The sequence below is a fragment of the Staurois parvus genome, unplaced genomic scaffold (genome assembly GCF_062004578.1).
Source record: "Staurois parvus isolate SC_StPar_1 unplaced genomic scaffold, SC_StPar_1.0 ptg000108l, whole genome shotgun sequence".
Lineage (NCBI taxonomy): Eukaryota > Metazoa > Chordata > Amphibia > Anura > Ranidae > Staurois > Staurois parvus.
In genome coordinates this window covers 126604-703319 of record NW_028317904.1, presented here as the reverse complement: position 1 = coordinate 703319, position 576716 = coordinate 126604, and the positions used below count along the sequence as shown (strand labels likewise).

At 42.3% G+C, this 576716-nt stretch overlaps 3 protein-coding genes, 1 non-coding gene and 1 pseudogene across 4 annotated transcripts; 3 read left to right on the top strand and 2 right to left on the bottom strand.

Annotated features, from left to right (window-relative positions):
* Positions 1-37745: 37745 nt before the first annotated feature.
* On the bottom strand, positions 37746-37835 carry LOC149467479 (small nucleolar RNA SNORD88). The gene has a single exon (XR_016311925.1). It is a non-coding gene; the product is annotated as a small nucleolar RNA SNORD88 (small nucleolar RNA).
* A 61077-nt stretch (positions 37836-98912) lies between these two features.
* On the top strand, positions 98913-209006 carry LOC149467478 (protein kinase C and casein kinase substrate in neurons protein 1-like). The gene is made up of 10 exons (XM_089671588.1): positions 98913-99021; positions 157901-157991; positions 158936-159092; positions 160620-160855; positions 164795-164950; positions 168110-168285; positions 170185-170305; positions 173498-173592; positions 175043-175137; positions 208179-209006. The coding sequence occupies exons 2-10, from the start codon at positions 157932-157934 to the stop codon at positions 208292-208294; spliced, it is 1212 nt and encodes a 403-aa protein (XP_089527714.1). The 5' UTR covers positions 98913-99021; positions 157901-157931; the 3' UTR covers positions 208295-209006.
* Positions 209007-237583: 28577 nt separating this feature from the next.
* Positions 237584-246528, top strand: LOC149467477 (uncharacterized). Its single transcript, XM_089671587.1, has 2 exons — positions 237584-237739; positions 242876-246528. The coding sequence occupies exon 2, from the start codon at positions 242878-242880 to the stop codon at positions 245593-245595; it is 2718 nt and encodes a 905-aa protein (XP_089527713.1). The 5' UTR covers positions 237584-237739; positions 242876-242877; the 3' UTR covers positions 245596-246528.
* A 32983-nt stretch (positions 246529-279511) lies between these two features.
* On the top strand, positions 279512-504230 carry POLD1 (DNA polymerase delta 1, catalytic subunit). The gene is made up of 27 exons (XM_089671586.1): positions 279512-279656; positions 286107-286311; positions 294894-295004; positions 300594-300734; positions 302452-302577; positions 306058-306226; positions 308098-308209; positions 308290-308419; positions 308504-308670; positions 312087-312191; positions 314543-314683; positions 324336-324446; positions 331568-331759; positions 337159-337247; positions 340411-340527; positions 342900-343013; positions 343248-343395; positions 375489-375584; positions 375672-375809; positions 378113-378288; positions 384699-384851; positions 418612-418714; positions 438180-438312; positions 441598-441711; positions 478357-478409; positions 480209-480306; positions 503712-504230. Exons 2-27 carry the CDS (start codon positions 286116-286118, stop codon positions 503806-503808), a joined length of 3330 nt encoding a protein of 1109 aa, XP_089527712.1. The 5' UTR covers positions 279512-279656; positions 286107-286115; the 3' UTR covers positions 503809-504230.
* LOC149467476 (U2 spliceosomal RNA) lies at positions 318768-318883 on the bottom strand (annotated as a pseudogene).
* Positions 504231-576716: the final 72486 nt, after the last annotated feature.

The window sequence follows — 576716 nt, the reverse complement described above, 5'->3', positions numbered from 1 at the left end:
TTCATGTTACTTTTGATAAAACAAGCCATCAGCAGGCTTTATTAAGCTTTAAATAAGTTTCAAGTGTTGCTGAAGCTTACCAGCAGCTTGTTTAATGTGAGCGTAATCTCACAAGTCCTATAGTTATCATCAACCTGTAATTGTTTAAGTGCTTTAACCACTTATCTATCAGGCACTTTCTCCCCCTTTGTGCCCAGGCCAATATTCAGCTTTCAGTGCTGTTGCAGTTTGAATGACAATTGCACGGTAATGCAACACTGTACCCATATGAAATTTTTATAATTTTTTTCACACAAATAGAGCTGTCTTTTGGTGGTATTTAATCACCACTGGGGTTTATTTTTTGCACTATTAAAAATAATAAATAATTTTTATTTTGATTATAAAATTTTGCAAACAGGTAATTTTTCTCCTTCACTGATGTGCGTTGATGAGGCTGCACTGATGGGCATTGATGAGGAGGCACTGATATGGAGCAATGATGGGCACTGATAGGCGGCACTGATGGGCACTGGCAGGCGGAACTGACAGGCACAAGTGCTGGGCAGCACTGATAATCTGTGCGGATGTCCTCTGACATTTGCCGGTTATCGGCAGTACTTTCCTCACGCTGTGACAGTGTGAGGAAAGTGCTGCCGATAACAAGCAACTGTACTTACTTTGTGATCTGCTGTGTCACAGCTGATCATGTGGTAAAAGGCCGCTGTGATTGGCCTTTTATGTAGTCATGTGATCAGCTGTGTCTGTAGGACACAGCAAATCACTGACAGCACTGGGGGCGAGTCCTGGGAGGGGGTCATATGACGCCCTTCCAGAACTGGACAACTGCGTTGTAGCTGTCAGTCGGCTATAGCGCGGTTGTAAAGTTACTTATAGCTTGCCAAAAGCATTGTAGATCCTTTGTAAAAGCTTGATGTACATTAAGTTTGTACTATCTCCTTTTAGGCTATCTTATAACTCAGTAACAGGCCATTACTAATCATTACCACCTGCCAAACTCTTGTACAAAGCTCTTAAGTGCTGCTCTGGGCACATTACCTGGAGCACACCAGTTATGAAGGACTGACCAACTTACCCTACATTCCTTCCTAGTATTGCGTTAAGTCAACACTGCCCATTCTGAATGAGCTGCAGCCACCATAAGGCAGACTTGTACCATTTTATCCAAAACCATGCAGCACACCTGCTGTGTATTGCCATTGTAGTGCAGGTGTGCTGCATGCTACTACTGCATTGAATGACATCGAACCTGGAAGGCAAGACACCATAGTGTGTCTTGAGCAATACATAAGTGCAACTAGCCCCAAGGTTGGCAGGACATGTAGATGTTATGAAGGCTTACTAAAGGGGCTGTCAAAAAACAATATGGTAAAACATATCCTACCTTGAAATATTAACCGCTTCCCAACCATGCTATAACCAAAAGACGGCTACAGCGTGGTTGTCCAGTTCTAGAAGGGCGCCCATGGACGTCCTTCCAGAACACGCCCCCTGCGCGCCTCCAGCGTCGCGCACCTGGCGCTGTTGGTGATCGCTGTGTCCTACGAACACAGCTGATCATGTGATGAGGTAAAAGGCCAATCACAGCGGCCTTTTACCACGTGATCAGCTGTGTCCAAAGACACAGCAGACCACAATGTTAATACAGTTGCCGGTTGTTGGCTGCACTTTCTTTACACTTTCACAGCATGAGGAACGTACTGCTGACAACCGGCAAATGTGACGGGAGATCTGCACTAACAATTAGGGCACCGATTATCAGGACACTGATTATCAGGGCTGCCCAGCAGTGTCGCCCTTCAGTGCTGCCCAGCAGTTCTATCAGTCAGTGCCACTCATCAATGCCCACCAGTGCCGCCTCATCAATGCCCACCAGTGCCGCTTCATCGGTGCACATCAGTGAAGGAGAAAAATTACCTGTTTGCAAAATTTTATAATAGAAACAAAGAAAACTTTTTTTTTTAATTATATTTTTTTTGTTTTTTTTTTATTTTTTGCTTTTCTTGGTTTACAGTGCAAAAATAAAAACCCCAGTGGCAATTAAATACCATCAAAAGAAAGCTGTATTTGTGTGAAAAAAAATGATAAAAATTTCATATGGGTACAATGTTGCATGACCACGCAATTGTCATTCAAAGTGCAACAGCACTGAAAGCTGAAAATTGGCCTGGGCAGGAAGGGGATAAAAGTGGCCAGTAGGCAAGTGGTTAAGCAGGAGTCTTTAGAAAATTGGATAGATATGGGAGCTTGGTGCAACAACCACACTTTCAGCAAACTATGTTACCAACCCTTTTCTAGCGCAGAGCATACTGCAAGAAATGACAGGTTCTTGAAACATTCCATAAAACATATTTATTAATTTAGATGCATGCAGTATAGGACAAATACCATATATAAAAATTAGAAAGTTACATCAATTTGATTGCAAGAAAAAAAAACCCTAGTTAGAATGCCTCAAAGAAGTACTAATGCATCAGAATATTTGTTAGGGGACTTGGAAACTTCAGCAGGAAATTTCTTCAAACCATTCAGAGGATTGTAAAACCCTGAAAAAAAATTAAAACAGTAAAAAATGTATCAGTAACAATTTCCAGGTGTCTTCCAAGAAAACCAACAACCTGTCCCTCAGATCCACTGAATGTGAAGTTATAGAAAGGTGCAGCTATAAAAACACACACACACACACACACACACAACTTCAGAGCTCACTGTGTTAGCAATATTGAGACCAGAAAATGGCCCACTACAGGCAAAAATATGTTAAGTCTTCCATACCTGACAAACTCCCAAAATGTTCTAGACCATATACCAGTCACTTAGAGAAGTGAGAAAACAACTAAGATACAAAAAATAAGGGCTTCAATAAAGCTTTAAATACTTTCTAAAATGTGAGGCACTTCTCACTAACATTTGATCATACGATTAGTATAGAAAGTGTCAGATCTTTTTATATCAGACAAGATCATGGTTGTGTACGGTCCCTCAGGTCCTCTGCGTGTCAGGACAGAGGGGCACAGGTCATCTTTCATACAGAGTCAGAGCCAAGTGCTAGCATCATTGAGACGAGAAAAGGCCCACCACTAGATTGTTAAGTCTCCCATACTTGACAAACACTCCAAAGTTTCCAGTACATATACTTATGGAAACACCAGGTAAAATAACTAAATTGTTACCTAATATGGTGTTGGACCGCCTTTGGCATCCAAGATGGCCTGAATTCTCAAGGGAATTGACAAATATAACTCTTGGATGGTGGATAATGGAATCCGATACCACTCTTCATGCAAAAATCGTTCAAGCTGTTCCAGAGATGCCGGAGGTGGAAAACGAGTCCGAACTTTGTTCTCCAGAATTGACCATAGTGGCTTTAGCATATTGAGGTCTGGTGACTGCGGCACCCGGGGAAGGAGCGAGACTTCATCTGTATGGTCGTCAAACCATGTTTTGACAACACCAGCTGTGTTAATCGGTGCGCTAGCGTCTTGGTAAATGGCGCTGTCTTCGGGAAACAATGCCTGCACCATGGGATGGACATGATCAGCTAAAATTTTTACATAGCTGCTGGCAGTGACTCTATCTTTCAAGGCGATGATGGGGCCTGCAGAATACCAAGATATGGCTGCCCAAACCGAGATTACACCACTTTCATGCTTAATTGTGGGCTCAAGACAGTCCTGGTCCTCAGCTTGGGATGGATGTCCAGTTGTTGGGAACAGAGTGAAGCTTGCTTCATCGGCCCATACTACAGTCTTCCACTGATCGATAGTCCATGATTTATGGGTGTTGCACCACTCTGTCCTATTCCGAGCATTAATATCGGTCACTAGTGGTTTGGCATCTTCCCTCTGCACAGTTTTTGTAGATACGGGTTTTGGAAAACTGAGATTGAGCTCTGCAGTCACTTTTGCAGCAGTTGTTTTCTTACTCAGAGTCACAATTCTGAGCAATGTCCTTCTGTCTCTTTCAGTCAGTTTACCATGTTGACTACGCTTACGCTTATTAGACGACGTTTTCTCGGAACCTGTATATGCTGTTATAACCTTTGATACTGCACCTTGCGATACTGCAAGTAAATTGGCAATTTCAGTCACAGAGGCACCAGATAAGCGGGCACCAACAATTTGCCCTCTTTGAAACTCAGTAAGCTCTGACATGACTCTGTATTATTAGCAGTGAGTGACGAAAGTGGGGCTTCCCAGCTGTTAGCTAGGTGTCTCATCACACAGCGTGAGCAAAAGTATGTTACATCACTTTCACTTTCTAGACGAAACAGTACTTGTTAGGGGAATTGGAATCTTCAGCAAGAAATTTCTTCAAACCATTTATAAGATTGTAGAATTACCAACCCTGAAAACAAAAATAGCTGAATTTATCAGTAACCATTTCCAGATGTCTTCGAAGAACACCACAAACTTTGCAATTAGATCAACAACCTGTCCCTCAGATCCACTTTATGTCAAGTTATAGAAAAGGTACAACTATTCAAAAGACTTCAGAGCTCAGTGCATTAGCAATATTGAGACTATACTAGAAAATGGCCCACTATAGGCAAAAATTGGTTAAGTCTTCCATACCTGACAAACTCCCCAAATGTTCCAGACCATATACCAGTCGCCTAGAGAAGTGAGAAAACAATTAAAACAAAACATAAGGGCTTCAATAAAGTTTTTAAATACTTGCTAAAATAAGAGGCACTTCTCACTAGCATTTGATCATAAAGTTTGTATTGAAAGAGTCAGATTTTGTTTTTATGCCAGAAAAGATCATGGTTGTGTACGGTCTCCTCAGGTCCTCTGCATGTCAAGATAGAGGAGCACAGGTCATCTTTCATACAGAGTCAGAGCCCAGTGCTAACATCATTGAGACAAGAAAAGGCCCACCAATAAATTGTTAAGTCCTCCATACCTGACAAACACTTCAAAGTTTCCAGTCCAAATACCCGTCACCTGAAGAAAGGAGAACAAAATTGAACACAATTAGGAGAAACTATATGGCTGCAGAAAAGCATTTATAGCTCTCAAATATAAGCACTACACACACCAGCATTTGCAAGGCACCAATGTTTGTGTTAAGATCATGGTTGTGTACTGTCTCTCAAGTCCTCTGCCTGTCAGGACAGAGGGTCACAGGTCATCTCTCAAACAGATTCAGAGCCTAGTGCTAGCATTATTGAGAATGTAAAATAGTCCACCACTTAATGGTTAAAGCAGGCCAATACCCTTCCCAATCATTTTACATTTCACTCCTAACACCCTCTAAATCATATTCTATTTATTAACTATTTCAGTCTGCCTAATGTACATGCATGTTGACAGTTCACAAGCTTATATCGGGTTGATGACTGCAGCTCCAGGTATAAACACGGTTTGGCCAGGGATTCTTTGTGTAGAGCAATCCTTGATGATGGATTTTGCCACCCTCCCCAGCCGATGGGGTTCGGAGACCGGATTGTCCCTGATCATCTATGGTCTAGGAGACCGAAAGCAATGAGCATTTAGTCGATATCTGTATGACTTGCGAGCCAATTTATATCCACCCAATATCAACCCCCCAAAATCATCAAAAAAATTTGGACACACACTGTCCCAAAAGTGAATAGGATCGCAAACACTCAACACATAACTACCTCTGTGTCCACAAAGTTAATAATTCATATTGTGTTGCGCTCCCAGTGAGATTATCTATTTTATTAATAATTCTGTTTACCCATGGTAAACATGTATATAATCAGGTGATGTGCAAAAAAATATATATACAAAATTAAAATATATATATTGTGAAAAATATATATATTATCCGCTGATATAAAAAATATATAAATGTGAAAATAATATCCCCAGAAAAATAAGTGATATAATAATGTGTACTAAAACATAAATATAAATAAATCAATATACATTTATTTACATCACAACCCCCTGATGAAGCCACGTGACCAGTGGCGTAACGCGTAGGGGTGGGGCTGCAATGTCACTCGGAGAAAGCCGGATTGTTTGACAGACGGCGGGTGCATGACTAAACGGCTGGCGGATTACTTGAGCTGAGCAATTTATCCTATACCGCATACTATCTATGTGAGTGTACCTTTTTTGGAAAGCAATAAAGCGGAAACCTTTTTATAAGGATAAAACACTATGTTTGGCAATTTGTCCCCACATATGGAGAAACGCATATGAGCTAATTGAGGATAACGGATATCCACGTTTTTACAATCTGTGAAGGAGGAATTCCATCTAAGCAGGTTCCATAGGAGGTGAACCACAAGTGTGTATAGCCTAATTGCAGGCTAATAAGGAGGTGAGCATACATCTTCACTAATTAAGGATTCAAGGAGAGTCAAGGATTCACAATGAGTCACTAAGTCAGGATTTAATCAGGCACAAAGTCACCGAATTTAAAGGACATTAATATCACAAATTAATTTGAAGTACAAATATATATATATATTTCAAGTCATTTGTATTTTTTGATCATTCACCAATCATGATGTATATTGATTTATTTATATTTATGTTTTAGTACACATTATTATATCACTTATTTTTCTGGGGATATTATTTTCACATTTATATATTTTTTATATCAGCGGATAATATATATATTTTTCACAATATATATATTTTAATTTTGTATATATATTTTTTTGCACATCACCTGATTATATACATGTTTACCATGGGTAAACAGAATTATTAATAAAATAGATAATCTCACTGGGAGCGCAACACAATATGAATTAATGAGCATTTAGTCACTTCCAGTTACGGTAAAAATGTAAACAACCTTTTTTTATGGAAAGTACGAGATCAATATTTTTATCTTTTTACCTTTGCTTTCAAGGGTAGAGGAGAGATCTGGGGTCTTATAGACACCAGATGTCTGCATAAAAAGGACCTGTTTTGCTTATTGCTTTCACAAGGGATGTGTACATTTCTTGTGAAAGGAAGTGATCAAAAAAGTTAAATGGTCATTGTAAAGCACCTCTGCCCCCACTTGCTCATGCGCAGACAAACATATATGTAAGTCATGCACTCATATGTAAACTGTTCACACCACACGTGAGGTATCACTGCATATATTTTAGTGAGAGCAATAATTCTAGCTCTAGACTTCCTATGTAACTCTAAACTGGTAACCTGTAAAAATGTTTAGCGTTGCCTATGGAGCAGTTTGTTGCCATTCTGCAAGCATGCGCAATTTTAAAGTGTGACATATTGGGTATCTATTTGCTTGGTGTATCAGCTTTTATATTTTACCAAAAAATTAGGTATATATTGTTTTTTGCATTATAATTCATTAAAGCGGTAGTAAACGGTCCCCCCTCCAATGCTTTTTTTTTCCCCTTTCTTTTTAACTGTGCCATTATATTAGGTTATTCTAACAAATTGTGTATTGTAATTCAGCCCCAATCGCATGTTCCTTTGTTCAAAAAGTTACAAAATTTGTGGGACAAGCCAGCGCCATCTTAACTATTACGTTCCAAGTCAGTAGTCCAAAATTTTTCTGCCCTTTCCTGTTCTATAATCTCGCACATGCGCAATGGTTTCTAAGGCTAGATTCACACTAATGCAGTCTGGTACATTTTGTATGGCTCCAATCGCACTGCACCAAACAGGTGCAGGACCCTTTTTTGGGTCTGCACTAGAATCGGATGGCATGGGTATTCACACCTATGCAATCCGATTCTGCACATCACACTGCGTTTTGCGGACCAATTTCGGGGCCTTGTTAACTTAACATACACACCCACAGCTGTTCGCATGAATGGAGTGCAATTCTGATGTGGTGAGGAATTCACACAGAAAACGCCGTGAATTTTGCAATGCATCGGTGTGAACCCAGCCTTAGTCAAGCCTGTATGCTGTGGCTGATCGCCACTGCAGTATACTGTCCTATGCCAACGCTTACACCACCTGTGATGTTTAAGGTCACATGGGGTGTAACAGGAAGGACTGAATTAAACTAATCTTGCAGTATTTTACCACAGTGCCACAGGAAGCTGATATTACATACATAGCACACTTCTCAATAGGCTGACGGCACAAGGAGCATGCTGTGAATTTGCACATAGCATTTCGTAAATCGTATGGTTTCTCAAATGCAGTACATCTGTCTAGTTCAAATCCTCTACCAAGGGGGTTTGCCAAACCTAACACCATGCAAGCAGTATTTATTATTATTATTATCATTATTATTATATAGGATTAAATTAGCGCCAACAGTTTGCACAGCACTTTACAAATTGAAAGTATTCATTACAGTTACAATACAATTTGGTACAAGAGGAAACAGAGGGCCTTACTCATTAGAGCTTACAATCTAAGAAAAAAGATGATCTGGTAACTACAAGAGATTGGGTCATTAGGACTCCTCCCTGATGGGATGAGAACGTGAACACGGGTGAGTGGGTTTACATTTCATTCAAAGAAGGTTACTAAGGGTTGAAATCACCCCATCCCATTACCTCTTCAATTTGGGGCAGTGTCAGAGGTGGTGTACAAGATTCCCCTGTGAACGAGCACATCTGTCACAGAAAGAATTTGCACATATTCCAATCTTGTTTAGAAATTTGGGAGTGCAATAAACTCTGTACTATAAATAGCTTTATTCAGCTTTGTGTGGGCAATAGAGATACAAAGTGAGTAGATTGAATAACATCCTCCCAAATGTCATCTGAGATATGTCCCAGGTCCTATTTCCATCTACAGTGTAATGGGATCCCAAGTAGGAATTTATCCAATAACTGGGAAGAAGATTCTGATACAAGACCATTACTGTTCACCTGAGACAATTCATCAAACAATGTTGGTAAAACCACTTAGGATCCAATCCAAATTCAGCACATTGCTGAAAGGGTTTAAGGACACTGTATAGTTGGATTATGGTACAGATCTCACCCTGAGCACATCTTTGAAAACCCTGAGGTTTGAGAAGTTCAGGCAAATGCTCATTGGACCACAGGGGCACAAGCCTAGTGTACCCAATGACTCCCAATAGCGAATTTGCAGCCTTCCTAACCTTACCCATTAAGTGCATTGTTGGCATTCATGGAAACAGCTTCAGGTATAGGTGTGTAGAGCTTAGTGTCTTTAGTAACCCTCCCTTCTTTCACTTGGACAGTCACACTTTTTCAAAGAACCCTATCCACACTACTTGGATTCTCACGTAGGATAGAATGATGTACATTGCTGCAGCCTGTTAGTCCCATGCATCCCATGAGGCCTTTATCTGTCTCCCTAGTTCTTGCAGCCACCCCCCTGTTAACATGTCACATGTATATCTGGGGACTGCAAGAAGCTAAAAGACAGCTGGCTCCCAATGACTTCAGAGAATAAGATGTGCACATCAGCAAATCCCTACACAAAATAATTGCTGTATCTGCTGGCTGTGCATGTTTGTTTTTGTTGATATACCAACAAAAAAAAGTAAAGGAGGGAGGCTGAAGTTCCAGCACGTTCTAGTATTTACAAGGTAGCAAAGTTTGTGTTGATAGCTTAATCATTCATGTCAGATAATTATCACACTTGTGTACTTTTCTTCAGGCCCTCTGCATGTCAAGACAGAGGGGCACAGGTATCTTTCATACAGATTCAGCGCCCAGTGCCAACATTTGGACAGATCACACAACTATTACATTTATATGACCCATTCATTGGGAAGCTGTGGTTTCTATGTGTACAGATCATATACATCCAAACCCTGCTGAGCATGGCTTCCCTGTGAGCACAATGCATCAAGGTAACTACTCAACAATCCTAGATGTCACAAGGAGCAGGAGGGGGATTAAGAGCCAGTTTACACTTGAACGCATACGTTTCTGCGAGTTCAATTCAATGGGCTGCCAAATGCACGCGAATGCAAAAAAGGTAGTGCAGGAGCTACTTTTATAAATCAGGCCGCAACACAGTACCATGCAGATTGGTGGCCACAAACGAGCTACATTTACTAAATGCGTTTGGGTTTCCATTAACATAATGGGATCAGTGCACTTTCAGTGCATTCCCATGCAGTGTTGGAAGGCACACAGAAACGCACCTTTCCCAAACTGCGTTCTAGTGTGAACTGGCTAGAATGCAAAGGTTGGAGGTAATCCTACTGAGGTGGCAGAAGGTAAAAGTTGCCAATCCATTCCTATCTGAAATTAGTAGAGAGCCTTTACAGTGCTGAGCTATGTTTGGTTACTTAGCTTTCAGCATTTACATTGCATCTGGGAAACTACTGCAGTGTGCAGTTGAACCTTCAAACTCATCGACTCTCAGATGCATCTCTTCACATAGCCTTGGCTGTCGTTTGACAGTAATGGAGAGGCCAGGGAGCAGCACAATGGAGCCAGAAAAATACAACACATATGGAGTGTTGAATTTAAATTTTTCCCAATAACTCTGAAAAACGTAAGATTGCACAATAGAATTGAGTGGACAACAGTGTGCAGAGACAGTCTCTCTAATACTATAATCCACAGGTGTCAAACTGGCGGCTGTCCAGCTGTTGCCAAACAAGTCTCATGAGGCATTGCAAGAGTGACAGTTACAAGCATTACTCCCAAAGGCAGAGGCATGATGGGATTTGTAGTTTTGCAACAGCTGGAGGGCTGCCAGTTTGATACCCCTGCCATAAAAGGTAGGGTAGCCAAGCCCCACAAAAGGGAAAGGGGCACAGGATTCTGACTAAACAGCAATCTTGCAGCATTTGCCCTTACAGGACTTTAAAAGCTGCAATAGCAGCCATGAGCTTTGCTTACACAGCTGGCTGCCAGCTTTGTAGTAACCGTGCCCTGAGCTTACCCTTCTCTCCTGGAAGCCCAGCACTACCAAAAACTATCAGGTGAGCAGTGAGATCAGTGAACTGCCATGTGAGGTATGAACCCAGAAATTCTGAGCACGTCCAAGTTCAGAGCTGTTGGCTGCTGTGGCCAGGAAATCTACATGTCGGCGCTTCTTGTCCTCACTTTGCATGGAGATGTTAGGGGTCTGGGACCCCCAATGTCTCATTAAAAGCAGTTCTTCACTCAAGAAATAAAAAAATTCAGCAGCTACAAATACTACAGCTGCTAACCTTTAATAAACAGGACACTCACATGTCCAGGGATCCAGCACTGTCCTCCCCCAGGCTAGTTCTTTACAAAGGCCAGCATGTTTAGTGTTGGAAACTGACAGCTTGAGGCTTCACAGCCAGCTCCCTACTGTGCATGTACAAGCCGTACTGCGCTTTGTGAATGGTCCCACAGCCTTCTGGGACCTGTGATGTATCCCAGAAAGCTGCAGGTGAAGGGGGGGCTGAACTTCCACTTAAATCACCTGGGTGATCTGAGCAGAAACCTGTCAAAACTAGGACTTAAAACAAAACTTTCCATTTTGGGGAAAGTTTTACTTTAAAGCGGAACTGCGCTATATCTGAGCACCGCAAACCAAAAGCTCTATTTTATTCATTTTCAACATTCAAAGCAATCTCCCCCATCAATCCATGTTTCCATGCTTTATGCTGAGAAAACAAAAAAAAAGAAAAAAACCCAAAACAAACAAACAAAAAACCACACACTAGTGCACCGAAATGAAAATTCTGAACCAAACCTGAAAATTCAGGAAGCAGTTGGCTGAAAATCGAAACCAAAATAAACAGGTTTTTATATAAAGTATATTTTTTTAAATATATAATTGTATTATAATATCATGAATATAATATCATGAATTTAAATGAATATATATTTCAAAAAATACAATCCAGTAAAATAACCTATTGAAAGTAACCCACAAAACTGGACAGAAAGCAAAATTAAATCTATATATAAAATAAAAAACAAAACAGAATACTGAAATATATATTGCTTTGAAATCAGCGGGATGCGATTTAGCTTTGAAATCAATCATCATTATTGGCACCTTTTTCTTTTATCTATCGGCAAAACGTTGATAACCCTATTTTCGGCAGATAAATTTTCGGCTGCTGATATATTTGTGCATCACAAAAAATAACCTAGCGCTTCTGGCTGTGGCCATCTTGAGTAAGGGCAGGTGATTCAAGTTCCTGGAATCCTTCTGCCCTTAGCTAAGGCATACAGGCAGAAGGGTGCGCTTGGCTGAGTAAAGCCCTCCTTGCCTCCTAAAGACTCCTTGGGTGTAGGACATTTGCCTAGGCATGGAAAATACGAAGTAACTAAAGAAATATAAAAAGTGGCTTAACAAGTAAAGCTGGAGAGCTTTTTGAAAATCCAAAGATTCATGAAGGATTGTGTTCACTGTTCCCACAGAAATATTTGTCTCTTGTCCAATTTCATGACAGGTTATGTGTTGATTATCCAGGAACAGGCGTTCCACACACTGAATGTTCACAGGAATGACTGCTGTGGGCTGGGAACCACCATGGCCGGGATCGTCACTTACAGATATATGGCCATCTTTGAAACGTGAACACCTTTCAAATCTCTTACTGCAGCTGAGCGTTTCATCACTGTACTGTGCTTGAAGTCTTCTGTAGACACCTGTGGGTTTTATGCCTGCGTTCACTAGAAGCTTAATTACCGCACGCTGTTCCATGCACACACTTGTGTCTGCCATCTGGATTAACGTCTCTGGATTGGCCTGCAACAAGTGCTCCGCCCATCCGTAATAGGACACACTTGTCACTTCCTACTGCGTGTAGTACCACCACGCTAGCATCCCTTTTTATACCTGTAAAATTAAAAGTCCTGGTTTGACTTGAACTCTATCTATACAGTCAGTTTTCAGTGCTGTGATCGTTTGACTGACAAATTACTATCATGCAACATTTACTGTACCAATATGAATTCTACACTGCTCAAAAAAACTAAAGAAACACTTTGAAAATACATAAGATCTCAATGGGGATAAATATCATGCTGGATATCTATACTGATATAGACTGGGTAATGTGTTAGGAACGTAAGGATGCCCCATCGTTTGATGGAAATGACAATTACAGAGGACTGAATTCAAAGACACCCCGAAAATCAAAGTGAAAAAATGATGCAGCAGGCTAGTCCATTTTGCTGAAATTTCATTGCAGCAACTCAAAATGGTACTCAGTTTGTATGGCCCCCACGTGCTTGTATGCATGTCTTACAACGTCTGGGCATGCTCCTAGGGAGATGATGGATGGTGTCCTGGGGTATTTCCTCCCAGATCTGGACCAGGGCATCACTGAGCTCCTGGACAGTCTGAGGTGCAACCTGGTGGCATTGAATGGACCGAAACATGATATCCCAGAGGTGTTATATTGAATTTAGGTCAGGCAAGCGTGGGGGTCATTCAAGGGTATTAATTCCTTCATCCTCCAGGAACTGCCTGCATAATCTTGCCATATAAGGTCAGGCACTGCCGTGCACCAGGATGAACCCAGGACCCACTGCACCAGCGTAGGGTCTGACAATGGTTCCAAGGATTTCATCCTGATATCTAATGGCAGTCAGGGTGCCATTGTCTAGCCTGTAGAGGTCTGTGCGTCCCTCCATGGATATGCCTCACCAGATCATCACTGACCCACCACCAAAACGGTCATGCTGAACTATGTTACAGGCAGCATAACATTCTCCATGGCTTCTCCAGACCCTTTCACATCTGTCACATGTGCTAAGGGTGAACCTGCTCTCAAGCGTGAAAGCACAGGGTGCCAGTGGCAGACCTGCCAATTCTGGTGTTCAATGACAAATGCCAATCAAGCTCAATGGTGGCGAGCAGTGAGCACAGGGCCCACTAGAAGAGGTCAGGCCCTCAGGCCACCCTCATGAAGTCTGTTTCTGATTGTTTGGTCAGAGACATTCACACCAGTGGCCTGCTGGAGGTCATTTTGTAAGGCTCTGGCAGTGCTCATCCTGTTCTTCCTTGCACAAAGGAGCAGATACCAGTCCTGCTGATGGGTCAAGGACCTTCTACGGCCCTTTCCAGCTCTCCTAGAGTAACTGCCCATTTCCTGGAATCTCCTCCATGCTCTTGAGACTCTGCTGGGAGACACAGCAAACTTTCTGGCAATCGCACTCATTGATCTGCCATCCTGGAGGTGTCAGACTGCCTGTGCTACCACTGTAGGGTCCAGGTATCGCCTCTAGCCAAATGCAAAACTAGTGAAAAACAGTCAGAAAAGAGGAGTAGGAAAAAAATGTCAGTGGTCTCCACCTGTAAAACTATTCCTGTTTTGGGGGTCGTCTCATTGTTGCTCATCTAGTGCACCTGTTGTTAATTTCATTAACACCAAAGCAGTTGAAACTGATTAACCACCCCCTCTGCTACTTAACTGACCAGATGAATATCCCAGGAGTTTAACTGACTTTATGCTATACTCTGATTAAAAAGTGTTCCTTTAATTTTTTTGAGCAGTGTATATTAGAAACAGATCTCTATTTGGTGGTAAGCAATCACACCCCACTTTGATGATGAAACCCCTACTGCTTTTAGGTGGTTAAGTCGTGGAGCTTGATAATGTGTACCAAATACTATTTGTACATTAACCATTTCACCTCCTCCCTCTGGGTAAGATCCATACAAGTCACATGCATAACAGAGGGAGGATGGAGATGAGGGGTTATTTGCAGGATAAGGCTTCATACGCGTGGGTATATAAAAATACTTCCATCTTCAGAGAGGGATTTGGACCTCTGGTTCACCTATTTCCACTCTGCCTACAAGGGTGTTCTGAACATTTCTTTGGTGGAAGCGAATGTGAAAGCTATGACTAGATGGTACGCGGTCAGCTCCTGTCTTTCAAGGATCTTTCAGAGTTCCCCACCACAGCTGTCATTCCACTAGTACTATGTACCATACTTGGTGGGACATACCAAAATATGTGCGGTTTCTGGAATAGTCTTCGCTTTAATTAGGAAGGTCTTGGGGGGCCCTGATGCCCCAACTACCCCATGTAGCTCTATTAAATGAACCTGTGGAGGGGCAGCCACACTCGACACAAAGACTGATTTCAATTATGTTCTTAGCTGCTAAGCTCACCATAGCTCACTCATGGAACGATCTTCCATGTCAGGCTCGATGTTACGGCATAGGGAGTCCTGGATAATGCTTAACGAACAGCTTGCTAGCAAAGATAATGACACCTCAAAGCTGTTTGAGCGGATTTGGAGTGCATGGGCTGACTATGTTCATATTTACCTTTAGGGAGGGATAAGGTGACCAATGTCCTCCCCTTTTCTTTGAGGTCCATAAGCCTCATTATCCCTCCAGGTTTCCTTTCCCTTCTTTCTCCTTCTCTTCCAGCTTTCTTTTCCTACTTCATCCTTTTTGTTATGTTCTCTTTTCTGGATTATCTAATTTTTTTATGATCTTACACTTGGGCCTTCACAACTTATATTATGTGGGAGCAAATAGTACTGCTTTGCAGTAAGCTAAACAAGCTCATTTGAATAGACGACTGATATAGTACAGATATTTTCATCTTTAAGATAGATTATCCTGTTTTTTGATTTGTAGTCAACCAGAGATCTTATGTTACTTGGATGTTTATTGGTCCTTCTTTGTTTCATATGGCTTATTTTTATGATGCTTGGCCAAGGTTTTGGCCTTACTTTTATATGTAATCTGTTATTTCAAAAAAATAATAAAAAGATTGAAAGAAAATATTCCCATCAACACTGGATCTTTTTGCCAGGAGACGTTAAAAAAATAAAGTGCAAAAATTGCTAGTTTTAGTACACAATTACACATAGTTGTATGGTGTTAATGAGCGTTAACACATTCTACTGGCCAGACTAATAATTTTTTCCTAGCCACTGAAATAAATTTACACACATACACACATTAATGCTCATAAGCTCCTCTCTGAATGCACTTTTGGGGTACTTTTTATGCCTCTAAATGCTGCTTTAAAAATACTGATCTATTCTTGATATACTTTATACTGTTTTCAAGTAGCTCCTTCCAAGTGTATACTGTGACGGGAGTCACTTTGGGTGGGGGGCCCATGGAACCCAGGTCACTTTGGAGAGGTGGGGAGACCCCTGTCTCAGCTCCCCATATCCCTCTTATGTGTAAATCACCCTGTGCCTTGTGATGACATGTTTAGGAGATGCATGTGTTTATGTGTATAGACTTAGTAGTCCTGATGGGACTGTCTGCTGGTGTGAAGTTTGAATACCTGTGTGTCTCTTGTTACTAAATGTAGATTTCCCCACCCTGTGCCATTATGCAGGGAGGGGGGATTGTCCCCTGGGTGTATATATCTTGTATCTGTGTTCAAATAAACTAGTCTTCCTCCTGTTTACTTCAAGACGGGTGTCGTCTACTCTTGTATGGTCGGCTGTGGTGTCTGTTGTCGGTGTTCGGACGGGGAAGCGGTATTCTAACAGAAGTACTCAAGCGCAGTCTGGGTCAGTTCTGTTACATATGCTATCCTAAAGGTTAATATTGATTTTATGCTACGCACAAACGTATCTCTGCGTTGTAAATTACTAACAGTTATAGAACATGTATTGTGTATGTTGAACAATTTTATGCTATGCTCTTTTTCTGTACTTATTGATCTGTTTCTTGTAACCTCAATTACAAGAAACACGTTTAAAAAATTTTAGGCCTGAAGATGACACAAAATCCTCAAACATGATATATTTTCTGAAAGCAGACACCCCAGAGAATAAAATAGTGTTAGTTCCAATTTTTTATGTCACATGATATTACCGCAAAGGTCAAGGAAATGCAAAATGTCTGTAAAAAACAGACAAGTGAAGGGCAATGAATCGCAATAAATTACCCAAATTTCTGGTATAATATAAAAAATTAAGTGGCACCAAGTAAATAGATACCCAACATATCAAGCCTTAAATTTGTGTGCACCCGTGAATAGGTAGCAAACTTCAGTACCCTATATTTTCTAAAGGCAATGCTTCAAAAGCCCCATATAGGTAATCGGTTTAGCGTTACGGAGGAGGTCTGGTGCTAGAATTTGTGCTCTCACTCTGGTGTGCACGGCGATATGTAATGAGTATTGCAATCAACATTTTCACATGTAGGTGACCCCAGTGCATACATTTGTAAGTGCCTATATGTGGGGGTCATAAAATTGTGGGGGGAGAATTTTATGTGCTTGTGTGTAACTATTTATTTTGCAGGTCGGTAATGGGAGGGTGTGGAAGCAATCGAGTGGCAGCACAGCCACCTGACTGCTTCCACCTGACAGGAAGAAGTCTGCCTGTCAGTTTCAGACACAATCCCTGTGGCCGCAGCCACCGAATTGTATGTAAAAGACCCGCTGTCAGGTCCGTACGACGTACAGACCTGGCAGTGAAAGAGTTAGAAGGCATAAGAAAAATATGCCGGATGTTTGTAAGGCCTCGTGCACACTGAGCGTTATAACGCTGCTTTTAGGTGATTCTAGCTTTTTTCCTGCTTCTAAACCCCCTCCATGTTAGCCTATGTGTCTTTGCACACATAAGCGTTTACAGGCAGAAAAAAAAAAAAAACACTAGTATCCAAAAATTGCAGTGCTTTGGAAGAAAAACAAACATGCTTGACACATGTAATCGCACATTAACCTTTGGCACATCAATCATTAATCCATGTCAATGGGGCAGCTCAGTGGCTAAATGGTTAGCACTTCCACCTGGTAGCACTAGGGTCGTTGGTTCAAATCCCAACCACGGCACCACCTGCCTGGAGCTTGCATGTTCTCCCTTTGCCTGCGTGGGTTTTCTCCAGGTACTCTGGTTTCCTCCACACTCCAAAGACATGCTGGTAGGTGAATTGGCTCTAGTATGTGTATGTATGAATGCAAGTTAGGGACCTTAGATTGTACGCCCCTTGAGGGTTAGGGACTGATGTGAATGTACAATATACAGTATCTCACAGAAGTGAGTACACCCCTCACATTTTTGTAAATAAATTGGGCCCAAAGTGTCAATATTTTGTGTGGCCACCATTATTTTCCAGCACTGCCTCTTGGACATGGAGTTCACCAGAGTTTCAGAGGTTGCCACTGGAGTCCTCTTCCACTCCTCCATGACGACATCATGGAGCTGGTGGATGTTAGAGACCTTGCGCTCATCCACCTTTAATTTGAGGATGCCGCACAGATGCTCAATAGGGTTTAGGTCTGGAGACATGCTTGGCCAGTCCATCACCTTTACCCTCAGCTTCTTTAGCAAGGTAGTGGTCATCTTGGAGGTGTGTTTGGAGTCGTTATCATGTTGGAATACTGCCCTGCGGCCCAGTCTCTGAAGGGAGGTGATCATGCTCTGCTTCAGTATGTTAAGTGTTTTTTTTTCTTTCCTGGCAAAACACCGCTGCCAGGAGGAAAGTAATTTAGGAGAGAAAAGCAGATGCCTTGTGTGCATTAAGCTATTGCAATGGACACAGACAAGATGGAGATACGATATACAGCATGGGGCAGTGAAAGGGTTAAAAATTATCCTACAATCACAAAAACTCCCCTCCTCCCCCCATCCTGAAACTTCTGTAGCCTGCAGATCTGAGCGAATGATCAGACTTTTCTCCTCTATAAGGAAATGAGACCAGCTTCATATTGTTAATGGTAACCTAAGCCGGAATGTTTTTGCACATGAGAACGTATGAAAAACGCATGATGGAAAAGATACAAAACGTGGCCTGAGCTTTTTTGGCACATGAAGGGCAGACAGGCAATGGCAATAAATGTGCAAAGCACGGCAACACATGTACTGCCATAAACTAATATTAGAAGTGTTCCTGCAGATTTGATCTACAGGAAATGTCACAAACAAGCCTCTGCCAGTTAGAAAAACTTTAACCCACTAAAATAAGATCTCCATAGGAGGCTACGTTCATTTTAACACTGACCTAAACCCAGAACAACACTCTCCCCTCCCCCAGGCAGTCATTGTTAGTACAGATCCCAGTAAGAGCCTCCAGGAGACTCACCACCCCCACTGCTGAGAGAAAACTGCAACCAGCCCCAGTGACTGACATCAACAGCCTGCACTCCCCGTACAAAGCATCCACCATACCTACACAGCCAACTCCCCACCAGCCCTGCGAAAGAAACACAAGCCCGTCTCCAGGTTTTTATATAAGTACATGTGAAGTCCCCAGCGAGTGCCCTCTACACTGCCTGCCTCAGGGTTTATACAGGAGGCGAAAGGTTTAGGATAATGTGTGATGCTGCAAAAAAGAACCTATTATAGTTCACCAAAAATCCTAATATACCGCAAAAATCCATACCCCATCTGCAAAGAACGTGCAGTATTTTGTTTTCTTGCAAACAGGCAATACGAAAGACAGCTAACTAGAGTAAGGATATGAATGAATGGGGAGAGCAGAATCTGTAGAAGCCGGAATCACCTTCTCCTGTTTGTTTTATGAGCGCGGCAAGATGTGGACAAGCTGGGCATACACTATCTGACTATTCTGTACAATCTCCTTTAGATTTACCAAAACTATATCATATGAAGACACACCTAAATATTACTTTACATTTGTATCAAATCTGGCAAGTCTTTGTACTGCATAGGTGATGGTGGATGTAAAGACGATTGTATCAGATTGTATAGTGTATGGTCATCTGAAAAGAGATTGTACAGTGTATGATCTTCTTAAAGCCGCCCCTACGGCCCTACACTATATAATTTGATTGTACAATTTCCTTTAGATTTACCAAAACTATAATATTATGAGGATAGACCTAAGCAGGCCCGAACTTGGACAAAAAATAGGCCCGGGCATTTTATACTGAGTATCCAATTTCTCCAGGGACTGGGGGGGATGGGGGAATAGGGGTCAGGCGTTCAAAGGGGGTGGTTTGTGATGGGATATTCACAGAGTCGGTCCTCCACACTGTAATGTAAAGGGCCACTGTGTTATAAAGGGGACTACACTGTAAAGGGGCACTGTATTAATTCCAGTGCCCCTTTACATTGCAGTTCCCCTAGCAATCACAGCCCCCTATTACAGTGCCACTTGCCTCCCCCCTTCTCTCTAATCCCAGTGCCTTCTATATATTCAGCAAAGAGATAGCCTAATCCAGCAAAGAGACATCCCCATCCAGCAAAGAGACTTCATGAGCCAGCAAAGAGACATCCCCATATAGCAAAGAGAATTGCCCAGTCCAGCAAAGAGACATGCCCAATCCAGCAAAGAGACAAGCCCAATCAAGCAAAGAGACAGCCGAGTCTAGCAAAAAGGCATTCCAGTCTAGTAAAGAGACAGCCCAGTCCAGCAACGAGACATTCCAATTCAGCAAAAAGACAGCCCATTCCAGCAACGAGGCATCCCAATCCAGCAAAAAGACAGCCCAGTCAAGCAAAGAGACAGCCCAATCCACCTTGCTAAAGAGGCCTGGTTCTCACCGATGTGGTGCAGAATTTGCTGATTTTTGTGAACACCCATGGAGTCCGATTTCGGTTTGGCAAAAAAAGTTTCCTGCGCCATTTTGGTGGGGATGCAGTGACGTTTGAGCCATACAAAATGAATAGTTTCAAATCTCATTGCTGTAAAAATTGCATGTGATTTGCACAGGAATGCGGTGTGATTCCTCTGAGAATCACATGCGATGTGCCACATCATGGCAGTATGAACTGAGCCTTAATACAGGATACCATGTTGGGTCCAAGAAGTTCCTTCACATTGTGAGACAGACCATTCTTGGCAAGAACACTGAAAAGACAGAGCATGTCATGTCAGAAGGTAAAATGACAGCCGCAGAGCTGAACACCCAAGCGTCCTCTCTTGTCTCACGATGAACATTTACTGTCAGAAAAAACAATAAGACAATTTGTATAGACTCGGTTTAACTCTGGTGAGACTCTCAGTCTATACAAAGTGTCTTATAGTATTTTCTAACAACAAATGTTTACTCACTGGCAGTGGCAAGTTGGCACTTACTTTTTCTTCCATCCGGGCTGGCTCTCTGTAGTGTCTGTGGCATCAGGTGATGGGGTCTCCTACAGCTCCTCCCCCTTCACAGGTCAGCTAGCTGACCTAGCTCCTTCCTTCTGCTCCGTCGGCCATATTTGAGGGACTGAGCAGCTGTGTCGCAGAGAGACCTAGGACCAGAGCAGGCTCCAGACGAACGGCAGCCAAGCTGCCGCATCTGCATTGCATTGCGCCCCAGCCCCACATCATATTCCTGTACATGTAGCCCTAGCCCACCATGCAAATGCCCAGTGTGCCCTATGGCCAGTCCAGGCCTGGACCTGAGCAATTCATTGCAATGGTATCCAATCAGGCAGGTCTTCATAATACATAGTTGATGGTAAATCTAATGCCCCGTGCACACTAGTGGTGTTAGTACAGAGATCATCCCCAAGGTGCTATTGTGTTCTGACTGCCCCCTGCCAAAACACACCAGTCACTACTCTCAGCCATTGGCTGGGAGTACTGATCGGAAGCCAATTGGCAGACCTTTTTCAGTCATGCCTCATTGACAGAAGTCGGACGTCGGCTCATTAACAACCAGTTAAAAACACGTTTGTTAGCTGCATTTAATTATATATTTCCTTCTGTGAACTGACTTTAACCCCTTTTTATGCGGTATTTCCTGAGCGTTTTAAAAGTTTTTGCAGTAAATCCCGCATTACGGTATGGTGAATTGACAGTTTCAGGATCACATGCGATATTTCAAGAAAATATGTCAGATCACCTAAATATCACCTGCGATCTGCTTTTGTGAACGGAGCCCATTGTGCTAAATCCAGAACAGCTTTCTAGGGAAGGATAACTAACACTGCTGATCTCAGCCAATGGAGAAAATAATTATTTGATCCCCTGCAAATTTTGTAAGTTTGCCCCCTTGGAAAGAAATTAAGGGTCTATAATTTTTTATCATAGGTGTATTTTAAATGATAGAGACAGAATATCAACCAAAAATCCAGAAAAAACACTATAGAAATGTTATAAATAAAGTTGCAGTTCAGTGAATAAAATAAGTATTGATCCCCAAGCAAAGCATGACTTAGTACTTGGTGGAGAACCCTTTGTTGGCAAGCACAGAGGTAACGCATTTCTTGTAGTTGGTTACCAGGTTTGCACACATCTCAGGAGGGATTTTGGTCCTCTCTTCTTTACAGATCTTCTCTAAATCCTTAAGGTTTCTTGGCTGTTGTTTGACAACTCGAAGTTTCAGCTCCCTCCATAAATTTTCTATAGGATTAAGGTCTGGAGACTGGCTAGGCCACTCCATGACATTAATGTGCTTCTTTTTGAGCCACTCATTTGTTGCCTTGGCTGTATGTTTTGGATCATTGTCATGCTGAAAGACCCATCCACGACCCATCTTCAGTGTTCTCGCTGAGGGAAAAGGTTCTCATCCAAGATTTTACAATACATGGCCCGCCATTGGCCCCTCAATGCAGCAAAGTTAGCCTGTACCTTTAGCAGAGAAATAGCCCCAAAGAATATTTCTTCCACCTCCGTGCTTGACTGTAGGGATGGTGTTTTTAGGGTCATAGTTGGCATTTTTCTTCCTCCAAAGAGCTGAGTTTGGTCTGGCTTCCACTAACCCAACTTACAAAGCCATCCACAACACTGCCCCTAGCTACATCACCAACCTAATCCACAGATATCGTCTAAATCGCCCTCTTCGCTCCTCCCAAGACATCTTACTCTCTAGTTCCCTCGCCACCTCCTCCCCCTCTCGCCTCCAGGACTTCTCCAGAGCCTCTCTCATCCTCTGGAACTCCTTACGCCAGTATGTCTGGTCAGCCCCCACCCTGTCTACCTTTAGGCAATCTTTAAAAACTCACTTATTCAGGGAAGCCTACCCCACCTCCACCTAAGAACTATGCTTGAGTCACCTCCATCAGATCATCCCCTTCAGCAATCACCTTTTGTACCACCTCCCCCTTCCTTTAGATTGTAAGCCAACGAGCAGGGCCCTTCTATGCCTTCTGTACTGAAATGTATTGTAATTGTGCGGTCTCCCTTTATATTGTAAAGTGCTGCGCAATCTGTCAGCACAATATACAGTTGTGTTCAAAATAATAGCAGTCAGACATCACTAACCTGATCAATCACTGTTTTTGGTAGAAATGATATTTCTACATGGCAAATAATTTACTAGCAGATGTAGTAGAGTAATAGAAATCCAACAGACCCAACAGTCATGACATGCATGCTGCTGATTCTGTGTCATTGAATCACTAATTGAAAGGGGCATGTTCAAAATAATAGCAGTGTGGAGTTCTATTAGTGAGGTCATTCATTCTTTGAAAAACAGGTGGCAATTATTGCCCTTATTTAAGGAAGGAAGGCAGCAAATGTTGTACATGCTGGTTACAGTGCATTTCTCTCTGAAATTCTGAGGAAAATTGGCCGTTCCAGACATTGTTCAGAAGAACAGCGTACCTTGATTAAAAAGTTGATTGGAGAGGGAAAACGTATAAAGAAGTGCAGAAAATGATAGGCTGCTCAGCTAAAATGATCGCAAATGCTTTAAAATGGCAACTAAAACCTGAAAGACGTGGAAGAAAGCGAAAAACTACCATTCGAATGGATAGAAGAATAGCCAAAATGGCAAGGACTCAGCCAACAATCAGCTCCAGGAAGATCAAAGAAGGTCTAAAGTTACCTGTGAGTACTGTTACAATTAGAAGACGCCTATGTGAAGCCAAGCTATCTGCAAGAAGCCCCTGCAAAGACCCACTGTTGAAAAAAAGACATGTGCTGAAGAGGTTACAATTTGCCAAAGAGCACATTGACTGGCCTAAAGAGAAATGGCGCAACATTTTGCGGACTGATGAAAGTAAGATTGTTCTTTTTGGGTCTAGTGATCGGAGACAGTTTGTCAGACGACCCCCAAACACTGAATTCAAGCCACAGTACATTGTGAAGACAGTGAAGCATGGTTGTGCAAGCATCATGATATGGGGATGTTTCTCATACTACGGTGTTGGGCCTATTTATCGCATACCAGGGATCATGGATCAGTTTGAATACATCAGAATACTTGAAGAGGTCATGCAGCCTTATGCTGAAGAGGAAATGCCCTTGAAATGGGTGTTCCAACAAGACAACAACCCCAAACACAACAGTAAATGTGCAACATCTTGGTTCCAGACCAACAAGATTGACGTTATGGAGTGGCCAGCCCAATCCCCGGATCTTAATCCAATAGAAAACTTGTGGGGTGACATCAAAAATGCAGTTTCTGAGGCAAAACCAAGAAATAGAGAACTGGAATGTAGTCCAATCATCCTGGGCTGGAATACCTGTTCACAGGTGCCAGAAGTTGGTTGACTCCATGCAACACAGATGTACAGCAGTTCTCAGAAACAGTGCTTATACAACTAAATTTTAAGTGATTCAAAGGAAAGCAAAATCTTCAAACATTTTTCAGTTTATATAGTGAATGTTTGAGTTTGTAAAGAAGAATACAAACACTGCTATTTTTTTTGAACAGTCTAATATTCACTTTTCTTCAATTTTTTTTGAGGAACAACACACATTTGATATATTTTTCTTCATGTTTTGATTTGGAATAGAATGTGTAGTGTTCCCAATGCATTTGTGTGTATGGAAATAAAAGCTATTAGAAGGATTTTGAGCTTTATTCACTTTTTTCAACACACTGCTATTATTTTGAACACAACTGTATATGCACATATGATGGGACTGTCCGGTGGCCCAGGACTTCTGGAAAGCTATCTTTGCGCTGGCCTCCACTGTATTTGATCTTCCTCTCAGTCCAGATCCTACAATTGCCCTCCTTAATCTGAGGACAGCACCTTTGATGCGTAGGCAATTCAAACTTTTGATCCAACTCTTAATGGCTGCAAAACAAACGATAACTAGAGCCTGGAAATCCCCCAACTTGGTAGAGGCTGAAACCAAACATAGAATGAATCGCACCTTGATTCATGCAAAGATGACGCTTGAAAAAGACCAGATGGGTAAATTCGATAGAACATAGCAACCCTGGATCAAGAAACCACCTGATTTCGAAGCAACAGCGCTTAAACCTTGGTAATGGAACCTAACCCATGGACCATACTTACCGAATATTAAGCAGCTGCACACCCTCTGGGGAACTCCTCACTACCTTCTCTTCCCTTTCTCCCCTTATTTTTTTTCCCTTCTCTGGTTTCTCTTCTTCCACTTTTCTGTTTGTGTCTCTCCTATTGCTCCTGACAATTTTTCGCTATGACGCTACAGCAAAACTTTGTGAATCCATTTATATGATGCTGCATGGGCCTAACCTCCATTGCAATATTCACGCAGCAATTCAGTATTCACTAGAGAATGTCAAGAGCTACCACTCAACTCAGCTGACCGGCCCTTGAGGTCACTATCCACATATTCTTCGCTATACTGTTGATATCCTGTTGATCCAACAGCAAAAATATACGATGTTCCATTTGCAACCCAGGACTGAAGTATTGTAACCGTTGTACACTAGACCTACCTGGACGGTCTGCTTTGCATTTGTTTCATGTTTTGTTACTTGTTAAACTAATATAAAACGTGAACAAGAAAAACTAAAAACGAATAAATTTTGAAATGTAATATTTATTTAAATTATTTATTGAAATTAACCATGCTGTTACTGTCTTCATTCTATTTTGCTTTATTTATTTATTTTGGCAGATACTATATAGATATTTCATATGCATTATAATGAGGCAGCCAATGGCAGGGCAATCGATTCTCTCATGGTGATTTTAGATAGATGGGATGGACTCTGCAGAAAGCACACAGGGTATAAGAGGAAGCAAAATGGAGAGAGGGGGTGTTACACCAGGTTATGGATTTCCAGGTCTTCATTAAGCCATTTTGGGGCCAGGCACTGTCTAAATCACTAGGGATTGCTTTGATCCCAAAGACGCTCATCCCCGAGTAGTCGCCTTCATGCATCTCTTTGAAATGGCGCAGGACGGAATATTTGTCCCTACCATTGTATATGTTCCCTTTATGTTTACCAATGTGAACCCTTAATAGCCGTGAAGTTCGGCCAACATATAGTAGGCCACGTGGGCAGAGTAACCCGTAGGTCACATAGGAGGTACCACAATTATTAAATTGCTTGATGGAATGTGTCCTTCCATCTGTTACTGCTATGTTGCGCTTACGGAGCACATGAGGCAACATGTCTGTAACATACCTGGTGGTAGAACCTGAAGTGCAGAGGAAGATTTCCCTTACAGCTCTGGCTCGGGGGCCCTGGTAGAGTGACAGGGAGAGCCGGAGAACAGAGGTGCACGAGTGCCTGCTAGGACTTCTGCAGATAGATATTGATGTATGTCTGGAATGCAGGAGCAGCTGGTGGATGGCACACTGGCAGAAGTGCAGGAGCAGCTGGCAGATGGCACGCTGGCAGAAATGCAGGAGCAGCTTGGCAGACAACACACTGGCACAGGTGCAGGAGCAGACTGGCAGATGACACACTGGGAGAAATGCAGGAGCAGCTGGTGGATGGCATGCCGGCAGAAGTGCAGGAACAGCTTGGCAGACGACACACTGGCAGAGGTGCAGAAGCAGACTAGCAGATGGCACATCAGCAAGGATAAGCTGGTTTGGGTGCAGGAGGCAGAGTAAGGCAAGGTCAGACGGTCCGGGTTGGCAACTAGCAGTCAAAGCAAGCATAAACAATAGGCGGAAGAATAGTCAAAGGGCAGGCCGAGGATCAGTACATGCAGCATTCAAACAGGGTCAATAATAGAATAGATCAGCAACGGAATCTCAGGTAACAGGATGCACGGGTAATAGACCAAACGGCACTAATGCAAGACACTAGCGCAGCTTAAATAGCCGGCCTGGCGGCAATGCCCCGTCACACATGTGCATGTGCACTTGCGGGCACTTGTGTGCGTGATCATTCGATAATTAGCCATGAGCAGGGCTAAGAGGGGTTCTGCTCCTGCGCATAAATATGCACATTCCCTGACTATGTCCCACAGTTCTTGACCCTGCACATATAGCTCCCTTTTTGATCAAATATGGACATCCACCCATTCTTGTTACTGTTCAAAGATCCTTTTGGTTTCTATATGCTACCTATTATACTTCTCAGATCCTGTGGTTTTCTAAAGATGAAATTGGATTTCTCAGGTAAAATACCTCCCAAAACTAGATCATTACTTGGAATATTCCAGTTTTTTGTAAAAATGTGTTGTATTTCCCAAACCGTGCTGTTAAAATGAGTACAAAGATGTACAGGGTATGTCACCTGCGCCTTCTGGGTGGGATTCCTGAGGGTTGACATAGAGCCCTCATTCCTTCTATTCTCATCATATAATGACAAATATTTATTGTTGGCTTCTTCATTGTGGGAGTCATCATAACCCTTCTCTATAAATTTCTTTTTCAGGATAACACCTTGTTCTACATAATGTGCCAGTGCGTTTTAGACTACAAAATTGCCCAAAAGGCACATTTTTGATCCAACGTGGGTGGTGATGGCTCTTAGCATGTAGGTATGCTTTCCCAGCACTTGGTTTAAAATGTGTTCTGGAAAAAATAGAGCCATTAGAACCTGATCTAGGCTCTAGGTCCTGGAACACTAGACTCTTGTTGACTGTTTCTAATTTGTCCATGCTGGGAGATGGAGCAATTCTTGGGGGACCCTTTGGAATCTTTGCATTTCTAAAGTGTGTTGGTTTAGCATTATCACGGATTTGGAATTTGTTATTATGATGGTGGCTGTTTATGAAAGGATGATTGTGGTTTTCCTCTGTGATTATTTACTGCTGCAAATGACCTCCTCCTTTGTGGATTGCTGTGATGCGTTTTGGACTGTTTCTGATTTCATGCTTGGCAGGAAAGGGGAGTGTCGGGCTCTGGGCAAATAAATGAGGCACCAGCCCCAATGATTAATAAAACCCCCACAACAATACTTTATTCCTTCAGGTTACCCGTGCACACTGAAGCACTTTGGTGTGCAGTAAAAGCGCATGCTGAGCAGCCAAATCAAGCTCCGGTGTAGCATGATGATGTATGGCCAAAGATGTATGGCCTGTAAAAGATCTGTATCCCCTGAAGCAACTGTACATGTGCAGGAATCAGGGAAAAGAAGCTGAGCTAAAGCCAAAGAGGTACCTGAAGTTACTTAACTCCTTACACGCCAGACTACAACATAGGCACAGGGTGCTACAGCTGCTGCTAAATCCCGTATCCGTAGGAATTGGCACAGATAATGATGACCTGTGCCCCCCACTCGTCTTTGATAGTGTCTTCTGAGTCCTGATCATTAAAGTGCCTGTGTTATAGTCTGGTATTTAAGGAGGTAAGTGACTTAGCTCAGTGCTCAACTTGGTTTCCCTGATTCCGGCACATGCGCAATTGCTGCAGGAGATACAGATCTTCATGCTATGTTAATCTGTCCATGCTGTGTAGCAGTGCAGGGGTTAAGTGTAGTGGGCTTGGACTATTGTGTGAAGCTGTGTAGCCTTGAAGGTGCCAAGTGTGGTGGTCTAGGACAACTTCAGAGGCTGTATGGATGAAGCGATAAAGCCCCGGTCCTGGCACACTGACTAGTAGAAGAAGGGGGTCGGGGAAGGAGGACACACGGCTCTCCCGAGGCTTTGCAGGCAGCAGACACCAAGTCTCTGAAGCAGCCTGGCAGAGAGAGATGAGCTATCACAAGGGGAAGGTGGAGAAGAGGAGAAGAAGGGAAATCATGTTCACTTTCTATAAGCAGCAAATGCCCATCCCTGTTCAGTGCTGACAATAGGCCGCACTAGAGCTGTACATATCCTCCCATACTAAGGTGCATGGGTCCCAGAGGCTGATTGTCTGCTTGCCCACAGCAGGGCTAAACTTAAACACAAAACACCTGCCTGGCACTCAGAACTGCATGTCCCAGGCATTGGGCAATAGGATTTGCACATCCCTACCTGTTGTGGAAGTGATCGGGTAGCTTCATAGCTGCTTCTATGACTTCCATTTGAAAACCCATTTGGCTTTACAAATGTACACACTATTGGTTGGTATAGCAGCCAGGAGTGTTTAAAAAGGCTCTGATTCCAGTGCTGTTGAAAATGGTGCTGAGACTAAATTGGACAATCCACTGACAACACACACATGCTTCTGGCAGGAGAATGTGCTGTCAGTGGATTAAACGTTTGTAGGCATGTGTCACTGGTGTGCCCCCCTTCACTTGATTGCATTGTGCAGTGGAGAGCAAGCAGACTTCTGGGCTTCAGCACCCAGCTGATATGCACAGGACAGAGGAGGGTACAAACTGCTTGTGACCTGTGACATGGGCTGAGATTTTTGTACAGTGGATTTGGTACTTCATACAGGGGGCATTTAGTTGCACCAAGTCATCACTGGACAAAATTTAATTAGTTATTACAGGTTTATTTTAAGGATGGAGAAGCATTCACTGAAATTCTCTCAGTTAACAATCTTTCTGGATACAAAAAGTACCCAAGTAGCAATGTTAACCACATAACTTTAAACTGGTTCAAGCTATTTGCAGCCAAGCTTCAGCTTGTATAAATGTACAGCAACCTTGAATGTTTGAAGCCTTTAAAGTACCCTTAAGCTCCAGTTTAGACATTGAAGTTCAGGATATATTAAAATAAAAAAAAATCTAATGCTACAGCTGTCCCTGACTGGATCCAAGGCCAAGAACTGATCGATCACATGACTGCCAAGTTCTCAGTCAGCTCTGAACTTAAGAGTATTGACTGTCACTGCTCACTGAAGCGTTGGGCTGTAAGGGGGTGGGCACAGATTAGCACTGAGAGCTGGAGCCAGCTGTTTATCAGGCAGCTGGATGGATCCTGACAATATGGTTGGGATCCTTGAAGAACCTGGAGTGGCTCTGCAATGTCTGACAGCAGGCTTTAGCCTGCTATTATTATTATTATAAAGTATTTATAAAGCGCCGATAGTTCGCTCAGCGCTGTACATTACAATGGGAGACAGAACATGCGACAGTACGATAACAATACAATGTGATACACGAGGGGTTCGAGGGCCCTGCTCTTTCGGGCTTACAATCTAGGATTAGCTGACTGTCACAGGAGAGCAAAGTGTACTCCTGTGACCCAGAAGACAAGTATGACCCAAAAAAAAAACAAAACACAAAAAAAAAAAAAAAAAAAAAAAAAAAAAACTTTGCCCATACTTCATGTTACTTTTGTTAAAACAAGCCATCAGCAGGCTTTAATAAGCTTTCAATATGTTTCAAGTGTTGGTGAAGCTTGCTAGCAGCTTGTTTAATGTGAGTGTATTCTCACAAGTCCTGTAGTTATCCTCAACCTTGAACTGTTAAAGTGCTTTAAAGGCCTCAAAGTTACTTATAGCTTGCCAAAAGCATTGCAGATACTTTGTAAAAGCTTAACCGTTTAAGGACCGCCCTATAGCAGATATACTGCTACAGGGCGGCACCTGTGCGCAAAATCACTTATATTAACGTGATTTTGCATTAACGGGTAGGGGGCGCCATGTCAATCACAGGGTCCCGGACTGTAATTACCTGCCGGCGCCCAGTGATTACCGAGCATCTCCAATGGGGAGGAAGATTGTTTTGTTTATAAACAATCTTCCGCCCTGTCAGCTCAAGCACACTGCTTAGGATGGCTGTGCACAGTTCAGCCATCTCGATCAGTGTGCTTATAGTGAAGAACACACCCCCCGCTCCCTAATAAAACACTCCCAGCACACAGTTAACCCTTTAATCACCCCTCACATTAACCCCTTCCTGCCCAGTGCCATTAGTACAGTGTCAGTGCTTTTTTTTTTTAGCACTGATCACTGTATTGGTGTCACTGGAGATAACAGTAACACCAAGTTAGAATGTCAGAGTGTCAGAATATCTGTCAGAATATCTGCCGCAGTCCCGCTAAAAAGTTGCTAAACGCTGCCATTACTAGTAGAAAAAAAAGATCCCATTATATAAACCGCTATTTTTAAATGCTAGAACTTTCACGTAAACCAATTAATTTACACGTATTGGGATTTTTTTTAGCGGACGTCGCAGAATACATTTTGGCCAAAATTTATGACGAAATTTGATTTTTTAACATTTTTTTACTGGACATGTTTAATAGCAAAAAGTCCAAAATATTGTTCTTTTCTCAAAATTGTCGGTCATTTTTGCTTATAGCGCAAAAGATAAAAAAAATGCACAGGCGATTAAATACCCCCGAAAGAAAGCTCAATTTGTGGGGAAAAAAGGACGTAAATTTCATTTGGGTGCAGAGTTGCATGACTGCACAATTGTCAGTTAAAGTAATGCCATAACACAAAAAATGGCCTGGTCATGAAGGGGGGTAAATCCTGAGGAGGGCAAGTGGTTAATGTATGCAAGTTTGTTTTATCTCCTTTTAGGCTCTCCTATAACTCAGTAACAGGCCATTACTAATAACTACCACCTGCCAAACTCTTGTACAAAGCTCTCAAGTGCTTCTCTGGGCAAATTACATGGAGCACAACAGTTACGAAGGACTGACCAACTTACTATACATTCCTTCCCAATATTGAGTTAAGTCAACTTAACTCATAATGGGCATAAACACTGCCCATTCTGAATGAGCTGCAGCCACCAAAAAGCAGACTTGCACCATTTGATCCAACACCACGTACCACACCTGCTGTGCAATGCCATTGTAGTGCAGGTGTGCTGCATGCTCCTACTGCATTGGATGATATCCAACCTGGAAGGAAAGACACCATGGTGTGTCTTGAGTAATACATAAGTGCAACTGGCCCCAAGGTTGGCAGGACATGTACATTTTATGAAGCCTTACTGAAAGGGCTGTCACAAAGTGATATAGGTAGATCTCCCTCTAATGAATAACTATGGTAAAACATATCCTACCTTGAAATATTAAGCAGGAGTCTTTAGAAAATTGAAAAGATATGGGGAGCTTGGTGCAAAAACCACACTTTCAGGCAACCATGTTACCAACCCTTTTTTAGCACCGAGCATATTGCAAGAAAAGACAGTCTTCAAAGTTCCATAAAATAGATTTATTAATTTCAATGCATGCAGTATAGAACAAAGACAATGCATAAAAAGTTACACCAACTTGATTGCAAGAAAAAAACCCTAGTTACAATACCTCAAAGAGGTACTAATGCATCAGAATACTTGTAAGGGGACTTGGAAACTTCAGCAGGACATTTCTTCAAACCATTTATAAGATTGTAGAACCTGAAAACAAAAAAAAACAAAAAAAAAAAAAGTTAAAAAGATTATCAGTAACCATTTACAGGTATCTTCCAAGAAAACCACAGTTAGACCAACAACCTGTCCCTCAGACCCACTGCTTCAAATTATAGAAAGGTACAACTATTAAAAAAAAAACAAAAACAAAAAAAAACCACACATAATTTCAGAGCTCACTGTGCTAGCAATATTGAGACCAGAAAATGGCCAACTATAGGCAAAAATTGGTTCAGTCTTCTATACCAGACAAACTCCCAAAATGTTCCAGACCATATACCAGTGAGAAAACATTAAAATACAAAAAATAATAGGGCTTCAATAATGGTTTTAAATACATTCTAAAATGTGAGGCACTTCTCCTTAGCATTTGTCCATAAGGTTTTTATTGAAAGTGTCAGATTTTTATTGTTTTATGTCAGACAAGATCATGGTTGTGTACTGTCCCTCAAGTCCTCTGCATGTCAGGATAGAGGAGCACAGGTCATCTTTCATACAGAGTCAGAGCCCAGTGCTAATATCATTGAGACAGGAAAAAGGCCCACCACTAAATTGTTAAGTCTTTCATATTTGACAAACACTCCAAAGTTTCCAGTATATATACTTATGGAAACACCAGGTAAAATAACTAAATTGTTACCTAATATGGTGTTGGACCACCTTTGGCAGCCAAGATGGCCTGAATTCTTAAGGGAATTGACAAATATAACTCTTGGATGGTAGATAATGGAATCCGATACCACTCTTCATGCAAAAATTGTTCCAGTTGTTGCAGAGATGTTGGAGGTGGAAAACGATCCCGAGTCTTGTTCTCCAAAAGTGACCATAGTGGCTCTAGGATATTGAGGTCCAGCGACTGCGGCACCCAGGGAAGGTGCGAGACTTCATCTGCATGCTCCTCAAACCATGTTTTGACAACACCAGCTGTGTGAATTGGAGCACTAGCATCTTGATAAATGGCGCTGTCTTCAGGAAACAATGCCTGCACCATGGGATGCACATGGTCAGCCAAAATTTGTACATAATCACTGGCAGTGACTCTACCTTTCAAGGTGATAATGGGGCCTGCAGAATACCAGGATATGGCTGCCCAAACCGTGATTGCACCATCATGTTTTATTGCTGGCACAAGACAGTCCTGGTCGTCAGCTTGGGATGCATAAACATGTTCAGTGGTTGGGAACAGTGTGAAGCTTGCTTCATCGGCCCATACTACAGCCTTCCATTGATCGATAGTCCACGATTCATGGGTGTTGCACCACTCTCTCCTCTTCCGAGCATTAATATCGGTCACTAGTGGTTTGGAAAGTTCCCTCCGCACAGTTTTTGTGGACACGGGCTTTGGAAGACTGAGATTGAGCTCTGCAGTCACTTTTGCAGCAGTTGTTTTCTTACTCAGGGTCACAATTCTGAGCAATGTCCTTCTGTCTCTTTCAGTCAGTTTACCATGTCGACCACGCTTATGCTTATCAGACGACGTTTTCCCAGAAACTGTGTATGCTGTCGTAACCTTTGATACTGTACCTCGTGACACTGCAAGTAAATTGGCAACTTCAGTCACAGAGGCACCAGCTAAGCGGGCACCAACAATTTGCCCTCTTTGAAACTCAGTAAGCTCTGACATGACTCCGTATTACTAGCAGTGCATTCGGTGAATGACGAAAGTGAGGCTTCCCACCTGTTAGCTAGGTGTCTCATCACACAGCGTAAGCAAAAGAATGTTACATCACTTCCGCTTTCAACATGAAACAGTACTTGTTAGGGGACTCGGAGTCTTCAGCAGGAAATTTCTTCAAACCATTTATAAGATTGTAGAATTAACAACCTTGAAAACAAAAACAGCTGCATTTATCAGTAACCATTTCCAGATGTCTTCCAAGAAAACCAAAAACTTTGCAATTAGACTAACAATCTGCCCCTCAGATTTACTGCATGTCAAGTTATAGAAATGTTCAACTATTTAAAAAAGACTTCAGAGTTCATTGCGCTAGCAATATTGAGACTAGACTAGAAAATGGCCCACTATAAGCAAACATTGGTTAAGTCTTCCATAAATGACAAACCCCCCAACTTTTCCAGACCATATACCAGTCACCTAGAGAAGTGAGAAAAAAATACAAAACATAAGGGCTTCAATAAAGTTTTTAAATACTTGTTAAAATGTGAGGTACCTCTCACTAGCATTTGATCATAAAGTTTGAATTGAAAGTCAGATTTATTTTTTTTTTTATGCCAGACAAGATCATGGTTGTGTACTGCCCCTCAGGTCCTCTACATGTCAGGACAGAGGAGCACAGGTCATCTTTCATACAGTCAGAGCCCAGTGCTAACATCATTAAGACAGGAAAAGGCGCACCACTAAATTGTTAAGTCCTCCATACCTGACAAACACTCCAAAAAAGTTTCCAGTCCATATACCCGCTGCCTGAAGAAAGGGAAATAAAATTGAACACAAATTAGTAGAAACTATATGGCTTCAGAAACACATTTAAAGTCCTCAAATATAAGCACTACAAACACCAGCATTGTTTGTGTTAAGATCATGGTTGTGTACTGTCTCTCAGGTCCTCTGCCTGTCATGACAGAGAGGCACAGGTCATCTCTCATACAGATTCAGAGCCCAGTGCTAGCATCGAGACTTCCCAACCATTTTACATTTCACTTCTAAAGCCCCACTCTAAATCAGATTCTATTAACTACTTGCAGAACGGCTAACATACATGTATGTTGCTGGTTCACAAGCTTATACTGGATTGATGCCTGCAGCTGCAGGAATCAACACTGTTTTTTGTTTGGCCAGCGATTCTTTGTGTAAAGCAATCCTAGCAGTTAATTAGCTGATTGATTGCTTTTACATCCCCCACCCCCACCCCCACCGATGCCTCTCCCATCCCAGTGGGGAGCCCGGCACTGAAGCTGTCAGTTGTGCAGGCTTACCATAGAGGTGTTCGGGGACCGGATCATCTCTGATCTAAGAGACCGGAAGCCACAAGCATTCTGTCACTTCCGCTTAGGGCAAAAATGTAAACATAGCCTTTTTTTCTGGAACACATTAAGATCAATCTTTTTATCATTGCTTTCAAGGGTAGATGAGAGATTTGGGGTCTTATAGACCCCAGATGTCTCAATAAAAAGGACATGTCATGCTTATTGCTTTCACAAGGTGTGTTTACATTTCCTGTGCAAGAAAGTGATCAAGAAAGTGATCAAAAAAGTTAAAGGGACAGTGTAAAATTTTTTTTAAAGGACCCCTGTCCCCCCTTGCTCATGCGCAGACACACACATATGTAGGTCATGCACACATATGTAAATAGTGTTCACGCCACACATGAGGTATCACCGCGAATGTCCTAGTGAGAGCATTGATTCTAGCTCTGAAATTCCTTTGTAACATTAAAGTGGTAGCCTGTAAAAATGCTTAAAGCATTGCCTATGGAGATTAAGCAGTTTGTTGCCATTCTGCAAACATGCACAATTTTACTAGCATAACATCTTTTTTATTCTATCACAAACTTGGGTTATAAAAATAGCTTTTTGCATTATAATTCATTAAAGCGGTAGTAAACTTTCCCCCTCCAATGCATCTTTTCTTTTTCTTTTTTTTAAACTACGTCATTATATTAAGTTGTTCTAACACATTGTGTTTTATAATTCAGCCATTACGTACACGGCACACTTCTCAATAGACTGGCGGCACAAAGAGCGTGCTGTGAATCAGGGGAGAGATGCACCATAATGTCAATATAAAGAACGAGACAGATTACAAGGCAACAGAACAAGTAAGATGACATCTAAATACAGCGATGAGTAGTTTTTTTTTTTATGTTCATTTTTATGTGCAAAATTTAAGGGAGAGAGTTTACTACAACTTTAAAAGTGTATTTTTTACCAAAAAATTATGTATGAAAACTACTGCATAAATACCGTGTGAAAACATTACAACAGCCACCTTTTTCTCTATGGACTCTAAAAAATATATACAGTATATGTTTGGTGATTCCAAGTAATTTTCCCAAGCAAATACTGATTTTGCATGTAAAAGTGTCAGAAAAAAAAAAAGTTACAAAGACCATCTCTCACAGGACAAAAACAGAACAACCTACATCTCAAAACAGGCATGTTCCACCACCAAGCAGATTACAGGAAAGGGTGCAATGAAGGCAGAACACTGAGTATATGGCGGAGGACAAGGCAACAGAGTTTAGAAAGCAAGAGAACTCATTAGATCTGTTCATCTCAAATGCAGTACATCTGTCTAGTTCAAATCCTCTACCGAGGGGTTTTGCCAGACCCAACACCCTGCAAGCAGTAAAAAGTGATCTGGTAACTACAAGAGCTTGGGTCATTAGGACTCCTCCCTGATGGGATGATAACCTGAACATGGGTGAGTGGGTTGACATTTAATTCAAAGAAGGTTACCAAGGGTTGAAATCACCCCATCCCAATACCTCTTCATTTTGGGGCAGTGTCAGAGGTGTACAAGATTCCCTTGTGGATGAGCACATCTGTTACAGAAAGAATTTGCACATATCCCAATCTTTTTGCGAAATTTGGGAGAAAATTTAGTTTACTGAATAATATTCTCCCAAATGTCTTCTGAGATATGTCCCAGGTCCTCTTTCCATCTACAGTGTAATGGGATCCCAAGTAGGAATTTATCCAATAACTGGTAAGAAGATTCTGATACAAGACCATTACTGTTCACCTGAGACAATTCATCAAACAGTGATGTGGGAGAAATGGGTTAAGGTGGGGCATTGTGCTGTGCTAATACCACATCAAAGCTGAAGATGTTGGCAAAACCACTTAGGATCCAATCCAAATTCAGCACAGTTGCAGAAAGGGTTTAAAAGGACACTATAGTTGGATTATGGTGCAGACCTCATCCCTACCACTTCTTTGAATTTCTCAAACTTTATGGTTTTCAGACAGATGCTCATTGGACCATAGGGGCACAAGCCTAGTATATTCAGTAACTCCCAATAGTGAATTTTCAGCCTTTCGTAATCTTACCCATTAAGAGCACTGTGGGTAATCATGGAAGCAGCTTCAGGAATAGGCGTCTAGAGCTTTAGTGACCCTTCCATCTAACACTTGGACAGTCATACTTTTTCAAAGCACCCTATCCACACTACTTGGATTCTCACTTAGGATAGAATGATGTACATTGCTACAGGCTGTAGGGATAGTCACATGCATTCCATTAGGCCTTTAAGGTACTCTACAGTACATGAACTCACAAGGGGGGCAGCTCTCTCCCTGGTTCTTTCAGCCCCCCCCCCCTCATAACATCTCACATGAATATCTGGGGGCTGCAAGAAGCTAGCAGAGACAGCTGGCTTCCAATTATATCAGTGTATAACATGGCAGTGGGGGACCAAGTGCACAGCAGCAGGTCCCTACACAAGAACATTGCTGTATTTGCAGGATGTGCATGTTTGATTTTGCAGACAACCCAGCAAAAAAAAGTAATGAGAAAAAAAAATGGGGGGGGATTGACTGAAGTCTCATACCTGACAAATTTTCCAGCATTTGTTCCATTATCTATCACCTGGAGAAAGGAAAATAACACATTAAAAACACAACCAGTATATAAGGCCTTCTTCAAAGCTTTTTAAATGCAGTACAAAGCACATTATAGCATTTACAAGGTAGCAAAGTTTGTGTTGACAGCTTAATCATTCATGTCAGATAATTAGCACACTTGTGTACTGCCCTTCAGGCCCTCTGCATATCAAGACAGAGGGGCACAGGTATCTTTCATACAGATTCAGAGCCCAGTGCTAGCATCATTTGGACAGATCACACAAGCTACTACATTTATACATATGACCCACTCATTGGGAAGCTGTGGTTTCTATGTGTACAGATCCTATAAATCCAAACCCTGCTAAGCATGGCTTCCCTGTGAGCACAATGTATCAAGTCAGTAACTCCTCAACAATCCTAGATGCCACAAGGAGCAGGAGGGGGATCAAGAGTCAATTCACACTTGAACGCACTTGTTTTTGCCAGTCCATTTCAATGGGTTGCCATATGTACGGAAATGCAAAAAAAGGTAGTGCAGGCACTACTTTTACAAATCAAGCTGCAACACAGTTCATGCAGATTGGTGGCCACAAACTAGCTACATTTGCTAAATGCATTTGGGGTGCCATACTGGCACCAGCAAACTTTCAGCAAGGTCAGTGCATTCACATGCAGTGTGGGAAAGGCACACAGAAACGGGCCTTTTCTGAATTGTGTTATAGTGTGAACCAGCTAGAAAGCAAAGGTTGGGGAGTAATCATACTAAGATGGCAGAAGGTAAAGCTGCCAATCCATTCACATCTGCAGTATTTTTTCCTAGGCACTGGAAGAGAACAAATCAAAAGTTTAGTTGACCGCAAAAATTAGTAGAGAGCCTTTACAGTGCTGAGCTATGTTTGGTTACTTAGCTTTCAGCATTTACATTACATCTGGGAAGCTACTGCAGTGTGCAGTTGAACCTTCAAACTCATCGACTCTCAGATGCATCTCTTCACATAGCCTTGGCTGTCACTTGACAGTAATGTAGAGTCCAGGGAGCAGCACAATGGAGCCAGAAAAATACAACACATAGGGAGTGTTGAATTTCAATTTTTCCAATCATTCCAGAAAACATAAAATTGCACAATAACATGTGGACAATAGTGCGTAATGTTCAGAGACAGGATCTCTCCAATACTATAACCATAAAGGTAGGGTAGCCAAGCCAAGGAGCAAATGATTCTGACTAAACAGCAATCTTGCAGCATTTGCCCTTTCAGGACTTTAAAAGCTGCAATAGCAGCCATAAGCTTTGCTTTCTCAGATGTCTGCCAGCTTTGTAGTAGCCGTGCCCTGAGCTTACCCTTCTCTCCTGGAAGCCCAGCACTACCCAAAACTATCAGGTGAGCAGTGAGATCAATGAATTCCCATGTGAGGTATGAACCCAGAAGTTCTGAGCACATCTGAGTTCAGAGCTGTCAAACCTTGGCTACTGTGGCTAGGGAGACTACAAGTTGGGGTTTCTCGTCATCACTCTGCACGGAGGGACTTTTACTAAAAGGACACCTGTCCAGGGATCCAGCACTGCTCTCACCCAGGCTAGTTCTTCACTGGGTCTTTGGGGTCCCAGAGTCGGCATCATTAGTGTGGGAAGCTGACTGACAGCTTGCGGCTTTATAGCCGGCTCCCTACTGCGCATGTGTGAGCCGTGCTGCTCTCTGTGAATCGTACCACAGCCTTCTGGAAACTCACATTCCGCTTGGATTGCCTAGGTGATCAGAGCGAAAGTGGGAGTGGGTACCTGTCAAAACTAGGTAACTGCCTCCCCCCCCCCCAAAAAAAAGACGGTGGGAATAAATCAGTGATCCTGCCAGGAGATGGTATAAAAATAAAGTGCAAAAGAAGCTCAATTTTGTGTGTATTTACACATGTTCATATGTGTATGGAATTAACAGCATTAACACATTGTACTGGCCAGAACAGTAATTTATTTTAGCCAGTGGAATACGTTTTGGTGCATATACATGCACTGATGCAGCTAAATTATGGCGACAAGCTCCTCTCTGAATGCACTTTTAAGGCTTTATTTATGCCTCTAATCGCTGCTCTTAAAATACTGATCCGATCCTTCATATCATTACTTTATACTGTTTTCAAGTAGTTCCTTCCAAGTGTATACTATCCTTATGGCTTGTATTGATTTTATATTGATTTTTACACACAAATCTGCCTCTGTGTTATACATTTCTAGCAGTTATAGAAGATGTATTGTGTATTAGAAACTCTGATGGATATCCATGTCTTGGTATATCGCACGTTATTTACTTTGTATTCAACAATCTTGCACTATGCTCTACTTTCTGCACATACTGATCTGGTCCTTGTGACCCTGATAATCTTTGTAAAAAAAAAAATTACAATAAAAACAATTAAAATACCACACTTCAACTCCAGATGTTTTACCTGCTTAATTGATAAAGAAATAACGAAGGAGTAGCCCATACCTGGTCATAAAACCGCTTTTGATTCAATTGTCCAATTACTTTTGGTCCCTTGAAAAAGGGGGGATGGCTACTCTTAAGAGCTGTAATTCCTAAACCCTTCCTCTAATTTGGATGTATATAGCCTCACATTAACCACTTGCCACCCAGCCACCGCATATAAACGGCGGCAGGGCGGCGCTCGTAGGCAAAAGCACGTTTTAAAACGGCTGCCTTCAAAACAGGTAGGGGGCGCGCGTGAGGTGCGCAACCGCCCTACCTGTCCCGCGGGTGTCAGCAGCGGGTCTTCGCCGCCGGGTCACGGCCGGTTTTAACCGGCCGGTTTCCCGCAATGAGCGGTGATCACTGACACAGAGCAGGGCTGCATTGTTTACACACAGCCCTGCTCTGTGACAGTTCGCCAACAAGCTGCAGAGGGAGAGAAGAGTTTCTCTCCCTCGATCAGCTCCCCCCTCCCTCCCCCCGTCCAGTACACACCCCCGCCCCCTAGTAAAACACTCCCCTTACACAGCAAATTCTAAAAATGTTAACCCCTTCCTCCCCAGTGACATTAGCACAGTTTCAGTGTTTTTTTTTCACTGATCACTGTATTGGTGTCACTGAGGATGTCAGTGACCCCAAGTCAGTTCCCCCCCCAGTGTCAAAATGTCCGCCGCAGTCCCGCCATAAGTTGCTGGTCACCGTCATATGTCGCTGATTGCCGCCATATGTCGCTGATCGGCGCCATTATTAGTATAAATAAAAATTAAAAATCCCAGTATCTTTCCCGCCATTTGTAAACGCTATAACTTTCACGTAAACCAATTAATTTACACGTATTGGGTTTTTTTTTAGCAAAGACATGTCGCAGAATGCATTTTGGCAGAAATTTATAACTAAATTTGATTTTTGCATTTTTTTTTACTGGACATGTTTTATAGCAAAAAGTCCAAAATATTGTTTTTTTTTTCCTCAAAATTGTCAGCCTTTTTTTTTTATAGCGCAAAAAATAAAAAATGCACAGGCGATCAAATACCACCGAAAGAAAGCTCAATTTGTGGGGAGGAAAAGGATGTAAATTTCATTTATGTACCGTATTGCATGACTGCGCAATTGTCCGTTAAACTAGCACAGCGCTGTATAGCAGAAAAATGGCGTAAATTGCAGTATTTATACCATAGATTGTAGACGCTATAACTTCCACACAAAGCAATCAATATACACTTATTGGGATTTTTTTTCCCAAAAACATGTAGCAGAATACATTTTGGCCTAAATTTATAACCAACTTTGAGTTTACTATATATTTTTTATAGCTGAAAGTAAAAAATATTGTTTTCCTTCAAAATTTTTGGCCTTTTTTTGTTTATAGCGTGAAAAATAAAAAGCGCACAGGTGATCAAATTACACCGAAAGAAAGCTCTATTTGTGTGAAAAAAAGGACTTAAATTTCGTTTGGGTGCAGCATTGCATGACCGCGCAATTATCAGTTGAATTAGTGCAGCGCCGAGTAGCAAAAAGAGGCCTGGTCATTAAGGGGGGTAAATCCTCAGGAGGGCAAGTGGTTAAACCTGAGAGTGTGCACTTTCAGCCCATATTAATTATATAACTATAGCTTGAATATGTTTTGGTAAATACCTGAAAAAAATCTAAAATTGTGCTCGTGCCCAAATATATATGGACGTGATTTTGCATTTTCGGATAGGGTTATTCACGGCCGTGGCTTTCAATCACCGGGTCCCTGCCCGGTGATTGGCGAGGATCTCTGATGGGGGGGAGAACTGTTAGTAAACCAAACAGTTCTCCTCCCTGCCAGCTCTTGCACACTGCTTTGCATGGCTGTGTTACTATGGGGCTGTGTCTGTGTCTGTGTGAAGCACACAGACACAGCCCCATAGTAAAACACCCAGCACACAGTTAACGCTTTGATCACCCCATATGTTAATATCTTCCTACCCAGTGCAATTAGTACAGTGTTAGTGCTTTTTATTAGCACTGATCACTGTATTGGTGTCACTGGGGATGTCAGTGACACCAAGTCAGTTCCCCCCAGTGTCAAAATGCCAGCCGCAGTCAAGCTATAAGTTGCTGATCACCGCCATTACTAGTAAAAATTTAAAGAAAAATCCCAGTATATATACACACCATTTGTAAACGCTATGACTTTCATGTAAATCAATCAATCTACACGTATTAGGATTTTTTTTTTTGCAAAGACATGTAGCAGAATACATTTTGGCCTACATTTATGATGAAATTTGATATTTAACATTTTTTTACTGGACATGTTTAATAGCAAAAAGTCAAAAATATAGTTTTTTTTCTCAAAACTCTCGGTCTTTTTTTTTTTTTATACAGCCAAAATATAAAAAACGCATAGGTGATAAAATACCACCAAAAGAAAGATCAAGAAACAGGGAAAAAAAGGACGTAAATTTAATTTGGGTGCAGCTTTGCATGACCGTGCAATTGTCAGTTAAAGTAACGCAGCGCCGTAACGCAAAAATTGACCTAGTCAGGGAGGGGGGTAAATCCTCTGCAGGGCAAGTGGTTAAAAAAAATATGTAATGTTTGGGGGTTTTAAGACATTTTCTAGCAAAAAATACTGATTGTTACATGTAAACAGAAAGTGCCAGAAAAGGCCTGGTCTTAATCCCTTCCCACCGACTGTATGCATAAATGCGGCCTCACGAAGTCGGTCTTCTTCCATGGGGCTGCATATATGTGCATCTTCCTTCAGTGTGCTCCCAAAACAGAGACTAGGCTCTCACTGAGAGCCCTGAGTTTTGTACTAATGATTGGGTTCCGGGTCACCTGATCGCTGTGATAGCCTCCCCTGTGTTTATTTCCTCTTCTGAATGAAGGAAAAAAAATACATTCTCTTCTTGCAGGATATACACAAACAAAAGTGTGTAAAAAATAAAAAAAATAACAACATCAAGGTTTGCCAGGGTTAGTGTTAAAGTCATCAGGGTCAAAGGTCAAGGCCAGCTTATAATGTCAGTGTGTTTTAGGCAGTATAAAGAAAAAATGCAAAATGTGCACTATTTTTTCTGGACCCTACTACATTCATATACACTATATAGGTAAAAGTATTGGGACGCCTGCCTTTCCACGCACATGAACTTTAATAGCATCCCAATCTTAGTCCGTAGGGTTCAGTATGGAGTTGGACCACCCTTTGCAGCTATAACAGCTTCAGCTCTTCAGGGAAAGCTGTCCACAAGGTTTAGGAGTGTGTCTATGGGAATGTTTGATCATTCTTCCAGAAGCGCATTTGTGAGGTCAGGCACTGATGTCGGACGAGAAGGCCTGGCTCGCAGTCTCCGCTCTAATTCATCCCAAAGGTGTTTTATTAGGTTGAGGTCAGGACTCTGTGCAGACCAGTCAAGTTCCTCCACTCCCAAACTCGCTCATCCATGTCTTTATGGACCTTGCTTTGTGCACAGTCATGTTGGAACAGGAAGGGGCCATCCCCAATCCCACAAAGCTGGGAGCATGAAATTGTCCAAAATGTCTTGGTATGACGACACCTTAAGAGTTCCCTTCACTGGAACTAAGGGGCCAAGTCCAACCTCTGAAGAACAACCCAACACCATAATCCCACCTCCATCAAACTTTACAATTGGCACAGTGCAGTCAGGTAAGTACTGTTCTCCTGGCAACCACCAAACCCAGACACGTCCATCGGATTCCCAGACAGAGAAGCGTGATTTGTCACTCCAGAGAACACGTCTCCACTGCTCTAGAGTCCAGCTTTACACCACTGCATCCGGTGCTTTGCATTGCACTTGGTGATGTAAGGCTTGGATGCAGCTGCTCGGCCGTGGAAACCCATTCCACGAAGCTTTCTGTGCACTGTTGTTGTGCTAATCTGAAGGCCACATGGAGTTTGGAGGTCTCTAGCTATTGACTTTGCAGACAGTTGGCGAATTCTGCGCACTGTGCACTTCAACATGCGCTGACCCCTCTCTGTCAATTTACATGGCCTACCACTTCGTGGCTGTTCCCAATTGCTTCCACTGTGTTATAACACCACTAACAGTTGACCGTGGAATATCAAGTAGCCAGGAAATTTCATGGATGGACTTATTGCACAGGTGGCAGCCTATCACAGTACCATGCTTGAATTCACTGAGCTCCTGAGAGGGACCCATTCTTTTACAAATGTTTGTAGAAGCAGTCTGCATGCCCAGGAGCTTGATTTTATACACCTGTGGCCATGAAAGTTATTGGAACACCTGAATCCAATGATTTGGAGGGGTGTACGTTTGACAATATAGTGTATGTGTGATCACCAGGAGCAGGAGAATTTCTTTTGGGTTGTTCTTTGGTGGTAAATTATGGTAAAGGCAAGAAAGAAAAAAAAAAAAAAAATCAGGAGATATCCATTACCATTTACCACCAAAAGGAAACTCAATTTGTCCTCAAAGAAAAACAAGATATAATTCACCTGGATATACACAGTAGTGATGATATGTACAGTTTTACTAACACATGTCAAAGGTGCAAAATAGTGCTTAGGCATTAACATTTGTTTTATCCTTAGGCGGGAAGGGGTCCAAGTGGTTTGGCAACCTAAACAGGAGTGTTTTTTGCACACAAGAACGCATGACAAGTGTAAAGGACCAGTGCTACCACTAGGCAAACTAAGTAGCTGCCTAGGGTGCACTCATGGCCAGGGCCGCCAATAGGACAGTACAGCCTGCCCTGCTGTAACATCAATTATTTTTTCCCTGGACCCCATCAGTTCACCAGAGGGGCACAAGAGCTGAGGAGCAGAAAGGGACTCTTTAATTTTGGACGCTGCGTTTTGCTATGCTGATCAGTGATGGCTGGCCACGGCTGCTCACAGCCTTTCATTGGTGGAGTGATTCTTTCACTGGTGGAATGATTATCCCTTCCTCTGTTGAGGACGGCAGAAGGCAAGGCTCTAACTTGGCGGCGGGAGGTGATTCAACAGAAAGATGGCCAAAGGCACAGGCAGCAATGGGAACCCGGTGCACAGGCAAGTTCACAATTTTTGTTTTCTTAGGCACAGACAAATATATAGCCATACGCTGTATACTGACAGACATACAGCACCTTCTGTACTGTGTGATCATCATCATGATAATGATGACGATCACTTAAGCACAGGGTGATGCTTCCTGTTAGTTCTTATTTACACTTGATTGAGGGACATTCAAAATGTGCAGCTGAGCCATACATTTACCATCCCCCAACCACTCCCCATTATGCTGCAAAGGCACTGCCACGGTAGTATGGCAATAGTAGCAGGGTGTTGTGTGAAACCCCCTGCTATCGTACTATGGTGGCAGTGCCTTTGCAGCATAATGGGAAGTGGTTGGGGGACAGTAAAAGTGTGACTCAGCCGTACATTTTTAAAGTCCCTTAAACACAAGTGAAAATAAGAAGCAGCAGGAAGGAGCTCATTGAGTGTGTGTAAATCTGACAGGCTGATTGTCAGGTGGAAATGACCCAATAGCTGTGCACCCTCCAGATCCCTTCCACACCCCCCATGTGCCCTGCCATGCTTCCGTGCTCCCATCAGCAGACCTGGGATCTGCATGGTGGGTGCCAGCAGTAGAAGGGAGGGAGATCAGCGAACACCTGTTCACTGATCTCCACTTCCTGTTAATGGCCCAAAAGCAACATGTAAAGCCTCATTTCTGGGTCCTGGTATCCCTGTCCCCACAATAACCAACAGAGGGCATACTGGCCTAGTACATTATCCTTAAAATATGGCTTTATTGTTATTGTTGTATTTAATGGTTGAACTGGATGGACTTTTGTCTTTTGTCAGCCAGACTAACTATGTAACTATAAAAAAGTAAGTATTATGCTCACAAAATAAGCTAAAAGGTATAAGCTTATCTCATGGAAACAGCACAGTTCAATCCGCAATACATTATAATGTAATAGAACAATGGAATCTCAACACGCTGACGCATTTCGAGGACTTATCCTCTTCCTCACTGTCCCCAGACAGGATTGGATGATACTAGCTGGAGATGAAGCTGTCTCCTACAAACTTCAGACAATCCATGAAGAGGTATCCAGCCAAAGAGGTGGCGCACAACATCACTTCCTCCCAGCTCCCCAGTAAGTCTCCAGATGGAGCGAATGTTGGTGAGAATTAGCTCCATGTGGAATTTTATTTTGAAGTTTTATGGGGTTTTTTTTTTTTGAGGGGGGGGGGGGCAAGTAGCTGGTTCTGCCTATGGAGCAAAATGGGCAAAGCATGACAACCCATGAAGTCAGATTACAGTGAGTTAATGAATGGTGGAGGGGAGAGGGATCATTCAAAGTTTGATATCACCGAATACTATCCGCACTTCTGTGAATTCATCTGAAAGACATACTCTATGTGGGAGCTATACACGGACATGAGCATTAGAAGTGTTCTTCCTGCAGATCTGACCCACAGAAAACCGCACAACAAGCTATCGAAGCAACTCGATCAGTTAGAAAAACTCCATAGGAGGCCACATTCTAAACACTAAGACACAGAACAACACTCTTCCCTCCCCCAAGGCAGTCATTGTTAGTACAGATCCCAGTAAGAGCCTCCAGGAGACTCACCACCCCCCACTGCTGAGAGAAAACTGCAACCAGCCCCAGTGACTGACATCAACAGCCTGCACTCCCCGTACAAAGCAAAACCAATCCCTATACCTTCAACTCCCCACCAGCCATATGGAAGAAACTCACAGCATTCTGCAGGCTTTTATACAGGATGTGAAGTACCCCGCGAGTGCCCTCTACACTGCCTGCCTCAGGTTTTATACAGGAGGCGAGGGGTTTAGGATAATGTGTGATGCTGCAAAAAGAAACAATTCTAGTTTACCAAAAAATTATAATATACCGCAAAAATCTATACCCCACCTGCAAAGAAAGTGCCGTAGTTTGTGTTCTTGCAAACAGGCAATATGGAAGACAGCTTAACTAGAGTAAGGCTATGAATGAGTGGGGAGGGCAGAATCTGTAGAAGCCGAAATCACGTTTCCTGCAGTGAGTTTGTTGCATGAGAGCGGCTGGATGAAGCTGGCCATACACTGACTATATCATATACCTAAATATTACTTTACATTTGTATCCACCCCGGCAAGCCTTTGTATTGCATAGGTGATGGTAGATTTAAAGATGATTGTATCAGATTGTATAGTGTATAGTCATTTGAAAGGAGATTGTACAGTGTACGATCTTCTTAAAGCTGGCCCTACACTATACAATCTGATTGTACAATCTCCATTCGATCTAAGCCCCTTACACATGATGAATATATCGGACGAGTGATCATCCCTTTTTTTCATGTTAGTCTCCATATTGAAAATGAAGAGGTTACTAAAGTTATGAAAATTCTTATACGACAGAATGAAAATTTGGAAACAATGTAATGTACTATGTTTTCAGCCGAAAACTGTACTGATTGAACGAAAATCATACGATCTGGTATCATATGAGAAAAATGTTCGTGCTTGTCCCTTTGAATATTTTTGGACAAACACTGTGTACTATTGATTAGAATATCGTACGATCGCTTCGAACAAGATATTTATCGTACAATTTTCTGATTGCATTTACTTGGCTTTACCCAAACTATACTAATAAGAGGCTAAACCTAAGCAATTCATTGCATTGGTATCCAGTCAGGCAGGTCTTCATAATACATAGATGATGGTAAATCAATGGAAGATTGTACAGTGTATGATCACCTTAATATGATCATACAATCAGATTGTACAGTGTATGGTGATCGTAAAGGGGATCATATAATCAGATTATACAGTGTACGGCCAGTTTATTAGACTGTAAACTACCAGGAGCAGGACCCTCCTAACCCTCTTGTATTGAATTGTTATAAATACTGTATAATAATAATATTGTACATGTATTAGTTCCCTTTATATTGCAAAGTGCAGTGCAAACTGATGGCACTATATAAATCTTAGATAATAATAATAAAGGGTATTGTACAATCAGATTGTACAGTGTATGGTCGCCTAAACACATAGCTCCTACCTGTCCCTCTTCTATAAGTGTAAGAGGGAAGGATTTGGGTTTCTAGAGCACTGGGCTGACTTTTCATTGGGGTTCAACGTATATGCTAGAGATGGTTTGCACCTAATTGGAAGGGGGTCTGCTGTGCTGGGGGAGAGGTTTATGGGAAGGCTGGAGGAGTATTTAAACTAGGATCGAGGGGGGAGGGAGAATTCGATTATAATAGGGCAGACAGTATGTAAATAAAAAATATGTAAATTATGTGTGAACAAGGTGTCAATCAATTAAAAAGTGTTTGTTCAGCAATGCCAGAAGTCTTCCAAGCAAAATAGGTGAGTTGGAAGCTTTGGTGCATGAAGAGAACTATGATTTAATTGGTATTGCTGAATCTTGGCTTCATTCTTCACATGACTGGGCCATTAATAATCCTGGCTATGTTCTCTTTCGGAGAGACAGGGTAAATAGGAAAGGTGGTGGTGTCTGTCTCTATGTGAGAAGTGATCTCAGAGCGAGTGTGAAAGAGGACCTAGTTGATGGAGAGTGTGATGAGGATGAAATATTATGGGTAGAACTGCACATGGGGGTGCATACTACAAAGGTATTCATTGGAGTTTGTTATAGGCCTCCCAGTGTTAATGAGGAGGTGGAAACTCAGCTCAATGCACAGATCCAAACGGCTGTTAAGGCTGGGACAGTGATAATAATGGGGGATTTTAACTACCTGGAAACTAACTGGAGTAATGGCCCTGCAGGAACAGTTAAAGGGCAAACATTTTTAAACCTTCTACAGGACAATGTTAAGGTACAGTTCATAGAGGTCCCAACTAGGAATGATGCTCTGCTGCACCTGGTAATCTCAAACCATGCAGAGCTTATTGTGAATGTCCATATAAAAGAACATCTGGGTAGCAGTGACCATAACATGATTTCATTTATTGTTAGCTGTAAACAGCAAGCACATACGGAAAAAATAAAACCGCACAATTTTAAAGAGAGCTAATTTTCCAAGGCTGAGAGCTGCTCTCCAAGACTTAGACTGGGAGGGAATATTGGCATCAATGAACACAAAACAGAAATTGGAGTTCTTCAAAAAGACTGTTTGTGAACACACTGCAAAATATATTCCCATGGACAACAAGTTTAAAAGACTAAAATCAAACCTATGTGGCTTACGGCCAAAGTTAAAAAAGCTATAGATAATAAGAAAAGAGCTTTTATTAAATATAAAAATGAAGGAATGCTATCATTGTTTAAACATTACAAAGAATATAATAGAATATGCAAAAAGGAAACAAAGGCTGCAAAAATTGAAAACAAACGACAGATTGCAAAAGATAGCAGGACCAACCCCAAAACATTCTTCAAATATATGAATAGTAAAAAGGTCCGGTCCGAGCATGTAGGCCCTTTACAAAATAATCTAGAGTGGGTGACTGGGGACAAAGAGAAGGCAAATGTATTAAATGCCTTCTTCAGCTCTGTGTATACAAAGAAAGGAGCATGGGGGAGCTCTTGTCCATAATAAGCATGGTATATTGACAGCTCCAGATGATCCACATTGGCTCACAATTGATATGATCCAAAAATATTTAGACAGAATAAAAGGTGAATAAAGCACCTGGACCGGATGGCATATACCCATGGGTCCTTGAATAATTGAGCTCTGTCATTTCAAAGCCATTGTTTCAAATTTTTCGTGACCCTTTAATGACTGGTATAGTACCACTGGATTGGCGTAAGGCCAATGTGGTGCCAGTATTTAAAAAGGGATCAAAATCTTTACCAAGTAATTATAGACCTGTTAATTTAACTTCTATAGTTGGGAAGATGCTGGAGAGTGTAATAAAAGACCACATAGATGAGTTCTTGGTGGAAAAAAATATTTTAAGCAACAGAGAGCATGGATTCATGAAAGACAGAAGTTGTCAAACAAATCTGATTTCTTTTTAGGAGGAGGTGAGCAAAACCTTGGACAGAGGGGTGGCGGTGGACGTGGTATACTTGGACAGAGGGATGGCGGTGGACGCGGTATACTTGGATTTTGCAAAAGCGTTTGACACAGTTCCCCACACATGGCTAATGTGTAAGGTAAAGTCTACGGGCTTGGAAAAATACATATGTAAATGAATAGAATACTGGCTAAAAGATCGTATTCAAAGAGTAGTGGTTAATGATTCATACTCTGAATGGTCTAGGGTTGTCTGTGGTGTATCCCCAAAGTTCAGTGTTGTGACTCTAACTTTTCAATATATTGATAAACAAAATATGGCCTGGGATTAAAAATCCCATTTCAGTGTTTGCAGATGACACCAAGCTGTGCAGTGGAATAATGTCCTTACAGGATGTCTTCAGTTTACAAGCCGACCTCAATGTACTGTTTAACTAGTTGCCGACCGCAGATAGCCGAATGACGGCTTCACTGCGGCCGGCCAGTTCTGGGTGGACGTCATATGACGTCCCCCCAGAACGCGCTCTCCTGGGCGCGCACCCGGCGATCTCCGTGATCGCTGTGTCCTACGGACACAGCTGATCACGTGATGTGGTAAAAGGCTGATCCCAGCGGCCTTTTACCACGTGATCAGCGGTGTCCAATGACACGCTGATCACAGGGAAATGCAAGTGCCGGTTCTCGGCTGCACTTTCCTCACGCTGTCAGATCGTGAGGAAAGTACTGCCGAGAACCGGCAGTTGTCACAGCGGGGATCGGCACCGATCATCAGGACACTGATGATCAGTGCCCTGATGATCGGTGCCCAGCAGTGCCACCCGCAAGTTCCGCCCACCTGTGCCCAGCAGTGCGCCCACTAGCTCCGCCCACCTGTGCCCAGCAGATCACCCACCTGTGCCCAGCAGTGCACCCACCTGTGCCCAGCAGTGCACCCACCTGTGCCACTCTGCAGTGTCACACACCTGTGCCCAGAAGTGCCATCTACCTGTGCCCAGAAGTGCCACCCACCTGTGCCCACCCACCTGTGCCCACCAGTGCCACCCACCTGTGCCCACCCACCTGTGCCCACCCACCAGTGCTGCCCACCAGTGCCACCCACCAGTGCAGCCCAGCAGTGCTGCCAGTCAGTGCCCAGGGGTTGTGCCAGTCAGTGCCACCAGTCAGTGCCCAGCAGTGATGCCAGTCAGTGCCGTCTATCAGTACCCATCATCAGTGTCACCTATCAGTGCCGCCTATCAGTGCTGCATATTAGTGCCGCCTATCCGTGACACCTCATTAGTGCTGTCTATCAGTGCCGCCTATCCGTGCCACCTCATTAGTACTGCCTATCAGTGCCCTTTAGTGCTGCCTATCAGTGCCCATCAGTGCCGCCAATCAGTGCCCATCAGTGCTGCCTCATCAACGCACATCAGTGAAGGAGAAAAAATACCTGTTTGAAAAATTTTATAATAGAAACAAAGAAAATTTATTTATTTTTTTCAAATTTTTTGCACTTTTTTTATTTATAGCGCAAAAAGTAAAGCGCCCAGTGGCAATTAAATACCACCAAAAGAAAGCTCTATTTGTGAGAAAAAAATGATCAAAATTTCATATGGGTACAATGTTGCATGACCGCGCAATTGTCAATCAAAGTGCGGCAGCGCTGAAAGCTGAAAATTGGCCTGGTAAGGAAGGGGGTATAAGTGCCTGGTAGGCAAGTGGTTAATTGGGCAACTATGTGGCAAATGAGGTTTAATGTTGATAAATGTAAGGTTATGCACTTGGGGGCTAAGAATATGCATGCATCATACATACTAGGGGGGGTACAACTGGGGGAATCAATGGTGGAGAAGGATCTGGGAGTTCTGGTAGATCATAAGCTTAATAATGGCATGCAATGCCAAGCTGTGGTTTCTAAAGCGAGCAAAATCCTCTCTTGTATTAAAAGAGGTATAGACTCCAGAGAGAGAGAGATATCATATTACCCCTGTACAAATCATTAGTAACACCTCATCTGGAATATGCAGTTCAGTTTTGGACATTAACCTCCTTAGCGGTATGATTATGTCAGTATTTCTGTGCTCAAAGCGGTACATTTTTTATCATGGAAATATGTCGTTTTTTTATTGTAGGCCTGTAATTTTTAGGAATAACTCACTGAAATCTGTCCGAACAAGAGTTGCCACTTTTGGTACTGAAAGTTTACCCCGAGCTACACTCGGGAATACTGCCAGGGGGGTTAATTCACAAAAGAACATTGGGGAACTGCAGAAAGTACAGAGAAGGGCAACCAAACTGATAAGAAGCATGGAGGATCTCAGCTATGAAGAAAGATTAGAGGAACTGAATTTATTCTCTCTTGAGAAGAGGAGATTAAGGGGGGATATGATCAACATGTATATATACAGTTGCAAGAAAAAGTATGTGAACCTCTTGGGATTACGTGGAGTTTTGCATTAATTGGGCATAAAATGTGCTCTGAACGTCATCTAAGTCACAACAATAGAAGAACACAGTCTGCTGAACATAATACTACACAAACATCAGATGTTGCCATGGTTTAATTGCACATAACATGTAAACATTCACAGTGCAGGGAGGAAAAGGTATGTGAGGCCCTAGCTTAATGACTTCTCCCAGAGCTAATTGGAGCCAGGAGTGAGCCAACCTTGACTCCAATCAGTGTGATGATATTGGATGTGTTGCTGACAGCTGTCCTGCCCTTAAAAAACACACACCTGTTTTGGGTTTACTGGTTTCAAGAAGCACTGTCTGATGTGAACCATGCCTCGCAGAAAAGAGCTCTCAGAAGACCTACGATCAAGAATTGTTGACTTGCATGAAGCTGGAAAGGGTTACAAAAGTTTCTCCAAAAGCCTTGATGTTCATGTGTCCACGGTAAGACAGACTGTCTACAAATGGAGAAAGTTTAGCACTGTTGCTACTCTCCCTAGGCGTGGTCGTCCTGTAAAAATGACTGCAAGAGCACAGCGCAGAATGCTGCATGAGGTAAAGAAGAATCCCAGAGTGTCAGCTAAAGACCTACAGAAATCTCTGGCACATGCTAACATTTTTGTTGACACATCTACAATAAGGAAAACATTAAACAAGAATGGAGTACATGGGAGGACACCACGGAGGAAGCCATTGCTGTCCAAAAAGAATATTGCAGCACGTTTGAAGTTTGCAAAAGAGCACCTGGATGTTCCACAGCACTACTGGCAAAATATACTGTGGACAGATGAAACCAAGATTGAGTTGTTTGGGAAGAACACACAACACTATGTGTGGAGAAAAAAAGGCACAGCACACCAACATCAAAACCTCATCCACACTGTGAAACATGGCGGAGGGAGCATCAGGGTTTGGGGCTGCTTTGCTGCCTCAGGGCCTGGACGGATTGTTGTCATTGATGGGAAAATGAATTCCAGAGTTTATCAAGACATTTTGCAGGAAAACGTACGACCATCTGTCCGCCAACTGAAGCTCCGCAGAGGATGGGTGATGCAACAGGACAATGACCCAAAGCATACAAGTCATTCAACAAAACAATGGCTGCAACAGCACAGAATACGCCTTCTGGAGTGGCCCAGTCAGAGTCCTGACCTCAACCCCATTGAAATGCTGTGGCATGACCTTAAGAGAGCGATTCACACCAGACATCCCAAGAATATTGCTACACTGAAACAGTTTTGTGAAGAGGAGTGGTCCAAAATGACTCCAGATCGTTGTGCAGGTCTGATCTGCAACTACAGTAAACGTTTGGTTGAGGTTATTGCTGCCAAAGGAGGGTCAACCAGTTATTAAGTCCAAAGGTTCACATACTTTTTCCTCTCTGCACTGTGAATGTTTACATGTTATGTGCAATTAAACCATGGCAACATCTAATGTTTGTGTGTTTGTGTAGTATTATGTTCAGCAGACTGTGTTCTTCTATTGTTGTGACTTAGATGACGTTCAGAGCACATTTAATGCCCAATTCATGCAAAACTCCACGTAATCCCAAGGGGTTCACATACTTTTTCTTGCAACTGTACATCATTGGTTCATATAGTGAGCTCAGTGTAGAGTTATTCACCCTGAGGTCATCACAGAGGACAAGGGGGCACTCTTTACGTCTGGAGGAAAAGAAATGTAATCTCCAAACACGGAAAGGTTTCTTCACAGTGAAAGCTGTGAAAATGTGGAATAGACTCCCTCAAGAGTTGGTTCTGGCCAGCTCAGTGGATTACTTTAAAAAGGCCTGGATTTCTTAGATGCACAGAATATAACTGGATACTAACATTTATAGGTAAAGTTGATCCAGGGAATATCCGATTGCCTCTCACGGGATCAGGAAGGAATTATTTCCCCTGCAGGAGCAAATTGGGTCATGCTTTGCTGGGTTTTTTGCCTTCCTCTGGATCAACTGTGAGTATAGGATTATAACTTTTTTTTTTTTTTTAATGGTTGAACTGGATGGACTTTTGTATTTTTTCAGCCATACTAACTATGTAACTACTAAGGTCCCATTGACACCTGAGCACAGCAGAAACGTGCATTTCTGTGCACATCTCTGGAAAACGCAAAAATTTGTCAAAGCATGGAACCCGTGATGTGACTGTGTCCCCTATCCTATTGCACAGCGTAATATTGGGGAGACATTATTCCAGAAGCTCTACAATAGAAAGGATAAGAGTCTTGAGTCTGGAATTTTTGGTGGGACTACTCGGGGGAACATCAACCCTTTTGAACCAGAAGTTGCTGAAATTGGTTTATGGCTGTCCACTAATGAAAATAGGTCTTTTCCCCTAGCAGTCTGTGCGGGTGAGCTGGAGGTGACCCTGGAGGCCCTAGAGTTGCCTGGTGTGCCGGAGCTTGAGGTCTCCTGGGACAACTTCAGGACCCCCCAGTTATGGGACTCTACTCTTGAACAAGACTGGAAAAATATGTTAGGGTAACCAATAGGATCCCGGAAGCTCCGGAGCTGGAGAATGTGTTAACTCTTATGGCAGTTAAATCATGACATGATGTATCGTGTTGACAAAATTCGGGATGAGGATATGGAACAACTCATGGTGCCTGGTCCTTATAGGAAGACAGTGTTGAACTTAACCCATACACATCCCCTGGGGGGGGGGGGGGGTCACCTAGCATATGAAAAGACCAAGGAACGTATTTTACAGCATTTCTCCTGGCCCAGGGATACTTGCCGATGTGAAAAACTATTGTGAGTCTTGCCCCAAGAGTCAAAAGTCAGCCCTTATGCCACATCCCTGCAGCCTGCTGGTGCCTTTGGTGATTGAGGTCCCTTTTGACCGAATCGCCATGGATCTGATAGGGCCAGTCGTTAAATCTGTTGTTCCATGTGTTTACACATACAGGGACCCCAATAGCGATTCTAACTGACCAAGGGACTCTATGTTGAAAATCGCGAAAGAGTTGTGTAAACTGTTCAATATTAAGCACTTGCATACTTTGGTTTACTACCCTCAGACTGATGGTTTAGTACAGTAGTTTAACAAAACCCTCAAGAGTATGCTCAAAAGGATCGTGGATAAAGATGGGAGAGACTGGGATTGTCTTCTGCCATATTTGTTGTTTGCAATTAGAGATGTTCCACAGTCTTCCACTGGGTTCTCACCATTTGAACATATATGGGAGGCATCCCTGAGGGCTGTTGGATATTGCAAATGAGACCTGTGTAACACTCTGCTATAAATGTTTGGTGCAGGATGTTGAAGTCAACACAAGATGGCAGTGTCCTACAGAACAGGAGCATTCTCATGTTGAAGAACAGTTCAATGGAACTTGTATGCTGAATTGCAGGACTTTGCTGAGGAGTTGTGCAATTAGAAACTACATTTCCTAGAGAAGCTGGCGTGTGGGCAGGGGCATATGTATGTAAAAGCACAGGACAGGAAGTGAGTGGGGGGAGGCTTAGGGAGAGGAGTGTGTTGATCATGTGAGAACAGGACCAGACTGTGGGAGGAGAGAGAAGGGAGGCAAAGATAATCTGTTGATCGCTGATCTTGCCGCTTGATCCAGAGAGCTGATCTGCCAGCAGGTGACTGGACGCAATGCTGCAGGCAAGACCATAGAGTTTGAGTGGGCCCCATCTGGAGAGAGAGATAGACCGCAAGGATCCACCAGATGCCATTCCTCAGCTGAGAGAGTGGCAAGCTTTGCCTAGGGAAAAGAACACTGACACTTGCTCCATAGCTGCTATTTCCTCCACACTGTTGCGAACATCACATACAATCACTATAAGTTGCGGCCTAGTTCCTCAAGCCGCTATTACTTAACCACACTTGTAACACCAGGACCAGCAGGACAGCCATCCCACAGGCCGAACCCTGGCCGTGTCACTATCATCATCAATTTACCCTTTTAAAGAGACTTTTCCCTATTGTGCCAATAGTCTTACGGTCCAGAGAGGAGCTACCCTGTAACAACAATCATGTCTGCCAGCCCAGCATGCTTTTTTCTACAAATCAACTAGTGACCAGTGCACTTAAATGGACATTACACCACTCCACTGTCACTTTCAAGGGGAGTGCTGTTCCTCCTTTGCTTTATTGCATTGTTCTTCAGAGAATTACTATTCACACTTCTTCCCATTGTGCACCAACTGGGCCCCATCACACGCGCAGAAGACACTTCACCGCACTTAAAGACACATTGGTTACTTCATGGGTAAAGAACCCTTTTAGTTCAGGCTACATCCCTGCCATCAGGTCCTGAGGGCCAAAAGTGAGCTAGCCTTGCCAATTTAATAGTTATCGTTGCTTACTGGGGACTATAAAGCCACCTCAGGTTGAAGGTATTGGGTTAGTTTCTGAAAAGCAGGCCTGCTATCACTATCTGTGGCTCTATAAGTGTTCTCTTTTCTTTGTTTATGTTGACACAAGTAACACCTGACTCTGCATATGCTGATTTTGTTTATGCTGTGTAACCAAGATACATTTAAATTTGCTATAAACCCCTTACCAGTTTACTCCAATCAGTGTGTGAGTTTACTTCCTGGTGGTAATTTATTCTGGTTAAGAGTGTACTGTGGTGTCAGCAGGAGTTGGGCTTTCAGGGAGAGGTCCAGAGCAACAGGGAGCCCGAAAATAATCCAGTAACTCCTATGGGGTAGTGCTACACCTGGGAGACTGAAACTACTCCCTACTGGAGTGTCATAGAACATATCTCAGCCATGTAGGACAGAATTAGCTTGGTAATGCCCTTGTCTGAGAACAAATGCAGCAAGGGCTAGAAAAGGCCCGGTATCTGGAGTAGACCATTGGGCAGGATCTAATCAAACCTCATGTCCATAAAGGTAGAAGCTCTAATCAAACCTCATGTCCATAAAGGTAGAAGCTATTAGAGACTGGCTTGCTCCTGTCACCAAAAAGCAAGTAAGAACCTTCCTAGGCATGACTGGATATTGTTGGAGGTTCATCCAAATTTTGCCATAATGGCAACACCCTTACCTGACCTCAACAAAGGCAAAAGCTTATCTGTAGTGGTTAAGTGGAACCATAAAGAAGCTTTCCAAAGTTTGAAGGAGGCATGGTGTACACAGCCTGTGTTAGTGGCCCCAGACTTCAGCAAAGAGTTTGTGATCCAGACTGATGCCTCAAGTATAGGTTTGGGGGCTGTCTTGTCCCAAGTGGTAGGCAGTGAAAAACTCCCAGTAGTCTATTTGAGTCGGAAGCTGACCTCAGCAGAAAGAAATTATAGTATTGTTGAATGGGAGTGTTTGGCCATTAAGTGAGCCTTGGAGGCTCTACAGTACTACTTTGGGGGCATCATTTCTGGCTCATAACAGACCATGTTCCCTTAAAATGGATGGCCCAGGCTAAGGACCGTAATGCAAGCGTTACTCATTGGTTCCTGGCTCTCCAAGACTTTTCTTTTGAAGTGGAGCACAGTTATAATCCAGAACCCACTGTTTGATAGCTGGAGTTCAAACGGGGGGAGGTGTATGTGGCATACAGCCCATGTCATTTGTGGATGGGGTGTATCTGCTGCAGGATTTTGCAGTTTATAAAGTAAAATGGACGACAGTATGCAGTTTGGAGCAGGAGGCGGGGGGTTAAGCCCTGACCACACCTTGGTCATCACTTGTTCTATAATTTGTCCTTCCCCAGGTTAATTTGTTGTTGATGCAGAGAACGGAGACAGACAGGCTGTGAGAGTAACATGTCTGCAGGACTGAAGCAGACCCAACGAGGTCTATTTACTAGCCAGGAGGCTTAACAGCCATTGCTGAACCTTTGTTTTGGATTGTGATCTTTACCCCTGCGTTAGCAATCTGTCTTATGTTGAACTTTTGCTTTATTTTTGCCTTTGAATAAACACGGGCAGGAAATCCTTAACCTTACATGCGGCTTGGTTGACCTCTCTGCAAGCTCCACTTTAAGCTGAACTCCATAACACACTGTTAAACATACACACCAAAGTCAGGACCAAAAAAGGGTACTCTCCTGTAATTTGGGGCAATGGACTGCCTTACACTGTCATATGAAGAACACACACAAACACAACGCATTGCATTTCTCCAATATGAGTTGAGCCTTAAGATTTGCTGCCAGACTGTTTTTTTTTTTTATCACAAACAAGTTAAAATGGACATTTATACATGAGAATCCACTTATAGAGGATGTTCCCAACGCCAACACTATCTTCAAGTAATCAATCCGGCAAATGCATATACTAGACATGTGCACGCTAGAAATTTTTGTTTAATTTTAGATGCATTCGTTCATTGAAGAATTTAGTTTAGTCATATTTTTTATGTTGTCACCATTCATTTTTGGAAATTCGTTTCGAAGCTTCAGCATTCATTTCGTAAATTTGTTGGTCCGGGGAGATTCGTAAAAATGTTGTTTTTCCAAAAGATTGCTATATATTCGATATAGTACCGTATTGGACAGACTCTAATCAGATAGATTCAATATTTTTGGACGTTCGTCCAAGCCACCAAGAGCAATGGCATGAGCTGATTGGACATTTGACTGGCACTATGTGCATCCGAATGAAGCAAAATTCGGATGCGTTTGTTATCTGAATCCAAATTATTGAATGAATGAACATTAAATTCATTTAGCCATGGGCCTGAACTACTATCGCATCATGTGACATCATCCGAATGAAACAAATGCATTAATTAAATTTCATTTTAAACTTTTTTTTTTTTGATTCATTGACATTCATTACTATGTTCATTCGGAGATTCGTATACATCCAAATCTCTGAAAATGAAATGTTTGTCCGAAAAACACATTCTCAGTGGACATCTTCATCTTGTGCCCTGCTCCCCTGCCGGCATTTAAAGAAAAATAATGCGTTTTTGGCCGCCGACTTCTTCCTGATTCCCTGGGTGGCCTACCAATGACTTTGCATCAGATCTTGCTACAAGGTTTACCACACCTTGTTATTCTTCACTCTAAAGCTGAACCAGATTAGAGAACTGGAGCAGCCTTTTATTGAGAAATAACCAGCCCTGTCAAATCTTGTATGGCGCTGCTCCGTAGTGAAAATTAAACAGTTTTAGTTCTCCATCTGCGCATTGTGCCAAATCCAGAACAGCTTTTTAGGGAAGGAGAACCGATAACACCAATCTCATATGGCACACTCATATGACAGCAGGCAAAAATTCCTAGGAGGCACTGGTGATGTGGCCTTCCCAGGGGACATCTTTGAAGCTGGAGCAACATCACCAGTGCCCCAGGAAAACCCGGAATCGGGAACAAAGCTTATGTTAGTAACAAAACATAAAGGACTATAAGATGATAGACTATGTGTTAATGCAATTCGATTAAGGCTCCATTCACGCTAATGCCACTCCAAAGTAGCACAATTTTGATTGTGACATTGGAGTGCAACTTTGATGCAGCTTTGTTTGGGGGAGACATGGATGAGATTTTGGCTTTGACCAAAGATAATGGACAACTGTCGCATGTATAACATTAAGGTGCGGCTTTCATGTGACTTTTGAGGGTTTACAGTACAGTCTATGGCACTCAAGTCACATGAAATTCGGACCAAAGTAGTGCAGGAAGCTTTTTAAAGTTGCTGCAACTTTAAGTCACACATATTTGAACGGTTGTCATTGAAAAACATGAGGTGCGACTTGCCATGAGGTTTTAGTGTCCAAGTGGGCTTATGCATATTTATTATTATTATACAGGATTTATATAGCGCCAACAGTTTGCTCAGCACTTTACAATATATAGGGAGACAATACAGCAACAATACAAGAGGGATAGGAGGGCCCTGCTCCTTGGAGCTTACAATCTAGGAGTATATTTACATGCATTGTTTTATGCATTTTCAATGCATTCCAGTGCAGTTGTTTTCCACTGTTTATTCTGACAAATGAAAAATCTTTATTTTCATTAGAATGATGTACATGTCAGTGCATTCTGGGGCATTTACATACAATTTGATGTGTTCTGGACTTCACACGCATAGCATAGTCGTGTGAAACGTCCCATAGGGTTTAAAAGGAAATAGTTTTCTTGTGTTTTTTCTTGCAACATAAAAACAAAATATCAGTGTGAAAGGGCTCCACTAAACATGTGTTGAAAAACTGACCCCCCCCCCCCCAAAGAAACCCCAGCTCATTCAGTAAAGGACACAGTTTGGCGCCATCTTGTGCCCTTTATTTAGTGTTACATGCACTTTATTTAAAGGCTACGTTAACCTTTTAAAAAAGAATGAATGCATATTTTTTGTAGGTAAAAGGAAGCCATTCATGACAGTGTTGCTTACATTGTAATCATGTGATCGCTATGATTCAGCTGGGTATTGAGCACCGTGATACGCTGTGTCCACTGGATCGTGCAGGGGGCCAGGGGGGTGTGCCAGTGATGCTGCCTGCTTGCAGTATATGTGCTGTGGGTGGGCGGCAAGTGGTCAATTTACTGAAAACTTGTGTTTTAAATATCTAATAAAACTGTGTTTGTTGGGTTCTTATTTCCATTTCAATCTTCAAATTCTTTTTTCTATATTTTTAAGGCATAATTCCATTTATTGTGGACAGAGGGTGCCATGAGTTGAAGCCTGAGGACCATGAAATATTTATATTACAGATACTTTTTTAGTGCTGTCAATGTAGACAGCACTTTACATATTTATTACACATTCACATCAGTCCCTGCCCTCAAGGAGCTTTCAAACTAAGGTCGGCGCCTAACTCACATTGATACATACACATATTAGGGCCAATTTAGACAGGAGCCAACTACCCTACCAGCATGTCTTTGGAGTTTGGGAGGAAACTCATGCAGGCACAGGGAGGACATGCAAACTCCAGTTAGGTAATTCTGTGGTTGGAATTAAAACCAGTGACACTAGTACTGCAAGAGAGAACTGCTAACCACTTAGCCACGGTGCTGCCAGTTGTGCCACATATGCCCAAAAAACATCATCAAAAGTACAAAATGGATATGTAGTACACCTGGTCCTTCTCCCCCTGCTGCCACTCCCCTCCTAGCATTGCCAATAATGCCAAAATTCAAAATTACAGTTAGGAGTTTATATGTAAATACAGCAGCTGTTGTCAAAAAATAGACCTTCAGATGCAGTGTTCAGAGATACAATGTAACATTATTACTTTTGTATTTACTCTGTTGCCTGCACCTTCACACTTAATTCAACCCAGTTTCTGTACCTTCACACCACAGATCAGTCCCAATTCCTACACCTTCACACCTCAGATCACCCCAGTTCCTCCACCTTCACACCTCAGACCAGTCTCAATTCCTTCACACCTCATATCACCCCAATTTCTTCACCTTTACATCTCAGATCACCCCAGTTCCTCCACCTTCACACCACAGATCAGTCCCAATTCCTCCACCTTCACACCTCAGATCAATCCCAGTTCCTGCACCTTCACACCTCAGATCACCACAGTTCCTTCACACCTCAGATCAACCCAGTTCCTCCACCTTCATACCTCAGATCACCCCAGTTCCTGCACGTTCACACCTCAGATCACCCCAGTTCCTGCATCTTCACACCTCAGATCACCCCAGTTGCTCCACCTTCACACCACAGATCAGTCCCAATTCCTCCACCTTCACACCTCAGATCAATCCCAGTTCCTGCACCTTCACACCTCAGATCACCACAGCTCCTTCACACCTCAGATCACCCCAGTTCCTTCACACCTCAGATCACCCCAGTTCCTGCACCTTCACACTTCAGATCAACCCAGTTCCTCCACCTTCATACCTCAGATCACCCCAGTTCCTGCACGTTCACACCTCAGATCACCCCAGTTCCTGCATCTTCACACCTCAGATCACCACAGCTCCTACACCTTCACACCAGAGATCACCACAGCTCCTACACCTTCACAGCTCAGATCAGTCCCAATACATGCAACTTCAGACTACAGATCAGCAGCAATACATGCAGCTTCAGATAGCAGAGTAGTCCCAAATCCTGCACCTGCAGACCTTATTGGAGGAAGTCTAGCTCTCTAGTGTGTACATTCACGAGGAAGGGGAATGTCCTTCTCCTTGAGGTGCGTAGAATGACAGCCTGGATTTCTAAATCACACTGTGGGACCCTGCAAAAGGATTAACATGACACTAAATGATAAACCCTATTCTCCAAAAAAACATCCATCTGCAATACCTTGCCTCCTCATTGCATGTGTTAACCATTGAAAGCCTGCCACAGCCTAGTGTTTGCAGCAAGGCCCCATTCAATTGAGTAGGTTAGATTTGGCAGCGGTTCCATCTGTCAAATGCCACCCATGGTATAAATTTTACCACACCGCAACTGGCAGTGTGTACTTACATGGCCCATGGATATGTTCATTTGCAGCTCAGTGGTTGGGAGGACAATAAATTCATGGCTCACTAGGCCTGTTTTTTACCATCCATCCATGTAAGCAAGGCCTAAGTCTGCAAATATTTCACATCCTGCCTGAGTGTGAGCATGGGAACCTCATTTCCTACTTACATATACAGTGGGGCAAAAAGTATTCAGTCAGCCACCAATTGTGCAAGTTCTCCCACTTAAAAAGATGAGAGAGGCCTGTAGTTAGCATCATAGGTAGACCTCAACTATGAGAGACAAAATGAGAAAAAAAATCCAGACAATCACATTGGCTGATTTGGAAAGAATGTATTTGCAAATTATGGTGGAAAATAAGTATTTGGTCACCTACAAACAAGCAAGATGTCTGGCTCTCACAGACCTGTACCTTCTTCTTTAAGAGGCTCCTCTGTCCTGCACTCATTACCTGTATCAATGGCACCTGTTTGAACTTGTTATCAGTATAAAAGACACCTGTCCACAACCTCAAACAGTCACACTCTAAACTCCACTATGATGAAGACCAAAGAGCTGTCGAAGGACACCAGAAACAAAATTGTAGACCTGCACCAGGCTGGAAAGACTGAATCTGCAATAGGCAAGCAGCTTGGTGTGAACAAATCAACTGTGGGAGCAATAATTAGAAAATGGAAGACATACAAGACCACTGATAATCTCCCTCGATCTGGGGCTCCACGCAAGATCTCACCCCGTGGGGTCAAAATGATCACAAGAACGGTGAGCAAAGATCCCAGGACCACACGGGGGGACCTAATGAATGACCTGCAGAGAGCTGGGACCAAAGGCTACCATCAGTAACACACTACGCCGCCAGGAGCTCAGATCCTGCAGTGCCAGACGTGTCCCCCTGCTTAAGCCAGTACATGTCCGGGCCCGTCTGAAGTTTGCTAGAGAGCATTTGGATGATCCAGAAGAGGATTGGGAGAATGTCATATGGTCAGATGAAACCAAAATAGAACTGTTTGGTATTAACACAACTCATTGTGTTTGGAGGAGAGAGAATGCTGAGTTGCATCCAAAGAATACCGTACCTACTGTGAAGCATGGGGGTGGCAACATCATGCTTTGGGGCTGTTTCTCCGCAAAGGGACCAGGACGACTGATCCATGTACAGGACAGAATGATTGGGGCCATGTATCGTGAGATTTTGAGTGCAAACCTCCTTCCATCAGCAAGGACATTGAAGATGAAACGTGGCTGGGTCTTCCAACATGACAATGATCCCAAACATGCCGCCCGGGCAACGAAGGAGTGGCTTCGTAAGAAGCATTTCAAGGTTCTGGAGTGGCCTAGCCAGTCTCCAGATCTCAACCCCATAGAAAACCTTTGGAGGGAGTTGAAAGTCCGTGTTGCCCAGCGACAGCCCCAAAACATCACTGCTCTAGAGGAGATCTGCATGGAGGAATGGGCCAGCATACCAGCAACAGTGTGTGCCAACCTTGTGAAGACTTACAGGAAACGTTTGACCTCTGTCATTGCCAACAAAGGATATATAGCAAAGTATTGAGATGAACTTTTGATATTGACCAAATACTTATTTTCCACCATAATTTGCAAATAAATTCTTTCCAAATCAGCCAATGTGATTGTCTGGATTTGTTTTCTCATTTTGTCTCTCATAGTTGAGGTCTACCTATGATGCCAATTACAGGCCTCTCTCATCTTTTTAAGTGGGAGAACTTGCACAATTGGTGGCTGACTAAATACTTTTTTGCCCCACTGTATCCATTTTTTATGTGCTGTTTGGAGGCATCACTTTACAGAGGTCACAGCTTCTGCCATTTTGTGACAAGTCAGTTCTTTTCATTTGCTACCAGACTCACTTCAAGCTCCACTATTTGCTAGCAAACACGTCTTTTCCACAGTTCATTCAGTGTATTCACTGAATTCAGATCTACCCTGTGACTGAAAGCACATGACACACCGCAGAAGCTGTGTTTGCATGCCAGCAGCCAGAGGAACCCTGGAGTAGATGTTACACAGGTCAATGAATTCAGTGTAAATACATTGTAAAAGCATCTCGGAACCTTAAGGCTTTTCAAATGGCTGTTCAGTCTGCTTCCATCTGTTAGTTTTTCAGGTGGATCGAGACTGAAGCAAAATGCATGTCCAGGTGGGTGGATGTACATTTGTTTACATCCACTGCAAAAAAGGAAAAAGGTCTGCGTTCTTTTCAATTTTTGTGGACATAAACAAATGTAAACAGATGTTGTTCTTTTACTTATGTTCCATTCATATCCATTTTGGCATGAAATTTATTTTTTGTATAAACTTTTGTCACCTACGACTAGTTCTTTTTCATCAACTGATTAAAAAACATGGTAAACAACTGATGTAAAAAAAGAGATGTAAACTTTTGTAAACTGAACTGAACTGACGGAGGTACAAGCTGATGAAATGTATATAACCTGAATTTGGTTTTCCTAGCATAAAACTTGACTACTGACACCTGTGTAAAATGATCCTAAAGACTGGTACACATAAGTAATGTGGAGGCAGGTGCAGCTGTCAGCAGAGCGTAAACAAAACTAATGGCAGTAGAAAGAAGAAAAAAAAACATGGCCCCCCCCCCCCCCAATCCTTGCCAGGCTCTTTGGATTTTTAAGGGGAACCCCATGCCAATTTTTTTTTTTAAATGCATGGAGTCCACCCCCCACCCCCAAATATATACCACACCCTTATCAGAGCTTACAGCCCGGCAGGCCAGGAATGGCGGGGGACGATTTTAAAGGGAACCATACTCCAAAAAGGTTTTCTTAACAAGTGGCAAAAAAAAAATTCATCCAGACCCTTATCTGAGCTTGCAGCCCGGCAGGCCAGGAAAGGAGGGAACAAGCGAGCGCCCCCTCCTGAACCATACCAGGCCACATGACCATAACATGGGGGGTGCTTTGGGGCAGGAGGGCTTTTCAGAATCTGGTAGCCCCCTTTAACAAGGGGGTCCCAAGATCCCACCCTCCCATGTGAATGAGTATACTCACTCACCAGAAAAAGTGCTCAGAAAAAAAAAACCAAATAAGTTAGTAAAAACACAAACACAGAAGGAGAAGGAGGAAAAGGAGAAGGAGGAGGAGGAGGAGGAGAAGAAGGAGGAGAAGGAGGAGAAGGAGGAGGAGGAGGAGAAGAAGGAGAAGAAGAAGACCCTGTCCCAACATAAATAGTCCTGTTCAGGTACACAGCCGAATGACAGGTAAAAATAGCGGCAGAGGTTACCCAGTGATGTCACCGGGTGACTTCACTCCCTGTCTACCTATCATTGGGAGAGTGTCATTATGGAGGCAGAGTCACCTGGTGATGTCATTGAGTAAAGCCCCAACCCCATGTTTATCTGTTAATCAACTGTGTCCCTGGATGGGACCAGTTGAGTTTGGCGGGCAGCAGGTTTTACGTGCGGGTTGGCCTTTTTTTTTTTGGTTGGGGGGGTGGTTTGTCTTTTATTAACTTTCTGAGCACGTTTTGGTGAATTAATAGGTGTAATATGTACCCCATACCACCAGGCAAGGGGATCCCCTCTGCCCCAAAGCACCCCCCAATGTTGAAGGTATGTGGCGTGGTATGGTTTGTGGGGGGGTGCTCACTCTTTCCTCCCCTCCCTGGCCTGCCAGGCTGCATGGTCAGATAAGGGTCCAGTATGGATTTTGGGGGGACCCTATGCCAATTGTTTTTTAAATTTTGATATGGTGTTCCCCTTAAAATCCATACCAGACCCAAAGGCGCTTGGTATGGATTGGGGGGGACCCCACGATGTTGTTTTTTTTTTTTTTCAGTGCTATAAATTCCACAAACTAATTGGTCCATTGTCTCAATATTATTTTGGGCCAATTAATTTTTGGAATTTCTGAATTTGTTTTGTATCTTTGGCATTCATTTTGTATATTCAGAGAATAGCTGGTTAACGAGTAACTAGCCACAGAGTCCTTAACAATCATGACTCATCTGCTGTCAGCAGGAGATTCCCCACTGACAGCAGATTGTAATCAAAACAAATGCAGGTAATGTAAACAAAACAAAAAAAAAAAACCACAGCGTGGGGTCCCCCAAATCTTACCATGCCCTTTGGGTCTGATATGAATTTTAAGAGGAACAAAAAACAAAAACAACACCACCTGCCAAACACGACTGGTCCCATTCAGAAACACAGCTGGCTGACAGGTAAACATGGGGGTGGGGCTAACCCAGCGACATCACCAGGTGACCCTGCCCCATGTGTACCTGACATTGGGCGAGTGTCATTCCTGAATGACAGATAAACATGGGGCGGGGTGATCCTGTGATGTCACCGGGTGATCTCACCCCCATAACGACACTCGCCCAATTACAGTTAGACATGGGGGTGGAGTCACCAGGTGAACTGTCATTCAGCTGTGTCCCTGGACGGGACCAGTCATGTTTGGTGTTTTTGTTACTTTTTAATAAAGGACTTGTCAAAAACTGTGTCTGTGTTTGCTGACTTTTTTTTTTTTTACCTTTTTTTGGTGAATGAGTAGGAGAACTATGTACCCCATACTCATGCACATGGGAGGGGGCTAAGATCTTCCAGATTCCGATAAGCCCCCGCTGCGGACCCCACAACCATCAGGCAAGAGTTGTGGGGAAGAGGCCCTTATCCTGATCAACATGGGAACAAGGTGCTTTGGGGGTCTCAAAGCACCCCCCCCCATGTTGAAGGCATGTGGCCTGGTAAGGTTCAAGGGGGGGTAGTGCTCACTCCCCCTCCCTTCCCTAGCCTGCATGCTTGGATAAGGGTTCGGTATGAATTTTTGGGGTGGGGGTTCTTTTAAAATCTTTACCAGACCCAAAGGGCCTGGTATGGACTTGGGTGGACCCCCACGTTGTTTTTTGTTTACATTCTGACAGTGGGGAATCCCACTGACAGCAGATTAGTCATGGTTCTTAGGGATGCAGTTGGCCTGGTCCTTAAAGTGGTGGTAAACCTTTTAAAACAAAAAAAAACAAAAAACTGCTAGACAATGGCATAATGTGCTAATATGCATCGCATGCTAGCACATTATGAAATACTTACCTTAGAATGAAGCCCTCCAGGGCTTCCATCTTCATCCGGTCTTCCTTCAGAGTTCGCATGCTTTGGCAGGCTGACTGGCTGAGCCCTGAGGATGTCTCTTCCGCCCATGCGTGCAGGAGTTTTGGCCATGGCATGGATCTCTGAAGGGACGGCAAGGGTACGGTGTCCCTTCAGAGCGCAAGTGCTGGTGATGTCACCGGCTGTATGCAGTGTGAATATCTCCTAAACGCTGCATGTTTCGGAGATCTTCGCTGCACCTACAGGCAAGCCTTATTATAGATCTGCAGTAAGCCCTAATTTGTTGCTGTCCTTATCAGTGTTTATGGGAATGTCCCTAATGGTTGACTAGTGAGTTTGATTTGAATGTTTTTGCATGTTTTGCCAAATTCTTCTATATGGATTCCAGGTAAAACCTGCCATCAAATAAAATCAAATTTTATCTGTTGAGGAAATGAGAGATCTTAGTAAATGATCCTCCTTTTATTGTGTATATCAGGGGTAGGCAACCATAAAGAGGTGGAGATCTACCTGAACAACATGGGAGAAGTCAAAGATCACCAGGCACAGTGTCGCCTCCTCACACCTGATTTAGACAACAAATTACCATACTATCATGTTACAATCATGTGCTTTGCATGGCAATCATGGGTTTAAATCAGGTGGTGAGGAGGCAATATATCACCTCCTCTCCACCTGTCCCCCTTATTAGGCTGTACTGCGGTTTATCTGTACTGTAGTTGCAGCACAATACATCTGCGACTTTCCTGAGTTAGCTGTGCTTTGCCATTGACTTATTATATCCTGCGAGTTTGGGTGCCTTCTGAAAGCGCAAAAAAACTCCTGCATTCGGGAGTTTTGATGTGCTTTCAGAAAGTGCACCCAAACACGCAGGATTAGAAATGTATGACTTAGGCTACGTTCACACTAGCGTTGTGTGCAGGCGGCAGAGAGGCGTTTGGGAAACGTTTTTACCGCTTCTCAAACGCATCTGCCAATTCTGCACATTACAGCACATGGTGCTGTTCTAACGGTAGCGTTTGCGTCGCGGCAAAACAGACGCCTCTGGTCGAGTCAGGAGGCTTTGAAGCCTCCAATTCTCGTCTATGGTGCCGCTCCGCAAATGCCCGGCCGGCGTTTGCGGTGCGGTTGCGGGGCATCTGCGGAGCGGTAACACCACTCAAACTGCATTATAGGCATTTGTGGGGCGTTATTAACGCTCGGCAACCGCCGCTAAACCGCGCATGCGGTGTTTGCGGAGCGTTTGCCGAGCGTTAAAAAACGCTCTGCAAACGCCGGACCAACGCTTGCCAAACGCTATAGGGGCGTTTGGGATGAGTTGGTAAAACAGCCAAGTGTGAACGAGCCCTAAGTGCAGCTAACCCGCAGAAAAGCTGCAGGTACACTGCACCCATGGCGTTAGTAAACCGTAGTGCATCAGGGTGAAAGCAGCCCTATACTATTATGCCCAGTGTATTGTTTCAAACTAACCTGAAGTTTCCTGCTGCTGGCATCACTCTGGAGACCGCTAGCCGAGATAGGAGGTGGAATGCAATTGGTATCCCTCCTCATGGGGCAATAGCCAGTACTGCAGAGGCGGCATTGGCTTATGAGGCTCTTGCTCTCTCCTACAGCTTTAGCTTTACAAGTAGTCCCTCTGTATTGCGCTCTGTTTAATCCTCTGGGATGGTGGGTCAGCAAGACCAAACTAATCTACCAGTCACCTGGCTGTGATCTATTGATAGATCACGAACTACAGGTTGCTGACCCCCCCGGTGTATATGTTATTATACAATAAATGGAGGGTAAAGAATATAGCCAGAGCACACCCACACCAGGAAACATAACATGAAAAAAGCAGAAGACCTTATTACTCAAAGTGGTTGGCCTCAGATGATAGACAAACATGTACAGCTTATGTAGAAGGATTTGTTTCATCTCTATCTGCAGCCGTCTTTCCCCTACATTCAAAGTGCAGAATTTATACAGGACCTGAAAAGCTGGAGGTGGGGAGCTGGGGTTACATTAGTAGGGAGAGCCCTGAGAATGGAAGGGACACAGCCCATTCACACAGCACACAGGAGCAGAGCTGAGGCTGTCCATCAGCTGGCGCTCCCTCCCCATCACCATTATTCTCTTGGTGTCAGGAAAACTTGTCAGAAGTGACTAATGCTGATAGCAGAGTAAGGAGGCAGTGGACAGAAATTACACTTAGTGCTCTGGATAGCGACAATCACACATTATACAGCAGGGGTATTGAATTCAAATTTAAGGAGGTCCGGTAACTAAAATTTTCTCCGAAACTCAAGTTTGTGCTATGAGTCCGAAAGATTGTATATACTGTATGTCTATCAAAAATGAGAAATGTAGAATTTGTAGAACCTTATATCAGGTGTCCCCATCAGAGTGCCCCATTAAGTAATGTGTTCCCATCAGAGTGCCACCTTACAGCAGGTATTCATGTAAGAGCGCTCCCTAACTTCCAGCAAACCTGGATCTTTCCAGTAACTTTTTGACATGTTGCTAAATGGTACTGAGGTGGTTTTAATTTATTTTCACCTCTTTTCGATTGGTTGCTGCAAAGTACAGTTGTAGAAATTTAATGTAACCAAAAAGTGATTAAAACTCCCAAAACTGTGTAATGTAGAGTTAATGTTACTAAACCCGCAACAGAAAAATCAGCCTGTATATGCAGTAAAACATGCTTGTTATACTCACTGTGGAACCTAAGGGGTTAATCCTCTGCATTGTGTAAAAAGGCCATTTGATCCTTCTCTGGTCTTCTCTCTTCCTCCCCTTTTTCAAAGGACCACCTCTTATCTCCTGATAAGACAGACTGAACCGTAGGCATTTTGCACATGCACAGTTTGGTGTGTATTGCTAGAGAATTTTTTTTTCTTGGTAGAGTGCATGTAATCAGCACAGGGCCAATCAGCACTATCCAGACAGAGGTCAGGGGTTTTGCATCCTCCTAGAGCAGAAAAAAAAAACTCCTACAAGCTTTAGCTATTGCTGTGCTGAATACTGACAGAAGTCACAAGACTGCTCTAACTTCTGATGAGAATAGGCATTTAGCAGTTTATATTTACAGTTTATATTAAAATAATTGCACTTCCATGTTCTGTGTACTGTGAGAGACCAGATATAGTGAATGCAGGGTCCTGGGTTTAGTAACCAGGTAACACTATGCTGGAAAACTCATAGTAATTTTGAGCCAATTTCAACCAGCTTTTGATTACAAAAAGGTCCACATGAATGAAAGTAGTCTACATCAACCATTTCTATCAATACAATGAAATAATCTAAAACAGTGCTGTCAGTTTGCCTTGATTTGTTGATTAATTTGGTTGTTCAGGCATTCAGTAGAAACTCTTGGTGGTAAATTATGTATTTACCCTCTTATTTCTGCTGTTTAAAGGGGTTTGTCAATCAGCTTCTAACGTCAGTTTATTTAAACTTTGATAAAAAACCCTGGAAGCTGATTGGTTTCTATGCAGAGCTGCACCAGATTTTGCACTCTCCAGTTTTAGTAAATAAATCCCTTTGCACAGGGTGTCCCTATAGTCTACACACATAGCCATAATGCATATTGAGAAAAAAACATATAGTTAGTAATATTTCATATATGTCCAGACTTTGGGGACACACTGTATATGAAGGCAAAACTTTTTTTTATTTTTGGATAGAGTGGAGTGGGATTAGAAAACCTGTCAGGTTTCTATTACTGTCTGTGCCTCTGTTGGGGACATTCATATTTACCATTCTCACTGAACGTGAAATAAAATTCCACATTTTGGGTTGTTCCCAGAATAGTAACTGAGGGGAAATCTTCCAATGGAGACATTACTCCTGGTGACAACCAGGGATTACTTCACTTTGGAAGTATTTCCTCTCACCTCCTGTGGGACAGAAAGTGAAGGGAGATCTCTCCAATGGGATACAGATAGTAAAAAGAAAAACTTGACAGAGATATAACCCACCATTACTCTATCCAAAATGAAAAAAAAAAGATTTTGCCTTTGATTCTACTTTAATGGGGACCCAAAGGATTAAAGTGGAACTCAAGCCAAAATGGGTTTTCTAATTTTTCACAAAGTGGGAGAAGGTTAGCACCTGTCAGGAACATACAGAACAACCGAAGCACCTGCTGGAAGAAGACAGAAAATAGCTCCCCTGCAAATTTAATGTTTGAAAAGCAAAGGCAATGCACTTGCAGAGTAAAATTCTTGCACAGCTTGCATGTAGGAGTAGCCTGTTGCATCAAGTAACCATCACTTGTGGCCACCAGCATTGGTATCTGGCAAAAGTAGAGCCTCAGACCCGAAGCAGGAACCCATGCAGCCCATATCCCGAATTTGGAGCACACAAACCATTCTCCCAACCTTTCAACTTCACATAAAGTGATGTATGAGTAGCTCTGCCCACCACTATGCCAGAATATGCCGTTACTTAGAAAACCCTTTTCAGGAATAACCCCCTTCCTCAGCCCGGCAAAAGTACAGACTAGGTAGCTTCAAAGGACCTAACAATAATCACTGATTGACAATTGTTACTGTATTCAATGGACTAGCTGCAATTGGCAACAGCTGGACAATTATACATGGTAAAGCTGGCCATATACTTTAACAGCTTGGATGTAGGAATCCCTATAGCTGGCTATTGTATTTGGGAAGCTGCATCACCCGCAGATGCCTGAATGCAGTGGCACAGCTAAACAGTGATTGCATCTGATAGGATGCAGTTACTGTTTGATGATAACTTTCCTCTCGGCTCAGTCAATTCTTAAATCGACTTTTCTGGGCCACCCAGAGCTTGAATTGTGTCAAGCTCAAGTTTGAGCTGTCTATGGGGGCCTTCATTGGTTTTCCGAGCTTTGCTTCTTTCAGTTTAATGCAAAATAGGAGCATATTAACTATACTACATAGTTATTAGGCCTCATTCTGCAGCATACACCCATGCTAGAGCCGTGGTGTTTGCTCACTAAATTCAAACCAATGCACCCGCACTTCCATGAATGTCAAGTTAGGAGCAGTGGCTGTGTCTGTGCAGCCACTGCATCCGAATTGACATGAATGGGACTGCCTGCCCAGGTATGTGTGCAACACCTGTGTATCTCCATGTGGGTAAACACAGGCCTCTCATGGTTGTTCAGTGTAGTATGTTCATGTGAATGAGGCCTTAAAAAAACTAATACACTCTTACACCAACTGCAAATATGGATAGATGTAAAAATTGGACAAGTTGAATAAAATAATGTATGTATAAAATATTATAAAACATTTTTGTTTATGAAGAAGAGAAGAGATTATATATAAGATGAACAATGTATAAAAATTAAAAATGAAGGAGCACAATACGATGATACATGAACAAAAATGAGTTGCATGGTCGGGTTGCCAGAAAGAAGCCTTTACTGCACCCAGCCAGATAATGGTTATAATGCTCCATACAAAATCATCTCCAGAAGAATTTGGCCTTTCCAATGACCAACCGAAAAAAGGATCATTCATTACTGGCCAATGATGATGTGCTCCATACAGAGTCATCTCCAGTAAGATTTGGCCTTTCCAATGACAAACCGAAAAAGGATCATTCATTACAATGGCCAATGGTTGTGTGCTCCATGCAAAATCACCTCTAAAAAGATCAGGCCTTTCCCCCAGCCAACCACAACATTATTTCTACCACAATGCAAATTGCTAAGGTTCTCCAAGTTGTGAAAAATAGAGGCACCCTCCTGTACTTGGCAATCTTGCTAGGAGTCATCATTTTTCTGCTTTTACTGCTTTCTGGACTAGCAATTTTTCATGTTAACACTTTTCACAAGTCTTGTCTATGCAGGGTTCCATATTTCACTTCCAGGCTTTCCTGCATCACCTGTAGACAAATCAATTTCCCTCTTCATTCTTTAAATAAATTAAAAGAGGTGGCATATTCTTCATCATACAGGTTTTCAAGTCATCATTCACTGTTTCTGAGCCCCCAATATTTGTTTTTCCTACATGTATACTTGGTCTGCTGTTCATGTTGTTACTCCAGAGTTGTTAGAGTGGAACTGCACTGCATCTGAGCACCACAAACCAAAAACTCCAATTTATACTTACCTAGGTCTATCTATCCCCTCCTGGCTCTAAGGCTACGTTCACACTAGCCTTGTGTGCAGGCGGCAGAGAGGCGTTTGGGAAGCGTTTTTACCGCTTCCCAAACGCCTCTGCCAATTCTGCACATTACAGCACATGGTGCTGTTCTAACAGGAGCGTTTGCGTCGCGTTGCGTCACGGCAAAACGGACGCCTCTGGTCGAGTCAGGAGGCTTTGAAGCCTCCTATTCTCGTCTATGGTGCCGCTCCGTTGCGGGGTGTTTGCGGAGCGGTAACACCACTCAAATGCATTATAGGCGTTTGTGGGGCGTTATTAACGCTCGGCAAACGCCTAGCAACCGCCGCTAAACCGCGCATGCGGCGTTTGCGGAGCGTTTGCCGAGCGTTAAAAACGCTCCGCAAACACCGGACCAACGCTTGCCAAATGCTATAGGGGCGTTTGGCAAGCGTTGGCAAAACAGCCTAGTGTGAACGAGCCCTTAGGGTGAAAATGTCTTGATCACATAACTGCTGATCGCAGAGTTCTCACAGCTGCTCTCAGCAGAAAGTGGTAACTATCAATCACTGCTGTCTGCACTGCCCCCCCCCCCCACCACCAGCGCTCACTGGAGCGCTGGGCTGAGGAGGGAGAGGGAGCAGCTGGCTCAGGCTCTCAACAGTTCGCTGAAAGGCTGAGCCAGGTGCTGCTCCAGACTCTGGAGTGGATCCCGACTTAAAAGTCGGAATCTTTTCTCAGCCTGAACGGGCTGAGTGATGTCAGTCCGCTGTCACCTGAAAGCGGGACACAGGAGTGTAGAACAAACTGCACTCCTGTGATCCACAGGAAAAGTACAGCCAAAAGAGTTGTACTTCGCTTTTAAATTAGGGCAGATGATTCATGTAGCATTTACTTTGTGCAATCCATCTGCCCTTAGCTCAGGCATTAAGGCATGAGGGTGTGCTTAGCTAAAAAGAAACCCTCCAGGAAGTCAGTGAAGAAATGTTAAAAAAGTTTAAAACAAGTCAATATGATATACTTTTCTGTCTATTTAATAATGCTAGCAGCATAAGGATTAAAAATAGTTAACATAGATTAAGAGACTGAAGTTACACTTTGTTGTTTAACAAATTTTTCCTGCTTGAAAAAAACATTTTATATGCCAGGTTTATTGTAACCTTCTTTATGTAAATATAGGCCTTTGAGATCCCAGTTTTAGGTTGGTACTGGCAAGATAAATTACAGGCTGGGTTTCTTATAGTTTTCAGTTACTAATGTGACAGTTTTGCATGTGTTCCCCTTACTACAAGCCAAAATGAGGTTGTCACACTCCTCCAGTACATTGACTGGTAATTTAGACCCCAAGCAGTTACCCAAAGGTGAACAGTAGTTTTGGATGGATTTTGCATCCTTTTTAATATATTTTGTTTGCTTTTTTTTTAATAAACTCTGTAATTTACGTTAATCCATCACACAGAATTAAGTACTTCCAGCTGAAGTGCAAGAATAAAAATGTATCTTCAGAGATGTAGGAGAGGCTTGCACCCAGAAAGTCAGGTGACAGCAACAATAGCGACAATGTTTCAACTGTGAAGTGAACAGTAGTCCCTTTAGCTCCTCCATCAACCTTCTCCACTCCCTCTTTTTTCTTTCCCTTCCCATATCTTCTTTTCACTCTCATTCTTCCCTCATTCCCCCCCCCCCCCTTTCCTTTTTATTCTCGTCTCTTTTTTATCCCCTTATTATTCCACTCCCCCAACTGGTTCTCTTCCCCTTATTCTCCCATTCTTCTCTTTCTTGAAAAAAAACATATATACATTTAAAAACTTCTCCCTCTTCTTTCCCTCTTTTTTTCCCTTCCCCTTCTTCAGAAAAAAAAAACCTTTATAGAAATGTAGCACTCTAGTGTACTACTAGAATAGTGTAGATAAATGTATTGTGTATGACTCATGGTAACTGTGCAAGTCTAATTAAATCGGGTCACTGCAGGTCAGGGTGGATGGGTTGGGACTATCACCTCCACCTGGTTCTGGATGACCGTGAAACCTTCCAGAAGCCAGTAAGTGGAAGGGGTGGAGACCTAAACTGCATTTTTATGGAAGTTAACCAATCCCAGGTTTGGAGGCCCTAGTAGAGGGGTGAGACCAACCCTTAAATATGGGAGAGTCAGGTTAGCAGAGGAGTTGGGTGGAAGATGGAGTGCTTACTGAAGACGTTGTCGGTGGCCTGGGAGGGGTCCTCTAGGTCTAGGGGGTACTGGCCTTCAGACTGCGCTCAAGCTTGCTCAGGATGATCCATTTAGCATCACGTTATGAACAGGATCAAGGCCTGGGAGCAAGGAGGACAGAGTGAGTACATCAGCACACCCAGAGATTTACAAGGGAAGAGACTGCCAAATGTAGCAAGCTTTCAATGACAGTGCTAGGCTTAATCCTTTATCCTTGTCCTGGGAGATCTTCAGAGCCGCCAGGAGCGTTGATAGTGTCTGCAGGCTGTGGAGATGGGGGCAGTTATACAGGGGAGAGGAGACATCTCCGCATATAGTTTGCAACAAGCTAAGCCAACTTTCAGAGGGGCTGCAATTCCCTTGCCCGTTAGGGGCAGTTGCTACTGATCCATAATGACTGACCGCTTTCGAGGAAAAGAACAGTCCAGGATCAGTTTCTTTAAATAGGAAGGAAGTTGGCGCCATTCACTGATTCAGCCAAGCTGGGCATCCCATAATCCATATTACCCTATCCAAGTTACGTCCCCCTAATAATTAAAAAAAACAAGGACTGCTCACTGGCTGTGGATGCAAGTGTGGAAAATGTGTGTTGCCTGGCTGTGCCAAGCTTAGAGGGATCCAGAAACACAGAGGCCCTCAAGTGGGTAGTGCTACATAAATTTAAAAAAATACCCTTCCTTCTCCCTCATCTTTACCTTTTTCCCTTTCCCTCCCCCCCCCCCCTTTGCCTTCACTTCCTCCATCCTCTTCCCACTGTTCCCCTCCATCTTTTCCCTTCCCCTCCTTCCTCAAAATAAAAAAAAAAACCTACAATGTTCCAACTGAAATGATGAAGTGAATATTATCTTGCAACAATCTTTTTTTCGCAATCCTTCGACAGTTAAACGTAACAAAACTAAACAAACGCTTTCTTTTTTTGAGCAGCGTTAGTTAGTTAGATAGATAGTGCTATTGCACATAAAAAGTGTGCATTTTATTCTGTCATTTGTCCTGTTTAAAAAAAAAAATGACACTAACATTAGGATTCTGGTACAAAGCATTGCAGTTATTTACAAATGAACTAAAGTGTTTCTTTTTCAATTTTGCACTTTTTTTTTTCAATGTGATATGTCGAAATATATGTTAAAAGGTGTAAAAATATTAAACAAAAATGCAGACAAAAAAAGTTTAAATAATATTAGTTAATGAAATAGAAACGAAAAAAAAATCAGCAGGAAAATTATAATTGAATAAAGAAGGAGAATATGCTGTTAATTAGGACTGATTAGAGTAAACTAAGGGTTAAAGGGGTTAAACAGAGGAATATTTCATTAAATTTAAAAAAAAAAAAAAAAAAAAAACACACCTTTTTTTTTTTACTTGTCAGGTTGCTTTAACTGACTTCATCTGCAGATCGAAGTTCATCCTATTGATCTGTAGTAGATGAATAAACAGAAAGATACAAAATATCTTTCTTTATTAGCAGCTGAGCAATGTTGTAGATTGATTTTTTTTTTTTTTACAGCTCCAGTTGCTGGGACCTTCTATGTGTACTTGGCAATGCAGCTGTTATTAATCAGAGCTGATTCGTACTGGTACAGGGGTGGGGGTCCTGGCAGCAGATCAGAAGGACTGGATGTTCTACAGATAGGATGCCCAAAGTCTACAACATAGGGTCTTGTCTCCTGAGAATTTCACCCCTCTTGGCTGAAAGACACCACTGTCTTCATACACTTTGGCTCTCTCATCAAATGGCAGCAACTGCCCTGTGCTATGGTTTCTAACAATCCTGCACAAGCTGCTGGCAATTAGCAAAGCTGGACATAGGATTGAAGGTTCCACCAACAACTCTTTGAAACCGTCAAACTTCAGGCCCTGATCCGGGATTACAAAACCTGGAGAAAACTTGTAGCACAGCTTTCTCAGCTTATAACAAACACCCTGGATATTTGCATTAAGCCTCAATGTGCATCCTGTGCCATTTTTACATAAAGTCACATAATGTAAGGGCCTCACATGGTCACACAGGTCAGCTGAAAGCCAGGTTAGTAATAGGATCAGGATCAAAAGGAGCAAGACTGAAGACCATTCTGCAAGGATCTTGTGCATAGTTCAGACCTAAATAGCCTGCTTGGCAGCAATGGACGTGCGTGCAAGTCTGCTCATGCATACGTGTATAATGATGCATGTGCATTGGCCTGAAAATGTGCATACCTATGTGTGCGCACATTAGCCTGACCGCAGGCACAATGTTCCTGACACTTACCCACAAATGCACAATAGGTTCATCAAAACCTTTTTTCACCATGTCTCCAGAGATGTCACAGATCCTCTTTACCCTCTTCATCCTCTTGCAGTGGACAGATCTGAAATCCTACAAAACTGTACCATGTCATGATGTGGTGCTTGGGCTCACAGGAAGTGAGTCAAATGGCACCATTTATCCTAGTGGACCAGCACTAGATCCCTAAATTAGGGAGTCTGTGGGGGATAGCTCTAGAGAGAAGTGAAGTATAGTAGCCATATTTTTTTAGGACTTGCGGGGAAATCCATTTTGGTGGAAATTGGCTTTAACTTTCAAATTTGACTGGAATATACCTTTAAGAAAGCACACTTCACATATAAATAAACTGCACTGGAGCTTATATGTTCAGTCAAAGAGACTTTCAGGCAGGCTGAGTGTGGCACACTTTATTCTTAGCTCAAGCAGCTGTCGCCTGGAATGCAGCAAGTGTAGGAACAAGGCTTCATAAAACCATGGCTCTGCCAACAAATCTACAATCACACAAAATGCCAGCCTGGCATGTGCGTGGGAGTTTTTGGATGAAGTGTTTTTAGTTAAAAGTTTTCAAACACATCTCTAAATCTATGAAGATTCTACCAATAGACTTTAAATACCTTTAGTTGGTTTGCTTAGAATGACAGAGGGTGAGGTCTGTTCTCTGTAAAATTGCCAGGACCTGTGTCTGTTTGTCTCTGGACCTGATAAACAGAAGTAATCCATGAGCAATTAATATTTCTCTTCTTTTTTGTCATAGAGAGGAAGGAATGAGCCACAATTTCCTAGCAATTTAGAAAATCTGCTATGCCCTAAGGGAAGTGCTATATTACCTTGTCTCTTCATTTCATTAGGTGTCATGGCATGGGAGAGGATTGTGATGTTTATGACCACCCTTAAACCTAAAAAATAAATAAATTGCATAACACAAAGGCAATTTTCAGAAATCATAGATTTTTGTTTCCAAACCCTAGGAGGCACAGCATGGTGCGAGAAGTAAAGACACAGAGTCCGGTTGTAGCAAACAACTTAAAACTTGTATTGAGCAATGCCATTGTTACAAACACCCTAAGGTGAGAGTGCCACTTTAGGGAAATAATTCACAGTTCAATGCAGCAAAAAATGAGGCTGAGGAGAGGTGTCAACTCTGCCTGTTTAGAGGTAGAAGTGCGGCCTGGTCAGTTTGATCACAAGAGGGGAGACTTCTTTCCAGATTAACAAAGCCCTAGCCTTTCCTTCCTGGTCAGGAACCTTTCCCTACTACTAGATGCTGTCTGTCAGGAGCCGCCACGATCCGCGGCTCTGCGCAGGTGCACTGTGCCCATTCACGCTAGTGTACGGGCACTAGGTCCTGGCCGGCCGTGGCGGAGACAGAACCCGCGCATGCGCACTTGGAGCCGCGGGTGCGCGCCTGGCACCAATGACAGGGCAGGGCGCAATATTTAAATTGCCCTGCGCTGACAGGTATTGCCGTTTGGTCTCCCTGTGTTCCTGATCCTGTTACCGTGATTCTTGATCGTTGCTGACTCGGATTGTTCTTGACCTTGCTGTTCTCTCCTGCTCTGACCCCTGGCTTGCCTGACCTCCCTCCTGGATGCCCCCTTGTGGATCTGATCTTCTGTTGCTGACCTGGCGTGTGACCCGACCATTCTCTGCCCGCTGCTTGGTACAGCACTGCTCCCACGGCTACCGACTCGGCTTGTCTGACCACGTTCTTGCTCATCCATCCATCCACCTTGCCCTGGCATATCCGCCTCTTCACATCAGGCTCTCACCATGCAGGAACCTCTGGCGGATTCCTCTACCACGGGTAGGTGTACTCAGGAGCCGCGACCTGGTCTCGGTTCGCTCCAAGTCTATCCCCACCATCAGGGGCCCTGGTAAACAAGTGGACCGGGACTTAGACTCCGCGCTCTGGGGAAACATGACCAGTGGGCTGCTAGAGGTACCGCTGTCCCTTACAAGCAGGGTCTTTCTCCCTATACTAGCCACTCACAAAATGTGCTCCAAACCCCGAGGCTAGGGACTTAAACAGACCTTGCTGACACAGGATGGCCGCAAAGGGTTACATGGCTGCAGCATAGCCAACCGGAATGCTGCACCATTGACCCAGGAAGCATAGAGAAACCATGTTACCCTTGGACTTCCTCTCCAGGCTGCGGTATCACTCAGGTCAAGCACCACCTACAATGGAGAAGACAGACTGCACCTGCCTACAGTCAGACCTTAACAGGCAAGGTCGACCTTTTAGGTTTGGGCCCTGCCCCCCTATACAAATCACTGCATATTATTATTATTATACAGGATTTATATAGCGCCAACAGTTTTCTCAGCGCTTTACAATATAACAGGAGACAATACAGCAACAATACAGTTCAATACAAGAGGGCCCTCTCCTTGGAGCTTACAATCTAAGATTACAATCTACTGCATAAAATTACTTCATACATGTGCCTGGAGGGAAAACAGTTAGATTATATTCTCATCTTGGAGTGAGTCTTCTACCTACAGCACCCTAGGTGATAGGAATGAGGTTCAGGTTTGCCATTACTATGGATTCATAGTAAATCATGGGGATTTGCACCTTGTCAGTTGAGTCAGAAAAGCCAGTGATTTGAAGGAATGTGGAGCAAATCACTTTTTTTTTATAATGGCATTGGTACATGTCCCCCATGGCAGTGCCATGCCTTTTGTTTGATAATATTTTGTGTTAAGCCTTGCAGATGAGTCATGATAGAGAACAAAAATGTAGGTGTTTTTAAAGGGTATCTGCATTTTTTTTGTACATTTACTGCTTTTTTTTTTTATTCCCCGGGTCCCCGCCCCCCAGTCTATTCCCAATCCAGTAGGATCAACTTGTTAGAGACCTGGATTCACTGCCGCATCCCACCAAGAATGCCAAAAGTCCTGCCCTGCTTCCTCAGATAGGCTACACATATACTTATCTTTAGGAAAAACTCTTCCACATTATGTCACACAAACTCCAGGTCTAAGCCCTGAATAAACAATGTCCACAAAAGATGCTTTTCCAATACCTCACTGTGTAAAACAGGTTAACCGTCTGTACAGCCAATTCTTCACATTACTTTCCAGGCATCCAGTACAGAACACTTTAGTGCAAAGTAACCCAGAACTTGGAAAGTTCAGCCAGTTCTCCTATTCTGTCTCCTTTGTGAGTCCACCATCAATAGCTTCTCCTCTGAAGCTTTCTATCAGTTCAGCCCTGAAAGGCTCTATTTCTCCTGCACTGGCCACAAACCTGCATACTATAAGTCAGGAGTGACCTGTTCCCATGCTCCTGTCTGACCAGGGCTCCACCCACCATGGATTATAAAAGGGGTACCACCTCCACCCATTGACCATCCAGGGGAGGGGTCTTACTAAAAGGGAAAAAGAATCACACGGGCGTAAACACCTAGTGCAATATCCAAGGTTTATTGAAAGTGTAAATATGAAAAACACACTCACAAAATGAGATGCATATAAAAGCCTGTAAAACCACTGAGATGGCCCAACGTGATGGCAGAGTACCTAACTGGTGGTGAGGTCAGCCTGTTAACGCGTTTCAGGGATGTATCCCCTTCCTCAGAGCTCCTTACTAAAAGGGAACCTAACCCCTGCTTACAAACTGTGTGGCATCCTCAGTACCCACAGAGTGATTTGTCAAAATCTCAGCTGGGCCTGTACAGGCATGCTGCAATCTCCATTTACCACAATGGAGAATTCATATTCAGTTCTCCAAGAACTGAACAAAAATGCAAAGAGATTACACAAGTCTGGCATAAAAGATTTTAACAAATTACTGTGCGGAGACCACACAGCTGATATCATACTGGGTTGGGGATAGAAGAGTAGAAAACTGGGATGGGGGGCCAAGACAAGAGAATATAAGCCTGGGGCTACACTTTAAAGTGGTACTAAACCCTAAACCAAAAATGTAATATATTGTAGCTTACCAAACATTAGATGTGGTGGCTGCAATACATTTTTTAGGCTTATTTCCCTTCACCCGGTCCAGTAACACACCTCCTGTATTAGAGTGCCCAACTCTGGATGAAGGAGCACAGGGAGCACCTTTGGAAAGCTGCATTGTCAGTCTGGGGGGAGGGAAGTCTTAGATGTACTAGCAGATTTAAATACACTAACAAATTGAACCCAAATTCCAACTAATACTTTATAAGCAGTTACAGTAAACAGTTTTCTTCTTTTGAGATAAAGGTCTTACGTAAATAAAGGCTGACCATTGTAAGTACCCCTGTCAGTAGTAAATGGTTTGTCTCATCCCTATAACTGACACATCTGCAAGATAGCTTGTTTTTTTTAAAAAACAGACTTACTTGCCTGATCAAGAGATGAAAATTGAAGAAAGCCTAAAAAAGAAAAAAAAAATCCAACAACTAAATGCAGCCATCACATCTAAGAACTGGTAAGCTGCAATATAATAAGGCTCCGTTCACACCCATGGGTTTTTTAGTGCTTTTTGCAGAAATGCACTACAATCCATTTCACTTAGGTTCCTATGGAACATGTTCACATCTATGCTTTTTTGATCTGCTGCATTTTTGGAAGGGGTCAAGGACTTTTTTTTTTTAAAAAGTGTTTTTGCTACAACCGAGTTCAGTGGAGAAGCTGCTGAAATGCATGGTAGTTTTAGCATTTTTATTCTTCCCACCAACAAAAAAAATTCCACTTTAACAAATAAAAAGCTGAACAAAACGCATCAAAAACGCATAAAAAAAAAGCATAGAGAAAAACGCAAATTAACTGCAAAAAGCACTGCAAAACAGACAAAAAGCAAACTGCATAGGTGTGACCAAAGCCTAAATGTTGGCTTTTGGGTTTCACACCGCGTTAAGAATTGCAGTTAAAACACAAGCAGAAAAACACTTTGTGTAATCACATTACAAAATCATCAACAAGAGATGGTACTCTAGTGTTGGATAAAAAAGTAAGTACAGTGGTTTACAGAAAATGGGCCTCAGTAATCAAATTCATCAAAAATGTATATCTTACCCCATATTCCGAAGCATAATGCCTTTTCAGTGTACAATATTACTTGCCATAGCAGGTGATTGGGTCTTTCAGGCTAGCTATGGAGTTTGAGACCACGCAGAGAATCAGAACTAGAGTTACTCTGATGACAAAAAGGTTGCAGCAAAAATACATCACACTGCACTAAATACTGGCCATGGGTTAACCCTACTTCCAGTGTATATTGCACACATACAGTATGCCATAGACCTTACACCCATCAAATACTCCAAAATGGATATTTGTATTAGTAGCTAAATCCCAGTAATCTTCACTTGAAAAAAAAAATTAAATATTTCCTGCAGAGAGTCGCGGTTTACAAATGCGTTTATCTGCGTTAGCGTTTTCAGGCTTTTTTTTTTCCTCAATACCATATTTTTGGGGGAATGTTATACTCCAAGCACCTCCTGTTCCACTCTGTTAGAGGTTTTCTGATAAAAGGAGATCGAGCTGTGTAATTGAAATGAAGCACAGAGCAAAGCTGGTGCTTACCATTGTGTGTCTGCTTCAGAGGAGAAGACTGAGGGCCAGCAATCACACACATGGCACTACTTTAAAATATGCACCACACCATGTAATTTGGTGCCCGCAAACGCACTGTGTTGCAATTTGCATGTGGCTTGCCATTAACAATTGGCAACCGCATGCAGATCACAAGGGCAGTGCAGGAAACGCACATGGAACATGCCTTTCTCACACCGCATTTTGGTGTGAACTGGCCTTGAGGCAGAGAGAGAGGCAAATGAAGAGAAGATGGGTACATCCCCTAACATCCCCGCATTTAACTGATGTATGAGGAAATTAGAATCTCTCTCGGTAAAGTTTGCAACTTTACTAGAATGTCATTGTCCACCTTTGACAGCTTATCAACATTTCAGGAAGAAAAGGGGAAGTGTGCCATTTTCTGCTGCTAAACACAATTTACGCTTAGCTGCAGGTTGTCAATCCCGAAAACAAAAGTTTCCTTGTTTTCCTAAACGCAGCTAAACTGTCTGCAATGAAATGTTGATAATTGTTTTGTATGAAGGCTACATTCACACTGCCGATTAGGGCCGGTGCAAATTGTAACAGCAGGAATTAAAGATTCCTGTTGCAGCTCTTAGTGGCTAAGTACAGCCATTGGCCCTCTTCACTATGATAGGTTCCCATTGGCTGCAGGTATCTGTAGCTGTCCGCACAACCAGCAATTACCTGCAGTGATTGCTGCTGGACGCACACAAAGTGTAGACAGCTGTGAATAGCTGCGGCCACGGGGACCTGTCACTATCGTGAATGGGGCTGGTGACTGCACTTAGCCACTGAAAGCCACAGCGGGAATTTTTTATTCCTGCCATTACAATTCGCAACATTTGTAATCACCAGTGTGAATGTCGCCTAAGGCGACATTCACACTGGTGATTACGGACGTTGCAAATTGTACATTTCAGTTTAGCTGCTTCTAACGTTCACACCGGCCCTAACCGCTAGTGTGAATGTAGTTTCACAGACACATTAACCTTGAAGCAAAATATAATTTTTTAAAAATGAAACTCTTTCATACTTAAGCCTGCCATACATGGATTGATCCCTGCTAAACCCTCTGAGATTCAATCCATCTATGGGCAGGCTGGCTGTACTCAGGTCAATCCATCAATGTGGGTACAACCAAGCTGTTGGATTTTTTTTTACATGCGATTACTGCCAGCAGCTAGTGTGGCTAGCAGTAATCATTGTGAGCGTGTTACCTGGTTGTGCAGGGAGAAGGGGACCTGATACTCAGTGGTTCCTTCAGGGTGAGCGCTAAATAATGAACAACACAGCTTACAATAAGGAGCAGTGACCAGGACATACAACATAACCTGTACAGTGCAGCAGTCAGGACTATGCAATATAGAAAAACAGCACATATGGCACAGTGGTCAGGACCGTGTAACATAGAACATAGTATACAGCATACAGAATGTAGTGGTCAGGACCATAGAACATAGCATACAGAATGTAGTGGTCAGAGGTATTTGATATGGTGTCCTTTAAATTGTTGGTGAATGGGAGGAAAAATTTCCCACTGTTGGTAATCAATGGGAAAAAAAAATTGCCCCAGCATTGGTGGTCAGTGGGGAGACAAAATGTCTCCGCATGATGGTCATCAGGAGGAAAACAAATTGGGGCCATGTAAGCAGTAGGAACAAATGGCATTGTCAAATAGTGGGAGAAAATAAATGGCTTAGCATTGGTGGTCAGTGGGAGGAAAAAAATTCCCAGAATTGGTGGTCAATGGAAAGAAAAATTGGCCTAACCTTGGTGGATAGTAAGAGGAAAAGGACTACTCATCACTCCTTAGCCTAAATATAGACTGCACTGGAACCCCCTCACTATGGTAATCATTGGGTAGTGGTGTGATTATACAAACTTTGTATCACCAAATTTTACTATATACATGTGATCTTAAATTTGTTAAATGATGAGAATTCCTTTTAATACTCATTCGAAACAATCTCATTAGTTGCAATAGCAAACACTTTAATGTCAGCAGCTTTTACAATTAAGCCCCAGGATGTGCTATACCTGTCACAGCTGCTACAGCCTCATCTGGAAATTCACAGGCTTCTATTTCAGGTATTACAACAGACATGTACTATCTAGCAGTTAAAATGTATGCTGCCATTGAGCGTTCCACAGGTGTGCACTATCTCCATTTAGTGGTTTTGGTTGTTACAACTAGGAAGTTCCAATACACACCTGTGGATTATTGCCCTAGGGGCTATTTATGGTAATTCTCAGCTCCAGCAAGATGTCTGAACAAAGTTGTTACTCTTTGTAGACACCATGTCCTGTGACCTTGGTCCTGGGCACCTGCTCCAGTTTTTGAATCCCTTTGAAGATGTAATTTGCCTCTACCCCTGTCTGCTGCCTGCCCTTACAATCCTTGTTTGTCGCCTACCCTGAACTCACCCTTGTCTTTGACCATGATCTCATCTCTCATTCTGTAATTTTTCTTGCATCTTCTAGCTATCTACTGTTGGTCTTTAGACTTTGTCCATTGAACATGTTCAGCGCCAACATTTGTCTGTCAATATGGAGGTTCTGCTATTACAAAGACAATACCAATGGGGTTTTGGTCAAACTGCTAGTTATAACCTCTCATTGTCCATCAAACCTGCCTGCTAGGTTAGTTATACATTATACACCACTTTTTGTTCCCTACCTTTCTGGCAATGCACAGGTGCATCAGAGATAGCCACTGCTTGGCTACCTAACACCTGTCTCTCTACATGAGTTAAAGCTGGTCATACACTAGTAGATTTTCAGATGGGTGTTCATTTGAAAATTCTCAGTACATTTGATGAGTGTCAAATGTTGCTCGAAAGTTCTTAGAAATTTCACATACTTTTAACATTTGAATTTGGAATGAATTGAATTTGACGAACAAAAGCCACATACACTGTTAAACAATTTGCACATTCAAGGAAAAATGTCCATGCTACTTCAAATTTTCTTTTCTTTTTCCACATTTTAGAATGTCGATTTAATCCCACTAACAATTAGAAAATCAAGCAAAAGTTCTTAAAACAAAAAACATTTCAAACATATTTCTACTAGTGTATGGCCAGCCTTAGTAAGGTCAAAATGAAGGTAACATCGAAGTAAAGGGGAGGGTAGTGGCTTTGGGTTCTATGTAATTAGACACATGTCTATGAACTCTTGCGCGATAGCCTGAAAAGCTCCTGTTCTACCATATCTTTGGTTCTCTTAAGACAATGCAATATGTCAGCTATTGCAATGCAGTTACAGTGGTTCCCACTATCCCAGTGCAGTGCCATGATTAGATGAAGAATAGTAGCATAGTGGACTGAGTGTGTCAAGATGGCAGCAGCACATAACTGGCAGGAAATAAAAAGGAATAGGGAGGCAGTGGCATCCCACTCAGGTTACACTACCAGATATGAGTTCCGATCTGATGGAAAGGCAAAACACCCAGAGGCAATATCAGCCATGCACTACACACCACAGAATGGCATTGTGGTAGAACCTGGACAGAACAGTAGGTCCCTTAAGTACAGTCCCTACCTCCCCCTTCTTTGACCCTAGTTTACAAAACATTTATTCTAATGTTCAAGTATGTAACACTGCCCTGGTTGGTTTAGATAGAGGCAATAGTACAAGCAATAAAAAAGTACATCTCATCTCTGAGACAGGATCTCTAGAGGTTGCATGAGTATACCTCTGCCCTGTGATGATGCATTTGTGAACCTTTTTTCACTCCTGGCAAAACAGATGTCCTGCTCGATTAAAAAAAACTGAAAAAAATGCCTGCAACAACATACATAAAAAATGCAAGGAACTGCATTAAAAAAACATAAGAATAGTGGGAATTCCAAAACGCATGGAGGGCACCAATGCAACCACATTTATTAAAAATGGCTCCTTGATATAAATGGGAAATATTATTATTATTATTATTATTCAGTATTTATAAAGCGCCAATAGTTCGCTCAGCGCTGTACATTACAAAGGGGGACAGAACATGTGACAGAACAATACCAATACAATGCAAAACATGAGGGGATCGAGGGCCCTGCTCTTTCAAGCTTACAATCTAGGAGGGAGGGGATGGTGGCACAGGAGGAGATAGCTGTGGGGGATGGAGTGGTAGGAAGAGTGGAGGAGGTCGGCAAGTTAGCAGGGGGCGGGGTAGGCTTCCCTGAAGAGATGGGTTTTCAGGGTGCGCCTAAAGGAGAGGAGAGTAGGTGATAATCTGATGGGTTGGGGCAGGGAGTTCCAGAGGATGGGTGACACCCTGGAGAAGTCCTGGAGGCGGGCATGGGAGGAGGAGACCAGGGAACTAGAGAGAAGGAGGTCTTGTGAGGAGCGGAGTGTGCGTGCTGGGCGGTACTTGGATATTAGGTCAGTGATGTAGTTCGGGGCAGTATGGTGGACAGCTTTGTACGTCAGTGTTAGGATTTTGAATTTGATCCGTTGCGCAATCGGAAGCCAGTGGAGGGATTGGCAGAGGGGGGTGGCGGAAACGGAGCGGTTGGAAAGGTGAATGAGTCTGGCAGCCGTATTCAGGATGGACTGAAGCGGGGATAGCCAGCGGCGAGGCAGGCCAGTGAGGAGGGAGTTGCAGTAGTCGAGTCGCGATATGATGAGGGAGTGGATGAGCTGTTTAGTGGTTTCTGGAGTTAGGAACGTGCGGATTTTGGCGATGTTGCGGAGGTGGAGTCTGCATGAGTTTGTTAAAGAGTGGACTTGGGGCTGGAAGGATAGGTTGGAGTCCAAAATGACACCAAGTACTCTGGCCTGCGCGGCGGGTTTGATGGTGGCGTTGTTGGACATGATGGAGAAGTCAATGGGGGGTGGTGTCCGGGCTGGAGGGAAGACAAGAAACTCGGTTTTGGAGAGGTTCAGTTTAAGGAAGTGGAGCGACATCCAGTCTGATATGTCGCTCAACAGGTGTGTGATTCGGGCGGAGACCGAGGGGGTGAGGTGGGGGGTTGAGAGATAGATTTGTGTGTCGTCGGCATAGAGGTGGTAGTTGAAGCCGTGAGAGTGTATGAGTTGGCCAAGGGAGGAGGTGTAGATGGAGAAGAGAAGGGGCCCGAGGACAGAGCCTTGGGGGACCCCAACAGAGAGGGGGAGTGAGAGGGAGGTGGTGGCATTATAGGTATAAAATATGCTTTTTTTTCTTTTTCAGAAGATCTGAGGCAGGGTTCTGTGATGTTTACTGTAGCCTGATGGCCCTTCCCATCAAACTCGGAGCAAAGACCAGCAGAAAAACCCAGTGATGATGTCATTGGGTCTATAAAGAGTTACGGTATTTCTTGAAAACAATAGTATAGAATTGAAAAATAAGAATTGCATGTTGATCATGGGGATGAGGGGGAACCAAGGAAAGGTATTATATGCGTACATCACATTTCAGTTTTAAGTGAATCTGATCCAATTGGTAAAAGTTGTAATTTTGTAAAGAGCTGCGCAAACTGTTAGCGCTATATAAATCCTGAATAATAATAATAATAATAATAAAAGAGCAGAATTTACAGTTTATAGGGTTAAAAACAAATGGAAAGATGACTCCCCTGCAATCTGCTGGCCTGATGCGTGTTAATATACTACATTACCTCTACACATGAAAAAATATGCTTTGAAACCCCTCCACATGGTTCCTGCAAGATGTTTATATTTTTGCTGGTATGTTATAGCTTACTAGTTCTGTGTCCTATAGTCTTAAAACATAGGAGACCAAATGTTTTACCTGTTTTTTTTATCTTACTCAATTTCTAAATACACTTGCCTATGCATGCTACATGGGCCTGTTCACATATACGCGGTTTGGATGCAGTTCAGCGCACGACATGTGAACAAACATTGCTTCCTATGGTGCCTGTTCACATATGTCCGGTGCAGGCTATGGACAGGCTATTGACTTCTATGGAAACCTTTTCTAAAATGCATATATGTGAACAGGATAATCCTAAGAGCTAATCCTGTCCTGAACCTGATGTAAACTTGTGAACAATTACTATATCAATTAGCAGTGAAACCTGAGCTCTCAGTGCTGATTCACACATGTGCAGTGCGGATTGAAGCTCAGGTTTCACAGCTAATTGACACATTGAGGGGCTTATTTAATAAATATGGAGAGTGCAAAATCAGGCTCACTTTGCCATGAAAACCAATCAGCTTCCAGGTTTTATTTCTGAAGCTTAATTAAATAAACTGAGATTAGAAGCTGATTGGTTTCTATGCAGAAGTGAACTTGATTTTGCACTCTTCAGGTTTAGTAAATAAACCCCAGTATTTGTTCACTGGTTCAGGTCAGGTTTACATCAGGTTCAGGACAGGATCAGCTCAGGATTTTATCCTGTTCACACGTCAGGTTTAGAAACAGTTCCCATAGAAGTCAATAGCCTGTAATCCGCACCTCAACCGGACCGCACTGCTCAGAAATCGTACATGACTTTTTTTAAACCACACTGAATCTGCACCACCAGTGCACCAGACATATGTGAACAGGCACCATAGGAAGCAATGTTACTGCACATGTCATGCGGATTGGATGCGGTTCAAACCACATCCAATCCGCATATATGTGAAGGGGCATTTAAAGTAAGTTCCTACTTAAAGTAATCTTCTGATGTGTGAGGGGTATGAATGACTCTGAAAAGACAGTATTCTCCAGTGTTTGGAATTTGTATTGCTATCAACCCACAGTGATTTGTCTGCAGTAGACACATCTTTTTAAGAAAAATTGTCTATTCAGATCACCTACGCTTAAGCTAGTCCTCTTTCTCAGCATACTAATTCACTTCAACTTTTCCTGCATGCATGTTACAGTGGACAATCTAGATGGAACAGTGTATATGACTTTTAACGTGAACAAAGTTGTACTCCTCGTCCCTAACCCAACTGGCTTTAGGCCCCTTCCACACGGAAGGTACCATCAGGTCCACCAGTTTTTCAGGTGGACCTGATTGGAGGGTCCATTCACCCCTATGGACAGCAGCTGTAAACGGTCTCATGTCCATTTACAACCGCCTACCTCTGGTATGATCCAGTCTGCTAAAGAAAAAAAACAACAAATTTGAAATGGATCCGTCCTCCTCCATCTAGGCAGATTAGATCAGAGGGCAATTCGGTGTAAATGGAGAGCAGAGCAGGCAATAAGTCCTTATTTGCAGCTTTTGATAGTATAGAATGGAAATAATTTTTGGGAATTATTGCATTCATTTGGAAGTGGTTCATGCTTTCTCAGCTTATGCATGTCACACCAAAAATCAGATTCAGATTTAGTAATTGTCTCTCCCCTTCATTCAAGGGTAACTCCGCTTTTATGGGAAAAAAATAGGAAATAGAAAAAATAATATAGTGTAGACAACTGTTACACAAGTCATACTGTAATTGGAAGTTATTAAAATTACATTTGCTTTTCAATCTGCAGCACTGTCATTTTCTGTAAAATGCAATGAAATATGGATGCCTTTAGGTGTTCTGTACACAGATGCAAAAAAAATTGATAGTGTAAAGGTTCCTCTTTAGAAGCACTGACAACAGTCCCAATATGTCCCTCCTCCTCTGGAACCTCTCTCTACGCTAGGCATACTCTCCCTGTCAAACAAGTTCCTGTCCCTAACCTAGCCACACGCAGAATGCATGCCTACAGCAGGTAGTAATGCTTTTTATAGGCACTGCCCACACTACAAATGGGTAACCTGGGTGGCAGTGTCCAATTGGACAGCAGTCCACCCTATGACACATATGGAAATGGCATTCCTCCGGTCTTCCACTCTTCATGCAACAGTGCCATCTGTGTAGGGCAGTAATCCTACAGCTGCCTACAAAGGCCAGGCAGGATGCCTGCTGTCATCCATATTATTTGCTTTTTGCACCTCTTTTCTTCAATCATTTAATAACAATTTAGGAGAAGGCTGAACAAAGAGAAAACAACACTTTATGCTTATGACACATTTAAATTCCTGGCAGACATACACTCACTGGCCACTTTGTTAGGTACACCTGTTCAATTGCTTGGTAACACAAATTTCTAATCAGCCAATCACATGGCAGCAACTCAATGTATTTAGGAATCTAGACATGGTGAAGACAACTTGCTGAAGTTCAAACCAAGCATCAGAATGGGGATTAAAGTGACTTTGAACATGTCATGGTTGTTGGTGCCAGACGGGCTGGTCTGAGTATTTCAAAAACTGCTGATCTACTGGGATTTTAACACCAACCATCTCTAGGGTTTATAGATTATGGTCCGAAAAATATCCAGGGAGTGGCAGTTGTGTGGATGAGAACGCCTTGTTGAGATCAGAGGAGAATGGGCAGACTGGTTTGAGATGACAGAAAGGCAACAGTAACTTAAATAATACTCGTTGCAACCAAGGTATGCAGAATACCATCTCTGAATGCACGTCGAACCTTGAAGCAGATGGGCTACAGCGACAGAAGACCACACCGAGTGCCACTCCTGTTAGCTAAGAACAGGAAACAGAGGCTACAATCCGCACAGGCTCACCAAAATTGGACAATTCTTGGCACAATTCGGGCCCCTTAATACCAACTGAGCATCGTTTTAAATGCCACGGCATACCCAAGTATTGTTGCTGACCATGCCTATCCCTTTATGACTACAAGGTACCCATCTTCTGATGGCTACATCCAGCAGGATAATGTCCCATGTCACAAAACTCAAACTGGTTTCTTGAACATGACAATGCGTTCACTGTACTCCAATGGCCTCCACAGTCACCAGATCTCAATCCAATGGAGCATCTTTTGGGATGTGGTGGAATGGGAGGTTCGCATCATGGATGTGCAGCATCTGCGTGGTGCTATCATGTCAATATGGACCAAAATCTCTAAGGAATGTTTACAAAACCTTGTTGAATCTATGCCATGAGGAATAAAGGCAGTTCTGCAGCCAAAAGGGGGTCCAAACTGGTATTAGCAAGGTGTACCTAATAAAGTGGCCAGTGAATGTATGTTCTTCTCTTGTGAATACTGTGGATGTCATTGTAACTTTAGGACACTTTTCTGGTCTGAAGATCAACTGGGTTAAGTCAGTGCTTCTCCAAGTTGCCCTTATAACCATTAAAGTGTTGCCAAACCCAGAACCCTGCATTCACATATATCTGGTCTCCCACAGTACACAGCACATGGAAATGCAATTATTTTAGTAAATATAAACTGCTAAATACCTTTCCTCATGAAAAGTTAGAGCAGTCTTGTGACTTCTATCAGTGTCCATCAGAGCACTGGTTAAAGCTAGTAGGAGGGGTTTTCATTCTTCCCTGATTTTCCTATGAGGCTGCATAACCCCTGATCCTCTGTCTGGAAAGTGCCGATTGGCCTTGTGCTGATCACATGCACTCTCCCAAGAAAAAAAAATAAACTCTCTAGCAATACACACCAAACTGAGCATGTGCAGAGGACTCCTAGAACTCTGTACTATCAGCAGATGGATTGGGGACAATAGAAGAAGGGCAGAATCAGAGTCAACAGGATCAACAGTCTTACTATGTATCCTGTATTAGCCACATTTAGATGAATGGGTAAAATCTAGGAGATACTATGCACAGTACTAAACACTTGGGTTTATCTTGGATTTACCCCCCCTATTAAAATACAAATTACTTCCAGAGCTTGACAAATTATGTGACTTTGCACATTGGAGGAGGAATGGTATTAACCTCCCTGGCGGTCTGATTATGTCAATATTTTTGAATGTCAAAGCAGTACATTGTTTTGCATGGAAATTTGTTGTTTTATATTGTAGGCCTGTAATTCTTAGGAATAATTCACTTAAATCTGTCCAAACAAGAGTCTAGTAAACATACTGGATATGATAATGTTTGAAACACAAAATCATAAATTATAATATAATAAATAATTATAAAAAAAAAATATATTAATAATAAATTTAATTCAATAATGTAATCAAACCAAAAACAACTTTTGACCTAAAGGGCCGCTTTTTGGATGCCATGGACGTTCTCAAGTTTCCAGGCAGAAGGAACGGTAAAAGTGCAGGCAGGGCACTGAACAAAGCACTAGGGACAAAACTGAAGTGAAATGGTTTGATACAGTAATGTAATCCTAACAGATTACAGTGTATTGTGTGTATGTCATGTTTTGTTTACTTCTTTGAATCTCCCGCCGTTTCCGCCCCCCTGCATCGTTGGTCTCGCAGGGAAGGGAACCCGGAAGACTGATATTGGCATCGGCTGGAGGACACAGTGGGAGGGCATCGACTGGAGGACACGACTGGAGGACACAGTGGGAGGACATCGGGGGGATCGCAGGGACAAGTTAAATTACACTACAGTGTAATCCCGAGTGTGGCTCGGGGTTACTACTTTTAGTACTGAAAATTAACCCCGAGCCACACTTGGGATTACCGCCAGGGAGGTTAATACACTTACCTGACTACTTGGCAAGTCAGCTTATGTTGTGTAATTTTTGGGGGTTGTTTAGCTCAGGGTAGCGCTTACCAGTGAGTAGAGTCCATCCCAGAAATGATAATTTAAAGGATTGTTGGCCAACGCCTATTAAAGAGTAAAAGGAAAAGTTCAACAAAAGTACAGTTTACCCACGCAGCGTTATCCACCATCCATACAAATGAAAGATCCAGCCTCCTTGCCTGCTTTAGCAGCACTGCTGCTCAGGCTTTATGACTCAGTCCTGTTGACCATATAACAGTCTCCCTGTATTCATGTACAAACACTGTACCTCAGCTAGCACTCATACTTTCACAGCATTTCTGCTTCTCCAGGCCATAGGCTTGGGCCCTCTGTCTGCTCTGTCAGACTACATCGTGCCAACATGCCCGCTTGTGGCTGCTCCCTTGCACCCACATGGACTCCTCAGGAGGGTGAAGCCCAGAACCCTAGCCCTGTCTCTACAAATAGCCCAGACCTCACCTGCACAACCAGTGTACTGGCTATTCCTAAACCCTCGTCCCAGGATTGGAGATTTCCTCCCACGCAGATCACTGAGAAATCTCCAGGCTCCAGATCCCAAACAGAGTTTTACCAAAGACCAAGGAAACGGAAAACACAATCCAACCTAAACAAGCACCCTGGAGCCCCTCAATGTGTCTAGTTGAGAACCCTGGGCGACATAATATCCTTTTTACATCATGACAGATCACCACACTGTCACAGTTGTTTCAAGAATGTCAGGCAGAATGTGGCCTAAGAAATATTTACAACTTAGGCATGGCATTCTCTTTCAAGTGCAGCATCCACTGTTCCAAAAAAAAATTTCCCTTACCATGCTATATGACCTGGTCAGGGCCAGCTACATTAAGGGCTGAATTCCTACCCTATATGTACTTTTCTAATCATTTAAATAAATTCCAGCTGAAATCACAAGCTTGGGAAGTGAATATAAGTAATATTATTGATACTGAATGGGAAGTCATTCCCTTTCCAAAAACTGACCCAGCTTTTGTTATAAAACAGGGTTTATTTTACCTCCAAACTTTTATATTCACTAGGCTTGCGAGAGATTCCTAACTGCTATAAATGTGGCCGGAGAGTGGGGAAAGGGGAATCAAATGAACCTGCCCTGGAGATGTCCCAGATTTGATACACTACCCCATAAACCTTTAATTTACAAATTGAGGTCTTTTGGTATTGATGATGTTATACAGTATGTAGCTGGATACGAAACTGGTTACAGGAGCACAGAAGGTGGTGATTCGTGACATTTTTTTTAATGGTTTGGATATGTGAGCATGGTGCCCCAGGGCTCTTTCCTGGGACCAATTCTGTTTACCTTGTTTATAACCGATATAGAAGTTGGAATAACTAGTTTAATCCCAGTGTTTACTGATATTACAAAAGAAATAAATTCACAGAAGGATAGAGAAACTTTACAAGAGTACCTACTTAGAACAGAGAGGTGGGCGGCTTTATGGCAGATGAGTTTTAATATTGAAATGAATAATATATACACAAATAATAATGTAATATTGAAAATGTAAAAGTAATGCATTTGGAAGCTCAAATATGAATGCAAGTTACTCACTAGGGGGGAAACCTCTGGGGAAATCAAGGATGGAGAGGGATCTGGAGGTCCGAGTAAATCAGACTCAGCAATAGCATGCGGCCGCCATGCAGGGAGAACTTTTGTTCTTCTAAAGCCCCCAGGAGCATCATCAGGGGAGCAGCCATCTGATTGCTGTGCTGGATGATCTTGGTGGCCATCTTTGGTGTGGGCAGTGCTAGTGGGTGGCGCTATCCCACTGCATTTGGTGTGCATTTTGTGGGCTGACTAGGCCAGGGAAAGGAACCCACTGGTGAAGGACAGTGTCACTAGCATAGGGATAGGTTCCAGTGGAAGAGGAACAGAGTAGGGACCGCACATCTAAGCCACCAGCTAGGAGCTCCCTCTGCCTTTTGGGTGCCTTTGCGTCCTTATGCCTTCAGCCACCGCATATTCCAGATGAGGTATTACTAATGATTTGTACAGGGGTAATATGATATCTCTCTCTGGAGTCTATACCTCTTTTAATACAAGAGAGGATTTTGCGCGCATTAGAAACCGCAGCTTGGCTTTGCATGCCATTATTAAGCTTGTGATCTACCAGAACTCCCAGATCCTTCTCCACCATTGATTCCCCCAGTTGTACCCCCCCCCCAGTATGTATGATGCATGCATATTCTTAGCACCCAAGTGCATAAGCTTACATTTATCAACATTAAACCTCATTTGCCACATAGTTGCCCAATTAATATGTGTTAATACTATTTGATGCATCCCTTAGCCTCCATGTACATTTACTCCAGTTTGTGTACTGAACACATGGCCCCGATAACAAGATGAATATACAAAGGAACAAGTTGATACATTTTATATAGCCTAGGGGATAGATAGTTAGACTGGTTAAAATTCTGCACAGTTTCATACAAAGTAAAAGATCCACTGTGGAATAAAACCTTTTTTAGAAACTGGATCATGAACTTCCACCACTGTTAATATTTACAGTGCCATTCATCAGATTATATTGGATCTAAAAGCTAGGTAATAAAGCACATCGTTACATCCAATCTAATGGGCTAGATTCCGATATCTAACTTGCAGGAGCTCCTGTCCCAGGACCAAACCAGGACCAAAGATATAAGTTTTAGAACCATAACAATTCTGTAACAGTGTTTGATACAGGGGCGGACTGACCATTTGGAAACTCGGGCACTGCCCGAGGGCCCGGGGTCAGTAGGGGGCCCCATGAGATGCCCTGGTACCTTTTTCATAGGCTTTTTTGAGTTTGGGAAGGACACAGGGGCCCCATGATCCCCTATTGCCCGGGGGCCCCATGAGTTGTCAGTCCGCCCCTGGTTTGATAGCATTCTACCTGCTGGTTTGGCATTGGTTTAATACAAATTAGAGGTCAACAGTAGGACATTTAGAAGGATTTGTGAGAGGCATATGTAAATTATTAGAAGGCTTGTCTTAAATTTTGACATTATTTTGTTGTGGCTAGGCATGCACAATTAGAATGAACTTAGAAAAAAACCTTGTCCTGTTCCCATGATACCACTTACAATGCTACTTGTGTTCTTTCTCGTCATTGCCTTTAGGCTGTTTACTCCGTCACTGTATAGCTCCAGCACACTAACTATTCTGAATATCTATTATTTGAACTGTATACACGTTTCTATTTACCCTATTCCATATTTATCTAGTTTCAGGTTACATAATTTAAAAGACTAAAGCTGGCCATACTTGGTTAAATTTTCATTTGGAAGTTCGTATAAAAATTGTAAGAACATTCTTTCTTGCCATCACTGCGTGAACTAATTTCATTCAAAAGCCCAGAGAAGCCCCAAGTCTCCTCTTCTCGGGTCCCCAGTAGTGCTCCGGGCATTTTCTATGGGGGCAAATATGCAGGCCTGATCCCAAGCAAGCCACGCTGCCTGCTTGTGTAGACACAGACAGTGTGCTTGGCCCCGCCCCCCACTCCTTTTACATAGGATTTGGGAGACAACAACAGGAGCCAATGGCTGTAATGATTTAGGCACGTTCAGGTGTGTTTAGGTGTTTAGGTTTAGGTTACATTATTATTCTGGCCAATGAAATTAATTAACGCTCAAGCTCCAAACGCATCTAGCGTTACCACGCGTTTACATACATTTACACGTGTTTAGGCTCATCAAGCATTTTTTCTATCAAAATGATGCTGCTTCTGTAGTAGTTTTTTTTTCTGCTTCTAAACTCTTCTGCACCAGATGCACTCTCCAGTTTTAGTAAATCAACCCCATAGGCCAACATACGGGAGGATATAGAGGCAGGAAAACAAAAAAAGACAGCAGATGCCCCTAAGAGCAGTATTAAAAGTGTTCAGTGTGCATGAGACCTTAATCACTGCTGCATTGCAGTGCTCTAATGATGAAAGTTGCAGCGTCTGCATCCCTTTAGAAGTGATTAACCCTATGGAAGTATCTTTTCTAAAATGAATTTTTCGTTGCAGAAGAAGACTAGAATCTGACTTGTATCCTAGCGTGGACTTCTGGGAAAATCAGTGAGCCAATCACACAAGCAGGAAATTACATTTATGGGGCTTTCTGTTTACCAACTGTGTACAAAATGCCTCCAAGTTACCATATTGCATTAAAATTTTCAGAAAATTATAGCGCTGCAGATTGAAAAGGAAAGGTAATGTTTAATAACATTCAGTTACAATATGACGTAGCATTTGTATATGCTAGATTTTTTTTTTTTTTTAAATTGCTATGAAAATGAAGTTACCCTTTAAAGACCTGTTATACTGAAGAAATTCTACATAGTTACTCTATGTGTGTATATGCCTTTACACAAATTGAAATGAAGCATTATTCATTAACACGATGGAATGTGAATTCATACTCTTTGCCCCCCAACCATCGAAAGAAGTTGGTTGTGTGCATGAAAAATCAAGAGTGCAGGCACTTCCAGAGCTAGCATACAGCAACATTCCCATCAACAACAGAGTCTTCTGAAACTGCTTTCCCCATCTGACACTGTCTAATGTTACCCCTCCTCCCACCCAAGCCTCCTCCTTTCTTGGCCATCTCTAGCCCCAGCTAGCTGGCACGGAAATCCGAGTCATCATCTGCAAGGCAAAGCCAGGGAGAAGTACTGCAGGCAGTCTCTGCTTTGGGTAAGTTTCCTTTGCTCATTTTTCTCTGAATCTTATATTGTATGTGACCTGTACATGTGTTATCATACATGTGTTGACAAGACAGATGCTGGAGCATTAGTGGTCGGAAGACCTAAAAACAAGAACTGAAGATACCAAGATGTCAGGCTTAGAAAGAACTCATTTTTTACTTTTAGAACACCAAAATTATTTTGGCTTTTATAGCAGAGTATGAGTCTAGACATGCAAGCTTAATAAATAAGTCAGTGCTAAGTGTTATAATGATTTCAAAAGTGGAGTAATCTTTAGTAAACACTTAGGTCATTGTAGCTTGAAGCAGTCAGGACTATGAAAGATTAAGTCCGATCAGTTGTTGTGTGTTACTGCATTAAAAAAGACTAAAAAAACTACACAAGTCTTTTCCAATTCTCACATTTCCTGTGACATTTTAAGGTGTATGATGCTATAGCTAGTGCTGCTGATACTTTTACAAAAATGCAAAAGAAGTTTGACAGTTGTACGTTAGAATCAATTTGTATTACAAGGAGTGTGTAATAACTCCTGCAAAAAAGTCTATACATTCAGTCCTCCGTGTCCCATTTGTTGCTCAGTCATAAAATTCAATGTGACCCAGCAAGCATTTGTCCAAGTTAAACACTGCATTCATATCTGATTTAAGGTTTCCATTATTGTACTTGTTATGAGGTCTGCCTGATGAACTGTCTGAAATACGCTCACTTGGTGGCTCTGACAACCCCATTCCATTTGGTAAGTTGATTGCTTGATCAACATTTGGGGAAAAGCCTGCTGTTCAGGCATTCTGACAGCCACCACCGTTGGCTACCAGAATACAATAGCCAGTACAGTCCAATGAGAGCTGCTTTACACTGGCTTAATCTGCCCTTCTAAAACTGTTCCAAGTTGTAAATCACCATACAGATCTATTTGGTATTTGCTTACCTAAATTAATTTAAGCCCAGATAAAATTCCTAAGCCCCGATGAGCAGGGAGTCTCCTTGGTTCCTGAAACGTGTTGGATTTTTTCCGCCATGAACTAATTACCGTATTTTGTGCTCTATAAGACGCACCTGACCATAAGACGCACCTAGGTTTTAGAGGAGGAAAACAAGAAAAAGGAATATTCTGAACCAAATGGTGTACTAAAATATTTAATAAAATATAATAGAATAACATTTCAACCATGTAAAGTGAACAGCAGTCAACAATGGCATTAAGAACCATCATCACTGTCATTAACAAATGAGGAGAGACTTTAAGGTCTCCCCCTGATTACTGGGCATCCCCCCCTCATAAAGCCAGAAAGTCCCAACAGGGCCCCCCACCCGAATAATAAATGATCTGTAGAGGCACAATACATCCAGGTACATAGTACATAAAAAAAGGACTACAACTCCCAGCATCCGCACTGGCATCTTACCTTACAGAAGGCTGCAGGCTAGAGGAGGCAGGGGGCACACTACCTGCGGTGACATGCCAGGAGCGGGAGGACCTCTGGGGACAGGCCACACAGCGGAGTGGAATGGAACCATACCTTACTGTAAAGCAGGCCACGGGCCAGGGGAGGGGGGAAGCAATGCCCAGCAGTGACATGCCCGTTAGCTGGAGGAGCTCTGAGGAAAGGCTGTACCTGTAAACCGGAGTGGGGTCGGACTGGACTTCACTGTAGAGCAGGCTGAGGGTTCGGAGAGGGGAGCACACTGCCTGACAGTGACTTCCTGGGAGGATGAGGAGCTTCGTATTGAGTATGGGGACAGGCCACACACTGCAGTGGGATTGGACAGCCAGCAACAAGAGGGGGCTCCACTTAAGAGCTGACCGCTGTCTCTAAACCCTAACACAGCAGCGGCAATGGGGGAAGGGGGGAGGCCTGGTCAATATTCGCTTTGGACTCTTGGAAGATTGGCATTTTCATTGAACTATATGTGTGTGAATTATCAACTCTGGGTTCTTACTCTAGCTGAATGGGCTGACCCCATTTTGTGGAGTGCTGCTGAACTGGAGCCAGTGTGCCGAGTGATAATTTCAGTGACCCATTCAATATCTGTATAAAGCTTTGTACTTGTGTTTAGAAATCTATAGCCCGGCTTTGGGTATTTATCCATCAGCATAGGATGGAGAACTTTGTTATATTGCTTTTGTTTAGCCCACAGGCTGAATCAAGGAATGTCAGTGTATGGCTAGCTTTAGCTTTGGTTTGGTTGTAGAATACTTTAGGAAGAATAGGCATTTGGGAACCAAGAAACCAGACAAAGTTGAAGTAGAACGTCCATCACATTATCACATTCAGCTTACACATTTTAAAGTTTACATGATTGTGGATTCAGATAAAAACAAACCTTTGCAATTATGCACCCCTCCCTCCAACTTATGCACATGAACATTTCAAGTCATGTGGGCTTTAAAGAAGCATCGGTAAAAAAAAAAAAAATATTTGGCCTAAGTACAGACTGCCGGCTCAACTGACAGTCACACTGCACATACCACATTTCCAGCTTTTAATTATATTTGGGTTTTCTTTTTTTTTTCTTTTAATGCTTCCTTGCTTTCTTCTAATCCTCTGATCCTTCCTAAAACGTTGCACCCAAAGGCCACTAGAGCTGAACTCCTATTAATGGTAGTTACACTTTGAGTGCCAACAGGTTTAGCAATGATACCAAACAACTCAAAACACAATACAAAAAGAATTCATGCACACGTTGCATGGGTGCAGATAATTTGCTGTGTTCAGAGATGGCTAGTCTATGGCTAGTCAAGGCAGTTCTAGTCTATTCACATTCTTTTTAATCAAGTCCTGATGAAGGGAGTGCTTTTGGATACCGAAAACACATTGTCCCCCTTACTTTTATCAGAATATAGTTTAATCTGGATCTCTTAGCAGTTTTGTGAGGCTTCAGCTGCCATTTTTGTTACACACTGGCTGCCTTCAGGTTCAGTCGGAGACTGTATTCTCATGTAGCCAGATGAGAACTTGGATGGAACTTGGATCATCGCTCTAAGCAAGGGGAGAATCCTCTGATCCCCCTGGTCCTCAGAGAATGGAGTACTGGTATATGGGATGACTTATCCAAGAGTGACAGGATCCTTGTGTAAAAAAAAACACTGTACTCCCGGCTTTGACCAAAGTTTGTTTGTCAGTGTAGAACAGCATCAGACAGCTCTACTCCACAAACCACACCTTTGACGCATTTTGCCTCCCCCACCTGGGCTTCGTCACAGAGGTCTATGACTAAGCCCCAGTGGGTGTTTTTCTTACACTTAGATTAGAGGTTACATGTGAACAGCAGAGGTGCTGGCCAATGTATGAGTGGCACTGACAGCTGCTGCTGATGGTCAAACACCGAGTTTACAGACAGCACTTAGTACACCATCAAAAATCTACTGAGTCTTTCTGGTGGCCACTCCTGTGCAACAGTGTGAATATAGCTGAAGAAGCCAAACTCTGACCCTGATTAAATAATGCTTGATGATTTCCTTTTTATTACACCTAAAATATGTTTTTATTGGTTAGAAGATCATGTATATGTATATATATATATATATATATATATATATATATATATATATATATATATACATACACAATGCTCAGCGCATAAATGAGTACACCCCTTTTGAAAAGTAAGATTTTAATCAATATATCAATGAACACAAGAGCTATTTCCAAAATTTTTACAAAACTGAGTTTTATAGAACATTTGTTTAGCTCATTACATGAAAGTAAAGTTAATAATGATGTAACTTAGATTACAAAATCTTCAGTTTTACTCAAATTAGTTAGTGCAAAATTGAATACACCCCTACAACAAAAACTACTCTAGTATTTTGTATGACCTCCACGTCTTCTAGGCATGGAATGAACAAGTTGGCGACATATTGCAACATCTATCTTTTTCCATTCTTCAAGAACAACCTCTTGTAAATCCTGGATGCTGAATGGAGAGTTATGCTCTTTGGAATTCCACATAGGTGTTCGATTGGGTTCAGATCAGGAGATGTAATTGGCCATTGAATCGCTTTCAGAAATGCAACAGTGGCCTTAGATGTGTGTTTTGCATCCCTGTCATGTTGGAAAAGTGTGTGACAACCAAGGGCACAGAGTGATGATAGCATCTTCACTTTCAATATAGAGCAGTACATCTGTGAATTCATGATACCATCAATGAAATGCAGCTCCCTGACTCCAGCAGCACTCATGCAGCCTCACAGAAGGACACCGTCACCACCATGTTTCACTATAGGCACCATGCATTTTTCTTTGCACTCCTCACATTTGGAAAGCCACTCAGTTTTGAAGGCATCAGTTCCAAAAACATTTATCTTGGTCTCATCACGCCAGAGTACAGAATCCTAGTAGTCTTTTTCTTTTTCAGCATGGGCCCTGGCAAATTCTATGTGGGGTTTTTTATGCATGGGCTTTAGAAGAGGCTTCCTTTGTGGACAACACCCATGCATGCTGTTCCTCTGCAGTGTACGCTATATTATGTCACAGAAAACAATCATACCAGTTTGGCTTTCTACTTCTTTAGCTAACTGCAGTGCATGGTGATTTTCTTCACCCTTCTCATCAGAAGACGCTTCTGTCAAGGTGTTAACTTCCATGGATGGCCTAGACGTCTCTGTGAGATGGCTACAGTTCCAACTTTGTTAAATTTCACTTTTGCTACAGTATTCTGACCGATAAGTAAAGCTTTGCTGATCTTCTTGTAGCTTTCACCTTTCTTGTGTAAAGAAATTATTTTCTTTCTCAGGCCTTTTGACATTTCTCTTCCATTGGTGCCATTGATGATAGCATGAACTGGGAAGGGGTTTTCTGTGTTAAGTAACACCCTTTTATAATCAACTGTCTGCTGGACACCTGTTTCATGAATAATTAGACTTACCTATGTTGAATTCTTGTTAATTAGGATTTAGTTGTCTGAAACTTAGCTTTGCATCTAAGACTTTCATTGGGGTGTATTAATTTTTGCAACACAGTCTTGAATGACTTTAAGAAAAATACTTTTTTATGTCTGCAAATGAACAAGTCTTGTTTGCAATCAGTGACCCGCATTTGTGGTAGTATTTTGTAGTATAGTGTCTTATAAAAAATGTTGATTCTGAAAGGAAAGTAAAGGTTTTCTGACAAATCTGTTGGGGTGTACTCATTTATGCTGAGCACTGTATATATAACATCACTTTTTGTTGCTTGCGATACAAAGACAAAAACATGTTTGGCCTGATCTTGTTAAAATTGACAGAGTTTAGAAGCTGCTTCCAGACATCTGAAAATATGCAATCCTGTTGGACATAGACCTAAACCCTGGAATTTATAAATTATCATAAACCATTTTTAAAATTCTGTCATGCCTCCACACAAATGTCAGTGCCTTCAACAAAATTTTATTATTTTCACCTTTCAGCCGGGGAATCTCCAGCAGCTGATGGGGGCCAGGATTTGTCATCAGTTGCTGTGACTCTGGTGGACTCTGGCTTAATAGCAACCCATGCGACTCATGACAAATTGAATAATGAGGATTGGTATAGCCGGCACTCGTCTTCCCGAATAATAAACTTTATAAATGTGCATATACATTTATTTGCGCATTTCGGCAATAAGCCTTAGTCCTAGTCATCATGGCTATAACTAAAGTTTATTGCCAAAATGCATAAGACATTTTATATGCACATTTTACTCGCTCAAACAAGTTTGTTACACGGGAAGACGAGAGCCGGCTATACCAACCCTCATTATTCAGTTGCATCCGTGCTGGGAAGACACACAGAGCCAGAGCACCACAGAAAGTTGGTCTTCCACCAGTTTGCTTATGGATGAACCGGTGATTTTTTGTTTTTTAGAATTTGTTGCAGACAAAGTGGCAGATTCTATAAGTGACTCATACAAATACCTGAATTTGTCACATGAGTTGGCAATCTGAACAAAATTGTGGCAATGCTTTCTTGAACTTGGCACCTGAATTTTTATTGGGGAAATTCTGCCAGAAAAGTGGTACTATTGCTTTTTTGAATTCCCCCAATGTACTGTAGCATTGGATGAATAATCACACCACTCAAAAGAACATACATAACAATAGTAAAGGAAAGAAGACACTGCAGCAAGTTATGAATTATGTTTATTGCTGGTGCCTGATAATAAGCCTGGTGCCCCTCCCAAGTTTGCCAAAATGTAATCTCCAGAGTCAATCCAAACATCAGATGTCCCAACACTGGGGTACAGCTTTGCACTGGGTTGTTTAGGAGAAAAATAAAACCTTACTCTAGGGTACTATGAAAAACGTCAGCATTCTACACCCATTCTACTTCTTAGTGGAAGTGATGACTGGCATATTCAAGGCTTTGGACATCTTTTTATGTCCTTTTCCATCTTTATAAAGTTCCATTACCTTGTTACGCAGGACTTTTGATAGTTCTTTTCTGATCCCCATGGCTCAGTACCTAGCCTAGTCAGTGCTTCCACGTAAGAGCTAACAAACTCATTGACTATTTATACACTGACACTGATTGCAATTTAAAAAGCCACAGATGTAGGACATTAACCTCTAATTGGCATTTTAACCCTTGTGTGTCACCTTGGGTGTCTGTACCAAGGTCAAGCATTCCAGGGTATGTAAACTTTTGATCATGGCCATTTGGGTGATTTTTGTTATCATTATGATTTAAAAAGGAGCCAAACAAGTATTTGATAATAAATGGCTTCATAGGATCATCATCCTTCAATAAAAAAGCATTTTTTGGCATGATCAGTCATATTTTAAATATCAATGCCAAAATTTCACAATTTCTGCCAGGGTATGCAAACTTTTGAGCACAACTGTATATTACACATTTCATAGTCCTTTTATCTAGGTGCTTGGACTTGTTCTGCTAGATGGAGGACACCTAGGATTTTCAAGGAACCAGTTACCCTATATGGGTCCCCAAGTGCACGCACAGTGCATCTATCTAAAGAACAGAGAGGTTCAAATGAAACTCCCCTATTCTACAAAAGGCTGCTGTGACTAGGGCTGACAACATAAATACCACCACTGAACCACCAGTTTAGACTACTAGGCATTTGTGGTGGGATGAATGTAGTATGGGGCAAACTAAACCAGGACAGGCAAACTATATCATAAATGGAGGCTTAGTGGATACAGATTAGTCAGCTGGTGGGAGCACCACAAAAGCACTGGAATCAGATTGGGCAGTAGGTAAAAGACAATGCATTCAGGCTAAACAGCAGGCAGAGAGTTCATAGATTTACACTGGAGGGTGTGTGGAGAAACAACAGGGTCAGGATGGGTGGCAGTTGGAGAGTCAGCAAAATTAGGTTGAACAGCTAAGTGGTTAGCACTTCTACCTAGCAGCACTAGGGTTGTCGGTTTGAATCCCAACCACAGCACTACCTGCCTGGAGTTTGCAGGTTCTCTCTGTGCCTGCGTGCAAGGGTTTCCACCCACACTCCAAAAGACATGCTGGTAGGTTAATTGCCTCCTGTATAAATTAGCCCTAGAATGTGTATGCATGAATGTGAGTTACGGACCTTGGATTGTAAGCTCCTTGAGGGCGGGGACTGATGTGAATATACAATATACATTATAAGGAAATTTCAAGGGGCTAGTTGCAGGGCATGTACTGGTATGAAGAGGAACAAAATACTGTGAGGCAGCAGACTGACTGATTTATGTTTGGAAGAGATAAATGGTTACTACTGGTAACAAAGTTGAAGACATTTGGTAAGACTGGTAACTAAAGGCAGGAATAGGTTGGTGTAAAATTATCTTTGTCTGAAAATGACCAGGTTTGGAGCAATGGTTGAACAAAGCTATAATTGCAAGCTCCCTGTTTGACCATTAACAAATCCAGTAGAAGGACATCACAGGGATACAGGAGTACTTCTCATAGAAATATAATTTGTCATCCTCCAGTAACCTTACAAAGAATGTTACCTGATTAATACTAAAAGGAGGTGAAAAGTCAACAACCATGCAATTATAAGGAAGAGCAAGCTCAGTCCAGATCTTAACCGATAGCGGAATTTCACAAAATGAGGAATACTGCTGGCCGATAGACATGAGCCAAACAAATATTTTCTAACAGCTTCTCACTAGACAGATCCTGAATCAACTGGCAGCAATAATCCCTGTCTTCCTCTTTTAACAATACATAATATACAATGACGTTGGGGCCCATCTTGACACAAAACATTGAAATAGGCAGGAAGGCATACAACAAGCTCCCAGTTCCCACGTGTAGTAAGTCTCACATAGGCCTCAGCATTATATCAGGAAACCTCCTACACACAGGAGGATAATATGGTTAAAAGTGATTCTAAAGGTTGTAATGAAAAAAAAACCAAACAAACAAGTCATACTTACTTGCTCTGTGCAATGGTTTTGCACAGAGTAACCCCGATCCTTATCTACTCAGTTCCATTCTTGGCCCCTCCCCCTTGACCAGTGCCCTTTGCTATGGGGTCACTGGTGCCTGCTCACTTGCGAGCCCCGCTCTGTGTCCATAAGACACATAGAATTGCGATTCAGCCAAACCCCCGCTCTCTCCTCATTGGTTTACTGGCTTTGATTGACAGCAGTGCGCACCAATGGAAAAGAGGGAGTTCTGGGACAGCTGAGGCTCTTGTGCGCATCACTGGATTGACAGGGGGCTCAGGAGGGTATTGGGGGGAGATGGGGGGGTAGTACACAGAAGGTTTCTTACCATCATGCATAGAAAAAACCTTCATCCTTTACCACCACTTAAAAAAATGCAGTGGTTTTGTACAGAGCAGCCCGATCCTCTTCTTTTTCGGTCCCCCACCGGCGGACCTGCCTCCAATAGCAAGCCTCTTGCTATGGGGGCACTTGAGCAGGATTACTCCTGAGCCACACTCCTGTGAGTGGACAATGTTCATTCACGCACAGATCATGTTTTGGCCCCACCCCCACTGTCTCCCGATTGGCTAGCTGGCTGTGATTGACAACAGCAGGGGCCAATGGCTCCCAATGCTGTGTGAGCCAATGAACAGAGAGAGATCTGTGAGAGCCATGGCTCTCATGCACATCGCTGGATTGAGATCAGGCCCAGGTAAGTATAAGGGGGAGTTGAGGGGGCAGCTGCACCCAGAAGAATGCATTCAGGTTAAAAAACTTTCTGCCTTTAGAACCACTTTAAGTAAAAACAATACAGTTTTTGGAGAAATTGTAGAACTGAGATTAAGAACACGCAGTATACAAAATATAATGCATACATACAGTACAGCAAGACCAGTAACTAAACAGTGTAACGCATTTGCAAGTGAAACAAAGACTAGTACATTTAAAAGATGTGTGGTTGGAGCCTAAAATGAACATCCACACCTTGGCACATCCCAAAATTGTTTTCAATAAAAAAAAGTAACAAAACAGGTCACTAGGTAACTTATTATTAGATGGGGATATCCCACTTAGAGTGAGGGGGACTTTGTATGTGCCTAACAATAGGAAATACTGTATATAAAACACAACTATATATAAACACATATTTTTATTGGCTTATCCAATTAAAAAGAAACATGCATCATAAAAACATGTAATATTGAAAATCGAGCAGTGGCATACAATCTCTGGATATTATGGTAATGTATAGCAAGTGTGTAGGATCGACGCGTTTCGCTATATTTGCTTCCTCATGACTCCCTACATCTCTAAAGCAATGAACATAATGCAAGATGGTAGTAAATAGTCTCCCCACCGCCAACCTCAGGTGGTCATAACTAAACTTGGCTGGCCACTAGGAGACACTTGCTTCTTGACACCGGGATTTTATCCTTCCTGCTTATGAACTACAGTCGTAACCAACAGTTGCTCTGGCTGTGCTCTATGTTTCAGACAGAGTGGGTAACGGTTACATAACTTGTGTTTTTTATTTTGCTCTCTGTGTCTCTGCTGAGGAGATCCTATATGTCATGGCGAATATTGTCACTGAAACAAAAAGTGATGGGAAATTTGAAATTTTAATCTTAGTACCAGAACAAAAGGTGAGAATAAATCTTCCAGTGTCTAAATGTGGAATTTCCTTGAATTTCCTCTCACTTTATGTTGCATGTTCAGGACAAGAAGAGAAAGGCAAAATCTACTTGACAGGGATTTGAATGCTTCCATACTCTATCTGAAATTAAAGAAAAAAGTCCTGACTATACAAGTTTTTCAAGTTTATTTTGCTTTATTCTCACCTGGTAATCCTGGAAATAACATACGTGGATGGCCATGTCACTTCTCCACTGTGGATGGCCATGTCACTTCTCCACTGTATCTATGGTGGGAGCCATGGATGTCATTCTAGGCAGCTCTCCTGAAATGGACTACAAACATGTCTGTATCTCTTCATCACCATTACACAGGGGTTTAAGTGTGAGAGCAGGGATCTGTCTCTATAAGGTGCTGCCATTCACAGCGTATTTTAAAGTATAACTAAAGGCAAAACTGTTTTGGTATTGGATAGTGTGTAGAAGGATAAGAATGCTTTTCAGTTTTCACCGCTGTCTCTGCCCCCGTAAGGGAGATTCATCCTCTCTATTTGTCCTGTTTACCTACAGTTGCAAGAAAAAGTATGTGAACCCCTTGGAATTTCGTGGAGTTTTGCATGAATTGGGCATAAAATGTGCTCTGAACGTCATCTAAGTCACAACAATAGAAGAACACAGTCTGCTAAACATAATACTACACAAACATTAGATGTTGCCATGTTTTAATTGCACATAACATGTAAACATTCACAGTGCAGGGAGGAAAAAGTATGTGAGGCCCTAGCTTAATGACTTCTCCCAGAGCTAATTGGAGCCAGGAGTGAGCCAACCTTGACTCCAATCAGTGTGATGATATTGGATGTGTTGCTGACAGCTGTCCTGCCCTTAAAAAACACACACCTGTTTTGGGTTTACTGGTTTCAAGAAGCACTGTCTGATGTGAACCATGCCTCGCAGAAAAGAGCTCTCAGAAGACCTACGATCAAGAATTGTTGACTTGCATGAAGCTGGAAAGGGTTACAAAAGTATCTCTAAAAGCCTTGATGTTCATGTGTCCACGGTAAGACAAACTGTCTACAAATGGAGAAAGTTTAGCACTGTTGCTACTCTCCCTAGGCGTGGTCGTCCTGTAAAAATGACTGCAAGAGCACAGCGCAGAATGCTGCATGAGGTAAAGATGAATCCCAGAGTGTCAGCTAAAGACCTACAGAAATCTCTGGCACATGCTAACATTTTTGTTGACACATCTACAATAAGGAAAACATTAAACAAGAATGGAGTACATGGGAGGACACCACGGAGGAAGCCATTGCTGTCCAAAAAGAAGATTGCAGCACGTTTGTAGTTTGCAAAAGAGCACCTGGATGTTCCACAGCACTACTGGCAAAATATATTGTGGACAGATGAAACCAAGATTGAGTTGTTTGGGAAGAACACACAACACTATGTGTGGAGAAAAAGCACACCAACATCAAAACCTCATCCCCACTGTAAAACATGGCGGAGGGAGCATCATGGTTTGGGGCTGCTTTGCTGCCTCAGGGCCTGGACGGATTGTTGTCATTGATGGGAAAATGAATTCCAGAGTTTATCAAGACATTTTGCAGGAAAACGTACGACCATCTGTCCGCCAACTGAAGCTCCGTAGAGGATGGGTGATGCAACAGGACAATGACCCAAAGCATACAAGTAATTCAACAAAACAATGGCTGCAACAGCACAGAATACGCCTTCTGGAGTGGCCCAGTCAGAGTCCTGACCTCAACCCGATTGAAATGCTGTGGCATGACCTTAAGAGAGCGATTCACACCAGACATCCCAAGAATATTGCTACACTGAAACAGTTTTGTGAAGAGGAGTGGTCCAAAATGACTCCAGATCGTTGTGCAGGTCTGATCTGCAACTACAGGAAACGTTTGGTTGAGGTTATTGCTGCAAAGGAGGGTCAACCAGTTATTAAGTCCAAAGGTTCACATACTTTTTCCTCCCTGCACTGTGAATGTTTACATGTTATGTGCAATTAAACCATGGCAACATCTAATGTTTGTGTAGTATTATGTTCAGCAGACTGTGTTCTTCTATTGCTGTGACTTAGATGACATTCAGAGCACATTTTATGCCCAATTCATGCAAAACTCCATGAAATCCCAAGGGGTTCACATACTTTTTCTTGCAACTGTATATCATCGAAAGTGAGAGTAAAAGAAAATACCAAATTTTGGGTTGTACCAAGAAAAGAAATAGAGGAAAAATCTTTAAATGGGGACACTGGTTCTGGTGACCTAGGGGTCCCCAAGGAATACCCCTAATTTGCAGGCATTTCCCTGTTTGGCTATGGGACAGGAAGTTCAGGGAAATCTCCACAACGGGACACAGATGGCAGATGGATGTTATAAACCTCCCTTATAGTTCTACTTTAACTCTTGCTGCAGAATAAAATAAAATCCTAAAAGAGCAATGTATTTAAACCGTAGCTGCTGACTTTTAAAAAAACAGCCACTCACCTGTCCCGCGATCCCGCGTTGCCCCCGCCGTAGCCTGGTTCACTGGCCGTTCTGTATTCCAGGTGTCAGCATCTTCAGTGTGGGCACCCAGCTGTGACAGCTTGCGGCTTCACAGCCGGGTGCCCACTGCGCATGTGCGAGTTGCGCTGCACTTCCTGAATGGCCCCATGGTCTACTGAGACTTGTCACGTGTCCCACAAGAATTTGGGGAGGGTAGGAAGACAACTTCCGCTTCCGATCGCCCTAGGCGATCACAGCGGAAGTGGGACTTCCGTCACATTTGGGTACCCGTTTCCCCCCCCCCCCCCCCGCTCCTGTGGGAAAACTTGTCACATTTGGGTAACCAGTTCCCCCCCCCCCCCGCTCCTCAAAGATGCCAATCATAGATGAGGAGCGTGGGACCAATCTTTAAAGCGGAACTTCCCCTATTTGGTGAAACCCCCCTTTAATACTGTATATGCGGCATGTCTGCATTATAGTAATACATACAGAGTGTTTTAATTGGGTTCAAAGGGTATCTAAACCCAGGAACAAAAATTTCAGTGTTCTGAGATTTCATTTTTAGAGCTTAAAAATCTACAAGCCCGCTGCATCAACAGATATTTTCTGTACTTGCCAGAATAACGAAAATAAATGCAATCACCATATCCAAGGAAGCTGCAATATATCGCATTTTTGAAATATACATTATATTGATCACTTTATTGATATGATGTAGTACATCCTTGAATCGTGTCATGGAACTACACACCATAGAAAGTTACTATGTGAACCTCTCATGGACTGACGACAGACCGCACCAAAATACCATAACTCTCCCTGTCTTTAGGAACTCTTTGCCAAGTGAGGGACCAGAGAATGCGTATCCTACGCTGCACTGCTTTCCCCCTCATCAGCATTCATCATGGGAATTTCACCACCACACCAGCCATTTATGGTTGGTATGGCTGAAATATCTATTTGCTATATAATGGGAGGGATAAGCTTTGAAAAAATGACTACCCACCACTAAATGATCTCCAAGTACAGATATATAGACAGTTTATCTATGCACAGACGCAGCTAAACTGGGCAAGGGTTTTAGAATTCTGTAAACCAAACAGAGGGTGCAAAAACCCCAATGTCCAATGGAAATTGGACAGGGGACAACCCTAGCTTTAAGGCTATGTTCACATACTGTGATATTTGTTTTAGTGTGAAGTGTTTTAAAATGTTGTACTTCCTTCAGGTTTGGTGTAGTTTCCAGCAGTCAAACCTAAAGGCCTTGTAAGAAGGCTGAACGTCTACGTCCCTGGTTGTACTTGCTGCCATAAATTGATCTATAGATCTCTGAGCAGAAATAGCTGGCATTAATACTAGTCAGTCGACAAAAATGGTATCAGTCACTGCATAGTTCTAGGCAACACAGGCTTGCATGTGGAGATGACCTTTAACTGCCTTTGAAAAGCTCTGACAAAGTAACCTCGTAAAAATCCACTTTCTGTGTTCTTTGCAGCCAGGAAAATGTGATCCCAGTTCAGCTGATGCAATGGAATTCATTGTACCTTTTTGGAAGAATTGCTGGTTTTGGTATCTTTATTTTTTATTAGACAGAAAGATTGATTTATGTAACTTTGAAAAAAAGAGAGGCACTTATTGTTTAGTTAGAAGGTGGTAGTTTAAATGTTCTGAAAACTAACTATTTAATACATACCTCTCAAATTTTGAACTTCAGAATGAGGGACACGAGGGAGGAAGTGACCTGGGGTGTGCGTAGTGCACCATGGCAAACATGGGTGTGGTCAGTTGCTTACAGTGGGAGGGTCCTAAGGGGCATGGTTACACAAAACTTAGGCTTCCTTGTACCTATAAAATATGATCGCTGTGCCAAAAGCAAGAGTCTCACGGACACAAACCCCAGCACAATCATTTAAACAATAAAAAGCTCGATTACAAATGGTTTTGCACAAACTGTGAAAGAGTGTGTTACACAAAGTGTGAAAGGATCAGGGAATGCATTATGCACAGAGTGCAGGATTCAGGAATGCATTTCATACAGAGTGCAGGATTCAGGAGTGCGTTTCATACAGAGTGCAGGATTCAGGAGTGTGTTTCATACATAGTGCAGGATTAAGGAATGCATTACGTATAGAGTGCAAGATTCAGGAATGCATTACGTATAGAGTGCAAGATTCAGGAATGCATTACGTATAGAGTGCAAGATTCAGGAATGCATTACGTACAGAGTGCAGGATTCAGGAATGCATTATGCACAGAGTGCAGGATTCAGGAATGCGTTTCATACAGAGTGCAGGATTCAGGAGTGCGTTTCATACAGAGTGCAGGATTCAGGAGTGTGTTTCATACATAGTGCAGGATTAAGGAATGCATTACGTATAGAGTGCAGGATTCAGCAATGCATTACGTACAGAGTGCAGGATTCAGGAATGCATTACGTACAGAGTGCAGGATTCAGGAATGCATTACGTACAGAGTGCAGGATTCAGGAATGCATTACGTACAGAGTGCAGGATTCAGGAATGCATTACGTACAGAGTGCAGGATTCAGGAATGCATTACGTACAGAGTGCAGGATTCAGGAATGCATTACGTACAGAGTGCAGGATTCAGGAATGCATTACGTATAGAGTGCAGGATTCAGGAATGCATTACGTACAGAGTGCAGGATTCAGGAATGTATTACGGATAGAGTGCAGGATTCAGGAATGCATTACGTTTAGAGTGCAGGATTCAGGAATGCATTACGTATAGAGTGCAGGATTCAGGAATGCATTACGTACAGAGTGCAGGATTCAGGAATGCATTACGTACAGAGTGCAGGATTCAGGAATGCATTACGTACAGAGTGCAGGATTCAGGAATGCATTACGTACAGAGTGCAGGATTCAGGAATGCATTACGTACAGAGTGCAGGATTCAGGAATGCATTACGTACAGAGTGCAGGATTCAGGAATGCATTACGTACAGAGTGCAGGATTCAGGAATGCATTACGTACAGAGTGCAGGATTCAGGAATGCATTACGTACAGAGTGCAGGATTCAGGAATGCATTACGTATAGAGTGCAGGATTCAGGAATGCATTACGTACAGAGTGCAGGATTCAGGAATGCATTACGTACAGAGTGCAGGATTCAGGAATGCATTACGTATAGAGTGCAGGATTCAGGAATGCATTACGTACAGAGTGCAGGATTCAGGAATGCATTACGTATAGAGTGCAGGATTCAGGAATGCATTACGTTTAGAGTGCAGGATTCAGGAATGCATTACGTATAGAGTGCAGGATTCAGGAATGCATTACGTACAGAGTACAAGGTTCAGAAGTTATTTAAACTGCAAAAACCCCAATTAAACATACACTTACGTTCTAAAATCTTGATTAACAGCATACAGGAGCCGAGGTAAGAATGCAGGCATTAGATGGATAACAAATGAGTGCAACCGAGATAAGGCTGCAGCTGTCAAGTCCAAGCTGTGATGTTAGGGATGGGCGGGGCCAATATGCTTTTCAGGGGCTCCGCCCCTTTTAAAAAACATTTATAGGGAAACAGCCAGCATTTATACAGTGCCAACCAGGGAAAAGGTGGCAAGGCGTAGGACCAATTGAAACTACTGCATGCGCACCCTCAGTGGTGTATAATTCAGGTTTATGATACACTGCTGTGGGTGCACATGCAGTAGTTCCAATTGGTTCTGCCCCTTGTCACCGTCTTCCCTGGCCAGCAATGTATAAATGCCGGCTGCTTGTCTACGCAGTGCTTGCTTGACAAAAAGGGGGCAGAGCCCCTGAAACACATTTCGGCCCCCCCCCCATCCCTGACATGACATGATTTGCTGATGACACTGAAAGCTTTTTCACACAGACATTTAATTCTAAAGCAGCCTTTAACGTGCATTAATGTACCGACAGCATTAACGACTGTTTCGGATGCGTTTCACAGTGGTTCAAGTTGCATCTAGGCAATGCTCCTCAAATGCCCTGTGAGATTTAATATTGTTTTTTTAAAAAGGCTAAATTGTAAATTGATCATGCTTGACACTTTGCAACAGCAACTTAAACACTCTGTAAATGCCATAAGTGCATTTACAGTGAGTTTATGGCACGCTTGTGGCATGTTTTAATAAAAGTGAATGGAGGTGGTTGCAAAGTGTTAATGCCTGACGAACTTAGCAGGCAGCATTATTTTTGTCTCACCACAACACAAGACCACGCTAATTCTGTAGTATGTACACCTCCATCTGCTTCCTATTTTAACAATTTTGAGTGGGGTTGATAGGTGGTCGGGAAATGGTAAAAATAAGATCCAACTGCCTATCTTCAATGCCTGTGTGAAAGAGCCTAAAGGGTTACTAATCCTAGAGGGATTTGTAACATGGAACATGCTTTTTCATTGCTGGAAGATTGGTCAAAGCAGTTGAAACTGTAGGTCACCATCTCTAAATGTAAAATAATGTATTTCATGCATTTAATATTATAAAAGTATTCCTTGATAGAGTACAATATTGGGGGTTCAGTGTTGACCAGAGCTACAGCAGAAAAAGATTTGGGGCTGCTTAGATGATTGAAAAGTAAGCAAACAGCAAGGGCAGAATGGGGAAGGTGAATAAAATTCTGGATTAAATCACTAGAGGAGTCACCAGCAGGAGGAAGGAGGTCCTGATTTCTCTATATAGATCTTTAGTTAGACTTCATTAAGAGTACTGTGTTCACTTCTGGAGGACTGTCTACACTACACATACTTCATCTTCTATGAATGAAACAGGATCTATGAATGGAGGAAGGACAGATGATTTATTTATTTATTTATTTCAGGTACTTATATAGCGCCGTCAATTTACGCAGCTCTTTACAAATATATTGTACATTCACATCAGTCCCTAACCCTCAAGGGGCGTACAATCTAAGGTCCCTAACTCACATTCATACATACACATACTAGGGCCAATTTAGACAGGAGCCAATTATTTATTTATTTCAGGTGCCTATATAGCGCCATCAATTTGCACAGCACTTTACATATATATATATATTGTACATTCACATCAGTCCCTAACCCTCAAGGGGCATACAATCTAAGGTCCCTAACTCTCAAGGGGCGTACAATCTAAGGTCCCTAACTCACATTCATACATACACATACTAGGGACAATTTAGAGAGGATCCAATTAATCTACCAGCATGTCTTTGGAGTGTGGGAGGAAACCAGAGTATCCGGAGGAAACCCACGGAGGAGAAGATGCAAACTCCAGGCAGGTGGTACCGTGGTTGGGATTTGAACCGGCGACCCTAGTACTGTCAGGCAGAAGTGCTAACCACTTAGCCCCTGTGCTGCCCGTTGTTATGTTCGTCCCCTCCATTCACAGATCGTGTTCCATTCATAGTAGCTGTGCTACAGCTTCTATGAATGGAGTCAGCAGGGCCACCAGTTTGGTTGCTACTGTCCCACAGTTTCTAGAATCAAGCATTATGGCTTATTTAAAATTTATTCTTTGAATGCTTTGATATCCTAAAGGGTTTTCAGCTTGAATTCTGGTTAATGTCTGAGGGGAAGAAAAAATATTATAATGGGGATAGCAGTTATATTCACACTTTGTTGGACTACAGTAGATTTCATTACTTATGGTGAGGAGCATCCATTCACTGCTGTGCCCATCCCCTCTGCCGTGTACCCCTGAGAAAGCAGAACAAAACAACTAAAGAGCATGGCTGGTCATAAAATGCAAAGTGTTGGAGGATTTCAGAATGTTTTAGCACAGCTGCAAGAGGGGATGAAGATGGATGAAGTGATTTGAGGACATTCATGGAAAAATATAAAATGGAAAAAAAGAGTCAGTGGCAGAAAGTGTTCTGTAAAGTGTATCTAACCCATACACATAGACCAAATATATTGTTGCACATGTTCCTGTAATGTCAAAAAGTATAATCCTTTTTTTATTTTCAGCTTTAATCAAAATATACAAGCAAGTGTATGTGTATGTTCTTTCCTAGGGAGACAATAGTGGAGATTTACTAAGCCCTGGTTCACATATATGCGGCTGTGCGGGACGCGTTTTGCGTGGGCACAAGAGCCCATTCATTTGAATGGACTCCCGTGCCCCGTGACACTCAGGGAAGAAGTCCCTGCATTTCTTCTGAAAATGCAGCCCCCACGGGAACCTCGGTTCCCAGTACAGAAGCGATTTCCAGTGCGGGCGTCGTGCCATTAACCACTTCCCAACCGGCCGTTGTATATAAACGGCCGGACGGTGGCAGTGCAGGGTCGGATGGCCGTTTATAAATGGCCTCCCCGCACCCTGCTTGTGCGCGCTCCCTGGGAGCGCGCAGCACCACGATCCGGTGCCCGCTGTGTCCTCCGGACACAGTGAAACACCGATCGTCGGACGGGACCTCTGTATGAGGTCCCGATCAAGTGATCACTGATTGGTCAAAGAGTGATCACATGCAATGTAGTAAGCAAGATGTCACTTGTGACATCATTGCTTACTACGTGTGAAGTCTGTGAATGATCACAGAGGTCACATGGTACAAGGCTATTCACAACAGCCTTATACCATGTGACAAGCTGTGACCAATCACAGCTCACTCAGTACTTCTCAATGACTGCAAGAATGCAGACAGAGAGAAAGAGAAATGATTGCTTTTACATCCTATATGGGTGTAAAAGCAATCAGTGTAAAAAAAAAAAAAGAAATCTTCATCACCCCCCACAAGTAGACACTGTACTGCTAGGGTGACAGTATGTAAAAAAATTAAAATAAAAATAAAAAATAATAATTAAAAAAAAAATAAAAATGTAAAAAAAAGTTTAAAAACTATAATTTTTGGTTATAAACTAATTTGGATTTTTTTTTTTTACTAAAAAGATAACGGAATACATTTTGGCCAAGATTTATGATGAAATATTATTTATTTGCAAAATTTTATTTAAAAAAACACATTTTTTCTAAATTTTTGGACTTTTTCATTTACATAGCAAAAAAAATAAAAATCCCAGCAGTTAATCAATATCACCAAAATAAAGCTTTATCTATCTAAAAAAAATGGTAAAAAATTCATTTGGGTACAGTGTTGCATGACCGCGCAATTGTCATTCAAAGAGTGATAGCGCTGAAAGCTGAAAATTGCCCTGGTCAGGAAGGGGGTAAAAGTGTCCGGTCTGGAAGTGGTTAAAACTAATGACACCCGCCCGAGGGTCCGCATTTCTCTGTACTGTTGGTGCGGATGCACGGATTTTCATGCGGATCCACAGCGGCACCACCCGCACATATGTGAACCAAGCCTTAAACTAGTGTACACAGAATCTGGTGCAGCTGTGCATAGTAACTAATCAGCTTGTCAAAGCTTAACTGGAAAAGTTGAAGTTAGAAGCTGCCTGGCTACTTTGCGCAGCTCCACCAAATTCTGTGTGCGCCAGTTTTAGGCCCCTTTCACACTGATGGTCCGATCAGGTCCGCCTGTCCGTTTTTCAGGCGGACCCGATCGGACCATCCATAGCTTTCTATGGATCGGCAGGTAGCAGCGGACATGTGTTCGGATCGGATGACAGTCGGGTAGGAACAGACAGGTGGTCTGTTTCCATCCGACTGCCCCATAGAAAATGCTCTGCAGCAGCAGAGTGGACACAGACCTGTCATCCACTTGAGTAGTGGGGATCAATGGAGAGATCCCCCACTGAACAAGCGGATTCACTGACAGGTCGCCCTATCTGAAAGTGACATGCGGACTGTTCATTTAATCAGTTCAGTCACAGTTTCCCATCAGTTCTTCATCAGTTTTTTTACATCCAATAGCAATGCAAAACTGGACTGTTTGTCTGTTTACATCTGTTTTTCATCTGCTCCATTTTTTTTAACAGAAAAATATAGGGCTTTGATTCGTTTCAAAAAACAGATGTTGAAGGATGCAGATGTAAATGATCATGCGTTTACATCCGTTTTTCCATAGAGATGCATTGATGTCCATTTTTTATATGTCAGTGGACTAACAGTCTGCAAGTATGAAAGGGGCCTTAGTTCATCTTCAGAATTCTCAGCCTTACCTGCACACTTTTGAGTTGAACTACAGGAATCTGTGCCAATGTGTATTCTGCTGACACATTCTACTATAGCTACCACAGTTAAATTAGAACTAGAGGCAAAAATACTTACAGTACCTTAGTTCCAAAGGTCCAACGCCCATGAGATCCTTTGCTAATGCCGCATCTTCCCCCCCGGCTTCTTCCTGGTGCCAATTTTCGCCACCTTGATTGGTCGATATAGGATAAAATCACTCATACAGTTACATAGTTAGTCTGGCTGAAAAAAAGACAAAAGTCCACCCAGTTCATCCATTAAAAGAAAAAAAAGTTATTATCCTATACCCACAGTTGACCCAGAGGAAGGCAAAAAACCCAGCAAATCATAATGCAATTTGCTCCTGAAGGGGAATAAATTCCTTCCTGATCCCCTGAAAGGCAAACGGATATTCCCTGGATTAACTTTACCTATAAATGTTAGTATCCAGTTATATTCTGTATATCTAAGAAAGAATCAATGACTTTTTTAAAGCAATCCACAGAGCTGGACAGAACCAACTCTTTAGGGAGTCTATTCCACATTTTCACAGCTCTTACTGTGAAGAAACCTTTCCGTGTTTGGAGATTAAATTTCTTTTCCTCCAGATGTAAAGAGTACCCCCTTGTCCTCTGTGATGACCTCAGGGTGAATAACTCTACACCGAGTTCACTCTATGAACCACTGATGTATTTATACATGTTGATCATATCCCCCTTAATCTCCTCTTCTCAAGAGAGAATAAATTCAGTTCCTCTAATCCTTCCTCATAGCTGATCTCCTCCATGCCTCTTATCAGTTTGGCTGCCCTTCTCTGTACTTTCTCCAGTTCCCCAATGTTCTTTTTGTGAATTGGTGCCCAAAACTGAACTGCATATTTCAGATGAGGTCTTACTAATGATTTGTACAGGGGTAATATGATATCTCTCTATGGAGTCTATACCTCTTTTAATACAAGGGAGGATTTTGCTCGCTTTAGAAACCTCAGCTTGGCATTGCATGTCATTATTAAGGTTGTGATCTACCAGAACTCCCAGATCCTTCTCCACCATTGATTCCCCCAGTTGTACCCCCCCCCCCATATGTATGATGCATGCATATTCTTAGCCCCCAAGTGCAGAACCTTACATTTATCAACATTAAACCTCATTTGCCACATAGTTGCCCAATTAAACAGTGCAGTGAGGTCGGCTTGTGAGTTCAAGACATTCTGTAAGGACGCATGCACAAGAATGCACTCATCCCAGCACACAGGCAGTGTGTCGGATTGTACACTGAGCTGCACAGTGTACGCCCTGCAGGGAACTGCGAGCAGGCGGGTAAGTGTATTTTACTGCAGAACAGATATTGCATGTCTCTTCTGCAATAAAATGCCTGCCTGTTTGCATTTTTTTCAGGGTTTAGTTCAAGTTTAAGCTGTGATGTTCAGCCACTACTGGAACACACATACACCGTACACTCATACAAAGAGTCTACAGGAAATGCACAGTGCAGGGAAAGAAAACACAAACAATGTGCTAGGAACAGTTATTTTTTTTAAGCTTACTTTTCTTTTCTTTTTTTTAAATCAGCACAAGGGACTGTATTTACATTCAGTGAGCAGTGTCGTCTGTGCTGCTGTCAGTTCTCTGCCCATCCCCCTGCCATCCCCCTACAATGGTAATCGTCCAGTACTGCAGGGATTAATGCAAATGGTGGACCTGTCATAGGCATTCATCAAGAGTGCCAACTATGCCTGCTCATTCCCAGGGCCGTGGGTAAGGGGGTACCACCAGTCCTCCTGTACGGGGCCCAGGCTAGCAGGGGGGCCAGGCAGCTGGGTAAATCAGATGTGGGCAGGGAGGGTGATTAGCAAGGCAGGGGGGCAATTACAGGAACTGACCCCCTGTATGGCTCTTTCTGCAGCAGCTGAAAGCTGGCTTCTTCTCTTCTCCCTCCCTCTGGCTTTCAGCTGCTGCATAGAGAACCATACAGGGGGTCAGTTCCATTAATTGCCCCCCCTGCACCCATCACCCTCCCTGTACACCATATGTTTCTCCTTGCTGCCCAGGCCCCCCTATGTGCCCCCACTCCAACAGGGCTGCCGGCTTCCCTCCTCTCCTTCCCATCAGCAGCTGCAAGCACACAGCAGGATCCTTCAACATGGAGAATGTGGGAAAGGTCTGGTAAATATGTCACATGTACTAGCCCTTTCCTTCATGAATGAACACAATGAGTGATCAGTACTGATCACTCACTGTGTTCATTCATAACTGAAGCCTAGTAACCTGTGTTTTTTCTGTGGGGAGGGGGGCCTTGTCAGGTTGGCTGTATGGAGCCCCGTGGTTTCTAACAGCAGCCCTGCTCATTCCACCCCTCCTTCATACAAAGAAGCTTTAGTATAGCTTCCACCAATGAAATAAAATCTATGAATGGAGGAGGTAGCCTTTCATTCATCCACCTGTCCTCAATGACAAAGGTTGTGTTGTCCAGCTTGCCCTCACACAACCTTTTCTGTGTGGTAGATGCTGCTTTGGCTTGCCAGCTTTTCATAGATCAGAGGACAGTCTGTGAAAATGCATCAATAAATTGTCTGTCCATAATGTCTGTAAGTTTATTTGCTATGTCCATGTAAAAAGCCCACTTTTTGTGATTTGTATTCACCATGTGCAAACAGTCATGATTAGGTTGTGCACCTGTCACTTGCAGTTGTGCAAGCTACAAATGTTTCTCCCTCATAGGTTCAGCTCAGTTGGGTTCTGTGATTTGCAATCTGAGCATGTGACAGCTGCACTCTGTTGAGATGATAGCTTTTTACCCCGGGTCCTTCTCTAAAACAAGCAAGCAAAGTAATAATAATAAAAAATCTTTAGCTACTAATTCTGCTGTGGCCAGAGAAAGATGTATACTTTCTTCTTCCCTAGGCTAGCTACCAGAAATATGTCAGAGGAGACAGAATACTCTATTGATGGAACTAGAAAGGCAAAAGCAAAATACTGTACTGATACAACCAGGAAATTGTACACTGAGATAAAATACTGTACTGATACAACCAGAAAATTGTACACTGTGATACGTATAATACTGTACTGATAAAACCAGAAAATTGTACACTGAGATAAAATACTGTACTGATGCAAACAGAAAATTGTACACTGTGATACATATAATACTGTACTGATACAACCAGAAAAGTGTACACTGTGATACGTATAATACTGTACTGATACAACCAGAAAATTGTACACTGACATAAAATACTGTACTGATACAACCAGAAAAGTGTACACTGTGATACGTATAATACTGTACTGATACAACCAGAAAATTGTACACTGAGATAAAATACTGTACTGATGCAAACAGAAAATTGTACACTTTGATACATATAATACTGTACTGATGCAACTAGAAATGTATCTGCAGAGGCTTTACATACAATAAACAAAGGCAGACTGATCTGTTTTGGTCAATTTAATAATAGAAAAAAAGATGCACATCGGCAAAGCAATTATACAAAACAGCACACTTTCCATCTACCCAGCAAAGAATAAAAAACAAATATACTTACTGTATATATGGAGGTTTTCTATTAGTTTTTGTATTTTTTTTTTCTCTATTGGTTGAACTAAATGTCTTTTTTCAACCTGACTGTGTAACTGTGCAAAACTAACTAAACTGCTTCAACTACTCAGGTTAAATGTTTGCAAATACAACTAAAACCAACATTGCTGCTTCAAGGCATGTCTGAAAAGTGTAATCCCTAACTCAAAAACTAGCTGAACTCAACTTCCCAACTATAGAACATACTGCATATAGCAATACATACATTGAAAAGAGGCTTACCCTGTGAGCCCCTTCCTCTTTAAAGGACCAGCAATACACCAGAAGCCCAGCATTGCTCACGGCTGCTGAAGATACCTCCCCTTTTGCTAGTTTTATATGGATCATAGTGGCTGCCATTATTACTATTATTATTATTGGGGTATTAACAGCCTTGAGCAATGCTGGGCTTCTGGTGTGTCCCTTTAGGATTTTCTACTTTCATTGCATACTCTCCATTTTAAATGTAATTGCATGTATGTACAGGGTTTATCTTATTTGAATTTTGTTCTCTACAAAACCTACCTGGACTCTTAGCATGCCTCCTCGATTTAAATTGTGAAATAAATTTATCCCACCTGCCACATGACACCATTACAATGTCTTATTCCAGATGGCCATTTATATAACCACAGTTGATATGAAATATATGTCCCTAATTCTCTTTCCAGAGATAAATTTGATTCTAACACCAGCCAACAAAGGTACTGCAGTCCAGGACATGGGATGCTACATCTCCTTAACATTGACATTACTTACATACAGGTTATTGTGGATGCACCATGGACATACAGCAGAAAGTTCACTCAATGACTGAGACTAGTGTGAACAATGGGTGGATTGATGGACCCACTGCCAACTTTCCGAATCTGAAGCCCCTTTATTTCCAGTTCTCTATGGCCTCCCAAAGCCATAAGGGGTCATAAGGCCTACAGCCCTCTGGGATTTTGACCTATCGTCTTAGGTTCAGGCAGTATCAAACAGCTACAAGCTCAACTGGTATTTTTTTTTCAATTCTTTGTTACTTTAACATTAACGGCCCTGCACGTGATTTTATCTATTTCTGACTCCCTCTTCCACTCCCCATACTGTCTTCCATTCCCCATACCCTCGATTATACTGATGCAACCAGAAGTATGCATGGAGACAGAATACTTTATTGCTGCAAATAGAAATGTGTCAGCAGGGGCAAAACACTGTAGAGGCACAACCAGAAACGCATCCACAGACACAGAATAATGTACCAACTCAACCAGAAATATGTAATCAGAGACAGAATACTGTGCTGATACAACCACAGTGACAGATCCGGTACTTACATTCACTAACACTGGCATAATCTGCCCTTCTGAAACTTTACCAGCAATAAATCACAGTACAGATTTATTTGCCATCTCTTCACCTGAGTCTGATTTAGCACAATTAAAATTCCCTCTGATGAAGTGGGAGTGTGTTTGGGCCCTGAAACGCAAGGTCATCATTATACTATGGAACAATGTTTTTATCTAAACATTTCTTTGGAGCTCTCATTGGATTGTATGTGTGTGAATAATCAGAAAGAGGGACAAACTACTTTACTGATGCAAACAGAAACATCTCGCAGAGACAGAACACTGTAACGCAACCAAAATGCATCTGCAGAGGTTTTACTGATGCAACCATAAATGTGTCCACTTTGCTGACACATAGAAAAATGCATCTGTATTTTAATAAAAATAATAAAATTTGTATCCATTTTTGTTAAAGTCATAGTTAGCCTTCATTAAATAAAAAATGCTTTAATTATTTTCACTTGTTTTTTTTCTATAATTTGTAAGTCAGCAGTATTTTACACACATGGGATACGTTGTGAGCAAGATTGCAATACTCACTTCTCACCCCAGATCGGTATACAATGCTTGAGAACCTTACAAAATGTATGAAATCTCTTACCATTAGAGAAATTGCCATTAAAGTAGTTACTAGATGGGGTTAAACACCCACTAGGATACATGACATATTCCCTCAATCCCTCACATGTGCTTTAGAGAATGCGATAGCCCAGGCTCTATGATACATATCTTTTGGTCATGTAGTGTCTTCTATCTGGCCAAAAAATATGTCAATGTCATCAACTATTGCATACCAACCTGTAAAACTGACTGCCACAAATTGCCTTTTATTTGCCTCAATTCCTAATGTGCCCTATTTTATAGAAAAATTGATCATACTTTTTGCATTGCTACTTTATGGTCCATCACACTTAATTGGAAATTGGCCAACGCTCCTTTTTGCACAAATTTTAAATCGTATTGACTCTACTATGTTGTTGGAGCATATTTTCCACTCTATGCATAATTCCCTTCCTCGATTTTTGGCCAAATGGGATATCTGGGAACAAACGGTTTCCTCCTTTGTGAATCTTTAATTTTTCGATTTCCAATTCAGATGGTTGCTAGAGTCTCATTACTCCTACTCCTATTTTCCTTGATCCTGATTAATACAGTACACCTTGGTAGTTTTCACTGTTTGCAACCAGGAGATCAATTAAAAGTCCATATCTTCTCCCATGGATAGCAAAGTGCTACTGGAAATGCTACTATGCAGTCACTGGATTCCATTTCTCCGCTTGTGTCTCTTATAGACAGTTCCGGGACAAGGTCATCCAATGCTTGGTTCTTTCCATTCATATAAACTTCTCAAGCTGGGCGGGTCCCATATCTGTGGGTTTGTCCTCACTTTTTATTTCTCCCAAGCGGCCAAGATGCATTCAACAAGGACCACTACTAACATGTAAAGAAAAACTAAGCTCCAAGTATTGTTTTCTCTTCTTGATGACAATGACTGGCCTACAACCAGTGTCTTGTCCTAATCTGAGTAAACATACAAAATTCATTTTATGACCACAAGTCAGCTAAAGGTGGTATTACAGGGAAACCAGAACTACATCTGGATGTTGGCAATGGTAACAGAAGAAAGCCAGAATTTATACACAGTGACATCTAAGAAATACACTGAAATCCTGTTGGTTACATTCTAATATTTCAGCTAGACATGTTGTTTAATTTTGGACATGTTGTTAGGATCTTTGTATCTTAGAAGTTCATTTTGTTGAGGGTTTAGTTGATTACAAGTTGTTATAGACATGTAGCAGCATATGGTGGACTACAATTTTGATTTGTTTGTCAGGCTGTGTATATTTTGTATTATGCTTTACTATGTTGTGCTGTGTACAATACACTAATATTCTTGTATTTTATACCATACATGTTTTTACTGAATGGCTATTGCAGTTTTTCTTAGACTGTTGGGTTGGGACCCAAAGAGGGTCATGGACGTGCTTATGATGTGGGTTGCCATATGACTGTGTAGTAAACCTAGACCAGTTTATCTAACCATAATTTCAATGGTAACTGATATAGCACATTTATTTAATTATGTTTCAAATCATATGCTACAGAAAGTGTGAGAAGCATCCCAAAATATGTTTTGCTATTGCTGACATTTTGGTAAAACCTCTCTTCTTGCATTCCAGTATGGTAGATACTTTACTTGGGTGCTTGGATTTAAAAGTTTAAAAACACCTGGACTATGGGATTTCAATCTATTCATCATGGAAGAGTTTTATTCATTTTAGTTTAACAAAAAAAACAAAAAAACAAATGAGGCAATATAGAAGAAGACATACTGTAGTTACCATTCACTTTTGAGATGAAGGCTGTTACTGTCCCATCCCAAGTCACAACAGAGTATTTATAAATGTTGCTTGTCCACATTAGCCTATGCTTACACATGCTACATACCGGGGAGGGTCACTAAATGGCCCACCCTCATGTGTGGCATACCATACATAGCACACTACTATGCTGCTTTAACATGCCTCTCAGATTTCACTATAGCTATGAATATACTCAGGATCAGGGACAACTGATGTCTGGATTTTATCTATTAGAGTCTACGAAAATTTCAGGGATTCTAAATGATCTGTTCTGTTTTTCTTTGTCTCTTAGGCAGCACAGTGGCTCAGTGGTTAGCACCTCTGCCTTGACACACTAGGGTTCTTGGTTTAAACCACAACCAGGAAACCACCTGCATGGAGTTTGTATGGTCTCCTTGTGCTTGTGTTGATTTCCACTGGGTAATCTGGTTTTCCCACACACTCCAAGACATACTGGTTGATTGCCCAGCTTATTAGTATCCCAGAAAGTAAATATAACTAAAAGAAAAAAACAGGGAATGTATACCACTTACTGTATGTAGAAAAATATCAATATTCTTTATTACAGAGGCAATTATGCATTATATATGCATTGCATGCATATACAATATAAATAATAATAATAATAGGATTATAAAAATAATAATAATATATAATTGTCTCTGTAATTTTTTTATAAATATATATTTTCTTTTGTTATATTTACGTTAGGAGAATCTCATGTGTAAGAGGTGATCAGTGCCACAATATCAGTTATGGGACCCTCTATATCATCAGTCTATTTTTGCTTTTGTGATGTGAATGTACAATATGTAAAGCATTGCATAAAAATTTGCATTCTCTGTACAAGCTGGCCTTAAAAATGGCAAGCGTTTGTACATGGGTATTTATAATTTGTGTCGTAAAATATTTTGTTGCATTTCACTAGCATTTTGTGAGCTTTTTTTTCCAAGCCTTTTAAAGCATTTTTTGGAGATTTTCAGCACACTGTACACATATAAGCATGTGTAATTACTATTGACAAGCATTTCAGTGTTTTTATAGACTTCATTGGGGAGTGATGCTGTATACAGGAGATGCAAAAAAAAAACAGCAATGCAGTTGCTCGAGTGAAAGCATTTTGTCAGTGTTTCTGAATGTGGTAAAATGTTTGGAAGAACTGGGAGTATCAGTAGGCTTTCAGGATTTTGCTTCAGTTTAGCCAGCTGTGCATATGACTCATTAGGATTGATTGTCGTACCGAGTAATTGGCAGGATAGTCTTTTACAACGTGTGCACTTGCAAGTTTCCAGTTTTTTGCAGCCATTTCTTTAATCTGAATTTTACAAAAATCTACATCTTTTCTTAAGTTTTGAAAGATTGTTTAGTGCCATATATGCCATTTTTGTTTTTTGTTTGGGGGGGGGGGTTGTCCGGATGTTGATTCTTTTGGAGTTGTGTCAATATTTTTGTATTGATCCCTGAATAGGGTTAATGAGGTGATATGCAGCTTAGAGGTGGGGAGGGGCATCATGAAAGCAGAGTGAGTTTGACCACAGTCACCAGTGTCATATAACACACATACTGTATAGGCATTTGATTTACACTAAATTGCCAAAAGTATTGGGACACCTGCCTTTACACACACATGAACTTTAATGGCATCCCAGTCTTACTCCGTAGGGTTCAATATGGAGTTGGCCCACCCTTTGCAGCTATAACAGCTTCAACTCTTCTGGAAAGGCTGTCCAAAGGTTTAGGAGTGTGTCTATGGGAATTGTTCTGTTGGCTCCAATCTAAGCATTGATAGTGTGATCTCTGTAACTTACAGTTGTGATGAGATAGCGATAACTTCAACCTCTGATGGACACCACAGTCAGTGACTCAATGAGAATGACATCTTGTTGATCTTGTGAAGTTTATTCCATAAACTGAGAGAATCTTACAACAATGAAATTTCATAGGTCAAAAGAACATACTGTTTCCTGCTCCATGCCATGAGGCTTACTGCAATGCATCTCTGGGAGAGGGGGAGGGCTATCTATGCAACATTAGCTAAAGGAAAGGGAGGAGCAGAGACAAAACATTTAAAGGCATATGACAGTCAACATGACAGGAATGTTTGACCATTCTTTCAGAAGTACATTTGTGAGGTCAGGCATTGATGTCGGTCGAGAAGTCCTGGCACGGTTTGAAGTCAGAACTCTGTGCAGACCAGTCAAGTTCCTCTACCCCAAACTCGCTTATCCATATATTTATGGACCTTGCTTGTGCACTGGAGCTCAGTCATGTTGGAACAGGAAGGGGCTAACCCCAAACTGTTCCCACAAAGTTGGGAGCATGAAATTGTCCAAAATGTCTTGGTATGCTGACTCCTTAAGAATTCCCTTCACTGGTACTAAGGGGCTAAGCCTGACCCCCATAAGTCAACCCCACACCATAATCCCCCCTCCACCAAATTTTACACTTGGCACAATCCAGTCAGGTAAGTACAGATCTCCTGGCAACCGCCAGACACGTCCATCAAATTGCCAGACAGAGAAGCATGATTGGTCACTCCAGAGAACACATCTCCACTGCTCTAGAGTCCAGTGGTGGCGTGTTTTACATCACTGTATTCGACGCTTTGCATTGCACTTGGTGATGTAAGGCTTGGATACAGCTGCTCAGCCATGGAAACCCATTCGATGAAGCTCTCTACGCACTGTTGTTGTGCTAATCTGAAGGCCACATGAAGTTTGGAGGTGTTTAGCTATTGACTTTGCAGACAGTTAGTTAATTCTGCGCACTGTGCGCTTCAGCATGCACTGACCCCGCTCTGTCATTTTAGGTGGCCTACCACTTTGTGGCTGAGTTGTTGTTGTTCCAAGTTGCTTCCACTTTGTTATAATACCACTAACAGTTGACTGTGGAATTTTTAGTAGCAAGGGTATTTCACGGATGGACTTATTGCACAGGTGGCAACCTATCACAGTACCACGCTTGAATTCACTGAGCTCCTGAGAGCAACCCATTCTTTTAAAAATGTTTGTAGAAGCAGTCTGCATGCCTAGGTGCTTGATTTTATACACCTGTGGCCATGGAGGTGATTGGAACACCTGAATCCAATTATTTGGAGGGGTATCCCAATACTTTTTGCAATATAGTGTACGTTAATGACCTATTTATTGGTGTAAAGACAGAAACAGCATTCTAACGTATTTTAAAGAAGAATACCAGGTATGCCATGTTTTACATGGTTACATTAATCCAGCAAAAACCATAACAGAACAGATCCTAGGCTCTCTACTCCTTCAGGAGTGAATCTTATCTTCTGAAGAATTAACACACAGTTTTTGCAAGGAGCACTTGGTTCCCTTAAATGAACCTCCTCAGACCCCAGATGGAAATCTCCTTATCCACCTGTCTGTCTTGAGAGTATCCCAGGACAAGGGATTCTTAGACACACAAATAATGCAGTCCCGGGGAGAACTAGTTGGATATTGCACCTGACCAACCGAAGTACTCACACTGTCTTGTTCCTGTAGCTGTAACGGTGAAGTAGCTTTCAGGCCTTGCGCTGGGCTGGCTTCTTTCACTGCTGGCAGGCTGTCCTTTCCTGTAGATTGTAAACAGTGGAGGTCCCTCTTTCCGGGTCCCAGACTGTTGGTAGACCCCTCAGGGCTGGCCACCTCCTGCCTGGGGATTGGCCAGATTTCCCTAAGTATGCAGATCAGCCCCTTCCTCGCCCCAGCCTACTGGCTTCTAGGAACAAATCTCTAGAGCAGGGGGAGGTATCAGAGAACTGACCTTTAGAGCCCTCCAGCATGAACTTGAAGTGTCCTTACTGACTCTTTCCCAGGCTGAATCATACCCCAGGCTTCTCCATACTCCATTTCATCGCAGGCCATACCAGCATTATGGTTGCCCTCAAAGGGCCGGTTGTATCTGTAAAACTAGATGTGCAGAGCACCTCACCCCCCATTACATCAGATGTCAAGAATCCCACACCCTCCCTAACATCACCGTGCACCCCTTTTGGGGGCAGAGCTGTAAAGCAGAAAGTGCAGGGTCTGGAGGAGGACCAGAGGAAGAGTGGAGTCAGTTACCAGAGTCTGTTGAATGCTAAGACCAGGGGAGGCAGAGATGAGAGGGTGCTGAAGCTGCACTGAGAGGTGCAGGATTTGGCAAAGGAGTTCTATTCTAGTCTCTGCTGCCGACTGCTGAGACAAGGTGGGGGCGGAAACAAGGAGGTACCTACAGGAGAGGTGCATGGGCCACATGAAATGGCTTGGCGAGCTGGATTTGGCCCGTGGGCCTTGTGTTTGACACCTGTGTTCTAGAAGCTGGAAATCACTGTATTAGACACCACTACTTCAGTGATATTCATTATCTTTCGGGCCTCATGCCAAAGGGCTGCCCTGCAGGATTCTGAACACAGGTAGTCAGCCACTTAGCAAGGGTGCCATTTGTAGATTGCTTTGAATTTTCTCAATGTAAAGAGTTCTCTGATTGGGTGAAGTGGAGAGTTAGGGCATTGATGTCATGCTCTCCACTTCTTCCAATCAGAGACTGCTTTTCATTCATTGAGAAAATATGAAGCATTCTCTAAATAATGCCTGTGGCCAGTAGCCAATCTCCTGTGTTCACAATGCAGCAGAGCAGCTGCTTTGCACAGGACTTGGAAGCTAGCTGAACCAATGTAACTATACAAAAATATCCAACTTTAAGGAAGATATGCACAAGTGCTCAATTCTGCAGTTGCAGCTATAGGTCAATAGCAGAATGTTGTTAGTGCTAGCCATGAATGGCAATATCAGCTAAACATATTGTAGGCCAGTTGTTTTGCAGATGGTGTAAATGTTTCAGAGAAGCATTAAGTGACCAATTAACTGAAACTGGTGCATCACTGTAAGGAAATGAATCAAAGCAGAATGCCTCTATTTTGCACTAATCTCTACATAGGCTCCTACATTGCCCCCTTCTAATGAGTGATAGCCATGTGTCATGCATTGGATTCTGGATATTTGGAATCTGTGGAACATATTAAAACAGCTCTAGTGGAAGTAACATTGTTTGGTTATCATTTCCTATTTGGGTACCAATAAATGGCAGACCATAGCTGGCAACTGGACCAACTGGACTATCTAGACCAGGGGTGCTCAACCTGTGGCCCGCAGGCCACATGTAGCCCTTGGAGCCCTTTGATGTGTCCCTCAACCGCAAACCAGGGAAGTGAAATTCTATTTTATCCTGCGGTGCACTTTCTGAATGCAGGAGTTTTGGTGCGCTTTTAGAAAGCACACCACACCCACAAGATATAATAGGAGTCTATAGGATCCCCCGCTGAGCAAGCGGATCCGCTAAACAGGTCCGCTCCGTGTGAAAGGAACCTTAATCTGAAACAACTGACCGTACTTTCCAGAGAGATACACTAATCTGGGTGGTGTATGCCCATGTGAATGAGCCCTAAGGGCCAGTTTACACCGGAATTACACAGGAACTTGTTCCTTTGCGATTCCCACGTGTTCCTGTGTGGTCCAATTTTGCAGACCATTCATTTCAGCAGATTGCAAGGGCAGTGCATTCGAGCGCACACGGAATGCGTCTTTCCAGCACTGTGTTCTGGTGTGAACAGGTCCTTAAGCTAGACATATACTGTAGATGTTTAATTTTTTGTATCCTGTACATTTGTTCAATGGTAGCAGAGTTCACCGGTAGCATTAGGACCCTGACTGGTTCAGGGCGATGCCCTTCTGGTATCCTTCCAGCCCAAAGTCCAATCGCTAACAAACTCATGCAGCAACATCGCCAAAATACGCCCATTCCTAACCCCAGAAACTACTAAGCAGCTCATCCACTCCCTCATCATATCACGACTCGATTACTGCAACTCCCTCCTCACTGGTCTGTCTCACCACAGGCTATCCCCACTTCAGTCGATCCTGAATACGGTGGCCAGACTCATCCACCTTACCAACCGCTCTATTTCCGCCACCCCCCTTTGCCAATCCCTCCACTGGCTTCCGATTGCCCAATGGATCAAATTCAAATGGCTAACACTGACGTACAAAGCTGTCCATATTTCTGACCCAAACTACATCACCGACCTAATATCCAAATACCACTCTCTGTTCTTCACAAGACCTCCTTCTCTCTAGTTCCCTGATCTCCTCCTCCCATGCTTGCCTCCAGGACTTCTCCAGGGCATCATCCATCCTCTGGAACTCCCTACCCCAATCCATCAGACTATCACCTACTCTTCTCTCCTTTAGGCGCACCCTAAAAACCCACCTCTTCAGGGAAGCCTACCCCACCCTCTGCTAACTGCCGATCTCCTCCACTCTTCCTACCACTCCATCCCCCACAGCTTTTCCTCCCGTACCACTATCCCCTCTGTCACGTACCTGGGTAGTGAGCCTGACGTGAAGAGGCAGACCTCTCGTACAACTCCGGCTCAAGGACTGCTGAGAGTGGGACAGCGGTCACGGGAGCTTGGCGGGGTAAGAGGGCCTGGGATCCGTCTGGTGATAGCTGTTGGACTGATGAGTAGCAGACCAGAGCAGGGTGCAGATGTATCCGTGCAGGATGGATGGATGCGGGAGCACCATGTAGTGAGAAGCAGAGTCAGATGAGCCGGGTTCGGTATTTAGACGAGACAGATCAGGCTTAAACGGCAGACAGGAGAATAGTCAGGTCACAGGCCAGGTTCAATAACAGGAGGTCAATCAGGCAGGAGCAGGCAGAAGAATAATCTGAGGACAAGCCAGAAGTCAGGGCAGGAGGCAATCAATCAAAAGTCAGGAAACAGGCTGGTTTTGGCAACAGGGAACAATCACAGAAGTCAGGAACACGAACAGGGGAAAAGACCATACGGCAATGAGATCACCACAGCAGCCAGTTTAAATAGCCCTCTTGGCGCCAGCATTAGTGACAGGCGCGAGCGCAACCGCGCGCATCTGCTCGGCTCGCCAAAATCCTGCGCATGCGCATATTTGTGCGCCGCGGAGCTTCACCTTTACTACGGGCAGGCCTTTCCTCACACCCTCCCTCCTAGATTGTAAGCTCCAAGGAGCAGGGCCCTCGAACCCCTCGTGTATCGCACTGTATTGTTATTGTACTGTCTCATGTATTGTCTCCCATTGTAATGTACAGCGCTGAGCAAACTGTTGGCGCTATATAAATACTGTATAATAATAATAATAATTCAAGAACTTTTGTGGGGGGGTTCTGCTGTCCCGGTGCGTTCGGCCCCCAGCTTTATGAGGTGACAATTCTGAAGCATTTATGTCTTTTAACCAATTATCTGTTTTGCATTTTCATATACTGTATTCCGCGCCGCATCAGAATCACACCCCATTCATGCGAACCACTGCGGGTGTGTATGTTAAGTTAACAACACCCCGAAAGTAGTCCGCAAAACATGGTGTGATGTGCAGAATCGGATTGCATAGGTGTGATCCAATTCTATTGCAGACCCAAAAAAGGGTCCTGCGCATTTTTGGTACAGGTGCAGTGCAATTAGAACCATACAAAATGTATGGCTCCAATCGCACTGCACACAAATCGCATGTGATTTGCACAAGAATGCGGTGTGGTTCCTGTGCAAATCACATGCGATATACCTCACCGCATGTATGTGAACCCAGGCTCAAGATCAGAGAATCTTTGAGAAGTTTCTAAACCTTCCACAAGTGGTTGGCACAAAATTGTCGCTTGATTAATTTATTTGAACCTTTTTACAATTTATACTCATTAATTTCAAGTGAAATGACAATTAACTAAAGCTGGTCATACATGCTATATGCAATCAGTATGGCTGATTTTTCTACTAGTACACTTTCAATGTAAATGTCTGTTTATAAATCAAAATAATTGTTTAGAGCATTAGCCTCTAAACTGCAGCCTGTGGGCCAGATGTGGCCCTTTGCTTGCCTTTATCCAGGCCTTGGGTCACTATTTCTCCCACTATTTCTCACACTGTCAACAAGATTGAAGCACTATTCCTTCCACTGGTACCAGTAGTGGGGCAGTAGTGGGGCATAATTCCTCCCACTGACAGCAACAATGGGGAACTATTTAATCCACTGACATCAATGATTGGGCACTCTCCCTCCCACCAATAACAATGATGGGGCATTATCCCTTCTCCTACTAACCACATGCGCTTTGTAGTTTTTGTACTTCTACTGACCACCAAGCCTGAGGAATCGCTAGTTTAACAAATAATCGTTAAACAAACGGGACAAATGGTTTCCAATTGAGTAAGCTACACAACCAGCATGTACATATATCGTTGCTGACTGTACAATGCTCCATTAATGTGCAATTGATCACCATAGATACTAAGCAATATCGAGCAGAGAGGACTGTCAAAAGACCTGCTTAACAAGATAATCATACTTTATAAAGATGGAAAAGGATATAGAAAGATATCCAAAGCCTTGAATATGCCATTCAGTACTGTTCAATCATTTACTAAGAAGTGTTAAATTCGGGGATCTCTTGATACAGTCACAACTGCCAGAAGAATTGTTCAGGATACAAAGAAAAACCCACAGGTAACCTCAGGAGAAATACAGGCTGCTCTGGAAAAAGTTGGTGTGGTTGTTTCAAGGCACAAAATGACAATACTTGAACAAAAATGAGCTGCATGGTTAAGTTGCAAGAAAGAAGCCTTTTCTGTATCAATGCCACAAAAAAGCCTGGTAAAAATATGTCCTTGATATGCCTCACAGCTTCCGGCACACTGTAATCTTGAGTGTTGAGATCAAACTAGAGCTTTATGGTTACAACCATAAATGCTATGTTTGGAGAGGGATCCACAAGGTCTATAGCAACAAGATTACCATCCCCACTGTGCAGCGCGGTGGTGGCTCACTGATGTTTTGGGCGTGTGTGAGCTCTAAAGGCATGGGGAATCTTGTGAAAATTGATGGCAAGATGAATGCAGCATGTTATCAGAAAATACTGGCAGACAATTTGCAAAGTTGCACATGGACTTTCCAGCACAACAATGACCCTAAGCGTAAGGCCAAGTTGACGCTCTAGTGGTTACAGTAAAAAAAGGTGAAGGTTCTGGAGTGGCCATCACAGTCTCCTAACCTTAATATCATCAAGCCACTCTGGGGAGATCTCAAACGTGTGTTTCATGCAAAATGACCAAAGACTTTGCATTACCCGGATGCATTTTGCCAAGGAGAATGGGGCCTCATAGCCAACTATTACAAAAGACTGCACGTCGTCACTTGTTGCTGTGTTTTGTTTTATGATTGTGCCATTCTGTTATGCCCTACAGCTGAAAATGAATCCCATAAGAAATAAAATAAATGTGTTTTGCCTGCTCACTCCTGTTTTCTTTAAACATGATACATACTGTATACAATATCCAAGGGTTTGGAAACTTTTGAGCACAACTGTATTTGTATTTAGAAAGCATATTGTTAATCAGTGTGATATAAAACTGAACAGTTGGTGTTCGTGATTGTTTCCAGTGAAATGTAATAGGATTTCTTGCATAGAATAACAGTAAGCGTAACAACAGTTTGCAGTGTGTTGCTGGGACATAGTCATGGCAAACAAATAAATCCCTGGAAAGAATGAAAGGCAGAAGTCCAGTGTGGTTGTTAGAAGAAGATGTATTTTTTTCCAGTAATTAACTATTTGGGAACAAGACCAGAAAAATGTGTAAAGAATTAGCAGGCGTTGAGTCACATCTATGAGATTTAGTTGTATTTATTAACTTCATTTTGTGTAGCCTGCCTGAGGTGTAATATGGGTAGTGAATGAAGCAAATTGAGAAACCAGATCTTATTGGGTTTTTACTTTTGATAAAAATGTTTTCTCCTCTTCATCAATGTTCTCGTTGGTTATAGATAATAATGTTTTTTGAACAACAGTGTAAGGACTAATTAGAAGGGCTATGTATTAGGGTTTGTAAGAACTTGCAAATATATATATATATATATATATATATATATATATATATATATATACATACACACACACCCACGAGCCACTTTCTTAGGTAAACCTTGCTTGTACTGGGTTGAACCCTCTTTTGCCTTCAGAGCTGCCTTAATTCTTCATGGCATAGATTCAAGGTGTTGGAAACATTCCTCAGAGATTTTGGTCCATATTGACATCAGTTGCTGTTACCTTTCTACCATCTCGATTCAGTCTGCCCATTCTCCTCTAATCCCTGACATAAACCAGGCATTTTCTTCCACACAACTGCTGCTCACTGGATAGTTTAGTCTTTTTCGGACCATTCTCCGTAAACCCTAGAGATGGCTGTGCGTGAAAATCCCAGTAGATCAGCAGTTTTATAAATACTCAGACCAGCCCGACTGGCACCAACAACCATGCTACTTTCAAAGTCACTTAAATCCCCTTTTTTCTTCATACTGATGCTTGGTTTGGTTGAACTTCAGCAAGTTGTCTCCACCACCTCTAGATGCCTAAAGGCATTGAGTTGCTGCCATGTGATTGGCTGATTAGCAAATTGTGTTACCAAGCAATTGAACAGGTGTACCTAATAAAGTGGCCAGTGAGTGTACAGTGTGTGTGTGTGTGTGTATATATATATATATATATATATATACGGGCTTAAAGACTCAAGCATGTCCCAAATCCAAAATATAGGTATTTATAAAATTGTGTTTACTGGTCCCACCAAAATGTATCATGAAATTAATACAAGGTTTCAAGATGACAGTTAAACAAGAGAGAGTGTTTCAGTGTAATTTCTGTTCAATGCCAGAGAATTCAAGCATCTCTTGGGATTTTATTACACTTCTTTAGAGGTTGCCTGTAAATAAAGTTTGCAAGGCCCTTATATTGCTGCTGCCACTAACTGTGACTGTACTTACCTCAATATGATTTAACCAGCCATTGTTATTAAAGTGGAACCTCACCAAAAAGGGGAAGTTCCACTCTTCCTCCTCCTTCCACTCCTCCTCTAGTATGTTTGGAATATAGGTTTTTACTGTGGCCAGCATTAATTTAGTTGCCTGCTGCCTGTGCATGGGAGTTCTGGAACAATGCCCTGCAAACCACAGAGGATGGACTCCTAGTTTGTGTCTGTCTGGATATGATGTTGTGAGTGTTTCTCCTCACAACAAGGCAGCAATGCTTAGCACTGTGTAAAATAACAGCCTCTCCAGACCATCCAGTTCTCTGCCCTGTGCACTCCCTCACTCCCATTTACTTCCCTCTGCCCACTTGCAGCCTAAATCTGTGGCTGTAGTGCATGTTCAAACCTTAATACTATAAATAATAACATGCTATTAGATTTTTACTCCAGGAGTATACGAGTCTGGAAATTCTAGAGGAATGCTTAAATGATGCATTACAATTTAACTAAACCCATTAGATTTTAGTCAGCTAAAATGTACTGGAGATTTTAGTCAACCAAAATACAACTAAAACAATTCAGATGACCAAAATACAATTAAAACTATATCGAAATTTGATGTCAAAATTAACACTGGCTGCAGCGAATACACTGGAATTTCTCCTCCCCCCATGCCAGAGGTTCCAGAAGGCTGCTGGACCATTCACAAAGTGCAGAGCAACTCCTGAATGCACAGTGGGAAGCCAGCTGTGAAGCTGCAAGGTGTCAGAGCCACCTGGCCACATTTAACATGCCGGTGTTGGGGACCCTAAGATCGGTGAAGGACCAGGCCAGAGTGAGGACGGTGCTGGATCCTTGCACAGGTGAGTGTCTGTTTATTAAAAGTCAGCAGGTACAGTTTGTTGTCAAAAAAGACGGAAGCTCCCCTTTTAATAAGTTAATTGGGTGGACAATTAGTTAAAAAGAACATTTTTGTGAACTGCTGTTCAGTTTGCCACTGCCCTCCAGAGGATTTACCCCCCTTCCTGACCAGGCCATTTTTTGCGATTACTTTAAAGTGTTACTAAACCCACAACAGTAAAATCAGTCTGTATATGCAGTAAAGCATGCTTGTTATACTCACTGTGGAAACTAAGGGGTTAATCCTCTGCATTGTGTAAAAAGACTGTTTGATCCTTTCTTCTCTGCCCCTCCTCTTGTTGAAATGACCACCTGATGCAGACTGAATCCGTAGTCAAATGCACATGCTCAGTTTAGTGTATATTGCTAGAGAGGTTTTTTTTTTCTTAGGAGAGCGCATGTGATCAGCACAGGGCCAATCAGCACTGTCCAGATAGAGGGTCAGGGGTTTCACATCTTCCTAGAGCAGAAAGAAAACTCCTCCTACAAGCTTTAACTGATGCTCTGCTGAAGTCACAAGACTGCTCTAACTACTGATGAGAAAAGGTATTTAGCAGTTTACATTTACTAAAATAATTGCATTTCTATGTTCTGTGTACTATGGGAGACCAGATATAGTGAATGCAGGGTCCTGGGTTTCATATCACTTTAACTGACAATTACGTGGTCATGCAACTCTGCACCCCAATTAAATTTATGTCCTTTTTCACACAAATGGAGCTTTCTTTTGGTGATATTTGATCATCTCTGAGTTTTTTATTTTTTGTGTTATAACCAAAAAAAAGACCGACAATTTAGAAAAAAAAAACAATATTTTTTATTTTCTGCTATAAAACTATCCGATAAAAAAAAATTTAAAAATCAAATGTTTTCATAAGTTTAGGCCAAAATGTATTCTGCTACATATTTTTGGTTAAAACAAGACCAAACACTTTATATTATTATTATTATACAGTATTTATAAAGCGCCAATAGTTCGCTCAGCGCTGTACATTACAATGGGGGACATTAGTTTGCGCAAGAGTTATAGCATCTACAAACTATGGTACATATAATGGAAATTTTTTTATTCATTTATCTATTTTTATACTAGTAATGGTGGCAATCAGCGACTTATAGCCGGACTGCGATATTGTGGTGGACATTTTGACACTAACTGATACTAACTGACATTTTGTGGAAACCACTGACACTAACACAGTGATCAGTGCTAAAAATATACACTAATTACTGTACTAATGACACTGGTTGGGAAGTGGTTAACATCTAGGGTGATCAAAGGGTTAAGTGTGCCTAGCTATGTGCTTGGTTTACACAAGGTGGTGAGATCGTGTTCTCAGCTCTGCAGAGACACAATTCCTGAACTGTATCTATGTCAACATACACACAGCTCTATTCTTCCTCCTTGACCAACGATCTGCAGGTGACGGCGAGCAGTAGAAGCGATCCTCCAATGGCACACCCCTGTGTGACGGAAGTGCAAAATCAAATAAATAAATATATATATATATATATATATATATATATATATATATATATATATAAAATGATTTTGAACAGGAATGCCACCCTGTAGCAGCAGTAAAACTGCTATACAGTGGAGGGAAAGTGGTTAAAACCAAATATTTCATCATTAAAAGAAAATTGTAGGTTTTGAAAAAAGAAACGTACATACTCACTTAGGTAGATGCTCCATCAAATAGATCTGTCCCCATTTGCATCTACATCAAGAACCAGGTGATCAAATACCATTGTTAGTGAGCAGAGAGCTGGTTACTGTCAGTGACCGGCTCTCTGCTCTGCCCCTCCAGTGCTCACTAAAGGGCCGGGCTGTGCAGGGGGTGGAAATGGCTGGTACAAGCTCTCAGCTGCCAGTCAGGTGTCTGGGTGGATCCAAACATTAAAGTCAGAAGAAGAGTGGGAAAAATGAAAGTAAATTTAGCATTAAAGGGCTTGAAGGTTTATCTCCCATGTAGTCAGGTTCCTGCTATGGAACACTTGGTATCAGAAACTGATATATGAGTAGCAACTGGGGGCCAGGTCAAGTATATAGATAATATTTAAAAATTGCCTGCTAAACAGCCTCATCCTCTTTCTTATGGTATTCTCCAGAATAAAATCAACTCACCAACTCACAATTATTTAAACTATGTCTATGTATATTCATCAAGTGGATTGTTAGGCTCATTAAGTGTCATTTTCTTTATGCTATTGGTGTTGGAGAAACCTTGCAATGGCCAAGCAGGATAATCATAATTGTATGTTAGCGCCTGCCATTTGTTACTGCAGAATATAAGAAATAAATGAGACTTGTAGCATTAGCACACTGGTTGAGAAGCCTTGTCAGTAATCATAAACTAATGAAGAGTATACAGTTAGCACTCTGCTGTGAGAGATTAGATTAGTGTATATTATTAATAGTATAATAGGTATTTATATATAGCAGTAGCGATAGATATACTGTACATTGCCATCGCTCCCTGCTGTCAAAGCGCTTACTATCTAAGGCCTCAATTTCACATCTACACACATATTAGGTCCAGTTTGGAAAGGAGCCAGTTAACCTACCAGAATGTCTCTGGAGTGTGGGAGAAAGCAGAGTACCCAGAGGGAATCCGCATAATCATAGTGGGAGAACATGCAAACTCCTTGAACTGGTGATCCAGTGCTTCAAGGTATAAGTGCTAATCACTAAGCTCCCTGTTGGATCTCATTATTGAGATAATGCAATTAAAAGATATAACACGTACAGGTCTATGTGGGTTGCTTTGCTGAGGGGGCAAGGACACCCGATATTAAAGCTGCCCTCTCACCTTGCCTCCCTCAATCAATAGTCCATAGTCACCTAACTTGCCAGATCTGAGGCTTCTATCTTCTTCATGGAATAGGAGAAGGGTCCTTCCTCAGGTACACACTGTGCTGCCGGGATGATGTTTGCACTTACTATTGACTGTGAAGGTGCATTACATCCAACAGTGCTTAGAGGTGCACAGACAGCATGCTACTTGCTCCAATAATTCAACAGTGATGAAATTGAAATATTAATAAATGCAGCGCTAATTATACAGAGATCTTATAACACAATAAATGTGATAAAGTCCATATACTGTATATTCCCAAATAAATAGAAGTTGATGCATGAGAGGAAAGATCCACTCCAAAAGCCGTCACCATCCACCCAAATAGATTGGCCTCCAGAACAATAAATGTGTTTCTCCAACTTCAATGAGCTTCCAAATAGCAGAATCTCCTATCGATTGGATATCATCTTCTGCATTTCCACTCTAGATATGTTCTTTCCTTTTATAACAGAGAATGTGCTTTCTTTATATGACAGCCTACTGGCTGCAATGTGATTAAAATAACCATGGAGATGATATAAAACTCATCAGCTTTATTGTTCTGGAGGGGATTGATGATCCACTGTTGCACTAGAGGATATACCACACTGCTCATGCTGACCATTCTTTTGGGCGGTCACATTTTCCAGTAAGAGGCCAATCTATTTGGGTGGATGGTGACTGCTTTTGGATTGGATCTTTCCTTTCATGCACCAACTTCTATTTATTTGGGAATATATATGGACTTTATCACATTTATTGAGTTATAAGATCTCTGTATAATTAGCGCTGTATTTATTTATATTTCAATATTATTGCCTTCAAATGTGCAAGCTGCTTCTCTATTAATCTTTGTTGTTTAAATTCTGAGCGTACGTTTTTGTATATATACTGATGAAATTGAGCACACTCACAATGAAGTGTACCCATTCTTGAAAATTCACATAAATAAACAGCGCCAGAGTGCTGTATTGCATCATTGTTGACTTAAACTGGCCATACACTGTTAGTTTTTTTTCTTTCGAATGGGGAGGGCCACACACTGATCAAAATTTGGTTGGTCCCTGCTAAATCCGCCAAATTTTGATCAGTGTAAGGGCAGCTTTACTTTTGGCTATCCAGTGATGGGCTCATGGAATGTTCAAAAGAACCCTGAAAAATATGCTAAAATAGTGGTTGATAAGCATAGAAAAGACCTTCTGTTACCATACTTAGTAAAACTAAGATCAATGATTTAACTGTTTCCCAAAACAGCTATTTTGCATTTAAGGAATATGTCTGGTGATAGCAGTCAAAGTTGCTATTGTGTTTATTCCATCTCTCAATCAGGCTTTCAAGCCTTCAAATGGCTATTGCCATAACTGATCACATAAGCAGCATACTGGAAGCTGCTAAGGTCAAGAGATGTCTTCCTTGGCTGCAAATGATATAAAGGTTTAGTTTTGCTTTGACAGTTTACAGTAAGGGAAGAGTCACAGTCATCTACAGGGTTTCCACATTTAAACTTTTGTATGGTAGAAGTCCCCAAGGACTCATGTGTATAGCCCTGGAAACATATAAGCAAGAGGCCCCACCTTATAAACATATAATTAAGCACATTGCTCAGATGCAAGATAGGATGGCCACAGTCATGCTTATAGTTTAGAAACAAACAGCATATTTTTAACCTGAGAGACAGAGTCTTAGTTTTGCAGAATATATTTCTGCCAAAGTGGCAGGGCCCCTATGAGATCAGAAAGAAAATCAGAGATGTCAACTACCAGGTATGCCAGCCTAAAAAGGCAAAGCCCCCACATTATACCAATGTAACCCAATAAAACTCTAGGAGGATGGTGAGGCTGTCATAGCAGAGAGAACATCTTAACAGCAAGTGCTCAAGTCCTAAAGAGTTTATCCTTAAGCCGAATGTCAGCCTGAGGTTCTGCAACAACTTCAGAAAACGAAGTGAAAAATCCAGATTTGATGTTTATCCCATGTCCCGGGTGGATGAAGTTGATAGAAAGGTTGGGTCCCGGCAGGTGTATTACCACCCTCAATCTTACTTTAGGGTATTGGCAGGTTTCCTTAACTTGACAAAGCGGTATAAAAATATACACAAATGCTTAGTTTAGAGTGTACAACTCACTATTATAAACCACTTGATACACACAACTGCTGGAATGATACCCATGTAAATCGTACAAGAAAGTCAGTGTCCAAGACCAAAACCGAAAGGAGATTACTGCCCTCAAAATAAAGTGCTATGTGCTCTTGATGTAAACATAGTACCCACTATTTATTGGTTGTACTTAACCAGGAAAATAATGTAACAATGTATCCACTGCTTATAATGTGATCTTTACCTGTTCAAAATTATCTTTTCATAATCACTACAACAACTAACATACACAGATGTGGTATATGCAGCCCTAACTCTATATTTTGAGAGTCTCCAAAGTTGGAGCACATGTATAATGAATAGATCGGGCAGGTATGCCTGGAGGGAAGCTGTCGCAAATGTGCGCAACAGAGACTGACGTAGACTCCATCTTGCTAAGGGTATCCATTTCTCCCTCATCCTTCTCCTTCCCCCTCCCCTTCTGAGAGGCACAGTGACAGATGTGTGTGTGTTAAAAGTGTCACAGGCCAGATCCCAGCAGGGAGCCACGTGGTGCCGCACTGTCCAAAAAACCTGTGTAATTTCACTCCTCGTAAAAAGATACCGGAGCCTTCCCAGGAGTTCAAGGCATTCCCAAGAAGCCCACACCAGATAACATTTTTAAGAAATCAATTTTTCCCCTATGTCTCATATCTTGGAATATGAGAGACCGACATAAAAGCTGGACATCTCATCGGATGGACGATGAGCAGGCGAACAGTTTGATGGGTCACTCGCCTTATCTCGGGCGCACGGGAAGGCAGAGAAATAGATCTCGCGAACCGTGTAGCATACAGTTTCATAATTCATATCTAAATAATCCCCAGGCTTGTCTGCATAATAATATACCCACAGGTGGACTGTTGCTTGTGCAGATGGGAAGTTATGAACCAGAATATGAATTATGAAAGATGTGGGCTCCAGCTTAGGGTTCCACCCGACAATTCCTCCCTAAACAGGGGGTTGGTCTCTTACTTCAGAACCACCCCCTGCTGCGAAACTTTAAAGCAGGCTGTCAAGCCTAAGAGAAGTTTAAGTTGAAAACATTCTCCCATTTTTCCATCATAACACAGGGAGATTAAAGCACCCTTCTGTTCTAAAACTTGGATCTGCTAACCCAAGGCTTAATGACAAGTAACTTAACCCTTTAACTTCTCCCTGTTATCTCTTTGCTGTGCTGTGCTGTTTTCTATGTATATATACATATCTTAGTTACATCTTCTCTGTAAATATTTTTATTGCACCTGTTTGACCCTTTTAGTAATAAATCTCTCTTTCTGAAAGCGTTGAATTGTTTCTATATCTCTTAATTGAAATTTACGAAATCCCTGCCTTTAAAGAGACGCTACTGTTTGTTTTAACTTTCTGTACAACAGGCCTGTATTATGACCGGGTTATGCAGTCGATTATATCAACCATTATAGTGTTATAGCTGAACGTGAGTTTCCTCTTTCTTTAATCAAAAAGGAGGTGGTGGCAGTGTGAAGGGGTTAATTGCGTAATTAACCTGACCCAGTAACAGTCGATTCAGGCTGCTGGCACATCGATCGGTATCCATTAGCTGGAAAATCGTTCTGCAGGGTGCCGCTGGGTGTGGCATTGTTACGCACGTCACATCACGGTTTTAGGTTGGCTAGCCCTTCGGTCACGAGTTTTGGTGAGAAGGTCTGGGGTCTGACGCCACGATCGTGACAGAAGCCATCTCTCCCCTAAAGGTATAAGGATGCACTGGATACCTAGCAATAGTACAATGGCAATGAAGGTATCCAGTGTGCCCCCCTCCCATCAGCACCACCAATTTACTAGTGGTACAAACAAACGGCAACGACCCCAACCTATAACTGGCCTGTTACAGCTAAAATTTATAGAGTTAGGACTGCAGTACACTGGGGTGCCGTGATGTGGCCTCTGTAGCTTATGCATATATATGCAAATGTGTTCTAACTAAACCCCTTGTTTTGGCATGAACTTAGACACGGTAATTTGTTTTTTTTGCAGGCTTGCTGGTAAGTGAACTGGGAACTTTGTTAGTTGTTTTTTTACAGGCACCAGGCACGATTGGCACCCTGTTAGTAAGGAACTGACTTGGGTTCAGTTAATGAGAAACAAGTTTCACAATAAAAAAAATAGCTACGTTCTTCTGATACGAAAAGCAAAAAAAAAAAAAACCACTGTAGTCACAAACCTAAAGTGGTTATAAAGGCAGAAAGTTTTTTACCTATATGCACCTTCATCCTCTCGGGGGAACAGGAAGCAATTTTTTTCCCCTGCAGGAGCAAATTGGATCATGCTTTGCTGGGTTTTTCGCCTTCCTCTGGATCAACTGTGGGTTTAGGATTATAACTTTTTTTTTATGGTTGAACTGGATGGACTTTTGTCTTTTTGTCAGCCAGACTAACTATGTAACTATATTATGCATTAAGGTAAAAAAAACTTCTGTGTGCGGCTCCCCCCCACTGCCCCCCCCAATACTCACCCGAGCCCCCTCTTGATCCAGCCATGTGCACAAGAGCCTAGACTGTCCCTGGACTCCCTCTCCTCATTGTCTGAGACAGCAGCGGGAGCTATTGGTTCCCACTGTTGTCAGTCACAGCCAGTGAGCCAATGAGGAGAGAGCAGGGGGTGGGACCGAGCTACGGCTCTATGGGGTTTATTTACTAAAGCTGGAGAGTGCAAAATCATGCTCACTTTTGCATGGAAACCGGATTGGTTTCTATGCAAAAGTGAGCCTGATTTTGCACGTTCCAGCTTTAGTAAATAAACACCTATGTATCTTATGAACTCTTAGACCTGGGTTCGAGAGCAAGTACGCACCAGTGCCCCCATAGCAAGCGGCTTACTATTGGGGACACTGGTCAAGGGGTAGAAGCCAGTGCCAGTAGGGGACTCGAGAAGAGGAGGATTCAGGCTGCTCTTTGCAAAACCACTGCACAGATAAATATGACATGTTAGTTATTTAAAAAAAAAAAGCTGAACCTTTAATACCACTAACACATATTTAATGTAAAAAAAACCTACACCCCTCCTAAACTATTATTCCCAGAGGTAGAAAACATGACACATGAAGCTCCTCTACAGGGAGTGGTAAGTAAGAGGCTAAGGTAGGGGGTGTTAGTGCAGGTTAGTTTGGGTTGGTAAGGGTAGACTTGAGAGGTTTCTTTTAAAAGTACAACTTTCCTTTAACATATAAAAATGTATCTGATGCTAGGTACACTTTAATTACAATATGATGAGAAATAAACCATTTGTTCTTTACATTGGCCTCATTCAAGGAGTCTAAAATCAGTGTTAGACTGTGAGTGACACACACCAGCTCCACAATTTAGAGGCAAAGCATTTGCCAAGACAATTTGATGCACTGCCTGGGTTTCATTGCTATTAGCTTTGCATGGAAAATAAGTCAGCAGCCAAGATGAAACCTGCCAGCATAAAACAAATTGTAGATGTGACATGGATAGATGTGGTGCACTGGGAGGTGGACTGGAACTTGGAAGAGGAATGCTGCTTGTAGCCAGGAGAGATTTACTTCCAAGAATCTGCTACGTTGTACTGGACTCTCTCCCAGACACACAAATCATGAGCCTCTCATGACCAATCCACATAGCAGGCTGGAGGTGCACCTTTCCTCACTGTATGGTAACGTTGTTCATCTTCATCCACACAGTCCTGAATGTTTACTACCAGTGAAGGACAGTACTACAAGGTACGAGGTCAGAGAGTCCCTGATCTTTGTTAAAGTGTATATTACCCCTAAATTTATTATTCCATATCTGTATGTTTTACTGTAGTCTGTTTTTGTTCCATTTGCTAGTTTTCCTAGAAATACCTGGTGATCCTACCAGTCCCTCTTGCTGTCTGTTGCAACCTCACTAGGACAAGCACAGAAGCAGATCTAGTGCTAGAGGCTAGTGTGGTCAGTTTAAATGTAAGTCATTCCCTCTAATGCCCTGTACACACTATAAGAATATTGTACGAATATTTTCGTACGAGGACCAATCGTCCGATAATCGGATCATTAGTACACAGCTTTCGAGAGCCGATCATTACAATTTGTGCGACAATATCCGAAGGGACGAGTAAAAATGTTAATCGTACGATAACAGATTGTAAGATTTTCATTCAATCAGTACAGTAGTCATCCGAAAATACAATACATTACTTCACTTTCAAAATTATTTTCTTTCATAGGAGAATTTTCGTATCTTTAATAACCTTTTCACTTTCGATGTGAGACTAGCAGGCGAAGAAAAACGGGCGATCATTCGTCCAATACTCTCATCGTGTGTACGGGGCTTTAGAGTTAAAGGACACTGTGCTGTCACATGATGTGCCTGTATCTCCGTAGTCAGTTGGAGCCATACCCCCCACCCAGCCTTGTTGTGCTCAGTATCAGCGCACAGGAGAAGCGTTTTGTACACTCTAGTATGTATGCCTCTCTGCCCACCTTTCTATCCCATCTGTTTGCCCACCTCTCAATCCCACCTATCTGCCCACCTCTCCTTTGAAATCAAGCTGATGTCACATCACAGAGAACCTGTCACAAAGACTTTATATACCACATAGGGAACGTTTTGTCCTCTCTAAATAAAAATAAAGATTTAGCATATAGATAAAATTATAGTATATAAATAAGATATTATGCATGAAGATTTGTTATTTATTGAACTTTTTTAGAAATTGCCCTTTAAATTCCCCTTGTGATGCTGCAAATTAAAGTTTTAAGAAAAAGGCCACAATTAGAAACTACTCATGATAGCTACCCAATCACTGCCTGTCACTGAGACAGTAACATATATACACACCCAATGTTAAAAGTCGTAAATGCACTGAGAACGTGAAAAGAAAAACATAGGAAAAAGGAAGATACATGTTTTCAATTTTTGGGTATTTATTCTTATGTTATTTTTATCACATCATGTGGGATCACAATAATGCTTACTGTAATGAAAAAAAATAAGTAAATGTAGAAAAACATTTTTGAAAATGTCCTCTATATTTAGTTTTTTTAGGATTTTATTATTACTCTTATGTGTTATAAAACATAAAAAATAGTAAAAAAAAACCACACACACAAAAATATAGCTGTCTATTTGAAGTAAGGTGCTGTTTTCACAGGGGTTATTTACTAAAACTGGAGAGTGCAAAATCGGTTGCAGTTCTGCATAGTAACCAATCAGCTTCTGGGTTTTATTACCAAAGCTTAAGTGAACAAGCTGAAGTTGGAAGCTGCTTGGCTATCATGCAGAGTTGCACCAGATTTTTCACTCTTCTGTTTTTGTAAATCTCCCCCACAATGTATAAAATACCACAATTGACAACATTTACACCCAAATAAAACAGAAGAACACTTAAAGCATTAACAAAAACACAGAGGAGCCATTCAAAACTCTTAAAAGTTCAAAAAACAACTATAAACTTTAAAGCAGTAGTAAAGGTAAAAAAACACACAAAAAAACACCTGCAAGGTGAAGGCATAATGTGCTATTATGCATTGCATTTGAAAGACTTACCTGATAATGAAGCCCTCCAGCGGTATGCTGTCACCACTGCAGAGGCTTCCATCTTCACCCGCTCTTCCTTCTGGATTTGTGGGCGGTGGCCACTTGAATGGCTGAGCCGCAATAACATGGACTCGGGAGTCAGGGCCACAGTACAGAGCTCTGAAGTTACATCGCAGGTATGCTATTCCTTCAGAGCGCATACGTTGGTGACGTCACCAGCTGCAGCTCCCTAGATTATCTCCTAAATGGTGAACATTTAGAAGATATTCATTTTACCCACAAGCTTTATTATAGGGTTTAGGATTATTACTTTTTTTTATGGTTGAACTGGATGGACTTTTGTCTTTTTTTCAGCCAGACTAACTATGTAACTATATTATGCATTAAGGTAAAAAAAAACTTCTGTGTGCAGCTCCCCCCCACTGCCCCCCCCAATACTCCCCCGAGCCCCCTCTTGATCTATGTGCCTCTCCTCATTGGCTGAGACAGCAGCGGGAGTTATTGGTTCCTACTGTTGTCAGTCACAGCCAGTGAGCCAATGAGGAGAGAGCAGGGGGTGGGACCGAGCTACGGCTCTATGGGGTTTATTTACTAAAGCTGGAGAGTGCAAAATCAGGCTCACTTCTGCATGGAAACCGGATTGGTTTCTATGCAGAAGTGAGCCTGATTTTGCATGTTCCAGCTTTAGTAAATAAACACCTATGTATCTTATGAACTCTTAGAGCTGGGTTCGAGAGCAAGTACGCACCAGTGCCACCATAGCAAGCGGCTTATTATTGGGGGCACTGGTCAAGGGGTAGAAGCCAGTGCCAGTAGGGGACTCGAGAAGAGGAGGATTCAGGCTGCTCTTTGCAAAACCACTGCACAGATAAATATGACATGTTAGTTATTTTAAAAAAAAAAGCTGAACCTTTAATACCACTAACACATCTTTAATGTAAAAAAAAACCTACACCCCTCCTAAACTATTATTCCCAGACGCAGAAAACATGACACATGAAGCTCCTCTACAGGGAGTGGTAAGTAAGAGGCTAAGGTAGGGGGTGTTAGTGCAGGTTAGTTTGGGTTGGTGAGGGTAGACTTGAGGAAGATACATGTTTCCTCTTCCTTCTGGATTTGTGGGCGGTGGCCACTTGAATGGCTGAGCCGCAATAACATGCACTCGGGAATCAGGGCCACGGTACAGAGCTCTGAAGTTACATCGCAGGTATGCTATTCCTTCAGAGCGCATACATTGGTGACGTCATCAGCTGCAGCTCCCTAGAATATCTCCTAAATGGTGAACATTTAGAAGATATTCATTTTACCCACAAGCTTTATTATAGGCTTACCTTTCGGTAAAATTCACAATTGAGTGTTTACTACCACTTTAAACCACCATTATTCAACCACTGGTCAAAATAATCTTTTCTGGTTTGATTACCTAGAGGTTCTTCAAGTCCTCTTAGACCTTACCGAAAACCACACTAAAGTTAATGGAGGATAAGCCTTGTTAGTCAATTTTCACCATAACACAATTTTTTTAATGTCCAACTGAAGCTTCATCAATTATTACTAAGTGATGTTGACTGGAAAAATGGATAGGAGGCAGCTCAACTGCATTTCAGTAATAACTGTACTGTAGAAGCTTCATTGTGGTTTTTAGGGCCCATGCATTGCTGAGTGTTGTTCTGGCAAAAATACTGCATGCACCTTTTTTGGTTTGTTTTGGTGTGGTAGACAACCAATTCAAATGAACGGTCGCCTTAACACAACACGTTGATGCGCAGCATAATGACAAATGTATGAAAAAAAGGGCCCTAATAAAACATACAAGAAAGAAATCATCAAATTGGGTAACTGTCCAAGTGCTTACATTCAAACTTGTTGCTGGCACAGATAGTCTGTTTTAGGATAAATGAAGAACTGTGAGCTTGCAAACAAGACCCACCACAGCAATTCACAAAATGAAAGTCCAGTTAGCTAACTGACCATAATCTATTACTATGCAGTTTGTCATTTCTCCCCAACTTGTCCCTACAGCAGATATAATACACCATGAACTTCGAATTAACAGGATTTGCTGTGAAAAGGTCATAAAGAAATCCAAACCTCCAGAAACCAGGTGAAACCTGAAACATTATGTTGACAATGAGAGTGCCTCTGATCAGCTGCTGACATAAGATAGAAGATGTAGAGCAGTTGTTCTCAGCCAAGATTCTGTGAAACCTTAAGCTGGCCACACACGTATTCAAGAATTTTCGTTTCAAAAATATTCATTTGATTTTCTAATCGTTAGTGGGGTCAAATCGATGTTTGTTTTCGACCGCAGTGATGGGAAAATTTGAAGTGTCAGGAAGGAAAACTTGTCTCAATTAAACAAATTTTCGCCCAGTATATGTGGTTATCGTTCAGAAATTACATTCATTTAAACTCGAATGTTAAAAATAAAAGACAATTTTCCATTCACTGAATGTTCAAAGAATTTTCATACGACTTTTTGTACGAATATTCTCGTCCGAAAATCTACATGTGTATGGCCAGCTTTAGAGTTTCTTGAGAGGTTGCTAGGGGTTCTTTGAGCTGTGGCTGATTGATCTTCCCATTTGATGGTAACATCAAAGTTCTAGGTCCATTGCCACATGAAAGAGCCAGTGGCATGACACCAATGTTCAGGTTGGCATTCTAATCACCATTGTAAGAGGGGCATACTTCCATGGGAGCCCGTTTTTTGAAGGTGACACCTGTATTTCTGTGGCTTGGCATTGTGCATGACCCCCCTGGTGGCTGGTATTGGCATTTCTGGAGGTTGGATGCTCATTTCGGATGGATGACACCTGGTGGTTGCAGCGCTGATGACATCAATCCCCTGCAGTATTCCACATCCAGAGAACCAGGAGTAGGTCTTATATACTCCATGCGCATTAAGTTGCGATATCTGGTTAGTACAATGTTTATCCATTTCCACTATCACAGGAGCCACAGATTTTCTTCCCTACAAATTTAATGACTGTATTGCACGTGTCACTTTATATATCCCACCATACTGGGATCCAGCACCCATTTATGATTTAATTGCAATTCAAAGTTTTATTAATACGTGTGTGTTTTTATTTATATCAGCGCTGCATATTTTATATGTTTATATTTCTATTAGGTGGCACAGGAGTGTATAGTGGTACAAGTGCCTAAAAGTTCCTGTCTGCAGTTAGAATGAACAGACCGTCTGTAACATAGTAGAGTCAAACTAGAGAGCCGGAAACAATTGGTGAAGTTTGGCTGGGTAGCAGGTAGATGATAAGCGGAGACTGACTGGTCAACAGGCAGATGGTCAGCGGAAACTGACTAGTTAGCAGACTGGTCATTAGCAGGAATGACTGGACTACAGGTATGTAGTCAGCAAGGACCGACTGAGCAGTGGGCAGATAAGGAGCACAGTTCAGTAACAGGTGATCCAGTTCAGTAAGAGGTGATCAGATCATGTAAACCAGCGGTGCTCAACCTTTGGAAGAGCAAGGACCACTTCACTGATTTGGTAAACGTTCACAGGCCACAATGAAATCAAATGATGCAGAATGTCGATTTTCTTGAATAGCATAAACATTTTGATCCTGTAGCCACTGAATGCTGGCAGAAAGCAGAGGAGGAGAAGCCAGATTTCAACAGTTGCAGGAGGAAAATGGAGAGGATTGGACCCTGTATATGACAACCACGCTACCTATCCTGTCCAAGTGTAAAACATGCTCTTGGAGCATTGAGTGGGGTCGCCATTGTGACTGTTGACGCCACACCAGTGATTGGGGTGTGTGTGGTAAAAACACGTTTCAACTGTGGGGTTTTACCACCCCCTAACCACAAATGTAAACAAGCCCTTACTGTCCAGAGACCTCCATAGGCTGCTTTCATGCTGATATGCTGCGGTTCACCTTCACCATAGGTGCAGAGTAGTGCACCTGCAGCTTTCCTGTTGGTTAGCTGTGGTTTTACATAGACTTCTATTTTATTTTGGGGGTGTGGTGCCGGTTTGGTGAATGAAGGAGTTTTGGTGTACTTTCAGAAAACACACCAAAGCTGCAAGATATAATAGAAGTCTATGGCTCAGTGCAGCTAACCTGCAGGAAAGCTGCAGGTCCACTACGCTGCACCCACGGATCAGTGTGAAAGCAGCCTCATAGCTGTTACCCTTTTAATAGGTGCTAATATGTCCATTGAAAAACTCAGTGTATGTGTTGTTTATTATACTGACATTCCTTTCCTCTTCCAGCTTCTGCTGGCATTACTTTCCAGGATGCTAGAAAGGACCCAGGTGAAGCGCACTTGGTATCACTCTGCCTGGGACAGGAGCCAGTGCTTCAGAGGAAGCATTGGCTTATGCTGCTCCTGTTCCCTCCATGGCTGCTTGCTTCCTCCACTGCTGCTGCTGGCTTCATGCACTCTGATGCTCTGGGATGGCGGGTCAGCAAGCCCATATCGTGATCAATGGGGTGCTGACCCCGGGCATGCACTTCCCCGGTTTGAGGCTGCGAGCCATATAAGAGGGCTCCAAGGGCCATGGTTGAGCACCCCTGATGTAAGCAAAAGTGTAGTCTGGATTCAGGTAGGAGTCGGTAATAGGTGAGCAGATCAGAAGCAGAAACAGCAGGCAGAAGTGTGAATCCAAGTACAAGCCAGGATCAGTGCAGGTGGAGGTCAGGAATGGTGAAGGCAAGCCAGGTCGATAACTGGGAATCAGATACAAGTAGCTGATAGCTGGTCTCATGGAAATGCTGTAGACAAGACAGCACTGGACATATGCAACAGCTTAGTTTAATTAGCCCGCTTAATGCCAGAAATGGTGACAGATGCACAAGCACACGCACCTTCTCTATGCACATATGAGCAACAATGTGCCATCCTGCACAGGTATACGCCTTGGGACATCATTGTGGATGTTGGCATTCCCTTCCTGACATGTACATTTTTCTCACTAAAGCCCCGTACACAGGAGCCAAGTATCGGGTGGTTCAACAGAAACCTGATGACATTGCGCCTGTACCAGTAGAATTTCATTCTAACTTTCATTCAAAATTTTGAACAAATTGTTTGTCGGAACATTTGATCTTTCCTTCATTGGGTCAACTAATTTAATTCCAAAGCCCTTAAAATTTAATCCAAACCTTCTACTTGAATGAAATACCAGACATTAAACAGGTTTCTTTCACTCCTAGCACAAGTGTTTTACAATATGTTTTCCTGAATGGAGATCACATTCACAGTTAGAATTGCATTCCCTCATAAGAAACAAGAAACATTTTCCATCCTGATCCTTCGAATCTTCTTGTTACTACAGTCAAAAACATTAATTGGTTTACCCCACTAAGTATTAGAAAATCAAATAAGGATTATGGAAATTTTGAAAATTCCAATGGTGTATGGCCTGCTTAAAACTAAACATTGTGGTGTTTAATTTGTTACTGGGTAGATATACAGGTATTTCAATGTTGGTGTTGAGATTAGTTAAGAAATGATAAGAGATGATAAAAGATCTGGTAATGGGAGCATCACATTTTGGGTTAAAGAAGCTGTTTTGCGTTGGGAATACAAACCTAATCAAAGAGTTTTTTTTATTATCAGGGTGTATATTGGATACATCAAAACACCTACATAAAATTAGAATAGTTTCAGGGTGCAGTGGCATATCGTTGGGGGGCAGCCGGTGCGCTCGCCATAGGCGCACAGAGGGGCGCAGAAACTAGTCCCATGTCATCCCAAGTGTGCTGGGTCCGATGCAGGGCTAGCACCAGTATAAGGCAGCTGGTGCTGTGAACTTCAGCCCAGGGCTGCCAACAGGGGGGTACCTGTAGAGGGCACCGACAGGGAGGGGATCAGTTCGGTGGGTGGGGGTTAATTACAACACAATTACTCTCTCCAGTAGCTGAAAGCCCTCACTCCCTTCCTCTAGCTTTCAGCTGCTGGAGGGAGAGACACACAGAGCATCAGTTACTGTAATTAACCCCTGCCCCAGTGATCCGTTCCCCCTTTCTGTCCTGCCTACATTGGAATCCTTCCTGTGTGCTCCCTCTGTGTGCCCGGGTCCCCCTCTGTGTGCCCAGGCCCCCCCTCCCCTGCAGCTCTGCCGGCTTCACTGTCCCGCCAGTGGCTGTTGGTACACAGGAGCATCTGTCAGGATGGAGAGCAGTGGAAGGGGTCGGTATATTTTTCCATTCTGACAGTGAATGAATGAATACAGTGTGCGATTGGTAGCGATCACTCCGGTGTCCATTGATAACTGAGCATAGTAAACTATGTTTACTATGCGGCAGTTTATTAAGGAACAGGAACCTCTGTCTGCTGTTCATTCATCAGCAGATCAGCCTACAGAGAAAGGAATTAAAGAATCTGTGTCCTCTATTCCTTCTTTCTCTGTCTCAAAGTTTCTGTTTAGACCCCTGATATATCACCAAAGACAACCCCACCCCCCCGAAATAGCATTGTAAAAAAAATTGTGAAAACATTTTTTTAAAATAAATTGTAAACATTTTTAAACATTGTAAAAGAATAATTTAAAAAAATTCTACAAAATTAATGTTAAAAAATTGTCTAAAATCATTTAAAGAATGTAAGGGCTCATTCACATGGGGTCTTTGGCCCATACATTGTGAATGAGCATAGAACACAGCCGCAGGCCCTAATTTGTCAGGTGTGCAGGTGTGGATGAGTGGATCTAAATGCATACTGTCTGTGTTTGGAGCCAAACACCTGTCAAATTACGACCTGCAAATGTGTTCGTACAGCTACTGTGTCCCCATAGTGCAAGGGACTTAGAGAGTGCTAAAAGTCCACAGGTTAGGGACCGCAAATTACTTGTCTTGCCCCAGGTGCTGACAACCCACGCTACGCCACTGTCAGGGTGTACTGTTTGGCGTCATGTGACTGGTGACTGTTGTATAGGAAACTTTGGTCTGTCAGACAATCTTCTTTTGTTCTTGTATTTTCTCTTCTACATACAGATACCTATACTGTATATCCTGTTGGCAAAAGATGCAAAATTATTCTAATTTTGCATCTGATTAAAATAAAAATATTTTCAGGTGATTTTTTTTTACTCTTGGCAATATTAAAGAAAATATTTACAAAACTAGCATTCATTCCATTCAAACGTAAAAAAGCTTGTATTATTAGCAAGCATGTTTTTTGCATTACAATTACTGCAGTGTTTAGGTGACAGTCATTTTCAATGGAACTTACATATTGTTACAAACTTGCTCTTAGGTTTTTTGGTATTGTATTTAATATAATAAAACAAAAAAAACTCTTAGCGCCGAAAAAGAAATTTGGGCAGCTGCACTCAATAGTTGCCAGAATACAACAACAAATACAAACTGAATAAAGAATAAATTGCACTGTCCCTTTAAAAATATATCAAGTGACAGAAAAAAACTAATTTATTAAAAACCACATCAAATTTGCATCTAAGCCCGAATTCACATTGAACATTTGGCCATCTCTGATAAATGCCTTTCCTTTTGGCAGCAGCATTTTGGCAGAAAAAAAGGTTGATGCTTGTAAACGTGTGAAACACGTTTGGGCGCATCAAGCACTTGGGCATTAATTCATTTTAATGGGCAGAATAATCATTTATCCTGGCCATTGAAATGAATTAATGCTCAAGCAATGAACGCGCCTTTAAATGCGTTTACAAACATCAATATTTTTTTCTGCCAAAACTGATGCTGTGGGGGGTGGGGTGGGGGGGGGTGTTTCTGCCACAAAACAACACTGCCCCTAAACTCCTCTAAATTTATTTCAGGTACTTATACAGCGCCGTCAATTTACGCAGTGCTTTACATATATAGAATATATATGTAAATACTCTAAATGCGCATAGACATGGTTTATGTCACTACCATATATATTTCAATACCTCTGTACACTGTGTTCCCTGAGAAGCATATCTACGAGTTATTTGGATTTATGTATACTGCTCGCTGACACCACATGCTGTGGAAGGGAGTTCCACATCCTTACCACGCTAACAGTAAAGAACCCCTTATGCAGTTTAAGACTGAACCACTAATCATCTTCTTTAGAGACCTTAGTTTAAGTAGTTTCCTCCCAATGCAGAGCCCCCATTTAACAATTTGTATATTGTGATCATATCCCCTCTTAAGCATCTCTTCTCCAGGGGAATAGGTTGAATGCCTGTAGTAACATTACATTCATGTGATAAGTCCAGATACTGACACTGGCAAAAAAATGTGTGCTCCACGGACTTGCATCACATTAAAAAGACATTTAAAAATAAGCAGAGAACTGGAGTTGTGACTAATAGGAACCAATTTCACCGTTTATTTCAGAGAAACATTAAACAAAAATTCTGATCAATTGCTGTTGTTGTTCACAAGTTCAATAGTGTGTTATTCTTTTACTCTTTAATGTTAAATGATCAGACTTAAAGCTTCTTATCATAATTATGGATTTGAAATGTAGCTACACCCCAATTTCTTTCTATTTCTTTGTAATGGATAAAGTAGGGAAGGTTTAGAATGAGAGTTGACCTTGATTTACATTTCAATTGCAGCCATGTTAGGGTATGTAGGGTTTTGGAGGACATTAGCGGGCTCTGGTCTCCCTAAGATTGAAATCCACTGGATGAAGGTCTAAAAGTAAAGAATCCACAGGGCCAGTGGAAGGCAAAAATGCAATAGATTGCACAAAAATTACTTATTCTATTATTAAAAGTAATAAATAAGAATTGAATTCCTATTCCTGGTTACAAGTTGCCTAGGCTATCCAGAGGCATCTTGGGAGATTTTCAATTTATCTGTACATTTATCACTATATGTATAATAGGTTTAACCTTCTAGCTGTGGATTTGTTATGGTTTAATGGCCTGATGTGTGTTTTGTTGCAGACATCTACTGACAGAAGATTAGAACAAGGCCATGTCAGTGATTTACAGTGAAGTTGCAGGTGATGAAAACACCAATGACAGCTTCTGGATGGTAAGTGTAGAACAGGGATTCTTAACCAGGGGTAAGCATATCATTTGGGTGTATAGGAACCAAATTGGGATATGGGGCTGGATCTCTGAATATTTTTCAAACTGTTAGGGTAAACTACCCGTGGTGCAGGTACACTTATAATATATTGTCCCCTCCCCCTGCTACCTCTATAGCTTTCATACTCTCCCATCCTCGTTCCAGTGAAATATTGCCGAGGAAGCTCAGAATCCTCTGTGCCAGGTCCACGCATGATCAGTAACTCTCTATTAAATTATATAGGGAATTTGTAATGAAAAAAGAAATACAGAAGATTTTGACAGGCAGCTTCCCAGAGAATATCTCTCTAGATCAGAGACAGAGGAGTAAAAGGTTTGCAGGAAGGGTTTGGGAGGTTCTGGTCTAAGATCAACTTCACAGCAAATACAGGACTGGGATATAAGCAGTAATGGTTATGGAAATTAAACAACCACCCAGATGTTATTGTGTATCAGTGTTGAATAGAAAGTACAGATAAAATTGGAGAGAAGCTTGGTCCAAGAAAAGGTTTGTTCCTCCAAACTTCAGACTTTTTACTTGTTCGGTGGGAGTTGAATGTCATGTATAAAACCAGCAAAAATAACATTACTATACATGACAACTTCCTTGCATCTTTCCTTTGGCACACATTGAATTAAATAGGGTTCAGATTGGAGACCTAAAATTTACTCATGTTCTGTGATCCTGCCTTGAAGTGAACATTTGTCTCAGCCACGGTTCATATATATGCAGTGTGGGAAATGCAGTGAATCCTGAATGTTTCCCACACCGCATTGAAATCACACTCGGGTGTTAATGTTAAATTAATGACACCCCAAAACAGGTCACAAAACACAGTGCTATTGCAAGAATTGGATTGCATGGGTGTGAAAACAATCTGACTTGGCTATCATCTCCCCACTGTCCAGCCTAACAACTATGGACCCACAGTGAAGCGGACGGAAGATGGCCACCGACTGTGTGATGAGATCATTGCTTGTTTCCAAGACAGAGCTAAAATAGAGAAACAGTACGCTCTGCAGATGGATGAATGGACTCGGAAATGGAAACCGCTGGTAGACAGCAGTAAGTAGCTGAATTTAAAGGGACTAAAAGGACGTATCGCCTTCCCATTCAATGTAATCATTTGCTAAATATATTGATAATAAATAAATTAGAGGCCCACTCAATGAATGGTTATCTGCCTGGTATATTAGCGATATTGCTGGTATCCCACTAATTATTTCATAAATTCAGCAATAAATATATACAACAGTTACCCCCTATCACTTTATGTGGGATTTTTAGGGAATTTGGAGACAATATTAAAAAATTGCAAAATACTCTTCATTGTATTAATCTTTTAAAAGTATAAAACATAGTATATTACATTGTTATCCATACAGTATTGTTACAAAGCAGTACACAAGTTTGATATATTAGCAGAGACTCTACACTGAGTACCCAACACGTTTCGAAGACAATAGCTCCTTATTCAGGGGTGACGCTGCATACAATACAGTATGATCTATAGCATGATTGAAAATATAATTTTTAGAACATACAGTATACAATTTACATGTTACAGTCAGGACAAAATGCCTGTGTTTTATATGTGAGAGATGTCACAACTATAATTTTAATTTGCCACTAGGGGTCTCTACTCCTTTGGGTCCTTGTTGGCAGCGCCTGGCACAAGCAGGCCCCTGCCGACGTACTAATCATTTTTTCTAAAGTCTGCTATACTATAAATAGTTTTATTCATATTTTATACTATTTTATATTGGTTTGAGTCACTGGTATGAAAAGTCTGGTGCCAGTCTATCACTCAGTGGTGTTTTAAGGGCATTATATTTTTTACTTTTTATCATGAAATGCTATACAGCATGGATTCTACATGCTTGCAGCCTTTTTGAAATGGGACAACAGCCTAAATGATCAAGGTGATAGACTTGGTGGCCAAACTAATAGACCCCATGCACTGTTTCATTTTATTTTCTTACGTCTTAAATATTTCTTATTTAAAAAAAACATTTAGGAACAACCTAGTAGATCAGCTAGTGCATCTGCCAACCTCAAATCAACTTGATCCTTTGGTGACCTTTGAACCAGGAAAATCAATTTGTTCTTCTCTAGCAGATAAGTGAAAATAAATATTCACATTTTAAAGAAACTATTGTGAGCTCTAAAGATGCTGTCAACTTTTTCTAACTTACTGTAGTTAGGTCTACTAAAACACCCATATGTATATACTGTGTGTATATATATATATATACGTATATACTGTGTGTGTGTGTATATATATATATATATATATATATATATATTTCTTTTTTTTTTATTTGTTCTTAAAGAACAGAAATTTTAAAATAATTTATAGGTACATATTCTGGTATCTTCAGCTCTCAACATCTGGAGATTTGAGTTGCATAGAGTTATTTGATTGTATCTACAGGCCACTGAAAGGCGTTTGGAGTTTGTGTAGGTCAAAAATGTTTACTACCAAAGCAATTTAAAACTAAGAAGTTGCAGGTTTAACTGCGTATTTATTACTTTTTATCTAAAATTTCCCTTCAGTGAACTAAATAAAATGTAAAAGTAATTTGTTCCCAGGTCCCATGTATGGCTCTCTTCAGCGTGCCTGGAAATCATTTATGACAACCACAGAGAAGCTCAGTGCACTACATGTACAAATCCAAAAGACTCTGATGACAGATGACACTGACAGAATACGCAACTGGCAAAAGGAAACCTACCGCCGCAAGATATTTGGTGGCTTCAAGGAGTCTTGTGAGGTGGAGAATGGCTTCCACAAGGCACAAAAACCATGGGCCAAGAAATTAAAGAAGGTAAGAGGCTAATGGTGGTAATGACTAGGAGTTGTAGTTTACACAAGAAAGAATAAATGTTTATTCTTGCTTTTCAACTCACAGAAAGTTTTATGGCAAGATCAACAGTTATTTTCTGTACTTGCTGAAAATGTATTTAGCCTGCAAAATGTAAACTAATGCATCTAAGGACTGGTAAGCTGCAATTTATAAAATGTGTTTAGGTTTAGATATCTTTTACAATAGGCACTGGCATAGTATGCATCAAGAGGAGGAGACTACCTTGGAAACTTCAGTTCTGATTCTCTGCACCAGGGTTGTAAAGAGAGCAGTTTTTTGCATCATCTCTGTTTATTAAAGTTTTATGATACATAGAATAAACGTGTTACAGAAAAGAAGAGAAATTAGTTGTGTTGATGATTTCAATTGCAAAACATTGAGAACAGTACATAATGTGTACACATATGCAAGATAAATAGTACAGTTGTAAAGCAGACACAATGGGAGTTATTTACTGAAACTAAAGAATGCAAAATCTGGTGCAAATCTACATAGAAATCAATCAGCTTTCGAGTTTTATTGCCAGAGCTTAGTTGAACAAGAAGTTGTTCGTTGAAGTTAGAAAAAAGAGAAAACTTCAAACTTGACACTTCAGCACTCAGAAATGGTAGAGGCATCCATCGCATAAACCATAAATCCATAAAGATGGCAGTGCAGCCTTCCTCAGATCGAAGAAATCCAACACTGCACAGAACACAAACAGTGAGGCCTAGTGCATTATCGCCAGCACTTTATTAAAGGTTATAAAAAACATGTTATATTCAAAAGCCAAGTGAGCTAAAGGTATGCACAAAGAACAAAATCAGGAGGTCCGCTTTCCACCTTCAGTTGGAGACAGGATTACAATGCCAGCTGATGTGTTTTGGGGGACTAACCCCCTTCCTCACAGCTATGGCGATAGCTCTTAGGAAGGGAGTTAGTCCCCCGAATCACTTTTTTTAAAAGTTATATAGTTAGTGACTCCTGCACTATGTAACTGACTAAGTGCTGGATAACTAAAAATGTGAAAGAGCTGCTGCATGCATCTATGTGTGTTCCCACTCTTGAATCAGATAAATAATGGAGTGTGATGCTGCATTGCTGAAACTATAATAAATACCATGCTAAAATAAGTAAATGTATAACCATCAACCCGTGTACGGAAAACTCATTTCATATGCACAGCAATGCATGGAATATAAACAGGGTGTATATTTATTTCAGGTACTTATATAGCGCCATCAATTTACGCAGCGCTTTACATATATATTGTACATTCACATCAGTCCCCAACCCTCAAGGGGTGTATAATCTAAGGTCCCTAACTCACATTCATACATACACATACTACGGCCAATTTAGACAGGATCCAATTCACCTACAAGCATGTCTTTGGAGTGTGGGAGGAAACCAGAGTACCCAGAGGAAACCCACGCATGCACAGGGAGAACATGCAAACTCCAGGCAGGTGGTGCTGTGCTTGGGATTTGAACCAACGACCCTAGTACTGCCAGGCGGAAGTGCTAACCATTTAGCCACTAAACATCAATATAAAAGCGAAAACAATACAGCTCAGTGTTCAGTGATACTATCCAAAAGAAAAGTGCCTAGTCAATAAGCTTCTAAGTGTCATAAAAATAATAATAATAGTCCTGTGTCAGGATCAATTCACCAAAGGTAAATTCCCACTGTGAAGTTCCACTTCACACACTCTGTGCCACCTCTGTACTCACAGAACTCTCACCTTAAAAAATATGTGATATAGCGTTTATATCATAATCCATCCACCTTTCAGCAATATCCCAATCCTCCTACACCTCAATACCACTAGGGACTCTCTGCTTGGATTTCCTATTGACTTCAGTCATATGTGGGGTGAGGTGCCTTTAAGGCTCTTGCCCATTCATGAAGCCATGTTTGCCTTGCCCATGTGGACAGAAGGGTGGCTGTGGTATACTTGGACAGAGGGGTGGCGGTGGACGTGGTATACTTGGACAGAGGGGTGGCGGTGGACGTGGTATACTTGGACAGAGGGGTGGCGGTGGATGTGGTATACTTGGACAGAGGGGTGGTGGTGGACGTGGTATACTTGGACAGAGGGGTGGCAGTGGACGTGGTATACTTTGATTTTGCAAAAGCGTTTGACACAGTTCTCCACATGGCTAATGTGTAAGGTAAAGTCTGCATGCTTGGAAAAATCTGTATGTAAATGAGAAGAAAACCGGCTAAAGATTGTATTCAGAGAGTAGTGGTTAATGATTCATACTCTGAATGGTCTAGTGTTGTCAGTGGTGTACCCCCAATGTTCAGTGTTGTGACCATTACTTTTTAATATATTCATAAATGATATAGGGTCTGGGATTAAAAATATAATTTCAGTCTTTGCAGATGACACCAAGCTTTGCAGTGGAATAACGTCCTTACAGGATGTCTCCAATTTACAAGCCGACCTCAATGCACTGTTTAATTGGGCAATTACATGGCAAATGAGGTTTAATGTTGATAAATTATTCATTTGGTTTTCTAGTCTGGTTACAGACATAACATCTTTTTTACATTAATAAAATCCTTTACGTGTGAAGAATGAGTATTCTCTTGTTGGAGGTGGTTCTATCGTATTTCTCAGTATTTTGTTGCGTATAGTAAGGGCTCTTCTGTATGCAACTTTGGTCAATTCGGTAATATGGTTTTGTGATGTTTATCTGTTGTTAGTACATGCCAATGCCGTTGTATAATTTTTTCTATATGTTTGTGTTGTACATTGTACTTCAGAATAATGGGTACCAGATCTTGTTGGGAATTTTCTTCCTCCACTTTCCCTGTGGTAATTAATCCATCTCTGTTATATCAGCTACTTCAATAATTTTTTCTCTTATGAACTGCTCTTTGAGGTTTTTATTGGTAAAACAATACACTAGGCGTTTGCACCCTCTCTGTGTTTTAAGCTGAAGTTAGAAGCTGATTAGTTACCATGCACAGTTGCACTAGATTCTGAGTGCTCCAGTTTTAGTAAATACACCCCAATAACTGCTAACCACAACAAATGTTGATGGAGCATTAAAAGTATATCAGTGCATGTACACAATGGGGTACAAAGTTCAAGATTATTGACATTCTCATGAAGGAGAGTCAGAGAATAAGGAACTCATAGATATATGTGAAGGAACATATAAGTAAAAAAACAACTGTGGCTACAGGGTTTAGGTAACAAACAGGTGTGTGATCCATCTTATAATAACCAAAAGGCAATGTTTTGTGATGTTTCATAGAGCTGTATAATGTCATTGGGAGGTATCTCCAAAGAGATCAAGACAATATTAATTTGGGGTGTTGATCTCAGCTATAGAGTGATCCATCTGTAGTTGAGGGTTGTTAGGATCTAGTTTGTCAATTTTCAGTGAGTAACACATCCAGGGAGACCAGATATCACAAAGTAAAGAGAGGATTTTACTTGCAGGGTGCTCCTATCACCTTCTTTCAATATTAAAGTTTTTGAATGGATGTATATATAATTTAATGTGATGTAAAAAACATTACTTGATTGATAAATGAGTTTCTATTGTTTCCTTAACCTTTCTTTCCAGTGTTAAGCAGGTGGGAACAGTAGGACTTGCACTACCCATCAAGGGAGAGCTCCTGAAACACTTCAGAAGTAACATTTAGCTTGAAGAAGCAAATATTACCTAGCTGACTAAATAACTAATCCCAAAAACACAGTAGAATGGGCCTGTACTATGCTATGCATACACACAAAAAATATTTTGACTGAAGAATCTTCACATGTACCCTTAATATAATTTTATCAGTGGTCAAGGTGTGCTCTGGTGGTCTAATGTCAGTCGGTTGGAGATGGGTTTTATAGTAGCAGGCTACTCTTCATTAATTCTATTATGCAGCAATTTTGTTGTAAACTTTCTGCAGCTTGAAAAGGCAAAGTCAGCGTATCACAAAGCATGCAAAAAGGAACATTTAGCAAGCGTCAGAGAGAACAATGGAAAGATCAACCCGGAATTATCTCTAGAGAAACAGAAGAAGCTCACAGAAGACCATGAAAAATGTAAAGAAGACAAAGACAAGGTGGGATGGAGCTAAAAATTTCACAAAAGCTGTGTGGTCCCATATACAGTATAATGTAAACCATAATCATAACACCTATGTGTCCCTCAGATAAGATTTTGTAATACCCTGTAGTCTTGACCTAGGTGATAATAGCAATATATGGACATTATGCAAAGCACACTAAACAGTTACAACCAATCAAAGGTCATTGTTCAGTGGTATGACTAAAGTTGTGAAAGTGGATTTATGAATTGTCATCTATTTTGTTTAAGATAGAATACCACTGTAAAGTGAAGGGTTAGGCACAAAAAGCAATAAAAACACATTTCCTTTATCAGCCATTGAGGGACACAGGATCCAAAATAATACCATGAATTAAATAGTGCCACCTTCACGGGGAATGGACACTAGACATACAAAACTGTGGACCAGGCCATAGCGCCTAGCACCCTTCCCACACCATCTTAGCTTTTGATTGAGAATCTTCAGGAAAATGGTTCCTCAAGTAAAACGATGGAGGAGGAAAGAGCACAAAGTGTGGTGTAGTATTTTTTGTGATTAAGACATATATGTTACAATTAATTTCTGTCATCCTGAAAATGTATTCACAGTCATATAGTTGCCTTGAAACCAACAACTTGAAACGAATTGTCAGCGACTATCATTTAGCTTGTGGAGAATATTTCTGTCTCCAGACAGACCTTTGGATGAGTTGCTCTCTAGACTGTTGGAAAGCTCTTGGAATAAATAGACATATGTCAGTAGAGGTTTGGATAGTGTACAAGAATTTCCATGTTCACTTGGGAGGGTGTGTCTGAGGCACTTCTAATTTAACGTTAAGAAAAAAAGATGTGTTCTAGGGCAGCAATGTTGTTTTAAAGTTTGGCTCTTAGAACTGTTTTAAATGGTCATTAAAGGGTAAAGGTGTTTCCAATACAGCCATAGTGCGACATTTCACTGTGCTTCTTCAAAACACATCTTCATTCCACAACCTTAAATTGGGAGCTTTCAGAAATACAGAACTGGGTGCATTGTCCTGTAGGGGACCATTTTTGGTTTGAAACTGCAATTTTTTACAGCCTCAGGCTTTCATCGCTATGAAGACTTCACATGGTCATCCTTGTTCATCACAAGAAAAATGTTCTCCATTGTCTGGATGTTATCCGCACCTCTTGGATCTTAGTTCTAGAACTACTCCTAGGATGTTCAATGCCCTATTTGTTCTTCCAGAGGGCCCTGAGAAAGATACTCTAGCTTTCAGTTCTACCATTTCACAAAGAATCTGTCAAAATATTGTTCATGGGTACACCATGAAGGTTCCCCCTTTTCTTGTAAGGGCTTACTCCACTAGTGCAGTGAGCGCCTCCTAAGTTTTTGATATCGGGCTTGTTTCTCAGGTCTATAAAGCTACAACCTGGTTTTTCTGTTCACACTTTTGCTAAGTTTTATCAAGTGGATGTTTCAGCTTCTGCTAATGCCAGTTTTGGCTGCTAGTTTTGCAAGCAGTCCTCTAAATAGTTTTCTCATACATTTGGTTTAGGTGGAGTGTGTGCTCTTTTTTTTGTTGGGGTTGCCTGCCCGTTTTGGGCATCCAATTTATTATACTAGATTATTTGTCCCTGTTTAAATGATAGAGGAAATGGGAATCTTGTTCTTAATGGAAAATCCCTTTTTCAAAGTTTGTCAAGGGACATATGTCCCTTCCCTCATGGGTTACAGCTATTGTTATTGTACTGTTTGCTACAACTGAAGCATGACTAGTGTGGGAGGTTTCTGTAGATCCCAGTTTTATTTTTCAGGTGTCCATTTATCCAAAAGTAGAGCTATTTAACCCGTAGTATTGTATCAGATCCTGTGTTTCTAAATGGACTCAAAAAAGGTATAGCCACCCTGACAGCATTTGAAGCACTGTGTAGATCTTGTAACAAATGCTCAGGTTTTATCTCAGCACTTCACTCCATATTGCTGTCAAAATCCACTAAAGAACATTGTATGATCAAATGTGAAAGTGATCTGACTGAGGAATTAGAACTTGATGATTGGAAGATAGCAGGACATGCTTGCAGATCATATATTATCACATCTATAATAGAAGCCAACTATAAAGCTCTATTTAGATGGTATATGGTAATGAAGAGATTGGCCTCTTATGTCCCTGGAGCCTCAGCTATGTGTTTCAAGGGTGGGCCTGCCCAAAAGTCCAAAGATTTTGGATCAGTGTGCATAATTGTATTTACTTATTAACAGGAACAAATCTTAAAAATACGGTACCTAATAACATGCCTTATTGGGCTGCCCAGTATTGAAGTTTCTAAGATACGTACAAAGGCTGATCTCCTTTGTATTTATAGCTGCACACATTGGTATAGCTAAGGATTGGAAGTCTTCTACTATTCCTTTTGATATGGTCAAGTCTAAACTATCCTGGATAATGAGAAACTCACTACTATCTTCAACGATAAGATGACCTGGACCTTGAATCAAATATGTATCTTACAGGAAACACCTAGTGCCCACATCTGACCCTTGTGACGATTTATAATGTATAATGGTAGCAAATTCCATCTTCTCTATTCTCTTCTTACATTTTACCCACCCCCTTTTTTATGTGAACTGTACATTCACCCCCAGACTAATCCAGTAGGACACCATGCTGGATGATGGGGAGTGCTTTCTTTTGTCTTTTTTTTTTGCCAGTTGTCCTTGCCAATTTATAGTGATGTCTTCCAAGACAGAAACCACTCCAAGTCCTGTGCTTTTTTTTTTCTGGGGGCTGCCCCTGGTCCCAACTCCATCATACCAGGGAATGGTAGGGACTGGAAAGTGATCTCCACAATTAAACTCAGATCCCTGACCATAAGATTTTATATAGCTAGCAACCTTGTTGTTTTTGGTTAAACAGTTTTAATTTGGTAAATGCAATACTGTATGGTTTCTGTAAGAGCTTGTACTTTTATACATAGTATACATACCTTAAAAATTATAATAAAAACTAATGAAAAAGAAAATAGATAAGGGTAGGACCTTAGATGGACCTGAAGAAAATATCCTGTGTCTGTATATACCTTTGTTTGCTTTTTGGCAATTCTAGTTATGGCTTGCAACACATTACAATGCATGCTGGACTTTCATATACACATTTATTGAACTTTATTATCTTCATTATAACTGGTGTAGGTGAAGCAGAGGTACGAGAAAGCCTTGCAAGAACTCAATAAATATAATCCTAAGTATATGGAAGAGATGGAAACTGTGTTTGACCAAAGCCAGCAGCTGGAGCAGAAGAAAATACTCTTCCTCAAACAAGAACTGCTATCAATACACAAACACCTTGACATTACCAATAACGAGAGGTAAGCTGTCAGAAAGTGGGAGTGGTACAGGCAGAGAAAGGGCTGGTTACATTTGGTATCTAAATTAGAAGCTAAATGACCTGTGGTTCAGCTTCACACACAATGCCAAACTAATTATTTGTTTCTTCCCTAGGCCAGCCATTTTGTGCCACCTATCCTACCCTACCGCCTTCCACAAACACACACTTAGCACCAAAACAAATTTACTAAGACTTCCAAAATAGTAACTATAGTAAGATTATATGTCATAGTTGCAGAGGTTTATTCAAAATGAAATGGACATAGTGAGAACCAGTAAGGCCCCATTCACACTCGGAAATGGGGCCAATACCCTTTACATGGAGGAGACCCAGTGATTAGCTGCTGGCAGCAGCCCCCTTTGAAAGTTAAAGGAGGTTGATAGCTCCTGCAGTTAATTATGCCTACTCACCTGTACTGTATATATATTAATAAGGAGTGCAGCGCTATAAGAAAATCACAATAAATATGCAGACATCATTAGTTGTACAGTGCATTAGGTGACTTGAAGTGACTTGAGGTATTCTTGTGTAACTATATCCTCCTACGGGTGAAGTGCTTTGATATTACGTGCGGAAAGAATGCGCACTCACCAGGACGTACAATTTAATGAGCGTTTAAAGTATATATCCTGATGTCATCTGCCGGTCCAGAGAGTGATTAGAATGCAGTGAGTTTCCTCTTACGGTCCTAGATATGAGCAATAGGATATCAGGGTGGTCCGGGGCTTCCCTGAGATGGTAGCTCGGGTACTGCTTCCTGGCTGTTATAGATGATCCCTCTCCAGTGGTCAGGTGGATGGCTGCAAATTAATACTCCACAAGGGAGTCAAAGCAGAGACATCTCCATAGTGTAGTATATTAAATTTAAATTTATTGGAGCATATGCAAATATTCACTTGTAATACACGAGTACAGTGCAGTAAGGTAATGTGGATTAACCGTCCCATGTATAAGATGGCCGCCGGATCTCCACGATGCTCCGGCGGCGTGACTGGCTCCTCCTACGCGTTTCGTGCACACGCACGTCGTCTGGGGGGAATTGCCAATAACGCTGAGCCGTGTGACGCCAATTTATATGCTGGGCGCATGTGTGTTTGGAACATGCCATTTTACAGGAGACCAAATCTCGTGCGCCGGAGCGACCATGCAGGCGCCATTTTCTTTAGGTCTTTTGTGTCTGAATATTATACATTGGCAGTTTTCAATGTTAGGATATATGAGTCATAGTAGAAGTGACTTATTCTCCTGCGCCAATGTAAAAAAGAGTGCGCTATTCTCTTTGTATAATGATGATATCAGATCTATCTATGTATATTATTTATGTAAAAATCGGGAATATTTCATAATAAAATAATATGAGTTTAGATGAAATAATTAAACAATCCGCTACTAAACTAGATATTGTCTAAAAAAATACATATACAGTAGGTTTCCAATAAAATGACGATAGCATATAAATTGTGCATGATGAAAATTAAAATCACGTAAAAAGATATATAAATAGTATATATTCAAATAACATAATAAGTTGATAACAACATTATTCATGGTTATTTAAAATTTATAGATATGTATATTAATAAAATTATTTAACAATTTAAACACACTTTGATGATATCATGATATAGTCAATCAGTAGTGAAAAAAGGAGCACATAAAAAACTAAATTATGATTGTATTCTAAAATACATGGTAGTACCTATCTGGACAGGATATGATATATATATATATATATATATATATATATATATATATATATATATGTGTGCTTTTGGGTTTAGATATGTGACAATAGAAATTATTTAAAGTTTGTAATCTATTTCTTAAGTAGCATGTTTGAAGTTGGCATGACCAGTAACCGACTTTGTTGTATTTCCAGCATTATGGCTGTCTATGGTGACTTGAATCAGGCCATTATGACTGTCAGTGACCAGGAAGATTTGAAGTGGTGGAGGAACAGGCATGGCCCTGGAATGTTAATGAATTGGCCTCAAATAGAGGTAAGCTGTAATGATTTAGGGCTAGATGGTCATTTTTGTATTGTGTTACTGCAAACATTGATATTGCTACCACTGTCTCCCTATGTATTTCAGGCTGCCCAAAAAAAGGGAGCTTATATGAGCTGCTAAATAGATTTCAGTGATTTTCATTGAAACCTATATATACACAAATATAAAAAAGTAATGGTGATAACTCATTTGTGAGGCCACCCATCATAATCACTGGAACGTATTGAAGTGGGTTGCAGACTTAAGTTTTTATCTACAGATGTTTGAATTATGCATAACAAAGCTCTTTAGGTTTTAGGGTGCCCAAAGGTAAGCAGACACCCTTGAAGTCGTCTACCAAATATGTACTGTATATGGAGAAACTGCAACATTTAAAGTGAACACATGTTCACTTTAAAGCTCTCTTTACAGTTTAGTAGAAGACAAATTTGTGAAGCAAGGGAGCAGAGAAGGTAAACATTATATTCAGTTCTTCCAGAAATTAACGTTTTTATGTATTTTTGACAGCCTGTCCTAGTTCCAGCCAAGTTTAGTCTTTAATGCTGCTTTCCAGTCACTACACCTGCAGATTATCTTATGTAAAAGCTAGGTATAATGCACTAAATACCAACTACTGCCAAAAAGTTGTTTTTTTTTTATATATGTATTATAGTCCAGCATTTTACATGAAAATATCATAACATTTTATACAAAACTCGGTTTACAAAATTAACCAAGACAAATTAACTACTCTTTCCAATAAGATAGAATGCTGGAAATTCGTGCCTGTATTTGACTCAAAAACTATTAAAATAATTATCCATTTCCTTATTTAGTTACGTGCCAAAAGCCTATAGTATTCCAGCAATAAAAATCTTGAAATCTGTTATGCAATATTGTTAACTTTTGGTATATTTATAGCAACCCATCTTTTCAGCAAACCCTGAAGCATAGTTAAGATTACCAAGATTATAACATTTCCTTTTTTCTTTTGAGTGGTGGGTAAAAAACATGGTCATTTCAGGGGTTAACATTATGTGCCTCCCAGCCATATCATCTACTCATACCACAACTTTATTCCGACACTGTTTTGCCAATCTACAACTAAATAACATATGATTCTGGTTTGGATTAGCACTTCAAAAGGTGAGTATTGCTGTCCACTTTCCACTCATAATATATATGTTACAGTGGAAATAAAAGCCCTGTTTACCAATTGCAAGAATACTTTAAAGTTCACTTCCCAGAATTGTTTTATACACCTTTTTTTAATCTTTTTCCCAAGTTAAATACAACTTTTTATTGTAATGTCCCCTTACTTTTTTATGGTTAGCATTAGATATTAATTGATATAAACATCTAATAGGAAGCTTTTCCCATAGTCCCATCATTGTCTGGAAGATTTTCCAGTACTAAACTCAATTTGCAATAGGTGTCCCAGCAATCAAATTTTATCTACTCTAAATAATCTATTACTACATATACTGCATAGCTTTTTTGTTATACCCACAATCTCCCTTGAATCTTTATTTCCAATAGCTTATTATTGAAGTTTTAAGTACAAAAAGATAAAGTCACAGAGATTGCATTAGCATAGGTAGTAGGTGCAGCACTATTGAAGAAAACAGCAGTTCTTGTAAACAGCAGATGAAGTCAAAGGAGATTACTAGACTAAAGATGGATACATATGGATCAAAATTCGGCTGGTTCAGCAATTGTGTGTAGCCCTCCCTGTTCTACAGAAGTGGATTATTTTGTGGATGGAGGAATCTGGCTGAATGAAAAAAAAATGAGCAGTGTGTACGTAGCTTGAGAATAAACTTACAGCCAATATTGTTGCTGAGTATCAAGTGATTTCATCATGGGGGTGTAGGAAGAGGGAAGTAGGGAGAAGTACTGGGGTCAAGGCATGATAGAAGGCAGGGAGGGGGATTGAAGGGTACTAAAACAAGGGAATCAACGAATGAAACAAGAAGTTGCAGTTGGCAAGGAAAGGCAAAGTCCATATATGTCATCATTCTTATAGTATACAATCTGGGTTGTTCGACCATATGGACTAAGATAGAGCACATTTTTTTTGTATAATTTTCTAGAAGCCAGTAATTTTCAATTTCACATTGGTGGTTTAGATCTCTAAGAGTGACAACTTGACTGGGCTATGTAATAATCTGCTAAACTGCTAATTGCTAAAAGTAGGTGGATGACTATGAATATGGAGTTGGGGGTAGTTGTTCAATATCTAAATGTAGTAATGCAAGGGCTGGGTCAGGCGATGTCTGCATACCTATTTTATTAGAGGCTAGGGAGAATACACAATTCCATTGGAGTGAAACAATGAAGTTTCTCCACATAGCCGACAACACTTAGAAAATTGTGTTGGGAAAAATTTAGATAACTCATAAGGGGTGAAGTGCCAACAATGGAGTTTTTTAAATGGCATGATGTTTCCTTTTTATGAAGGAATTTCCAATGGTTCCAGTGAATGAAAGGGGCAGGCCAGAGACAGTAAGGCTGGGGAGTATGGTGGATCTCCTGCAATCATAAAATTAGGCAGATTCTATCTGACTTGCTGCAGCTTCTAATGCACACTGTGAGACGTGGAATGCAGTGAAATTAGAGTGAGCATTTTCAGTACAAGAAAGAAGCCTGCAAAACTGTGCAGGACTGAAGGTTAGGTTGAAGTTCAGCTTTATGAGTCACAGACTTGGAAAAATGATGCAGCAGTGACATCAGAACTTGTGATCTCCATATATGTCCTTGGTCAGAAACTCAAAGTATGAAAGCCATTGGATCAGGATGACAGCTCCCAGTAAAATCAGTTCCTATATCTCTGTTATTATGGATTTCCAGAGAAAATTTCTCCTCCTGAAGCACGACATAGTACTTGCAATACACTGAATGTCTCGAGACTTGAACACTTTATTAGAAGTTGGCAGAGAAGTAAACGCTGCGTTTTTCCCAAAAACAAGAAAAGCCAGTGCCATAATTCTTAAAATACAAGAAGAGGGACAGTGGACCAGGGATCATTCCTGCCATTTTGACCATAACTAAAGCTAACCCCCATAGCACTCTGTGTGTAACAACACTAGTCCTAAATATCTTAGGCCAGATATGAATAGGAGGGAAATACAATGTATATCAACCTCCAATTTTTATAAAATATATATTTTCATCACAAGAACATAACAATTTGTTTCACTGCAGGAGTGGAATCCAGACATTGAGCAACAGATAGTGAAAAAGAAGAAAGTGAAAGAGGATAATGTGAAATTACACAGTGTGACCCCTACTGAGACCAGGTGAGACAAATCTGATAATAGGTGTCTCTTCTAGACAATAGGATGATGTTTTAAAACTAAGGTTCAAACTTGTTCTCAATTAAGCAATGTCAAATCCTTAGCAAGAAAGCACCCAAAAGTGATATTTCTGACTTTGGTAAGTGCTGGATAGTTGAACTACCTGGCCATATCAGTGGCCGTTACAAGATGATCCCACTCTGCTTGCTGAGAGCAAAAACACACAGAACACCCTCATATACAGGAGCAAATTCAAGAATCATGTCAGTGAAATCTTGTTTTTGTAGTATCCAGGACATATGAGAAGTCAGGGGCTGACCCAGACCACCAGAATTTGTCACATCTGGTTGGATTGATTCTTTAATATAGTAATGCATACATAAGCTACTGTCCTGACTGACTGTAATTAGGCACCCAAGTCGGTGTGTACAGATCATGCAAGCTCTTGGACAAAGGCAGCCTGTCTTTGATGGAGTGATTTTCTTTCCTGTAACCCTGGGTTTCAGGAAAGAACATTGACTGAATCCCCCATTAACAAAGTCAGTGGGAGGTGGTGGGGCGAGGGAAGCAGTCCACACTGAGAGAATGCAGCGATTACTGCTAGCAGCTATAATAGCTGTCAGCAATAATCACATGTACAATCCAACAGGCTGCTTGTACCCAAGTTGATCGATTGATCAACTTGGGTACATTCAGCCTGCCCATACATGGTTCGTATCTCAGCCAGTCCCTGCTGAACCGGTAACGATTCAAACCATCTATGGCTGGCTTTAGTCCAAGCACCTGCATCATCTTTACATACCTACTTTGGTTCCAACTTACAGTTCAGGAAGGTATCCCTTATCCTGTGGTTATTGCTTTACAAGCCGTAATGAAGGGGGAGTGTTGAGCACCCAAGATGCGTTGGATTTTTTTTGCAGAATAAAATATTTTATGGATTGTACAAATTAGTGTGGCACTCCAAGTTTTTCAATCTTTTTTGTAAACTCCTCCAAGGATCCAGCAGGACATCATAGTGGTTGGTAAGCAGTTTCCAAGACCACACATTAATTTTTATATATATATATATATATATATATATATATATATATATATATATATATATATATATTACAACAAATCACCACAAAGTTCAATGCTCCTATACCACCAAAAGACAGTAACGAGTAAATCAAGGACTCAGCAATCTCACGAATCAGGTGGTTAGAAAGAAGTCACAGCACTGGCCACTTGCGCTCGCACTCTACACTCAAGGGGGTTGGTAGCTTTATTAAACCACTATATCACCAAAGGTGAAGTTTTCTTTTAATATCAAATTGTTCTGATGGTATCCTAAAAGACATTCAGTTGCTTAGATCTCATCATTTGTCACCCAACATTGCAACCAGAGAAGTAACATCATAAACCCCATCATACAGGTACCTATAACATGAACTCTATGATTGGTTTACAGTATGAATCGACCACCAGTAAATGTGCCAGGGGTCCGCGTTCGAGCTGTGTATGATTATTCTGGACAGGAATCTGATGAGCTCAGCTTTAAATCAGGTAAGAACTTCAACCTAGTAGTTTTTAACCTTGACAATGTCAGACCTCTATTTTTCTGTACTGCAGATAATTGTTTATCAATGTAATTAACATGCTGCCTGCAAATGAAAGTAAAAGAACAAACAGGCCATTAATACCTATCCCAGCTGTTCTTGAAAATGGCGCGTGTTCAGGCTGCTGGAAGACTACAACACTCTAAGCATACAGTAAGCATAAGTCACATGGGCCTTGATTCACTGAGATGTGAGTGTATTAGCAGAGACTGACCATTCAGGCAGACTCCGGTCAATCAATCAGTGGTCTGACCAGCGTCTAGCAAGCTCATTAATGAGCGTCTACTGACTACTTTGCCATTAGTGAATGTGGTATCCCGTCTGGCACATTTTTAGGTGCAATACCGGATATATTCGCTAGATGGCGCACAAGCGCGGGCTTTATTAACATTGGCGTTTTTCTGATAGAAAATTCTAATACAGCTGTACTATTACATTCTGAAAATTCTCTTTTGCTATTTTTTTTTTTTGGCTGTTTCTCCAAAATGATCAGGAAAGTATTGCATTTACTAATGAATGTCATACATTTTATTTTCAAATTTTTCACACTTATATCTCAAATAATTTATATACTTCTAATTTCCCAATATAGTTATATATCTTCATTCTCTTTAATCACATAACTATTCTATGTTAAAGACAAGTGCAGCGCTATAAATGCATGTGATCAATAATGAACGCATGTAAAAACCAAAAAGTGCAAAGAATTGCAATAATGATGTAAACTGGTAAATCGTGCTAAAATAAGTTCATAGAATCATTCCTGAATAATGGAATGTCCTTCGTGTGAGAGTACCAACTCAGAGAGTGCCTATGAATGGCACGTGTGGTCTCTCCGTGACGGACAGTAGTGCATGAACTCGTGAAAGGTAAACCACCCTTGGGACTGGTCTACACTCACCAGAAAAAAAGTATTAATGTGCATGGGTTATACACATCGCACATCTGGGGGTGCAGCGGTATGCTGGCAGCTATGGGTTAGTCATCCAGCTCCATCCATCCATCCCTCAGGGTGGGTGCCCAAATGGTCCTGGGGAGGAATTAGCTCAGCCACAGGAGCCAGAAAGGTGCTCAATAGTGTAGTACACTGTCACAGGGGTGGATGACCTTTCACGAGTTCATGCACTACTGTTCGTGGTTATATTTATCTTGTGTAATACCATTTTACTAGTCTATATCATTTGACCAGCGCTCGCTTTATCATTTTTAAACAATGTAACTATTCTACATTATAGCTCAAACTGTGTTTCCCACAGTGGTTTAGTGGTTAGAGCTCAGAACTTACAGCACTTGGGTCATGGGTTCTAATCCCAGTCTTGGCAACATCCCAAAAAAATGGAGATCAATTTTCTGGGTTGTGGCAGGAATATTGATCAATCAATTATGATTTTGCCTAATGACTAGAAAGTGGATGAATGTTACTTGCGTACTGTTCTTCTGCCAATTAGGTCATGTGCAAGTTTCATGCCGTGTATATTTCATTGTAACTTTTTTCTCTTTTAAATCTGTCTCCTTATACAACTTGACCCCCTCCCCCACCCCATCATCACCTGTCCCATATGCAAATCTATGGATCACCGCCCCACTCTTTAACTATCAATTTACTGATCAAGTGAATGTGTCTCATTTTCTATCAGTTACAGCTCAGATCTCACATTATTATACAATTGCTGATTGTATCTCACCACTAGTCTGATTGAATTCACAATTCCTGGTCAGTCCTGTTCCCTGACCTCTAATAACCTTTAGGGCCAGTTCACACTACATGTGTTTCAGTTGCTTTTTTAGCATCACAAACGCACAGAAAGAAGGTTATATGGTTGTCAATGTCATAGTTCACATCAGCGCTGCATTGTTTCTGCACAGAACTGTACTGGAACACATTGAAACGTCCTTGAATGTACTAAAACGCACATGTCCCTAACTACATTGAATACAAAGAAAATAGAAAAAAATAAGTGGAAGGGATACAAAAATGCAATGTAAACATGTCCAAAACGCATCCAAAATGTACTGGAACACACTAAACATGCATGCCAAAAGGGCATGAAAAAAACCCATCAGGAACACATCTAGACTGTTTCTATAGTGTGAACCAGCCCTTAGGACTTGTTTACACCATTGGTGGTGCAGAAACGCATGCAAGAACACACATTTTCCAGCACAGCAAAGAAATGCAATGCCCTATGTAGATGTGCGCAGGTACCATGATGAAAACGTTGTTGCACCTACACACGTCTATTAAAAACAGCCCCATTCACAGCCACAAATACGCATGGCACCACACTACTGTGCGGTTAGGTGCGACACACTTGGAAAATAACATAAAAATAAGCCAACATGGCTAAAACATATCTTGAAAATATGGGGACTCTGATATCCGGCGACAGTCCGTTCACGAACGAGAAGCAATTCTGCACCCTAAAACCAACATAGAGGAAAGGGATGGTCAAATTGCTGTGCTGCTTCCAAACCACCTCTGGCATGCCAGGGTCATTATGCAGGTCCTCGATGCCAGTTCTTGCCTGCGGCCACAAAATATCCACTGGCCACAAGTGAAGGTGAGTGGAGGACGTGAAGGTGGATTTCTACCAGCTTCAACCGCAAGCAGTACCACTCCTGAAAAATGAGAGCAAATAATCATTGACACGTCATCATGACAGTCAATTCTCAGTGCAGGCTATCTAGAGTGTCTTTCCTTTTTAACCATTTCAAGAGTTCAAGGAAACATTCTTGGAGCATCTACTGTGTTTGGAAAGGCCAAAGGTCCCCCCCTCCCCCAGGCACACTAATGCTTATGCAGGCCATAGACGGGGAGAAAAACAGCCGATTTTTCTTTTAAAAAATGAAAAATCGGTTGTTCAAGCGGCCAACGTTACCAGCAATGGTAAAAAAAAAAAATCGGCCGATTTTCATCCCGTCTACAGCCGGCAAAAAGTGTCCCTGCAGAGAGCTCCGCTATTTCTTTGACAGTTCTTTGACATTTATAGCGGTTGCAACAATGTATTTGTATCCATTTCGGATACAGATGTTTTTATTCGGAAACAAATAGATACAATGTTGCAACCGCTGTAAATGTCAAGGAACTGTCAAAGAAATAGCGGAGCTCTCTGCAGGGACACTTTTTGCCATACTGGAATTCCTCTCATTTTTCATCCTTCTTCTTCCTCTTCTTCTTCCTCTTCTTCTTCATCATCATCCTCTTCTTCCTCTTCATCATCTTCTTCTTCTTCTTCATCATCATCATCCTCTTCTTCATCATCTTCATCATCATCATCCTCTTCTTCTTTTTCTTCTTTTTGTCTTCCTCTTGCAGGTCACTGCTCATGTGCAGATTTTTTATCAGTAAAAAAATCGGCCGATTTGCCCATCATTGCCGCGAAAATCGGCCGATCGGCAAATTCGGCCGTTTTTTTCCAACTTTACCGAAAAAAAAAATCTGCCAAAATACCGAAAAACGGCCGAACAAATAGCCCACTAACGATCCGAAAATCGGCCGATTTTATTTTCGGCCGAAAAATCGGCCGATTTTCGACCCATCTATGGCCTGCATAAGATATGGTGTGGCCCTAGGGTCAATGTGTGTTTAGAATACTTCCAAAATGCACATACAAAAACACTACATCCAAATGCATGTTGCATTTCTATAGCATGTTAAACAGAAGAATAACGCACTTCCATAATGTTAACATGCGCAAGTAAAAATAGACAAAATCCACATCCTTTTATTCTGGCTTCACATACATGCATTGTGGTATAACACCGCACTCCTGGGCAAATCACATGCAATTTGTGTGCGTTGCAATTAGAGACAAACATTTTGTACACCTCAAATTGCACCGCATCCGGGCCAAAAATGTGCAGGACCCTTTTTCAGGGTATGCACATGGGTGTGAATAGGCATGCCATCCAATTTGGCAAATCGCAATACGCTTTGTGTACCAATATTGGTGTGTTGGTAACTTCACCTAGAAAGCCGCAGCAGGTGGCATGAAGGGGTTGCGGTTGTGATGCGGTGCAGCGCTTGCACAGAAAACACTGCAAATTTCACATCGCATCTGTGTGACACCAGAATGTGCCAATATGTGGCTTGACAAAGCACAGTGGTCAGTGCAGATTATTTTCAATCCATGTTTTTTTACACTTTTCATTCACTGGTTTAACTCAGGTGATCATTAATCACAATTATCTCCGGAGATCACATGCAGCCCCTCAACCATCTACACATATCTCTGGAAATCTATACAGATCTCCTTGAAAAAATGTCTCCTCTCCTCTTCGGAAAACAATTGTCCTCCACCTCATAAACAGGGGGACAGAGAAGACTTCTCCTTGATAACTAAAATCAGATGAATTATCTGTGCTTAATAAACATACACCAATACTGCAAATGCATTGTACTGTCCAAGGCATTGCACACTAACGCATTGCACACTAGAAATGTCAAATGCGTTAGTGTGTACAGTGCATGAGTGTAAAATGCTTTAGTGCACACTGCAGTGTACAACGCATTGCACACTGTAATACTCTGTACAAAGTAATACCGTGTACACCCACACATTGTAGACTGTAATGCACTGTACACTGTCATGCAGGATGGAGCTACGCATTGCACACTGTGATACCGTGTACACCCACACATTGTAGACTGTAATGCACTGTACACTGTCATGCAGGCTGGAGCTACGCATTGCACACTGTGATACGCTGTCCACTGTCATGCAGAATCCAGCAACGCATTGCACACTGTTATACCATGTACACCAACACATTGTAGAATGTAATGCATTATACGCAGTATACATGTCCAGATATTCAAAGATTAGCCATGAAGGCCTAGCTGGTTACCTATTTGGCGACCGCAGATAGCCGAATAACGCTACACTGCATCCAGGCAGCTCTGGGAGGGTGTCATATGACATCCTGGCAGAACGCGCTCTCCGTGATTGCTGTGTCCTAAGGACACAGCTGATCACGTGATGTGGTAAAGACCAATCACAGCGGCTTTTTACCATGTGATCAGCCATGTCCAATGACACGCTGATCACCGGGAAATGCATTTGCCGGGTCTTGGCTGCACTTTCATCACGCTGTCAGAATGTGTGGAAAGTACTGCCGAGAACCAGCAGTTATCAAAGCAGGGGTCGGCCCCGATGATCAGTGCCCACCAGTGCCACCCAACAGTTCCGCCCACCTGTGGCCAGCAGTGCCGCCTCATCAACGCACATCAGTGTTGCTAAATTACCAGTTTACCAAATGTTATAATATAAACAGACTTTTATTCATTATGAGCTATTTTGTGGTTTATCGAGCAAAAAGTGAAACTCACAGCAGCAAGTCAATACCACCCAAAGAAAGCTCTATTTGTCTGAAAAAACTGATACAAATTTAAGATGGGTACAATGTGGCATGACCGCACAATTGTCATTCAAAGGGTAACAGTGCAGAAAGATGAAAATTGGCCAGGACAGGAAGGGGGGTATGAGTACCCAGTAGGCAAGTGGTTAATATAATTGACCCATCAATACCCAGGAGCTAATGTACAGATAAGTAGCATGTGCACCAAGTGAGATTCTGCTAGGCCCCACCCACAAAATTACAATTACTTGTCCCTCACATGTTCTAAACATATTTGCAATGGCCACAGTTACTTTACATATAAGGATCATCTCCTCAGTTGAGAACTGTGCTCTCGCCATGTCCAAATGCCAATAAAGTTATCAAAATTTTCAACCAACACAAAACCTCCAACCACTTCTCATCCACTTACACTCCCCACAACCACTTCCGGGTGCGCGCGCACCAGATGACGGACTTCCAGGAGGATAGCTGCTCGTGCGCCATGGGGGACACCTGTTTGGCGTTTATTTGTGCACGATCGCGCATATCTATGCACGATCGCTCATTTCTATGCACGGCTATGATAGCTTTCGCGAATGTGTGTTTTAGTGATTTTTTTCTTTTTAAACCTTGGCTAATATATATTTGTTGCCAAAGGCCAAAAATCAACATACAGTGGGGACTATTTTATTACTGTAAATCAAATTGTAGAAAACCTGTAGCTGGCTGCACAGTGAATGTGACATATTCATTAGTACATAACAATATTGTGGTGCAAGCAGGTTTTTTATTTTTTTGTTTGGTTTTGAAAAAGCCAGTTTGCACCCACTTGCATATTCACGCTCTTACAAGCTACATTTGAGCAGATTATATAAGTATACAAAGTAACTATTAAGGTTGTTCATATATTGAACATAAAATAAACACAAAAACATCGGTGAAACATTTATTGATCAAATATATCTTCATTTATTTGGTCAGCAGGAACAAGTAGGTACAGTCAATATCTTGGCGAGTCACAAAAATAGGATTGATGTGGCAAAAAGAAAACACTCCTGCTCATAAGAGCTTACAATCTAAAGATACTTCTAATGAACTGTGTGTGCTCAGGTTATAGCAGGAAACAAAGGGGAAGATGAATCAAGTAACATTTTCGTGCACATAAGGTTTACTTACACAATCATTTAGTATAAAGATCCATTCACAAAAAAAGTCTACACATCAAAATATAAAGAAAACAAGACATATGTGAAAAACCCCTCCCACCTCTACAAATCCCCTACACATACATTTGTCAGCAGGTTTGTAAGAAAAATGCATTTGAGTCTAAATAAGCAAGCAAAATTAAAACAAGAGCAGATTTTAAACAAAACGATTGACATGTGTGAGGCTTTCAATGCAAAGAGAAAAAAACACAATCATTGTGCAATAACACACAAACACACTTTACAAGGCCAAAAATACGCAAACATTTCCAGCCCACTTCCAAACACAGCCTGAGTGGTGTCTGGGGCAATTCAGCACAAAATCTCTTCCTCCCCCAAACCACTACAAGCAAGGACTTAGTCACAAACCACCCGGCCTAGTAACAGGCCAAATCACTCCCTACTGCACATCTTTATATAAGCTAGGTTGTATTTGGAGCGCGCCAAACAAGGCCCCACACCCAATGAAGCCACACCCACCACTGACCTTAATTTGGTCAGTGAAAGTGTTTTCACCTGATGAATCCGCTTCCTACCTGCATTAACCCTTGGTATACAGGCCCCACAAATCAGAAAGATATATACAGTGAAATGTACGTGTGCAGCATACAACAGAACATTGAGCAGGGATGTGAAAGGGAACCCCAATTGGAACCTTTATTGCTACTATGGTCACAATTCCCTCCAGATTCTCGCATGAGTTAAGACAGTCACATGACCACATCTTGTATGCAATACTGAAAATGACAAATCGATTTGACTAGTATGGTGAATTTCCCATCAATTGGTAAAACACTCCAGAAATCAAACATCACCAAACATTGCACTCTGGGCAAAGCTGATTTACAAATCATGCAACTTACAGTAAAGTTGACCATTTCAATGCAATTTTCAAGACATCTGACACAGATCTCTATGCAAATTGCCACTAAAGTAGTACATGTACTACTATAGAAATCAGTGTTTGAAACGCACCCATATGGTCACTCTAATAGCAGACAATAGGGTGCGACTTTGCAGACGATTTACAGCTTGCATGTTGTGCAAATCACATGCCAAGTCCCACTCAATGAGCACGCTATTGGAGCGTTCATATTGTTGTGGTTCAAACTTGGTAGGAGCCGCAAGTAATAATAGAGTAATGAATACACTACTTTTCAAGCAATTTGCTGAGAGATCGATGTCGAATGTCTTGCAAATTGCACTTGAAATCACCATGTACCCTGACTTTGAAATCATGCAACTTCTATGCAAGTCACATGATGTGACTGTGGTGTCAATAACACCACTTAGAAATCTGCTTTAATGTGACCGGGTAGCCCCCAGTAACATTGTTTGCGATTGCCATGCAATTGGCATGACAGGCGACTTGCAAATAGTAGACCAAGTCGCACCCTATTGGCTACTGTAGGCTCTGTTCACATCCAATTGGATTGTGAACTCGTGCAACTTCACTGTAAGTTGGACAATTGCCGCATCGGATTAGATGTGACAGTGGTGTTGGCCCCCAGTAACATTGGGTGCAATTTGCCATGCAAAGAGCAAGCTGCTGGCCATGCCAATCACATGACAAGTCACATCCAGGGTGTGCAATTTCAGGTGCGATTTGTGCATTGACATCGTACCTGATATTGGATATAATGAATGTGAGTGTATTAACATACACCATTTGTTGCAGCGAGAGTTCAAAGGTATTTGAGAATTGTGGCCATTTATTAGCAATTTAACATCTAGACTCAAATAGAAATCGCAATGCTACACACAACTGAAAACACAACTAGTTAGTAATTCTCTAGAAAACACAGTAAAATTGGCAACTTAAAGAGTAATTTTCAATTGCATATAGTGTGAGCGAAGCAGGAAAATCAACAAAGGAAATAAATCTTTGAAGGCGTGCGGTACCTGCCTGCTGGGATAAGGGTCTGCTATGCATTTGGGGGAAAAATGCACGCCAGGATTTGTGACAAGTTTGATGTGTGGATTCACCAACCGAGTCTTTTCTCTCTCGCTCACTCTTCTGAATGTCTCTCTTTATCACTCCTCAGTATGTATCTCTCGCTCACTCTTCTTCGTCTCACTGGCTCGCTCTTCTCTCTCGCTCACTCTTCTTCGTCTCACTGGCTCGCTCTTCTCTCTCGCTCACTCTTCTGAATGTCTCTCTTTATCACTCTTCATATGTATCTCTCGCTCACTCTTCTTCGTCTCACTCTTCTCTCTCTCTGTCAGCTCTTTGCTTGCCAAATCCTTCACAAAAGTGGGTGGAGTGTAAACCATCATTATCAAATCTATTAGTGATTCAGGCCCTTATCTTATACCATTGTATGACATTCACATAAGGTGCAGCTTTGAAGGTGTTTCAACAGACAAGGCCTCATTCTAATTCACATTTTAGGGATCATTTAGACAGAATGCAAAGATGTTGCCAGAACATGTATGTGAAGACAGCCACACACGGAGATCATGCTACTACCTCGCAGGGGTTGGGATTCGAACCGACAACCCTAGAGTTGTGAGGCAGCAGTGCTAACCACTAACCCACGGAGCTACATTGCTAACCCAGCCTGTATTTCTGTGCTGTGAATCAATCCTAGGTCCCTGGGCATGGTCAGTTTAACTAGCCAGATATCTCCAATGTGACACAAATGTTGTGCTATGTTGCCAATTCAGATGTATGTTGGTTCTATGTATCCCAATACAAAGGATTGCAATACTAATACAGGCGTACCTCGGTTTACCAACGCCTCAGGGAACGTCATATTTGGGGTACAAATGCCAAACCATTTCAGTTAATTGGTCTGTTTACAAATGTTTGAATAATTTGGTATGGGCATGTGGCCTGGTATGGTTCAGGAGGGGGGGAGGCGCTCGCTCGTCCCCCCCCCCCTTTCCTGACCTGCCGGGCTGCATGCTCGGATAAGTATGTGTTATGGATTTTGGGGGGTACCCCATGCTGTTTTTTATTTAATTTCAGCGTGGAGGTACCCCTTAACATCCATACGAGACCCGAAGGGCTTAGTATGGATGGGAGGGGGGACCCCACGCCAGTTATTTAAAGAACTGTTTCTAAATCCCTGCAATACTTTGACATTCAACTGTCAGTGGGGAAATCCGCCGACAGCTGAAACATGAGCGCTGCATTGGTTTTCACTACTAAAACGCCGCATGAGTTGATAACATAACTCATGCGGGATTGTAGGAGCGACAGCCATGAGTTAATGTTTCATCTGTCAGCGGGGTTCCCCACTGACAGCTGAATGTAAAATAATTCCCTTTATTGCATAAATAATAGAAAAAAAGCGTGGGTCCCCCCTCCCATCTGTACCAAGCCCTTCGGATCTAGTATGGATATTAAGGGGGAACTCCACGTCGAAATGTAAAAAAAAAAACAGTGTGGGTCCCCTCAATATCCATAACAGACCCTTATCCAAGCATGCAGCCCGGCAGGTCAGGGAAGGGGGGGGGGGGACGAGCGAGCACCCCCCCCCTCCTGAACCATACCAGGCCACATGCCCTCAACATGGGGGGGGTGCTTTGGGGCAGGGGGGGCTCCCCCCCCCAAAGCACCTTGTCCCCATGTTGATGAGGACAAGGGCCTCTTCCCCACAACCCTGGCCGGTGGTTGTGGGGGTCTGCGGGCGGGGGGCTTATCAGAATCTGGAAGCCCCCTTTAACAAGGGGGCCCCCAGATCCCGCCCCCCCCCCCTACGTGAATGATTCTGCGGTACACGGTCCGCAGACTCATTCACAAAAAAACTAAGTGTGGTGTAAAAAAAACACAGTACAGGGTCTTTGACAAGTCCTTTATTAAAACAATGTCCCCCGAAGTAGATCCAATGTCAATCGCGGCGGCAGGGACCCGAAAAAAAAAATAAAAGTTCCACTCCCGTCGGAGGCTTCCAGCCTAGTGAAGAAGAGGCTAGCTGACAGTTCTTATATAGGTATGGGGCGGGGCCAGCCGGGGACATCATCTGAGTGACCCGCCCCATGTCACATGCTTGCTGTTCCCGGCTGGCCCCGCCCCATACCTATATAAGAAATGTCAGACTGTCTCCTGCATTCAGCTAGTTAGCCTCAGTGGAGAGACAGGGTGACATTTCTCAAATAGGTAAGGGGCGGGGATGATGTGCCCGGCTGGCCCCGCCCCATACCTATATAAGAACTGTCAGCTAGCCTCTTCTTCACAAGGCTGGAAGCCTCGGACTGGAGCGGAAGCTTTTTTTTTTTTTCTTTTTTCGGGTCCCTGCCGCCGCCGCCGTGATTGACGTTGGATCTACTTCGGGGGACATTGTTTTAATAAAGGACTTGTCAAAGACCCTGTACTGTGTTTTTTTTACACCACACTTAGTTTTTTTGTGAATGAGTCTGCGGACCGTGTACCGCAGAATCATTCACGTAGGGGGGGGGGGCGGGATCTGGGGGCCCCCTTGTTAAAGGGGGCTTCCAGATTCTGATAAGCCCCCCGCCCGCAGACCCCCACAACCACCGGCCAGGGTTGTGGGGAAGAGGCCCTTGTCCTCATCAACATGGGGACAAGGTGCTTTGGGGGGGGGAGCCCCCCTGCCCCAAAGCACCCCCCCCATGTTGAGGGCATGTGGCCTGGTATGGTTCAGGAGGGGGGGGGCGCTCGCTCGTCCCCCCCCCCCTTTTCTGACCTGCCGGGCTGCATGCTCGGATAAAGGTCTGGTATGGATATTGAGGGGGACCCACGCTGTTTTTTTTTTAAATTTCAGCATGGAGTTCCCCCTTGATATCCATACCAGACCCGAAGGGCTTGGTATGGATGAGAGGGGGGACCCACGCTGTTATTTATTTATTTTTTTTTTTATTGCGGACCTTTATTTTTACATTCAGCTTTCAAAATAAATTTTATCTAGACCTTCAAAATAAGTAAAATCATAACAGAAATAATTATAAAGGATAAGAAACAAAAATATAATCACTAAAACGAAGGAAATCTAATTCGATTACATGAAGATATGCTTAATGCTGTTTATTAAACATAGTAGTCGCGACCGAGTGTCGGCTGTCAGAGGAATCCACAATCAGATTCACTATTAGTCAGTGGCTAAAAAGCAAACGCCCATGGCAGAGGACTAAAAGGTGTTCTGCACATGCTCAGTTCTATCTGCCAAAGACACTGCACGGGCATCTAGATTTTTACTGTGTCGATTTCCTTGAAAAAAACGATTTTTAACACATTCTTAATTTTTTTGGAAATAGCAGATATTGTTTAAAGTGAAGTCCTGATATTTGGCAAAGCAAATTTCTAAGTGAACATGTCTCTACAGTGATTTTTCATGGTGTTAGACGTGCTTCTTAGCAAGTCTGCTTTTGTGAGTCTGATTCCGGGCGTGTGTCTTTTTGTGAATTAGATTGGGCGTCTGCTTATGGGCTCTGCTCACTAGTGAATTAGGTTGCAGGGTCAAAAATGGACGGACGCCCATGAAAATTGGGCTTAAGCCCATAAATATGCGCCCACGCCCAATAGTGAATCAGGGCCATGGTGTCATGTGAGCCTTCATAATAGGAATATTGAGTATTTTCTCAGCTCCTGATGCCTGAAGGAAGCAATAGGTGACTGGAGGAACATTAAGTATATGTTGCTGGGGAAGAAAAAGAAAATCATAGACTTCAAGCCGGACACACACAATACAATCTAATTGTAATTAGTAATTATATTACTATTTATGGATGAGTTTATACAGCATCAGCATTAATCACCATTCTGTGGAACTTACACAGAGTTTTTCACCGGATGCTGAATATGCAAAACTGTATGAACAACCCCTTCTTTTTCCAATTTCCTTGTGCAACCTTGTGGGGAACCAAGCATACTGGGAAAGTTAACCTGATGAGAAATATTTCTGATTGGGGAATTTATTACCATTACTTCTGCAATTTCTGAGGAAATTTCTGTTAAAGTGAACACTGTTGATTTTATACAACTGTTTAAGGTCAATGCTCACATTACTCTGGCAGTAACTGGCAACTTTAAATATTTTTTTAATAACTGGAGTTGGGATTTAAGTATAAATTGTTCCACGGTACCTGTAGCTACATGGGTCAGTGAATGTTTGTTTTAAAATTATTTTCTTGCTTATTAAGACTGTATAAATACATGGTTATCAGTAGTCTAGCCATATAGAAAAGGGATGCCACAGCTGCCAGTTGAAAAGACAATATTTTTTGTAAATAAAATATATATATAGTAAGTGTATGTATAGCCAGATGTTTTCTCATCCTCACTGGGTTGATTAACCTTATTTGTTCTGGTGACCATTTTCACCAAGACAGAAAGTAATGAGAAATAATGGCAACTCTATACTTTAGAGTTTTCACTAGAACAAAAGGTATAATAGTTGGATCAAAGATTTGTAGCACCACACCAAAATGTTAAAATCCAAACGGAAGGTTTTATTCCAAACATGTAGTGAACTCGATAGCTAACATGTTTCAGGGGCTTCAGCGTGCCCCCTCCATTAGGGCTTACCAAAATGGTTTTTGGAGGACTCGAGCTGGAAATGGGATCAGGTTAATTGTGCACTAAAAGTCCTGACCCGCTTCAGCAGCTCATGAATGCAGCAATTTTTTTGGAACCAAAGTCTCCATTTGGATTTTAACATTTCAGTGTGGTGCTTCAAATATCTGATATAGTTATTACACCACTTTCCCAATGTTTCTCGCAGAGGTCTCTCATTGTATGGAAGCAGCTAACACATCACCCCAATGCCCCATTGGGATAATTGTAGTAGAGTATTGTGACAATAGCAATCATAGGTACCGATGCCATCAAATCCACCACACCAGGACAAAAAGTCAGGGTACATATTGCCATGACAAATGAAGGGAATTCCTCTGACTTTAGAGACTTTTTCTCACGTTCTGTTGTGTCTCTGGAACAGGAAGTGAAGGGAATTTTCTCCAGTGGGACAGAGACAACAGAAATAGGCTGACAGGGTTTTAAATCTTCCTTGCTCTCCCCAAAACAAACAAAAAAAAAAAACCACACTGTGTCTATACAAATACATTTTTTTTTGCTGTAGACAATGGGACTTTAAGGACTCATGCCCACTGGACTTTTTTAACGCTGCTGTTAGGGCATCTGGCATTTTTATATTGCCTATAAATGCTCTTGCATGTTAACCTATCTGTCCATGTACACATAGGCGTTTAGAAGCAGGGGCATTTAGAGGAAGAAAAAAAACAAAACACTGCCAGCACATTCAGGAGCAACAGTGTTTTGGCAGAAAAAAATGCTTGAGGTGAGTTAACACTACATGCGTTTAGCATTTGAGGGCAATTCATTTTAATGACCAAAATAAATTATTATTCTGGCCAAATAAATGCATTAGCACCTAACTGCTTGATGCATCTAAACATGCCTGAACATGTGAAAACACTGCTGCCAGGAGAAAGGCGTATAGGAGAGACCATGAGGCCTAAAAGTGCCAGGAAATTCAAAACTCAAAAAATACTTAAAAGATACTTTACACATTTAATGTTGCCTACAACAAGAAACCTATTTGCATACTATATTTTGGTATGTAATGCTTCATTGACTTCCCTTCAGCTTATGATCTATCAAATTATGTCTATATATATGCTTGAAAAGCAATTACTAAAGATAAAATCACACATATAATAAAATCCTAATGCTACAAGGAATTTAATAATACACTTTTTAAAATCACAATTACATTCAGCCATAACAATGGTTTTTTATTTAATGAAATTGATGCAAATATGTTTTAAAGAGATACAGGATAACTAAACGTCAAAAGAGAAGGAAAATAACTAATTCATTATTTAGACATATTGCAAAGATATAAGCAAGGAGAAGCAGTTATGACAGAAGAGACCAAAAGGCTCTCTTCTGCCTTAAAAATCCTATATGTCACTGTGTACTGTATATTAATTTGCACATTAAAGTGACTCAATTAAGCCAAAGTTCCCTTTTTTGCAAAATAGGCACCCCAAGGTAATCTCATTTTTTGACACAATTTTTTTTAAATGAAGAAACATGCCAATATTGAAGTGGCTAAAACACGGTGCTTGGTAATGGCGCACTAAATACAGCACATAATTATTGTACAGGTCATATACAGAGGGAGAAGGTGGTGATGTACAGATCACATGCAAAGACAGGATGGAGCTGGGATGTACAGGAGAGGAAAGTGATAAAAGGGTTAAAAACAACTCCAAAATCAAATCAATACAATGAATCTGCTACTATGTTCTACTGATGAATGATTCATTCATTCCTTAATGCCTAAGTTGTAACTGAGGAAGAGCTCTCAGATGTAAACACCAGTGCGTGTACATTTGTGATTTCTGTGATTGGTCATTACAGTGATCACATAGTACAGGGCCACTCCGATTGGCTCTGTACACTGTGCCTGTGATCTGAGCTTTCCGGTGATGGATCAGATCACATTCATTCATGGGTGCACTAGACCTACGTGTGTGTTTTTTTTGAGTGACATTTATAAACAGCACTCCAGAAATACACGTCACCTCCCTGCAATTTTGGCGGGAAGTGGCTATTGTAGCCAAGTTACAAGTTATTTTAGCTTTATTAGTGCACTTGCAACAACACAGTTGAATACTGCCCATGACACTTTTTTATTTACACCAACAGTTAATTTTTCAGGACAAGTTCGGGGGGGGGGTCCCGCTTTCTTCTTGGTCCAAGCAGTACTGAAGGTTTAGCAGAATAATAAGACAAATCAGCAGAGGCAACAATTAAAAACAAACACATAAAGTACTGTACTAGATAATCAAGTGAGAATATTTCTGTAAAAATATCAACAAGATACCAGGTCACATCTCTGTAGTATACTGTATACATTACTTAATTCGAAATCTGACAAGTTGCCTTATATGACAAGATGGGAATGAGATTTGGATGAGGATCTAGATCCCAATGAATTGCACAAGCTAGTCCTTATGGCCTATATAAACACCTCAATCATAGAAGCAAAATATAAAGTGTTATTAGGATGGTACATGGTACCCACATAAATAACTTCTTTTGCTCCAAGTGCTTCCCCTAAGTACTTCACGGGGTGCAAACAAGAACAATATATATGCTGGACATATCCAAAGATCAACATATTTTGAATCAAATTTATAATTTTAATTACACCTTGACACAGATTAATCTTAAAAAATCCCCCTGGCAAGCCCTTCTAAACCAATCCATTGAGGATGCACCCAAACATAGTAAAAAATTGATCTTGTCTACCTTTCTAGCAGCCATTGTAGCTCAGTGGTGTAGTGTGTCGGGGGCAGCCGTTGCAGACGGCCCGGGCACAACATTTGGAGGGGTGCAGACAGAGCACTCACAGACATGGAGCTAGGCTAGGCATGTCACCATAATGGAAAGTCCAGGGCCGAGGTGGATGGATGGAGTGGCTGTATAAACACAGGATGCAGATTCGCTTGGACACTGTGACCACTGATATTGCAGTGCCACTGGGACAGGGATCAGTGAAGCCTGGAAACTTGCACAAGCTGATGAAGTAGATTACTCCTAGTTTTATCAAGCCTCACGGTGGTGCATTCAGGTGAGTAAGGCTCTCTCTGATGGCAGGTTCCAGTCACTACTGAGCCCAACGGCTCTAGAGCATTCACGGTCACAGCGTCCAAGCAGCTCTGCATCCTTTATTCAAACAGCCATCCATCCACCTTGGCTCTGGAGTTACCATTATGGAAACATGCCTAGCCCAGCTCTACGACTGTGTGCTTATTTATTGTATTTATATCCATCTTAAGAAACCACACTTACTACATTAGGCTCCTTTCTCCTATGTTCTATCTATTCTTTCAGCTGATCAGCTCCCCAAGTCAGTTTAGAAGAAGGCAGCCCAGTGTCAGCCAGTTTGTAGCTTTTCTGTGCTAGCTTTAGGCCCCTTTCACACTAGTGGTCCGATTGGGTCCACATGTCCCTTTTTTAGGTGGACCCAATCGGACCCTCCATTCCCCTCTATGGATGGGTGGGTGTAAATGGACATGTGTCCATTGCGCCCACCTACATCCAATCCGCTGAAAACAGACAGATGTGGATCCATTCCCCTCCATCTGGGCTGTTTACATCTAACCACCCATAGAGGAGAGAAGGCTGTGTCCATGTCCTCTCTGTATAAGCAGACTGGATATAGACCTGCCATCTGCCTGCTAGACAGGGGATCAGCTGACAGATCCCCTGCTGAGCAAGCAGAGTCTGCCCCATGTGAAAGGGGCCTTAAGCTGTTCCTCCAGGATTCTTCTAGCTTGCACTGTCATCTTATTGTAACTTTTACAGTTGTTTTATTGTTATTCACAGTATCCTTTAACTTCCAAACAATTTCAATAGTTGCTGCTTTTCTATCTGACCTTACCCGAGGTGTCTGACTCACTTGCCTGTTAGCCTATACACCTTACCACACAAGAATACTTGTTATCAATAAGTCCTCATGCACACTGGATGTTTTTACAGCGGCTGTTTTTGGCTTTTGACATTTTTTGCTACAGCCAGCATGTTATCCTATGTTTCCATGCATACATAGACTGTACTCAATGTTTTTTTGGCAGGGACGTTTAAAACCCAGGACTAGTGGGTTTCTAGCGGAGTTTTTTAGCTGTAAAAACGCTCTAACTCTGAAAAACGCAGCAAATCGAGGCAAACTGGGTTTTTTTTTTACTTTTTTTGAGCAAAAGCATTCCCGCAGTCCCGCTAACAGTCCCCTATCACTGCCATTACTAGTAGGGAAAAAAAAATCCCAGTATCTATACCGCCATTTGTAAACACTATAAGTTTCACGTAACCAAATTAATTTACACGTATTGGGATTTTTTTTTTTAGCAAAGACATGTAGCAGAGCACATTTTGGCCTAAATTTATGATGAAATTTGATTTATTAAGTTTTTTTACTGGACATGTTTAATAACAAAGTCCAAAATATAGTTTTTTTCTCAAAATTGTCGGGTTTTTTTTGCTTATAGCGCAAAAAATAAAAACACACAGGCGATCAAATACCACCAAAAGAAAGCTCAATTTGTGGGAAAAAAAGGACGTAAATTTCATTTTGGTGCAGCTTTGCATGAGCACGCAATTGTCAGTTAAAGTAACGCAGCGCCGTAACGCAAAAAATAGCCTGGCGAGGAAGGGGGGTAAATCCTCTCGAGGGCAAGTGGTTAAAAACACCCAGTATGCATGGAGCCTAATGACAAATATTATGCTTAGACATACAATTTGTTTAGTTGGGAATCAAAATTCAGATGAAAATTTTATTTTTCAGAGATTCGGGTGTATCCAAATCTCCGAATCATAATAGTAACAAATTTCAACAGATGAGAGCAGCACAGTAGGATTTGACTGTTGGATAATCAGCTGAATCTTTTTTCATTACCATTTTTCATTATTATAAAATAATGCACTACATATGACATGGAACATATTATTATTATACAGGATTTATATAGTGCCAACAGTTTGCCTAATGCAGTGTTTCTCAACCGGGGTTCTGCGAGAGATCTCCAGAAGTTACAGTACACCTAAATTGTTAGCTCCACTCCTGCCCTGCCAGTGGTCTCCTTACCCATCCCCCAGTTAATTTTATTGCTTGAATTATTTTTTCCATTATGGGCATGAGTGGGGCCCCATGTCTAAGTTTTGCCTAAGGTCTCACAAAGCCTAGAGCTGACTCTGCTCACGCATCTCAGCCCAAAGCATGATCGTAGGTGCGGGAACTGCAGGGAAACCACATGATCAAAAAAACCATGTGGTTTCCCTGTGTCTTTTGGGGAGACACGGACTTGAATCCAAAGAAAACTGCTCCATAGGCCCGCATACACCAAAAAATAGTGACTCCTCAGATGCCAGGACCATGGTCAGTAGGCAATAGGCTAGCCTGCAGTCTCCTCCAAAAGCCCCTTGTCGCAGTTGGATCTGTCACACACCATGTACAGTATGTTTATTAACTTCGAGCAGACACCAAAAAGTGCTATGGGTGGGTCACAAGGGAGGGGGATCATCACCAACCCTGTACATTACAGCTACAGTAAATTTTATGCCTTTTTTCAGCAGAGTATCAAAATGCTTCCTAATTACTATGGACATTTTAAACAAAGTCTGTCTGCCACCGCCACTCTTTGGGAAATACAGGTGGAATGATACTAGACAAAAGAGGAAATTTACATAGACCAGCAATTAAGTTGGCCAAGCAAAAGAAAATAATTGGTGTAAAGGCCCAAGCCTAGTACACCAAACCCTTGCCAGATTAATATAAATGAACTAGAAACATTCAGAAGCTTAGATAAGGTACCTATGGCCCTTGACATTAACCGCTTCCTGACCATCCTATAGCAGAAATACTGCTACAGCACGGCACGAGTGCGTAAAATTATGTATATATATGAGATTTTGCATTTCCGGGTAGGGGGCCATGGCTGTCAATAACCAGGTCCTGGCCGGTGATTACTCGCTGGCGCCCAGTGATTACTGAGGATCTCCAACGGGGTGGAGAACAGTTCTCCTCCCTCTCAGCTCAGGCACACTGCTTTGGATGGTTGTGCACAGCACAGCCATCGAAAGCAGTGTGCTTACAGTGAAGCACACAGACACTGCCCACTAGTAAAACACTCCCAGCACACAGTTAACCCTTTGATCGCCCCTCGTGTTAGCCCCTTCCTGCTCAGTGCCATTAGTACAGTGTCAGCGCTTTTTTTTTAGCACTGATAACTGTATTGGTGTCACTGGGGATGTCAGTGACACCAAGTCAGTTCCTCCCAGTGTCAGAATGTCCGCCGCAGTCCTGCTATAAGTCACTGATCACCACCATTACTAGTAAAAATAAAAAAAATCCCAGTATATATACCGCCATTTGTGAATGCTATAACTTTCACATAAACCAATTAATTTACACGTATTTGGATTTTGTTTAGCAAAGACATGTTGCAGAATACATTTTTGCCTACATTTATGATGAAATTAGATTTTTCAAATTTTTTTACTGGACATGTTTAACTACCTGCCGACCGCAGATAGCCGAATGACGGCTTCACTGCGGCCGGCCAGTTCTGAGTGGACGTCATATGGCGTCCTCCCAGAACGCGCTCTCCTGCGCGCCCCAGTCGGCGCGCACCCGGAGATCTCCGTGATCGCTGTGTCCGACGGACACAGCTGATCACGTGATGTGGTAAAAGGCCAATCACAGCGGCTTTTTACCACGTGATCAGCGGTGTCCAATGACACGCTGATCAGAGGGAAATGCAAGTGCCGATTCTCGGCTGCGCTTTCCTCACGCTGTCAGATCGTGAGGAAAGTACTGCCGAGAACCGGCAGTTGTCAGAGCGGGGATCGGCACCGATCATCAGGGCACTGATGATCAGTGCCCTGATGATCGGTGCCCAGCAGTGCCACCCGCAAGTTCCGCCCACCTGTGCCCAGCAGTGTGCCCACTAACTCCGCCCACCTGTGCCCAGCAGATCACCCCCCTGTGCCCAGCAGTGCACCCACCTGTGCCCAGCAGTGCACCCACCTGTGCCACTCTGCAGTGTCACACACCTGTGCCCAGAAGTGCCACCTACCTGTGCCCAGCAGTGCCACCCTCCTGTGCCCACCCACCTGTGCCCACCAGTGCCACCCACCTGTGCCCACCCACCAGTGCTGCCCACCAGTGCCACCCACCAGTGCAGCCCAGCAGTGCTGCCAGTCAGTGCCCAGGGGTTGTGCCAGTCAGTGCCGCCAGTCAGTGCCCAGCAGTGATGCCAGTCAGTGCCGTCTATCAGTACCCATCATCAGTGTCACCTATCAGTGCCGCCTATCAGTGCTGCATATTAGTGCCGCCTATCCGTGACACCTCATTAGTGCTGTCTATCAGTGCCGCCTATCCGTGCCACCTCATTAGTACTGCCTATCAGTGCCCTTTAGTGCTGCCTATCAGTGCCCATCAGTGCCGCCTATCAGTGCACTGATGGTGCTGCCTCATCAATGCACATCAGTGAAGGAGAAAAAATACCTGTTTGAAAAATTTTATAATAGAAACAAAGAAACTTTTTTTTTTTTTCAAATTTTTTGCACTTTTTTTATTTATAGCGCAAAAAGTAAAGCGCCCAGTGGCAATTAAATACCACCAAAAGAAAGCTCTATTTGTGAGAAAAAAATGATCAAAATTTCATATGGGTACAATGTTGCATGACCGCGCAATTGTCAATCAAAGTGCGGCAGCGCTGAAAGCTGAAAATTGGCCTGGTAAATAAGGGAGTATAAGTGCCTGGCAGGCAAGTGGTTAATAGCAAAAAGTCAAAAATATTGTTTTTTTTCTCAAAATTGTCAGACTTTTTTTTATAACGCAAAAAATAAAAACCGCACAGGCGATCAAATACCACCTAAAGAAAGCTCAATTCGTGGGAAAAAAAGGACATAAACTTCATTTGAGTGTAGCGTTGCATGACCATGGAAATTGTCAGCTAAAGTAATGTAGCGCTGTAACACAAAAAATGGCCTGGTCAGGAAGGGGGGTAAATCCTCAGGAGGGCAAATGGTAAAGTGTTACTAAACCCACAATAGTAAAATCAGTCTGTATATGTAGTGAAGCATGCTTGTTATACTTACGGTGGAACTTAAGGGGTTAATCCTCTGCATTGTGTAAAAAAGATGTTTGATCCTATATTCTCTGATCCACCACTTCTACCACGTTCCTCATTTCATCTCCTGATAGAACAGAGCCTCGTGGATACCTTGCACATGCACAGTTTGGTGTGTACTGCTAGAGAGTTTTTTTTTTTCTTGGGAGGGTGCATGTGATCAGCACAGGGCCAATCAGCGCTGTCCAGAGAGAGGGGCAGGGGTTTTGCAATCTCATAGGGGAGTGAGAGAAGAATGAACAATACTCCTACAAGCCTTAGCTGGACACTAGTCACAAGACCGCTATATACTGCTGATGAGAAAAGGTATTTAGCAGTTTATATTTACTAAAATAATTGTATTTCCATGTTGTGTGTACTGTGGGAGATCAGATCTAGTGAATGTAGGGTCCTGGGTTTAGTAACACTTTAAGGCAAGGGAAATCTATAATAATATAAGGGATGCTCCCAGACAGGAAGTCATCTCTAAAGCAGATTCTGTATATATAGATATGATAAAAATGGAGTGAGAGCAAGAATAGGAAAAGAATAGCAAACCACAATCTTTAAAAAAAGGAGAGAGTGGGATGAGAATCATCAACTACAATAGGCAGGGATGAAGTTAACATTTTATGTCATAGGACTGGCAAACAAAAGTTGCAGAAATATGAGAACAAATACTATTTATACCCAAAATTTTGTGTATAATGTGATAGCAATATTAACTCCCTCCAGAGCGTTTTTTCTTTTCATTTTTTTTTCCATGCATCTAAAAATCTGCATTTTGCTGATGAAATTACTGGAAACCCCCAGAACATTATATATTTTCTGAAAACAGAGGCCTTAAGGCTGGCCATATACATGTAGATTTTCGGCCGAGAATATTAGTTTCAAAAATATTCATTTGATTTTCTAATCGTTAAACTGGCCATACATGTATAGATTTTCATTTGAGAATTTACCTTTCAAGAATATTCGTTTTATTTTCTAATCGTTAGTGGGGTCGAATCGATGTTTGTTTTCAACAGCAGTGATGGGAAAATTAGATGGGGCAGGAAGGAAAATTTTCTCAATCAAACTAATTTTCGCTCAATGTATTTGGTTATCGTTCAGAAATTATATTCATTTTAAGATCGAATGTTAAAACAAAAGACAATTTTCAAACAACATTCCTCCATTTATTGAATGTGGAAAGAATTTTTGTACGTCTTTTCATATGAATATTCTTGGCCAAAAATACGTGTATGGCCAGCTTAAATAAGGGGGAAAAAAATTTGAATTCAATCATATCTTTGCGAAATCAGAAAGGAAGTTCATGGGACACTAGTAGTACAGTGGTGCACTGGTACACTTTTACAGTGGTTTTCTGGAGCACTGTGACAGATCTTGTATCCTTATAGTTCGATATATTCAATGTGCAAACAATGTGCAACACTAGTAATAAAAGTGCAATAATATGGGCAATTAGAGCAAGAAATAAATATAAATTAATGTAATAAGGTGAAGCTGTGTTAAAAGTCCATATAATTCAAGAAAACTTCATATACAGTATATACACCTATGTGCAAAATGCAATCAATGTGCAATAAATTCAATTGTGTGTGCAATTATAGTAAAAAAACTATTTTATAAAAAATGCACACTCACATGTAATATAAACAGATATAGCTTTATATATATATGTATTGCCTCAGTGTGTGCTCATGCACACTGTCTGTACTCGCCGTAAAGCAGTTCTAGATGGCGTCGTGACGTCAGAGCCCCTCCCCTATGCATTACGCCACTGGGTCACATGGCTTCATCAGGGTGATTACGCCAGTGGCGTAACGCGTAGGGGAGGGGCTCTGACATCACAACACCATCTAGAACTGCATTACGGCGAGTACAGACAGTGTGCATGAGCACACACTGAGGCAATACATATATATAAAGCTATATCTGTTTATATTACATGTGAGTGTGCATTTTTGAAGCCTTAATAAATTCATTTTTATAAAAGGATAAGGCAATATGTGTATATATTTCTTTTCATGATAACCAAAAATATGGAGGAATAGAGAGGAGAGGTGGAGACAGTATACAGACCCCTACAGGACGAGGGGAGAAAACCCTATCCATCCATCCTACACATAGGCTCATTGAGTCCAGAAGTGAGTCCAGGAGACCCCCAGTGGGAGAAGGGTATCATCACAGTTTATCCACCATCATCTCTATACAGGATTCCAGTATGGCAAATACTATCTTGTCCAGATAAGGACAAAAAAGCTATTATAGCCTTACTTGACGGTTTGGCTATAAGTGAGGTGAGCACATCTCAGCACAGCAAAATGTATATCACTAAGTGGACTATATATATATTTATAATTTTTTTTTATGAATTTTTCTAATTTGGTATAATTTATATTTTTTGCATATCTTTATAAAATAGTTTTTTGCTATAATTGCACACACAATTGAATTTATTGCACATTGATTGCATTTTGCACATAGGTGTATATATATGAAGTTTTCTTGAATTATATGGACTTTTAGCACAGCTTCACCTTATTACATTGATTTATTTATATTTATTTCTTGCTCTAATTGCACATATTATTGCACTTTTATTACTAGTGTTGCACATTGTTTGCACATTGAATATATGGAATTATAAGGATTTTTAAACACAGTTTATTTCAATCTGCAAGTTAGTATTAGTAGGTGGAGCGTGACACATATTTTATTTATTATTAATCAATTTGACACAGTTTTATGGGTATGTGTATTAGTGTTGATGCACCACTGCATTAGGTGTTAGAATTTATTTATTTAATTATTTATACATTTAAATACCACATAGTAGCTCACAAATACCAATTCACATAGATCTTGTGCACTGTTGCACTGTTGGAGATATTTTTTGTGCACAGGTACACTGTGACAAATGTTGATGGGGCGCTGGTACAGTGACAGTTCTTTGATTTTCTATTATATTCTAATCTTTTTGATTCTATTATTTGATTTTTCTGTTGTTTTATAAAATATTGATTCTATTCTTTTCTTTTCTATTAAATTATATTCTTTTCTTTTGCATTCTATTTTATTATTTTGGTTTTTATTCTTTTATTTTTCCTCTATTTTTTTCTACTCTACTAATTGCTATTCTATTTTTATTCCTTTCTATTCCTTTATTTTCTTTTCTAGAATCTACTTAGTTGTATTCTTGGTTTCAAATTTGAGTTTAAAGCAGAGTTCCAGTGAGAATACAAAAAAATAAAAAAACTGTAGCTGCTGACTTTTAAAAAATGTACATTTACCTATTCCATGATCCCGTGGTGTCCTCCCTGCAGCCCATTTTGCCAGCCACCCTGCGTTCCCGGCACTGGCATCTTCAATGTGGGTACCTGGCTGTGGCAGCTTGCGGCTTCAAAGCCAGGAGCCCACTGCGCTAGTGTGGGTAGCACTGCTCTTTGTGAATGATCTCATAGTCTTCTGGGACCTGTCATGTGTCCCAGAAGACTACGGGGAGGGAGGGGGATGACAACTTCCACTTCCGATCACCTAGACGATCACAGTGGAAGTGGGAGCGGTTAGCTGTCAATTCCAGGTACCCGCTCCCCAAATGTGCCAATCCTTTATGGGGAGCAGGGGACCAATCCTTAAAGTGGAACTCTCCCTTTTGGGTGGTGCTCTGCTTTAAATTTGTGTTTGAATGTTTGTTTGATTTTGTTTTTGAATTCGAATTTGTTTTCTAATCTAATTTCGACCAAATTTTGTTTTGTTATTTCAGATTTGTTTAAATTCATTATTTTTGTAATTCTGGATTCTGATACATCCGAAAAATGAAAAAATTAATTTGATTCAGAACAAAATGAACCGCACATGTCTAATTGTGGATTATATTAATAAAATCTAATGATATACTCAGTGCATAAATCGTGTAAATATTCTACATTCTGCTCCACAAATGATAGAAAAGTTAGGAATAATCCCTAGGACCCCTATCATTGGTGTCAGTGGGAGGCCTACTGCCCATCCTTGGTGTCAGTGGGAGGTATTATGCCACAGCTTCAGTGCATTTACCGGGATGATCATGTCTATGGTGTAAGAAACCAGAAACGACAAGTATTTAGTCATTTACGGTTGCCCATTTGCAAACAAACAATTACTGGTTTGGGAAAAGCATAGAATCAAACCAATCTAACAGACCCCAGATCTCTCAGCAAAGAGTATCTGTCACTGCCTATGCTATCACAAGGGATGTTGTCCATCTTGTGATAGCATGTTTAGTATCTATTTACTTAGTGTAACATCTTTTATATTTTAACAAACAGCTAGGTATTATATTGTATTTTTATGCATTCAAATTTATTGAAGTGTATTTTTTCCTAAAAAAACAAAAAACTGCTGCCCAAATACTGTGTGACATTAAAAATTGCAACACCCACCATTTTATTTTCTAAGGCCTCCACTTAAAAAAATTATACAATGTTTTCTAGAAAAAGATTTTTTTACATGTAAACAAAAAGTTTCAGAAAAGACATGCTCTTCAAGTGGTTAATCTATCTGCAAAAATGACATTCATAATGAGGGGCCTTAGAGTAGGGAAGAAGTTGTCTATGCCTATACTGAAGATTGCCATTTCAGGATTGGCTTTTGTAATACACCCTGTACCATCAGTAAAAAGCCTGAATCGCATGTTCCAATAGCTTCTTACGGCATGACTATAGCATATGTAGTATGGAACCCATTTGGCCATATCCCCTCCTATATAAGGTGTTATATACCATCTAAGATGTGAGAAGAGAAAATGCCTGCACCTTGTATATTTCCTACGTGAATATTAAACTACAAACCCCTTAGAAGCTACCAAAAAAGTATACCCCTCCACAACAACCCAAATGTAAATAGATAAAATACAAATCAAAAACATATATATATTTTATTTATCTATGTAAGATGTATTTTCTGGGACAATCCCCAGTAGTTATTGCATTTACAATAAATATATATATATATATATATATTTATGTTTGATAGCTTGTTAAGATGACACAGTAAATAGTAAAATGCACAATAAATGGTGAGAAAATATTGTGTCCAAAGCCAGCCAAAGTCTGTGACATAATCGGTGCACTGGGTGCAAAAACCACAATAAGCTGAACACAGGTTGGGTGACACCAATCCTCCACCGGATCCTGCAAAGGTGTACTCTGACCTTGTAGTTTGACCCTCAATACAAAGATCAGACTCGCATGAAGGACACAGAATCTCCAATTCAACCAGATGGATTCAATCAACACTGGCCATGTGCAAAATGAAAAAATTCATTTTGTTTTGCTTTTTTCTGATTTGTTATTTGAAAAATTTCATTTTGTTTGATCACTTCAGTTACATTTTCGAAATTTGTTTCATTTATTCGAATTCAACCGAATTTCGAAATTTCAAGCGATTCGAAAATAATTTTAATAAAATTCAAAAATAATTCTAATGGATTCAAAAACCATTCTGATTCAATAATTCTAACATTACAATCCATAATCCACATTCCAAATGTGTTTTTGATGGTATATGAGCTATATGAAGAATTGCGTGACCATATTGTAAATTTGTATTTCAGCAAAATTTTCACAGTGCCTTTGTTGATCACTACTCATGTCACCATAGCGGAGCTCACAATTTTTTGTAAATTATTTTAGCCTTTTCTAATCTATTCTATTATTTTCTATTATTTTGTATTCTATTCTAATGTATTCTGTTTGAATTCAGATTCATTCTATTCATAATTTGAATTTCAGAAGGCAGTTATATTCTTTCTATTTTATTCTATTCTAATGTTTTTCTATACTATTCTATTCTTTTATTCTTTATTCTAATCTTTTCTATTCTTTGATTTTCTATTCAATTCTAATCTAATTGATTCTATTCTATTCCTTTATTTTCTGTTCTATTTTGCTCTGTTTTACTCTATTGTTTTCTATTCTATTCTTTGATTTGCTATTCTAATCTTTTCTATTATATTCTAATTGATTCTATTCTTGTCTATTCTTTTATTTTCTATTATAATATTTTCTATTCTAATAGATTCTATTATTTTCTATTCCGTTTTGTTCTGTTTTACTCTATTATTTTCTACTGTATTCTGTTCTATTCTTTTATTTTCTATTCTGTTCTTTTTTCCTCTATTGTTTTCTGTTCTATTCTATTCTTTTATTTTCTGTTCTTTTCTATTTCTTTATTTTCTGTTCGTTCTATTTTATTCTATTCTGATTTTCAAATTTGAATTGGTTTTTGAATGTGTTTTCGAATTTCGGCAAATTTAGTTTTGTTATTTCGGATTCGTTTAAATTTGTTACTATTGTAATTCGGATACATCTGAATCTCCGAATAATGGACAATTTTTCCGAATTTCAATTCAGAACTAAACGAACTGCACAAGTCTCTGTTGCTCCTTCATCCAGAAAGGACACACCCTATGACAGGAAGTGTGTTACTGGCCAGATCCCCAGGTGAAAATAAAGGAATAAAGGTTTATCATCACTTTCAGGCATCCCCAAGCATGTTGTTTAACCACTTGCACTCCTGAGGATTTACCCCCCTTAATGACCAGGCCTCTTTTTGCTACTTGGCACTGCACTAATTCAACTGATAATTGCGCGGTCATACAATGCTGCACCCAAACGAAATTTACGTCCTTTTTTTCACACAAATAGAGCTTTTTTTCAGTGGTATTTGATCACTTGTGCGCTTTTTATTTTTCATGCTATAAACAAAAAAAGACCACAAATTTTGAAGAAAAACAATATTTTTTACTTTCAGCTATAAAAAATATATAGTAAACTTCAAGTTAGTTATAAATTTAGGCCAAAATGTATTCTGCTACATGTTTTTGGTAAAAAAAATCCAATAAGTGTATATTGATTGCTTTGTGTGAAAGTTATAGTGTCTACAAACTATGGTATAGATACTGCAATCTACGCCATTTGTTTGCTATACAGCGCTGCGCTAGTTTAACGGACAATTGCGCGGTCATGCAATATGGTACATAAATTAAATTTACCTCCTTTTTTTTCCCACAAATTGAGCTTTCTCTCGGTGGTATTTGATCGCCTGTGCATTTTTTATTTTTTGCGCTATAAAAAAAAAAAAAGCTGACAATTTTGAGGAAAAAAACCAATATTTTGGACTTTTTGCTATAAAACATTTCCAGTAAAAAAAAATTTAAAATCAAATTTAGTCATAAATTTCTGCCAAAATGTATTCTGTGACATCTTTGCTAAAATAAACCCTAATACGTGTAAATTATTGGTTTATGTGAACGTTATAGCGTTTACAAATGGCGGGAAAGATATTGGGATTTTTAATTTTTTTTTATACTAATAATGGCGGCGATCAGCGACTTATAGCGGCGATCAGTGACTTATCTTTGCTAAAAGAAAATCCCAATACGTGTAAAAAATAGTTTTACGTGAAAGTTATAGAGTTTACAATTGGCGGTATATATACTGGAATTATTTTTTTGTTAGTTTTTACTAGTATTGGCGACAATCAGCGACTTATGGCGGGACTACGGCGGACATTCTGACACTGGGGGGGAACTGATTTGGGGTCACTGACATCCCCAGTGACACCAATACAGTGATCAGTGCAAAAAAAAACACTGACACTGTACTAATGGCACTGGGGAGGAAGGGGTAAACTTTATTATTCACTGAAAGGGTAACTGTGTGAGGGGAGTGTTTTACTAGGGGGCGGGGGTGTGTACTGCACGGAGACACACTGATCCGGACAGATAAACTGTTCTGTCCCGATCAGCGTGTCAGGAGCTGTCAGGGAACTGAGAGAAAGCACAGCTACTGCAGCTGTGCTCTCTGTCAGTGATTGCCGCTAATCGCCGGGACATAGCCGGTAACGACCGTGATCGGCGGGACAGGTAGGGCGGCGACGCGCCTCATGCGCACCCCCTACCTGTTTTGAAAACACACGTTTTAAAAGGTGGTTTTGCCCAGCCGTGCCGCCCTGCCACCGTATTTCTACAGTGGCTGGGCGGCATGTGGTTGACCACTTGTCTACAGGGCACTTATACCCCCTTCCTGTCAATTTTCAGCTTTCAGCGCTGTTGCACTTTGAATGACAATTGCGCGGTCATTCAACACTGTACCCATATTAAATTTTTATGATTTTTTTGAGACAGAGCTTTCTTTTGGTGGTATTTAATCACCTCTGGATTTTTATTTTTTGCTAAACAAACCAAAAACAACTGAAAATTTTGAAAAAAAAACATTTTTTCTTAGTTTTTGTTATAAAATTTTGTAAATAAGTGATTTTTCTCCTTCACTGATGTGCGCTAATGAGGCTGCAGGGATGGGCACTGATAGGCTGCACTGATAGGTGGCACTGATGGGCACTGAGGAGGCACTGGTAGGTGACACTAATAGGCATTGACAGGCATCACTGATGGGCACTGAAAGGCAGCACTCATATATGGCACTGTTAGGCGGCACTGACTGGCACTGTTAGGCGGCACTGACTGGCACTGATAGGCGGCATGGATAGGTTGCACTGACTGGCATTGATAGGTGGCACTGAAAGGCAGCCCAGATGGGCACTGATATGTGGCATTCATGTGCACTGGTAGGCACTGATATGTGGCATTGATGTGGCACTGACAGGTGGCATTGATGAGCACTGACAGCTGGCATTGATGTACACTGACAGGTGGTCCTGCTGGGGCTACACTGATCATCAGTGCCCTGATGATCAGTGTACATGTCCCCTCCGAGGAATGCCGATTACCGGCTCTCCTCTCCTCTCGAGCCGTCAGTGTTACAGCTCGTGAGGAGAGAAATGCCCGGCATTTCCTTATTTACATGCGATCAGCTGTGATTGGACACAGCTGATCACATGACCGAGCCGACATCTTCGGCTCTTTCCATTGATTGGTGATCCACTATGTCCGAGGGACGTCATATGATGTGCTCCCAGAAGTAGAGAACCGCCTTGCGCCCGTCATTTCCTTATATGGCGGCTGGGAGGCGGCTAAAAGATTTTCTTCTGCTGTAGCCTATCTGCTTCAAGGTTCGACGTGTTGTGCATTCAGAGATGGTATTCTGCATACCTTGGTTGTAGCAAGTGGTTATTTGAGTCGCTGTTCCCTTTCTATCATCTCGAACGATTCTGCCCATTCTCCTGTAACCTCTGACATCAATAATGCATTTTCATCCACACAACTGCCACCCACTAGATATTTTTTGGACCATGCTCTGTAAACCCTAGAGATGGATGTGCGTGAAAATCCCAGTAGATCAGCAGTTTTTGAAATACTTAGACCAGCCCATTTGGTACCAACAACCATGCCACGTTCAAAGTCACTTAAATCCCCTTTCTGATGTTCAGTTTGAACTTCAGCAAGTCGTCTTCACCACGTCTAGATTCCTGAATGCATTGAGATGTTGCCATGTGACTGGCTGATTATCAATTTGTGCTACCAAGCAATTGAACAGGTGTACCTCGTATAGTGACCGGTGATTGTGTATATGTATATATGTGTGTATATATATATATATATATATATATATATATATATATAATTTGTCCTGAATATACATAATTAAATGTACTACTCGGCCCACTTGCCTAATTAGCATATGATATCGCTCAACTTTGTATAAATATCCATTGATTTATTGAAAGGGCTTGAGAAGGAGGGGACTGAAATTCATTGCATGGCATAGAAGTGCAAGCCAGAAGTGCACTGGTCGCTGGTGTTCTTCATTGGCCTTTGACATTGTACAACAACTGACAGTAGGTCTCACCACTGTTGCCTCAAGGACACTGTCATCAACATCTACCATAGAGATCCTCTATGCTGTTCTTGGGAGAACGTCTTTGATACTAACCATATTTTGCTGGCCACATTATTGTCTATATTCCTTCCTTCAACTCTACATTATTATTATACAATATTTTTTATAGCGCCAACAGTTTGCTCAGCGCTGTACATTACAATGGGAGACAGTACACGAGACAGTACAGTAACAATACAGTAACAATACAGTGCAATACATGAGGATTCAAGGGCCCTGCTCCTTGGAGCTTACAATCTAGGAGGGAGGGGATAGTGGTACAGGAGGAAATAGCTGTGGGGGATGGAGTAGTAGGAAGAGTGGAGGAGATCGGCAATTAGGTGAGGTCGGGGTAGGCTTCCCTGAAGAGATGTGTTTTCAGGGTGCGCCTAAAGGTGAGGAGGGTAGGTGACAGTCTGATGGATTGGGGTAGTGAGTTCCAGAGGATGGGGGAAGCCCTGGAGAAGTCCTAGAGACGGGCATGGGAGGAGGAGCCCAGGGAACTAGAGAGTAGGAGGTCTTGTGAGGAGCGGAGAGTACGTTTTGGGTGGTATATGGATATCAGGTCGATGATGTAGTTTGGGGCAGTGTTATGAACAGCTTTGTACGTCAATGTTCGTAATTTGAATTTTATGCGTTGGGCAATCGGAAGCCAGTGGAAGGATTGGCAGAGGGGGATGGTGGATACGGAGCAGTTAGTAAGGTGTATGAGTCTGGCTGCAGAATTCAGGATAGACTAAAGCGGGGATAGCCTGTGATGAGGTAAGCCGGTGAGGAGGGAGTTGCAGTAGTCAAATCGTGATTTAAAAAGGGAGTGAATAAGTTGCTTAGTAGTTTCTGGGGTTAGGAACGGACGTATTTTGAAGATGTTGCGGAGGTGGAGTCCACATGAATTTGTCAGCAATTGGACCTGGGGCTGGAAGGACAGATTGGAGTCTAGGATGACGCCTAGTACTCTGGCTTGAGGGGAGGGACTGATGGTGGCATTGTTGGTTGTGATGGAGAAGTCGGGGGGGGCGCGGGCTGGGGGGAAAACTAGGAGCTCGGTTTTGGAAAGGTTTAATTTGAGTTCAGTAGGCTAGTGATTTGGGCGGAGACTGAAGGGGTGAGGCGAGGGGTAGAGAGATTTGCGTGTCATCGGCATAGAGATGGTAGTTGAAGCCGTGGGAGTGTATCAGTTGGCCAAGGGAGGAGGTGTAGATGGAGAAGAGAAGAGGCCCGAGGACAGAACCTTGAGGGACCCCAACAGAGAGGGGGAGTGAGGGGGAGGTGGCAGCGTTATAGGTAACACTGAAGGAGCGCTGTGATAGATCGGAAGAGAGCCAGGAGAGAGCGGAGTCTCCGAGGCCAAGAGAGTATAGTTTTTTGAGGAGGAGGGGGTGGTCCACCGTGTCGAAAGCCGTGGAAAGGTCGAGGAGTAGGAGCACTGAGTAGTGGCCATTAGCTTTGCTGGTTAGCAGGTCGTTGGTGAGTTTGAGTAGGGCAGTTTTGGTTGAGTGTAGGGAACGGAAGCCAGACTGTAGGGGATCAAGGAGGTTGTTGTCGGTGAGGTGGGAACTCAGGCGATTATAGACTAAGCGCTCAAGGAGTTTGGATGTAAATGGCAGCAGGGAGATGGGTCTAAGGTTGTTCAGGTTGGTGGGATCCAGGGAGGGTTTTTTAACTATGGGAGTGATGTGCGCGTGCTTCAGAGGGGAGGGGAATGTGTCAGTAGAGAGGGAGCGATTAAAGATGTTAGTGAGGGAGCGTACGATGGAGGAGGAGGGTGATCGTAGGAGTTGTGAGGAGACAGGGTCAAGGGGGCAGGTGGTAAAGCGAGCTTCAGAGAAGACCTTAGTGACCTCTTCAGTGGTAGCGAGGTCGAAGGAGTGGAGTGTTGAGAGGGTTTTCGAGTGAGGGATGCTAGGTGGGGTGGAAGTCTGAGCAGTGGCGATGTCCCTACGAATTGCGTCGATCTTGCATTACTGGCTTTTTATTACCATCCACCACTAATTATATTTTTCCTTAATTAGGTGATGAACTCACAAAGATCGAAGATGAAGATGAACAAGGTTGGTGCAAAGGCGTTACAGACCGTGGCCAAGTTGGACTGTATCCTGCCAACTATGTTGAAGTTATTTCTGGATAGAGAATGGTTGTTGTACAGGTGGAAACCAGTACGTGTCATACGAAGAGGACAGTCAATTCTACAGGGACTGTGCGAATCAGGATAAAATAATCCATAAAGGAACTTTTTCCCCCATCTTAAATGCTGGGCTGAATTGGGAAACCTGCACGGCCAAAAGCAAAAAACAAGATGGAGTCTGCAACGTTCAGCTTGATTAAGAAAACAATTCTACCACTTCTTTATATAAAACATATGACACTGGCAAAGGTATATATACTGTATATAAAGTGAAGTTGTATGGACTTATAAAAAGCAATAAAAGGCAATTATATCGATGGCAACACCCTCATGGCTGACCCTAAACAGTCTGGGTTTCCGGTACTGCCAGTCTTCAGCAGTTCCTGCTGTATAACTGAAGTAAAATGCTCTTCCAATCCAGAGTTGTAAGGAAGATTCACACCAAACTATGCTTAATGATCTCAGATTAATTCTACTTGGCTTGAAATGCTTAAGTAACCAATGTGCCTATGGACATTTCGATATATTTCTTTGTGCCTTTTCCTGTGCAAATTAATTTGATGTTCTCTGCTACTCCTGAATATTAAGATGTGTTCCATTTCTATTTAACAAAAATCTCTAAGTGCTTGTATAGATGAGCGTCAAGTCATGCATTTGATGCTGGTCTTTTGAAAATAAACTCCAGGCATAAATTAAAACATGATTAATATTTGGATACAGTATGTCTTCATTAAAAATCAATCAATGTATTTTAAGGTAGAACAAACTTAGGTACCTGATTTTCTCTTGACATCAGCCCACTGCGTAACAGTTCATAGGCTAGGAAAGCTAAGCCTCTATTGCTTTAAATCAAGAGTGCTCAATCTGTGGCCCTTGGAGCCCTTTGATGTGGCCCTTGACCTCAAACCAGGGAAGTGCATACCCGGGGTCGGCAACTTGTTGATCACGATCTGGGCTTGCCGACCCGCCAACCCAGAGCATCAGAGTTAGGGTAGCACCAATACCGATTTTTTTTACAGTGAGTACAAATACCAATACTTTTATTTTGTACTCGCCGATACCATTTACCGATACCCGCCGGCAACCGTTTTGTTTACACTTCATCTGTCAGCAGGAGAACCCCGCTGACAGCTAAATGAGCCATCGGTTGTTAAGGATGCAGCTGCCCTGCTCCTTAACCACTTTGGCTATTACACCTGTTCACCCATTATGGACCAGAGCAGTTTTTACATTTCCGCTGTGAACCTGTTTATTCAGCAATAACTTTGTCATTACTTAAGATAACAATAACTTTTTGTGAACATTGTCTTGCGACAATGACATTTTTTCACAATCCTAAACAATTAAATATAACAAAACTAAAATAAACATACTTTTTCTCTTTTTTTGAGCAGTGTTAGTTTAAAAATAAATAGTGTTACCGCACATAAAAAGTGCGCATTTTATGTAAATTGCCCTGTTTAACCGCTTGCCGTCCACCCTATAGCAGAAATACTGCTACAGGGCGGCACATATGTGTACGTGATTTTGCAGTTCCAGGTAGAGGGCGCACGCGCGTCCTATCCGCGCCACCATTTGCAGACTCTGCTGTCAATCACCGGGTCCTGGCCGGTGATTTCCCACCGGCACCCGGCAATCGCCGAGTATTACAGATGAGGGAGAGACTTGTGTATAAACAACAAAGACCTCTCCCCTGTCAGCTCCTGCACACTGCTTTGTTTGGCACTGCATAGCAGAGCCATACAAAGCAGAGTGCTTACAGCGTAAAGCATACAAACAACACATAGCAAAACAGCACACAGTTATCCCTTTGATTGCCCCACATGTTATTTTTATTAGCACTGATCACTGTATTTGTGTCACTGGGGATGTCAGTGACACCAAGTCGGATCCCCCCAGTGTCAGAATGCCTGCCGCAGTCCTTCTATAAGTCACTGATTGCCGCCAATACTAGTAAAAACAAACAAAAAAATAATTCCAGTATATATACCGCCAATTGTAAACTCTATAACTTTCACGTAAAACAATTATTTTACACGTATTGGGATTTTCTTTTAGCAAAGATATGTAGCAGAATAGATTTTGGCCTAAATTATGATGAAATTTGATTTTTTAAATATTTTTACTGGACATGTTTAATTGCAAAAAGTCAAAAATATGTTTTTTTCACAATTGTCAGTCTTTTTTTTTTTATAACGCAAAAAATTAAAAACGCACAGGCAATCAAATACCACTGAAAGAAAGCTATATTTGTGAGAAAAAAGGACATAAATTTAATTTGGATGTAGCATTGCATAATCACACAGTTGTCAATTAAAGTAACACCACGCCGTATTGCAAAAATGGCGTGGTCAGGAGGGGGGGGGGGCAAGTGGTTAAAAATAAATAGTGTTACTGCAAATAAAAAAGAATTATTAGGTAATTTATACTGTTTAGAATGACACTAAAATTTTGATTCTGGCACAAAGCGTTGAAAAGTTGTTTACAAATGAAATAAATTTATTGAAACATGTATGCAGTATGTATGTTAAAAGTGTAAACGTATTAACAAACAAAGCAAACAAAAAAAGTTTTTATTATTAATAGTTTTTAAAAAATAAATGAACAAAAAAATCAGCAGGAAAACAATTAAATGCAGGAAAATAAGGAGTTAAAGAGGAGTTCCAAGCTGCTCCCAAAAAAGTCAAAGTCAGCAGCTAGAAATACTTTAGCTGCTGACTTTTAATTTAATATAATTTAATAAGGACACTTACCAGTCCAGGGGTCCAGTGCCGTCGTTACCCGGGCTAGTTCTTTACTAGCCTCCGGGATCCTAGCACCGGCATTGTAGGTGAGGGAAACTGGAGGTGGCTTCACAGCCACTTTCCTCCTGTACATGCACCTTGAGATTGATTCCTGAAGTGTCTGAGAAGACTTTGGGGGAAAGGAGGGGGCCGAACGTCCAGCTCAGTTCACCTCAGCGAGCTTAGCTGGAAGTGGTAGTGGGTACTTATCAAAACCAGGTACCCGCTCCCCCCTTCCCCCAAAAAAGTGCCAAAAGTGGCAGTGGAGGGAAAGAAGAGGCTGACATTCCCTTTTGGGGCTGATTTGAGTAAATTAAGGGTTAATTAGGGGTTAAACAGAGGAACATTTAATTTTAAAAAAATTCACAGCTTTTTTTTACTTGACAGGTTACTTTTAACTGACTTCATGTGCAGATGAAATTTGTCCCTTTGATCTGTAGATGAATAAACAGCAAGATACAAAATGAAACAATGTTTCTTTTTATGTTTCTGTTTCGGGGCTGAGCAATGTTGTTACTAAATATTATCAGCCTGCTTTTTTTTGACAATTGCCAGGACTTGTTTTCACTTCAGCTGGCAGCAGGGGAACCCCACTGACAATGAGTCATCGGTTGTTAAGGACACGGTGCCCCCCCCCCTCCTTAAAAAACAGTAATTGCCAGCTTTTTTTTTTATTTACGCAGAACTGAGCCTGAAGGTATCAGTTTCAGGTATTGGATCATTTGCACCAGTACCGATACTCGTGCAAATGCTTAGTATCGGCATTGATACCAGTGCAACCATAATTAAAGTGTATCAAGCTAGCGCCACCTGTGGAGGGAACAGGAGCTGCATAAGCCAATGCTTCCTCTGTAGTGCTGGCTCCTATCCCAGGTAGAGTGATACCAAGTGGATCACTCGGGATATCTTTCTAGTAGTCTGGAGACGCAGAGCAATGACAGCAGAAGATGGAAGAGGAAAAGAATGTCACTGTATTGAAAAACACATATACTGCACTTTTGCAGGTGTACTGCACTACACGCGTGTTGCAGGTAAACCGAAGAGCATCAGTATCAAAGCAGCCTCAGGACAGAAAGATCTCGTCGATATGGCAACCCCAACCCATTTTCGAGGAGGGCCCGTACTGCCTCCCTGTGACATTCTGTTTTACTTTTTACTTTTTTACTTCTCCTCCTTTTCCTCTCGCTGGCATTCAGCAGCTGCAGGTGGAAAATGTTCATTATGCTATTCAAAATAAAAAAATAAATTCTGAACCATTTCATTCCATTTTGCACCCCTGCTTTGAACAGTGCTATCGGTCAAGCATGTGAACATTTTTATATAAAGCACCTTGGTTACTTACCATCCCTACGTAATTATTATTATTATTATTATTATTATTATTAATTATTGCACAAACGTTACAAAAAAATAGGACTTTTAAGGTGCTCATTCATACACTATTTGTACACAATTTGTTAAAATACAAACATTTATTAATGCCATAAAAAAATTTTAAATGTACAAAAATTTTCAAAAACATTCACTTATAAATGCATGCATATAAAGAAGGTTTTACAGCAGGGCTTGACAATTTTTTTTTCTATTCTAGAAGCCAAGTAAAAAAGTTAGGATCCAGGTGGGAGGGTAGCAGAACAAGAGGGGGCAGGGTCACAGGAGGGGGGCAGCATCATAGGAGAGGAGCAGTGGGACAGGTGTGGGGCAAAGTGATAGATGGGGGGCAACATCACAGAAGAGGGCAGCAGGATAGGTGGGGGCAGCATCACAGGAGGGGTGGGGGGCAGCATCACAGGAGGGGGCAGGGAGACAAGTGTGGAGCAGCGACACAGGTGGGAGGCAACATTGCAGGAGGAAGGCAGTGGGACAGGTGGGGGGGGCAGCAGGACAGGTAGTGGGCAGTGGGACAGGTGGTGGGCAGAGTCACAGGAGGGGAGCAGTGGGACAGAAGGGGGGCAGCATCACAGCAGAGGGGAGGGACGGGAAGACAGGCAAAGGGCAGTGTCAAAGAAGGGAGGGCAGCTGGCTAGGTGGGGGCCAGTGTCACAGGAGTGGGCAGTGAGAGAGGTGAGGGCAGCAAAACAGGAGGGGGGACAGGGAGATAGGTGGTGGGCAGCGGGACAGGAAGGGGACAGCAGGACAGGAGGGGGGCAGCGTCACAGGAAAGGGGTAGCAGGACTGTTCTCACCTGTCCAGCCATGGCTCCTCCAGATGGTGTCAATGGAGAGGATCTGGTGCCAGGAAGGGTAGCCTTTTTGTTGTGGGTCGATTGGGGTCAGCGCTGTGCTGGAGGTGGGGCTATGTGCTGTCACCCAGGTGGTGGGACTCGGTGGCCCCACTTACTCCAGTCCTCCAGTGGGGAGAGCTGCTGCAGTTGAAGGCGGCATCCGATGTGTGTCCGGCTACCCTCCGAGCACTCATCCAGTGGTGTGGATGGGGAGACTAGTGACAGAGGCCATGTCCTCCGCTCCATGGGCTCTCTGACAGGGGTGGTTGTGTGGTGGGCGGCGGACCTGTGGCATCCTCCGGGGTTAGTGCAACTTTTTGTGGGGCTGTCCAGGACTCTGCCTGGACTCTGCGCCTCGCCTGGACTCAGGGAGGGATTAGGGAAACTCCAGTCCAGGAACACTAGGCTGGGCTCCACTCTGTGCGGCGGGGGAGAGGAGCCAGCCAAGGATGCGGGGTGGCGGAGCATGGGCAGTGTGGGCTTACAAGGGCCCAGGTGCCATATGTATATCATCAGGTGCCAGGATGGGGTTTTTGGTTATCATGTTGACTTGGCGCCTGGGAATTGTTGAGCCCTGTTTTACAATGTATCATAGTTTCTCCCTCCTATAAACATTGGCACTTGGCTTCTTTGGTTACATAAACTGGTTACAGAAATAAAGCCATTCCTGTTATTACATACCCCAAACGTTTTGAGTAATTACTGAAATAATTTTTGAATGAGAAATTGTAATATTTCTTTATTTTCTTGATAAAGGTGAATTAATATAATAACTCACTTTTTCCTAGTCTCTCCATGGTTCTCCTCCCAGGGGGAGTATTGGTGCGATTTGTTGTTCCTCAGGCCTTCCATATCTAATAGAATTCCATGACTTATAGTTAATACAATGTTTGGATGGTTACAGTGGGGCAAAAAAGTATTTGGTCAGCCACCAATTGTGCAAATTCTCTCACTTAAAAAGATGAGAGAGGCCTGTAATTGGCATCATAGGTAGACCTCAACTATGAGAGACAAAATGAGAAAAAAAATCCAGACAATCACATTGGCTGATTTGGAAAGAATTTATTTGCAAATTATGGTGGAAAATAAGTATTTGGTCAATATCAAAAGTTCATCTCAATACTTTGTTATATATCCTTTGTTGGCAATGACAGAGGTCAAATGTTTCCTGTAAGTCTTCACAAGGTTGGCACACACTGTTGCTGGTATGTTGGCCCATTCTTCCATGCAGATCTCCTCTAGAGCAGTGATGTTTTGAGGCTGTCGCTGGGCAACACAGACTTTCAACTCCCTCCAAAGGTTTTCTATGGGGTTGAGATCTGGAGACTGGCTAGGCCACTCCAGGACCTTGAAATTCTTCTTACGAAGCCACTCCTTCGTTGCCCGGGCAGTATGTTTGGGATCATTGTCGTGTTGGAAGACCCAGCCACGTTTCATCTTCAATGCCCTTGCTGATGGAAGGAGGTTTGCACTCAAAATCTCACGATACATGGCCCATTCATTCTGTCCTGTACATGGATCAGTCGTCCTGGTCCCTTTGCGGAGAAACAGCCCCAAAGCATGATGTTGCCACCCCCAAGCTTCACAGTAGGTATGATGTTCTTTGGATGCAACTCAGCATTCTCTCTCCTCCAAACACGACGAGTTGTGTTTCTACCAAACAGTTCTATTTTGGTTTCATCTGACCATATGACATTCTCCCAATCCTCTTCTGGATCATCACAATGCTCTCTAGCAAACTTCAGACGGGCCCGGACATGTACTGGCTGAAGCAGGGGGACACGTCTGGCACTGCAGGATCTGAGTCCCTGGCGGCGTAGTGTGTTACTGATGGTAGCCTTTGTTACGTTGGTCCCAGCTCTCTGCAGGTCATTCACTAGGTCCCCCCGTGTGGTCCTGGGATTTTTGCTCACCGTTCTTGTGATCATTTTGACCCCACGGGGTGAGATCTTGCGTGGAGCCCCAGATCGAGGGAGATTACACTGTTCAACAAATTTTTATTTTTTGCCAGTTTTGGAAACAAAAGGATCCATTTCTTAATGAATTTCATATTCTGAGTTCAAATATAACAATGAAATTTGTCAATTGGCTCTAGTGTTTCTGTAAACGGAAAGTTTTCTACTATAGGCGTAATGACTACATAATGCACAACAATTATATAGATAGATGTCTTTCCACAAATATAAAGCAAGTGATATTGACTACATAACAAAGCCTAAATGGCATAATATATTGCATAGGATTACCAAGAAAAATTATAGCCATAAGCTAAGTTGAATCATTTTAATACTTAGGATTCTCACTAGTTTTGTCTTCAGTTTGTGTCGGTTTTGCTTCTCTTGGCTTTTCTCTTGTATTCGAGGAAAGGGCTATCTCTTACAACTGCACGTGACTACACGCTTCAGGTTCTTCCTCACTTGACTCAACCACAAAGGATTCTGGTGCTTTAGGAATTGGTAGCCCCTCTCCATGAGGAACTGGACGTATTGCCGATGGAATATTTGGATAGTGCACAGATAACTTTTTCTTCTTATTTAGCCCTTTTACAATTGGAGGCACCATACAAAAGTAACAATTACTAACATGATCTGTTGGCTCTCTCCAAATCATTGGCACAGCAAAAGGCATAGATGCCTTTTTTCCATTCAACCATTGCTCCAGTGCCGTCCCACAAGAATTGTAGCATATATGTGGTGCCCAGCTCTTGTCCTGGTCTCCTATCTTGCAGCCAAAATACAAGTTGTAGGCTTTCTTAATCATTCCTGTTATCCTCCTTTTTTGTGAGATAAAAGTTATTTCACCGCAGTTATAGCAGAAATTATCTGCTTTATTCACACAAGTTCGAGGCATTACTGAGTAGCCTATATAAGCATAAAACGAAATGTAAAGACGCTGTTGAACTACAATCAGCTACAGATACTGCAGCTTTTATGCAGTGAAGTGATGCAATTAAAGGCTAATATTGCATCATCTCAGTATACATGCAATTTTCTATTGGTCACCAGTATCAATTGCGCAATATGCAGCTGAAGTTGCATCATAATTTTGAATGGCTTACGTCATTAGATGGGTGAATATATCATGGAAACTAGAGCCAATCAACATTTTTTAGGGTCATTTTCGTTTTCAGCACCCCAAAATTATGTAAGATTAGCTAATTTTATGCCCAAAACTTTTTACCTGTTGAACAGTGTTATCAGTGGCCTTGTATGTCTTCCATTTTCTAATTATTGCTCCCACAGTTGATTTGTTCACACCAAGCTGCTTGCCTATTGCAGATTCAGTCTTCCCAGCCTGGTGCAGGTCTACAATTTTGTTTCTGGTGCCCTTTGGCAGCTCTTTGGTCTTCACCATAGTGGAGTTTGGAGTGTGACTGTTTGAGGTTGTGGACAGGTGTCTTTTATACTGATAACAAGTTAAAACAGGTGCCATTGATACAGGTAATGAGTGCAGGACAGAGGAGCCTCTTAAAGAAGAAGGTACAGGTCTGTGAGAGCCAGAAATCTTGCTTGTTTTTAGGTGACCAAATACTTATTTTCCTCCATAATTTGCAAATAAATTCTTTCCAAATCAGCCAATGTGATTGTCTGGATTTTTTTTCTCATTTTGTCTCTCATATTTGAGGTCTACCTATGATGCCAATTACAGGTCTCTCTCATCTTTTTAAATGGGAGAACTTGCACAATTGATGGCTGACTAAATACTTTTTTGCCCCACTGTATGTATTTAAAAATTATAGTGTTGAAGTAAATACTGATTTTCACAGTTTCACAGCACCTGAAGTGGGGTTTCTGGTATCCACAAAATGTGTTGTGAAAAATCGTGGAACTTCTCACCAAAAGTCCTCTTGAACATCTACATAATCAAGAAAGAAAGAAGACATGGGGTTAATATACTAAAACCGGAGAGTGCAAAATGTGGTCCAACTGTGCATGGTAGCCATTCAACTTGTTTGACAAAAGAAAAAATAAAATTGGTTTCTATGCACAGCTGCACCAGATTTTTGTATTCTCCAGTTTTAGTAAATCAACTCCCAAGTGTCAATAAGTATACGGCGGTGAAATTACGATACACAGTGAAACATTCTTTATATGTCTGTGTTTAGAAGTAAATGTTTCCGTGATGTGTTCTACATATTTTAATGTTTAAATAATAAAATAACAATAAAATAAAAATAAATGTTTGTATTTTAACCACTTGCCCGCCAGAGGATTTACCCCGCTTCCTGACCAGGCCATTTTTGCGATACGCCGCTGCATTATTTTAATTGACAATTGCACGGTCATGCAATACTGCACCCAGATTTATTTCAGTGGTATTTGATCACCTGTGTGTTTTTTATTTTTTGTGCTATAAACCAAAAAAATCGACAATTTTGAGAAAAGAAACAGTATTTTTGACTTTGTGCTATTAAACATGTGCAGTAAAAAAATTTAAAAAATCAAATTTCGTCATAAATTTAGGACAAAATGTATTCTGCTACATGTCGCTACATGTCGCTACATGTCTTTGCTAAAAAAAATCCCAATATGTGTAAATTAATTGGTTTATATGAAAGTTATAGCGTTTAAAAATGGCATTATAGATTCTGGAATTTTTTCCTTTTTTTTTACTAGTAATGGCGGTGATCAGCGACTTATAGCAGGAAAGCGGCGGGCATTCTGACACTGGGGGGAACAGACTTGGTGTCACTGACATCCCCAGTGACACCAATACAGTTATCAGTGCTAATAAAAAGCACTGGCACTGTACTAATGGCACTGGGCAGGAAGGGGTTAACATGTGGGGTGATCAAAACGTTAACTGTGTGCTGTTTTACTATGTGCTGTGTGTGCTTTCCACTGTAAGCACACTGCTTTGTATGGCTCTGCTATGCAGAGCCATACAAAGCAGTGTGGAGGAGCTTACAGGGGAGAGATCTGTGTTGTTTATACACAGGTCTCTCCCCCATCAGTAATACTCGGCGATCAACGGGTGCCAGCCGGGATGGTGATTTATAGCCAAGGCTGCAAATGGCGGCGCGCACCCCCTAACCAGAACTGCAAAATCACACACATATATATACGCGATTTTGCGCACCCGTGCCACCCTGTAGCAGTATTTCTGCTATAGGGCGGTGCGGACATGGTTAACAATTGTGTACAAATAGTGTATAAGTGGGCACCTTAAGTCTTGGTTCACAGTACTGTGACCTGAAAGCCGTTCGACTTACAGTGTGACTTTGCCAGCGATTTGAGTACTACTTTGAAGTGACTTTAAAGCACATTTCAGGGAATACAAAGAACCAGCAAACACGAATGCTCCTGCGTTTGGGAATGGACTCGATGCAAGCTACAACAACATTAAGAATGTCCTGGAACATGCACACCTTGCTGCCCTCAAATAGACCGGGGAAATCAAAATATACTGAATGAGGAAAGAACAAACAGAGGGCGCACAGGCCTAGTGCATTATCATAAAAAATGTTTAATAAGAAATAAAGTAGGTGTTGTACTCACAAACGACAATAAAGTCAAGGCACATCATAAAGAAGAGCTTAGTCAACACCGCGCTGAGTAACAGTCCGCAATAGGGAGTGTAGACCTCCAATAGGCTGACGCGTTTCCAGGACTTGTCGAGGGGAGTGTCCAGGAAGGCCCATGTGACCTTTGGTTCAACTAGTAGTGAGCATTAAAAAGAGGGAGCAGACATTTGGTCACTTGGCTCTGAGGAAGAGGCAAGTCCTCGAAACGCGTCAGCCTATTGCACATTTCAGGGAATGCCCAGGTAACCTTCCTATAATGTCAGATCCAAATCACATCAATAGAGATGAGGATCTGACTTGGAGGTGACTTCTATTAAAGTCCATGGGCACACGTTGGATAGAAGTCACCTTGAAGTAGTACAGGAACCTTTTCTAAAGTTGGAGCGACTTTAGTAGTGCTAATTAAGACAGGTCTCTTTGATTAACATGGGATTTCACGTGTCATGGGACTTGGGGTCTCACAAGTCAGATCCAAAGTTGAGACAGTGTGAACCGAGCCTAAGACTCCATGTACACTGAGCTTAAAAAAATGCCAGTTCCCTTGGTAGAAAAAAAATGCTCATATAGGAGTTTTTGTACAGGAGTTTAGGAGCTTTTAGGAGAGTTTAGGAGCATTCAGATTTTTTTTCTGCAAGAAATCTACTCTCAAAAATGTAAAACAGAAGAGTTTTTTTTTTTCTGCCTCTGAACTCTTGAGCTTAAAATATGCCTCTAATGTTCATGGGCACAGGGCTGCTGTTAAAAAACCACAGGGCCCCATACAGCCAACCTACCAGCCCCCCCCCCCAACAAAAAACAGAGTTTACTATATTTCAGGTATGAATGAGCACAGCGAGTGATCGGTACTGATTGCTCATTATGCTCATTCAGGAAAGGAAGGGCTGGTAAGTGTGACATATTTAATGGAACCTTCCCCCACTCTCCATTCTGAAGGATCCTATTGTCTTAGTGGGAAGGAAAGGAGGGTAGCCAGCAGCACTGTGGGGGTGGGGGCACACAGGGGGGGGGGGGCCTGAGCAGCAGGGGGAAATATATGGTGCACAAGGAGGATGATGTGGGGCAATTACTGGAACCAATCCCCTGTACGGCTCTCTCTGCAGCAGCTGAAAGTCAACAGGAGGGAGAGGATAAGAAGTCAGCTTTCAGCTGTTGCAGAGAGAGCCATACAGGGGATCGGTTCCAGTAATTGCCCCTCCACTGTTCCAATCACTCTCCCTGCTTAAATCTGATTCATCCAGCTGCCTAGGCTCCCCTGCTAGCCTGGACCCCCTACAGGAGGACTGGTAGTACCCCCTTTTCCACAGCCCTGCATGGGTACATAGCATAACATTGAGATGCTTCTTCAGGCATATGCTAAAGCAGTTTTGTTTGTGCGAACATGTGAACATGCTCAGAAATGACTGAACTCCTAGAGAAGGATGTGTTAGGCCTCATGAGTTGAGATGTGAGATGATAAGGTTACATTTGTGTCTGCAGATAGTTCAGATACTCTGGCTCACAGAACATACTCAGAGGAATTCATAAAGGGTGTCTTCAACACCCTTTAGAATTCTGATGGGGCACAGCACAGGAAGTGGCAGTGCTTGCACCCAATTCATGCACCTGTCACAGACAGGTACATGATATTGTCTGTGTCTGCACTGAGGAAGGAGTGTCCAGACTGGACTCACTCCCGCTCAACCTTCCTGGCTACTGAGTCCATGACACTGATAGGTACATGTCCAGGGGTGGACTGACAACTCATAGGTCCCCCTGGTCAATAGGAAATCATGGGGCCCCTGTGTCCTTGCCAACACTCAAACCACACCCAAAAAAGCCTATGAAAGTTATCAGGGTCATCTCATGGGGCCCCCTACTGACCCGGGCCCTCAGGCAGTGCCTGAGTGCTCGAATGGTCAGTCCGCCCCTGTACATGACCCTGGGTGGGTGGGTGGAGCCTGAGAGGGAACTGAGAGACTAGATCCCCATCAGGTCCAGCTTACCTTTGATTAAAAGGACAAGACAGTGGGTGGAATCATAGTCGCTATTTAACCGCTTGCCTGCTGCCCTATTGCAGAAGTACTGCTACAGGGTGGCAGGGCTGCACAAAATCACGTGTATATATATATATATACTGTGTATATATATATATATGATTTGCATTTCCAGGTGGGGGGCCTCAAGCCGCCCTACCTGTGCTACTATTGGCGGGTAGGGATGTTAATCACTGGGTCCCGGAAAAGGTTTTTCGGCCAGCACTTGGCAATCGTCCAGGAAAGCTGATAGGGGAGAGACCTGTGTGTAAACACAGGTCTCTTTCTTTCAGCAAGGACATGCTGCTTTGTATTTCTCTGCACAGCACAGAAATACAAAGCAGCATGTCTCCCTAGTAAAACACAGCACATAATGTAAAACACACAACACACAGCACACGGTTAACCCTTTGATTGCCCCATATGTTAACCCCTTCCTGCCCAGTGTCATTAGTACAGTGTCAATGCTTTTTATTAGCACTGATCACTGTACTAGTGTCACTGGGGATGTCAGTGGCAGTTAGTCTGCTCCCACCTAGTGTCAGAATGCCCGTCCCATAGCTATAAGTCACTGATCACCGTCATTACTAGTATAAACATAAATATAAATTCCAGTATATATACCGCCATTTGTAGACGCTATAACCTTCACGTAAACCAATTAATTTACAGGTATTTGGGTTTTTTTTTTTAGCAAAAACATAGCACAAAACATTTTGGCCTAAATTTATGAAGAAATTAGATTTTTAACATTTTTTTTTTATTGGATATGTTTTATAGCAAAGTCAAAAATATATATTTTTTTTCAAAATTGTCGGTCTTTTTTTGTTTATAGAACAAAAAAATAAAAAACAGAGGTAACCAAATACCACTGAAAGAAAGAAAGAAAGAAAAAGGACATAACTTTCATTTATGTACAATGTGCAGGACCGCGCAATTGTCAGATAAAGTATTGCAGTGCCGTATTGCAAAAAATTACCTCAGGAAAAATGGTCAGGAAGGGGGGGGGGGGGGTAAATCCTCTGGAGGACAAGTAATTAATAGCGACTTTTGAACCTGCCCACTGTAATGGTCTGTCAATCAAAAGTAAAGCACACCAGAAGGGGAGCTAGTCTCTCAGTGTCCCATCAAGCACACCCAGTGACAAGTGTTTTCCTAAATATGGTCATTGCTAATATCTGGGTAATGGCATCATTTTTATCCCCCATTTTACATTTATTATAGCTTTTTGCTTGGATTCTCCCAGCCAACAACTGAACGGGTCCTGGGATACAGCACTGTGTGGGAAGCTGTCATAACAACTTCCCAACACAAGTATGGCTTGCTCTGTGTACTGATGTACCTCTGTACACCAGCTTAGAGTTGGTCTCAATTACCTTCAGTTTCCTAATTTAAGAACTGTCAGTAATTGTGTAAGAATTTCTCTCTGTCATTGCAGTATTCTCAAAGTGGTGGTAGTAAGAAGTGCCTGCATTTGCCACATGGGTCTGTAATGTTACATAGTTAGTCTGGCTGAAAAAAAGACAAAAGTCCATCCAGTTCAACCATATATTGTTACCAACATAGGAGCAAATAATCGCCTGAATTAGGTGCAAATAGTTCTTAAGCGAACTACCAACAGAAAAGTGCCCTTAGGGCTATTTTGAATTCCCCTGACTGAGTGCTCTAGGGCATAGCTTGGGTGCCCTGGATATATCTGCAGCCCCAGAGGTTCCCAGTGCTACGAGAGTGGTCTGAAAATTCAAGTGTAATGTTTCAACCCTCACTTTAGGTATTGCCCTGCAGGCTTGACATTGCAGCACTCCTGCCATGAAACAATTCTTACAGCTGGGTTCACATCTGAGCATAATGTAACGAGTTCCCGTTCACGTTTTCTTTTGCGCGTGTTGGAGCATTTCCACTCATTACCCATAGGGCAGCCCATTCAAGTGAAACAAATGCCCTGAAGAAGACCCAAAACTGTTTTTGGCCCATTGTACAAATTTCAAAAAGAAAAACAAATTACATAAAAAGAACATAAAAAAGAAAAAGGGAAAAACAAAGAGAAAGGGTATATCCCTTATAGTGCAAGGCTCAAGCAATCCTCAGAGGATGTAGGACCCACTGGGTAACCAGCACATGACAAGGTTAACATATACATAGACTTTTAAGTGGAGTTATCATCCCCCTGTTGTAGCGGTGGAGGGGTTATCTGACCAGCAAGACCATACCCTCTGACAATTGTGGGGACACCCCCTATTAGTGTATGTAGCTTGGTATAAGAACAGATCTGAATTTATTAAATGCATCTAGAATTTCACCATGGGGGAGAGGTTTGTCTCCAGCATACTGTAATTGCCTTACAGGCATAGAATAACAGAAGACTCAGAAGAGTTCACCCAGCTACCATGTTACCTAATGATTCAACTAGATCCAGTAGACAATATTGCGGCTTAAGAGGTATTGTGATCAGCTTTGTAGTGGCAATAATTTGTAGCACAGCTTGCCAATACATAACTATGGCATAGCAAGACCAAAACAATTTGAAAAAATTCACCGCACTGATGCCATCCGCACCAACAGGCTGGTGAAATTAAGGAACTTATCTTGTGGAGCCTATACAGTGTATAATAGGCTTCGTGCAGGATTTTATATTGGATTAACTTATCCCTGGCAGACACTAAATGAGAGCAGTGGAAATTCCAAATCTCCATCTAATCTTCATCATCCAGGCCAGGGATATCCGACCTCCATTTCTGTTGTAGGGCCTTTAACCCCCGAATAAGAGAAGGATACACGTTGACTTGGAAATTGACAACTGAAGGCATAGGAAACCTGATGGTATCGGTAGTAATAATACGAGGGCAAAATAAATTTAAAACTAAGAATATAGAAGGGAAGAAGAAAATTATTTTCAATAATGAGTTCCAATGTTTTAATTTTATATTTGGCCTTGGCTTGGGGGTCAGGGATTGTAGTAAAATATGGATGGGTTCAACCATAATGGGAAAGGGGAGATAAGGTGGTAGAAGGGAGAGACTCCAAGCGGAGACCAGCTTTCCAGACCCGCAGAGTGGTAAGCATAGAGGAGGTGAAGTTATGAAATTTCAAACCTCTAAACCAAAAAATCTGGAGGGTCTCTAGAGATTGTAAAATTGATGCCTCCAAAGGAATTAGTCGAATCAGGTTGTAACCACCAGTAAGTTGTAACTAGCTGGGATGCAAGATAGTAAACAATCTGGCATAGCAAGTCCCCCCCCATTTGCTTGTCTAGTAGGAGTAGTGAGTTTATACCAGGGGGTTTGGGAACCCCAGAGGAAGGAAGGAAACAGTCGGTTCAATTTAGTGAAAAATGTTTCCGAGAGCCATTGTGGGGAATTCCGAAAGAGATAAGTGAATTTAAAGAGGACTTTTATTTTGAGGAAGTTGATGCAGCCAAGAAGGGATGTTGTTCCATGCCTTCCATTTAAGTCTAATCTCAGATAACATATGGTGAAGATTTAGTACAATGTACTTAGGGCCTGGCCAGAGACAACAATACCTAGATAAGTAAAATTATCCACTCATTGCAGAGGGAGGTTCAAGAGGAGGAGGCCCACACCCCACCATCAACCAGAAATAACTGGGACTTATGCCACTTACCTTTTTTTACTGCGCATTTTTTACCAATTGTAGCTTGTTTGCTGCTTGCTACCCATGCATGGGGTGCCATTAACAATTAATGGCACCACAATCGTGATGTGTGTTTGCAGTGAATTTCTGAAATGCATGGCAAAATAAACGTATTCCATGGGCTCAGAAAGGCCAAGTGTGAATGGAGCCTACAAGTGTACACCTTGCTAGCCTGTAACTAAAGTGATGGATGTTAAGAGTACTGCCCCTTGCAGTATTGAGTATATTACTTAGATACAGTTTATACGTTTGATGAGAACAGTCTCTACTTACATAAGGAATTTTTTTAAATATTTACTTGCAGTTCAAAGCATGAAAACCTACATGAAATCCCATTAGGTGTGATTGAGTTAGTAAAATGTATTCTTTTTTTGGTTTAGATAGGATGGGGAAAGTTTAGAACCTCTCTCAGGCTTTTATTGCTGTTTCCTCATTAAAGAATGTTTTCCTTACTTATTTCCAGGGTTTCACAGCAAGTCACATCCCTCGAACATTTTTTAAAATAGAATATGGAGGGGTTAGTACCTTTTTTAGGGCCCATTAACACTATTGCACTACAGTAACAAGCATGTGAGGTGCGTTGATGCAATGCCATCTCATGCATGGCCAACTGATGGACTTGCGGTGTGCAGGTACACACACCTTTTCTTGTGTCTTTTGATGCAATCGGTGGCTTATTCAAATGAATGGGCTGCTTTAATGCAATGCACATTAACTCATGACATAATGTACATTAGTTGCGTCCAACACCGCGTGTGTGAATCAGCTCCTGAATCTCTCAGCTTGCATGCAACTCTGGTGAGATTCCCTGCAAACTTGCATGCAGATAATTATCCTGCAGTGGGTGTAAGCAACTATGAATGAATGAACGAATGAACATTTTTATTCATCCTGTAACTCTGACAGCTCATCAGAATAAAAACACTTTAATCCATTCATACTATAAGCAAGCAGGGGGAGCTGTAGGATAGTAGGATCCTGAGCTCCTGGAAGTGTCAGATTCCTATTCATTTTGCATAGCTTAAAAATAAAAAAGGCAACCAATTAATAAACAGCACACATACCTGTTATGATTTTGGTTTTGGTAAAAACATGTAAATAAAAAAAAAGCTTGAACTGGTGACAGGGTCTTTTAAAAGTATATTTTATCAGTACAAGGACTTTGGCATATGTGTGCTGTGTATACAAATAGGCTTAGGTTCTGTTTGAGAAAGATGATTGGGTGCAACGTGTCAGTGGACATTGACATCATCGCGATGGGCAACAACGCCATTTTGTTGGATGTTTTAGCTGTAATGCCGAGGATTATACATGTGCAGATACTTCTTTCATTGTGAGTTTATTTTTTTTAAGAAAGTTATAAGTTTTAATAAATATATTTAGGCATATTACACTATTTGCTCTTCCTTTATACTTTGCATGAGATATATTTATTGGAGACCAAGACTACATGAGAAAAGAAATGAGTGTGAGACTGACCAGTACCATCATTAAAAGATAAGTTCACCTTTTGACCAAAAATAATAAATGCACATTTTTTTGCAGGTAAAAAAATTCTGCATTTATTAATTTTGGTCTGCGGATCACTTGTGCCATGCAGGTCTCCTGCAGATCTGTCAGTACATCTGCTTGCTCATACAGGATGTAAGGGCAAGCAGATACACTGATAGGAAGATTCAATGAACTACCATGGTGCTCCACAGCATCATGTTAATTCATTGAGAACTACATGTCCACAGCGGCAAAGGCTGTCAGGACTTGTAGTTCATTCATTCACAGAACACTGTGACTGAATGAATGACGTGGCAGCGTGGACGGAGCATGACACGGCTGCGCTGTTTTTAAAAAGTGACAGCTAGTACAGGGAAGAAAAATCAGTTTTTTTTCAAAAGTGTCAGGTTTTTTTTTTTTTTTATTTAGCAAAAAATAAGAAACTCAGTGGTGATTAAATACCACTAAAAGAAATCTATTTGTGTGAAAAAAATTATAAATTTTTTTAAGGGTACAGTGTTGCATGACCGCACAATTGTCATTCAAAGTGCGACAACACTGAAAGCTGAAAATTGGCTTGGGCAGGAAAGGGGGTAAAAGTGCTGTTGACCTGGGCTCCACAATACCACGTGAGAGGATACGCATTGGGGTATGGTGATGGGTATGCTGGTGTTGAAGGTTTTCTGGTAAAGAGAATTTATCACTAAAGAAGGTTTTTGATGGAATGATCTCACGGTGGAATTGAACTGCACATGGACGTTTTTATTAGATTGGATATTTAAATGGAGATATTTTTTACACATTCATATATTTATTACTTGCATCTACAAAGAGGTTGTACCATGGGACTTTATTATGTTTTTATTTCATATACATGCAATTTTCACATGATTTGATCATTTGTATGAAAATTGCACTTTTGGCACAATTTGCACATGATTTGTGTGTATTTTGAGCTACTTTGCAATATTACACATATTGAGGCGCTTCACTTCTTTTCCTTTTTTTTTTATATAAGTCTGAGACATTGTTCGCTCCCACTGATGCTGGGGCATTTTATACTCTCACTGGCCACAGTCCAGCCCTCCTACAGTTTAAAGGACAGTAAACTGTCCCATTGTGTAAAACGTTTGGAGACTTCTGCATTGGAGTAATCATTACACAGTCCAGTGGCCGGAAGGGGGCAATGTTTCCCAATGACTAAGCTTCATTACAAATGCACTGTCTGTAATAAGGCGTATGATTTTAGAGGATCAGCCTTTTAAGTTAATACACACAATAAGAATAAAACACTCAAGTTAGATTTACATGTAAAAATATATGAATTCTTATACAAGCAGTCCTGTAATATTCAAATTTTATTTTTATATAAACTATTTATAAAGATGATTTGTATATAATGATGAAATATATGTTTTCTAGATTTTTCAGCTAATAGTAGGACTTTTGTCTGTCTAGACCACAAGCCACAGACTATGCTGGATCTGCTATTCCAGCACTTCAGAAGGACCACAAAAATAAAGGTCTCTCCACATCAGTGACATCACATAAGATCAGAGAACTGTCTATCGTTATCACTCTACAGCTTCCATTTGAGACCACCAATCAGGGCTGCTGTTACAAGTCTCAGGGCCTCATACAGCCAACCTGACAGCCCCCCCCCCAAAAAAAAAACAGCTTACCATGCTTCATTTATGAATGAACACAGTGAATGATCTACAGTGAAGGAAATAAGTATATGATCCCCTGCTGATATTGAATGTTTGCCCATTCACAAAGAAATGATCAGTCTAAAAATCGAATGGTAGGTGTATTGTAACACTGAAAGACAGAATAGCAACACAAAATTCAAAAGAAATGCATGTCTAACAAATGATGCACTGATTTGCATGTTCATGAGGGAAATAAGTATTTGATCCCCTATCATTCAGCAGGATTTCTGGCTACCAGGTGTTTTTCATACAGGTAACACGCTGAGATTAGAAGCAGTCTCTTAAAGGGAGCGCTGTTAATTTCATTTTGTTACCTGTATAAAAGACACCTGTCCACAGAAGCAATCAAACAATCAGATTCCAAACTCTCCACCATGGCAAAGACCAAAGAACTGTCCAATGATGTCAGGGACAAGATTGTAGACCTATATAAGGCTGGACTGGGCTACCAAACTATCACCAAGCAGCTTGGTGAGAAGGTGACAACAGTTGGTGCAATTATTCACACATGGAAGAAACACAAAACAATTGTCAGTCTCCCTAGGTCTGGTGCACCATGCAAGATCTCACCTCGTGGAGTGTCAATGATCATGAGAACAGTGAGGAATCATCCCAGAACTACACATGTGGATCTTGCCAATGATCTCCAGGCAACTGGGACCACAGTCACCAAGAAAACAATTGGTAAAACACTACGACGACAAGGATTATAATATTGCAGTTCCTGCAAGGTCCCTCTGCTCAAGAATGCACATGTCTAGGCCTGTCTGAAGTTTGCCACTGAACATCTGAATAATGCAGAGGAGGACTGGTTGAAAGTGTTGTGGTCAGATGAGACCAAAATTGAGCTCTTTGGCATCAACTCAACTCGCCGTGTTTGGAGAATGAGGAATGCTGCCTATGACCCCAAGAACACCATCCCAACTGTCAAACATGGTGGTGGAAACATTCTGCTTTGGGCATGTTTTTCTGCTAAGGGGACAGGACAACTGCACCGCATCAAAAGGGCAATGTATCATCAAATCTTGGGTGAGAACCTTCTTCCCTCAGCCAGGGCATTGAAAATGGGTCGTGGATGGGTGTTCCAGCATGACAATGACCCAAAACACACGGCCAAGGCAACAAAGGAGTGGCTCAAGAAGAAGCCCATTAAGGTCCTGAAGTGGCCTAGCCAGTCTCAAGACCTTAATCCGATTGAAAATCTGTGGAGGGAGCTGAAAGTTCGAGTTGCCAAACGGCAGCCACCAAACCTTAATGACTTGGAGAGGATCTGCCAAGAGGAGTGGGCCAAAATCCCTCCTGAGATGTGTGCAAACCTGGTGGCCAACTACAGGAAACATCTGACCTCTGTGATGGCCAACAAGGGATTTGCCACCAAGTACTAAGTCATGTTTTGTGAAGGGGATCAAATACTTATTTCCCTCATGAACATGCAAATCAATGCATGATTTGTTAGGCATGCATTTCTTTTGAATTTTTTGTTGCTATTCTGTCTCTGTGTTACAATACACCTACCATTTGATTTTTAGACTGATAATTTCTTTGTGAGTGGGCAAACATTGAAAATCAGCAGGGGATCAAATACTTATTTCCTTCACAGTATATTGATTGCTAATTGTGTTTATTCAGGAAAGGAAAGGGCTGGTAAATGTGACATATTTACTGCACCCTTCCTATTGTGTGCTTGCATCTGCTGGTGGGCAGGAGAGAGGGAAGTCGACAGCACTGCGGGAGGGGTGGAGGCACACAGGGGGCCTAAGCAGCAGGGGGAACCATATGATGCACAGGGAAGGTGATGGGGGCAGCAGTGGGGACAAATGATCCCCTGTATGGCTCTCTCTGCAGCAACTGAAATCCAGTGGCATGGTCATAAGAAGCCAGCTTTCAGCTGCTGCAGAGAGAGTCAAACGGGATCGGTTGGAGGAATTGCAAATTGCTGTGCCGATCACCCTCCCTGCCTACATTTGATTCACCTAACTGCTTGGGCCCCCTTCCTGTCCTGGGCCCCATACAGGAGGACTGGTGGTACCACCTTATCCATGGCCCTGACACCAATAAACCATGCTTGTGCAGCGGCTCAAAAGAGTACAGAGTCAAAGGAGCTAAACTGCACTTGCAGAACTACTAACTAGGTCCATGAGTGTATGGCAGCGTTACTCAAACTTTTTCCTCCAGAGGAACTCCTAAAATAATTTTCAGGAATCGAGGAGCTCCTGCTTAATCCAATACATCATCAGCTATTGGAAAGAATACATTGGTGGTCAGTAGGAAGAATGCTCCTTACATTGGTGGTCAGTGGAAACCGTGCTCCTTACATTGGTGGTCAGTGGAAAATGTGCTCCTTACATTGGTGGTCAGTGGAAAGCATGCTCCTTACATTGGTGGTCAGTGGAAAGAACGACCCCTTATAGTGATGTTCACAATGCCACCCTTACAATCGTCTAGAACACGGGTGTCAAACTGGCGGCCCTCCAGCTGTTGCCAAACTACAAGTCCCATGAGGCATTGCAATATTGACAGTTACAAGATCCATGCAAAAGCACAAAAGTATTAAAATAAAAGATGCAAATTCAGGGCTGGGGCTCACACTGTTTGGGCATCCACATTTATTTACTGTTCCTCTATGAACTCACCATAATGTGGTGGAAGCTGGAGGATAGAACTACGCAGGAAAGATAAAGGCTGGGTACAGGAATGATTCCTTGTACCTGATTATGCATTCTAATGACACATGACCAATTTCATGGATAAGAATGTATGTTTCTTGCACAGCCATGTCATCCAGCACATTTTGGCATTCTCTAATTATCAGTTTACGGAGAGGTAAGGAAGGTACCCTATTATGAATTCAAACATTTTCAGAAAAAAAAAACAGAAAAATTATGTTTTCCTTTCCATTCGTTAATTTTTTTTCACTTGTAATGTACCTTTCAACCTGCTTGAAAAGTAGTCAACTGCCTAGCGCTGCCCCCTCCCTCCCTCCTCTCTACTCTTCTGAGAGTGCCTAATTATTGTCTGTGATGCCCCAGCTCCATAATTCATGGTTAACTCTAAACCGAGGACCTGGGAGGGGCTTTGTAAAGTATTGCTTATGGAAAATTTAGGATACTGAAGTTTATTGGCGTACAAGACTTGACATATTGGGTATCTATTTACCAACCCCATGTATTATATTTTACCAAAAAAAGTGAATATATTATGTTTTTATGCCCTAGTGAAAATTTGTCCTTGATAACCTGTTGCGCTAACATCCTATGAAATAGAACATTGGCACTACCACTCTTTTATTCTCTATTTTCAGAAAATATATAATGTTTTGGAGTTTTACCTAATCGTCAGGCCTAGAATGATTTATTTAAACATCTGCACAAAAACAGCTCTGGCAGCAAAAGGGTCAAGAGCAGCATGTCTTTTTTTTATTAAGAGCAAACTTAATTCAGATTGATAGTTTAGTAATGTGTGAATACTAATTGGCTGAATTGACTTCCAGCATTTTATATCCCGTGAAGAATATGTTTATGAGATGTTTCATAGTAGCTCGTATCTCTGCTTCTCTTTCAAAGCCTTTAAGTGACACTAAACAATATCCTTATTCCTCTGATTTCAATCATGTAGGCAGATGTAAAATACAACCATTTAACTTAGGATAAAAATAAACTGTGTTTTTAGAAGGTACCAATATTTATTCATATTACATCACTGTAATCCACTTCACAGAATGACTCAGACTGGGAGAGGGGCAGCATTGTGAGACAGATGTTCTACATTGCACCATGATGGAAGGTGAGACAATAGGGATGACTGCATTAGTGTACTGATGTTCCTTCACTATGCATTCATAGGCTGTGAGGGTCCATGGAAAAGCTGTACTGAGTTAAAGCTGAACTCCAGGCTAAGCAAATATCTAACTTAATGTGTATTCTTACTTGGTGTGGTCTGAATTTTTTCTTCCAGATCTGTGCAATAACCCATCTTGAATCTTTGCCTCTGTGTGGGAGCTTCCTCTAATCAAGACCAGTCACTTCTGCTATTTCTCCTTGTGCAGGATGACTGGTCTTGTATCTGCCCCTTCCTATAGTTTTCCTCTGACGGGTGAGCCTGCTGGATCCAGGGGCGTATTTACCACAAGGCAAACAAGGCACTTGCCTAGGGTGGCATTTTTCAGGGGGGGTAGCACCTCCCCCCAGAAGAAGGAATGGAAGAAGGGGCACTATGGGAACCAGGTGGGATCCAAGAGAGGCTGAAGGCTGCTTGATGGTGTATGTAGAGCCTGACTCTCATTCCGGGAGCTGTGAAGATGGATGTCTTTCTCTCTATCGCGGGGGCGGGGGAGTGGAAGGTTCTCCGAGGTAGGGGGCAGGGGTGTTGTTGATCAATGTCAGGCTCTCGTCGTGGGAGGGGGAAGGGGGGGTGTTGATCGTGTCCGTGGGGGCAGATGATGTTTGTGTTGCCTAGGGCAGCACAAAACCTAAATACTCCACTGGCTGGGTCCCTTCTACAGCTTTGCTCTCTGCAAAGACTATGTACAGCATAGTGCTGTTGTCACTCCTGTTTTTACAACTGTTTTTTATGCTATTTCAATGATTTTTTTGTGCCCAAAGTTCAGCTCAAACTGCAGCAGACAAAAATGGTCATAAAAATAGCTGTGCTGTCTAACGGGTGTCTGGATTACAAAACATACTGAACAGAATCACACATTTGGTAGATAAAACATTTCACACTCGTGTACTTTAAGAGTAACTCCACTTTTGCTGCAAATAAAAAGACAATTGCCTCTGGGTGATCTATGTACAGTACACTGGAGGGATTTTAACAAATGTTTTTGCAGATTTCTGCCTATTTCTGCTCCGTAGAAAAAGTTGTTTGCTCTTCTTTTGGATACTGATTCTGAATGGGAGTGCCTTTTTTTATTATTGATCAGCTAGTGCACTTTTAGTGTTCTAATGAGGAAAGCTGAACGTTTGCATCCCTTTAGAAATGATTAAATCTTTAGGAGCATCTCGCCAAAAATTTAATTTTGTTGCCTAAAATCTGACTTGTACCTTCCTGCAGACTTGTGAGAAAATTAGTGAGCCAAAACCTAAAATGTAGGAAATTACATTTCTGGAGGTGTTCTGTACACCAGCACTGCAGATTGAAAAGGAAAGGTAATTTTTAATGACATTAACCCCTTTTAGCCGACGTCACACAAATATGCAGCCACACAGAACTGGGCTTTTTTCTGTGGGGCCGCATATTTGTGTACCTATCTTTGTGCTGCGAGCGCGCCGCACAACAATCGGGACCCGGGACTCCCGATTCCGGGCCACATGATCGCTGTGATAGCCTCTGATTGGCTATCACAGTGATCAGTCATTGTGAAGCCCGCCTCCCCCTTGTTTTTTTTTCTCTCTGAATGGAGGAGAGAGATACATTGTATCTCTCCTCTCTATCTCCTTGTAGAGAGAGAAAAAAAACTGTACAAAATATTAAAATAATAAAATAATAGAAAAAATAAAGAAAAAATACCTAGATCAAGGTTTGATCTAGTTCAGTGCCAGGGTTAGGGTTTGGGTCAAGGTCAGGGCCAAAGGTCAGGATTTTTTTAAATTAGTATCAGTGTCAGTTAGTGTCAGTGTGTTTTAGGTAAAAAAAAAAAAGCAAAATACACACTATTGTTTCTGGGCTGTACTACGGGTACAAACAACAAATAACATACCCATATATGGTTTCGCTGCAATCATCAAGGGCTGGAAAATTTATTTTGGGTTGTTCTTTGGTGGTATGTTATGGTAGTAACAAGAAACACACAGCTAAATTAAAAAAAAATTATTTGTTTTACTATTTTGGGCCAGTTTTCCTTTGATAATTAAAAAAAAAATAATCAGGAGATATCCATTACCATTTACCACCAAATGAAAGCCCAATTTGTCCTGAAAACAACAAGGTATAATTCACCTGGATGTACAAAGTAGTTGTGATGATATGTATGGTTTTACTAACACATGTCAAAGTTGTAAAAGTTTACTTAGGCTTTAAGATTTGTTTTACCCAGGGGCGGACTGACCATTTGGAAACTCGGGCACTGCCCGAGGGCCCGGGGTCATTAGGGGGCCCCATGAGATGCCCCTGGTACCTTTTTCATAGGCTTTTTTCAGTTTGGGCAAGGACACAGGGGCCCCATGATCCCCTATTGCCCGGGGGCCCCATGAGTTGTCAGTCCGCCTCTGGTTTTACCCTTAGGCGTGAAGAGGTTAAATTACAACATGGCTTGTGTAGCAATTGTATATGATATATTATTTTGTTTGATTTATTTCTTTTTTTTACTGCCCCAAATGAGGAGTTAAACTGAAATATTTCTTTTTGGTTTTATTAAGCTTTCAAATAGATCTAAAACTGGCCATAGGCTAGTAGATTTTCAAGTGAACATTCATGGGAACGTTCTCATCAGTACATTCAATGACTTGTTATTCAAACGTTTTCCTTTAACATTCAGTTTTGGAATAAACTTTCCCAAACTAAAACTGCATACGCTGTTAGAGATTTGTTTGTTCATGAAAAAATGTCCATCCTGCTCTTTTGAATTTTCTTCAATTCTGACATGTCCTCATAAAAGGAAATACCAGAAGGGCCATATAGTGTAAACCCATCTGGACTCATTTTATTAAAATAAATCCGTCACAAATATGAATCAGTCACAAAAATAAATACTCACAAATATGAAGTAAAGCAACAGCGCTGTAACAAAAAACAGTATAAACCACATCTTGCCCTCTGATGCGTATTCATGTGTCATGAATGTTGGGTACGCCTTTTTTTTTTTTTTTTTTTTGGAGTCTATTGTGCATTCTTATTTCTATGTGTGTTGATTCAAAGCCATATATTGGAAACTCTTAGCAGTGATGTGGCACTTCAATTTCCATTTTTGTTACATTATACTACAAGCCAAGGAGACTGTGGAGATCCTCTGTGGTGTAACATCCACCTGCCCAGGAACCAGATTATTTATATCAGCATCAATATTTTAAGATAACAATACCAATAAGATAACCTTACGGGTCCAGCGCTTGTATATAGCCCTACAGAACAGACAGTGCACAGTCCATGTGTGTTTATCTGCTGGTTCTCTGGAAACAGGAACTTTATTCAGGAAGAAGACATAGAGTATAGTCACAGATACAGCTAAAAACTTATAAACGCTGCCATCTCTTGGTTGATATAGTTGTTGCACAAAATACATGAACAGTGTATTCCAACACCCCCATTCAACAACTATTCCTTTTGTTAGTCCCATCTCAGATCTCAGTTCTATAAATCTTTCTTGTAAATGGTTTTGTCAAAGCATCTGATCTACTTTTGTTACTCATGGGTTGGAAGTCTTTGCATCTCATCCCATGAATCTGGCTCTAGTTTTAATGCTACACAAGCAACATAGGACAGATGTTTGGCTTAGATGCCTTTATTGATCCTGGTATAATTTCTGATTGAAGCCTCTTGTGGCCTGGTTTCTTCTTTTACATTATTTGGATTGTCTGTGTTAATTTCTATTTCTGTGTGACCCATTTTTCATTTTTAAAGCAGACTCTACAAAAGAGGCACCATCACTATTAATGCTTTCTGTTTTACATTTATATTCATCCGCAAATTTCTCCTTAATATATTCCAATGTCACTTTATCATCTGTGCATCAAGTGCTGTGACAAGCATTTCATAGCTTTCTGGTAAACCACTAAATAATAGTACTGCGACATGAAAATCTTTCATTTCTTCTCCTATACCTCTCAGGCATTCAACCATTTCCAAGGTGTGATTTATGTAATCCTACATATCCTGGTTTTTTATCAGCTTGGTTTGGTATAGCTTTCTAATCAAATACAGTTTATTGCTGAGATTAGCTCTTTCATGCACATTTTGTAATCCTTCTCACATTTGTTTAGCAGTTTCACACATATATATACAGTGAAGGAAATAAGTATTTGATCCCCTACTGATTTTGAATGTTTGCCCACTCACAAGGAAATGATCTGTCTAAAAATTGAACTGTAGGTGTATTGTAACACTGAGAGACAGAATAGTAACAATAAATTCAAAAGAAATGCATGTCTAACAAATTATGCACTGATTTGCATGTTCAAGAGGGAAATACTGTAAGTATTTGATTCCCTATCATTCAGCAGGATTTCTGGCTACCAGGTGTCTTTCATACAGGTAACAAGCTGAGATTAGTAGTCTCTTAAAGAGAGTGTTGCTAATCTCAGGTTGTTACCTGTATAAAAGACACATGTCCACAGTAGCAATCAAACAATCAGATTCCAAACTCGCCACCATGGCAAAGACCAAAGAGCCGTCCAAGGATCTCAGGGACAAGATTGTAGACCTACACAAGGCTGGACTGGGCTACATAACTATCGCTAAGCAGCGTGGTGAGAAAGTGACAACAGTTGGTGCAATCATTCGCAAATGGAAGAAACACAAAACAACTGTCAGACTCCCTAGGTCTGGTGCACCATGCAAGATCTCACCTCGTGGAGTGTCAATGATCATGAGAACAGTGAGGAATCATCCCAGAACTACACGTGAGGATCTTGTCAATGATCTCCAGGCAGCTGGGACCACAGTCACCAAGAAAACAATTGGTAACACACTACGCCGACAAAGATTGAAATCCTGCAGAGCCTGCAAGATCTCTCTGCTCAAGAAAGCACGTGTCCAGGCCCATCTGAAGTATGCCAATGAACATCTGAATAATGCAGAGGAGGACTGGTTGAATGTGTTGTGGTCAGATGAGACCAAAATCAAGCTCTTTGGCATCAACTCAACTCGCCATGTTTGGAGGATGAGGAATGCTGCCTATGATCCCAAGAACACCATCCCAACTGTCAAACATAGTGGAGGAAACATTCTGCTTTGGGGGTGTTTTTATGCTAAGGGGACATGACAATTGCACCGCATCAAAGGGACTGTAATATTAATTTTTTAATATCCAAACTTTAATTCGGTCTTTAGTAGTTTTTGAAATATATGCTGGCAGAATATATATATATTCCCTATTAATTGGATGTGAATGGGAGGTTTTGTATTAGAGTGGTCAGATGTGAATTATTTGTGTTTGAGTCTAGGTAATCAGTAGAGGTTTAAAGTCATGTTTTCTTTTAAAATACTCATGTAATGTATACCATACTGTGAATTCGTATAATGAGTCTGAGAGTTTAAATTGTAGTCATAAATCATGGATTTTGACAGTTGTATGTAATATAAGAACTTCAGAAACCTTTCTCATAATCTGTATGTCAATCATGATAATGACTTGGTGGTTTGAATGGGAACATCTGTTTCTATTCAAACTAGGAGTTGATTATGGGAGTGGTTTAGAAGCCCGCGAATTTGAAACAAAGCTTAATGGGAGGATCTAATTTCTCATGCATTTTAAGTATGCAGCTTTTCAAACAACGAGGCAGAAGCTTCTCAGATAGACTACACTTCACTTCATTCACTCACACACACAGAGACATTCTTTTCACACACTCTTACTCAAAGCACATGCTTGGACAAAGAACAAAAGAAATTGAATCTCACATGGTCATTTCTTAAACTAGGCCAAGAAAACTTCTATCTAAGCTATGCAAAGGAACTACATTATTTCCTAATATCCAAGGCAATTTATTCTTTATTTTTATTTCATTTTAAGCTACATATGTCTGAATTTACTGTTTTTTATTGACTTTGTATTTTTGGTGTGTGATCAAATAAAGTCACACTGCTCATACTGACCTGGTTTTCATAAGGATTTCTTCCCACAACCATCTACAAGAACCTAGAAATATTAATAGAGTTTTTTCATAACTCTGGAAATCTAACATTATTGGCGGGTGCCAGCCATTCGATTTTTCCTCGTTTTTTCGATTTATCCTCGCTTCTTCAGAGGGGATTGAGATGAACTATTTCTATTGATTAAGCTTCGGAAAGATTGCAGAACCTGGAACGGAAAACGTTGGTTGTGGAGATCTGAGGATTCAAGTGGTGACCAGAAAAGTCTCTAAGTCAGGACAAAAGAGGAAATTTACTACATTCGGTGAGTAGAAAAATGGAATTTATTGATTCATTAGCTAATGAAAGTAAATTGGAATTTCAAGGTTTAGCTAGCCATGCTTCTGATACTGGTTTATGGAAAGCTATGTATGATCAATGTATGCAGGCTAATGTTGATATTGATAGCTCTAGATTTACGTTTAATAAGATGAAAAGAAAATTGCGTAACATTGTGAAGCTAGTTAGAGTTTTCAATTCTATGGTATTTGAATTGCCAGAGAAAAATGTGGTTTGTGTTGTTAAGACAGATAGCAAAAATGTCTTACAGAGTACAGACATGCAGGATACTGTTGAATCCAATTGTGCAAACTGTGAAACTTTTTGTACCTATATTGAACATCTTGAGCAAGAAATTGAATCTCAAAATGTTGCAATATTAAAAAATAAGCAAATAGCTGTGGTGTCGAAGAAAAAACAATCAGAAACGGCCCAGGCTTCATTTATCCCGGACTCACCCAGGGGTGATGAGGAAGGCGGTGAGACTACTGTTCAGAGACAGAAATTACTTGCTAGAGCATCTAAGTTGAAGTTACAGATTCAGGATCAGTTAATGAAAATATTGAAGGATATACCAGCATATAACATGAGAGAAAATTCTTTCCATAATTCCGATGTTTTTGAGAATTTTTGTGATAGGTTTCAATTAACTGATGAGCAAAGAAATCGCATTTTTGGGTTGTGGATCCCCAGTTTTATGGCTCGTAGGTTAGTCAAGACTCCTTTCATGAATGAGGATGATATAGAAATTCATAGCAATGCTACTGATAGACTACGACAGTTATTACTGTTCACAACAGGAGAGGAGACACCTAGTTTGGAAATTTTAGACTCCTTAAGAGCTACTATTAATGATGACCCTTATGATTTTAGGATCAGATTTTCTAAGGCATACAGGATGATTTTTAATTTACAAGATGAGACCCCTGCTATGGTCAAGGATTTTGTAAAAAAATTTAAGTACCTTGATCCAGCATCTTTATTGATTGCTAATGAAAAGGATAATTTGGATGACGCTGCCTATATTATTGACAAAATTAGGAGACAATTAAAGCTAAATAATGTAAGACCAAAAATTGCTTTAATTGAGAATAATTATCCTAAGACTGAGAGTCAGGATAAAGTCAAGACAGGAAATGCTGCCCCCCGCAGGAATGACAGAGTAAGACAAGGGAATCAAAGACCACTCACTTGTTACTATTGTGCAAAACCAGGGCATTTGAAATGGCAGTGTAGGAAGTTTTTGAAAGACATTCAGATGAGAAATTTGGGTAAAGAAAATGGACTTATTTCTCCTGAACCGTCAGCTCCAATTCGTTCACAGGAAGTTAAGTCATCTTCACCCTACGCTCCTCTGATCAGAGAGATTAGTGAAATGTCAATTAGTAATGGAGGAAATGTGAACAACTCACATTCATCCAGTACTTCAAGACAGCCATTATTACCTTCACCATGACTAGCAAAAGAAAAGGAAGTTGAACTCCATTGTCTGGAATATGTAGCTCCAATTTTCTTGGACAAGTGTGGCCGCCCTTATGTAAAAGCTAAAATTAATGGACAGAAATCTTCAATTCTTTTGGATAGTGGAGCCCAAATAAGTGTTTTAGGCATGAAAATACCAATTCCATCTAATGCAACAGTATGCACAGTTGTAGGTTTCAATGGAAAAGGTGATGTTCAAGCTAAAAAATGTAAAAATGTGTCTTTTGAAATACCAGGATGTTCGCAAATGGAGATAGACTTTTGGTATTGTCAAGGATCAGAGAACATTATTGGTGCTGATGTTTTGTCTCAAAGAGGGTGGATACTTGATTTAGCCAATGGCATTGTTTGGCAGGGCTCTGCTAATCGTAAGCCTATGGTAATTGACCCAACAGATTATTGTGAAGTCGGTAGCATCTGTTTGACAGAAGCAATTGATGCTGACTATAAATGGCCAGATACTGAAGATAATCTGGAATTGAAACAGTTAGTACAACTACACAAAAAACTGTGGAGTCAAGGTAAAAATGAAGCTGGACTGTTCAAAAATATTGAAGTTAATATTCAAGGCAAAGACCATCCCCCATTAAAACAATACAAGTTGCCGCCAGAATCTGATGAACCTGTATCAGTAATCATACAAGAATTTTTGGAACAGGGTATCATCAGGAAAGCTAATTCAGTTACTAATAATCCTTTGTGGGTAGTGGCAAAGCGTGATGATCCTAGTGCATATAGATTATTGATAGATCTAAGAATGCTAAACAAATACACTCCAAGTTGTACACCCATTGTGGCAGAAACTCCAGACATCATGTCACAAATAAATGCCAATGCGAAAGTGTTCTCTGTTCTTGACATTGCAAATGGATTTTTTAGTATTAAATTGGCTGAGAGTTGCCAATACAAGTTTTCATTTGTCCACAAAAATGTCCAGTATTGTTTCAATCGTCTTCCTCAAGGCTTCCATTCTTCTCCATCTATATTTCATCAGGCATTAGCAAATGTTTTGTCTAAATTTTCTAGACCTGATTGTTTAATTCAATATGTAGATGATATCTTGCTTATGACGAATTCTGACACTGAACACAGGACTCTCTTAGCAGAATTGTTTACACTTCTGCAAGATGAAGGTCTCAAGCTGAATACACGCAAAGTTCAGCTCATGAAAAATGAAGTAAAATTTCTTGGAGTTTTGATTGGTCCAGGAAAGAGACAGCCTTTACAGGAAAGAATTGAGTCTATTGCGTCACTTCCTGTACCAACAACATTCAAAGCACTGAGACAGTTTTTGGGTTTGGTAAATTTCTCTAGAGATTTTATCGAATCATTTGCAGAAAAAGCCAAACCATTGTATGATTTGTTGAAGTACAATGAGGAAAATGTATTTGGTCCCTGGACAGAAATACAGCAAAAATCTTTTGAGATGTTGAAAAATGATTTGCAAACAGCTCCAGCTTTGGCTACTGTTGATAAGCAAGCACCATTTGCTTTGCAAGTGCATGCTTCAGAAACTGCAATCTCAGCTGTCTTGATTCAGAAACAGGGAGGAGTCTGGAGAAGTCTTGGATACTTCTCACGTCTGCTTACTCCAGTAGAGAAAGGTTTTGATGATTGTGTCAGACAACTTGTGGGAGTACATTATGCAGTAAAAGCAACAGAGCATATTGTAGGATTCAACAAAATTATTCTACAAACTCCACATAGCACTTTGAAGTTTCTTTTTGAGAAAAATGTTCCTGGAGTTTCCAACCAAAGATTTTCTCAATGGTTGTTGGCTCTATCACCTAAGCAAATACAGGTTGAACATAATGCTAAGTATGTCCTACCTCAGTTGATGGAATACAACGGGTTAGAACATGAATGTCTATGTGAAGTCCAAGAAACTTCCTCTCCTCTTTTCCGTAGAGAGGCAGAGAAAATTGATGAACCCGTATTTGTTGATGGTTCTAGATACTGTATGTCAGGTAATTATTACAGTGGATATTCAATTTGGTATCCAGAGCGTAATTATTCCATACAGCACAAATTGCCAGGACATTTTTCAGCTCAAAGGGCAGAACTTGAAGCAGTAAAAACTGTGTTGACATTAGACAAGGAAGAGAACAGAAGTCCATTAGTGATCTACAGTGACAGTTCATATGTTGTACGTTCCCTGACAGATTATTTACCAATTTGGAAACGTAGAGGTTTTGTAGATGCATCTAACAAAGTCCTAGTGCACAAAGAGACACTTGAATCAATTTTTAAGCTAGCAGAGGAAAATCCTATTGCCTATGCAATTGTAAAAATTCCATCTCATAGAAAGGACAATGATGAGATGAGTGTAGGCAATAGAACAGCTGATCTCTTAGCAAAGGAAGCAGCTTTACACGGAGTACCAGTGATTCAGTCTGAACCAGTCTCAGTTAATGTTGTTAGGAAGACAGACACACAGATTCCCTCCTTTGCAGAAGAACAGAAAAGGGATCCATCTCTTTCTGCTTCTCAGGTTGATCCAAAATTTCCCTTTATATGTGAATATGGAATTTTGTATCATGACTTAAACGGGTTTCTGCGTCCTGTTATACCGCAGCATCTACAGGTAGAATTTACAAAGTACAATCACGAAAGCTTAGGTCACATAGGTAAACAAAGATTGCTTGAAATACTCAAGGAAAAATTTTACTGGGACAAAATGGAAGAAACAGTAGACAGTGTAGTTCAATCTTGTCTAATCTGTGCTCAAGTGAATCCTCGACCAAAGGGTCAAAAACCTCCATTACAAAGAACTCCTCCAGCAGATGGACCATGGTCCACATTACAACTAGACTATATAGGACCGTTACCTACAGGTAAAAATGGGTACAGGTATGCTTTAGTTGTAGTTGATGTTTTTTCAAATGGATTGAAATCTTGCCTGTTCGCAAAGATGATGCATTAACAACTGCTAAAATGCTAATTAATCATGTTTTTCCAGTCTGGGGTATACCAACAAACCTCAGTAGTGACAGAGGAACCCACTTCACAGGTAAAATAATGCAGGCAATGTGTAAAATCTTGGGTATACAACAGAGATTTCATGTGCCCTATCATCCACAATCTGCAGGTATTGTGGAAAGAATGAATAGGACTGTCAAATCAAGGATTGCAAAAATGTTATTAGACAGGGGAAATACTTGGGTTGATGCTGTACCATTGGTTCTGATGAGTGTCAGAAGTACAACATCTTCTGCAACACAGTATTCTCCTTTTGAGTTAATGACAGGAAGGAAAATGCGTATTGTTTTTCCCCATGAACCGTTTTTGTCAACGCCGCAAAAAGAGGCAATAGAAAAAACAAAGTGGTTACAGATGTTGCAAGACAATCTGAACACTATTGTACCACATGCAGCTACTCGCATGCAAAAAATGGTTCCTCCACATTCTTCTAAGTTCGAAAAAGGAGGACAAGTAATGGTAAAAACTTTCAGAAAAACTGGACCATGGCAAAGCAACTGGGAAGGTCCATTTGATATTTTGGATGTTCAAGGAGTAATGGTACAAGTGCAAAGACCTCTTAATTCAGTAAAAAATGCGCGCAGACAACAAACAATGTGGATGCACAGTGACCAATGCAAATTGTTTATACCGAGATAATGATACTGCATTTCTTTTGCAGACATGGATTTCAATAATCCGGAAGAAACAAAGCATCGCAGATTCCAAAGAAAAATAAACATTACAACAAAAGAACATAAGGAAAATCAAAGCAGTAGAAAGAAAAGACTTATTACAGGATTGATTATGTTCTTAGTGACAATGACAATATTAGTAATCTACAACATAAACTTTTCCAGCAATGCAGAAGTTAACAAGACTGAAGCCCTACATAAGAAAAACACTTCACTTATTAGGAACAAAAGATTTTTTCCTAAAGACAGTAACTTTAATACAGCTGAAGACTTGCTAGGATATATGTGCATAGGTTATGGGAGAACTTGTTGTTCGGAATTGTATTTCGTTCATAATAATGATATTGAAGTTAGAGCTAAAATAGAGTCTAAATCAAAATTTGTTAAAATGCAAGGATTTTATAGGATCAATAACGAAACTAGTAACTTTGAATGTAATTTATCCGATATGGGATACTGGTTAATAGTTTTAAAGGGAAATGAACCTACTATTTGGTCAGGAGATATTTCCATAGACATGTTAAATACTGGAAATATAGGAAGTTCTAAAACAGATATTTGGTATCAATTACAAAGTTATTCACACTTTCTTGATCCTGAACATTTGAATATTAATGGTAATGAAAAAGAGGACATAGTGAAAATATGGGATTTCCAAGTGACAAGAGCTTTGGTTCAAACTAAAGTCAAAGTAATTGTTACTGTGGTAGATTTGATTGTCCCAGAGATAAAAATATCTCCTCAATCATTAAGACTTGTAGAAGGAAAGGATAATCTGAATTTGATGTGTAATATACAAATACACCTACCTCAAAATTCATTATTAACTTGGAAAAGGAATGGTGAATTTTTGGGAAGTTTTCTTCATGATAAAACTGATGTTATCCATAAAAGTATTTTTGGTAATTTGAACTGGGATAATGATAACTTTGTGTATCATCAAAACACTATATCTATTAATGATACAGGTATATATGAATGCTGCATATCAATAGAAAATTATCCAAAGAAATGTGTAAATACAAATGTAATTGTACTATCCCCTAAAAGAACGCAGTGTACGGATAAGAAATTTATTCCAGCCAGTCCCTTCCAAATTAACCATTTCCAGACCAGACGTCTGTTGAGAGAAGGAAAGTTTGTTATTATAGTGTGGAACTTTAACATTTCAGAATGGAAAATCTCAACAAGGTTTCCACAATGTAAAGAACATCTGGTTAACATGGAATTAGGTATTGAAAGATGGTTTGGTACTGATATTAGGAATCCTCACAGGAATAAACGTGGTATAGTTGAAGGTATTTTAGGAGGAATAGGTTCTATTGGTAGTATTACAAATAGCATGGACATTAGTACACTAAAGTCTGATCTCGAGACAGCCGGTTTAGTGGGAAGCAATAGTATTAAAGTACAAAGAAACTTGAATCAAATATTGGAAAATATGGTGATTAAAACAGCCAATATTATGGGTCCATCTATATTACACTTAGAGAATATTACTCTTAATTTAATGTCAAGTGAACAGCATTCCCATATAGCCAGAGCATGTTTAGAAATTCAGATGGAATATTCCACAAATTTTAAAATAATAGCTCAAGCTTTTCAAAGTGGAATAACTCCTATAGGTATTGTACAAAATTTACCAAGAGAGTATGTATATGCCATAAACCATACTGATCTGTGGGTAAATAAGTGGATTGGATGTTATCAGAACATATGTTATAGTTCTTCAATGATTCCTGTAGCAGGAAAAGAACAAATATTGGTTCCAATCACTGTCTTGGGATTACCAGTTAGCAACACACAGTTACTATATTACCATCTGCAATATACAGATTTTGCATTTACTGATAATAATTTTGAGTTAGAACAATTAGATCTGTCTTCATGTTTACAATTTCAGTCTAAAGTGATTTGTCTACCTAATCAAGACAAAGGTATATTTCATTCTTGTTACCATAACCATACTCTATGTTCAGCAAGGATAGAAAAGGTTAAAACCACTTCTGAGTTAATCTCAATTGTAGATAAAAAGAAAGTTTGTTTTCAAGTTATGTCTGACTCAGAAAGGGTTCAATCCTTCTTCTCTTCTTGTACACATACAGAAAACTTAAGTCGAGGTTTGTTCTGTATAGAAGGAGATATTTCAGCAATAAGTGTTAATGGGATGAGAATGAATTTAACAAACATGCTTATGAAAAATATAAGTGCTCTTCCCATACAGTACAATATATCTCAAGTGGATGAATTCCCATGGAGAGATTGGGCAAATGTTATTCAAAAAGATGAAGGTTTACTGATAGCATTATCAGATGAACTCCAAAAAGCAGAAATATTATTTAAACATGAACAAGGGAGTTTAAAAGATATAGAACATGAATGGTCTGAATTTTCAGGTCATTCTTGGTGGTCAAAATTTAAACGTACTGTATCAATGTTGGGAAAAACTTCAATTGCATCTGCAGCAGGAAATATTTTATTACATCCTGTAATAATTATTTTTATTATTATCATATTATGTATTATATTTCAATTATGTTTGATGTGTAAAATGAACAGTTTCTATAAGCGAATTAGAAGTGAAATTAGAAAAGGAGATAATCTATTACAAGATATACTTCAGAGGAAACTACTTTCTGGTTATGCTGACTCAGTTACAAATAATGATACATTTGAGATTACTAAATCAAAACCTGAGTGTTTGTGATATAAATGATGTGTGCTTGTTATAAATTAATATGAATTTCATATTTCAGAGGGGAATGTAATATTAATTTTTTAATATCCAAACTTTAATTCGGTCTTTAGTAGTTTTTGAAATATATGCTGGCAGAATATATATATATTCCCTATTAATTGGATGTGAATGGGAGGTTTTGTATTAGAGTGGTCAGATGTGAATTATTTGTGTTTGAGTCTAGGTAATCAGTAGAGGTTTAAAGTCATGTTTTCTTTTAAAATACTCATGTAATGTATACCATACTGTGAATTCGTATAATGAGTCTGAGAGTTTAAATTGTAGTCATAAATCATGGATTTTGACAGTTGTATGTAATATAAGAACTTCAGAAACCTTTCTCATAATCTGTATGTCAATCATGATAATGACTTGGTGGTTTGAATGGGAACATCTGTTTCTATTCAAACTAGGAGTTGATTATGGGAGTGGTTTAGAAGCCCGCGAATTTGAAACAAAGCTTAATGGGAGGATCTAATTTCTCATGCATTTTAAGTATGCAGCTTTTCAAACAACGAGGCAGAAGCTTCTCAGATAGACTACACTTCACTTCATTCACTCACACACACAGAGACATTCTTTTCACACACTCTTACTCAAAGCACATGCTTGGACAAAGAACAAAAGAAATTGAATCTCACATGGTCATTTCTTAAACTAGGCCAAGAAAACTTCTATCTAAGCTATGCAAAGGAACTACATTATTTCCTAATATCCAAGGCAATTTATTCTTTATTTTTATTTCATTTTAAGCTACATATGTCTGAATTTACTGTTTTTTATTGACTTTGTATTTTTGGTGTGTGATCAAATAAAGTCACACTGCTCATACTGACCTGGTTTTCATAAGGATTTCTTCCCACAACCATCTACAAGAACCTAGAAATATTAATAGAGTTTTTTCATAACTCTGGAAATCTAACAGGGACGATGGACGGGGCAATGTACCGTAAACTCTTGGGTGAGAACCTTCTTCCCTCAGCCAAGGCATTGAAAATGGGTCGTGGATGGGTGTTCCAGCATGACAATGACCCAAAACGCACAGCCAAGGCAACAAAGAAGTGGCTCAAGAAGAAGCACATGAAGGTCCTTGAGTGGCCTAGCCAGTCTCCAGACCTTAATCCGATTGAAAATCTGTGGAGGGAGCTGAAAGTTCGAGTTGCCAAACATTAGCCACCAAACCTTAATGACTTGGAGAGGATATGCCAAGAGGAGTGGGCCAAAATCCCTCCTGAGATGTGTGCAAACCTGATGGCCAACTACAGGAAACGTCTCACCTCTGCGATTGCCAACAAGGGATTCGCCACCAAGTACTAAGTCATGCTTTGTGAAGGGGATCAAATACTTATTTCCCTCATGAACATGCAAATCAGTGTATAATTTGTTAGACATGCATTTCTTTTGAATTTTTTGTTGCTATTCTCTCAGTGTTACAATACACCTACCATTCAATTTTTAGACTGATCATTTTTCTTTGTGAGTGGGCAAACATTCAAAATCAGCAGGGGATCAAATACTTATTTCCTTTACTGTATGTATCATTTTATCATCTTCTATGCTAAGAGAGATTGTGCTCTGAGCTTTCTGAAGGATTTTCTGGCCTGACTTAATTTACACATTTGATATATTTTTCTTCATGTTTTGATTTGGAATAGAATGTGTAGTGTTCCCAATGCATTTGTGTGTATGGAAATAAAAGCTATTAGAAGGATTTTGAGCTTTATTCACTTTTTTCAACACACTGCTACTATTTTGAACACAACTGTATATGGATTGTTTTGCACATAATTTATACATTTAACACTGCACTAGCCTTTATATTTATTAATAGCAGGATTACCCGGTTAAAATAAAGGGAAAAAAATGTGGAAAAGAAAACTAAATGCAACAACTACATGTAAGAAACGGTACTCTGCAATACTATGTATGTTTGTTCTTGGTTTAACTACTTCAAGTACGGTCCATGTACATAAAAGGCCGGACGGGAGCAGTGCAGGAGCGGGTGGCTGTTTATAAATGTCCTCCCTGCTCCCTGCTTGTGTGTGCTCCCTGGGAGCGCGAGGTACCGCAATCCGGTGCCCCCTGTGTCCTCCGGACACAGTGGAACACCGATCGCTGTACAGGACCTCTGTGTGAGGTCCCGATCATGTGATCACTGATTGGCCAATCAGTGATCACATGAATAGTAGTAAGCAAGATGTCACTTCCTGACATCATTGCTTACTACGTGTGAATGATCACAGAGGTCACATGGTACAAGGCTATTCACAACAGCTTTGTACAATGTGACAAGCTGTGACCAATCACAGCTCTCACAGTATTTCTCAATGGCTGCAAGAATGCAGCTGGAGAGAAGGAGAAATGATTGCTTTTACAGCCAAATCTTCATCACCCCCCACAAGTAGTACAGTGTCACTATGGTGACAGTATGTTAAAAAAAAAAAAACAAAAACCATAAAATATAAACAAATAAAATAAAAATGTAAAACAAAATTTTTAAAAATTATAATTTTTGGATATAAACTAATTTGGGTTATTTTTTTTTGTACTAAAAAGATAGATGAATACATTTTTGGCCAATATTTATGAAGAAAAATTATTTATTTGTAAATTTTATAAGAAAAACACTTTTTTTCAAAACATTTGGACTTTTTCATTTATATAGCAAAAAAATAAAAATCCCAGTGGTGAATAAATACCACCAAAATAAAGTTTTATCTGTTTAAAAAAAAAAATTCATATGAGTACTTTAAATAAAAAGTAAATAAAAAAACCCAGAGGTGGTTAAATACTACCAAAAGAAAGCACTTTCTCAAAAAAATTATAAAAATTTAATATGGGTACAGTGTTGCATGACCGCACAATTGTCATTCAAAATGTGATAGCACTGAAAGCTGAAAATTGGCCTGGACAGGAAGGGGGTAAAAGTGTGCGGACGTGAAGTGGTTAAATACGCTTTAAGTATAATCTTCCAGAAGTTTTAAATGCAGCACACTGTCACAATAGATGCAACTTATCATTGACCGACATGGAAAGGATAAAGGAAAAATACAAAGAATCCCGGTTACTCCAAAAGAGGAACCAATAAAGGATAACCCCCTTGAACAGGTTCTGTTGACTTTATATCGATTCTTCATAATCTGCTTATTTCTGCCCACCTGTGGGTTGAGTACCTGACTGTACTTTTCTGTGACATGCGAGTGAGTTATAAATCAAATGATTATGACATGCAAGTGCAGCAAAGTAACGAACTGGGAAAACATTTACCTGTTTAAGCTCTGCTTATTGGCTCAGCTCATCTGTTTTATTTGTAAAGGTTATCTTTAATAGGGGTGTAAAGCATAACACTGACACAAATGCCATTATCAAACATGTAACTTCTCATTAAACTCTAAGAGTGAGCAATTGTGATGTATAAAGGTATTTTCTTTTCTTTTTCCTGCTTGGCTAGAGCGAATGAGTTTTTACCTCTTTAATAAAATGACTTTGACCTCTGAGTCTAAATTGGAACTACAATGTAACTGAACATCACAAACCAAAAACCCTATTTTATTCATTTTTAATATTCAAAGCAAACATCCATGTCTCCATGCTTCATTTTGCTGAGAAATTACTTTGAAAAACACCTCCTAACATTTCTGGTCATGGTCATCTTGAATAAGATCAGATGGCTCATGTAGCATTTACTTTCTGGAATCCATATGCCCTTGCTCAGGCATGCAGGTAGGAGGGTTTGCTTAGCTGAGAAAACTCCTCCTCCCCTCCTGAAGACTCCTGGGATGTATGACATCATTTGCCTAGGCATGGAAACCAGGAAGTAACTGTGAATATAATATACCTTGCTATCTACTAATGCTAGCAGCATAAAGATTCAAATAGTCAATGTTGATTGTGAGAGTGAAGCTCCACTTTAAAGTAGAATTCCAGGCTATACCTAATTAGTCTTAAAAATGTTCCCTTCACCTCATAACACCTTTGCTGACTAACCCGTGCAAGAAGGATGTATATACCTACCTATTTTCAGTCCCCTCCAGTCTGGTCACATGATCCAGCTACCCTGTATCAGCAATCATGGCTTCAGGGTAGAGGAAGGAAAACAGACACAGGATAGGTCACAGGATCCTATGGATGACGTCAGCACTCCATGATTTACCAGCCATTGTTGAGCACTCTCCTCTCGACTTTGTAGCCACTGCTGGTTGACACAGGGTCAAATGATTGGACTGGAGTGGACTGAAAATAGGTGAGTATATACTGTACATCTTTCTTACACAGGTTAGTCAGCATAGGTGTTGGGATGGGGGAGAAAGCATTTTAAGGCTAGTTAGAAATACTCAGGGGTGTATCCAGCGTGAGGTATAGAAAGAGTTTGCCTTAGGCATCATTTTCCAGGAGGGCGGCTCTGCCCCCAAGCAGAAAAGACACATGTGGATGTGAGCGGCAGGGCCGCCAACAGGGGAGAACAGCCAATACACAAGAAGGGGGCCTGGGTGCTCCAGGTCCCAACCAGGGAAGTGTTTAATGCAGGGCAGCTGCTGTCAGAATGGACCGGCTGCAAAAGTGGGCGGAGTGGTGGGTGGATCCCCAGTGTGTGCAGGGAGCAGTCGGGGCCCACTGTAAGGCAGGTTCCAGTCTGGATCTGCAGTGAGCACTCGGCTGTGCGGGATGGGTGAGGCCAGCGGAGGGCCTGTGGATGAGGAGGAAGAAGAAGACAAGGCCAGAGTGGAGGAGCCACCCCCCCACTCTTTGTTGCAGCTGCGGCCAGAGATCCTGGTGGAAATGGGACACAGGCTCAGCTACCGCTCCTGGCACCAGATCCTGACATCATCTGGAGGAACTGCTGCTGGAATGGTGCTTCCCAAGGTGTGTGAGAGCACACAGTGAGCGACACTCCCCACTCCTGTCACCCTGCCCCCCCTGACACCATCTGGAGGAGCCGCTGCTGGACAGGTGAGAGCTTGGAGGACTGGTGATTCCCAAGGTGTGTGAGAGCACACAGTGATTGACACTCCCCACTCCTGTCACCCTGCCCCCCGTCACGCTGCCCCCTCCTTTCCCGCTGCCCCCCACCTGTCATCCTAAGACTGGAGGACATGGGATGGAGGAGATGGGACTGGAGGAGGATATGGCATGAAGGAGATGGGACTCTAGAAGGCAGAGGACATGGGATGGAGGAGATGGGACTGGAGGAGGAAGAGGACATGGGATGTCCGAGATGAGACTGGATGAGGGGAAATGGGATGGAGAAGGAGGAGGACATGGGATGGGCCTTTGTGGGATAGCCAGTGGGTGGATTCAGTGGGATTTCCAGTGGGCGGGCCCTGTGGAATTTTGCTGGTCAGGCCTGGACCCCCCCCCAGAACTCTAAAGAGCTAGAGCTCTAATATGAAGAGGTGGAGCCTAAAGATAAAGTGGTGAAGTTTACAGATGGAGGGGTGGATCTTAAACAGGAAGGGGTGGGACAAATTTAGATGGTGGAAGGGCACCAGCACAAAACCAAAATACACCACTGGATATATTTTAAGCTCAGAGGTCAAAGTCATTTTATTAAAAAGGTAAAATCTCATTAACCCTAGCTAGGTTAGGTTTAGCCTGGCATTCTATTTATTGTTTGAATTATGTATACATACTGTAAATGTCATCACTGTAGCATTAAATGTTGGGCCTTTGAACCCCCGTGGCTACACTATTTATTAATTTAAGCAAATAACTTAAAGTGATTCTAAGGCTTTTTAAAAAAATAACAAACATGTTTATTTGTTCCTGCTGTTCACAATGGTTTTGCACAGAACAGCCCAGTTCCTCCTCTTCTCGGGTCCCCCGCTGGTGCTCCTGCCCCTTACTCCTATCGGGTGTCCCCACAGCAAGCAGCTTGCTATCGTGGCCTCCCCTGCTCTGTGTGTCCATTCACACACGGAGCTGCGGCTCGGCCTGGCCCCCTCTCTCTTCTCATTGGCTCACTGGCTGTGATTGACAGCAGTGGGAGCCAATAGCCAATGAGGAGAGGGAGTCCTGGAATAGCCGAGACTCCAGTGCACTTCGCTTGATCGAGAGGATATGCATGAATGCATGCAGATAAAAAACCTTCAGCCATTACAACTACTTTAAAGTAATTCTGTCACTTACGGAAACTTTTGGAACAAAGCTTACCTTGTAAAAGAATAACATGAATATTTACCTCTCCCGCTGCCCATACCACTGAATGCCACTATGCTTTAAAGAAGCCCTATGCTGAAGTGCCTCCCAAAGCTTCCAGAAGTGTTGACTGCGTCCTTCGCTGCTCTCAGTAGTTCCTCCAGCTAGCCTCCACATCACTAATGTCTCCTGTAGTGACGCTGAGATCGATAGGAGGAATGGAGCCTGCATGCAGCAATAGAGTCGCTCTAAAGTGCAAACAGCTAAACAAACAGTTGGACCAACTATATGCAAACTGTCTTACCTCCCAAAACAATTTGTATTTTGTTCAGCCTGTCATTGGGTTCACAAAATCCTTTCATCATCAAAACTGACAGCACCTTGCAATGTAGGATATTTCACTGGCCGGTGCTTTCCTTATCACCCCCAGTAAAAGATCTGTGTTATAGGGGACTACAGAAATTTTGTGTGCAGTTGGGTTAAGATATTTATATTAGCTGTATTTAAAAATCCATTAAAATGATCATGAACTGATCCTTTTAAGGTAAGATTTACATAATGCATACTAGCACATTATGACATTACCTTGCAGGGGACTTTTTTTTCGTCTGCGGTATAGTACTGCTTTAAGCTTAGATATGCCACTCAGGCCCCACAGAGTCCAGAAGAATGTTTATAGACTTCCCAAACCTGAGTATGAATGTATGAATCCAGTAAAAAGGCCATTGAGGTCACTGAAGAAGTATTCCATAAAGTTATGGGTAAATTCAGTCACCATACGATGCCTAGTATACTTTTTTGTTTTTATTTTAATGCAGAAAGTTTGTAGTTTTAGTGATACCCTTTATTGGTGTAGTGCCAGGAGCTGCTTAGAATGATGGGTTCTGTAAACTGTTCTGTCCCCTCTGACACACCTGGTTTTATATATATATAAACCAGTTGAAAGCTGCACACACTTGTATAACCTAAGTGTTAGTTTACTACCACATTATGATAGCATAAAAGACTACATAAAAGACTACCACATTGTGATAGCATAAAAGACATGATGGTAGATCAAGTAAATATAATATGGCAAGGCAAGATAAAAGATAAACACAATGCACAAACGAATAAAAAGGTCAGGGGATAACTTACAATGTGGTATACTGACGTGAATACTAACCTTAACATGGCAATTAACTTAGACTGTAATAATGCTAAACCAAATTGACCTGGTATACACAGTATTAATAAAGAACTGTATAAGCAGTGAAAAAAATAAACGGCAATAAAAGAAGTCCCACAGCAATTCTCTGAAATAACTGGTCAAAAAGTGTCTCATTTTGCACTCTGTAATTATAAACCTGGATGTGGGTATGCATAGGTGTTCCTGAATGGGGTACCCCTGAAAGTGTTTGTTTAATACCTGGTGCCTAATTTGCAGTCTTAAGGTGCTAATGTTGGGGCCCGAAGTGTATGGTGGTGCACTTGTTACCGTCCTTGCATGCAGTGAAAGGCTGTTGGGCTGCTACGTAAAGGGCAGTCTCCTCTACAATAAGCTGCTAAACAGTGGTGAAGTAAGTATGACAGAAATTGCTCTTTAGTTCTGGCATATAGCAAACCTTACCCTGGACGCTTGGTAGTCTGTTGTCCTCTGGAATCAGGTCCCTAGTAGCTCAGTCCTCAGGAACAGGACTTCACAATGCTCAGTCTCTCAGTTCTGGTCCTCACAGGCTCTGTCCTCTCTGGTGAAAGCACACATGGCTCCAGTGTCTGCATGGCTCCAGTCCCAGCACATAGACACTATCAGTGGTTCAGTCCCAGCACTCAGCTCCCTGCCACAGGTCTGTCCTCTCTGGTTCCCCACAGACAAGACTGCACATTTACGCCTCAGAGCCCAGGAAAAATCTCTCCTCCTCTGGCATGCAGGGAATATTGGGTATTAAAGTTCACAGCCTATTAGCCTCCATTGTACTTCCAGGACTACATTTCCCAGTGTCCTCAGTGGCCGCATCATTACTTCCCTGCTGCTGATTGGCTCAGAGCCATTGCTGTCAGGGGGGAGGATGAAGTAGGAGTGATTGCACTGCTCAAAGCCAGCAATGCAGCAGCAAGGGGGGAGAAAAGAGGAGAGCAGGCACAGAAGAACATTTGTTGTTTTTTGTTTTTTTTTTACATAAGAACATTTTTGCCAAATATTGATCTTGCCATTCATGCAGCGCCTTTGTCACTTCCTGCGAACTCCACTGAAGAATATCTAATATGTGGGGCGGCACAGTGGCATAGTGGTTAGCACTTCCGCCTGGCAATACTAGGGTCGTTGGTTCGAATCCCAACCACAGCACCACCTGCCTGGAGTTTGCATGTTCTCCCTGTGCCTGCGTGGGTTTCCTCCGGGTACTCCAGTTTCCTTCCACACTCCAAAGACATGCAGGTAGGTTCATTGGATCCTGTCTAAATTGTCCATAGTATGTGTATGTGAGTTAGGGACCTTAGATTGTACGCCCCTTGAGGGTTAGGGACTGATGTGAATGTACAATATATACTGTATGTAAATTGACGGCGCTATATAAGTACCTGAAATAAATAAATAAATCTACTATCCTGTAAACCATCAATTGCTTTAACACTCATGTAATGGAGATGAAGATATACAGATATGTTTGTAGTCCAAATCCAAATCAGGAAAAGAGCCTAGGGTGACAACTATTGCTCCTTCCAGAGATACATTGAAGGAGTGACATAGCCACACAGAAACAGGAAGTGAGTTATCTGCAGCATTTACTAAACATATGTGTTGCGCTGTCAAATGAAATAAAAATGCAGTAAAGTGCTTGCATAGACCAATATTCACTTATATTGACAAATAAAGAAATAATGACCCAAATAAATACACTTAAAATATAAGAAAGTTCATGAAAGTTCAAAAAACAAGCCAACTGCTGTGAAGAATAAATGTGTTCAATCTGTGCATCAAACAGCAGTAGTAGTGATCTTGTGCTTCCAATCCTCTCTGCTGTGCATACCATCAGCAGATATATAAAGCCTCTTCCAGAAGCCAAGATCTCTAAATAAAAGGTCTGACAGTGCTTTTAGGGAGAAATCCCACTTAACAATGGATGGGTCAGCACTCAGTCTCCAGTGGCCAACTAATGCAATCAGTATGGACCTCTCTCTTGATACCGCCACCATGCACCAAGCATAACTCTGGAAAAGATCAACAGAGCCACATGTAAAAAGGAAGGGGGTTCACTCATGGTGCAGTAAGTAAAAAAGTGTTTATAGACATATACTCACAAATATAAAAAATCACTAGGCATTTCATGTACAGAGCATCCAAGGCCCCATCAGACATGATAACATCACCACTAAGACTTAAACCATTGAGTTTCATCCTAAAGGATGTCTTCACCAGGATTACCAGGTAAAAAAGCTTGAAACAGAAAACGAATGCAGCGACCACACCAATGACTAGTAAGCTGCAATATATATAATTTTTGCCTTTGGGTTTAGATACACTTTAACTACTTCCCATCCGGCCCATGTACATAAATGTCCGGATGGGAGCAGTGCAGGAGCGGGTTTCCATTCATAAACTTCGCCTGCATTTACAGCCTGTGCACGCTCCCTGGGAGCGCGCAGCACCGCGATCCGGTGCTGGTTGTGTCCGGAAGAATGCAGCCAGAGAGAAGGAGAAATGTTTGCTTTTACAGCTTTATGCGTGTAAAAGCAATCAGTGTAAAAAAAAAAAAAAAATCTTCATCACCCCCACAAGTAGTACAGTGTCACTATGGTGTTGACAGTATGTAAAAAAAAAAAAAAAAAATCAATAGTAATAAAAAAAATAAAATAAAAATAATAATTTTTGGTTATAAACTAATTTGGGTTATTTTATTTTTTTTACTAAAAAGATAACTGAACACACTTTTTTTCAAAAATGTGGGACTTTTTCATTTATACAGCAAAAATGCTAAAAAATTTACATGGGTACACGCAATTGTCATTCAAAATGTGATAGCACTGAAAGCTGAAAATGGGCCTACACAGGAAGGGGGTAAACGTGTCCAGACTTGGTTATAGTGGTAATATTTCAGTTTTGCTTCTATGTTGTAATAATAAATTTACAGATGTATTTTATGCTATTTTAGTTGTTAATGGAAGGGAAAGTGAAGGAAAATCTTCCAAAGGAGACAACAGTTATGGTGAAAACTGTCCAAAAGAGACAGATACCTTGTTTTCTGTTGTATATCTAGGACAAGAGATGTTGGAAAATCTCCCCAATGGGACATGGACAGCACAACAACAACGAAAAAAAATAGTTCTGACTTTTCCATTTTCCAACCAAAACTAAACAAAGGCTTTGATAGAATGATCTTGCAGGAAATAGTTTGGCCAATATTCTGTACAATTCAGTTAATTACAGAGTTTCCCTCCTTAGCAAGTAAATTGCTTCAGAGTGTTTGATTTGCATGTATAATGGCAATACATAAACAATGAACAATCAAATCTTTATTTTTTTATTATTTGTACAAATATCATTTAATCTATTCTGCACACTTTAGTCATCGCAAAGGAAACAAAAAAAAAAGAGGAACTCTCAAAGCTTACTCAATTTCTTTCCTTTAATGAACGTTTTAACCCTGTCTACCCTGGTATAGTAAATGTGATTTCAAGCACAAAACATAGAGACAATGTAACCCATTTCCGACAACCCTACTGTAACATCCTAGGCAGGTTCCCATGCCAGGAGGAATTTAATTGATACAGAACTGATCAGCAGTGTATTTACCATGAGGCAAACAAGGCGCTTGTCTTGGGCAGCAATTTTCAGGTGGGTGCCCCATGGAAGAATGGACCTGGTGAGGAACTGCCGAGGATCTGAGAGGTGTAGGGATGGCTGGCTGCTCTTCTGTAATTCCACAGAGATAAGGTTACTGAATTGGGAGGTGGTGGTGGCCAGGAAGGGGGTTGGTTGTGGCAGTCAGTGGTGGTAGAGGGTGTTGGTCTCTGGGGGGGGGGTTGTGTCCCCCAGAGACAAGCTGATGAGCCATGGCTGGAACTGTGCTCTCTAGTCAGTCAAGGACTGGTAGAGTTCTGTCCTTTCATTGAAGAGCAGCATTCAGAGAAACAATTTGGCTCAAATTTAGCTTCTCTACTGCCACTTTATCCCTACTATCTTCACTTGCTCCCTCTCTCCTCTAGGGGGGTGGGCGGTGGTGGCGCAGAGGGGGGGATTGTGTCGGTAGTTCTGTGTTGCACAGGAACTAAACACACCACTGGAAAGGATCACTTCCTCAAAGTAAAGTGTGGCGCCCTCTCAATTATTTTGCAGTCCTGGTCCTGATGGACCACTGAAAGAAGATTCAGGATGGAGAGCTGAAGATGATAGGCGAACTCCAGTTCATTGATCCCAATTACTTTGAATGAACAATGGGAACACTTCCGGTTCAAAGTTTTAGTATCCTGGCACCAGCAACCTGGACAGTCGCAGATAAAGGCAGAGGAGTTTTCAAGGATCTAATAGAGCCTTAATGTATTCATAAAAAGAATCTGCTACTGCATCTGTACTTTCACATTGGGGTCTGTAGGCAAATGCAGCTAGTGTCAGGAATGGACTCGCCAATGGTGGTGGGACTCACCTGTGTGTGGGCTGCAGTACCAAGGCTGGCCAGCGGGTGCTCTCAGCAGCCAGAATGTCACTCCTGCAATCAAGCCATCACCTGAGGCTGATTGCAGGAGGTGTATTTAAGCAGGACCAGGCCTGTGATCAGTGCCTTGGTGTATTGTTTCCCATGAGCCCCTGTACCTGGTATCCTGTGTTGCTGCCTATCTGACTTGTTGCTGACCCTGCTTTGATCCTGTCCTCTGCTCACCGTCTCCTGTTTAACCCCTGGCTTGCCTGACCATCCTTCTGCCTGATCCTCTGTACCGAGCTGCCCGTGAGTTACTGAACCCGGCTTGTGACCCTGACCATTCTCTGCCTGCTCCCCCGGTACCTCGTTGCCCGCACGTTGCTGACCTGGCCTGCCTGACTACGCCTTACGCTACCCAGACGATCCATCCATCCCGCACTGATCTGTCCCTGTTACCAGGTCTGCCAGCCTCTTCACGTCCTTTCCCTGAACACCTCTGACGTTGCTCTCTACCATTGCCGGACATACTCAGGGGTCGCGACCTGGTCTCAGTCTGCTCCAAGTCCATCCTCACCATCAGGGGCCCTGGTGAATAAGCAGATTGGGACTTAGACCCCGCGCCCTGAGGAACGCCGTGCTGTGGGCTGCTAGAGACGCCGCCAGGCGGTGCTTAACAGTACCAAATGGCCTGCCTGACCATTCCACCTCCCCAGCCCTGACTACGCCTGTGTTCCCACACATTTCTGGTCATACCCGGATCCCTAACAGCTAGTCTCCTCATCTGTAGGTGGTGTTGTGCCATTGCTGCATGGGAAGAAGGATCTTGTAAGGGAATTAGTCCCTCAGGGACTTGGCAACCATTTTAGATGAGGGTACCTTTTAAATAAGGGAATCCAAGGCATTTTGGCACACTTTGGGCGAGTGGTTGGACAGAGACAGGAAACCACTTGCGAGGTACAACACCTAATGTAGGGAAAGGTGCCAACCAAGCAAGGAGAGCTCCAGGAAGGCTCCCCAGCACTACATTCACATCGTTGATTGGTACAGCAGCATGGAGCCAGTGCAGTTTGCTGAAATCACTTTCTGTCAAGGAACACTACCCCTGGTAACTGAAACTGTCCTCCAGGAACATATCTTGTCAAATGCTGAGAGTGGTTATTCACTGAACTGTTGTGCCAAAGACTTATTTATCAGTTGTACCAAAAATATAAAACATCTCAGAGCACCATATACTATTTGTGAGTGATTCCACAAAAAAAGGGCACCTACAGGTCTGTCACCCCCATTTTGACAGTCGTAAAATGCTTTAAAAACAAACATTACATTAGGTAAATGAGGCCAGTGCTCAAATGTGAACAGAAACTTCTAATTTTTTCTCCCGCTTATGATCCTGTCCTAAAGTGGTTATAAAGACGTGCATTGAGTTCATACGTTAAGTAAATCATTCTGTTTTGCCATACTTGTTATGTTAGAATGATTCATTTTTGGAACGATTCATTCTTTTGGGAGAGTATATATTTGTTGTTCCGAATCGATTTGTATTTTCCAAAGTTCTGCTATTCTTTTGTATTTGTATTATTAAATTGAATTTATTTCCCCAATCCCAACTGACCTTGTTTGTTGGGCTGTGCACATACAAATGAAATGAATGGTCTCAAGTGGAAAGTACAAAACGGAATCTTATTAGAATATTCATGCTAGGTGCACTAGGATAAAAAAAGAAATGGATCTGAAGCAATTTGAATAATTTATGTTGTTATGTTATTTCGGATGCCTCAAACATTAACAAAAGGTCCAAACTATTGTATCCTGTCATCTGAATAAAACAAAGAATGAATTTGTTATTTTTGTTTATAATTTATTTCAGATGAGTTGAAATTCATTACTATTGTGTATAAAAATTTTGTCAGAATTTCGATTCATAATGAAACAAATTGCATGTCTACTTGCAAATCCTTCCATATGCCCAGTGAAGTGACTGGCCTCAGGTGATACAGAGATGAAACAAATCCTCTTACATAAGCTGTACCTGTTTATCGCCTCTCTTTCTGCATATGCAAGCAATGTTAGTATATACCGCTTAGTACAATTTTTCTGTATGGAAAAATACATTGATAAAGTAGGTAGATATGTTTTTTATACTGTTGTGTTTTTGTGAATTGTCTTGGTATATTTCACCCCATTATACACCAATGAAGTGCTTAAAGTAGTTGTAAAACCTTACATATCCCCAGTGAAATGACTGGCCTCAGGTGATACACAGAGATGAGACAAATCCTCTAACGTAAGTTGTACCTGTTTATCTGCAGTATTCTCTTCTCTACATCCATTCAAAGTGCTGAATTTCTAACACTTGTAAGAGTTAAAAAAAAAAAGGAGGCGAAGAGATGAAATTAAAAACTGCAAAGCTTAGTGAGGAGAGCTCTGAGAGTTGATTGGAGGGGAGAGACATATCCCCCTCCACACAGCCCACAGGAACAGAGCTGAGGCTGTCAATCTGCTGGAGGACCATATACACTACACTGAGCATGTGCAGAGTGCCTCCTAGGGCTCTTTACTATTTGCAGATGGAGTGGAGGGAGTAGAAGAAGGGGAGGATCAGAGAAGACAGGATCAAAAAGCCTTTTTATACGATGCAGAGTCTTAACCCCTAAGGGTCCACAGTATAACATGCATGCTTTACTGCATATACAGACTGATTTTACTGTTATCGGTTTAGTAGCACTTTAAATCATGCTAGAAAAAGTAAACAGGAGGCCTCAGATCTCCTGTTTCAATCCACAGGACAACATTATAGATCTTCCTCCTTTCTTGATAACCTGCAAAGATCAGAAGCAGCCCAAACATTGCTGTAGGGCCATACTATTCAAGTGGAACATAAACACTTCTGTCTTTAACATGTTTTTTTATCGTCCATTGAGTGACACAAACATTGTGGATAATCCTAGACAAATAGGTTACTGCCACACCTTCAGGAAGTGGGTACACTAGCAAACAAAACCTTTTAGGCCAGCCCCCAGTATAATTTGAAGATGGAACTCCTGATAAGTTTGGATTGTTTCTGATGTGTAGACAGAGTGGTTCGAGGGTTAGGTTGGAAATGAGTGGGGTAGGGGGTATCTCTGCTGAGTAACATTCTGGAGAGGAATATATTTTGAAACACTTTTGTTGACGCTCACTGCTGCTGTTGGGTGAGAATAAACTGCTTTTAATCTTGAGAACATATTAGTGCCAAGCCTATAACATAAGGTGTCTTCCATTAAGCACTAACTGAAGCAGTCAATGGCTCTGTGTCAGTAGAAACTAAAACTGAACATACACTATTTGAATTTTATTAAAAACTTCTCATCTCAAGAACATTTGTCCAATTTTTTAATCATTATTGGGTCAAACTGATGTTCATTTTCGAATGCAGTGACAAGAAAATTCGAAGAAGCAGAATGGATACTTTTTTGTAGAATAAACAAATTTCTAACAGTGAATGTGATTTTGTTCAAGAAACTATTTACTCCAATATCAAGTGTTAAAACATTTTTTAAGTACTTTCTGGTTCAATAATTTTTTATTATTGCTACAACAAAACGATACAACATAGTCCAATTTACCCACACAGGGGAGACAGACAAAATCCAGTCAAACATACATGGGCAAAGAAATGTGCAACAACTATTTTAACAAGGTGGAAGCCAAAGAACGACCACACGGGTGAGACAGTTGGTCTGTATGTACTTTCTGGGCACACGGGTCCGGCTGGATACCTCATATGAGTAACTGAATAATGAGTGTAAAAAGGGGGACCAACGTATGGTCCCAGAACAAGATAGGAAGAAAGAAGACAAAGAAGATGGAGAAAAGGAAGAGATCAGAAGGGGGTAGGTCCTGCAGGCTAAGGAAGAATTTCATCTGGTATAGGAGCCCAGGCTTGTCAGATGTAGCGTAGGGAGAGCGTACGACCACTAGGGCATCCAGACTTTCAAACATTTAGCATGATTGTTGTGCAAGATACTGGACATCTTTTCGTTAATCATCAGGGCTCCGAACTGCCACAAAGGACACAGACCATGGCTTCCAAGCTCGAGCTATGACTGGCTTCGCAACAATGAATAAATAGGTGGCAAGTTTCTTATGATGGGAAGATAAGCCTGGGATCATTTTTAACCACTTGCCTACAGGGCACTTATAACCCCTTCCTGCCCAGGCCAATTTCCAGCTTTCAGCGCTGTCACAATTTGAATGACAATTGCGCGGTCATGCAACATTGTACCCATATGAAATTTTTATAATTTTTTTGAGACAGATAGAGCTTTCTTTTGGTGGTATTTAATCACCTCTGGGATTTTTATTTTTTCTTAAACAAACCAAAAACCACTGAAAATGTTGAAAAAAAAAACAATTTTTCTTAGTTTTTGTTATACAATTTTGAAAATAAGTGATTTTTCTCCTTCACTGATGTGCGCTAATGAGGCTGCAGTGATGGGCACTGATAAGCTGCACTGATGGACACTGATAGGTGGCACTGATGAGGAGGCACTGGTAGGTTGCACTGATGGGCATTGACAGGCATCACTGATGGGCACTGAAAGGCAGCACTGATACATGACACTGATATATGGCACTGATAGGCGGCACTGACTGGCACTGTTAGGCAGCACTGACTGGCACTGATAGGCGACACTGACTGGCACTGATAGGTGGCACTGACTGGCACTAATGGGTGACATTGAAAGGCAGCTCAGATGGGCACTGATATGTGGCATTGATGTGCACTTGTATTCACTGATATGTGGCATTGATGTGGCACTGATGGGCAATGGCACTGATGAGCACTGACAGGTGGCACTTCTGGGGCCACACTGATCATCAGGGCACACTGATCATCAGTGCCCTGATGATCAGTGTACATGTCCCCTCTGCGGAAAGCCGATTACCGACTCTCCTCTCGAGCTATTAGCGTGACAGCTTGAGAGGAGAAAAATGCCAATATCCAGCATTTCCGTGTTTACATGTGATCATTGGACACATGCTGATTGGACACAGCTGATCACATGACCGAGCCGACATCTTCGGCTCTTTCCGTGATCCGCTGTGTCTGAGGGACACAGCGGACCGGCGATCGCCGCATTGCACGCTCCCTGAGCCGCGCATGCGCAGTGAGAATGGTAGGACGTCATATGACGTCCTATCAGAACGAGAGAACCACCTTGTGTCCGTTATTGTACTATAGGGCGGGCGGAAGGTGGTTAAGTACTTTCGAACGACATTCATCATGTCATCAAATGTACTGATGAGATTTTTCGTACAAATGTCTGTCTGAATGCTGAAAAATCTACTTGTGTACGGTAAGCTTAAGAGTGAAGGGATTTTATTCTGGGTGGGCACATTAATTATATTCAGTACTCCTATGGTGATATCTTAGATTGTGAGCTTTAACAGGCAGGGCCCTCATGATTCCTACTGTATTAAATTGTATTGTAATTGTACTGTCTGCCTCATGTTGTAAAGCGCTGCACAAACTGTTGGTGATATATAATTCCTGTATAATAATAATATCAAATATTTTGAATCAAAATAAATCCTACCTGGTCTAATCCTAGGTTCACATCTAAGCATTTTCTGCAGTGTTTTGCAGAAACGCACTACAGTCCATTTAACATGATTTCCTATGGGACAGGTGTGTTTTTTGGAAAGGGTCAGGGACTTTTTTAAACACAAAAAGTTGCGTTTTTGGTTCTATAGACTTCAAGGAAACGCTTCAGAAAAGCATATGGTGCGTTTTTTCTGCATTTTTTCAGCCGCAGTTTTCATGCATTTTAAATCTGCCTAGCACCAAGTAAAAAAAAGCAAAACGCATAAAAATCGCATATGCAAAATGCACTGCAGAAACGGATCAAACTCAAACTGCATAGGTGTGAACCTAGCCTTAATGACCGAGGCTAGGTAAATGAAGGAGAAGGCAGTTATACACAGTTAGGTCCATATAGTATATATTTGGACACAGGCACAATATTCATACATTTGGCTCTGTATGCCACCAGATTAAATTAAAACGAAATAATCCAAATGAATTTAAGGTGCAGACTTTCAGCTTTAATTCAAGGGGTTGAACATAAAATATCAGGTACAAATTTTAGGAACTGCAACCATTTTTATACACAGTCCCTCCATTTTCAGGGGTTCAAATGTAATTGGACAAAGCTAATCTATATGGAATAGATTCCCTCAAGAGTTGGCTCTGGCCAGTGGATTGCTTTAAAAAAGGCTTGGATTCTTTCTTAGATACACAGAATAAAACTGGATACTGACATTTATAGGTAAAGTTGATCCAGGGAATATCCGATTGCCTCTCGGGGCTCAGGAAGGATTTTTTTTCCCTGCAGGAGCAAATTGGATCATGCTTTGCTGGGGTTTTTTTTGCCTTCCTCTGGATCAGCTGTGGGTATAGGATTACAACTTTTTTTTTTTAATGATTGAACTAGATGGATTTTTGTCTTTTTTCAGCCAGACTATGTAACTGTAAAATGAATATAATCATAAATAAAATGTTCATTTTTAATATTTTGTTGAGAATCCTTTATTGGCAATGACTGCCTGAAGTCTGGAACCCATGGACATTACCAAAGACTATGTTTCCTCCTTTCTGATGCTTTGCCAGGCTCTAACTGCAGTTGTCTTCAGTTGTTCTTTGCGTGTGGGTCTTTCTGCCTTTAGTTTTGCCTTCAGCAAGTAAAATGCATGCTCAATTGGGTTGAGATCAGGTGATTGACTCGGCCATTGCAGAATATTCCATTTCTTTTCCTTCAAAAGCTCCTGGGTTGCTTTTGGATCATTGTCCATCTGTACTATGCATTGCTGTCCAAACAACTTTGCTGCATTTGGCTGAATCTGGGCTGACAGTATATCTGTAAACACTGCAGAATTCATCCGGCTGCTTCTGTCACATCATCAATAAACACCAATGACCCAGTGCCACTGGAAGCCATGCATGTCCATGCCATCACACTGCCTCCACCATGTTTTACAGATGACATTGTGTGCTTTGGATCATGAGCTGTTCCAAGCCTTCTCCACACTATCTTCCCGTCATTCTGGTACAGATTAATCTTAGTTTCTTCTGTCCAAAGAATGCTTTTCCACAACTGGTCTGGCTTTTTTAGATTTTTTTTTAGCAAAGTCTAATCTGGCATTTCTATTCTTCAGGCTTATGAATGGTTTGCACCTTGTGATGAACCTTCTGTATTTGCTCTCATGAAGTCTTCTCTTGATTGTAGACTTTGACAATAAGACGCCCACCTCCTGGAGAGTGTCCACCACTGTTGTCTTCCGTGGACGTCCATGCCTTTTTATGTTGCTGAGCTCACCAGTGCGTTCTTCTTTCCTCAGAATATACCAAACTGTTTATTTGGCCACTCCTAATGTTGCTGCTAGCTCTCTGATGGATTTGTTTAGTTTAGTTCCTTTGAACACATGATGTAGGTTCACAGCAACAGATTCTGAATACCACACTTAGAATCAACTCCAGACGTTTTACCTGCTTAACTGATGAAGAAATAACAAAAGAGTAGCCCACACCTAGCCATGAAACAGATTTAGATTCAATTGTCCAATTACTTTTGGTTCCTTGAAAAAGGGGGAATGGCTACTCTTAGGAGCTGAAATTCATAAACCCTTCCTCCAGTTTGGATGTACATACCCTCAAATTAAACCTGAGAGTGTGAACTTTCAGCCCAAATCCATTATTATATCACGCCTTGACTACTGTAACTCCCTCCTCACTGGCCTACCTCATCGCATGCTATCCCCACTCCAGTCCATCATGAATGCTGCTGCCAGACTCATTCACCTTACTAACTGCTCTGTATCTGCCACCCCTCTCTGCCAGTCCCTCCACTGGCTTCCAATTGCCCGACGGATAAATTCAAAACACTAACACTGACATATAAAGCCGTTCATAACACTGCCCCTAATTACATCACCGACCTTGTCTCTAAATACCACCCAAACCGTAAAGCTCTTAGCAAACTGTCGGCGCTATATATGTCCTGTATAATAATAATAATATAAATATAGCTTGAATATGTTTGGAAAATACCTGAAAAAAAATTAAAATTGTGCCTGTGTCCAAATATATATCAACTTAACTGTACATTTTTGTAAATGTTCTGAGATCTATATTGGGAAGAAAGATGGCGGTGGAAACTTGTGCACTGGGTTAGGTCTTTATCTGCCTTGCGAATGTCCACAAATGTTGTGCCTTGTGGTAGTTGTAGGCCCTGCTGAATATAATGAAAAGCTTTATATTATTGTAGGGAAAATCTACCAGGACCAGGGGCTTTATGGGGTTTCATTGTAGAAATAACTGATGCAAATTTCTCAGTGGTAATCGGGTTTTCCAAGGCATCATCATCATGTTGTGAGAGTTTTGTCAAGTCTAAGGAATGTAGGTAATCAGCCAGTGATGCAGAAATAAAAAGGTCATTAGAGTTTGGACGTAGATTAGGAATGTTATATATTTTTTCATAATACTTTCATAAGCATTTAGTTTGAGACTTAGAGCCAGTTCACACCATGGAAACATAGTCCAGAATCATACTGGATGCATTTCCACATGCGCGTTTTTGGTGCGTTTCAGTGCCATTTTATGCGTTCCGATTAATTTTTTCCCCCTTTTTCTTCAATTTAGATAGGGACATGTACATTCCAGTGCGTTTTGGTGTGTTCCAGTGCATTTTACTATGTTCTAGTACAGCTCTGTGCGGGGAAAATGCAGCCTGTTCTACTTTTTTTTCTGCAACTGGAACTCCAAGCACTGATGTGAACTATGACATTGAAAACCATATAACCTACTTTCTGTGTGTTTTGGATGCAGAAAAAAAAGCAACTGAAATGCATGTAATGTGAACTGACCCTTAAACATTCTCTGGCCACCCACCAACATGCATGGTCAATGTAAGCAATTAAAGCTCTAATCTCTTTTGTTGGAGGACCTAGGCAGGCATAGTCAGGCTCTCTTGGTGAGGGCTGGTGACAGTCCCTTAGTTATTATTATACAGGTGTGATGGAGGGTAGGCAGGACAGAACACACAGAGTAGATGGCAAACGCACAAAGCTTTATTGAACAAAAGAAGACAGTCACTCAATAGGGGGTTCGCTGGGAGGGTGACCTCAGCAGCAAGAGAACAGCAAGGAGGGGCTGAAACACTTATAGTCCAGTACAGGGGCAAGGAAGAGTCTCTGTGGCAGATTGTAATCCAACAGGGGGAGTAGGGGGGCCAACACGGGTGCAGTTCAAGTAAAACAGGGAAAAGCATATGTCCACAGGTCCGACAGGGTGCCTCCCAGGTATAGAAAGTAAGACACAGGTACCTGTTGAGGTCTGAAGTGGGCGTCTGGTCCCTCCTGTTGGATCGGGGTCTCGGGCAGCTGGCAGACAATTCCCTCAGGCTGGGGGTCTCGGGCACTGGTAGGCAAACCCCTCGGACTGGGAGTCTCAGGCACTGGTAGGCAATCCCCCTGGACTGGAGGTCTCAGGCACTAGCAGGCAATCCCCTTGCACTGGGGGTCTCAGGCACTGGCAGGCAATCCCCCTGGACTGGAGGTCTCAGGCACTGGCAGGCAATCCCCATGGACTGGGGGTCTCATGCACTGGCAGGCTTCCCCCCCTTGGCTGGGGGTCTTGGCAGAGTCTGAGCCACGAGGGTCCCGCCACAGCTGGGCTCCCTCCTTTGGCTGCGCAGCAGAGAAGATTCCCGGAGCGCTTCTTAAGCTGATGCAGGACGCTCCCTGGTCGTCCGGGCCACCGGGGCGTGCCGGAGCTGGCGTGCCTCATTGCCCGGCAATGAGGCACGCCCCCTGGACATGGGCCGCGCTTCTTGTGAGCGCGACCTTTGTCCAGGGACATCCACAAGCGCGGAAACTTCCCGTGTCCACGCTGCAGATGCCAGGGCTGGGGAGGCGTCAGTGAGACGCCGCAGCCCGGAACATCCCTGCAGGAGGTTCGCACTTCTCTGCGGAGAGGTGTGAATCTCGCCACCTTCTCCACCTCTCCTCTCCTGCTGCGCTGGAGGGGGGAGGAGAGAGTGACAGGGGTGGTGAAAGCCACACCTCTCGTCCATCTGCAGCAGGATGAGAGGTGGAGGGGAGGTCAATGGACAGCAGGGAGAAATCGTACTTGGAGACAGGGGACACAGTGAGGGGGCCAGGATGACACTGGGCCCCCTGGGGACATCAGAAGGACCTGGTGCAGGAAACTGTTTAATGCACTTTGGGGACATGTAGCAAGCTGGAAGGAAGGGGGGAAGCTACAGTAATCAAATTTGGTCATTTGCAGGGTGACACGGAGGACATACAGTGATTGATTCTGAGGGACGTTTGGTACAGGGAATTAATAAGGGGATTAAGCGAAATCAATAATTGGCAGGGGCCCCTATACCGTGACAACAGGATTTATACAGCAGCAACAGTTTACACAGCGTTTTACAACATAAGGACAGACAGCACAATTACAATTTATTACAGGAGGGATCAGGGGCCCTGCCCCTTAGAGCTTACAATCTGAGAGAGACGGTCAAGAGATAAAAAAGGGTAATAACTGTGGGGGATGGGCTGATGGAGAAAATACATGTAAAATTGTTAGGTGGGGACAGGATAGGCCTCTCTGAAAAGATGAGCTTTAGTTGTATTAACTCCTGCCACACCGAAGAGTACAGCAGGGTGGAGGAGCATGAATAGTGAAGGATTTCCACTAACAGAAGAGTAACCAGCACAAGGGACATGTCATACTGAATGTAAGTTTTGTCCCTTGTGCTGTAATTTTTAATTTTAGCTCATACACACAATGAGAATATCGGACGAATGAGCCTCTGTTTTTTTTGCATGTTAGTCTTGTATCGAAAATTAATATGTTACTAAAATTATGAAAATTCTTGTTAGACAAAATACAACTTTGGGAGTGATGTAAGGTGTTGTATTGTAATGTATTCTTTTGTTTCTGAGCATGCGTGGTCTTGGTCTTCCGATTTTTTTTTCAGACAAACACTCTACTGATTAAATCAAAATCATACATTCTAGTATTGCACAAGAAATATTATTGTGATCAGCTCTCAAAAGCTGTGTACTAACAATCAGATTATCATACAATTGCTTCAAAAGCAGTATTTTTCATTCAATATTCTGATTGTGTGTACTAGGCATTAGCCTCTGTTTGATCTGCAATTACCATGGTGGTGCACAGGTGATCAGTTATAACACCAGCCAATTGGCTGACAGTTCAGTTGAGAGCACAAGCATCCATGACAGTTATTCACAGGATGCCTTGGATGGAACTGTTTTGGGAAGCAGTTAACTCGATGGGTTTAGTTAGGGTTTAAGAACCACTTAAATCTGTCATGCACTTCAGTAAGGGTGTTCTGTCCTCCTTATGTGTGAAGGTACATAGCTTGACAGACAGCTAAACCTTTCTCGGCAATGAGTTGACAAAGAAGCAACGTCCAACTTTGTCTTTATTGCAAAGATATAAGAGGTGAAACTGAGGAACAGAAAATAAGGCGCTTAGTAACACTGTCTGCCATGTGACAAAGCATATTATACATTACAGTAAGGCAATGCACATATAAACACATGTAAGACATGTAGGTTACATAAAACACAGATGCATAAAATATAGACATGTGTATAGACGTACCGACGATGCTATTGTGAGCCTGAATGTGAGGGTTGGATCCTACCAGCAGCGTGGTTACCACAGGAATGGAGTCTGTGATGAGGAAATGGCTGCTATGAGCAGGGCTGATGATGTAATCAGAGTTCATAGGCTACAAGCTATGGAAGCTGAAATGGGTCAAACTTCTACTGTGAAAAGATGCAGTGTATACAAACAGCCACTAGATGGAGCAGTTACACAATGAACAGAGAATTACAAACTGATAAGGCATACTAATAATGCCTAATTAACAAAGAAGTCTGTTGTCTGCAGACCTTAACCTCCACTTTTCTGACTTTCCCATCTTCACTTGGGAACACCTTGGTTATCAGTCCCAAAGGCCAGTCATTTCTTCTTGACTGAGAGTCTTTGACAAGAACAACATTACCAACCTCCATGTTGGGTTTGCTGGTTTGCCATTTATTCCGGACATGTAGAGTAGAGATGTACTGTTTTCTCCATTTATCCCAGAAGGTATCTGCTAGAGTTTGCACTCGTCTCCACTGACACTTGTACAAGTCTTTAGCACTAAATTCGCCAGGAGGAGCCGATGCTGTACCGACTTTTTGGGTGAGAAGAGTGGAAGGGGTGAGCAAAAAGGGATCTTCTGGATCACTGGATATTGAAGTCAAAGGTCTGGCGTTCATGATCGCCACTACTTCGGCCATGAAGGTTGAGAGGGTTTCATGGGTGAGCCTCGAAGTTCCCAGCTGTAGAAAGACAGAATCAAGGATCCGGCGAGCTATGCCAATCATACGCTCCCAAGAGCCTCCCATATGAGACGCATGTGGGGGGTTGAATGTCCATTTACAGTCTTGGGCGGCAAGATATCTCTCTACATGGTCACTGTCAATGTTTGAGGGGATATGCAGTTCTTTGCAGGTCCCAACGAAGTTGGTACCTCTATCAGAGCGGATTAGTTTAACTGGGCCTCTGATGGAGATGAAACGTCTGAGAGCATTTATAAAGCTGGATGTGTCTAAAGACTCGATAACTTCTATATGCACAGCCCTGATACTCATGCATGTAAATATGACTGCCCAGCGTTTGCTGTTTGCCTGGCTTCCTCTAGTGTGCCGTGTGGTGACAGACCAGGGACCAAACACGTCAAGACCAACATTAGTAAAGGGAGGTTCTATACTGAGTTGGTCCGCAGGGAGGTTAGCCATCTTCTGTGACTGAAACATACCACGTAGTTTTTGCAAGTGACACATTTGAAAATAAGACAACTCACAAGTCTTTTCGCTCCCACTACCCAAAATCCAGCTGTACGTAAAGCTCCTTCAGTGAACAAACGTCCCTGATGTTTAGTCTTCTCATGGTAGTGTTGCACAAGTAAAGATGCAATGTGATTGCTTGGAAGTATTATGGGATTACATTCTTTACTCTCGAACTTTGCATTTGAAATACGTCCCCCAACTCTCAACAGTCCATTAGCATCTATGAAGGGGTCAAGCCTCTTGAGGGAACTGTCTTTAGGAACACTCTTTTGATTTTGGATGAGTTCAAATTCTTGAGTATAAACCTCTTGTTGGATACAACGGATGATAACGTCTCTGGCCTGTGTGAGCTCATCCACTGTATGGGCCTTGTGACAGTAATGCCAACCTTTGCAGTGATCTGATCCTGTAGGTGTGGCTCTAAAGGATCTGGCTATGTGGATCAAGCCGGCTATAGCTCTGTTCAGTGATTTCCACGTAGAAAACTTGTTGAATCGTTTGGATCCAAGCTCTTTGTGAGAAACTCTTGTGGTGAGTACAGAAATATGAGGACGAATCTCTGCATCAGCATTTGGTTCTAATAGCTGAAATGAGTATTTCTCCAGGGTGTCAAGTACAGGTTTGTAGAGGAATGGTGGCCCTGTGAACCACGTAGTATCTTTAAGGTGAGCTGCTGGAACAGCTCTTGTAGCATGGTCTGCTGGGTTGAGGTCAGTTGGTACATAGCACCACTGGGTAGGCTGTGTTGACCTCCTAATTCTTTGAACTCTGTTATGAACATAGACATAGAATCTCCTAGTCTCATTGTAAATGTAGCCCAATACTACTTTGCTGTCTGTATGAAACATTGTACTGACATGTTTTATATCTATTTCTGACACAATGAGATCTGCCAGCTCTACTGCCAGAACAGCGGCACAAAGTTCCAGTCTTGGTATGGTAATCTCAGGGCTTGGTGCCAGTTTTGCCTTGCCCATTACAAAGTCAATTTGGACTTGACCTTTAATGTTTATAGTTTTAAGGTAAGCGACTGCAGCGATTGCTTTTACCGAAGCATCACAAAATATTCACAGCTGCCTAGACTGAACTTCTGCAGGGGAGAAGTGGGCATATGGCCTATAGATATGTAAGTTAGATAATGCCTGTAGAGAGTTTCTCCATGCTATCCATAGTGCTTCTTTCTCTGAGGGAAGTGGCGAATCCCAATCACACGTATCTGTGGTTAACTCTCTGAGCAGAGTCTTACCTTGGATGATCACAGGAGCTGCAAATCCAAGTGGATCATATAGACTGTTAATGGTAGATAACACTCCACGTCGTGTGAAAGGCTTTTGCTCTTGGTCGACCTGAAAGGTAAAGGTGTCAGATTTGAGGTCCCAGCTGAGCCCTAGGCTGCGCTGCATGGGTATCGGGTCTGTCGCTAAGTCTAGATCTTTCAAATCACTGGCATGATCTTGAGTAGAGAAGGCTTCCATAACAACTTTGCTGTTTGAAGCTATCTTATGAAGTCTGAGGTTTGAACAGGAAAGCATACTCTGGGTCCTTTTGAGTAGACTGATTGCAGCCTCTGGTGAGGGAAGCGACTTTAAGCCATCATCTACATAGAAGTCTCTTTCAACAAACTTCTTAACGTCTTTCCCATAGTCTTTTTCACCTTCTTGAGCAGAGAGTCTGAGTCCATAAATAGCGACAGCTGGAGATGGGCTGTTGCCAAAAACATGCACCTTCATGCGATATTCTATGATGTCTTGAGTAGGGTCATTGTCCTTGAACCAAAGAAATCTCAAGAAATTCCTGTGCTCTTCTTTTACTAGGAAACAATAGAACATTTGTTGTATGTCGGCAACTATAGCGATGGGTTCTTTACGGAATCTGATGAGGACACCGAGAAATGTGTTACTGAGGTCTGGTCCTGTCAAAAGGACATCATTGAGAGAGACTCCCTCATACTGTGAACTGGAGTCAAATACCACTCGGATTCGTCCTGGCTTCTTAGGGTGGTAAACGCCGAAGATTGGTAGATACCAGCATTCTTCTTTTTCTTTTAGGGGTGGAGCTACTTCTGCATGATTGTTCTCAAACATCTTTTTCATGAATAAGAAGAAATGTTCCATCATCTCTGGTCTTTTCTGAAAGTTGCGTCTAAGTGAACAGAAGCGTTTTAAGGCTTGATACCTGTTGTTAGGAAGATGACGTCTCTGTGTTTTGAAAGGTAGTGGTGCAACCCAGGTGTTTGTTTTATCCTTGAAGAATCCTTGTTCCATTATGCCCAAGAAGGCCTCATCTTCAATAGAGGGAGCTATCTTATGGTCTTCCTTTGTCCTCTGGAACACCGTGCACCCCAAGTGATCTTGGTCTTCACTGCAAGAGTGGTTCTCGGTTTCTGTAAAGTCAGGATATAGCACACTTGCCGGCTTCTCTCTTAGAAGGAATCTGTTAGGACAAGGCTGAAAGAGGGATGGACGTCCATTCTCCAAGGTATTTGTGTAAAGAGAATTCACTGTGGTTGGCTTGTGAACATTTCCTAGGCAAACATCACCTATGATGACCCACCCCAGGTCAAGCTTCTGAGCATATGGAGAACTATGAGGACCTACCATTTATTTGTTTTCTTACCTTGTGGACTCTTATGATATCTCTCCCAAGGAGAAGTACTATTTGGGCCTTTGGGTCGAGTGCAGGTATGAGATGCGCTATGGTCTTTAAATGTTCATGATGTAATGCTGCCTCAGGTGTAGGAATCTCTTCTCTATTGTTTGGGATCTGATTGCATTCAATCAAGGTAGGTAGTTGCAGGGATGCTTCACTATTTATGGATTCGACTTGGAAACCAGTAGCTCTTCTGCCTTTTTCTTCACTCACACCAGCGCAAGTTTTAAGTGAATATGAAGAGCAGTGTCCTTTAATACTGAAGATATCAAAGAAGGTTGAGTTTGCAAGAGATCTATTGCTTTGGTCATCAAGGATGGCATACAACCTTACCGCTTTCTCTTTATGACCAATGGGGTAAACTGTAACAAGACAAATCTTGGAGCAAGATTTGTTACTAAGACCTTCTCCACAGACTTGGGTGCACTGGGGTGTCACTTCAGGAGGTACTGTGTCTCCCTCCTCCCCGCCGTGCTCTACAGCCTGGTCTGGGGGTGTGAGAGTCCATGGGGCTGGCCCAGGGTGTAAAGCTGTATTGTGCGCTTCACTGTTGCATTCCGAGCATTTGATGTTCGCTGTGCAGTCCTTTGCAAGATGAGAGGTTGAGGCACAACACCTGTAGCAAATGTGGTTTTCCTTGAGGAAAGTTCTGCGATCCCTGAGAAGTTTTCCTCTAAATCCTCTGCATTTCAACAATGAGTGTGGTTTCTTATGTAGAGGACATTCTCTGCATGGGTCCTTTGTGGAGATCGTCTCAGACTCTGTAGTACTGTAGGTTTTGTTTGAGGAGTCTTTAAGAGACACACTGGTTTTGTGTACTGCAACCGGTGTACCTTTCATGTTACGAAGTGAGATAGGTTTACCTGATTTGGGGTAAGCGGTGTCAAACATCGAGAAGTTAAAGCTGGGATCATTCCTAGTTTTTGCTTGTTGGTGCACGAAGTCCATAAAGAAAGAGAATGGAGGGAACGAGACATCGTACTGTTGCTTGTACCTGGAGCCTTGAGCAATGCACTTCTCTTGCAGGTTGTACGGTAATTTTTGTACTATGGGGTTTACACCACGTGCAGTATCTAAGAATGCCAGACCTTGTAAGTCTCCTTCAGTTTTGGCAACTTGTAGCTCTGTTAACAGATCACTCAGTTCTCTTAGCTTCTGAGAATCTTTGTTTTGGATCTTAGGGAAATCCTCAATTCTTTTGAAAAGTGCATTCTCTATCACTTCTGGTGAGCCGTAACACTCCTCAAGTCTCTCCCATATCATGTTTAACCCTCTGATTGGGTAGTTAATATTAATGTCTCTAATCTGCATTGCATGCTCTGTCAACTCATTTCCTAGCCACTTGACAAGAAGATCTACTTCTTCACATGCAGACAGATCCAGATCTCTGATATTATTCCTGAATGATGATCGCCATGACCTATAGATTTCAGGTCTGTCATTAAACTTGGAGAGTCCCTTGGTTATTAACTCACGTCGGGCAAAGAATTTTAGAAAATCTGACATACCTGTATCTCTGTTTGACAGATTGTTGCTGTAATAGGCACCATCTACTTGTTCTTCCTTAAAGGGTTTGACCATACTGCGATCATTTGTGGGTTTGAATGCAGGTTGCATGGAACCGTCGACTTGTTCCATGCAGGGTCTTTGGTTAACTGAGGTCGCTTGTTGTATGACTGGAGTCTGTTGGAGCTCCTTAGCAGGGGTTGATGTCGCTCTTGGACCTGGATTTAGGCCGTCTTCTGACTTAGCATGTTGCAGTACGTAATCTGAAGTGCGTTGCGAGTTATTGTGAAGACTGGGTTCGGGCCTACTTATGTAGCTGAGTCTATCGCTTGTGAAGTTTGCTGCTTCCTCTAAAGCCTCTGCTTCTGCTACAGCAGCTGCAGCTTCTTTTTCCACAGTTAGCTTTTCTAGAGCTGCTTCCGTGCATGCTTTCTCTATTTTTAATTGTCTTTCTTGTTCGGCAAATGTCGCGCGGGTTTTGGCGGCCTCGGCCTTCGCGCGGGCAATGGCGACGGTGGAGCTGCTCAAAGATCTCCCTGAGCCTCTGGAGTTAACTGAGATGCGAGACCTTGTCTCGAACTGTCCGGATTCCTTTGCTGACATGATGATGCTGTGAACGGGTTAACACACTTGCAACCGCTGCGGGTGGCGATGCTGCGTAGTTCCTCCTATCCAGCTTGTGAGAAGCCACCGTTTCGCTGCAGTCAGGACTTCAGGAGTCGCAGTCCTCGTATCCAGCTTGTAAGAAGCCGTCGTTTCACTGCAGTCAGGACTTCAGGAGTCGCAGTCCTCGTATCCAGCTTGTAAGAAGCCGTCGTTTCACTGTTCTGTCCTCCTTATGTGTGAAGGTACATAGCTTGACAGACAGCTAAACCTTTCTCGGCAATGAGTTGACAAAGAAGCAACGTCCAACTTTGTCTTTATTGCAAAGATATAAGAGGTGAAACTGAGGAACAGAAAATAAGGCGCTTAGTAACACTGTCTGCCATGTGACAAAGCATATTATACATTACAGTAAGGCAATGCACATATAAACACATGTAAGACATGTAGGTTACATAAAACACAGATGCATAAAATATAGACATGTGTATAGACGTACCGACGATGCTATTGTGAGCCTGAATGTGAGGGTTGGATCCTACCAGCAGCGTGGTTACCACAGGAATGGAGTCTGTGATGAGGAAACGGCTGCTATGAGCAGGGCTGATGATGTAATCAGAGTTCATAGGCTACAAGCTATGGAAGCTGAAATGGGTCAAACTTCTACTGTGAAAAGATGCAGTGTATACAAACAGCCACTAGATGGAGCAGTTACACAATGAACAGAGAATTACAAACTGATAAGGCATACTAATAATGCCTAATTAACAAAGAACAAATTGCTGAAGGCATGACAAAGGGCTCATTCACACCATGGTGCAGAGATGTCAGTTTTTCTGCACCCGTTCTGCAAGGGCACAATGAAATCAATTGTTTTCTATGTGCCCTATTCACACCACAACACTAGTATCACGTGCAGATTTTTTTTCTGCACAGGAATCTGCAACATGTATAAAACTCATTGGAACATGAAAACTGATGTAAACTGATGGGTCTGCAAGTGAAATGTCCATGTCAGTTTCCATCAGTTTTTCTGCACTTATGGTGTGAACGAGGCCTAAAGCTATGGAAACAAGGATTTTTTTAAATTAGGCAGTGGATTTTTTAAAGGGCCATACCACCAAAAAAAGCAGCGCACATGCTTTATTGCATTTACCCCCACAATTCCTGGAGTTTACCTTTAAAGTATAACTAAAGGCAAAACTTTCTTTTTTTTGGATAGTGGAGATGGATTAGAACACGATTTACTGCTGTTTGTTTCCCTATTAGGGAAATTCACCCTCTCTATTTGTCCTGTTAACTGTTATCATTATACACGAAAGTAAACAAAATCTCCAATTTTGGGCTGTCTCCAGAACAGTAATAGAGGGGAACCTTTCAATGGGCACACTAGTTTTGGTGACACCCCAGGATTCCCTCACTTTAGAGGGATATCCTCTCACTTCCTGTTTTGGCTATGGGAAAGTGAACGGAAATCTCCCCAATGGAACACAGATGGCAATAAAACTGACAGGGGCTATAAGCTCTCCTTTAGACTGGGTTCACATATGTACGGGGCTGGTTTCAGTGCGATTTTCAAAGGAGCCCGATGCAGTTTCATTCAGTGGTTCAGGTGCAAATTTTTAAAGTGCATGACACTTGAACTGGACTGAAAATTGTAACAGGCTCTATTTAAAGAAAACCCACTGTGGCTGGCTTGCACATATGTGAACCGGCTCCATAGGAAGCTGGTTTGGTTCACATGTCATGCAAATTGGATGCAGTTCATAACGCATCCAATTTGCATATATGCGAACTAGGGCTTACACCAGGGGTGCTCAACCTGTGGCCCGCAGACCATACGTGGCCCTCAGAGCTCTCTGATGTGGCCCTTGACCTCATAATAGGGAAGTGCATGCTCGGGGATCCAGGGTGCACCTGTGGCTTTTCTGCACTGATCTACAGTGCCTTGAAAAAGTATTCATACCCCTTGAAATTTTCCATATTTTGTCATGTTACAACCAAAAACGTAAATGTATTTTATTGGGATTTTATGTGATAGACCAACACAAAGTGGCACATAATTGTGAAGTGGAAGGAAAATGATAAATGGCTTTCAAATCTTTTACAAATAAATATCTGAAAAGTGTTGCATGCATTTATATTCAGCCCCCTTTACTCTGATACCCCTATCTAAAATTTAGTGGAACCAATTGCCTTCAGAAGTCATCTAATTTGTAAATAGAGTTCACCTGTGTGTAATTTAATTTCAGTATAAATACAGCTGTTCTGTGAAGCCCTCAGAGGTTTGTTAGAGAACATTAGTCAACAAAAAGCATCATGAAGGCAAAGGATCACACCAGACAGGTCAGGGATAATGTTGTGGAGAAGTTTAAAGCAGGGTTAGGTTATAAAAAAAATATCCCACGCTTTGAACATCTCACCGAGCACTGTTCAATCTATCAGACGAAAATGGAAAGAGTATGGCACAACTGCAAACATACCAAGACATGGCCGTCCACCTAAACTGACAGACCGAGCAAGGAGAGCATTAATCAGAGAAGCAGCCAAGAGGCCCTTAGTACCTCCAGAGGAGCTGCAGAGATCTACAGCTCAGGTGGGAGAATCTGTCCACAGGACAACTATTAGTCGTGTGGACAGATTCTGGCCTTTATGGAAGAGTGGCAAGAAAGCCATTGTTGAAAGAAAGCCATAAGAAGTACTGTTTGCAGTTTGCGAGAAGCCATGTGGGGGACACAGCAAACATGTGGAAGGAGGTGATCTGGTCAGATGAGACCAAAAACAAAAATTTTGACCTAAAAGCAAAATTCTATGTGTGGTGGAAAACTAACACTGCATATCACCCTGAACACACCATCCCCACCGTGAAACGTGGTGGTAGTATCATGTTGTGGGGATGCTTTTCTTCAGCAGGGACAGGGAAGTTGGTCAGAGTTGATGGGAAGATGGATGGAGCAAAAAACAGGGCAATCTTAGAAGAAAATCTTATGATGACAAGCCCCTCGGTATGTATGGAGAGTACTGATGAGTTAGAAAATGAGTAATGATGTGACAGTTGTGGTATGAACTCCAGTGAGGTATCTGGTGAAAAAATGGTAAGATTGCCCACTCACAGGAAGCGCAATGTTAATGCGCATATAGAAATCCAAACAGCAGGAGGTCTCATAAAGGTACAGCCAGGTGGAGTGATGATGTCCCCCAGAAGGTCCCTCTGTTGGGTGGTTAGTACAGGTCTGGTCTATTACTTCCCTCCTCTGGTCCAAATGGATCACCTGGGGTCCTGGGCTGGAGTTAAATGCTCAATGCAGAGCAACAAATGTATGGATACCCATAGTGTAGTAAGTCAAGTATTTATTGAGCATAAAAAGTATAGGTGGTATACATACAGTAGTATATATAAGCACAGGGTGACTGTGGGTATAGGCAGAAGCGCAGCAAAAAGCTGCTGTATACACTGACCAGCATATTAATAATGGAGGCCGCCAGACCTCCTTGATCCGGCGGTGTGACGTCAAAGCATGCAAGGGCTCCTCCTAGACACGTTTCGTATAACAATACATCTACTGTAGGGGTGATGCCGTAGCCGCCTGACGTCTTGTGATTCTATTTATAGGAAGATGCGCGCGCAAATGAGCGTGCGCCTTCTTGCCTGAGATTCGCATCACAACGCATGCGTGAGCGCCATGTTATTGGAGATTGTAGGCATGGCCGACGCGTACTAAACTGCGCATGCGCGAGTGTTGCAATCGCCATTTTATTGGTGATGAGGATTGTGTGCGGACATAGGCACACGCGATTTTGACAAAACTAATAATGATGTAAAGTAGAACTCTACACTTATCCTGTAGGCAGTCTGTAAACCGCATACACAAGGATGGTAGGTTATATTAATAAAAAGTGACATTTACATACAGATATATGCATAGCCTCAAACAGCTGGTGAATAGTGCCACATATATAAGAATGCATTAAATTCGGAACCATTTCATTTCAGTTTGCCCCCTCGCCGGTTACCAAATCACTTTGGTGACCCTCGCTCCTCAGCATCGAGCACCATAGGGTTACACTATCCAAATGAAAAAACAAAAAAACGTTTTTCTACATGCATCCCTCTCTATCCTGAGCAGCAGTCAGTACTGAGGGTGAAGCCCACTTCTCCAGCACCTTCCCTCCCTGGCATCATCTCTCATTTTATCCTGCACTACAGCTATGGTGACCCCCATTCAGGCATTACACAGGGAACATGTCCCCAGCACAACCTGCAGCTCCTTCACCAAACGCTGTAATGGACTATGGTGTGTACACATACTGACAGCAGTCCCATCTCCCTGTCCTCACATGCCACAATCAGCTCAACACTCTATCACTGTCCCCACCTAGTCCTGGCTGCACCACGTGAGCCGCTCCTATCTCACACACAGCTCATGTAGCCAGCCGAATCTTCGCCGGATGACGTCATCTACAGGCGCCGGAAAAATCCCTAATCCGAGAAATGGGGCTCAATGGCGTCCTGCTGTCATGGCAACAAAGACCACTGGGGGCGGGGATTCGTACAGGAAGACGTAGGTTTGGCGGGAGAGTGGAAGCATATAGCAGAGTCGGGAAGTAAGTGGAGTAGTGTGTGTACTGTATAATAGCGAGCTGTCACAGGGACATATCGGGGGTGCTGTATACTGGGGGATGGAGGGGGTGCTGGCTGTGTTGTATACTGGGGGGCTGTCACAGGGGGACATGTCGAGGGTGAAGGGGGTGCTGGCTGTGCTGTATACTGGGGGGCTGGCACAGGGGGAAATATTGAGAGAGGAGGCGGTGCTGTGTACTGGGAGACATATCGAGGGTGAAGGGGGTGCTGGCTGTGCTGTATACTGGGGGGCTGGCACAGGGGGAAATATTGAGAGAGGAGGCGGTGCTGTGTACTGGGAGACATATCGAGGTTGAAGGGGGTGCTGGCTGTGCTTTATACTGGGGGGCTGTCACAGGGGAACATATCAAGGGTGAAGGGGGTGCTGTTTGTGCTGTATACTGGGGGGCTGTCACAGGGGGGCATATCAAGGGTGAAGGGGGTGCTGTATACTGGGGGGCTGTCACGGGGACATATCGCGGGTGCTGTATACTGGGGGGCTGTCACCGGGGGACATATCGAGGATGGAGGGGGTGCTGGCTGTCCTGTATACTGGGGGGCTATCACAGGGAGACATATCGAGGGTGGAGGCGGTGTTGTGTAGTGGGGGGCTGTCACGGGGGACATATCGAGGGAGGAGGGGGTGCTGGCTGTGCTGTATACTGGGGGGCTGTCACAGGGGGACATATTGAGGGTGAAGGAGGTACTGGCTGTGCTGTATACTGGGGGGCTGTCACAGGGGGAAATATGGGGAATGGTGGCGGTGCTGTGTACTGGGGGGCTGTCACAGGGGGACATATCAAGGGTGAAAGGTTGCTGCTTGTGCTGTATATTGGGGGGCTGTCACGGGGGACATATCGGGGGTGGAGGGGGTTCTGGCTGTGCTGTATACTGGGGGGCTGTCACAGGGGGACATATCGGGGGTGGAGGGGATGCTGTCTATGGGGAGGGTCTGTCACAGGGGGGCATATCGAGGGTTGAGGGGGTGCTGGCTGCGTTGTACACTGGGGGGCTGTCACAGGGAGGTATATCAAGGGTTGAGGGGGTGCTGGCTGCGCTGTATATTGGGGGGCTGTCACGGGGGACATATCAAGGGTGAAGGGGTGCTGCTTGTGCTGTATATTGGGGGGCTGTCACGGGGGACATATCGGGGGGTGGAGGGGGTTCTGGCTGTGCTGTATACTGGGGGGCTGTCACAGGGGGACATATCGGGGGTGTAGGGGATGCTGGCTGCGCTGTACACTGGGGGGCTGTCACAGGGAGGTATATCAAGGGTTGAGGGGGTGCTGGCTGCGCTGTATACTGAGGGGCTGTCACAGGGGGGCATATCGGGTGTGGATGGGGTGCTAGCTGCACTGTATACTAGGGAGCTGTCACAGGAGGGCATATTGGGGGTTGAGGGGGTGCTGGTTGCGCTGTACACTGGGGGGCTGTCACAGGAGGCATATCAGGGGTGGAGGGGGTGCTGGCTGCGCTGTATACTGGGGAGCATATTGGGGGGGCTGTATACTGGGGGTTTGTCACAGGGGGGCATATCAGGGGTGCTGGCTTGGCTGTACACTGGGGGGCTGTCATGGGGGCTCATATCGGGGGTGGAGGGGGTGCTGGCTGCGCTGTATACTGGGGGGCTGTCACAGGGGGACATATCAGGGTTGGAGGGGTGCTGACTGTATGTTGGGGGGTTCTGTAGGTCTCCAGTCTCAGTAATGGAGAATCTTCAGTTGCGTGGCTGTCAGCTGTACATTGCAGAATGGGGGTGATAGTACTGACCATGTGAGGTATATTTTCCACCCTCAAATCTAACACTGGTTCTACAATATCTACACATATAACCAAAGGCAAAACGTTTTAGTTTTTGCACAGAGTGGTAAAGGATTGGAAACCCATATAACTGGCATGGCGGTGATCAGGGACACTGACTGGGGACAGTGTGTAAAAAAAAAAAAAAAAAAAAGAGAAAATATATATATAGCACGACGGCGCTATATAAGTACCTGAAATAAATTATATATATATATCACTAAATGGGGTCAGAAATATTTCCAAAAATCACTGTCTGTGAACACCGTTTGCTGTGCCATTCAAAAATGCAAGGTAAAGCTCTATTAAGCAAAGAAGTCATATCTGAATATGTTCCAGAAACTCTGTTGTCTTCTATGAGCCAAAGCTTACTTAAAATGGTCTGTTGCAAAGTGGAAAACCATCTATGGTCAGACGAATCAAAATTTGACATTCTTTTTGGCAACCAGGTGCAGCGTCCTCCATACTAAAGAGGAGAGGAACCTTACAGTTTGTTATCTCAGCGCTCTGCTTAAAAGCCTGCATTTCTGATGGTATGGGGGGGCATTAGTGTGTATTGAATGGGCAGCATGCACATCTGGATAGGCACCATCAATGCTGAAAGATATGTTTAAGGTTTTAGAGCAGCATATGGTCAGGCAAGAATGGGACATTCCTCTCCAAAAACTCCAGCAACTGGTCTCATTTCCCAGACATTTACAGAGTATTGTTAAAATGAGGGGATAAAACTTTTTAAACAGAAAAGAAAAAAGGGTGGATGCTACACCGTGGTAAACATTGCACTGCCCTAACTTTTTTGGAATTGGGGTTGTACTTTGACAGTTTTTTGTTGCCCGTTTTCAACTTTTTTGAGATGTGATGCTGCAATCATTTTCAGAATGTCCTTATTTTTTTCTTAAAATGGTAAATTTTTCTCATTTTAAACATTTGTTTTAAACATTTTTTTTCTATTTTTTATTATGAATAAAATATGGATTTTGCAAATTATTGCATTCTGTTTTTATGTTTTTAAGACCCATCTCCCTGCTCTCGTTTACCTCTAAACTCTTAGAACGCTTAGTCTACAATCGCCTGACCTCCTACCTCACTGACAACAACCTTTGTGACCCTTTTACAGTCTGGTTTTCGCTCACTCCACTCCACTGAAACTGCCCTACTAAAACTCACTAATTATTTACTAACTACTAAAACCAATGGTCACTACTCCGTACTCTTACTACTAGACCTCTCTGTGGCTTTTGATACTATTGACAATCCCCTTCCTCCTCAAAAAAACTCCACTCTCTTGGCCTCCTCCTCTCCTGGTTCTCCTCCTACCTATTGCAGCACTATTTCAGCGTTACCTATAACCTTCTCTACTCCTTCCCACTTCCTCTTTCTGTAGGGTTACCTTGATAAACTCCCATGGCTTTAAGTACCATCTCTATGCTGATGATACTCACCTCACCCCTTCAGTCTCCTCTCGCATTACTAACCTACTAAGTGACATATCGGCATGGATGTCACTCCACTTCCTCAAACTAAATCTTTCCAAAACAGAGCTCATACTGTTCCCTCCAGCCCGTGTCCCCTGACTACTTCATCAAGATCAATAACACAACCATCAGTCCCTCCCCTCATGCCAGGGTACTAGGTGTAATCCTGAACTCCCATCTGTCCTTTCAATCCCAAATCCAATCACTGTCCAATTCTTGTAGACTTCAACTCTGCAACATCTCCAAGATACGCCCGTTCTTAACCTCTGAAACCACTAAGCAACATATTCACTCCCTTATTATTATGTAGTCCTCCTGCACTCAATGGAGTCACTATACCACTCAAAAGCCGCTAGCACTCAAACTGGTACCCAACAGCAATAATACAATAACATATATTCGATTAGTGCAGCGCTAAACATATGTGAATAACATATATATGAAAAACTAATCACAGTAAAATGTCACACATCTAATCATGCAAAAAAAAGTGACCAAACAATGTGATTATTTAGAGGAATAAATCTCAATACTAAACGTGTCCCCCAGTGCCACTCACTGATGTGAATGTGAGTAAATTAGATATCACAAAAAGTTCATAACACTATGCCGTGGTGCTCAACTGCAAACGATATGGTGCAATACAAGTGATCACACAATAACTTCAGGTGATGGTGAGTGGCTCTCCTCCTGTGGTAAAATTGCCCCCTCACCTCCACTCTACGGCCCAAAGGGCCTATACGCCTTTAAGATCACTCAGGATCTTGATCCACCATAGATAGAAATCACCAGCAAATCTCCCATAGGATTCCCATCCGGTAGGTATTCAGGATACACTGGCTCCTGGTCTCAGCACGATATACCTAAAATTCTTGCTGAGAATTCAGCACTCTCTTTGACTTGCTGACAAAGCCAGGAGCCCGAAGAATATTACAGCAGGTGTTTTCATCAATGCAAGGGATTGTGGGTGCCACAACCCCTTGCATTGATGAAAACAGAGCACCCACAACCCCTTGCATTGATGAAAACGAGAGCACCCACAACCCCTTGCATTGATGAAAACACCTGCTGTAATATTCTTCGGGCTCCTGGCTGTGTCAGCAAGTCAAAGAGAGTGCTGAATTCTCAGCAAGAATTTTAGGTATATCGTGCTGAGACCAGGAGCCAGTGTATCCTGAATACCTACCGGATGGGAATCCTTTGAGAGATTTTCTGGTGATTTCTATCTATGGTGGATCAAGATCCTGAGTGATCTTAAAGGCATATGGGCCGTAGAGTGGAGGTGAGGGGGCAATTTTACCACAGGAGGAGAGTCACTCACCATCACCTGAAGTTATTGTGTGATCACTTGTATTGCATCATATCGTTTGGAGTTGAGCACCACGGCATAGTGTTATGAACTTTTTGTGATATCTAATTTACTCACATTCACATCAGTGAGTGGCACTGGGGGACACATTTAGTATTGAGATTTATTCCTCTAAATAATCACATTGTTTGGTCACCTTTCTTGCATGATTAGATGTGTGACATTTTACTGTGATTAGATATTTTACTGTGATTAGTTTTTCATATATATGTTATTCACATCATATGTTTAGCGCTGCACTAATCGATTATATGTTATTCACTCCCTTGTTATCTCTCGCCTTGACTATTGTAACTCCCTCCTCATTGACCTACCTAATCGCAGGCTATCCCCTCTTCAGTCTATCATGAATGTTGCTGCCAGACTCATCCTCCGTACTAACCGTTCCATATCTGCCATCCCTCTCTGACAATCCTTCCACTGGCTTCCCATTGCCCAACGAATAAAATTTAAAACATTAAAAATAACATATAAAGCCATTTATAACTGCCCCAAATTACATCACCAATCTTGTCTCCAAATATCACCCAAACTGTCCTCTCCGCTGCTCCCACGACCTCCTGTTCTCTAGCTCCCTTGTTCCTCCTCCCATGCTTGTCTCCAGGACTTCTCAAGAGCCTCCCCCAACTCTTTACCACAGTCTATCCGACTGTCGCCTACTCTGCCCACTTTTAGGCGATTTCTGAAAACCTATCTCTTCAGGGAAGCCTATCCCGCCTTCAGCTAATAACGGCATCTTCTATTCCTCCTATCAGTTCATCCCCCATTCCAATTCTGTATAATAATAATAATGTAGATTTTACACTGCATCCCAACTTTTTTGGAATTGGAGTTGTGTAAGTTGCATTGAAAATTGGATAAATTTGCAGTTGTAGTAGTGTGAACCAAAGCAGATTATTGGAAGTAACAATGTGATCTATCTGCATATTTGTCTGTGCTGCTCTGACCTTCCCCTGCAGCTCCCTAACAACCCTACGCAAATGCCAAACTGAACATCAATATTTACAAAGGGGTAGGTACGCATGACAGTGCTTGGGTTTGATAAATGTATAATCAAAACTTTTTTGGTTATACTTCTCCTATAAGTCACAGCAGTACAATTCGTTCTGCAATCCTATGACCCATTTTTAGCCAACAGCGGGCTGAAGTCTGCTGTTGGCTGATATCACTCAGCCAGTCCAGGCTCTGAAATGGTCCCGACCATATGGTTGGGGTCCACCAAGAAGCCTGGACTGGCATCTTTTCAGCCTCTCAGATCCTCCAAGAGCCTGAGCCAGCTGATCCCACCCCCTCCACAGCACCCCCCCCATGAGCACTGAAGGGGCAGCGCAGAGAACTGGTGGACAGATACAGCATCGGATTGATGTTGCATCCATTTAGGTGAGGATATGTTTTTGTTCTTTAAAACCATACTTCCCTTTTTAAGCATCTTCCCTTTTAAGAACCTGAATTCGGTTTACTGGGGCTTCTCTGTTTTTTTGGGGGTTTTTTATTCTTTGGACATGAACAGTGATGGCAAGATACACATCCACAATAGCCAGCATGGTAAAAACAGAATTGAATAGTGCAGTGCAATAACTGTTTCAGCTTCAGTTTTTTTACTTCAGCTTCGTTTGTGTCACTGCACATGGTGCATAGTGTTTTTGTGCTGTGACGTGGTGCCACATGGCTGTAGAGTAGCTTAGGCTCATAGGAAGCTTCAGGTCTGGTTTAACAACCATTTCTGATGTGATAAATATTGTTTTTTACTTTGAAAAGATTGTGTTTTATTTAATGATTTCTGTTTGCAGACCTTGAGAATGGATTCCAAGCGTAAAAAAGGGATGTCTGCTGGAGGTTTCCCAGCCTCCCAGTCCAAAAAGAAAAAATCAGACTTGGATGATGATGATGGCCCCTCGCAGTTTGAAGAGGAACTGGCATTCTTGGATGAAGTTGAAGCAGATATGGCCTTAGAAATGAATGAAGCATATTCTGATGCAGATGCGTTGCCTATTGGTAGGTAAAATCCTTGGTTACCTAACAGTGGTCTTGAGTCACAGAAACATTGAAAACAAAGAGGAGCCAGTTAGTCAGATCCCTTGCTGTATTTGAAGCTGAAAACTGAAATCCTAATTTTGGAATGATGCTCCGCTTTGCTTAAAGCTCTTGGTTAAGGCTCACCACTGAGTAATGAGGTCCAGGTGCGCTGCTACAATAGGTTCATGACAAATCCCAAGGATCCACAAATTGCTAAAGTGATTGTAAAGGCAGAAGGTTGATTTCAATCCAGTGACGACCATAAGAATGGAGGCTCTCCTGAATCTCTCACTTCTCATTGGCTCCCGCTGCTGTCATTCACAGCCAGTAAGGAGGAAACGGGGGGTGGGGTTGAGCCACTCTGTATGTTTTATGGACACATAGGTTGCTGGGGAGCAAAAACGAAATAGTCACAGGTTTGGGTAAAGCCACACCATGGGACAAGTGGTTAGTTCCAGCAAACAGCAAACAAGGCTTGTATCAGACTATACCATGTAAAAATATTTATTCATGACAAAAAAGTTTTGCAATGCAACAAAATAAAATTAACTTGCAGTGCTCAGTGACCACAACATATACATTGACATACAAACAAGAAGTTAAAAAAACAATGTCATGATAAAGATGTCCAGACGTCAATAATACTGTATGCTTGTATTCCCCGTGGAAACTGTCCGAAATCCTGGGATATGTGAAACTATCAATAGTAGATAAATACAGCACCGTAAGGTCTTCATGCATACATGCCCTGGACCCGTTCACACTAAATGAGTATGATATGGATGATGCTCGTGATAGGAAGTAATTCCCTTGAAATTGCGTGACACTAAGACCCACTGCCCAAAAAACTGTGACTTTTATAGACCCAGAGAGAAGAGGGGAGAGTAGCCGAGAGGCCCCTAGAACTCCCCAAGTGAAGAAGAGAACAGGAAGTGGAAAAGGGGAACTCAAAAGGAAAACCAATACAGGACTGAAAGACAAGAGCAAGGAATTTGAGAAAGGAGAAATAGATGTGAATTTAAAATCTTCCTCGGAGGATAGGTCATTAATTTATCTGACTTTCCACTTGCTCCGAGGCATATAAGACTCTTGTAAAGGGTCATGTCATTTTCTCCAACTAGCAATATGGATGAATGTACGGTATACAAGGAAATTACATTATTTTTACATAAAGTTTTTTTTTAGATCCTTGCATGCCCAAAAAGTTCTAATATTGGAACCGGATCCTCGACCTGAGGATCAGGATATGATGATGTTGGATACATTAGTTTCATTGCTGGAGGAGAATGAAGGCACAGATGAACATACTACCATTTCCAGGAGAAAGCAAATTTGGACATTAGATCAACTAAAATGCCACCTTTAAGCAGAAATAATGGCTGAGCCTTTTCCTGGATCTGGTACAGAGGGATTTAAAAATGATTGATTGGAATATAGGTAATTATGACAACTTAAACCCGGAGGAATGGAAGGCATTACTAGAGTTGAGAGAAGCTAAACAACTTTTAATTAAGAGAAGTGATAAAGGGGGAAATATAGTCCTTATGAGTGAGACAAATTGCCTAAAAGAAGTAAAGTGACAACTGGACAACCATATGACTTATAAACAACTGGACACTAACCCCTTTCCTACCCTGGTGGGTACATTTAATGACAAATTGAATATGGCTAAGAAAGTAGCTTTAATTACCAACCAGGAATTTAACTACCTTAAAATATGTGACTACATTATACCGACCTTTTAGATAATACCAAAGGTACATAAGAGCTTAACAAACCCCCCCAGGGAGACCATAAGTCTCAGCGGTTAAGGGGCCACTTGAGAGAGTTGGAAAGTATCTTGATATTTTATTAAAAGACATGATATGCCAACTGAAGTCCTTTGTACCGGATACTAGAGATATCTTAGCCTGGATAGCTGAGCTAAAGGTGGAAGAGGATCTATGGTTGATAGGGTTAGATGTTGAATCACTTTATACATCGATTCCCCATCACTGTGGTTTAAAAGATGTTGAGTTCTTCCTGAACCACTATTTCCCTGAATTTGATGAATTTATCCTTGACCTGCTGGAATTCGCTTTCAGCAATAACTTCTTCTAATTTTCTGGGAGATATCAACAGGTACAAGGTACCTCTACGGGTGCACCCTGGGCTCCAGCCTATGCATGCCTTCACTTAGGCATGTGGGAGGAACAAGATGTATATACCTCACTTATGTACCAACGCCACATCTATACATGGCTAAGGTACAACGATGATGTGTTTGTCCTTTGGAGAGGGGATATTGAAGTCTTCGGTCAGTTCATGGACTACCTTAATCAGAATGACAGAAATATCCACTTAACCTATACATGTGATAGCAGACAGATCTCCTTTCTTGATCTCTCGATATCAATAGAGGATGGCCAGTTAGTGAAACTTACCCATCACAAAGATATGGCAGCGAATACGCTTCTACAAGCTGATAGCCATCACCCAGCCTGGTTAAAAAAATGGGATACCTGTAGGTCAATTCCGTTGCGTTAAGCAGAATTGTGCTAAAAATACTGATTTATAAAAAAGAGGCTAGAGATCTATATGCCCGCTTTCGAGAACGGGGATATTCACATAGGCAACTATGTAGAGATAAAAGGAAGGTGGAAAATTATGACAGGAATAGCCTCCTAACCAAAAAAACAATTAAAGAATGTGAGAATCTTGATGGCCCAGTATGATTAATCGCCTCTTTTGGTTTCCAATGGGACAAGGTAAGAGAAATACTCCAAAAACATTTGGGAATACTTTCAAATAGTCAGGGATTGGACACCATCATGGGACAATTTCCACAGATGGTGGCTAGAAGAACGCAGAATCTTGGAGATATTTTAATCCACTCTGAATTTAGACCTCGCCAAGTGATTGGCTCTCTGATCACCCCAGGACAAGGGGAATGTATCCACGTGGCAATGTCAAATCTGTAAATATATGGATCGAACTAATGTCTTTCAAGATACATTGAAAGAAAACAGTTTCCGAATTAGAGATCTTATTAATTGCTCCACAACAAGGTGATCACCTGGTTCTGCAATAAAATCTGCATTGGCAAGACTAAAAGACAACTAAAAGTGAGGATAGGGGAACATATACGAGAAATTAAAGATAAAAGCCCGAAGAACCTGGAAAAACCACTTGCCAAGCACTTTAGGAAATTCCATGAAGGTAGTCCAGAGGGGATGAAAATAAAAGGTATTTTTGTATAAGTGGAGCCTGCGCAGTGGACTATGGTTAATGTGTAGATGAAGCTGGCTGCTGCTAGCAATACCACAAGTGTATAAATACAAACAAATGTGTAAATACAAACATAAATGCTGCGCTGCCACTAGTGAGTAAATGTGCCACGCTGCTTTCGTAATGGTGGCCCACAGATAAATGTGTACCTCTATACCTTTATAAACTTAAAGCGTGCCCCTCCTCTCCAGGGTCTCAGGGCATCCCTATATTAGAGGGAAATTTAACATTTCTATATATCCTACGTACTAAACTAATGTTAACAAACTGTGCTAGATTAGTGAAATATAGTGCAAATAATGCAACAATCATGGATTTCAGTTCTCTCAATGTGAACCGGTTACAGTCAAAACATGGAAATATTAATATACCGTATTTTTCGCTCCAGAAGACGCACCTGACCATAAGACGCACCTAGGTTTTAGAGGTGAAAAACAAGAAAAAAAAATATTCTGAACCAATGGACTGCAGACACAGTACAGGGGATGACCAGAGACTGCGGACACAGTACAGGGGATGACCAGAGACTGCGGACATAGTACAGGAGATGACCAGAGACTGCAAACAAAGTACAGGGGATGACCAAGAGACTGCGGACATAGTACAGGGGATGACCAGAGACTGCGGACACAGTGCAGGAGATGACCAGAGACTGCGGACACAGTGCAGGAGATGACCAGAGACTGCGGACACAGTACAGGGGATGACCAAGAGACTGCGGACACAGTACAGGAGGTGACCAAGAGACTGCGGACACAGTACAGGAGATGACAAGAGACTGCGGACACAGTACAGGAGATGACCAGAGACTGCGGACACAGTGCAGGAGATGACCAGAGACTGCGGACACAGTGCAGGAGATGACCAGAGACTGCGGACAGTGCAGGGGATGACCAGAGACTGCGGACAGTGCAGGGGATGACCAGAGACTGCGGACAGTGCAGGGGATGACCAGAGACTGCGGACAGTGCAGGGGATGACCAGAGACTGCGGACAGTGCAGGGGATGACCAGAGACTGCGGACAGTGCAGGGGATGACCAGAGACTGCGGACAGTGCAGGGGATGACCAGAGACTGCGGACAGTGCAGGGGATGACCAGAGACTGCGTACAGTGCAAGGGATGACCAGAGACTGCGTACAGTGCAGGGGATGACCAGAGACTGCGGACAGTGCAGGGAATGACCAGAGACTGCTGACCTTTGGGGAGGGGGAGCGGGTACCTAAATTTGACAGGTACCCGCTCCCACTTCCGCGGAGTTGCCTTCCCTCTTCTTCCCGGGCCGGCTTCTGTGACAGCCGGGTGCCCACTGCGCATGTGCGCGAAGCGCTGCGCTTTGTGAATGGCCCGGCGCCTTCTGGGACCTGTCATGTGTCCCAGAAGACACCGGATCATTCACAAAGCGCAGTACATGCGCAGTGGGCACCCGGCTGTCACAGAAGCCAGCGCGGGAAGACCGTGCAGCGCTGGAGCGAGGAACAGGTAAGGCCCTGCAGGAGACAACAGCTGAGCGGCCGGCCCGGTATTCTGACATGGTGGCCGCAAAAATACCGGACCGGCCGCTTTATATTCGCTCCATAAGACGCACTGACATTTTCCCCCCTTTTTTGGGGCGAAAAAAGTGCGTCTTATGGAGCGAAAAATACGGTACATAAACACAGTGCATTTGTATGTGAATATTCGAGTCCCAGTATACCACTTTCCACATTCAAATATTTAAAGTCCCAATGTGAGACACTTTCCACATCCCATGTGAGACTAGGTGATTCAGTGATCAGCCTTCTTATCCATCAAAATTTTTTGTGTTGAGTGCGCCACTTGTTGCTCCCCCCTCCAGAGCCCCACTCACCACATGATGTTGAGCACCTGCATAGGTCAAACTGCGCGTTTGGTGCTTCAGCAAGCCCCTACAGTGATCAGCTGCCTGTATAATCTTGACAGGGTAATGTCAACACAGTTCTACTCAGAAAAGAAAAATGGTGGATTTCTAAATTGAGATAATTGGCCCCACTTGGTCTTAACACTGAGCTGAATCTTCAGGTCTTCTTGGAAGTATAGTAGTACCTGTCTCCCAAACTCTGATATTGAATTGATGTCATTGGAGGATGTATGGATTATTTACATCTTGAAATAGCTGATGGGTTAAAACAAGTTTATTTGATACCTAATGCTAAGAGATTAAATTGGCTGGTATGCTACGTTTTACTTGGTTAGGTGAAACGTACGTCCTCCTTAAGAGAATTACACCGTGCGGCTATGGGTGTGATAAGCCACCATATAAACGGAGTGATTACGCCACCCGCATGACGGAGTGATTACGCCACCCGTCCTGACGAAGCTACGCTTGTATATAAGCAAAACTTGTTAACGCCATGAGGCATCAGTGACATCACACTTTCACACCCCCTAGCCTAAATACAAGGGTGATGGCTCGATGTGGACAGATACACCACAGCTTGGAATTTTTGCAGCGACTCTCACACACCACAGACAGTACTGACTTTGGGATGGCTATGGAATGGTAAGACTGTTCTCTTACATTTGCCCTGAACAGCATAGTGACTAGTGAGAATCTAAACACCAGGTTCTACAGATCTGCATACTTATTAGCCAGGTGGATCATGATTGCTGCAGCTCTCGAGACTTATAACATGTGGTCAGTGAGCTTGTAAATACGGTATTTCCACCACAGACCTGGTGTTACTATTGTTTGGATACTGAGGTGGAGTTTCTGCACTCCCCATGCAATATTTTGGCGATGACCTTGCCACCATGCTTTGAATATCCATTGCTGTTTTTATGGGCAATCTGCTATCTCAGCGTCTGTTGAACTACTACAATTATACAGCTGGTACAAGTAATGTGGTTATACCATCTGGATCAATGCGCCATTTCACTATCTTCAGATTTAATGGACCTGTGATCACATACTAAAATCTATATGCCAAACCATCTTACAGTTGATATCTATGATTCCTCCAATTTCTTCTTACAGGACCATTAACAGTGATTTTGGACTTGCCACTTAAGGTCTTAGTGTCACGCAATTTCAAGGGAATTACTTCCCATCACGAGCATCATCCATGTCATACTCATTTAGTGTGAACGGGCCCAGGGCCTGTATGCATGTAGACCTCACGGTGTTGTATTTATCTACTATTGACAGTTTCACATATCCCAGGATTTGGGACAGCTTTCCACGGGGAACACATGCATACAGTATTATTGATGTTCGGACGTCTTTATCTTGACATTGTTTGTTTTTTTAATTTCTTGTTTGTATGTCAATGTGTATGTTTCTATTTTGTTGCATTGCAAAACATTTTTGCCATGAATAAATAAATATTTTTACATCGTAAGGTCTGATACAAGCCTTGTTTGCTGTGGAACTAACCACTTGTCCCAAGGTGTGGGCTTTCTCCAATCATGGGACTATTTTGTTTTTGTGCCTGACTATGGTTTAGACAGCAACACTTATTAGGTGATTGAGCAATCAGTGATTTCCTATACTTCCCTCTATTCCTCATTTTTTTGTCAGTATGGTTCGGGAGCAAGCCCGCATGAGTACCCCCATAACAAGCAGCTTGCTATAGTGGGCAATCGGCGAGGGGGAGGCTCCGAGAAGGGAGGATCAGGGCTGCTCTGTGCAAAACCATTGCACAAAGCAGGTCAAATTTACATATTTGTTATTTAAAAAAAAAAAAAGATCATTTAGAATCACCTAGTGCAGTGGTCGGCAAGCCGCGGCTCGCGAGCCACATGCGGCTCTTCACACACTTTAATGCGGCTCTTCTGTGTGCCGGGCGCCCGCTCCCCTCCCTCCTCTCGGGCGGCCGCCCCAAAAGTCAGGACTCTGCAGCTAGCCCAGCAATGGGCAAACTACAGCCCGGCGGACCTTTTAATCCGGCCCGCGAAGCGTGGCAAACATTGGCTGTCAGGATGTAGGCGGGGCAGCGTGACGAACTCCTCTCCTCTCACAGTCCGCCCTGAAGACCGGAACGGCGCGGGAACACGGCGAGAGGAACGCGCGGAGCAAAGGTAAGTGAATTGACACAATATGGGGAATGAATTACTATAGGGGGGATGAATTACTATATGGGGGATGAATTACTATGGGGGATGAATTACTATATGGGGGATTAATTACTATGGGGGATGAATTACTCTATGGGGGATGAATTACTCTATGGGGGATGAATTACTCTATGGGGGATGAATTACTATATGGGGGATGAATTACTATGGGGGATGAATTACTATATGGGGGATGAATTACTATATGGGGGATGAATTACTATGGGGGATGAATTACTATATGGGGGATGTATTTTCAGTTTTAAAAATGAGGCTCTCAAAATAAATTTCAATCGTGGTTTTGGCGAGATTTGGCTCAGTTGAAAAAAAAGGTTGCCCACCACTGACCTAGTGTTTTGGCTGAAAAGTTTGTAGGCTCGCCACGAGAAATAAGGAACAGCCTATAATGCAGTGCATAGCCATATCTCCTGGTAAGATGAAGAGCCAATTGCTATTCAAGTAATGGATTATCCAGCCCCTATTTCTATAATTGGATGGTCTTATAGCAGCCATGTTGTTAGTGTGTGTAGGAATGGTTAGGAAGAACTGACAATTCAGTTTAGGGACAATGTTCAGCCTTCCGTGTCTTTTGTTTGGCAAAGCTTGCACCCATAGGATTCAGTGGGGTTCCCCTCAAATTTTGTGAACAGGATTCACGGAACTGATCTCAGGTATATTTGCTCATCCTAACTGATTGCACAGTTACTTTGAAGGAAAGCTATGACTGTCGTATACAGTAAATTGTGGAAGAGGCACATTCATTGGAATGATATAACAGTGGCAGATTGGAGTCTGCCTGTTCCTAGCACCCAGTCTACCTTTTTGACAGATAAGAATGTTGAGAATGCTGGTTATTTATATTTCTTTATAGTAGGGTGAGTAATCATTTGTCACCAAGGACTGATAAGTCTGAACATATATTTTTGGGTTATTTACTCTTATACTGTGTTAAAATATACTACAACAAATATTTACTCCAAAGTTGCATGGTTATATTATAGTATAAATTAAGTGTTAAAGTATAACTGAAGGCAAAACGTTTTTTTTTTTTTTTTTTAAAGATAAAGTGGAAAGGGATTATTAGATCACCATTTCTCTATCTAGATTTGAAAAAATAAGTTTTCTTTCCTTCAGTTGTACTTTAATGTGATAAGTGCAGGGTAATGTTTTAGTGCCTGAAGAAATGTAGTAACTTTTTGTTTTACTCTTAAATCACTTCAGTGAAACTGTCAGACAAGATTTCACCAAAGTGGCTCCGGCCTTCTCTACCCTCTATTGATGCTCTTAAAGATTCTGTGTGCTTTCATCAGATTGAACTGGACTATTATGTTGGTAAGTTACAGATGGGTATATTCCTCTCTTTTAAATTCATGTTGGTGGTAGTAAAATATTTTCTGCCAAGGTGCTGGTTAAAGGAAACCTGTCATAAGAGAAATAAGTAGGTAGTCTTGCTGACCTGAAGGTGATAGTGGCTTTTCTGTCTTCCTAATCCTCTGCCTTCAATATTTTCTTAGTTATGCTGGCCCTATACTGTTCAAATTTCATCTGGTTCCCAATGAACCAGCTGGACTCCACTTAGTGGGTGACCTTGTTGGCCTCCTCCCACCCGACATCCATTATTGAAAAATGGAAGGAACAGGTTGGGAAATTGTTGGTCAAACCTCAGTCCATTTAGATACAGCCCCCTGTTTGGGTATTTTGATAGTTGACGAGCCTGCTGTCAAACTACAATGAGAACTGCAGGAGATTCTATACAGTGCGGACAGATGAAAAAATCAGAACAAATAAAAAAAAGTGTATGGCCAACTCTGTGCTTGCCTTAGGTCATTGCTGCAAGTGATCTGAATGAAAGCCAGGCAGTTATCAAGGAGGAGGTCACCAATGGTAGCTCATGCATTTCTTTCATGGCAGCTATTCATTGAAAGAAACCCCTCAGGTTTGAAATAAGGGGAATTCTTTTGTTTCCTTTCTCCTCCTTTTTCTTTGGCATCGCTGCACCTCTTTTCCTATTCTGGCTTGGCTCATGCTCCATATTGTGCAACCGTTAGGTAATTGACTTGTCTAGGTCGGATGCTATTGCCCTTTCAGACCCTACCTGGACCTATTTGCTCATTTTACTATGTCTATTTGGTTCAGCCATTATTGTCCGCTTCTGTCTTTGATTTTGTATTTATATCTACAGTCTTTTCATGTCCCTTGGCAGACCTGGTGCTCTCATTGTTATTCTTCCTAATTTAATAAAAATTATTGAACCAGAAATAAGGGGACTGCAATTTTTTATGAAAGTACCTAGTGAGCCCCTGACCTGGAAAAATCTTGTGCCCGCTCATTTAGTAACAGTGATAAAAGGATAAGGATTGTGCACATTTGCATGAAGTAGAAGGCCAAAAACTGTTGGCAAAGGTTTTATTATAAGTAGATCTATATTTTAATATGTTTTATTAAGACTTCTAGTGAGGACAAATGCTGTATAGTATAACTGCTGGAAGGCTCAGTCTTCCAGAGGAGAGGGACAGGAAGTGTCATAGAAACACAGAGAGGAGTGACAAACGAAAACCTGATGAAAGAGTCCAAGACAATTTTAATTGTTAAAAAGTAATATAAAAACATCTCCCCTCCTCTTCATTGGGGATCAGCACAGAAAATCTTAAATGGACTCCAAGTACTGAACTCTACTCATGGAGTAACAACTTAACAGCAGTTGTTGAGCAGCAGTAATCTTCCAGGTGGGGGCCATCTGTTGACATTTGTGCCAGTCTGGATCTGAGACACCTTGACCTTTTGGTCTAAGGGTGACAAAATAGAGTTTCTATCTCTGCCCCCCCCCCTCACCTTTTTGCCTTCCAATCTGCCAGTTTTGGACCAAAAGAAGACAGATTTAATGACCGCCTTGCACCAACTTTAAGGCACAAGGAGTGGTTGTACCGATTTCTTTCGAAGAAATCCTTTCAGGGTTTCTATTCAAACCTAACAATTGAGTACTGTCCATGATACATTTTTTATTTGCACTAACACAATTTTCAGGACAAGCTTTCGAGGTGTGTCCCCTTCTGCTAAAACTTTGTGAAGTAGTACTGCTTGGACCTTAAAGCAACCATCTGAGGGGGAAAAAAAAAAGAAAACAGAAAAAAAACACACACAAACAAATGTACACAGCAATGGTTATAAAACTAGGATTAGACTTGAGGTAAGACAGAGCAGAAGCAAAGATTGGGGGGGGGTCAGAGACAACAGTCTCAAATACAAATACGCGCAAAACAAATGCCTGAAATCACGTCCAAATAAGCAGATGCTCAAACATCCGTACCATGTGCAAGAGGCCTCACTTGTAATTTTTGTTTGTTTTATTGTTTTGGTCGCCATTACATCTTCCTTTTCTTGTTTTACACAAAGACAAAGCGGTTTTGAGGCCAAAACCTTCCTTCCAACCCAGGGTGAACTCTTCTTTCCACCTCAGTGAGGACATTGTTCTTCCTTCCCTTTGTCCTGCCCCAAAAGCGACAGTGAAATTGCCCTACTTTGACTGCTTGCAAAACTGAGTCCCTCTGGGTCCTGCCTGTGGGCTCTCATAGAGTGTATCCGGCTTCCCTTTCCACCATGCTAGATGTATCAGGCAACTCATTTCCAGGCCATATGCATTTAGGCTTCCTTTTTTTTTCTGTGTGGGCCTGTTTGCAGTACTATTTGCTCTATTGTTGCCCAACCCTCAGTTTACTGTTTGGGTATGTCCCGTGATTTAAGAATACAAATCCTGTGTCCTGTACTGTACGATTTAAGATAATGGTAATTTTGATGTACACTATATTGCCAAAAGTCTTGAGACACCCCTCCAAATCATTGGATTCAGGTGTTCCAAACACCTCCATGGCCACAGGTGTATAACATCAAGCACCTAGGCTTGTAGACTGCTTCTACAAACATTTGTGAAAGAATGGGTTGCTCTCAGGAGCTCAATGAATTCAAGCGTGGTACTGTGATAGGTTGCCACCTGTGCAATAAGTCCATTTGTGAAATTTCCTTGCTACTAAATTTTCCACAGTCAACTGTTAGTGGTATTATAACAAAGTGGAAGCAACTGGGAACAACAGCAACTCAGCCACAAAGTTTTAGGCAATGTAAAATGACAGAGCTGGGTCAGTGCATGCTGAAGCGCACAGTGCGCAGAAGTCACCAACGGTCTGTAGAGTCAATATTTATAGACTTCCAAACTTCATGAGGCCTTCAGATTAGCACAACAACAGTGCATAGAGAGCTTCATGGAATGGGTTTCCATGGCGGAGCAGCTGCATCCAAGCCTTACATCACAAAGTACAATGCAAAGCATCGGATGCAGTGGTGTAAAGCATGCCGCCTCTGGACTCTAGAGCTGCAGAAATGTGTTCTCTGGAGGGACAATTACACTTCATCTGGAAATCCAATGGGCATGTCTGGGTTTGGCAGTTGTCAGGAGAACAGTACTTTCCTGACTGCTGTGTGCCAAGTGTAAGGTTTGGTGGATGGAGGGGATTATGATGTGGGGTCGTTTTTCAGGGTTTGGCCCCTTAGTTGCAGTGAAGGGAACTCTTAAGGTGTCAGCATATTAAGACATTTTGGACAATTTCATGCTCACAACATTGTGGGAACAGTTTGGGGATGGCCCCTTCCTGTTCCAATATGACTGCAGACCAATGCACAAAGCAAGTTACATAAAGACATGGATGAGCGAGTTTGGGGTGGAGGAACTTGACAGGTCTGCACAGAGTCCTTACCTCAATCCGACAAAGCACCTTCGGGATAAATTAGAGCGGAGACTGTGAGCCAGGCCTTCTCATCCTACATCAGTGCCTGACCTCACAAATGCGCTTCTGGAAGAATGGTCAAACATTCCCATAGACACACTCCTAAACCTTGTGAACAGCCTTCCCAGAAGAGTTGAAGCTGTTATAGCTGCAAAGGGTGGGCCTACTTAATATTGAACCCAACAGACTAAGACTGGGATGCCATTAAAGTTCATGTGCATGTAAGGGCAGGCATCCCAATACTTTTGGCAATATAGTGTACCTGTAAATTCCTTATCTTGGAGTACAGTACAGGACACGGGCCCCTCCCCTCTGTGTCTTGATCACTTTTTATTTCTTGCTAAGAAACTGGAGTGTCGTGGAGTGCCATTCTGGGGGTGGCACTAGCAAGTTTTCAGTGTCCAGTCATCTGAAGGTAGCTGCATATATAACACTGCATATATAATTGTCTAAAAATACAAGTCCTGCATCCCGTACTAAATTCCATTACAAAGAAATGTTAGTCATGCCTCCAGATTTTTGGAGTGCTGCAGCTGGACCCTACAAGACTGGACTTTGCAGAGACGTCTTAGTAGGAACTGAACCATGAACCGTATTACTGTATGGGAAGAGATGCTAGCAATTTGGACACCATGCTGTCCACACACAGCCTGGTTTTGTATAGAAGCCAGTCTCTACACCATCTGCTCTCGGCACAGGCTTTGTTCTGTGTAAATAAGGAAGTAGAGCACTGTGGAAGATTACATCAAGTGTAATTGGTACAAAGGGGAAGCAATTTTACATTAACTTACACTTGGCAACAATTGCCTGTTGTCCCCCTTCTCTGGCCGTTTGAATTCAATGAAAGCAATGGATTACGATGATATGGGAAGTGGATGGGTGAGATGGGCCAGGAATTCCCCTGGCGATGATCTAAATTTCTCACCTTCACTGGAGAGCTTGTAGGGAGGGGGGAAATAGTAACTTGTGTAGGTGGACAGATCATGTATCACTAGTTTTTAATTGCTGTTAAGTGTCAAATGCCATAATAAATTTCAATGACTCTTTATGTTTCCGGGTGTTATTGGTTTTTTAAACCTTTTAAAGCACAATAGTTTAACCATTAGTGATATATGTGATTATTTTTTGCTCTATTACTATTATTGTCTGTTGAAGCTGGAGGTAGTATTAAAATATATATTTTAATTTATTTATAAAAAAAAAAAGGAAAAAATCTAGATGCGGTTTTGTGGTATCCTGGAAAACCTTTTCATACGATAAGCGATTCTGTGCTGGCAAGTGCATATCACATTTTTTATTGTCTTGCTCATTTCCCCTAACCTTCCCTTGCTGCCAGCCAGGTAGTGAGTGAGAGGAAACTCTTCATTAAAAGAGAAATTTTGGATTAGTAAAAATATACATACTCACCTCTATGCTGCAGCATGTGTGTGTCAGTACAGCAGTCCTAGGCTGCTGCATGAAGTTATCTTTGTATGGTGCAGTCTTCCCATTAACCCTTTCGCTGCAAGGTCCATACATTTTACAGACCTGCAGCATTGGGTTTTACACACAATCTGGTGGCTGCAGCCACCGGGATTGTGTATAAAACTCAGTAGGACGGCTGTGCTGCCCCCCAACTTGCTTCCACAGACCCCGGTAATGGTGCCACCATATCCGCCCCCGCCAATTTAGGACTGACACAACCCCTTAGTAAGAAACCAAACGTTGCAATCCAGCTTTAATAGTTTATGGGACACCCATGAATATGATTTGGCTCTGAAATACTGCTTTCAGTAGAAAAGGATTGTTTAATACTGAGGTCTTGTAGTTGCCTGCAGCATTTACAGTATATATTACGATGTGTGACGTTGTGATCTCTGTTTCAGTTTCACATTAGAAATAGAATAGACCTTGTTTCCTGACTTGTAGGGTTAGTGTTGGGAAAATAGTATTTTTACTTAAGCCAAGTGGGAGAGATGATAGATAGTTTGCTTCCCCTGATTTAAATCTTTTTTTTTTTTTTTTTTTGCTTGGCAAAATCTGTCTGTAGTAGTCAGACAATACCCTTGATGCAACTATTTGTGTTGGCTTTGAGATATACGGTATAACACAGCAGCTACTTGCAAGCTTTTCTTACTGAATGTAATATCTATATGTCTTTTAGGAATACATTTGCCTGGTATGCTGGGAGCCACGCACGGACCCGTCCCCATAATTCGGGTGTTTGGTATCACAGCAGATGGCAACAGTGTATGCTGCCACATTCATGGCTTTGCTCCCTACTTCTATGTACCCTGCCAGATTGGTAAGTGCTTTGAATTATAATCACTGTGGACAGAATTGTTGAACCATTCACTTTATTATTCCTGTTTAGTTTGTTGAAAGAGAGCCTACCAGTTTTTATAAAAACATGTCATATAGAAAAAACATGTAGGCTTCCAACCTCCTGAAAATGCTAGCTATGTGGCTGTCTTTGGCTTCAATGAATTGAGTCACTGACCTACAATGAGCATGCATCAAGTCAGTGCAAAGTCAGAACTCTCAATTTGGAATTAATGCAGCTGCTGGTTTTTAAGATCAGGTACTTATTGGTGCATAGATTGCAGCACACTCTTTCCACTGCCAATTATTTGCGCTGCTGTGGGTCCCCGGTGCCGCTATCTTGGATTTGAGAGCCAGCTAGGAATTCCTTAATGAATCACAGCTGGCTCGAGATTGCAAGGCGCAGGTAAACTGGTCCTGCAGCCTCCTGGAATGTGGAACGTGTGAAAAATAAAATAGTGCTCGCCCCTTCCCAAAAAAATAAAAAACTTTCAACTCAGTTACAGGCTAGGGGAAGGAAGAGGATCAGCTGGGCTTCACTATTTAACCGAAGTTCCAGTTTAAGGAAGGACAGTCTAAAGGGTTACCATAGATTTAATAAACTGGAGGGCAAACTTCCCAATTTCACTCAAACTATCCATTAATATCATCCCCACTGTTCCTCGCATCAGCTGTAGACCTCTCCCACCAACCACATGTGCACCCTTCTCTTCTTAAGTTTGCCAATGATGGATCAAAATTTGGCCTGTTCAGCAGTGACTGGCTGAATTGTGATCCATCTAAGGTCGTTTCCCATTCGTGAGATTGGCTTTTTACAGATGGGCTTGGTGGATAATCTTTGTTTAGTCAGGCCTGTAGCCAATCTGCTGCATTGAAGATCAATGTATTCTGAAAGCAGTGGAGTTCCCACTGTCAAAATATAATAGCACAGCAGGGAGGATTTCTCCATCCACCTCACTTGTGTGGAAGGGGGAATCTGCTGATCAAAAAAACTGACCCTTATATAGCCTGCTTTAGACCATAATACAGAAGCTGTCTAGTTGAAGCATTACAAGCACAGGTGGTGTTTAAAGAGAAGCCATCAAGAACGCTAAATGTAATCAGACATGTTTACTTGCGACAAGAGAACTGCTAATGTGTAAAACCTAGTAGTTGATGTACATATGAGCTGTCCACCTACACTTATGCCCAGCTGAGAAAAAAATGTTCTTTTGGGTCTTGGGAAAGAAGTGTGGTGGTTAGAATAATTTAGTTATCCTTTTATTGTGCTTTTGAAATAGTAAAGTAACTTTAAAAACGTATATTTTTAAAAGGCAAATGTATACGCTTGTTTGTACATGTATTTTTTTTTCCTTCTGCAATATTCACAGACAGCTGCCACTTTAAAAGGTATATGAAAGTGTAATTCCAACATATTTTGGTGGACGGGTTAGTTCCTGTGTCAGCTGTTTATTGTGGTCTGAATGCCAGTGGGAAAGGTTTGTCTTTACTGTCTGACCTGGTGATCACATAGGAATCCCCTAAGTGGGGACACTCAGGAAGTGAAGGGATGTTTCCCAACTGCAGAATAACAATTAAAAACAGGACAGAGGTTCTAACATTCCCCCTTTATATCCAAAGTTAGGAAAAAGATTTGGCTGAGATTACACTTTTACATTTTCTTATATAATTAATTTATTTTTATGTAATATATTTTTCAGGTTTTAAGCAGGAAAGTTTAAGTGACTTCAAAAAGGAGCTGAATAATGCTGTGGTCAAGGACATGCGCTCTAATAAAGACAACATATCGCAGGCTGTTCTGGCTGTTGACATCTGTATGAAAGAGAGTGAGTATTTTTGTTTCTGTACTTGTACATCTGAAACTTGCACTTATTTCCAGTAAAACATTGCCTAATTGTACCAGTGTCTTTGCAAACATTGTTACTAAAACACTCCTATAGTCACGAAGCTCCTGTGCGGAGGATCATGTGGTCAGAGGTTGCATTCACATATAGATTCAAATAACAATCATGATCTTTGTGTCTTTGCTGGTTATTTTTGAGCACAGATTAAAGTAAATGGAGATTTAAAGAGCAACTGATAATTGGTCTAGTAAGGATCACTTCACATTAGTGTGACTTTACACTTTCTGGCAGTCAAGTCATAAGAAAGTCACATCAAAGTAGTGCAGGAACCTTTTTAAAGCTGCTACAACTTCAAGTCACATAGATTGGAACTGAGGTCTATTGAAATCAATGGGCTGTGACTATGTGTCCAAAGTTGCATAACAAGTCACACTAGTGTGAACGGGGCCTTACTGAGACACTGAAAAATAGTCTGTTCCCATCTTCTTAACTATATTATACTGATTGGCAGCATAGTCTGCACAGAGCAGAATGATCAAGTTCCTTTTGCATCTTGGAACCTGGCCTTTTTGCTTTGTTTTAACCAAGGTGGAATTGCAGATAGAGCTTCTATGTTTTTATTATTATTACTAAATGGTCCTTAGTGGAAATTCTTTAACCACTTCCCGCCGGCCCATGTATATAAACTGCTGGACGGTAGCAGTGCAGGGGCGGGTTGCTGTTCATAAACGGCGCCCGCCATTTTGGCCTGTGTGCGCTCCCTGGGAGTTTTTGGCACCGCAATCCGGTGCTCGCTGTGTCCCCCGGAACACCAGTCGTTGTACAGGACCTCTGTGTGAGGTCCCGATCATGTGATCACTAATTGCCAAATCAGTGATCACATGAACAGTAGTAAACAAGATGTCACTTCTGACATCATTGCTTACTACTAGTGAAATCAGTGAATGAATACAGCGATCACATGGTACAAGGCTATCCACAACAGCCTTGTACCATGTGACAAGCTGTGACCAATCACAGCTCACACAGTATTTCTCAATGGCTGCAGGAATGCAGCCAGAGAGAAATAGAAATTATTGCTTTTACAGCCTTTATGGGTATAAAAGCAATCGGTGTAAAAAAAACCAAATCTTTATCACCCCCCACAAGTAGTACAGTGTCAGTATGGTGACACTGTGCTGCTAGGGTGACTATGTTAAAAAAAAACATAAATAATAATATAAGAAAATAAAATAAAAATATAATTTTTTTTTATTATAATTTTTGGTTATAAACTAATTTATTTTTACTAAAAAGACAATTGAATAAATTTTGGCCAAGATCTATGAAGAAAGATTATTTATTTGCAAAATTTTATAAGAAAAACACTTTTTTTTAAAACATTTTTGGACTTTTTAATTTATATAGCAAAAAAATTAAAATCCCAGTGGTGAATAAATACCACCAAAATAAAGTTTTATCTGTCTCAAAAAAATGCTAAAAAATCTATATAGGTACAGTGTTGCATGACCGTGCAATTGTCATTCAAAGTGTGACCGTGCTGAAAGCTGAAAATTGGCCTGGACAGGAAGGGGGTAAAAGTGTCCGGACATGAAGTGGTTAAAATAGAAATTAAAAAAAAAAAAAAACCCCAGGTGGTAATTTTTTTTTGGCCAATTTTCAAAACCTTAACACCTATAGCCCTGATTCACACTGAATGTGGCTTTGAAATCAGGCTACTTCAGTTGAAGTAGAGCAATTTCAAAGCCACCAGTCAGTGCAATTTCACCGGACATCTGTGCGATGTCAGGCACAGATGTCTATGCAAGTTGCACATGAAATCTCCAAAAATAGTACAGAATCTTTTTTTCAAAATCAGTGCCGCATCGCAAGGTCGAGGTCGCACCAATTTGAAAGGTTTCATAGACACAAATAGGGTGTGACTTGTCATGCTATTTTGAACTGTCAATTCGCATGACAAATCGCATTGGTGTGAATGGGGACTTAGGTACTTAAAGTGTTACTAAACACATAACCGTAAAATCAGTCTGTATGTGCCATAAAGCATGCTTGTTATACTCACTGTGGATCCTAAGGAGTTAATCCTCCACATTGTGTAAAAAGACTGTTTGATCCTGACTTTTCTGATCCTCCCCTTCTTCCACAGTCCCCAATCTATCTGCTGATAGTAAGGAGCCTTAGGAGGCATTCTGCACATGCTCAGTTTGGTGTGTTTTTTGGGAGGGGAGTAGTGCATGTGATCAGCACAGGGTCAATCAGCACTGTCCAGACAGAGGGTCAGGGGTCATGCAGCCTCATAAGACAGGAGAATGAGACTCCTCCTACAAGATTACCCAGTACTTGACTGGACAATGATGGAAGTCACAAGACCGCTATATACTGTTGATGAGAAATTTAGCAGTTTATATTTACTACAATAATTGCACTTCCATGTTCTGTGTACTGTGGGAGATGAAGTATAGTGGATGCAGGGTCCTGGGTTTAGTAACACTTTAAGGGTGATTATAGAAGAGATTTTAAAGCTTATTCCACTAATTCTATAAAAACTCAGCTGGCATCTCAGCTGATGTATAACAGGGATGTATGAACATGTCAAGAAACGGCGCACTGGCCTTGTGAAGTACTTATTTAATTTGCATGTTCTCCCTGTGCCTGCGTGGGTTTCCTCCAAGTACTGTGGTTTCCTCCCAAGCTCCAAAGACATACTGGTAGGTTAATTGGCTCCTGTCTAAACTGGCCCTAGTATGGAAATGTATGAATGTGAGTTTAGATTGTACGCCCCTTCAGGGCTAGGAACTGATGTGAATGTACAATATATATATATATATATATATATATATATATATATATATATATATATATATATATATGTATATACATATATACACACACACGTAAAGTGCTGCAAAAAATTGACAACGCTACAGAAGTACCTAAAATGAATAAATAAAAAATAAAATAAATTTAATGTTAAAGTGAAACTAAACTCTGGTTTAAAAAACAAATCTGTTCAAGTATGTATTCATAACTCTGAAAACGTACCTTCTATTGCTCTCAGCCTCCTTCAAATCTCTGGATTACTTTTTTTTTTTTTTTTGTGCTGCTATGATCCAATTTCCTGGTGCTGCTGTAGGTAGGACTGTAGCCACCCTCTCTTGCTTGCTCCTGAGTAGTTGTGCTGTTGACTATGAGATTTGTAGTGTACATAGAGCATTACAGATGACGCAACTAACGAGCACTGCTCACTCATAACAAATGAAAGTAAGAAGGAAAGATTGGGGAGCTCATGGAAGACAATACAAGGAAGCACAAAAACAAAGTAAGCAATTTCATAAAAAAATAGGTTAATAGGATATCTTTATATGCTGTCTAGAACACTTGTTCCACATTACTTAAAATCAACAAGCAGAAGTTAGCTTCTAAAAGAATGGAATAAGGATGGTGTGTTTGCTTTCATTATAGATATGTATGGATACCATGGGAAGCGGAGTGCATCCTTCCTGAAGATTACAATGGCCCTTCCACGCCTAATTGCACCTGCCAAACGTCTCTTAGAACAGGGTTTGCGGTTCGGGAACTTCCCAACACATTGCTACCAGGCCTATGAAGCCAACATTGACTTTGAAATCAGGTACTCCCCAACAATGATGCCATGCCATAATTTTGCAGTAATTTATTAACTTCTCAATCTTGGGTGATTTGGATACATACTTGATTGACAGTGGCCCTTGTCATTACAAGTCATGGCAGTGCAGACTGATTTCACATGACTGCCTGGGCTGTTAGGATTAGAGAGAGGCATTTTGATCATGTTGCCAAAGCCATTATTAACCCTTTCGATGCCAGGTCCGTATGTCGTATGGACCTGATAGTGGGGTTTCACACGCAGTGCAGTGGTGTCAGCCACCAGGATTGTGTCTAAAACTGACAGGCAGACTCATGCCTATCAGATGAAAGGATTGAGGTGGCTGCGCTACCGCCCGATTGCTTCCACACACCCCCGGTAGCTCCCCCCCCGCCATGTATTCCGGGCTCCGCTTGCCCATCTGCAAGCCTGGGAGGGAGGAGAGCGAACATGTGTGACCTGGAAAGCGACCTGTATAATGTCACTTAAGAGTCACCCTATCACTTTCCCCAGCTAGCATAGCCGAGAAAGAATGTATTGCAATGCATAGAGCCTAGAGGAGACATGCAGGGTCTTTTAGGTCTCAATAAAGAGAACCTGTCATCATATGGACTTGGACATGGACTTTCTATCCCCTATGGGATGGAAAAAAAGAAAAAGTTAAGCTAAAAATATGCAAAAAAGTGCACAAAAATAACGTTACACCCACGCACGTAACATCCCCCCTTAAAAAAATTTAAAAAATTTTGAGGCACCAACCCACACATATACGCTCATATGAACCAAAATGCGTTGGGAGTGCCTACATGTGAAAATGTCATTTGCACATGTTACATATCAACGCGCATACCGATGTGAGAGCAAGAATTCTAGCACAAGACCTCCTCCGCAACACTAAACTGATGACCTATAGGGGGCTTTTGAAATGTCGCCTATAAAAAATATAGGATACTAAAGTTTGTTGCCATTTCATGGGCGCAAGCAAATGTAAGGTTTGACATGTTGGGTATCTATTTACTTGGCACAAACCTCGGATTTTAAATTTTACCAAAAATGTGGGTAATCTATTGCATTTGTTTGCCCTAATATTCACTTTAGTGTGTTTTTTTAAAATAAAATTTCCCAGACTAGACCTTTGCAGTAATATCATGAGCCATAAAAAAATTGGAACTCCCACTAGTTGACTGTCTAGGGTGTCTGCTTTCAGAAAAAATATAATGTTTGGGGATTTTGTGTAATCTTCACACCTAAAATGTTTTTTTAGACGTGCAAAAAAAATGCAAAAACCAGCTCTGGCAGTGAAAGGGATTTTTTTTTTTCATTCATTGCTATCTGATTTGAAAGGAAATTCCGCACCTAGGTTTGTGAAAATGAGGCTTAATTTCAAATGAATCTAAGGATAAGTTCATCTTTTTGGAACATGTTACATGTTTCACCCGTATTTAGGGTGTGAAATATTACATGTTATAGATCCCCCTCTCGGTGCGACAGCAGACGAGGAATATTCTCCCCGTGCCCACTGTCACAATTTAAAAACAACGCAGCCATGCAGGGCTCTGCCCAAACGGCCATGTCATTCATTTACAGTTTCCTGTAGATGAATTAACTACAAATACTATCAGCCGCCATGGCTGACGACTTGTAGTTCTGAATAAACTGCGAGGAATCTAGCTAAGATAATATTAGCTATTGTAATACTTTTTGCACTAATAAAGAATGCAGATTCGTTATTGCAGACCAATCAAAATTTAACATATACTGTTCTGTGACAGAATGAATTCTGTTTGATTGCACTTCAGAATATTATGTTGTTGAATAAAGTGGTTCATGGCAAATTCAAATTGAAAGGCTTCATAGGAAGGCAATCTCTTTTCTAGGTTTATGGTGGACAATGACATTGTTGGGTGTAACTGGATCGAACTCCCCGCTGGCAAATACCGAATTCGAAAAGAAAGCCAGGGAGAGCTGACTAAAGATAATACCATTAAGGTGAGCATTAGATGGCTATACTCTATTATGATTCTTTTGAATTCATTGGCTCTGTAATCTCCATTTTGTTTTTCCTGCAGGTGTCTCTTGCTCAGCTGGAGGTTGATATTAGCTGGGCAGATCTTATAAGTCACCCGGCTGAGGGTGAGTGGCAGAAGATTGCTCCTCTTCGTGTGCTCAGCTTTGATATAGAATGTGCAGGGAGGAAAGGTAATGCGCTGTTCAGCAAGTTCTTCCCTCGGCCTAATTAAAGTGATTATTTAAATCCTGATTTATTCTTTTTTTGTTCCCTAGGTGTGTTTCCTGAGCCGGATAAAGACCCAGTTATTCAAATAGCTAACATGGTTCTAAGGCAAGGGGAGAAAGACCCTTTCATCCGCAATGTTTTCACTCTGAACACCTGCGCTAGTATAGTTGGCTCTCAAGTGCTTTGCTTTGAAAACGAAGATGCACTGTTGAAAGTACGTTGCCTCCATAGTAAAACAGCAATGATGGGCAGATGTACTATCACACCACAACCAATTTCATGTTCAGTTAACTGATGTTAAATTTGTGAAAGATGATTTCCAACCTGTTGTTGTGGATTATTGCACTATGCATATTGGTTTTTGCCTAAAGGATACTACAATAGTTTTTTTAAATTGATGTTTATTGTTGCTATACTGTATGTATCATGACTAAAGGATTCTAAGACCTCTGAAGGCTTTTTGTAAGGACATAGCATGGTGTAGACAGTTTCATTTAAACCGTCTGTCTCTGGTTTAAATTTCTGTATTGGGCAGTTGGAAGGGAAAGGGTTTTGATTGTGGTGCTTCAGTGCTCAGTCAGTGTGTATCAGCTTAAACTATTGAGCTCTGTGAACAGATTGTAAGGGCCTGTGAAATGTGAGGGCTTTACTAGTTGGCTGCATATAAAAAATATTATTTTATTTACCTCACCAAAAGCAAAAAAACTATTTAGAAAATTGTTTATTTTCAGCCCTAAACCATAATAAAGAAAAATACTTTACATTTCCTCGAATGTCTAAGGTTGCCTTTAAAGTAGGGATGAACTGATACCCTGTTTTGATCGGCAAGTACTGATACTTTACAATGAGATTTGTGTCAATACAGCACTGTGGCGGTGCTGACCATTCAAAAGCCATCTAGCCTGTACTGTGATCCCTGCACTGAGAGGAGAGAAAGCTGTGGGGATTTCAAATCCCCAGCTTTTCATCTTGTGACAGTAGACGATCCTGTGTGAACTCAGGCTATGATAGACAGGAGCAGTGGGGAACCTGCATGCGATTTGGATAGGAATCACATTGCTGTTCAAATTCCAACTTTTCTTTGCGATATAATTTACGCCCATACATTTTGTATTGACGCAAATCACACCGCAAAGTATTGGTTTCAGGTATTGGAACCATTTTCACAAGTACTCATGAAAATACTTGGTATGGGCACCGATATCAGTATCTATGCATCCCTACTTTAAAGGGATCATGTAAGGTCAATAACATTCATCGCAAAACTGTAACAACAAAAGAATGAATACCAATTTCTCATACTAAAATCTTTAACCACATGCCGCCCAGCCACTGTAGAAATACGGCGGCAGGGCGGCACGGCTGGGCAAAACCACGTTTTAAAATGTGTGTTTTTAAAACAGGTAGGGGGCGCGCACGAGGCGCACCGCCGCCCTACCTGTCCCGCCAATCACAGCCGTGGATGTCAGTCACCGGGTCACAGCCAGTCGTTACTGGCTATGTTCCGGGCGATCGGCGGCAATCACTCACAGAGAGCACAGCTGCAGTAGCTGTGCTTTCTGTCAGCTCCCTGACAGCTCCAGGACACGCTGATCGGGACAGAAGAGTTTCTCCCGTTCAGCGGTGTTCCCTGTAGTACACACCCCCGCCCCCTAGTAAAACACTCCCCTCACACAGTTAACCCTTTCCCTGAATAATAAACTTAACCCCTTCCTCCCCAGTGCCATTAGTACAGTGTGTGTTTTTTTTTTTTTTGCCCTGATCACCTTATCGGTGTTACTGGGGATGTCAGTGACCCCAAGTAAGTACCCCCCAATGTCAGAATGTCCGCCGTAGGTCCGCAGTCCCACGCATAAGTCGCTGATCGCCGCCATAAGTCACTGATCGCCGCCATTATTAGTATAAAAAAAAAAAAACGAAAAATCCCAGTATCTTTCCCGCCATTTGTAAACGCTATAACTTTCACGTAAACCAATTAATTTACACGTATTGGGTTTTTTTTTTAGCAAAGACATGTCACAGAATGCATTTTGGCAAAAATTTATGACTAGATTTGATTTTTACATTTTTTTTACTGGACATGTTTTATAGCAAAAAGTCCAAAATATTGTTTTTTTTCCTCAAAATTGTCAGCCTTTTTTTATAGCGCAAAAAATAAAAACCGCACAGGCGATCAAATACCACCGAAAGAAAGCTCAATTTGTGGGGAAAAAAAAGGATGTAAATTTCATTTATGTACCATTTTGCATGACCGCGCAATTGTCCGTTAAACTAGCGCAGCGCTGTATAGCAAAAAAATGGCTTAAATTCCATTATCTATACCATAGTTTGTAGACGCTATAACTTTCACACAAAGCAATCAATATACACTTATTGGGATTTTGTTTACCAAAAACATGCAGCAGAATACATTTTGGCCTAAATTTATAACTAACTTTGAGTTTACTATATATTTTTTATAGCTGAAAGTAAAACATATCATTTTTCTTCAAAATTTTTGGCCTTTTTTTGTTTATAGCGTGAAAAATAAAAAGCGCACAGGTGATCAAATACCACCGAAAGAAAGCTCTATTTGTGTGAAAAAAAGGACGTACATTTTGTTTGGGTGCAGCATTGCATGACCGCGCAATTATCAGTTGAATTAGTGCAGCGCCGAGTAGCAAAAAGAGGCCTGGTCATTAAGGGGGGTAAATCCTCTGGAGGTCAAGTGGTTAAATACACCACACTTCATTGGAATGTTAGCAAAATGCTCTGTGATATAGTCGTTTTAAAAGTAGTAGTAGCAGCGCAGATAAACACCTTTTTAATAACTTTAATCATTTCTAAATTGCGCTTACAGAAAAACGATCAGAGCAGGCAGGAATCCCGCATCTGACATTAGGTACAAGATTTCCAGCAGAAGGTATAGCATACAAGTGTAATGCAACTGTAGTAGAGCTAGGATAGGATGAGATGTATGTAGCTACAACTCCTCTCGATATAATAACCTGCACTGGTGGGACTGAGCTGACAGCCTTGAGAAACGGGTACCTCCATGTCTCTGCCACTGCCCATAATGCTGTGTGAGAAATCAACACTTAAGGTAGTGTCGATCTCCTGTGTACCCTGCCACACTCACTGGGCCCTCTCGATAACTTTTGCGTCACTACTGTGTCATGTGTTGATGCTTGTTTCCCCATGTTTTACCTCCTGAATACTAAAGTGCAGACAAAACACCTGTTAATCATGCCAGAAATCCAGCGAACAGCTACCTTCTTGTTTGCACCTACAACTGCTGCACTGAAATCTCATGGGGTTCTATCAGCCCTGCCTGAGCTCTCTGAACTTCAGAACACCTCCCCTTTTATTATAGTAAGGCGGTGAGGGGGAGGTGGTCTGTTTTCAAATAGAGGAGAACTGGCCAGGACAACACTGCCTATGAACAGCAAAGGGTCTCTGGCAGATCAACAAGTAAATTTCTGTACTTGCACTTTTCAGAAAGATAAAACATGAAGTAATGTGCATGTATTGCAGAGATGTAGAGAATTATTTTTGTTCTCTTTCTTTTTAAACATACAAGACGCTTTAATAATGGCAACCTTCTTAACCTCCCTGTAACAGTGTATAATGGACTTTTTTTTCTTTGTACAGGCCTGGGCAGAGTTTGTGCGCATTATTGATCCTGATATCATAACTGGCTACAATATTCAGAATTTTGACTTGCCATATCTGATCAACAGAGCACAGAATCTTAAGGTAAACTTGGCCCAGTTTTTAATATGTAGTGTATTGGAGTAAATCGTAAGGGCTTGAACACATTCAGCAAGGACTGCTGCTCCTCTGAAAAGCAATCTGCACTTGTGAGGCTTTTTAGCCCCGGCTCACATATATGCAGCCGTGCGGGCCGTGTTTTGCGTGGGCATGAGAGCCCATTCATTTTAATGGACTCCCGTGCCCTGTGACACGCAGAGAAGAAGTGCCTGCACTACTTCAGAACATGCAGCCCACGCGGGAACCTCGGTTCACCGGTATGGTTGTGTTTTCCAGCGCGGGCGGCGTGCCATTAGAACTAATAGCACCGGCCCGCGGGTCCGCATTTCTCTGTGCGGGTGGTGCGGCTGCACGGATTTTCGTGCAGATCCGCAGCTGCACCACCCGCACAGATGTGAACCTAGCCTTAGAGGTCTTGTACAAGTGGTGCCTCCTCACTTCTTGTTTTAATACCCCTAAATGCCACAGTGACCATGCCACAGTTGTGTGCATTGCAGTACAGCCCCATTCATTTGAAAGGGTCACGCTTGTTGGGCGGTAGTACCTGCCAAAAACAACAGATTTTATTTTGACTATGATGTAAAGCTTTGTGGTTACAGCATGTGTACACCCCTGGCTGCTGCCTTTGCAGCTTAACAGGAAGCAGTTGGTGGTGCTAAAACTGAGGGGACATTTTTAAGACTAGTTATTGTTAGGCAGGAATTCTACTTTAAATGTATTTATTAAATGAAAGCAGTGCAAATACCTGAATTTCCCCTGATATGAGCCTACTGCAGTCTCCGTACAGCAGGGCTGAAATACAGTCATGGCCAAAAATATTGGCACGCCTGCATTTCTGTCAGATAATGCACCACTACACCCTGAAAATTGTTGTAATTACAAATGTTTAGGCATTTTCATGTCTGTTTCTTTTGTTTGTATTGGTATAAAAAAAAAAAAGAAGTGGAGAAGCAAAAAGCCAGGTCTGACACATTCCACAGAGAAATGGGCTGGACAAAATTATTGAAACCCTCAATATTTGGTAGCACACCCCTTACAAAAAATAACTGAAATAAATTGCTTCCTGTAACCATCAATGAGTTTCTTCCACCTTTCTACTGGAATTTTGGACCACTCTTCTTCACCAACTGCTCCAGGTCTCTCAGATTGGAAGGGTTCCTTTTCCCAACTGCTGTTTTGCGATCTCTCCACAGGTACATGGGATTGAGATCTGGGCTCATTGCTGTCTAGTTAAGTACTCTCCAGCGATTTGTCCTAAACCATTTCTGAGTGCTTTTTTGGTGTGTGCTTTGGGTCATTGTCCTGTTGTAAGACCCATGACCTCTGATGGAGACCCAACTTTCTGACACTGGGCCCTACATTGTACCCCAGAATTCTTTGGTAGTCTTCAGATTTCATAATACCATGCACACAATCAAGACATCCAGTGCCTGAAGCAGCAAAGCACCCCAAAACATCAGTGACCGACCCTCCACCATGTTTGACTGTAGGGACTGTATTCTTTTCTTTAAAGGCCTAATTTATTTTTCTGAAAACAGTAGAATGATGGGCTTTAACAAAAAACTGTAATTTTGTTTAGCCTGTCCACAGTACATTCTCTCAAAAGGATTTTGACTTCCTCAGGTAAGTTTTGGCAAACTCCAATCTGGCTTTTTATGTTTTTGTGTCAGCAGTGGGTTCCTCCTGGGTCTCCTACCATAGAATCTCTTTTCAGTCAGATGGTGACATATAGTATGAGCTGACATAGATGTACCCTGTGCCTGAAGGTCAGCTTGAATTTTTTGGAAGTTGATCAAGGTTCTTTATCCACCATTCAAACAATCTTTCGTTGCAATCTTTTACCACGTTTTTCTCTTTCGTCCATGCCCAGGGAGATTAGCTACAGTGCCATGGGCTGTAAACATATTGACAATGTTGTGCACAATGGACACAGGAACATTAAGATCGGTTAATTGATACTGGTGAGTTTAATTACAAATTACAGGAGTATCACAAACATGGAATGCAATTATTTCTTACAATTTTGAGAAGGTGCCAATAATTTTGTCCAGTCTGTACAATACAAACAAAAGAAATAAATATGAGAATGCCTAAACGGTTGTAATTGCAACAATTTTATGAGCGAAGTGGTGCATTATCTGACAGAAATGCAGGGGTGCCCATATTTTTTGGCCATGATTGTATGAGAGGAAGAAGCAACCAATCAGTTAATGTGTTGACAAGCATGCTGCGAGGAAGAAAATACTGAGTGACACAGGAGCTCAGCACTGTACTGCTTCTCCTTTAATTGTTAGTCTAATGTTTGAGTTTTAATTTTGGTGTTTTGTCTGTTGCAGGTTTACACATTTCCTTTTCTAGGGAGAATTCGAAGCATGAAGTCTGTTATACGGGACTCTTCCTTCCAGTCCAAGCAGATGGGTAGACGAGAAAACAAAGTCATTAACATAGAGGGTCGTGTTCAGTTCGATCTCCTGCAGGTACAACTAAATGGGCACTGTACTGTGGCTAATCACTTTTTTTGTTAATGGATAAGTTCATCTTTTGGCAAAAAAAAATGAATGCAAATTTTTTTGCAGGTAAAAAAATGCGCATTTATAATTTTTTTTCTAAGGAGCCTAAGAGTATTGCTTCCTCAATCAGCAAATTGCGTGTGCAATCTAAGGCTCCTATAGACTCTCAGCATACCTTTCTGCCCATACCGCATATGGGCAGGAAGGTTAATGGACTACAAGAGCTCTCACCTGCACCCTCGTAGTTCATTGAGAACTACAAGGTGTCAGCCACAGTGGCTGACAGTACTTGTAGGCATTCATTCACAGGAAACTGTAAATGAATGATGTAGCCCTGTGGGCAGAGCCCCACACGGCCTTGTTATTTTCCAGTAGTGACAGTTGGTGTAGGGAGAGGATCCCTGACATGCTGTCACAGGGATGGGGGAATCGGGAGTGGGGGGGGGAAATCGGAGGGGAAAAGCTGCAAATTCTGGAACATGTTAAATGTTCCACCTTAAAAACAGGTGGAACAAGTAACATGTTCCAAAGGTGAACTTATCCTTTAATGTTTAAATAAATCATTATGAAGTAAACTGTAAAAAAGGTAAAAGACTTGGTGTTCTTTTTAAAAAATATTTCAGCTAGGTGGGATGTAAGAGTCCTTAGGTTGTTCATTTGGGAAAAAAGATTGAAGGGGGTTGCTACCTTGCAAGCCCATAATGGTTACATCTGCACGTTATATTTTAATATTTTTCTTCTTTTCAGAAGCCTTGCTGTCTGTGGAGTCAGGTCTCAATTACACAGGCAATGATGCCCTTATAGCCTACATGAGTCTTTTTTTTTTTTTGCAGCGTCTCTACTTCCAGGTGTTGTGTGCAAGCAGCCCATTGAAGTCTATTAGGAAAGCTGCACGGACACAGTTTCATCCTAATAGACTTCAGTGGGCTGCCTACCCGTAGTACCTGTAATTTGAGGCACTGCACAAAGTGGGCCTTTCATGCTATATGGGCATCATCATCTGTGTGAGCGAGGCCTTAAAGTCCTCCAACATTCCTTGTACTATAGTAAATACCCTGCATTTGCAAAATTTCATAGGTAAAAACTTCATTTTAACTGGCCCTACCACAGCATCGAATCTACCTACCTAATGTTGTGCTTTTGATGAATTATTAATATTCAGCAGTACCTCCAAACATTTTATGTTCTGCCAGGTTACGCCTGGACAATTGAGTCAGCTAAAGGTGCTTCCAAATATAATATATCATTTATAAAATAATTTAATTGGCTTAATTTATAATTCTGAGTAATTTAGAGCCAACCAAAATCATTTTTAACAAACAAATTAGATCAGGGGAAATTATGGACTACAGATTATGACATAAATTATTTATTTACAGTTCGTTATGACATAAATTATTTATTTTACAATCAGTCATGCCAATCAAGCTATTACATTATGTGTTTAAATGTATAAACACATAATGTAATAGCTCGATTGTGAGGCACATAGACCCCAAGATAATTTGCATAAAATGTTCCAAATGTTTTCCGTAGCACTAGTTTACATATAGATATATAGGATAAATAAAATCAATAATTCATTTCTCCCCATAGACAAAATAACCATAATATCTAACTATCAGACAATAGTCTGGGATTTACGGAATTTCAGCGGTTGTTCCCCTGCAGAAGGAATAAGCGTCAAAATACACAAAACCAGATGCCAATATGGCCCAAGAACAAAAATGGAATAATATTACAACTAAAACTAAACTATATAAAGGTGGGTGGTTATTTTATTGTAAGGAGAAAATTTAGTTACCCCAAAATGACATTGAGCTTAATAATTTGGACAATCAGAATTATCAGGATATAGTTTATAGCTACCCTCCAATTCTCAGGTAAATCAATAGATGGTTGCCAATTAATGGTTGGAGCTGAGCTCTCACAAAATGGTGTCTGGACAGGCTAGAGTTGTGTGCCAAATATGTAGTAAGATGGATGGTCAAATGGCCAAACATTATATATTTTCTGCAATCAAAGACCCTAGAGAATAAAATAGTGGTAGTTCCAATTTTTTATGTCACACAATATTATCACGAAGGTCTAGGAAATGCAAAATGTCATTAAAAATACACTTAAGTTAATTTTAGGACACCAAAAGCAATACATTATCCATTTTTTTTTGTAAAATATAAAATACAAGGTTGCATTTAGTAAATAGATATTGAACATGTCAAACCTTAAATCTGCATGCGCTCGTGAAATGGCAACAAACTTTAGTAGCCTATATTTTCTATAGGTGACGTTTTTAAAGCCCCTTATAAGTTGTCAGTTTAGTGTTACGGAGGAGGTCTGGTGCTAAAAATATTGCTCTCATTCTGGCGTGTGCAGCGATATGTAATGTGTATCACAATGAATGTTTTCATGTGTAGGTGCCCCAGCACCTGCTTTTTCATTTGTATATGTGGGGGTGGGGGGTGTGAAAAATTTGTGAGGGGGGGTGTAACTTTCATTTTTAAAAAATAAAAAAACATTTTTTTAAATTTTTTTTTTGTACCACATGGGGACAAAAAATTCCCTATGCGATGATTTTTTGGTGACAGGTTCTCTTTTTTTTCGACATGCAGGGTCTAAAAGACTCTGCGTGTCTCCCTTTGCTCTCCATTGAATGTAATGCAGTGCACATCGCACTACGTTACATTACATTCTTTCCCTGCCTCGATGGCTGGGAATCTGTCAACGGGGACCTGGAAGTAACATCACATCACTTCTGGGTCAGGACAAGAAGGGTAGGGGAGCGGCTGTGTCTGCTCTCCTCCCTCCTCCATACTGGCATCCCACAGGCACCCACTGAACCAGTCCTGGGCCCGCAGATGGGCAAGCGGAGCCTGGACATATAGCGGACGGGGCGGCTGGCACTTTGGGCTGTGTGGAAGAAATCAGGCGGCAGCGCTTCCGCCCGAATGCTTCCACCTGACAGGTGAGCCCTACTGCTTGTCCGCAGTAGGGCTAAAGATAACAAAAAACTACCTGTCTGGCGCTCAGAACTGCATGTCCCGGCGTTGGGCAATATAAATTGAACATCCCTGGTGTGTATTGTTAGAGAGGTTTTTTTTTTCTTGGGAGAGTGCATGTGATTAGCACTGTCCAGACAGAGGGTCAGAGGTTTTGCATCCTCCTAGAGCAGAAAGAAAACTCCTCCTACAAGCTTTAACCAGTTTTTTTTTTTTGTCCGCAAACGTGCAACTATAACGAAAAAACCCGTAAGTGTTCACAAAAAAGTGCAAGTGCAAAATACCACACAAAAAGTGCACTTAGGGGTGTGCTTTGTCCTACCCCCGAAGGGGTTGGACCACTACCCTGATCCCCCGGGGCACGAAGCTCCTGACAGGGACAAGGTTCCCATTTGGTCCTCCTGGCCAAAAGGCCTGGTGGACCACCGTTCCTTATGCCCAGCCGAAGCCGGACATCCAGTACTAGGCCAGGGGGTTCTCCCGAAGAGAAAACCCCCTAGGGACAGGGGAGGAAGGAACCGTAGGGCCACACATCCTCCCCCTAGACTTCAGGGCAGGCCCGAGGACCCACACCCTCCATCCTGTGAAAAAAAAACACACACATAAGTAAAAGGTGACAAACGTGGGGTGAGGAAAATAAATAAATAATAAATCTATAAAAATAATAAAAAAGTGTCGTGCCCAAATTGTGCACTGACCAGACCCTGAGGCCTGTAGCAAAAAAATTGCCCAGAACTTGACCAAAAGGCCCGGTCCTAGAGGCGCAGTGCAAAAAGTGTTAAACTCGGTGACCATGTGCTCATTCGCATCGTGGGGTCCCACACCCAAGTGCTACTCAGAGCACCCCTGAGGCGACTACTCAGGGGGCACCGTGTTTGCGGACTTTCTGCGTCCTCAGCCCCTGGCCAGACCAAGGTAGATCCGTCCAAATCAGGAGGAACTGGGTCTTTCCAGCTTTCCCAGAGGAATTACTCCCAAGGCCCCAGAACGAATCATGGCGCTCCCTGGTTTCTGTCCCTCCGGTCCAGCCTTCCGGACCCCCATCATACCAGTGAGGGTACTATACAACAGCCATCCCCGCAAAGCTAGAATGACCAGGAGCACCCCCACTGGACACTGATAAGAACAGATACTACACTTGATCTTGGCCAAAAGGCCGACAAGCTTTAACCAGTGCTCTGCTGAAGTCACAAGACTGCTCTAACTCCTGATGAGAGCAGTTTCTGTTTACTAAAATAATTGCATTTCCATGTTGTGTGTACTGTGGGAGACCAGATATAGTGAATGCAGGGTCCTGGGTTTAGTAACACTTTACGTTTAGAACAATTATAGTTTAGTTGAAGAGAAGATAAAATATAATTTCTCTCCTAGAAATTCTGATACTAACCACTATCCTCCAACACACACTGTATTTATGCAGAGCATGTGCCCAGAAAGGCCATGAAATGCGAGGAGCACAGTTTTTAATTAGCATACAGGCTCTCATGGGATGGCTGTTGGAGCACCGCTGTATGGTAGTGCATGTATTGTGTATTGTCGTGGCCTGCTGAAGATTCCCCAACATAGAATCTGAGCATTTGCTGAAAACTGCAGGCTAGGGAGAACATTTGCTGAACCGCAATATTTTTGTTACCCAATGTAGGTTACTGACCAAAAGGTTTTACCGAAAACTGATAGGGACTTGCAAACAATACTGTCAATTGACACATTATCTTAATACCGTTACTTATAATAAAAGACCTAATAAAAAGCGTAGCTCCAGGCCAAATTCAAATATAAATATGCAAAATAGTTTACTGGTATCTTCACTTTCTTTATAAAAGTAGTGCTTTAGTATTGTAGCAGGGTTTTTTTTTCCTATAGTTTCTAGCTGGCTATAACATACATATTAGTTTGGCCCAAATGTGGCCCCTTCTCTTCTCCACAAAATTCCTGAATTAGAAGCTGAATTTTTAGAAGCTGAATTTTAACCTCAATGTATATGTAAATCTTAAAGTATAACTAAAAGTAAAACTTTTTTTTTAGTTTTGGATAGAGTGGAGGGGAATTAGAACACCTGCCATTTTTTTATCGCTATTTGTGCCCCTGTTAAGGAGATCCACCCCTCTCTCAATTTGTTCTGTTTACCATTATCATCGAAAGTAAAAGAAAATCCCAAATTTCGGTTTGTCCCCGTAAAAGTAATAGAGAAGAAATCTTCCAATGGGGACAGTAGTTCTGGTGACCTGGGAGTCCCCAAGGAATTTCCTTAATTTGCAGGTATTTCCTCCCACTTCCTGTTTCCTTATGGGACAGGAAGTGAAGGGAAATCTCCAAAATTGGACACAGACTGTAAAAAAAAGAAAAAAAATCTGACGAGTTATAATCCTCCCTTTATCTAAAATGAAAAAAATGTTTTGCCTATAGTTCTACTTTAGTGTACATTTTTTTTACTCCCTTTTGGTCTGTTAACTGCTTCCCTTCCACCCTATAGCAGAAATACTGCTACAGGGCAGCAGGGGTGCACAAAATGACGTAAATATATGATTTTGCAGTTCTGGGTAGGGGGCGCGCGCGACTCTCCTACCTAGAACCATCCTACCCACTCCACCATTCGTGGCCTTGGCTGTCAATCACCGGGTCCCAGCCGGTGATTACTCACCGGCACCCAGTGATCGCCAAGTATTACCGATGGGGGGAGAACTGTATGTAAACAATACAGTTCTCTCCCCTTGTCAGCTCCTGCACACTATTTTGTATGGCTCTGCATAGCAGAGTCATACAATGCAGTGTACTTACAGTGGAAAGCACACAGGCAGCCTCATAGTAAAACACACAGCACACGGCGAGTGCCATTAATACAATGTCAGTGCTTTTTGTTAGCACTGATCACTGTATTGGTGTCACTGGGGATGTCAGTGACACCAAGTCAGTTCCCCCCAGTGTCCAAATGCTTGCTGCAATCCTGCTATAAGTCGCTGAATGCCGCCATTACTAGTTTAAAAAAAAGAAGAAATTCCAGTATATATACCGCCATTTGTAAATTCTATAACTTTCATGTAAACCAATTAATTTACACGTATTTGGATTTTTTTGTAGCAGACATGTAGCAGAATACATTTTGGCTTGAATTTATGACAAAATATTGATTTTGTAAATTCTTTTATTGGACATGTTTAATAGCAAAACATCAAAAATATTGTTTTTTTTTCTCAAAATTATCAGCCTCTTTTTGTATATAGTGCAAAAAATAAAAAGCGCAGATGCGATCAAATACCACCAAAAGAAAGCTCTAATTGTGAAAAAAAGTACGTAAATTTAATTTGGGTGCAGGGTTGCATGACCTTGCAATTGTCAGTTAAATTAACGCAGCGTTGTAACACAAAAGATGGCCTGGTCAGGAAGGGGGGAGAATCCTCTGGAGGGCAAGTGGTTAATTACACTACTGTTAAAAAAACAAAACAAAAAGAAGTCTGTCAATCTTGCTGGAAATCTGGTGAGACTGTAACATCTGTGTACTCTGCCTTTGCAGTTCTGAAATCCTGAGCACAGTTTAACTCTGTGAACTAGAAAACACCTTCCACTTTGTTATGAATATGAGATGATAGGGAGGTGTTCTGTATTCGAAATCAGGCACAAACAGCCTAGGGTGATTATACAGCTTCTCCAAAGATAAAGCACAGTCCGTAATCAATGTCACTGTAGGGCAGAAAGTGTGTTTCTGGGCGCATCACCAGGTTAAAATCAACAGAAAAAAGCCTCATCAAAGACTGGCAAGCCACAATATTGTACATTGGGTTGCACAACAATACACTTTAAAAGCTAGTTTAAGCAACATTTCTGTTTATTTGATTGGAATGAGTAGTGAAGAGTTGAAATTTCTTTGGGGTTTGTATTCCTTGTGAGATTTTCCTGTACTTCCTTTTCCTCTGACACAAAAAAGTAGGTTAAGTATGAAAAACAATAAACATTCATTGGCACTGATTTTTGTCTTTGTTCCCATGCTGAGATGTTCCGTAGGTACATAGAGACTCTAATCTGTTCCTGCTCTAGTCAAAATAATACTTTTTGGTTACAATTGATGTTTAAGTGATGCTACTGCAGTAGGTAAAAATGACCTGAAATCACACACTTCTGATTTTCAAGGCTCTATCCAGGCATGTTTCCTTCAAAACATGTCCATGCCTTCAATCCAGTTCAATCAGCCTTTCAGTGTGCATCAGTCTAATGGTATAACATAGTAGGGTCAGTAGTCAATGGTATAACATTGTAGGGTCAGTAGTCAATGGTATAACATAGTAGGGTCAATAGTCAATGGTATAACATAGTAGGGTCATAGTCTACAAATGTTAGCACTTTATAGTCTGTCCACAAAGGTTTATAAATAAGTGGTTCTACTAATTAAATGTAGAAACTGAAATATGTGTTCATGCTGTAGAATAAGTGGTGTGATGTAGGTTTAAAGTGCACAAATCCTACCAGAACCCCCCCTCCACCCACCACCTCCCACCTTCCACCTCCCATCTCCAGTGCTAGCATTAGGCAACAATAAAGTGAATCTGAGGACAGAAATATGTGAGATTTACATTGCTAACTTATTTAAAGGTGTAGACTATGAGGTTGATGTTTCTATTCTTGCTCTACTGCCCAGTGAGCGATCTGAAACAAGCAGACAGCCAGTGAAGTCCACAAGGTCTGCTAAACAAGGTACTAAATCTGGGATCGTGTTGACAATAGTGAATCCAGTATCAGTCTGGCAAGCCCAACATCCTGCACCATTTAAAAAAAAAAAAAAAAAAAAAAAAAAAACTTGATTGAAACCTGAATGGGTTAGTTTTAAAGGATACGTTCACCTTCTGAAACATGTGACACCCATATTACTAAAGCACCTGCTTGCACCCCAACACTCACTATCACAGTTCAAATACAGAACAGCTGTGTCATTTATTCACAGGGTTCTGTGAATGAATCAACTACAACTACTGTTGGCTACCGTGGCAGAAAGCCTGTAGTTCTCAATGAATCTTCCTGGACTTCAGCAACTGTCTGCCCATATGGGAGGTACGGACTGACAGCTGTACTGACTGTCTGCAGGAGCCTGACATTGCACCCACGATCTGCTGATCATACGTGCCATGCTTTACAGGCTCCTAAGAAAAAAATAAATAAATGCATATTTTTTTCACTTCAAATAAATGTGCATTTATTTGTTTTTTTCTTTTAAAGTTTAACTTCTCGTTTAAGTAGTATTTTACTACTGCTTGTTATTCTGCATCTGTCCATGAAGACGAATTCTTTGGATGTTTGAGAACATCTGGAGTCTAAACTTGACATGTTGAGCAGTAGCTGGTTATTAACAGATTCTTTGTACAAGTCATCCACTTTATCTCAAAAACTCCCATAAGAGGGCGTATTAGAGATCCATTTGGGGTACATGGAGATGTTTTTAAGATTTTTTGTATGTCTATTTTTGTTTGATTACAGGAGTTGTTCATATGGTCTGGCCACTGACCCATGGATTATAATAAAGCTAATACCAAACCCATTAGTCTTTGTTGAGTCCATAACTAATCTATCTTGTGTTTGATTATGTTTGGATTTCTGATTAGGGACTCCCAGATTATTTATACATGGAACTTGAAGCTCTTTAAATGTTTATTTACTTGAGGAGCCTGACATTGCACCCATGATCTGCTGATCGTGGGTGCAATGCTTTACAGGATCTAAGAAAAAAATATTAAGGAATATTTTTTCCGTTCAAATAAATGTGCATTTATTTATTTTAATTTTTTTTTGTTTAACTTCTAATTTAAGTAGTTTACTACTGCTTGTTATTCTGCATTGCTTTTCTTTGCTACTGTCTTCTCCTTGTTCACTGGCAAAAATATGGACAACAGCATATTCTTACTTTTTTCATATTTAATGAATAGATGTGGAAGAGCAGTTGGGGAAGACAATGTGAGACTTGGGAATTAAACAGAGATGTGTAGGTTGCAATTTTTAATAAGACAGTGTCTGACAAGTGCTCGTTGCCCACTCCAGCTCCTGATTGGATCAGGGACGAGATGCCTGGCAGGGGGCTATGTCTTACTTTAACACCCAGAATGCAAATATGCAATCCCAACACACGTTCCTGCGTTCAAAAGATGGTTGTGTGTATCATCAGGTGCTGCAGTGACCATCGGCTGGAACCGAGTCATCAGAGAAGAATGTTACCAGCACACCAAGGATCTCCAATGTAAGTCCACAAACTGTAATGAATGATCACATAGTTACAGCAAAACAACGTTTCGGAGTCTCACAGGACACCTTCATCATGTATGTGATGCATCACATGCCTGACGAAGGGGTCCCGCGAGACTCCGAAACGTTGCTTTGCTTTAACTATGTGGTTATTCATTAAAGCTCTTGGACCCACATTGGGGATCCTTGGTGCACTGGTGACATTCTTCTGTGATTACTTTAACTCCCAAACTGTTGTGTTTTAGATTATTGCTCATGGGGTGACACGTGAAGAGATTTTTTTAAGCTTCTGGGGCATGACTTATTATATATTTTTTTTTAAGGATTCGTTTTTTGTAAATGTAGAACCGGCAAATGAATACATATATTTTTTTTTCTTTTTACATTTTTAAATATAGGTACTTCTTAGAGACTACAAGTTGCGTTCATACACTCTGAATGCTGTCAGTTTCCACTTTCTGCAAGAACAGAAGGAAGATGTACAGCACTCCATCATCACTGATCTACAGGTATAGCAAAATCTTATTTGGTTCACCCAGAATATCCTTTGATAACTGTAAAAGCTCATTCTGGGGACCTTTCCAGTATAAGCTAACAGAGGCACACTGTAATTGATAGGAAACTATAATGTATTGTCTGTGAGAATTCATTATTGTGTTTAAAACATTTTTTCACATAAGTTATTCTTGTCAGAATGCTTCTAAAAATGTACATAGATAAGTTTAAAAGGTGTGTTTTTTTTAAAGAAATGCTGTTAGGCTATATTTGCATGGGTGATCAGGCCTGGTGCTAATGGCAGTGGCAAAAAATCCGCTGACTCCTGCAGCTGTTTTTGCAACCTGTGATGGCTAGCTACTACCACCAAGCCTGTACACTTTAATGACAAGACAGGAATGCGCTTCTAAGTGTCGTATATCCAGATTGACTTTAATACAACAGTTAGAAACACTTCCAAAGTAGCAGTAAAAACAAGCTCTGTATAATCCGTCAGGATGCGGGGGCTCCGTTCACCATGCGAGAACCCGCTTTGCCGACCAGCAGCTGCAGGGGGAGCTGAGGATAGGATGACAAAATGGCTGCCGCTAGTTCCGGGGTTGCTGGAGCGCACGCTATCCAGGGGAACGCAAACCGAAAGTGACATGGGCGTGAAACGGTGACGCGTTTCGGAGCATGTGCAGGGCTCCTTCTTGAAGACTGATGCCAAAAGCCGGGAAGAGCCAAATAAATAGGAAGGCGGGGCGGCCTGAGGAGACAAGAGTAGACACCCCCCGAAGACTAAAAACGACTGTGGATGGAGTCACAACGATGTGAAATACAAGCAGTAAAAACAGGCTCTGTATGATCCATCAGGAAGCGGTGGCTCTGTCCACCATGCGAGAATCTGCTGTGCCAACCAGTAGCTGCAGGGGGAGCTAAGGATGGGATGACAAAGATGGCTGCCACTAGTTCCGGGGTCGCTGGAACACACACTGGAGCTCATGCTGTCCAGGGGAGCACAAACCTGAAGTGACGTGGGTGTGGAACGGTGAAGCGTTTCGGAGCATGCGCAGAGCTCCTTTTTCAAGACCGATACCAAAAGCCAGGAAGAGCCGAATAAATAGGAAGGAGCGGCGGGGAAGGGGCGGCCTGAGGGGGTCAGAGTAGACTCCCCCCCCAAAGACCAAAAACAACTGTGGACAGAGTCGGAACGATGTGAAATACAAAAGGGGGGAAAACTATTAAAATGGAGATATAAAATGAAAAATGTATATAAAAATAAGTAACGGCACAGGACTATTCTAGGGAAAAAGATGTATTTGTATTGAGGAAAATAGAAATATGAAAATGAAAAAACATTCAGGGTATGTGTGGGACATGAAGGGACAAGGGGAAGGTGGAAGGAGGGGTCCGCAAGCTGATTGTCGCAGAACAGTGGTGAGGATTCCCCAGTGGGTTGCTTGTTAGTCACTAAATAACATGAGCATGATAGATATAAATTACTGATACATGAGGCTTACATAGCATTTGGAATAAGCTTAATAAATAACATTAATTTTGCCCCTTCATATGCAAACATGACCATGGGATACTGGGAGTCATTATACATCTGGAACAATAACCCACATTCTTTCTTATATTGTCTACTATGGCAGGTAAATCGATGACATCATCATCATTTGGGATGGTGACGCAGACTGTGCCCAAAATTTGTTTCCCATTGTAACACCAACAACTTGGGCCTTACATTCACCTTCGTGATAGACAAAAACACCTTAGCTTTTCTGGACTTATTCATGTGTCACGAAGATCATCTCATCTTGGCCAAAAACTACTCCAAACCAACTGCTGGCAACTAATTTTTACACTACAAAAGCTGTCACCACCCTAGGTGGCTGAATAATATTCCAAAAAGTCAGTTTTGTAGACTTCGCCATAACTGCACCAAACTCCAGGACTATCAATCACAAAGTATCACTTTTAAGGACAAATTCCTTGAAAAAGAATATCCATCCACTCTCATTGATGAAGTCCAATCACTTTACAATACAGTTCCCAACACCACTCGTCGTCATCCAGGAGAGCATAACCCCACTATCAGATTCACTACCCAATTCCATAGTCGTCACACACACATGGAAAGGATAGTGCGAAAACATTGGGCCATACTATTACAAGACCCACATCTGCTCAACAGTATACCTATCAAACTCAGGTTTGCCTACCGAAAGGCCCGTAACATCAAAAGCAAATTAGCGCCCAGTAAACTAAAACCCATTAAGTCAGACACTGTCCCCCTCTGACTATTCCCTGTTTTTGGCATGTATCGATGCAGCAAACCACTTTTTCTAACATGCCCATTTATCCAACATGGTCAAAAAGATTTCAACATTAAAGGTAAAACATACAAGATTACTGCATTCCACACGTTCCTCAGAATTTGTGGTATACTGTTTGGCATGCCCCTACAGCTTATATTATGTACGTAGAACCATTCGTACTCTGCGCAAACGCTTTGGGGAGCATCGCCTCCTCATCGAAGACAACATTGACAAACATAGCGTCCTCCAACATTTCCTTTAACAGCATGACAAATCCACCAAAGGTCTTAAAGTCTGGGTCATTGAGGCCATGCCCACTTACCTTCATAGAGCTGAGAGATTTCAGCGTTTATGTCGCAGGGAAACATACTGGATTTATGTACTAGATGTACTATCTCCCGGAGGTTTGAATGAGGATCTTAACATTCATACTATTTTATAGAACCATCATTTCTCATTACCTCCATGTACTTATTTGTTGTGCACCATAATTCCCAACAGTAGTGCACTAAATGAATTAATTGTTCACCTGTTAATTTATTTATTTATTAATTTACTCATTTATCATGGATGTACCAATTAATTTACCTAGTTTAGTTCACATATCAACTACTATTTATTAAGCTTAATCCAAATGCTAAGTACGCCTCATGTAATTTATATATATCATGCTCATGTTATTTAGTGACTATCATTCAGCCCACTGGGGAATCCTCACCACTGATCTGAGACAACCAGCTTGTGGACCCCTCCTTCCCCCTTCCCCTTTTCCTTCATTTTCATATTTTTATTTCCCTCAACACAAATACATCTTTTTCCCTAGCATAGTCTTGTGCCGTTTTCTTATTTTTATTAAAATTTTTCGTTTTATATGTCCATTTTTAATAGTCTTCCCCCTTTTTGTATTTCACATCGTTCTGACTCCATCCACAGTTGTTTTTGGTCTTCGGGGGGTGTCTACTCTAGTCCCCTCAGGCTGCCCCGCCTTCCTATTTATTCAGCTCTTCCCGGCTTTTGGCATCGGTCTTCAAGAAGGAGCTCTGCACATGCTCCGAAATGCGTCACCGTTTCACGCCCATGTCACTTTCGGTTTGCGTTCCCCTGGATAGCGTGCGCTCCAGCAACCCCGGAACTAGTGGCGGCCATCTTGTCATCCTATCCTCAGCTCCCCCTGCAGCTGCTGGTCGGCACAGCGGGTTCTCGCACGGTGAACAGAGCCCCCGCATCCTGGCGGATCATACAGAGCTTGTTTTTACTGCTGCTTTGTAAGTGTTTCTAACTGTTCTTATTAAAGTCAATCTGGATATACTACACTTAGAAGCGCCTTCCTGTCTTATCCTCCTCCACACACAGAGTCTGCTTCAACTCCTAGAAGTGCTGCAGAGTGCCTGTGTCCAGATCCTCATCCATCATTGGCTGACATTCCTCTGTCCATGGCATCCTCCATTGATGCGCCCTACACACATCTTCTACACTTTAATGACAAGTCAGCGGTGGCCCAGCTTGTGATTACCTGCAGTGGTTACTGCTGATCACGCACAAAGTGCATCCAGCAGCGAGCAGTTGAGGTCTTTATGTAATGATGCTGCATCCTGTGATGTTCTTTCCTGGGAAATAAGATGATATAATCAGAAAACACTGAAATTGAGCACTTAATTCCAACTTATATAGTTACATATTAAGTCTGGCTGAAAAAAGACAAAAGTTCATCCAGTTCAACCATAAAAAAAAAAAAAAGTTATAATCATACACCCATAGTTGATCCAGAGGAAGGCAAAAAACCCAGCAAAGCATGATTCAATTTGCTCCTGAAGCCCCAAGAGGCAATTGGATATTCCCTGAATCAACTTTACCTATAAATAGTAACTGGTTATATTCTGTATATCCAAGAAAGAATCCAGGCCTTTCTTAAAACAATCCACTGAGCTGGCGAGAACCAACTCTTGAGGGAGTCTATTCCACATTTCCACAGCTCTTACTGTGAAGAAACCTTTCCGTGTTTGGAGATTACATTTCTTTTCCTCCAGACGTAAAGAGTGCCCCCTTGTCCTCTGTGATGACTTCAGTGTGAATAACTCTACAACGAGTTCACTATATGAACCACTGATGTATTTATACATGTTGATCATATCCCCCCTTAATCTCCTCTTCTCAAGAGAGAATAAATTCAGTTCCTCTTATCTTTCCTCGGTACTGAGCTCCTCCATGACTCTTTATCAGTTTGTTTTCTCTTCTCTATACTTTCTCTAGTTCCCCAATGTTCTTTTTGTGAATTGGTACCCAAACCTGAACTGCATATTCCAGATGAGGTCTTACTAATGATTTGTACAGGGGTAATATGATATCTCTCTCTGGAGTCTATTCCTCTTTTAATACAAGAGAAGATCTTGCTCGCTTTAGAAACCGCCGCTTGGCATTACATGCCATTATTAAGCTTGTGATCTCCCAGATCCTTCTCCACCATTGATTCCCCCAGTTGTACCCCCCCCCCATATGTATGATGCATGCATATTCTTAGCCCCCAAGTGTATAACCTTACATTTATCAACATTAAACCTCATTTGCCACATAGTTGCCCAATTAAACAGTGCATTGAGGTCGGCTTGTAAGTTGGAGACATCCTGTAAGGACTTTATTCCTTTGCACGGCTTGGTGTCATCTGCAAAGACTGAAATGGTATTTATATTCCCAGACCCTATATTGTTTGTAAATATATTAAAAAGTAAGGATCCCAACACTGAACCTTGGGGTACACCACTGACAAATGGAAAAACAATAAAGAGGGTGCACCGATCTAGTGCATTATCATTTAAAATATTTATTTAAAGAACAAAGTAAGTATCATACTCACAATGGACATAAAAACACAAGCATATCACACCGAACAAGATGTTTGATCTAAACAGCATCTGAGTCCATACGATGGAACCCTGGATGACCAACTGGCTAACGCATTTTGAGAACACAACCTCTTCCTCAGAGCACTTCAAGAGTCTGCACTTCTCTTATATAGGCTAATAAATTATGACAGTGGGCCGTATGAAATCCACCCGAAGGCGGAGACTAGCATCATGTGACCCATTAGTATTTGATTCCAATCTTGTTACGCAGGACTTTTGACAGTGCTTTTCTGATCCCCATGACTCAGTATCTAGCCTAGTCAGTGCTTCCTAGTCAGTGCTTGGGGATCAGAAAAGCACTGGCAAAAGTCAGATTTGTTTGACAATTTCTGTCTTTCATGAATCCATGCTGTCTGTTGCTTAACCTGCCTAGCAGTAATCCCGAGTGTGGCTCGGGGTTAATTTTCAGTACCAAAAACAGTAACCCCGAGCCACACTCGGGATTACACTATATGTGTGTGTGTAACTTACCTTGATCCTACAATCCCCCGATGTCCTCCCACTGTGTCCTCTGGCCGATGCTGGCATCCGTCTTCCGAGTTCCCTTCCCTGTGAGCCCTGTGATGCTGGGAGGGCGGAACCGGTGGGAGATTCAAAAAAGTAAAAACATGACATACACACAATACATTGTAATCTGTTAGGATTACATTACTGTATCAAACCATTTCACCTAGTGCTTTGTCCAGTGCCCTGCCTGCACTTTTACCGTTCTTTCTGCCTGGAAACTTGAGAACGTCCATGGTATCCAAAAAGCGTCCCTTTAGGTCAAAAGTGGTTTCAGACCAGCTAGAAAACAGCGATAGTGAATTAGAATCACTTGCAGAATTGAGCGATAGTGAATTGTGGGGAAATTCATCATCAGAAATTTCCATGCAAAACAATGTACTGCTTTGACATTCAAAATATTGACATAATCAGACCGCCAAGGAGATTAAAATATTTTATTTAAGATGAAGTAAGGAGGACAATAAGAACCAAAAATATTTTCAACTGTATTTCCTTTTTGGAAAAGGTACCATAAAGTTTCCACAGATTTGCTTTTTTGCATACCTCTATTCCCCCTACCCAGAAGTTTTTAATATTTTTTTTATTAAAAGTTCAATGCAGGCCACATGTTGTGGATGCCATGTTCCGTGTGGTAGACCATTGGGTGCTAATACGCTTGAAACTGTTGTATGCAAGTACATAATGTGGCTGTACTTGTACTAGAAATCTGTAATGCTAGATGTGTAGATAGGTCTGAAATGCGGGCACAAAGGCATACTGATGCTTTTGTGGTTCCTCCAGTTTCAAGCCGAGATCCAGGAAATGTAACTGGAAAGAATTTCGTGAGATAAGCGAGATGCGGCTCTGTGAGGAGCACAGCGGTATTGTTCACTGTTTTAGTGGTCTGTACCCGGTGTGCTCTTTGTTTCCGCTATTAAATGAGACATTAGTTAATGCAGTAAAAGTCTATGTGGGCTGCCATTTGTGGTGAATAATTCCATTTTTTTTTTAATTGATACTTGAATTTTCAAGGTTCTATATTACTTTCCCTTCACTGATTGTTTTGCAGTTCTTAATGTACTAACATTCTCAGGAGAGCTGAGAGCCATGAGAAGTTTAAGGCTTGACCATACCTTGTTATTTAGAAATAATACAGCTACCTTGTCCCTACGGGTTCTGTATCTATGAATGTTAGAGACTTGCATGTTTTTACTTGTCACTTTCTGTGTTAAAAACTCAATAAAAATTTTGTGAAAGAAAAAATACCAACAGATTCCTCCATCCACACAAACAAGGTGGATGGAGGGATTCCCCCATGCCAAGCTGTTGTATTCTAACAGGTTCCTCCACGCCCTGTTAGACTGATTGAATGCAGCCGCTGTTTTACTAATAATTTTCTGCTCTATTTCTTCATATGTATATATTTATGATTTGTGATTTTTGTAGAATGGTAATGAACAAACAAGGAGAAGGCTAGCTGTGTACTGCCTGAAGGATGCCTACTTACCTCTTCGTCTTATGGAGAAGCTCATGTGTGTTATAAATTACATGGAAATGGCTCGTGTGACAGGTGTGCCTCTCAATTACCTGTTATCCCGTGGACAGCAAATAAAGGTGGTCTCACAGCTCCTCAGACAGGTATGTGATAATGGATATGCATTTCTTGTTGGAGCCAAACTATTATCATCTGACATTCACCAGATTTTGTAGTAAATCATTGTAAATAGCAATATTCGTGTTTGCTACCTCGAAACAGCCAATTAAATATATATTTAGTTGTACTGCAGTTCTGATTAGGCCTACATGGCCAACTGGATTTACTAACAGCAACACATCCTGTGTACAATAGATGATAGTTTAAGTGCAGAACAGCACATCGAGTGCAGACAAAGTCACGTGACAAGCCTCTGCTCAAAATCACTGAGTGCAGACTTTATACAGGGGATTACATTTTATGAATGAGTTGTAACACAGGCACAGCATGAAGTAAGCAGTGCAGAGTTCAGAAGACATTGATATCTTTTCTCTGTTTTGAATGGGCCCCTAAGACTTAAGGTTATATGAGCAAGGCAGGAAAGGAACCAAAGGCAGGAAAAAAATAAATGGGACATGTTTTGGGTGGGTCCAGTAAGTGTGAGCGTAGGATCTGCAGGTTACAAGTCTGACTCTGCTAGGTCTAGGCAACTGAACTGAACTTTTGGATGCTGTAACAACAGAATTGTATAGTAATGCTCCTCTCTTCCTATTAACCCTGCAATTTTAACATATTTTAAAGCTTTGGATGACCTGTTCACTTACTGCATAAGTGCAAAAATGTAATGTAAGGTTACATAGTTACATATAGTTACGTAGTTAGTCTGGCTAAAAAAATTCAAAAGTTCATCCAGTTCAACCATTTAAAAAAAAAAAAAGTTATAATCCTATACCCACAGTTTGTCCAGAGGAAGGCAAAAAAATCCAGCAATGCATGATGCAATTTGCTCCTACAGGGAAAAAAATTCCTTCCTGACCCTCCGAGAGGCAGTCGGATATTCCCTGGAACAACTTTACCTATATATGTTAGTATCCAGTTATATTCTGTGTATCTAAGAAATAAATAGGCCTTTTTTAAAGCAATCCACTGAGCTAGCCAGAACCAACTTTTGAGGGAGTCTCTGTGATGACCTCAGGGTGAATAACTCTACACCGAGTTCACTATATGAACCACTGATGTATTTATACATGGAGATCATATCCACCCTTAATTTCCTCTTCTCAAGAGAGAATAAATTCAGTTCATCTAATCTTTCTTCATAGCTGAGCTCCTCCATGCCTCTTTATCAGTTTGTTTGCCCTTCTCTGTACTTTCTCCCTAATGTTCTTTTTGTGAATTGGTGCCCAAAACTGAACTGCATATTCCAGATTAGGTCCTACTAATGATTTGTACAGGGGTAAAATTATATCTCTCTCTCTGGAGTCTATACCTCTTTTAATACAAGAGAGGATTTTGCTTGCTTTAGCAACCGCAGTTTGGCATTGCATGCCATTATTAAGCTTGTGATCTACCAGAACTGCCAGATCCTTCTCCACCATTGATTCCCCCAGTTGTACCCCCCCCCAGTATGTATGATGCATGCATATTCTTAGCCCCCAAGTGCATAACCTTACATTTATCAACATTAAACCTCATTTGCCACATAGTTGCCCAATTAAACAGTGCATTCAGGTCGGCTTGTAAGTTGGAGACATCCTGTAAGGACGTTGTTCCACTGCACAGCTTGGTGTCATCTGAAAATACTGAAATGGTATTTTTAATCCCAGACTCTATATTGTTTATAAATATATTATAAATATATTAAAAAGTAAGGATGCCAACACTGAACCTTGGGGTACACCGCTGACAACCCTAGACCATTCAGAGTATGACTCATTAACCACTACTCTTTGAATACGATCTTTTAGCCAGTTTTCTATCCATTTACATACGTATTTTTCCAAGCCTGTAGACTTTACCTTACACATTAGCCGTATGTGGGGAACTGTGTCAAACGCTTTTACAAAATCCAAGTATACCACATCCTCCGCCACCCCTCTGTTCAAGTATACTACATCCACCGCCACCCCTCTGTCCAAGGTTTTGCTCACCCCCTCATAAAAAGAAATCAGATTTGTTTGACAACTTCTGTCTTTCATGAATCCATGCTGTCTCTGTTGCTTAAAATATTTTTTTCCAGAACTCATCTATGTGGTCTTTTATTAAACTCTCCAGTACCTTCTCAACTATAGAAGTTAAACTAACAGGTTTATAATTACTTGGTAAAGATTTTGACCCCTTTTTAAATATCGGCACCACATTGGCCTTATGCCAATCCAGTGGTACTATGCCAGTCATTAAAGAATCCCTAAAAATGAGAATCAATGGCTTTGAAATGACAGAGCTCAATTCTTTAAGGACCCGTGGGTGTATGTCATCAGGTCCAGGTGCTTTTTTCACCTTTATTCTGTCTAAATATTTTTGGATCATATCAGTTGTAAGCCAATGTGGATCATCTGGAGCTGTGTCAATTCCATGCCCATTATGGACAAGAGCTCCCCCATGCTCCTTTGTATTCATGTAGCTGAAGAAGGTATTTAATAAATGTACCTTCTCTTTGTCCCCAGTCACCCACTCTAGATTATTTTGGATGGGCCTGCATGCTCAGACTGGACCTTTTTACTATTAATATATTTGAAGAATATTTGGGGGTTGGTCCTGCTATCTTTTGCAATCTGTCGTTCGTTTTACATTTTTCCGATCTTTAATTCCTTTTAGCATATTCTGTTATATTCTTTGTAATGTTTAAACGATGATAACGTTCCTTCATTTTTATATTTAATAAAAACTCTTTTTTTTTTATCTATAGCTTTTTTAACTTTGGCCGTAAGCCACATAGGTTTGATTTTTAGCCTCTTAAACTTGTTGCCCATGGGAATATATTTTGCAGTGTGTTCACATACAGTCTTTTTGAAGAACTCCCATTTCTGTGTTGTGTTAATTGATGCCAATATTCCCTCCCAGTCTAAATCTTGGAGAGCAGCTCTCAGCCTTGGAAAATTAGGTCTCTTAAAATTGAGCGTTTTTATTTTTCCTGTATGTGCTTGCTGTTTACAGCTAACAATAAATGAAATCATGTTATGGCCACTGCTACCCAGATGTTCTTTTATATGGACATTCGTAATAAGTTCTGCATGGTTTGTGATTACCAGGTTCAGCAGAGCATCATTCCTTGTAGAGGCCTCTATGAACTGTACCATAAAATTGTCCTCTAGTAGGTTTAAAAATGTTTGCCCTTTAATTGTTCCTACAGTACTATTACTCCAGTCAATTTTCGGGTAGTTAAAATCCCCCATTATTATCACTGTCCCAGCCCTTGCAGCCGTTTTGATCTGTGCAAGGAGTCTCCACCTCCTCATTAACACTGGGAGGCCTATAACAAACTCCAGTGATTACCTTTGTAGTATGCACCCCCATGTGCAGTTCCACCCATAATACTTCAGCCTCATCACACTCTTCATCAACTAGGTCCTCTTCCACACTCGCTCTGAGATCACTTCTAACATTGAGATAGACACCACCATACCAAACATTATTTGGTAACTCATGTGTTGTGGTGTAACATCAAAAGTGAAAAACCTCTCTTAATCTGAAAAGTGCACTTGGGTATTACCAACATGGTACCCTTATAAGAAAGATTGATTATTGTATTTGTGATTATCTGGTGTTGCGGCTATTATATTAAAAAAATAGATATTTCCAAATCTGTTACCAAATGAATGTCTTACCTGCCCTAAAAATTTGGGCTTAACGTACTAAAACTAGAGAGTGCAAAATCTGGTGCAACTCTGCATAGAATCTAATCCGCTTCCAGGGCTTTTGTGAAAGCTTAATTGAACAAGCTAAAGTTAGAAGCTGATAGGTTACCATTTACAGCTGCACCAGATTTTGCACTCTCAAGTTTTAGTAAATCAACCCCAGAATATATGTGGACAGGTTACAAATGAGAAAGTTCTGCTTCATTAGCAGGAAAAGTTTCTGGTACAGAAGAAGCTGAAATGGGTATTTTTCTTAAGACAAACTACAGAATTATTACTCAGATTTGCAAAGTTCGTCTATTTGTGAGCCTTAACTTCTTCAAAAGTGCACTTAATTCCTTTAATCTTTACTGCAGTGAAATACATTTCATTCATGGCTGTCCTTTGGTGTGCTGCATCTAGACCTCACTGGATTGGATGTTGCAGGGATAGCCTGGAAGTGACCTTCGGGCAATGGGTTCCATATAAACAACAACAAGTTAGACTTGGAGCACTTTCCAGGCCCAGAGCCCCTGCCATTGCCTCAGTGTCTGCAATTTTTCTGCATGGGTAGCCTACCTCAAGTACACAGGTTGCTGGGCTCCATTAAAATTCCTTTCTCGCTGGTTTCCACAGCTGAGTGGAGTGTTGAATGCGCTTTCTTTGTGCTTTCTTTCCTGCCATACAGCATCTAAAAAGCATCTTCCCACTGCTGTTCCTGCACTGGACCTACCCTTGCAAGGTCATTTAGTCAGGATACAGTTGAACAATACTACAACAGTGACCTACATAAACCATTGGTGGGCAAAAGAAGTCAAGCTGCTCTAAAAGAAACAAATGGAATCTGTAGCAGCACACCACTGTTAATAGGTCCAGATACAAACTTATTCCAATAAAAGTCAGGGAGACAGTCCAAAAACTTGCTAACATGTTTCAGGGGTCTAAGAACATCACTAGGCTTCATTGACAACAATGTGAATGTTGATGAAGGCTTATGAAGAGGAGGAATTTTTCAAAACTTGTCCTCTGTGAATACTTCAGCTGGTGTGTTCAGACAGAGGTCAGGTTGACTGTGCTGTGGACTGGTTGCTCGAGTATAGCATTCCCTATATTTGAGGGGGAGATGGTTACATCACACACTAGACCTGATGCCGCCTTCCACCACTCTGACACCCTGTTCCAGTGATGTTACTGTCTGCTGTCACACAATTGTGAGTGCATTATTATTGTTTTCTCATAAAGTGTAATTTTACATTCTTGGTGCACTATGGTCTTTGCACTGTTTTCCTCTTCCCTTTTGTTTTCATACACAGCAGTAGTCTTCCCTTCCTTTACATGCAGCAGCATTACCAGGATTAGTGCATGTTGTTTATTTGGTTTTTACCTACTCACTGAATTGTTTTTGTCATCTTTTGGCTACATTGGATACCTTTTTTTTTTTTTTCCCCCTCTGTTGGCTACATTTATCATTTTCGTCCATATGTCTGTGTCTGTGGACAAGTGGTATGAGGGTCAGATCTGATTTAGAGCTGTGACGCCTGTGTGTACACATAGACATATGAATTTTAATCTCTAACCTCACAGGTGAACTTTCAGTGTGTGTGTGTGTTAATGATTGAAATATTGAAAATGTGAGCAAATGTTTCGGCTTTAACTAATAGAAATTAGCATTCATTTGTGTCATTATCTTATCAAGTTTTAAAGCTTCTTTTCTCTTAACCCTTTAGGCAATGAAGCAAGATCTGGTGATGCCAGTGGTAAAATCTGAAGGTGGTGAAGATTACACTGGGGCTACTGTCATTGAACCTGTGAAAGGGTGAGCATTGTGTGCATGACTGAAAAAACTGCGAATGTAACTAGCTTGTTCTACTAAGTACAGTGGTGGCATACATAAAAATCAAAACCCAAGCTTCGTACAGAACTGGACACAGGCTTGTTATTCTTAGACTCTGGGTTATATGCTGGTACCTTCAAGTGATTGGACACTGTCGAATCTTTTGAAAACTTGCCTGGATGACCCCCTATAACTCTTCACCAATCTGTGAGTTTTTGCTAAAGTACAAAGGTGATGGACCTTGTCTCCTTTATGGAGAAATCACTCTCAGCTTAACTAGTTTATTATTTCATTTTGGTTTTCTTCAACTGACTCTTCAATCAACACTTCACTGTCTTCTAACAACAACAGCAACAGTAAAAGCAGTGCATTTAGATCAATGCAACTGTAGTAAAGCCTTGGGAGACGTACCCAAACTGTTTTGGACACTGGATCCTGCTTGAGTGCTCACATTGGCACATTGGTGCAACACGTGTAGTTATCTGCAGGGTTCTATACAGGTCCAGGATCGAAGTCCATCTCTATGGAACTCAGGCTCTGATGACCCCTTTGCGGGTATGCCCACCACGACAGGTGAACTTTAATAAATAAATAGCTAGAATAGGCGCAATGTGTTACTGATATCAATTCACACACAATGTGCAGCCTCATTTAACCAAAGAAATATACATAGAAGAAAGGTGAACAAAAGAGTTCACACACAGAGAGCAGAGGTTACTTCTGGAGGCTAAAGAGTATACAACAGAAGAATTATATACAGTTATACATTTTATTGTAACAAGGACATATAGACAACCACACAAAAAAATATAAAAAACATCCATCACCATACAATAAGACAACGTTGTCTTCCCACATGTTCCCAGACTGTCAGATGTGGCCACAAAAGTTACATGGGTCAGGTTGACAGTGGAGAAACCTCCTTTCCAGTCAGCCTGATTCCCAAAATATATTTTAATACCTCACTGGCAGATATGTGTACATTGCTGGCAAAGATCATAATTCAAACCTGCTAGATCCTTCCATTTGTATCTTATGGACCCTATATTGTCCATATATGTATTTCTAGCTGGAAATAGTGATAGAATGACAGGAGCTAGCAGAAAGCAAGTGACAGCACCATCAGAATACAGCCACTAATATAGCAGTTGTTGCAATTAGCCATGCAGAGTTGGCTATTGTAAAAGCAGTCAAAATGGATATGTCGTTATAGTCTTACTATAGTGTTGAGAATTCCAGAGGTCATAGGTAGCAATCTATCCGTGAATGCAACACAATTGATACTGGTAACACTGTGATAGTCTGGTCAAAGAATGACCATGTATATGCAGGTCAGCTCTGTGTAGCAGTGTCCAGATAAGGCTGTAGCGACAGAGCCAATGGAAGATAGCAAGTCAAAGAGTAATGAGGCACAGATCTATTAGGGCTTGAATATACTGTAGTTGAACATATAATGTGATAGATCAGCCACTCTATATCACAAGTCCCATCCATCCATACATGCCTATGATTAGTGGTTACTGCGTACCTTCAGGATGAAGCAATTTAATGTGAGGAATACTGCTCGCATGAGCATGGCTGTATAGTTGTTCACCCATCCATATGACCAGTCCACTTCGCTCCAGGCAGTTAAGAGAGGAGAAGTTAGTCCTTCCTCCATTGATGAGGCCTTCCAAGTGCTGTGCTGTTCTGAGTATGTGTTTGCCTGCTGGTTATCTCACCCTGCCGTATCACTGCTACAGTGCTGCTGCCAGGTATTTCAGTTCACAGCTGCCAGCTTGACTTTCGGAGGAACATGTGACCACAGGTGACGTCACTTACATTGTGACGTCAGCATGTTTCCCTGAGGGGCTTATCCAAATCCGCTATGTCGTTCTCACCTCCCTTATGGAGGTATCCCTCTTAGCTTAATTAGTTTGTCACTGGTATTCTTCAAATCACTCTTCAGTGAACACTTCACTGTCTTCTAATGCAACCATGGTAAAACATTGGGAGACGTACCCGAACCCCACAGCCTGAGGACAGCCTATATAGTTGTTTCAAACACTGGATCTTGCTTGAGCGCTCACATCGACACTTGGTGCAACACGTGTAGTTATATGCAGGGTTCTATACAGGTCCAGAATCGAGGTCCATCCCTATGGAACTCGGGCTCTGACGACCCCTTTGCCGGTATGCCCACCACGAGAGGTGAAGCCTGGACCCTATATGGGGACCAGTGACATGGACCAGTAAGACAGCATCGTCCTGTTTATTGGACGTTAAGGTAGCCCCACAACAAGTATCTGTTATAATAACTCCAATACTTGTTATGTGTATAATGAACGGTATTCAAGACCTCTCCAGCATAACATCGTGTTGGCATAGAGTAAGCATGCTTTTTCCTCTTGATCTTTATATGTTTCTATCCAGCCATGCAAGGAGCTTCCTAAGGCTGGTGGATTTTAAACCCAGTCTGTCTTCTATATCAGTGGAAGGTGGGAACAAAACATGCCAGCCTCTCAGGCTTGGAAGGAATGCTCCAATCTCTCATGGTTAACAGGGATCATGGTCACCCAAGGAAACCAGGCTTCCCATCAGCACTTGGGAGCTTAGGGTGAAAATAATGTCTGTGCACCCCTGGACCCCTCCTCCTTTAGTGGCACACGATCCCAAATGGGGTGCATACAGACAATGTCATGATTATGGCATACATCAATCACCGGGACGGTGCCAGGTTTCGGGCAGCCTTGAAGCAAGCAAGCCTGATTGTTTTGTGGACATAGAATTGCTGTGGCATTATTTGTGCTGTTCACGTCCTGGGAGTGGACAAGTGGATGGTGTATTACCTCAGCTGTCTCTAAAGGAAATGGACCCTTCATCCCAACATCATGTTCAATCTGATATGTCAGAGAATGGAGTACAGGACACAGGCAACCCTCCCCTCTGTTCCTGTGTTACTCTGCATTGCTTGCTACATGACAGAGTGGGACGGGGTCCTTTAAAGCATTGCCACAGTCCAATCACCTGAAGTTAGTTTTTTTTTGGGGGGGGGGGAGTGTGAGGCACAAGCAGGGAAAAGTTTTTACCTTAATGCATAGAATAATTTTTTTCTTTATTGTTTTAGACTAATACTAACATTATATATTATTGTTATTTTCTTTAGGTATTATGATGTCCCTATTGCCACTCTTGATTTTTCATCCCTGTACCCATCTATAATGATGGCTCACAATCTCTGTTATACTACTCTGCTGCAGACTGGATCTATTGAAAAATATGGGTTTGTACAGCCTCTGTTTATTTTTCCCTGTTGTATTCTTTTAAAATCTAAACTGCTATTTCCACACATGAAGTTTTCTTCTACTTAAGGAATGTGTTGTTTTTGTGTTTATTTTGTCTACATATTCAAGAAAGTTTTGTGTTAGGAGAAAAAAGGCAAATATTTTATTTTACAGATAAATATTTCATATTTACTATTTACAGCCAGCAAGTGACACTCTAGGCTTCTTCCCACTTTTACCAGTTTAACTACTCTGTTAAAGCCTGTTTATAGAGCTGGATAGCTGACGCTCCAGTTACATACTGTGTGTGTATGTGTAAGTATGTGTGTGTGTTTTATTTTTATATATATATATATATATATATATTACAGTGTGTGTGTATGTATGTATATATATATATATATTACAGTGTGTATGTATGTATATGTGTGTATGTATGTATGTGTATATATATATATATATATATATATATATATATATATACACACACACCTGAATGAGTCAAATAGAAGACTCCTCACTCGCCCTTGTCTGTACAAATTCAGTTTTTGTTAGGGACAGTCGGAAGGAAAAAAAATTAAGTCTTTTGTGGCCCAAAATGCATGGTTGTTTGGTTCCACTTTCTGTAAATTGGTTGCATTTTCGGTAGTAATTGCAGTGCATCACTCTAGTGAAGAGCTGAAAAAAGTAAAAAGCATGTTCAAAGGGAGAAGTGCTAAGGGGAGATGATTCTCTACAAAGTTACATGGTTAGGTTGAAAAAGTGGTTTATATAGGGTAGAATAAATTATTGCAAATACTTGTTTAATATCGGGAGTCCTCTCCACCAAGGTACCCTGTTTGGTGTGTGTGTGTGTATGGTACTGTATGCGATTGAAATGTCATATCTGTTCTGGAGAAATATGCTAGCATCTTTGCAGACCTATTCTCAAATCCAGAAAGGGTGTCAGCTGAGTTAAAAGGCAACATTATATGCTCTTCCTGCTGCTTTCCACTTTTGATAATTGTCTTCTACGGGATAAAATATAATCGTCCTTGGGCTAGAGAGGCAGATTTTTCTGCAGCCTTAAAGCAGTGTTCCGCCTCACAAGGTTTCTTGAAAAGCATGAGTGCCCTGATAGTTTTGTATTTACCCAGTAAAGATCTAAGGAAATATCCAAGAGCAGTGCAGTGCATAAAGTCTAAGTGCCAAAGGCAGCTTTGATAAATGCAGTAGTCATGGGCTTATTCTGATGAGAGAAATGACACAGCCTGAATGTCCCTTTGGTAAGGAGGCTACTAGGTTGTGGACCTGTAGTACATATGGGAGGAGAGTGAAGCCCAGAATTGGTAGAAGTGGGCTGGGTTATGGGGAAACCTTAGTTGTCTTGAAAATAGTTTTAGTAATGTTTATGGTGGGGCCTATTAGAGGATGGGATGTTATCTGTTTTGTTGGGGCAGGAGAGGGTTTTGTCTAGACTAAACCAGCTAGGGAAAGGGGCTAATTCTAAAGCTAACCATGGCTTATGCTCCCTCTGTGTGCACCAGTCTATTATTCTCATCAGTTGAACTGCTGCATGATATTTTTACAGGATCCGGCAACCTAATACCACCTCTTGGTTTTGTTAAGGCCAAGATAGATCCTCCTTCCTCCTCATAGTCAAAAAATGGGCTCTTAAATCTTTCAGATACCCCTGTAGCAGATTAACTTGAAGGGTCTGCATTAAATATAATATAAGGGGGAAGGACATTCATTTTTAAGATGCTGTTGCGTCCAAACCAAGCTAGCGCCACTTTGTTCCAATTTACGAAGGTTAGATTTTTTTTTTAATCTCAAATTAACCAGGATCATTGCATCTAGGTATTTAATATGCGATGAGAATCAACAGAAGGGAAAGTTGTGTTGTACCTGCTCCGGTTTTTGCAAAGATAGGGTAATATTCAAGGTTTCGGATTTTGGCGCATGTATCTTATTGTTGAGGGGGACCCATATATCTTCAATTCCCGTAACGAAATGAAGAAAATGAGATCATCTGCATATACTTCGACCTTGTAAGTAAATTTGGTAGTGTCAAGGTCTGATATTGCAGTATTTGCTCTTATAGTACATAAGCATGGCTCCAACGTCAATCTAAAGATCAGGGGGAATAAGGGGCAGCCCTGTCGTGCCACATTACTAATCAAAGGCACAGAAATGAACTAATTGACCCGGGAAGTGGCTGTGCATATGTTAACACAGGTTGGAGGTTCAAGTGCTAGGTGCTTCTTTTGTATATAACTTTCAGATTTGCTCTAATCATTTAATTTGCACTTTCTCTTATATTTTAGAAATAAGTTAGACATGTTTTTTTCTTTCTTGTTCATACTATATATAAATATTCTTATATATCTAGACTCAGTCCTGAAGATTTTATCAAGACTCCAACAGGCGATCAATTTGTAAAAGCAAGTGTACGTAAGGGGCTTCTGCCTGAGATCTTAGAAAATCTTTTGTCCGCTCGAAAACGGTAAGTAATCCCTAAAGCATTTAATTTTTACTGTATTTCAAACTGACTTTCTGGGACAAGAGTCCTCTAAGACCACTAACAAGCATCTGACTACAAATTTCAGAACTGTATACATATGTAGACAAATTCATGCTGTAAAGTAGCTGGAAAGGTTCTCAATCTGGAATAAAAAGCCATTTTAGGGACATACCTAAATTCGCTCAATAACAGCAATCTGATTTTTAATCTCTGCAGAGCAAAGACTGAATTGAAGAAAGAGACTGATCCTTTTAAGCAGAAGGTTCTGGATGGACGGCAACTGGCGCTGAAAGTGAGCGCTAACTCTGTGTATGGGTTTACAGGAGCACAAGTGGGAAAACTGCCCTGCCTAGAAATTTCACAGGTGAGAAATACATGCCCAACTGTACCATGGCAAAGAAATGTATCAGCAACTATCACTATACCCATATAACCCTCCCTACATATCAAGCAAGTACATTATCAACGTTGTACGAATTCTTAGTGTTATTATGTAGTTTTACCCTCAGGTGGGGCCCGTATGGAGAATTAGTACTAAGAAAAAAATATATAAATATCCACTGTAGGGAAGTGTTTTTCAACAGGGTACTGTTTGGGTTTGTCAAGGGTGCCATGCTGCATCTCATATTTTTACAGTGTCCTGTGTTGTGTGGGCAGGCCGCCAGCACCGTGCAAATACATGACGGTAATCCAGGGAGGGTGGCATTCAGGGCTGCCCCAGCAATTCAGAAGAGTCTGTCTCTGTCTATACCTACTTCTAATGGCCTTGCTGCTACAGCTACACTGTGGTGAAGATTGGAAGGCAGGACTCTGATGTGAAAAGGGAGCTTCTGACGTGATGGGGAGACTCTAATATGATTAGGTGTCTCAACATTTTGCTTAATTTGGGTGTTGTGACTGAAAAAAAAGGTTGATTGAAACACTGCTGTAGGGAGTCTATTCAACCCTTAGTATAGAACAGCCTTTTTTTGACTGCCTTCAGGGTTCCTCAGAGGTGCCTTGGCAAAATTCCTAAATTTGTTCCAAATTGCCAAAAAACAAACCAGCAAGTATATCAAGCCTTCCCTTTTTACACAAAGCCGCTGGTTTTTACTATGCAAAATTATAAACTTGGCACCATGTGGGTCTGCCATCAGCTTTCTAATATATTATGAAGTCCTCTGTTCATAAGGAGGACATCATGCTTGTTTGCCCCTCCCCTGACTCTCTCCAACAGCTCTTGCATAGTAACATAGTTAACCTCTCTAGCGGTATTCCCGAGTGTAGCTCGGGGTAAAATGTCAGTACCAAAAGCGGTAACCCCGAGCTACACTCGGGCTTACCATGCGTCGCTGCTCAGGGATTCCCTGCAGAGCTTACCTTCTCCTTCGCTCCCGCGATGTGTCCCCTGCAGCGTCCCCGGCAATCTCCTCCGGCCGATGCCGGCATCCGGCTTCTGTGTTCCGGTCCCTGTGACGTCGGGACGTACGGGCACTGGCGGCGGTGGGAAATTTGAAAATTTTAAAAAATGTCATTTTTTTCCAAACAAATTTTACATAGTAAAACATTGCTGTTTCAACCCATTTCACATACATTTTGTCCCTAGTGCTTTGTCCTCTGCCCTGCCTGCATTTTGACTGTTCTTTTTGCCTGGAAGCCGAGAAAAGTCCATGGCGTCCAAAAAGTGTCCCTTTAGGTCAAAAGCGGGTTTAGATCAGCTAGAGAACAGTGATAGTAAATCAGAACCACTTGCAGAATTGAGTGATAATGATTCGTGGGGAAATTCGTCATCAGACACTGAAAACGATTGTGCGACTTTGCTCAGCAATGTGCGAACTTGGCGCTATATTTCAAATTTCAGTGTTTTTGGTTTGATTATATTATTGAATTATTATTATATTATTATTTTTTATGATTATTTATTAAATTATAATTTATGATTTCGTGTTTCAAATTTTATCATACCCGGGATGTTTAATAGACTCTTGTTCGGACAGATTTCAGTGAGTTATTCCTAAAAATTACAGCCTACAAAAAAAACCTACATATTTCCATGCAAAATAATGGTACCGCTTTCAGCACTAAAAATCTGAAATAATCATACCGCCAGGGAGGTTAATCTGGTTGAAAAAAGACACAGGTCCATCCAGTTCAACCATCAGTAAAACAAATCTCTATACACTACCCACAATTGATCCAGAGGAAGGCAAACCCCCCCCCCCCAATAAATCATGATCCAACTTGCTCCAGCAGGGAAAAAAATCCTTCCTGATCCCCCGAGAGGCAATCTGATTAACTCTGGATCAATTTTACCTATACATATTAATATCACGATATTATGTGCATCTAGGAAAAAATCCAGGCCTCTTTTTAAAACAATCTTCTGAGCTGGTTAGAATCAGCTGTTGAAGGAGACTATTCCACATTTTCACAGCTCTTACTGTGAAGAAATCTTTCCGTATTTGTAAATTAAATCTTTTTTCCTCCAAACGTAAAGAGCACCCCCTTGTCCTCTGTGATGACCTTAACCCCTTGGCGCCGGTGCCTCGCGGTCCTTTAAGGGGTTTCAGATGCTGGGGTTTCTGATCATGTGACCGCCGTGATTGGCTGTCAGCGGTCACGTGATCGGAAGTCTCCTGATCGCAAGTAGAGCTTTTCCGTTAGCTGCCAGTAACTGTGCCTTTAGGTACTCATATATGTGGCCTCTCAGCGTTAAGGCTCACCTGCCGAGAGGCCGCATATACAGTCAGGTCCATAAATATTGGGACATCGACACAATTCTAACATTTTTGGCTCTATACACCACCACAATGGATTTGAAAAGGAAACAAACAAGATTTGCTTTAACTGCAGACCGTCAGCTTTAATTTAAGGGTATTTACATCCAAATCAGGTGAACGGTGTAGGAATTACAACAGTTTGCATATGAGCCTCCCACTTGTTAAGGGACCAAAAGTAATGGGACAATTTGCTTCTCAGCTGTTCCATGGCCAGGCGTGTGTTATTCCCTCATTATCCCAATTACAATGAGCAGATAAAAGGTCCAGAGTTCATTTCAAGTCTGTTATTTGCATTTGGAATCTGTTGCTGTCAACTCTCAAGATGAGATCCAAAGAGCTGTCACTATCAGTGAAGCAAGCCATCATTAGGCTGAAAAAACAAAACAAACCCATCAGAGAGATAGCAAAAACATTAGGCGTGGCCAAAACAACTGTTTGGAACATCTTAAAAAGAAGGAACGCACCGGTGAGTTCAGCAACACCAAAAGACCCGGAAGACCACAGAAAACAACTGTGGTGGATGACTGAAGAATTCTTTCCCTGGTGAAGAAAACACCCTTCACAACAGTTGGCCAGATCAAGAACACTCTCCAGAAGGTAGGTGTATGTGTGTCAAAGTCAACAATCAAGAGAAGACTTCACCAAAGGGAATACAGAGGGTTCACCACAAGATGTAAACCATTGGTGAGCCTCAAAAACAGGAAGGACAGATTAGAGTTTGCCAAACGACATCTAAAAAAGCCTTCACAGTTCTGGAATAACATCCTATGGACAGATGAGACCAAGATCAACTTGTACCAGAGTGATGGGAAGAGAAGAGTATGGAGAAGGAAAGGAACTGCTCATGATCCTAAGCATACCACCTCATCAGTGAAGCATGGTGGTGGTAGTGTCATGGCGTGGGCATGTATGGCTGCCAATGGAACTGGTTCTCTTGTATTTATTGATGATGTGACTGCTGACAAAAGCAGCAGGATGAATTCTGAAGTGTTTCGGGCAATATTATCTGCTCATATTCAGCCAAATGCTTCAGAACTCATTGGACGCCGCTTCACAGTGCAGATGGACAATGACCCAAAGCATACGGCAAAAGCAACCAAAGAGTTTTTTAAGGGAAAGAAGTGGAATGTTATGCAATGGCCAAGTCAATCACCTGACCTGAATCCGATTGAGCATGCATTTCACTTGCTGAAGACAAAACTGAAGGGAAAATGCCCCAAGAACAAGCAGGAACTGAAGACAGTTGCAGTAGAGGCCTGGCAGAGCATCACCAGGGATGAAACCCAGCATCTGGTGATGTCTATGCGTTCCAGACTTCAGGCTGTAATTGACTGCAAAGGATTTGCAACCAAGTATTAAAAAGTGAAAGTTTGATTTATGATTATTATTCTGTCCTATTACTTTTGGTCCCTTAATAAGTGGGAGGCACATATGCAAACGGTTGTAATTCCTACACCGTTCACCTGATTTTGGTGTAAATACCCTCAAATTAAAGCTGACAGTCTGCAGTTAAAGCACATCTTGTTCGTTTCATTTCAAATCCATTGTGGTGGTGTATAGAGCCAAAAATGTTAGAATTGTGTCGATGTCCCAATATTTATGGACCTGACTGTATGTGTACGGCCAGCGGGAAGGAGTTAAGGTGAATCATTCTATACTGAGTTCACTATATGGACCACTTCTGTATTTATACATGTTGATCATATCCCTCCTTAATCTCCTCTTCTCAAGAGAGAATAAATTCAGTTCATCTAATCTTTCCTCATAGCTGAGCTCCTCCATGCCTCGTATCAGTTTAGTTGCCCTTCTCTGTACTTTCTTCAGTTCCCCTTAATATCCTTTTTGTGAATTGGTGCCCAAAACTGAACTGTGTATTCCAGATGAGGTCTTACTAATGATTTGTACAGGGTCAAACTGATGTCTCTCTCTCTCTGCAGTCAATACCTCTTTTAATACAAAAAAGGATTTTTTTCCAGAGCCTGGAGTGGTTCTGTCACATTAGCCAATAGCAGGCAATAAGATAATAGGAGACTCTGGGTCATAGGAAATTAAAAGTGCACTCCTGTGACCCACAAGGGAAGTATGGCCAAAAAAGCTTTCACAATACTTCTGTTTAAATCTATGAATCACTAATGTAGCTATTGAGGGTGGAGGCAGAGGGTCCCAGCTTCTAAGTCAGCATCTTGGAATTCTGGGGAATACCCATCCCTTCAGCAGTGGAATGAACCAGCAGTGTAACCTAGTTGTTGTCAGAATCCTGTATTCCTTAACCATTAGCCGCCCGGCCAATGGCCGTTTGGCGGCTTGAAATGCGCTCCTGTATTCCAGGTGCACGCCATTTGGCGTGCTCCCGCACATGCGCAGTTTGCGGCACAGTAGAGCGGCGCAGCAGCGGGATCTGTCACGGGCCGTGCACCTCGGACACGGCCGATGACAGATCCGAGTACCGGCTCCCGTAGCTGGTACCATGTGACCTGCTGTGACCAATCACAGCAGGTCACATGATAGTTGTATACAATGGATGGCTTCATTCATGATGCCATCCATTGTATACTAGTACCTAGCTGTGAATGGTCACAGCAGGTCACATGCACATGTCATGTGATTAGCTGTGACCAAATCACAGCTAAGCACAAAAAAAAAAAAAAAGCTGAATGAATCGATTTCATTCAGCTAAATGCTTGTTTATAGCAAAGTAATTCTTTGCTATAAGCAAACTGTGTATAAAAAAAAAAAAAAAAATACTGATCACTCCCCCAAAGTAGTACAATGTTACTATGGTAACATTGTACTACTTTGGTCATAGTAAAATATGAAAAAAAAATCTTTAAAAAAATGTAATAAAAAATTAAATATAAAAAAAAAAAAATATATATATATATATATATATATATATATATATATATATATATTTTTTTTTTCATACTGTCACCAGTCAGTGTCCATGTTCACCGCCATGCCAGTTATATGAAGACGCTGTACTGCACTGGTGACAGTATGTAAAAAAAAAAAAATAGTGAAAATAATTTTTTTAATTTTTTCATTTTCCGAAAAATTATGACAAAAAAATACAACTTCAAAAAACTCGCCATGCCTCTTATGAAGTACGTCGGACTGTCTACTCTGCAAAAAGGGGTCATTTGGGGATATCTGTACTATTCTGACATTCTTGGACCTCAAGAAATTAGATTGGCTGTCAGTACTTCAGGATTGATCAATATTCAGATCTATACCATAGTTTGTGAACTCTATAACTTTCCTACAAACTAAAAAATACATCCTAATTTGGGTTATTTTCACCAAAGACATGTAGCAGAATACATCTCGGCCTAAATTTATGAAGAACAATTATTTATTTGTAAACTTTTATAACAGAAACAAAGAAAAATGTGTTTTTTTTTCAAAATTTTTGGTCTTTTTTTGTTAATTTAGCAAAAAATAAAAACCCCAGCGGTGATTAAATACCACCAAAAGAAAGCTCTAGTTGTGTGAAGAAAATGATAAAATTTTAGTTTGGGTACAGTGTTGTATGACCGCGCAATTGTCATTCAAGGTGTGAGAGCGCTGAAACCTGAAAAATGGCCTGGGCAGGAAGGTGTAAAATCACACGGTATTGAAACGGTTAATGAACTCTGAAAAAAAGGATTTCTTGGTGTAAAAAATACAGTTGTGTGTAAAAATCCAATATAGTGTGGGAGGGTTAGAGCCTCTGTCAGGATTTTATTGCCATTTCTGACCCTGTGGTGGAAGATTTCCTTTCACTTACTGCCCGGGTTATGTGTGTCAAAAAGAACAGGAAAAGTAGAAAATTCTCCCCTATAGGCGCAAATACGGAAGTTAAAATCTGTCAGAATCTTGCCATAAGTTCTAACTCTTCCATGCTTTATTCAAAAGATATGTTGACTGTAGTTGAACTTTAACCATTTGCCAACTAGGCTAACTCTGACATTTTCTGTCATATATGTAAAAATCAGCAATTGTTTTGCGATAATTTAACACACACGCACACACACACACTCTCTCTTTAACAGAGGCTCTAGAAAATAACATGGTGGGTGTTGCAACACAATATAATAATTTTTTTGTAAAATTTAAAAGATCATGTTACACCAAGTAAATACCAAACCTGTCTCGCTTTAGTATTTTGCACGTCCGTGGAATGACGAAAACTGCGGTACATTAAATTATCCATAGGCGATGCTTTAAAAGGTTACCAGATCAGAGTTGTATAGGAGGTTTGGTACTAGAATTATTGCTCTTGCTCTGACATTCTCAGTGATACCTCATGTATGGTGCGATTTCCATTTACATATGCGTGTGGGACCAACATGCTCGTTTTCCATTGCACATGGGGATGGGGGCAGCTGCAGGCATCATCCCAATATAACCACTTAAACCTGAGGACATCATATTACATCCGATGGACATAATTAAACTGAAAATAACTAATATCCTACTACGAATCCCATAGTCCATCTTGAGACCAAGGAGGAGAGGGTGACTACACTCTTACGTACAGTGTGAGCATAGCAAACGGACACAGCCACCCTCTAATAGAAAGTTGGATAACAGCAGGAAAAAAAAGGGATTTCGAGGTGGCTGAGAGCAGTAGAAGGTACTTTTTTGAGTTGGGCATAAATACTTGAATAGAACTTTTCATTTTACATCAGAATCTAATGTCACTTTGATTGGAAAGTCTAACCTGCTTTGCAAGCTGAATGTCAGTGGTATATTCTGTACATTTTTAAAATAAGGAAAACTTTTTTTTTTTTTTTTTGCTAATATAGCATCACAATCCGTTTCTAAACTAAAAAAGAATGAAACAGAAAATTTTACAAAAAGTGTTATGCAGCTGGTGCTTGTGTGAATGCCTCATTGATAAGCATGAGGATTACATCTAGAGTTGTTACATATATCTACTTAGGCAAACAGAAGTTTGAGGAGTGAGTTTCTGTATGACATTAATGTAACATTACTTTGTGCCTCACTGGAACTTGCCGATAGAGGTCAGAACAGAGTGCCATGGAGTGTGGTTAAAGTAGCACTCGCTACAAACTTATAATTACAGTACTGTACTCAAGGCACACATGGCTGAAAACGCAAGCTAAAAAGTCTACCAGCAACTCCAAGTTGGCAGAAAGTTGTTTCCCATGTATTAGTAGCTATCACTTATTTTCACACATCTCTTTTAACTTTTGTGCTGTGTAATTGGCAGTGTTGGCATGGCCAGGTACAGTTTGTTGGGAATTCCCTCTATTTCCCAGCACACCTGCCTTGTCATTTTTGTTCTTCAGTCAATGGCCCTATTCATTCTGATCGTGGGCACACTTTTTAAGTAAATATACTTGTTCCACTAAAAATGCAAATCCATGATAACGACATACAAAAGAAAATAAATAAATGCAAAAATAAATAAATTAAACACCATCTGAGCCCTCTGCTTAATGATTACTGAATGAAAGGTCATTTACTTGTCGTGGAATATTTAATAAAACTATTTTTTTTTTTTACATTGGAAAATGCAAAATTTTTGCAAAAAATGTTTTGTTTTCATGAAACCTTACAGAATTATATGACCACTTTACCTTCCAGTACTTTCCTTTGTGAACCATATTCAGATAAATAAACTAAATTTGTAGTTTTTAAAGAGCTCTCTGCCTCTAGATACAGCCTTTTGTCTTTGCTGTGAGACTGTAAATGTTTGTCTCTTTTACAGACTGGGTAGGCATCATGAGTAACTTTTTCTTTATTCCCTAGAGGTCAGCTACAGAATCCGCTAACTGATGTGGTATTACCTCCCACGCACCAACAGTATAGTTAGTCATAGACACAATAGCAGTTGAAATATCTGATAATTGCAAGATCTTACTAAAGCAGGCCATAGATTGCAAACAGGAATTTTTGGTTGTTCGTTTTTCGTATCATTAGTGTGCCGGCTGCGATACTCAATTTTTGTGTTGCAATCGAAAGTGCAAGTTCCAATATGTTCGACTTTGTTTTGAAAAACAAAACAAATGATGGCAAAATCGTATGCGCCATTTTGTTTTTCGATCGTCAGCGCTTGTGTTTTCGACTCATCTCTATGGCCTGCCTTAGAAAAGATCTTCTATAAACAAAGTTCTTTTGGCTGACCACCCCAGCAGAGGTCATAGTGCGCCCATGTGCAATATTTCTTTTATCTGATTTTATTGGAGAGACCACCTTATATCAGTATGTCATCTCTGCAATTGGCACTTGTAGCTTTAGAAAATGTAGTGCTGAAGATGGTTTGGAACAAGGTTGCAGATAATAAAAATATGTTCTCCTGTAGTGTTAATAGGGCTGTAGTCCATCTGAAACTGTTGTTCCTGTTTTGGTTGGGTGTATTAGAGTTGCCCATTTATTCCTTTAATCTTTTAAGCACCTTTGCAACCATCAGGTTTTCCACTGGAGTTCCTGGCATCATTACTTACTGGCAGCAGATTGATGGATCTAGAAATTTCAGTACACACATATTCATGTTCATGAATAGTCATTTTCTTGATTTCTAAATTATTGTGGTGGCTGGATCAACTAGTGGGTATGGGATTATGTATGTATGAACTATGTAGCCAAGTATAAAATAATTGTGCACTGTTATGAGATCTAAATCTTCCTAATAATGCCACTATTAACAGCTGACAGTACTGTATGTGAAGGCATTGATTGTGAAAAGTTTAATAGCAGGCAGTAGCTGAAGGACTGACCTTGGCCAGTATGTGCAGGAGAGGAGTGGTGGAGGGTATAACAGTGGGCATTATGTACAGAAGAGAATTTCTAGCCCTTAGGATGGAGACTGGCAGATATTGCATCTAAAAGGAACATCTATCACTGAATGCAATTTTATAATTAACAGATATGGTTACATATTTAAACCAATATTAGCCTAGCTGTGAGCCAGCATAGTTGCTGTGAGCCAACAAATGTTTTATCCACCATCACTGCTTAGTGTGCAACATGTGCTAAAGGATAGCCATAGGCATTTATAATTCTCCTAGTGTTTACTGTGGGAGACTGCAGAACTCTATATACCCTACCTCTAGGAGGCTGGACACCGCTAAAGCATAAAAAAAAAAAAAAAAAGCCTGCTCCATGCAGTCTTTTCCACATGCAGTAAGAATTCAGTGTTGGCGGATGTTTTTTTATAGATAGGATACTAAGATGATCATTTGAAAACCACTGCAAAAGATTACTCTTCTAGACTAGTTAAAAAATTCTTGGCAGACGGTTTCTACTCCCTCCTGAGCCTTTTGGTGGTAGCCTAGTCAACTTGATTACCTTTCCTAAGGAATAAAGAGGTACAACTTTAACGCATGTTTAGCCCTTTTAGAACATTAGGAATTGTTTAGTGCCATTGCTTACTCACTTTGGTGCCTTGCCTCCTAGTTTACCCTTTTGAACCACACACACATGTGGCCAAAGAAGTAACGCATTTATTCTTTAACTACTTGCCGACCGCAGATAGCCCAATGACAGCTTCACTGCGGCCAGCCAGTTCTAGGTGGACATCATATGACATCCTCCCAGAACACGCTCTCCTGTGCGCTCCCGGAGGCACGCACCCGGCGATCTTCGTGATCGCTGTGTCCTACGGACACAGCTGATCACGTGATATGGTAAAAGGCCAATCACAGCGGCCTTTTACCTCGTGATCAGTCGTGTCCAATGACACACTGATCACCGGGAAATGCAATTGCCGGTTATCGGCTGCACTTTCCTCATGCTGTCACAGCGTGAGGAAAGTACTGCCAAGAACCAGCAGTTGTCAGAGGAGGGATCAGCACTGATCACCAGGGCACTGATAAGTGCCCTGATGATGGGTGCCCAGCAATACCACCCACAAGTGCCCAGAAAGTGCTGCCCAGCAGTGCCACCCACCTGTGCCCATCAGTGCCGCCCAGCAGTGCCATCCATCAGTGCCGCCTATCCGTGCAGCCTCATCAACGCACATCAGTGAAATAGAAAAATTACCTGTTTGCAAAATTTTATAATAGAAACAAAGAAAAACTTTTTTTTTTCAAATTGTTTGCTATTTTTTTGTTTATAGTGCAAAAAATAAAACACCCAGTGGCGAGTAAATGCCACCAAAAGAAAGCTCTATTTGTGTGAAAAACATTATAAAAATTTCATATGGGTATAATGTTGCATGACCGCGCAACTGTCATTCAAAATGCGACCACGCTGAAAGCTGAAAATTGGCCTGGTAAGGAAGGGGGTATAAGTGTCCGGTAGGCAAGTGGTTAAAGGATAAGTTTATTTTAGTAGCATGTTACACCCATATTCCCCACTGTGACAGCAGGTGGGGGATCCTCTCCCCGCACCCACTGTCACAATTCAAAAACTGCGTGGGTGTGCAGGACTCCGTCTGCACAGCTGCGTCATTTATTCAGAGGTCTGGGAACGAATGAACGGCAAGCACCATCTGCCACCAAGGCAGACAACTTGTAACTCTCAATGGTCTGCTAGGGAGCTGGTGAGCTCTTTCTTAGTTCATTTAAATGCAAGAACTTCCTGCGCTAGGAATGGGGCCCTATTCACCAAGCTGCTGACACAACACTCCTTACCAACTAAAGTGAATGAATAAATATATATATAAAGTGCAGCGCTATCTCTAAATATACTAAATAATAATAAATATAAAGTGCAAAACTGATTATACAAGTGCTCCAAATATTACCACAAGGTACTAAATAAATGTGCAAAATAGTGCATACAAAAAATTTTTGTGCAACCCGTGTATTCCAAATCTTACAGATAAAGTGCAAATTAGTGCCAATCTTAATCACTCCAACCATCTGTTAATATGATGATATGATAATAGATCCACAGAAAATTAATTATAATGTCCAGATGCAACAAAAACTTTTTTCAATTTTCATGCATGTGTCGCACGTGACCACACTGTGTGAATCCAAACTTTAGCCGTGATGGCCTCTCACCTCCTTGTCCCGACCCCACAGGGTCAGCTCGCTTTTAAACAGGACACCACTTTGATAGCTCACCAGGACCTTCCTCGCCTCTAATACTCTATCAGCAGTCTGCTCCTCGGTTCATATATAAACACAAGAGAGACTCACATAGTGTAAACCTGTTTATTTAGTAATGTAGGTATGGAAAAGATTGCCCACTCACATTTATATTTGTCTCCTCACAAGCCTTCAATACCCCATGCTATAAATCTCCTGCATGGGTATTTTAATACAGGGATTTCAAATATGGCCGCCACGCTGGAAATGACGTCACCGCGCTCCCAGAATCCTCCTCGCGTACCGACGCGTTGCGTCACGGTAACACGTGACTTCCTCAGGGTCACGTGTCCTGAGGAAGTCACGTGTTACCGTGACGCAACGCGTCGGTACGCGAGGAGGATTCTGGGAGCGCGGTGACGTCAACATTTTGGACACTTTCATGTTCCCAAACTTTGTGGGAACAGTTTGGGGATGACTGCTTCCTGTTCCAACATGACTTCTCACCAGTGCACAAAGCAAGGTCCACAAAGACATAGATGAGCGAGTTTGGGAGTGGAGGAACTTGACTGGCCTGTACAGAGTCCTGACCTCAACCCCATAGAACACCTTAAGGATGATTTAGAGCGTAGACTGCGAGCCAGGCCTTCTAGTCCGACATCAGTGCTTGACCTCACAAATGCGATTCTGGAAGAATGGCCAAACATTCCCATAGACACACTACTAAACCTTGTGGACAGCCTTCCCAGAAGAGTTGAAGCTGTTATATCTGCAAAGGGTGGGCCAACTCAATATTGAACCCTACGGAGTAATACTGGGATGCCATTAAAGTTCATGTGCGTGTAAAGGCAGGCTTCAAGTGGGGGGGGGGGGGGGGTAATAATTATCATAGAATCTAATTTTTACAATTGTTTTGGTGTGGTGGGGGGAGGCCTCTAGATCTGTTCTGTGGAGACCTAATCTAGGCTCTCAGTCAGCTCTGAAGCAACAGATCACTTCTAATAGTAAACACAGTGTGGAAGCATTGTGTTTACAGTAATTTTCCAGAGAAGTTTTTTTTTTAAGCAGGATCAGAAGCCTATCATTTCATCTTCTGGGCTTTGTGCTGGACCCAGCTGTCACAGCCAGTGGTTCCAGTCTGCACCTGTGCCCAGAACTGCCAGATTCCCATTGCTGTGTTAAAACTGTGCTGATAAATGTAGCTGCAGGAATGGAAAGATTCTGAGTGTTTTTATGTTTTCTATCTATTTGAAGAATTGGTAAACAGGTTGGCATTACCAGTGGTAGATCCATTGATCTCTAGCCTTAACAAGGTGATGGTTCTAGTCCCTACTTTCACGTATTTTAAGGTGGACATAAAGTGGACAAAAATTTAGAGTCCCTTACTATAGAGATTTTTCTCTACCTCTTTATCATCCTTACAACCAGTGTTTTCCTACTCTTGGGTAAGCATGTCTTCTGGGAAATGGGCAAGAATCCTTTACCAAAACCTGGTCTTGACAACCTAGTTGATCAGTTTTTATGTGCCAGTAAATTCTTATGTGAAACCACCCTTGTTTCCGCACACACACGGTCTTCTGAATAGATATTTTTTATGTAGGCTCGCTCACTAGTTAATGGTTGATAAATCTAGAGAATATTGTATAATCCAGGCCTTAACAAATTTGCTTTTAATCTGGAAGCCAGCCAAAAAAAAATAGGAGCCAAATTTCAGTACCCTATATTTTCTATATTCGACACGTTAAAAGCCCCCTATAGGTCATCAGATTAGCGTTATGGAGGAAGTCTTGTGCGAGAATTATTACTCTCATTCTAGCGTTCGCGGCAATATGTATCGTGTAACACAATCAATGTTTTTATGTGTAGGCACCCCAACACATGCGTTTACATTTGTGCATGCATATATGGGGGGGAAAACTCGCTATGTCAGGCCCACAGGCTGGCAAGCGTAGCCCCGGATACATAGTGGGAGAGCACTTTACCCACGTGTGTGGAAGCAATCGGCTGCCTAAATGCTTCCACCTGACAAGTGAGCCCTGGGGCTAAAAGCAGAGGAAAAACTACCTGCCCTGGGCTCAAAACTTCATGTCCCAGGAATCGGGCGATACAAATTGGGTATCTCTGCAACAGGAGATGGGCTGACAAAAGCCGAAGCACCAGGATTCAATTTCTAGTCACTATGGCAACCTGGTGCCTGGGATTTGTTGAGCCCTGGTATAAGCAAATTGTAATTCAAGGTCAGCTTTAGATTGAGCAGCAATTGTTTTTTAAACATATATCACTTGTATTAAATAACCTTTCATGTTTACACTCTTCACATCACTGCAGGGGGAGTAGTAGTAATCAATGGTCTCCATACTATGGCCTGAGGGATGGATGTGACTCTTTACTTGCCTTAATTCGCCTTGGGGCACTACTACAACTGACACCAATAATGGTGCATTGTTTCATGCCACTGATGCCGGGGCATTTTTTGCTCCCACTGGTCACAGTCCTGTTCCCTAAAGCCTAATAAACTGGCCTTTTGATTAGGAGGCTTGCAGACCCATTGACTCTATGCAGTTCGGCAATTTAAATTGCTTCTTTACAGAGACTCATCAATAACATATCTACATAAGTCATCATAGCACTCACTGACATGTTACAAAGACACACCGTTTCTTTCTGTCTGTGTCTGTTTTTCTTGGTCTATCTTTCCATAAAAATACATTTGTTCTACATATTGTGAGTTTAGCTTTTCCAAAGTTCTCTCCTGTCTTTTTCCCTGTTTGCCTTTCTTTCCTCATGAATGTTATATTTTCTTAGTCAGCACTTGGAACTCAAAGCTCCTTTTCCTATATTTTCTCTCTTTAACACCTGTGACCAAAAGGTGTGTTGTTTAATAAGGAACATCACCTGGCTATCCAAATAATAAAATGCTGTAGCTGCTGAATTTTTAAATATGCATACCTACCAGTCCATGAGGTGCAGTGCGGTCTAACTGGCTCCCAAAGTCTTCACAATGGTTTTTGGACCTATCCTGAATTTGGGAGCCAGCTGTCACTTCCTAATCACACACAGCTGGCCCTCTACTGTGCCTGTGCGAGATTGGTCAACTGTGGAAGACTGTTCTGAAGCCTCCTGGGATGTGAGGCGAGTATCCAAGGAGGATGTGGAACCTTTTATATCTGTAACAAAGAAGGGGTAGAGTTAGAATAATGGCATTTATTAATTGTAAGTGAAGGCCTGTATTAACCCCTTGCTCATAGTACATCCCTTCCAAGGCACTTCACTGTCTGGTTACAGCTTCTCCATTCTGTCAGAACTGCCTCTTTTTGCTGCCACTGCACACTCTACTCAGTGATTGACATCTCTGCCCCACAAGTGTCCCCTCTGCTACCCCATCACCAACCACACCTGCACACTACCCTCCCATCTGGCAATCAGTTCTGCCCGACAAACTTACCTGTTCAGAAATAGGCACATTTGTGCTGTTATGTATACAAATCTGCAAAGACCACTTCTCCATTAAAAGGCTTTTTCCGTATTTAATGATCCATCTTTTTGTTTTCCCTCAGCACTTACCCAACTTGCTGACATCTAAGGTCCCCATGTCTCTAGTCTGTTTCTATGTATTTTTATTTTTTTTCTGTGCTTTGTTTGACACTGTGCTTTTTCTAGCAGAAAGTGGGCTCAGTGATGAAAAAAAATCTTTGCATGGCAACACTTATTTTTCAAACTCTAGAGAGAACACATGGCTTGACATACAAACTTAATGCCTGTGTTGACTGGCTTTTGTTTGTGTCAAAACTGCATACAAATCTATGGGAATGCAAAATGGCTTAAAGAAGGTTACATTTAGGCCAGAAGGAGTTTAAATGAAAGTCAAATGCACTTGTCAATGAATTCTGAATGATCTCAGAAGCATCTCAAATTGATTTCAAATGCAAACTGTCTGGACCTGCCCCCATCTTTCAGATTAACACATGAAGCTCCTGAAGAAAAACCTGTTGAGACAAGTCAAAAACCTGTTGAAAAGTCAAACAGGTGTGGGAACTGCTGTTGCGACTTTTAACCACCTCCCACCCGCCAATGATGGACACAAGGCGGTTCTCTCGTTCTGGGAGGACGTCATATGACGTCCTCCCACTCTAACGGTGCATGCGCAGATGCGGGAGTGCACAGCACAGCGATTGGTGGTGCGCTGTGTACCTCGGACAACGGCTCACCGATCAACGGAAAGAGCCGAAGATGTCGGCTTGGTCACGTGATCAGCTGTGTCCAATCACAGCTGATCAAATGCAGATAGGAAAATGCCGGTTATCGGCAGTTCTCTCCTCTCGAGCTGTCACGCTGACAGCTCGAGAGGAGAGGAGAGCCGGTAATCGGCATTCCTCAGAGGGGACATGTACACTGATCATCAGGGCACTGATGATCAGTGTGGCCCCAGCAGTGCCACCTGCCAGTGCCCATCAGTGCCACCTGCCTGTGCCCATCAGTGCCACAGCAATACCACATATCAGTGCCTACCAGTGCACATCAATGCCACATATATTGGTGCCCATCTGAGCTGCCTTTCAGTGTCACCTATCAGTGCCAGTCAGTGCCACCTATCAATGCCAGTCAGTGCCACCGATCAGTGCTGCCAATCAGTGCCACCTAACAGTGCCAGTCAGTGCCACCTAACAGTGCCAGTCAGTGCCGCCTATCAGTGCTGCCTTTCAGTGCTCATCAGTGATGCCTGTCAATGCCCATCAGTGGCACCTACTAGTGCCTCGTCAGTGCAGCCTATCAGTGCCCATCACTGCAGCCTCATTAGCGCACATCAGTGAAGGAGAAAAATCACTTATTTACAAAATTTTATAACAAAAACTAAGAAAAAATTTGTTTTTTTTCAAAATTTTCTGTTGTTTTTGGTTTATCAAAAAATAAAAAACCCATATGTGATTAAATACCACCAAAATATAACTCCATTTGTCTAAAAAAAAAATGATAAAAATGTCATATGGGTACAGTGTTGCATGACTGCGCAATTGTCATTCAAAGTGTGACAGCGCTGAAAGCTGAAAACTGGTCTGGGCAGGAAGGGGGTATAAGTGCCCTGTAGGCTAGTGGTTAAAGTTGCATGCTTTGGTGACTGTCTTCCTGATTCTGCTTTTAGTATCTAGGGCAGTGTTTCTCAACCTTTTTTCTGTTAAGCCTGGAGACTTCTTTTAACACAATATGCAATATTTGCTCCAATGTTTTGACATAACAGAGAACTGCAAGCTGAATTGGCTGGATTTTATTCCTTAGTCCTCAGCATTAGAGGCATGGGGACCTTACGGGCTAGTGTTAGGTGAATACCTAAAGCAAAGATTTATGGTTTTATATTGCAGCTTACCAATTCTTAGATGTAATGGCTGCATTAGTTTTCTTTTTATATTAGGCTTGCTTTCTTCTAATTTCATCTGGTGATCCAGCCATAAAATCTGTTTTTTTAAAAGCTCAAGATCTCCAGCAGAATGTATCAGTTTACATGGTTGAGACAAACCAGTTAACACTGGCAGAGGTTATTACAATGATCAGCTTTTATATATTTATGTACAACCTTGATCCGAAAAGGGGGAAAAAAAAGTTTGCTATAAGTGATTATAAAGTGTGAGTTGGAGTTTAGCTACAATTTGTTAGTGTATTTGAATCTGTACTTTTAACACTATCCTCACCCCAGACTGACAATGCTGCTATCTGCTTTGTCCCCTGTGCTCATTCATCCAGAGTGGGGGGGGCACACTAATACTAGAGGTGTATTACTGGCCAGATCACCAGGTGAAAACAGGAAAAAAGCCTAAAAAAACAACGAATGCAGCCACCACATCTAATGTTTCATAAGCTGAAATATATTATATTTTTGGTTTTGGGTTTAAAACCACTTTTAGGTCTCATGCACACATAGACTTTTTGCTGCGTTTAGAGCAGGATAAAACCCCCACTGTCAGTGCGTCCATGAGCAGCAGCGTTTTGGCAGAAAAAACACTTGATACTTGTAAACGCGTGTTAATGCTCTATGCATTTAGCGCTTGAGCGTTATTCCATTCAATGGCCAGAATAAATTATTATTCTGGCCAATGAAATTAATTAATGCCCAAGCACTTGACGCCTGTAAACGCGAGTTAAACACTTTCACAAGCGTCAGGCGGTTTTTCTGCAAAAATGCTGCTGCCAGGGGGAAAAGCTTCTAGGAGAGGTTTCAAACTGCCCTGTGGGCATGAGGCCTAAATCTAAAGTGTTTTGTACAACTTCTTTAAATGTTAAGAGCAGACATAGCAGTGCTCTGTCTAGAACTATGGTTGTCTATTTACAAGGTATTGAGGGCCTTATCTGTGGCCCCTGACATCACCAAAGAACTTCATCCAATGTTCAGTATATGTACTGCTAGAAAGGACTCCTGACATCCTAGAGGCAAGTGATGGTCAGAGACTGTACACGGTGCAGGTTTAGTTAGAGACTGGAGACATGCTGCAGAGGTCAGTGAAAGACAGAACGTGTTATATGAGACTAGTAGGGATCACTGCTATTGCCACTTTATAATCAGTATTCCCACTTTAAATACAGACTCTTAGGGCCAGTTCACACTATATGCATTTCAGATGCTTTTTTTCTGCATCCAAAATGCACAGAAAGTAGGTTATATGGTTGTCATTGTCAAAGTTCACATCAGTGCTTGCAGTTCTAGTGCATTCCGGTTGCAGAAGAAAAGTAGAACAGGCTGCATTTTTTTTTGCACAGAACTGAACTGGAACGGGGTAAAACGCATCAAACACACAGCAGAACGCACTTGTCCCTATTTAAATTGAAGAAAAGGAGAGGGGAAAAATTAACAGGAATCCATAAAAAACGCATGAGAACGCATCAAAAAGCATAAAAACCACACCAGAACACATCAAAAACGCATGCGGAATGAATCTGGACTGCGTTTCTATAGTGTGAACCGGCTCTCGGGTTCCAAGAGCCATACAACCAAAGAGCTCCAGGTTAGGCACCAGGTGTCTAGAATAACCTACTGTCATTTTAGTACAGCCATTTTGCTCCTAGCAGATTACTGTTTTTTTTTTTTTAATGCCAAACACAGATGTTTGGTCCAGCAAGTCTAAAACCATGGTTTCAAAACGTAGGGAGGAAAGCCAAACACTGAACACATATCCTTCCGGCTGAGAGTTGCAACAGAGGCGACTGAGCTATCTTGCCACATTGGAGCTCCTGCAGAGGGTTGTGTTGAAGTCTGCTTATCTGTCTCAGGCTCATTACAGCAGTACATGTCAAAACAGGAACTTGGGAGTTTGCAACCTCTTGCTAAATCCAGCACAGTAGATTCTGCCTACTAGCTTGTTACTGTATAGATTAAGTTACAGTTTTTAAATACATCGCATAGCTTGATACCTAAACTGTACCTGCAGACAACCTGGAAATTGGTGTTGCAACATGCATTCTAGCTTTAGTGACATAGCTTCGTCTTCTCTCCTCTTAAATACTGCATCTTTTTTTTTTTTTTGGTATGTTAGATTTCAGCTGCCCTCCAAGTTGACTGATCTTTTATAAAAAAAAAAGTAAAAATTGAAGAATAGGTTAAATTTCAGAACTTCAGCCCTGTAATAGGTACAAATTTGCAACAAAATTCTTACCTATGTTATAAAAGGCACTGTTATAATGACATTGTATCATGGATAATCATTTTGTGCAAAAGTCCTTGGTTGAAAACTTTGCTCTGTATTTTTGACAGAATTGCTTGTATTTGCACATTATATACTGTATATGTATTAACGTTGTTAAAGTGTTACTAAACTCAGAACAGTAAAATCAGTCTGTATATGCAGTAAAGCATGCTTGGTATATACTCACTATGAAACCGAAGGAGTTCATCCTCTGCATTGTGTTAAAAAGACTGTTTGATCCTGTCTTTTCTGATCTTCCCCTTCTTCCACAGTCCCCAATCCATCTGTTGATAGTACAGAGCTATAGGAGACACACTGCACATACTCAGTTTGGTGTGTATTTATAGTGTTTTGTTTTTTTTTTATTTTGGAGAGTGAATGTCATCGCCACAGGGCCAATTTAGCACTGTTCAGACAGAGGGTCAGGAAACATGCAGTCTCATGTCAATTTTCACTTGGCGGTAAGCAATAGCAATCATGCCGATAAAAATAACTTGAAGTCCTTGAACGGTGCAAATGTCCAACACAGTAAAATTAATTTTCACGCGGTAATTATTATTATTATTATTACATCGAGTTTATATAGCGCCAAAGGGTTTGCTCAGCGCTGTACCGGTAATAACTAATAGCAACTGTCCAAATTTGTGTGAAGTCCTTTAACTGTGTCATTGTCCAACACAGTATTAGTGAGATACACACCAGCGTGCTCCTCCCTTCTTTTAAACAACTCGCCAAATAAATGTGGCCGTATATTAGGAAAGGTCATAAAGACTTGACTGTGTACAGATCACGGTCTTCTTTGTAAAGCTACCCCTTCATACAGTAAGGTCCATATATATATTTGGACACAGGCACAATTTTAGTTTTTTTCACGTATTTACCAAAACATGTTCAAGCTATAGTTATATAATGGATATGGGCTGAAAGTGCACACTCTCAGGTTGAATTTGAGGGTATGCACATCCACATTGGAGGAAGGGTTTAGGAATTACAGCTCTTAAGAGAAGCCATCTGCCCTTTTTCAAGGGACCAAAAGTAATTGGACAATTGAATCAAAAGCTGTTTCATTGCCAGGTGTGGCCTACTCTTTCATTATTTCTTTATCAATTAAGCAGGTAAAAGGTCTGGAGTTGATTCTAAGTGTGGTATTTACATTTGGAATCTGTTGCTGTGAACCTACATCATGGGTTCAAAGGCGCTGTCCATGCAAGTGAAACAGGCCATTGTAAGGCTTCAAAAACAAAACAAATCCATCGGAGAGATAGCAGCAACATTAGGAGTGGCCATTTCAACAACTTGGTACATTCTGAGGAAAGAAAAACACACTGGTGAGCTCAGCAACAGAAAAGGGCATGGGGGTCCACGGAAGACAACTGTGGTGGATGATCGCAGGATCCTCTCTATGGTAAAGAAACACCCATTCACAATATCCAGACAAGTGAAGGACACTCTCCAGGCGGTGGGCGTATCATTGTCAAAGTCAACAATCAAGTGAAGACTTCACGAGAGCAAATACAGAAGGTTCACCACAAGGTGCAAACCATTCATAAGCCTGAAGAATAGAAAAGCCAGATTAGACTTTGCCAAAAAACATCTAAAAAAGCCAGACCAGTTCTGGAAAAGCATTCTTTGGACGGATGAAACTAAGATTAATCTGCACCAGAATGACAGGAAGAAAAAAGTGTGGAGAAGGCTTAGAACAGCTCATGATCCAAAGCACAAAACATCATCTGTAAAACATGGTGGGGGCAGTGTGATGGCATGGGCATGCATGGCTTCCACTGGCACTGGGTCATTGGTGTTTATTGATGATGTGACAGAAGACAGCAGCTGGATGAATCCTGCAGTGTTTAGAGATATACTGTCAGCCCAGATTCAGCCTAATGCAGCAAAGTTGATTGGAAGGCGCTTCACAGTACAGATTGCCAATGATCCAAAACACACTGCAAAAGCAACCCAGGAGCTTTTGAAGGAAAAGAAGTGGAATATTCTTCAATGGCCGAGTCAATCGCCTGATCTCAACCCAATTGATCATGCATTTCACTTGCTGAAGGCAAAATTAAGGCAGAAAGACCCACAAACAAAGAACAACTGAAGACAGCTGCAGTTAGAGCCTGGCAAAGCATCAGGAAGAAACCCCATCTTTGGTAATGTCCATGGGTTCCAGACTTCAGGCAGTCATTGTCAGTAAAGGATTCTCAACAAAATATTAAAAATGAACATTTTATTTAGCACAGCACAGTGGCAACACAGTGGCTAAATGGTTATCACTTCCGCCTGGCAGTACTAGGGTCGTTGGTTCAAATCCCAACCACGGCACCACCTGCCTGGAGTTTGCATGTTTTCCCTGTGCCTGTGTGGGTTTCCTCCGGGTACTCCGGTTTCTTCCCACACTTCAAAGACATGCTGGTAGGTTAATTGGCTCCTGTCTAAATTGGCCTTAGTATATGTATGTATGAATGTAAGTTAGGGACCTTAGATTGTACACCCCTTTGAGGGTTATGGACTGATGTGAATGTACAATATATATGTAAAGCGCTGCGTAAATTGACAGCGCTATATAAGTACCTGAAATAAATAAATTTTATTTATGATTATATTCATTTGTCCAATACATATGAGCCCCTGAAAAAGGAGGACTGTGTATAAAAATGGTTGCAGTTTATAAACTTTGTACTTGATATTTATGTTCAACCCCTTGAATTAAAGCTGAAAGTCTGCACTTCAAAATCATTTAGATTGTTTTGTTTTAAATTTATTCTGTTGGCATACAGAGCCAAAAGTTTGAAAATTGTGTCTGTGACCATATATGTATACCTAACTGTCAACACTTTCTCAGCACAATAAATGCCTGTTGCAAAGTTGCATAAAAGTATGGCTCTCCTTTTTGGATTAGTGCACTTTCTCACAATGACAATGATTTTCTGTCCATTGCATGTGTTTATAACATGTCAGTTTTCAGATTTCCCACATTGGCTCAGATTTAATATTCTATAGTGTGGAATACCAGAGAGGTTTTGCTGGTGACTTCCTGTTCTTAACTTTTTTTTCTTTTTTAAGTTCTGTAAAATGATGAACTGGGAAACACCAGCTGAAGTCATCATGTTGAGCACAGACTGGGGGTGATTGTGTCATTGTCGGCAGTAAATTTAGTTATCAGGTGTCAGTGACACCATCTGTTGCCTTTAATGACTCCAATTTACGTTTATCTTGTGCTTATATTAAATTGTCGCTGGTTCTCTGTTTTATGGGTACTAGTTGCTAATAAACACTTACTTTTTTCAGATGTTTAATCAGTGTAGTACCTTAGGTGTGCTTTATATGCCCAAAACGGTTTACTAAAGTACACAGGGCTTACATAGCATGCCCTATTTCCCACATAAAGCCCCCCTCCCCCTCACTGACGCTCCTTGTCAAACATGTTTTTTTTTTTTGTCAAGAAATATACTACAAAATGGCAGTACAGTATCAAGTAAGGCATACAACAAGAACAAGGCACGTTTGTAACACGTATTTCAAATGGTACAACCATGTAAAGTAAAAAAAAGGGAAGAAAGAGAAGAGGAATTAAGTACATGAGCAGTATATATAGCAGTAGAGGGGTATGTAAAGCTATATAGCTACCAAGAAAATGACTCAATCAACCAAAATATAAGTGGACATTAGTCAGATAGTAAATGCCTGTAAGTTCTCCAGACTTCCCATTTTCTGTCAAATAAGTGCATCTTATCCAATAAGGTGTAATGAATTCTCTCCGTGAGCATCACTGGATCAATTCTATGCAGAACTGCGGCCAATGGTACCGTGAGGGATTTCCAATGTAGGGCTATAGCCCATAGGGCTGATATACAGATGGTATGGATTAGTCTCATAACCTCAGTCTGAACTCCCGGGATATGGGCTCCTAGTAGGCAAGACTGTATGGACAGATGTATCGGGGCCTCTGCCACAGCGGAGGCCGCATCTGAGATCTTGCGCCATACCAATGAGAGGCTTGGGCAGTCCCAAAATATATGCACCAAGGTACCAGTAAGGCCGCAGCCCCGGAAGCAAAGGTGGGACGTCCCTGGAAACATGATATGTAATCTATGTGGGGTATAATACTATCTGGTTAATATTTTGAGGGTAGTTTCCCGGACAGAAAGAGATCTAGAGCTCTTACACATATTATCCACCATGGACTCCCAATCCTCCTCAGACAAGGTGACATCACCATCCTCCTCCCACTTCTGTCTATAAAGGGGGGGAGATGGGAAGGCAGCAACCAGAAATTGGTGATACAAATCCGAAATGAGACCCCTACCCCTGAGAGAGTCACGGCTAATTTGTTCGAAAAGTGAGATCGAGGAGAAAGGTATCAGACCAAAATGTAAGAAGAAAAAATGTCTAATCTGTCGATAATGATAATATTCTCGGAGCGGGATGTCAAAAAGTATACGAAGCATCTCAAAAGTGATACAAGATCCTCCCCTTTGAAAGTCAGATAACCTGATGAGGGATCTATAATACCAACAACAAAATGCCTGTGGGGATGAGAATGCTGTAGTAAAATTCAGGTCACCAAAAAATGATGAACCTGGGGAGATAGAGGAGACAAGATTTAATTTAAATTTATATCGGGACCAAAGCATTAGCGATTGGGCAACAATAGAATTATAGGTCAATAATAAACGGGGGGGCGTTTTTGACCGTAATATGCCTGGAAGATAGTATGGACCAATAGACTGGGATTCAAATCTAATCCAAGGGATCTGGCAATTGATAGTTGACCATTGAGATATCTGTGCAAAACGGGCCAACAGGTAGTAAAACCAGAAATTGGGGAGTCCAAAGCCTCCCGCCTGTTGTGATCGGTATAGGACCCATGAGGTAAAACGATTATTAACCGTCCGTTGAAAGCTATCTAAGAACACCTTTGAGACTAAGATAGGGAGTGCCCTAAATAGGTAAAGTCATTTAGGCAAGATGTTCATTTTTGCTGCCGTGACTCTGCCCAAGAATGAGATGGGGTATCCATGCCAGATCTTCAAAAGTGTAGCAAGACGAGACACACACGGTGGATAATTAACGGCAAATAGTTTTGAAAATTTGGGAGTGAGGTAGATACCCAAGTATGGGATCCGGTCAGTGGCCCAAGGAAATGGAAAAGAATTGCAGAGAGATGCACTCAGGGAGCCAGTAACATTAACAGGCAGAACCACTGATTTGGTAAAATTTACTGTAAGACCTGATACTGCAGTAAAGTCATTCAATAATGTCCATAAATTGGGCAATGACAATAATGGGTTAGTGAGGAAAAGCGTAACATCGTCTGCATACATACATAGTTTGAAATGCGAAACCAGTTATGGATAACCAGAAATATCTGAATGTGATCTTATTGCAATAGCCAAGGGTTCCAAGACCAGCGCAAATAATAGGGGTGAAAGTGGGCAGCCCTGACGGGTACCCCTGCCCAGTGTGAAAAAAATCAGAATTACAACCTGGGAGTCGGATTCTTGTTTTGGGGGAGTCGTACAAGGCATGTATTACCAGACAGAAATTCGGCATTGAAGCCCATCTTCTGCAGTAGAAAAAACAGATAGGGCCAGAGGACGCTATCAAAGGCCTTGTTGATGTCCAGGCTCAGTAATAAAACTTCCTTGGAGTGCAAATTGGCGTCCTGTATAACATTTAGCGTGAGGCAAATGTTGTCTGTGATAAAGCTGTCTGGGATAAATCCTGATTGGTCCGGTGAGACCAAAGTGGGTATAATAGAGGCCAACCTATCTGCCAGAATACAGCTGAAAATTTTCAGATCATTGTTCAGTACCAAAATAGGTCTATAGTTTTGGGGGAGATGGTGGTCTTTTAAGGGTTTAGGCAAAAGAGACATATTAGCAAACAGCATCTCCTCAGAGAACCTGCCACCCTGCAAAACATGATTGAATAACGACAGCAAAAAAGGAGCGAGTGTAGTAGCAAAATGTTTATAATAGCTGGTCGTAAACCCATCAAGTTCTTAGTGCGCTAATCGCACGGGTTATTTCCTCCAATGTACATGGGGCATTAAGGGAGGATACTTGAGAAGATGTGAGAGTAGGGAGGGGGATAGACTCAAGCCAGGAGCCGTTTAGGGGAGCAGAAGGTAATTGTGGGGGAGCTAATAGGGTAGAGTAAAATTTAAAAAAAATGTCCAGGACTTCATGAGGCAAAGAGGAGAAGCTGTTGGTTTTAGTTCTTAATTTATAGATATGTGGGGGTCGTATAGAATGGTTTAATTTCCGTGCAAACATAGTAGACGCCGAGTTGCTATGTAACAGAAAAGAAGCTTTTGCCCAACGTAGGGCTTTTTCAGTTTTCTGGGATAATAAAGTATTCAGCTCTAAACACTTTTGTGATTATTGTTTTGTTCAAAAGAGATGGATTGCCAATATGAGCTCTATAATGTGTTTCTAATTGTCTGGTAAGTTTCTGAATTTGTTTCCACCGTTCCCTATTCTTAGTTGAGGCCATAGAAATGAGGCGGCCTCGCATAACCGCCTTATGGGCCATCCACAAAGTAGCTGGGGAGATATCAGGAGTTGTGTTTAGCTGAAAGAATTCCTGAATAGATGTAACTACTTCTTGACGGGAATTAATATCCGTGAGCATAGAGTCATTAAGGCGCCAGGAATAGGGGGTGGGTGGAAGACCTATGAAAGTGATAGACAATGCCATTATATTATGATCCGACCAGGGACTTAAATGAATACATGCCTTCCTAGAGTTGGCTAGCAGAATAGGGGAACAATAGATATAATCTAATCTAGCATAAGAGTCATGTGGGTGGGAGTAAAATGAGTAATCTTTGGCTCCTACATTGTGTGCCCTCCAGGAGTCTACTAGTTGAAGTGTTTCCAATTTTTTAGTAAGGGATTTTGGGAAGGCCTGGGAACATGGTGAGGACGACCTTCTGTCCAAAAGGGGGTTAGCCACCAGATTGAAATCCCCTCCCACCAGTAAATGAGGGGAAAGAAACCTATCAAGAACTGTGAAAAAATGAGAAAAGAAGGAATCCTGAGCTGAATTTGGTGCATAAACATTCACGATCGTGAGTTCAAGACCCAAAAGTGTGCCTTTTAATAATGATAAATCTACTCTCAGGGTCACGTTATACATGTTTAATATCGAAGGGGAATGAGTTATGTAACAAAATTGCCACCCCTCTGCTTTTAGTAGAGTGTAAAGTATAAAACCCTTGTCTGTAAGATCTATGAAAATATGTTGGGTGTTTAGCGACCGCAAAATGAGTTTCCTGTAATAGAATAATTTTTGCACCTAGGCGCTTACACTGGTTGGAAGGCCGTTTTATGCTTATTTGGAGAATTGAAACCCTGGACAGTATGTGAGATGCAATGGATAGCCATGGGAAAAAAAAATAGTGTCAGTCAACATGATTGTATCCAGCTGAAAGGTATCAACAATAGTTTGTCTAGTTAGTGGAATATCTGGAACCACATCATAGAAGGTGAAATCTGTCAAAATCAATTTATGGAGCATCCAAGTCCCAATATAGTTACTGGGGTGTCCACAAATTTGTATATGAGTAATATCGTGTACCAAAACTGTCAAAAAAACAAAAACAATAGAATTGGGGCCTTAAGAGCCCCTACAACTAAAGCAGTCACAATAAACTGTGGGCTAACTGCCTTCCCTGAAAAGACAGAAAGCTTATCATCAAAGGGCCAAACGGGCCCAAACTCCGCCACCTTAAAACACGGGAAGCGGAGCTGTCACCCCTCGTCAGGACGGCGACATCGCCGACCATGCCAGGTGGCAGGGTGGGGTCACGTATCAAAGATTTCTATGAGCATATGGGTGGCAAAATGAGGGTCCGAAGACCCATGCTGGGTTTTTGCACATCCAAGTAACTAAATAACAGATCAAAAGTAATGATATATGAACATGTAACAATTTGCAGCATCCTACAAAAGACCATCAAAACAATGTGTAATATGTAAATGAGCAAGGTCTTTTCATCCTGGTTCCTGTCTGACTCTCCTTCTATCCCTTCTTGGAGATGGAGCATGCCAATTGGGAGAAACCCGAGGGGTGGAAGGTGGACGTTGAGGTGATGGGGCGTCTGCCAGGCCCAATTTGGCCAGGATTTCTCGGCCTTCGGGAAGGGATGTGGCTATGTATGTGCTCCCATTATGTGGAATTATCAGCTTAAAGGGAAAGCCCCATTTGTATTGGATACGAGCTAAGAAAAGGGCAGTTGTGATTTCCTTTGTTTTTCTACGTTTCTCTAACATAGCCGGAGAAACATCTGGAAATATTTGTAAAACTGAACCTTCAAAGGTGATAGTTGGGGTATTGCGAGCAGCTCTGAGCATGTCTTCTTTGGTCAGGAAATCCTTCATACACAGAACAATGTCTCTAGGCGGTTTATCATTAGGAGGTTTTGGGCGCAGGGCTCTATGGATGCGGTCACAAGCAAAGGACCTAGGATCGTGGTCCGGATAGAGAGACTTGAATAGCTGGGTATGGCTTGTGAAAGGTCATTCACAGACTCCAGGACTCCCCTGACTCGCAAATTATTCCTGCGGTTGCGACTGTCAAGATCCTCAACCTGTGCCTGCAATTGTGCAAAGGCCATTTGTAAATGATCATGATCTCTGGAAAGCTCACCATAAGCTAGGCTGAGTTCATCATGTTTGGTTTCTAAGCGGTCGGTTCTGGAGCCCAATGTGGCTATTTCCTGAGAGAGAACATTTTTGCTCTTGTGGAGTCCTGATTGGAATTTAGCAGCTAGCTTGGTGTATATAGTTTCCGAGCAAGATTCCAAGTCCCCCTTTGTAAGTTGCTGTGCATAGTCACTGTCCTGAGCTAATGGATGAGCTGCGGTATCCTGCGTGGGACCGGTGAGGATGCTTGTTCTGTATTATCTTGAGACATGCTGCAAATCTTGTGTGTTTTAAGTAGGTATGTCGTAATAGACTTTTGAGCTTTTCCCCTACTTTTGTTCTTGGTGGACGGCAGCCTTTAGAACCACTTAAAAAGTAGAACTTAAGCAATTTCCCTCACTTTGAAATATAGTGGAAGAGGAAGGTTTTTATTTTTCTCTCCTTTTCTATCCCTGTGACACAAGAGGAAGTGAGGGGAAACTCCTTATTGGGGACAGGCAACCTGAAAATGTTAAAAAATACTTTTCAAATAATGTTGGATTTTTGTAAAATTGCTGCTTTTAAAGATATACATCTCCAGAATGAAGAAGTTCTGTTACATTACTTAGTGGTATTATGTAGCAAGTTTTTAGATAAAAGTATCTGTGTATATCAGCAAAGTGATAACATTGCTATGCAGGTTTGTTTTTGTAAATTGATTTCCACAATCTTAGAAGGAGGATAGAGACCAGACGCCAGCTTTTTTCAGGTCTGGTCATTTAAACTGCACATTTTTTTTTAAAGCTAAACTGCTAACTACACGGTAATACATACTGTACTGGTCTACCAAAGCATTTTACTTGGCTATTGATTCAGGCACGTTTACCACACCACACAGCCAAGCCCTACACCCCTCTGTAAACTGCACTGCCAGTGTCTCCATCTTCCCTCATACTTCATTTCACACCTCAGCCATGCCCTACAACAGCCTGTTACAAATAATCCTTGTAATATGTATTATATGTTTGTTTGCTCGTCCTCTCCATCTTGTGGCCATAATGTGGCATTTTCCTAACGTACCCCTATGAGGAAAATACCACATCATGGCCACTAGATGGAGCCAATCTTTTATAATTAGGAAATCATAGAATACCATTTGTTTGCCACAGTTAAATGGTAAGTACAATGTGAACTTTTTAGCAATTTTACAAAAAGATGTCTGGCAGCAGAGTCAAAAGAACATTAAAGTAGAAATATGGGCAACATAAGCACAGGGTCTTACAGTCTAAGATATTGATACCCTACGGTGTATATTGAAATTTTGGTGCTTCTTGTCTACATTGTTCTGTGTATACTGCCTCGTCCCCTTTTTATGCCTCCCCTCTTCTTCCTTCTTCCCTTCCTGTCCCCTTGCCATCCCCCCCCCCCCCGTTTCCTGCTTATACACTTACTCCCTCCACTTCATTATTGTATAGACCCTCTCAGATACAACGGCTGTGTGACCCTTACAGCTACCTACAAATGCTGTATGTCTTGTGATACCCTGATCATTTGACCTGATTTTATATGTACCTCTGTTTGGATCACCCAGTTTTCCTTCTGGGTTCGCAGGCTACAGCCATTTCGGCTGAATTGCTGCTGAACCGCAATGACATCACTCGCGCGCATGCGCACCGGAGTCATGATCATGACACACCACTCTCAATGGCTGCTATACGTGTGAATATCTCGTAAACAGGGAACATTTAGGAGAAATTAACTGTACCTAGAGGTAATCCTTATTATTGGCTTACCTGTTGTAGGTACAAGTTAAAAAGTGTAGTTTATTACCGCTTAAGTTTTGTTTTTAACAGGAGAAATGGACCAAATGCAAAAATGTACTACACACTTTACAAATATTTTCACTAAAACTTTTGTCCAATTTCTCCTAAGTGCAGGGAACCCAGTTATTTGTAGGTTTTAATACATTCGGTAGCTGTATGGTCGATAAACAATTGTGTATAGTTTAGATTTCTACAGTTGTGTCCAAAATTATTCAACCCCCAATGCTGTAAAGGGGTTTAGGGACTATAGTGTACATTTGGAATTGTATTCAGAATCAAATCCTACAAGGACGTTGTAACTACCCAAATGCAACTAAAATGACATCAATTGTTTATGTAATACAGTAGTAAATGGTTCTTATGTGGTTTCTTCATTGCCACAATTATTCAACCCCTTAAAGACTACCACTCTGAAGAACAGAGGTTCATACAGGTGCTTTCCATCAGGTATTGAAAACACCTGTGGATGTCACCGAGCAGCAATCAAGCATAATAAGCACCAATTAGGCAGCTTTAAAATGACTGTGATACTCAGCTCCTTCTAGACATTTACTGGTGTGGTTACAAACATGGTGAAGGCAAGAGAATGGTCCAGGAAGACAAGAGAAGAGGTGATTTCTCTTCACAGGAAGGGCAATGGCTATAAGAAGATTGCAAAGATGTTAAACATACCAAGAGACACCTTAGGAAGCATCATTCGCAAATTCAAGGCAAAGGGCACTGTTGAAACGCTACCTGGTCGTGGCAGAAAGAAGATGCTGACTTCGACTGCTGTGCGCTACCTGAAGCGTAGAGTGGAGAGAAGTCCCCGTGTGACTGCTGAGGAACTGAGAAAAGATTTGTCAGATGTGGGTACAGAAGTTTCAGCCCAGACAATAAGACGCACACTGCGTAATGAAGGCCTCCGTGCCAGAACTCCCAGGCGTACCCCCTTGCTGTCTCCAAAGAATAAGAAGAGTCGACTGCAGTATGCCAAAAGCCATGTGGACAAACCACAAAAGTTGTGGGATAGTGTTCTGTGGACTGATGAAACAAAATTAGAACTGTTTGGGCCCATGGATCAACGCTATGTTTGGAGGAGGAAGAACAAGGCCTATGATGAAAAGAACACCTTGCCTACTGTGAAGCATGGTGGAGGGTCAATCATGCTTTGGGGCTGTTTTGCTTCTGCAGGTACAGGGAAGCTTCAGCGTGTGCAAGGTACCATGAATTCTCTTCAGTACCAGGAGATATTGGATGGAAACGTGATGCAGTCCGTCACACACCTGAGGCTTGGGAGACGTTGGACCTTTCAACAGGACAATGATCCCAAGCATACCTCCAAGTCCACTAGAGCATGGTTGCAGAGGAAAGGCTGGAACATTTTGGAGTGGCCATCGCAGTCACCAGACTTAAATCCGATTGAGAACCTCTGGTGGGACTTAAAGAAAGCAGTTGCAGTGCGCAAGCCTAAGAATGTGACTGAACTGGAGGCCTTTGCCCATGAAGAATGGGCGAAGATACCCGTAGATCGCTGCAAGACACTTGTGTCAAGCTATGCTTCACGTTTAAAAGCTGTTATAACTGTAAAAGGATGCTGTACTAAGTACTAAGATTGAATGTCACTTGGGGGTTGAATAAAACTGATAATGCTGTGAGCACAGAAAAGACATTTGTGGTTATTTCATTATAACTGTTATGTTATATTTGTCTGACCTACAAGTGCCTCTTTAATGTAAATGTAAGCAAGATGACTGAATGATCAAAAGCAATGTCAAACTGGCCAAAACACTCAATTTCAGTGGGGGTTGAATAATTTTGGACACAACTGTACATATTAAAGCTGAAGTTTAGGTATGAACTATTTTGCATATGCAGCTTTTATTAAAATAAATTTAATTCTGCCAGGAAGTTCCTTGTTCAGGCACTTCCTGTTATAGGGTGGCAGTGCTTTGTCCCGGTCTTCCAGTTTTGCTTCTGCAACATTACCCTTCTGCACGAACTTTGGTAGAGACTACATGTGGCCATTTAATCCACAGGTAGGCACAGTCCACTGTTATTGCCACTAGAAACACTCGCCCCCCATACCTCCTCAAAGTGACATGTGGCCTATGCAGGAATGAATTCATGTACTGTAGACAATTAGGTTCAGACCTCAAATGCTGTGTGTTAGTTATTCACAGGAAGTAGTAGCTGAGTGCATTTCTTTCAAATCCACAGGTACTTTTTTGTACATGCAGGGTCTTTAAGAAGGTAAATATGGGAAAATATGCATATATTGCAGGTGTGTACTGCATAGGGTTTTTGCGTATGTGCTTTTTTAAATCTTTTTTTATCCTGATATAGGTATAACTGGTTGCAGTGATGGGAGAATGCGCCTAGGGCACCATTGAGGGGTGAAGAAACAGCATCAGAGAAAGGAAGAAGCACCGCTCACCGACTCAGAGCATGAATATGTGGATGAGTGAGGCCACACTCATCCATATATTCATACACTGAGTCAGTGCTTCTTTCTTTCTCTGAAGATGTTTTTTGTTTGTTTGCTTTGATATACACTAAGACATTTCTTTTAGTGTTTTTTTTAATCTGAAGGTTTCTTTCTATATTCTTTGTAGAGTGTCACTGGCTTTGGGAGACAGATGATTGAGAAGACCAAGCAGTTAGTTGAATCAAAATATACTCTTGACAATGGGTTCAAAGCAGATGCCAAGGTGAGAGCTCTGTGATTTCTGTTTGTCAGGCCTCTGGTCTAAAGTAAGAAAGATGCTCCTATAACTGGTATCTGTGTTTCCTTTCAGGTCATCTATGGTGACACAGATTCTGTGATGTGCAAACTGGGAGTACAGACTGTGGCTGAAACCATGGAGATAGGAAGAGAGGCAGCTGAATGGGTATCCAGTCACTTCACTCCTCCCATTAAATTGGAATTTGAGAAGGTTTGTATCTGCCATATTACTATTATCTCTAAACTGGGGCACATTATATAAACCTTACCTTTTGCAGTCCTTGGTTGAGGGTGAACAGACATGATCTGAACACCTTTAGGAAAGGTAATCTCTTGAGTGCCATATAAACTTGCAAGGCCACCTGTCAATATTCCAAAATTATGTTGGAGAGAAAATGTAAGGAAGAGAGGGGCAGTGGCAAACATTTCTGATACGGTTTATCTTAAGATGGATATAAAGCAGGTTTGCGAACCAGACCAACTGTACCACACATTGATTTGCTTATATTTACAGTAGTATCACTTCATTTTCATAAAAACATTAAATCCCACAGGTATGCATGTAGCACTTGGTCCTGTTCTGATCTTTATCCCCCTTGTGTATCAAAAGCACATTTTTACTTCTGTTTGTACTGTGCTGTAGCCCCAATCCACTCTAAAGTCCAATTTATGGGCATTCCTATGGGGAAGCTACAAGCGGCACAATAGTCACCAATCTCTCTCTAAGATCTCTGTTGTAAACAGCCCTGCAGCACTGACCGTTAATTTACTAATTCATTTGGTAAACAATCAGAGCTGCTGGCACAGTGTATATTTTCTAGCAGCTGCAAGTCTACCACACAGCCCTGACTGATTGTGTACTATTAGGAATGAACAGTCAGTGCTGCAGGGCTGCTTGATAGATCTGCCGGTGCAGTGTACAATATTTAGCAGCCACAGATCCATAACACATACCCACAGCAATGACTGTGCGTTGACAAATACAATAGTAGCTGTGTGACATGGCTGTAGTAAAGATACACTGCTCTGGCCTGCATGGCTACACTAACCATCAATACTCCTATCACACACGTTCCTGAAAAAGGCTCCAGGATAACCACCAGCTGGAAACTGGATCGTACATGACGCGGTGTAGATATTTGCTAGCACACCACTGATCTTCATATTGAGTCCAAATTATTTTTTATTGAAGTATGATCACATCACAAACTAGATGGTGCAACGTTTCGGAGTCACACAAGACCCCTTAGTCAGGCATGTGATTATGGTGATGATGGTGGGGAGGAGGGGGTGTGAACTGTTCAACCAGAAGGGATCAGAATGGAACGTGGAAAGTGCTAAAAGCACTTGCTACCCTGAATTATTTCATAAACATTTAAAAAACTGAAGTGATACTTCTTTAATGATGTATAAAATACAGGAAGGGAAACCTCAGGATATTTTCCCAGGCTAAGACACCTTAAAGTCCCTGCTGTGACTGCTCACGTGCTGACAAGTCTATTGCTGATGGAACCCAGAAACTACAACAGTACTGTCCATAAGTAAGTGTTCTGGTTCAGCAAATATTTGTTTTAAACATTCAGGGAGCATTCCATTCTCTTAAAACTTTAGCATGTAAATATTGTGTTATCCAAATGTTTATTTTTGTAGAAATCAAGTTATGAACTAAAATTTTGTGTTTAGTCTTTCCAAATGACTTTCCGGAAAAAGATGTATTCTTTTACCAATTCCCCCATAAAAATCTCCTTCTGCCTGAATTGTCTCTGATTGCTACTGGGTGCCTCTATCTTATTTGTGATGTTGGCTTTTTCCAGCTGCCAGTGACCCCAACTCCAGTGACTAGACAGCGGGTCTGGGAGCATCTTTTCATCATGCCAAATTCCTCAGTCGTAAGATGTAACAGAGGAATATTAAATAGACCAACGTCATCATCTTATTCATAGTCAAAGTGCATTATTGACATTGTAGCATTACACTGAAATCATTCAGTCATTGTCAATGCATGCTGTCACATGTTGCCTTTGGCCTGTCAGTTGAAGTCTTGCGGGGTCATATTGAGACTCGCCTCAGATGTCAGTGATGTTGGAGGAAGAGGGAGGTTCAAAATGGAAATGAAGGACTAGAGAATCATCACTCTTACAAGTGTCAAATTGAATCTGTTTTATAATGTATACGTGTAATAAAAAAAAAATTAAATACTTTAATTCCCCTTGAAATAAGTAAACTGACATACACCTATTACAATATTGCCCTTTCCATTTCCCATTTGTCTCCAATATGTTTACCCATCCAAAAATGTATGTAAACCCTAACAATGCTTTTGTTTGCTTCCTATTGGTCTGTTAAATATACCAAGGTGAGCATTGTCACCCTAGGAAATAAATGGGTTTCTGTCAGTATTGCCAAGTAAAAATAAAGGAGAAAGCCGCAAAATGTTACATTTTTGTTCTAGGCTTTAGATAAACTCTTTAACATTAAAGCAGCAGTCACAACTTTTTTTCTGGTAATATTCAGGTATATTTTCCGTACCTGCTGATCAACAAGAAGAGATATGCTGGACTATATTTCTCATCAAGCCCAGACACCCACGACAAAATGGACTGCAAAGGTATTGAGACTGTTCGGAGAGATAATTGTCCATTGGTGGCCAACCTTATCAACACTTGCCTGCAGAAGATTCTCATTGAAAGGTACACTTGCAGAACAAAGAAATAATATTTGCAGTGCACTGTTTTGCAGATATTTGACTTATAGGCATAATGTTTGAAAGTGTCTGAAAGAACAGTTTTTTGACAACCTTCAAAATTGCAAACAATAGAAGATCTTAGGATCCATGATGCAAGGTGGATAGAGGAATCCTCCCCGCTGTGCCAATGTATTCTGACTGCGAGACTACTCCGCTGTCAGAAAAATACACTGGTCAATAGCTGCAGCCTATTTCCAATTGTCCTTTTCAACAGAAGTTAATTGGGGACAGCCATAGATAGATCAAAATTCGGACAGTCCCTGCTGAACTGACCAAATTTCCATCCATTAATGGGTAATTTTCGTGTGCGCTTGATACACCTAGCCAAACTCTGGGGACTGGAAATCTTTCTACTGTCCTTGGACATCCTCAATTCTTTTGATAGCCTATCAAGGTTGTACTAACGTCTCTGATAACCACAAGGTGATTTGGTCCTCATTTTTACTCATGGGTTGCTGCTCTTTATGAAAACCCAAGACCATTTGTCCAATATGCTGGCTTCCGGTCTCCCTTTTTCCCTGTTTGCAGAGGCAGGTGGTAGGGGTGACCTCTTTCTTCCCTGGTGTTTGCTTTCGTGATGGAACCTTTGGACATGTATATAGATCTGACCCTGTTGTTTGAGGGATATCAACATAAAGTCAGTCTGTTTGTAGACTACGTTCTATTGTTTCTTTCAATTCCGACAATTATACTCCCTATCTTGATCCATATCTCACCAAATTCTTGGGTTTTCTCTGGTTTACACGTAAATGAGTCCAAGTCTCAGGCTATGATTATCTCTAACAGCAGACCAGCTTTGTTCCCTCCAATTCCAACTTCCCCTACCAATGGGTTCAAGATAATTACTCTATTTAGGGATGCACCTTATCCCATCCTATAATACTCTGTAGTTGGCAAATTTTGTATGTCACACTGCAATGATTCTCGATTCCTGGCAAAAGTACCAAATCTTGTGGTTAGGGAGGATAGTGGTCTTGAAGATGTCTTGGCTAAATTACTTTATCCTTTTACAACTCTTTCTGTTCATGTTCCTCCCCATTTTTTGTATAAAATTTATTTGGCTTGATACCAAGCCTAGAGTATCCAGAAAAACCCTGTTTCGTTCATGCCTTCATGGGGGCCTTGCGGCACATCAGATCTTTAGCTTCTATCGGGCAGTGCAGATTGCCCTTTGGACAGCATATCACATAGTGACCAATACCCCTTTGTGGTTGAGCATAGAAGTGTACCCATTGACCCCTATAGCAGTGCATACAATTTTGTGGATCACTCCTGACAAGCATAAACGTATAAATAATCTTATTCTCAAACATATTTTAAAGACTTGGCACCTTGTAACGTATTTGGATAGATTGTTGTCTGTGTATGCCCTATTAGTCACCCTACTTCACAACCCTTCCTTTGGTCCCGGTTGGGAGGATAAGGGAAGGTTCATGTGGTGGACGAGACAGGGCTTTTATCGATTTTACAGCCTACTTACCGTGAACAATATGTTAGGCTTTAATACCCTACAGACTTTCCAAAAGCTCCTTCCCCCTGTGGAGCTTTTCCACAATTTACAGATACAAAATTATGTTACAACGGCACTGAAACACACCACATCGCCACTGACATTAACTTCTTTTGAACGTACCTGCCGCAATGACCTGTCTAAAAGAACATTATCCTTGATCTGCAAGCCACTCTTAGATTGTGATAGCGTGCAACCTCCACCGTATATTTCTCAATGGGAAAAGGATCTCGGTTCTTCCCTGGAATCATATCAATGGTCGCAAATGTGGGATACTATCATACTTGGGTCTGTGAATGCCTCTTTTTTTGGAAGCAAATTGCAAACTTCTCTTACATTGGTACCCTCCAGGATAGCCAAATTTGTGCAGGACTCTTCTGACCATTGTTTTAGAGGTTGTGGCTGAGTGGGAACTTTAATTCATGTTTGGTGGGAATGCCTGAGAATAAAATGATTTTGGATAAGAGTTTACCAAAAGGATACATATGGTCTTGGGTAGGACCTCACCCAAAGATTCCTGAAACCTTACTTGGCTTAAAGCCCTCTGCCTGCATTCATGGACAATTCAGATTGATGACTTTTATTTTTACTGTGGACAAACAAACCTTGGCAGGAGCGTAGGGATCTGGTGTTCCCTCAGTCGACAAAATTAGGTAAACTAAAAATGTACTGGTACTTGTTATGAGAAATTGGATGCCAGCCATACTACATGACAAGGTCAGTAAATTGAAAAAGGTGTGGGACCCATGGATTACTAAAGACTTAGGGGGGGGTTCCCCTGACTCTATATGGACGCTGTATTCTATTGATGCATTTTTATGTGGAGGTCTAAAGCTGGCCATACACTATACAATTTTCTGTCCAATTTCTGCCCAACTTCCTTTAGATTTATCTTAAACTATGTAGTGCAAGGGCCTGCCTAATTGGATACAATTGAAAGTGTTGTTTAGGTTTGACCTCATATTATATGGTTTTTGGTAAATCTATACAATTTTTTAAAGAAAATTGTATAGTGTATGGCCAGCCTAAATGGGTAGCTTGGTCAGGAAATCTAAAGGATTGTCTCTTCTATTGCAATACAGGCTTACTTTGGTTTCCAGGCAAGCATGACATGTGTGCTTTAACTCGTAAATGAGGAAAGTTTAGTGGATTTCCAATCAAAGAGCCTTTTTACTCTTGGTATTGGCTAAGTGGTAGTCCGATAATTGCTTTAATTCTTTTTTGTAAAACACCTAGCTCCTCAATAGCCGATGCAGTAATTCTGTTTGTTTTGGTGAATGCTTTTATACATTACAACTGAACAAAGCACTCTTTTCATTTGTTTTTGCAGTGCAAAAATAACATTTTAAATTTAAAAGAAATACACGGGACTGAGCAGTACATGTGTTTATGGCTTTACAATCCCTTATTGGCAAGCTGGAAAACTCATTCCTACACTCCTTGAATTATGAAGGGAACTGAGCTGGCGATCCTACTTTTAAACTGTGACCTAATGCTTGGTTTACATCTGTACGTTCTGGGAAGGTTCGCAAAGTTGCATAATTTACTGACATGCACAAAAATGCGCTGCTCTTTAGCAGACTCGTGTGGGTGCCATTAATTCTTAATGAAACCCCCCACGCATCTGCAAGCGCATGCCAGAATGCATTGTGCCGCAGCACAGGTTTACAATAGGGTCAGCGACTTCTTTTTCTGTACTTCTCGCAGGTAGGGCACCCCATTGTAAACAATGGGCTGCCCTCCACGCAGCATGCATAGATTTGAACCAAGGCTGAGAAACATTGCTTCCTGTATTTCTCAGCTTTGGTTCACAAGTACCACTCCACTGCTTCAGCAGTCAGAAATTAGTGCAGCCGTATATCGTAAATTCCCTTTTTTCAGCATCCATCAACTGCTTTTTTGGGTCAATCGAGCTTTATTAACAAACAAGAAGCATTCTGAATGAGGGTGTGATATTTACGTGGACATCCTCATCACACTTGCCACTATGATAAGAGTCGCTTGACTTGATTATTCTCCTCTGTACAGTGTGCTCTATGCTGGAAAATGTATAGAAGTCTCCATTAAACATTGCAGACTCCACACTGTGCTCTGCAGATGCATAGATGGAGAACAATATTGAGTGTACTTGTGGTAGAGTACAATTTTCAGCTAAAACAAAGGGGATTACGTCCTTTACAAATTGGGCTCTTTGTATTTTTGGGGGAACCTGAAGACAATAAGGACCCAATCTATCTTATTTGGGCTTTGTCAGTTGATGAATTTGTGTTTCGGGCACCATAAAACTTCATTGTTAGCTGTCAGGAAAAATTGCAATCGAACATGAGAGAACCTTACCAGATTATGTTTGCTGTTCTTTGATTAGCCGGTGCCAGGATGTGACCATGCCTTTTCAACCCATATAGGCTGCAAAAAATGTATGACCAGGCTGAAAGTATATGTTTATAGACTAGGCTGGTGTGGTTTCTGAGGATGGGTGATTACACATTGACCACTTTTCTAATGCTTAAAGCTGGCCATAGATGGATTTACGTTCAGTCACTCCCTGCTGAACTGGCCAAATTTCGATCCATCTTATGGCCATTCCCATTTGTGAGAAGTAGATCTAATGATTGATTTCTCACGAAGGGGCTTGTTGGAAAATTTTTGTTTGATCTGCAATGATCTTAAAAAAAATAACCCATGAATGCCCAGCTTAAAGCCTTTAGTAATGCTAAAATATTGGTATTAATTGGGATGTAGATGTAGATAAATTAGGTTGCTCTTAAGCCACAGTAGCCTATGAACTACTTGGGGACCTTTTTTTGAAGTGAAGCAAAAAAAGATTTGGTAAGTTGTTAGGAAACAAGAAATTCTTTTTTGTCATTAGGATGAAGGCAAATTTGTTTTATTTTGAAAAATAACTGGAGATTTAACAAATGTCAGGCATCAAACCGCTGTTTTCTTCAGGACTCAGCAAACTTGTTGCAGTCACACTGCTCTTTTCAAACAGAAGTCATTTCTGCAGTAGTTCAAGACTACCTATGTACATTGCTAATCTTTGAAGAAGGGGGCGATCAAAACCCCAGAAACACAATAGCTTTCTTATGAAAATTAATTTCTTTTTATCCTATTGACTTACCAATTCATCCTTTTGCTGCTCCATGTTTATTTCACCTAAAATATAGACATTTAAGGCACTATGGTACAGAAAATGTTAAAAATCCAGCATGCTTTTATTTCTGCCCCTCATTCTATGCCAAAGCTGTCAGGGGTAAAGATTAAAAAATAAATAAAATATATATATCAACAAATATACCTTGCATCTCAACTAGCGTGAATGAATTAGGTTTGTCCTAATTCAGCCAGTAATTGGAGCTCTTTATGGAGAACGTTAGTAGGAATAACCATCTAACAGTGATGCAAGGAAAGCCATATTTTAGAAACCTTCCTTAATAACTGCACTTGGGTGTTGAATGATACCTTATTTTAATAGCTCACAACATATTTCAGCCTGTTTCTGTGCTTGCACTGCATTCTGTAACAGTGTAACTTACTTTCCTTAACTCCCCTTCTCAATAACTGTGGTTTCTGCCTTAGGTAGGTTTATTAAAATGATACACTCCAGGCATACAGCTAAATACTGATGAAATACATATATGTTTGCCGTTTTTTACATGCCAGTGAAATCGTGATTTTGTGAAGCCAGTTCTGTAAATTACTCACCATTGCCGTGCTGCACAGCCAGTCAGTGTGCTACCCGCAGTCATTACATAACCTGGTAATAAGTGTTGCCTGCTTTGCTATGCACTGTGGCAGATCTTAATATCAAAGATTGTCTGTACTGAACTGAAAATCCTTGGTCAGGTAAACAGTAGACATACAGTATATGGATTTAAACTGTGCATTTATTTGTTTTCTAGTGACTGTGATTAAAAGAGAAGTATGGGCTTATTTTTACCCAGTTATGCTTGCCTAAGTGGATGCAGCATCGGTGTGATGCCACATCTGTCCCTCATCAGCTTTAAGGGTGAGAACTCGGCGATCACATGACCGCCGACTGCTGTGTTCTCACAGCCACTCTGAGCAGAGAACAGGAATGTCAGTCATTGCTCTCTGCTCAAACACCCGCGCTCACTGGAGGGGGAGGGAGCAGCTGGCTTAGGTTTTCAGCTGATTGTTGAGAGGCTGAGCCAGGTGCAGCTCCAGACTCTGGGGTGGATCCCGACTTTAAAGTCGGGATCTTTCCCCAGCCAGTACCAGCTGAGTGATGCCAGCCTGCACTTCCCTTTTAAAGAAAGGTGCTCTTAAGGCCTTTTAGGATCTTGATGTTGGTATCAGTTTGACTTCTGCTTCTCCATAGGCAGGAGCATTTGACCTCCTTCAAGCAGGTTTTGCATTCCCATAGACTTGTAGGGGAAAGCAAAACCCATCTCAGGTGAACAAAAGTCCCAACGTAGAAAAATGTGGGGCTAGTATGTTATTATTTTAGTACACGTATTTCAGTTTAGTACAGTTTAATTTATTTTGTTTTCTTTAATCTAAAAAACGGAAAACCAATATTTTAGAGACAGATTATGACTTTTGAGTATTCTTGGTATAAGATACAGGTAGCTTCTGCTGAGATCATCCAACAGGGCCTTTCTAGCTTGTATGTATACCTTTTTATTTTTTTGGTGATGTTCCACGCATTTCACATCAGTGAAACCTGGTAGCGGAATTCTGTTTATGCCAGATGGTTTTCAAACAACACAGAAGTACTGGGAATGGCATAGCGCAGTCATAGACGACATATCAAAATACTTTAATCGAATCATGCTTGTGTAATAATGTAGTGTAATACATTTTGTACTTTGTGTTTTTAGGGATCCAATGGGAGCTGTGGAGCACGCCAAAGACGTGATCTCTGATTTACTATGTAATCGGATAGATATCTCCCAGCTGGTGATTACAAAGGAGCTGACTCGCACAGCAGATGAATATGCTGGAAAGCAGGCTCATGTGGAGCTGGCAGAGAGGTAAGCTTTGACAGTTGGGTGCAGTGTTTTGGATTATTATCTGCTGGCTGGTGTTGAGTGATTCCTTGATCTCCCTATGTTAGTGGCGATGTATGCACACAGCCATTTATAATGGAGGCAGCCTGCCAACAGAGCCTATTTTGATTAGTAAGAGAATACTGTAGTGATGTGTGGCAAACTATTGTATGCTATTACTGTTATGACTGTCAGATTTCAGCAACCTTTTAAAGTATGTTTGGCCTTTCTGTGATCTGCAAACTATTACATTTGCTGCAGTGGGTACATAATGGGTAAATGGTTATCACTTTTTCCTGGAAGTACTAGGATCGTTGGTTCGAATCCCAACCACGGCACCACCTGCTTGGAGTTTGCATGTTCTCCCTCTGCCTGCGTGGGTTTCCTCTGGGTACTCTGGTTTCCTCCCACACTCCAAAGACATGCTGGTAGGTTAATTGAATCCTGTCTAAATTGGCCCTAGTATATGAATGTGAGTTAAAGACCTTAGATTGTACGCCCCTTGAGGGTTAGGGACTGATGTGAATGTAGGATACATATATAAAGCACTGCATAATAAATAATCACGTATATAAAGTTATACAACACTATTAGAAAGAGATGCAGGAGTTATTTAAAAAAATAGGATTAGGATTAATAGATAATAAGGGGCTAATTTTTTTTTTTCTTGCATGCATATGCTAACACTAATTTCTGAATTAAGGCTACAATAGCGCGCCTCCAAGCACCTCGTCTGTGAGCATCCCAGGACCATAGTAACAGTCATTCGCTGAGGTGCAGCCCTCTAAAGATTGGGGAATCTTGATACTACTGGAAAACAGCAAAGAAGGGACGCACTCTCCTAGCAAATGGTAGTCTGGCAACAGGGTATGCTAACGCGTTTCGGGAGACATACTCCCTTCTTCAGAGCTTTTGAGCTCTGAAGAAGGGAGTACGTCTCCCAAAACGCATTAGCATACCCTGTTGCCAGACTACCATTTGCTCGGTCTGTCACATTGGTTCCTAGCTTGTTTTATGAATTTTGGTTTGTGAGTGTATACTTTTGGCATTTTAAAATATATTCCTTTTTATCACGGATGCACGAAGAGAGTGCACGCTTTCTTTGATTTCATTTGTTCGAAAAAATCCATGGGCATAGACGTTCTTATGCCTAAATGGAATTGCTAGTTAATGATAGGTATAGAATTAATCTCTTGGCATCAAGAACTCCTTACTTAGTTGCTGAAAAGTTTTAAGATGTTATCCTGAAATATTTGAGACTCAACTCCATTCTTCCCAGATCTCCATCTCCTGTAACTTTTATATTTCATTCAAATAAATGTTTACACAATTTAGAATTTCCTTAATTTTTTTCCATGTTTTTAGCGTTCATACAAGCATAAGAAGCAGTGGGGTAATGTCCAGCATAAACGCAAAACGCATTTAAAAAGCGTAAAAAATGCATGTGCAAAAACGCACCACAAAAAGCACTGCAGAATAGGGCAAAACGCAAACTGCATTGGTGTGAACCATGCCTTAGGGGCTGGGCTGGGTTTTCCCTTGTGTAGCCCTTGTATTTAATTAGGTGCTAAAGTTGGGCAGCCAAGAATCAGACCCTGGAGCTGGGGACAGTTAGATTCCGATTCGATGGGTACTGAAGTGTGGCTAATTCTGTTGTAGAGTGGTGTCTCTTTCATATAAGTTCCCCAAACATATAGTTTACTAATCCAAACAGCTTTTTTGGAATGCCAATTGGCAAACTGTACAAAGCATAGTGTATATGGGGCATCCAAATCATTTTAGGTTCGCCCTACGTACAACCGCAGGAGATGCCAGGTCTTACTTTTGGCTCACATTTTAGTTACTAGAAGCTTCATATTTAGGTATATGAAGTCTTATGGCTTAGTAGTTATCACCATTTCTTGGTATTTAAAAGTGTGAGAGATTCTGGTGGGTTGAGCAAAAATCACTGACAGGCAGGGTTGTTATAGCAGAAGAGACCCTAGTGGTCTCTTCTGTCATTAAATGCTTCTCCTGGCCTGTCATTGATACTGTAATCTGAGGCATGCATATGCAGCTCATAGTACATTTATGGTACTTGCTCTGTGCTGTGATGAAGTGACTCTTATGCACATGCCTGGGAGTGATGTCACAGCTCACCTATTCAAGTGTCTGAACCTAGTGAATCTGGAGGGAAGACTGGGAGAAGATGGGAGCGCTCAATCACTGACCGCACTGCGCTGGAGAGCATCCTTTGACCGATAAGGCCACCATGTTGTGCTTGTAAGCTGTGCATACTAATAGATTATGGCATAAACCTGCAGGGGTTCTATTTAAAAAAAAAACATTTTTGCAGAGTTTAATTCCACTTTATTACTTGGCCCTGCAAATTTGCAAAATTTCTGTTTAGGTTGTACCAAGCACTCTAAAGAATTTCCCATATCGCTCAAAAAGTAATGTATTGTCTATAGATGGCAAAGATGACAGTGTTTGTATTCTCTGGAGTCCTTTTATCTCGGTTTTATCCATAATAGCCTCAGCCTAATGGTTCTGTTGCCATTGCAAAGAGCAGCATAACAGGATATCCATGCCAAGTTCCCCTGCCCTATCTGAATGTATGAGAGAGAACCGTTAATAGATAGCCTGGCTTTTAGGGAAGAGTAGAGAAGTTTTATCCATCCTATAAATTTAGGGCCCAGGTCAAATCTCTCCAAGCCAGTCATTAGGTAGGTTCATACAGCACTGTCAAAATCCTTAATGGCATGGCAAGAAAGCACAGCTCTATTACTCCCAGCATCAAAAGGGTTCCGCAGATTCAGATGTAGTTGTCTAATGTTGATGGCTGTGAATCTATTTAGTATCAATCTGAATTGCTCAGGATGATTAAGTTTGGTTATAACTTTCAAGAGCTTTATTATGTCCTTTATATCAGTGGTGAGAAGAGGAATTGGTCTGTAGGAATCTCTATACGCAGGATCCTTACCCAGCTTGAGGATAACCACCATCTCCTTTACAGAGCAAGAAAGTTCTTCTGCACCTGCTGCCTCACGAAAGATATGCAAAAGTTCAGAAAAGTTCCTGATAATACTTTGTGTATATTTTAGATGACACGCCAACCTGTCCAAGGACCTTATTTCGAAGCAAGAATGGCAACTTTGAAATGTCTGTATAAGTTCAGAAATTGTTTACTGTAGTTCTGTCTGTATGAGGAGCGGATTGGTGTTTAGACAAAGCTGCTGATTGACCTGCTTTGCATTAAAATCATTCACTCATGCCTCTTCTAGATAGGTGTTAGGATTTGTACAGTTAGGATAGTATAGCTGTGTTTCTCTGATTAACTGAGAGACTGTTAAGAAGAAATTCTAATTAGATTTTCCTAACAGAGAGCCGCAAATATTTATTAGCGGCTGCTCAGTGTGTTCAAGTGCTGTTAGTACTGCCTCTGTTTTCCTCAGCATGGATGTTAATGCCACTCCAGCTAATCACATGGAATGCAGCCCTGAGGAATGCTGGGAGAAAGTATTATTTGGGCATACTGAGTTCCTGGTCTTTCCTGGAGAGGATTGCACCAAGAGGAGAGTGCATGCTGCCTCCCCTGGTACCTGCTACCATGTGGCCTCAGTGGGGACTTGAGGGCCTGAAGTAGAAGAAAGAATGATTTCTGTTCTTCAGTAAGCTGACTGAGGGGAGCTGTGTGCCAAAAATGTCTGGTACCACTGGAGGGGCATCAGTTGGAAAGAGTACCATTCTGTCCTTGGGCCTTGTGAGTACAGACATTGAGTGATCTTGGGGACTCTGTGTGCTTGGCTGCCCCTCTGGTGCTTTATATTGTAGTCAGTGTGGATCTGGAAAAGGGGACACAGGCTGGTGTCCTGAGAAGCTCTGTCCATTTACTCTTTGCTGCAAGGGACTTTGCTCTAACCTGAAAATACTGTTCCTGCAAAGGAGAAGTCTTTTATCTGCTTCAGCAAGGACTTCACATAACGCTTAACCAGAAATCAGATAGTGTCCTCTTTGTAATTATTTCTATACTTGGAGTATCCTACTAAATTCCCAATCCCTATCCAGGTTCTCCAATAAAACAACAAAAATGAACATCCTCTTGACTGGTCATTGAACACTATGAGCGATATAATGTGTGTGCACCTGGGTGTGAGAAATACCTTGTGCCTGGTTGTGGGGTGAATAAAGGGAAGACCTGGGTAAAAATTGCAGTGGCTCCTATGGGGGTAGCACTACACCCCTTTGCCAAGTATCGCACAACACTGCAAAGGCACTAATCTTTCAGATTTTTATACTGGCGAGGATAAAAATTTAATATTAAGAAAGTTTTGATACAGTGTCTGTAGTATTTGAAAATGAATGGTTAGTGATCACATATATAAGTAACTAAAACAGTGGGGCTTTTTTTTTTTAATTCAACAAAATGACTTTCCAGTCATCAATTGCGTGATGCTGGTGGATATTTCACTTTGCTATTGTAGTCTGACAATAGACAAACTCTCTTGAAAAAACTCAGCAATCACCTTTGCAGAACCACACAGCAACCCCAGGAACAATAAATTTATAAAAAAAAAATCTGGGCTTCTTGCAGCACTGCCTGTGTCTACTGATCTGTGACCGAGGGGAAAACCAGAAATAGCTTGTAGCGCTCATTGCAGCAGCTGTGTCTATAACTGTCTGTTGTGGAAGGAGGAGGTGTGTGGAGGAGAGTGTGGAAACATTACAGAGTGTGAGATACAAAATTGCATGGACTTCCTTTAACCCACTAAACGCCGGTCACTTGTTGCCCAATTCACTGGTTACTTAGGTACTCAGCATTTTCTTTCTTTTGAGAACCCTGCTGTTCTTAGAATGCAAGCCTGTCACTTAATTGAGAAATCCTAGTGTGATTTCCAGGTACTTCCACTGAAGACCTACTTTATTTTAGCAGTGTTGACTTGCAATCCTCTGCTTTTTGTTTTTGGAAGTCATAAGTAATAACGCAATTTTGTTTTTGGTGTTTCATGATTGTTTGTGCTCTAGGTGGCACTAGTTAGTTGTAGTTATAAAGCACTTCCTAAATGAGGTTGACTATCATAGCAGATCTAGACTGTTTTAATCATTCAGTGATCACACTGCGTAAGGGGCAAAAGTAACCTGTCAGATATTGGAAAGTTAAATGCATTAGGTAGACAGAATAAAGGTAAAAAAAAAAATTCACAATTATCAAACACTTGTATGATAATGACGAGCAGGGCCCTCTGATTCCTCCTGTATTGACTTGGATTGTAACTGTTCTGTCTGCCCTCACGTTGTATAGTGCTGCACAAACTGTTGGCGTTATATAAATCCTGTATAATAATAAGGAAAAAATATCAATCAGCTGGTAAACTCCATATGAAAGAAAGGGATTGATCTTGCATCTCCTCACGCAGATCAAAGGTGATCAGACTGATGCAAAGAAAGGCAGGCAAGGAAGGGGGATTAAAGTAAAAGCTGAACAAAATGTTTTGATATAAAAACAATAGTACAGTTATAGTGAAGCAGCCTGTATCCAAATGGAGTATATACAGAGTTGCGGTGTGGAAAGCAGTCCAAGGGTTCCATGGGACACAGAAGCTGGCAAGCCCTGGTGAAGGCAGCGCTGGATCCTCTGTGTACTCTGACAGAGATCAGTGTCCTCTTCCACACTCTACACTCTTGGAATGGCTGCATGTTGTGGTGTTACTTTCCTATAGCTAGACTCTTTAGGTTTCTTTACACTATTTAAAATGGTGGAGGGAGGGTCAATTATCAAGGAGCAAGCGGATAAATAGTTGAAAAAATTTGGAGCCTGTTGTAATCATTTTAAAGAGAAACCCTGAAAAAAAAATCACTTTCCATTTGCAGTGCTGCAAAATACCTTTGAGCCCTTACCATGAGATTTTGTTGGAGGGCCTGCTCTTTGGAACAATTCCTAGTTCTAAAATTGTTTACACTCCCTTCAAGTCCACTTCCAGTGCATTGGTTTTTTTTGTGGGATTTGTCTGGACAAATCCCACAAAAAGAACCAATGCACTTGAAGTGGACTTCAAGTACTTGCACAATGGAATGTTCCATAAAAGGCACTTTTTTTGGGGGGGATCCCTGAAAGGGGAACACAGTAATATGCTGAATGACTGAGCTGGCTCAGTCATTCAGAAGACTACCATGTTCCCCTTTCAGGGACCCCCCCCCCCCAAAAAAGTGCCTTTTATGGAACATTCCATTGTGCAAGTACGCACACAGTATTTTGCTGCTAGCATGTGTTTTTTACAATGTAAGCACCACTAAATTCAGCTTTTGTTTATATATATATGTATAGATATAGATATTTTCCCCTTGGGTAGTTAAGCTCAGAACTGTGTACTGGTGACCACAAGGTATGAAAGTAACTGATACCGCTGTTTATTCTGGCACTTCAGAGGGGGTGGTAGAGATGTTATATCTCTGTTTTACTAATTTTATTACTGTGTGGGGCCAGGTGGTCCATTTCTGCTTTGTGCCAGAAAAAGTGCAAGTGACGCGGAGCATGAATATTTTAATTCTGGGTCTATTAGCTATAAATTGAACACAAAACTGTAAATTTGTTAGTTAAAACAAACCAAGTTAATGTAAATCTGATTGTGTAATTAAAACTTTGTGTAAGAGCTAACCTCATTATTTACAAATTAAATTAATTGTTAAATTGTTTAAACAGGTCCTCAAGTCACATAGGCATTGGTAAAAGCATATCCGCAATCTAATTGTAATATGTGTGGCCATTTTAAGCTCAGTTTGGATCTTTTAGTCCTCTTTTTTTAAAGCTGGCCATAAATGGATAAATTTCTTCAATCTGCCAGCGGGCTAGTCCAAATGAAACTGAATGGATCCCCCCATCCACACAGGCGAAGTGGATGAAAGAATCCTCCCCACTGTGCTATTGTATTTTGACAGTGGGGACTCCTCCACAGATGGATCAAAATTCAGACATTCTCTGCTGAACCAGCTAAATTTTAATCCATCTGTGACCAGATTAATTTGGCTACTGCGCTTATTGAAGAAAACTTTTCCAACAAGCTGGTTCAAGAAAAGTCTGTCATTAGCTCTCTGTTCCCTCCAAGACACCTTGCTCTTTAGCTCCCTTGTTACCTCCTCCCAAGCTCACTTCCAGGATTTCTCCAGAACCTCTCCTATCCTCTGGAATGAAGTCCCCACCCAGTATGTCCGGTTAGCTCCTACTCTGTTTACCTTTAGTCGATCCTTGAAAACTCATTTATTCAGGGAAGCCAACCCCACCTCCACCTAAAACTCTACTTTGGCCACCTCCATGAGTTCATGCCCTGCAGTTATTACTTTTCGTACCAGCTGCCTGGAAATTTATTCCAAGTATCATCTACACTTTCAGTAAAATAGTACTTTCTGAGATTAGTTCTGAACTTTCCACTAGTTAGTTACCGCCTTGATGTTCTTAAAGGTTTCAGTCATGTCTCCCCTTTCCTTTCTTTCTTCCAGACTGTACATATTAAGTTGCTAAAGTCACTCTTGATACGTTTTGTCCCCCAGACCTTTCACCATTTTTGTTACTCATCTTTGGACTTGTTCTATGTTATCAATATCTTTTTGTAAGTGAGGTCTTTAGAACTGGACACAGTATTCTAAATGAGGTCTCTTAGATTGTAAGCTCCAAGGAGCAGGGCCCTCCTAACCCTCTTGTATTGAACTGTATTGTTGCTGTATTGTCTTCCTTCATATTGTAAAGTGCTGAGCAAACTGGCGCTATATAAATCCTGTATAATAATAATAATTAAAGATCTATATAGGGGAATCAGGACCTCATTCCTCCTGTTGGTGACTCCCTACTCCCTCTAGTGATGCCTCCTAGAATTCTATTCGCTTTCCCCACTGCCTGGCCACACTGTTTGCTCATTTTGCAATCATTTGAAATAAGTTTCCCGCAAATCCTTTTCCGCTAGTGCTAGCCAACACTGTACCCCCAATATTGTACTCTCTCAAGGGATTATTTTTCCTTAGGTGCATTATTTTACATTTAGAAACCTTGAACTGTAGTCAGATTACATCACATACTGTATAACTAAAGCTAATATGTTTGTGAGATATACAATATATGACCCTTAACACTGACATCAGAGGACCTCAAAAGACTGATGTCTCTGTTAAGAGATCAGTCAGAATGATAAGTGACCTCTATTGACACCTAGCCTAATACTATGTTATCCATATCAGAATAATAGATTTTGTGAATGGTCAGTTCCTTGTCTGATAATAGTGATTAGAGATGAGCGAATCGAAGTATCCGAAGTGGAATTCGAGTCGAATATCGGAAAAATTTCGATTCGTGCCGAATCCGAAAAACAGCCTAATTCGGACGCGCGAATCGAAATTTTTCCGAAAATGGCGGCTGACATGTGCGGCGACGGAGCGGGGATGTCGGGGAAGGCGCGCAGACAAGGCGCGCTGCCCCATAATGCATTCCTCAACGACATGTGATCGCATCAGCCAATCAGCAGCCAGCCAGCCAGCACTGTGTAATGGTCGAGGTATATATAGCGGCCATTTTGGAAATCTTCATTTGCCTGCAGTCATTGAACAGAGGCAGACCGCTCTGTACTAGGGACAGGGACAGAGTTAGGGCCACAGAAACGAGAATTGGGGACAGAGAGAAGTTACTTAGGGACAGAGAACCATTACTCAGGGACACAGACTTGTTAATGAGGGCCACAGAATCGTTATTTAGGGACAAAGAAACGCTAGTTAGGGCCACAGAATTCATACTCAGGGACAGACAGAATTGTTACTCAGTGCCAGAGAATTGTTACTTAGGGCCACAGAAACGTTATTAGGGCCACAGAATTTTTACTCAGGGACAGACAGAATTGTTACTGAGTGCCAGAGAATTGTTACTCAGGGACAGACAGAATTGTTACTGAGTGCCAGAGAATTCTTAGGGCCACAGAATTCATTCTCAGGGACAGACAGAATTGTTACTCAGGGACAGACAGAATTGTTACTGAGTGCCAGAGAATTGTTACTCAGGGACAGACAGAATTGTTACTGAGTGCCAGAGAATTGTTACTCAGGGACAGACAGAATTGTTACTGAGTGCCAGAGAATTGTTACTCAGGGACAGACAGAATTGTTACTGAGTGCCAGAGAATTGTTACTCAGGGACAGACAGAATTGTTACTGAGTGCCAGAGAATTGTTACTCAGGGACAGACAGAATTGTTACTGAGTGCCAGAGAATTGTTACTCGCACAGACACAAAATTGTTACTTGCACAGACACAGAATTGTTACTCGCACAGACACAGAATTGTTACTCAGGGCCACAGAATTCATACTCAGGGATAGACAGAATTGTTACTGAGTGCCAGAGAATTGTTACTCAGGGACAGACAGAATTGTTACTGAGTGCCAGAGAATTGTTACTCAGGGACAGACAGAATTGTTACTGAGTGCCAGAGAATTGTTACTCGCACAGACACAAAATTGTTACTTGCACAGACACAGAATTGTTACTCGCACAGACACAGAATTGTTACTCAGGGCCACAGAATTCATACTCAGGGACAGACAGAATTGTTACTGAGTGCCAGAGAATTGTTACTCAGGGACAGACAGAATTGTTACTGAGTGCCAGAGAATTGTTACTCAGGGACAGACAGAATTGTTACTGAGTGCCAGAGAATTGTTACTCAGGGACAGACAGAATTGTTACTGAGTGCCAGAGAATTGTTACTCAGGGACAGACAGAATTGTTACTGAGTGCCAGAGAATTGTTACTCGCACAGACACAAAATTGTTACTTGCACAGACACAGAATTGTTACTCGCACAGACACAGAATTGTTACTCAGGGCCACAGAATTCATACTCAGGGATAGACAGAATTGTTACTGAGTGCCAGAGAATTGTTACTCAGGGACAGACAGAATTGTTACTGAGTGCCAGAGAATTGTTACTCAGGGACAGACAGAATTGTTACTGAGTGCCAGAGAATTGTTACTCGCACAGACACAAAATTGTTACTTGCACAGACACAGAATTGTTACTCGCACAGACACAGAATTGTTACTCAGGGCCACAGAATTCATACTCAGGGACAGACAGAATTGTTACTGAGTGCCAGAGAATTGTTACTCAGGGACAGACAGAATTGTTACTGAGTGCCAGAGAATTGTTACTCAGGGACAGACAGAATTGTTACTGAGTGCCAGAGATTTGTTACTCGCACAGACACAAAATTGTTACTTGCACAGACACAGAATTGTTACTCGCACAGACACAGAATTGTTACTCAGGGCCACAGAATTCATACTCAGGGACAGACAGAATTGTTACTGAGTGCCAGAGAATTGTTACTCAGGGACAGACAGAATTGTTACTGAGTGCCAGAGAATTGTTACTCAGGGACAGACAGAATTGTTACTGAGTGCCAGAGAATTGTTACTCAGGGACAGACAGAATTGTTACTGAGTGCCAGAGAATTGTTACTCAGGGACAGACAGAATTGTTACTGAGTGCCAGAGAATTGTTACTCGCACAGACACAAAATTGTTACTTGCACAGACACAGAATTGTTACTCGCACAGACACAGAATTGTTACTCAGGGCCACAGAATTCATACTCAGGGATAGACAGAATTGTTACTGAGTGCCAGAGAATTGTTACTCAGGGACAGACAGAATTGTTACTGAGTGCCAGAGAATTGTTACTCAGGGACAGACAGAATTGTTACTGAGTGCCAGAGAATTGTTACTCGCACAGACACAAAATTGTTACTTGCACAGACACAGAATTGTTACTCGCACAGACACAGAATTGTTACTCAGGGCCACAGAATTCATACTCAGGGATAGACAGAATTGTTACTGAGTGCCAGAGAATTGTTACTCAGGGACAGACAGAATTGTTACTGAGTGCCAGAGAATTGTTACTCAGGGACAGACAGAATTGTTACTGAGTGCCAGAGAATTGTTACTCGCACAGACACAAAATTGTTACTTGCACAGACACAGAATTGTTACTCGCACAGACACAGAATTGTTACTCAGGGCCACAGAATTCATACTCAGGGACAGACAGAATTGTTACTGAGTGCCAGAGAATTGTTACTCAGGGACAGACAGAATTGTTACTGAGTGCCAGAGAATTGTTACTCGCACAGACACAAAATTGTTACTTGCACAGACACAGAATTGTTACTCGCACAGACACAGAATTGTTACTCAGGGCCACAGAATTCATACTCAGGGATAGACAGAATTGTTACTGAGTGCCAGAGAATTGTTACTCAGGGACAGACAGAATTGTTACTGAGTGCCAGAGAATTGTTACTCAGGGACAGACAGAATTGTTACTGAGTGCCAGAGAATTGTTACTCGCACAGACACAAAATTGTTACTTGCACAGACACAGAATTGTTACTCGCACAGACACAGAATTGTTACTCAGGGCCACAGAATTCATACTCAGGGACAGACAGAATTGTTACTGAGTGCCAGAGAATTGTTACTCAGGGACAGACAGAATTGTTACTGAGTGCCAGAGAATTGTTACTCAGGGACAGACAGAATTGTTACTGAGTGCCAGAGATTTGTTACTCGCACAGACACAAAATTGTTACTTGCACAGACACAGAATTGTTACTCGCACAGACACAGAATTGTTACTCAGGGCCACAGAATTCATACTCAGGGACAGACAGAATTGTTACTGAGTGCCAGAGAATTGTTACTCAGGGACAGACAGAATTGTTACTGAGTGCCAGAGAATTGTTACTCGCACAGACACAAAATTGTTACTTGCACAGACACAGAATTGTTACTCGCACAGACACAGAATTGTTACTCAGGGCCACAGAATTCATACTCAGGGACAGACAGAATTGTTACTGAGTGCCAGAGAATTGTTACTCAGGGACAGACAGAATTGTTACTGAGTGCCAGAGAATTGTTACTCGCACAGACACAAAATTGTTACTTGCACAGACACAGAATTGTTACTCGCACAGACACAGAATTGTTACTCGCACAGACACATAATTGTTACTCAGGGCCACAGAATTCATACTCAGGGACAGACAGAATTGTTACTGAGTGCCAGAGAATTGTTACTCAGGGACACCTAATCGTTGAATTAAATAGTATGTCAGACAACATGCAGAGGAGTGGCAGAGGAGGCAATGTTTTAGGAGCGAGCAGACGTGGCAGCAGAGGAAGGGGTCGAGGCAGCAGTATTCGCAGCCAGAGGCCAGTGCTCCCGGTGTCATCCAGCGGTCGTGTCTCCACCGACAACCCTGCCGTCATTGATTGGTTGGCTCGGTCGTCTTCCTCTTCCCAGGTCACCTCTGACACCTACAGCCAACGGTCGGTGGGTACGTCAGACACAACCGTTAGTTGGCATGGCCCGGGACCAAGCCCACTGAAATCACGTGTCCTCTACCTGCCCCTGTCCTTTGCTGTTCCCTCACCAAGCGAAGTATCGCATGCTGTGGGCTCAGCCCCACTGTACAGTGAGGAAGAGCTAACAGAGGGCGGTCAGGAACGGGGGGAGACATCGGCCTTTTCAGCAGCCAAGCGAACAAGTACTGGCGAGGAGAGTGGCTCGGTAGCCGGTCTAGAGACAGGTCTGTCTCCTGACCCAGACGCAGCCGAGGGGGCTAGTAGTGAGGCGGAGACCCTACTTGATGATGAGGAGGTTGATCGCACTTGGCAGCCTCGTCGTCATCAGGCAATTTCTTCCGCATCATCAGGAGAAGAGGGTGGCAGCTTGGCAGCGAGCAAAACAGTCGGTGGGTTGCCCAGGAGACAGCAGCAGGGTCGCATCAGTGTCAGTGGAGCCAAACGTCCACGGAGTAGAGCACCAGCTCCACTGCAGCCTACCACCACGGCCAGTAGTGGTGCCGTTGCGCACGGAGGAAGTAGCAGTCAGCCAGTGAAGAGTAGCGGGGGCAAAGTTTCCTACTCGGTGGTGTGGCAATTTTTCCTCAAGCCGCCCGAGGAAGTAAACGTAGCCGTATGTCGACTATGTGGCCAGAAATGCAAGCGTGGCCAGGGGGCCCATGTTGGGACTACAGCGTTGCGTCAGCATATGCAGCGTCACCATTCGGTGGCCTGGGAAAACCGTGATAAACATACGGCGGTTCTGCCTGCCCCAGCCCCCGCTCCATCACCCGCTCCGTTACTTGCTCCGTCACCCGACGTCGTCAATCGCCCTCTATCAGCCAGTCAAGGCTCCAACACCTCTGCTGAGGGGAGTTGTCGCTCATTGGCATCTTCCGCTCGTTCAGATGCTCCTTCTCCTGCTACTCCTCTTCTCGGATTCCGTCAACAGTCTTTCTTGGAATCCGTATCCAAGAGACAACAGTTTGCGAGCACGCACCCGACGGTGCAAAAGCTGAACGTCCTCCTGTCCAAGTTGCTGGTGCTGCAGTCCCTCCCTTTCCAACTGGTGGACTCAGCACCTTTCCGAGAAATGATGGCTTGTGCCGCGCCGCGGTGGAGAGTGCCAAGCCGTCATTTCTTTGCCCAAAAGGCAGTGCCAGCCCTGCATTCACATGTAGAAGAGATGGTGGGCCAGTCTTTGAGCATGTCGGTCTCTGCCAAAGTGCACGGCAGCGCCGACGTGTGGAGCTGTAACTACGGTCAGGGACAGTACATGTCATTTACGGCCCACTGGGTGAACGTGGTGCCGGCACAGCCGCACCAGCAACTTGGACAGGTCACGACGCTTTTGCCTCCACGTTTGCACGTCCTTGGTCCAGCAAGCATGTCCGCCTCTACCACCTCTTTTTCCGCCGTGTCCTCAGCCGCCACCCCCGTGCCAAGTCCCATTACCCGACCGGCATATCACATGTGCAGGGCGCAACGGTGTCACGCTGTGCTGCACCTGGTATGCCTTGGCGAACGTAGTCACACAGGGGAGGAACTGCTGAGTGTAATGAACAGAGAAATCGACAGATGGCTGTCTCCGCGCAAACTAAAAATCGGAACCATGTTGACTGACAACGGAAAGAACATGGTGTCTGCTCTGCGTCAAGGAAGGTTGTGCCATGCATGGCTCACGTGTTCAATCTGGTTGTCAAGCGGTTCCTAAAATCCACCATCCCACTGCAAGACATCCTTAAAATGTCACGTAAACTGTGCATGCATTTCAGCCATTCCTACACCGCAAAGAACACCCTCATTGAGCTGCAGCGGCAGAACGGAATTCCACAGCATCGCCTGATCTGCGACGTTGCAACAAGGTGGAATTCAACCCTACACATGTTAGACCGCCTTTACGAGCAGCGAAAGGCCATCACCGATTTCCTGATGTTACAAGCGGATAAAGGTACTCCCCTGTGTAACTTAGATGTCAGCCATTGGCAGCTCATGCGTGACACCTGCCGCTTGCTCAGGCCCTTTGAGGAGGCCATGCTATTCGTGAGTCGGCAGGACTATGGGATGAACGACGTCATTCCTCTGTTGCACGTCCTGGAACAAATGCTGTTAACAATGGCTGGTCAGGGTGCGGTAGACGTGGCGCACAGATCTCAACGCCACATGACCCCTGTGGGGGCAGGACAGGAAGAAGAGGAGGAGGTAGAGGAGGACATTTGTGCTCAGGAATTATTGAGTGAAATGGGTGGTTTTTCCACTCAGCGGACAGGAGTGGAGGAGCAGGAGCATCTGGTAGAGGAGGAGGAGGAGACAGAGGACCCAGACGCACCGTGGCAGTATGCTGTGGAGATGGAGGCAGGGAGTCCCTCGCATTCCTTGGCACAAATGGCCCATAGCATGCTCGGTTGCTTGCGTAGCGACAGCCGAATAATAACCATCAGACAGAGGGATGACTTTTGGCTGTCCACCTTGTTGGACCCTCGCTACCGGTCCAAAATGGTGGCCTTTTTCACACCTGCTGAGAGGGAGGCCAAAATTACGTACTATAAAAACCACCTATGTAGTCAGTTGGTCTCTGCCTTTGTGCGCCAACGTCCATCCTCAGACACTGTGGGCCCTGTGCGCTCGCGTTCCGCTGGCATGGCAGCAGGGGAGGGGTGGGGTGGTAGGAGCAGTGGCAGCTCCACCAGCAGCGGCTGCCTCAGTCTGCAGTCGATGATGAGTAGCTTTCTTCACCAGCGCAGTGAGGAAACTACTAACCAGCCGCAGCAGCAGCAGCAGCATCAGGTGGACCTGGAGCAGGAGCTCAAACAACAGGCTTGGGCCTACTTGGACAGCACCCTGCCAACCGAGGTAGACAATCCCCTTGACTACTGGGCAACGAAACTTGACCTTTGGCCCCAACTAGCTGAATTTGCCCTTGAAAGGCTGTCATGCCCGGCCAGTAGCGTGGCATCGGAGCGCGTGTTTAGTGCGGCAGGAGGTATTGTAACTCCGCGGAGGACACGACTGTCCACCCAAAGTGTGGAGAGACTCACGTTTGTGAAAATGAATCAGGCGTGGATTAGTCTGGATTTCAAACCACCAGTTCCTGACACAACTGACTAAATCCGCCATGAATCATGCCTCAAACATGTGCCACTTTCAGGTCTCCTCACACTGCTGGTGTGTTTAATTTTTTGACATAGGGTGCTGGCAGATTACGGGCCTCCTATAGCTGCTGCCAGGCCCCTAATCTGCCATAGGCCCCTATATACCGCCTCCTCATGCTGCTGCCAAGTCCAGAGTCTGTCATGGGTCCCTGTATGGCCTCCCATTGCTGCTGTCTCCATCGCCACACTCTGCTGCCATGTGCCACTTTCAGGTCTCTTCACACTGCTGGTGTGTTAAATTTTTTGACATAGGGTGCAGGCAGATTACGGGCCTCACATAGCTGCTGCCAGGCCCCTAATCTGCCATGGGCCCCTATATACCGCCTCCTCATGCTGCTGCCAAGTCCAGAGTCTCTCATGGGTCCCTGTACGGCCTCCCATTGCTGCTGTCTCCATCGCCACACTCTGCTGCCATGTGCCACTTTCAGGTCTCTTCACACTGCTGGTGTGTTAAATTTTTTGACATAGGGTGCTGGCAGATTACGGGCCTCCTATAGCTGCTGCCAGGCCCCTAATCTGCCATGGGCCCCTATATACCGCCTCCTCATGCTGCTGCCAAGTCCAGAGTCTGTCATGGGTCCCTGTATGGCCTCCCATTGCTGCTGTCTCCATCGCCACACTCTGCTGCCATGTGCCACTTTCAGGTCTCTTCACACTGCTGGTGTGTTAAATTTTTTGACATAGGGTGCAGGCAGATTACGGGCCTCACATAGCTGCTGCCAGGCCCCTAATCTGCCATGGGCCCCTATATACCGCCTCCTCATGCTGCTGCCAAGTCTAGAGTCTGTCATGGGTCCCTGTACGGCCTCCCATTGCTGCTGTCTCCATCGCCACACTCTGCTGCCATGTGCCACTTTCAGGTCTCCTCACACTGCTGGTGTGTAGAATTTTTTGACATAGGGTGCTGGCAGATTATGGGCCTCCTATAGCTGCTGCCAGGCCCCTAATCTGCCATAGGCCCCTATATACCGCCTCCTCATGCTGCTGCCAGGTCCAGAGTCTCTCATGGGTCCCTGTACGGCCTCCCATTGCTGCTGTCTCCATCGCCACACTCTGCCATGTGCCACTTTCAGGTCTCCTCACACACTGCTGGTGTGTAGAATTTTTTGACATAGGGTGCTGGCAGATTATGGGCCTCCTATAGCTGCTGCCAGGCCCCTAATCTGCCATAGGCCCCTATATACCGCTTCCTCATGCTGCTGCCAGGTCCAGAGTCTCTCATGGGTCCCTGTACGGCCTCCCATTGCTGCTGTCTCCATCGCCACACTCTGCCATGTGCCACTTTCAGGTCTCCTCACACACTGCTGGTGTGTTACATTTTTTGACATAGGGTGCAGGCAGATTACGGGCCTCACATAGCTGCTGCCAGGCCCCTAATCTGCCATGGGCCCCTATATACCGCCTCCTCATGCTGCTGCCAAGTCTAGAGTCTCTCATGGGTCCCTGTACGGCCTCCCATTGCTGCTGTCTCCATCGCCACACTCTGCTGCCATGTGCCACTTTCAGGTCTCTTCACACTGCTGGTGTGTTAAATTTTTTGACATAGGGTGCAGGCAGATTACGGGCCTCACATAGCTGCTGCCAGGCCCCTAATCTGCCATGGGCCCCTATATACCGCCTCCTCATGCTGCTGCCAAGTCCAGAGTCTCTCATGGGTCCCTGTACGGCCTCCCATTGCTGCTGTCTCCATCGCCACACTCTGCTGCCATGTGCCACTTTCAGGTCTCTTCACACTGCTGGTGTGTTAAATTTTTTGACATAGGGTGCAGGCAGATTACGGGCCTCACATAGCTGCTGCCAGGCCCCTAATCTGCCATGGGCCCCTATATACCGCCTCCTCATGCTGCTGCCAAGTCCAGAGTCTCTCATGGGTCCCTGTACGGCCTCCCATTGCTGCTGTCTCCATCGCCACACTCTGCTGCCATGTGCCACTTTCAGGTCTCTTCACACTGCTGGTGTGTTAAATTTTTTGACATAGGGTGCAGGCAGATTACGGGCCTCACATAGCTGCTGCCAGGCCCCTAATCTGCCATGGGCCCCTATATACCGCCTCCTCATGCTGCTGCCAAGTCTAGAGTCTCTCATGGGTCCCTGTACGGCCTCCCATTGCTGCTGTCTCCATCGCCACACTCTGCTGCCATGTGCCACTTTCAGGTCTCTTCACACTGCTGGTGTGTTAAATTTTTTGACATAGGGTGCAGGCAGATTACGGGCCTCACATAGCTGCTGCCAGGCCCCTAATCTGCCATGGGCCCCTATATACCGCCTCCTCATGCTGCTGCCAAGTCCAGAGTCTGTCATGGGTCCCTGTATGGCCTCCCATTGCTGCTGTCTCCATCGCCACACTCTGCTGCCATGTGCCACTTTCAGGTCTCTTCACACTGCTGGTGTGTTAAATTTTTTGACATAGGGTGCAGGCAGATTACGGGCCTCACATAGCTGCTGCCAGGCCCCTAATCTGCCATGGGCCCCTATATACCGCCTCCTCATGCTGCTGCCAAGTCTAGAGTCTGTCATGGGTCCCTGTACGGCCTCCCATTGCTGCTGTCTCCATCGCCACACTCTGCTGCCATGTGCCACTTTCAGGTCTCCTCACACTGCTGGTGTGTAGAATTTTTTGACATAGGGTGCTGGCAGATTATGGGCCTCCTATAGCTGCTGCCAGGCCCCTAATCTGCCATAGGCCCCTATATACCGCCTCCTCATGCTGCTGCCAGGTCCAGAGTCTCTCATGGGTCCCTGTACGGCCTCCCATTGCTGCTGTCTCCATCGCCACACTCTGCCATGTGCCACTTTCAGGTCTCCTCACACACTGCTGGTGTGTAGAATTTTTTGACATAGGGTGCTGGCAGATTATGGGCCTCCTATAGCTGCTGCCAGGCCCCTAATCTGCCATAGGCCCCTATATACCGCTTCCTCATGCTGCTGCCAGGTCCAGAGTCTCTCATGGGTCCCTGTACGGCCTCCCATTGCTGCTGTCTCCATCGCCACACTCTGCCATGTGCCACTTTCAGGTCTCCTCACACACTGCTGGTGTGTTACATTTTTTGACATAGGGTGCAGGCAGATTACGGGCCTCACATAGCTGCTGCCAGGCCCCTAATCTGCCATGGGCCCCTATATACCGCCTCCTCATGCTGCTGCCAAGTCTAGAGTCTCTCATGGGTCCCTGTACGGCCTCCCATTGCTGCTGTCTCCATCGCCACACTCTGCTGCCATGTGCCACTTTCAGGTCTCTTCACACTGCTGGTGTGTTAAATTTTTTGACATAGGGTGCAGGCAGATTACGGGCCTCACATAGCTGCTGCCAGGCCCCTAATCTGCCATGGGCCCCTATATACCGCCTCCTCATGCTGCTGCCAAGTCCAGAGTCTCTCATGGGTCCCTGTACGGCCTCCCATTGCTGCTGTCTCCATCGCCACACTCTGCTGCCATGTGCCACTTTCAGGTCTCTTCACACTGCTGGTGTGTTAAATTTTTTGACATAGGGTGCAGGCAGATTACGGGCCTCACATAGCTGCTGCCAGGCCCCTAATCTGCCATGGGCCCCTATATACCGCCTCCTCATGCTGCTGCCAAGTCTAGAGTCTCTCATGGGTCCCTGTACGGCCTCCCATTGCTGCTGTCTCCATCGCCACACTCTGCTGCCATGTGCCACTTTCAGGTCTCTTCACACTGCTGGTGTGTTAAATTTTTTGACATAGGGTGCAGGCAGATTACGGGCCTCACATAGCTGCTGCCAGGCCCCTAATCTGCCATGGGCCCCTATATACCGCCTCCTCATGCTGCTGCCAAGTCCAGAGTCTGTCATGGGTCCCTGTATGGCCTCCCATTGCTGCTGTCTCCATCGCCACACTCTGCTGCCATGTGCCACTTTCAGGTCTCTTCACACTGCTGGTGTGTTAAATTTTTTGACATAGGGTGCAGGCAGATTACGGGCCTCACATAGCTGCTGCCAGGCCCCTAATCTGCCATGGGCCCCTATATACCGCCTCCTCATGCTGCTGCCAAGTCTAGAGTCTGTCATGGGTCCCTGTACGGCCTCCCATTGCTGCTGTCTCCATCGCCACACTCTGCTGCCATGTGCCACTTTCAGGTCTCCTCACACTGCTGGTGTGTAGAATTTTTTGACATAGGGTGCTGGCAGATTATGGGCCTCCTATAGCTGCTGCCAGGCCCCTAATCTGCCATAGGCCCCTATATACCGCCTCCTCATGCTGCTGCCAGGTCCAGAGTCTCTCATGGGTCCCTGTACGGCCTCCCATTGCTGCTGTCTCCATCGCCACACTCTGCCATGTGCCACTTTCAGGTCTCCTCACACACTGCTGGTGTGTAGAATTTTTTGACATAGGGTGCTGGCAGATTATGGGCCTCCTATAGCTGCTGCCAGGCCCCTAATCTGCCATAGGCCCCTATATACCGCTTCCTCATGCTGCTGCCAGGTCCAGAGTCTCTCATGGGTCCCTGTACGGCCTCCCATTGCTGCTGTCTCCATCGCCACACTCTGCCATGTGCCACTTTCAGGTCTCCTCACACACTGCTGGTGTGTTACATTTTTTGACATAGGGTGCAGGCAGATTACGGGCCTCACATAGCTGCTGCCAGGCCCCTAATCTGCCATGGGCCCCTATATACCGCCTCCTCATGCTGCTGCCAAGTCTAGAGTCTCTCATGGGTCCCTGTACGGCCTCCCATTGCTGCTGTCTCCATCGCCACACTCTGCTGCCATGTGCCACTTTCAGGTCTCTTCACACTGCTGGTGTGTTAAATTTTTTGACATAGGGTGCAGGCAGATTACGGGCCTCACATAGCTGCTGCCAGGCCCCTAATCTGCCATGGGCCCCTATATACCGCCTCCTCATGCTGCTGCCAAGTCCAGAGTCTCTCATGGGTCCCTGTACGGCCTCCCATTGCTGCTGTCTCCATCGCCACACTCTGCTGCCATGTGCCACTTTCAGGTCTCTTCACACTGCTGGTGTGTTAAATTTTTTGACATAGGGTGCAGGCAGATTACGGGCCTCACATAGCTGCTGCCAGGCCCCTAATCTGCCATGGGCCCCTATATACCGCCTCCTCATGCTGCTGCCAAGTCTAGAGTCTCTCATGGGTCCCTGTACGGCCTCCCATTGCTGCTGTCTCCATCGCCACACTCTGCTGCCATGTGCCACTTTCAGGTCTCTTCACACTGCTGGTGTGTTAAATTTTTTGACATAGGGTGCAGGCAGATTACGGGCCTCACATAGCTGCTGCCAGGCCCCTAATCTGCCATGGGCCCCTATATACCGCCTCCTCATGCTGCTGCCAAGTCCAGAGTCTGTCATGGGTCCCTGTATGGCCTCCCATTGCTGCTGTCTCCATCGCCACACTCTGCTGCCATGTGCCACTTTCAGGTCTCTTCACACTGCTGGTGTGTTAAATTTTTTGACATAGGGTGCAGGCAGATTACGGGCCTCACATAGCTGCTGCCAGGCCCCTAATCTGCCATGGGCCCCTATATACCGCCTCCTCATGCTGCTGCCAAGTCTAGAGTCTGTCATGGGTCCCTGTACGGCCTCCCATTGCTGCTGTCTCCATCGCCACACTCTGCTGCCATGTGCCACTTTCAGGTCTCCTCACACTGCTGGTGTGTAGAATTTTTTGACATAGGGTGCTGGCAGATTATGGGCCTCCTATAGCTGCTGCCAGGCCCCTAATCTGCCATAGGCCCCTATATACCGCCTCCTCATGCTGCTGCCAGGTCCAGAGTGTGTCATGGGTCCCTGTACGGCCTCCCATTGCTGCTGTCTCCATCGCCACACTCTGCCATGTGCCACTTTCAGGTCTCCTCACACACTGCTGGTGTGTAGAATTTTTTGACATAGGGTGCTGGCAGATTATGGGCCTCCTATAGCTGCTGCCAGGCCCCTAATCTGCCATAGGCCCCTATATACCGCTTCCTCATGCTGCTGCCAGGTCCAGAGTCTCTCATGGGTCCCTGTACGGCCTCCCATTGCTGCTGTCTCCATCGCCACACTCTGCCATGTGCCACTTTCAGGTCTCCTCACACACTGCTGGTGTGTTACATTTTTTGACATAGGGTGCAGGCAGATTACGGGCCTCACATAGCTGCTGCCAGGCCCCTAATCTGCCATGGGCCCCTATATACCGCCTCCTCATGCTGCTGCCAAGTCTAGAGTCTCTCATGGGTCCCTGTACGGCCTCCCATTGCTGCTGTCTCCATCGCCACACTCTGCTGCCATGTGCCACTTTCAGGTCTCTTCACACTGCTGGTGTGTTAAATTTTTTGACATAGGGTGCAGGCAGATTACGGGCCTCACATAGCTGCTGCCAGGCCCCTAATCTGCCATGGGCCCCTATATACCGCCTCCTCATGCTGCTGCCAAGTCCAGAGTCTCTCATGGGTCCCTGTACGGCCTCCCATTGCTGCTGTCTCCATCGCCACACTCTGCTGCCATGTGCCACTTTCAGGTCTCTTCACACTGCTGGTGTGTTAAATTTTTTGACATAGGGTGCAGGCAGATTACGGGCCTCACATAGCTGCTGCCAGGCCCCTAATCTGCCATGGGCCCCTATATACCGCCTCCTCATGCTGCTGCCAAGTCTAGAGTCTCTCATGGGTCCCTGTACGGCCTCCCATTGCTGCTGTCTCCATCGCCACACTCTGCTGCCATGTGCCACTTTCAGGTCTCTTCACACTGCTGGTGTGTTAAATTTTTTGACATAGGGTGCAGGCAGATTACGGGCCTCACATAGCTGCTGCCAGGCCCCTAATCTGCCATGGGCCCCTATATACCGCCTCCTCATGCTGCTGCCAAGTCCAGAGTCTGTCATGGGTCCCTGTATGGCCTCCCATTGCTGCTGTCTCCATCGCCACACTCTGCTGCCATGTGCCACTTTCAGGTCTCTTCACACTGCTGGTGTGTTAAATTTTTTGACATAGGGTGCAGGCAGATTACGGGCCTCACATAGCTGCTGCCAGGCCCCTAATCTGCCATGGGCCCCTATATACCGCCTCCTCATGCTGCTGCCAAGTCTAGAGTCTGTCATGGGTCCCTGTACGGCCTCCCATTGCTGCTGTCTCCATCGCCACACTCTGCTGCCATGTGCCACTTTCAGGTCTCCTCACACTGCTGGTGTGTAGAATTTTTTGACATAGGGTGCTGGCAGATTATGGGCCTCCTATAGCTGCTGCCAGGCCCCTAATCTGCCATAGGCCCCTATATACCGCCTCCTCATGCTGCTGCCAGGTCCAGAGTCTCTCATGGGTCCCTGTACGGCCTCCCATTGCTGCTGTCTCCATCGCCACACTCTGCCATGTGCCACTTTCAGGTCTCCTCACACACTGCTGGTGTGTAGAATTTTTTGACATAGGGTGCTGGCAGATTATGGGCCTCCTATAGCTGCTGCCAGGCCCCTAATCTGCCATAGGCCCCTATATACCGCTTCCTCATGCTGCTGCCAGGTCCAGAGTCTCTCATGGGTCCCTGTACGGCCTCCCATTGCTGCTGTCTCCATCGCCACACTCTGCCATGTGCCACTTTCAGGTCTCCTCACACACTGCTGGTGTGTTACATTTTTTGACATAGGGTGCAGGCAGATTACGGGCCTCACATAGCTGCTGCCAGGCCCCTAATCTGCCATGGGCCCCTATATACCGCCTCCTCATGCTGCTGCCAAGTCTAGAGTCTCTCATGGGTCCCTGTACGGCCTCCCATTGCTGCTGTCTCCATCGCCACACTCTGCTGCCATGTGCCACTTTCAGGTCTCTTCACACTGCTGGTGTGTTAAATGTTTTGACATAGGGTGCAGGCAGATTACGGGCCTCACATAGCTGCTGCCAGGCCCCTAATCTGCCATGGGCCCCTATATACCGCCTCCTCATGCTGCTGCCAAGTCCAGAGTCTGTCATGGGTCCCTGTATGGCCTCCCATTGCTGCTGTCTCCATCGCCACACTCTGCTGCCATGTGCCACTTTCAGGTCTCTTCACACTGCTGGTGTGTTAAATTTTTTGACATAGGGTGCAGGCAGATTACGGGCCTCACATAGCTGCTGCCAGGCCCCTAATCTGCCATGGGCCCCTATATACCGCCTCCTCATGCTGCTGCCAAGTCTAGAGTCTGTCATGGGTCCCTGTACGGCCTCCCATTGCTGCTGTCTCCATCGCCACACTCTGCTGCCATGTGCCACTTTCAGGTCTCCTCACACTGCTGGTGTGTAGAATTTTTTGACATAGGGTGCTGGCAGATTATGGGCCTCCTATAGCTGCTGCCAGGCCCCTAATCTGCCATAGGCCCCTATATACCGCCTCCTCATGCTGCTGCCAGGTCCAGAGTCTCTCATGGGTCCCTGTACGGCCTCCCATTGCTGCTGTCTCCATCGCCACACTCTGCCATGTGCCACTTTCAGGTCTCCTCACACACTGCTGGTGTGTAGAATTTTTTGACATAGGGTGCTGGCAGATTATGGGCCTCCTATAGCTGCTGCCAGGCCCCTAATCTGCCATAGGCCCCTATATACCGCTTCCTCATGCTGCTGCCAGGTCCAGAGTCTCTCATGGGTCCCTGTACGGCCTCCCATTGCTGCTGTCTCCATCGCCACACTCTGCCATGTGCCACTTTCAGGTCTCCTCACACACTGCTGGTGTGTTACATTTTTTGACATAGGGTGCAGGCAGATTACGGGCCTCACATAGCTGCTGCCAGGCCCCTAATCTGCCATGGGCCCCTATATACCGCCTCCTCATGCTGCTGCCAAGTCTAGAGTCTCTCATGGGTCCCTGTACGGCCTCCCATTGCTGCTGTCTCCATCGCCACACTCTGCTGCCATGTGCCACTTTCAGGTCTCTTCACACTGCTGGTGTGTTAAATTTTTTGACATAGGGTGCAGGCAGATTACGGGCCTCACATAGCTGCTGCCAGGCCCCTAATCTGCCATGGGCCCCTATATACCGCCTCCTCATGCTGCTGCCAAGTCCAGAGTCTCTCATGGGTCCCTGTACGGCCTCCCATTGCTGCTGTCTCCATCGCCACACTCTGCTGCCATGTGCCACTTTCAGGTCTCTTCACACTGCTGGTGTGTTAAATTTTTTGACATAGGGTGCAGGCAGATTACGGGCCTCACATAGCTGCTGCCAGGCCCCTAATCTGCCATGGGCCCCTATATACCGCCTCCTCATGCTGCTGCCAAGTCTAGAGTCTCTCATGGGTCCCTGTACGGCCTCCCATTGCTGCTGTCTCCATCGCCACACTCTGCTGCCATGTGCCACTTTCAGGTCTCTTCACACTGCTGGTGTGTTAAATTTTTTGACATAGGGTGCAGGCAGATTACGGGCCTCACATAGCTGCTGCCAGGCCCCTAATCTGCCATGGGCCCCTATATACCGCCTCCTCATGCTGCTGCCAAGTCCAGAGTCTGTCATGGGTCCCTGTATGGCCTCCCATTGCTGCTGTCTCCATCGCCACACTCTGCTGCCATGTGCCACTTTCAGGTCTCTTCACACTGCTGGTGTGTTAAATTTTTTGACATAGGGTGCAGGCAGATTACGGGCCTCACATAGCTGCTGCCAGGCCCCTAATCTGCCATGGGCCCCTATATACCGCCTCCTCATGCTGCTGCCAAGTCTAGAGTCTGTCATGGGTCCCTGTACGGCCTCCCATTGCTGCTGTCTCCATCGCCACACTCTGCTGCCATGTGCCACTTTCAGGTCTCCTCACACTGCTGGTGTGTAGAATTTTTTGACATAGGGTGCTGGCAGATTATGGGCCTCCTATAGCTGCTGCCAGGCCCCTAATCTGCCATAGGCCCCTATATACCGCCTCCTCATGCTGCTGCCAGGTCCAGAGTGTGTCATGGGTCCCTGTACGGCCTCCCATTGCTGCTGTCTCCATCGCCACACTCTGCCATGTGCCACTTTCAGGTCTCCTCACACACTGCTGGTGTGTAGAATTTTTTGACATAGGGTGCTGGCAGATTATGGGCCTCCTATAGCTGCTGCCAGGCCCCTAATCTGCCATAGGCCCCTATATACCGCTTCCTCATGCTGCTGCCAGGTCCAGAGTCTCTCATGGGTCCCTGTACGGCCTCCCATTGCTGCTGTCTCCATCGCCACACTCTGCTGCCATGTGCCACTTTCAGGTCTCTTCACACTGCTGGTGTGTTAAATTTTTTGACATAGGGTGCAGGCAGATTACGGGCCTCACATAGCTGCTGCCAGGCCCCTAATCTGCCATGGGCCCCTATATACCGCCTCCTCATGCTGCTGCCAAGTCTAGAGTCTCTCATGGGTCCCTGTACGGCCTCCCATTGCTGCTGTCTCCATCGCCACACTCTGCTGCCATGTGCCACTTTCAGGTCTCTTCACACTGCTGGTGTGTTAAATTTTTTGACATAGGGTGCAGGCAGATTACGGGCCTCACATAGCTGCTGCCAGGCCCCTAATCTGCCATGGGCCCCTATATACCGCCTCCTCATGCTGCTGCCAAGTCCAGAGTCTGTCATGGGTCCCTGTATGGCCTCCCATTGCTGCTGTCTCCATCGCCACACTCTGCTGCCATGTGCCACTTTCAGGTCTCTTCACACTGCTGGTGTGTTAAATTTTTTGACATAGGGTGCAGGCAGATTACGGGCCTCACATAGCTGCTGCCAGGCCCCTAATCTGCCATGGGCCCCTATATACCGCCTCCTCATGCTGCTGCCAAGTCTAGAGTCTCTCATGGGTCCCTGTACGGCCTCCCATTGCTGCTGTCTCCATCGCCACACTCTGCTGCCATGTGCCACTTTCAGGTCTCTTCACACTGCTGGTGTGTTAAATTTTTTGACATAGGGTGCAGGCAGATTACGGGCCTCACATAGCTGCTGCCAGACATGTAATCTGCCATGGGCCCCCGTACCGACTCCTCATGCTGTGACGTTGCAACAAGGTGGAATTCAACCCTACATATGTTAGACCGCCTTTACGAACAGCTAAAGGCCATCACAGATTTCCTGATGTTAAAAGCGGATAAAGGTACTCCCTGTGTAACTTAGATGTCAGCCATTGGCAGCTCATGTGTGACACCTGCGCTTGCTCAGGCCCTTTGAGGAGGCCACGCTATTCGTGAGTCGGCAGGACTATGGGATGAATGAGGTCAAATCGGCCATGGGCCCCCGTACCGCCTGTTCACGCTGATGCTGGTCCCACAGTGTGACCTGGGTCCCTGTACGGCCTTCCATTGCTTCCACTCTGCCATGTGCCACTTTGAAATCTCCTCACACTCCTGCGGTTGTCCATTTTGTCATAGGTTGCTGGCAGATTACAGGCCTTCCATAGGTGCCACCAAGCCCCATATCGGCCATGGGCCCCCGTACCGCCTGGTCACGCTGCTGCTGGGCCCATAGTGTGACCTGGGTCCCTGTACCGCCTCCCATTGCTCCCACTCTGCCATGTGCCACTTTCAGGTCTCCTCACGCTCCTGCTGGTTTCCATTTTGTCATAGGTTGCTGTATGGCCTCCCATTGCTGCTGCCTCCACCGCCACACTGTGGCTCCAAACACTGGTTTTGGCCCCGTGACTGGCCAAAGGAGTGAAGTGTGCAGTGATTCTAAGATCGACGGCACTCATCTGCATGTCATACTGACAGACAGTATTATTTCTCTTCCCCAGCAGACTCCAAGGGCATTTAAATTAAAGGTACAGTGTTCTGCACTAATATTAAGTCTCTCTGAAGCCTAGAAACACCCTTTTTTAAGTTAAATTCACAGCGAATTTATTCGACTCGAATCGAATATTGTCCACGAATTCGCCGAATCAGTCGAATCGAATTTTTCATTTCTTCGCTCATCTCTAATAGTGATTACCATCATGTCAGTACATATACACAATACAAAGACGAGGCTTATTTTCTCCATATAAAAATGTGTGCTTTTGTATGATTTACATTTTTATTATGTTGTTTTGATGTTAAACATACTGTTGAATAAAGTTCAATCATTACTAGTGTCATACTGTTGGTGCCTCATGCAGTTAAACGGTCCTCCTTCAGATCTGAAGGATGTATCTTGTTCTTCCTGCATGATGTAATTTTCACACATTACTGAGCAGAGTCCTCCGACCGTGCTGACCAGGTGTTCTTACCCCCTCCCCATTATTTTTCCCCCATCTCTTCTGCGGTATGGCAAGTACCTTGAACACCTTTCCTCTCTACACCCACCTGTTTTGTTCTTTGTGGGTGGAGGGCTGACCCAAGATACTGTGTGCTCCTCTGACTGTTGTTGTTGGGCTCCCCTGGGCATTTGTGTACAGATCTATGTTTTATCTTTCAGTCTGAGCTGGTGTGGTGCTAACCCTTTTCACTGCATCACTATGTCATATTTCTAGACATTCTCCATTCTTTACAAGTCTTCTTTAAATACTGCTTGACTTGTTTCTTGATGCACTAACAACTGTGACTTAAAACTACTGTTTTCAGAGACTGGCAGTATTTGCTTGGAACTATAATTACGGACTAAAGACGAGGTTGCCTAAGTTTATTTTAGTTTTGAGTTAATGCTGTCCTGTTAATAGACACAATAGCCCCCAAATGCTAGCAAGCCTTTCTTGACCCTCTTGCTTCGCTACTTTTTCATTGACCTGAAACATGGTATAAGACCACAGAAGTCAGAAAAAAAGTCCTGCTTTGCAAACATGTTCCAAGTCAGTGAGGGCCCTTCACACTTTGATGTTTTGTGATTTGCATTAAAGAACATTGTATCACATGTTAATCTGCATTACATTGGACAGTCCTTTCATTTGGAATGGGCTGCCATTGCACAGGAGCAGACTTTTCCCAACGCAGCACACCACAACGCATGGCATTGCCTTATCACTTGTCTTGTTCTACAGCAACACATGTTCAGCATGAGTGGCACCGCAACATGCATGTTATTTCAACGCATTGCATTGCAAAGGTATGTTTCGGCCTTGCTTGTAACAGCGCTTTCAACATCATTTTCATAAGGGACAGTCAGCATCCGCAGCCTTCATAAAAAGAAATCAGCCACACTCTCAGAATTTATACATGGGGTAATGGGAGGAACACCACGCTTTTGAAGATGGTAACCCCTTTAGGTCCCATATTTTGATTTTGGTAAAGCAACCTGTTTTTTTTTGGCCTTTTTGTATTAAAATATAATAACATTTTTACATTTGAGCAACAGAAGAGTGAAATTAGTTACTTTAATCTGACATTGATTTGATCTGTACATGATTGGAGAAGAGTTATCAATTGTACAGAGTTATAAACCCACATCTAGAAATTCCCTTCTGAACATTAGCAGGTGCCATCCCAACAATAAGTCCATATTCAAAGGCCAGTTTTATAAAGCTAGATGCAGGATTTGAGAGGGAGACCACAGAAAAAAAAAAAAAAAGAGAGTGGCTTTTATATAGTGCAGGTAGAAAAAGCATCAACTGTCAAGAACATATGCAAGGAGGATTTATTAAAAAGATAAATCCCACAAGGAGAGAAGTCCTAAAAAGGTAAGTTTAAGTGGGTTGTATTTTCTGTGCAATATAGTCTGGTTTGGTAAATTAGAAAACCGTATGTAGGTCTATCCCTCTCTTGCATAGAGACCCAGATTATAATCAGGTGTTGTCAACAGGTTTCTACTTTTTTTGCTAGGAAAGCTCCAACTCTAGCCAATCAATTTTCACATAGCCTCCTTTGCACCAACAAAGCGAAACATAAGCTAGTTAAGCACCGCTGAAGTCTTTAAATGCTGTGCAGCAAGTTGTTCAAGTTGTAACTTTTTTGGGAGATAATGTGAGATCGAGCACCACAGGCCAAGTTTTATAATTGACAATTGGTCAGTTGTCATACTAGATATGTAATATATGTTCTTATATTTTGTGACTGCCAAATGCAGATTTCAGTTAGATTTGGGGACCACTTAACAGATATTAGAGCCAAGAATATGAACGCTGCTAAACACGTTGAGAGGCAATATTGCAATACAGAATTCCTACTTGTTCAAATAATGAAAAGTAGAAGCTGTTAGGAGATATCGGCTTTCTCTACTGTAATAGGAAGGTGTTTGGATCTTTATGTTAGTCGTCAGGATTGTTTTCTTTTTTTTTCTGTGTTCCAGTGGCTGCTTCCATGTCTTCTTTTGACTGGTTTGCTGTAAGGGTTAGCTTCTTGGTTTCTGTTGAGGTTAACTGAACAATAAATGAGTTCACTTTTTTGGTATGATAAAATTGCAATTGCGGTGAAAATATTAATGCGACTGAATGTGCTGAAATTTTGTTGTACTCAAATTTCTGTTCAAGAACAATAAAGACAGTTTTCAAGTGCAGCCCCAAAAAATATAACAAGCTAGGAGGGGATTAACCTTTTCAACAGAGCCATGGTGTTTGCTGAATAACATTTGAAGTTCACTGGTTTCCGTTATTGCCTGGAACTGTTTTTTAAATGACCATGGAAAGCCAACGATGCCAGTCTGACTGAATTATCTTATGTGGAAAGATGCGCTAAGAGATCATATAATATTGCTTTAAGCAATAAAACTCAAAAGAAGTTACTATATCAATCACAACACATTTTTAAGTCTGGGGATAAAAATGGTTGCTAACTTAGCTAATTCTTTGCACAAACCCTTTACTATCTCTAGGATCCTAGATAGTGCTGGTAACAACCAAACCTCCACTCCCAATATTTGACACTTTTTACAGTTTTACTCAGATTTGTATGCCTTCTGGGCAACTTTTAGCCCTGAAGGTCTTACAGGGTATCTGCCTTCCTACTTTATCTTTAGCTGACAATTTTTTAAGTAGTTCAATCACTTCAGAGGAGATTGACAAAATTCCTGGCACATTTGCGAAACATAAGACCCCCCTGGCCTTGATGGTTTCAAAGTTGAATGGTATGTTGCCCTTCTTGAATACCTTGTGCCTCACCTAACTTTTCTCTATCAGGCCATACTAGAAGACAAGATACTCCCCCATGCGAGAAGCGATATTAGTATTAAGTCCTAAACCCGATAAAGACCTTAATTTCTGTGAATCATATCTCCGTATGGCACTCCCAAATCTCTGCATGTATTGCAATGCAGCCCAACTTATTTATAATACACTGGTGAATGTTTCCACAACTTAATAATGCTTCTGCTGCCATGAAGGCTGCCATAGTAAGAAATCCTATCCAAATGGCAATCCTTGCCAGTGACTGAAGGTGCCACTATTTTTAACATGTCCATTCGTATTTACTAGCAATGTCTACACATTTTGGAGGATAACTATCTTTGCTCTCCTAATCAACAGCTTTGGCGCAATCCATGATTGCCCCATCTTCTTTCACTCCTCTGTGGTATGTTGTGGGCAAGATGGGACTATTGTATTTACACCAGTTGTATGAGGATGGCGCAGTCAAATCTTTTGGGCAGTTCTGTCACAAGCTACCTATCCCGCTGCATTGGTCGTTCTATTATACACAGCTTCAGCATGTCGCAGGAGCCCAATTTGGTCTACGCAAAGTTCATCTTCAAGGCTCCAACCACATAGGTCTTATCTCCTCATATTACGCCTTGTTGACAGGCAATCCACATCGCTTTCTATCATGCAAAATAGATGGTCGATACACACACATTATCTTAAACCAGGATTTATATAATTTACACTTTAGTACAGTTATTTCTGCTAGGGGTAAACTCACCCAGCTCCACTATTTGCATAGGGTGTATTACACACCAACACATTTGTTCTGTATGTGTAAGAGACCTGTGCCCACCTCTCACAAATGTTAATGGGGCGGGGGGGATTTTATACATAGAGTCTGGAGTTGCAATAGGATCTGCCCATTCTGGTCACAAGTGACAGCATTTATAGTGGATACAGTTGGTCTCCCCAGTGTTTGCTGTCCTAAGTGAAGTCTACTTGATATATTTGAGGAGCTGGAAGCCTCCGTTATAACTAAACACTTTCTGCGTTTGTTGTTTTATTATGGCTTGAAAACGATAGTCCTATACTGGACCCGTACAGAGGTCTTGCATCTTGGGTTTTGGAAAAAAATTATCAGGCCTTGCCGCTCAATTAACATATGAGACTAGGGGATGTCCGCAAAAGTTTTATAAGATATGGTGACCCTGGCTTGACACTCAGAATACTGGTGATTCTATATCCTTGATTTCAGACTCCAGCTAAAGACGGATGGTCTTAGGACCTTGATTCTTCTGAAAACATTGTTTTCTATGGCCACCACTTAATTCCTAGTTTTGTATAAGTTGTTGGGTATCGGACCATGTACAAATCTTATCACCTATGTAGAGTTTATACCTTTTGAGGTTTAAATTTGCAGGAACGTTCCTGCATTCTTCATGGTTTTTTGTAAGTCTTTTACACTACTATCTAATTTTACAATGTACTTGTGACGCCGTATTATGCTGGTTTGTTTAATGTCTCCAACTTCTGTTTGATTGATGTCCCATTTTGACAATATACATTTGTCCATGTTTACTTGCATATTTTTAATAAAAACTACTTTAAATATTTGTTGGAATGAGTTGTGTGGCAACTAAACCGTTTGGCCTAAAAAATGTTTTTTTTGGAGATAATCATTCAATAGTTACCTGTCCTTGTTTAATCAAATGTTATACCTTCAGGTGGTGTTTGCACGTAAACATTTGTAAAACTATTCATTGCAGAGAGATTCTGTTTGTAAAATCCCGCTGGTAGTGTTATGATTGTACATTTGTGCTACACATGCTGCCTTTATTCAACTTTCTTTTAATGTTTCATCTTATCATATTCTGTAAATGAAGTGAATCTTAGATGACCTCACATGCAATGCCTAAGGCAATTTGATCCAGTCATTCCAGAATGCCAGCTAATGTCTGTGCCAAGCATATTACTATAATGTTGAAAATTGAATGGGATGACTTTATTGGGGGACCAGATTGGCTCTGCAAGGAACCATACTTATGCGATTCCAAACAAAAGGGAACTGCGAAAGCTTGAAGATTAGTTATTGACTTTAGAACATATTTTTTAATGTAGTGTGTTCAATTTTTTGAGCTTTCAAAACTTTAACCCTGATAAGTGTTTTCTAAACTAGTCAGCGGCAAATGTATTTAGGGAAGTATAAACAATAGAAAATGTTGTGGCTTCTCAGCATTTCAACCTTACAGAATAGCATCAGCCATTACCTCAGCAACCTGTTCATAACCAGCTCTACTAGGGCCAGGCACAGCCGGCCATCTAATACAAAGGCTAGATTTCTGACCTCTGTTTTCTGAAAATGCTAGTTGCTTGGCTGTCACTTATGCTTTGGCTTTGCCTTTAGTGATTTATAATCATTGACGTGGAACTCAACCTAAAATAGCTTTTGAATTCTGGCTTTTGCCTGCATGCTTGTTCTAAATTTGTAACACAGAAATATTGAATTCAAGCACAGTTGGGCAACTCACATTTTTGTGAAGCAATGGGAGCTTCTTAAGTTTGTACTTTTAAATATTTAAAATGTTTTAGGGTAATATAGAAAGAGTAAGAGGGCTTTATGCAACCCCACAAACATTGGTTTGGCCATGCTTGTTCTACATTTGACTGGTACTTGCCATTTGGCAATCCCAAAATACGAAAAAGTTATATGTAATTAACAGGAGAGTTATTCTGCGATCAAAATGTTTCTATCACACATTACTACTCTTTAGTAAAACTGCTAAGTGTCCAGGGAACATATATGTGATAACCACTAAAATGTGTTTTATTTTCTAGCTTGCTCGAAAAATCCCAGCCCTTAAAAGGGAACAGAAATCTGGAAGCTGTGCCCAAAACTAGGCTGCAAAAAGGCAAAAGACCAGTCACCACTATTGCCTGTGGTCTGCCTGCAACTGATAATTCCTTTTATTGGCTTATAATGCATTGTTCTTTCTCTCTGTGATAGAGGCAGGTTTTTTCTTATCTTGCCAGACTCTCCAGCAAGGAGAGCAGTGAGCAGCATTACAAAATCTCACTCCATATCTCCTAAGTCAAGCTGTCAGAGGCAGCAGTGCTTTACAATGCAGATAACACAAGTGCCTAGGCATCTTCACATACCAGGAAAACCACTGCTATTTTTCAGTGGGAAGTCCAGATAAAAGGTCGATTTTTCAAGGTTTAGGTTGGGCACAATTACCTTTTCTAAATGTTACATAAAACTTGGACAATTTTTACACTTAGGACTAGTAGTTCTGATCTGAATTATTTATTTCTTGATCAATTTTCATAATTTTCTTTGCACAGAATGAGAAAGAGAGACCCCGGGAGTGCTCCAAACTTGGGAGACAGAGTGCCTTATGTTATCATTGGAGCTGCAAAGGGTGTGGCTGCCTATATGAAGTCTGAGGTGAGTTGGCAAGTTCTAAGAGGTGGTGCTCTTATTAGTGAGGTATTATTATTTTTAGTATTATTACTACAAGTATATATATAGTGCTGTCAATGTTATGCAGCACTTTACATATATATATATATATATATATATATATTGTACATTCACATCAATCCCTAACCCTCAAGGAGCATATAATCGAAAGAATGGGAAGATTCATCAGCTGTTTTCTTGATCACTATATAACACTCTTGTGTGTTGGTGTGGAGTAGTTTAGGAGTAGGCATTTCCATAGTTACATAGTTAGTCTGGTTGAAAAAAGACAAAAGTCCATCCAGTTCAACCATTAAAAAAAAAAAAAGTTATAATCCTATACCCACAGTTGATCCAGAGGAAGGCAAAAAAACCCCAGCAAAGCATGATCCAATTTGCTCCTGCAGGGAAATAAATTCCTTCCTGATCCCCCGAGAGGCAATCGGATATTTTCTGGATCAACTTTACCTATAAATGTTAGTATCCAGTTATATTTTGTGTATCTAAGAATGAAGCCAGGCCTTTTTTAAAGCAATCCACTGAGCTGGCTAGAACCGACTCTTGAGGGAGTCTATTCCACATTTTTGCAGCTCTCACTGTGAAGAAACCTTTCCGTGTTTGGAGATTAAATTTATTTTCCTCCAGACGTAGAGTGCCCGCTTGTCCTCAGTGATGACCTGATGGTAAATAGCTCTACATCGACTTCACAATATGAACCGCTGATGTATTTATACATGTTGATCATATCACCCCTTAATCTCCTCTTCTCAAGAGAGAATACATTCAGTTCCTCTAATCTTTCCTCATAGCTGAGCTCCTCCATGCCTCTTATCAGTTTGGTTGCCCTTCTCTGTACTTTCTCCAGTTCCCCAATGTTCTTTTTGTGAATTGATGCCCAAAACTGAACTGCATATTCCAGATGAGGTTTTACTAATGATTTGTACAGGGGTAATATGATATCTCTCTCTCTGGAGTCTATATCTCTTTTAATACAAGATAGGATTTTGCTCGCTTTAAAAACTGCAGCTTGGCATTGCATGCCATTATTAAGCTTGTGATCTACCAGAACTCCAAGATCCTTCTCCACCATTGATTCCCCCAGTTGTAGTCCCCCAAGTATGTATGATGCATGCATATTCTTAGACCCCAAGTGCATAACAATACATTTATCAACATTAAACCTCATTTGCCACATAGTTGCCTAATTAAGCAGTGCATTGAGGTCAGCTTGTAAGTTGGAGACATCCTGTAAGGGCGTTATTCCACTGCACAGCTTTGTGTCATCTGCAAAGACTGAAATGGTATTTTTAATGGTATTTTTAATCACAGCCCTAGACCATTCAGAGTATGAATCATTAACCACTACTCTTTGAATACGATCTTTTAGCCGGTTTTCTATCCATTTACATACGGATTTTTCCAAGCCCGTAGACTTTACCTTACACATTAGCCGTGTGTGGGGAACTGTGTCAAACACTTTTGAAAAATCCAAGTATACCACGTCCACCGCCACCCCTCTGTCCAAGTATACCACGTCCACCGCCACCTCTCTGTCCACGGTTTCGCACACATCCTCATAAAAAGAAATCAGATTTGTTTGACAACTTCTGTCTTTCATGAATCCATGCTGTCTGTTGCTTAAAATATTTTTTCCCAGCAAGAACTCATCTATGTGGTCTTTTATTAAACTCTCCAGTATCTTCCCAAATATAGAAGTTAAACTAACAGGTCTATAATTACTTGGTAAGGATTTTGAACCCTTTTTAAATATTGGCACCACATTGACCTTACACCAATCCAGTGGTACTATGCCAGTCATTAAAGAATCTCTAAAAATGAGAAACAATGGCTTTGAAATGCCAGAGCTCAATTCTTTAAGGACTTGTGGGTGTATGCCATCCGGTTCAGGTGCTTTATTCACCTTTATTTTGTCTAAATATTTTTGAATCATATCAATTGTGAGCCAGTGTGGATCATCTGGAGCTGTGACAATACCATGCCCATTATGGACAAGAGCTCCCCCATGCTCCTTTGTATTCACATAGCTGAAGAAGGTATTTAATACATTTGCCTTTTCTTTGTCTCCAGTCACCCACTCTAGATAATTTTGTAAAGGGCTTATATGCTCGGACCGGACCTTTTTACTATTAATATATTTGAAGAATTTTTGGGGGTTGGTTCTGCTGTCTTTTGCAATCTGTCGTTCGTTTTCAGTTTTTGCGGCCTTTATTTCCTTTTTGCATATTCTGTTATATTCTTTGTAATGCTTAAACGATGATAGTGTTCCTTCATTTTTATATTTAATAAAAGCTCTTTTCTTATTATCTATAGCTTTTTTAACTTTGTCCGTAAGCCACATAGGTTTGATTTTTAGCCTTTTAAATTTGTTGCCCATGGGAATATATTTTGCAAGGTGTTCACATACAGTCTTTTTGAAGAACTCCAATTTCTGTGTTGTGTTCATTGATGCCAATATTCCCTCCCAGTCTAAGTCTTGGAGAGCAGCTCTCAGCCTTGGAAAATTATCTCTCTTAAAATTGAGCGGTTTTATTTCTCCCATATGTGCTTGATGTTTACAGCTAACAATAAATTAAATCATGTTATGGTCACTGCTACCCAGATGTTTTTTTTTTTTTTTTGGACATTAGTAATAAGCTCTGCATGGTTTGAGATTACCAGGTCCAGCAGAGCATCATTCCTAGTTATGGCCTCTATGAACTGTACCATAAAATTGTCCTCTAGTAGGTTTAAAAATGTTTGCTCTTTAACTGTCCCTGTAGTACCATTACTCCAGTCAATTTTCGGGTAGTTAATATCCCCCATTATTATCACTTTCCCAGCCCTTTCGATCTGTGCAAGGAGCTGAGACTCCCTCATTAACACTGGGAGGCCTATAACAAACTCCAATAATTACCTTTGTAGTACACACCTCCATGTGCAGTTCCACCCATAATGCTTCAGCCTCATCACACTCTCCATCAACTAGGTCCTCTTTCACACTAGCTCTGAGATCACTTCTCACATAGAGACAGACACCAACACCTTTCCCATTTACCATGTCTCTCCAAAATTGAACATAGCCAGGAATATTAATGGCCCAGTCATGTTAAGAATGAAGCCAAGATTCAGCAATACCAATTAAATCATAGTTATCTTCATGCACCAAAGCTTCCATTTCGCCTATTTTGCTTGGCAGACGTCTGGCATTGGTGAACAAACATTTTAATTCATTGACACCTTGTTCACATGTATCTTGCATATTTTTTATTTTCATACAAATGGTACCAATTCCACTGGTTGTTTGTGACATGAGAACCTTCTTATCATCTGTCATAGCCCTCCCCCCATCTTTCCCCATTCCACCCACCAATAAGGACTGACCTCTGTCTGATCGGTCTACCCTGTTATAATCTAATTTTCCCTCCCCCCTCAATCCTAGTTTACCCAATACACGCCCGGCCAATAGCCAAAAGGCGGCCGGAAAAATGTATTGGGTGGACGCCAAACACTTTTCGCGTTTGCAGAGCAGCGCAATCTGTCACCGGCCGTGTACCTCGGACACGGCCGATGACAGATCTGCTTATCGGCCCCGTTGCCGGTACCATGTGACCTGCTGTGACCAATCACAGCAGGTCACATGACAGCTGTATACAATGGATGGCTTCATTCATGCCATCCATTGTATACTACTGTCTAGCTGTGAATGGTCACAACTAATCACATGCACATGCCATGTGATTAGCTGTGGCCAAATCACAGCTAAACACAAAAAAAAAAAAACCCTGAATGAATCGATGTCATTCAGGTAAATGCTTGCTTATAGCAAAGTGATTCTTTGCTATAACCAAATTGTGTAAAAAAAAAAAAAAAAAAATACTGATCACTTCCCCAAAGTAGTACAATAGACATGTAGCAGAATACATTTTGGCCTAAATTTATGACGAACAATTATTTATTTGCAAACTTTTATAACAGAAACAAAGAAAAACATGTTTTTCTGTCTTTTTTTGATAATTTAGCAAAAAATAAAATCCCCGGCGGTGATTAAATACCACCAAAAGAAAGCTCTAGTTGTGTGAAGAAAATGATAAAATTTTAGTTTGGGTACAATGTTGTATGACCGCGCAATTGTCATTCAAAGTGTGAGAGCGCTGAAACCTGGAAAATGGCCTGGGCAGGAAGGTGTAAAATTGCCCGGTAATCAAATGGTTAAATACTCCTCCAGCCTTCCCATAAACCTCTCCCCCAGCACAGCAGACCCCCTTCCATTAATGTGCAAACCATCTATAGCATATAGTTTGCACCCCAATGAAAAGTCTGCCCAGTGCTCTAGAAACCAACATTCTTCCCTCTTACACCAGGTCTTCAGCCATGCATTCAGTCCTCTAATCTTCCCCTGTCTTTCCTGAGTTGTGCATGGCACAGGTAATATTTCAGAGAATATCAGCTTGGAGGTCCTTCCCTTCAACTTACAGCCTAGTTCTTTAAATTGATTCTTAAGGAGCTTCTACCTTCCATGTATTTTGTCATTGTTTCCAACATGAACCAAGACAGCTGGGTCATGCCCAGCCCCTCCCAGTAATTTATCAACCTGGTCCACCACATGCCGCAGGGAGACAGCAAACCATTCGGTTGAGGCGATCCTGGCGACAAATTATTTTATCAGTCCTTCTGATTATAGAATCCCCTACTACCACCAGCTGTCTAGCCCTTCCTGCACTACCCTCACCACCTCTCCCAGATGGTCTGCCCTCCCGGCTGTTAGGGATAGCAGTGACATCCAGGGCTGCCACCCCTGAGCTTGCCACCATGACATCTTCACCCAACTTGGCAAATCTGTTTGGATGCACAAACCCAGGGCCAGCCTTCCTTTTCTGTGAGCTCCTATCACTCCCTCTCCTTACAGTAACCCATATTCCTACCTAATAATCCTGATTAGCCCCTCCGCCCTCCACATCAATCCCATTAGCTACCTGCTCAGAGAGCAGTAGTCCCCTTTCAAGGTTGACGGTTCTGCCCAGTGTTGCAACATGCTCCTCCAGATCTCTAATGCGAGTTTCCAGAAGGGCAACCCGCTCACATCTGTCGCAGTGGTATCCATCCTGGAGCTGTTGCTCCACTGCTGCATACATGCGGCACACTGTACACTGCACAAAACCTTCCACCCTGCTAGCACACATTATCCAAGTTACAATATTAACAGGAAATATCAGTTGTCACTTAAAGGTTAGTAGACTCCTGTTTTCCACTACGGGTTTTTTAATTCCACTTATCAAATGTCCACTTAGTCAAAGGTCTAGCAAGCAAAATACAGGCAAGCTCAAAAATGAGCAATCTCTGAGTGAGCTCTACAGCAAGTTAATATAGGACCTGTATCAACTGTGACCAATTATCCCCTCCCCTTAATTAGCAGCCTGAAGGAAGACAAGGAAAGGAAGAAAAAAAAATGCTATATAAAAAGTGACAGAAAAAGTGATTTAAAAAAGTAAAAGCTTTTAGCAAGACCCAAAGAAGAAAATAAAACTACAAGCACCAGCAATCACCAGCAGTCAAAAGTAAAACTTTTTGACTCTCCACTCAAATTTCCCACTCTTTTTACTATCAGCCAGCAAAAAATGCCAAAAGTGTTATGTCAGAATGCCACAACGCAGTTATAGCACAGGGTACCCGTATTTTTTTGCCTACAGTTTCAAAAAGACTTCTATTATGTCCTGCTTTTTTGGTGCATTTTCTGAAAGTGTGCCGAGTCCAATAATAGCTAATTTCCATGAATGCTGCTGCTAACTTCAATTGTGTTCCCCAATACAATTGAAATAGATAAAGTGATGTAGCGCTGCTAATAAATATATATCAATCCGTCATAATAGACAGCCAAAGTGAATACACTGTGCTCAGACTAATAAAGTGAATAAATAAATACAAATATCATACATTAATCCAAAAAATGTAGATAAATGCTGAAGTGCTTCAAATGCATTTGTGTATAAGTTCATGTATTTCCAAATGTCACACGATCCAACACCATAGATGCAAATCCGTGATAAATGTGAATTTCATGCATTAATTGGTACCACTTCTGTGCTCTCAGAACTCTCACCTCCAACACATGTAAAAACTGTGTATTTTTAATGAGACATCTCCACAGTAGATCACTATCTCCTTTAGCCAATAGGGGCTGTCCACTCCCCCCATGGAATGGATTCTTTTAAGGTGGTATTAGAGATCCTCCGTTCCATCGGATACCAGTAACATTCAGTTAAAATTAGATGCACTTTTCAGATAGGAGAACAATCCTATTACCGTATTTGCCGGCGTATAAGACGACTGGGCGTATAAGACGACCCCCCTACTTTTCCTGCTAAAATTTAGTGTTTGAGCTATACTCGCCGTATAAGACTACCCCTCTTCCAATGCACACCAGTGGCAGGAATAGTGCCCCATCATTGGTATCAGTGGCAGGAATAGTGCCCCATCATTGGTATCAGTGGCAGGAATAGTGCCCCATCATTGGCATTAGTGGCAGGAATAGTGCCCCATCATTAGTATCAGTGGGGGGAATAGTGCCCCATCATTGGTATCAGTGGCAGGAATAGTGCCCCATCATTAGTATCAGTGGGGGGAATAGTGCCCCATCATTGGTATCAGTGGGGGGAATAGTGCCCCATCATTGGTGTCAGTGGGAGGAATGGTGTCCCAACATTGGTGTCAGTGGGAGGAATGGTGTCCCATAATTGGTGTCAGTGGGGGGTGGAATAGTGCCCCATCATTGGTGTCAGTGGGGGGGGGGAATAGTGCCCCATCGTTGATGTCAGTGGGGGGGAGGAATAGTGCCCCATCGTTGGTGTCAGTGGGGGGGAGGAATAGTGCCCCATCGTTGGTGTCAGTAGGGGGGAGGAATAGTGCCCCATCGTTGGTGTCAGTGGGAGGAATAGTGCCCCATCGTTGGTGTCAGTGGGAGGAATAGTGCCCCATCATTGGTATCAGTGGGAGGAATAGTGCTCCATCATTGGTATCAGTGACACCAATGATGGGGCACTATTCCTCCCACTGACACTTGCTGACCCTGTTCTCGTATGGTGCTGCTGCAGCCAGCATATGTGGTTGCAGCAGCACCTCTACACTGACCACTTACCTGCTGGTCCTGCACTCGATTTTCGCGGGGCTGCTCGGCTCCACCCCCTCGCCGGTGATTGGCCGCCTGTGTGCCTTTCCTGAGCTACAGTTCTGGCGGCCAATCACTGGTGAGGAGGCGGAGCCGAGCAGCCGCACGAACATCCAGTGGCCGAACTGAAGGCGCAGCCGCGCTTCCTGGACCGGATCGTCGTGGGACCGGAACCAGGTAAGAAACAGCCGCTGCCCACCCCTGTACTTAGTGTCCCTTCCATTGGGGGAAAAAGTGTCAGTATGCCGTATACCGGCGTATAAGACGACCCCCGACTTTTGAGAAGATTTTCAAGGGGTAAAAAGTCGTCTTATACGCCGGCAAATACGGTACTTCCTTAATCTGCCTCCGCCCACGCCCCTATAGGACTCTATAGGAAATCGCAGGTAACGCACACATAAAACATGGGTACCCTACACTGCACCCATACTTGGGCCAAACTGCAGCAGTGCAATGTGTAAGAAGCATACAAAATAAAAATAAGAGCAGAACATTTAGAAAGTAATGAAAACCACATAACAAAAAAATGGCGACAGAAGAATGCTGCCGACCACTGCAGCTAGAACAGGTCGCTAGCCGCGCGCACTCCCAGAAAGCTGTGGGACGTGATGATGTCATCTGTTGGCAGGACGCGGGCGGATTGGCAGTGGAGCTTCTTGAGTGCTAGTGACTTCTGCATGCTCTTTTTACTCAGTAGACTGGCACCGATTAAAGAAAATACATTACTGGTGGTGAGCACAATCTATTTTGCTAGATTGAGGAATTTTTCGCAATTTTCCTGCGGCACCCCAGTTGATTAAAAAAAACAAAAGTTGGGAGTGTGGGTGAAAGTGTTAGGGATAGGTGAAACTTGGGACGACATAGGAGTTTAAATCTGATGTCCTGTGCTGAGTTTGTCACTTAAAGGAAACATACTGAGCTGAGTAAACTGTGAAACTTGTTTTTTCAGACGGAGGTCAGTAATGGAAATTTTTCATATAAGCAAACTCTTCCTGATCAGATTTATTTTTCACTAGCCAACTACATAGAAAATAAGTTCCTACAGCTTTGTGCATTTGTTTGCATGCTATCATTTTGAGGCAAAAACATTAAAGATGACCGCCCGTCAACTTTAAAATTAACATGCCCTTGCATACTAAGTGTCTACTGGTCATTTAAGCCCAGTACAAACATATAGAAAGTCGACTGGCTCTACTTTCTGTACAAGTGTATTGCTGCCTTTTCGACAGAAGCCAGGTTAACAACCAGCTTCTCTCAAACAGTTTAGCTGGAAAAGCAGCATTAGATTAGTGCTGGCAGCCATTTGTGGCAAGTGCTGATCTGTGTATTCTGGCACGCATTGTTGTGATGCAGGGATCTGTCAGTTTTTTAATTTGACTTGATGGTTGAATGAAAAAAAAAAAAACTGAACGTGTGCACCCAGCTTTAATTTAGGGAGAAATAACAAAGAGGAATGCTTGCTTTTATTACTCACACCTTCAGGCTTCCTTCTTGCCTGTGTCAGTATATACGACCAGTCCCATGAAACCCCTTCTTTTATCTGGTTGTGTGGCTTCTCTCTCGCTAACGTCAAGGGCCTACCCACATTCCTGAACAGAAGTGGAGAAGAACTCTGGCTGCCTGGACAGTGAGGAGCAAGGTAAGTATTGTTCTTTGTTATATCATTCTAGACTTAATGAGCTGAACTGTTAATATACAGGGAGGAGGGGGGGCATTCAAATGTTATTTTTATAAGGTGACTTGAACTTGGCTTCAGTTTTCCTGTGTGAACTAAATCTAGCTGAGTTTCTTGGTGTCAGTCATTTTATTGATTTATTGTGTGCACTCATATTATCTAAGCCACAAGGGCCAATCAACCAGTCAAAGTTTTGCCGTGCAAGAGTAGTAAGTTGTTTCTGTCCCGAGATTTCAATTTTGTAGAATTAGTAATTTTTTTTAAAAGTATAGTATTAGTAGTAGAGGTAGGCTTTTCTTTCTAATTACAGTGCTTTGAGTATTTTAAAAAGCAGTAAAAAGCCTCTACCACCATCATCTTCCAGAAAAAAGGTGCACTTCACACACTCACTACGAAGATATAGTTACAGGAAAAACACAGCAGTATAAGCTCTGACAGGTTTTGCCTATGGATGCTGTGACAGTAGGCAGGTGAAATCACCTGGTTGCATCCTGGATGGACGATACATTTGTCCGAGGTTCAGGCTTTATGGGGATTTGTCCCACTAGAGGGAAGTGCTGAGACCTTCAGCACTGAGGTAATGAGCCCAGCTGAAGGTAGTGGGCTCATTAAGACCTGTATAAAACTTCCCAGAGTGCTTAGGGAGTTGCTCCAACCTGGAACCAGATCTGTGTCTGAACTGACTGGGGAGCTGACATCTTATCTGTGTGCAGAGAGACCAAAGCCTTTGTGGCTAGCCTCCAAGTATTAGCAACTAGGTATAGCAGCAGGCTGTACCTAGTGGGTAGCTAGGTAAAGCTATTGTTGCAGTAAGTAGCCAAGTTGGCCAGGATTTATTTTGATGTTTCTTTTTTTTTTGGTTTACCATTTTCTGTAAATATTGTAAATAAATTGCACCTGTTTGTTTTCACCTCCACTGTTGTGCTGTGCCTGTCTTTTTGTGTTGTGCACCCATCCAGGGAGTCACACACACCCGCTGCCGAGCTAACCCCGTTACAATGCTTAAAGGATTAGTTCACTTTTACAAAAAAAAACTGCCTATTCAGGGGGCACATTATAGTGCATCCAGAAAGTATTCATAGCGCTTAACTTTTGCCACATTTTGTTATGTTACAGCCTTATTCCAAAATGGATTAAATTTATTTTTTTCCTCAACATTCTACACAAAATACCCCATAATGACAACGTGAAAGAAGTTCGTTTTGAAATCTTTGCAATTTATTAAAAATAAAAACCGAAAATAACCACATGTACATAAGTATTCACATCCTTTGCTCAATACTTTGTTGAAGCACCTTTAGTACCAATTACAGCCTCAAGTCGTTTTGAGTATGATGCTACAAGCTTGGCACATCTGTTTTTGAGAAATTTCTTCTTTGCAATACCTCTCAAGCTCCATCAGGTTGAATGGGGAGCGTCGGTGCACAGCCATTTTCAGATCTCTGCAGAGATGTTCAATCGGGTTCAAGTCGGGCTCTGGCTGGGCCACTCCACAATATTCACAGAGTTGGCCTGTAGCCGCTCCTTGGGCTGTGTGCTTAGGGTTGTTGTTATTTTGTACGATGAACCGTCGCCCCAGTCTAAGGTCCAGAGTACTCTGGAACACGTTTTCATCAAGGATGTCTCTGTACATTGCTGCATTAATCTTTCCTTCGATCCTGACTAGTCTACCAGTTCCTGCCTCTGAAAAACATCCCCACAGCATGATGCTGTCACCACTATGCTTCACTGTAGGGATGGTATTGGCCTGGTGGTGAGCGGTGCCTGGTTTCCTCCAGACATGACACTTGGCATTCAGGCCAAAGAGTTAAAACTTTGTTTCATCAGACCAGAGAGTTTTGTTTCTCATGGTCTGAGAGTCCCTCAGGTGCCTTTTGGCAAACTCCAGGCATACTGCCATTTTTTTTTTTTACTGAGGAGTGGCTTCCGTCTGGCCACTCTACCATACAGACCTGATTGGTGGAGTGCTGTAGAGATGGTTGTTCTTCTTTCAGAGTGACCATCGGGTGCTTTGTTACCTCCCTGGCTTAGGCCCTTCTCCCTCGATCGCTCATTTTGGCTGGGCGACCCACTCTAGGAAGATTCCTGGTGGTTCCAAACTTCTTCCATTTACGGATGATGAAGGCCACTGTGCGCATTTGGATCTTCAATGCTGCCGAAAATTTTCTGTGCTTTGATACAATCCTGTCTCGGAGGTCTACGGACAATTTCTTGGACTTCATGGCTTGGTTTGTGCTCTGACATGTACTGTTACCTGTGGGACCTTCTATAGACAGGTTTATGCCTTTCCTAACCATGTCCAATCAACTGAATTTCCCACAGGTGGACTCCAATCAAGTTGTGGAAACATCTCAAGGATGATCAGTGGGAATAGGATGCACCAGAGCTCAATTTTGAGTGTCATGACAAAGGGTGTGAATACTTATGTACATGAGGTTTTTTATTTTTAATAAATTGCAAAGATTCCAAAACAAACTTCTTTCACATTGTCATTATGGGGTATTGTTTGTAGAATGTTGAGGAAAAAAAAATTTCATTCATTTTGGAATAAGGCTGTAACATAACAAAATGTGGCAAAAGTTAAGCGCTGTTTATACTTTCTGGATACACTGTAGATGAAAACAAATTGTACAACTTTGATTATAGTGATACTATATATATTTTGTTATTTATAAATAACAAACATGTTATACTTAACTGAATTGTGCAGTGGTTTTGCACAGAGCAGCCTGGATCCTCCTCTTCTCAGGTCCCCCCGCCAGCGCTCCTTGCCCCTCCAGTGCTCCTTGCCTCTCCTTCCTGTCAGGTGCCCCCATAGAAAACAGCTTGCTATGGGGTCACCCAAGTAGGCATTCTCCCAAGCCGCTGCATTCACACACACAACCGCAGTTCGGCCCCTCCCCTGCCCCCTTCCTCTTCTGATTGACTCACTGGCTGTGATTGACAGCAGAGGGAGCCATTGGCCCCAGCCAATCAGGAGTGAGAGTTCCCGGAGAACGGAGGCACTCATGGACATCGCTTTATCAAGAGGGGTCTCAGGTAAGTGTTATGGGGACTGCTACACACAGAAAGTTTTCTGTGCATGAAGGTAAAAAAACATTGAGATTTCAGAACCACTTTAAGCTAGACAATGCCCTTACTTTTAGTGTAGACCATTTATGTACACAGATGGCATCATCCCATCCTGCCTTGTTGCTAGGATATTGCTAAGACACTCCCAGGTGTTACTGCTCACCCCCACCTTTACAGGAGCAAGTTCCCCTTGGTGGCCCACTGATCCACAATACTTTATGTACATATCAAGAGCCCCAACCCTTTGCTGGCTGTGTGTCTCTGTGTAAGGAAGTAAGAGTAAGCTGTCTCCACATTTGTTTCTTTGAAAATACGTTTGCTGTTACAGTTGTGATTTTATTTTACTACATGTATTTATCTAAGACCAACAGTTTGCGCAGCACTTATAGTGCCACCTCCCCCTCCCTCCCCCTCTCTGTTGGGGTCCCCCAAGGCTCTGTCCTTGGACCCCTTCTCTTCTCCATCTACACCTCCTCCCTGGGCAAACTCATACAATCTCACGGCTTCAACTATCACCTCTATGCTGACGACACCCAAATCTACCTCTCCACCCCTCACCTCACCCCCACTATCTCCGCCCGCATCACTCACCTCCTAAATGACATCTCAGACTGGATGTCGCTACATTTCCTCAAGCTCAACCTCAAGCTCAACCTCAAGCTTTCCCCCTGCCAACACCCCCCCCCCATCCTATCCATCATCACCAACAACTCCACTATCACTCCCGCCCCGCAAGCCAAAGTCCTTGGCGTCATTCTTGACGCGAACCTCTCCCTCCAACCGCATGTCAAATCACTCACAAACACATGCAGGCTCCATCTTCGCAACATTGCCAAGATACGCTCCTTCCTCACCCCAGACACCACCAAACTTCTAGTACACTCCCTCATCATCTCACGCCTTGACTACTGTAACTCCCTCCTCACTGGCCTACCCAAGTGCAGGCTCTCCCCGCTCCAGACCATCCTGAACTCAGCTGCCAGACTCATCCACCTCACCACCCGCTCCACCTCTGCCACCCCCCTCTGCCTCTCCCTCCACTGGCTCCCGATTGCCCAACGCATCAAATTTAAACTCCTAACCCTGACCTACAAAGCCGTTCACAACACTGCCCCTGACTATCTCACCAACCTGATCACCAAGTACCACCCTACCCGTACCCTTCGCTCCTCACAGGACCTCCTTCTATCCTGCTCCCTGGTCTCCTCCTCCTATGCACGACTGCAGGACTTCTCCAGGTCCTCCCCCATCCTCTGGAACTCACTGCCCCAATCCTTCCCTATTCACATTCAGGCGCTCCCTCAAAACCCATCTCTTCAGGGAAGCCTACCCCACCCTCACCTAACGGCCATCCTCCCTCATTCCTCCCACCACTTCATCCCCCTCAGCCACTTCCTACTGTACCACTACCCCCTCCCTCCTAGATTGTAAGCTCGTAAGAGTAGGGCCCTCTTACCCCTCGTACGTTGTTTGTTGTTGTTGTACTGTGCCATGTATTGTCCCCCCTATTGTACAGCGCTGAGCAAACCCTTTGGCGCTATATAAACTCGTAGTAATAATAATAATAATAATAATATTGTATGTTCACATCAGTCCCTGTCCTCAGGAAAAGGTCTTATTTCACATACATGCATATACACACACACTCACACACTGGGGCTAATTTAAACAAGAGACAATTACCCTACCAGCATGTCCTTTGAGTATGGGGGAAACTCTCAGGAAGACTGGCTCTGAGGAAGACGGAACTGTCCCTCGAAACTCGTAAGCCATCTGAGGATCTTCTCGAGTTTTTGAAGTTGACCTGGTCATTTTGAGATATTTTGGTGTTTCTACTAAAGTTTTATACTCGGGTAATGCACTAGGCTGGTGCGTCCTTTCTTCCTTTTGTCTTTCAGTCTACATTTGGGTCCCCCCCCCCCGACTATTAGAGGGCAGCAAGGCCTGTGCGGCAGATAGATGCCTAAAGAGCTGTACTGTTCACATCATCCCACAACTCTTGAGTGCAGGGGACTTTCTCTGTTTTCTCCTTTGGTACCCAGAGGAGACCCACCAAGCATAAGGAGAACATGCAAACTCCATGCAAGTAGTGCCCTTTCTGGATTTCAAATCATAGACCTTAATGTTGCAAGGCAGGAGTGTTAACTACTAAACCAATGTGCTGCCCTATATTTCATAGCTGACAGGTTCCCTTCAATGATGACACTGCAGAATACCCTAAAACCTTCATTATTGGACAAACCAAGCACTGTCTAACTTCTTGCTTTTCTTCTGTACAACACTTTTACACTATCGCTAAAGTACATGTGCTGTTTGCTCCGATTATTCTTACAAGTGAATGACACTAACATTTAGCATCTTGTCCCAACCCCCTCTTTCACTGTCACCACAGTATAAACCACACTCCAGATGCTGCATTTAATTTGCATTCAGCTTCCCCAGAGCCATCACCAGCAGCAATTAAAGCAATCCGATATTCCTCCCATGGAGTTTTATCTTTTAATGAACAGACATTAAATGCTTGAAAAGTAATAGAACTTTTTCATGGCTTCTGCCTGCATCCATGAATAGGTATGACCTACGTCTGTGTTTGTTTTAGAAGTGATTTCATGTGTCGCACCTGAGGAGTGCTCAGGTGTTCTTTGGGAGTGAGTGAGTTCACATACAGGTTGCACTTCTGCTTTTTTGGTGTTTTTCTTCAGAGCCCAGTCTGGCAGAGAAAGTTGTTCACTTTTAACCATGGAACCGGTGACTGCTTTCTCCTATCCAACTTCTGCAATCTCTATTAATTGAGCTTAGTCAGTGAGCGGCACAAGACTTCTTTGTGCTCTGTTTCCCCAATTGTTTCAGGAGAGGGGAACTATTTAAAAATGAATTGTGTATTTATTATGTATTTTGTGAGCTGGATGACAGATTTTCTTTTACTCAGGGCTCTAACAAAGGCTATTCAGTGGTAAATTGCCAATCTTACAATCCCTGTTAGTTCCCATTGCTTTAAAAGATAAATGGTATGAACAATTGTGCTTTTGGTTTAAAGCCAGACTGTATAAAATTCCCCCTAAAAGCTAAATGAAGCTTTGAAGTGTATTCACTAAAGTTACTGTGATAAGAACTTTACCAGTTGTTTGTGTGTGTGTATATGCTCTGCTCAAAACAATTAAAGGAACACTTTTTAATCAAAGTATAGCATGAAGTCAATTAAACTCCTGGGATATTGATGTGTCAGTTAAGTAGCAGAGGAGGTTGTTAATCAGTTTCAGCTGCTTTGGTGTTAATGAAATTAACAACAGGTGCACTAGATGGGCAACAATGAGACAACCCCCAAAACAGGAATGGTTTTACAGGTGGTGGCCACTGACATATTTTTCCCTACTCATCGTTTCTGACTGTTTTTCACTAGTTTTGCATTTGGCTAGGGTCAGTGTCACTACTGGTAGCATGAGGCGATACCTGAACCCTACAGAGGTTGCACAGATAGTCCAACTCCTCCAGGATGACACTCAATACCTGCCATTGCCAGAAGGTTTGCTGTGTCTCCCAGCACAGTCTCAAGAGCATGGAGGAGATTCCAGGAGACTGGTAGTTACTCTAGGAGAGCTGGACAGGGCCGTAGAAGGTCCTTAACTCATCAACAGGACCAGTATCTGCTCCTTTGTGCAAGGAGGAACAGGATGACCTCCAGCAGGCAATTGGTGTGAATGTCTCTGATCAAAAAATGAGAAACATACTTCATGAGGGTTGCCAGAGGGCCCAACGTCCTCTAGTGGGCCCTGTGCTCACTGCCTTGCATCATAGAGCTCAATTGGCATTTGCCATTTTACAGCAGAATTGGCAGATCTGCCACTGGCGCCCTGTGCTTTTCACAGATGAGAGCAGGTTCACCCTGAGCACATGTGGCAACCGTGAAAGGGTCTGGAGAAGCCGTGGAGAACCTTATGCTGCCTGCAACATTGTTCATCATGACCATTTTGGTGGTGGGTCAGTGCTGGTCTGGGGAGGCATATCCATGGAGGGACCCACAGACTTGTACAGGCTAGACAATGGCACCCTGACTGCCATTAGGTATTGGGATGAAATCCTTGGACCCATTGTCAGACCCTACACTGGTGCAGTGGGTCCTGGGTTCCTCCTGGTGCATGGCAATGCCCGGCCTCATGTGGTGAGAGTATGCAAGTAGTTCGTGGAGGATGAAGGAATTAATAACATTGAATGGCCCCCACACTCGCCTGCCCTAAATCCAATAAAACACCTCTAGGATATCATGTTTCAGTCCATCCGACGCCACCAGGTTGCACTTCAGACTGTCCAGGAGCTCAGGGATGACCTGGTCTAAATCTGGGAGGAAATACCCCAGGACACCATCCGTTGTCTCATTAGGAGCATGCCCTGACATTGTTAGGCATGCATACAAGCACGTGGGGGCCATACAAACTACTGAGTACCATTTTGAGTTGCTTCAATGAAATTTCAACAAAATGGACTAGCCTGCTTCATCATTATTTTACTTTGATTTTCGGAGTGTCTTTGAAGTCAGTTCTCTGTAGGTTTATCACTTTCATTTCCATCAAACGATGGGGCATCCTTACATTTCTAACACATTGCCCAGTCCATATCAGTATAGATATCCAGCATGATATTTTCCCCATTGAGATCTGATGTATATACAGTGGGGATCGAAAGTTTGGGCACCCCAGCTAAAAATTTGTATTAATGTGCATAAAGAAGCCAAAGAAAGATGGAAAAATCTCCAAAAGGCATCAAATTACAGATTAGACATTCTTATAATATGTCAACAAAAGTTAGATTTTATTTCCATCATCTACACTTACAAAATGACAGAAAACAAAAAAAATGGCATCTGCAAAAGTTTGGGCACCCTGCAGAGTTAATATCTTGTACAGCCCCCTTTGGCAAGTATCACAGCTTGTAAACGCTTTTTGTAGCCAGCCAAGAGTCTTTCAATTCTTGTTTGAGGTATCTTTGCCCATTCTTCCTTACAAAAGTCTTCCAGTTCTTTGAGATTTCTGGGCTGTCTGTCACGCACTGCTCTTTTAAGGTCTATCCATAGATTTTCAATTATGTTGAGGTCAGGAGATTGTGAAGGCCATGGCAAAACCTTCAGTTTACGCCTCTTGATGTAATCCCCCGTGGATTTCGAGGTGTGTTTAGGATCATTATCCATTTGTAGAAGCCATCCTCTCTTTAACTTCAGCTTTTTCACAGATGGCATCAAGTTACCATCCAAAATTTGCTTAAATTTTTTGAATCCATTTTTCCTTCTACTCGTGAGATGTTCCCTGTGCCACTGGCTGCAACTCAACCCCAAAGCATGATTGATCCAACCCCATGCTTAACAGTTGGACAGAGGTTCTTTTCATTAAATTCTGTGCCCCTTCTTCTCCAAACGTACCTTTGCTCATTCCGGCCAAAAAATTCAATTTTAACCTCATCGGTCCACAGAACCTGTTTCCAAAATGCATCAGGCTTGTCTATATGTTCATTTGCAAAGTTCAAACAATGATTTTTGTGGTGAGGACGTAGAAGAGATTTTCTTCTGATGACTCTTCCATGAAGACCATATTTGTACAAGTATCTCTTTATAGTGGAATAGTGTACCGCAACTCCAGTGTCTGCCAGATCTTTCTGGAGGGATCGTGCAGTCAAACGTGGGTTTTGAATTTTTTTTCTCACAATCCTGCGAGCTGTTCTGTCTGATATTTTTCTTGGTCTTCCAGATGTTGCTTTAACTTTCACTGTTCCTGATGACTGCTATTTCTTAATTACATTCCGAACAGAGGATATTGACATCTGAAAACGCTTTGCTATCTTCTTATAGCCTTCTCCAGCTTTGTGAGCGTCAACTATTTTCAGTTTCAGTTTTCTAGACAACTGCTTAGAAGAACCCATGGTGCTGATTGTTGGGGCAAGGTCAGATGAGTCTGGGCATTTAAAACCTTTGAGATTGACATAACCTGGTCTTCCATGACGATGATTGAGAACAATCCATGACACTGGCAGGTCTCAGCTTTGCAAAGGGGGCAGTGCATGCTATAAATTCTGCAGGGTGCCCAAACTTTTGCAGACGCCATTTTTTTGTTTTCTGTTATTTTGAAAGTGTAAATGATGGAAATAAAATCTAAGTTTTGTTGACATATTATAAGAATGTCTAATCTGTAATTTGATGCCTTTTGGAGATTTTTCCATCTTTCCTTGGCTTCTTTATGCACATTAATACAAATTTTTAGCTGGGGTGCCCAAACTTTCGATCCCCACTGTATCTCTTTCTTTGTGTCATATTAAATTTTTTTGATCTGAATCATTTAAGTGTGACAAATATGGAAAAAAAAATTAAAAATAAAAAAGGGAAGGGGCAAATACTTTTTCACAGTACTGTATATTAAAAACAAAAGTGGAGACCATCTAAGAGTATTAGTAGATGAACAAGAAAAATGAGATCAATGTATGCAGCTCACCTTGGTGAGTGGCCGAGAAAACACCAATTTGTGTCCCAGCTCACCAGCTTACGTAGCAGGAATACACAGCCAACTTCCAATCGGTGTTGAACAACACATCCCAAGATTGGGTGTATCATTCTCAGCAACAGTGCTGTTGGGTATTTAGAGTCCACACAGTGCAGAGTAAGGAGGTGGATCACAATACCAACAGATAAACAAAATTTACAAATTTAATAAAGTCAGTAATACTCAATGTGTTTCAGGGGGCATGCATTACTCCCTCTTAAGCAGTTAATAGGTAATATAACAAAACATGATCATATATATCCAAAACCATTAAAATGACACACCCCGCTGTGATGGTTTTATCGAGGAATTCCTGATAATTAACCCTGGTTATTCCAAAATACATTTGGGTAAACATGTGGCTGGCAATGTTTTATCAAACAGGAAATGGGGAGAACTCTCAACAACAGGACATAAATATATACAGGTAAATAAATATAACAGGTAAAATAAGTATCGAAGACATCAACATTTTTCTAGGTAAATATATTTCTAAAGGTGCTATTGACAATTGGGGTTGCAATTGACTTAATTCTAATTTAATTTTTGTTTAGTTTCATGGGCAGCACAGTGGCTAAATGGTTAGCACTTCCACATGCCAGTACTATGGTCGTTGGTTCAAATCCCAGCCACGGCATTTCCTGCCTGGAGTTTGCATTTTCTCCTTGTGCCTGTGTGGGTTTCCTCCAGGTACTCCGGTTTCCTTCCACACTCCAAAGACATGCTGGTAGATTAATTGGATCCTGTCTAAATTGTCCCTAGTAGTGCATGTATGAATGTAAATTAGGGACCTTAGATTGTACTCCCCTTGAGCGTTAGGGACTGATATGAATGTACAATGTATATGTAAAGCGCTGTGTAAATTGACGGCGCTATATAAACACCTGAAATAAATAAATCACTGAAAACATGCAGCTGACGAAAATATTTTCATCTGCTGATAATCACAATCAAGCAGCTATTATATTTCACGAAGAAGATAATCATACTTGTCTCTCCACATTACTTATTATTTTGCAGGATCCTATTTATGTACTTGAAAATAACATCCCTATTGACACACAATATTACTTGGAGCAGCAGCTGGCCAAACCCCTGCTGAGAATCTTCGAACCCATACTGGGGGAGTCCAAGGCTGAAACCATACTTTTAAGTGAGTACTATTTGCAGCACTCCATACAGAACAATGTATTAATTGCACAATGGACCTACAAGTGTTTTATTTTAGCAATAAGCCAGATAAAAGCTTCCAGTGCGGAAGTGGAAGTTGAACTGTTGATGCATACATGCTGCTGTATGTCTGATGTACCAATTTACTTAAATGTATTAGATTTGATTTTCTTTTCCGTGAACACACAGTGCAAAGAAGATTAAATGCATACATGGGAACTGATTTTTACAGCTCTGTCTAGCAGAACAGAAGGCCTGCAGTTTGTTTGGGGTAGTTAGGTATTATATACGTGTCTTATCCCTCCCCCAGCCTGTGACTGAACAGTAAAGGGAGAAGCAGTAGACTTATGAGCGTATTTCTCTGTCACTCTGCTCTCTCTTTGGGCCCTTTCACACTATTGTAGTTCTTTTCCTTAAGCACCAAAAAGATGCGTATAGTATTTTAGGTAGCAAAACACACATCTATTGGCATGGTGCATTGAGGTGCCATTTAAAATTAACATCAACGCAGCATGTGATTGGGCCCTTTCAGTCAGCATATTCCTGTATAGCACAAGAGCACTGCAGCACAGCTGATTGACTCCTGTTGCTGCTTTTCCCTCATCTTGTCCAAACTCTGCTGTACAAAATTACATTCAGCTAAACGTGTTCCCGTATATATCTAAAAAACATTACAGACTGTAGATTTCTTTTAAATGGTAGGTGTAAAAAAAAATTCTTATACTAAGTGTGTTGCCGTTTTGGATAGATTAAATATAATTATATAGTTGGTAAAGTTGAATAAAGTCAGTTATTCATCCAATTCAGTGTGTGTGTGTGTGTGTGTGTGTGTGTGTGTGTCACTAACATTTTCAATATCCCTGTACATTGCACATTAGAAACCTAGAAAATGATTTCAGAAATGAAACCTGATTTCAGAAAAAGACTGGTCCATTGAGTCTGCCCATTATTTTTTTTTTGGGGGGGGGGGTTGTTTTTTCATAACTTTTTGAGTATAGATCTATGCTTGTTACAAGCATGTTTTGAAGCTATTACTGTTGACTGGCTCACTACCGCTGCTGGACGTTTACTCCAAGCATCAACTACTCTTTCAGTAAAAAAATACTTTCTGAGATTAGTTTTGAACTTTTCTCCAATTAGTTTAAGGTCATGTCCTCGTGTTCTTGATTTTGGTTTCATGTTGAATATACTGCCCTCCTAAACCTTATTCACCCCCTTGATGTATTTAAAGGGTTTAATCATATCTTCCCTTTCCCTTCTTTTTTCCAGACTGTACATATTAAGTTCCTGAAGTCGCTCTTGATAAGTTTTATCCCCTAGACCTTTCACCATGTTTGTTCCCATCTCTGGACTTGTTCTATCTTATCAATATTTTTATTGTAAATGAGGTCTCCAGAACTGGACACCGTATTCTAAATGAGGTCTAACTAAAGATCTATATAGGGGATTCAGGACCTCCTTCCTCCTGCTAGTGATGCATCCTAGAATTCTATTTGCGTTACCTACTGTCTGGGCTACACACAAGTTTTAGGGCACTGATTCAGTTTCACTATTCCAAAAGTAGAATGCAGCCCAATAGACAGTACTGTGCAAAAGTTGTAGGCAGCTGTGAAAAAATGCTGTAAATTAGGCATGCTTTGGGAAATAGAAGTGTTTATTTTTATCAATTAACAAAATGGACAGTAAATTATCAGAAGAGAGATCCAAATTAAATCAATATTTGGTGTGACTACCCTTTGGCTTCAAGGGCACAATGCTTCTACACACAGTTTTTGAAGGAACTCTGCAGGTAGGTTGTTCCAAACATGTTGGAGAACTAACCACACATATTCTGTGGATGTAGGCTGCATCAAATCTATGTCTCTTCATGTAATCACAGACTCAATATTGAGATCAGGGCTCTGTGGGAGTCAAACCATCACTTCCAGGACTCCTTGTTCTTTTGCGCTGAAGATAGTTCTTAATGCCATTGGCTGTATGTTTGGGGTGATTGTCCTGCTGCAGAATAAATTTGGGCCCAATCACGCCTCCTTGATGGCATGGTGGATAAGTATCTTCGTGTATTTCCCAGCATTTCCCAAGTATTGATCCTGACCAAATCTCCAACTCCATTTGCAGAAATGCAGCCTCAGGTTTGCAAGAATCCTCTACCATGCTTCACTGTTACCTGCAGAAACTAATTTATTTTACCGCTCTCCAGCCAACAAACTGCCTCCTGCTACAGCCAAGTATTTCAGACTCATCAGTCCAGAGCACCTGCTGCCATTTTTTTGCACCCCAGTTCCTATGTTTTTGTGCATAGTTTAGCCTTGTTTCCACGTCAGAGGTATGTTTTTTTTTGGCTGCAGTTCTTATATGAAGACCTTGTCTGGCCAGACTTCTCTGAACAGTAGATAGATGTACCTGGGTCCCACTGGTTTCTACCAGTTCTGTGCTGATGGCACTGCTGGACATCTTCCGATGTCGAAGGGATGTAAGCAAGATGTGTTTTCATCTGATGCTTTAAATTTCCTTGGCCAACCAATGTGCCTACACTCCTCAACGTTACCCGATCAATGGTGTCCTCAGTGCTGAGAAATACAGGCAGATAAATATCCATCATGCCATTAGGGAATTGTGTGATTGGCCTCAAATTTATTCTGCAGAGGAACAATGACACCAAACATACAACCAAGAAAAGAAGTCCTGAAAGTGATGGTCTGGCCCCCTTCAGATCCCTAATCTCAACATTATCGAGTCTGTCTTTGATTACATGATGAAAGTTAGACAGAAGGATTTGAGGCAACCTACATCCACAGAAGATCTGTGGTTAATTCTACAAGATGTTTGGAACAACCTACCTACTGAGTTACTTCAAAAGTTGTGTGCAAAAGCACTGTTTGTACCTAGAAGATCTAATGCTACAAAAGGATAGTCACGCCAAATATTGATTTGATTTGGATTTATATTCTGTTCATTTACTTTCTGTTTTGTTATTTAATAAAAATAAACCATTTACACTTCTATTTCTGAAAGCATTCTTTCACAACTGCCTATAACTTTTGCACAGTACTGTAAATCTGAGGATATTGCCTTATATTCAATACCCTTTTAGCTCAAGAATGTTTAAATGTGCGTGTCCATAGACTGACCTTGAGCTTCTGTTCCTATCTGCCACATACATAATTAATTAACAAAAGTTTTTTTAACCTTGTCAGTATTGATTACAGAAAGAATTACCTACTTGTAGGTAGTATTGTCTGATATTAGCTCTGTATTTAATCGGCAGAGGGAGAACACACTCGTTGCAAGACAGTCCTTACTTCAAAAGTCGGTGGCCTCATGGCATTTGCTAAGAAACGCAGTACCTGTATCGGATGTAAAGCCTCATTAAATCACGATGGTGAGACAATGGTTAATGACTGATTGCTTAATATGTGTTTTTAGCACCCTTATTATGGAAATCTATTAAAGGGTAAGTTCACCTTTTGAAGAAAAAAATTATAAATGTACTATTTTTTGCAGGTTATAAAAAATAGCATTTTATATTTCTGGTTGAAGGAACCTGTAAAGTATTGCACCAGCGATTAGCAGATTGCTGGTGGCATGCGGGCTTCCTGCAGACCTTTCAGTATATCTGCTTGCCCATACAGCATGTATGGGCAAGCAGGTATACTGACAGGAAGAATCTGTAAACCACCACAGCACTCACAGCTGCTAAGGCTGTTGGTACTTGTAGTTTTCTCATTCACAGAGGACTGTGAATAAGTGATGCTACCCGGTGGACGGAGCCCTGCATGGTTGTGTTTTTCAAAAGATTTAACAGCTAGCAGTAGGAGAAGATCCCCAATAGCTGTCAAAGTGGGGGAACAGGAGCCAGTCCATTCATAACATGTTACATGTTCCACCCTGAATATGGTAATATGAAAGGTGAACTTATCCTTTAAGCACAGTTCATTAGCCAACGCAATGTGACATAGCGTGTGAGTAACCACCACATCTGTGTATTCTTACACTTATCTCTCATGTTAAAACTCTAGTCTGAGTGTTTTCAAATCCATTCATCTGCTATACCTTGCTGTTCTATATACTTATGTCCATCTGACATTAAATGCAGACCAAGAATTAGTTATAGTCAGGAATTACAAGTTCACAAAAAGACTTTAATAATGACAGAATGAAAGCATGGAGGTAAGCATTGGTTACCTTGCCTTAAGTCTCGTATGCATGATGAGAATATCGGACGAATGACCATCTGGGTTTTTTGTTGTGTTTTTTGTTTTTTTGCAAATATTAAAATTGGATACTAAAGTTCTGAAAATTCTCATAAAACAGAATACAACTTCAGAAGTGATGTAATGTATTGTATTGTATTATAATGTATTCTTTTTTTTTCTGGGATAGCGCAGTCTTGGTCACACAATATTTTTATTTTTTATTTTTTACAGATGAGTACTGTACTGGTTAAACAAAAATAGTTTGTTCTGTTATTGTAAGAGAAGATTTTTCGTGCTTGGCCCTTCAGATATTTCAGATCTCGAAAGCTGTGTACTAAAGTTCAGATTGTTGGACGATCACTCTGAAAGTGCTATTTTTTGTCCAGTATTCTCATCGTGTGTGCGAGGCTTTACCTAGTGGAGCAATACTTTAAATTTAATGACATTTCATTTGTCATATCCTAGCCAAAATATTCCAGATTTTAACTTCCCACCACACTATTGTGTCCTTGCTTCTGGAAATTCCTCTTTTTTAACACTCATTGTTGATGCTGCAAGTCTGACTTTAACAGACCAAGTGTTCTGGAACAGCAAAGGTACTTTTCCAGCTCCCTCTGCTCAGTGGGCTGCAATGAGATGCAAGGTTCAGGCCTAATTCCAAGGCATGCTTTGGTTAATTGATAAAGTATTATTAGTGCTTGTGGCCAGTGTTAATACTTTTTGGTGCTTAACCGTTTTGCTTTTTCGCATTTATGAGTTATTTATTAAGTGAAAAAGTTAATTTGAAAATCAGGCTTACAGTATATGTCTTCTCAAAATTCCCCTTAAAGTGGTTGTAAACCCAAATAATCAAAAATAAACTGACCAGTCTGCCTCACACTGTAAAGCAGAAGAAAACATCTGTCCAGTCAAGGAGCAGCCAGTCTGTTAAAATCCTCCCCTTTTTTCCTACATTGAAAAAACAGGACATATCCCAAAAAATTGTGTTGCTACATCCCCTGCACATACTATTATGATTATATTATTATACAGGATTTATATAGCGCCAACGGTTTGCTCGGCGCTTTATATTATAGACTATAGAGGGATATGCTTTGTTCATATTTCACATCTGAGGTTTACAACTACTTAAAGTATAGCTGATATACAGCAGCCTGAACTGGTAATAAAGGTCTAGGTCACAAGACCTAAGAACATTTATAATAAGGGAAATATGCAATTTAGGATAGACGTGAGTCTTTTTCGGACTGGATTACTAAAGGCAAATAGGCTGTTGAATTTTTCCTTGAGGTGCAGCTCTGCTGACTTCTAACATCCAGTTATGCGCAAGCAAAGCACTATTGTTTTTGTTTTTGCCACACTCAGTAACCTAACAGAAAATTCCCCTGCAAAGTGAACAACCTATTTGCCTTTGGTAAATCAACCCCTTTATCTTCATACTCATTCTGAGTCAGTACTGAATACAAAGTACTAAAGCGGGGGAATCGACATAACAGCCATGCAGTCGGTCTTTTCATGGAGAGGTTAACTATGACAGCATCCATGTTTTTTTCATGACAGGTTTCTTTTATACTGTATATCCAAAACACTTGCACTCATGTATAAAATAGTAAGAGTTAAAAAAACAGCTAGCACATTCAGTTTCATATGTTATAAATGCAGCACTAACAACATTTTATAAGCATAAAAAGTTGTAAACAAACAACCCCACCAGTACTGATTTAGGAAGGGTACAAATCCACACAGAATTATCAGATTGTTAGTCCATGCAAAGTCCTCATAGATCTGCAAGTGCTGGTGCTTGGAAAGTAAGGCATAGACAGAAGAATCCTCCACCATCCACCCAAAGACACAGCCTCTTACCAAAGGATTTGACCACCCTAAGGATTGGTCAAATCGCACAGTTTTCAGGCTCAGATGATGGCAAGCAGACTCCCAAATCTTAATCATCAATCGGTCCTTTGTGTGCAGCACTTCTCCAATCTTATGTGAACCAAATCTCTGTCAAATACCACAGAAGAGAACAGAGCCAGCTCATAGTTTAGTAAAACCGCAAACCATCATTTATTCACAGTAATGCACTTACATTCATCAGTATAAAAGCCAGCATATCAATACAATGTTTCCAACCAACAAGATGGCCGCAGTGCATGATGAAATCACACTCTGTGACTCCACCCTACACGTTTCATCAACAAAAGACATCAGTGGGTGTGGCCAGTCAATTGCCTTACGCGCTGTGCGTGTGTATGTATGTATATATATATATATGTATGTGTGTGTGTATATATATATATATATATATATATATATATATATATATATATATATATATATACACAGAGAGAGAGAGAGACTGGAAGGACTCTCCCTCTCGATCACGATGTGTTCCAATCTCTGGAACCACAACCACAGGCCAGAAGTAAGAGAGCATCTGGGGCCAACAATATCCAAAAAGTGTTAACTGTACTCCAAACACCAGATATGCTCCCCAAGGAGCAATATCTCATACAGCCCATATACCGGTTGAATGAAACAACTTGGTATATATAGAAAACAAGAGACAGCCATATAACCTCTGCCCCGGTCTCAAGTCTTTTGCAGACTCTAACAGGTTTTCTTCTCAGATTGCCCTGTATTTGGCTCCATCCATCTTCCCATCAGCTCTGACCAGCTTCCTGCCCCTGCTGAAGAAAAGCATCCCCACAATTTGATGCTGCCACCACCATGTTTCACAGTGGGGATGGTGAGTTCAGGGTGTTGTGCAGTGTTAGTTTTCCACTACACATAGCGTTTTGCTTTTAGGCCAAAAAATTCCATTTTAGTCTGATCTGACCAGAGCACCTTTATGTGCCATTTTGTGGTGGTCTATAACATAAAATCCCAATAAAATACATTAACATTTTTGGTTGTAACATGACAAAATGTGGAAAATTTTCAAGGCACTGTAAGTTGGTGAGTTGGTTCAGTCTGTAGAATACCGTACGTTGCAAGCAGCATTTAGCGCTGTTCAACCGCAAGTCATGTCCAGTGACTTTCAGCTCAGAACACCCTTTCAAAATGGGCTTAGAGAGGACCACCTGATAGCATTTTGAAAAGGTCTAATGGACTCCCTTTCCATGCTTGTCTGAACCAAGGCATAATTAAAATATGAGGGCTTCTGTAAGGCTATTTTGTGCCTTACTAATGATTTTTAGTTTATGGCTGAGATTTATTTTAAGGCCTTGAGTCAAACTACTATTTTCATATTCACCAATAAAGCTTGACAGGAAAACACAGCAATTTACAGTATGTTTATTTTAGTGTGTCTGCTGGGGTTCTTTATTTTCTTGGAACAGTTTTCAATTTCCTATTATATGCTGAGGAAAGTTCCTCATTTTTTTCTGCTGGTTTTGCTTAATCTCCCTTCTAAACAGAGGGAAAAAACAAGCAGCAACAATGGTGTAATAGTAGAAAGTCCAGCCATAATGACAGCTAGTTTTGTGGTTACTCTTAGTGTGTTACAGCTCCTGCAAGCAAAGAAAATCTTGATATGGGTGTTCCCGAAGACTGCTCTTGTTATTTCAGATTTGGGTGGAAGCATACAAATGCATTTGCCCTTCTTATGTCTCTCTGGGGTTGATTTAGTAAAACTAGAGAGTGCAAAATCTGTTGAAACTGCATATGTTAGCCAATCTACTTCTAACTTCAGCTTGTTCAATTAAGCTTTGACAAAAAAAAAACCTGGAAGCGGATTGGTTTCTATGAAGAACTGCACCAGGTTTTTGCACTGTCCAGTTTTAGTATTGCAACCTCTCTGGGTCTGGTGAGAGCTCTGTATCTGTTACCATCGTTGCCATCTTTCTTTAGCTAATGGGAGGGCCATTAGTCAATTTGTAAACAATATAGGGAAACCGTATAATTTTTCAAATAAGTAATACTTTTTTTTATAATTTAAAGACTTTAAAGTGGTTGTAAACCTCTGGCATGAAATACAAACAGAGTATATCCCTCTATACTGCGTACGTCTCAATCCAGAGCACTAAGTGCTGTTTCTCTCTGCTGCTTTGTGGCTCTGCTATCGGTATGGGTCACTTATGACAAGCTTTCCTGACACCAAGATGTAAAAAGGTGAGGGTGCTCCAGTGCACAACCTGTGATTGACAGCCTCGGGTGCTAGGGGCATCCTCTTATATATTAGCCAGTGAAAATCCATATGTGCAGATTCACTAGGCCATAATAATCTTTTTAATTTCACCACAAATGTTTGCTCTCCACCTCCTGCTTTCTCAAAGCCCAAACAAGCTGTAATAATTCTGCACTTTGAACAGCTTTAGAGAAGTGCAGATAAACAGGTAAAACGTATGTATGAGGATTTCTTTCATCTCTGTGTTGCACCTAAAGCCAGTCATCTCACTTGGGTATATGTAAGGGTTTATGATTTTAAACTTAAGTCAACTGATTTTGTCTAGAATGAAATGTCATCAGTCTGCTGCAATCTTTTCCATGCTCTCCTCTCCATCAGTGATCAGACTCACTTTGTATCCAGTTGAAAACTGAGAGGCTGCATAATGGGGATGATGTGTGTCAGACATTTTTTAAACATTCAAGAACTGCACAGGCACCAGGTGTTACACTAATACTTTTCTGAGCATGCCTGCACCTAAGTAAAGGCCAGTTCCTATTTATTTTACCAATGGAGAGGATGGAATTGTGTCAGTTTTACATAGATTTGGTTAAAAAGAGCTATTTTAACTCCAATATATAGTTGTGATCTACCCATGCCAGCTTCATAGTATAAGGAAGGTGATGACTGATTACAGCCTGCTTTTTGCACACTGTGTGCCATGTATCTACTTGCAATTCAAACAACAATTTAGCTTCATGAATGTAATTATGAAACCAGTCTGAGCTCCCTCTCTCCTTTTAAAATACAGCTCTGGCGTGCATAGAATGGAAGGTCAGCGGTGGCATTACTGTACATTATTTAGTTAGAAAAAAGACACAAGGCTATCTAGTTCCACCAAAAGAAAAAAAATAGCAAACCTCCATATACACAATCCTATACCCACATTTGATGCAGACAAAGGCACAAAAACCCAATAAAGCATGATCCAATTTGCTCCGACAGGGAAAAAAAAATTTCCTTTCTGACCCCCCAGGAGGCAATCAGATATTCCCTGGATCAACTACCACCGATGTTATTAACTATAGTATCCAGGTATATTTTGTGCATTAAGGAATTCATCCAGCTTTTTTTGCAGGAAAAAAAATGTGTTATTTTTTTTCCACAGGAGCCTGCAAAGCATTGCACCTGCAATCAGTGGGTTGAGGATGCAATGTCAGGCACCTGCCAATACTTCCTTCAGCCTTCTGCCTGTAAGTCTGTTTGGGTTTTCAGTTAGAAAGTCAGGGGCAGTATCTATCGACTATGAGTCTGCTGATTTCCACATTCGTAGTATACTGAGAACTACAAGTCTATCTTCCGTGGTGTCAGATGGGAATTGTAGTGAATGAATAACACAGCTGTATGGATGGGTCCCTGCACAGCCATGGTAATTTAAAATGAGACAGGAGAAGGACCCCCTGCACGCTGTGGTGGTGGGGAGGCAATTCTGAGGGTGGGAAGTGGTTGCTTAGGAACATGTTACATGTTACACCCTAAATAGGGATGTAACTTGTAAATTGTTCCTAAAGGTGAACTTAGCCTTTAAGCCCTCTTCAGTACTTTTTCCCTCCTGTCCATCAGAGTACAGTACATAGTAGATGCTACCGTTAAAAGCTTGGGAGTGCAACTTTCTTATACTGTATTTCCCACTCAGTACAAAGATTTTAGATAACACTATCTGAAATAAAAATATTATTTATGTATTTTGACGGAATACATCTTTAGACTAGTGGTTGCTTTATGTAATAGTTCAAAGTTATCATGAATACACGAGGAGAATGTATTACAATGAATGTATCATACTGCTACAGTATTGGATGCCAAGTATAGGTAGTATTAGTATTTGGCAACGTAAGGGATCTTGGTTTTACTTCTGTTTCCTAAAATGACTTGTGTTACACATTTCTCGTAATATGTCTTAATATGTGTATGCAAAATTAGAAAGTGGGAAGCTGTCGATCAGTCTTTGTTATGCTATTTCAATGATAAATTAACATCCAGCCATTGATCTACTTTGACTAAGACTGACTTCCTACTTAAAGTGGTTGTATATCCCTCTATAGTGTGTTCTTGTCTCAATTAAGAGCACTAAGGGGGAGAGTTACTAAAACTGGTGCACAGACCATCTGGTGCAGCTGTGTATTTTAACCAATCAGCTTCTTGGTTTTATTGTCAAAAATTAATTGAACAATCTGAAGTTAGAAGTTGATTGGTTACTGTGCACAGCTGCATCAGATCCTGTGTGCACCAGTTTTGGTAAATCTACCCCTAAGTGTCATTTTGGTCTGCTGCTTCGTTCCTCTGCTATCAGGCAGTGGTGTGTTTAGTTGTTGTGCTGCCCCAGGCAACACTGAAATTGCACCCCCCCCCCCAGGCCCTTTCAGCTCCACTCTCTGCCAGCCAGCTTCCCCCCCGGCCCTACCGCTGCCACTCTCTGACATGACCTCCCCCCTGGCCCTGTTGCCACCGCCACTCTCTGCCGACCACCACCCACCCAGGCCCCACCACCACCATCCTCTACCAAACTCCCATTCTCTCACTAGTTCTGGAAGTGTCCTCCGTGTGCTCTCTTGGGCTCTGCCAGTTTCTCTCTCTCTCCTCTCAGGACTGGACCTTCTTACTCTATCCTGCCCCATCCTCCCAGTAGCCTCTCTTGGGTTTAGGGCTGCCGCTAGAATCCAGGGGCCCCCATAGTGTCTACCTGACAGGGACCTCCTTCCCCCCCGTGAAAATATGAAGATTATATTATCACTAAAAATACACAAAATCATTATTAGCAGACAAAAACATAACATAACTTACAACATGATAAATCTAAAATATTAAACTGTACTGAGTTAATAAATAAATCTCTCCTAGCACAAATCCCCCCAACCCTCCTACCAGCACAAATCCCCCCCAATCCCCCCTCCCAACACAAATCCCCCCTCCCAGCACAACCCCCCCAATCCTCCCTCCCAACACAAATCCCCCCTCCCAGCACAACCCCCCCAATCCTCCCTCCCAACACAAATCCCCCATAACACCACCTCTTCCAGAACAAATCCCCCCCCAACACCCCCTCTTCCAGCACAAATCCCACCCTAGTCCCTTCTCCTAGCACAGATCGCACCCAATCCCCCTCACAACACAAATCCCCCCAATCCCTCCTCCTAGCACTCTACTGTAATCACCCCCCGGCACAAATTCCCCCCATTCCCCCCTCTTAGCACACATCCGCCCCCCCCCCTTCAAGCAAAGACATTTCTCCCAATCCAACCTCCTGGCTCAAATCCCCAAAACCTCCATTTAGCACATTTCCCCCATTCCTTCTTCTAGTAAATACCACCCCTCAAAATCCACTTCCTAGAAAAGGTAGAGAGGAAAGAGCCTACCTACTCCAAGGGTTGTTCATCTGTGATCAGCAGGAAGTGTGTGTGTGTGTACAGTCCCATACGGTCTATCAGTGACCCTGTCTCATGTGCTGCATGGACAAGCATTGCTCTGACAGGAGGGAGAGCCCAGAGAACACAACACAGCTCTCCTCCTGGCTCTTTCCTCTCTGCCACGTCTCCTCTCTCTGCTCCAGGCTTTCCCCTTGTCCTGGCTCTGTGTGCGTGCAGGGGAAGGAGCTCACTGCGAGTGTCCACACAGGAACACCAGGGCACCCCCTTGATCCGGCCAGGTCTATCTCTCCCTCCAGCAGAGAAAGCCAGTGGGAGGGAGAGGGGGAGACACCGTCTTTCAGCTGCTGGAAGGAGAGATACAACGTGCATCGTTCTGCAACTGCTCTCCCCCACTACTCGTTCCTCCTGCTGTCTGGGCCACCTACAGGAGTACTGGTGGTACCCCTCTGATGGTGGCCCTGCATGGGTCAGTCTGCCGCTGCTCACCAGGTCCCTTCTTCCAGGGTGCTGCCCCCCTAAAAATTGCCGCCCTAGGCTAACACCATGTTTGCCTTGCGGTAAATATACCGCTGTTATCAGCATTAATCACTTCTGAAATGGTTTTCCTGACACCAAGAGAAAAAATGGTGACGGAAGTGAAGTCCAGCAGATTGACAGTTCCAGCTCTATTCCTATGAGCTGTGTGAAGGGGGTGTGTCTCTTCCCTCCAACTCTTAAAATTCTCCTCCATGAGTTCTGCAGTGTGTTATTTCAGCTCTCCGCCTCCTTTTTTTTCTGAACTCTCAGACAAGCTTTATAAATTCAGCACTTTGAACGGATATAGAGAAGAGAAAACCTGCAGATAAACGGGTACAACTTATGGAGGAGAATTTGTTTCATCGCTGTGTATCACCTGAGGCTGGTAATTTCACTGGGTATATGTACAGTGGATATAAAAATTCTACACACCCCTGTTAAAATGTCAGGTTTCTGTGATGCAAAAAAATTAGACAAAGGTAAATCATTTCAGAACTTTTTCCACCTTTAATATGGGGGGAAGTAAACATAACAAAGTAAAATAATGTAGTTGCATAAGTGTGTACACCCTCTTATAACTGGGGATGTAGCTGTGTTCAGAATTAACAACTTGCCCTCCAGAGGATAGCCTCCTTCCTGACCAGGCCATTCTTTGCGTTATGGCGCTGCGTTACTTAAACTGACAATTGCGCGGTCATACAACGCTGCACCCAAATGAAATTTAAATCCTTTTTTTACCACGAATGGAGCTTTCTTTTGATGGTATTTGATGGCCTGTGCGGTTTTTATTTTTTGCACTATAAAAAAAAGCGACAATTTTGAGCAAAAAAAAACAATATTTTTGACTTTTTGCTATTCAACATGTCCAGTAAAAAAATTTTAAAAATCAAATGTCACAATTTTAGGTCAAAATGTATTCTTCTACATGTCTTTGCTAAAAAAAAAATTCAATACATGTAAATTAATTGGTGTGCATGAAAGCTATAGTGTTTACAATTGGCGGTATATATATTGGGATTTTTTGTATTATTTTGTATTTTTACTAGTAATGGCGGCGATCAGCGACTTATAGCGGGACTGCGGCGGGCATTCTGACATTGGGGGGAATGGACTTGATGTCACTGACAAATACAGTGATCAGTGCTAAAAAAAAAAAAAAAAAAGCACCGACGCTGTACTAATGGCACTGGGCAGAAGGGGGTTAACATGAGAGGCAATCAAAGGGTTAACAGTGTGCTGTTTTACTGTAAGCTGTGCCTGTTTGCTTCTCTGTAAGCACATTGCTTTGGATGGCTGTGCTGTGCAGTGTGCACGAGCTGATGGAGAAGAGCTGTTTTGTTTACAAACAGTTCTCCCCATTGGAGATGCTAGACAATCACCAGGCGCCGGTGAGAAATCACTGTCCAGGACCCGGTGATTGACAGCGAATGGCGGCGCACCTCTTACCCGGAAATGCAAAATCGCGTATATATATATATATATATAGTATATATATATATAGCAGTATTTCTACTATAGGGCTGTCGGGAAGAGGTTAAGCAATCACATTCAAAATCATGTTAAATAGGAGTCAGTATACACCTGCCATCATTTAAAGTGCCTCTGATTAACCCCAAATAAAGTTCAGCTGTTCTAGTAGCTCTTTTCTGACATTTTCTTAGTCACATCCTACAGCAAAAGCCATGGTCCACAGAGAGAGCTTCCAAAGCATTAGAGGGATCTCCTTGTAAAAAGATGTCAGGAGAAGGGTACAGAAGAATTTCCAAGGCATTAGATATATCATGAAACACAGTGAAGACAGTCATCATCAAGTGGAGAAAATATGGTGCAACAGTGACATTACCAAGAACTGGACGTTCCTCCAATAGATGTGAACCAGGCCTAAATGCGAAACGTACATTTGTGTTAAAGGTGTAAAAATATTAACAAACTAAGAAAAACAAAAAAAAGTTTAAATATTAATAGTTAATAAAATAGAAATGAACAAAAATTAGCAGAAAAATAATCGTTGAATGGAGAAGAATAAGGAGAATATTGGGGCTGATTAGAGTAAAGTAAGGGTTAATAAGGGGAACATTTAGCCTGGGTTCACACTGATGCGGTCCGGAATTTACATAATTTTCTGTGCGAATTCCCCACTGCACCCCGTTCATGCGAACCGCTGTGGGTGTGTATGTTAACTTAACAACACCCTAAAATTAGTCCGCAAAACGCAGTGCGATGTGCAAAATTGGATCACATAGGTGTGAATACCCATGCGATCTGATTCTAGTGCGAGCCAAAAAAATGGTCCTGCACCTTTTTCGGTGCGGTTCGATTAGAGCCTAATAAAACCGCACCCGCACCAAAAAAGGTGCAGCTCCAATTGCACCTCACACAAATCGTATGTGATTTGCACAGGAATGTGGTGCGGTTCCTGTGCGAATCACATGCGATGTACATGTGAACCTGGGCTGGATGAACAAAAAAAACTTTTTTAATTTGTCAGGTTTTTTTAACTGACTTGATCTGCAAATCAAAGTTCCTCCCTTTGATCTGTAGATGAATGAACAGAAAGATACAAATATAGGAATGTTACTGTGTATCTTTTTGTATTGATGGTTGAGCAGTGTTAATAAACATTGCTAGACTTTTTTTTTTTTTCCTATTTCTTTTTTTTACAGCTCCAGCTGTCGGAACCTTCTCTGTTTACTCAGCAATGCGGCTTTGATTTTTTTAGAGCTGAGTTGCTGGAAGGGGGTCCCAGTAGCATGGCAAAAAGACCGGAACTCCTACACACCCTGTGTGCAGTGATGACCTTTTTTTTTTGCAAGTTTTTAGCATGCCCAGAGTCTGCAACTGGTTAACGTATAGGGAAAATGAACGCTGGCTAAAGTATCTAGCAGAAATAGTAGATTGTTTGCTGGACAGCATAGCATGATCACAGCATTCCACTTTTAAATACAGTGGGGCAAAAAAGTATTTAGTCCGCCAACAATTGTGCAAGTTCTCCCACTTAAAAAGATGAGAGAGGCCTGTAATTGGCATCATAGGTAGACCTCAACTATGAGAGACAAAATGAGAAAAAAAAAACAGACAATCACATTGGCTGATTTGGAAAGAATTTATTTGCAAATTATGGTGGAAAATAAGTATTTGGTCACCTACAAACAAGCAAGATTTCTGGCTCTCACAGACTTGTACCTTCTTCTTTAAGAGGCTCCTCTGTCCTGCACTAATTACCTGTATCAATGGCACCTGTTTGAACTTATCAGTATAAAAGACACCTGTCCACAACCTCAAACAGTCACACTTCAAACTCCACTATGGTGAAGACCAAAGAGCTGTCGAAGGACACCAGAAACAAAATTGTAGACCTGCACCAGGCTGGAAAGGCTGAATCTGCAATAGGCAAGCAGCTTGGTGTGAACAAATCAACTGAGGGAGCAATAATTAGAAAATGGAAGACATACAAGACCACTGATAATCTCCCTCGATCTGGGGCTGCACGCAAGATCTCACCCCATGGGGTCAAAATGATCACAAGAACGGTGAGCAAAAATCCCAGGACCACACGGGGGGACCTAGTGAATGACCTGCAGAGAGCTGGGACCAACGTAACAAAGGCTACCATCAGTAACACACTACGCCGCCAGGGACTCAGATCCTGCAGTGCCAGACGTGTCCCCCTGCTTAAGCCAGTACATGTCCGAGCCCGTCTGAAGTTTGCTAGAGAGCATTTGGATGATCCAGAAGAGGATTGGGAGAATGTCATATGGTCAGATGAAACCAAAATAGAACTGTTTGGTAGAAACACAACTCGTCGTGTTTGGAGGAGAGAGAATGCTGAGTTGCATCCAAAGAACACCATACCTACTGTGAAGCATGGGGGTGGCAGCATCATGCTTTGGGGCTGTTTCTCTGCAAAGGGACCAGGACGACTGATCCATGTACAGGACAGAATGAATGGGGCCATGTATCGTGAGATTTTGAGTGCAAACCTCCTTCCATCAGCAAGGGCATTGAAGATGAAATGTGGCTGGGTCTTCCAGCATGACAATGATCCCAAACATACCGCCCGGGCAATGAAGGAGTGGCTTCGTAAGAAGCATTTCAAGGTCCTGGAGTGGCCTAGCTAGTCTCCAGATCTCAACCCCATAGAAAACCTTTGGAGGGAGTTGAAAGTCCATGTTGCCCCGCGACAGAACCAAAACATCACTGCTCTAGAGGAGATCTGCATGGCGGAATGGGCCAACATACCAGCAACAGTGTGTGCCAATCTTGTGAAGACTTACAGGAACTGTTTGACCTCTGTCATTGCCATCAAAGGATATATAGCAAAGTATTGAGATGAGCTTTTGATATTGACCAAATACATATTTTCCACCATAATTTGCAAATAAATTCTTTCCAAATCAGCCAATGTGATTGTCTGGATTTTTTTTCTCATTTTGTCTCTCATAGTTGAGGTCTACCTATGATGCCAATTACAGGCCTCTCTCATCTTTTTAAGTGGGAGAACTTGCACAATTGGTGGCTGACTAAATACTTTTTTGCCCCACTGTATATGAGGTGAAACTAAAAGAAGGCAAGCATTCCACTTCATCAGTTGGGGCAGTGCATGTATTTAACCACCTCCCGCCCGCCATATAGTCCAATGACGGGCTCAAGGTGGTTCTCTTGTTCTCGGAGGACGTCATATGACGTCCTCCCATTCTCGCCGCGCATGCGCGGCTCAGGGAGCGCACGGCGCGGCGATCGGCAGTGCGCTGTGTCCCTCGGACACAGCGGATCACCGATCACGGAAAGAGCCGAAGATGTCGGTTCGGTCATGTGATCAGCTGTGTCCAATCACAGCTGATCACATGTAAACAGGGAAATGCCGGTTATCGGCATTTCTCTCCTTTTGAGCTGTCACGCTGACAGCTCGAGAGGAGAGTCGGTAATCGGCTTTCCGCGGAGGGGGCATGTACACTGATCATCAGGGCACTGATGATCAGTGTAGCCCCAGCAGTGCCACCTGTCAGTGTCCATCAGTGCCTTGTGTCGGTGCTCATCAGTGCCACATATCAGTGCCTACCAATGCACATCGATGCCACATATCAGTGCCCATCTGAGCTGCCTTTCAGTGTCACCCATCAGTGCCGTCTATCAGTGCCGCCTATCAGTGCTGTGTCAGTGTCGCCTAACAGTGCCAGTCAGTGCAGCCTTTCAGTGCCCATCAGTGATGCCCGTCAATGCCCATCAGTGCCACCTACCAGTGCCTCCTCATCAGTGCCACCTATCATTGTCCATCAGTGCAGCCTATCAGTGCTCACCACTGCAGCCTCATTAGCGCATATCAGTGAAGGAGAAAAATCACTTATTTACAACATTTTATAACAAAAACTAAGAAAAAACTTTTTTTCCCAAAATTTTCAGTGGTTTTTGGTTTGTTTAAGAACAAATAAAAAACCCAGAGGTGATTAAATACCACCGAAATAAAGCTATATCTGTCACCAAAAAATGATAGAAATGTCATATGAGTACAGTGTTGTATGACCGCACAATTGTCGTTCAAAGTGTGACAGCGCTGAAAGCTGGAAACTGGCCTGGGCAGGAAGGGGGTATAAGTGCCCTGTAGGCTAGTGGTTAAAGGAATGTACTCTGTCAAGGCAATCTTTGTATAGTTGTAATGTAATGTTTATTGAACATTTCAGGGAAGCCAACGTGTTTTGGGGATCTATGTCAACAAAAGTAGCTTGGAGCTTTCTGCTCCAGCTCCATATTACTTTTCCTCAAAGCCCTGATGAAGGGGAAGCAGATTCCTGAAACACATTGGCTGTCCTAGTACCTTCAATAAATGTTCCAACTATATTAAGATTAATTTGGTATCGTACATTCCTTTGGACACAGGCACTCCCCTTCGGATGGAGTAACGTGCTTGCATGTTTTTCGTTTCACTTCATACTTACAGTATAAGTTCACCTTTTCACAAAAAATTAACCCCCCTCAAGACCATGCGACATCTACCTCTGTGGATGATTATCTTTCGCTGCCCACTCAGCTGGTGCAGGAGTCAGAGGATTTGAAAGTCTTTCCTTAGGGACAACATTCTGATTGGTTAATCACTTTGAGAAGAAGATGGCGGCTTTCTAATCCCCAGACCCCTGCATCAGCTGTGTGGGCATCAAAAGCTAATCATCTACAAAGGTAATGCAGCGGAGATTGTGGGGAGAGTGTATGGTGTTATTTCACCACTGAGTTTTTATGTGAAAAGGAAAACTTACAGTTTATTGTACATTTGAAAGACAATTTTACAAATTTACCTAATGAATGTACATGTAAGGATGGGGCAAAAAACATGATTGTACGTGTATTTTCACTGCGCAAATTGTTATGCAACTGTAACATTTTTATATTCTATTAAACAGAATAGTGTGCGTGGGTGGAAAAAAAAATCAGTACATCTCTGCAATACATGCACATTTCCTCATGTTTTATCTCTTTAAAAACACAGAATTACAGAAATATACCTGCTGATTTGACATACGTCAAGTTTATGGTCAACTGTGTTGCGATGACAACACAGTGCCTTTGCTGGACTGAAAACCTAGGCATTGTTGTCATCCCTGCTTGCTGGATTACAGAACTCTTTACTCTTTGTCCCACGCCACATGCTGCTGCCTTGATTTCCGAGAGCCTATCTGCACACGATGTGTAGGGAAAGGGGATCTTGGAAAATATAGTTCTGGGGTGAGGCTCCATCAATAGTAACTAAGCTCCCATCAGTTCCTTCTGTAAGAATTTTACAAGCCTGGTGATGTTGTCACAGGGACTAATAAAAGCTGCTTCTCATTACAGAAACTATGTAAAAGAAAAGAAAAATGCTGGAATATGATCTAGAGGAGAATAGAGTGATTTGAGGGTAAATGTTAATAATGCCTGGAATTGCAATTTATATGGTCAAAACGAATGACAAATTAGTCTGTTTGTCAAGTTGCACAGCTGGCCCACGTGTGACTATACTTTGCAAGAGACATAACAGTCCATATCAATATGTCTGGAATGGGAAATATCTTGCTCTAAACAAGGAATAGATAACCTTTGAGAGGTGGAGATCTACCTGAACAACATGAAAAGAGATCAAAATCACCGGGACTCAGCGCACTTTTTTTTTTTTTTTTCTTTAGCCCTTTCGCTGCCAGAGCCATTTTTGCATTTTATTTTGCACGCGTTTAAAAATTCATTTTAGTCCTGAAGATTACACAAACCCCATAAACGTATATTTTCTGAAAGCAGACACCTTAGAGAATAAAATAGTGGTAATTCCAATTGTTTGTCACACAATATTACCGCAAAGGTCTAGGAAACACAAACTTTCAGTAAAAAACACATTAAAGTGAATTTTTGGGCAAACAAACTTAATAAATCACCCACATTTTGTAAAATATTAAATTGCGTAGAGTAAATAGCCAACACGTCAAACTAAATTTGTGTGCGCCTGTAGAATGGTGACAAACTCCAATACTCTACATTTTATATATGCAATGCTTCATAGGCCCCTACAGGTAATGCATTTAGCTTTACGGCAGATGTCTTGTGCTAGAATTTTTGCGCTCCAGTGTGATTGATGATATGTAACGTGTTCCAAAATCGTAATTTTCACGCGTAGGCGCCCCCGACACGTGCGCTTATGTTTGTACATGCGTATATGTGGGGGTGGGGTTTTACTTAACTTTTTTTTTCATCATATAGGGGACACAAAGTTTCCTATGTGATTTTTAGGTGACAAGTTCTCTTTAATTAGACATGCTGGGTCTAAAAGACCTTGCATGTCTCCTCTGGGCTCCACTGGATGTATTGCACTGCAGATCTCATTGCAGTACATTCTGTCAAGGGAAAGTGACAGTGGTGATACAGAAGTGAAGTCATACACTCTCCCCTCCACCCGCCAGCACCCACCATGTCACTCCCCAGGCCTGCAAATGGGCAAGCGGAGCTCAGAATACATAACGGGAGCACCTATGGGGGGGGCACCTTTACCAGTGGCTGTGGAAGCAATCGGGTAGCAGTGCAGCTGCCAGACTGCTTCCACCTGGCAGACAGGAGTCTGCCAGCTTTAGACACAATCCTGGTGACCGCAGCTGGATTGTGTGTAGAAACCCCCTCTGTCATGTCTGTACAATGTACAGACCTGGCAGTGAAAGGGTTAAAGAAAATAACTAGCAAAGCCTAGCTAAGCACTAAGGAAAATGTAAAACAATATATAGCACAACACATGTTATTAAAAAAATATAAGTTTAGTCTACCTTAAAAGTGGACAGTGTCAGCAGGGCAGTGGATGGTGTCAGTAGGGCAGAGGTTGGAGTCAGTACGGCAGTGAATGGTGTAGTTTATTTATTCAGTTTATTTTTAATTATTTTTTACAATGTTTTTTAAAATTATTTTTTATATATTTTTTTTTTATCATCCCTGTTTGGGGACACAATCTACCCATCACCTGCCCAAAATTGATGGGTTGCCGACCCACACTCTAAGCAGTTTGATTTTTTTTTCCCTTCTATTTTCTACCCTAGAAGACAACAGCTGACATTTAACTGACACACTTAGTTACCTAGTTTATAACGTTGAAAAAGACACAGGTCCATCCAGCTCAACCTATATGTGATATTTCTCTAACAATTATGATATCCCTGTATATTATCTAAGGTTAAACCACTTTTCTATTAACATCAAATTGTAACCCTGTGTCCTCTTCCGGGACCTTAGAGTGAACCATTTATAATAGTTATTGGAGTCACCTTTCAGGGGTGTGGAAATTTTTTAAAAAACGACTTGTCCAATAGACTAAATCGGGGTCCCAATCTACTTGTCCCTCATGGCAATCTGCATGAACTGATGCTAAAAAAAAAAAAAAAAGGGCTGACACTAACTGGCAATTGGTGGGAACTAACACTAATATAATGATCAGTGCTAATAGACACTGTACTAATGACACTGGCTGGGTTGAGGTTAACATTTAGGGGCAATCAAAGGGTTAACAGTGTGCCTAACAAGTGTTAATGTGTTAACTGTGTGCTGTTTTCACTAAGCAATTGTGCACAGCCTCATGGGCATATGCGATGGCATGTAAGGGCAATGCCCACAAACAAGATGGTGGACTCTGTATCCCACTCCAGCAGTCCTCAAAGCCGTGGCTTCAATTACCGGCCAGCCCGACCACATGGTCCACACAACCGTGTTGGGCTGCATTGGGAAGACTGAACCCAGACAAGCAGCCAAAGTGTAGAACCACACTGGAGCATCCTCAGGATGCTGAGTAGAGCCGGCTCGTTGCATGCCCACAGAAATGCTAAATTTAGAAAAGAAAAAAACTTGCCCAACGCCCGGAACTGCATTGGGAACACTACACATTCTATTCCAAATCAAAACATGAAGAAAAATATATCAAATTTGTGTTGTTCCTCTAAAAAAAATTGAAGAAAAGTGAATATTAGACTGTTCAAAAAAATAGCAGTGTTTGTATTCTTCTTTACAAACTCAAACATTCACTATATAAACTGAAAAATGTTTGAAGATTTTGCTTTCCTTTAAATCACTTAATTAATATTTAGTTGTATAAGCACTGTTTCTGAGAACTGCTGTACATCTGTGTTGCATGGAGTCAACCAACTGCTGGCACCTGTGAACAAGTATTCCAGCCCAGGATGATTGGACTACATTCCACAGTTCTTCTCTATTTCTTGGTTTTGCCTCAGAAACTGCATTTTTTATGTCGCCCCACACGTTTTCTATTGGATTAAGATCCGGGGATTGGGCTGGCCACTCCATAACGTCAATCTTGTTGGTATTCAAGTATTCTGATGTATTCAAACTGATCCATGATCCCTGGTATGCGATAAATAGGCCCAACACCGTAGTATGAGAAACATCCCCATATCATGATGCTTGCGCAACCATGCTTCACTGTCTTCACAGTGTACTGTGACTTGAATTCAGTGTTTGGGGGTCATCTGACAAACTGTCTTTGGCCACTAGACCCAAAAAGAACAATCTTAATTTCATCAGTCTACAAAATGTTGCGCCATTTCTCTTTAGGCCAGTCAGTATACTCTTTGGCAAATTGTAACCTCTTCAGCACATGTCTTTTGCAGAATCTGCAGCATGCATGTCATGACTGTTGGGTCTGTTGGATTTCTATTACTCTACTACACCTGCTAGTAAATTATTTGGCATGTAGAAATATCATTTCTCCCAAAAACAGTGATTATTATTATTATTTTGAACACAACTGTAGCTGTCCAACCCCTTATTTTGTATACAGTAGGTCTTCATGTAATGATGCTACATCATTTATTTCCCTGTAAAATATGGAATTCTCAACAAACACTGATATTGAGCTCTTAATTCCATCCTCTATGTCTAAAAAAATTTAACATAATTGGCCCCAATAGAAAACTTCCTTTTTTTTTTAACTGTGAAAAAGCTAGATATTAATTTACTAAAGGAGAAGGTTATTTACAAGGAAGGTGTGTTCACTTCATACCCAGTTCTGGGGAACTTTAACATAAAAATACCTTTGCGAGTGATTGGGTGCTTGAAGAGAACAGAGTTTTACTGGGCTAAATACGCATTCTCATGTATAAAACCAACTGCATATTCTATACACAGTACATTGAAGACCTTAGAAGTCTTTAGAAGTGCTCTATGGAAAACATTCTGTTAATATTTCACATATACAAAACAACAAACAAGTGATAAAGGTAATTTGCCTAACTGAGTTTAAGTAGTTAAACTTTGTTTTTTTTTCCTTATGTATGTATTGTATGTTTGCATGTGGTCATATTGAACTTTTCTGCCATTTGTGTTAGGGATCTTCTTAGGTTGCCAGAGGATAGAGAAAAAAAAGTCTAGATCTTAGATATTAGCTGCAGCCATGTGGTCAAATTATTTGTGAATAGCTGCAATGTAACAAGTAAACTAAAATTAAAATGCACCCTTCAGTTAAAAGAGTAACTTCACTCCCCGTTTATTTATTTTTTTTTTAATTCTATTAATTGATGTTTAAATGCAAAAACAGAACCATTTGGGCATACCCTGACTTGCAGCATACACCAGGGGTGTTCAACCTGTTGAAGACCAAGGGCCACTTAAATGATTTGGTAACTGGTCATGGGTCACAATGAAATGAAATGGTTCAGAATTTAGAATTTTTTATTTTGTATAGCATAATGAATATTTTCTTCCTCCAACTGGACCTCACTGTCTTGAGTCCTCTATAAGGCTGCTTTCACACTGATGCACTGTGGTTTACCCACACCACTGGTGCAGCACAGTGCATCTACGGGTTTCCTGTGGGTTAGCTGCACTTTGCCATAAACGTCTATTATATCTTGTGGGTGTGGTGTACTTTCTGAAAACACACCAAAATTCCTGCACTCAGTTTGAGGTGGAGGGCCACATCAGAAGGCTCTGAGGGTCACATTTGGCCCGTGGGCCACAGGTTGAGCTCCCCTGGCATACACAAAAGACATGGTAAAGCTAACAAAGAGCAAGATGCCCTACATACTAACAGTTCTAGAGCTAAAACAAAAAAGACTTATAAAAAAAAAAAAACAGCTCAGTCCACCATTTAGGAGTGATCACAGAGATACAATTCTGAAGCATTGGGTTCTCAGTCAATGCGGAATAAAACCAGAAAAGGCTCGATCAAGGCTAATAGCCTCTAATAAGATTATAGGAACCTTAGAGTGTACACCCCTTGAGGGTTAGGGACTGATGTGAATGTACAATATATATGTAAAGCGCTGCATAAATTGACGGCGCTATATAAATACCTGTAATAAATAAATAAAATAAACAACACAGGCAAGAGCTGTTGAGCTCTTGGACCATCAAACCCTCAACAAGTAAGAGAGGTTTAATTTAAGGTATCAGGATCAGAATTGGTGGATGGAGATTCCAACCATATGTCCCAAACCTTATGAATTTTTAGTGGGCAGCCTCTGAATAGATTGGTAGCTTTGTAAAGTGGGAGAGCTGAGTTGACCAGCTGTTTCCAGAAATTCAGGGTAGAGGCAGAAGGGGATTTCCATTTTACAACAATTGCATTCCTGGCATAAAACAGGAGCAGGCCCAGGAGGGTTCTAGTTGCCCTGTGGAAAGTCAGAGGGTCCACCAATCCCAGCAGACAAACATCCACAACTGGATCTGCACTTTAATTTTTATTTTTTTTCCTTCTCTTACCTTGACAGCTGGTCTGTCCTCAAAAAACATACTCGCCTGCTCATTGAATCCAGTGCTGTCTGATGTAAGGTGCCACTTCATCTCCGCTCTCTGGGGCCCGTGCCATTGTCTTTTCTTCTGATGTCATCAGGAGGCTAGCTATCTTTTCCTGGTTCTTGCAGCCGGCCACCTAATGACATATGGTGAGAGTCCACCAGGCAGATGTTATACATCAAATGGTGCAGCACTCACCTATAGATAAACTATTACAAGAATTTATACTAATATAATTGCATACATGAAAAAAACGTGAACTAGATCCCCGCTGGGATCTATAGTGAGAAAAAGTGGTTGAACATAATATTCAGAGAGTGAAATCAAGCAAGTCCAAATGGGACTAAAATACAGTGAACAAAGTGAACTGATCCTAATCAGGGATCCACAGTGACAACCTCAAAAAGTGATGAATCCAAACAAAGTCCAAATGGGACAGAAAATGTGAAATAAAGTGTCACAAATCCTTTATATTGGGATTAATACCACTCAAAACAGAACACAATAGCAGTGACCAATGCTTATCTAAAAACTGAATATAAATTCAAATATACAGTTGTGTTCAAAATAATAGCAGTGTGTTGAAAAAAAGTGAATAAAGCTCAAAATCCTTCTAATAGCTTTTATTTCCATACAAACAAATGCATTGGGAACACTACACATTCTATTCCAAATCAAAACATGAAGAAAAATATATCAAATTTGTGTTGTTCCTCTAAAAAAATTGAAGAAAAGTGAATATTAGACTGTTCAAAAAAATAGCAGTGTTTGTATTCTTCTTTACAAACTCAAACATTCACTATATAAACTGAAAAATATTTGAAATTTTTGCTTTCCTTTGAATCAATTATTATTTAGTTGTATAAGCACTGTTTCTGAGAACTGCTGTACATCTGTGTTGCATGGAGTCAGCCAACTTCTGGCACCTGTGAACAGGTATTCCAGCCCAGGATGATTGGACTACATTCCACAGTTCTCTATTTCTTGGTTTTGCCTCAGAAATTGCATTGTATTGTATTCACGGTAAAAACATAAAAGATCTTCCATAGTGTAAAACCATTTAATTAAATATATAAAGTAATTTGAGCCAATTGCCCACGCACTTTGTGTAACATAAACTCAAGCATTTAAAACCACATGCTATGGGTGTACTTGCATGGGTTTTGGGTGTAGCAAGATGGCGTCTGCGCCGGAAATACGTCACCACGTTCCTACGTTATGTCCCGTTATCACGTGACTTCCTCAGGGCTGAGGGACCCTGCTTGAGTTTATTATGTTCAACCACTTTTTCTCACTATAGATCCCAGTGGGGATCAAGTTCACATTTTTTTCACATATGCAATTATATTAGTATAAATTCTTGTAATAGTTTATCTATAGGTGAGCGCTGCACCATTTGATGTATTGTTGTATTTTTCATACGGTATATGATTGGGTGTTAGCAGCGCCCCACGGTCAATAGCAATTTATTTAAGAGCGCAGGAGGTTCATATTACAATAGTCCACCAGGTATATGTGCACTGCAGTGAAGATTTCCCCAAAGCCTCCTGGGATGCATGACATCGGTATCCCAGGAGGCTTAAGGGGGGAGGGCATTTTCACCTAAGCAAGAAAGTTGAAAGTGCAGGGCCAGGACCTGCTGAAGGGGTATTTTACCCATGAAGCATTGAAACAGGGACTATAGGATCCCAACCATCTTCCTTTTGTCAGTGATCGGGGAAGTTGTGCAAACTTAGATGCTTGAGTGTAATTGGTGGTACTTAAAGCAAAGGGAGAGGATAACTACTACAAGCTCGAAAAGCAGACTTGTCTACCTCATATGTGAGGAGTTTTGTGAAGTCTGGATTACACAGAACTTAAATTAAAGCGGAACTATATCAACCAGTTGTTAACTTCCACCAGCAATGCTAGGTCTGTATGCTCTTTTGACGGCCCAGTCTCCTTCTGGGTTCAGCATTTTCTTGATTGGCTGGCTCAGGATGATGTAACTCCTGAGCATGTGCACAAGAGATAAATCATCCCAGCAACAAAGGCATACCAAGACTGTAAACAGAGCTGCACATACCTAGGTCAGTGTACATTTACCGACCTTCCTGACTAGGCCATTTTTTGCGTTACGGCGCTGCGTTACTTTAACTGACAATTGCATTTTCATGAAACACTGTACCCAAAATAAATTTACGGCCTTTTTTTCCCACAAATTGAGCTTTCTTTCGGTGGTATTTGTGCGTGTTTTTTTTTTTGCGCTATAAAGGACTGCGGGACTGCTGCAGGCATTCTAACACTGGGGGGGAACTGACTTGGTGTCACTGACATCCCCAGTGACACCAATACAGTGATCAGTGCTGAAAAAAAAAAGCACTGACACTGTACTAATGGCACTAGGCAGGAATGGGTTAACATGAGGGGCGATCAAAGGGTTAACTGTGTACTGTTTTACTATGCCCTGTGTCCGTGTGTGTCACTGTAAGCACACTGCTTTGCAAAAGTGTGCAAGTAAAGCAGTATACACGAGCTGACAGGGAGGAGAATGGCCACAGCTGTCAATCAGCGGGCGCTGGCGAGCAGTCACTGGCCGGGACCCGGTGATTGAAAGCCGAGGCCGTGAATGACTGCACTGGTAGGGCGCGCGTGCCCCCCCCGCCCAGAAATGCAAAATCACACACACATATATATATATATATATGTGTGTGTAATTTTGCGCTCCCGGGCAGCTCTGTAGCAGTATATCTGGTATAGGGCGGTCAGGAAGCGGTTTAAAGTGGTTGTTAACCTCAGACATGAAAAAAGCAATATCATTTCCTTCTGCTGCTTCATTCCTCTATCAGCAGGAGTCACTTCTGACAAGTTTTCCTGACACCGAGAAAAATGGTGACAGGGAAGGTACCTCCAGCAGATTGACAGCCTCAGCTCTGTTCCTGTGAGCTATGTGGAGGGGTATGTCTCTTCCTTCCAATCAGCTCTCAGAGCTCTCCTCCTTTTTCTGAGCTCTCAGAAAACCTGCATAAATTCAACACTTTCAATAGATGTAGAGAAGAAGAGATTGTAGAAAGTTGGGTGCAACTTATGTAGGAGGATTTGTTTAATCTCTGTGAATCTCCTGAGGCCAGCTACTTCACTAGGTACAGTGGCTTGAAAAAGTATTCATACCCCTTGAAATTTTCCACATTTTGTCAAGTTGCTACCAAAAACGTAAATGTATTTTATTGGGATTTTATTTGATAGACCAACACAAAGTGGCACATAATTGTGAAGTGGAAGGAAAATGCTAAATGGTCTTCAAAATTTTTTAGAAATGTGTGAAAAGTGTGGCGTGCATTTGTAATCAGCCCCCGAGTCAATACTTTGTAGAACCACCTTTCGCTGCAATTCCAGCTGCAGGTCTTTTTTGTATGTCTTTACCAGCTTTGCACAGCTAGAGAGTGAAATTTGTGCCCATTCTTCTAGCCACTGTATATATAAGGGTTTACACCCACTTTAAACACCTTCCCGCTCTGCCTGTTGTAGGATGATGGCTTAGCGGGATCCCTATAATCCTGGGAGGACATCATATGATGTACTCCCAGAATCGGGCCATGCTTCGGTGCAATCTATCAACGGCTGAGTCCACCGGACACTGCCGATGACCAATCACTACACCCGCCCCGCTGCCAGTGTCATGTGATCACTGTGACCAATCACAGCAGATCACATGAGAGTTGTAAAAAAAAATGCCATTATTTGCTTTCAACTGTGCTGCTAGCTGTGTCACAGTAGTCACATGCACAGACTGGGCCAATCACAGCCCATTTGTAGTTGTAATCAGCTGTGGCCAATCGCAAACAAAAACTATTGAATGAATCAGTTTCATTCAGTAAAAATGCTTGCTTATACCAATTAAATGTGTTTGTTGGTATAAGCAATCATAATGTGTGAAAAAAATATATATATTCCTGATCACTTGCCCAGAGTAGTACAATTTTACTATGGTAACAGTACATCAGGATTTATCGATTTTTGTGATTGATATATATATATGTATATATATATATATATATATATACACTATAGTTTGTGGACTTTCCTAACAACTAAATAAACACTGGTTTGGGTTATTTTCACCAAAGAAATGTAGCAGAATACATTTTGGCTTCAATTTATGTGGTTTATTTGCAAACTTTTAGAACAAACGAAGAAAAACGTCTTTTTTTTTTTTTGTAGGCAAAATAGACATGTTATTATAAGGTTACCCAAAAATTTCTACATTAGGCCTGGGCATCCAGCCTTTAATGGCCCTGGACAGGAAAAGGTTAAAGGGAATGTTTGTTGCCATGTAAGTATTTTCTTCTCCAGTCATCCTTGGTGAGAGCTAAAATATGAAATCATACTTTTGTCTAAACATTAAATATTCTTTATGAATATTTCATTTTTTCATATCCAGCCAGCAGCTGAAGCACTAGTCTTTTTAGACTTTTGCTTGTATACCCTTATCGAATTTGCTGAAAACCCCTGTTATTTACAGAGCTGAATAGCTCAAGACTAAATTAAGCAGGTGAATGGGTCTTAGCTGTGACTGATCCTGTAAATGGTCTAAGAACACAAGTTTTCCATTGGCAGCACACATTGCTTTAACCAGTAACCTGGATAGATAAGTCTGAATTTCTTTTAATTGTAATCTTTTCTAAGGCCTTGTTAATGCATACTTCAGCTTGTATAACAGCAAGCAAGCTTTTCTTATGCTTTCAACAAAATTTGTTGAGGCCTTTTAGCTACACTACATGAAGTTTGTTTAAAGTGACAGCACTCCAATTAGGATCTATGGTCAGCATCCCCATAGTGTGTCTAATGTTTTTCTTTAAATAAGATTTATGGCTTTCAAAAAAATAAACAATCATACTCATCTAGATGGCTGCACCACTGATCCCAGCTGCATCTGTCCCCCATCACTTCTAAGACTGAGAACTGAGCGATCAAACACCACTGATCGCTCTGCTCTCGGTTTACAGCCTGCAGAGAGCTGATGACTGTCAGTCACTGGCTCTCTGCTCTGTCTTCAGCACTCACTGGAACGCTGGTCTCAGCCGTCCAGGCATCTGGGTGGTTTCCGACTTTAAAGTCTGAATCTTTCCTGAGCCTTGCTCAGCTGAGTGACATCAGCCAACAGGGGTTTGGCCCGCTGTCAGCTGAAAATTGGTCACAGGAGTGCAAAACAAACTGCGCTTCTGTAATCCATAGGAGAAGCATAACCAGCATGGCTTTGGCTATGCTTCTCCTTTAAAAGCTTTAGTAAGGATGCTCCAGGCTTGCCATAAGAAAACTTAATGCCAACATGCATGTTGATGAACACAGCAAAAGAGACAGTGCAAAATGCTGCAGTTTGTTTCTTGCATTTAGTTATTGTTTGTATGTGCTTTGGATTGTACAAGAGTAATGTACAACAAACTTTTAAATACAACATGTCGCATATATGTTCCTGCAATTTTGCATTGTAGTCAGTGGGAAGCAGATGAAAAACAAATCTGTTTCTGTTTTTAAACTGCCTGCAATAGTTTTATGCAAAGATCAGCAAGAAAAAAAGCTAAAAAAAAAAAGACAAAAACAGAATGAAGACTAAAGGAAACTGCAAGCCTTTTAAAATGAAGGATTGAAAACTGGTTATGTACAAATCTATCCCTGCAATGCATGTATACACCCTCCACAACCATGACTTACCTAGTCATTACACTTGCTTCTATCTGTCCCATTCAAAATCCAATTCCTAAGTTGATTTTATTAACATGAATAAAAAGCCAACTACACAAATCCTGTGGGGACAGTATTATTATCTCACCCATGATTTTGTGCAGGGTGCAACATTTTAATTGCTGCACTATACAGAATATGTGGCACTTCATAATTTTAATGAATTCTGAGAATATGTTGGGCTTAATGCATTGACATACCTAGAGCTCTGTGTACCCCATAAGAGCCAGACAGCTGGTCATTTCCATACATATAGTGCACGTTCTAAAATAAAACAGAGAGGCTGCTTGGTTCTGATGAGTAAGATACTTATTCTAGTTAATACATTTACTGAATTAGACCCTGAGTGGACGATTCAGTAGGAAAATAAATGCACCTTGTACTATGGTTATTCATTCTGGTGATCTGATAGGCTAATTATTGATTCATTTTGCTACAAAGTTGTTTCTACTGTGCATTTGCAACACGTCTGCTTGAGAGAAGGGCTATAAGTAAAAATAATTCAAATATATATCGGAAAAAGACCATTCCTGATTGTACAGTATGGGACAAAGGCTTCTTTAGTCCTTACAACTGGGTTATATGCATCTATCTTCAGGTGATTATACACTGGCAAAAAATCTGCTGTGACATCCCCCTATATAACCCCTCCGACTCCCAGCTAGCCTAGGTTTTTGCTAGTTATCCCTTCAGTACTGGACTCCTTCTCAAAGGACACCCAATGAGAATCCAGTCACATAATGCCACAGCCATGGGCTACACCAATCATCAAGGGGGCATAAGGCACAATGCCTCTTAAAATGAAGCAGACTTAATCCTCTTGTGAACAGAATGTCATGTTCCAGGCCTGTCCACCATTTAAATCCAAGGCTTGGAAAACTGGTAGGTGGACTTTCTCAGTCATTGGCATCTTGACCCAGGGGAATGGGCCTTCGGAGTTCTTCAAACTCTTTACCATAGGTGGGGGACATCAGTCATGGGTCTATTGGGTCTAGATTCATTAACAACCTTGCTGAACCAGCCAGATTTCGATCAATGAGTGGCCATCCTTGCCTGGCAGAAGTCGATCAATTGTTTGATTCTGTCAAAGGGACATGCTAGAAAACATTTGTTGATCCATGGCTGCAGCTGCTGATTAGTATATTCTGGCAGTGGTGGGTCCCGCTGTCAAAATAAAAAGTCCCAGCAGCTCTCATTTGTGTTGATGTTGGAATCTGTTAGTTTTTATTTTTTTATTCCGCCCACTAGCTGGAAAAAAACCCCATCTATGGCCAGCTTTATATCAAGAACTGAACTCTCCCCATCATGATTTAGGGGTTTGTCCTCAGCTGCCAGATGCTGATTTGTAAATGGAAATCTCAGTTTAGGTTCCTTTGCTTGACAGCAAGGTAAACAAACTGTTAGGAATAATAACCATCTGAATTTACTAATGGTGTTGCAGTGTTTTACCTGAGATGATATTACTGACAATCCTTACAAGCTGAGCTGAAGCCATTCACTCCAAAAATACATCCATGTAAGGTTTAGGAGATCTAAACAAATACTTAATTTCCCTATGTCCTGGACAGGAGTGAAAGGCCCTTATTGTTTTATGTAGGATTCCTTTGTCTTTCAATTCAAGTGACAGTATGGAAATCCTGTTTTGCATCAAGGTAGCAAGCTGAACATGTAAAAGAGCCTCTGCTTACCAAGTTTTAGTATGTTTTACCAATGGAGAAAAAACATGATGTTTGTATCAGTGATGTTGGGAAAGTAAAAAGCATAACTTTCCATAAAGTAGGCTATAGTTCTGCATTGATAGTCATGAAGGCCACAATTCATTCTTGTCTTTTTGGACAAATCAGACCTAAATATTAAAGCTAATCTCTAGTTCTGACTAGAAAAGCTTTGTCTATGTTCCTTTTGAGGAGTTGAGAAGTCCTAATGGCAGTATTGGTGCAGGAAATGAGGTGAAAGCTGCAGTGGTTTTGCAAAGAGCAGCACAGAGTTGACGGAGACTGCCCCCCTTCATTATATGCTTGCTCAGTGTGTTTTTATTGATATCTGGTACAGGCAGTGAGAGAAAATCTCCCAATTTAGGTCATAATGCAAATAAGATGTGAAAGAATTTCAAAAGCCTCCTTAGCCTACCATGAGCTGTATATTTAATCCTTTTTAGCAGGGGTTCCCTTAGAGCTGAATATTTTTTTCAAGGGTTTCTCTGTTGTAAAAATGTTGAAAAAGGTTGCTTTAAGTAAATTGCCCCTTTAGTGTAAGCCAAATTTTTTTCGTCTTTCATAATTTTAATCTTTAGATAAAGTGTGAAAGGATTGTACAGGGTTTTAGCCTTCCCCTACTCGGTTTAAAAGAAAATATTTCTGCCGGGAGATTTTCCTTCACTTCCTTTCTGATGAAATCATTGTCAATGAAAAGTAAGTGAAAATCTCTCTGGATACAGCTGGATATTAGTAAAACTCGATTCGGCTTGTAACCTTCCCCCCTTCCTGTCCCAAATCAAGGAAAAAAGCACTAGGGGAAGACATAGTGAAACAAAACAAAGGAAGACTCCTAATTGAAGAATAATGATTTGTTTGCTGGAGACAGCCTAGGAGAGAGGACAAAAAACTATTTGCCTAACTTTTTAACCATTACTTGTGGATACTGTGTGTTCATTTTCCATTTACCACTGAAAAACTGAAATACACTTTAAATCATTGAACATACAGTGTAATACCAATGCACGGTAGGGCATTGCAAACCCTCTAGAAATCAACTTTTTTTGATTCAATTTCAGCTGCTTTCTAATTGAGTTGGCTGTATGTCCTGTCTTGCAGGGTTGTTTTGTGAAGTAGGAAAATACAGTAAATGTGAAATAAATTCATTTCTAACAGAAAACCTCTAGCTGAAAGTGGGTTGGTGCATGTGTGTACAGAGTTGACGGAAGCGGGAGCTCCTTTCCAAGAGCTTTGTATCAACCAAAATTGCTTGGATCAGCATGAGTTATTTAACCCTCAGGTTTTGCAATAGACAGCAAAGCAGAACTGTGTAAATAAAGGCTACAAAATTGTGCAACCTGCATAATACAGTGTAGTAGTACATAATTTCCAATTAGATGTTATGTGACTATTTAAAATGTGTCATAAAGTAATTAGGTTACATTATATTCAGTATTAACATTACATGTTAGCTAAGTCTCCCTGCTTGATCTTCACAGATTTTTCTTGGGACGCCAAATAGTAGACTTGGAAAAAAGCAATTAAAATGCCTACTGTAACATTTCAATTATTTTAGAATCATATATATTTCTTACAAGAAAAGTATACATTTATAACTAATAATAAGGAAAAGAGAAATGAGTATGCAGTTCTGGATGGTTTGTTACCACCTACTTCCTTCATTGTTCTTTGCCTTGCAATATCAATCTATAAAAGTAGTGGAAAGGTACAAGCCTGTGTTTTTGGGGCTTGTATGAACATGAAAAGAGTTCTCATTGTCATAGGTTACGTCTGCTTTTTTTGGGCTTTATCATTATCATTCTTATATTTCTAAAATAACTTATTTGTCAATTAGCTTTTAAAACAATATGGTATTTTTCAAGCTAGTTTGTATTTTTTAATTGACCATAGTTGCATCTTTCCATGCAAACAGTTATCCTGATTATTAGTTCAGCCTTTCCTAGGGCATCAACTTTAGGACATCCTTCTTAAAGCCGTCTTACTTTCCTAATCTCTTCAAGCATTCAACTTCTCCATGGTCTGATTTTACTTGAAGTACTCATATACTGTATATGCAGTACAGGTCTGTGTTTCCTGTACAGTTCCCCATGTTTTATCCCTTTAAAGACCCTGCAAGTACAGAAAAATTTCTGTTCCTTTGCTAGAAATGGTACTATGTCATATTGTTTTCTGATAATACAGTCTCTTTTGTGGACTGACTGGTATTATCCCTGTCAATTTGTCTTTTTCTAAAGAACTTAAACTCTCCCACTTTTATCTCTGCAACACATACATTAATTATCTTGTAGTCCAAGATAAGAACTTGGAGGATGTGTGACATCAGTTTGCTAGTTCCATCCAGCACATTTCATTCTATGGGACACCCTAAGGGGCTAGCTAGACATACTAAAGACCTGTACACACTCGCCGAATGTCAGCTGGTTCAATAGAAATCAGACAACATTCGGTCCGAGTGTACACCCATCTGTCCGACAGATCAGTGCTGGCAGCCAATGGCAATGGGCAGTCCCCCTTTCAGAACACAATAGCTCAGTGGGGAGATCGCTGTACTAACATCGCATAGTTGGTACAGCGAGCTCCTCCCGAGCTCTTTAGTTTTTTTCGTTCAGCCGCTGGGTTGAACGAAAAAAAAAACTGATGGTATGTACCTAGCAGGGTGGATTTGATTTAAATCAAACTGATTTAAATCACTAGTCAGCAAGGCTTGATTTAAATCATAGTTTTCTACATAGACTAATTCTTGCTGGTATAACTTTAACCACTTGCCGCCCTACCACTGTAGAAATACAGCGGCAGGGTGGCACTGGCAGGCAAAACCACGTTTTAAAACGCGTGTTTTCTAAACAGATAGGGGGCCTGTGCGAGGCGCGCCACCGCCCTATCTGTCCCGCCGATTACCGCCGCGGATGTCAGTCGCCAGGTCACAGCCAGTCTTTACCGGCTGTTTCCCGGCGATTGGCGGCAAACAGTGACAGACAGCACAGCTGCAGTAGCTGTGCTGTCTATCACTTCCCTGACAGCTCGAGGACGAGCTGATCGAGAAAGAAGAGTTTCTCTCTCTCGATCAGCCTTGTCCCGTCCAGCACACACCCCCGCCCCCTAGTAAAACACTCCCCTCACTCAGATAACTCTTCCCTGCAAAATAAAGTTAACCCCTTCCTCCCCAGTGCCATTAGTACAGTGTCAGTGGTTTTTTTTGTTTTTTTTTTGCACTGATCACTGTATTAGTGTTTTTGGGGATGTCAGTGACCCCAAGTCAGTACCCCCCAATGTCAGAATGTCCGCCGCAGTCCCGCCATAAGTTGCTGGTCGCTGCCATAAGTCACTGATCGCCGCCATAAGTCGCTGATCGCCGCCATTATTAGTATAAAAATAAAAATCCCAGTATCTTTCCCGCCATTTGTAAACGCTATAACTTTCACGTAAACCAATTAATTTACACGTATTGTTTTTTTTTTTTTTTTAGCAAAGACATGTCGCAGAATGCATTTTGGCAGAAATTTATAACTAAATTTGATTTTTTAATTTTTTTTCCCTGGACATGTTTTATAGCAAAAAGTCCAAAATATTGTTTTTTTTCCTCAAAATTGTCAGCCTTTTTTTTTATAGCGCAAAAAATAAAAACCACACAGGCAATCAAATACCACCAAAAGAAAGCTCAGCTTGTGGGAAAAAAAAGGATGTAAATTTCATTTATGTACCATATTGCATGACCGCGCAATTGTCCGTTAAACTAGCGCAGCGCTGTATAGCAGAAAAATGGAGTAAATTGCAGTATTTATAGCATAGTTTGTAGACGCTATAACTTTCACACAAAGCAATCAATATACACTCATTGGGATTTTTTTTACCAGAAACATGTAGCAGAATAAATTTTGGCCTAAATTTATAACCAACTTTGAGTTTACTATATATTTTTTATAGCTGAAAGTAAAAAATATTGTTTTTCTTCAAAATTTTTGGCTTTTTTTTGTTTATAGCGTGAAAAATAAAAAGCGCACAGGTGATCAAATTACACCGAAAGAAAGCTCTATTTGTGTGAAGAAAAGGACATAAATTTTGTTTGGGTGCAGCATTGCATGACCGCGCAATTATCAGTTGAATTAGTGCAGCGCTGAGTAGCAAAAAGAGGCCTGGTCATTAAGGGGGGTAAATCCTCTGGAAGTCAAGTGGTTAATATGCAAGTAGATGAAGATTTTTAGAATAACAACTTTTCATATTAGTTTTTTTATCCCCAGTTTAATAGGTTAATCATTCATATTTGGACAACTTTTCTGTTGTACTTAGGAAGGAGAAAAATAATCATTACCTTAATAATAACAATTTAAATAGATTTATTCAACTGAAACAATAACATTCCAGCATATGTGATTTGCTTAAACATCCATGTTTGTTAACTAATTTGGCTAAACAAAATATATATATTTTAAGAAACGTAGACTGTCAGCCCCTTCCTCCTCACACTTAGTTTCACTTTCTTCTTGTGCAGATCTATTCTACTCCAAACAATCAGAAAAATATTGTTTCTATTCTATTCACTGGACTTCTTGAAACTTGAAGGGGTTGGTTCTGTATTCATAGGTTTGTAGAAGTTAGGATGAAGGTCTTTTTCTTAACTCTGTTCATGTTATAACATTTTTGCTGTGAAGAAGAGGCATGTGATCTCCGCTGAGTCAGATTCAGTTTTGATAACTGCAAAGTAAACCAAACATCTGTGATAATATCTTGTAGGCAGAGAAACTGCCCAATAATCTTACAAAAACCTCTGGAAGAGCATGACATTGTGAATGGATTAATGGAATTTATTTACCAAAAAAATTAAACATATACAGCTTTATTCTACATAATTAAAAAACTAATCTTTATTTCATGATGGAATAACCTTTGGATGGTAATATATTTTCCTCAAAAAGCATTTTATTCAAAAAAATCCGATTTAAATAAAAAAAAATCCGATTTTTTTTTTTTTTTTTTTTTTTTTTAAATCATTGATTTTTATCCACCCTGGTACCTAGCTGAACAGATCTCTTAAAACAGCAACCATACTTGGCCTGCCTATCATTATATATTCTCCCAATCAGAACGTCATCGGCAATGATGGTCTCTGATGCAATAGGTCAGCAGGCACGCTGCCGGTTACAAATGCGAAATCACAAACAACAAGAAATTTCCCAGCACACCTACCAGCTAGCCTGCAAGCAAACCAAATTTGCCCTGTCTAACCGTTTGCGTTAAAATAGAAGTTTTTGTTGTACGCATTTGCAAATATATGTAAAAGCCACAGTGCCTCGCCAATGCTCCTCTGTATACTGTGGTCTTTATAGTGTTGAGAGTCTCCTATTTGGAGCACATATGACAGTAGATAAGCTAAGGGCCAATTTGTCTGGTAAGTGTGCTGGGAAATTTTCTGTTTTTAATGTGTAAAGCCACTTCCATGTGCACCTTACTACAAAGGCTAGTTATAGATTGGGGTGGTAGCCACTTATCTGCACAGCTTGTCAGCTGAATTTGATGTGGGGACACATAGGATACCTTCAGCTGCCATTGTGCTCTTGCTGGGTATCCAATGTGCCCCTGTGCCTTCAAGGAGGAGTGGGCTACCCCCAGGCAAACCGGGCTTTAACCACTTGCTGACCGTAGGATGTCATATGACGTTCTCAGCTTGCAGTGATTATACTGGGATGATGCCTGCAGCTACAGGCATCACCCCGGTATCAGAATTTTTATCTGGCGTTGGCCTTTTAGCTAGAAGGGATTTTGATTGGCTGAACAGCCACTCGGTCACTTCTGTGGGCCATGGAAGGAGGTCTGTCCCCCCCAATGGTGCACAGAGAGAGAGGAACTGATGTTCCTTCCTTCCTCTCTTGCCCCGGAAACTGGGAGCGACAAGGATTTTGTCACTTCAGCTCTTTGTTTACCTAGCTGTTAGCTGCCAGGTAAGCAGCCGATCAGACTGATATGTGTCTGATCGGCTGCATTGGAGGCCGGAGGAGAGATCTGGGGTCTAAACCCCAGATCTCTCCATAAAGAGGACCTGTCACAACCCATGCTGTCCCAAAGGATGTTATTTAATAACAATAAAATGAATACAAAAATAAAGAATTAAAATGTCATTGTAAAAAAATAGTTTTAGATAAAAATGAAAAAAAAAATTAAAGCGCCCCCTTCTCCCTGTGCTTATGTGCATATGCATAAGTCCCACATGCATATGTAAACTGTGATCACACCACACATGTTAGGTATCATCGTGAACGTCATAGCAAAAGCAAGAATTCTAGTGCCAGACCTTTTCAGTACCTCTAAACTGGCAACCTGTTAACATTTTTAAAGCATTGCCTAAGGAGAGTTTTAAGTACTGTAGTTTGGCGCCATTCCATGGACATACGCAGTTTTAAAGCGTTTTAGTTATCTATTTACTCAGCGTAACATCGTTTTTTCCATTTTACTATAAAACTGGGTATTTATATTGTGTTTTTGTACAATAACATTAATTAAAGTGGATTTTTTTTTTTTTAAATTGCTTTTGAAAAGCGTCTGCACCAAATATTATGTGACAGGAAATAATTGCAAAACCCACCTTTTTATTCTTTGAGACCTCTGCTAAAACTATATATATAATGTTTGGGGGTTTTAAGTAAGTTTCTAGCTAAAAAAGTAGATCGTTACATGTATGTGAGAAGTGTCAGAATTGGCCCAGTAGTCAAGTGGTTAATTTAACTACTGCTAAATGTGCTTCAAATTGGAGACTTAAAACTATAAAGTTAGAACCAAATTTGTAGACCAGGGCAATTTGGTTTGGTTGCAGGCTAGCTGGCATGTGTGCTGGGAAATTTCTGTAATTTGTAATGTGCAAAGCCAGTCTGTGTACACCTTACTGTAAACAATATGTGAAATCAACCACACAATATTAGGTTGCCACCAATTGTAACCAGATCTACAATCACAATTGCTGCTACAGCACATTGGCAGGCCTGCTAGGAATATTATATTTCTGACAAATGGCTTGGTCCAGTAGTTTTGTTTTAAAAACAGTTTATATTGAAGTAAGAGCTGACATTAAGTCAGTGCTTCTCAAATAGTGGCTCCGTCAAGGGGGGCGCGTCGCCGCCCCCCCCCTTCCGACAGAAGGGACACTAAGTACAGGGGTGGGCAGAGGGCTGCTGTCTCTTACCTGGCTCCCACGATGATCCATCCAGGAAGCGCTGCTCCTTCCGTCACTCCGGCCACTTCCTCACTCCTGCCGCTCGGCTCCGCCTCCTCACCGGTGATTGGCCACCAGAACTGTAGCTCAGGAAAGGTACACAGGCGGCCAATCACGGGCGAGGAGGCGGAGCCGAGCGGGCCCGCGAAAATCGAGTGAGGGAAAAGCCGGTAAGTGTGCAGTGCAGAGGTGCTGCTGCAACCACATATGCTGGCTGCAGCAGCACCATACTGCAACAGGGGTCAGCAAGTGTCATTGGTGTCAGTGGGAGGAATAGTGCCGCATCATTGGTGTCACTGATACTAATGATGGGGCATTATTCCTCCCACTGACACCAACGATGGGGCACTATTCCTCCCACTGACACAAACGATGGGGCACTATTCCTCCCCCCCACTGAAACCAACGATGGGGCACTATTCCTCTCCCCACTGACAGGGTACTATTCCTCCCACTGACACCAATGTTGGGACACTATTCCTCCCACTGACACCAATGATGGGGCGCTATTCCTCCCACTGACACCAATGATGGGGCGCTATTCCTCCCACTGACACCAATGTTGGGACACTATTCCTCCCACTGACACCAATGATGGGGCGCTATTCCTCCCACTGACACCAATGATGGGGCGCTATTCCTCCCACTGACACCAATGTTGGGACACTATTCCTCCCACTGACACCAATGATGGGACGCTATTCCTCCCACTGACACCAATGTTGTACTTATAACAATTTTATAGACAAATGATACTATTTACAGTCGTGCGGGGGGGCGCGAAATGTTTTCTTCTTCCTAGGGGGGGCATGACAGAAAATAATTGAGAAGCACTGCATTAAGTTAAGTAATCATTAAGTTATCCTTGTTCCCCTTGGTATTTACTTCATTTTTTGTTGCTACAGGTGCGGTGTGCAATTACTGCAAAACAAGAGAATCTGAACTACACCAGAAAGAGGTCAGTTGGTCTTAGTAGTGCCCATTTACCTTTATGAGGCCATGCAAATCTAGAGAGGTGCGGTTCAAAAAGAACAAATAAACAAATGTACAGCTCTAAATTTGTCTTGTGCTAGTCAATATAAGTAAAAGTTGGCCCTGCCAACACCACTGTAATTTCTCTCGAAAAGAGGCAGTAAGGAATGTTATTTCTCCACGCCATCTTCTGATTGACCCTCACTAGTAAGCCACTCAGAAGCCAGCATTCAGCAGTTAGATTCCCTAGGAGGGGAGGATGCTGCATAGAACTCCCAAGCTGAGAGAAAGGATTACGTGAGAGCCGACAGCCTTGTCAGAAACTTTTGTGCAGTGGATAGCTTTAAAAATATTTACCAGGATAACCAAAACAATAATTTCAGAGAGAAGGTAAGGGGTATTTCATGGTGTGACAATTTAATTCCCGGAATGCCCGCGACGTAGCCCTATGACGGTGAGTCGGACAGTCATTCGCACTCGAGCATGTTCGACACATGTTCTAACTTGCACTCGTCTGGGTTGCAGACCAGTTGACTCAGTCTTTTTACGGAGTAGTAGAAAGAATTACACTTGTATGCATTGTGCTGTTGGTGGAAAATGAGTGACGGGAATCTGGAGCAGCGAATTAACATCAAATTTGCGTGAAAATTGGCAGAGTGAAACATTAGCTCTGTAACAACAGGATAATGGTGAACATTCCATGAAGAAGCAAAGTGTTTTTTGAATGGCATAGGCTATTTAAGGAGGGGTTCAGGAAGATGTCCATGATGGCCAAGCGGGCAGCCAAAACCTCAAGACATATGGAAATGTGCAAAATTAAAAGGTTACGGGAATCTGTTTAGAGCACTGGAACTCTGGCTTGACAAGTGGATTCTCCACTGTGACAATGCCCCTGCATATGATGCATTAAGTGTTTGCGAGTTCGAGGCCCAGAAACCTGACCAACCACCCGATTTCCCTGACTTAGTACCCTGCAATTTTTGGCCTTTTCCAAAATTAAAACACCTTAAAAGCACACAGATTTGATGACATTCCAGACATCCAGCACACAGCGACAAAGATACTGCACAGTGTTCCAGAAAACATTCTAGGAATGTTTCCGGCAGTGGCACAGTCTTCTAGAAAAATGCATCGCTTCACAAGGGACCACTTTTGAAGGTGACAACAGCTGCTAGTGTACAGCTAAGCAAACATTTGTTTTTTTACAAAGGGAAAAAAGTAGCCCATTCTGGGAATAAAATTGTCACACCTCATTTCTATCATAAGGTGAGGGTGCCAAGAAACTACCATGTTGTGAATGCGGTCTTAAGCAGCAGCCCATCGCTTACCCCCGGTGCTGCCCCTCTTTCACCTCTTGAATCAACCCTATACAGCATCTTTTATGTCATATAAAAGTTAGCTACATGCCAGAAATACTTTTCCCCACTCAGTTCCTTAATATTGGTGCTGGTCATGTGCCCAAATGCTGGAGGACACTTTAGGAAATAGTGTCCTACATTCCCCTTAATTTTAGTGTGTTTTCCTCTCTTTCCTATCAAAGGGGATGACAGATTAATTCTGTAGGCATTTAAAGTGATGACTGAGGATAACAGCCAGACTCAAGTTGTTATTTGTGCTATGCAGATTATAAAATAAAACATGGCCCAAAGTTACTCCTAGCACGTCCACAAATCAATAAATCTGCTCCAAAATGTATTCGTGTGGCTTCAACAAATTTTTCTGAAAAATATTTGCCTATATAGATTTGTGCTGCTTACAATGTCATTTGATTTCTCCTATTATAAGATCTCTCACCTGAGTTCACTGGAAGAGAAGTTTTCTCGGTTGTGGACACAGTGTCAGCGTTGTCAGGGAAGTTTACACGAGGATGTCCTGTGTACAAGGTAAGAGTAGAACAGAATCAAGCTTTTGGATATAATTCAGGAGATTTACACTGTTAAAGGTTGTATGAGCGATTTTGGGGATGTTATACTGCGTTTAATTTAAGCCATCATTTCTGTATGTGGGGTGACATACAATTTAAGGAATACTATATTAAGCAAAAGAAAGGCCATAAACTCTTAAAGTGGAGTTCCAGCTATTTTTGTGTTTATTAAAAGTCAGCGGCTACAAAAACTGTATCTGCTGGCTTTTAATAAACACACACTCACCTGTCCCAGGGTCTAGCGATGTGCTCACCCACGCCGTCCCTTCTCTCCTTCTTCTCTCCCCAGCATCGGCATCTCAACTGTGGGCACCAGGCTGTGACAGCTTGTGGCTTCACAGCCAGGTGCCCACTGCAAATGTGCAAGTCGCACTGCGAATCCTGATCAGTCTGGCAGTGTTCTGGGACCTGTGAAGGTTCCCAGGAGACTGCAGGAGGTAGGAGGGGGGCTGAACTTCCAGCTCTTATCGAACTGAACCGGAAGTGGGAGCAGGTACCTGTCAAAACCAGATAGCTGCTCCCCCCCAAAAGGTTCCAAATATGGCAGTGAAGGGAGGGTAGGAGGCAAAAAAGCGGAGCTTCCACTTTTGGGTGGAACTCCACTTTAATAATGAGACATGTACTGAATTGTATGAGTGCTTTGTTAAATTAAGAACAAGATTTAAAAGCTAATGAAACTAGAATCAACTCCTTCCTATAGAGCATGCCACTCTGTAGGGTCTCACATCCCCACATGTTATGGTTTGTGACTTATTTTTGCTTGAAAAATATCTTAATGTACAATTTAAGAAAGGTATTTAAGGGACACAGGATAAGTAATACAAGTACATAGGGTTATGCTGCTACCTTTTTTGATTCCTAGAAGGAAGGACACCTTCTCTCCTTAGAGAGAAGCAAACTTTTTCTTAGGTTTTCTGCTTTTATCAAAATTCTTTTTTCTTCTCGCAAACTCTTTTAGTTGCTGCAGAACCTGTGGGACTCATTTTGCAGCGCATCGGATAGACTTATCCTTGGCATAGCCTTGTAGGCTATACCTGGGCTCACGTATGAGTAAGGAGTGGTACCAGCCTGCAATGCTCTGCTGAGGCACTCACCTGAACACCTTTGGTGTAAGGTGTGGATTAGCTTTAGTGTTCTTTACCAGTTCTTGGCCATCAAATAACAAAAAACAGCGCTCAGATCTTCATGCTACACAGAGAACACGGAATCTAGCACTCGCTGAGGTAGCGCCCTTGATAGACCGGGGAATCTTGATGCTGACAAAAAAGAAAAAACAGGGTACATTCTCCTTGTGCATTACTGTGATATATAGGAAATGTATTGTAAAATCACAAATGCATACTCACAAACCAAAAAAGTCATAAAAACAGAGACAAGTAGCCAAAGATGACAATCGCGGACAGCGGAGGTCCTTGGGCGAAAAGTGCTGACGCTTTTCAGTAGTCGAACTCCCTTTCTTGAAGCAGTAAATAAGATACATATTGATGGTTCTTATATATGAGACCAAGTGATAATGGAGACCCAACCACTCCACCAAAAGGAAGGGGTGGAGTCCTGCAGGTAACGCCCAAAAAGGAGTTATCTTGGACTCAGGTTGACATGTAGCAAATCACATTAATGACTATAATATGACAATACAAAAATTGCATTCCAGATAAACTGATCAGATCCCCATGAGTATAAAACATTGCAGTGTGGATGTAACTAAACTTTGTGCATCTAAGATGCAATTGAATGGGATCCCTGTAATCAGTGGACATACACTGCCGCCGAGCGTTAGTAGGGGCAAAAGATGATGGCAGTGGGCTGACCGTAATGGCGTCGTCTGTATATGTGTGAGTGAGGACGCCACAGTTGCTATATAACCCTATGCTCTGGAATAATGTGTGCCGATCACGGGACACTGCGCATGTGCTCCGGGCAAGAACATCAAAAGTGCATGCTCAGATGCCCTCACCACTCACCAGTCTATCACCGGAAGTGGATCACACTGAGGGCGGAAATGTGCAACGGAGGCGACCCGGAGCTGGCAAATACAGCGGTCTCCTATGTAAGGGACAAAATCAGCCAAAAATATGCAGAGGACCAAAAAGAACAGGTTCACCCCAATGGGAACAAAGAAGGGGATAAGGAAGGGTCTCCTATACCACCATGCGGAACCAAAATTACAAAATTATTATTGATGACAGATGGACCTGTCAATATTAATAATAATAAAAATACATTTGTAATATAAAGCATAAAATTGCCATTGCTAAAATATATTAAATACAGGAGTAAAGGACGTGATTTCACAATTATAAATATCTAAATATTGAATTATATTAAATTATATGTAAAAGCATAACAGCATAAAGGAGGACCAAAAAGGGGAAAGAGCATGTTAGCAGAACTGGAATTGTTAGTGTATACCAATGTACCATAATCAATCTATGTAAAAAAAAATGTAAATATTAAAATATTAATAGCAAAAAGATGAGGTGCATATCAGATAAAAGAAATGCCGGAAGTAAATATATGTGTGTGTGTGTGTGTGTGTGTGTATACATGTGTGTATATATACATATAGAGAGAGAGAGAGAGACTAATGCCCTTGTCATTAGTATTCAAAGACATAATGCTAGGAGATGAGCTATATCAAAGACACGTGTATATGAGCCCCTCTACATATAGCCTAAGGTGTAATGTGGGTTTAAAAGGCATGATGGAGATCTGACAACTCTGAACAGTAAAAATATGCCAGGGTTCTAGAACCGACAGACCCTATAAAGGTCTGTGGAAAGACAACATTGATAACACTTATATTGCACCTGAAAAATAGCTGCTCAAATGAGGGACTATACATCTAATGCATCTTTAAGACCTTTTCAGGACCAAAGTATCCAGATTGTGAATCCAAAAGGATTCTCTTCTGCAGTGCTTGTGAAACTTGGCGTTCAACCCCGATAGCTGTAGTTCTACATTTATTCCCCATTTACTTCCCGAGGCCCCCTTCTTCTCTTATGTTACAGGGAGACTAAGTATTCTTGAAGCCAGTCCTTCTTTCTTTTCTAGGGCTTTTTTTATTGCCTTCTGTGGAATGTCATTCTTTCTTCCAGGGCTTCTACAATCTGGGAACAAGTCACTCCTTCCCTTCCTGAGCCCATATAAGGGTTCTTGGGCTTTTTTTTGTTTGGTTTTCTTTTTCTTTTCTTTTTTTACAGCATCCACTATCTGTCCTTCTCAAAATCTGTACAGCTACCATTTGATATTTTCTCTGTTCATGTTTCAAAATCATTTTTTTATGGAGACCTGTCGCTGCTGTTTTCTGGCTATTTTGTTGCCCGCCTCTTCATTTATTGCTTTTTAATGTCCCATGATCTAAGAATCAATTCCTGTGTCCTGTACAATATTATAAAGATAATGGGAATTTTGACGTACCTGTAAATTCTATATCATGGAGTACAAGACACATGTTCCTTCCTTCCTTTTTTCCTGTACACTGATTAATTCAGCCTCTTTTATATAGTGACTGGCATAATCCAAAAAAAAAAAAAAATCTTCATTCTTCCTAAGGACTTTGCTCAGCAATATCCTATTGAAGAGGGGTTCCTTGAAAAGTGGGCCTTCCCTGTGAATCTGGTCATTTCATGTCTTAAGACTTTGACTGTATCTGGCTGTAGAGGACATCCCAGTGTTACCCTTTGGAAAAAAAGGCTAGAAGCCCTTTCCAAGGCAGTATTTTCCCGCTCTGGTCCTGCCCTAGAACGTCATGTTATGGTCATGATATAAAGTCCCTTAAGTCCATAATGAATGACAAGTCCCTGTCATTTCTCCCAGGCTTCAACTATTGTAGATTCGGTTTGCACCACCCTAAAGCTATAGGACCAGATTGTGTATGCAATGCATGCCTTTTGGGTAAAAGTTTCTTTTGAGTTCTACTAGTGCCGTTCTTTGTCTAGGTTGCTTTAGAGGCCCCAAGACTTCCAACACCTTTCCAGTACACCTGCTGTTTCCTCTAGCCCTTTATGGGCTCCTCTCAAGTGGCTGTCCTGTGACCATTTGAGAACTTTGTTAAAAGGTGAACCAATCCCTTTGTGGATCCGGCAGTCAACCAGTGAGCCATTGACGACCCCTGTGAAGGATATGCCTGTGTTTAAGGATTCCATTGACAAACAGCTGTAGATTCTTTCCAAAATCTTGCTCTATCCAGAAGGCCCTGCCTTACAACTGGTCTGTCAAACGCTATTTAACTGGACGAAGGCAATGATAAGTGTACTGGCCTCCTTCTAACCTAATCATTTGCTTGCAGTGTGTTTGAAGCTAATGTCTGCAGTTCTAAGCTACTGTGCAGACATTTGCTAGATGGTCCCCGCTTTCATTTCTTGTTTGAGTCTCCTATTGAAAAGGACTCTTTGGTTAATGTGTTGGGCTGTGGAATAAGTGATGAAAACTGTGTGCTGTGTGCTGTTTCAAAGCAAGTTTCTAAGGACATCTTTCAGAGCCTGGGTTCGAACCTGGGCCTTCTGCGATGAGAGGCAATGTTTCTTCTTGCTGAGTCACCTGGAACGCTGGACAACTCCCTTGACAATTCTTTGGATGATCCTGCCTTGGCCCTGTTTGTCTTGAACCACTTGCTCCTCCCATGAACTTCCTGATAAAAGCCATGCCTTTGCATTTCCTCTTTGCCAGATTATTGTGCCTTCACCAGCCAATATCCCACTTGTCTCTCCTGCTGCCATCTATACCTTCGTTACTGACCTTTGGCTTGTTCCTGGACTATGATTTCGCCTCATCCACTACCGTTTGTGACCGACCCTTGGCTTGTTGACTGACTCCGCTTCTGCTTGATCCTTTACTTGTTCGATCTGCTACTGGTTCCCGGCTTGCTCATTCCCTGGAGGGGTGATCCTGAGATCTGCGACCTGGTATCAACACGCAGCCAAATCCATCTCCACCATTAGGAGCTCTGGTGAAAACCAGTTGGTGCTTAGACCCCGCACCTCAGGTGAGCCTGCGTCCTTTCCCAGGGTCACCTGCCTGTGTACCTATCCTGCTGGTTTCAGGTAAGCCTTAACACAGCTATAGCAACTGGTCTCTGAACCTGACCCAGACCGTGACAAAATAATCTGGCCCAAACATGGAGGCCGCTATAGCAAGCGTTGTGACTCCTCTTAGGCAGCAAATTGCTGAGCTGCAGGAATTCAGGATGACCCATGAAGAAAAAGTTGCCAAACTAGAAAGCATTGTGGATAGGCAACAGGGAGAGATTAAGACTCTGCAGAGACAACTGCTGAACCAAGACGATACTAGCTCACATATGCCCCAACCATCTAAGTTTAATGGAGACCGCCGCCACTACAGGGGTCGCCTTAATCAATGTTGTATCTATTTCCAAATGTACCCTGCTGCATTTCCTTCAGAGAAAAAGAAGGTAATGTTTATTATTGGGCTTCTGACTGGGGAAGCTCTAGCTTGGGCCTCCCCTTATATAGAGCAAGACCATGGCACTCTGAATAATCTTGATACCTTTTTGACTGCGATGAATCAGGTTTTTGATGATCCCAACCGTTGTGCTACTGACGAAGCAAAGTTGCATAGTCTGCGGCAGGGTAGACGCTCGGTCGCTGAATACACAGCCGAATTCAGAGGTTGGATCGCAGATACCACTTGGAATCCTGCAGCACAAAAAAGCCAGTTCCGCCAAGGGCTTTCTGAACAGGTAAAGGATGAGCTTGCCAGAGTAGATATTACTAATTATCTTGAGGAATTCATCCAATTGTGTATCCGAATCGATCAAAGACTTACAGAAAGGAGGAAGGAGAGACTGGGAATGTTTGGAGGTAATAGGGGCATACATCTCTCTGCTAGTCCATTTGTTCAGAAGGATTCAAAAGTCTCTCTGGGTTCTAACACTCCTGAGCTTATGCAGGTTGATGCTATCAAGAGATCCATTTCCATTCAGGAGAGAGAGAGAAGACGTTCAGAGAATTTGTCTGTATTATGGGGATTCTGGTCATTATGCAATTAATTGTCCTTAAAAAGTTAGAAGAACAATTGCTATGGCTGATGTGATTGCGCCTGAACAAATAAACTCTATAAGCCAATCTGTCTCCCCACTGATTCCTGAAGAGAATAAAGTGAACTCACTGCTCTCTCACTTTGTTATCCCCATTAAACTTGTATCTGAGGGCCGTGAAATCTCCTGCTCAGCTATGCTGGACTCCGGGGCTGGGGGGGAACATTATGGATATAGAGTTTGCCCACAGCAATAATATTCAAGCCAGAAATACCCCTATTGGTATGGAGACAGTTGATGGGTCACCCTTATCTTCAGGACCTGTTACCCATAAAACGGTTCCCCTGGTACTGTTGTTTGAGGCTGACCATTGTGAGACCATCAGCTTTCAGCTGATTACATCACCCAAGTTTCCCATCATCCTGGGCATTCCTTGGTTCTCCACTCACAATCCTTCCATCAACTGGGGAGCATGGACTATAGATTTTACGTCCCCCCACTGTGAAAAAAATTGCAAAAAAACTTTGCCGACAAAGTTTGTCACCGGCAAAGGAATCGCTAAGTGATATAGTGGCTATCCAGTCATATGACAATTTGTCCCCACAATACCATGAGTTCCGGGATGTCTGTGACAAGAAAAATGAAGGACTAATTACTCCCTCATCGCCCATATGATTGCCCCATTGAGCTTCTCCCAGGGGCAGAAATACCTTTTGGCCGCCTTTTCAATCTGTCGGAACCTGAATTAAAAGTACTCAGGGTGTGGATTGATGAGAATTTAGAGAAGGGCTTTATTAAACACTCAACATCTCCTGCAGGAGCAGCCCTGTTCTTCGTTGAAAAGAGAGAATCCACCTTGCGCCCATGCATTGACTACAGAGACATGAATAAAATCACTATTAAAAACCGCTATCCATTACCCTTGATCTCGGAAATGTTGCAAACACTTCGTTCTGCCAAGATCTTTACAAAGCTTGATTTACGAGGGGCATATAACCTTGTCCACATTCGTCAAGGAGACGAATAGAAAACCGCTTTCAGAACCAGGTATGGGCGTTTCGAATCCTTGGTGATGCCGTTTGGATTTTGCAACGCCCCTGCAACGTTTCAGCATTTCATCAATGATGTTTTTCGTGATCTGTTGGATGAATTTGTGATTGCCTATCTGAATGATATCCTTATCTTTTCCAATAATTGGGAGGAGCACCGCAAACATGTTTGCACTTTCTTTGAAAGATTAAGGTAGAATAGACTTTACGTTAAATTGGAGAAATGTGAGTTTGAACAAACCCAGATCCAGTTCTTAGGCTATATCATTTCTCCAGAGGGGGTGAGCATGGATCCCGAGAAGATTAAAGCAGTGGTAGATTGGTCAGCCCCTGGAAATGTTAAGGAAATTCAACGTTTCGTCGGGTTTGCCAACTTCTACAGGAAATTTATAAGAAACTTTTCGAAAGTGATAGCTCCAATCACACAGCTGACAAAGAAAGGGGTACCCTTCGTGTGGACCCCTGAGGCACAGGCTGCGTTTGAAAAGCTGAAAACTCTTTTCACTTCTGCACCAATTTTGGTACATCCCGATCCTGAACTACCCTTTATAGTGGAAGTGCATGCTTCCAATCCTGCCGTGGGAGATATCCTGTCTCAGTGAAGTGATGAAAAAATGCAGCTTCATCCTTGTGCCTAATTTTCTCATTTGATGTCCTCAGCCGAAAGAAATTACAACATTAGGAATAAAGAGCTACTGGCAATTAAATAAGCCTTTTCTGAATGGAGGCATCTGCTAGAAGGGGCTAATCATCCTGTAACTGTTCTCACTGACCATAAAAATCTGGAATTCATTCGCTCAGCCAAGAGATTGTCTTCATATCGACCTGGATCAAGGAATGGTAAGGCCGATGCCTTATCAAGGATGCTGTCTGAACCTCCCCAGGAGGGCAACTCCGAATGTTCAATCCTAACTCAAAATAACTTCCTAGGGGCCACAAGTGCAAAGACATTCTTGATTCTTCTCAAAGAGGGGTATGAGAATGACCCACTTCTCAGTGATCCTCCTAGGGACATAAACCTTGAGTACAAGAACGGCTTTTGGACTCTAGCACATCGTCTCTATGTACCTGAGTCTGCTCGGGTGGAAGTCCTCAAATTAGTTCATGACTCCAAACTGGCAGGACATTTTGGGATTTCAAAAACAGATGACCTTCTGTCACGTTCCTTCTGGTGGCCTAGTTATAAGAAGGATATCAAACGTTACGTGGCCTCCTGTCTGACGTATGCATGTCATAAGACACCCCGAGCTTCTCCTTTGGGGTTTCTCCAGCCACTTCCTGTTCCATCAAGACCTTGGGGGTCAATTTCTATGGACTTTGTAGTCGAATTACCTCCCTCAAGAGAAATGACTACTAACTTGGTAGTCGTCGACCGCCCTACTAAAATGGCTCATTTCATACCTGTTAAGGGGGTACCTTCTGCTGAACAGACTGCGGAGTTGATGGTTCGAGATGTTTTTAAATTACATGGAATCCCTGATGATGTGGTATCTGATAGAGGAGTACAGTTTACATCAAAATTTTGCTCAAAAGTTTTCGTTCAGCTTTAGGGGTAACCGTTAACCTGTCCTCTGCTTTTCATCCACAGTCCAATGGTCAGACCGAAAGGACCAATCAAACTTTGGAACAGTACCTTCAATGTTTTGTCAGTTATCTTCAGGATGACTGGGTGGACTATCTACCTACGGCAGAGTTTGCCTATAACAATGCTAAACATAGCTCCACCTCCCAAAGCCCCTTTTTCCTCAATACAGGGTATCATCCAGTTTTTATTCCTGATCTCCCTACCACAACTCAAATTCCTGCTGTTGCCAACAGATTAACTACATTGCAGGAGATTCAGGTGAAGTTGATCGAGACCTTGGGGGAAGCTCAGGAATATTATAAAAGTGCTGCCGATAGGCATTGCAGATTACTTCCTACCTTTCATGTGCACCACACCATGATATTCAAGTCCAATTACAAATTAATTCCGATGATAAATTGTTTTCAAAGCCAGTTATAGTGGCTGCACCTCTGCTCCCTTTGTCATGGCATTAAACTGAGTTTGCACAGCGATCCATCAGCAGCTGGTTTAAGCAGGCTGCTCTTTTTTTTAGCCCTCTGCGGGTCCCTGTGAAGAGAAACCTGCTTTTCATTCCTCCATTTTTGGTGGCTCAGGTAGACCAAAATCCACTCTTATAGTCCCAGGGGTTGGGTTTACACTTTCCTGACAAGGAGTGAATGTATCCTCAAACTGATCCTAAAGATTTAGGGGGTTGGGATCTATACTACTTAGAGAGTAATAAGAAGCAGCTTAGTGAACTAAGGATGACGGTATAATAGGCAATTAACTCTTCAGGAACATTGGGTGTGGAGATGTCTGCCAGTCTTCAAAAAAGTTGTACAAGTGATGGGACCAGCTTTTCATGCCTGTGTTATCAAGACCCCATGAGAACTTAACTGGTTGCTTGCATTGGTGCAAACCATATTTTGCCATCTCTCAATTTTGAGGTGATATCCAACCAGTTTTTAGGCATCTTTAAAATTGATCTTTAGGAATACTGTTGAGACTACGGGCCAGGAGTTTTATAGGGGGGTGAATAACTGTACATATTATGAGACTTGGCCTCCCTCTAGTAAGCTAGTTCTGTATGTGACTTCTATCTATGCACTTCCACTTCCTATATAGGTAAAATAAACTGTCAAGACGTACAGTATGTACTGCTCTTAAGATTTTTTTTTTTTTTAAATAGCCTAAGGTTGGTTGGATTGCTTTTGAATATCTGACCATTTTGTAAAGTCTATGGCCAGCTTACACGTGACTATAGCAAATAATCTGCAATCGGGCAAGAATCTAGTGTCCATGAGCCACCTGCAGTCATTACTGGGAATGTACATTGGAATAAATGGTGGCAAGTTAGAAAACTTCAACCAGTCACCACTGTATTCCCCTCATATTCCAGCACCAAGCATTTCTGCAGTGTGCCTTTTTTACCCAGCTTCCTAGGCCTGAATACCTGAGGACATTTTGTTAGGGGATCTGGCAGCTGCTGCAGATGTTTGAGGGCATTAAGTGTAAATCTAAACGCTCTATACTGTCCACAGCCACCACTTGTCATAAGGTGCTCTTCAGTCCACAAATCTGTGCCTAATGTTCACATTAATTAACTGTTGACCTTGTAAGTAAATAGAAGTATCTATCACACCTGTTGGCTACTGATAACAGCACAGACTGGGCAGAGTCAGACACTGTGATTATGTTTCATCTGGTCCCTGTGAGATGTTCATACATCATCAGCTGGTAACTGTACTCATACATACACGATTTCTCCAAATTCCCAAGGGAAAAACAAACTGGAGGTAATCCAGCATCCTGATTCCATGCTCCGCTCACCAGCTGCCATGGGTGGGTTCAGCATACACAAGAGTACACCTACCAAAGATCTCTTATCACTGAACCTGAGCTGATTACAGAAGGAAAGCAGCAGCCAGGGAGAGACAACTGACTCACGGTCCCTGGGCACTTGTGGCAGGTGCTCATTGCGTACAACGGTCACTGCAGTGCCCCATGTTCAGCTTGGTACAAAGGTCTATGAGAAAAGCAGCAAAGAGTGTCAGCCTGATGCTTTATGGCACACTTGTGTTCTTTTTACTCCACTTCAAATTTATAACGTTCATAAATTTTCCTACGCAAAAGGTGGGTTGAAGGAGAATAGGTTTTTCCTTTATTTTCCAAGATAGCAGAGGAATTCAGTTGTTGCTAATGTGTAACCTTTTGCTTGTGATTTTGCTTGTAGTTAATTTTAAAGTTTGAAAAATAGTGCCTGCTGTTACTGTTTATTAATCAGCCTTTTTTCCTGTCCATTGAGGGACACAGCAAGCTTTACCATTATAGGATTATACTACCGCCCACAGGAGGATAAACCCCTCTTACTTTCACCTCAGTGTTTTGCTGATGAACACTTTATTCTTCAACTCGTCTGAGAAAAGTCTCACCTTTTTATTGGCTTTTTCTTTAATCAAGATTCATGCTACTTTGCTGCTTGAGCTAGTCTCTACATGGTGGTTTCTGGATCATCCTTTCCTCAGCTTGACTTTGGGGGTCTGTACTCTGATCCGGCTGCACAGAATGTTATGAGTCTAGCCTGGAATTTAACCTTTCGGCACTGTGTTTTGCTTGAGGTGCTTTTCAAACATCGCATACTCACAAAAGTTAGCCATGGAACACAGGTCTGGAGCATTTTCCTTAGTGCTTGCGCTGACTCTGAAGACTCACTTTGTGAGTAGGCAGTTTGGACTGAACAAAGATAGCTGCTTCATTTTGGGTCCACTGAGTGCTTTCATATTCTTGCTTTCTGTCATTTTCACCAAAAAAGGGTTTAAAGCTAAGAGATTGGGCTAAAGCTAAGGAATTGAGATTGCCTCATCTACTAGGTTGAGTATTGTACACACCTTCCTACATGTAAAACTGCAATCCTCTGTCCGCATCTACTGCCCACCTACAGTAATTTGTCACCTTCACCCTTATGCCTTGAACTACACTGCTTTTCTGCCTTACAGTGCAAAATGTCTGATTATTGACACAAGGGGGCCAGACCTGCTGTACCGTTTGCCTCCAGTTCACACTTCACTAACGACTACAGTGCTGTCTGCAGTGTTCCTACTAATGTGATCGATGAAAAGACTGGAATTTTGACCTCTGAGAATATTCTAGCTTCAAAGTCCACCCTAGCTCTGTTGTTCATAGAAACCTCCTCTGCTCAAACTAGAGAGTATTTCACTACAGTGTTGCAGAATAGTCCAGAGGTTGCTGATTCTGTAGGAAGACGGTGGTTAAAGACAAAACGGCTCTGAATGAATAGGCCACAATCATGCTCCTGCGCTCTTCCCCGCAGATTCCGTATTTGATCTACCTGCAAACTTAGTGGTATAAATTAAACCACACGCTCACAAGATTAATAGCAGCCAGGCCATTCACAAAATAATGGTAATATTCATTAAAAAAACAGTAATTGGCAATGAGCTTTGTTACTGTTCCTGCAAGCTCCTTGTGTGGCTCTGGGCCAATCACCTCAGCACATGCAAAAGAATAAAAACTAGCATGGGATCTGATTAAAACATTGAATCAATTTATTATAGTTGGTGTAAAGGTTAAAGGTTTTTTACAGTCATGCATTCTTTGCGTGAAGGTAAAACACCTTCTCTGTGCTGCCCTCCTTAATACTTACCTGAGCCCCCTTTCGATCCAGCAATGTGTGCGGGAGTTTCGGAGCCATCCGCTCCCACTGCTGTCAGTCACAGCCAGTGAGCCAATGAGAGGAGAGCGGGGAGAGGGTTCAAGACGTGGCTCTGTTTGTCCTATGGACACATAGAGCGGGGCTCAAGAACGAGCACACACCAGTGCCCCCATAGGAAGTGGTTTGCTATTGGGGGCACTGGTCAAGGGGAAGGAGCCAGGAGTGGCGGCAGAGTACCCGAGAAGAGGAAGATCGGGACTGCCCTGTACAAAACCATTGCACAGAGCAGGTAAGTATGACAAAGGAGACAACGTTTTAATCACTTTAACAAAGTAAGCACATATCTACCAGGAAACTGGTATATGACAAAGATGAATACTGCACATAAGCAGATTTGTGAATGATATAAGGCTGAAACTGATTATTTTCATAATCGATTAGCTGGCAGATTACAGTGCCTTGAAAAAGTATTCATACCCCTTGAAATTTTCCACATTTTGTCGTGTTACAACCAAAAATGTAAATATATTTTACTGGGATTTTATGTGATAGACCAACACAAAGTGGCACATAATTGTGAAGTGGAAGGAAAATGATAAATAGTTTTCAAAATGTTTTACAAATATCTGAAAAATGACGTAAGACAATTAATAGTAGCAGCAGCATGCTTTTTTTATCACCTGTTATGAAAATCAATTGTGCATCAAAAATAGTCCTTTATAATACAAAACAGCACATAATCACTACTCTAAGGGGTCTGACTCTGAGAGTCAGACATGAAGATGCATAAAGAGTGAAGGGGGATATAAATCTTTGTTATTAAAGTAGTACCAATGGCTGAGACTTTTTTGCATACATATAATCATTTTAAATATACTGCACAATAATGGTAAACTTTTACCTTATATTTAATTGCTGGGGATCCCTTAGTAGTGCTTCTGGCTCCTCCTGCCTTCAGCAAGCTGCAAAGTATAGTACAGAGTGCCCCTATATCAAGGTTAAAAAAGTCTGCCTTTATGACTTCCTTCTCTTCTCCAGGATTCCATGTCTGTAGTAAGGGTGTAGATTCATTATTGATTTACACAGAACTTATTATTATTTGCTATGTTATTAACTATGGTGGTTTTAGCTTCTGTGTGTTTATGTACAGTGCTCAGTATAAATGAGTATACCCCAACAGATTTGTCAGAAAACCTTTAATTTCCTGTCAGAATCAACATTTTCTATGAGACACTATACTACAAAATACTCCCACAAATGCTGGCCATTCATTGCAAACAAGATTTGTTAATTTGCACACACAAAGTATTTTCCTAACAAATTCATTCAAGACCATGTCGCAAAAATGAATACACCCCATTGAGAGTTTTAGGAGCAAAGTTAAATTTTAGACAACAAAATCCTAATTAACAAGAATTCAACTAAAGGTGAGTCTATTCATGAAAGAGGTGTCCAGCAGACAGTTGATTATAATAGGGCGTTACTTAACAAAGCAAACCCTTCCCATTTCATGCTGTCACTAATGGCACCACATGGAAGAGAAATGTCACAAGGCCTGAGAAAAAAAAAATTTCTTTACACAAGAAAGGTGAAGGCTACAGGAAGAACAGCAAAGCTTTACTCATTGGTCAGAATACTTTAGCAAAAGTGATACACAAATATAACAAAGATGGATTTGCAACCATCTCACAGAGACGTCCAGGCCATCCACGGAAGTTAACACCTCAACAGGAGTGTCTTCTGATGAGAAGGGTTGAAGAAAATCACCATACAAGTTCACTGCAGTTGGTTAAAGAAGTAGAAAGCCAAATTGGGATGATTGTTGCCCGTGACACAATACGGCATACACTGTAGAGAAATGGCATGCATGGGTGTAGTCCACAAAGGAAGCCTCTCTTAAAGCCCATACACAAAAAAGCCTGCCTAGAATTTGGTAGAGACATGCTGAAAAAGAAGATGACTACTGGGACTCTGTATTCTGGAGTGATGAGACAAAGATAAATGTTTTTGGATATGATGGCTTCAATACTGTATGACATTACAAAGGTGAGGAGTACAAAGAAAAATGCATGGTGCCTACAGTGAAACATGGTGGTGGAAGGGTCCTTCTGTGGGGCTACATGAGTGCTGCTGGTGTTGGGGAGCTGCATTTCATTGATGGTATCATGAATTCACAGATGTACTGCTCTACAGTGAATGAGAAGATGTTACCATCACTCCATGCCCTTGGTCGTCGTGCACTTTTCCAACATGACAATGATCTAAAACACACATCTAAGGCCACTGTTACATATCTGAAGAAGAACAGGGTGAAAGTGATTCAGTGGCCAAGTATGTCTCCTGATCTGAACCCAACTGAACACCTATGGGGAATTCTGAAGAGACAAGTTGAGCATCACTCTCCATCCAGCGTCCAGGCTCTAAAAGAGGTCATTCTTAACCCCTTCACACCGGCGCCTCCCGGCTCTTTAAGGGTTCCAGAAGCTGGGAGGCGGGGTTTAGGGTCATGTGATCGCCGTGACGTGCCGTCACGGCGGTCACATGATCGGGAAAGGTCCGAATCGAAAGAGGAGATTGGGACCTTTCCGTGAGTACCGGACATGTGTGCTGGGAGCGCACAGGGCGCGCGCTCTCGGCACATATGTCCTTTTTTAATAGAACGCAAATGTACGGCGGCTTGGCGTCTAGGCCCAGATGCCGGGAGGCCGCACATTGGTGTGCGGCCGGCGTGAAGTGGTTAAAGAATGGAAAAAAAAGATGTTGCAATATGTCGCCAACTTGTTCATTCAATGCCTAGAAGACTTGGTGCTGTCTTTACAAATCATGGTGGTCATACAAAATACTAAATTGAGTAGTTTTTGTTGTGGGGTGTATTCATTTTTGCATCAACTAATTTGAGTAAAACTGAAGATTTTTTTTAATCTAAGTTATATAATTAACCTGATGATGATGGTGGCTGATGTTTGGCAACTCGAACTTTCAGCTCCCTCCACAGATTTTCAATCGGATTAAGGTCTGGAGATTGGCTAGGCCACTCCAGGACCTTAATGTGCTTCTTCTTGAGCCACTCCTTTGTTTCTTTGGCCGTGTGTTTTGGGTTATTGTTGTGCGTTCCAGCCCATACACGACCCATTTTCAATGCCCTGGCTGCGGGAAGAAGGTTCTCACCCAAGATTTGACGGTACATTGCACCATCCATCGTCCCTTTGATGCGGTGCAGTTGTTCTGTCCCCTTAGCAGAAAAACACCCCCAAAGCAGAATGTTTCCACCACCATGTTTGACAGTTGGGATGGTGTTATTGGGGTCATAGGCAACATTCCTCCTCCTCCAAACACGGTGAGTTGAGTTGATGCCAAAGAGCTCGATTTTGGTCTCATCTGACCACAACACTTTCAACCAGTCCTCCTCTGCATCATTCAGATGTTCAGTGGCAATCTTCAGACGGGCCTTGACATGTGCTTTCTTGAGCAGAGGGACCTTGCAGGCACTGCAGGATTTCAATTCTTGTCGGCGTAGTGCGTTACCAATTGTTTTCTTGGTGACTGTGGTCCCAGCTACCTGGAGATCATTGACAAGATCCTCACGTGTAGTTCTGGGATGATTACTCACTGTTCTCATGAGATCTTGCATGTTGCACAAGACCTAGGGAGACTGACAGTTGGTTTCTGTTTCTTCCATTTGTGAATGATTGCACCAGCTGTTGTCACCTTCTTATCAAGCTGCTTGGTGATAGTTTGGTAGTCCAGTCCAGCCTTGTGTAGGTCTACAATCTTGTCCCAGACATCCTTGGACAGCTCTTTGGTCTTTGACATGATGGAAAGTTTGATTGTTTGATTGCTCCTGTGGACAGGTGTCTTTTATACAGGTAACAAAATGAGATTAGCAGCACTCCCTTTAAGAGACTGCTTCTTATCCCAGCTTGTTACCTGTTTGAAAGACACCTGGTAGCCAGAAATCCTGCTGAATGATAGGGGATCAAATATTTATTTCCCTCAAAAACATGCAAATCAGTGCATAATTTGTTAGACATGCATTTCTTTTGAATTTTGTGTTGCTGATTTTTTTGTCTCTGTGTTACAATAAACCTACCATTCAATTTTTAGACTGATCATTTCTTTTTGAGTGGGCAAACATTCAAAATCAGCAGGGGATCAAATACTTATTTGCTTCACTTCATGAACGGTGTACTAAGCTGTATGTGTGCTGCACTGTATTTTCTGATCTGTAAACAAATAATGCATTTTGTATGCAGGCCAACTAATTGGCTGACCAACTAATCGATTATGAAAATAGTTGACACCAATTTTTATAATCGTTTATAATCGATTGTCGATTAGTTGTTTCAGCCCTAGAATGATAGTAAAGTAGAACAGAGACATTTTGGGTTCCTTAAATACACATAATTACTAAAATTTTAATAATACTGTGTAATTACGAAATCCTAAATGGAAGTTGATTTGACAAGTCATATCCTGATGGTGGTATGAGCCGAAGCTGTCCCAGTTGTCTTTTTATTATCGATCAGGGTTGACTTGAGAAAGAGGATACCCCCTCGAAATACATTTCACCAGAGACCTCGTTCTCTTCACCCTCCCGGGAGTCACCTGGCTTTCATACCAATCACCTATAGTGACCTGGAGCCTCCTGATTTTAAGCTGCGGCTTTTATGTATATTTTGAATAAACTGTGACTGGTTTTACGTTTCTTCTAACTTTGGGCTCTGGTGCCTATTTATTACTCAGTCAGGATAAGCTCTCCTACTTTGGTGTTTGTTATACAATTTCTCATAATGGTTATAAGAGTTTTTGGAGCAGCTTCCACTAAGGTGCTTATTAATATGTCGTGTCCATTTGAGAGTCAGCTGTGTGTCTTTTTTTTTTTGTGTGTTTGTGTTTTTTCCCATTGTTGAGTAGCTAGACAAATACTACATACAATCTCCTGCGCTTGAATGGAAAAACCCTACCCCTAAGCCGCTAGCACCCCCCTTCAACCACAAAGTATCAATAAACAATAAATAATAGTGCAGCGCTAAATAAATACTAAATCAATATAAATAGGACTAATTCATAATTATAATTACTTTGTGAAACAAGTGAATCAATAATTATATAAAGTGAATAACAAAATTCATGCATGTGTATTAAAACTCAGTGAAAAAATACAATCTATGTATATAAACATATACACACACAACACATATATCCACACAATGTCCCAATGATTATCTTATTCGTGTGAAAAAAATCTGTGCTCCACAGCAATTACTCGTGTATAAATGTGAATCCAATGCCTCCAACTTGTGAATCCAAAAACTTCCAAAGTGGCCCCTCACCTCCCAATAGTGACCTCAAAGGCCGTTGGTACGCGGTGACAGAACGTCCGGTACGCAGTGACGTCATTTCCGGCGTGGGGGCCATCTTGAGACACCCGGAACCATGCACATACACCCATGATATGGGTAAATGCTTGATGGCACTGTGGCATATGTGAGTAGGATTGCTTTCTTTTGTATCTACCTATTAAATACGGATTGACACTATGGAGGATCTTTATTTGTTTCCATCGTGATCCTATGTGGGTGAACCATTGATACAAGTACCAGGGGAGTGAAGGACGCAGGAGGATAAAGGCCTGTGGCTATCCAGGAGGGTCCATTGGAGGTGACGAGATTGTGTTTAGGAAAGATTTATTTTCCCCAAAAGCAAGCTGGCCTTTGAGGTCACTATTGGGAGGTGAGGGGCCACTTTGGAAGTTTTTGGATTCACAAGTTGGAGGCATTGGATTCACATTTATACACGAGTTATTGCTGTGGGGCACAGATTTTTTTCACACGAATAAGATAATCATTGGGACATTGTGTGGATATATGTGTTGTGTGTGTATATGTTTATATACATTGTATTTTTTCACTGAGTTTTAATACACATGCATGAATTTTGTTATTCACTTTATATAATTATTGATTCACTTGTTTCACAAAGTAATTATAATTATGAATTAGTCCTATTTATATTGATTTAGTATTTATTTAGCGCTGCACTATTATTTATTGAGTAGCTAGACAATCGCCTGCTGAGTGAACAGTCAGCTTAGGTTCTGGCCAACGTTGCCCAGACCTTGCAGAGATTCTGTTAGATCCTGAACCTTCATAAATCAGCACTGGCAGTGGCTCATGTACTGGAATATCTAGTTGTAATCCTAGACATAGAGCTTAAGCCAGAGTTTTCCTTCCCCAGGAAAAACCTCAAATTCTCTGCTCCCAGACTTTACTCTTCAGTCCAAAATTCACCTAATCTATTTCTGCGTAAGAGTCCTGCTGGCAATCTCCATTGAGAAAGTTCCATCTGCCCAGTATTATTCCAGACCCCATTTTGTTCTCAATGGACAAGACAGTGCATTCCTTGGTTAGACCGATTCACTTGGCATGAAAGATCAGGTTGTCCCTGGCTCGGTGGGTTAGGGAAGTCCTTTCTTTCTGTATTCTGGAAGATCCTCATGATCGATGCCTGTCTGTCAGACTGGTCAAGATTCCTGGGCACCTTGTCAGTGCAGGGGACTTGGACAACAAAAGAATCTCTTTTCAATCAACATTCTGGAACTTTGGACACTTTGTTTGTCTCTGCAATGGTACCTCCTGCCTGGAGGGTCATCCAATCTGGATTCAATCAGACAATGCCACAGTATTGGAATGCATCAACCACCAGGGAGGAGCCAGCAACCATGGCTGCTATTTCCATCCAGGGCGTGGATAGTTGCCTGGCAGACTTCCTCAGTCTGCAGTTCCTGGATCCAGAAGAGTAGGGCCTACACCGATAAGTGATCTAGAAACTGTCACAGATCGTGGACTCCAAATGTGAATCTCTTGGCCTCCAGGTTCAACAACAAACTGAACAGAAGTGTCTTAAAATAGAGGGATCTTCTATCAGAAACAATAGGTCATCTGGTGGCTCAGTACTCTCTAAACCAGTGGTTTTCAACCGGGGTGCCATGGAAGAGTGCCCAGGGGTGTGGCAAAATGACCAAAATTTCCCCAACTGGGCGGCCTTTTTTTTTTCCTTCAGCGGTGCCGTCCGGTCTGTCAAGCTTGCATGAAGCTGCCTCAGGGACTCAGAAAGGTATGCCCGCTTCCTGCTAACCGATGAAATACTGGTAAATAGGCACAGGAGAAAAGCTGTTTAGGGACCTGGATATGAGCTCCTGGAGGTACAAAAATGTTTGTGATGTTAGTAATTTAATTTTAGCACAATTGGACATTGAAATTTTAATCTCACTAATTGCAGGCATGGTGATTTTACCACATTTAGACTTAGTATTTCAATTAATTGCTTTTAGTAACATTATATTTGTGTTCTTGCATGGCAAGACCACTTACTGTTATCTCACATATATATTCTTATTATTATAGCCAAATGTACCACCCTAACTCCTCCCACAGTTTTTACACTACATAGACAGTAATATACCGAAACGTGCGGATTGTTCCCGATTGGTGTGCTATTACTTTGTGGAACATTTCGCCGAATGGTTCACGAAATATCAGCGTTTTTGTGGTGAAATTGGTCCCATAGGAATGAATGGCGGAATGTTCAAAACTAGAGTGGGAACTGACAAAAGCTAGAGTGTGAGCTGAACACAAGAACACTTCACACAATTTCCCCAGAAATTGTAGCTTTTCTAGTTTCATATGTAATTTACATTGTTATTTCACGTGAATATATATGTGGCATTGATGGGCCTTGGCCACAATGTGGGTGCAGCGCAGGGTATCCGCGGTTTTCATGCACGTTACTTGTAGTTTCCAATAGACTTCTAGTATGTTCTGCTTATTTTGGTGCATTTTCTGAAAGCTCACCAAAAAATGCAGCATGCAGGACTTTTGGCAAGCTTTCAGAAAATACACCAAAAAAGACCAAGAATCTATTGGAAACCGCAGGTATCACACATGAAAACCATGAGTACCTCGCGCTGCGGCCAAACTCCAGTGGGTCAATGTGAAAGTGTCAACAAGTGTTATGTAAGCCAGTGTTTTTCAGCCTGGGTGCTGCAAAGAGCCCTTAACAGTGTCATGGCAACATCCCGGTATGAGCGCAACCCTGTGTTAATGCCTGTGCACAGGGAGGAAAGAGTGAGCACAGCCCAGACCCTCCCGGCTCTCTCCTCTCTGCTGCTATCAGTGATATTGCCGGCAGCACAGAAAGCTGTGTGAGGTACCCGTGTCCTACCAACCGATGACCTCTGTTTTGTTTACTGATAGCAGCAGGAGGAAGGAGAGTGCCAGGAGGAAGAGCAGGCTGTGTTCTTTCTCTTCTCTCTGTGCATGGGAGTTAACTCAGGGTCACTCCTATATCTCAGTGTGCAGGGTTTGGTTATGGCCCCTCCATTTCCTCCCCACACTGCTCCTGTTGTGATTTTGTTTTTTTTTAAGGGGGAGATTTGTGTTAGCAGGGCAAATTTGGGGGGAATAGAGTTACAACCTAAGATCACTGAACTCTGCCTCCCAGACTACATTTTAGGGCTTGTTCACAGCAGGTGCAGCATGGTAACACATGCAAAATCGCATGTTTTCCCCTACCACACAAAAATGTGCTGTCTTTTGCAGTTACGCATGGGTGCCATTAATTCTTGACGACACCGCCATGCATCTAGCAAATGTGTGTATGTTCACATCCATTAAAAAAATGCAATGTATGGGAACACGCAAAAAAGCATGCACGCTTGGAAGCACTTCCTAGCGTGAACAAGCCCTCAGACTAGTATGCCCCAGGATTGTGCATAGTTGTAAAGGGTGCCTTGACTGAAAAACACTACTCTTAAACTATGGATTTCCTCCCCTACTACTCCTTCCTCTGATTCGTAGGATTGAGATTCAGAGTATTCTGGTGATCCTCATATGTAGCTCCTGATTGTCCCAGGTGGATGTGGTGCTCCGACCTGTAAAGCTCCTGGCACTTATTGTATGCTCCATGGGCTCTTCCAGTTTGTCCAGATCTCCTGTCTTAAGGACTTATTTACCATCCAGCCTAACAGTCGCCTTATTACAGATGGGTGTTGACTAGTATTTGACCCTCAACACCATCAAGGGTCAGGCCTCTGCTGTTTTGACATTGGTTCAGAGACCTTTGTGCAAGGTGTCCCCTGTGTGGGCCTTTGTTCGCTCCCCTACGATTCCTTTCTGCAGCTGCAGCTGTCAGTCATCACTGATGATATATAGAGGTGAAAATATAAAATCTACCCCCCCCCCCCCCATTACTGACTTATAGGCTGAAATGAGGAGATTATCCAACATGCATGCACTCTGTCGGGCGTATAGAGGATGAATACAGTTACTGAACATGAATGTCTGGCTTCTGTTGAATTGTTAAAGTGAAAAAAAATCTAAAACGTGCTTTTTCTCTTCAATACAAGAAATTAAATAACCTGACAATGTAGCCAAAATGAGAGCCTCAAGCGCTGCATTAAATGTTTTCTCATTGAGTTTCATTTTCATGTTGCCATTTCTCTTGTTCTTTCTCCCAATTTCCTCCTCTGAGGATGCCCAGTTATGGAGCTATCACTGAAATAACGCAAGCAACTCGGGTGGCTTAAAAGTCACTTGACCTTGTACCCTGGCTACTCCTACAGTGCTTCACCTGAGGTGTCATAGCACTGACTTGCTACAACATTTTGTCTCGCTTTTCCATGTGGCATCTGAGGGATGCTGAGGATGTAATACTACAGCATGTTCATCTGGACCAATCCAATGCGTTCTGGAATATAAATGCAGCACATACGTAACAAATGTTTTCAGCCCCATCATGTAACATAAGTTTACTTTGATTACTTCAGTTTTGCTTTAAATCTACATGTACATTTGTGCTGAGAGTTATATCATAGATTAGGGAATGATAACATTGCATACAACATGAAAATGGTAGTTATTTGGCATTTTCTCACTTAAATAGTTTGAGTCACTGAAAAAGCACACAGCAAGTTAGATCTCCTTATTTGAATAACTGTTCTGGGTCAGTGACAGAAAATATATTGTAGCATGGCAACTATAATTTTTAGAAAGAGATCTCATCCTACATGTTCCCTTTGTGCAAGTTTCCTGTAATGTGTGCTTTGTGTAAGTAATCGCTCATCCTGTTATACATTTAGGAATATTTTATGGTACACAACTTAAACTTTGGGGAAAATGTAATTACAACGTTTTCTTCATAATATATGATGCTTTGTCAATGTCAGATCCCACCAGGTTTTACTCCTACGGGTGCCACTTTCAGCTTAACTTTGCAGAGTTACTCAACTGGACTACTCAGCTAGCACCAATTAACCACTGCCATGGCCTCAACTTGACGTATAATGTTTGGACCACACTCCAACTTTGCAAATTGCAATGAGCAAATGGAGCCATGTGAATAGTTGGTTGCTGGAAGTCTACAGGGGTTATGAAGAGATGAGACAAGAAGGAGCTTCTAAGTGCAGTAACTCCAAAAATGGCTTTAACAAGAACGGTTAAAAACACTTACAAGGTGAAAGAAATAACATGCTTTTAATAATCCGTTCACCTTGTAAGTGTTTTTAACCTTTCTTATTATAGCCATTTTTGGAGTTACTGCACTTAGAAGTTTGCTTCATACTCTCAGAAGTGCTGCCCAGTGCATGTTTCCATCCTACAACCTACTACTGGCTATCATCTCCTCATCCACAGTTTCCTCCACAAATGCGCCCTCTGAATATTTCCTTTTCTACAGGGGTTATAACTATCTCAGCAGTGCGAACATACAAACCTACATAATAATAGCAGTAAATCCGATATTGTGTGATATTTGTTTACCAATAGGAATTATTACTATCTTACTGCACATAATTCTGTTTAGTTTTGCATTTAGTTTGTATCCTAGAGGTTTAAATTTCACTTGCTTGAATTTATTGTAGTTCTGACAGAGTGGGGAAAAACATGAGTTTGCTGGAAATTATTTGCCACTTAATTTTAATTTCATGTTTAGCAGTAGAAAATGGTCAGGGGATCAAATATGTTTTAGTTGGCTTCTCTTTATAAATGGGAATCCTGTGTTGTTGGGTTTTTTTTTTTGACCTTTTGCTCTTTCATTACAGTCGAGACTGCCCAATATTCTACATGAGAAAAAAGGTCCAAAAAGATCTGGATGACCAGGAGATGCTGATCAGGCGGTTTGGCCCACCCGCGTGGTAACAATCCAGGAAATAAGAATATACAGACCACTGGACTGGGCCCAGGATCACTGGGATTTATGGAAAAAAAACTGTTCTAAATTTTACATTTGAGAAAACATAATTTTACAAATTGAAGCTAGGCCTAGTCATGAAGTTTGGTAAAATTATGTACATGGCCATTAGTTTTGAGTGTTATTACGTATACTGGAGTAGGCAGCACCTCTGTACATTATGAAATGTTACTGCCAGCTATTGCAATGAATATTATGTATGAAGAAAAGCAAGGACAGTCATGGGTCCCTATATTTACTGTTGTTTTCACTGTGAAGCTATAGGGGACTCGTCCTTGCAGTCTTTCATATCTTGAATAGGGATGTATTTCAGTTCACATGGAGACTTTTTTGTAATGTTTTGTACCAATATTAAAATAATGGAAAATAATTCTGAAGAGTGTTTTTTGGGATAGCAAGAATGTTAAAGTTTAAAAAAATCTATGTAGCCCTCCATCAATACCCGGGATCTGATGGTAGATGTGTAATCCTCAGTATGGAAATAAATATGAGCTACAAGCAAAGAGCTAATACTGAAGTTTAGGTCTATAGTTTTATTTGCCAAAGTGGAGATCCAGACAATGCTAATTGTTCAAATACTGTTTTATCTTGTCATTTTGACTTTGTGATGGTGTCCATTCATTGTACAGTGATAAGGCTAGAGGTACAGAGGTGACATAGGAAGCCTAATTTCTGAACTAAGAAATATGTGTCTCACCTGTTTGGTTGTGTGTAAAACACTGAGCAGAATTACCACTTTGGAAATAATCTATTTCATCGGTTTCAGTTTTCATCGTGTTTTTAAATTCGTTTTTGAAATAAAAGGTTCACATCGGCTTAAAATGATTATACACGTACATATTAGTAGAATGTTCTTCAAAAAAAATTTTTTAAACAGTTTTTGGGGGGTTTTTAGTGGGAGTCAAACTGACAGAACTTTTTGACTGTAGGCGCACGAAAATTGGAAGGAGTGAGATGGTTATTTTTCTCAAATGAATGATGTTCTAGCTGTGAATGTGGTTTTTGTTTGGCAAAAATCATACATAGTATAATGAAACCTGTTTTAATATATCTGGGAATTCCATTCATATAGCAGATCTGGACTAAATTTTTAGGATTTATAACAAATTAGCAGACAAATGAGAGGAAAGAATGTTCTGACGTGTACATAAAGAACCCCCAGTAGGACTTTAATGCAGCAATAGGATCATACATATATTGAAAAAGACATTTGGTTAAAAATGATTATCAACTTTATTACATACACATTTCCATTGTAATGTTAAATACATGATTTCTAAAAAGAATATTGTTCTGACAGTATTCGTACAAGAAAACGCTTAATACAAAAATACGAAACCACACAGAAAAGAGAAAAAAACTCTGACACGTTTCGATCATTCCATATTCTAGATCTTCCTCATGGGGCATGAAAGACAAAGGACTTTAAAAGCATATGTCAGAGCAAAAGAAAGGATGACTTCCAGGATGAGAGGCTGGACACCATGCTCCAGTGGGGTGCATCATCAAAGAGGGCAAGAGTGGTCAGATGTAAGTCACCAAACAAAGACTGACAGAGGGGCACCAGAACATTCCCCCAATTGGACGTTTCTAGAGCAGGCCAATATATGGAACAAATGGAAATTAATTTGGTAATGGAAGTAGCAACTCAAGGAAAGAGTGGTAAATTTGAGATATTAATTTCTCCAAGGAATGGTAGTATGTCAAATCCCATGGAACAAAGAGCAAAGTGGCGCAAAAAACAAGTCTGCAAGGAAGCACAAAAAAAGGGTGCGGTAGGGAACAGATCCACCAAATACCAAATCATCAGAGTGAAGCACAAACAGCCTATGAGTCAAAAGATGAACAATTTTTATATGAATGTTCAAATGAAAATCTAACCATGTTTGGGCAGCTTTGGTCCTCCATAGACACATTCCTGCAGCCTTATCTTGGGGCACAACATCTGAGATGGATATTACTGGAACATCACTGTAGTTTACCTTTACATAAAATCAGTGTCTATAAAAGCCAGCTTAGTTTTACCTTTCCATTTTCTAATCCTTTCTATTGGTCCTTTAGTGTCAGGAATCTCCTTATTAATCAATATAGAGGCATGGGAGCCATACTAGACTTTTACAGAAAAAATCCGTTATGTACATAATAAAGGGCTTGTTCACACTTGACTTTATTTCTAACTCTTGCCAAACGCCCCTATAGCGTTAGACAGGCATTTGGGAAGCGTTTTTAATGCTCCTCAAATGCTCCCAAAATGCCCTATGCCGGTTGCCATGCGTTAAACCGCACCACAAACTCCTTTAACCTCCTTAGCGGTATTCCCGAGTGTAGCTCGGGGTAAAATTTGAGTACCAAGAGCGGTAACCCCGAGCTACACTCAGGCTTACCATGCAGCATTGCTCAGGGAGTCCCTGCAGCGCTTACCTTGTGCTTCGCTCCCAAGATGTGCCCCCTGCAGCGTCCCCGGCCATCTCCTCCGGCCGATGCCGTTTTCCGTGTTTCGGTCCCTGTGATGTCGGGACGTACGGGCGCCGGAACCGGCAGCAAATTTGAAATTTTTTAAAAAATGTATTTTTTTAAAATGATTATTACATAGTAAAACATTGCTGTTTCAATGCATTTCACATACATTTTGTCCCTACTGCTTTGTCCTGTGGCCTGCCTGCATTTTTACTGTTCTTTCTGCCTGGAAACTTAGAAACGTCCATGGCGTCCAAAAAGCGTCCCTTTACGTCAAAAGCGGTTTTAGACCAGCTAGAGAACAGCGATAGTAAATCAGAACCACTTGCAGAATTGAGTGATAATGATTTGTGGGGAAATTCGTCATCGGACACTGAAAATGATTTTGCTCAGCGATGTGCGAATTTGCCTCCTTATTTCAAATTTCAGTGTTTTTGGTTTGATTATATTATTGAATTAAATTTATTATTATAATATTATTTTTTATGATTATTTATTAAATTATAATTTATGATTTCGTGTTTCAAATTTTATCCTACCCGGGATGTTTACTAGACTCTTGTTCGTACAGATTTCAGTGAGTTATTCCTAAAAATTACAGCCTACAATAAAAAAACTACATATTTCCATGCAAAAAAATGGTACCGCTTTCAGCACAAAAAATCAGAAATAATCATACTGCCGAGGAGGTTAATGAAGTTAAATGGTATTAACACTCCGCAACCGCACCGCAAACACCTGCCAAGCGTTTGTGGAGCGGCACCATAGACTTGAATGGGAGGCTTCAACTCCAGACTCAACACGAGGCATCAGTTTTGCCGCGATGCTAATGTTTCTGTGTGAACAGCATTGTGTGCTGCCATGTGCAGAATTTTCATAGGCTTTGAGAAGTGTTAAAAACGCTTCCCAAAAGCCTGTCTGACACCTGCTGACAAAGCTAGTGTGAACGTAGCCTTAAGCTGCCTATCACTCTGGATAATTTTGACATACAGTTTTGTTGAAAGTCACCTTCGTTTATGTTTTTTTTTTTTTCTTATCACTTGTATATGTAGGGGGAGAATCTACAAATCCATATGAAATAGCATCATGAAATTGTGGAAGAGAAAGCTAGTAAATATATGAATTAAAATGGTTCTCTCATTGAATATACATCACAGTTTCTCTTTAAGAAAATCACTGACAAAAATAATGGAAAAAGATATGCGTGACAGCTGCTTTTTTGCATTTTATTTTCTTATGGGACATTTATGGAATATTTTTTAGTGTTGCGTAATGCGCCTTTAAACCACAAATTGCCTCATACAAAAAAGTTTCAGGAACCTAACTATTTGAAACAAAGCTGTCAGAAGAAGTTTAAAGCTGTGTACTTTAAAGCTGAACTCCAGGCACAAAAATGTTAAATATATTCCTCAATTGCCACAAAGGATGGCTGTCAGGAGCCGCCACGACGTGCGGCTCGGCGCAGGCGCAGTGTGCCGGTTCACGCTGCTGTACGGGCACTAGGTCCTGGCCGGCGGAGGCGGAACTCGCGCATGCGCACTCGGAGCCGCGGGTGCATGCCTGGCACCAATGACAGCGCAGGGGCCCTGGTGATTGGGACCGGGACTTAGACTCCGCACTCTGGGGAATCCTAACCGGTGAGTTGCTAGAGGTACCGCCAGGTGGTTCCTTACTATGGCAATCTATAGTGTGTGCATCAAACTCATTTAACTGTATTGCTATCGCAAGACAGGGCGATGAGATCGCAAAACTACAAGTGACAGGTTCTCTTTAAGCAGACATCAGACCCCTAGTGTCACCTCTGCCAATGTCACTCCTTTGAAGCTGATTGAAAGCAAATCATGCCCAATTAGCTTCTATCCTGGCCACAGAGGTGGTGGGAATAACAGCATTGAACCTGGAAACAATCGCAGCTTAATGATGCTGGGCTCATTTACTAGAGGGACAATTAGCAAATAAAAATTCGCTGATGTTCCGTTGCTTTTTCTGATGACACACCTAGATGAATCCTTGCACCCAGAAGGGACAGGTAAGCCCAGGACACGTGGGGAGTGGTTACATTTTTACACAGCTAGACTTTTCAGTAAGAACTGTGAAAATGTGAACTAGGTGTCCTCAGGTACTAGTCCTGGCATTCCTAAATGCACAAAATATAATTGGATACTAACATTTATAGGTAATTACACCAGGGATTAGCCAATTGCCTTCTAGGGGATTAGGAAGGTTTTTTTTTGCCTCTCTTGGAGAAAACTGGTTTATGCTTTATACAGGGTTTTTTGCTTTCCTCTGGATCAGCTGTGTATAGGATTGTATATACAGTTGTGTTCAAAATAATAGCAGTGTGTTGAAAAAAGTGAATAAAGCTCAAAATCCTTCTAATAGCTTTTATTTCCATACACACAAATGCATTGGGAACACTATACTTTCTATTCCAAATCAAAACATGAAGAAAAATATATCAAATTTGTGTTGTTCCTCTAAAAAAAATTGAATAAAAGTGAATATTAGACTGTTCAAAAAAATAGCAGTTTGTATTCTTTACAAACTCAAACATTCACTATATAAACTGAAAAATGTTTGCAGATGTTGCTTTCCTTTGAATCACTTAATTGATATTTAGTTGTATAACCACTGCTTCTGAGAACTGCTGTACATCTGTGTCACATGGAGTCAACCAGCTTCTGGCACCTGTGAACAGGTATACCAGCCCAGGATGATTGGACTACATTCCACAGTTCTTCTCTATTTCTTGGTTTTGCCTCAAAAACTGCATTTTTTATGTCACCCCACAAGTTTTCTATTGGATTAAGATCCGGAGATTGGGCTGGCCACTCCATAACGTCAATCTTGTTGGTCTGGAACCAAGATGTTGCACGTTTACTGGTGTGTTTGGGGTCGTTGTCTTGTTGGAACACCCATTTCAAGGGCATTTCCTCTTCAGCATAAGGCAGCATGACCTCTTCAAGTATTCTGATGTATTCAAACTGATCCATGATCCCTGGTATGCGATAAATAGGCCCAACACCGTAGTATGAGAAACATCCCCATATCATGATGCTTGCGCAACCATGCTTCACTGTCTTCACAGTGTACTGTGGCTTGAATTCAGTGTTTGGGGGTCGTCTGACAAACTGTCTCCGGCCACTAGACCCAAAAAGAACAATCTTACTTTCATCAGTCCACAAAATGTTGCGCTGTTTCTCTTTAGGCCAGTCAATGTGCTCTTTGGCAAATTGTAACCTCTTCAGCACGTCTTTTTTTTTTAACAGTGGGACTTTGCGGGGGCTTCTTGCAGATAGCTTGGCTTCACATAGGCGTCTTCTAATTTAACAGTACTCACAGGTAACTTTCTTTGATCTTCCTGGAGCTGATTGTTGGCTGAGTCCTTGCCATTTTGGCTATTCTATCCATTCGCATGGTAGTTTTTCACTTTCTTCCACGTCTTTCAGGTTTTGGTTGCCATTTTAAAGCATTTGCGATCATTTTAGCTGAGCAGCCTATCACTTTCTGCACTTCTTTATATGTTTTCCCCTCTCCAAGCAACTTTTTAATCAAGGTACGCTGTTCTGAACAATGTCTGGAACGACTCATTTTCCTCACAATTTCAGAGAGAAATGCATTGTAACCAGCATGTACAACACTTGCTGCCTTCCTTCCTTAAATAAGGGCAATAATTGCCGCCTGTTTTTCAAAGAATGAATGACCTCACTAATAGAACTCCACACTGCTATTATTTTGAACATGCCCCTTTCAATTAGTGATTCAATTACACAGAATCAGCAGCATGCATGTCATGACTGTTGGGTCTGTTGGATTTCTATTACTCTACTACACCTGCTAGTAAATTGTTTGCCATGTAGAAATCTCATTTCTACCAAAAACAGTGATTGATCAGGTTAGTGAGGTCTGACTGCTATTATTTTGAACACAACTGTATGTACAGTTGTGACCAAAATTATTCAACCCCCACTGAAATTGAGTGTTTTGGCCAGTTTGACATTGCTTTTGATCATTCAGTCATCTTGCTTACATTTACATTAAAGAGGCACTTGTAGGTCAGACAAATATAACATAACAGTTATAATGAAATAACCACAAATGTCTTTTCTGTGCTCACAGCATTATCAGTTTTATTCAACCCCCAAGTGACATTCAATCTTAGTACTTAGTACAGCATCCTTTTACAGTTATAACAGCTTTTAAACGTGAAGCATAGCTTGACACAAGTGTCTTGCAGCGATCTACGGGTATCTTCGCCCATTCTTCATGGGCAAAGGCCTCCAGTTCAGTCACATTCTTAGGCTTGCGCACTGCAACTGCTTTCTTTAAGTCCCACCAGAGGTTCTCAATCGGATTTAAGTCTGGTGACTGCGATGGCCACTCCAAAATGTTCCAGCCTTTCCTCTGCAACCATGCTCTAGTGGACTTGGAGGTATGCTTGGGATCATTGTCCTGTTGAAAGGTCCAACGTCTCCCAAGCCTCAGGTGTGTGACGGACTGCATCACGTTTCCATCCAATATCTCCTGGTACTGAAGAGAATTCATGGTACCTTGCACACGCTGAAGCTTCCCTGTACCTGCAGAAGCAAAACAGCCCCAAAGCATGATTGACCCTCCACCATGCTTCACAGTAGGCAAGGTGTTCTTTTCATCATAGGCCTTGTTCTTCCTCCTCCAAACATAGCGTTGATCCATGGGCCCAAACAGTTCTAATTTTGTTTCATCAGTCCACAGAACACTATCCCACAACTTTTGTGGTTTGTCCACATGGCTTTTGGCATACTGCAGTCGACTCTTCTTATTCTTTGGAGACAGCAAGGGGGTACGCCTGGGAGTTCTGGCACGGAGGCCTTCATTACGCAGTGTGCGTCTTATTGTCTGGGCTGAAACTTCTGTACCCACATCTGACAAATCTTTTCTCAGTTCCTCAGCAGTCACACGGGGACTTCTCTCCACTCTACGCTTCAGGTAGCGCACAGCAGTCGAAGTCAGCATCTTCTTTCTGCCACGACCAGGTAGCGTTTCAACAGTGCCCTTTGCCTTGAATTTGCGAATGATGCTTCCTAAGGTGTCTCTTGGTATGTTTAACATCTTTGCAATCTTCTTATAGCCATTGCCCTTCCTGTGAAGAGAAATCACCTCTTCTCTTGTCTTCCTGGACCATTCTCTTGCCTTCACCATGTTTGTAACCACACCAGTAAATGTCTAGAAGGAGCTGAGTATCACAGTCATTTTAAAGCTGCCTAATTGGTGCTTATTATGCTTGATTGCTGCTCGGTGACATCCACAGGTGTTTTCAATACCTGATGGAAAGCACCTGTATGAACCTCTGTTCTTCAGAGTGGTAGTCTTTAAGGGGTTGAATAATTGTGGCAATGAAGAAACCACATAAGAACCATTTACTACTGTATTACATAAACAATTGATGTCATTTTAGTTGCATTTGGGTAGTTACAACGTCCTTGTAGGATTTGATTCTGAATACAATTCCAAATGTACACTATAGTCCCTAAACCCCTTTACAGCATTGGGGGTTGAATAATTTTGGTCACAACTGTAGGTTTTCAATTTTATTATTCAACTTTTTCCTATATGGATTTGTGTCTTATTTCAACCTCGCTATGAAAAAAGACAATCTAGTTCAACCAACTGTACTGCAGCATAAAAAAAGTGATTCAGCCAGTTGGCAGCTGCCTACATTACTTCTAATAGCCAACAATGCTGCTGCTGCCACCAACATATGCCAAACATCAGCAGGTTTGAGCTAGACAAAAAGCTTTCATTTATGCCTGGTTCGCACTAGTGCAATTTCAAATGCGACTTGAGTCACACAGAATAGCACGACAAGGGAAATCGCGTCACTGTAACTCAGCATGGAGCAATTTTGTAAAAGGTTCCTGTAATAGTTTGGTGCGATTTCACTGTGATTTTGGCCCCGTAGAACATACAAACCTTATCAAAGTTGTATACAAGTAGGACTACATCACAATGAAAGTCTGGTCAAAATCGTATAACAGCAGCGTGCACCTGTAAACGTATCTTTAAATATTACCTTTTGTAGACTTTTTTTTTTTTTACTCTTTTGACCTCAAACAATTGTACGCAAAGGAGAAGGCTTTATTCAAAAAACACATTTACAAGCATTTTTATTTACAGATCTGAACTCCGCTGCATTGTTTTCAATGGAGACATTCACACAGGTTTGTAAACATGCTTCATTCAGATCCACACATGACACAGAATCCAAAAATCAGCAACTGAGAAAATACAAAATGCAGCTATTGGGGGAAAAATAGTACAGGTTTGCACAAGTATTTATTGATTATTATGCATTGACTTTCGTACTAGAAGAAAACATGCATAATAACATGCGTACATTTTTTTTACAGCCATGTGAATGTAACCTAAAAGTTTGTAAGTATATACCTGTTAAAAATAAATTTATTATTATTATACAGGATTTATCTAGAGCAGGGGTGTCCAAACTTTTTTCAAAGAGGGCCAGATTGGATGAAGTGAACATGGTGGAGGGCCGAACATTTTTCCGAACATTCTTTGAACCATTATAATTAAATGCAAATAAATTATTTTATGCCAAGTTAATTGCAAATGACATACTTTACATTTCATAACATTAAGATCAACTGACAGCTGAGTTTTCACAATGTATTGAAAATAAATTAAAAAAAAACTTACCTGCACTAATGTGAAGGGTGAAAAAGGTAGCTGGAGCTGAAGTCTCTGCTCGGCAGCCGGGAGGGGAAGAGAAACACACTGCACGCTGGAAGCCCGGCCCTGACGTCACCACCCTCTGTCGCTCCCAGCGCGGCGCAGTCACGCATGCGCACTGCTCTCAAGCAGAAGACTGTCTGCCACAGAAGGGAGGGCCGTGCGACAGCCGCATTTACACAGACCAGGGAGAACGCGCTGCAGTCAGGCATGTGCACTGCCCTCTGCTCTCAAGCAGAAGACTGTCTGCCATAGAAGGGAGGGCCGTGGGAGGGCCACATTACACAGAGCAGGGAGGGCTGTTGGAGGGCCATATTAAACCGACCCCCGGGCCGTAAATGGCCCGCGGGCCGGACTTTGGACATGCCTGATCTAGAGCAAACAGTTTGCTCAGCACTTTACAATATAACGGGAGACAATACAGCAACAATACAGTTCAATACAAGATGGTTAGGAGGGCCCTGCTCCTTGGAGCTTACAATCTAAGAGGGAGGGGCTGGTGGTACAAAAGGTAATACTGGTAGGGGATGAACTGATAGGAGAAATAGAAGATTCGGTTATAAGCTGAAGGCAGGATAGGCTTCCCTGAAGAGAGAGATTTTCAAAGATTGCCTAAAAGTGGGCAGAGTAGGCAATAGTCAGATTGGGGTAGAGCGTTACATAGGATAGGGGAGGCTCTGGAGACGTCCTGGAGAGGAACAAAATGTTTGAGTATACAGTGAGGAACAGAAGTATTTGAACACCCTGCGATTTTGCAAGTTCTCCCACTTAGAAATCATGGAAGGGTCTGAAATTCACATTGTAGGTGCATTCCCACTCTGAGAGACAGAATTTTAAAAAAAAAATCAGGAAATCACATTGTATGATTTTTAAAGAATTTATTTGTCTCCTGAAGCTGTGCTTCTGAGTGGACCACCAACCAGCACTCCTACAGGCAACCTGTGCAACTTTGGACCAGACTCCCGCTGTCCCACTCTCAGGGGAGTCCGGAACTTAGCCGCAAGGGAAGCCCTCTCTCCATTGGCCTCCATCACCAGGTACGTGATAGTATCATCCAGCCAGTATGTCCGAGGCCGAGAGAGGCGCTTCCGCACTAGAGGCCCTGTGCCAACAGATGACGGCACTTACCCAAGCATTGAAGGATCTACAGCAAGGACACTTCCAGCTAGAAGGGCGTCTTCACTCCCTCTCTGCTTTCGTGGACCAGGATCCCTTCCCCAGTTCCAATCCAGTAGCCGCACCTGCCAGTCAGTCTCCTGCCACCACTCCTGATATAGTGTTACCACCTCCGGAACCAAGAATTCCTACTCCTGAACGTTTTCTTGGGGATCGACGTATGTTCAGAGCTTTCAAAAATGCCTGTGAACTATATTTTGCTCTGCAACCCAGGACCTTTTCTCTGGAAGCGGTCAAGGTCGGGTTCATCATCTCTCTTGTCTGAAGAACCTCAGTCTTGGGCACATGGTCTTCTGGAACAAAAGAGCCCTGCACTTAATTCAGCGAGTGAATTCTTTGAAGCCATGGCTGCCCTCTACGACGATCCGCAGAGGACCTCCACTGCTGAGTCCGCCCTCCATGCTCTAATACAGGGTCGGCGGCCTGTGGAGGACTACATAGTGGATTTCCGTAAATGGTCTGCAGACACCGGTTGGAACGATGCAGCATTGAAGTACCAGTTCCGCCTAGGACTGTCCGAGTCCCTCAAGGACGATTCAGCTAGGGTGGAAGCTTCCTCCTCCTTGGAGAACCTTATCCTGCTCGCTACTCAGTTGAATCGGCGTCTACGGGAAAGACGCGCGGAGCGCACTCAGACCTTTCAGCCCACTTGGGTTCTGCCAAAAGTTCCAGGACCAACGGCTCCTGCCCTTGCTCTGTAACCCATCAACACTTCGGAGGTAGAACCTATTTAAATCGGCCTTCTCCGACCTGCCGTAATTCCGGAAGAAAGGCTACGCAGACAGCAAGGCAACATCTGTCTCTACTGTGGGGCTACTTCCTGCGTAACTGCCCAGAACGACCAAGTAAGTCCAGCCAGGCCCATCCTTCCTACCTTCAGCTATCCGGGACTTTGACCACCCATATCATTCTCCCCATGTCATTGCAGGTGGCTAGAAGGGACGTCAAGTTGTGGGCAGTCGTTGACTCAGGAGCTTATAGCTGTTTCTTAGACATCCAATTGGCCAACGACTTACACATCCCTCTTCTGCCTAAGAAACAGAGATTTGATGTCTTACTTGCGGATGGCACTACTCTGAGTTCCGGACCTGTTACCCAGGAAACAATTCCTATTCTTGCAACCACCGACTCCGGCCATCAGGAGTTTATTCGTTTTGACGTGATCAGATTCCCCATGTTTCCAGCTATCCTAGAAAAACTCTGGTTGCAAGCCCACAACCCACAGATCAATTGAATCGATTTCAAGAAGGAAATCATCTTTTCTTCTGAATATTGTCTAAAATACTGTGGTGCTCCTACATCCACCAATTCTTCCGTATTCTTCTCTCAGTCTAACCTCCACCAGAGGCCAGTCAATCAGTTCCCTCTACCTACCATGACTTCCTTGATGTGTTTGATAAGAAGACGACTGACACATTGCCTGCTCATTGGTCTTACGATTGCCCAATTGAGTTACTCCCAGGGGCAGAAATACCATTTGGGTGAATTTTGCCATTGTCTGAACTTGAACTGGAAGCCCTCAAACTATCTAGACGAGAATCTCGCTAAAGGATTCATCTGCCCCTCTTCCTCTCCTGCCAGGGCCGGTATTTTCTTTGTAGAAAAAAAGGATCGGTCTCTTAGACCTTGCATTGACTACAGGGAACTTAATAAAATTACCAACCGGTATCCTCTTGCTCTGGTGCCTGAGTTGTTTCAGAGATTTCGAACAGCCCGGGTGTTCACTAAACTGGACTTACGGGGGGCCTACAATTTAGTCCGTATAAGAGAGGGCGATGAGTGGAAGACCGCCTTCAGAACACGCTTCGGACATTTCTAATACCTGGTGATGCCATTTGGGCTAAGTAATGCCCCAGCTACGTTTCATCATTTTGTGAACGACGTCTTTAGAGAGTACCTTGCCTTTTTTTGTGATCGTCTACCTGGACGATATCCTAATTTTCTCTACCTCACTGGAACTCCATCGTGATCGCGTTAGGAAAGTGCTAAACACTCTAAGGATGCATGGCTTGTACGTCAGGTGGAGAAGAGTGAGTTTGAGAAGCAGTTCATCCAGTTCCTGGGGCTCATAATTTCCACCGAGGGAATCTCCATGGACCCTCAGAAAGTATCTGCTATCCTGGATTGGCCTGCACCTTCAGACAGGAAAGGGGTCCAAAGATTTTGGGTTGGGTTTCGCCAACTTTTATCGGAAATTTATTAAGGGCTTTTCCACAATCATTGTCCCTATTACTCAACTCACCCGCCAGCATACACGATTTTGCTGGAGCCAGGAGGCTCAAAAAGCATTTGAGCAATTAAAAGATCAATTCACCTTTGCTCCTGTGTTACAGCATCCAGAGCCAACACTCCCCTTCATCCTGGAGGTGGACGCATCTGAAGTTGCTACAGGAGCCGTACTCTCCTAGCGCCAGGGCCCAAAGGCTCTGCTTCACCCAATAGCGTTTTGTTCTAGAAAACTGAGCCAAGCCAAAAGGAACAACGATGTGGGTGATAGGGAACTTTTAGTGATTAAGATAGACTTCGAAGAATGGAGATATCTCTTGGAAGGAGCCAGCCACCCAATTATGATTTTCATAGATCATAAAAATCTGAAGTATCTAAGGTCCACCAAGCGCCTAAGACCTCGACAGGCTAGATGGGCTTTATATTTCTCCAGGTTTAGCTTCCACATAACCTTCCGCCCATGATCCAAGTACGGGAAGGCAGATGCCCTTTCCCACATGTTCCCGGACCCAGAGGAACCTTCTCCCCCCAACACCATTTTGTCAACCCAAAATCTTTTGCTGATCCAACCCAGCCTAAAGTCTTTGATCAAGCAAGCCTCTGCACTATGTCCTGAACCCGAACATGATTCGCTTAGAAGGCAGGATGGTCTTCTGTGGCACAAGGATAAAATCTTTGTACCCCAAGAAGTGAGGTCTCAAGTTTTTAGGGCTTTCCATGACCATCAACTGGCTGGATACTTTGGAGCCCTTAAGACAATGGAACTAATCCAGCAATCCTTCTGGTGGCCCAACTTGAATTATGACTGTAGAGCTTATGTGAAGTCGTGCACAGTGTGTCTGCGAAACAAGGGAGACAAAGCCAAAGCCTGGGGGTTGCTGAGGCCCCTGCCCATTCCTGATCGTCCCTGGGAGATGTTCGCAATGGACTTCATTGTGGATTTGCCGCCCTCAGAGGGGTTTACTACCATTCTGATAGTAGTGGATCGGCTATCCAAGATGGCCCACTTTTTACTAATGGTGCGTACTCCATCTGCACCAGAGACAGCACTAACCTTCATTAAAGAGATTGTCAGGTTACATGGTCTGCCCAGTAATATCGTCTCAGACCGAGGGGTGCAGTTTACGTCCAGGTTCTGGAGAGCCCACTGCAAGGCCCTGAAGGTGGAACTTGGCTTATCGTCCGCCTACCATCCCCAGAGTAATGGGCAAACGGAGCGAACGAACCAGACCTTGGAGCAATATTTTTGGTGCTTCTCTGCTTTTTCTCAGAATCATTGGGCATCCCTACTCCCATTGGCAGAATTTGCCTACAACAATTCAGTCCATTCTGCTACAAACCAGTCACCATTTTTAGCCAATTATGGATTCCACCATTCCTCCATACCTGACACCATTCCTGAAGCTTCAGTACCCGCAGTACAGAAAAGACTCTCCATGCTACAGAACAACTGTAAAGTCCTCCGAGAGTCTATACTGAAATCTCAAGCTGATTATAAAAACACTACGAAAGGAAACGGAGAGGAAACCCTCCTCTGAAGATTGAAGACAAAGTTTGGCTATCAACTGCCAATCTAAAACTCTTGTGCCTGTCATGTAAGTTGGGTCCAAGGTACATTGGCCCTTTCTGGATCAAGAGAGAAATCAATCCAGTGGCGTTTGAGTTGTGCCTCCGGAATGATACAAGATCCACCCAGTTTTCCACGTCTCCCTACTCAAGCCAGCTGTTCCTGATCCTTTTCCAGGGAGAGTAGAACCACCTACTCAAGCCTGCTGAGTTCATATTTAATCCTCTGTTCTATAAACTTTGGGACCATTGGTTTCTCATTCCTTGATTAGGACCTTTGTACAGGTAGTCTCCCAAATTTCGTTCAATTGTCTGGCTGTGGCTTGAGCTGTGAGATTTCTCAGCCACTGCTTCTTTCAGGAAGACCTTTTTAGGGTTCACTGGTTCCTCCATTTATTTTTGGCTCAGACAGAATATCATCCAAGCTAATAGTTTCAAGGATAGGGTTCCACCCTTTCCGGTCAAGACGCACTCCACTACTACATCGGTGGGTTTAATTTTTTTTTCAAAGCAGGTGGACAGTGAGGCATCTGCTGATGTCAGCTTCAGACTGAATGTTCATCAGGCGGCTCCTTAAGCTGCAGGCAGTCTCAATCTTCTCTTGTTTTCATATGCCTATTGTTTTTTTTGCTGTGATGCTCAGCCCTCAGACTGCTTTTGGACCCCTGAAGGTAAAAGACTTCCTGTGTCCCTCAATAGATGAGGCACAATATAGGATTTTTGTACTCGCAAAAGTAAAATCCATTGATGGACACAGGTCATGACCGTTTGGGGTTGATTTACTAAAACCGGAGAGTGCAAAATCTGGTGCAGCTCTGCATGGTAGCCAATCAGCTTCTAACTTCAACTTGTTCCTGTAAAACCTCAGTCATGAAATCTCAACAGAGCACCACTATCTGTAGTGTTTATTTGTCTAGCCCCATACACACAATGAGAATATTGGATGAATGGTCATCCATTTCTTTCTGCATACTAGTCTCATATCGAAAGTGAAGAAGTTAAAGTTCCGAAAAACTTCTTGTGTGATAGAAAATTTGGAAGTGATGTATTTGTATTGTATTTTTGGACAAAACTGTACTGATTAAATGAAATCGTATGATCTGGTATCATATGAGAAAACTTTTTGTACTTGTCCCTTCAAATAATTTTGGATGAAAGCTGCGTACTAACTATCAAATTTTCGTATGATCACTTCAAAAGCTGTATTTTTAATGCGATTTTCTGATCACGTGTACTAGGCTTTAGTGTCGTTTCTCTCTGGTGCTTCTTGTTATCAACGTGTCACTTCTGAGAAGTTTTTGTAAAACATGAGATAAATTTGTGTCTGAGAGAAGGGGGGGAGAGAGCTCAGCAGACAGCTTGTCTATTTGGAACATAGCTCTTGTGTGCTGTGTGGAGGGGGTGGGGGTGTCCCTTTCCTCTAATCAGCTCTAACTGCAGCTCCCTGCCCCCTCCTCTGTGATACTGACAAATGCAGAAGGATTTTACCTAAAATCAGCACATTTAAAGGGATATACAAAAGAGAAGACTGAAAATAAACAAGTAAAACTTATGTAGGAGGATTTGTTTAATCTCTGTGTATCATCTGATGCTATTCACTTCACTGGGTATACAAGAGGATTTACGACCACTTTAAACTTAGACAGAAAAATCTGAACGTTGATTGATATCTGTGCAGAGTTGCACCAGTTTTTGCACTCTCCAGTTTTAGTAAATCAACCCCACTGTGTTTATGCTCATGTTTTCAGTACTGCTTTACTACAAAACTGAGGCATGCTGGTATTAAGAGGAGTTATACTGGGTTTACCTGCAATCTTTTGGCTGCCAATGCTCAGTCCTCCTGTAGGCAGCAGTATAAGCTGAAGGCTAAAGATTTCCTGTGTCCCTCATTTACCTTCTTGAAATGGATTTTAAGGTTGTTAATTCATGTAAATTCTGTAAATTCATGTAATTCATGTAAATTCACGTAAATGTAAATTCATGTCGATCCTTCGACTTCAATACTTTCTGATGCATTCACCTTGGAATAAGCCATGTTTTTATATCAGTTTAAAAGAAGTGCATCAATTATTTCATCTGTGATTGCATAAAGATATCAGGAAAACTTGACCTATTAGCAATGTCTGAGGACTGGGTCTAAGCAACATTTTCCAAATGTACTGTATATGGCTTTAAGCAACTCTTGTCTTCAGCTTCCTGGAATATCTTCAGTCCATCCTTTAGCATAATCTGTAAGAAGTATGTTCTGTTGTTCAATGAGGAAGAAACACTGCAAGATTCAATTATGTACCAGGGCTCAGAGACCATGTAAAGCATGAATCTTTACATTTGAACTTGAAAACTTTCTTTAGTTAAACAGAGAACTTCTGTACTTTATTAAGAACTGATTCAAAAGTTCACAAGTGTAGAAGAACCCCCTTTATGACGCCTGTACTGAAAGAAATATGTAGTATGCCATTGCTGGCATTCTAATAAAATGCTAGTTGCCTGCCTGTCTTAGATGTCAATATTTTGAGTACCAAAGTAGATGTCAATACTTTGATTGGCCAGGGACAAGTGTGTACCCAGCGAAGTCTGTTCTGAATCAGTGACCAAAAGGATTAAAGCCACAGGATCAGCTTGATGAACAGGCAACTAGCATTTTCAGGAGAAGTTCAGCAATGGTAGCCTACATATCTTCACCAGTACAGAATTTCTTTAAATCTTTACTACTGTGTGTTTGCTAATGCAGAGCTACAAAGTGTGTGTTTTTTAATCTCATCAGAATAATTAGCAAGAGCTCCTTGGCCTGAATTGGAGTCAAGCCATTTTTCCCCTTACAGTGTCAGATAAAGATAATCTGTTTCCTTTGTGATGTTATCTGCTGTACTAAGAGGGATGTGTGTCTTCAGAATGTTGCAGAATAGTCCCATTTTGTAATACCAGTGAGCCTATAGGCAAAGCTTGCAATGCACAACCTGTGCCATGAGCATCCAGATGATAAAGTGGATTTATAGTATAGCTACTCTCATTGTATGTAAAACTGAGGTTTATACAGCTGTTCCAAGAGTCTGAAGGTATGATAAATTATTAGGACAAATCCCCATCATTGCTATTAGTAGGAGGAATCTTGCCCCATTCTTGGTTTCAGTGGAAGCAATGATGCATCTTCGTTGGTGTCAGAATGATGAATGGTGCCACAAGGGACAGATAAAGGCAAGCAAAGGGCCACCGTCTGGTTTATATGAATGAAATAATTTACAGAGATTGGTAGATAAAGCATAAACTACAGGCTGATCCCAAAATACAGGCAGGGTTCACTACACTGTTCAAAGGTGGAAGAGACCTCCCTACCTGCTATTTTTGGGGAGAGAGCTACTTTTCCATGGTCCACCTAACTCATAGTAACCATCCCATTTCATCTTTTATTATTTCAGGGTTGTCTAAATGGTGGTAAATTATTGTTGAGTGAGAGGCTTGGGTTTCTGTATTATATAAATACTGTTTTTAATGAATGAAGAAGTTCTTGTATTTCTGCAAATAAAAACAAAAAACAAAAAAAAGAACTCTTCAAAAAGAGAATGAAACAGTGTTGATGTACTAATGAAGGAAAAAGTGTTCAGTTTACAAAGTGCTATCGTAAATCTGTGGTAACTGAATACCCAATCATATTAAGAAGGGGAAATTTCAAATGGTTAGAAGTTAGCATAGTTTATTCACTAAGCTAAGTATATGTTCACTTTGCAAAGATACAGTTCTGTACTTCAGTAAATGAACCCCACTGAATTAATGTGCTCAGCAACAGACTGGTGTCAGATCTGTAGGTGTCACACTTACCTGCACATGATTTGCATTGCTTGCTGTGGCTTTCCTTGAGGGTAGAAGAAAAGACAGCTGCTCCTTTTTGCGAAGTGCCTGGGGAATCTCACATCATTTATAGCAGTTAAATACCATATTTATACATTTGCCTTTAATGGTGTATATGCTGCACTAAAGCTGAAATCCAAGCAAACCGCTAAATACACTGGTGAAATACAGTACATATTGTATATGCGAGCTATTTACTCACCAAAATAGTTTTAAGGCTACACATTTAGACAGAAAAAAAACACATTCCATCTAGTTCAACCAATAGAAAAAAAGGAATTCATAAACAAAATGAAAACCTTAGTATACAGAACCCTATACCCACAGCTGATCCAGAGCAAGGCAAAAAAAAAATCCCTCAAAGCATGGTCCAATTTTCTCCCCCCGTGGACAAAAAAACATCCTTCCTGGTCCATTAAGTCAATTGGAGTTTCAATGAATAAACAAACTCTGGTGGTACTACTTGTAAATGTAAAAGTCAGTTATATTCTGTGCATTTACCAATGAATCCAGAATTAGTTTTTAACAATTTTTAACAGACCCAAGTTCGTTATATAGACCACCTATGTATTTATACCTGGTGACCCCTTAAAGTGTTACTAAACCCAGGACCCTGCATTCACTATATCTGGTCTCCCACAGTACACAGAAAACGAAAATGCAATTATTTTAGTAAATATAAACTGCTAAATACCTTTTTCACATCAGCTGTATATAGCAGTTTTGTGACTTCTATCACTGTCCAGCTGAGCACTGGTTAAGGCTTGTAGTTTTTTCATTCTCCACTCACTGTCCTATGAGACTGCAGGATCCCTGACCCTCTGTCTGGACAGCACTGATTGGCCCTGTACTGATCACATGCACTCTCCCATGCACTCTCTAGCAATACACACCAAACTGAGCATGTGCAGCTTGCCCCCAAGGATCTGTTTTATCAGGAGATGAGTCAGGGACAGTGGAAGAAGGGGAGGATCAGAGAACCAGGGGCAGCACAGCCAGAGGTAGCATTGGCAACTATCATCTTGGCTAAAGTATTGATCTTGGATTAAGTATTGAGCATTGCACTTCGGCTCTGCACTTCAGCGAAAGCACAAAGCGAGAAGCCAACAACTTCAAATACTAAACAGACTACAGGGTGACCTGCTTCCCCATCCAGCTCTTTCATCTCTTACCCAGTCTGCTTCTTCATCTCACCACTCTGTAACATGCACTCCCTACTCCTTCTTACAGTTGTATCCTCTCTCTTCAAACTCTCTCTCCATCACCCCTCTTCTCCACCCCACAGCTTATACAGTATATATCACCCTCACCTTATTACTGTACTCATCGACTCCTAATTCTGAACCCACATACTAATAAAAACTCAAAACACTGGGACCTGTCCCTTCATATAAGTCATACTCCCATGTTATCTCTCTCACCCTTCTGCTTCTCCTAACATCTGGAGACATTTCCCCAAATCCTGGACCGCCATCTTTTTCCTTTGATCAACACACCCTGCACCCTCTATCCTCCAACAGCAACCGCAATCCACACAATCTATTCACTATTCCTCTTCTTCCTAGAACCAGACTCCTCTTTTCCTGTGCTCTGTGGAATGCCCGCTCTGTCTGTAACAAACTCACCTCTGTCTATGACCTTTTTATCACAAACTCCTTTAACTTGCTTGCAATTACAGAAACCTGGCTTCATAAATCTGACTTTCCCTCTCCTGCTGCCCTCTCCCATGGTTGTCTCCTTTGGACTCACTCTCCTGGGCCTAGTGGACAGAAGGGAGGTGGAATTGGAATCCTCTTATCCCCTTTTCAGGTCCTTTATTCACCTCCCTCTCTGTTCCTCTCTTCATTTGAAGTTCACGGTATTTGTCTATTTTCTCCAGTTTCTTTAGGAATTGCAGTGATCTATCAGCCTCCTGGACCGGTATCAGGCTTTCTTGATGACTTCTCTGCCTGGCTGCCTTACTTTCTCTCTTCTGAAATTCCCACGATCATTCTTGGTGACTTCAACATCCCTGTTAATCTTAACACTCTTGCTACTTCTAAACTTCTGAGCCTAACCATATTTTTTGAACTAAAACAATGGACAAATGCTTCTACTCACTCTAATAGTAACTGCCTTGACCTTGTATTCTCCTACCTATGCACTCCTTGCAACCTCACTAACTTTTCTTTTCCTCTCTCTGATCCCTACTCATCAGTGCAGTCTATTATCACTCATCATTGTTGTCTATCAGTGCCATATATCACTTCCCATCAGTGCGGTCTATCAGTGTTGCCTATCAGTGCAGCCTCATCAGCGAAAGAGAAAAATTACTTATCTAAAAAATATAACAGAAACTAAGAAAAACGTGTTTCCCCCCAAATTTTTTATTTTTTTTTGTGTTCCTTTAGCAAAAAATAAAAACCTAGTGGTGATCATATGCCACCAGAAGAAAACTCTATTTGTGTCAAAAATATGATAAAAGTTTAATCTGGGTAGTGTTGCATGACTGTGCAATAGTCATTCAAAGTGCAACAGCACTGAAAACTGAAAATTGGCCTGGGCAGGAAGGGGCTGAAAGTGCCCAGTAGGCAAGTGTTAAATTACAAGAAAGTATATTGCTTTCTTCAGAAACTGTAGCTTGGCATTGTTTGCTATTATTAAGTCTATTATCTACCAGATTATTCTTGACCATTTACCACCAAATTACAAACTGGATTTTCTAAGCCTGTAAACTTTAACTTACCCTTTAGCCGTATGTAGGGAACTGTGTCAAGAACTGTTGTAAAGTCCAAGTATACTATATCAAAAACCATTCCTTTGTTTAAGGTTGGCTTACTTCCTTTAAGTTGTTTGACAACTTTCATCTTTTGCGAACCCAAGCTAACTGTGGTCTTTTATCAGACTCAAGTCTTTTCCAGACAAAGGTTAAATTAACTGGTCTTTAGTTACTTGGTAATGACCTTGATCCCTTTTTTAAATATAGGCAACACATTGACCTTGTGCTAATCCAGTGGTACCACACTAGCCTTTAAGGAGTTGCTAAAAGTTAGAAACAATGACTTTGAAATAACAGAGCTAAGCTCTTTGAGGACAGATTGGTGTAAGCCATCTGGCCCAGGTGCTTTTTTCACCTTTCTTTTTTTCTATTTCTCAACCATCTCAATATTGAGCCATTGTGGTTCATTTGAGGCTGTGGCAATCCTATTCCCATTATGGACTTGAGCTCCTCCATTTCCCTTTGTGTACACAGAGCTGAGAAAGGTATTTAATAAATTTGCCTTCTGCATGTCCCCAGTCACCAATTTGTGTTACCAATTCAATGATTATGTAAGTGGCCCACGTACTCAGACCTGATTCTTTTTTTTACTAATTATATACAGTACTTAAAGAATATTTTGTGATTTGTCTTGCTCTTTTTCACAGCCTTTCCTTTGTTTTGAATTTTTGCTATTTTGTTTCCTTTTTACATGATTTTAATTAATTTTAATTAATTTTAATTAATTCCAGTCGTCAGATTTGCACAACTTTGCCAAACAGTGCTGCTTGTCATGAGTGAGGACCCTTTTTTTTTTTTTTTTTTTTTAACTCTGTTGCAGTTTCATTTTTGCTCACAGGTCTCCTCCACCTCCACATTGTAACTAGACTGTGAAAGAAGAAACGTCCCATTGAGGCTATCAACCTATCCCTTGCACTACAATTTGGCTCATTTTGCTGCTTCTCTCTACTCATCCCTCAGCTCTGCTGTACAGGAACTTCAGGAGGCTGATGCCAAGTCAAATTTAGGTACTTACACTGCATACTTGAAAAATAAATGTAAGGATCTGCATTAATTTGTTTTATATGTGCTTGGAGTTCTGCTTTAAATATAGAAATATCTATTTTGGGGGGTGATATATCAAGCTGCAATATTACTTATTATTTTCTGAAAGTGGCACATCAAGAGAGATAAATCTGATGATATTGCTATTGATTCATCAAAACTGTAAAGTTTCTTTGCAACAAAATGCCTGCAATGCATGATTTAAAGAATTTTAATATGGGGATCTAAAAACAGACATTTCCTTTATGCGTATATATACAATTTCTATCAAAGGAAGAACTTTTGTAATGGTTTACTGCTAATGGAAGTTTGAGTGTGTGCATAAGGTAGACTGCGCAGTATTGTGTTTTGTTTTGGTTTTATCTTAAAAGGGTTGGCTGTTCTTCTTTTCCCAGTCTATGGTCATACTATACTCAATAGTATAGTTATTAATCACTCTTAAGTATTTTAATCACCTTTATTATTATTATTACATCGAGTTTATAAAGCGCCAAAGGGTTTGCTCAGCGCTGTACAATAGGGGGGACAATACATGGCACAGTACAACAAAAACAGACAGCGTACGAGGGGTAAGAGGGCCCTACTCTTTCGAGCTTACAATCTAGGAGGGAGGGGATAGTGGTACAATAGGAAGTGGCTGAGGGGAATGAAGTAGCTGAGGGGGATGAAGTGGTGGGAGGAATGAGGGAGAATGACCGTTAGGTGAGGGTGGGGTAGGCTTCCCTGAAGAGATGGGTTTTGAGGGAGCGCCTGAATGTGAGGAGAGAAGGCGACAGTCGGATAGATTGGGGCAGTGAGTTCCAGAGGATAGGGGAGGACCTGGAGAAGTCCTGCAGTCGTGCATGGGAAGAGGAGACCAGGGAACAGGATAGAAGGAGGTCCTGTGAGGAGCGAAGGGTACGGGTAGGGTGGTACTTGGGGATCAGGTTGGTGAGGTAGTCAGGGGCAGTGTTGTGAACGGCTTTGTAGGTCAGGGTTAGAAGTTTAAATTTGATGCGTTGGGCAATCGGGAGCCAGTGGAGGGAGAGGCAGAGGGGGGTGGCAGAGGTGGAGCGGGTGGTGAGGTGGATGAGTCTGGCCGCTGAGTTCAGGATGGTCTGGAGCGGGGAGAGCCTGCACTTGGGTAGGCCGGTGAGAAGAGAGTTGCAGTAGTCAAGGCGTGAGATGATGAGGGAGTGTACTAGAAGTTTGGTGGTGTCTGGGGTGAGGAAGGTACGTATCTTAGCAATGTTGCGGAGGTGGAGCCTGCAGGTGTTTGTAAGTGATTTGACATGAGGTAGGAAGGAGAGGTTCGAGTCAAGAATGACGCCAAGGACTTTGGCTTGCGGGACGGGAATGATAGTGGTGTTGGTGGTGGTGATGGATAGGATGGGGAGGGGGGGTGTGGGCAGGGGGAAAGACGAGGAGTTCGGTTTTGGAGAGGTTAAGCTTGAGGAAATGGAGCGACATCCAGTCTGAGATGTCGTTTAGGAGGTGAGTGATGCGGGCGGAGATAGTGGGGGTGAGGAGAGGGGTGGAGAGGTAAATTTGGGTGTCGTCAGCATAGAGGTGATAATTGAAGCCTTGGGAGTGTATGAGTGTGCCCAGGGAGGAGGTGTAGATGGAGAAGAGAAGGGGTCCAAGGACAGAGCCTTGGGGGACCCCAACAGAGAGGGGGAGGGAGGGGGAGGTGGCACCATTGTAGGTGACGCTGAAGGAGCGTCGGGATAGGTAGGATGAGAACCAGGAGAGAGCGGTATCTCTGATGCCAAGGGAGAGTAGTTTATTAAGGAGGAGGGGGTGGTCGACTGTGTGGAAGGCCGCAGAGAGGTCCAGGAGAAGGAGGACAGAGTAGTCGCCCTTGGCTTTGGCGTTTAGTAGGTCGTTAGTGATTTTGAGGAGGGCAGTTTCGGTGGAGTGTAGGGGACGGAAGCCGGACTGTAATGGGTCAAGGAGGTTATTGTCAATAAGGTGGGTGCTTAGGCGATCGTAGACTATGCGCTCAAGGAGCTTGGAGGTGAGTGGCAGCAGGGAGATGGGTCTGAGGTTGTTGGGGTCTGCGGGATCCAGGGAGGGCTTTTTGAGGATGGGGGTGATATGTGCGTGCTTTAGGGGGGAGGGGAATGCGCCAGTAGAGAGGGAGAGATTGAAGATGTGGGTGAGGGAGTGGATGAGGGAAGAGGGGGGTGACCGGAGGAGTTGAGAGGGGATAGGGTCCAAGGGGCAGGTAGTGAGGTGGGCTTCTGAGAGGACCTTGACGACTTCCTCAGTAGTGACAGGGCTGAGGGAGTGCAGTGCAGGGGGGGTTACGGTGGGCGGGGCCTTGGGAGAGGTGGAGGGCAGTGCGGTTGTGAGGGCAGAGGGGGGGGAGAAGAAGGGGTGATTTCCCTCCAAACGTAAAGAGTGCCTCCTTGTCTTCTGTAATGACTGAAAGTAAATAACTCAAAGCTACGTTCACGATATTGAACCTTTCCTCATAGCTGATCTTCTCCATGCTTCTTATCAGAATACTCAAATATAGTGTGGAGCAACATTAATACAATAATAATATAAGAAAAAAGTCCCAATAAAGTCTCTTATTATAAAACACCACTGTGCAAAGTGTGACATATATACATTCTTCAATCTTCTTATTGTGCCAAACGTGCCTCCACCAACTAGGTGAAAAACCTGCTCACCTCACTTTTAGACCTCATAAATAGGTCAAGATACACTCATCACATCACAGTGTATACACCTGTGCACACCCGGTATAATCTTCCTCCGATCTTCCTCTTGGCACTGCTGTGCAACTCAAATCCTTCCCCTGGTGTTCTCATACACCATCCATTATGGAAACCCAAAACACAAAAGCAGAACCATAGTGCCCTCTTCTAAAACTTTTATTAGTGCCCAGATTAAAAACATTTACATGATATAAGAAAATTCCAGCTTAAAGATGTATCAAAATTCATGGCTCATCACCCCACTCTCCTGGATGGCCGCCAAAATGACATTACAGGCTTGGCTCCTCCTATAAGCGTTACGCCCCATGATTGGGCTTCCTCAGTAGGCAGGGAGCCAGTAACCATAGAGCTCTTAAATTGCCTCTAATTAATTTCCATGGAAACCAGAAAAAACTATCTTTACGAACATTTTTGGCAATCTTAACGTTTTTCCAACCACGGAAGAAGATTAAATTGGATTACAATATCCAAAGTAAAAAATAGAGATGATCATTAAAGGCATTGGAGCAGGGGTGGGCAACTGTGGCCCTCCAGCTGTTGGTGAACTACAAGTCCCATCATGCCTCTGCCTTTGGGAGTCATGCTTGTAACTGTCAGTTTTTCAATGCCTCATGGGACTTGTAGTTCTACAACAGCTGGATGGCCACAGTTGCCCACCCCTGCATTGGAGTATATTACAGAGGGATAGGTTCTTGAGAATGTGGTGAGCCATGGTTTTCCAGTTATAATATGTTCATTTAGGAAAGAATCCAGGCCTTTGTTAAAATAAGAGGTGGCCAGAACCAACTCTTGAGGGAGTCTATTGCAGATTTTCAGAGTTCTTGCTGTGAAGAAACCTTTCCATATTTGGAGATTACATCTCTTTTCCTCCCAATGTAAAGAGTGCCCCCTTGTCTGTTGTTGCCCTTCTCTGCACTTTCTCAGTTCCCCAATATCCTTTTTGTAAACTGGTGCCCAAAACTGAACTGCATACTCCAGATTAAATTACTTCAGACCAGGAAACAATTTACTGAATCAAAGTGCAAACATTACAGAGTCTAACAGATAAAAGCAGTCTCTTCCTACATTCATAATTCCTACTCAGGCTAAGTGCTGCCCGGCATATCTGCAAAGCTAGAATCCATGTGTCAATCAGTGGCAATCTCCAGCAGCTGGTGTCTTCAGGGAAAACCTCAAGTCAATGGGTTTCACATCTCTCGCTCGCAAGGTAGATGGACCAACAGCAAAGCTCTCTGACTAGGGGGAAGACTCCAGCCTCTGACCACTGTCCCTTTTTATATTCACAGGAACAAAGGGTCAGACCACATGATCCAGACAAACAGAGAAAACCGATAACTAAGTTACCCCCTGCCATCCTGGCCTGGGCTGCACCTAACTAGCTAATTTTAACCTGCTTACAAGTAGTTCTTTACGTAATTAACTTAGTTGTGTGAATAATTCCCTTGCATATTGCAACTGCACTTACAAAGTGAACAGTCTATTTGCCTTTAGTGAATTAACCCTCTGATCCCTTTGCCTTGTTTGCAAATAAAAAGCATCTTTGAGAACCACAGTGGTGTGGTGAACCCAACAATAAAAAATGTCAATTGTCAAGCTAGTCATGGGGCAATACTCAAGCCTTGTTTACCACTGATTATTTTACCCATGGCTGATCTCCCAATAATTAGGAAAGATCACAAATCGGAAAGGAGATCAACTGTAAATTAACAAAACAATAGTCAATACTCAGCCAACTTGAATAATTGTGTAGTTGTAGCCTAAAAGCTACCAGTGTGCTAAATTTCATATATTTAAACATTTAGGCTTCTTGCACACAGGCACCTGAGCCAGAGCAATGTAAATTCCACATTTTTCCCCCCTGCCCAGGAAGCCCAGCCCTCCTGTAAACATGAATGTAGCATAAAGGTGTTTTAAAAAATGTAAAATGTTCTGTTTGTTTTAATATGCCGTGTAGTGCCCTCCTCTGTAGAGATTGTTAGATACATTTATTTTTGGCTACATTGCAGTGAATGGAGCAGTGACTGATTGTGTTGGTCTCTTCAGGGTTTCCTGAGCTGAGAGTTTGCTTATTTATCCTTCCCCAGCCAATCCCTGGAAGGGAGGTATCCAGAAGGTGGATGGGGAGGTGATAAATGTGCAGGATGCCTGAGCAGAGTGTTCTTTTCCCTCCAGGGAGGGTTCCAATTCTCCTGCAGGGCTGTGCCCCTAGGAAAAAAACAGAGAGACAAGAGACTGTAGTCGGGCCTCAGCAGATGCTAGGCTGAGGGCCTAGGGAAGATTGCCTAGGGATTACATTTGCTGCAGGGCACTAGACTGAAATCCTGGGTCTGTAGAAGGTGCCTATTATTTGTTTCACTAAGGATTCTTTTACATCCTGCAGGTGTGGTGCACTTTCTGAAACTATAGCAAAACTCCTGCATTCAGGAGTTTTGGTGCGCCTTCAGAAAGTACACCAAACCCACAGAATATAATCGAAGTCTATTGCTAAGCGCAGCTAAACCAGGAAAACTGCAGGTACACTGCGCTGCTCTCATGGTATGGGTAAACTGCAGCGCATCAATGTGAAAGAAGACCTTTACTATCATGCCCTATGTATTGCTTCACACTGACCTGAAGATCTCTTTCTTCCTGCTGCTGGCACCATGAGACTGCTATCTGGGATAAGAGGTGGAGAGTAGTTGGTATCATTCCGCATGGGACAGGAGCCAGCACTACAGAGGAGGCATCGGCTTATGCAGCCCTTGCGTTCTACTACAGCTCCAACTTTATAAGTAGTTCCTCTGCACTTTGTTGCTCTGTGATGGTGGGTCAGCAAGCCCAGATCACGATCTACCAGTCACCTGGCCGTTATCTACTGGAAGATTGTAAACTACAGGTTGCTGACCCCCACTCTAGATTAAGCTTTAACTGTTGATGTGCATGGGACTGTGCTTGTGTGAATGACAGCCTCTGTACTATTTAGGAGAACCTGGGCATATTCTTAAAGTGCCCTTTCAAGAGTAAGCGATACACCCGCACGCTATATTCCTGTTTATGAAGGTACCAGCGTATCAGGGTTGCCAACCAACCTTACATTTACGGGCAGTTTGTAAAAATCTGCAATTTTTACAACTGTCTGTAAATATTAGGGGCTGATAATTTGTCATGTTGTGTTGACTTTTGTAAACCAGTCAAATTACTTGTTATGGGTATTGTCAGTGTTTCCATGTATTTATGCTGTTTAAAGATTCATTTCAAGTTGTTAGTAAATGCTCCATCAGTAAATTTTCCATGTTTTGCCAGCAAAAATTGCTACGGCAGGTTGGCAACACTGCAGCGTATACTTGAGTTCACATTCTGAGTTCCTTTATGTGACCTATTTTTCTTTTGTAGTGAGGGCTGTAATTACACCCTTGATTCTGAATTTTAAATTCGGTGTCAACTTGGGGACCACAGATAGCTACACAAGGGTGATTTGGACATGCAGTTTTGATCTAGCCACCTTTTGGCATGTTTGACATCTGGTGCTTTGCTAGACACAAATATAAAATTTGGCATAGCATTTATCTCAACTCATTTCCACGAGGGGCAGGAGAAGAGCGGTGTAGTTAGACTGTAGTGTAACATCCAGACTGCCTTATATTAACTGCTTTCCGCTGACCTATATCAGAAATACTGCTACAGGGTAGCAGGGGTGCACAAAATCATGTGTAGGGGGCTCATGCACCCTACTGCGCCAGCCATTGGCGGCCTCACCTGTCGATCACCGGGTCCCGGCCGGTGATTCCCCGCTGGCACCCGGCGATCGCCGAGTATCACAGATGGGGGCGGTACCTGTACGTAAACAATACAGATCTCTCCCCTGTCAGCTCCAGCACACTGCTTTGTATGGCTCTGCATAGCAGAGCCATTCAAAGCAATGTGCTTACAGTGTAAATCACACACACAGCACACAGTAAAACGGCACACAGTTAACCCTTTGATTGGCCCAGATGTTAACCCCTTCCTACCCGGTGTCAGTACAGTGTCAGTGCTTTTTATTAGCACTGGTCACTGTATTGGTGTCGATGGGGAAGCCAGTGACAGTTAGTCCCCCCCCCCCAGTGTCGGAATGCCCGCCGCAGTTCCGCTAAAAGTCACCGATCGCCGCCATTACTAGTACAAAAAAAAATTCCAGCATCTACGCCATTTATAGACACTATAACTTTCACATAAAACTATGTACACATATTGAGATTTTTTTTTTCGCAAAGACATTTAGCAAAATATATTTTGGCCTAAATTAATGATGGAATTTGAATTTTTACTGGACATGTTTAATAGCAAAAAGTCAAAAATGATGTTTTTTTTATAGCGCAAAAGAAAAAAAAACCCACAGAGGTGATCAAATGCCACTGAAAGAAAGCTCTATTTATGGGGAAAAAAGGACATAAATTTCATTTGGGTGCAGCATTGCATGACCGCACAATTGTCAGTTAAAATAAAGCAGCGCTGTATCGCTAAAAATGGCCTGGTCAGGAAGGGGGGTAAATCCTCTGTAGGGGAAGTGGTTAACCTACCATTTCTTTTTCTACTACATATTTACCAGTCTGAGTGTACACTCTTTCAGCATGGACCAGTCCCAGACACAGTGTCTTAACCTTTGGGAATACATTTGCTTTCCTTTTCTGGTACTCTAAAGGCTATTTTCACATGTGTCCGCTTATGTAAAATGTTACAGGACCTAACTGTTTTGGAAGTCATGGATAATTGGTGACTACTCTTCACTGATTTGGTTCTCCAAAGGGAAACAATATTCAATTTTTAGTAAGTCCACATTTTGGAAATATTGTTGCATATTTTTTCAGTTGTATATTTTGTTCTGACTTTTACATTTTTGCTTGCTAGCTTTACCAAAATGTTTCAAATTGTAGTCTTTAGGATCTCCCTTATCTTAAACCTAACACAAAGCTAATCATAATTCTTGTTGACAACTTAAAATAAAATTAATTTATAAGAAATACAGAACTTGTGAGAAAACATCTGCTCAAGCTCAAAAGCACAAGGATCCTCTACAATGTGCAAATTGGCCAATGCCATTTATACAGTACTGAATTTAATTTTCCTTTTTCAAAGGAAGGGATCTCCACTATTGCGCAGGTTTTTCAAATGATTTAAAGTGGACCCTTCACCAGAATGCAAGGTCAATTTATTACATCGGGCTTCTCCCCATTATAGAAAAAAACTCATTTGTATTTAAAAAAAAGTTAGAAAATATACTTACCGTCTACATGCAACGGAGAAGGTGATATCATGACCCTTTTGGTGAGATCCTGAGAATGCTGAGTATCTCAAACTTAGCAAGGAAATGCACCAGCAATGCAGCAGTGTTTTTCATGGGATTTAAGATCCTCATAGAATCCTTATAGAATTTCCCAGAAAGGATTATGACATCAGCCTACCCAAGGATTTTTCCCATATGTCTTTTTTTTCTGGTTCAATGCTATAATTTGAAACGGGGGGATGGAGGCCTGATGTAATAATCAGGTCTTGTATTTTAGTGCCAGGTCCATTTCCACCAGAAGGTGTAGGGTCAAAGGCATTAATATAGTCATAGAAGGCCATGTGATTGTACAACACGCAGAACAGATATTTTAAGCTGGCCATGCACAGACCAAATTTTGGCTGATTCCTGCTGAACTGACCAAAAGTTGTTCCATGAGTGGCCCTGTCAGCACCACTCAGCTCGTGCAAAGTCGATATTTAAATCAACTTACAAAAGAGCCAAGCGAACAATTTTCAGCCAAACTATGCTGGACTTTTTTTGAGGTTACTAAATATATGTCATAATTCATTATACACCAAAGTCACTTTTACTTATGTATTTTTTTACCTATTTATACGTCAATATTTTACAGTACACTTTATATTTACTTGTTATCACTTTCAGCGCAAATAAGCGCTCACGTCAGTCATCTTATGTCATTTTAGCGCTGCATTATATATATATATATATATTATTTGTCACAAGTTGGTGAAGGTGGCCGAAGATTTTTCAATTGACTTTGTCAGATGAACCAGAGGAACAATTCTCAGCCAAACTATTCTTTCTTTCAATCATATCTAGGCAATGTCTGATTATTCTGACAGCCACTAGTGCCTGCTGTCAGAATAAAACAGTTAGCAATGCAGATTGGTCCATCCACGCTGTTTAGCAAGGGATGGGGGATTAAAAAAATGTTCTCATTCAACCCTGAGGGGTGATGTGTAATGGGTAACTTTAGTTTGTCGAAATTCTGCAGCCATTATGAAATCAGATGGTGGATGAATTAGAGAGTGTGATGCTGTTCTGACAGATTTGAATAACAAATAATTGAGAATTCAACTGTTATATGATAATACCTTTGTGTCTGAAGAGTTAATATGTTGCCAGGCAGATATGAAGAACTGTTAGATGATTCAATCTACCAATGGTCACCTAGCAGTATAGCAAATATTTTTGGCAGTATTGATGTTCAAGTTAATCATGTTCATATATATGTCACAATGGGGAGAAAACTTTTCAAAACTATAGATAACCTTTAATCAGTGTCCATATTTATAGAATATTTACAATTAAACTTTTTTACAAGCTAATATGAGCATGGGGGATTTGAGGTATGTAAGTCAATTACCATACCAATTAATTGTCAATACACTTAAGAATTGTTCCCCTGGGAATTTTATTTTGTAGGAGGGTCACCCTAGATGACCTCGTGGAAATTTTGTTTGGGTGAATCAATGCGTGGGTTAAGCGGTGAGTTGAGTGCCTGGGACTGGCTGTGTTTGGCAACCTTGTGGTAAAGTCGGAAGTGTCTCAAGCTAATTCTATGTTTCACACTGTCCTCTTCTTAACCACTCTTGTCTGCTTTCACATAGTAAATTCCAATATGATGCACTTCTTGTAAAATACTAAAAAACCAATAACCACTCCCACTGGCATTACAGTTTTGTGTGGTTGCTGCCAACCTGAATAACAAACTGGCTCTCCAAATGAATCTGGTATCTAGACCAACTTCTGCTGACATTGTGAAGACAGGCAATGGTTTTGCACTGTACCAGCTTATTGTCTGTATCATAGATTTAACGTCCATCTCCCGGCAAAGACAAAATGTTGTCTTGCAGTGAGGCTGTTCTCAGCAAGGGTTAAAGCTGTAGTAATCCGCGGCCTTTAAAAAAAAAACAAAAAAAACTTCAAGACAATGGCATAATGTGCAAGTATGCATCGTATACTAGCACATTATGAAATGCTTACCTTAGAACAAAGCCCTCCAGTGGCAAGGTGTCACCACTGACAGGGCTTCCGTCTTCACCCAGTTTTCCTTCTGGGTTCACATGCTCTGGCCATCTGACTGGCTGAGCATCAATGATGTCACTTCCTTGCATGCACGCAGGAGTTTCGGCAGTGGCACAGAGCTCCGAAGGGCCAGCATAGGTAAGCTGTCCCTTCTCAGTGATATCACTGACTGCATTCAGTGTGAATACCTCCTAAACAGTGCACGATTAGGAGATATTCACCGTTCCTACAGGTAAGCATAATAAAAGTTGAAAAAAGACTTTACTTCCACTCTGAATGCTTATTTAGGTCTAGGCGTCCAGGAACAGTAGTTTTACACATCCACTCCTCCAGCACCTGGAGCTCTCCCCTGCATTCCAACTGTGGACTGCCCCTTGGCATCCTCACACTGAGTGTAGCACTATGGGCTCTACATTGGTTTGATGACAACACAGTGATTGCCAGAGCATAGAGAAGAATCTGTGGGGACTGGTCTTACAGGCTGGAGGGAGCTTGCAGGAGGGGAAGATCAGGTAAATTAAACCTGCTTTTTTTTTGCTCCTCCCCAGAGTAATAAATAATGATGTAATAATTATTACATAATACATTTTGCCTTTTATAACTTCCTGAAGTTCAGCTTTAAGTGCAGAAAAAGTTCTGTTGATCCTGCTAGAAATCCAGTGAGCCCAAAACTTCAGGTGTGTAGCACTAAAATCTCAAGCACTGTTATCAGCCCTGTCCAATTCACTTATGAGAACTACAGAACAACTCCCTAAATACAGCAAAATAAGTATTCCTTGTCACCGTAGGAAGGGAGATATGTTACTTGCATGGTCACCAGATGAAACTCAAACTGAACTACAGAGAAAGGAAAAATACTCCCTTGCAGTGAGGATGCTCCTTCACTGCACAGGTTAAATGACCATTTAAGTGTAGGGAACCAGGAGTTTCACTTACCCGATCCTCTACTTTTCCAGCACCCAAAGTTCTCCCCTGCACTCTGACAGTGGACCGTCCTTTGGAATCCTCACATCCAATGTAGGACTTTGAGCTCTGCATTGGATTTGATGATGTTACAGGACTTGCGATCATCAGAGCATAGAGAAGAAGCTGTGGGATTCAATTGTATTCACCTTTGTGTTTTATCACAACGTGGTCATTTTTTTACATAGGGTAGGGAGATGCAGATTTATTTTGTTTAATAATTATATTTTTTATACTTTTTTTAACCAAATATCTTGGTGTTTCAAACCATAATTGACCTATAGTGTAACCTCTTTTTGGTTTAGTCTGTTGAGCCTTGGTTTTGTTCTTTACCCATTTTGACTAGGGTGCTGGTCCGCGCCTCTAAATATATTTGTGGAAGGCAAGTAGGTGGTCACCTACAATACCAGTAATACTTCGTGGGAACATCCTGTAGTTTTTGATTTGATTGTTTTTTTAATATGATGTCAAAATTGTCAGTGAAAATCTCATGTCAAAAGAATATGTAGATTCACAGATAAAAACAGCTCACTTATATGCACTGTAAAGCCTAGAATACACAATCAGAAAATCGTACGAAAAATACTGCTTTTAAAGAGATCATACGATAATCTGACCGTTAGTACATAGCTTTTGAGAGCCTATCAGTACAGGTCGTGTGAAATTATCTGAATTACATCACTTCCAAATTTTTATTCTGTCATACGAGAATTTTTGTAACTTTAGTAACCTCTTTATTTTTGATAGGGAGACTAGCATGCAAAAAACGGACGGTCATTCGTCTGATACGCTCATTATGTGTATGGGGCTTAAATCTCAAATCTTGCTGCAAAAGTCAAGCTTGGTCTCACCACCCACCTTCTAATACCCTTTCTTTTATAATTAGAGCTTGCTGTATCTCTTGATCTAATTATTGTTTTGACATTGTTTGTTTTTGGTGTCAACTGAAGTTAAAGCATATATATATATATATATATATATATATATATATATATATATATATACACACACACACACACTGTATCTTACTAATCCTTAGATGTGGTGGCTACGATCATTTTCTGGGTTTTTTTGGCCTTTCTTTACTTTACTTTCAGCAGTTGATCCAGCTAATTCCTGTCTTCTACAGCAGCTCTGTCTGGAGAGCGTAGTGTTAAATGCATTAGTAGGTTTAGATGAACTTTTTCATAAGCGACCAACAAATTAAAGCCAAACTCCAGCTCACACTTTTCTAAGCAGTTACAGCAACATTTTTTTTTCTTCTAGGAAAAGGTTTTACATAAATGAATTAAAACTGAGCATTGTAAGCATCCCTATCAATATTAACATCTTCGTGCCAGCGCCTCCTGGCCCTTTAAGAGTTTCAGAAGCCGGGAGGTGGGCGGGGTTTTAGGGTCATGTGACCGCCGTGATTCGCTGTCACATGATCGGAAAAGGTCCCGATCGAAAGGGGAGATCCGGACCTTTCCGTGAGTCACGGACATATGTGCTAGGAGCATGCAGGTCGCGGCGCTCTCAGCACATATGTATTTTCTAATTGCGCGCAAATATGCGTCTGCTTGGCGTCAAGGCCCAGACGCCGAGAGGCTGCATATTTGTGTGCACTCGGCGTCAAGGGGTTAAAGCCACTTTTGCTGGACAGCTTGGCCTGTTGAAGAATAATAGATTTTCAGGCCATGTCACCAGGTGAAAATAATGGATAAAGAGGCTGATAAAAAGAAAACAATTTCAGCCCCCACATTTAGGATTGGTAAGCTGCAATATGATACATTTTTGGTTTTAGGTTTAGTACCGCTTTAGGCTTTGCGTATGCATTTTTATATCATATGAAGCCCAGTTTTAACTCCTTGGGTATTTGACAGAGAATATTTCAGTTGTAGGGGCTTTGATTGTGCATGACCATTATGGAAATGTGGAAAGTGACTATAGAGAAGTTCATATTTCTAAATTATCAATGACATAGTTCAGGCTGTGAGCTTTCTGATATGTTTTATGAGGGCCTATCTGTTCGTTTGTTTGCAAAAATCATTTGCTGCGAGTACCAGGTGCACCAATGTTTAATAACCTCATCTGTGCAAACATCGTTCAAGGGCCCTTATTGCCCCGTATTAAGGCAAGGCAATTGTAAATCACAGCACAGATTGCAGGGTAGCAAATCCGGGAGCAGTTTACTTGCATGATAGCACTGTTTTCCTGATAACTTCAGTATAACAACATGCTCTTATTCCCAACATCAATAAAGGCATAAAAAATATACTACCCCTATCAAGGCATATATATGGATGTGTTGCTAGAAAAGCCCCCAGTCTTGATTGAAAACTCCAAAAGCAATAAAGTTAAATCCATACCTCAGTCACCAGTACACAAATAGGGCACACATACAGTATGTGAGCTATTTTACCTATCAAAGGATTCAGATTCTGTTCCACCATACTTGTGATCCTTGTCAGACACAACTGGCAATCTAAATATATATATATATATATATATATATATATATATATATACACACACATGAGGTGCAAGATTCCCTATCCTTAATGTGTACAGTATTATGAATGACTGTCTCCTTTATTTTTCGACTGGATTGTTTCAGTAAAAAAGCTCCCACACAACAGAAATACACCTGAACAGTGGGGGGAGAGCTTGTGGAAGATAACATTATGCAGGATGTGGGGGGGGGGGTAGCAAGAGTAGCGAGTGCAGAAAAAAAGTTTCTTAGATGATTATCAAATTTTGAAAAAGTCAGTAGGTTTTAGGGGCTCCCACAGTCCCCCCTCCGGAAAGATATCACTTCAGCACTGCATAGTTAACATACAGAACCATTTCATAATTTATAGCTATTTAATTAGTAAATTACTAGTAATTAATGAGTGGTTACATTTGCATTTCAGTCTGTAGGCAGCTATTCATTTTTTATAATTGCCAAAAGACTCCAAAAATTTTCTCCATGTAACCATCATTACAGTAGAATCCCTACATTCGTTTAAATGGTTCACTTTACAAAGTTTGCAATTACATGCAGCTTCCTGCAAGAAAGATGATATTTCTTACAGTGCCCTTACGTTTCCTGCACAGAAACTCACCATTAATCTTTAAGAGAAGTTTAAAACTGAGCAGTAACTGCTGGGATTTCCTGTTATACCTGCCAGTGTGCCCTGCAAACTACTTGTCATGGAACAATCCCATGCTAATGTTTATTTGTAAATTAAAGACTTTTTTTTTTATAAGTAATGAAAAAACGAATGTCACTGAATTAAAATCAATGTATAAACTTGTAAAAATGTAAATGAAAATAAAATCGACAATCATTATATAGACCAGTTTTGTTATATATTACAAAAACTTGCACCTGATCAAATCAATTCATAACCATATACTCATCTCTGTTTGGGTGCTCAGATATTTCCATATGTGTGCAACATAAATACGTGTTTGATGTAAATGTTGGAAAATGTTTACTTTTTTGTTTTGTGCAGGTAAGTTAAACTGAGTCCAGAGAATGTTTTTAACTGCTAAATTTTGGCACCTTCATATTAGAAACCTTGACAGTTTCTTGAAATATTAGACAGCATATTTGTACCCGCCTCCCAAGTGGCCAGATCTCCTACCTCTTCCCTGTTCCAGTGTTGCATCTTCTAAATGCCTCTTTGGCATTTGACACTTTTAGGAGTGCCATATGCCTGTATCCCATGCTGTATGCTGGTTCCTTTCTCTGGCCATCTACATTACTGGTAGGTACTTGGTTATAAAAATAACCACTCTTTTCCTTTTACTGTATTGGGGACCAGAAGTTGAGGTGTTAGTTTCCCGTAAACATGTTTTCTGCAAAATGGGTGACAATCTGATGGCTTTGAACTACCTACTGACATTGCCAGCTGTCCGCTATATGGGGAATTACTGAATACCACTGTTTTGAATTGTTTAACCGCTTCCTGACCGCCCTATAGCAGATATACTGCTACAGGGAAGCATGGGTGCGCAAAATCACGTATATATACGTGATTTTGCATTTCCAGGTAGGGGGCTGTGGCTGTCAATCACCGGGTCCCGGCCGCTGATTACTCTCCAGCGCCTGGTGATTCACGAGCAACTCCGCAATGGGGAGGAGAACTGTATGTAAACAATACAGTTTTCCTCCCTATCAGCTCGTGCACACTGCTTTGGATGGCTGTGCACAGCACACCCATCCAAAGCAGTGTGCTTACAGTGAAGCACACGGACACAGCACAGAATAAAACAGCACACAGTTAACCCTTTGATCGCCCCACATGCTAATCCCTTCCTACCCAGTGACATTAGTACAGTGTCATTGCTTTTTTTGTTAGCACTGATCACTGTGTTGGTGTCACTGGGGATATCCGTGACACCAAGTCAGTTCCCCCCATTATCAGAATGCCCTTCGCAGTCCCGCTATAATTCGCTGATTGCCGCCATTACTAGTAAAAATTTTAAAAAAATAAAAAATATCCCAGTATATATTCCGCCATTTGTAAACACTATAACTTTCACGTAAACCAATTAATTTACATGTATTGGGCTTTTTTTTAGCAAAGACATGTAGCAGAATACATTTTGGCCTAAATTTATGATTTATGTTTAATAGCAAAAAGTCAAAATATTTTTTTTCCTCAAAATTGGAGGCTTTTTTTTTTTTTTTTAGTGCAAAAAATAAAAAAACGCACAGGCAATCAAATACCACTGAAAGACAGCTCAATTTGTGGAGAAAAAAAAGGAAGTAAATTTTATTTTGGGTGCAGTGTTGCATGACTGTGCAATTGTCAGGTAAATCAACGTGGCGCTGTAACGCAAAAAATGGCCTGGTTAGGTAGGGGGGTAAATCCTCAGGAGGGCAAGTGGTTAAGGAAACTGGGAACTGCTATTGTTGACTTTCTTCTGTAAATTCTGGTTGCTTGTTTAAAGTGATATAAATGCAATTGAAAAAAAACAAAAAAAAACATGTTATGCTTACCAGCTCTGTGCAGTGGTTTTGCACAGAGCAGCCCCAATCTCCCTCTTCTTGGGTCCCCCACCTGCACTCCTGGCCCCTGCCGAGTGCCCCCAGAGCAAGCAGCTTGCTCTGGGGGCACCCATGCAGGCTTGCTCTCAAGCCGCTGCGCTGTGTGTCCATTAACACTCAAAGCCACAGCTTGGCCCTGCCACTCTCCCTTGTCATTGGCTCACTAGCTGTGATTGACAGCGGCGGGAGCCAATGGCTGTCTCAGCCAATAAGGAGGGAGAGTCCCTAGAGAGCCAAGGCTCTCATGCACATTGCTAGATCGCGATGGGGCTCAGGTAAATTTTAGGCGGGGCTGAGGGGGCTGCTGCACACAGAAGCTTTTTTACCTTCATCCATAGAAAGTATGAAGGTAAAAAATTTGAGCCTTCACAACCACTTTAAGTACCTTATATTCTAACCCCAGAACAAGCAAAGCAAATTAAGAGTTTGTGTTGTCAAGGATCACAGGAATGAGATTCCAGGCCCAAAATCCATTATATTTGCAACCTCTCACCTGAAAATCATCAAACACATTTCTCATTAGTGTAGTTCTCAAGATTAACAAAGAAAATCTACACACATTTCTTTCTGAATTACCTCAGTCTTTTGGACTGACTTTCCCCAGTCATTTCATCGTCCAAGAAGACCCTGTCTGAGAAGAACTGGAACATTTTCAAATATTTAAAGTAGAACTTTACACAAAAGGGAAAGTTTTGCTCTTGCTCCCCTGGTTTTAAGAGGTACCCACTCCCACTTCTGATCAAATCACTGCAGCAGATCCACCAGAAGTTCTCTCCCCCGCCCGCAATCTATGAGGCACGTCACCAAAGGCAGCAGGGCCATTTGCAAGCTCATGAACACATACAGTGGAGCTGGGGACCTGAAGACCAGTGAAGAACCAGCCCGGGAGAGAATGGCGTTGGATCCTTGGACAAGTGAGTGACTATTAAATGTCACCAGCGATAGTTTTTGTAGCTGTTGAATTTTAATTTTTGCAGAACTGACTGAAGATCTTCTTTAAGCCACATATACACCTATCTACAAACTAGTTCTGTGTCAGCAAATCAAAGTATCCAAGCCAGATGGGTGTTGTCCATATCAGCTGATGGTAAGTGAAAATTTTCTAGAATTTCATTGTGGCCACTATGGTGTCTGGTTCATAGTTATGGTAAAAAAAAAAACATACTAAACGTGACACTTTCAATAATAAAACCCTTTTCATACAGTTTATGACAACAGTCAGTGACAGAATATAACTCATGGCCAAATTTTGCCACATTAATTGAAAGACTCCAATCCAGGTTTTTGCACATGGCGAAGAAGCCAATTACCCAAATAAGGGCTCTTACACACAGGTGGCTAGGGGCTGGGAAAACAGTAAGCTGAGCTTCTCTGACCTTGATCATGCCTACAGCTTGGTTCCTCTCCTATTGTCTGTTAAAGAATATGTCAACCCAATATTTTATATTCCTGAAATGTGCCTGCTGTACCATGTACTTGTATGAAAATGTATCCTGATCGCTTTGTATTGCTTCCTTTGGCAAGAAATCCAGGCATTGCACACAATCTCTCTGCTTTCCTATCAAAATCTGACCACACTAGGCATGGGAGCACAGTGTGGTCATTTTTTTAGCTGTGCTGAGGACTCAAGCTGCTCTCCTCCAATGGTCAGATTTGTGCTGACCCCTCCCTTGTACAACCATTCACTGGGAAGATCAGTATACTGCTGTTGTTTCTCCTCCCCCAGCTCTCTAAGATCCTTATGCAGCTGAAAACAGAGGGTATGTGTTTACTTATAATAAAAAAAGGCAAAAAACAGTATTTATAATGTTGTTATATGTATACACACACGTTTTGCTTTTCATTTCTATTTTAAACTGAATTGGTTGTTTTACAAGGTACGTGTTTTATACTTTGACCTTTGTCTGTTCTCTGACCCTGCTCTTGCCTCCTATGTTGCACCTCCTTGTTGGTTTGCTGGTGACTTTGATCTGCTCTGCTGTCACAGTTCTCCTGCTGAGTGGAGGTTGTTCTTTAAATCAGACCTTTAATGAAAGTGGACTGAAGCAAATCCTTGTGGGATTTTGAGCCCCCAGATTTCCCCAGAGGTAGCAGTAAGGCACAATGATTTCACTCACACCTTTCAGAAAAATTGGCATCTAGGACAAAGATGTTTTATTCTTTTGTTTTTTTTTTGCAATAGATTAATTTTTAAAACACTTTTGTATACAGTTTAGGTTTTGGCACTGGGGGGGCTTTCAAGAGTTTGGAACTTCTATTGTCATGGAATGTTTACTGTAACCTCCACTGATGGTTTCCCCATTTGACTTTTCTTTTTGTCCTCCATGACAGATTGGTACCTCAGTTTGTAATTCTACCGCTCAAACATGGAGGAGGAAACATGATTATCTTGGCTCTTTGAAGGATCCAGAGTTGGCGACTTCCCTAGAGTAGCTAGCATCCTGAACCAAAAGGTCTTCATTTTCCTGCACCATGCAAATATCCTCTTGTCTGTGCCATGCTGGTCAGAAGTTCATACTGCAGCAGAATATTGGCCCAAAACATACCAGCAGGCTCAAAACTACCTTAGAAGGAAAAAAATAGATTTAGGCTTTTAAACTATGAAATGGCCAGTATGGTCTTCTGACTTACTGTATTTTTCTCTCCATAAGATGCACCTGACCATAAGACGTACCTAGATTTTAGAGGAGGAAAAAAAATTCTGAACCAATGGACTGCAGACATAGTACAGGAGATGACCAGAGACTGCAGACATAGTACAGGAGATAACCAGAGACTGCAAACATAGTACAGGATATGACCAGAGACTGCGAACATAGTACAGGATATGACCAGAGACTGCGAACATAGTACAGGAGATGACCAGAGACTGAGAACATAGTACAGGAGATGACCAGAGACTGCGAACATAGTACAGGAGATGACCAGAGACTGCGGACACAGTACAGGAGATGATCAGAGACTGCATACACAGTACAGGAGATGACCAGACACTGCGGATACAGAACAGGAGATGATCAGAGACTGCGGACATAGTGCAGGAGATGACCAGAGACTGCAGACATAGTACAGGAGATGACCAGAGACTGCGGACACAGTACAGGAGATGATCAGAGACTGCATACACAGTACAGGAGATGACCAGACACTGTGGATACAGTACAGGTGATGATCAGAGACTGCAGACATAGTACAGGAGATAACCAGAGACTGCAAACATAGTACAGGATATGACCAGAGACTGCAAACATAGTACAGGAGATGACCAGAGACTGCGAACATAGTACAGGAGATGACCAGAGACTGCGGACACAGTACAGGAGATGATCAGACACTGCGGATACAGAACAGGAGATGATCAGAGACTGCGGAGATAGTGCAGGAGATGACCAGAGACTGCAGACATAGTGCAGGAGATGATCAGAGACTGCGGACACAGTACAGGTGATGATCAGAGACTGCAGACACAGTACAGGAGATGACCAAAGACTGCGGATACAGTATGGTAGATGACCAGAGACTGAGGACATAGTGCAGGAGATGACCAGAGACTGCAGACATAGTGCAGGAGATGATCAGAGACTGCGGACACAGTACAGGTGATGATCAGAGACTGCAGACACAGTACAGGAGATGACCAGAGACTGTGGATACAGTACGGTAGATGACCAGAGACTGAGGACATAGTGCAGGAGATGACCAGAGATTACAGACATAATGCAGGAGATGACCAGAGACTGCAGACACAGTACAGGAGATGACCAGAGACTGCGGACACAGTACAGGAGATGACCAGAGACTGCGGACACAGTACAGGAGATGACCCGAGACTGTGGACACAGTACAGGAGATGACCAGAGACTGCGGGCACAGTACAGGAGATGACCAGAGACTGCGGGCACAGTACAGGAGATGACCAGAGACTGCGGGCACAGTACAGGAGATGACCAGAGACTGCGGACACAGTACAGGAGATGACCAGAGACTGCGGACACAGTACAGGAGATGACCAGAGACTGCGGACACAGTACAGGAGATGACCAAAGACTGCGGACATAGTACAGGAGATAACCAGAGACTGCAGACCTTTGGGGAGGGGGGCGGGTAGCCAAATTTGACAGGTACCCGGTCCCACTTCCGCGGAGTTGTCCTCACCCCCTCCCTCCCCATACTGTCACAGCTGGGTGCACAAACTGAAGATGCCTGCATGAAGGAGAGAAGACGGCCAATGGAAGCAGAACACCTGTTGGACGACGGAACAGGTAGGATGGAGGAGCGGGTTTTTCTGCACAGTAGAGCGGAGCGGCCAGCCCGGTATTCTAACACGGCGGCAGCGGGAATACCGGGCCGGCCACTCCATATTCGCTCCATAAGATGCTCAGACATTTTCCCCCATTTCTTTGGAGGAAAAAAGTGCATCTCAAGGAGCGAAAAATATGCTAAATCACATCTATACCTGGTTTGGGATGAACAGGGCAGAACGATGAAAGCAAAGCAATCTACGTTTTCAACAATGAGTCCAAAGCTTCGATCTATAACACATGTCTTTGAATTAAATTTTTTTTTTTCTAGCACTAAATTTGCTACAAAATCATTTACTTAAACTGGCTCTGTGGCCCCATTTGTTAACAGCAATCTGGATGTTTCCCTTCCTCCACTGCAAGGAGGGGGCCCAAAGGGAGCAGCGAGAATCAGGAAGGGGGGTTATAAGTGCAGATTACCTGTACTCGGCATCTACCCTAACCCCTTTGCATAAAAGTATGGCGTGCAAAGGTGTTTTTGTATTTACTGTACATACCGATACAAGGAATAAGGAAGCAAAATCAAAAATATACTGTGACTGATACAGGATTAATTAATTCGTTAAAAATTATGGGAAGTTTGCTCATCTCTATCCATAATAGCCATCCAAGAAACTACATAGATAAGGATAATTAACTCAATATAACTGAACATGGAATCTTTTCCTTATTACTGTGACGTTTCTTTTTTTTTTTTTATCTTGCTTGAAACCATAAATATGGATTTGCAATACTGTTTTCCACATACTAAACTGACCTGTCACCATTAATTTACAGTTTTAGTAAGTAATTTCTAAAGAGAAAAATAGGGAATTTTAGGGATAAAAAGAGAGATGGAACTGATTGTAGGAGGTCAAAATGTAAGCCTCAGGGCCACACATATCCAGATGCACACAAAAGGTATATGTAGGTGCCCTTGGTAAGTAGCAGGCATGCCAAATTCCTATGTAGAAGACTTGACTCATCAGTTACTGTTCCGTTCAACTGCGACAGTTATCCTCCCATATTTTGGAGTCCTTACTGACTGCTGTCCCCACTCCCTTATGCTTGGTAAGATTTTCTTATTCATTAAAACTTTCATGGTAATAAATTAAGTAGAGATACATATCCTGTTAAAAATACATAATGTTTATTGTAATATAATCACAAATCCATAAAACGTAAAAGTTGTGCACCTGGTAAAGAAGCAAGTTGCTTGCTTAAGGGCTGTTTTACACAGGCAGCATAGAGGCGGTAAAATCAGTGGGCCGAGCCTCTTTGACCCTGATCCTGCCTACACCTTGGATCCTCTCCTCTTGTGTGTTAATGACCCTAGTCTGCTCTGTGATCCTACTACTGTCTCCTCCCTGCTGGTTTGCGGGTCACTTTGGTCTGCCCCGCTGTCACAATCCTGTGAGTGTATGTGTGTGATTCGTATTCTCTAACTCCCATAGCCCTGTATATTCTGCTTCCTGTGGAAAACATTTAAAGATTTTTTTTGAAGATGTCGACAGCTAGTACCACTTCCTTGGAAAGGGGGTTCCACATTTTTACTTCACTAACATTACAAATCCTTTCTGCAATCTAAAGTTAAACTTCCTTTCTTCTAAAATCTTAACTCATGGCTGCGCGTCCTCTTCAGGGTCCTCAGAGTAAACAGTTTATTACAGCTAATTAAAGCGGAAATTCACTCTCTCATTCAACACTATGTTTAATCACTATGCTGTTAGCATTAGTAAATAGATAAGAGGGTATATATTTACTTCAAACTTTTTTTTTACATTTCTTCAGTTACTTCGTGGTTTCCATGCCTAGATAAATGATGTCATACATCCCTGGAGCCTTCAGGAGGGAAGGAGGGACTTTCTTAGCTAAGCGCACTCTCCTACCTGCATGCATGAGCTAAGGGTAGATGGATTCCAGGAAGTAAATGCTACATGAATCATCTGCCCTTACTCAAAATGGCCACGGCCAGAAATGTTAGGGGGTGTTTTTCAAGTAATTTCTTAGCAAAATAAAGCATGGAGACATACTGTATTTTTCGCTCCATAAGACGTTCCTTTTTCCCCCCAAAAAATGGGGGGAAATGTCTGTGTGTCTTATGGAGCGAATATTGACCAGGCCACCTCCCGTCGCCGCCGTCATGTTAGGGCCAGTGGAGTCCCCTCTCGCAACTGGCTGTCCCATCGCACTGCAGCCTGTCCCTGGACTCTCCAAAGCTCACCCTACCTCATCGGAGCCCCCTCTTGCAGTGCGCTGTCCCATCCCACTGCAGCCTGTCCCTGGACTCTCCGAAGCTCACCCTACCTCATCGGAGCCCCCTCTTGCAGTGCGCTGTCCCATCCCACTGCAGCCTGTCCCTGGACTCTCCGAAGCTCACCCTACCTCATCGGAGCCCCCTCGCGCAGTGCGCTGTCCCATCCCACTGCAGTTGTCCCCGGACTCTCCGAAGCTCACCCTACCTCATCAGAGCCCCTTCTTGCAGCTTGCTGTCCCTGGACTCTCTCCGAAGCTCATCCTACCAGGCAGTCTCCTCACCGAACCCTCAGCTTGCTTCAGTCTGCAGGTGTGGCCTGTCCTCGGAACTCCTCCCTGCTCCTGGCATGTGACCGCAGGTAGTGCGCCCCCTGCCTCCTCTAGCCTGCCTTCTGTAAGGTACCGGAAAATGGCAGATGCTGGGAGTTGTAGTCCTTTTCTTATTTACCTTGATGTATGGTGCCAGATCATTTGTTATTCCGGGTGGGGGGGGAGGCCCTGTTGGGACTTTATAGCACTTTATATGATGTAGTATATCCGCAGTCTCTGATCATCTCCTGTACTATGTCCGCAGTCTCTGGTTATCTCCTGTACTATGTCCGCAGTCTCTGGTCATCTCCTGTAGTACATCTGCAGTCTCTGATCATCTCCTGTACTATGTCTGCAGTCTCTGGTCATCTACTGTACTACTTCCGCAGTCTCTGATCATCTCCTGTAGTACATCTGCAGTCTCTGGTCATCTCCTGTATTACGTCCGCAGTCTCTGGTCATCTCCTGTACTACGTCCGCAGTCTCTGATCATCTCCTGTACTATGTTCGCAGTCTCTGGTCATCTCCTGTACTATGTCTGCAGTCTCTGGTCATCTCCTGTACTATGTCTGCAGTCTCTGGTCATCTCCTGTACTACGTCTGCAGTCTCTGGTCATCTCCTGTACTACGTCCGCAGTCTCTGGTCATCTCCTGTAGTACATCCGCAGTCTCTGGTCATCTCCTGTAGTACATCCACAGTCTCTGGTCATCTCCTGTAGTACATCCGCAGTCTCTGATCATCTCCTGTAGTACATCTGCAGTCTCTGGTCATCTCCTGTATTACGTCCGCAGTCTCTGGTCATCTCCTGTACTACGTCCGCAGTCTCTGGTCATCTCCTGTACTACGTCCGCAGTCTCTGATCATCTCCTGTACTATGTTCGCAGTCTCTGGTCATCTCCTGTACTATGTCTGCAGTCTCTGGTCATCTCCTGTACTACGTCTGCAGTCTCTGGTCATCTCCTGTACTACGTCCGCAGTCTCTGGTCATCTCCTGTAGTACATCCGCAGTCTCTGGTCATCTCCTGTAGTACATCCGCAGTCTCTGGTCATCTCCTGTAGTACATCCGCAGTCTCTGGTCATCTCCTGTAGTACATCCGCAGTCTTTGGTCATCTCCTGTACTATGTCCGCAGTCTCTGGTCATCTCCTGTAGTACATCCGCAGTCTCTGGTCATCTCCTGTAGTACATCCGCAGTCTCTGGTCATCTCCTGTAGTACATCCGCAGTCTCTGGTCATCTCCTGTAATACATCCGCAGTCTTTGGTCATCTCCTGTAATACATCCGCAGTCTCTAGTCATCTCCTGTACGATGTCCGCAGTCTCTGCTCATCTCCTGTACTATGTCTGCAGTCTCTGGTGATCTCCTGTACTATGTCCGCAGTCTCTGGTCATCTCCTGTAGTATGTCCGCAGTCTCTGGTTGTCTTCTATAGTACATCCACAGTCTCTGATCATCTCTTGCAGTACATCCGCAGCCTCTGGTAATCATGTGCTGTAACTTCTAGCAACCAATCAGCAAGCTGAAATTATGGTATGTGTTATAACCTTTTAGTAAACAGTCAGTGAGCAGTAATGTTAGGTTGTAACCCCTGGTGACCAATTGCAATTGCTGCCTGCTCTTTTTGTGTATATCTCAGAGTGTGTGTGGGGGCAAAAAAATGTTTGCCCAGGGCCTAATCAATATTAAAGATGGCCCTGGTGCATGGCCAGTCTTTCAGTGAATGAGCACGTCACACCGTGGGAAGAGTGAGTGCAGGCGGTCGCTCTGCTGTGCTGTGTACGTGGGGGGGGGGGGGGGTAATTTTCTCAGCTACAGTGATCTCATAACAATGAAGGACACATTACTAACAGTTCATTCATTACTGTATTTTCTTGCAGAAAAATACCACCTCCTCATTCTACATACAAGGATGATAAACCAGAAAAGACTAGCATATAAAATTCCTTTTAAACTGAAGGTAGTAAAATATGTTAAAGAATAGAGATGAGCGAATTATTCAAAAATTCGGTTCGGCTGATTCGCCGAATTCGCCGATTACATTCGCTTTGTGCCGAATATATTCGCTGCAAATTTAACTTCTAAAAAGGGTGTTTCTAGGCTTCAGAGAGCCTTTATATTAGTGCAGAACACTGTACCTTTAATTTAAATGCCCTTGGAGTCTGCTGGGGAAGAGAAATAATACTGTCAGTCAGTATGACATGCAGATGAGTGCCGTCGATCTTAGAATCACCGCACACTTCACTCATTTGGGCAGTCACGGGGCCAAAACCAGAGTGTGGAGCCACAGTGTGGCGGTGGAGGCAGCAGCAATGGGAGGCCATACAGCACCCTATGACAAAATGGAACCCACCAGCAGTGTGAGGAGACCTGAAAGTGGCACATGGCAGAGTGTGGCGATAGAGACAGCAGCAATGGGAGGCCGTACAGGGACCCATGACACACTCTGGACCTGGCAGCAGCATGAGGAGGCGGTACAGGGGCCCATGACAGATTACGGGCCTGGCAGCAGCATGAGGAGTCGGTACGGGGGCCCATGGCAGATTAGGGGCCTGGCAGCAGCATGAGGAGGCGGTACAGGGGCCCATGGCAGAGTGGCGGAGCGTAAGCAGCTAAAATTGAAGGCCATACAGAGGCCTATGTTAAAAAGTCCCCCCAGCAGCAGCGTGGGGAGACGACTATCAAGAGTCCAATGGCAGAGTGGCGGAGCAGAAGCAGCTTCAATTGAAGGCCATACACAGGCCTAGGTTAAAAAGCGGAAGCCGTCAGCAGCGTGAGCAGACGACAGAGACACATGGTGCAGGGTGGCGGTGGATGCAGCAGTATTCGGAAGCCAAACACAGGCCTCGGTTAAAAAGCGGAAGCCGTCAGCAGCGTGAGCAGACGACAGAGGCACATGGCGCAGGGTGGCGGTGGAGGCAGCAGCAATGGAAGGCCATACAGCACCCTATCACAAAATGGAACCCACCAACAGTGTAAGGAGACCTGAAAGTGGCACATGGCGCAGGGTGGCGGTGGAGGCAGCAGTATTCGGAAGACATACACAGGACTAGTTTAAAAAGCGGAAGCCGTCAGCAGCGTGAGCAGACGACAGAGGCACATGGCGCAGGGTGGCGGTGGAGGCAGCAGTATTCGGAAGCCATACACAGGCCTAGGTTAAAAAGCGGAAGCCGTCAGCAGCGTGAGCAGACGACAGAGACACATGGCGCAGGGTGGCGGTGGAAGCAGCAGTATTCGGAAGCCAAACACAGGCCTCGGTTAAAAAGCGGAAGCCGTCAGCAGCGTGAGCAGACGACAGAGGCACATGGCGCAGGGTGGCGGTGGAGGCAGCAGCAATGGAAGGCCATACAGCACCCTATCACAAAATGGAACCCACCAACAGTGTAAGGAGACCTGAAAGTGGCACATGGCGTAGGGTGGCGGTGGAGGCAGCAGTATTCGGAAGACATACACAGGACTAGTTTAAAAAGCGGAAGCCGTCAGCAGCGTGAGCAGACGACAGAGGCACATGGCGCAGGGTGGCGGTGGAGGCAGCAGAATTCGGAAGCCATACACAGGCCTAGGTTAAAAAGCGGAAGCCGTCAGCAGCGTGAGCAGACGACAGAGACACATGGCGCAGGGTGGCGGTGGAGGCAGCAGTATTCGGAAGCCATACACAGGCCTAGGTTAAAAAGCAGAAGCCGTCAGCAGCGTGAGCAGACGACAGAGGCACATGGCGCAGGGTGGCGGTGGAGGCAGCAGCAATGGAAGGCCATACAACACCCTATCACAAAATGGAACCCACCAACAGTGTAAGGAGACCTGAAAGTGGCACATGGCGCAGGGTGTCGGTGGAGGCAGCAGTATTCGGAAGACATAAAAAGCGGAAGCCGTCAGCAGCGTGAGCAGACGACAGAGACACATGGCGCAGGGTGGCGGTGGAAGCAGCAGTATTCGGAAGCCAAACACAGGCCTCGGTTAAAAAGCGGAAGCCGTCAGCAGCGTGAGCAGACGACAGAGGCACATGGCGCAGGGTGGCGGTGGAGGCAGCAGCAATGGAAGGCCATACAGCACCCTATCACAAAATGGAACCCACCAACAGTGTAAGGAGACCTGAAAGTGGCACATGGCGTAGGGTGGCGGTGGAGGCAGCAGTATTCGGAAGACATACACAGGACTAGTTTAAAAAGCGGAAGCCGTCAGCAGCGTGAGCAGACGACAGAGGCACATGGCGCAGGGTGGCGGTGGAGGCAGCAGAATTCGGAAGCCATACACAGGCCTAGGTTAAAAAGCGGAAGCCGTCAGCAGCGTGAGCAGACGACAGAGACACATGGCGCAGGGTGGCGGTGGAGGCAGCAGTATTCGGAAGCCATACACAGGCCTAGGTTAAAAAGCGGAAGCCGTCAGCAGCGTGAGCAGACGACAGAGGCACATGGCGCAGGGTGGCGGTGGAGGCAGCAGCAATGGAAGGCCATACAACACCCTATCACAAAATGGAACCCACCAACAGTGTAAGGAGACCTGAAAGTGGCACATGGCGCAGGGTGTCGGTGGAGGCAGCAGTATTCGGAAGACATACACAGGACTAGTTTAAAAAGCGGAAGCCGTCAGCAGCGTGAGCAGACGACAGAGGCACATGGCGCAGGGTGGCGGTGGAGGCAGCAGTATTCGGAATCCATACACAGGCCTAGGTTAAAAAGCGGAAGCCATCAGCAGCGTGAGCAGACGACAGAGGCACATGGCGCAGGGTGGCGGTGGAGGCAGCAGCAATGGAAGGCCATACAACACCCTATCACAAAATGGAACCCACCAACAGTGTAAGGAGACCTGAAAGTGGCACATGGCGCAGGGTGGCGGTGGAGGCAGCAGTATTCGGAAGACATACACAGGACTAGTTTAAAAAGCGGAAGCCGTCAGCAGCGTGAGCAGACGACAGAGGCACATGGCGCAGGGTGGCGGTGGAGGCAGCAGTATTCGGAAGCCATACACAGGCCTAGGTTAAAAAGCGGAAGCCGTCAGCAGCGTGAGCAGACGACAGAGACACATGGCGCAGGGTGGCGGTGGATGCAGCAGTATTCGGAAGCCAAACACAGGCCTCGGTTAAAAAGCGGAAGCCGTCAGCAGCGTGAGCAGACGACAGAGGCACATGGCGCAGGGTGGCGGTGGAGGCAGCAGCAATGGAAGGCCATACAGCACCCTATCACAAAATGGAACCCACCAACAGTGTAAGGAGACCTGAAAGTGGCACATGGCGCAGGGTGGCGGTGGAGGCAGCAGTATTCGGAAGACATACACAGGACTAGTTTAAAAAGCGGAAGCCATCAGCAGCGTGAGCAGACGACAGAGGCACATGGCGCAGGGTGGCGGTGGAGGCAGCAGTATTCGGAAGCCATACACAGGCCTAGGTTAAAAAGCGGAAGCCGTCAGCAGCGTGAGCAGACGACAGAGACACATGGCGCAGGGTGGCGGTGGATGCAGCAGTATTCGGAAGCCAAACACAGGCCTCGGTTAAAAAGCGGAAGCCGTCAGCAGCGTGAGCAGACGACAGAGGCACATGGCGCAGGGTGGCGGTGGAGGCAGCAGTATTCGGAAGCCAAACACAGGCCTCGGTTAAAAAGCGGAAGCCGTCAGCAGCGTGAGCAGACGACAGAGGCACATGGCGCAGGGTGGCGGTGGAGGCAGCAGCAATGGAAGGCCATACAGCACCCTATCACAAAATGGAACCCACCAACAGTGTAAGGAGACCTGAAAGTGGCACATGGCGCAGGGTGGCGGTGGAGGCAGCAGTATTCGGAAGACATACACAGGACTAGTTTAAAAAGCGGAAGCCGTCAGCAGCGTGAGCAGACGACAGAGACACATGGCGCAGGGTGGCGGTGGATGCAGCAGTATTCGGAAGCCAAACACAGGCCTCGGTTAAAAAGCGGAAGCCGTCAGCAGCGTGAGCAGACGACAGAGGCACATGGCGCAGGGTGGCGGTGGAGGCAGCAGCAATGGAAGGCCATACAACACCCTATCACAAAATGGAACCCACCAACAGTGTAAGGAGACCTGAAAGTGGCACATGGCGCAGGGTGGCGGTGGAGGCAGCAGTATTCGGAAGACATACACAGGACTAGTTTAAAAAGCGGAAGCCGTCAGCAGCGTGAGCAGACGACAGAGGCACATGGCGCAGGGTGGCGGTGGAGGCAGCAGTATTCGGAATCCATACACAGGCCTAGGTTAAAAAGCGGAAGCCGTCAGCAGCGTGAGCAGACGACAGAGGCACATGGCGCAGGGTGGCGGTGGAGGCAGCAGCAATGGAAGGCCATACAACACCCTATCACAAAATGGAACCCACCAACAGTGTAAGGAGACCTGAAAGTGGCACATGGCGCAGGGTGGCGGTGGAGGCAGCAGTATTCGGAAGACATACACAGGACTAGTTTAAAAAGCGGAAGCCGTCAGCAGCGTGAGCAGACGACAGAGGCACATGGTGCAGGGTGGCGGTGGAGGCAGCAGTATTCGGAAGCCATACACAGGCCTAGGTTAAAAAGCGGAAGCCGTCAGCAGCGTGAGCAGACGACAGAGACACATGGCGCAGGGTGGCGGTGGATGCAGCAGTATTCGGAAGCCAAACACAGGCCTCTGTTAAAAAGCGGAAGCCGTCAGCAGCGTGAGCAGACGACAGAGGCACATGGCGCAGGGTGGCGGTGGAGGCAGCAGCAATGGAAGGCCATACAGCACCCTATCACAAAATGGAACCCACCAACAGTGTAAGGAGACCTGAAAGTGGCACATGGCGCAGGGTGGCGGTGGAGGCAGCAGTATTCGGAAGACATACACAGGACTAGTTTAAAAAGCGGAAGCCGTCAGCAGAGTGAGCAGACGACAGAGGCACATGGCGCAGGGTGGCGGTGGAGGCAGCAGTATTCGGAAGCCATACACAGACCTAGGTTAAAAAGCGGAAGCCGTCAGCAGCGTGAGCAGACGACAGAGACACATGGTGCAGGGTGGCGGTGGATGCAGCAGTATTCGGAAGCCAAACACAGGCCTCGGTTAAAAAGCGGAAGCCGTCAGCAGCGTGAGCAGACGACAGAGGCACATGGCGCAGGGTGGCGGTGGAGGCAGCAGCAATGGAAGGCCATACAACACCCTATCACAAAATGGAACCCACCAACAGTGTAAGGAGACCTGAAAGTGGCACATGGCACAGGGTGGCGGTGGAGGCAGCAGTATTCGGAAGACATACACAGGACTAGTTTAAAAAGCGGAAGCCGTCAGCAGCGTGAGCAGACGACAGAGACACATGGCGCAGGGTGGCGGTGGATGCAGCAGTATTCGGAAGCCAAACACAGGCCTCTGTTAAAAAGCGGAAGCCGTCAGCAGCGTGAGCAGACGACAGAGGCACATGGCGCAGGGTGGCGGTGGAGGCAGCAGCAATGGAAGGCCATACAGCACCCTATCACAAAATGGAACCCACCAACAGTGTAAGGAGACCTGAAAGTGGCACATGGCGCAGGGTGGCGGTGGAGGCAGCAGTATTCGGAAGACATACACAGGACTAGTTTAAAAAGCGGAAGCCGTCAGCAGCGTGAGCAGACGACAGAGGCACATGGCGCAGGGTGGCGGTGGAGGCAGCAGTATTCGGAAGCCATACACAGGCCTAGGTTAAAAAGCGGAAGCCGTCAGCAGCGTGAGCAGACGACAGAGACACATGGTGCAGGGTGGCGGTGGATGCAGCAGTATTCGGAAGCCAAACACAGGCCTCGGTTAAAAAGCGGAAGCCGTCAGCAGCGTGAGCAGACGACAGAGGCACATGGCGCAGGGTGGCGGTGGAGGCAGCAGCAATGGAAGGCCATACAACACCCTATCACAAAATGGAACCCACCAACAGTGTAAGGAGACCTGAAAGTGGCACATGGCACAGGGTGGCGGTGGAGGCAGCAGTATTCGGAAGACATACACAGGACTAGTTTAAAAAGCGGAAGCCGTCAGCAGCGTGAGCAGACGACAGAGGCACATGGCGCAGGGTGGCGGTGGAGGCAGCAGTATTCGGAAGCCATACACAGGCCTAGGTTAAAAAGCGGAAGCCGTCTGCAGCGTGAGCAGACGACAGAGACACATGGCGCAGGGTGGCGGTGGATGCAGCAGTATTCGGAAGCCAAACACAGGCCTCGGTTAAAAAGCGGAAGCCGTCAGCAGCGTGAGCAGACGACAGAGGCACATGGCGCAGGGTGGCGGTAGAGGCAGCAGCAATGGAAGGCCATACAGCACCCTATCACAAAATGAAACCCACCAACAGTGTAAGGAGACCTGAAAGTGGCACATGGCGCAGGGTGGCGGTGGGGGCAGCAGTATTCGGAAGACATACACAGGACTAGTTTAAAAAGCGGAAGCCGTCAGCAGCGTGAGCAGACGACAGAGGCACATGGCGCAGGGTGGCGGTGGAGGCAGCAGTATTCGGAAGCCATACACAGGCCTAGGTTAAAAAGCGGAAGCCGTCAGCAGCGTGAGCAGACGACAGAGACACATGGCGCAGGGTGGCGGTGGATGCAGCAGTATTCGGAAGCCAAACACAGGCCTCGGTTAAAAAGCGGAAGCCGTCAGCAGCGTGAGCAGACGACAGAGGCACATGGCGCAGGGTGGCGGTGGAGGCAGCAGCAATGGAAGGCCATACAGCACCCTATCACAAAATGGAACCCACCAACAGTGTAAGGAGACCTGAAAGTGGCACATGGCGCAGGGTGGCGGTGGAGGCAGCAGTATTCGGAAGACATACACAGGACTAGTTTAAAAAGCGGAAGCCGTCAGCAGCGTGAGCAGACGACAGAGGCACATGGCGCAGGGTGGCGGTGGAGGCAGCAGTATTCGGAAGCCATACACAGGCCTAGGTTAAAAAGCGGAAGCCGTCAGCAGCGTGAGCAGACGACAGAGACACATGGCGCAGGGTGGCGGTGGATGCAGCAGTATTCGGAAGCCAAACACAGGCCTCGGTTAAAAAGCGGAAGCCGTCAGCAGCGTGAGCAGACGACAGAGGCACATGGCGCAGGGTGGCGGTAGAGGCAGCAGCAATGGAAGGCCATACAGCACCCTATCACAAAATGGAACCCACCAACAGTGTAAGGAGACCTGAAAGTGGCGCAGGGTGGCGGTGGAGGCAGCAGTATTCGGAAGACATACACAGGACTAGTTTAAAAAGCGGAAGCCGTCAGCAGCGTGAGCAGACGACAGAGGCACATGGCGCAGGGTGGCGGTGGAGGCAGCAGTATTCGGAAGCCATACACAGGCCTAGGTTAAAAAGCGGAAGCCGTCAGCAGCGTGAGCAGACGACAGAGGCACATGGCGCAGGGTGGCGGTGGAGGCAGCAGTATTCAGAAGCCATACACAGGCCTAGGTTTAAAACTGGAACCCAGCAGCGTGAGCAGACGACAAAGACGCACATGGCAGAGGATGGATCTGGCAGCAGTATGAGAAGGCGGTACAGGGGCCCGTGGCACAGTGTGGTGATGGGGGCTACAGCAACTGGATGCCAGAAAGTGGCCGATAGGGCTATATACTGCATGACTACATAGGTGGTTTTTATAGTACTTTATTTTGGCCTCCCTCTCAGCAGGTGTGAAAAAGGCCACCATTTTTGAATGGTAGCGAGGGTCCAACAAGGTGGACAGCCAAAAGTCATCCCTCTGTCTGATGGTTATTATTCGGCTGTCGCTACGCAAGCAACCGAGCATGCTATGGGCCATTTGTGCCAAGGAATGCGAGGGACTCCCTGCCTCCATCTCCACAGCATACTGCCACGGTGCGTCTGGGTCCTCTGTCTCCTCCTCCTCCTCTACCAGATGCTCCTGCTCCTCCACTCCTGTCCGCTGAGTGGAAAAACCACCCATTTCACTCAATAATTCCTGAGCACCAATGTCCTCCTCTACCTCCTCCTCTTCTTCCTGTCCTGCCCCCACAGGGGTCATGTGGCGTTGAGATCTGTGCGCCACGTCTACCGCACCCTGACCAGCCATTGTTAACAGCATTTGTTCCAGGACGTGCAACAGAGGAATGACGTCGTTCATCCCATAGTCCTGCCGACTCACGAATAGCGTGGCCTCCTCAAAGGGCCTGAGCAAGCTGCAGGTGTCACGCATGAGCTGCCAATGGCTGACATCTAAGTTACACAGGGGAGTACCTTTATCCGCTTGTAACATCAGGAAATCGGTGATGGCCTTTCTCTGTTCGTAAAGGCGGTCTAACATATGTATGGTTGAATTCCACCTTGTTGCAACGTCGCAGATCAGGCGATGCTGTGGAATTCCGTTCTGCCGCTGCAACTCAAGGAGGGTGTGCTTTGCGGTGTAGGAATGGCTGAAATGCATGCAAAGTTTACGTGACATTTTAAGGATGTCTTGCAGTGGGATGGTGGATTTTAGGAACCGCTTGACAACCAGATTGAACACGTGAGCCATGCATGGCGCATGGCACAACCTTCCTTGACGCAGAGCAGACACCATGTTCTTTCCGTTGTCGGTCAACATGGTTCCGATTTTCAGTTTGCGCGGAGACAGCCATCTGTCGATTTCTCTGTTCATTACACTCAGAAGTTCCTCCCCTGTGTGACTACGTTCGCCAAGGCATACCAGGTGCAGCACAGCGTGACACCGTTGCGCCCTGCACATGTGATATGCCGGTCGGGTAATGGGACTTGGCACGGGGGTGGCGGCTGAGGACACAGCGGAAGAAGAGGTGGTAGAGGCGGACATCTTTGCTGGACCAAGGACGTGCAAACGTGGAGGCAAAAGCGGCGTGACCTGTCCAAGTTGCTGGTGCGGCTGTGCCGGCACCACGTTCACCCAGTGGGCCGTAAATGACATGTACTGTCCCTGACCGTAGTTACAGCTCCACACGTCGGCGCTGCCGTGCACTTTGGCAGAGACCGACATGCTCAAAGACTGGCCCACCATCTCTTCTACATGTGAATGCAGGGCTGGCACTGCCTTTTTGGCGAAGAAATGCTGGCTTGGCACTCTCCACCGCGGCTCGGCACAAGCCATCATTTCTCGGAAAGGTGCTGAGTCCACCACTTGGAAAGGGAGGGACTGCAGCACCAGCAACTTGGACAGGAGGACGTTCAGCTTCTGCACCGTCGGGTGCGTGCTCGCAAACTGTTGTCTCTTGGAAACGGATTCCAAGAAAGACTGCTGACGGAATCCGTGAAGAGGAGTAGCAGGAGAAGGAGCATCTGAACGAGCGGAAGATGCCAACGAGCGACAACTCCCCTCAGCAGAGGTGTTGGAGCCTTGACTGGCTGATAGAAGGCGATTGACGTCGGGTGACGGAGCAAGTAACGGAGCGGGTGATGGAGCGGGGGCTGGGGCAGGCAGAACCGCCGTATCTTTATCACAGTTTTCCCAGGCCACCGAATGGCGACGCTGCATATGCTGACGCAACGCTGTAGTCCCAACATTGGCCCCCTGGCCACGCTTGACTTTCTGGCCACATAGTCGATATACGGCTACGTTTACTTCCTCGGGCGGCGTGACGAAAAATTGCCACACTGCCGAGTAGGAAACTTTGCCCCCGCTACTCCTCACTGGCTGACTGCTACTTCCTCCGTGCACACCGGCACCACTACTGGCCGTGGTGGTAGGCTGCAGTGGAGCTGGTGCTCTACTCCGTGGCCGTTTGGCTCCACTGACACTGCTGCGACCCTGCTGCCTCCTGGGCAACCCACCGACTGTTTTGCTCGCTGGCAAGCTGGCTCCCTCTTCTCCTGATGATGCAGAAGCAATAGCCTGATGACGACGAGGCTGCCAAGTGCGATCAGCCTCATCATCATCAATTAGGGTCTCCGCGTCACTACTAGCCCCCTCGACTGCGTGTGGGTCAGGAGACAGACCTGTCTCTAGACCGGCTACCGAGCCACTCTCCTCGCCAGTACTTCTTCGCCTGGCTGCTGAAGAGGCGGATGTCTCCCCCCGTTCCTGACCGCCCTCTGTTAGCTCTTCCTCACTGTACAGTGGGGCTGAGCCCACAGCATGCGATACTTCGCTTGGTGAGGGAACACCAAAGGACAGGGGCAGGTCGAGGACACGTGATTTCAGTGGGCTTGCTCCCGGGCCATGCCAACTAACGGTTGTGTCTGACGTACCCACCGACCGTTGGCTGTAGGTGTCAGAGGTGACCTGGGAAGAGGAAGACGACTGAGTCAACCAATCGATGACGGCAGGGTTGTCGGTGGAGACACGACCGCTGGATGACACCGGGAGCACTGGCCTCTGGCTGCGACTAGTGCTGCCTCGACCCCTTCCTCTGCTGCCACGTCTGCTTGCTCCTGAAACATTGCCTCCTCTGCCACTCCTCTGCGTGTTGTCTGACATACTCTTTAATTCAATAAGCACCCCAAAAATAAAACCGGATTTAACTCTTTGAACGTACAATAGTGGTTGTGAAGCAGAAAGTCAGTTTATTTAGCACAATCGGTCAATTGCAGCTTGCCGTTGGCTGTAAACTGTACGTTTATGTCACTGGAATGCACTAATCACCCAAAAAATATTACCGTCAGCCGGCGTGTAAATGGATCTAACTCTTTGAACGTACAATAGTGGTTGTGAAGCAGAAAGTCAGTTTATTTAGCACAATCGGTCAATTGCAGCTTGCCGTTGGCTGGAAACTGTACATTTATGTCACTGGAATGCACTAATCACCCAAAAAATATTACCGCCACCCGGCGTGTAAATGGATCTAACTCTTTGAACGTACAATGGTGGTTGTGAAGCAGAAAGTCCGTTTATTGTACACAATCGGTCAATTGCAGCTTGCCGTTGGCTGGAAACTGTACGTTTCTGTCACTGGAATGCACTAATCACCCAAAAAATATTACCGCCAGCCGGCGTGTAAATGGATTTAACTCTTTGAACGTACAATAGTGGTTGTGAAGCAGAAAGTCAGTTTATTTAGCACAATCGGTCAATTGCAGCTTGCCGTTGGCTGGAAACTGTACGTTTATGTCACTGGAATGCACTAATCACCCAAAAAATATTACCGCCACCCGGCGTGTAAATGGATCTAACTCTTTGAACGTACAATGGTGGTTGTGAAGCAGAAAGTCAGTTTATTGTACACAATCGGTCAATTGCAGCTTGCTGTTGGCTGGAAACTGTACGTTTCTGTCACTGGAATGCACTAATCACCCAAAAAATATTACCGCCACCCGGCGTGTAAATGGATCTAACTCTTTGAACGTACAATGGTGGTTGTGAAGCAGAAAGTCAGTTTATTGTACACAATCGGTCAATTGCAGCTTGCCGTTGGCTGGAAACTGTACGTTTCTGTCACTGGAATGCACTAATCACCCAAAAAATATTACCGCCAGCCGGCGTGTAAATGGATTTAACTCTTTGAACGTACAATAGTGATTGTGAAGCAGAAAGTCAGTTTATTTAGCACAATCGGTCAATTGCAGCTTGCCGTTGGCTGGAAACTGTACATTTATGTCACTGGAATGCACTAATCACCCAAAAAATATTACCGCCACCCGGCGTGTAAATGGATCTAACTCTTTGAACGTACAATGGTGGTTGTGAAGCAGAAAGTCAGTTTATTGTACACAATCGGTCAATTGCAGCTTGCCGTTGGCTTGAAACTGTACGTTTCTGTCACTGGAATGCACTAATCACCCAAAAAATATTACCGCCAGCCGGCGTGTAAATGGATTTAACTCTTTGAACGTACAATAGTGGTTGTGAAGCAGAAAGTCAGTTTATTTAGCACAATCGGTCAATTGCAGCTTGCCGTTGGCTGGAAACTGTACATTTATGTCACTGGAATGCACTAATCACCCAAAAAATATTACCGCCACCCGGCGTGTAAATGGATCTAACTCTTTGAACGTACAATGGTGGTTGTGAAGCAGAAAGTCAGTTTATTGTACACAATCGGTCAAATGCAGCTTGCCGTTGGCTGGAAACTGTACGTTTATGTCACTGGAATGCACTAATCACCCAAAAAATATTACCGCCAGCCGGCGTGTAAATGGATTTAACTCTTTGAACGTACAATAGTGGTTGTGAAGCAGAAAGTCAGTTTATTTAGCACAATCGGTCAATTGCAGCTTGCCGTTGGCTGGAAACTGTACATTTATGTCACTGGAATGCACTAATCACCCAAAAAATATTACCGCCACCCGGCGTGTAAATGGATCTAACTCTTTGAACGTACAATGGTGGTTGTGAAGCAGAAAGTCAGTTTATTGTACACAATCGGTCAAATGCAGCTTGCCGTTGGCTGGAAACTGTACGTTTCTGTCACTGGAATGCACTAATCACCCAAAAAATATTACCGCCAGCCGGCGTGTAAATGGATTTAACTCTTTGAACGTACAATAGTGGTTGTGAAGCAGAAAGTCAGTTTATTTAGCACAATCGGTCAATTGCAGCTTGCCGTTGGCTGGAAACTGTACGTTTATGTCACTGGAATGCACTAATCACCCAAAAAATATTACCGCCACCCGGCGTGTAAATGGATCTAACTCTTTGAACGTACAATGGTGGTTGTGAAGCAGAAAGTCAGTTTATTGTACACAATCGGTCAATTGCAGCTTGCCGTTGGCTGGAAACTGTACGTTTCTGTCACTGGAATGCACTAATCACCCAAAAAATATTACCGCCAGCCGGCGTGTAAATGGATTTAACTCTTTGAACGTACAATAGTGGTTGTGAAGAAGAAAGTCAGTTTATTTAGCACAATCGGTCAATTGCAGCTTGCCGTTGGCTGGAAACTGTACGTTTATGTCACTGGAATGCACTAATCACCCAAAAAATATTACCGCCACCCGGCGTGTAAATGGATCTAACTCTTTGAACGTACAATAGTGGTTGTGAAGCAGAAAGTCAGTTTATTTAGCACAATCGGTCAATTGCAGCTTGCCGTTGGCTGGAAACTGTACGTTTATGTCACTGGAATGCACTAATCACCCAAAAAATATTACCGCCACCCGGCGTGTAAATGGATCTAACTCTTTGAACGTACAATGGTGGTTGTGAAGCAGAAAGTCAGTTTATTGTACACAATCGGTCAATTGCAGCTTGCCGTTGGCTTGAAACTGTACGTTTCTGTCACTGGAATGCACTAATCACCCAAAAAATATTACCGCCAGCCGGCGTGTAAATGGATTTAACTCTTTGAACGTACAATAGTGGTTGTGAAGCAGAAAGTCAGTTTATTTAGCACAATCGGTCAATTGCAGCTTGCCGTTGGCTGGAAACTGTACATTTATGTCACTGGAATGCACTAATCACTCAAAAAATATTACCGCCACCCGGCGTGTAAATGGATCTAACTCTTTGAACGTACAATGGTGGTTGTAAAATAGAAAGTCAGTTTATTGTACACAATCGGTCAATTGCAGCTTGCCGTTGGCTGGAAACTGTACGTTTCTGTCACTGGAATGCACTAATCACCCAAAAAATATTACCGCCAGCCGGCGTGTAAATGGATTTAACTCTTTGAACGTACAATAGTGGTTGTGAAGCAGAAAGTCAGTTTATTTAGCACAATCGGTCAATTGCAGCTTGCCGTTGGCTGGAAACTGTATGTTTATGTCACTGGAATGCACTAATCACCCAAAAAATATTACCGCCACCCGGCGTGTAAATGGATCTAACTCTTTGAACGTACAATGGTGGTTGTGAAGCAGAAAGTCAGTTTATTGTACACAATCGGTCAATTGCAGCTTGTCGTTGGCTTGAAACTGTACGTTTCTGTCACTGGAATGCACTAATCACCCAAAAAATATTACCGCCAGCCGGCGTGTAAATGGATTTAACTCTTTGAACGTACAATAGTGGTTGTGAAGCAGAAAGTCAGTTTATTTAGCACAATCGGTCAATTGCAGCTTGCCGTTGGCTGGAAACTGTACGTTTATGTCACTGGAATGCACTAATCACCCAAAAAATATTACCGCCACCCGGCGTGTAAATGGATCTAACTCTTTGAACGTACAATGGTGGTTGTGAAGCAGAAAGTCAGTTTATTGTACACAATCGGTCAATTGCAGCTTGCCGTTGGCTGGAAACTGTACGTTTCTGTCACTGGAATACACTAATCACCCAAAAAATATTACCGCCAGCCGGCGTGTAAATGGATTTAACTCTTTGAACGTACAATAGTGGTTGTGAAGAAGAAAGTCAGTTTATTTAGCACAATCGGTCAATTGCAGCTTGCCGTTGGCTGGAAACTGTACGTTTATGTCACTGGAATGCACTAATCACCCAAAAAATATTACCGCCACCCGGCGTGTAAATGGATCTAACTCTTTGAACGTACAATAGTGGTTGTGAAGCAGAAAGTCAGTTTATTTAGCACAATCGGTCAATTGCAGCTTGCCGTTGGCTGGAAACTGTACGTTTATGTCACTGGAATGCACTAATCACCCAAAAAATATTACCGCCACCCGGCGTGTAAATGGATCTAACTCTTTGAACGTACAATGGTGGTTGTGAAGCAGAAAGTCAGTTTATTGTACACAATCGGTCAATTGCAGCTTGCCGTTGGCTTGAAACTGTACGTTTCTGTCACTGGAATGCACTAATCACCCAAAAAATATTACCGCCAGCCGGCGTGTAAATGGATTTAACTCTTTGAACGTACAATAGTGGTTGTGAAGCAGAAAGTCAGTTTATTTAGCACAATCGGTCAATTGCAGCTTGCCGTTGGCTGGAAACTGTACATTTATGTCACTGGAATGCACTAATCACTCAAAAAATATTACCGCCACCCGGCGTGTAAATGGATCTAACTCTTTGAACGTACAATGGTGGTTGTAAAATAGAAAGTCAGTTTATTGTACACAATCGGTCAATTGCAGCTTGCCGTTGGCTGGAAACTGTACGTTTCTGTCACTGGAATGCACTAATCACCCAAAAAATATTACCGCCAGCCGGCGTGTAAATGGATTTAACTCTTTGAACGTACAATAGTGGTTGTGAAGCAGAAAGTCAGTTTATTTAGCACAATCGGTCAATTGCAGCTTGCCGTTGGCTGGAAACTGTATGTTTATGTCACTGGAATGCACTAATCACCCAAAAAATATTACCGCCACCCGGCGTGTAAATGGATCTAACTCTTTGAACGTACAATGGTGGTTGTGAAGCAGAAAGTCAGTTTATTGTACACAATCGGTCAATTGCAGCTTGTCGTTGGCTTGAAACTGTACGTTTCTGTCACTGGAATGCACTAATCACCCAAAAAATATTACCGCCAGCCGGCGTGTAAATGGATTTAACTCTTTGAACGTACAATAGTGGTTGTGAAGCAGAAAGTCAGTTTATTTAGCACAATCGGTCAATTGCAGCTTGCCGTTGGCTGGAAACTGTACGTTTATGTCACTGGAATGCACTAATCACCCAAAAAATATTACCGCCAGCCGGCGTGTAAATGGATTTAACTCTTTGAACGTATAATAGTGGTTGTGAAGCAGAAAGTCAGTTTATTTAGCACAATCGGTCAATTGCAGCTTGCCGTTGGCTGGAAACTGTACGTTTATGTCACTGGAATGCACTAATCACCCAAAAAATATTACCGCCACCCGGCGTGTAAATGGATCTAACTCTTTGAACGTACAATGGTGGTTGTGAAGCAGAAAGTCAGTTTATTGTACACAATCGGTCAATTGCAGCTTGCCGTTGGCTGGAAACTGTACGTTTATGTCACTGGAATGCACTAATCACCCAAAAAATATTACCGCCACCCGGCGTGTAAATGGATCTAACTCTTTGAACGTACAATGGTGGTTGTGAAGCAGAAAGTCAGTTTATTGTACACAATCGGTCAAATGCAGCTTGCCGTTGGCTGGAAACTGTACGTTTATGTCACTGGAATGCACTAATCACCCAAAAAATATTACCGCCAGCCGGCGTGTAAATGGATTTAACTCTTTGAACGTACAATAGTGGTTGTGAAGCAGAAAGTCAGTTTATTTAGCACAATCGGTCAATTGCAGCTTGCCGTTGGCTGGAAACTGTACATTTATGTCACTGGAATGCACTAATCACCCAAAAAATATTACCGCCACCCGGCGTGTAAATGGATCTAACTCTTTGAACGTACAATGGTGGTTGTGAAGCAGAAAGTCAGTTTATTGTACACAATCGGTCAAATGCAGCTTGCCGTTGGCTGGAAACTGTACGTTTCTGTCACTGGAATGCACTAATCACCCAAAAAATATTACCGCCAGCCGGCGTGTAAATGGATTTAACTCTTTGAACGTACAATAGTGGTTGTGAAGCAGAAAGTCAGTTTATTTAGCACAATCGGTCAATTGCAGCTTGCCGTTGGCTGGAAACTGTACGTTTATGTCACTGGAATGCACTAATCACCCAAAAAATATTACCGCCACCCGGCGTGTAAATGGATCTAACTCTTTGAACGTACAATGGTGGTTGTGAAGCAGAAAGTCAGTTTATTGTACACAATCGGTCAATTGCAGCTTGCCGTTGGCTGGAAACTGTACGTTTCTGTCACTGGAATGCACTAATCACCCAAAAAATATTACCGCCAGCCGGCGTGTAAATGGATTTAACTCTTTGAACGTACAATAGTGGTTGTGAAGAAGAAAGTCAGTTTATTTAGCACAATCGGTCAATTGCAGCTTGCCGTTGGCTGGAAACTGTACGTTTATGTCACTGGAATGCACTAATCACCCAAAAAATATTACCGCCACCCGGCGTGTAAATGGATCTAACTCTTTGAACGTACAATAGTGGTTGTGAAGCAGAAAGTCAGTTTATTTAGCACAATCGGTCAATTGCAGCTTGCCGTTGGCTGGAAACTGTACGTTTATGTCACTGGAATGCACTAATCACCCAAAAAATATTACCGCCACCCGGCGTGTAAATGGATCTAACTCTTTGAACGTACAATGGTGGTTGTGAAGCAGAAAGTCAGTTTATTGTACACAATCGGTCAATTGCAGCTTGCCGTTGGCTTGAAACTGTACGTTTCTGTCACTGGAATGCACTAATCACCCAAAAAATATTACCGCCACCCGGCGTGTAAATGGATCTAACTCTTTGAACGTACAATGGTGGTTGTGAAGCAGAAAGTCAGTTTATTGTACACAATCGGTCAATTGCAGCTTGCCGTTGGCTGGAAACTGTACGTTTATGTCACTGGAATGCACTAATCACCCAAAAAATATTACCGCCACCCGGCGTGTAAATGGATCTAACTCTTTGAACGTACAATGGTGGTTGTGAAGCAGAAAGTCAGTTTATTGTACACAATCGGTCAATTGCAGCTTGCCGTTGGCTGGAAACTGTACGTTTCTGTCACTGGAATGCACTAATCACCCAAAAAATATTACCGCCAGCCGGCGTGTAAATGGATTTAACTCTTTGAATGTACAATAGTGGTTGTGAAGAAGAAAGTCAGTTTATTTAGCACAATCGGTCAATTGCAGCTTGCCGTTGGCTGGAAACTGTACGTTTCTGTCACTGGAATGCACTAATCACCCAAAAAATATTACCGCCAGCCGGCGTGTAAATGGATTTAACTCTTTGAACGTACAATAGTGGTTGTGAAGCAGAAAGTCAGTTTATTTAGCACAATCGGTCAATTGCAGCTTGCCGTTGGCTGGAAACTGTACGTTTATGTCACTGGAATGCACTAATCACCCAAAAAATATTACCGCCACCCGGCGTGTAAATGGATCTAACTCTTTGAACGTACAATAGTGGTTGTGAAGCAGAAAGTCAGTTTATTTAGCACAATCGGTCAATTGCAGCTTGCCGTTGGCTGGAAACTGTACGTTTATGTCACTGGAATGCACTAATCACCCAAAAAATATTACCGCCACCCGGCGTGTATATGGATTTAACTCTTTGAACGTACAATAGTGGTTGTGAAGCAGAAAGTCAGTTTATTTAGCACAATCGGTCAATTGCAGCTTGCCGTTGGCTGGAAACTGTACGTTTATGTCACTGGAATGCACTAATCACCCAAAAAATATTACCGCCACCCGGCGTGTAAATGGATCTAACTCTTTGAACGTACAATAGTGGTTGTGAAGCAGAAAGTCAGTTTATTGTACACAATCGGTCAATTGCAGCTTGCCGTTGGCTGGAAACTGTACGTTTGTGTCACTGGAATGCACTAATCACCCAAAAAATATTACCGCCAGCCGGCGTGTAAATGGATTTAACTCTTTGAACGTACAATAGTGGTTGTGAAGCAGAAAGTCAGTTTATTTTGCACAATCGGCAAACTGCAGCACCAACTGTGCACGACAGCCACCAAAAAAAAAAGGGTGTATGTCACTTTAAATTTTCGATTCTTTGATAGCTGTGGCCCTGAGTAACGATTCTGTGTCCCTGAGTAACGATTCTGTGTCCCTGAGTAACGATTCTGTGTCCCTGAGTAATGATTCTGTGTCCCTGAGTAACGATTCTGTGTCCCTGAGTAACGATTCTGTGTCCCTGAGTAACGATTCTGTGTCCTTGAGTAACGATTCTGTGTCCCTGAGTAACGATTCTGTGTCCCTGAGTAACGATTCTGTGTCCCTGAGTAACGATTCTGTGGCCCTAAAGTCTCTGTGGCCCTATCTCTGTCCCTTAATACAGACAGGTCTGTCTCTCTTGAATGACCGGAGGCTAATGGAGAATTCTAAGATGGCCGCGATTTATAGCTCCACCATTACACAGTGCTGGCTGGCTGCTGATTGGCTAATGCGATCACATGTCATGATTCATGACTCATGAATGCATTATGGGTCAGCGCGCCTTGTCTGCGCGCCTTCCCAGAGATCCCCGCCCCATCTTCTCTGTCCATTTTCTCCTGTCGCCACACATGTTGCCGCCATTTTTGGGAAAATTCGATTCGTGCATCCGAAGTTTGCTAATCTTCGGATTCGTCGCGAATCGAATTTTTCCAAATCTTCGGAACGAATTCCACTTCGTCATGTTCGATTCGCTCATCTCTATTAAAGAACATGGAAACAGCGGAGCGGAGAGAGTCATTTTGGGCCACCTCCAACTGAAAAAATAACAGAGTGGAGGAAACTGGAGGATCAGCTGATAAAAGTAAGCACACTTTTCGTGGGCATGCTGAAAAGTGGCCACAGTTAGACGTGGACATGAAAGAATGGATCATACGTCACCGTAATAATGGCTTCTCAGTCTCTACAAAAATGATAATATATGAAGCCAAATGCATTGCTGTAGAGAAAGGCATTCAGAATTTTACTGGATCCCCATCATGGTGCTACAGATTTATGAGGCGATGTAACCTTGTTATGTGCACCAAAACTAGAATTGTGCAAAAAATTACAAAATTTCATAAATTTGTAATTGATGCTAAGAAGAAAAATGCTTTTGAAATTGGCCAAATTGGGAATATGGATGAAGTCCCGCTAACCTTTGATGTGCCATCTAATAAGACTGTTGATCTCAAAGGTGCCAAAACCATAACTGTGAAAACCTCAGGACATGAGAAAACCCATTACACGGTTGTGTTGTCCTGCTGTGTAGACGGCACCAAATTGCCACCCATGTTAATTTTCAAAAGGAAAACATTTCCAAAAGAAGTGATTTCACAAGTTGTTGTTGTACATGTTCATGAGAAAGGATGAATGGATGAAAATGGAATGAGAGTGTGGGTTGGAAAAGTCCAAACATTCTGGAGGGCTTCTGAAAAAACCTGCCTTATTAGTGCTTGACCAGTTTAGAGCACATATTAACGAAACTACAAAGTGCTTTAAAGAAGTGAAGACTCATCTAGCTGTAATTCCTGGGGGTCTTACCAACCAGTTGCAACCTCTCGACGTTTCCAGCAACAAACCATTTAAAGTCTTTATGAGAGAAGAGTGCAACAAATGTATGGCTGCTGGCAATCATGATCTGACACCTACTGGATGAATGAAGAGGCCCACTATCACTCAAGTTTGTGAATGGGTGAAAACATCATGGCACTCAGTAAAGGAAAAAATCATTGTACAGTCATTTCAAAAAATGTGGCATTAGCAATGCCTTAGATGGAACTGAAGATAATATTGTATATGAAGATAGCGAAGAAAGTGATGCCACTGATTGTGAGCAACCGAGCTTCATAAATTTTGACACTAGCGAAGATGAGTTCCTGGGGTTCCCAGAAAACTAGAAGAGTACTCAAACAAGTCTCTCCTCATTTGTTAATGACAGTGATAATGATTTGAAATGCCATTGTTGACTGCTGTTAACTTTACATGGTTGAAATATTATTGTTATATTTTAGTACACCATTTGGTTCAGAATATTTTTTTTTCTTGTTTTCCTCCTCTACAACCTATGGTCAGGTGCGTCATATGGAACAAAAAATACGGTAGATGAATAGGTGAGTTTGCTTTGAATATTAAAAATGAATTAAACAGTATTTTTGGTTTGTGGTGCTTAGATACAGTAAAGTTCCGCCTTAAGACACCTTTAATATATTTGTACATTGTAATATCCCCTATTAAGCGCCTCTTCTCCAGAGTGAATAACAGTAATCTATGTTATCGGTCCTCATAGTTGAGGTTCTCCATCCTCCTTATTCATTTTCTTGCTATTTGCTGAATTCTTTCTATTCCAAACATCTTTCCTGAGGATCGGTGACCAAAACTGAACTGCATATTCAAGATGAGGCTGAACCAGTGTTTTGTAAAGGGATAGAATTATTGATTTATCTCTGCAATGTATGCCCTTTTAATGCATGACAGTATGTTGCTTTGTTAGCTGCAGCTTGGAAATACAAGCTTTGCTAAGCCTACAAGTGCCCCCAGATTTGCAGATTTGTTTTCTGTAGAAGATATTTGGTGGGGCAAAGTGGGAGACCAATAACCATAAATATATATACAACCACAGGATGATAATGGCTACTCCTTTCTGTGGCTTTATGATGATGTGATAAGCATTATGTATTTTAACAGGATATGTAGGTCCATGTAAAATTATTACCATGAACATGTATGTATTTTAACAGGATATGTAGGTCTATGTAAATTATTACCATGAAAATTTGGCTACATTATTCCTTTTAATAAATACTGTATAAATCTGGGATGTAGGTACTGGTGGCCAGTTTATATCCACACATTATTTCAATAGATTGGTGAGATTTCCTCAAGTGAGGAGAGAGAGAGAGCAATGGGGGTGGACATTTAGCCTCATTTGGCTTTGAATAAGTTAGTGCTGGATCCTAACCAGGCCTTCCTCCTCTAGGGATTTGCCTGTTACTCCCATTGGAAAAGATTTACCGGATATTCCTGCTAAGCCAAATTGGTCCTGGTTCCATGGAAAGTTTTGCACTTTGTTACAGTGAAAGAAAAGATAAAGTAAAGTTGTTTATTCTCCAGAGCAACTCAATTTTGTGTGGACATCCAGTCATTCCTAGTGCACCATGAAAGGTCCTGTGTATATAGATAAAGAGGTATCTGCCGAATGAAAGCGCTACAAAGTGAGTGCTTACTTGTGAGAAATAACTGGAGAAACCAGGTAACTTAGACACGTTACCCCACTGTGAAAAGAAAGATTTTTCCTCTCAAAAGTCCTCAGGTAACAGAGTGAATTTGAAAGTTCCAAACCCGATTTCCCGATATGCACATTTAGCTAATTTCTCTGAAGTTAAACCCTGTACACATGATGAGAATATTTTTTTGCATACTAGTCTCTTATCAATAGAGAAAAGGTCACTAAAGTTAAAAAAAATTCTTGTCTGCAGAGTCAATAGCAAAAGACCTCCAAACTTCATGTACCCTTCAGATTAGCACAACAACAGTACATAGAGAGCTTCATGGAATGGGATTCCATGGCCAAGTAGCTGCATCCAAGCCTTACAACACCAAGTGCAATGCAAAGCATCAGATGCAGTGATGTACGCTGCCACTGAACCCTAGAGCAGTGGAGATGTGTTCCCTGGAGTGACGAATCATGCTTTTCTGTCTGGCAATCCAATGGACATGTCTGAGTTTGGCTAGGTGAGCGGTACTTGCCTGACTGCATTGTGCCAAGTGTAAAGTTTGGTTGGATAGGGGATTATGGTGCGGGGCTGTTTTTCAGGGGTTGGGCTTGGCCCCTTAGTTCCAGTGAAGGGAAATCTGAAGGCATCAGCATACCAATACATTCTGGACAATTTAAAGCTTTGTGGGAACAGTTTGGGGATGGTCCCTTCCTGTTCCAACATGACTGTGCACCAGTGCACAAAACAAGGTTCATAAAGACATGGATGAGTGAGTTTGGGGTGGAGGAACTTGACTGGCTTGCACAGAGTCCTGACCTCAACCCCATAGAACACCTTAGGGATGATTTAGAGCGGAGACTGCAAGCCAGGTCTTCTTATCCGACATTACTGCTTGACCTCACAAATGTGCTTCTGGAAGAATGGTCAAACCTTCCCATAGACATACTCCTAAACATTGTGGACAGCCTTCCCAGAAGAGTTGAAGCTGCACAGGGTGGGTCAACTCAATATTGAACCCTAGGAACTAAGACTGGGATGCTATTAAAGTTCATGTGCGTGTAAAGGCAGGCATCCCAATACTTTTGGCAATATAATATATATGCTTAGGATCCCTATACATGGGGAAAACATAACTGTTACATTTTGCAAAGATGGTCATAGGTAGTGACACACAGTTATAGCAGACAGTGGATGATGCTAGTTGCAGACAAGATGCTTAAAGGCCAACACTGGGCAATTTTTTTTCTTTATATTGACCCATTTGTTAACAAAAAAAATCAGCAGCTTTGGCTACAATTTGGGATGAGCTCAGGCATCTTTAGTTCCTAGTCCAAAATCCACTTAAGCAAGTCTGCCTCTAGGCAGGTTGCCTACAGTTGGTTACCTAGGCAGTTGACTGACCCGGGCTGGGGAAGGGGTTAATAGGCTGTACCTCTGTTTCTGTTTTTTTGGGGCCCAGCCTTCCCACCCTGAGACATACACAGTATATAAGGGGGGAAGGCCTGGGTCCAGAGCCTTCCCCCCTCTACACAAGAGCATAATGCTCTGAAGCTGTGGAGTGATGTAGAAGGACTTATGCGCCCTACAGTCCATCAGGAAATACTGGAAATTCAGAGACTTGCCAAGCCACAGGAAATGCCAGATATTAACTAATACATTGTAAGGTATGCCTGGGCCACCTAAGTGAGTTAGTTAGGGAGTGCTATTTTCTACAGCTAATGTTGGACTGCATTGCAAAGTTGTTAGTACAAGTCACATCAACTGTTCTAAAGCCTAGTCTGAAATTAATCTAAAGGAGTACATGATGGTTTCTGGCATATGAAATAATTGGGTCAGTAAAGCACACATGGATTATGAAGCAAAGCCATTACAAAAAGGGTTAACCCAGCAGATAAGTGGAGGAAGAATGCAGTTGCCATGGATAACCAAGTAATGGGGTACAGTGTGCATGGTACCTGAAAGGACAGTCCTCCAGTAGCAAGGGGGTTGGTGACCTGGCTCTCTCCCCATTGGTCGGTTTACCAGAGCAACCAGAACCGAACCTGCATTACAGAGACCAGCAGTCCAGCTGCATGGTATGGAAGAGCTGAAGAAGTTAAGTGAAAGCACTCATGAGGTCCACAGTATGTGCTTTCGGCAGGACCCCATTTGGTCACTGAGAGCGAGGTGGGAGCAAGAGGGCATGGTATAAGTAGTGTCCCTCCTAAATGCGACATGTTATGAGGAAGGTGTGTGGTGACATGGGATGGAAAGCTTTACAGAGGTACTCTGCATGGCACATCACTACACACAGTGCTCATCTCTAACCTGAGGAACTGCTGTAATGTTTGACTTTAACATGAACGCGGTCCCCTCCTGGTCCCATATGCCAGAATGTTGTCACTGTACTGGGCCAATCCTAAGCAGCCAAGGCCCTTGCATTCATGTGGCTCCGGGACTCAGTGGATTGGCCCTGTACACCTTCCTGGCGGGTGCACATAGGTGGGTTCAGACTAGGATCCGCCTGAGCTCATCCCTAGCTACAATGCTCACGTTTAATTAGGAGCTGTCTCCTGAAACACTTTTTCCTACTACATGATGTCCTCAGTCTACCCCAAGCTGATTCATTTTCAATTTGAAAAAAAAAAAAATTTTCAGGTAGTTTTAGCAGCTTTGTAACAGTAATTGTCCCGCTTTGACTGTAGATAGATTTCAACCAGTAGTTTGCTGAAGTTGTCCCTGTTCTTTCTGATGCAAAACCATCTGGCCGATTTCTATCAATCTCTCACTAAGGATTAAGAGACTGAAAATGATATTGTCCAGAAGCAGAAATTTTTTAGTGAGGGATCATTGGCCAACATCTACTGGAGTTTTAATACAAGAATTAAGCGACCACAGATAATAAATCAGTGTAGAACTGTCCTGCAGCTTGGTCAAAATGTAGAGACAAATAAGACAGGCTCAGGCTTTACTACAAGATTTAAGACACTGAAGAACACACAGCAGTGTAAAATTGGCCTGCAGCAGGCCTGTTTTAATCAGGGCTAATGGGGACAATTCACAAAGCGGTATCTTACTGCATCCAAGTATGTGGTAAGGTACCACACAGCGTTTTAAAAAACATTTTTTGCCGTTCACTAAAAATGCTACTAAAATACCGCATATGCATTATTTTAGTAGAGAAAACATGCGGTAATGTAGCGAGTCATCAGCCGTCAGTGGATTGCTTGCTGACATCTGAATGTAGAAAAAAAATTGATACCAATGAAAAATGAAGGAAAAAAGTGGTGTGGGGTCCCCTCCCCCCATCCATTCCAAGCCCTTTAAGTTTGGTATGGATTTTGAGGGGAACCCCCACACCAAAATAAGAAAAATGGCGTGAAGCCCCACCAAAATCCATACCAAACCCTTATCCAAGCATGCAGCCGGGCAGGTCAGGAAAGGGGGGGACAAGCGAGTACCCCCCCAAACCATACCAGGCCACATGCCCTCAACATGGGGGGGTGCTTTGGGGTTTGGGCAGGGGGCTCTCCCCCCCCAAAGTACCTTGTCCCCATGTTGATGGTGACAAGCTTCTTCCTAACAACCCTGGCCGATGGTTGTGGGGGTCTTACTCGAATCTGGAAGCTCTTTTTAACAACGGGGCCCCCAGATCCTGCCCCCACATGGTACCCCTACTCATTTACCAAAACAAAGTGCAGCGTAAGAGAACATAGTTACACAGTTATATAGTTCGTCTAGCTGAAAAAAGAAAAAAGTCCATCCAGTTAAACCATTAAAAAAAAGGTATAATCCTATACCCACAGTTGATCCAGAGGAAGGCAAAAAAAAAACAGCAAAGCATGATCCAATTTGCTCCTGCAGGGAAAAAAATTCCTTCCTCATTCCCCGAGAGGGAATCAGATATTCCCTGGATCAACTTTACCTATAAATGTTAGTATTCAGTTACAGTATATTCTGTGTATCTAAGAAAGAATCCAAACCTTTTTTAAAGCAATCCACTGAGCTGGCCAGGACCAACTAATGAGGGAGTCTATTCCACATTTTCACAGCTCTCACTATGAAGAAACCTTTCCGTGTTTGGAGATTACATTTCTTTTTCTCCAGACATAAAGAGTGCCCACGAGTTCACTATATGAACCACTGATGTATTTATACATGTTTTTTTGGAAGCTTTCCTATAAAGTGTTTCAATTGAAAATAACGCCACTCATCCATTCTCGTAAAAAAATGTTTTCAATTCCTTAAGTGATCCTATTTCCTCTTGTACTGTCTGCTAATCCACTGTATTGTTGAAGGTAAACATACAGTTCCACTTAAGTTAGTATTACTTAGTATATTTTCCCCTCTGCATTGTACTGTATGTCCAGTCAAAAATTATCGCCATTATTACCAAGTTATAATATCTTTTTAAATCTGGGACTCCCAATCCTCCTTTCTCTTTATTTCTACATAAAATTCCCTGGATTTTTCTCGGTTTTTTATTCCTCCAAATAAATCTTAATAACATTTTTTTAATTGATCTAAAGTATACTTCTTGTAGTTTAATTGGTATCATTTGAAATTTATATAATATTTTTGGAACAATCTCCATTTTTATCAAATTTATACGACCTATCCATGATGGGGTTCGCCCTCCTAATTTCCTTAGTTCATCCCTGATCTCATTTAACAATGGGATATAATTCAATTTATACAAGTTCTTGGAGGATACCGTTAATTTTATTCCTAGATACTTCAATTCTTTTTCTCTCCAAACAAAGAGAAAATCCTCCTGTAACCTATTTTTCTCTTTATTTGGAAGATTTATGTTTAAAAGTTCTGTTTTTGTTGGGT

Coding starts and splice junctions, on each gene's coding strand:
- LOC149467477 (XM_089671587.1), top strand. CDS start 242,878: ATGGATTTCAATAATCCGGAAGAAACAAAGCATCGCAGATTCCAAAGA.
- LOC149467478 (XM_089671588.1), top strand. CDS start 157,932: ATGTCAGTGATTTACAGTGAAGTTGCAGGTGATGAAAACACCAATGAC. Junction 160,856..164,794: donor GGGCCAAGAAATTAAAGAAG/GTAAGAGGCTAA, acceptor AACTTTCTGCAG/CTTGAAAAGGCAAAGTCAGC. Junction 168,286..170,184: donor GACATTACCAATAACGAGAG/GTAAGCTGTCAG, acceptor TTGTATTTCCAG/CATTATGGCTGTCTATGGTG.
- POLD1 (XM_089671586.1), top strand. CDS start 286,116: ATGGATTCCAAGCGTAAAAAAGGGATGTCTGCTGGAGGTTTCCCAGCC. Junction 337,248..340,410: donor GTCATTGAACCTGTGAAAGG/GTGAGCATTGTG, acceptor TATTTTCTTTAG/GTATTATGATGTCCCTATTG. Junction 478,410..480,208: donor CTGAACTACACCAGAAAGAG/GTCAGTTGGTCT, acceptor TCCTATTATAAG/ATCTCTCACCTGAGTTCACT.